The 434,055-nt window shown below is 43.9% G+C and overlaps 1 protein-coding gene across 1 annotated transcript; it reads left to right on the top strand.

Moving 5' to 3' along the window:
* Positions 1–74,917: 74,917 nt before the first annotated feature.
* ARMC9 (armadillo repeat containing 9) lies at positions 74,918–347,381 on the top strand. The gene is made up of 25 exons (XM_082251375.1): positions 74,918–75,008; positions 77,508–77,633; positions 103,411–103,581; positions 121,133–121,288; positions 132,221–132,313; positions 134,084–134,108; positions 137,777–137,928; positions 171,854–171,952; positions 186,478–186,513; positions 211,633–211,667; positions 232,561–232,672; positions 236,428–236,520; positions 259,838–259,928; positions 261,360–261,483; positions 271,895–272,034; positions 272,176–272,252; positions 274,717–274,791; positions 278,022–278,112; positions 282,547–282,605; positions 305,606–305,710; positions 306,093–306,208; positions 310,764–310,900; positions 318,315–318,441; positions 337,823–337,968; positions 347,157–347,381. Exons 1-25 carry the CDS (start codon positions 74,958–74,960, stop codon positions 347,177–347,179), a joined length of 2,460 nt encoding a protein of 819 aa, XP_082107501.1. The 5' UTR covers positions 74,918–74,957; the 3' UTR covers positions 347,180–347,381.
* The last annotated feature ends 86,674 nt before the right edge of the window (positions 347,382–434,055 follow it).

Here is a 434,055-nt window from a genome sequence, read left to right as displayed (position 1 = left end):
ACAGTTTTAAACTTTTGACGAGATGGTACAGATTGCCAACACGCTTGGCGAGGATCTTCCTGGGTGCCTCGGATCGGTGCTGGCAGGCCTGCGGGCAGCGTGGCACCTTCCATATTTGGTGGGAGTGCCCATTGCTACAGCCTTTTTGGCAGGACATACGGGCGCAGATTCGACTCATCCTGTACGAGGATATGCCTGATAACCCTATGCACTTTCTTTTGCATGTGCCGCACACTCCTCTTAGCCACTACCGCAAGAGCGTCCTACCGCATCTTTTGAATGCGGCTCGCCGCTTGGTCCCCATCTATTGGAAAACGGCGCAGATCCCGTCTCGGGGCGCATGGATCAAAATGATAAAGGATATTATGGCAGCGGAGGAGTGGATGGCTCGTTGCAGGGATAGATATGATAAATTCTACGCCAAATGGCCAGTGTGGTTGCATTACGCACTTCAGGTGGTTGCGGATGGCGCACCCTCTACTTCCTCAACTTGATGCATGTACCTGGTTGTTTCCCATACCCTAATCTACCTCTACCACACAAACACCGTCCTCCTCCCCCCCCCCCCCCGTTTCCTGATCTCCTGTCCCGCTCTCCTCATCCCCCTTTCCTGTTCCCACCGCTCCCCTCCCTCTTTTATGCCTCCCCATGCTGCTATCTTTCCCTCTTTCATCCCCCTGTCTGAAGGGTACCGTCGGGTGTTTGAACCTGTTTACAATGAGAAAGATTTTTCTTTGTTTTTTTTGTTTTTTTCATTTCATTACATTATATGCTTACCCTGGACTGGTATTGCCCTTCTGTTCCTTGTTTGCCCTGATTATGCATGTTGGATTCTTGCTCTGTTTTTTGTGTTTATTTTTTGTAGGTGTTTTACTCCTTTGTTTGCTTATCAGAAATAAAGATTACTTAAAAAAAATATATATAATGACCAAAAGAAAGGTAGGGGATGGCATAACCAGCGTACATTACACAAATCCTTTTATGGCTGTAAAACATGGTACACATAGCTGCAAAGCACTTATCCAACGAATATCCTCTTGAAACTTTTCCTCAGCCAGGTCTGATTGGAAGATATATAGTAGGTGCTAAGTGTTAAAGATTTTGAGAAATGGTGACCATTTAGTAGATACAATGTTAGGAAAAGAGATGTCCCCAGGTGGAAATGGCGCAAGGTCAGAAAAGCCTACAGTTAATTTGACATTAAGGGAGAAGTATGGCCAATGCTTTTTTGGTCATAATTCAACTGTGGGTCACAGAAGTGCACTTAGTTTTGCTCTCTGTGACCCAGGTTCAACCAGTCTAACGTCAAAGAGCTGATCCAGGCTGTACAGGGATCCCAACAATGTAGGGATCTGCCCAGATGCCTGACCAGCAGTTGGCTCAGCTTCTCAACGTGTCGTTGAGTCTTCTTTAAAAACCTTGAACTTGAGGAGTGGCATTCGATTGTTCAGACCACTTCGAAATTACTCATAAATACTTCTATTATAGAAGCAAATTATAAGGTTCTCTTGAGATGGTATATGGTGCCGACTAGATTGGCTACCTATGTCCCAGGAGTGTCTCTAAAGTGTTTTTGAGGCTGTGATCGGGATGGAACAGCATACCGTATTTGGTGGCAATGTCCCAAGGTGAGGCGATTTTGGATTTGATCCAAAAATATATAAAAAAATGTAGCGCCAAAGGATAAATACAATAAATATACGCAAAATGTGTCAAATGACAAAACATATATATCTGTGAATAAAAAAAATATATAGAAATGTATCACAATAAAGGTGCAAGTGCTCTTAAATACTGTGATAATACAATAATCCAGGTGATAAGAACTATTTCAGTGGATAAAACAATTTATGTAATAAATGACTATTGTCATAATAAGTGCTCGTGCAAAATAAATATAGATCACACATATGCATACACTAGTGTAAATAAAAATAGGTGCAAACGTCCATGAAAGTGGATAATATCTTCTATGCTGTGTTGGTATCAAGAGACCAAGTGCTGGTGCTTGAATAACTTAAAGTGCCTTGGTGCATAAATAGTAAAGCTGGCCGCTCACCTCCTAGTTTGGCTCACAAATTATAATGAGCCAAACCCGCTTATTGCACACACAGGTGCCAATAGGTATGGATCGGTAGCTTCCTCCTGTCCTCCCTCTGGATAAAGGTGCTTCAGGTAAGATAAAAATGGCCAGATCTGCAGTGTCGCTGACACAGTGAAGGGGATAGGGTGGTCACCTCACACTCCTCTCTCCACCAGCATGATACGATATATACGACATGTATAAAATAAACACAGCGATCTAGTGCTCTCTTTAGGCTACATTCACACCTGAGCGTAGCGTTTTTGCGCGTTTTTTTACCGCGATTTACAGGCGTTTTTTGATTGAATAGATACCAATGGTAAACGCCTGTAATCTGCCCAAAAAGAAGCTCATGTACTTTTTTGAGCGTTGGGCGTTTTGCTTACAGCGTCAAAACGTTCAGATGTGAACAGGGGCCATTGCAATGAATAGGATTTGTCTTGTCGTTTTGGGAGCTGATCCTAGAGCAGAAAAACTCCCCAAAAACGCCCCAAAACCGCCCCAAAACGCCTAGATGTGAACGACTCGTTTATTGGGGTAAAATAAAACAACAAAACACTCACATGAACTAGCACTCAGCCAGTGCGGGCATGGACAGCGATATGGGTGCTACAGCGTGTTCAGAATCCTCCCCCATACGTGTTACGTCGAAACCACGACTTCAAAGTTAATCACTTTTATTAACAATCAGATTTTGGATTTGAGTTTATAATTTCATTTTTTCTCTTACTCAAATCAATCTAACCAAATCACCCAAACATGCCTTGTTGGGTTGCAGGGTTGATGAAGTCTTGAAGAATCAGAGACGACTTCTCACTTTAATATTTATAGCCGCCAGGATCACCATAGCAAGAAACTGGAGGTCAGCAGTCATCCCATTTGATCAGCTTAAACAGAAGTTTTCCTGGCTTATGGTAAATGAAAGGTTCTCTGCAGTTTTAAATGACAAAATTAAGGTGTTTGAAAAGGTCTGGGATCCGTTGATCAGATACTTGAATGGTGACCCCCGGACTATTCCTGACTAATACGTCTTTGGGTGGCATGGGCCCGAGCGCAGGGTCTCCCCATCCACCCCCCATTCTCTCTTCTACCTAGTCTTGCTTTTCTTTTTTTTTTTTTTTTGCATTATGTGCTTGTAGGGTTTTGATTATGCAACTTTAGTAAAGGGTGATAGGGAGTCCCATCTTCATGAGAGGGCGTGCCTTCTCCTCCAAAGAGTAGGGGGCGGGTCCCAGGCGCCATGATCCCACATTGGCTAGTAAACATTTATTCAGCTATACCAGGTGGCAGTACACATGCAATCTCTTTGCAAGAAATCAACATTGGTTTGTTAACGTTTGTGCATAAACATATGGGATCGCAATTAAATGCCTTGGAGATAACTGGGAGTGGCACCTCTGAGGGAAAACTCTATAATTGGAGGAGTGGGGGGGGGGTCAGGATTATACGCCTTCCCCCTTTCTTCTTCTTTGATTACTAATGCAAACCCTTTCTTTGGTAAATATACAAGCACTTCAGACTGTATTAACTTTGTATTATTACATTTTCTACATTGTTATATTTTCTAATTTTTGTAAAAACCTTCAATAAAAAATATTGTAACAGAGTCTTCTTTGCACTAGCAGCAAGGTCTGCATAAAGCCACGTATGTGCGCCGTTTATAAACAGAAGCTGGCAGACAGGGCTTTTAAACACAGTCTGAGTAAACACAAAAAAAGGGGTTTTATATTTGCTTGTACTTCAGCTTTAAGAAAGTATAGAATGATTGATATATTGGGTGCCTATGGCTATTGCAAATTGCTACTTTTTCTTCTCTCAGCTTCAGGATTAATACAAAGTTATTTTTGATGGAAATGTCATAATGTCTGGCACAGTAGCTGAAAACTTTGCTTTCATAGTTGCAGGTGCTTTCATGATAAAACCATGCTTCTCAGTGACTTGACTTTAAATTAAGGAATGGTATCCAGTACACAAACTGCACCGCTCTCTTCATTTAAATAGTTTCCTATGGAAAAACAAACTATGGCTGCATTAAGTAACATTAAATATAATAGTTGAACTGTTTATACGGTAGAATGGTTTGCTGGTTCATTGCGTGCCTCAGAAATAGAAGGACAGAATGTGTGCGGTTTCCTGCATTGTACTGAGTTATCTGAAAGGGTTACTTGAATAAGTCCAATACACAGGAAATTCCTCAGATAAGAGGGTCATAATTGGTTAAAAAAAGATTAACAAGACTAATTAAGATCTAACACTTTGTGAAGCAAAGGGTGGCAGATACAGCTTGTACATAATGCATGGACTGCACAAAATTGTTCTTATATTCTGTGACCATCAAATGGTCTAGGAACTCTAGTTGTCAAGAGAAACCTTGACAAAAGCCAGCAAATATTACTTGTGGGATTTTACATGTTGTTGACATTGGAAAAAAGCCAAAGCCATCGCTGACTTGTGCTAAATAATATTGCCGTTTATGAAAATGGAAAAACAAATTTTCTTACCATGGCTTTGAGGGAAATCCCATACAATAATTATGTATTGAGGCTTGTGTGCAGTAAATTTAACATGCCACCCAGCTGTGCTAAACTTTGTAGTACTTGAATTTGCATCTATATACTGTATGTACTTATCAAAAGACAGTGAGAGATTTAATTATTTTTCCATTCTTTGACTACAAAAAAGTTTCATGTAGAAAGACTTTGGTAAATGGAGAACATAATTATAACTACATTAAATTCACAATAAAAATAAAATACATTTTGAGTATCTTAAAAACAGCTTTTATTTTCTATTGCTTGCAGCTTTATTCAACTTTTCTTTCGTTCATCGATGGACACAGCTCTCCAAAAATCATAACTAGTGGGTAATATTGCCTCCTTCAGGAGTAGGACTAGGCAGAACAAAAAACACCTTGCTATGCCCATGGGCCATTCTTAGCTTGGTATATATACCCCCCTCTCTGCTCTAGGTAAAAAGTTTTAATCTGTCTAGTCAGAAGTAAGGACCTAGGCTCCCGGCTGGGATCTCTGGTCCTAGCAATTTTTTTTTCTTCTTTCTTGCATCTTTTTTTTTTTTTTCCACTCGGGAGATCTAAAATCAACTGCCAGGCTGGGTGACGGGCTGGATAATCTAGATACGGTGGTCCGCCCAGCCAGCGAGCGTGTGCAGACCGCACCTACGTGCTCGCTAGGTCGGCCGCGACATAGCCTCATGGACAGAGGCTGGCCCATGAGTTGAATGGGTCGCATACGACCGGCTTGGGTCTGAGTTGCAGTGGTCCCTTGGCCGACAGCTCCCCTATTTCGAGGATTCTGCCTGGAGCATTACCCGCACCATGGAAGCGTAAGTACAGCCCCCCCCCTCCCCTTTTTGGGATGGATGCGGGTAACCTTTAGGGACAGTCAGACCTGCCTGCATCCTCCCCTGTTCCCTCCCATCCTTAAAAAGGATAGTGGGGTCTCCCCCACTATCCCCACTGTGTAAGGGTCCTAGGATAGTGTGTCCTGCTCTGGTAGTCCAGGTGGGTCCCAGTGTAGGAGACCCCTAAGTGCATGCCTCACTGTTTGCAGTGTGGGTATAGTGCAGGGGGAGTCTTCCCTAGGGTGTGTCCTACCTTCAGGTGGGGGTCCCCTTGCAGAGGGCACAGGGAAGATCCTGGCAGGATGCTGTAGCTGATGGTGGCCTTCCCTTAGTCTGGCAGGTCTCCAATTGGCAGGCATGTTTGTTTAGCCCGATGATATCACGGAGGCCATTTTCCCTTAGTCTGGCTGGTCTCCGGTTGGCGGCCATGTTTGTGTAGCCCGATGTCACGTGGGCCATTTTCCCTTAGTCTGGTTGGTCTCCAGCTGGCGGCCTTGTTTGTGTAGCCCAACGATGTCACGGGAGCCATTTTACCTTAGTCCAGGAGACGCTGGAGACCACCGAAGCCTCGTGGGGATGGCGAAGCTGCTCCTCAGTTTCCTCTTCCGGCGCTTGGGACGTTTGAACAGGGATGGCGTCCATGGTGATGCTGGGTCCAAATTCTCTGCGCTCCTCTGATCAATAGGGTGAGTCCTTGGGGGTCCCTGTAATCTTTCTCACTGCTGATAGGTACCCTGAGCCTTAGGGGGATCCTTTAGTGGTGCCAAAAAATCGTTTTTTGTACTACTTCCTTTCCTTTATGGAGCCTCAGGGTCACATCTCCCCCACTGACCCCTCATGGAGGTGGCAGGTCCCTCGGAACCCCAGCTTTCCATGGTTGCACTGATGGTGGTCCTGCAGTCCCTAGTGTCCGGGGTGGAAGTGGCGTGTGGGCAAAGAGGAAGCGTCCCCCCACCTTTCCCTGCTCAGTCTGTCTCATCTGATTCTGACCAGATGCCGCCGTGGATGCGGCCCGTCCAGGGGGGCTTAATATCACGCCCCCAGATCCATCCGAAAGTGAGGACGATTCCTCCATGGTCGCAGCAGAGAATAAAAAAGCGCTGGTAGACGCGCTAAAAATGGAGGATGCGGCTGATGTAGCCACGCATGCGGCTGCGCCGTTTGGTAAACATAAGTCACCTCACACTCTTATGTGCCCTTTTTTGACAGGTTTTCCTGTAAAGAATGGGTACAACCAAAATTACCCTTTGTGGCCCCCAAATGTTTTGCTGTACGTTACCCTTTTGAGGAGTCTCTTTTAAGAAAGTGGACTAGTCCACCAGTGGTGGACCCTCCTTTCCAGGTTGAACAAAGCTACCATGATCCCAGTAAAAGAATCTGTCCTTTAAGGACTCGGCTGACAGGAAAGCTGAAGCTGTGGCACACAGCATGTTTACTATGGCTGGCTCGACATTGCGGCCAGTCTTTGCCTCCGCTCTGGTATCTCAGACCCTAACTGAATGGGCCAAGCTTTTGTGCCAGGGCCTGGGGGGGGGGTGAGCAGGTCCCCGCTGCTCATGTTAATTTAGTGGACCAGGTGGTCAACGGGCTGTAGTTTGTGATGCAGCTTTGGATACAGCTCCTGTGCTGACCAAACTTTGTTTCAGCGGTGGTGATTAGGCGTGTGCTGTGGCTTAACCGGTTGCCGACCGCCGCACGACTATATACTGCGGCGGTCAGCCCCGGCCAGGCAGAGTGACGTATCGGTACGTCACTTGCCTGTCACTTCCTTGTGAGCCAATAGCGGGCGCGCGCGCGCGCGCCGCGGCTCGTTCACAGGGAAGTTAGTGCGTGTGACCGGCGGACCCGATGTCCGCCGGTCACTCGCCGATCGTCGGTACAGAGGGAGAAAGTCAGGCGGCTGATGTAAACAAGCCGCCTGTCATTCTACCCTGTGTAGAAACAGTGATCAGACGGTTCTACTATGTAGGACCGTTGATCACTGTTCCTACACTAGTAGCCACAGCCAATCACAGTAGAAAGCACGCCCCTAGGGACACACTTAACCCCTCCCTCCCCAATAAAGTTAACCCCTTCCCTGCCAGTGTCATTTTGCAGTAACAGTGCATATGTATAGCACTGATTACTGCAGTAATGTCACTGGTAACCCCAAAAATGTCAGTCAAGGGTCCGATCTGTCCGCCGCAATGTCGCAGTACCGCAAAAAAAATCACAGATCGCCGCCATTACGCGTTAAAAAAAACACCAAAAATGACAGAAATCATTCCCTTAGTTAGTAAACGCAATAGCTTTTGCGCAAACCAATCAAAATACGCTTTTTGCGATTTTTCTTTTTTTTTTTTTTTTTTTTTTTTTTTTTTAAACCAAACATATGTAGCAGAAAACAAATTGGCCAAAAATGTTAAAAAATTTTGATTTTTACATTTTTTTGGGGGGGGAATTTCATATAAAAAAATGTGAAAAATATTATTTTTGCAAAATTTACGCTCTTTTTTTGTTTATAGCGCAAAAAGTAAAAATCGCACAGGTGATCAAATACCACCAAAAGAAAGCTCTGTTTGTGGGGAAAAAAAGGACGTCAAATTCGTTTAGGTACAGCGTCGCACGACCGCGCAATTGTCCGTTAAAGTCACGCAGTAAAAAATCGCAAAAAAGCCCCTGGTCGGAATGGGGGTAAAATCTTCCGGGGTTTAAGTGGAAGAATTGGTCCGCAGACCAAGCCTCTAAGAAAACTCTCATTGATTTGCCCTTTCAAGGTGATTGCCTGTTTGGGGCTACCCTGGATAACATCATTAAGGGTATCGTGGGGAAGAGTACTTTCCTGCCATAGTCTAGGACAGTGGTTCTCAACTCCGGTCCTCGGGACCCACCAACAGGCCAGGTTTGCAAGATAACTAAATTACATCACAGGTGATCTCATTTGCTGCTCAGTGATTGTGGTATTCTAGTCTGCATCCCCCAAGGTAATACTTAAAATCTGGCCTGTTAGTGGGTCCCGAGGACCGGAATTGAGAACCACTGGTCTAGGAAAGGGAAGGAGCCTCGTCACAGATGGGGACTCTCCTTCTGAGCACATAGAAAATTATTTTGTGCTTCTGCGATGGAAAAAAAGGGAAATAGATCTTTCAAATCTTCTCTGGGAGGTTCCAAGCATCCTTGATCTGGTAAGCCTAGAGATAGCTTCTCCAGACCCTCAGACGAGACCCCTTCAGCATGAAGGTCTGCCCTCACCCATTATTGGGGTGGGAGGGGGACATCTTCACTGGCTTCTGGTCTCGTGGACCTCCTTCATGAGCATCAAGGGGATCCACAAAATGATTCTTTGGAGGGTAACCAGAAAGCGGGACAAAGCTTGTCCTTTTCAGGTTTTTTAGGTCCTGAGTTTCCTTGTGAGGATTTAATTCCTGCAAAGGTCCAGGTGATGTCCGCACTATCTAAGGTCCCCCGCTATCCCTGTCCAAGGAATTGATTTACCTAGGTCTAATTCTAATTCTGACTAGGGTGTTCCTTCCTCTGGGCAAACTTCAGGAACCACAGGCTGTGATTCACCTGCTGCTGTCACACAAATAGTTCTCTCTCCCATTTTGCATAGAGGTTCTGAGTCTGGCAGTATCCACCTTCAAGACAGTTCTGTTTGCGCATTCCTACATGTAGCTCCTTTTTAGAAGGTTTGGCTCCACAGGAGCATACAGAGGTTCGGGGCGAGTTCACTGGTTCCTCTGGCAGACGCCGCAGGCATCTAAGGGCCACAGTAAGGCCAGTATCATCCTTGGCTCAGGCATCTTCTGCAATTCCTGCAAGGAATCAAGGGTGAGGATCTTTCAATCAGTCTGGTGGCCATAAACCTCCCTTGGGGGCTTCCTTTTTAGAGAAGACCAGCTGCCCCAAGGGCTGATCTACCATCCTGCTTTACAGTCGCTGGTTTTAATGGCTTAGCTATTGAAAGCCAGGTACTGAGGGATAGAGGTCTGTCTGGATCAGTGATCCCTACTATGCGGAAGATGAGGAAGTCCTCTTCCAGCAAGATATACCATTGTACATGGAAAGCGTACATTTCTTGGTGTGAGTCGATTGGTGCTCATTCTCAATCCTATTCTGTTGCTCTGACGTTAACCTTTCTTCAACAGGGCGTTGATCAGAAGTTGGCCTTGATTACCAATAAGGGCCAGGTGTCTGCCCCAGCAATCTTCTTTCAGCGAACCCCTACCCATGCACTCTTTAGTTCGTACATTCAGGGGGTTCTACATGTGGCTCCATCTGAATGGTCTCTTTTGCCGCCATGGGATTTAAATTTAGTACTTTCGGTTCTCCAGAAATCTCCATTTGAGAATATGCGAGAGATTCCCTTGCCTATGTTATCCCAGAAGGTGACATTCTTGGTGGTTATTACCTCGGCCTGCAGGGTATCAGAATTAACATCATTATTCTGTCGCAGTTCCCATTTAGTGGTCCATAGGGATAAAGTGGTTCTTTGCCCTGTCCATCATTCCTGCCCAAAGTTGTCTCTGACTTCATTTGAATGAGAACATTGTGTTGCCTTTCTTGTGTTCCAAGCTGGCTCATCCCAAGGAATTTATTTGCATACTTTTGGATGTGGTTCGTGCGATTCCGGTGTATCTGGCAGCTACTTCGTCCTTTCGAAGGTCAGACTCGCTTTTTGTGGTTAGGGAAGGTCCAAGAAAAGGGCTGGCCGCTTCCCTAGCTACCATCTCCAGATGGATCAGACAATGACTCAGGCCTATTCCATTAAAGGTCAGGTTCCAACTTTCCTTGTCACAACTCATTCTACTCGGGAGTTGAGTGCTTCTTGAGCCTTCCGTCATCCGGCATCAATATCACAAGTTTGCAAGGCGGCCACTTGGTCATCAGTGCATACCTTTACAAAATTCTATAAGGTAGATACTTTGGCAGCTGCAGATGCTTCTTTTGGCCGAAAAGTTTTGCAGGCTGCTGTTTCCTCTTGTGGAAGGAGGCGTGACTTGCCTCTGAAACGCGTTCCCATTAGTCTGTTCTACTCTGGGTTTGACCGCTGTCCTTAAGCTCCCTGCAGCTCGTGGTTGCAGTTCTCGCCCCCCCCCCCCCCTTCCACACAGCCCATCTGGGCACAGTCTCTCATTATTTCCCTATGAGTTGGAACATGTTTTATATTTACTCATTAAACCGTTTTACACTATTGGTCACCTGGTGCCTCTCTCCCCCTCCCCTCTTCTATTTATTGATAACGCCAATGCTCAACTTGTTTCCTGGCTATGATTCACTTCCTTAGGAGCTAATAAGGGGGTGAAGAAAACTTTGCTAAACACAAAACAAAATGTAAAGATAGACATAGAACATGTATAACAAAATTGCCTTGAAATGCATATATTGGCATGCTAGTACACCTGCACAGCCATGGTTACCTGGGACACTCCAGAGGGAGAGATGTTGTGCCAAAAAAACCATTTTCTCAACACTGTGGCTCCTTACTAATCTATGCCTTGGGGAAATGCTTCTTCTATATACCACTCCAGGGCAAGATTTTACTTATTTGCCCACCATCTCATCTGTATTTAGCAGGTATCAAAATTTCTCCAAGGCCTGCACAATCTGTTGATTATGATAGGTGTACCTTGTAATAAACATAATGGTATCCATTTCTCCCCTACTGCGATGACGCCCATAGAGAAATGTGGTCTACCACATGCCTTTTGGTACACTTTGAGGGATCTCCTGCTATAACCTCGCAAAAGTGGACCGTCCCTCAAAGCTGCTGCCTTTCTCTGAAAATTGGGCTCACTTGATCAGTGTTTTTAATTGAGATATTGTCCATTTGGTATGCTTTGTATTAATGCTAAAAATGATTTAATGTGAATGGTACCAGTCATCAGGTATTACAGCACCAAGATCCGCGCATGTGTGTACACACACACACACACACACACACACCTGGGATTTTAAAGGTGCTCAGACAAAGAGGAGATGTCAATCTGTTGTATCCACAATTAAGACAGAAATATATAAAATTACTAATTTATTTATTGAAATTAAAAACACATCAATACACATTTGACAAAAAATTATTGCACAAATACAGTGAGATTATTTCACTTAGGTTCCTGTCTGCACTTGATGCTGACCGGTTTCGCCAAAGAAGAGGCTTCTTCAGAGACAGCTCAAAAATCGTTTTTACTAGTGAGTGAATCAAAATACAATCAATACGAGAGATACATTATTTTATGTACAACAAAATTAGTAAATACATTTGTTTAGAGAGTTAACCTGTGTCCAAACAAGGTGCAGATATAATAATAAACCAGTTCATACCTGTGGTATGACACCAATTGCTGTAGATCAAGGTTGTATGAGCCTATGCCTGGGAATCAGGGGCACGTGTCTGCTGTGCCAGTCTCGATGCATAAGTTCTCCCGCAGAGGGGGATAAGCAGTGCTAAATTAGCAGGTGCATACCCGTTTAACAATAAAGTCACATTGAAAGTAAATTGAATGAGGGCTACCCTTCCATAATTATGTTCTCAAAAGCCATTCAGGAACCTACTTGAGCCTCTTACACACGCAACAAATTTCCGCCGACCGGTCGTCCGTCTTTTGTCCAGAGTGGTGTCTGTTGGTTGGAATGTGCCTAGACTGCACACTAATTTTCCCGCACGACAGAATTCTACTTCAGAAGTGATGTCATGTGTTGGATTGCTTTCTTTGTGTTCTTTCATCTCTGAGCATGCCTAGTCTTGCTCATAAGATTTTTTCCCCATCGAAATCTGTACTAATGAGATGAAAATCGGACATGTTTTGATGAATTATTCATCGCTCCTATCTTACACCCCCCCAAGCTGGCTAGGTAACGGACTGGCTATAGCCCTTTGTGCCCGATGTGTCAGCAGGAATCTAGTACCTTTTTCCATCTATTATGGCAATGCCCACAAATACAGGGATTCTGGCAGCAGATAGTCACCTTCCTTCACGACAAGATGGGGTCTCCCCTCCAGCTTGCCCCTGAACAGTGTCTCCTCTGAATATTTCCAGATGATGACATGGATAAATTTTTCAAAATCTTTCTGCAGGGGATGCTGTTTATCGCTAGGAAACTTGTTGCTAGGAAATGGATGCAGGAACACCCTCCTGATTTTAACATGTGGTTGAGGGAGGTAAATAATGTTATCCCTTACCATAGGCTGCTGTATAAGCACAGGGGTTGTCCTACCAAATTCGACAAAATTTGGGACAGGTGGTTACAGAACCCAGACACGTACATTTAGTAATGTCAGTGTATCTTGTTATGGGCAGTCACTTCCTGTTAATTACTGTCTTGTGTTGTACCTACATTGTTCGTTATTCATGCAGTATGATGAGACTTGAATCACTATGTCTCTGTTGTACTTGCACAGTTTTCTTTGTTTTATGATGAAACTTCAATAAAACATCACTGTTTGAAAAAAAAAAATAGCCCCTCTGCCGCGAAGAGCAATTATGTGTGCGCGCGTGCGCATTCACGTTCGCAAATACTCATGCGCATGCATACGCCTGTTAGCCATTCTTCTGGAAACACCCTGTGCATGCGCATATCCATGTGCCAGACGTCTCACAGAGATTCCCTGACAGAAGTCCTTGTCATACGGATATTTAAAAGTAAGTCTTCAGCGAAGAGGTACAGATCCTTGACAACCTCAAATTTATCCATAGCCTGGTCTGGAAAACAATTCAAGTCCAGACTGAGAACCTGCATCCTCTCCTCTTGCAAAAGACTAACATGACAACTTGACTATATTCAGTTGCGATGATCAGGGCTGTTCCAAACTAGGTGTTGGTCTAATGTTTCAAATTAGATTATAAATATCAAATACCTGTTTTACAGTTCCCTATAAATCTTGATTTAACGTCAAATGGGTATTTTTTGTAGATTAATTTGGTGTAGGTAGAGTCTGAGATGATTGCCACTAGCTTTCATTTTGTTCAGATGGCATCTGCATCAAATGCTCTTTTTATACTTAACAGGTTTTAGCAATTACATTTGATATCTTTAATACTAACTTCTATTGAAAGCTTTTTTTTGTGCATTTTTTTTTTTGTGTGTGTGAATGTAATCAATTGGCATACTATAACCCACCCAATAGTGTTTAGCAATAGGAGGGAGAGGAGTGTTTGTCCCTCTGTATATGCCCACATGTGTGACTCTATATACATGGGCTGCACAGATAAGAAAAATTAGGTAATTAAGAGCTTTGAAAGGAACTGAAACAGCGTATGCTCCCTAGAGGTCATCAGCTGGCCTATACAATCTAAACCTGCAGTGGGGACACACAAAAGGTTGGAGGGGCAACTGAAGGCAGGATCAACCAGGTATATTTCACTCTACACAAAACAAATGCTTTAGTGGCTTTGTGAGTATGAACACTCTGTTATGTAATTAAAGTTTTTCATGGTCTAGGTTTATTGACACTTTAAAGTCCTATTGAGCTTTCAGTTTAAGCTAAACTGAATGTGTTTGATGCCTTACAGTTTATTTCTTTCTAAAGCAATTACAGTCTGTGTACAAAAATATGACCCCTGTTTGTAGCTGCAAAGTAGGACTCTTGCCTTCCTTGGAATAGCTCTGCAGTCAGCAATGCACATGCTCCTCCCTGATTGGAGTGCACTGGCTTAGCAGGGGTCATGTCAGACCTCTGCAAAGTGATCACTGTTTCCCCAGAGAGCGAGTGTCCCACTCTGCAGTATGCTGGCAGGGGTCAGGCTTTTCTACTCAGTCAGTGGCTACTTTAGAAAGGAAACAAACTGTAAGACATTGAACACCTTTTGGTTTTTGTTTTTTTTTCTCCAGCCAGAATTGAGGGTCACAACTTGATAGTAAGAAGATTAGGGTTTACTGCTGCATAAAGGAGAAATGGAAACTAGGCACATAGAAAACTTAAAACCAGCTCCTTGAAGCTCCAACCCCTCCCTCACTACATCTGTTTAGTTTCATATAGCACCTTTAGAAGAAAATATGTACTTTGCCTTCTAATATATATTTTTTCTTTATTTAGAAGCTTTTTATACAATTAACAGCTACTGGGTAGATTTAGGCTGGATATAAGAATTCCTAGAGATCACTCCAGTTAGCCAATAAACAATGAGCAATAGTCCTTGCAATCGACAATGACAACTTTCTACAGTAGCTGAATATTTTCTTCTGTCTGTATTTTCTTCCCACAGCTGGCCTTTCTTCTCTGTGGGGATTCTGTGAAGCAGTGTTACTCCACATGCAGGAGTGGAATTCCTGGACAGCCTTCTCTGTATTGACAGCTTTTGGGCAGCAGACACATACTGTTCATAAAGTGCCACCTGAAGTGGCAAGTGGTCACAGAAGCCATTGCTGATTTAACCCCTAGTTCCTGGGGGATTTGGATGGCTCCTTTCTTAAAGGTACACACTCTTTGGTTGCAAGTAACATGTCTAGCACCAAACAGAACGGTGGTTACCCTGTGGCAGTGGGCAGTTCTATCATCAAGACCTAATTTGCAAGGTTGAGTTTAGCAGATGAAAAGATTGTACCTTTTGCACTTGCTCATTTCAGAGCTGCTTGCATTGGCGGACAATTCTTCTTTTCATGTATCTATTACAGTTCATATATTATATATTTTTTTGAGCCAATTTATATCAGTATGCCCCTTACACAGGCCTTGTGTGCCTCCCAGATTGTGGCCTCTGATACCCCCGGGGACTCATTTAGCAGAGAAAAAAATTAATTTTTTTTTATTTTATTAATTACCTCTATGTCCTGTATCAAGTCTTCATTTAACCTCCAGGTGCAAATCCTAGACTGAGTGCCTGTAAATTTAGGCTTTGCTATAACTGGTGCATGATCCGATATTGACGTTATTTCTATAGATGTCTTTTTCATCGACTCTAACAGTCTATGTTCCACCATGATGTAATCTATTCTTGAATATGTCCTGTGCACTGGGGAGTAGAACGAATAGTCTCTTGCCCCAGGTTGTTGGGCCCGCCATACATCTACCAGTTGACATTGGTGTCATTTTTTCTTCACTGCCCTTAATTGGGAGTTCACAGTCCCCAGTGCACCTGACGTACTATCCCATTTTGGATCCATGCAGAAGTTTAAATCTCCTGCAAGAATTAATTTACCCTTTTTAAAATCCATTCGTTTCCCCAGGATTTCCTTCAAATACCCTTTCAGATTTTTATTAGGGCCATATATATTTGCTAATGTACAGTCTGTTATTGCAGGTTCCCTTTTAAAAGAATATATTGTCATATTGTCTTGCCCTTTCCTTCCTCCCGTAATCTCCTCTCCCTGCTATCGCCATCCAATGGCGAACTCAAGATTCGAAAACAGCTCAAAGCTCGGTGCATGCGCAGTAGGGAACTGGCGGTGAAGCCACAAGGCTTTACTGCCAGGTTCCCTTAGCCTAGATGGCGGCCGTGGCAGCACCCGAGAGCCAATTGAAAAATCGGCTGGGGTGAAGACACAAGCTGGATTCGTGGACAGGTATGTGTCCTAATGTTAAAAGTAAGCAGCTACAATATTTGTAGCTGCTGACTTTTATTTTTTTCCGAAGGACCCCGGAGCTCTGCTTTGAGGTAGAGAATGCATTAAGATAAAAAAAACTTTCTGCATTCAGAACCACTTTAAAGATTCCAATAGGAGCTGGGGACTATTTGAGGTCCTTTATAAAGGGGACACACATGCTTTTTTTTTTTCCTTAAATCCATTCGGGGTCAAAGCTATCAGGTGAGAGTACATCCAGTGAAGGGAAGCACTGTGGTGTAAAAAATGGATGCATGCACAGGAACTATAGTTCTTTAAAAGAGACTTTTATGATTCAATTTGCTTTATTTTTTGATCGATCGTTCACATATTTGCAAATCAAATAGATGTATACACATTATTGGTGGTTGGAAGAAGTATAAAGCTAGATACACACAATGCAACTTTTGTTGGTAGATTTCCTTTAGATTTACTTTCAACTACTGTACTGTATGTAGTTCAAGGGCCTGCCTGATTGCATACAAATTGAAAGTGTTTAGGTTTGACCTCATATTATATGGCAGGGCTCAAAATTTCAAGTCCTGAGCTACTAGCCAGGCCTTAAGAGTTACTCGCCACTTGTTGCCCCACCCAAACCCTACCCTGCTCCGCCCCTAAACACGCCCTCATAAAATATCTCATAAAATTACACTGTTAAATGTTTTTATTCAGAATTAAGTTACAAAAATAAATATTAACAACAACAACAACAACTTTAACAGTATCAATGTTAGCACACCTCCAAACTCCCCTCTCCAGCACACCTAGGCCTCCAATCCCTCCCCCCTCCCAATACAGCGCATTTATGCTTTCAATATTCCGCCAATCCATCATACATATGCCTCCAATTCCACTACCCAATCCACCATACCTATGCCTCCAATCCCACCCCCTCCCCCGTAATCCATCATACCTATGCCTCCAATTCCACCCACCTCCTCCCCAATCTATCATACCTATGTCTCCAATCCCACCCCCCACGCCAATCAATGATTATACCTATGCCTCCAATTCCACCCCCGTCCCACAAATCTATCATACTTATGCCTCCATTTTCACCCCTCCAGCCAAATCTATCATACACATGGCTCCATTTTCATCCCTCCCACCAAATCCATAATACCTATGCCTCCATTTCCACCCCCTCCTCCCCAGTCTATCATACCTATGCCTCCAATTCCACCCCTCCTCCCTTCCAACTATCATACAGTATGATAGATTGGGGGGTGGAATTGAAAGCATATGTGTGATAGATTGGGGGGGGGGGGCGGAATTGGGGGCATAGGTATGATGGATTTGGCAGGAGGGGGGTGGAATTGGAGGCATATATGTATGATAGTTTGGGGGAGGGGTGGAATTGGAGGCATAGATAAAATTAATTGGGGGGAGGGGTGGAATTGGAGGCAAAGGTATGATTCAGATCTTTGCCTCCAATTAACTCCCCCCCAATCCAGCACATATATGTCCTCAGTCCCCCACTCCCCCTTCTTCCTCACAGCACACTTCTTTATATATTTTACCAATGCCTCCACTTTAAATTAACAGTAAAACTCTTTCTGGGACTGACATGCAATTTAAAGAGGAAAGAAAAAAAAATAGTCCTTTAAAGCCTGATTGAACATCTTATACCTAGTGAGGCTGCATACACAGTAATTTTCTTCAATATACCCTGCACCACCTAAATACACTGCTTTAAGTTTATTTATGTATATATACCTTGACAGCATTACAGTGCAAGAGGAGTCCTTTGGGCTTTAAGATGTTGGAAACTTGGTCCAGTTAGCCATTGTGGTATTTAACTGTTGTGGAAATTACCTACCCTAGAAGATCTATACTTACATCTTTCTCCCTGTAGTAGCCAACATCAGCAATGTCCACATCTTTAGCTTGTTTCACTGAAGAATTTTGCTTTAGATCTATGTAGATAAAGTTGTCATCATGTCCACCGTTCTCCTGCAGCCAAGAAGAGGGGAGGGGGGGGGGGCTAGTTTGTCAGGCATCCGTGCTTATGATGGACTGAGAACATTTGAGCCCGCCCACCAGAGGCATGCACCGCCCATCTCCTTGATTATGCAAGAAGAGGGAGGTGGAGAGGGTGGTCACAGGCATCCCTTGAAGTTGCGAGCCTGTGCGGGGCGGGGACATTCTTTAGGAGGTAAGTGGAAAGCGGGAGTCTTTTGTGGGGGGCGAGCATGTGTATCAGGTGGGGGGGTGGAGTGGGTAGGTCCCAGGGGCCCAGTTAACTAAGTGTAATGCTTGCGCTGCGAGCCAGTGAGGGGCGGGGACATGTATCAGGTGGGAGTGGAGTGGGGAGGTCCCAGGCGCTCAGTTAACTGAGTGCAATGCTCGCGCTGCGAGCCTGTGAGGGGCGGGGACATTCAGCAGGCAGAGAGGGGCGGTCCCAGGTGCAGGAGGGGGAGAGGAGCTGTACACAGAGAATGCAGACTGCGCTGTGAACAGCGTCGGGCACTGGGCTCTCATTACATTCCCCATACAGCACAGCCCTATTTCTTACTCGCCGTGCTCAAAATTCTACTCGCAAAATGCGACCAGGCGAGAGGAATTTTTGAGGGCTGTTATATGGTTTTGGTAAATCTAAAGGAAAAAATCTAAAGAACATTGTATAATGTCGGTGTCAAACTGGCGGCCCTCCAGCTGTTGCGGGAACTATAAGTCCCATGAGGCTTTGCAGTTACAAGTATGACTGCCATAGGCAGACACCTGGAGGGCTGCCAATTTGACACCCCTCTGTTGAAAATATGTTGGATATTTTCTTTGATAAAGTAATTTATGAGTTTATTCAATTTATTTCATTCAATGTTGGTTCGATTGATTGCTCACAAACTTTTGTAATTTCATTTTTATTTATTTTCATATGCATTTATGTATATATGATTGATGTAATATTGGTTTGATTTTACACTAGAGGATAAAAAGTGCAGTGCAGTGTACCTTCCGGAACAGTGCTGGGATGACTGCATCTCTGCGCATATGTGAAAGTGACATCACCCTTCACTGGCCAACCAAGATGGTTGAAGACCAGAACCCAGAAGATGCTAGTGAGGGACTTCACAGAATGGAACTATTGAATCATAGGTAAGCATTTAAAACAGAACTTAACCACTACAAAAAATAAAAATAGGTCCTGGGAGCTTTTAGAATGCATCTCATATTAGGGTATTATGGTAGACTTACCCAGCAAGTGATCTCCTCCAGTGCTGTGGTATCAGTGCCCCAATTTGTCACAGGCTCTTCCATCTCTTCCGGGTTTAGCCTTTTCGACTGTTTGTTTGGAAGGGCTAGGATAACCTCACTCTTGATCATGCTCCTGGGAGTCACATTGTCATGCCACAGAGATGTGCCATAAATGTTCACTGAGCTGCGCATGCGTGGCTCTGTGTATGCAAACACTGACAAGGAGGCAGAAAGATTTAAAACAAAAGAGGTGAATCTGGGCCTTCTGTCATTAAAATCCTACCTGTCAGCAATGTTTAACTTTATAGGTTAAATTCCACATTATTTACATATACAGTACATCATCTGTAATGTTCTAGGCTAGCCAAACATTGCAAAGTTAAAAGACTTTCACAGCTGTGTGTTCCTAGGAGAAGGACCACAGATATTTGGTGACATAAACTATTGCCAATATGAAACGTACTATCACTAAAGCTGACAATATCAAACGTGCCATTCATTTGATGTTATCTGTCACCTTCTACAGAACTATTTAAATCTCTGTGAGATAGCATAGTTTGTAAACTACATCTTTTCTTTTTTTACGTTTTCCAGTTTCGCTTTCAGTAGGAGAGCCTAATAATTTTAAGGGAAAATTTAAAAGCACTGATACTCGGAGTCAGTGCAGAGCTGAAGCAGATGTGTGGGTGATAGCACACAGCGTCTCATTAAAAGAGGATTTCACATCAGCAAATTAAATGGAGGTCTTGCCTGTCATACTTGTATACCACAATAAGGACTGTCATACTTGTATACAACAATAAGGACTTGTCATACTTGTAAACCACAATAAGGACTTTTGATACTTGTACAGTGCCTTGCAAAAGTATTCGGCCCCCTTGAACTTTGTGACCTTTTGCCACATTTCAGGCTTCAAACATAAAGATATAAAACTGTAATTTTTTTGTGAAGAATCAACAACAAGTGAGACACCATCATGAAGTGGAACGAAATTTATTGGATATTTCAAACTTTGTTAACAAATAAAAAACTTAGAAATTGGGTGTGCAAAATTATTCAGCCCCTTTACTTTCAGTGCAGCAAACTCTCTCCAGAAGTTCAGTGAGGATCTCTGAATGATCCAATGTTGACCTAAATGACTAATGATGATAAATAGAATCCACCTGTGTGTAATCAAGTCTCCCTATAAATGCACCTGCACTGTGATAGTCTCAGAGGTCTGTTTAAAGCGCAGAGAGCATCATGAAGAACAAGGAACACACCAGGCAGGTCCGAGATACTGTTGTGGAGAAGTTTAAAGCCGGATTTGGATACAAAAAGATTTCCCAAGCTTTAAACCTCCCAAGGAGCACTGTGCAAGCGATAATATTGAAATGGAAGGAGTATCAGACCACTGCAAATCTACGAAGACCTGGCCGTCCCTCTAAACTTTCAGCTCATACAAGGAGAAGACTGATCAGAGATGCAGCCAAGACGCCCATGATCACTCTGGATGAACTGCAAAGATCTACAGCTGAGGTGGGAGACTCTGTCCATAGGACAACAATCAGTCGTATACTGCACAAATCTGGCCTTTATGGAAGAGTGGCAAGAAGAAAGCCACTTCTTAAAGATATCCATAAAAAGTGTAGTTTAAAGTTTGCCACAAGCCACCTGGGAGACACACCAAACATGTGGAAGAAGGTGCTCTGGTCAGATGAAACCAAAATCAAACTTTTTGGCAACAATGCAAAACCTTATGTTTGGCGTAAAAGCAACACAGCTCATCACCCTGAACACGCCATCCCCACTGTCAAACATGGTGGTGGCAGCATCATGGTTTGGGCCTGCTTTTCTTCAGCCAGGACAGGGAAGATGGTTAAAATTGATGGGAAGATGGATGGAGCTAAATACAGGACCATTCTGGAAGAAAACCTGATGGAGTCTGCAAAAGACCTGAGACTGGGACGGAGATTTGTCTTCCAACAAGACAATGATCCAAAACATAAAGCAAAATCTACAATGGAATGGTTCACCAATAAACATATCCAGGTGTTAGAATGGCCAAGTCAAAGTCCAGACCTGAATCCAATCGAGAATCTGTGGAAAGAGCTTAAAACTGCTGTTCACAAACGCTCTCCATCCAACCTCACTGAGCTCGAGCTGTTTTGCAAGGAGGAATGGGCAAAAATTTCAGTCTCTCGATGTGCAAAACTGATAGAGACATACCCCAAGCGACTTAAAGCTGTAATCGCAGCAAAAGGTGGCGCTACAAAGTATTAACTTAAGGGGGCTGAATAATTTTGCACGCCCAATTTTTCAGTTTTTTATTTGTTAACAAAGTTTGAAATATCCAATAAATTTCGTTCCACTTCATGATTGTGTCCCACTTGTTGATTCTTCACAAAAATTACAGTTTTATATCTTTATGTTTGAAGCCTTAAATGTGGCAAAAGGTTGAAAAGTTCAAGGGGGCCGAATACTTTTGCAAGGCACTGTATACCACAATAAGTACTTGTCATACTTGTATACCACAATAAGTACTTGTCATACTTGTATACCACAATAAGGACTTACAAAGGGCTTCCAGTGTACTTTTTTCTAAATAAGCTAAAATGTATTTTGCAGATGGGAGTATTTTATCTTCAATAAAATATGACAACCAAAACCTGCTAATACACCCTTTTTCTCTTAGTAAGCATTAAATATCTTAGGAAAATATTTTTAATATTTTACATTGCAACTGTGTCAAGAGAATATAATCCTCGGAAAATAGTGACCATATGCCATGATGGTCTGACAGCACAATGCACAGTTCCTGCTAATTTAATCCAAAACACCTTCTAAATGGACATAATAATTTAAATCTTAGATTTGGTAGAATAACATGTGATTAAGAGGTTATTATCTTGGTGCCACCATGTAACACCAAGATTTGTTTCAAATGCTTTTTATACTATAAAAATAAATAGAAAGTGTCCAAGGGAAGGTGAGAAAATATTAATGCGTGTATCCACCAAAATCTCTTCCTCCGAAATGTTTTGCCATCACTGGAAAAGGAACTGAGAATAAAAAACTAGGGGACGCACGGTCTACTCACTCTGCTGTGTATCCAGAACCAGGAATTGAGGGTAAACTCTGCCCACCTGGACACAGATAACAGGAGAAAAAAAAACTTTGACAGGGGTTCCACGCTTGAACCAAAATAGGGGAAAAAAAATATTATATATTATTTATTTATTTGCAATCTTGCTTCCCTAATACATGATGAACTGCAATCAAACATTCAGCAGATTTGTTTGCTTCAAATAGAATAGGTCTACAGACAGCAGAGGGACTAGATGTCTAAAGCCCCGTACACACACGCAGATCGTCGTCATACAAATGTTCGTCTTTTCTCCCCGGGATGTCGGTGTCTGTTGAAAAGTGCAAAGACAGCACAAGGACAGCACAAGAATTTTGTCTGCAGACTTCAGCTGACTGCAGAAGTGATGTCATGTAATGGTTAACTTTCCCTGTGTTTTTTATTTTCTGAGCATGCCCAGTCTTGCAAATCTGCGGTCTGTCGGCTGATTTCTGTACTGACAGGCGAACAATCGTCCGTTCTGGTGTCTGCAGACAAAAATTTTCATGTTTGCAAGAAAGACTCTTGTCCGCGGATTGTGTGCAGACATCTGTCGGAGGCACCATACTAACACGCATACAATCGGCAGATCTTTCGTCCGCCGACGTTTGTATGACGACGATCTGCGTGTGTGTACGGGGCTTAAGGATCTTGCCTTGCAATCCCGGTTCTGAATTCTACCAGAGATTCTATCTGCATGGAGTATATTTTTGTAGGTTTCCTCATAAAAAAAAAAAAATGCTGCTGTGTTAATTTGTGTTTGATTCGATTTTTACTAACATCTGTATGATTGGGCAATAGTGTGCAAGCTATCCTAGGTGTACAGAAGGCTATGCATTAAGGTGTGCAAGTGTTTATTTTGACGTCAAATTTCAATTTAGTTTTAGTCACAGTCTTTTAAATAAAATGCCATTTTAGTTTTAGTCAACTAAAATCTCCAGTTCATTTTAGTTGACTAAAATCGAATGGGTTTAGTTAAATTATAATGCATTATTTAAGCATTCCTCTAGAATTGCCAAACTCATTATATACTCCTGGAGTAAAAATCTAATAACATGTTATTATTCTGGTATAAGACTCGGTTCACACCTGATCGCGGGCGGAATCCATCCCGCGTTTTGCAAAGATTTGCAATCAGGTGTGAACGGAGCCTTAAAGTGGAGTTACCCATTTTCGTAACTTTAGATCTATGTAATCCCCTTTAAAACGACTTTTACCAATGGAAACTTTTTTTTTTTGCTAGTAAATACCTTAATTTCTGCTTTATTCCTCCTCTCCTCACTTCCGGGTCCGATCGGTGATGACGTCATTTGGCGATTCGCAGTGTGTGCTTGGATGTATTCCATTCCAGAAATCTCGCAGTATCACCCAGGAGTTGAGCTGTACTGTGTGTATTCAGGCCGTGACCTGCCCCGCCTCCGCCCTGCCTCCTCTCAGTGAGTTGTACTGTATGCATTGTATTCAGGACGTGCTCTGCCCCGCCTCCGCCCCGCCTCCTCTCAGTGAGCTCAGTGAGGATATAATGCTTTCAGTCCTCGCTCACTTATCTCTTCAATTTACATCTGTATTGCGCTCCAGGGAGACAGCTTCCAGAGCTCCAATGCTCGGTGCTCTGGTCTCAGCTCCTTCCAAGTGCAGAGTCAATTCAGCTGCTGTGTCCACCCCACCCCCTCCCCAATCACAGAAGCCTTTGTTTTACCTGAACTCATTCATAAAATATAAAAACTCCAAATGGGCAGCAGAGGGGAGGGTCAGGCATAGCTGCTGTGTGTGCTTCTCTCCTCTCATAACCCTGAGTGTCTCCTCCAGGAGTGCCATAAACCTGTCAGATATCAATAATAGAGATAAGTACAGGAGGTGCCAGCCACCTCGTTGGGCTTAACTCATAGAATGCATGCACTTTTTACAAAGCTGCCAAATTCCTGGAATTCAGCTTTAATTTTGTTTTAACTGATAAAACCACCAAGCTTTAAATTTACTTACCTGTTATCTGTCACCTTGACTATTGCAACTCTCTCCTCATTGGACTATCTCTACACCAACATTTCCTCTTCTGTCCATCATCCCCAACTCATCCACCATTCCACCCCTCTATGCCATCTATTGGCTTCTATGCACCCAACAAATAAAATTCAAAATGCTAACAACATCATACAAAGCCACCCTTTCCTCCTTCCAAGTCGTCATGCTCTCTAGCTTGCTTGTCACCTCTTCCCATGTTTGCCTCCAGGACTTATCCAGAGCTTTTCTCATCCTCTGGAACTTTCTGCCCCAGTCTGTCCAATTATCTCCTACTCTACCCACCTTTAGGAAATCCCTGAAAACTCATCTCTTCGGTACAATACAGTACTGTTTGTTATTCATCAACTCATGCCTCCACATCACCTTTTGTACCACTTGCCCCTCCCTATTAGACTGAAAGCGCTCATAAGCAGGGCCCGCCTCACCCTCTAATTTTAAATGGTTTTCTAACTGTACTGTATCCCTTTATATCATAAAGCGATGCCCCAACTGCTGATAGCATATAAATCTTGTATTAGGCCAGATTCACACCTGCTAATGAGCCTGATGCCGATTACATTCTGGAGTCCTAGCGGGGGTTCCAGGAGACCAGACAGGTCAGGGATAAAGTTGTGGAGAAGTTTAAAGTAGGGTTAGGTTATTAAAAAAAATATCACAAGCTTTGAACATTTTGCGGAGCCCTGTTCAATCCATCATCCAAAAATGGAAAAAGGATGGCACAGCTGCAAACCTACCAAGACATGGCCATCCACCTAAACTGACAGGCCGGAGAGCATTAATCAGAGAAGCAGCTAAGAGGTCCATGGTAACTATGGAGGAGCTGCAGAGATCCACAGCTCAGATGGGAGAATCTGTCCACAGGACAACTATTAGTTGTGCACTCCACAAAAAATTGGTCTTTATGGAAGAGTGGCAACAAGAAAGCCATTGTTGAAAGAAAGCCATAAAAAGTCCTGTTTGCAGTTTGCAAGAAGCCATGTGGGGGACACAGCAAACATGTGGAAGAAGGTGCTCTGGTCAGATGAGACCAAAATTGAACTTTTTGGCCTAAAAGCAAAACGCTATGTGTGGCTGAAAACTAACACTGCACATCACCCTGAACACACCATCCTCCCCATGAAACATGGTGGTGGCAGCATCATGTTGTGGGAATGCTTTTTTTTTTCAGCAGGGACAGGGAAGCTGGTCCGAGTTGATGGGAAGATGGATGGAGCCAAATCGAGGGCATTCTTAAAAGAAAACCTGTTAGAGTCTTCAAAAGACCTAAGACTGGGATAGAGGTTCACCTTCCAGCGGGACAACGACCCTAAACATACAGCCAGCGGTAAAATGGAATGGTTTAGATCAAAGCATATTCATGTGTTAGAATAGCCCAGTAAAAGTCCAGACCTAAATCCAATTGAGAATCTGTGGCAAGACTTAAAAATTGCTGTTCACATACGCTCTCCATCCAATCTGACAGAGCTTGAGCTATTTTGCAAAGAAGAATGGGCAAAAATGTCATTCTTTAGATGGGCAAAGCTGGTAGAGACATCCCCAAAAAGACTTGCAGCTGTAATTGCAGCGAAAGGGGGTTCTACAAAGTATTGACGTTCTGAATACAAATGCACGCTACACTTTTCACATGTTTATTTGTAAAGTATTTTGTAAACCATATATCATTTTCCTTCCACTTCACAATTATGTGCCACTTTATGTTGTTCTATCACATAAAATACATTTACATTTTTGGTTGTAACGTGACAAAATGTGGAAATTTCAAGGGGTATGAATACTTTTTTAAGGCACTATACGTCTAGGGGTGGTAATTTACAGGTGATCAGTGCATTACTGATCATGTGCAAGCAGCCGTGTTCTGAAGCTAATTGCTGGGAACCCCTACTGGGCTTCTTACATGTAATCTGTGTCAGGTCCATTTGCAGCTGTGTGGAATTGGGCAGGTGGGTTGGGACTAGGGTTGCCACCTCAACCCTTTTCACCCGAACACATATTCATTACACAGGTTCTGAGGCTAATTTAATGCAGATAAGGCACCAAGTGAGTTTAATTATCACTCTAATCAGCCACAGAACCTGTGCGATTTATATGTGCTCGGTTTTAAAGGGATGAGGTGGCAACCCTAGTTGGGACTACGATCCGAACACAACTGAGCCCATCTCTACAGGTTTAATAATACTAGCCGTTGTTCTAATGGGGTGCCAGCCAGGACTGTGGGAGTTTTGTTTTAACACACCAGCTGCCATAAAGGTAAGTATAAGACTTTAACAAGGTGTTGTCAGCTAAGGCTTGTAAGTAAAACAAAGCTTCCATTCAGCCTAGGGCTGCCGCCTCATCCCTTTAAACCAGGATACACATTAATTACACAGGTTCTGTGGCTGATTAAGGTGATAATTAAACTCACTTAGTGCCTTTTGTGCATTATATTAGCCTCAGAACCTGTGGAATTAATATGTGTCCTGGTTTAACCACTTCCGGACCCCCCACCCCCCTCGCAGTTATACGTCACTACTTTGATGTTAAATATGGTATTTTTTTTACTGGGCGGGCAGTCCTTTTTCTCATAAAATTGGTCCCAGTGGCGGATTCGCCACGGAATCACTTTTTTGGGCAGTGGGAGAGGTGCCCCCCCTCTCCCACCGCTCTCCGGTCGCTTTACCTGCTTACTGGAGCCGTCAGTAGTGGGGAAAATTATCTGGTCCTTTCCCCTCCTAGTCAGGAAGTCGAGTGAGGGCAGGCTTGCCCCCACTCGACTCTTTGGCCTTGGAAGACCAGAGCGACGTCATACGTCGCTTCCTCCCAACGGCCTTAAAGGGTCCATTTTTTTTTTTTCATGATGAAAAAAAAATTAATTTTTTTTTTTGCTTTTTAGTGTAGATGTGAGATCTGACGTCTTTTTGAGCCCAGATCTCACATTAAAGAGGACCTGTCCTGCTTATTTCTATTACAAGGGATGTTTATATTACTTGTAATAGGAATAAAAGTGATCAAATTTTTTTTTTCTAAAGGGACAGTGTAAAAATAAAAAATAAAAACATTTTTTTTTAAAGCACCCCGCCCCTCCAAGAAGCGAACACATACGCAAGTCGCGCCCACATATGTAAAGTATTCATGTAAACAACATCCTCAGCAGTAATCAGCACGGGTTTACAAATGGGCGTTCTTGTCAAACCAATCTCTTAGCATTCTACGAGGAGGTGAGCTGTGAGCTAGATAGGGGCAGACCAGTGGATGTGGTGTACTTGGATTTTGCTAAGGCATTTGATACAGTTCCCTATAAGCGCTTAATTTAAAAATTAAGGTCTGCAGGCATCGACCACAAGGTTTGCTCTTGGATACGGAACTAGCTAAAAGGGCGTGTCCAAAGGGTGGTAATAAACAGCGCATACTCAGACTGGTCTGAGGTGGTAAGCGGGGTCCCCCAAGGCTCAGTCCTGGGACCAACCTTGTTCAATTTATTCATAAACAGCATTGAGGACGGGATCAGTAGTTCAATATCAGTTTTTGCAGATGACACAAAACTGGGCAGGGCAATAACTGCACAGCATGAAGCAGATATCCTACAGAATGACCTGGACAAAATAACGGAGTGGGCAACGACTTGGCAAATGAGGTTTAATGTGGAGAAGTGTAAGGTTCTGCACTTGGGGACTAAAAACATAAAAGCACAATACACATTAGGAGGGGAACCCTTGGGGGAATCAAAAATGGAGAAAGATCTGGGAGTCTTGGTAGATGATAGACTAGGCAATAGCATGCAATGTCAAGCGGCAGCTGCCAAAGCCAGCAGAATATTAGCATGCATAAAGAAAGGGATGTATTCCAGAGATAAGACTATAATCCTTCCACTTTATAAAACTCTGGTCCGACCGCATCTGGAGTATTCTGTCCAGTTCTGGGCGCCAGTCCTCAGGAAGGATGTGTTGGAGCTGGAGAGAGTCCAGAGAAGGGCAACTAAACTGATTAGGGGATTAGAGGACCTTAACTATGAAGAGCGTCTGCAATCGCTTGATTTATTCTCCCTGGAGAAGAGACGCCTGAGTGGGGACATGATAGCAATTTATAAATACCTCAATGGTGATCTCAGCATAGAAAAAAAGCTATTCAGGCCAAAGGATTGCATGAGGACTCGAGGGCATATAATGTGATTAGAGGAGAAGCGTTTTAACCTCAGGCAACGCAGGTGGTTCTTTACTGTTAGGGCTACAAGATTGTGGAATTCTCTACCACAACAGGTGGTTGCTGTGGGAAGCATGGTTGCTTTCAAAAGACTCTTAGACGTACATCTCAAGGATCAGAACATTCACGGGTATTAGAAATGATTACAGCCACACTCACCTACACAGGTTGAACTTGATGGACTATTGTCTTTATTCAACCTCAACTACTATGTGAGCCTATGTATTTCTGCGATCGTTAGAGGGAGAGCAATAATTCTAGCCCTAGACTTCCTCTATAACTCTAAACTGGTAACTTGTAGAAATTGTTAAAGCGTCGCCTACGGAGTTGTTTAACCACTTAACGACCAGCCACGTAGATCTACGTCGGCTGACTTTGAGTGGTTCTACCGGGATGATGCCTCTAGCTAGAGGCATCATCCCGGTACCGTTGTTTGAAGCCGACGGTCGGCTTTCCGTCGGTAACGATCGATGCGGCTCGGGAGCCGCTCGATCGTTACCCGGGGGGCGGGAGGGGACGTCCCCCCCCTCCCGCCGCCTTCTGCGGCTTTGCTCGGGGCTCCCGTCCCACCGGGAGCCCCGAGCACCCAGCCGGCGCGTCCGCCGGCTGGATGGAGTCCGGATGAATGCCGGAAACGGCATAGATCGGGTCTCCGATGACTTAACCCGGAGGCGGCGTCCATGACGTCACATCCGGGTTACTGTGCTGCCAAAGGCGGCAGATTTGAAAAACGGCTGTATGCAAAAATGCCGTTTTTGGCGTTTTGCATACAGGGAAGTGTAGTGGAGGGGTCTAGGGTCTTTTAGACCCTCGATCCCTCCATAAAGTGTACCTGTCACACATATTGGTGTCACAAGGGATGTTTACATTGCTTGTGACAGCAATAAAAGTGATCAGATTTTTTTTTTTTTTAAAAACTGTAATAAAGTTAAAAAAAAAAGAAAAAATAAATAGGAAAAAAAAAAAATTTAGCCGCCCCCGTCACCGTTAGCTCGCGCACAAAAAAAAACGTATACGCAAGTCGAGCCGCAAATGAAATCGTTGTTCAAACCACACATGTGAGGTATCGCCGCGATCGCCAGAGCGTGGGCAATAATTTAAAAAAAAGAGCTACACTCTAACTCTAAACTGGTAACCGTTAAATAAATTTAAAGCGTCGCAGATTGAGATCTCTATTGACCGTAGTTTGTCGCCATCCCACGGGGGGGCGCAATTTTAAACCGTAACATGTTTGGTATCTATTTACTCGGCGTGACATCATCTTTCACAATATACAAAAAAAATGGGCTAACTTTACTGTTTAGTATTTTTTAAATGCAGTGAAATGTGATTTTTCAAATTTTTTCCAAAAAAATGGCGTTTTAAAGACCGCTGCGCAAATACCGCGTGACAAAAATTTTTGCAATGACCGACATTTTATTCTCCAGAGTCTTTGCTAAAAAAATATATATAATGTTTGGGGGTTCTAAGTAGTTTTCTAGGAAAAAATACTGGTTTTAACTTGTGAACAAAAAGTGTCCGAAATAGGGCTGGGGGTAAAGTGGTTAAGTACCAATTTTTGCGTGCGTGCATGGGCAATTTTTAAGCATGACATGTCGGGTATCTATTTATTCGGCGTAAAATTATCTTTCACATTATAGAAAAAAATTCAGCTAACTTTTCTGATTATTTTTTTCAAAGCAGTGAAATTTATTTTTCCCAAAATAATTGGGTTTGCAAGCCCGCTGCGCAAATACCGAGTGACAAAAAATATTGTAACAACCGCCATTTTATTCTCCAGAGTCTTTGCTAAAATAATATATATTATATTTGGGGGTTCTAAGTCATTTTCGAGCAAAAACTACTGATTTTAACTTGTAAAGAACAAGTGTCAGAAATAGGCCTGGTCCTTCAGTGGTTAACCACTTGCCGACCGTCGGCCTGCCGTAATATTACTGCGGCAGGACGCTTCGGCTGCGTCCAGTCAGGTAGTACTACGTGACTGGAGTGCATGTGGTTTCGGCGGCGTGCTGTGTTTAGATTGCCGCTGCCCTCCCGCGATCGTCTGAGATACCGAGAGAAGACCCGCCTGCTTATGCAAACAGAGCAGGGGAGTCTTCTGTCACACAGGCAGAGAAAGATCAGCTAAGCTGAAACTGCGATCTGTCTGTGCCTGTCACAGAACCCCCCCCCCCCCCCACACACACACACACACACACTCAGTAAGCATTCAGGCATACATTTAACCCCTCTGATCACCCCCAAAATTAACCCCTTCCCTGCCAGTGTAATTTATACAGTAACAGTGCATATTATATAGCACTGATTAGTGTATTAGTGTCACTGGTCCCCAGAAAGTGTCAAAAATGTCAGTTAGGGGTCCGATCTGTCCGCTGCAATGTCGCAGTCCCGATAAAAATCGCTGATCGCCGCTATTACTAATAATAAAAATAAATAAATAAGTCCAAAAATCTATCTTGTGGTTTGTAAACGCTATAACTTTTGATCAAAGCAATTAAAATACGCTTTTTGGGATTTTTTTTTTACCAAAAATATGTAGCAGAATACAAATTGGCCTAAACTGATAAAAAAATTAAATTTTAAAAAAAATTTTATTCGGAATGTTTTATAGCAGAAAGTAAAAAATATGGCGTTTTTTCCATAATTGTTTTTGTTTATAGTACAAAAATCTAAAAATCGCAGAGTTCATCAAATACCACCAAAAGAAAGCTCTATTTGTGGGGAAAAAAAGGACTTCATATGTATTTGGGTACAGCGTTGAACGACCGCGCAATTTTCCGTTAAAGTAACGCAGTGCCGAATCGGAAAAAAATGGCCTAGTCATTAAGGGAGTAAAACCTTCCGGGGCTGAAGTGGTTAAAGGGATGAGGTGACAACCTTAATGCAGCCCCCATATGAAATATGCCAGCGCTGCACCCTCTAGCCCACATGAGTCTACAATATCCCCAGCCACAAAGCCACGCCCACACTTCCGGCTGCGAGCAAAGATTTAGGTGACGGTCGCCATAACGACCCGCTGTCGCGAGTTTAACAGAACTTTATTGTTCTCTTAGCAGTTAACAACTTTGCCTTCTCAGAGTGAGTTTGTACAGAAAATAAGAAAACGGCATGTTTGGAGGTGTATTCTTTCCTTCCGAGTCTCGGGGCACTTACCGCGCTGAATCTGCTCTATTGTGAAGAGCGCTATAGCTCCGCCCCCCGGCGCCGTGTGATTGGATGAAGCGTCCGGAAGTGGAGTGTTACCCTGGTTACACTGTAACCGTCTGTTGTGGCTGAGCTGGATGCTCGAGGCCTGTCTGGAGCCTGAACGGAGCTCGTGTGGAATTTCTCTGTGCTGCACGACGGGGGAGACGTTAGTTCCTACTGCATAGATCATGGTAAGCTTCTTGTAGTGATTATAACAGGACTAGAGAGTGGACAGTGTCCCTTCACAGGAGTTACTGACCATCCTGGACTGTTTGGATACACGTTAAATGAAAGGTTTACAGTCTCTTCACATTGTACCATTGCAAAGCCCTATAACGTGTGTGCACATAGTCCTAATAATAAATAAAATGTGCTATTTGGCAGCGCAATTCCAGCTACTTGTATAGCACTGTCAGTTTTCAGTTTACACAGCTCTTTCCATATGCACTCATCGGCCACCTTAGAAACACATGTTCAATTGCTTGGTAACACAGATTGATAATCAGCCAATCACATGGCAGCAACTCACTGCATTTAGGCATCTAGGCGTGGTGAAGACGACTTGCTGAAGTTCAAACTGAGCATCACAATGGGGATTTTAGTGACTTTGAACATGGCATGGTTGTTGGTGCCAAACGGGATGGCCTGAGTACTATAAAATATAATGAAGGCGCAAAACCCCTACATTTAAAAAAATCAACATATATTGCTGCCCCTTTTAAATGTGAATGAACACATGCACAAATGAAATATTTAATAGTGAAAGAAGGCGCTGTATAAATTTGTGTATGTGCGGGGATTCACCACCAATACTGTTCAAAAATGATACGATGTATCTATATATGGATATGTGCAGCAATGTGCCAAATAGGCAACCTACACATACCTATATGAGATGGTTTGCTGTGTACGCAATCAACGCTGAGTGTCCTTGGCAATCTGTAAAATGTGAATAGTAAATGTAAGCAATAAATTATAAATAAAATCATCTAGTCCAAATAAAGTGAACACAATTCATGTGCATACTAAGTGCTGGTTCACACTGATCCGACTTGTCAGACGACTTGGTCGCTTGACAAGTAGCGGTCCATGCTGTGCAATGGAACCGTTCTAATCAGAGCGACTCAAGCCGCTCCGACTTAGAAAAAGGTTCCTGCCCTTTTTTTTTTGCAAAGTCGGAGCGACTTGCATTGACTTCCATTATGTGAAGTCGTTTCAAGTCGCGGTGCATGGGCGACTTAATTAGTCGCCCGAATTCGGGGCGGCTTTGAGTCGGATCAGTGTGAACCGACACTAAAACTATTCCCAATAGATACAAAAAAGTGCTATGTGCATACAAGATCAATCCAATTCAGAAAATAGGACATAAAAATGTCTAATAGTCCAATAGTGTGGTGAAGATGAGTGGCTGTCAGAACACTGCACCTTTGTGAATGAGAAATGGAAACCTTTTCACCCCGTGGGTAAATGGATAATATGATATAATGGATATATGCTCACCAAAAATATTCAGGCCATCCAGGACCTGTATCACTTATACAATGGATGGATGCTCCGTCCACACTTGCACCCACTTATCTTCCCACAGTTTGATTGCATATAAATGAGGGACACAGAAATTGTAGGATAGTGTAATTCAGTTTTTTATTCTCTCATGAATCAATAAATAATTGTGCTTACATCAATAAATGCCTATCTGGGCACCGGTGAGAATCGCCACAATAGATAAAGGAACCGTCTCCCCCTCTGTTCCTCAGCTGACTTGTCACCCTGCCACAAAGCGTTGCTGTGGTCGCGGCCAGCATGCGTTCCACAGGAGCCGGATGTGACGTCGCTGGATAGACCCAGAAGTGTCAGCCTACAGACCACAATGCATTTCACATCCAGTTTCTAGATATGAATGGTACTCATTGGAAATCATGGGGTACGATTTCGCAGATTCGCGTCTTCAGGGTGTCTCCTGAAGATGCAAATCCAGCAACATCCCATTCGGCTCCTGTGGAACTCACACGCCGGCCGCAACCACAGCAACGCTTTGAAGCAGGGTGACAAGTCAGCTGAGGAACGGAGGGGGAGACGGTTCCTAAAACTATTATGGCGGTTCTCACCAGTGCTGGGATAGGTACTTATTGATGTAAGCACAATTATTTATTGATTCATGAGAGAATAAAAAACAGAATTACACTATTATACAATTTCTGTGTTCCTCATATATGTGCAATTGAACTGTGGGAAGATAAGACGGTGCAAGTGTGGACGGAGCATCCATCCATTGTATTATAGGTCCTGGATGGCCTGAATATTTTTGGTGAGAATATAGATTATCCATTTACCCATGGGGTGAAAAGGTTTCCATTTCTCATTCACAAAGGTGCAGTGTTCTGACAGCCACTCATCTTCACCACACTATTGGACTATTAGACATTTTTATGTCATATTTTCTGAATCGGATTGATCTTGTATGCACATAGCACATTTTTTGTATCTATTGGGAATAGTTTTAGTATGCGCATGAATTGTGTTCACTTTATTTGGACTTTATTTACCAAGATGATTCTATTTATAATTTATTGCTGGATAAATATATATTCATATATTTACTATTCACGTTTCACAGATTGCTAATGACACTCAGCTTTGATTGAGTACACACAGCAAATCATCTCATATAGGGATGGTCTGAGTATTTCAAAAACTGCTGATCTACTGAGATTTTCACGCACAGCCATCTCTAGGGTTTACAGGGAATGGCCTCAAAAAGAGAAAATATCCAATTGTGTGGAGAAAAATGCCTTGCTGATGTCAGGGGTCGAATAGGCAGACTGGTCTGAGAGGATAGAAAGACAACAGTAACTCAAATAACCACTCCTTACAACCAAGGTATGCAGAATACCGTCTCTGAATGCACAACACATCAAACCTTGAAGCAGATGGGCTACAGCAGCAGAAGACCACACTGGGTGCCACTCCTGTTGCTAAGAACAGGAAAGTGAGGCTCCAATTCGCACAGGCTCCTCAAAATTGGACAATAGAAGATGGGAAATACGATGCCTGATCTGATGAGTCTCCATTTCAGCTGCGACATTCAGATGGTAGGGACAGAATTTGGTGTAAACAACATGAAAGAATGGATTCATCCTGCCTTGTATCAATGGTTCAGGCTGGTGATGTAATGGTGGGGGGGATATTTTCTTGGCACACTTTGGGCCCCTTATTACCAACTAAGCATCATTTAAACGCCACGCCCTACCTGAGTATTGTTGCTGACCATGTCCATCCCTTTATGACTACAGTGTACCCATCTTCTAATGGCTCCTTCCAGCAGGATAATGCACCATGTCACAAAGCTCAAACCAGCTCACCATTGGTTTCTTGAACATGACAATGAGTTCACTGTTCTCCAATGGCCTCCGCAGTCACCACATCTCAAATAGAGCACCTTTGGGATGTGGTGGAATGAGAGATTCACATGCAGCTGACAAATCTGCAGCAACTGCGTGATGCTATCATGTCAATATGTAAAATTAAGGAAGTTCTGAAGGCAAAAAGGTCCAACCCTGTATTGGCAAGGTGTACCTAATAATAAAGTGGCCAGTGAGTGTATATTGTACATTCACATCAGTTCCTTCCCTGAAGGAGCTTACAGTCTAAAGTCCCTAATACATACTAGGATCAATTTTAGACCGGAGCCAATTACCCTCCAAGCATGTCTTTGGAGTGTGGGAGGAAACCCACACAGGCACAGGGAGACCATGTAAACTTCAGCCTGTGGTTGGGATTCGAACCGACGACCCTAGTGCTACTAGACGAAAGTGTTACCAATTAGCTGCCCAGTATATGACCTGTCTGATTTTCTCCCTGTTCTAAAGCATTGTAAGGTTCATGGAATAGTATGAAAATCACAAATAAAATGAAGCTGAACTGCCAACGCTTAGGTGTGAGTTTTCCCTTAAGCCTAGTAAACACATCCTGAATGTCGGGTGACATTCAGCCTGTGTGTACTGCAGTCGGTCAAACAGGTTGAAGGTGCATGACTGAAAAAGTTTGGTGGACCGGCTCTAAGAGCACTGACCAGAGTGTTCTGGTGGGGGCTTCCCCCTGTTAGATCACAATAGAACAGCAGGGGAGATCGGATTGTTAGCACAGCGGCTCCTCCGGAGCTGTCATTTTTTTTCCGTTTAGCCCCACTGGGTTAATTGAATAAAAACTACTAGTGTTTTAGGCTTTAGGTAGGCTGTAGCAAGACAAAGTTGTTGGTAAATTTATAAACATTGTGGAAAATCAGATTTTAAGGCGTGTTGCTAACTGGAGGCGTTATTAAACCCAAAAATATTTCATATATTACATCTTGCCAATTCTGAAATGTGAAGCTGCATTCGTTTTTTCTTTTTTTTTTTATGGGCTTTTTCTTTTTACTCTCACCTGGTTATCAGGCTGATAACACACTTCCTGTTTTATGGGGTCTCATTGTCAGTCTATGAAGAGGGTAGTGTTAGATGCAACAGCAGATTTAGATGGATTTGACTAAAGCAAGGCCATACATGATCCTTCTTTTTTTTTTTTTTAAACCAACAGGTTGAAGGAAACCAATGAGCCAATTCCCCTATCCACACATTCAATGTGGACAGGGGAATCCTTCCCGCTGTGGTATTGTATTCTGACATCGGGGGGGAGCCTTCCCTGCCATCAGGATACAATGATCAGTGTTGACAGCTATCGCCGGCATTGATCGTTCAGGGAAAAACTGACAAGCTGGTTTAAGCATTAAGGTAAAAAAATGTTTAGGTAATGCTATCGCCCCCTTACCTCCCCATATATTTACCTGAAGCCTCACTCAATTCAGCACTGTTCCCGTCTGTAGCAGCTTTCTCCTCATCTCCCTGTTGTCACAGGCTTTGTTGAGGCAGCAGGAGCGCTGCCAGTCAAATCTTATAACAAGGGAGTGGAAGGTGGGGCCAAACTGCACTGTCTGTGTCTATGGGCACAGGCAGCGTGGTTCAGGACCATCTGCTCCTCCTCCTCATGCCCCTATCCCCTCGGTGTCTACCCACCCACACTCCATTCCCCAAGCATGCTGTGCCTCAGAAAAGGGCTGTGTGGGCAGGAAATTTGAATCCCAGCAGCTGGAGGATACATCGTGGATGAAAGGTGTAGATACCTGAGCCTCCATCCTTGGGTGAGTGAGCTCACCATTCACTGTCTGTGACTAAAGTCACTCCCTCCCTTTCTTCTCTCTCCTGCCTTCGAGAAAGTGAATACACAAAGGTAAGGGGCACTCTGCAGACTCTGATGTAAGGGGGGCTTTGGGAGCCCTAATTTAACAGGGAATACTGGAAACTCTGAAATAAGTAGGGGCTTTGATGAGCTGAAATTCCCTTACTTCAGAGTTCCCCTTTACACTAGAGTCCACAGCATTCCCTCTTTAATTGCCACACAACTCCTAAATTCTTTGGGTTTGGCTTAAAGAAAAGGTGGCAACCCTACTCCCTGGCAGCAGAGTTTGTCCTATACATCTCCTGCTTTTCTTTTCTTCCTCCCTAATCTGTTCCCTTGGTACAATCTGTGTCATTCTTGTTGCTTCCTCACCACCTCAGTAGCAGTAAATCTTAAGGCTGTCAGTCCAACGGTCACTGTGTGACTCACTAATGTCTCACTCACTGCTCTGATTATCCACACAGTGCCAACAATACGGGACAACTGCGAGACTGCGCACAGCAGAATGAGACCGTGCCTCACTGGATTTTAAGCAGCATAGACACCTATTTATAATGTTTTACAATACTGTAGCTGCAAAAGGGACCAGCATGAAGTAATCTATATAAGGACTTAATTTGATGACTAAAGCGCCACCTAGAGAAAACTTTTTTTTTTTTAAGCAGTTAGAGCAAGCAGGTTTTTTTTCCCCCTTTATAACGGTTTTACATTTATGAATAAAGCTGATCATTTTAAGTATCCCTGTCAGTGGTAAATGATTTGTCTCAACACTCTTAACTGCTAATTTTACTGGACAGCTTGGTCTGTTAAAGCAGACCTGCAACCCATTTAGTAAAATTTACATCAGCACGTATGTCTGCATGATGACACTGAAATCATCTAAGTTTTTTTTTTTTTTTTTTTTTGGCTTTTTCTTTTATTTACTTACTATTTTTGTATCCACTTACTAGTTTCCCTGAAGGCCCTGATAATGTAGACCCAGCAGCACCAATACTCCCTGTGAAGGCAAAGTAACCAGTGCTTTCAGGGAGTTCTTGCAATTTAATCTTTAATATCTTGCAGCATTAATATACTGTGCGCGCGCTAGATGGAGCAAATGACGTCATGAACCTCATGTCGGGAAAACCCTACACAACTTTACATTCAACTGTTAAAAAAAAAAAAAAAAAAAAAGCCTTCCCCCCTAAGATCTCAAAATTTTTTTTATTTTAAACAGAATATTTACAAGAAATCTATGGTCACAGCATACACTTTCATTTTAAAATTTCAGCATTGTAATAACAACACAGGCTATAGTTATCTTTTACAATACAACATAAACTTATTTGAAAAATCGAATTTCATGTTGTGAATTCTGCCTGTCTGCTGGCATCTCTTTCCTCAATTTTCTGGATTCCCTGCATGCTTTGTAGCTTCTCCTCTGCCGTTTTACTTTCAATATCTAAAGCTTGATAAACAGTAAGTTTCAGCCCCAAAAACTGAGCAGCTTGCGATCCCTGTACTAACTATTTGATGTTAGTACAGCGATCTCCCCACATTATGTAGTGACAGTGGGACCACTCCTCCCGCCAGAACCCACCTGATGCATTCCTGTGGCTCTTTCTCCGAGGTGCCGCCTAAATGCACTGCAGTGTTTGTGCTAGTAGTATGCTCCATAGCGTGCTTCCAGCATTGAGACTGAGCTGTTGTCTCGTACTAATGGTAAGGAGCAGGGAGAGCTATCATAGTGGAGAGCTATCCTAGTTATCACTCAATAAAATCAAAGTTGTACTCTGTTGCTTCTCTGAATAGAGAAATAATACCTTGAGGCTTCATTCACTCCTGTGTGACGTGACACGTTTTTTCTTGCTGCATTTTTTTTTGTTGCATGACAGCATAGGGCAACCAATACACTTGAATAGGCTGCTCTGTTTGCCAATGTAGCTGATGAAGCTTTTGTTGGCCTCGAGCCAAGTGAATTTCTCTATCGCTCATTGACAGACGTAGTCTTCTTGATTCTCAAGAGCTGGGTTATGTTGTCTCCGCAGGAGTAGGACTAGGCAGAAAGACAAAACGTTCTGGCTCCACCTTAGGGGCAGTCCCTGAGGGTATATCCTCCCTCTCTCTGCTACAGGGAATCAGTTTTTTTCTGTCTAGTCAGGAGTAAGGACCTAAGTTCCTTGCTGGGATCTTTTGGTCCTGGCAAGACTTTTTTCTTTAGAAAAAGACATTTTTTAGGTAGTTTTTCTCCAGTGTTTTTCCTGTGAGATCTTCAAGCAAAAATGCCGGACTGGGCGACACTTGTGGTAACCCCAGCCGGCCTACGAGCGCGCGCAGACCATGGCATTGCGCTTGGTCGGCCGCGACACATTCAAGTAAGTATGCGGGGCCGGGCGACGGGCTGGATGTTGAGATCCAGTGGTCACCCCGGTTTCTGCCTACGAGCGCGTGCAGACCAAAGCTCCGCGCTGGGTCGGCCGCGACGGAGTCCCAGTGGAGGGACTGACCTTGCGAGTTAAAAGTCTCGCTTGGACGCCAGGAACCAGAGAGTCGAGGTGTCCGGAGTGGTCCACAACCCCCCACCCCGGTGGAGAGGGTATTGTGAAGAGAGGGTGCCTGTCGGTTCGGTATGGTGAGTAAACGTTCCCTTTTTTTCTTTCCTCGTTATGAGGCAGTATGAATTATGGGCCCCTCCATATATGGTCAGTATATATCTGATACTTACAAGTCCCCCTTGTAATACAGCATGTGTTTGTGGGAAGTGGACTTGGTTTGAGAGCTAACACTCTACCCAGCAGACTGTAACATTACAGCAGACATAGGAGGTATAATCCTACCTTATTTGTAATGTATCTCCTGTAGATCCATATATCGCCTCTTAGCAGAGATGCAGGTGGATGTGCTGGGAAAACGATTTCGGCGGTCCGCCGCCATTTTGCCGTAGACCAAGTGCATGTATGTCCTCAGGTCACGCCGGCCGCCATGTTTTTGGAGTCTTATGTCTCTTCTATGGGGGCGGCCATGTTTCGTGAGCCCAGCTACCTCGTGGAGAGCTGGGAACGCCGGAAGGCGTACACAGGGGGCGGAGCCACGTCCTTCTACCCGGGAAAAAGCAACAGCTCCTTCCAGTCTGTAAAAGACAGACGCTGACTGCAGTTGGTTGGAAACTTCACTGCATCGGTTGGTGAGCCTTGGGGGTCCCTCTCTCTCTCTGTGGGATCGAGAAGCAGGTACTCTGAGGGGCGCTATTGCGCTAGGGGGAGACACACAAAAAAAAAGAAAAAGTTTTTTTGTTTTTGCTGGCAAAGGTGTCCTGAATTAACATGGACCCTGCCACTCATGTATCTCCTCCGGATCCCCTCGAGGGGTCTGCAGGATCCTCCAGCACCCCACTGACAATTGAATCATTGTCAGCTATTATGGAAACTTTTGTGTCCCAGGTGGAAGTGGCTTGTCAGGGACAGGGCGCAAGAAAGCGACCCCCGCCTAACCCCTTATTATCTGAAACCTCGGATTCAGACTCTGAGCCTATTTCTGCAGTTGCAGGTACTTCATCTGGGATTGGTGTCTCGGGTCCTGTCTCTTCAGACAGCGAGGAGGATGTTTCGGCATCAGCCATAGCCCGAGAGGAAGCGTTGGTAAACGCACTCATTGTATCTGTTCAAGAAACCTTAAGATTACAGGGTATTCCATCGGAAATAGCTGAAACTGAAATCCCTTTTGGGACTAAAAAACGCATCAAAGTGGCGAAGGTTTTTCCATTGCCCAAATGTTTTGGCAATCCAATCGTAGAAGAATGGCGTCTGCCAAAACGCACTTTTACTATTTCTAAACGCATTAACAGGCGTTATCCGTTTGAGGAAACCCTCATTAAGAAATGGACAGAACCACCTGTGGTGGATTCACCAATTGCTAGATTGAATAAAGCCACGGTTATTCCTCTAGAAGACGCTCCGTCTTTTAAAGATCCAGTGGATCGCAAGATAGAAGCTATGTCTCGCACCATGTTTTCCTTGATTGGATCAGCTTTCAGACCTATAATAGCTATTGGTCTGGTTTCGCAGGCTGTAACTGAATGGACCAAGTGGTTACGCCGGGACTTAGAAGAGGTCCCTCAGGCGGTATCAGATTTGTTGGAACAAATGATACAGGGGTTACAGTTTGTATGTAAGGCGGCGTTAGACGCCACTCCATTATCGGCGCGAGCATCAGTCTCAGCAGTGGTTCTCAGGCGTACACTGTGGCTAAAAGGTTGGTTAGCCGACCAAGGTTCCAGAAAAGCATTGGCTAATATCCCCTTTTTAGGAGAGCGGCTATTTGGAGCCAACTTAGATGAGATCATTAAGGATCTCCCGGGTGGAAAGAGCACCTTTTTACCGCAAAATTTTAAAGGTAAAGGAACTCGTCAAAGACGAGGGCCTTCTTTTTCTGCTCACAAGAGGTTTTTTCGTCCCGCGGGTGAAAAAATTAAGTCCTCCAAAGCTCCTGCAGGAGGCGTCAGGGGTCGTTGGTCGGGCAAGCAAAAGCCCGCCCCCTCCAGACCTGAAGATAAACCGTCCAAAGCCTGAAGGTGTGCCCCCACCCATAACTGGGGTGGGGGGACGTCTTCGCCGGTTCCCGGATCCATGGCTTTCCAGAATCCCGGACAGATGGGTTTGCGAAGTCATAAGGTCAGGGTACAAGATCGAGTTTCGATCTCTCCCACCGGCGCGATTCTTCCCTTCCAATATCCGACTATCCCCGGATCGTTTAGAAGATCTGCGGAGAGCAGTCACAGATTTACTACAACAAGGAGTGGTAGTCCACGTTCCTTGGACAGAACGGTTTCAAGGGTTTTATTCAAACCTATTTACAATACCCAGGAAAGAGGGCAAAGTGCGTCCAATTCTGGACTTAAGGGCACTCAATTCTTTTGTCAACATAAGAAGATTCAGAATGGAGTCCATTCGCACAGTAGCAGCCTTCCTGCATCCAGGGGATGTCCTAGCGTCCATAGACATCAAGGACGCATATCTTCACATTCCCATTTTCGCAGGACATCAGCGGTTTCTACGCTTTTCCGTAGAAGAGAACCACTATCAGTTTGTGGCGTTACCTTTTGGTCTCGCCACGGCTCCGCGGGTCTTCACGAAGGTGTTGGCCCCAATGTTGGCACTTCTGCGCCAAAGAGGCATATCGATCCTTGGTTACCTAGACGATCTTCTGCTTCATGCAGAGTCTCCTCAGACCTTGCTACAAAACATAGAAATTACTATGATTTCTTTACAGGAAGAACCAGCAAAAGTCATTTCTGGTTCCCACCCAGAGGCTCGAATATCTGGGTCTAATTCTAGACACAGTCAGGACAAGAGTTTTTCTTCCGGTAGGGAAACTCCGAAAGATTCAATCAGCAGTCCAGTTACTGTCCAACAGCTGGTCTTCCCTTCGGACTTGCATGAGGGTTCTGGGGTTGATGGTGGCTTCGTTCGAAGCAGTCCCATTTGCCCAGTCCCATACCCGAATTCTTCACCAAGAGATTCTTCTCAGATGGAATCGGAATCCGGAATCCCTGGACAATCAGATCCGATTGAGCAAACAGACCAGAGAGTCTCTGGTCTGGTGGCTTCGGTCTCCGATGCTCAGCCAGGGAAAGTCATTTCTACCAATATATTGGACGATAGTGACCACGGATGCCAGTCTATCCGGATGGGGAGGAATTCTCGGTCAGTTATCTGTCCAGGGACTTTGGTCCCCGGAAGAATCCAGGTTACCGATAAATGTATTGGAACTGAGAGCGATCAGACTTTGTCTGATTCACTGGACCGAGCAGCTCCAGGGCAGCCCGGTTCGGATCCAGTCGGACAATGCCACGGCCGTGGCTTATGTCAATCACCAGGGGGGCACCAAGAGTGTCCGAGCGGCCAAAGAAGTGGCTTGCATTCTTCGCTGGGCGGAACGATTTGTTCCAGCAATCTCTGCGGTGTTCATTCCGGGGGTGGAGAATTGGCAGGCAGATTATCTCAGCCGTCAGACTCTGGATCAGGGGGAATGGTCCCTCCATCCAGACGTTTTCCACCAGTTGTGCCTACGGTGGGGCACCCCGGATGTGGATCTGTTGGCATCACGATTCAACAGGAAAGTTCAGAGATTCGTGGCTCGCTCCCGCGATCCTCTAGCAGAAACCGCAGACGCACTGATCGCCCCGTGGGGGCAATACCAGCTAATGTATGCCTTCCCTCCTCTCGCGTTACTGCCAAGACTTCTTCGCAGGATAGAGGAGGAAGGAATTCCAGTAATTCTGGTAGCTCCGGACTGGCCTCGTCGAGCTTGGTACGCCGACGTGGTCAGACTGGTGGCGGACGTCCCGTGGAGACTTCCTCTCAGGGAGGACCTACTGTCTCAGGGACCGATCTTCCATCCTGCTTTACGATCGCTGGCTTTAACGGCCTGGCTATTGAGACCCAGGTGCTGAAGGACAAAGGTTTGTCAGCTTCAGTTATTCCTACTCTAGTTGTAGCAAGGAAAGCGACTTCCAGAAAGATTTATCATCGCACATGGAAGTCCTACATTGCATGGTGTGAACCTTTGGGGTTCCGTCCTCGGTCTTATTCGATTAGTCGAATATTAGCTTTTCTGCAACAAGGGGTTGAGCAGAAACTGGCCTTGAGTACTATCAAGGGTCAGGTCTCAGCATTAGCTATCTTCTTTCAGAAGCCTTTGGCTACTCATTCCTTGGTGCGGAATTTCATCCAGGGGGTGCGACATCTGGCTCCGCCAGTGCACGCGCCGTTACCCCCCTGGGATCTTAATTTAGTGTTGTCGGTTCTTCAGACACCTCCCTTTGAAGATATTAGGGAGATTCCTCTACCTACGTTGTCCCAGAAGGTGGCCTTCTTGGTGGCTATTACTTCTGCACGCAGGGTGTCAGAACTGGCCGCATTATCTTGTCGTTCACCATATATGGTGGTTCATAGAGATAAGGTGGTTCTTCGTCCGAATCCATCCTTCCTACCAAAAGTGGTTTCAGAATTTCATCTGAATGAAGAAATTGTGTTACCTTCCCTGTGTCCTAAGCCCAGTCATCCTCGGGAGTTTGCTTTACACTCCTTGGATGTGGTCCGGGCGATCAGGGTATACTTGAAAACGACAGACTCGTTTCGCAAGACGGATTCACTTTTTGTGATCCCGGATGGACCCAAAAAGGGGTTGCCTGCATCTGCCGCGACCATTTCCAGATGGATCAGACAGACGGTAGTACAGGCTTATTCTATTAAGGGTCGGGAGCCCCCGTTCCCTGTTAAGGCGCACTCCACTCGGGCGCTTAGTGCGTCATGGGCCTTTCGCCATCAGGCGTCAGTGGTCCAGGTGTGCAAGGCGGCTACCTGGTCGTCGGTGCATACCTTTACAAAACATTATAAAGTTGATGTAATGGCATCGTCTGATGCCTCGTTTGGCCGCAAGGTTTTGCAGGCCGCAATTTGAGGAGACCAGTGGTCTACCTCGAGGGTTTTTTCCGTTGGAAATTTTTCTTTTAGTCTCATTCTTTGTTTATAATGAGCCTTTAAAACTTCTAGTTTGGCACCGGTTGGGCCTTCTAGATTGGATTTGATTTTGTCAATCCCACCCCTCATTTGTGGCACTGCTTCTGGATGTCCCAGCTCTTGAGAATCAAGAAGACTACGTCTGTCAATGAGCGATAGAGAAAAATGGATTTTTGTAAGATCTTACCGTAAAATCCTTTTCTCTTAAGCTCATTGACAGACGTAGTACCCGCCCCTCTATCATTGAGTTGGGTTGGGTTAAATTCTCTGTTACTGCTTTAGAACAGAACTGATTCCCTGTAGCAGAGAGAGGGAGGATATACCCTCAGGGACTGCCCCTAAGGTGGAGCCAGAACGTTTTGTCTTTCTGCCTAGTCCTACTCCTGCGGAGACAACATAACCCAGCTCTTGAGAATCAAGAAGACTACGTCTGTCAATGAGCTTAAGAGAAAAGGATTTTACGGTAAGATCTTACAAAAATCCATTTTTTGCATGATAAAATAGCAATCAAAAGTGGGACTGCTACCCGTGATTAGGGTGCCATTGAGAAGTAATGGCATCGCAAGTGCGGTGCGCATCTTTTCGCTTTTTGTAGCGTGTTTCTGGAAATGAAGGCCAATATGTGTGTTTCTGTCCCTGTTACCGGAAACCCTTAGGTATGAATGCAGCTTCAGGGGGAATTTATCAAAACTGGAGCAGAGAGAATCTGGGACAGTTGTGCATGGCAATCAATCAGCATCTATCTTTATTTTTCAAAGCTTAAAAGTGAAGTTGAGGGTTTTTTTTTTTTTAATAGAATTGTACTTACCTAGGTGGATGCAGCATCGGTCCGATGCCCAATCTGTGCCACGCCAGCTCTTAAGGCTGAGAACTGAGCGATCAAACACCCCTTTTCACTTGGTTCTCAGTGCTGTTTGAGCAGAGAGCTGGTGACTGTCAGTCAGAGGCTCTCTGCCCATTTGGCACCCCCACCTCACTGGAGGTCTGGGCTGTGGAGGGGCCGGGAACGGCTGGCTCCGACTGTCAGCGGCTCACTGACCTGGGTGTATGGATTCTCGACCATATGATTGCAATCTTTCCCCAGATGGGACTTGCTGCTGAAAACAGGTCACAGGAGTGCAAAACGGACTGAACCCCTGTGATGGATAGGAGAAGAATAGCCAACCGAGCTTTGGCTGTAATTCTCATTTTAACTGAACAAGCTGAAAATAGAAACATGTTGCTACAGTTTACAGTGCAGCTGCTTCAAATTCTCTCTGCTTCAGTTTTAGGCTCCATTCACACCTGTGCGTATCGTTGTCAGGCGTTTTTTCAGGCGGTTTTTGCAGGTCTTTGGAGGCAGGCATTGACATCTAACAAAAAACGCTGCAAAAAAAACTTTAAGCAAGGACTGGACACATTTTGATCCTGGGGGGGCAGGGTAGTTGTACAGAAGTTGATCTACCGATCGATTTCTGTACAACTGCCCTGTTGGAAAATTTCTGCTCGATCAACGTATTCGGAAGGTGGGGGAAGTCTTCCTGCTGTCAGAATATGTTAGCTTAGTAGGGAGGGACCCTTCATCCATCTTGAATGTGTGGATGGGGGAATTGAGTCTTTTTTTTTTTTTTTTTTCAACCTGCTGGTTGTTGAATGAAAGAAAAAGGAATTAGTGATGGGCTGCCTTAGTATCAATGCTTTAGGCTAGGTTCACAATTGTGTGGGAGTTTGTGTAAATTGCACCCATTCCTGCACCTGCATACACTAAAAAGTACTGCTTTAACCTCTTGCCGCCCGTCAACAGTACATTTAATGTAGATTGGCAGCAGCTACAGGCAAGGCGACGTACCTGTACGTCGCCTAGCACATACACACTAATTCGTCCCCTGGGGCACGCAGAGGCGCAATCTTGTGACCGCTGTGTCTGCAGGACACAGTGGTTCATGGCCCTCGGTACCCAACCTCTGTGAGCAAACTGTCCATGAATGTAAAACCTGCTCACCTCACAGGTGAGATCAATCAGTTTTGTACATAAACACTCCTGCAATCCCCTGCTACGGTCTCCTCTCCTGCAAGTTCCTCTTACTGCTCTGCCAACCTCATGCAAGTACAAAGGCAGACTACATAGTGCTCTCCATTTGAACAAAGTTTAATAAAAGCCCCCATATAAAAAAAAAAAAAACCCACAAAATTTTAAATCAAAAGAGCTTGTAATCGCATTCATCTATTCAGCACTCTGCACAGATCTCGGTGGCTGCGTAACATCATGGGCTCGGCTCCTCCCTCCTATGCGCGTGTCGTCCTCTCATTGGGCTTCTTCAGTAGGTGGGTGGGCCACTTTACCCCTGAGCCTTTATACATTCCAAACATTGTCATGGTAACCTCCTGAGCTTCACCACGGCAGCCTAGAGTTACAAAGCCCAGCCCACTTCCTGTAGACTATGGAAGGAGGATTTCTATTGCAGCTGTGATGTATTCCTTACCCACCCAAAGATCACTAGTTTCCCCACTGTGCTAACAACAATTTAACTCATTCCTGGCCAAAAGTGCTCATATACATTCTAAAACTTTACATCTTACAAACTAGAACGTATAAGTACACAATTATATTACTAATCTCAAATACTAAAAAAACACATAAAAACACTCAATTTTTTACACCAAATATATATATATATACATTAACCCTTAATAAGACTCTATATCAAAAGCAGGAGATCTCTCCATCTCTCCACTACATAATTACCACCTACTGCTAGATACCCTATTGCACTTTTATATATCCAACTCTATGGGACCCACTCTATCGCTAAAAAGCGGTTGTTACTATAATACTACTCCTATCTAATAAAAAACATTTCCTAAATCTATACTGTGGAATCACACCACAGTTATGTTCATATTCTATTACTAATCACTAGCACGACCCCCTACAAGATGATTATATTACTAATATTCTCCTACACCCCTTAATCCAACTCACTAACCACAATCGACTCAAAGATCTAATCTCCTGTTACCCATTTCTAATAAAACATTAAGTCCTCTGGGTACCAAAACCTGGGTTTCATAGATCCAAAAGGACTCGCGTTGACTAAGAGAGCGTACAAAATTACCCGCTCGCCAATGATTATTCACTTTCTCCCCTCCCCAGAATTTGAAACCCTCTGGATTTCTATCATAAACCTCTCTGAAATGTTTTGACACACTGTGATCCCCTTTTCACTTTTTAATATTGTTTTTAGGTTTATGCACCCTTACCAAGAGTGGTCTGGAAGTCTGACCTAGATATTGCATCTTGCAAGGGCACTCCAACATATAAACAACCCCCTCTGTTGTGCATATAATAAACTCTTATCTTCTGGACCCTCCCAGTAGTTGTTGCTGTAAATTAATTTCTTCTTTTTTTTTTTTTTTAACTTATTTTTTTACGCCCTTTTGTTGTTCTACATGCCAGACATCTTCCACATGAGTAAAAACCAGTTAGTAGAGTTGTTAACTTTCCCATCCTACTCACAGGTGGGCCCAATACCCCCAGGGCTAGTCTGTGCCTCAAAATAGGGGCCTTTTTATATATGAGTTTTGGATAGGAAGGGAGTACCTCCCCTAACAACCTGTCCCTCAGCAATATACCACAATAGTTTTTGAAAATGTTCTCCATCTTTCTCCTTTTGAACATTGTAACCTAATAGAATCCTAAACTCATCCCCTTCTTTTGTTTGACCTCCTGCCTTTTCTTTTGTTACCAATGTAGCACCCTACAGGGTAGGTGCTAGGTAAAAGTATAGTGGGCCTTGGCTGCCTAACAGCAGGGCCATCATTTCAGTTGGGCTGTCATGTCTCCCAGGTGTGTCTGCTGAGATGGTAGTCTCCCCACTGGCTCCATGAGAGGATTCTCATTGGGCTGTTGAGGAAATCCAATCAGAGACACATTCAGGCCTGTATCTACCCCAGAAGGCAGATTCTGCCGCAGGGGATTCTGGGAGTGGGTATAAGTTTGAGGGGAACGCATGACGCAGCATCTTTGGCGGGAAGCAGAGTCCCAGGAGGGAGAGTATGGCTGTCTCTCCTCCTGTCAGAAGGATCGGGTGTCTTGGGTGGCTGCCTGGGAATCCAGAGAATGCAGAGTTGAGCTGCAGAGGGGATCCGGTGTGCTGAGGACCAGTGGAGGAAGAGGGGTTCAGTTCCAAGAAAGCCTGCCAAGGTCGTGAGTACTGTGAACTGCCCCTAGGGGTCTGCCAAGTGTAGAGGTGACCACTCCAGAGAAAGGTTCCAGGAGTCAGCTAGCTGTAGAGCGGGTGCCTAGTCGGAGGACCCTGAAGTGTTAGAGGGGGTGCCTAGTTAGAGGACCCCGAAGTGTAGAGGGGGGTGCCAGCGGTTGGGCCCTGAAGAGCTAATGTGTACAGTGCGCAGTGTACAGAGTTAAGAGTTGCAGCGGCACAAGCAGTGACAAGGAGCTACCTCGGTCAGTGAAGGACTGAAGGGAGCTGTTCAGTGACTTTTGAGCTAGATTGAGTGTCAGGAGTCAAGTGTTCTACAGTCCTGGATCTTCTGAGTTAACAAACAAGTTAAAGTCGAAGTTCCAGCACAAGTTCAGCATAACAGTATCTTCAAACGCTAGGAAGCGCTGGTCAGCATTCAGCTGGCGTCAAGACAGCGCCAACTGGCATTTCTGTATAAAGTCCCAGTTAACCTAGTTGAGCCAGAGGCGTATCCCACTCATTCCTTCTCCCATCCCCAAATTGCATTAAACAAAACCAACCAAAGATGCCGGAGTGGTCAATGTCTCAATTCTCACACTTGGGTTCACAACTTAACCGGTTGCCGACCGCCGCACGACTATATACTGCGGCGGTCAGCCCCGGCCAGGCAGAGTGACGTATCGGTACGTCACTCGCCTGTCACTGACTTGCGAGCCTATCGCGGGCGGGCGCGCGCCCGCCGAGGCGCGCGCCCGCCGCGGCTCGTTCACAGGCAAGTCAGTGCGTGTGACCGGCGGACTCGATGTCCGCCGGCCACACTACGATCGCTCCTGTGAAGGGAGAAAGACAGAGCAGCTTGTGTAAACAAGCTGCCTGTCAGTTCTCCCTGTGTAAAAGTGAAGATCTGACCGTTCTACTATGTAGAACGGTTGATCTTTGCTTTTACACCAATAGCCATGTCCCTACACAGTAGAAAGCACGCCCCTAGGACACACTTAACCCCTCCCTGTCCAATAAAGTTAACCCCTTCCCTGCCAGTGTCATTTTTGCAGTAACAGTGCATATGTATAGCACTGATTACTGCAGTAATGTCACTGGTAACCCCAAAAGTGTCAAAAATGTCAGTCAAGGGTCCGATCTGTCCGCCGCAATGTCGCAGTACCGAAAAAAAAATCGCAGATCGCCGCCATTATGCGTTAAAAAAAAAAAAAACCAAAAATGACAAAAATCTTTCTCTTTGTTAGTAAACGCGATAACTTTTGCGCAAACCAATCAAAATACGCTTTTTGCGATTTTTTTTTTTTTACCAAACATAGGTAGCATAAAACAAATTGGCCGAAAAATGTTAAAAAATTTTGATTTTTACTTTTTTTTTTTGGGGAATTTCATATAAAAAAATGTGAAAAATATTGTTATTTTTGCAAAATTTACGCTCTTTTTTTGTTTATAGCGCGTGATCAAAAAATCGCACAGGTGATCAAATACCACCAAAAGAAAGCTCTGTTTGTGGGAAAAAAAGGACGTCAAATTCGTTTAGGTACAGCGTCGCACGACCGCGCAATTGTCCGTTAAAGTCACGCAGTAAAAAATCGCAAAAAAACCCCTGGTCCTTTAGCAGCCAAATCCTCCGGGGCTTAAGTGGTTAAATGTGTTGGAAGTGTTACAGGTAACAATGGCAGACCCACATCAGGCTCAAGGACTGGAAATATTGCTACACCAATAACTAATTTATTTCTATATTTCTTACTGATTCTATCTCCTTTTTAATAAAAAAAAAAAACTGTCATATCTTTTTAGTATGAATTTCTTCACAAATGAAGATGCTTGTTCCCTATATTCTCTCTCTGTACTGCAGTTCCTCCTTAATCTTATAAACTGTCCCCTTGGTATATTAGGAGCCGGTTTTTGTGATGGCAGCTGTCCATCGCAATATAGCCATTTCTATCTGTAGGTTTACAATAATTTCTTGTGTAAATCTCTCTTCCCTCAATATATATCTCTACATCAAGAAAGATCAAATGCTGTTGGTCATGTTTCCATGCCAACACTGTTTTTATCATTACGATTTAACCTGTCCATGAAGGAGAGGTGGCTATCCTCTCTCCATTCCCCCCCCCCCTCCATTCCACTTCATGAACAAGTCATCAATGAACCTATTATAACACATCAGTTCCACTGGTCTATTGAGAAATACAAACAAACTTCCAATGGGCCAAAAATAAATTTGCAACACTGGGAGCAAATCTAGCTCCCATGGCTACTCCGGTTGTTTGTAGGAAATATTTATTGTTGTATCAGTCCAAACTCAAGGCATTCCAACAAAATGTTTTTGATGTTTCCTATCCAGAGAGGAACTATCTAATGCCCGTTTTTACATATTTTTTTTTTTTTTTCGCTTCAGTGTTCTATAATGGTAAATAGGGACCTAACGGAATGTGTTTCCAAGCGCTTTTGATTTAATACTTTGCAAGTATTTTTTATTTGGGGACTTTTGATAAACTTTGTTCAAATGGAGAGCACTAGGTAGTCTGCCTTTTGTACTTGCATGAGGTTCGCAGAGCAGTAAGAGGAGCTTGCAGAGCTGGATGCCAGGAGAGGAGACCGTAGCAGGAGATTGCAGGAGTGTTTATATACAAAGCTGATTGATCTCATCTGTGAGGTGAGCATGTTTTCCAGCCGGTGGTGGTGGTTGTTATCATTAGGTGATTGAAGAACACTGCGGTTTATCCGTCCTTTTATATTGCATTTTTGATTTACACATGGACTTTTGTTTTTTTGTGGGTAGTTTTATGTATCGTTGATTTAAATGGACTTTGATTGAAGACACGCAATTTTTTATTATGTTTTTTATTCTATTACTTTTTATGGTGATTTTTGGTTGCGCTGCACTGTAAGAATATATATTTATAGTGTGGTTTAACCACTTCAATACAGGGCACTTTCACCCCCTTCCTGCCCAGGCCAATTTTCAGCTTCTAGCGCTGTTGCATTTTGAATGACAATTGCGCGATCATGCAACACTGTACCTAAACCAAATTTATGTCATTTTTTTCCCCCTACAAATAGAGCTTTCTTTTTGGTGGTATTTGGTCACCGCAAGGTTTTTCTTTTTTGCTAAACAAATAAAAAAAAGTTTGGGAAAAAAAAAAAAGTTTTTTTGTTTGTTATACAATTTTGTAAATACGTTTTTTTCCCTGCACTGATGGGGTGGCACTGATGGGGTGACACTGAAAGGTAGCATTGGTGGGCATTGATGGGCACTGATAGGCGGCACTGAAAGGTAGCATTGGTGGGCATTGATGGGCACTGGTGGGCGGCACTGATAGATGGCACTGGTGGGCAGCACTGATGGGGAGGGCACTGGCGGGCTCCCTGAGTCCTGATTGCCATCCCTGGTGGCCATAGTGAGCATCCCTTGGGTCATGGGTGGGCATCCCTGGTGGTTCTAGTGGCACCCCCCCCCCGAGGGTTTGCACTGGTAATCAATGATCTGATTACCAGTGCAGACCCCCCCACCCGGTCAGGAGAGCCGTAGATCGGCTCTCCTTTACTCGTGCCTGTCAGGCACGTACTAAGGAAAGCCGATCAACGGCTCTTCCTGTGTACTTTGTGACCAGCCGTGATTGGACACAGCTGGTCACATGGTAAAGAGCCTACGTCAGTAGACTCTTTCCCGAGATTGGAGATGCGGTGTGTCAACGATCGCCGCTCTGCGCGCCCCGAGGACCGGTCAGGATAATGCAACCACTTTCCCGCCGTCAATCGCCTATAGGGCGGGCGGGAAGTGGTTAATCACTAGGAGTGTACAGCAGCAATTTTATATAATTTGAGTATATTGAAATATTGACATAGTATTTGGATAGTAAAGTGTAATGCTGATTGTATCTCACATGCTGTCATAAATGGCTTTCATTCTTGAGCAGCTTACTTACTGTTGTGATGCTGTGATTGGCCCACAGCTATGACATGGTACCTGGGCCAATCAAAGCACCCCGTACCATATGATGTAGCTGTAGCCTGTCAACGGTAAGCTGACTTTCATGAATAGGAAGCCGTTCAAGATGGTTAAAGTTGAAGTTCACCCTAATACTAAAGTCTCTAAATCTACTGGCATTCACAATCTAAGGCTAACCTATCTAGCCCTGTAAAGAAGAAATTCGCTACAAGACCAGTCCCATCTCCAGCGGCAGAAGCTCTGCAGAAGAGACAGCCTACAACGACTGGGAAGTGATGTCACCCATAGAGTTACTATAGGATTTCCATTCTCAGCTGCTTCCTCTGCACCCACCTCCACAGAGAAGCTGCCGCTGACAGTTCAGCATAGGCCCGGACCGAATCCACTTTAGAAAAGGTTTGTATAGTGATTTCTTCTTTACAGGGCTAGGTTAGTCTTATGCTGGCCAAACACTATACGAAAAATCGTTCAAACTCATTTTTTGAAAAACGAACACTCTGTGAGAGCAAACAATAGTGCCATCATGCAATGACCAATAAATTGTTCAGTGGGCACAAATGAATCCATTTTTTTTTTTTCACATTTACCTCGTGCAAACAGTTTGGACAAGAAACACTAACCTTTTAATTTATCGTTCGTTCAGCCGAAAACTTCCAAACTTGATTTTCATTTTTTCGAAAAACAAATGAACTGTCCAAATTACCGAATTTTGGCCGATTTTTTTTTTTTTCATTTAGTGTATGGCCACAGCATTGGATTGCGGATGCCAGTAGATTTATAGATTTTAGGTGAACTTCTACTTTAACTATTGCTTATGACGGTGATCAATAACAGTGTAAAAAAAAAAAAAAAAAAAAATTACCCTGGTCACCATGGTGACAAACTACTCTGAAAAAGTATGTAAAAAAAAAAGTTAAAATGTGATTTAGAAAGTTTTAAAAAAAAAATGTATAAAAAGGGCTAATTTGAGGGGGTCATATTTGTACTGTCCTGGCATTTTAGATCTCCAAGAAATGAGATAGGCTGTCATCAGTATATCAGGAATAATCAATTTTCAAATATAAATAGTGGATATAAAAAGTCTACACACCCCCTGTTTAAAATGTCAGAATTCTGTGATTACAAAAAACGAGACAAAGCTAAATAATTTTTAGAACTTTTTCCACCTTTTAATGTGACCTTACAACTGTACAACTCAATTGAAAAACAAACTGAGATCTTTTAGTGGAGAAGTAAAAATAAAATAACCTGGATGCATAGGTGTGCACTGCACATCCCCTTATAACTGGGGATGTAGCTTTGTTCTGAATTGAATGAGTTGTAAAGTCAGAAGGTTTTTTATCTTAATGCCCATACATGCAGCCTCGTCACTGCAGTGCCCATACATGCAGCCTTTGCCAGTGCCCATACATGCAGCCTTTGCCAGTGCCCATACATGCAGCCTTTGCCAGTGCCCATACATGCAGCCTTTGCCAGTGCCCATACATGCAGCCTTTGCCAGTGCCCATACATGCAGCCTTTGCCAGTGCCCATACATGCAGCCTTTGCCAGTGCCCATACATGCAGCCTTTGCCAGTGCCCATACATGCAGCCTTTGCCAGTGCCCATACATGCAGCCTTTTGCCAGTGCCCATACATGCAGCCTCGCCAGCACCAATAATTTCAGCCTCGCCAGCGCCACTATACGCATCGCTTTAAAAATGTCCAGAAAGCAGCACCGAGAGGTAGAAGGGGGCGGGCGGCGCTGAGAGGTAGAAGGGGGTGGGCGGCGCCGAAGAGAAGGAAGGATGCGCTGTCATCGGAAGTCCCGGGGCCTATGATTGATGTCGGCATAGGAGGCGGGACTTCTGATGACAGCGCGTCCTTCCTTCTTTTCGGCGCCGCCCGCCCCCTTCTACCTCTCGGTGCTGCTTTCTGGACATTTTTTTTTTCTCATACCGGCGTATAACATGCACAGCTACTTTTTCCTCCATTTTTAGGAGGAAAAAGTGCGTGTTATATGCCGATCAATACGGTACTTGTAGCACCCTACAGGTAGGTGCTAGGTAAATGTATAGAGGGCCTTGTCTGCCTAACAGCAGGGCTGTGATTTATTTAGTTAGGGTGTCAGGGATTCCAGATGTGCCTGCTGAGGGGAGAAATCCCCCCACTGGCTCCTGTGAGAGGCTTCTCATAGGGCATTGTGGGAAGCCCAATCAGGGGACACATCCTAGCTTGTAACTACCCTAGAAGGCAGATTATGCTGCAAAGGATACTGGGAGTGGATATAAGTTTGGGGGGAAGTGCATGACACAGTGTCTTTGGTGAAACCAGAGTCCCAGGAGGGAGAGAACGGCTGTCTCAACTCCTTTCTGAGGAAGCGGATGTCTCGGGATGTCGCCTCAGAATCCAGAGAGTTGAGCTGAGGGGATCCGGTGTGCCGAGAACCTGCGGAGAGCGAGAGGGGTCCAGTCCCAGGAAAGCCTACACAGGTCATGAGTACTGAGGATTGCCCCTGGGGGCCTGCCTGAAGTGTTAGAGGAGGCCACTCCGGAGGAGGTTCTGGGATCCAGTGCCAGCTAGCGGAAAGGGGGTACCTAGGTTGAGGACCCTGAAGTAATAGAGGGGGTACATAGTCAGTGGACCCTGAAGAGCTAAAAGTGTAAAGGGGGCGCCAGCGGTTTGGGCCCTGAATTGTGCAGAGTACCAGTTGAGAGATGCAGCTATACAGTGATCCACGGCAAGCTACCTCCAGCCAGTGCCAGGCTGGAGAGAGTGGTCAGAGATTTGCATTGCAGCAGTGTCAGTAGTTCTTTGCTCCACAGTCCTGAGTCTTTTGGACCAAGAGTCGAGGATTCAGCACTTCAGTCACGTAATAGTGTGTTCTAAGCGTCAGTAAACGCGCTGGTTTGCGTCGGCTGGTGTCAAGGCAGCGTTAACAGACATTTTCTGGATAAGTCCCAAATTGTATCTAGTTAAGCCAAAAGGAGTATCCCACTCATTCCCTTCTCCCATCCCCTTTTTCTACAATAAAACCACAAAACAAAGTTGCCGGAGTTGTCAATGTGTCAGTTCTCACACCCAGGGTCGCAGCTCACATGGGCTGGAGAGGTAACCGGTAACAATGGCAGACCCACATCAGGCCACAGGCCTGGAAAACCTGCTACATACTTACAAACCAATGTATGCACAAGCTCATCAGAACAAATCCAGCTACAGACTATCAGCATGTCACATCACATCACACAGAGGAACAATGTAAAGCCTCGTACACACGCGTCGAAAATCGCCAGGGAATTTTTGTCCAACGACCCATATGCCGATTTTCGGCTTGTTAGTATGATGCTTCCGACAACCGACTTTTCGGCCGAAAAAAATCTGGTGTGCAGGCTATAAAATTTTTGTCCTCCGTCAAAACACGTCCGATTTTCGTGCAGTCAGTACAGATTTCGACAGGGAAAAATCTAATGAGCAAGACTGGGCATGCTCAGAGAAGAAAGAACACAAAGAAAGCAAACCAACACATGACATCACTTCTGAAGTAGAATTTTGTTGGGCGAGAAAATTCATGTGCAGTCTAGGCACATTCCAACCAACAAAACACCACTCTGGACAAAAGACGGACGATCGGTCGGCCGATAATCGTTGCGTGTGTACTAGGCTTTAGGCACGAAAGGCTAATGCATTTCCAGGGACTCTGAGGAAGAGGTCAAGTCCCTCCAAAACACGTTAGCCTTTCAAACTTACATTGTTCCTCTGTGTGATGTGTCCTGCTGATTGTCTGTAGCTGGATTAGTTCTGATAAGCTTGTACATATGTTGGTTTGTGAGTATATAACCTATTACATGATCTTATCAATAAAGTATATCTGAGGATAATGCACTAGGCTGGTGCGCCTTCTATTTTATGGTTGCAATATATATACCATAGTTTTTGGACTCTAGCTTTCACACAGACTAAATAATTTACACTGCTTTGGGTTTTGTTAACCAAAGAAATGTAGCAGCATACATTTTGGCCTAGGTTTTATGAAGAAAGATTATCTATTTGCAAATTTTTGCAATAAAAACTAAGAAAAGCATGTTTTTTTTTTTTTTCTAAATACATTTTCAGTATTTTTTCGTTCATATAGCAACAGATATAAAACCCAGTGGTGATTTAATACCACCAAAAGAAAGCTCTATTTGTGTGAAACAAATTATCTAAATTTGTGTACAGTGTTGCATGACCGCGCAAGTGCCAGTTACAGTGCTCAGCGTAAATGAGTACACCCCATTTGAAAAGAAGGATTCCTCTTTCGTTCAACGATGGACACAGCCCCTGATCTTCTTAACCTTTTGGGTTATACTGTCCCCTACAGGAGTAGGACACTATGCAGAAACAAAGTCTGGCTACGCCTATTGGCAGTCCCAGGGGGTATGCTCCCTCTCTCTGCTATAGGTACTCAGTTGTTTGTGTCTAGTCAGGAGTAAGGACCTAGTTCCTTGCTGAGATCTCTGGTCCTGGCAATTTATTTTTTTTTCTCCTGGTGAGATCTACAGTTAACTGCCGGACTGGGCGACGAGCTGAATCCTCTAGATCCAGTGGTCACCCCCAGTCTGGCCAGCGCGCGCAGACCTCGGCTCTGCGCTAGGTCAGCTGCGACATAGCCCAACCGGACAGGAGCTGGCCTGTGAGTTAATATCCTTATCCCCTGATGCTGACTCCTGGATCTTTTCACTTCCTGATCGCGCACGTGGAGTGCAGATTATCCTGGTGGCTGCAGGTGCCTCTTTCTGCTGGGTGGGGGAGTCTGGTGGGGTCCTCTCCCTCTTAGGTGCTCTGTTACTGGCGACCGAGTGGTGCTTTTTTTTTTTTTTGTGGGGTCCCCCTATTGACTCATGGAGTCTTTGGAGCACATTTCCCCACCTGATCCCCTCTCAAGAGGCTGCGGGGCCCTCTGGGTCCCAGCCATCCATTAATGCACTGACAGCAGTCCTGGAGTTTTGTGTCCTGGGTAGAGGGGGCTTTTGGACAACGGGTTAGCAAAATGTATCCCCTGTCTTTCCCTGCCTCATCTGTCTCCTCAGATCCTGAATCTGATTCAGCCACCGCGGACATGGGTCACACTGCTGGGTCTGCGACCACACGTCCAGAGTTCTCAGATAGTGAGGATGATTCCTCCACTCCTGTAGCCGCGCACAAAAAGGCGCTGGTGGATGCACTGATTGTATCTGTGCGTGGGACCTTAAAAATGGAGGACGCAGCTGAAGCTGTGACTGAGACGTCCGTTCCCTTTTAGAACTCCCAAGCCATCCTGACAGAATTTTCGCTTAAAGAGTGGGAACGGGCAAAACTTCCCCTTGTGGTCCCTAAGCAATTTTCTGTGCGGTACCCCTATGAGGAGTCTCTTGTTAAAAAGTGGACTGTTCCATTAGTGGTGGACCCTCCGGTCTCCAGATTGAACAGGGCAACCATGATTCCGGTTGAAGAGTCCCTGGCTTTTAAGGACCCTGCTGACAGGAAGGTGGAGGCTGTGGCCCACAATATGTTCACTTTGGCTGGTTCTGCACTGAGGCCGGTATCTACCATTGCACTGGTGTCGCAAACGCTGACCGAGTGGGTTAAGCTTTTTACACCGTGACCTGGGTGGGGAGCAGCTCCCCCCTGCCTTTGCTGAGTTGGCACACCAATTGGCCCAGGGGCTGCAGTTTATCTGTGATGCCTCTTTGGACGTGGCTTCCCTAGTCACTAGGCTCTCTGTTTCAGCAGTGGTCCTTCAGTGTGTTTTTTGCCTCAAATGCTGGTCTGCGGACCAGACTGAAAAAAGGTCTTGTTTGATTTTCTTTTTCAAAGAGATCGCCTGTTTGGAGCTTCCGTGGAAGACCTCATTAAGGGTCTCACAGGGGGGAAGAGTGCCTTTCTTCCGCAGGCTAGTCGGTGCAAGGACCCTCGTCGTAGATGTGGGTCATCCTTCTCGGCTCATAAGTTTTTTCACCCCTCAGGGGTGACTGACAAGGGATCAAATCCTTTCAGGGCCTCCTCTAGTGGATCAAGGCGAACCTGGTCTGGCAAGTCGAGAGCGGGCTTCTCCAGACCCGAGGACAAGGCTCCTTCAGCATGAAGGTGAGCCCTCACCCGTATCGGGGGTGGGGGGGACATCTTTGCTGGTTTCTGGACCCGTGGACTTCCTTGGTACAGGACAAGTGGGTCCACAAAGTCATACAGTCTGGCTACAAGACTGAGTTTCGCTTTTACCCCCCGGCAAGTTTCTTTCCGTCCAACTTGCACCTCTCCCCAGACCACTTGCAGGATCTGTTTGGTGTGGTGCAAGACTGTTCTTTCAAAAGGTGATTATCCCAGTTCTGACATCTGAACGTTTTCAAGGTTTTTACTCAAACCTGTTTATAGTTCCCAGGAAAGAAGGCAAGGTGCGTCCTATTCTGGACCTCAAGGCACTGAACTGCTTGTGTGAATGCAAAAGTTCAGAATGGAGTCTGTTTGCATGGTGGTGGCATCCCTGCATCAGGGGGATTTTCTTCCCTTTGTCAACATCAAGGATGCTTACCTTCACATTCTAATATGTGCCGGTCACTAGCGCTTTCTCCGCTTTGCCGTGTGAGAGGAGCATTATCAGTTTGTGGTGTTACCCTTTGGTCTCGCCTCCTGCTCCTCGGGTCTTAACAAAAGTGTTTGCATCAGTGCTAGCATTGTTACGCCAATGTGGGATGGGCTAGTTGAACAGCCTCCTTCTGCAAGCAGTCTCCTACTGCTCAGGTAGAAAACCTGGAAATCACCATATGAGCTTGAAGGTGTTTGGCTGGATTCTGAATTTTCAGATGTCTGCTCTGGTTCCGTCCACAAAGCTGGACTATCTGGGTCTGACTCTGGACTCGGCCTTAGCTAGAGTGCTCCTTCCTCTGGACAAACTCCAGAAACTGCAGGCTGTAATTCGCCTCCTGCTGTGTCCAGCAGATGGTAATCTCTCTGGACTTGCATGCGGGTGCTGGGCCTGATTATATATACCTTCGAGGCAGTTCCCTTTGCACAGTTTTAAAGGGGTCCCTGCAAGGGAAATTCTGGCCAAACGGGACAAGAATCCGTAGCCTCTGGACAATCTGATCCGGCTAAGCTGGGGGAACAAAAGAGTCCCTGATATGGTGGCTTCATTCTCCGGCGCTTCGGCTGGGCAAATCCTTCCTCCCCTTGTATTGCACAGTGGTCACCATGGATTCTGCTCAGGGGCTCTGGACACTGAAACAGTCCAGATAACCGATCAATGTCTTGGAAATCCAAGCTATCAGACTGTGCCTGAAACATTGCACAGATTGTCTTCAGGGATGTCTAGTGCGCATTCAATCAGACAATGCCACAGCCGTTGCTTCTGTCAATCACCAAGGGGGCACAAGGAGTGTTCTGGCAGCTCTGGAGGTAGCCGGCATTCTAAGGTGGGTAGAGCGGTTCCTTCCAGTCCTCTCCGCCGAATTCACACATTCCCAGGTTTAAAAACTGGCTGGCAGACTACCTCGGTCGGCAGGAGGCGTTGGACCAAGGGGAGTTGTGTGTCTGGTGGGGAATCCCGAGGTGGATCTTTAGGCGTCTCGGCTCAACAGAAAGGTGCAGAGGTTCATGGCTCAGTCACGGGATCCTCTGGCGGACACCACAGGCGGGCTGGTGGCCCTGTGGGGTGAGTATCATCTGATTTACGCCTTCCCTCCTCTCAAGCTTCTGCCAAGACTTCTACGCAGGATCGAGGCGGAAGGGATTCCGGTTTTCTTGGTGGCCCTGGATTGGCCTTCCAGGCTTGGTATGCCAATCTGGTGCAGCTGGTCCCTGACGTTCCCTGGAAGCTTCCTCTCAGGGAGGATCTGCTGTCCCAAGGACCAATCTTCCATCCTGCTTTACCGTTGCTGGCTTTGACGACTTGGCTGTTGAACGCCAGGTGCTGATGGATAGAGATTTGTTTGAGTCTTTGATTCCAGTGCTGTTCAAAGCTAGGAAATTGACTTCCAGAAAGATCTACCATCGTTCGTGGAAAATGTACATTGCGTTGTGTGAGTCTCCTGGGGCTCATCCTCAATCTTTTTGGTTGGCGTGGATCTTGACTTTCCTTCAATGAGGGGTTGGGCAGAAACTGGCCTTGGAACCTCAGTTTGGTGCTCTCAGTCCTCCCAGAAGCCTCCTTTTGAGAATCTTTGGGAGATTCCCCTGCTTATGCTATCCCGGAACGTGTTTTGTTTTTTTATTTTGCTGGCTATCACTTCTGCACGTAGAGTGTCGGATTTAGTTGCGTTATCCTGTTGTTCACCTTACTTGGTGGTTCATAGAGATAAGGTGGTTCTTTGCCCCTGTCCGTCGTTCCTTCCAAAGATTGTCTATGTTTTTCATTTGAATGAAGACATTGTGTTGCCTTCCCTGTGTCCCAGGCCAAAACATCCGAAGGAAATTGCCTTTCATGCCTTGGATGTGGTCCAGGCAATTAGGGTGTACCTTGCTGCTAGGGAGTCAGACTTACAGTGGGTACGGAAAGTATTCAGACCCCTTAAATTTTTCACTCTTTGTTATATTGCAGCCATTTGCTAAAATCATTTAAGTTCATTCTTCTTCCTCATGAATGTACACATAGCACTCCATACTGACAGAAAAACACAGAATTGTTGACATTGTTGCAGATTTATTAAAAAGAAAAACTGAAATATCACATGGTCCTAAGTATTCAGACCCTTTGCTGTGACACTCATATATTTAACTCAGGTGCTTTCCATTTTTTCTGATCATCCTTGAGATGGTTCTACACCTTCATTTGAGTCCAGCTGTGTTTGATTATACTGATTGGACTTGATTAGGAAAGCCACACACCTGTCTATATAAGACCTTCCAGATCACAATGCATGTCAGAGCAAATGAGAATCATGAGGTCAAAGGAACTGCCTGAAGAGCTCAGAGACAGAATTGTGGCAAGGCACAGATCTGGCTAAGGTTACAAAAAGATTTCTGCTGCACTTAAGGTTCCTAAGAGCACAGTGGCCTCCATAATCCTCAAATGGAAGACGTTTGGGACGACCAGAACCCTTCCTAGAGCTGGCCGTCCTTCCAAACTGAGCTATCGGGGGAGAAGAGCCTTGGTGAGAGAGGTAAAGAAGAACCCAAAGATCACTGTGGCTGAGCTCCAGAGATGCAGTCAGGAGATGGGAGAAAGTTGTAGATAGTCAACCATCACTGCAGCCCTCCGCCAGTCGGGGCTTTATGGCAGAGTGGCCCGACAGAAGCCTCTCCTCAGTGTAAGACACATGAAAGCCCGCATGGAGTTTGCTAAAAAAAACACCTGAAGGACTCCAAGATGGTGAGAAATAATATTCTCTGGTCTGATGAGACCAAAATAGAACTTTTTGGCCTTAATTCTAAGTGGTATGTGTGGAGAAAACCAGGCACTGCTCATCACCTGTCCAATACAGTCCCAACAGTGAAGCATGGTGGTGGCAGCATCATGCTGTGGGGGTGTTTTTCAGCTGCAGGGACAGGACGACTGGTTGCAATCGAGGGAAAGATGAATGCGGCCAAGTACAGGGATATCCTGGACAAAAACCTTCTCCAGAGTGCTCTGGACCTCAGACTGGGCCGAAGGTTTACCTTCCAACAAGACAATGACCCTAAGCACACAGCTAAAATAACGAAGGAGTGGCTTCACAACAACTCCGTGACTGTTCTTGAATGGCCCAGCCAGAGCCCTGACTTAAACCCAATTGAGCATCTCTGGAGAGACCTAAAAATGGCTGTCCACCAACGTTTACCATCCAACCTGACAGAACTGGAGAGGATCTGCAAGGAGGAATGGCAGAGGATCCCCAAATCCAGGTGTGAAAGACTTGTTGCATCTTTCCCAAAAAGACTCCTGGCTGTATTAGATCAAAAGGGGGCTTCTACTAAATACTGAGCAAAGGGTCTGAATACTTAGGACCATGTGATATTTCAGTTTTTCTTTTTTAATAAATCTGCAACAATGTCAACAATTCTGTGTTTTTCTGTCAGTATGGGGTGCTATGTGTACATTCATGAGGAAGAAGAATGAACTTAAATGATTTTAGCAAATGCCTGCAATATAACAAAGAGTGAAAAATTAAAAGGGGGTCTGAATACTTTCCGTATCCCACTGTACTATTTGTGCTCACGGATGGGCCTCGGAAAGGGTTGTCCGTTTTCTCTGCGACCATTTCTAGATGGATCAGGCAGACAGTAATTTAGGCCTATTCCCTCAAGGGGCAGGTTCCTCCTTTCCCCGTCAAGGCACACTCTACTCCAGCGCTCAGTGCCTCCTGGGCCTTCCATCATCAGGCGATAGTGACACAGGTTTGCAAGGCGGTCTAAGCAACCTAACACAACCCTAAGCACACAGCCAAAATAACAAAGGGGCGGCTATGGGACAACTCTGTGAATGTCCTTGAGTGACCCAGCCAGAGTCCAGACTTGAACCCCATTGAACATCTCTAGAGAGATCTGAAAATAGATGTGCACCGATGCTCCCCATCCAACCTGATGGAGCTTGAAAGGTCTTGCAAAGAGGAATTTATCACAGATAAGTATACCTGTTCGCCAGCACACCATGGATCTTGCATAGCAGTCCAGAAAAACATTTTATTGCGAAAGGACCACATCAGGATAAGTGCAATGTTTCGGAGCCACGCAGAACCCCTTCGTCAGGCATGTGTAGGGGTGGAGGATGTGGTAGCGGTGGAGCTAATATCCATTTGGGTGTGGAAATTAATATTCCAGTGATAGTGTTCAATCCACGAATTTCATCCTATCAGATTAGCTTCCTTGACGTGTTAATCACTAATACCCAAGGCACTGTTGCCACTTCCCTTTACGTTAAACCTATAGACAGGAACACATTACTTCACTATCATAGTGCCCATCCAACCCATCTCCTTAAAAACGTACCTATATTGCAGTTTGAGGGTGGTACGCATCTGCTCAGATGCTGATGACAGACAGCAACAACTTGAAACAATGTACAAAAAGTTCTTGGAACAGGGATACCCAGCCCAAGTGCTCGACCACGCCCTCACCAAAACCATGTCAGAACGACTCAGGACCGCTGATCCGATCAGTCGCCTGTATTGTTCACACATTTAGCCGCAAATCTAGTAGGATCAAATGGGCTGTGGAAGGCAATCCTAATATCCTATAGGCTGATCATGTCTCACACCAAGCTTGGGAGTGAAACCCATGATTGCCTATAAACGCAGCAGGACATTATGGGAACATTTGGTACAGTCTGATCCCAGACAGAAATACGCCAAGATCCCCCCCAGAGTATCACACAAAAAAGGCTGTTAATGTTTCAACTGTAATGTGTGTAATTCACCCAATAGTGGCGAGTACACCCACACAGGGGTAATTAATACTGGATTTTTGATTATCTTAATTGTAACACCAACTTCTGTGTCTAAATTTTAAAATGTTCTTGTGCATCGACATATGTAGGCAAGACGAGGGGAGAGATCAGAAAATGATTTCGGAAGCACAGAAGTGATATCAGGATCACATTGGCAAAGATAGAGAGAGGCGAACAAATTGACTTGAACAAGTCTGTAGCGATACATTTCGCCACATCCAAATATCAGACCCATGAGTTAGATGGGATGGGGAATGAGCATGTTAGGCAACCTGCCAGGAGAGGGGGATCAGGATAAATTGCTCCTTCGCCGCGAGGCGTGCTGGATCTACACCTTGGGGTACAGTACAACCTGGCGTCCTCAACATTAACTTGTCCCTCGCATGTTTTCTTGGCAAACAATAGTCCCTCTATCCTTTTGATTTGCATAACCGAATTTTGCAGGGTGATTTTATAATCCTCCTTTTTTTTTCCTGAGGTACACTCAATTGGTAATGTCCATTGGCAGAAGACAATGCGTCTTCTGTCTTTTATTCTTATACCCTTTTTTACTTTCCATGTCTTTCTGATGTTTGTGGCCTATTGCTGGGGTGCATAGGCACAGAAGAAACACTACCTTTTTTTTAATATTATCACAACTGTGATTTGTTGAGGGGCATATACCCTGAGGTCTCTCTCTGCCTTGTAGGATTTTTTTTGTCCGTAGGCTAATGTATATCCTAGTAATAGGTTCTCGGTGACCCACCTTTTTTGTTTTCTTCCTTTTTCCACATAGCACCTTTCACACCTACCTTTTGCTTTACCTCTCATGGGCTATCAATTTGTCTCTTCAGTCTCCAGCTTTACATTCAGTGTTCTCTTTTTTCTTTTTACTTTTTCTCCCTATTTTTCTTATTTTTTCCCTTTTCCTCTTTATTTTCCTTCTTCCTTTTCTTTTTATCATTATTCTTTTTTTTTATTTTTTTCTCATTTCAATTTACAGTATTTTTTTTATATTTACTTTTACTTTTACTATACAGTATATTTAATTTTTATTTTAATGTTTATATTTTTTATACATTTTTTTTTTCTCATATTTTTCTTTTTCCTCGATCAACGTTTATTCTCTTCCCTCGTTTATTCTCTTCCCTCTCTTATCCTTTTTTTTTTATTTTTTTTTTTTTTTCAGTCTTCTCCATTTCGGTTCTTCTACATGCTCCTCCACTGATAACCCAGACTGCTTCTTCTGCAATGTCTTTCCTTTGCTTTCCCCTTCCAGGGCCGTGCTCACTCTGCGTGTTTACACGCCTGACGTCATGGTTTCCATGACAACAGCGGCCACGAAGCTCAGGAAGGAGTGTCTGGACGATGCACGAGTGGCCTACGTGGCGTGATGTCCTGCTGTCAGAGCGCTGAACAGTGTACACTTTGGTTATGTACCTGATCGTTGCGCATAGCTACTGGGGGCCCCTTCATGGAATATATGATTATTATTAGTAGACAGTCATGCACATAAGAATAATGTTTAAAACCGCCTTTGGCGGGAGTGTGATGTCATGTGACGTCAGAGGAAGGGGGGAGGGTGTCACTGTTTTCCATGATTGTGATTGGTGGTAGTTTAACATATATTCTGTGTTCACTGTTTACATTTCATCACATGCCTGACGAAGGGGTCCTGTGTGGTGCCGAAACATTGCACTTATCCTAATGTGATGTGATCCTTTTGCAATAAAATGTTTTTTGGACTGCTATGCAAGATCCATGGTGTGCTGGAGAACATGTATACTCTTTGTATGTCTCTTCTACAATAAAGAGCCTGTCTGCTCAGTTTTTTTTTTTTTAACAGATTTATTGAGTTTCAAAGAACAATACACACAATTACATGAGGTACAAAAAAATGTAGACCGTTCAGATGTAAAGCAAACAGACATATATTCATAGGAAGGGTACAGAGATACTTGGTCAAGAGAAGTAGTAAATCTCTCTGAGCTTTAAGCCTAGTACACGCGATCAGAATATCACACAAAAAGTATTTGATTTCAAAGCGATCGTACGATAATCTGATTGTTAGTTTCGTCCGAAATCATCTGACGGGATAAACACACATTTTTTTTTTCTCATGCAATACCACTTTGTACGATATTAGTTAAATAAGTGCCAAAAATACAATAGAAATTCATTATATCACTTCCGAATTTTTATTCTGTCGTACGAGAATTTTTGTACTTAAGTAACCTATTTGTTTTCGTTAAGGAGACTAGCATGCAAAAAAAACCCCAGAAAAACAGACAATCATTTGTCTGATAATCTTGCCATGTGCTCGTCTTTAGTGACAGCTTGGAAACGAGTCACCAATAAAGGCTTAAAGGGTAACTCCACTTTAGTTGGGGAAAAAAAAGTGAATAAAGAAAAAATAATATATTGTATACAATTGTGACATATTGTAATTGAATGTTATTAAAAATGACCTTGCCTTTTCAATCAGCAGTTGCTGTAGTTTTCTGAAAATGCAATGCAATATTGCTGCCTGGAGTTGTTCTGTACACAGGATGTGTACTAAACACACTCCTGAAACATTTCCTGCTTGTGTGATTGGCTCACAGATTTTCCCAGAAGTCTGAATTAAGATACAAGTCAGATTTCAGGCACCTCCTGAAATAAAAATGTCATGTTTTGGTGAGATACTCCCAATAGTAACACGTCTAAAGGGATGCAGACCCAGCAGATTTCCTCATTAGTGCTCTGCAGGTGCCACAGCTGATTTGATAATGATAAAACCACTCCCATTAGATTCAATTTCCCACATGGGCACAGAGAAAAACACACAGGGATTTTTTCAGAATAACAAAAGGTAGGACTCTGCAACAAAGGTTGTTATAATCCTTGCAGTGTACATAGATCACAAAGAGGGGAAGGTTTTTTTTTTTCTCAACAAAAGTGGAGTTATGCTTTTAAAGCAAAACATAGTTTATAGTAGCAAGCACCTTAGTAAATTCCCAAATCTGTATGAAAGGAGGAGAACCAGAGACGAGAAAAAAAAGAGAAACAAAAAGGAAAGGGGTAATGTAGAAAAAAAAAAAAGGGTAGATGAGGTGGCAGATGAGGAGAACGGGGGAGGAAAGAAATGAAATTGAGAAAGAGACCATGCATGTGTAGGCAAGGGCCTTGAACAAACAACCGAGATCAAACCTAATTACTCCCATAGTGTAGGCCAGGCTCAATATACCGAGTAGGGGATGCAGCCGATATTCACAGAGAGAGCCCTTTAGCTTCCAACCCAGGTGCCCCATGTCTTCTGGAATTTTTTGAGGCAGTTATGACTCATATACAGGTCCTTCTCAAAAAATTAGCATATTGTAATAAAGTTCATTATTTTCTGTAATGTACTGATAAACATTAGACTTTCATATATTTTAGATTCATTACACGCAACTGAAGTAGTGCAAGCCTTTTATTGTTTTAATATTGATGATTTTTGGCATACAGCTCATGAAAAACCAAAATTCCTATCTCAAAAAATTAGCATATCATGAAAAGGTTCTCTAAACGAGCTATTAACCTAATCATCTGAATCAACTAATTAACTCTAAACACCTGCAAAAGATTCCTGAGGCTTTTAAAAACTCCCAGCCTGGTTCATTACTCAAAACCGCAATCATGGGTAAGACTGCCGACCTGACTGCTGTCCAGAAGGCCATCATTGACACCCTCAAGCAAGAGGGTAAGACACAGAAATTTCTGAACGAATAGGCTGTTCCCAGAGTGCTGTATCAAGGCACCTCAGTGGGAAGTCTGTGGGAAGGAAAAAGTGTGGCAGAAAACGCTGCACAACGAAAAGAGGTGACCGGACCCTGAGGAAGATTGTGGAGAAGGACCGATTCCAGACCTTGGGGGACCTGCGGAAGCAGTGGACTGAGTCTGGAGTAGAAACATCTAGAGCCACCGTGTACAGGTCTGTGCAGGAAATGGGCTACAGGTGCCGCATTCCCCAGGTCAAGCCACTTTTGAACCAGAAACAGCGGCAGAAGCGCCTGACCTGGGCTACAGAGAAGCAGCACTGGACTGTTGCTCAGTGGTCCAAAGTACTTTTTCGGATGAAAGCAAATTTTGCATGTCATTCGGAAATCAAGGTGCCAGAGTCTGGAGGAAGACTGGGGAGAGGGAAATGCCAAAATGCCTGAAGTCCAGTGTCAAGTACCCACAGTCAGTGATGGTCTGGGGTGCCATGTCAGCTGCTGGTGTTGGTCCACTGTGTTTTATCAAGGGCAGGGTCAATGCCGCTAGCCATCAGATTTTGGAGCACTTCATGCTTCCATCTGCTGAAAAGCTTTATGGAGATGATTTCATTTTTCAGCACCACCTGGCACCTGCTCACAGTGCCAAAACCACTGGTAAATGGTTTACTGACCATGGTATTACTGTGCTCAATTGGCCTGCCAACTCTCCTGACCTGAACCCCATAGAGAATCTGTGGGATGTTGTGAAGAGAAAGTTGAGAGACGCAAGACCCAACACTCTGGATGAGCTCAAGGCCGCTATCGAAGCATCCTGGGCCTCCATAACACCTCAGCAGTGCCACAGGCTGATTGCCTCCATGCCACGCCGCATTGAAGCAGTCATTTCTGCAAAAGGATTCCCGACCAAGTATTGAGTGCATAACTGAACATAATTATTTGAAGGTTGACTTGTTTTGTATTAAAAACACTTTTTTTTTAATTGGTCGGATGAAATATGCTAATTTTTTGAGACAGGAATTTTGGATTTTCATGAGCTGTATGCCAAAAATCATCAATATTAAAACAATAAAAGGCTTGCACTACTTCAGTTGTGTAATGAATCTAAAATATGTGAAAGTCTGTTTATCAGTACATTACAGAAAATAATGAACTTTATCACAATATGTTAATATTTTTAGAAGGACCTGTAGATAAGTTTATACAATAGAAGTACCTGATTCACTGTAGTTCTCCATTTTTGCACCGTGGGCTACTTTTATTTGAGACTTTAGTTCCACTTTAAGCCCTGGTTCACACTTATGGAATGTGGGAAACGCAGTGAATCCTTTGTGTTTCCCGCACCGCATTGCAATCGCATGGCTTCCATGTCGTCTGCTGCGGGTGTCAATGTTATCTTAATGACACCCCAAAACAGATTGCAAAACCCAGTACGATTACCAGAATTCAGGTGCGGTGGGGGGGGGGGGGGTCCTGCACCATTTCGGATTTGATGCGGTTTCAGGCATACAGCATGTATAGCTGAAATCGCACCGCACAGATATCACATGTAATGTGCACCGTAATGTGGTGCTATTCCTGTGCAAATCACATGCAGTGTCTACATTGCACAAGTGTGAACCCAGGTTAAATAAACAAAGTGAAGATAGAAGCTGTTTAGTTGCCATAAACAGCTGCTCCAGATTCTGTCTGCTCTGGTTTTAATTAATCCCCCCTATGTACCTACAACCAGTTATTATGCTGCCCTCTCTTATAATACTGAACGTGTCATAGTTAGATATGGACTAAAGTGGAAGTATGTTCAGGGAAATGGAGTTTGAAAACACGTTGAAGTAGCCTTAATTGGAGTGCCAATCGCATAAATAAAGGATATATATATATTATAATTTAAACTTAATTTGTTGGTCACTATCAAACACCCTGGGAAAAAACTTCCATGTGCTGAGAAGTGAATAAAACCTTAGGTATAGTAACAGCAGGCACCTTCTTAAGCAGCAGTGACTTCATGAAAACATCTCCCTTATCTGCTGACCAATCTAGCACATTGGCTTGGGGGTATCTTGGCACATCCCTCCTTACAGAACTATTTTACCTTGCTGATATTTTGGGCAGCTTTGAATAACTTACTCACTTCAGGTCATGGCACATCATATCAGTTCAGTTAAGGACAAGACCATGAAGGATAAATCCTGTTTTGTCCATTCATAAGCCTATTTCTACTTGTAGTTTCTTTCTTACCTCCGCTTATCTGAAATTCCTCTTCACCTTTCGTAACATGTTACACCCATATTCAGGGTGTACCATGCAACACGTTACAAATGGACCAGCCCCCACACCTCCCCGATTTGACAGCATGCGGGTTCTCCCCCCCCGCTAGCTGTCCCCGTCTGGCCGCGTCACTCATTGATAATACATGTCAAGTCGCACAGCAAGTCAAAAGTCATTCATTTCCATTTGGCCCGTTCTAACTGCCGCGACTTGAGTTGCGGCGACTTGAAAAGTAGTTTGTGCACTACTTTTAGGCCGACTTCAGTGCGACCTCCCTCTATAATGAGGGACAAGTCGCACTGAAGCTGCGAACAAGTAACACTACAGAGTCGCGCTAGAAGTAAGTGGAAACGAAGCCTAAGAGATTTCTAAAATATACATGAAATTCCTGCTAAACACTAAGCAGGTCTTATCAGCAGCTACATAAAACATTTGAAGTTGTTCTTAGTAAAAAAAAATTCCACCAGTTACGTAAAACACCCAAAAATCTCTAAAACCTTCCTAATCATTTTTATGAACTGTCTGTGCCCTTTGTTTTCCTCTTATAAAAATGACTTATTGATCTGCCACTCACTGGTATTTCCTTCTTCCTGGTGGAAACGATTTGCAAGCTCCTAATTATTCACCACAGTGGGCATGCCCCATTTTTTTTTTTTTATTGTAAGTAAGCCGTGTTTCTCCCTGCTTGCTTTACTTTCATTTTTAAAATTTTTTTTTTTATACTTCGAAGTCTTCAGACTGATAACATCATATGCTGGGCTCCCTTTTTTCTTCGGTCTTTCTGGCAGTCCTTAGATGGAGGTGCCACTCTTTACACAGTAAATGCAGGGTCAGCACCATCACACATTCACAGTATGCTCTTATGGCACTTTTCCACTGCAAGTACCGGCTCGGCTCTACTCGGCCCGGTTTGCTTTTCCACCGCTGGTACCGCATGGTACGGTGTTGGAAGTTTGGAACGGTTCGGTACGGTACGGTATGGTTTGCTTTTCCACTAAAGTAGTACTAAAGTTAAGTGGGTGGGATAACAACGGGGTGGGTGGGATTCTCTGACCAATCAGTGGCTAGTAGTGACTGCATGCAAAGGATTGTGGGGTATGGTACCTCTTGGAACCACAATCGAGGTGGTACTGTTTTTGAGAGCCGTACCGTTCGGTTCAATGCAGTGGAAAAGCGCCGCCGTACCGTACCGAACCGTTCCGACACTATACCATGCGGTACCAGCAGTGGAAAAGCACAAAAGCGAGCTGAACCGTTCGGTTCCATGCAGTGGAAAAGCGCCCCCGTACCGTACCGTACTGAACTGTTCCTACACCATACCATGCGGTACCAGCAGTGGAAAAGCACAAAAGCGAGCTGAACCGTTCGGTTCCATGCAGTGGAAAAGCGCAGCCGTACCGAACCGTTCCGACACTATACCATGCGGTACCAGCAGTGGAAAAGCACAAAAGCGAGCTGAACCGTTCGGTTCCATGCAGTGAAAAAGCGCCCCCGTACCGTACCGTACCGAACTGTTCCTACACCATACCATGCGGTACCAGCAGTGGAAAAGCACAAAAGCGAGCTGAACCGTTCGGTTCCATGCAGTGGAAAAGCGCAGCCGTACCGAACCGTTCCGACACTATACCATGCGGTACCAGCAGTGGAAAAGCACAAAAGTGAGCTGAACCGTTCGGTTCCATGCAGTGGAAAAGCGCCCCCGTACCGTACCGTACCGAACCGTTCCTACACCATACCATGCGGTACCAGCAGTGGAAAAGCACAAAAGCGAGCTGAACCGTTCGGTTCCATGCAGTGGAAAAGCGCCATAAGTCTTTCAGACTGTATGTCCTCGTGTCATTCAACTCTGAAGACTAAGGACCATTTAATGTAAAAATACATTTTGCTTTGAATTGGGCTTTAAAAATAAACCTTTAATATATTAATGTAATAAATATGTAGCAGTTGGCTGTTTTTGTTTTTTTACTGTTTGCAGTTAATTTATATATATATATATATATATATATATATATATATATATATATATATATATATATATATATAATGTTATGGTTGTCATGGATTTCTGTGCTGTGTTTTGGTGTTTTTGCTTTTTTATGTTGATGAATAAGTTCCTTTATGTACTGTTTTCTACTTCTGTTTATTCATGTGTTTTGACATTGGGTGCAAAATTGAAATTAAACAGTTTTTTTCATAATGGTTTCTTGAGGTTCGTTTGCTTTTTTTCTGTAAATCTTGTTCCTGACATAAATATATTGGCTGGTATCGCTGGTGCAGGTTTATGATTTGGTTGTTTTAAGTGTCATTGTAGTCCCAATAGCTATATAATTATATGAGAAGTGGCAGACAAAGAATAACAAAGTTACTATGAGATGTAATCAAATTGTATAGTTTTGAGTCTGTATCACTAACCAACTGAACAGAACAAAGAACAGAACAGTGTTCAGAACAAGAAGTTCTAATCTAATAAATACACCTTTTGGGCTGGGGGCAAGAATTCCAGAAGTAATATGATTGTTTAAACACTGCCCCAGTGGTAAACGCCTGCTCAGATGTTTACTTTCCCATTACTTGGTTTATCCATGTCATGGGGTATCTAGAAATGTGTTTTTTCCAAATGTTCGCATACTAGCAATATTACAATTGTAGATCTTAAAGGTAAGCACTACTCTAATGTTTATAATGAGAGTTGGAGAATAAAGTTGTAAAAATATGACTTTGCATTTGAAGACTGTGTGGGCTGACCTGTAGAGCAGAACATTTTCTGACAAGACCCAGACATTGCATGAAGGGAGGGTATAGGCTTTTCCGCATAAGCCATGTGGCATGATTGCTATATCGAAGATAAAAAAGGTGCACAAACTCCTATATTACTATTAGGGATGCACCGATCCGATATTCGTGTCGGATATTGGCCCCGATACTGGCAAAATAGCGGGATCGGGGATTGGTAAAATTTAGCAGACCCACGGGCCGATACGGGGCGTCGCTACTCTCCAGGTTTCTGACCCTCCCTCAATCACTTCAATAGGAGAAAAAAAAGCTTTTACTCATCTAATTCTACAGTTGCAGGCATTCTTCTGTTTATAGGGGGGGGGGGGGGGGGTCGTCTTTCTTTCGGTATCCACATTACTGGCTGTGTGATGTGGACATTTCCTAGGTATCTGCCGATCCCAATACCGATCCGGAAGTATTATTTTGTTATAAGCTCACAAAACAGTACTTCCGGATCGGAATCGGGATCTGCAATTTCACAAAGCAAAAGATCAGGACCAAAAAAGTCGCATCGGTGCATCCCTAATTACTATAACCACAATTACAAAAGATGATATCCCATCACCTATTTATTTATGTGAAGACCTATTATTTGACAAGAAACCATTGTGAAATCTCACCCTGAAAATGAAAAAACTACACAGTGTGACCAAAACTTCATTAACAATATTGCATACAAAAAAAAGTGAAAGTAGAAAAAAAAAAAAAAAAAAAAAAAGACTAAACCTAAAAAATCCAATTACAGTTCAAAAAGGACGATCCACTTAAAATATGACTTCTGTGCGCTATGACCTCCGAATGCAGTTGCTCAGAGATTCTGGTAAGCCAGTGAGGAGGTGGCACTTCTGATTTATTGGTAACCTGGGAGCACTGTATGTGGAGGTAATGGCACACAGCATTCATATTTTAAGTGGAACGTTCTTTCTGGACCGTAATTGGACACTGGGAGTGGACATTTTATGTTTGTTTTATTTTTTTCAACTTTCATTTTTTTTATAATGTAATATTGTTCATGAATTTTTGGTCAATGTACTTTATTCATTTTCAAGGTGGAATTTCACATTGGAAAAAACTGTTTTAACCAACATAAAAAGGCGATGAGATATCCTCTTTTTGTATAGTAATATATAGGAGTTTTTTTTATTTATTTTTTTTATCTTAAATATTATTTGTAACTCCTTGTATCTGGAGGATTGAGTGCAGCATCTTCCTATTTCACCTAGCACATAAAAATGTTAAGAGTTCTGAAAATAGTCTAATTTGACAATTTGTGGTGGTTTTTTTTGTTTGTTTTATTTGGCATTTTTTTTTTTTTTACTTTTGGCTACTGTGATTTAGGGCTTGTCCAGATGTGTGACAGCACCTTTTGCCCCTCTGCAGGGCGATTAGTGCATGACAGGTGGTTGGAATGCAATGCATGTGTTAAACTCTGAAAGGCTACACTACGTTGCCAAAACCACGTGCAATGCACGCCGTTTGTGGCGTGGTCCCATTAATTCTGGTCCTCCAACGGAGGTATTGGCCACCAAACACAATGGGGTATCATTTTTGCTGTGGTCACAAAGCATCATTATTGCGGCATGTGTACAGCTCGGAGTGGCTGCATGTCTTTGTTTATGTGGGGGGCGATAAAATCCTGGCTCAGCCGCCTGATTTCTACCGCAATCCCGGGAACCCCCTCCCTCCCACAGCCACCCATGTGAACAAGCCCTCAGAGGTCAGCAAAATTGACTTCCATGGCCAGTTTATATTTTCGTGGATTTCCCTCTGATATGAAGATAATGATGACGTTGATTTTTATATAGTAGCAGCAGTTTTCTCAGGGCTTTACAATATAAAGGGTGCCGGTACTGTTACAATAAAATTCAGTGCAAGAGGGATAGGGGGGCCCTGCTCTTGAGAGCTTACAATGTAAAAGGTACAAGCAAGTAATAGAAAAGATAAAAAAAGTGAGGGAGCCTAGGTATAAGTACAGTTTTAGGCAGCGGCAGGACAGGCTTCCTAGAAGAAACAAGTTTTTAGTGATCGCCTAAATGTAGACCGAGTAGGAAATTGTGAGGTAGAGATTCCCAAGGATGAGAGAGGCTCTGGAGAAGTCCTGGAGGTGATGAGCATGGCAGGAGAAGACAAAGGAGGAGAGCTAGAGAGCAGAAGAGAAATCCTCTGTAATGTAATTGGCAAGGTTAACTGAACTGTTTTGATATACACCTTTTTTTTTAAACTATTTCTGTCCACTCACAATGCTTGAATAGACTTGTTCTGTAGTATTTAGAATAAAGCACTTATGAAGGTAATTTTTTTTTTCATTTTGCAGACTTTCTAGCTATGTGGAAGGTAAAAGGAGCGTCATAAAATGGGTGATATTTTGGCCTATGAAGCAGATTTGCTTGGATTAGTGAAAGAGGTATGTACTATTAGTTTTACTTTTGTTTTCATAGTTTCCCTCTCATCATATCGCTAAGACCCCTACCACACAGGGCGGGCTCCATTGGAGTCCACCTGCTCAGTGGGGTATCTGTCCACTGATCGGATTCACAGGCGGATGGCTGGTTCATGTCCACTCTGCTTATGCAGAGTGGACACAGACACAGCCCACTCTCCTCCATGGCTGGTTGGATAGAAAGAGACTGCCTGTCCGTTTACACCCAATTGCCATCCGATCCAATTTGCCAGACAGATGGGGGAACTGATCCCCCATCTGTCTGTTTTTTAGTGGACAGGATCGGTTTGGGTTTCAGTGGGTGTCAACGTACACATGACACCTGCCGCTCCATAGAGGAGACTGGAGGGTCTGCCTAAAAAAACTGACAGACGGACCTGATCCGTCCCCCGTGTTAAAGGGCCCTTACTCATAGGTGTTGGTTAGCCCTCATATGTTGGTCACTGAATATAATTGCCAGTTTTGACAGAAAAGAAAAAGCCACATGATCATTTTATGATGGGAAACCATTGTGCTGCATGCTTATTTCCTTTTTTGTAATACTGGGAAAGCAGAGAATCGGAAACAAAGCAAAATGAACAGAGGTGAAATGGCAAAATTGGCTGTGGGCTAATGGGGGTGTGGGGGTAATTGTTTTAATATTCTTACCTAAAATGGAGAAATCTTTTGAGCATCTTTTTACTTGTAAAATGTGGTTTTGTTCAAAAAAACTGCCTGCAAATATGCTTATTTCTGTCAGGTTGCATGTATGTGAAAATGGTTTAGTTCTTGAGGTTGGAAACTAAAGCTGGATACACACAATACAACTTTTGTTGTTGATTTCCTTTAGATTTACCTTCAACTATGTAGTGCAAGAGCCTGCCTGATTGCATACACATTGAAAGTGTTCAGGTTTGACCTCATATTATATGGTTTTGGTAAATCTAAAGGAAAAAATCTAAAGACAATTGTAGTGTGTATCCAGCTTTATAAAGTTAAATTCAAACTTAGTATAGCAGTATCCATTCTTTCAGCAGTGCCAAATTATCACATTAGTGATACTAAGAATTAAAAATGTTTTTCTCTTATGTCCTCCGACAGTCGCCGCCTCCTCTAAGTCATCACTATTGGGTATTGACTTCCGCTCCGCAGGAGTAGCTAGGCATAAGACTTAGTCAAAAGAAAAAAGGCATTTGCATATACACACCCATGGGGGCTGTCCCACTGGTCAATACCCCCCTGCAGTGACCACTCCCAACTCAGTTTCTTTCTGCCTAGCGTCAGGGATGTGGGTACTGTGTTGCCTTTTCTACGGTTGCGTCTCCCACCCCTCATGTCTACACTGCTTTGGGACATCCCAATAGTGATGACTTAGAGGAGGCGGCGACTGTCGGAGGACGTAAGAGAAAACTGAATTTTTGTAAAATCTTACCTGTAAAATTCCTTTCTCTGAGTCCTCCGACAGTCGCCGCCCCGCCCCTCTTTTGGGGTTGTGTTCTTATTACCTACTGCTATGCTACCAAACTGAGTTGGGAGTGGTCACTGCAGGGGGGTATTGACCAGTGGGACAGCCCCCATGGGTGTGTATATGCAAATGCATTTTTTGTTTTGACTAAGTCTTATGCCTAGCTACTCCTGCGGAGCGGAAGTCAATACCCAATAGTGATGAATTAGAGGAGGCGGCGACTGTCGGAGGACTCAGAGAAAGGAATTTTACAGTTAAGATTTTACAAAAATTCAGTTTTCACCTGCACTAAAAAAAAAGGTTTATTTTCTCCTACATGCACATTGTATGTAATAGAAATAAAATCATGAATTAAGATGCTGGTAAAATATGTGTAACACTGATAATATTTTGAGCTTTTTGTCTTGAATTTTACTTATAACCAGTACTAAACTTGGCTATGGTTTTCTCTTATTTATTATTTATACACTTACTATGCTAACTAAATTCAGATCTAAATTCAAACAAATTGGTAGACTCCACTTGGAAATGCCAAAAGGCTGTAATGATTCCTACGTAATGTGACAGGGTTATACAGTATTGTGCACATGTAGTTCCCATTCCCTTTGGTTCCTTTCCAAATGGCCATATATACATATGTGGTGATTGAAGAGGGTGCATATAAGTCTGTACTACATAAATATTATTTGTTCAATGTGCAGAACCAATGTTAGTCTTCCCATGACCTGCATTGGGCCCCTCATCAAACAATCGCATTGCGTTTAAGCTTCCGTTTTACAGAATGTGCCTGAAAGTAGCCTACGTGGCTTTCCTCATATGCATAAATCCTAAAGCAGCACTAATTGATCCCGGTTTCCTTAAGTAAATAATTTAAATACAACCTAACCACAATTAAAAATGACAAAGTTTGGGGAAAAAAAAAAAACTGCCGTGCACAATAATAAACATATATTTTTAAATTATTTAAATGCATTCTTTGTATAACTGTACCGAATTATGTTTTGTGTATTGTTTATCAGTTCCTAAGCTTCGGGGAGTTTAATGATACGTTGAAAAGCTTTACAAAAGAATGTAAAGTTAAAGGGAAACCGCTCCCAAAAAGTGATGGATCTGCTACAAGAGACTCTAAGACCTTACTAATACAGGTTGGTACATTGTTATACTCCCTGTCTTAACTGTTTGTAAATCACAGTAACAAAAAATATTTTGGGAGGTTGTGTGTGGTTTAGACATGCAAAGTCGCTACTGCTTCGTTAGATAGTACCCCAGAATTCTGAAATAAAAAAATTGCAACTGCAGTTTGCCTGGTCACCATAAAGCCCCCATAACTTCCCAACTCCATCTCTTTTCTAATGGTCCTTTTAGTCTACCCACCCTATCCCTGGCTAGTATAAAAAGTGAAGGTGCTAGGAATTGGTGAATGCATCTATGCAAGCAATTTCCCGTAGAGCACCCCAGGATTTCAGACACGGCTGTGGTGGAACTTGAAAGAAGCCGCAGCACAGAAAAAGAGACCATTTAACATACATACTCCACTCACAGGTTTGCTCAAAATGGGTTCTATAATATGGTGACTAGATTTTTTTAAATGAAATCCAGGGACATATATTTTTTTTTATTGGCAAATGGCACAGGACTGAATAATACACAGAGCGCTGGGTACAGGATTGCATAATACACAGAGCGCTGGGCACGGGACTGCATAATACACAGAGCACTGGGCACAGGACTTCATAATACACAGAGCACTGGGCACAGGACTGCATAATACACAGAGCACTGGGCACAGGACTGCATATTACACAGAGCACTGGGTACAGGATTGCATAATACACAGAGCACTGGGTACAGGACTGCATAATACACAGAGCACTGGGTACAGGATTGCATAATACACAGAGCACTGGGCACAGGACTGCATAATACACAGAGCACTGGGTACAGGACTGCATAATACACAGAGCGCTGGGCATGGGACTACATAATACATAAAATGCTGGGTACAGGACTGCATAATGCACAGAGCGCTGGGCATGGGACTGCATAATACACAGAGCGCTGGGCACGGGACTGCATAATACACAGAGCGCTGGGCACGGGACTGCATAATACACAGAGCGCTGGGCACAGGACTGCATAATACACAGAGCCCTGGGCACAGGACTGCATAGTACACAGAGCGCTGGGCACAGGACTGCATAATATACAGGAAGGTGTTAGGCAATAGAGTACAGGGTTAAGAGGTTTGCTATGCACAGAGGACACTTCCGCCCCCCACATTCATAGCTCACCTTTGCTCCCTTCTCTCACAGATTATCTCTGCAGCCACCTCTTAGCCCTTCCCCCCACAACAGCTAAACTCTCCATCTCTCCATGAAGCTACATCAGCTCTGACCCCTGCTCCCCCACTGCCCCCCCCTGTGTACAAACAGACCCCCCCCCCCCAATCTGCTCACTTCCCCTTCTTAGCCCTCCACACAGTACATTTGTGGCTCTTCCTCTCCTCCACTGAACAGCAGCAGGAGCGGCAGTGAGATCGTCCAACAGGGGCGTCTGCATCTGAGCCACCAGGCTGTTTCTCAGCCAGCATGGGATGCCCTGTCTACATTAATCGGGCCCAGAATCCGGGGACAAAACCGGGGAAAGACTTGGCCTGGGGACTGTGTCCTCAATCTGGGGACTGTCCCCGTAAACTGGGGACATCTGGTAACCCTATTCTATAATCATTTCTTTAGTATAACTAAAGACAAAACTTTTTTTTGTTTAGTTTTGGATGAAATGCAGAGGGATTACCTCTGACAGTTTTTATTGCTGTTTGTGCTGCCATTAGGGAGACGCACCCTCTCTATTTGTCCTGTTTACCATTATCATTGAAAGTGAAAGTATAAGAAAATCCCAAATATTGTGTTGTCCCCAGGAAGTAATAGAGAGGAAATTTTCCAATGGGGACACTACTTCTGGAGGGGTCCCTAAGGGATTCCCTTAATTTTGAAGAGATTTTCTCTCACATCCTGTTTAGCTTTGAGACAGAATGTGAAGGGAAATCTCCGCAATGGGACACAGATGGCGAAAAAAAAAAAAAAAAAACCTGACAGGGATTATAACCCTCTGCTCTATCCAAAATGAGAAAAAAAAAAAAAGATTTGCTTATAGTTCTACTTTAACTTTGAATATATGCGAACAGTCTTACTGGGGTATACTTACAGGTATTTATGAAGTGACGACAATTTATTCAGGACTTCACATATATTGTACATTCACATAATTTGCTGCCCTCATCTAAGATCCCTACCTGACATGCATGCATACATTTACAGTGCCTTGCGAAAGTATTCGGCCCCCTTGAACTTTTCGAACTTTTGCTACATTTCAGGCTTTAAACATAAAGATCTAAAACAGTAATTTTTTGTGAAGAATCAACAACAACACGTGGGACACAATCATGAAGTGGAACGAAATTTATTGGATATTTCAAACTTTTTTAACAAATAAAAAACTGAAAAATTGGGCGTGCAAAATTATTCAGCCCCCTTAACCACCTAAGCCCCGGAAGATTTTACCCCCTTCCTGACCAGGGCCTATTTTGCGATTCGGCACTGCGTGATTTTAACGGACAATTGCGCGGTCGTGCGACGCTGTACCTAAACTAATTTTGTGTCCTTTTTTTCCCACAAACAGAGCTTTCTTTTGGTGGTATTTGATCACCTGTGCGATTTTTTTTGATCATGCGCTATAAACAAAAAAAGAGCGACAATTTTGCAAAAATGTGAAAAGCTAATTTATAACCCGCGCTTATGGATGTTCTATTAGAAATATAAAAAACCAAATGAGTAGAAAACTCCAAGTGTACAAATGTGTATAAAAAAGTGTATAAAAAGTGCAGCTGCTGCAACACTAAGAAAACCTTAGAAAGAATATTAAACACAAATTTAAGCAGCGCTAGCACTCTAAAATGGTGACAAAATAATTTAGCACAGTGTTCTCTTCAAAGGAAATAAATATGTGACGTTCTAATATTGATAAGTGGATGTTAAAAAATCCTTAGAATAAATAGTGTTATAAATATAATATCCACTGTAAACCACCAGTAATAAATAACATCTAAGGGCTCTTTCACACAGGCGGTCCGATCAGATCCGCCTGTCAGTTTTTTAGGCGGATCTGATCGGATCCTCCATGCAGCTCTATGGGGCAGCGGGTGTCAGCGGAGACACCTCCGCTGACACCCGCTGCCATCCGCATCCGATCCTGTGCTGAAATCTGGACGGATGGAAACCCTATTTTTCCATCCGTTCAGTAATCGGAGCGGAGCGGATCTGATGAGAGCGGACAGGCGGTCCGCTCTCCTCCGATCCCCCATAGAGGGCAGCGGGTGCTGAGACACCTCCCTCTCCGCTCTGCAAGCGGAGACGGAGCTGTCATCCGCCCGGCTCAGCGGGGATCGCGGATCGATCCCCGCTGAGCAACACGGATCCGCCTGCGGAGGCGGACCGTGTGAAAGAGCCCTAATGGTGATAAGAAATAAAGTGCTGAAAAAATTGTGAAAAAAGTCCACAAATAGAACCAAGTGAAAATATATAGTCCTTAATGTGATCCAAAAGTAAGGTGCTCCAGTGCTGGTAAACAATATAGTGCTCCAAAGTGAAGGGTGCCCCTCTCGGTCCCCTACTCACCAAATCGCCAATAATTGGAAGCCTTAGTAATATTGCACATAAGCCCTTGGCATCAGGATTCTTAAGGCAGGTTCTCCATACGCCTCTTACTATATATATATATATATATATATATATATATATATATATATATATATATATATATATATATATATATATATATATATATATATATATATATATATATATATATGGGTCCGCTTGCGCATCCACTGTCTTGCAGAGCAGCTACATGGGATGTGACCACTTCCTGTCTTCAGTCTTCCTGTCTTCAGACAGGAAGTGGTCACATCCCATGTAGCTGCTCTGCAAGACAGTGGATGCGCAAGCGGACCCATATATATATATATATATATATATATATATATATATATATATATATATATATATATATATATATATATATATATATATATATATATAGTAAGAGGCGTATGGAGAACCTGCCTTAAGAATCCTGATGCCAAGGGCTTATGTGCAATATTACTAAGGCTTCCAATTATTGGCGATTTGGTGAGTAGGGGACCGAGAGGGGCACCCTTCACTTTGGAGCACTATATTGTTTACCAGCACTGGAGCACCTTACTTTTGGATCACATTAAGGACTATATATTTTCACTTGGTTCTATTTATTTGTGGACTTTTTTCACAATTTTTTCAGCACTTTATTTCTTATCACCATTAGATGTTATTTATTACTGGTGGTTTACAGTGGATATTATATTTATAACACTATTTATTCTAAGGATTTTTTAACATCCACTTATCAATATTAGAACGTCACATATTTATTTCCTTTGAAGAGAACACTGTGCTAAATTATTTTGTCACCATTTTAGAGTGCTAGCGCTGCTTAAATTTGTGTTTAATATTCTTTCTAAGGTTTTCTTAGTGTTGCAGCAGCTGCACTTTTTATACACTTTTTTATACACATTTGTACACTTGGAGTTTTCTACTGCTTAAATTTGTGTTTTAAAATTTTGCAAAAATAACAATATTTTTCACGTTTTATATAAAATTCCCCCCCAAAAAATGTAAAAATCAAAATTTTCTTAACATTTTTGGCCAATTTGTTTTCTGCTACATATGCTTGGTAAAAAAATCACAGTAAGCGTATTTGGATTGGTTTGCGCAAAAGTTATTGCGTTTACTAACTAAGGGAAAGATTTTTGTCATTTTTGTTGTGTTTTTTTTTTTTTTTCTTTTATAACGAGTAATGGCGGCGATCTGCGATTTTTTTTTTTTTTTTTTGGCGACATTGCGGTGGACAGATCGGACCCTTGACTGACATTTTTGACACTTTTGGGGATACCAGTGACATTACTACAGTAATCAGTGCTATAAATATGCTAAAAATGACACTGGCAGGGAAGGGGTTAACTTTATTGGGGAAGGAGGGGTTAAGTATGTCCCTAGGGGCGTGTTTCTAACTGTGATTGGACATGGCTACTGGTGTAAGAACAGAGATCAATGGTCCTACATAGTAGAACCGTGTGATCTCCATTTTTACACAGGGGAGAATGACGGGCGGCTTTGTTTACATTAGCCGCCTGACTTTCTCCCTTCACGGCGCACGATCGCGAGTGACCGGCGGACATCCACTGAAAGTAAAGGGGCTGAATAATTTTGCACGCCCAATTTTTCAGTTTTTTATTTGTTAACAAAGTTTGAAATATCCAATAAATTTCGTTCCACTTCATGATTGTGTCCCACTTGTTGATTCTTCACAAAAAATTACAGTTTTATATCTTTATGTTTGAAGCCTGAAATGTGGCAAAAGGTCGCTAAGTTCAAGGGGGCCAAATCCGTTCGCAAGGCACTGTGTATGTATGTATGTATGTATGTATGTATGTGTGTGTGTGTGTGTGTGTGTGTGTGTGTATATATATATATATATATATATATATATATATATATATATATATATATATATATATATATATATATATATATATATATATATATATATATATATATATATATATATATATTTCTCTTACGTCCTCCGACAGTCGCCACCTCTTCATATTCGTCACATATGGGGTATTAGACTTTGCTCCGAAGGAGTAGCTAGGCAACAGAATATGTTAACAATAAAGCTTTAACATATCCCACCCTCAAGGGGTGGTCCCCTCAGTCAATACCCTCCTACTTCCTGCAACCATATCTCAGTTTTAATGTCTAGCTTGTCAGGAGTGGCTGGCTCTCTCTGTGCTGGGACTTTCTGTCCCAGACTCTTTCTTCTTTTTAATATTTTGTTTGAGTTTTCTCTCTATCTTTACTTAGCTGTTATTTTTGTCAGCATTAGTTAGTTCTTCGGACGAAGAGGATCATGCGGACTGGGTCTCGGGCTGATCCCCCTGGTCGCAGGTCGTGGGTCAGTGGCTTCCCAGTCTGCCATCGAGCGTTCAGCCAGGTAACGCTCCTGGCACAGTGAACGACCCATCCCTGTTCGGTGCAGGGATGATTGGTGAGGTGGCTACCTCACCGGACGCTGTGCGGTTTCTTAACCTCCATTGTGTGCGTCTTGAATTGCGACTCTCCCTGCCTCATGTGCAGCGGCTTGTTCGCCTGTGCGGGTTCCCCACGCCATGTGAGGTAAGTGTATTTATGTGGGGACCTGTCTGTCTGGGAGGGTCTCAGTCTGGGACTGTGTAACCTGCCTTTAATCACACTGCTTGTCTCCCTATCTCTCGGCTGCATGCTGTGGGCTGCAAGGGGGGGGGGGGGGAGCTGTATGACACTGTGTGTGTCAGGCTGGGCAGTGTGAGAAGCTGTGTGCTGTGGGGCATGTTTTTTCTTGGCATGTTTGGGCATATACAGCGATCGCTGCGGCGATCTAACATGTATCCTTATATTGGGATGTAATGTGTGTGTTTTTATGCACTGTGGAGCGGCGTTTTCGGCGCCAAACGACGCCATTTTACCGGCGCCCGCTCCGGCCGCATGGTTTACATGCACGGCGGCCATTTTCTTGTAGCCTCCATAGGCTTACATAGAGCGCCCTGGCAGCATCACTTCCTCTTTCCAGGAACACCGATCGAGGCAGCAGCAGCAGCGGGGTCTCCTCAGGTTTTATCCTTCTGTTCTTGCTATCCATTGCCTGTATTCAGTTTGTATATTCCCTGTGGGGGTCTCATTGTGCCTGAGTGTGGTGCGGTGGGCTGCGCTTGCCGCGCTTGCTAAAAGGGGGCAGTTAACCCTTGGTTGTCTGGCATTACAGGGGCAATGGATTCTCAGGAGGGCAAGTTTCCTACAGTATTGGTGGAAAGCCAGGGGACCGCTGTTTCCCCCCCAGGGGGGGATTTAGCCGCTATTGTGGCTGGCCTTGCTGCCCAGGTGCAAATGCTGGTGGCTGCTCAATCTACTAAACGGCCCAGAGTTGCTCTGTCCTCTGATTCTGAGGGTGAAGGTGATGGGGCTGTTCTGGCAGGGACCTCCTTATCGGGGTCCCGCTCCTCTCTTGATCTAGTGGGGTCTGAGGTAGAGGCTGAAGTTGAGGGGGTTGATAATTCTCCCCCTGGCTCGCCTGAAGAGCTTGCAATCATGGATGAGTTGATTGCTTCCATTAAGCAGACGCTGCGTTTGCAGGACGAAGTGTGTCCCCCCGCTGCCTTGGCGGCTTATGGGACGCAGAGGAAACGCAGGACGCCGCAGGTTTTTCCCTGCAATGCTGATTTTCAGCGCGCTGTTAAGGATCAATGGCGCGATCTGCGCAAGCCTTTTGCGGTACCAAGTAAATTCAAGCTGCGTTATCCTTTCTCGCCTGCCACTGATGAACGGTGGTGTGTGCCTCCGCCAGTGGATCATGCAATTGCGGTTTTGAACAAAGCCACTGCGATTCCTGCAGAGGGTTCCCCTGTTTTCCGTGATGCCACGGATAGGAGACTGGAGTCTCTTGCCCGTCATACTTATTCTGTTACGGGTTCTATGCTTAAGGCTCTGTTTGCTTCTCTCATGGCGGCCCAGGCGATCGCAAGTTGGACGCAGATGCTTAGGCGCGTCCTAGTGGCCGATTCGGCCTCGGCGGCGACCCTGGATATGGTGGATCAGATCCACCAGGGTGTCATGTATCTGTGTGATGCGGACCTGGACCTGATTCCGTTGGCTGCACGTGTGCACAGCGTGGCGGTGTTGTCTCGCCGTCTGGTTTGGTTGAAATGTTGGTCGGTGGACCAATCTTCACGTAAGACCTTAGCCAATCTGCCTTATGATGGGTCTCACCTTTTTGGGGAGTCCCTGGATGTGTTGATTAAGGGGATCACCGGGGGTAAGAGCACTCTCTTGCCCCATTTCCCCAAGGCTAAGGGGGCTTCTGGGAAGAAGCATGCTAATTTTCGGCCCCCTCAGGGGTCCTTTCGTGCCTTTCGGCCGCACTACAAGGGCAAACCGTTCAAAGGCCAAGGCTCTCAGAAGAAGCCCTGGTCTGGGAAACAGAAGTCCGGCCAATCCGGACCTGCAGCCCATAACAGTTCGGCCTGAAGGGGCGCCCTCACCCAGTTTTGGGGTGGGGGGACGCTTGCTCGGTTTTCTTCAGCCCTGGTTGGCCCGTGTGCGGGACAGATGGGTTCTGGAAATCGTTCGATCTGGTTACAAGATCGAGTTTCTCTCTCGGCCGGAGAGCAGATTTTTTCCCTCAAATCTTCAACTGTCTCCAGAGCGCCTGCGGGATCTGCACCTGGCGGTGCGGGACCTGAGGGCTCAGGGAGTGGTGGTTCCGGTGCCTCATCGGGACAGATTTCGGGGGTTTTATTCCAATCTGTTCACCGTGCCCAGGAAGGAGGGCAAGGTTCGTCCGATTCTGGACTTGAAGGCTCTGAACCGCTCTGTGCGGGTTCGCAAGTTCCGCATGGAATCCCTGCGCTCGGTGGTGGCTGCCCTCGTTCCGGGGGAATTCATGGCCTCCATCGATTTGAAGGATGCGTACCTTCACATCCCCATATTCGAGGGTCATCAGAGATACCTTCGATTTGCCATTGCGGAGGATCACTACCAGTTCGTGGCGCTGCCCTTTGGTCTCGCCTCGGCTCCGCGGGTCTTCACCAAGGTGCTTGCACCGGTTCTGGCATTATTGAGGGCCCAGGGCATTTCTGTCCTGGGGTATCTGGACGACATTCTGGTTCGGTCTGCGACCAGACAGGGTCTGGAGGAGGACCTGTCTGTCACAATGCAAACTCTGCAGGAGTTTGGTTGGACGATAAATGTTCCAAAGTCGACACTGAGTCCGTCGGTTCCTCTCCCCTATCTGGGAATGATACTGGACTCGGTGCAGGCGAAGGTCTTCCTGCCGGAAGACAAACTCAGGACTCTTCAGGAGGAAGTCAGGTCCCTCAGGGACGTTCCACACTCGTCTCTGCGGACGTGTATGAGATGTCTGGGATTGATGGTCTCGGCCTTCGAGGCGATTCCTTTCGCGCAGTTTCACACGCGGGGTCTCCAAGCGGAGATCCTGTCCAGGTGGGACGGGCGACCTCAATCTCTGGATCTTCAGATCTCGTTGAGTCATCGCACCAGGGAAAACCTTCTGTGGTGGCTCCAGTCCCCGTTGGTGTCCGGGGGCAAGTCGTTTCGTCTGATCTCGTGGACGGTAATCACCACGGATGCCAGCCTGTCGGGCTGGGGTGGTGTTCTGGGCGTTCTGTCCGCCCAGGGGACCTGGTCGGAGGGGGAGTCTTCCCTCCCGATCAACATTCTGGAATTGCGTGCGATAAGGCTCTGTCTTCATCGCTGGACGGACCGGCTGCAGGGCTGCCCGGTTCGGGTGCAGACGGACAATGCCACGGCGGTGGCCTACATCAACCACCAAGGGGGCACCAGGAGTGCCCGAGCGGCTCGAGAAGTGGCCGACATTCTATCTTGGGCCGAGACTCGTGTCCCGGCGATAACGGCGGTTCACATTCCGGGGGTGGAGAACTGGCAGGCGGACTATCTGAGTCGCCAGACCCTGGATCAGGGGGAATGGTCTCTCCACCCGGCTGTCTTCCAGTTGTTGTGCGCGAAGTGGGGTCTTCCAGATGTGGACCTGTTCGCGTCTCGCCTCAACTACAAGGTGAAGAGGTTCGTGGCAAGGACGCGCGACCCTCGGGCAGACGCGTCGGACGCGTTAGTGGCCCCGTGGCATCAGTACAGGCTGATGTACGCGTTTCCACCGATTCAGTTGCTGTCCAGGTTCCTTCGCAGGTTACACTCGGAACGCAGCACGGTGATTCTTGTGGCACCGGACTGGCCTCGCCGGTCCTGGTACGCAGACCTCGTGAATCTGGCGGTCGACGCCCCTTGGCGTCTGCCTCTTCGAGACGATCTACTGTCTCAAGGACCGATTTGCCATCCTGCTTTACAGTCGCTGGCTTTGACGGCCTGGCTGTTGAGACCGAGGTCCTGAAGGAGAAGGGTCTCTCTCCAGAGGTCGTTCATACTTTGATCAACGCGAGGAAGTCTTCCTCGGGGAAGGTTTATTACCGTACTTGGAAGGCATATTTTGCCTGGTGTGAGTCCAGGGGGTTTTCACCCCGCACGTACTCGGTTTCCCGTGTGCTGTCTTTCCTTCAGACGGGTGTCGATCAGCGTTTGGCGCTGGCTACGATAAAGGGTCAGGTGTCTGCGCTGGCCGTTCTGTTTCAACGTCCCGTGGCTTCCAACTCCTTGGTTGGCACCTTTATTCAGGGTGTGCGGCATCTGGTTCCTCCTAGGAGGGATCCTTTGCCCCCTTGGGACTTGAATCTCGTTCTATCTGTGTTACAACGTGCTCCTTTTGAACAGATCAGGGAGATCTCGTTGTCTATGTTGTCCAAAAAGGTCGCCTTTTTGGTGGCGATCACTTCGGCTCGCAGAGTGTCGGAACTGGCGGCTTTGTCCTGCAAGTCTCCGTACCTGGTTGTTCATTTGGATAAGGTGGTCTTGCGACCTAATCCTTCTTTTCTGCCGAAACGAGTTTCGGAATTCCATCTTAACGAGGATATTGTTTTACCTTCGTTGTGCACGAAGCCTAAACATCCAAAGGAGATGAGATTGCACTCTCTGGATGTTGTTCGGGCGATAAGGGTTTACCTTAAATCGACTGAGTCTTTTCGTAAGATGGACTCCTTGTTTGTTCTACCAGAGGGTCCTCGGAAGGGCATGGCGGCTTCGGCCTCTACCATCGCCAAATGGATCAGGCAGACCATTGAACAGGCCTATGCCTTGCAGGGGAAGGTTCCCCCTGTGCCTGTGAAGGCGCACTCTACTAGATCTCTGAGTACGTCTTGGGCCTGCCGTCATGGGGCTTCTGTAGCCCAGGTGTGTAAGGCGGCGACTTGGTCGACCGTGCACACTTTCACAAAATTCTACAAAGTAGATGTTCAGGCATCGGCGGATGCTTCCTTTGGCCGCAAGGTTCTTAGTGCGGCTGTTCCCTAGGGTCCCTTGTGGGGACTCCTGGCTGTTGGGATAGTTTTTGTATCCCCTGGGTTTTTTTGTCTTTTCCTGGGTTGTTGCTCCTGTTGAGCACTTATTTTTGCTGTTGCCCAGCTGGTTTCCTTCCTTTGGTAAGGTTCCTTTCTTTGATGTGGAGACTGCGTTGCCTTTCGGCGCGGATGCGTTTCCCACCCCTCATGTTTGCACTGCTTTGGGACGTCCCCATATGTGACGAATATGAAGAGGCGGCGACTGTCGGAGGACGTAAGAGAAAACGGAATTTTTGTAAAATCTTACCTGTAAAATTCCTTTCTCTGAGTCCTCCGACAGTCGCCGCCCCCGCCCCTCTTTTGGGGTTTGAATGTATACTCTACTGCTATTCCACTAAAACTGAGATATGGTTGCAGGAAGTAGGAGGGTATTGACTGAGGGGACCACCCCTTGAGGGTGGGATATGTTAAAGCTTTATTGTTAACATATTCTGTTGCCTAGCTACTCCTTCGGAGCAAAGTCTAATACCCCATATGTGACGAATATGAAGAGGCGGCGACTGTCGGAGGACTCAGAGAAAGGAATTTTACAGGTAAGATTTTACAAAAATTCCGTTATATTTATTTATTTATTGGTTTGCACAAAAGTTATCGCGTCTACAAACTAGGGGAAAGATTTGTCTTTTTTCTTTAATTTTTTACTAGTAATGGCAGCAATAAGCGACTTTTAGCGAGACTGCGACATTGCGGCGGACAGATAGAATACCTAACTGCCATTTTTGACACTTTTGGGGGGGGGGGGGACTAGTGACATTACTATAGTAATCGGGGATAAAAATATGCACTGTTACTGGACTAATGACACTGGCAGGGAAGGGGTTACCACGCAATCAAAGGGTTAAATGGGTCCCTTGTGGGTGCTTTCTAACTGTGTGGAGGATGGGCTTGCTGAATGAACAAATAGTAACGAACATGGGGATCCTGTGTTCCTCCCGACAGAACAGCGGTCTGCTGTGTTTACAACGGCAGACCGCCATACTGTCTCCACGGGGAGCGATCGCAGGTGCCCGGCGGACATCCCAGCCGCCAGACCCGCTAATTGGCTCCCCCTGTGGCCAATCAAAACATGCGCGCGCTTCCGGCAGCTCACGCGTGCCCCTACTAGTGGTCCCGCAAAGTGACGTACATCATGGGACAGAGCAGAAAAAGTGCAACTAAACACTTGTAAAAAAAAAAAAAGGCTTGAAAAAAGCTCATGTGTTTTTCAGGTGTTTCCATTGAAGTGCATTGGGACAAAAACCCTCAATTCTGCCTGAAAGGTAGCCGTCATGTCGTTTTTTTTTTTTTTTTTTTTTTTTTTTTTGAGCGACAGGCGTTTTGCTACAAGCGACAGGATGCTCAGATATGAACAAGAGAGGAGAAAACCACAAGCGCCTACTATAAGTGTAGCAGTTAAAACTAATTAATGTAGATTAAAATTACTCACAAGAGTGGGTAAAAACAGGCATGTAATGGCAGGAGGTGGTCCTTCACTTTAGCAAACAAGGAGGCGTCCCTGGGGACGATGTCTGGCATCAGGTTTTAGCAGCAGAGTTCACCCTGGTTTGAACCGAGGGCTTCCCGGGTCCGCTGGGGGCTGTGACTCGTCCGTCTAGGGCCCGTGACATCACTTCCTGGTTGTGGCGTGGGGGACTTATGGCATGGGGGACTTCGGCGGCCTGAAGAAGTAGCGCATGCTACACAACTTGTTGCAGTAAGTCCCCCATGCCGCAACCAGGAAGTGATGTCACGGGCCCTCGACGGATGAGTCACAGCCCCCAGCGGACCCGGGAAGCCCTCTGTTTAAATCAGAGTGAACTCTGCTGCTAAAACCTGATGCCGGACTTCATCCCCAGGGACCCCCACTTGTTTGCGGAAGTGAAGGACCACCTCCTGCCATTACATGTCTGTTTTTACACACTCTTGTGAGTAATTTTAATCCACATTTATTAAAGTAGTTTTAACTGCTACACTTAGTAGGTGCTTGTGGTTTTCTCCTCTCTTGCTTCCTCAACAGAGCGCTTCTCTCGTCATCACCAGCAGCCATAAGTGTACAGGTACCAGACCAGGATTGCCCCCCCCCCCCCCTTTCTCAGGAACACCTGTCCACCATCGGACACTTTCTGATGCTCCTGGATCTATGTCTATTTATCCATTATTGTCCAACATTAATTGATTGATTATAGACCGTTCGAGATTATACTGCATATCTGAACTTGCGCCAATTCCTGTTTTTGCTCAGATATGAGCAAAGGGCTATTGAAAACTGTTTTTACTTATTGAGGGTTTTTGAGCTTTGCGCTACAAGCTACAAAATGCTCAAGTGTGAACGGGGTACCTAAGTGAAAATTTATTTATAATTCTACACAGCATTTATCTCATTTAATGAGATGCCTTCATTTAAGGGAAGATTATTTGTCTTTGTATAACTGTTTGTTTTTTAAATAAATGTTTTTGCCACATATTCTGTAGTTTGTAGATCATCAGTAAGACTGTACATTAGGGGAATGTCAAATATGTATATGTTTACTGAGCCTTTAAAACGTTAAGTTTCCCCTGAGAATATCCCTGGATATTTTTTGTAGTTTGAAATGAAAGCTGTTGTGAATAATTATTCTGGAGCAGATATACTTGAAATGCGTGGAATGTTAACACTGGGGGATGCTATTCTGCTAACATGCAACACCCTGTCTGAGCTGATCGTCGCCTTTTGGTGGGAGCTTCCACAGACAGGGCGGTGAATGCTAGGAAATGTCTTGTCTGTCAGAATATATTGCTTAATTCTTCTCCATTTTGGCCAGAGAGGGTAAAATTAGGATAAGGTCATCCTTCCTGTGGTGAAGGTGAGTGGATTGGTACTGGTGCGTGTGTGGGTGCAGTTACAGGATATGATAACAGCACATTGCATCTAATTTTACTGTGACTAATGAAGAATCACTTAACCCTTTTATACGTTTTGGAAGTGTACTTGACCTCATCTCATTTTCCTGTACTTTTACACAATGGGCATGTTGAGTATTAATGACCACATTAAATGTTATGTTTTCCCAATTTTTCATTTTATTATGCATTTTGACATGTCATTCTCATTGCGTTAGTGCCCCTGTTCCTGTATTGTCCTGTAGTCATCAAGACTTTAGAAGTGTGGGATTCAAATATAAGAGAAATATAGGGGGCTACCATTGCTCCTTGTGGAAGTGTTGGTTGACTGGCTGCAGTCCAGGCCCGGTAGGTTTAATACTTTGTTTGTTTAGTGACTTGAAATAAAGTATGTAGATCAAAAATGATGGAGAAAAGTGAATCACTTTTCTGCTCAGGTATGGTTTATTTACTAAAGCTTGAGAGTGCAAAATCAGGCTCACTTCTGCATAGAAACCAATTAGCTTCTAACCTCAGCTTGTTTAATTATGCTTTGGCAATAAAACCTGAGAGCTGATTGGTTTCTTTGAAGTGAGCCTGATTTTACGCTCGCCAACTTTAGTAAATAAACCCTTGGGAGTTTCTTTTTTTTTTGAAAAATTCTTTTTATTGATTTTTAAAGAAAGAACAGAGTAACACAAACAGACACACACAGCAGCCAAAAAAAGGCATACAATAACCCAACAACAACCTCCCCCCCCCCCCCCACCCACCCAAAAACGACCACCAGCACCCTGAGAAGACCAGGAGCGTCGAGGTCAGGGGGTCAGCGCAGGCCACCGTCCAAGGACAGCACGACCTACCACCGGCCTCCGGAGTAAACAACCTTCGGTCCCTTCTCATAAACCACACACCATATCTCCCCCCTACCCGGGATCAAAACATGTCAATTCAACATTAAAGAGACCCAATATCTGGCTGTTCTTGCAGGACTACAAAGCTAGAATACAAGATAGCATAAGTACACTTCTATAGAGCGTTCAATACACCAGCGTCATAACAGTTACACAATATGCAGTTCAGCCCACAGTGTCTGAGGAGTCCACCCACGCCCTCCAAACCTTGTCAAATTTTTTCGGGCAACCTCGTGAGACATAGGTGGCTTTGTATAGGGGCAGCATTGCATTCACTAGGCCTTTCCAGAACAGTAAGGATGGCGGGGAAACCTTCTTCCAATGTAGTAAAATAGCCTTTTTGGCATAGAATAGAAGAACACTCAGCAAAGTCCTGTGGGCCACCGAGGGGACCACCTCCTCCACCAAACCCAGCAAACAGACTCGCTGGGTTCGCGGAATCGGAGTCAGCAGCACCTCGGCGAGACAGGACGTCACCGCAGTCCAAAACTGCTGAATTGGGCCACAGCCCCAAAAAATGTGAGTTGCATCTGCGGGGGAAGCGGAACAACGCCAACACTCCGCAGACGAAGTCGGGAAGATTCTGGCCAGACGGGCCGGAGTATAGTAAATCCTGTGGAGGAATTTAAACTGAATTAGTTTGTCCCTAGCAGCCACTAAATATTTGAACGGCTCCGTCCATACATCATCCCAGTCCTCCCCCTGTAGGTCCGGCACCTCAGCCGTCCATTTTTCCCTACATCTAACTATGCCAGGGGGTGTAAGTCGGAACATATCCTTGTACACAGTGGAGAGAGTTTTGAGTGTGGTATCACAGGTCAACACGCATTCTAAGTCCGAAGGAGACAGCTCTACAGAGGATGAGGCAAATTGGGCCTGAAAGGCATGCCGCAATTGGAGGTATCTGAAGATAAAGCCACTAGGCAGGTCGAATTTCTCCCGCAAACGGTCAAACGGCAAGAGAGCCCCCGCCGCTGTTATATCACCCAAGGTTTTTACGCCCCGCGTCGCCCACAACATCAAATCAGGTAAGTGACGAAAATGAGGAAAGGTAGGGTTCATCCACAACGGCTCGGACGGGGAGGATCCAACATAACTGGGGCATGTCAACTTCAATGACTGGGCCCAAGCCCTAACAGTCGCCCTCATGGAGAGCGTTAAAGGGAGATCTGAGCCCAGACCCCTAAACAGCGCCAACCTAAGGGTTTCGAAGGAGCCCAGGTGGGCCGCCTCTAAGATTGTTGCCGAATCCTCCCCGTCCGCCCGCAGCCAGCGCCGCGCAAACACCATCTGTCCTGCCAAATAATACTTGCGCCAATCGGGCAGTGCCAGGCCTCCATTACCCCACGGTTCCTGGAGGGCCCGAAGGCCAATCCTGGGAACCCCGGGTGACCAGAGGAATGAACAGACGAGGCCGTCCAACTTCCGGAAAAAGGTCAGTGGTACCCATAGCGGGGAATTGCGGAGGAAATATAAGACTACAGGCAGAAATTTCATCTTAAGGACACTAATACGACCTAATAAGGAAAGTTGTAGACGCTTCCAAGCTTGGATATTTTGTTGGAGTTTAGGCAATAGAGGAGCCAAATTCAACGAGAAATAATCCTGGGGACGCCTAGTTATCTTGATCCCCAAGTAGGTGAAGCTATCCACCCAACGAAGGGGCAGGTCCCCGGCCGCAGCAGGTCGAGCACCGTCATCGAGAGGCAAAATGGAGGACTTACTCCAGTTAACGCGAAGCCCTGAGCACCTGCCAAAATCGTTCAGGATGGACAGGGCCGCCCTCAAGGAGGGACCCGGATCCTCCAGGAACAACAGCATGTCATCGGCATATAACGCCAGACATTCCTTAATAGAGCCGACTTTAATCGACCCCACGGCCGGGGAGCTGCGCAGTGCGGCTGCGATGGGTTCAAGGGTAAGGGCAAACAGGAATGGGGAAAGGGGGCACCCCTGCCTCGTCCCCCTCCCCACCCGGAAATATGGAGAAGTGAGATAGCCCAATCGTATGGCTGTTCTAGGGCTTGCGTAAAGGAGTCGGATCCAGGTCTTGAATTTGGGTCCGAACCCCATACGATCCAGCGTCTTGTGCATAAAGGCCCAGTCGACCGAATCAAAGGCCTTCTCAAAGTCGATTGAGACCACCACCCGCTGCCCCGACGCCTCCCCAGGAATTTGAAGATGGGTGAACAATCGCCGAATGTTAGTGTCCACAGATTTACCCGGCATAAAGCCCGTTTGATCTGGGTCTATCAATGAGTGAATAACCCCAGCCAAACGAGTGGCCAGGACCTTCGTCAGGATTTTAAGGTCCATATTTAAAAGGGCGATAGGGCGATACGAGGAGCAGTCCAGGGGGTCCTTACCCGGTTTCTGAAGCAGCACCATATAGGCATCCATCATGGAGGGAGGAAGTTCCTCCACCTCCAAACAGTGCTGCAACAGAGAGCTAAGTCTAGGCGCTAAATGTTCGGAATATTGTTTGTAAAAGTCAGCAGGGAAACCGTCAGGACCCGGGGCCTTATGTGGTGGGAAGGCCGCAATGGCTCTTGCCACCTCTAAAGCTGTTACCGGAGCATCCATGAGGGCGCTATCCTCCGCCGACAAGGATGGCAAGTCAACTCCCTCCAGGAGGGCATCTGCGTGCACAGAGTCACTATCCGGTAGCGGGGCGTACAGGGCCTCAAAATAGTCAGTAAATGTCTCCAAAATGTCACGAGGATCCGACCTGAGCACACCCCCAGCGGCCCTGATAAGCGGGATATTAACTGGCGGCTGCTGGTCAGCCACCAGCAGTGCCAGGAACTTGCCATTCTTATCGCCCTGTGCGAATATAGAAGCCCGTAGATTGTTAGCTTCTGTATGAGCAAGATCCGAGACGTGAAGAGAGAGAAGGCGTCTCGCCTCCAGCAATGCAGCATAGCTGGAATCAGACGGCAAGGCCGCGTTCTCCTCCGCACATCTCCGCTCCTCCTCTTGTAACATCCTCACCTCCTCATTGTGATCTTTCCTAGCGGATTTAATGGCCGATATACACTCTCCCCTCGCCACTGACTTAAATGCCTCCCACACCACTCTCTGATCAGCTGAGTCCACATTTTCTGGCCAATATGACTGGATCGACTTTTCAAGGCGGGAAGCGACCTGATCCTGTTGGAGCCAGCCCGCAGCCAGGCGCCAACCCCGCACTCCAGCCCCCAATTGGAGGTTCACTGTCAAGAGTAGCGGGTTGTGATCAGACACTCCCCCGGCCCTGTATTCCGAGGCAGTCAAAAGGGATTGCATTCTGGCAGTACCAAACGCCAGATCTATGCGAGCAGAGGAACGATGAGCGGTGGACAGGTGAGAGTATTCCCTCAAGAGCGGATGCTTCCATCTCCAAAGTTCAGTCAAGCCCACCGTGGAAGCCCAGGTGAGCAGATCCACCGAGGGCGGTCTATTGGGGTTGGAAGTATCCAAGGTAGCATCCAGGATGGCATTAAAATCACCCATGAACAGTACAGGTAAATGCATATATTCAGCCAACTTATCAGTTAAATCATATAGCAGTTGTATCTGAAAAGGTGGAGGCACATAAACAGCGACCAACAGCATGGTAACAGAGTACATATCCAAAAGCACAGCCACGTATCTGCCCCCTGGATCGGAGATCACCCGCTGGATCGAACATGGGATAGATTTACTAATGAGGATGGAAACCCCTCTAGCATAGGTGGTGTACGTGGCATGAAATGCCCTTTGTATCCACGGCCTACGGAGAGCCAAAATCAAGTTCCCATCAAGGTGGGTCTCCTGCAGGAGGATGACATGTGGCTTAATGAGCTTTAAATACTGAAAGACACTGGCACGTTTGAACTTATTGTTCAGGCCCCTCACATTCCATGAGAGAAGTTTTATATTGTCAGCCATGGGAATCTAGAAAAAAATTACACAGAGCCCAGGTAAGGGCTATGGGCAGGACGAAAAAAAAAAAAGGGACCCATAAATTACCCCCTCAAAATATACATGAGCAAACAAAAACAGGTGCTGGTGCAGAACTCCCCATGCCATTATACCAGAACAACCCCCCCAACAAACAAAGAAAAAGGGAAAGTTGAACAAAAACGAGCTTTCCCAAAACGTGAAAAACGTAGTCTGGTATGCGGCTTCAATCCCAAACTGCCCAAAAAAAACAGTGACGCACGTCAGTTTTCCAATGTGAGCAACAGTCCGGTAAAGAAGATGTTCTAACAGTTCCGATGGAGTCTCTGAGACCGGATCACCCGGTGTGCAAGGAGGGCGCCACGACACACCCCTCCTCCAATAACCAGTCTCCAGATAGCAGGATAGGGAACCCCAAAAGTAGACATTCCTAAACCATCAGCAAGCCGTAGATATCCAGAAGGAATGATACAACAGGAGGAGAAAGTCAGCAGGGGCAGCGTACAACAGGAAAACAAAAAACAAAAAAAAAAAGGGGAAAAAGAAAAAACGGACCACATCCAAAGGGGAGCCAGCCGAGAGCACTGGCAGTCAGGACTCATCACACGCCATCCAGCCAGTCCGAAGCCTCTTGAGGAGTGTCAAAGAATTTCACCGAGCCCTTGTACTGTACTCTGAGCCTGCTAGGATATTGCATGCTATAGATAAGTTCCTTGGCCCTTAGGCGCTTCCTGACATCCGTAAAGGAACGCCTGCGGCGTTGTGTCTCCGCCGAGAAATCGGGAAATAGCATGACACGCGCATTCTCAAAGCGAAGTTCAGGGTGTTTCCGCGCCTCCGAGAGGAGCATGTCTCTGTCCCTATAATTGAGGAACTTCACCAGGAACGGACCGGGGGGGGGCTCCAGGGGGTCTGGCCCCAGTTGGCACTCTATGAGCCCTTTCTACCACATACGTGGGGGGTAAATTCTCCAGAGAGAGCAGTTGTTTGAAGAACTGTTCCGCAAATGTAGCAGGCTTTTTCCCCTCCAGCCCCTCAGGAAGCCCCACCACCCTTACATTATTCCGGCGCTGTCTATCCTCCGCATCGTCAGCTCGGTGTTGCAAGGATTTCACAATGTTCTGGAGTTCAGCCAGCTGAGCGCCATGGGAGTGTGAGCTGTCCTCCACCTCCGAGATGCAATCCTCTGCAGCAGTGAGTCTCCCCCTGAATTTATCCAGGTCATGGCGGATGAGCGTGCACTCCGATGCCAGGTGATCAATGCGCACCATCAATGCCGCTTTGCAAGCATCTATGGCTTCTAGGATGGGGGCCGTGATCGCCCGCTGGTCCGCGACCACCTCCTGAGCCTGTCCCTGAGAAGTGCCGGAGAGCGCGGGGTCCGTAGGCTTCTGAGACTCCATGCCTGCACCCGTACCACCGCTCTTCCGGGAAGACGTGGGCGCCAAGATGGCGGAGGCGGAGCCCGAGCCCTGGCTCTTGACGGAGCGGGTCTGGCGCTGGTCCTGTGGCGGCTGCCGGGCGGGTTTTGGGGTCGAGGATGGCATCGCTGGAGACCTGAGAGCTTCCCCCACAAGATGGTATAGGAGAGCAGCCCCACCGCACACCGAAAACGGAGGTAAGTTGCAGGATTAACAGAGAGCTCCGGTCCGGCACGTCTACCCTCGCTCACATCCGGCCACGCCCCCCCCCTTGGGAGTTTCTAAATCAAAGTTTCTCTATCGCTCATTGACAGACGTAGTCCTCGGTGATTCAGCACCTTCGGGTTATGTCGCCTCCACAGGAGTAGGACTAGACAGGAAATAAAATGCTCTGGCCACACCCTAGGGGCAGTCCCCGAGGGTATATCCTCTCTCTCTCTCTGCTACAGCAAATCAGTTTTTTTCTGTCTAGTCAGGAGTAAGGACCTAGATACCTTGCTGGGATCTTCGGTCCTGGCAGGATTTTTTTTCTTAAAAAGATTTTTAGACCGCTTTTTTTTCTCCAGTGTTCCTGTGAGATCTTCAAGCAAGAAAGCTGAACTGAGCGACGGGCTGGATGTTGAGATCCGGTGGTCACCCCAGTTCAGCCTACGAGCGCGTGCAGGAGCTCCACGCTGGGTCGGCCGCGACATAGTCCCACTGGAGGGACTGACCCTGCGAGTTAAACGTCTCGCTGAAACGCCAAGGACCATGAGTCACACCGTCCGTATTGGTCGACAGCCCTCCCGCCCCGGTGGAGAGGGGTACTGTCAGGAGTTGGCGCCCGCCTGGTTCCGGTATGGTGAGTAGTATGTTCCCCCTTTTCCCCTGACGGGTCTTGTGGTGAACGCGGGCCCCTCTCTGTATGGTAAGGATGAGTTCCCCTCTATCCTATAACATGGCACAGATCCCCCTACTTTGAGTGTGATTTTTATGTGCAAAAAGCCAGGAGGCTTGGTTTGGGAGCTGACAATCTAATTGTAAATATGTTAAAAGATTGTAATCAGTGGCAGTACAGTAATCTTACTGTGATAATATAAGTATCTTACCAGTCAGAAGCCACGGACATGTAAACTGCTTTCCAAGTCAGGTCTCCAGCAATAGCAGGCCTTCCGACGGCCATGCGGTCCGCCAGGGTCCGGTACCGCCGACCAGGCTAATTCCCCATGTAGAGAAGGTGTTGTGATGCTCTGTAGTCACGCCGCTATTCGGTACAATCGCCACCATTGCTTGCTAGATCGCACGAGTCCGCCATTTTGGCGTAGCCTCATGTCTCCAGCATGGGGGCGGCCATGTTTGAGGTGATCCAAACACCTCGTGGAGCTAGGGGAGGCGCCGGAAGGCGTAAGACGCTTCCTTTCTTCCCGGGCAGCCAGCCAAGAGACTTCCTGAGACAAGTGCAGTGGAAAACTCTGAGCATCAAGTGGTGAGCCTGGGGGTCTATCTCTCTCGCTCGATAGGGGTCCCGGAGCAGCTAACACTGAGGGGCTTTGTGGCGCTGGGGGTCTAAAAAAAAAAAAAAAAAAAAAGTTTTATTTTTGGATTGAATTTTCCGGGTAGTAACTGGAATTATCATGGACCCTGCCACACAAGCACCCCCACCTGTTTCCCTCGAGGGGACCACGGGACCCGCCGGTGCACAGAGTATAGACGCATTTACATCAGTTTTGGAGTCTTTGGTGGCTCGGGTGGAGACGGCCTGTCAGGGAGGGGGGTCAAGAAAGCGACCCCCGCCTACCCCTATATCATCTGACATCTCTGACTCAGATTCAGAGATGGTCACTGCAGCTGCAGGTCCCTCTGCAAGGGCTGTTATCTCAGGTAAAGCTCCCTCAGACAGTGAGGAGGACGTTCATTCTTCCGCCATAATTCGGGAAGCAGCATTGGTGGACGCACTAGTTGTGGCGGTGCGGGAAACCTTAAGACTTGAGGTTTTACCGGCAGAGGCAACTGAAACAGAGATTCCCTTTGGTACTAACAAGCCCATCAAAACGGTGAAGGCTTTTCCTGTACCCAAGTGTTTTGGTAATAAAATTAAAGAAGAATGGGAGCATTCTAAGCGTACCTTTACTATTTCCAAGCGTATTGCTAGACGCTATCCGTTTGAGGAATCCCTCATTAAGAAATGGACGGTACCACCAGTGGTGGATCCACCTATTTCCAGGCTGAATAAAGCCACGGTTATCCCAGTGGAGGACACTTCGTCCTTTAAGGATCCGGTGGATCGAAAGGTGGAAGCGGAGTCCCGCACTATCTTCTCCCTGATAGGGTCAGCATTTAGACCAGTAATTGTTATTGGTCTAGTTTCCCAGACACTTACGGAATGGGCGAGATTGGTACGCCAAGACCTGAGGGGAAAAGATATCCCCCAGGGAACATCTGATTTGATGGAACAGATTATACAAGGGCTACAGTTTGTCTGTGACGCAGCCTTGGATGCTACCTCCCTATTAGGGCATGCATCTATGTCAGCGGTAATCCTCAGACGTGTGCTGTGGTTAAAATGCTGGTCAGCTGACCTAGGTTCCAAAAAGACCTTGACGAATCTCCCCTTTCAGGGGAATCGCCTATTTGGGGCCACCCTAGATGAGATCATTAAGGATGCCACTGGGGGCAAGAGCACTTTCTTGCCACAGGCTGCTAAAGCTAAGGGACCTCGCAACAAGCCAGGACCTTTCTTTACCGCCCATAAAGGGTTCGCACGCCCGGCTGGAACAAGCGGGAAAGGCAAGACTCCTCCAGGAGGGTTCAAGAAGGGCTGGTCGGACAAACAGAGGACCGACTCAGCCAAACCCGAAGCAAAGGATTACACAGCCTGAAGGTGCGCCCCCACCCGGTTTGAGGGTGGGGGGATGTTTTCACCGGTATTCAGGACATTAGATCGAGCATCGACTACTGCTACCGGTGCGATTCTTCCCTTCCAACATTTAAGTACTACAGGGAGCGGTAGTCACCGTTCCATGAACAGATCTTTTCCTTTACCTTTTCCTAAGATTAGTCTCTATTCCCCACAGGAATCGGATCCGGTTGACCAGACAGACCAAGAAGCCTCTAGCCAGGTGACTTCGGTCCCTGAGGTTCAACCAGGAAAGATCACCGTTCCTGATAGGAATCAGGTGTCTGATAAATGTGTGGGAACAGAAAACGACCAGACTTTCTCGGATGGTCGGGGCCAGATAGTTCTAGGGACACCTGGTTCAGATCCAGTCAGCACCAGTGGTCCTAGAAATTCTAGGCTGGCCTCGTCAAGCCGGCCTGGCCGACTTGGACTTGCTAGTCGCGGACGTTCCGTGGGAACTTCGTCTCAGGGAGTATCTGCGGTCTCAAGGACCAATCTACCATCGTGCTTTACAGTCGCTGGTTTTAATGGCTTGGCCATTGAGACCCAAGTACTGAAGGACAGAGGGTTGTCAGCTTCAGTCATTCCTACCCTTATTAAAGCAAGGAAAGTGACTTCCAGCAGAGTCTATTATCACACATGGAAGACTTATATCGCGTGGTGCGAATCTTTAGGATTTCCTCCACGTACCTATTCGGTGACTCGAATATTGGCCTTTTTGCAAAAAGGGGTTGAGCAGAAACTAGCCTTGAGCACCATCAAGGGTCAAGTTTCAGCATTAGCAATCTTCTTTCAGAAACCTTTAGCTACCAAGTCCTTGGTGCGGAATTTCATCCAGGGGGTGTGGCACCTGGCTCCACCAGTCCGCGCGCCCTTACCGCCCTGGGATCTTAATTTGGTTTTGTCGGTTCTACAGAAACCTCCTTTTGAAAACATCAGGGAGATTCCCTTGCTTACTTTATCCCAGAAGGTGGCCTTCTTGGTGGCTATCACTTCTGCACGCAGGGTGTCAGAACTGGCTGCTTTATCATGCCAGTCCCCATACTTAGTGATTCATAGGGATAAGGTAGTACTTCATCCTAAGCCATCCTTTCTACCAAAGGTGGTTTCATATTTTCATCTGAATGAAGATATTGTACTACCTTCCTTGTGTCCTCAGCCCAATCATCATCGGGAACATGCGTTGCATTCCTTGGATGTGGTTCGGGCAATCAGGGTATACCTGAAGGCTACGGAATCGTTCCGTAAGACGGATTCACTTTTTGTGATCACGGATGGCCCCAGAAAGGGGTTGCCTGCATCTGCCGCGACTATCGCCAAATGGATTAAACAGACGGTGGTACAGGCTTATTCTATTAAGGGTCGGAGTCCTCCGTTCCCTGTTAGGGCGCACTCCACTCGAGCGCTCAGTACTTCCTGGGCCTTTCGCCATCAGGCGTCAGTGGTCCAGGTATGTAAGGCGGCCACCTGGTCGTCGGTACATACCTTTACAAAATCTTATAAAATTGATGTGATGGCATCGGCGGATGCCTCATTTGGCCGCAAGGTTTTGCAGGCTGCAATTTGAGGAGACCGGAGGTCTACCTCGAGGATTTTTTCTGTTGTAAGATTTTTGTTGAGTCTCATCATTGAGGATGAGCATTGTAAAACTTCTAGTTGGCACCGGTTGGGCCTTCTAGATTGGATTTAATTTCCATTTCTCCCACCCCTCATTTGTGGTACTGCTTTGGGACGTCCCGAAGGTGCTGAATCACCGAGGACTACGTCTGTCAATGAGCGATAGAGAAAAATGGATTTTTGTAAAATCTTACCGTAAAATCCTTTTCTCTTAGCTCATTGACAGACGTAGTACCCGCCCCTCTGTTTTGGAGTTGGGTTGGGTTAAATTCTCTAAACACTGCTTTGTGACATAACTGATTTGCTGTGGCAGAGAGAGAGAGGATATACCCTCGGGGACTGCCCCTAGGGTGTGGCCAGAGCATTTTATTTCCTGTCTAGTCCTACTCCTGTGGAGGCGACATAACCCGAAGGTGCTGAATCACCGAGGACTACGTCTGTCAATGAGGTAAGAGAAAAGGATTAGCATTTTCCAAAGGATGGACCAGATTACAAGACGCTTCACAAACACATATGCTTTGTCGGATGCAGCCCTTGGTGGAAGAACATGGCAGTCTAAGGCCTTGACTCAAAACAACAAATCATTTAGTCTAAAGTAAAAAGGTTAACAGTTCTCAAAAACAGGATTTAGGATACTTTGACAAACCCTCAAATGTTCAATGTGTTGCCTGGCTTTATGGCATAAAATAGTGTATGCCAAGTAGGGGTCCTCTGCTGTCATGGTAAACATTCAAAAGTATTTGTAGTGGGTCAAGGAACATCAACATTGGACTGTTGCGAACTTGAAAACTATTGGCAAGTCTGACATTCCAGTTCCTGTTGCAGTGCAATAATGGTAAGTTCTTAGTGTGGTTTAATGTAATTGAAATGGACATCTATTCCAGAGAGCCTACCCCCATCAGTCGTGAGCAGTTGAAATTGGGGCTGATGTCATTTTGGTTGGCTTAAACATAAGAACACTACAGGACTTGTGTGGAGCCACTGCCTGGATGGGTGGCAGCTATAATTAGAACCAAAGTTGGTCCAATGCATGGGTGTTTCTATTTTTTCTGGTCACGGAGTATACTGTATATCTCAGAAAGAAAGCATCTCTTTGTTTTTTTTTTCAGTCTCCTTAAAACCGTGTATGCTATATGTGTGCATAAATGAGCAAGGTGTTGATCCAATATGTGATGTTTGGGGTGTAATATTACCTTTATTTATTTTCATATCTTGCAGAAAGATCTCCTCAGTGCTTTTGAAGATGGAGACAGGAAAACATTTTTTGAGAAGTGGGAAGAACATGTTCCTACAGAAACTCGCAGCAATGACCCCTTGGCTCAGAAGCTAGAATTCTATTTGCACATCCACTTTGCCATTTTCCCTCTAAAGAACAATAGTGGACGAATTGTATGTATCTTATAATAGCAATAATAATAGTGATGATGATAACATTCAAAGAGGAGCTGGTCTCATGAAGGACTGTTCGCTGTGTTCTGCAGTGAGCCCCTGTGTGGAGGATATTTTGATATCTTTTCATATGACAACACTGAAGAAATTAAACTTTGCTACGTACAATGTAAAGTAGTGAGTGTGCAGCTTGTATAACAGTGTAAATTTGCTGTCCCCCCAAAATAACTCCATACACAGCCATTAATGTCTAAACCGCTGGCAACAAAAGCAAGTACACCCCTAAGTGAAAATGTCCAAGTTGGGCCCAAAGTGTCAATATTTTGTGTGGCCACCATTATTTTCCAGCACTGCCTTAACCCTCTTGGGCATGGAGTTCAACAGAGCTTCAAAGGTTGCCACTGGAGTCCTCTTCCACTCCTCCATGACAAAACCACGGAGCTGGTGGATGTTGGAGACCTCGCACTCCTCCACCTTTCATTTGAGGATCCCCCACAGATGCTCAATAGGGTATAGGTCTGGAGACATGCTTGGCCAGTCCATTACCTTTACCCTCAGCTTCTTTAGCAAGGCAGCGGTCGTCTTGGAGGTGTGTTTGGGGTCGTTTATCATGTTGGAATACTGCCCTGCGGCCCAGTCTCTGAAAGGAGGGGATCATGCTGTGCTTCAATATGTCACAGTACATGTTGACATTCATGGTTCCCTCAATGAACTGTAGCTCCCCAGTGCCGGAAGCACTCTTGCAGCCCCAGATCATGACACTCCCACCAGCGTGCTTGACTGTAGTTAAGACACACTTGTCTTAGTACTGGTGGACACCACACACGCTTGACATCATCTGAACCAAATAAGTTTATCTTGGTCTCATCAGACCACAGAACATGGTTCCAGTAATCCATGTCCTTATTCTGCTTGTCTTCAGCAAACTGCGGGCTTTCTTGTGCATCATCTTTAGATCCTTTAGATCCTCCTTCTGGGATGACAGCCATGCAGACCAATTTGATGCAGTGTGCGGCGTATGGTCTGAGCGTGGACAGGCTGATCCTTCACCCCGTTAACCTCTGCAGCAATGCTGGCAGCACACATTCCTCTATTTCCCAAAGACAACCTCTGAATATAACACTGAGCACCTGCATGCAACCTCTTTGGTCCACCATGGCGAGGCCTGTTCCGAATGAAACATGTCCTGTTAAACCGCTGTATGGTCTTGACCACCGTGCAGCAGCTCAGTTTCCGGGTCTTGGAAATCTTCTTATAGCATAGGCCATCTTTATTTACACTGGTATACAAGCTGTACACTCGCTACTTTACATTGTAGAAAAGTGTAATTTCTTCAGTGTTTTTTCGCATGAAAAGATTTAATAAAATATTTACAAAAATGTAAGATACTGTACAACTATCAAGCCATAGGCACAGGAGTGCATCTGCCCCCTTACATACTAGAAAGGGCACTGCTATTTTTCCAGGTGAATTTCAAGACAAAAAGTACATTTTCAGGGCACAGCAAGGGCAAGGTTAAAGAATAACTAAAATTTTATTTTTCTATTTTTCACAAAATCTCCTTGAATGAGGCACATACGACCAAAATGACAGCGGTTTTATCCTTCCTCTAAAATCTAAATGTTAAAAATGTAAAAAAAATTTGGCTTTGGATATACTTCAAATAAATGTTCCCTAAAATAAACAAATTTTTTTTTTTTTAAGTTCAGTTCTGCTTTAACATGTAGTGTCAGACCGGGAGTAATGCATTGTTTTGACATTTTATAGTAAAAAAAAAAAAAACTTGTACTGGTTACCTAGCTTAAGATAAGTATTGTGCATATCTGTACAGATAATGTAAATCATGGGATTTCATCACCAAAAACTTGCTGGTGGGTCTCAGCATGGTGCTGATGCTTCAAATGCCTGATAAGGGAAGTATGCAGATGCATTAGTTAAATTCGTTATAAGCATTGTGATAGGGTGAGTTCTGGAGTCAAGGATAAGGTTCAAGCTTATTTATCTACACTCAAAAAAAACCTTTAATATATTGCAGCTTACCATTCCTTAGATGGTCCTGGCTGATCCTGCTAGTAACAGTTTCCTAAGGTCCTAGGGTAGCCTTTCTCAACCTTTTCAATACAGAGGAACCCATGAAATAACTTTCTGGTCTCAAGGAACCCCTGCTAAAAATTTGTTTATCTACAACTCATGATACATTAGTGTGATGGTCATACCTCCACCTCTCTTCATTGTCTTAACATAGGGGGAGTTGTTCTCTAGTTCACAGGTATCCAGCGCTGCACACATTGCCTAGCTACGTAGGAGATGGGCAGGATTGTTGAAAAATCGAATACACTGCGTGTTCAACCCTCACCGCCTCTTAGCCAATCAGCATTCGGCACCATACTGTAACCTGCCCCCCTTTCCCATCCCACCTAAGATGCAGCCGTAGTGGGCTGGATCGGGATAGGGAGTTGGGACGGTTTCCTGTGCTTTATTATTTAGCAATAAGTAGCTGAAGCACATATGTGCTTTGCTTTTTCAAAGCTGTGCATTGCTGAAAGGTAGAATTTTAAAAATAGTTACCTAGTTTTTCCTGGGAGTTGTGGCAGAGCTGATTGTATATGCCAAAATGGTTTACAAGGGAAATTTTCACTATAATGGGGATGAAGGTGCCTTCAGATTGCTGACATAGTATATATTCGATCATCTGCTGTAAAATGTCTGCAGTCTCTGACCCTCTCCTGTAGTACGTCGGCAGTCTCTGACCATCTCCTGTGGTATGCTTGAAGTCTCTAAACATCTCCTGTAGTACTCCTGCAGTCTCTGATCCATCTCCTGTAGTATATCTGCAGTATCTGATCATCTCCTGTAGTATATCTGCAGTATCTGATCATCTCCTGTAGTATATCTGCAGTATCTGATCATCTCCTGTAGTACATTGGCAGTATCTGATCATCTCCTGTAGTACATCGGCAGTCTCTGATTATCTTGTGCAGTAGGTCTGCAGTCTCTGATCATCTACTGTAGTACGTTCACAATCTCTCTGATTATCTCCTGTAGTACATCTGCAGTCTCTGATCATTTCCTGTAGTACGTGTAGCACTAAATAATATGCACAACCCTTTGGTGTGTCAGGGGCTGCAGTTGAGGCCCCCAAAATCTCAAAAGTTGACCATACTTGGATGCAGTCTCAAAGCAAGCTATACTGTATGTCAACAAAATAAATTAAAATGTTTTCTCAGGATCCAATCAATATTAAAGACTGCCCTGTGCCCCGTAGAAGGGCGTATTCCTTCCACAGTAGGCAAGCCCAGGGTGGGTTTCTGCATAAGGCAGCCATATCAGGGCGCCAGTATAGCGGAGGCAGTAAAATCCCCAATCCCCAACGCTTCTTCTGTGTCTACTCAGCACTCTCCAACGCTCCCTCTGTGTCCCCTGGCACCCTCCAGCGTTCCCTCGTTGCTCCCTTCTTGTAAGCTCTGGCACTATTGCTTCCTCCATCTCCCCAAGCACTTTCCAACATTTACACCCTCTCCCCCATGGCGCTGCAGTGCTGGCTGAAGAAAAAAAAAAAAAACAGGTGGAGGTGGAGCATCTAGATTTCTGGGCTGACTGCTGCTTACAAGTGCTGGCGGGAAGAGAGAGCATTGCCAAGCCACAGAGATTCTGTTGGAAGCGATGCAAGCTACAGGGGGGAGGTAAGTTGGCGGGCTTGTCACAAGGGATTGTGTGCAGGGACTCAAGAAAGGGTATTAAAGTGGCAGGGAAGTTTGAGGGTGGAGAGAAGGGGGGGGGGGGGGGGGGACTTGTGGCTGGAGCCAGGTCAATCAGCAACCTGCTTCAGTTTTATGCATGCCACTGCCCAGTGGCCTCTGCAGTGACAGTGCAATCTTTCAGACAGGAGGAATTGTTTGCAGTATAGCAGTATTTGTCAGGTATCTGCTTTTTTTCCAATTTCAAGGGGAATTTGTAGTAAAAAAAAAGAAATCACTCTGCAACTGAGAGCCAAGCGTTTGGCTCACAGTTGCTTGCACTCCCATTGAACTTAATGGGCAAGTTTGACAGGTGGTGAAGTCTGTCAAACTCTGCAATCTGGGTTAAAAATGCAGCAGCTACAAAGTGTTGAGGTCACAGCATCTGGTAGCTCTTTCAGGCCGGAAAGTTAGCAATTGAGTGGCTGTAAAACTGCTGCTCAATGGCTTACTTTTGCAGCCTTCCCAGGCCACCCATGTGAAAGAGCCCTATGGGACCGTATCATTGCATCATGGGCCTCTGGATTGGCCCCCTGGGCCAAAAGTTTCCAAACGGCCCCTGCACAAGAGGTTGCAAGGATAATGGGTTTCTAGCAAGATCAACAGGTATTTTTCTGTCCTTGCAGAAAATGTACTTAACCCTAAAACAGAAAGCTAATGCAGCCAACCCAAAAAAGGACCGGTAGGGTAGGCTGTAATAAACACACACACACACACACACACACACACACACACACACACACTCACACGCTCTATATTACCAAAAGCATTGGGACACCTGCCTTTACACACACATGAACTTTAATGGCATCCCGGCCTTAGTCCGTAGGGTTCAATATTGAGGTGGCCCACCATTTGCAGATAGGAGTAGTGTCTATGGGAATGTTTGACCATTCCACAAGTCAGATAGGCTTGCGGTAGATTGAGTGATGGGAAAATGTTTAAGCTATGGTTGCCAGATTTTTAGGAATTTGTCATGTTTAACATAGCCATTAGCTTTTCATTGATGAACATGGCCTGTATACAACTCTTAACTTCAGTAAAGTTAAGGGTGGGCCTTTTCAATGTCTGGGCAATTTGCTTGTTTTGCCACCTAACAGATATACAAAATTAGCATGCCTTTGTGATGCAGAACATCAGCAATAGGTTTGTGCAATAGAGAAATAGGTTCACTGGGAGAATCTTATCATTGTAAAACTGCAGGTTTCACTGTAGGGCAGGTCCACCAGATGTGCTTCGTGTCACTCAGTTCTGAACAGCCACAGTAGCATGAAGAAGGGTATGAGCTGGGGTATATTACTACCTAGATAGCACTTTAAAAGAATTTTCAAGAGCGAATACATTCCGAGAGCTTTTAAATAGCTATCCATCTTTCAAGCAGTTTTGTTGGCCTCCCAGAGCCTCACTCTTTTAGCTCAACTAAGGAAAGCTTTACGGACTTTCATATGGTCCCACAAGTCCTCATGCATTAATAGATCCTTACTTACAGTGGGTACGGAAAGTATTCAGACCCCCTTAAATTTTTCACTCTTTGTTATATTGCAGCCATTTACTAAAATCATTTGAGTTCATTCTTCTTCCTCATGAATGTACACATAGCACCCCATACTGACAGAAAAACACAGAATTGTTGACATTGTTTGACTTTCCGTACCTACTGTATGTCTAAACACACAGGTGGCCTTGCTCTACTTGACTTCACTCCTTTCCTACGTGCTACCTCCATCACCAGAATTGTGGATTGGTTCTATAACCCCAATTCGAACCAATATTACTTCCTTGAAACTCAAATCGCTGCCATGGGTATCCCCACACCATCGCCCTGCAGTAGAGGATTTATCTACGTTTGTTTCCTCCACTTTGAGGGTCTGGGATACCCTCCTCAAGAATCAGATTTTCTCTACATGGATAGGACCTCAGACTCCTTTTGTTTTCAAATCTGGTTTCCTCTGCCCCCCCCCCCCCCCCATTTTTCTCTGGCTTTTTTCGTTGCCCTGGTGGGCCTGATGTACAAAGCCCTGATTTAACCATGATCCTTTTACTTTATGCTGATATTTTGCTTCTTTTTAGAGTTACTAAACCTGGTGCACACATGATCAGGTGCAGCTGTGCATAGTAACCAATTGGCTTCTAAACTTCACCTTATTCAATTAAGCTTTTACAGTAAAACCTAGAAACTGATTACTTTGCTCAGCTTTACCAGATTCTGTGTGCACCAGTTTTAGTAACTCTCCCCCTGTCTCTGTATTACAGCTATTTTTTTTTTTTTTACAACTATTTTTGCTGTTTTCCAATTTCTTCTGTATCGTAATAAAAAAAAAAAAGCTTATGCTAAATAAAGCTATCCAGATTTTGCTCCAGTCTAGGGGAGGAGGGTGGGGGAGGGTTTGAATTAACAAAATGGAGGAGTGTAGTAAAGAAACCAATCCTCGCATCGTTGGGCAAGATTTACGTCTGGACTCAAATGCCAGCAGTGTCAAAGATTTTTAAGCAAACATTCTGTGGCAGACTTGTAAATAGCAGAACAATTTGGCTTTCAGAATATCACGAGAATCCTTGAGTTGTTGGAATGTAAGCACCCTGCATCTAGTAGTGGGTGTATCGTGGTGATGCCTCGTGCACTCTAACGATTCCAACTGTGGGTAGTTGAAAAACTGTAGTTACAGGAGCTGTGGGAAGATCAGGCCAGCTAAGTAGTTAATGAGTCTCATATCGATAGAGTATAAGTTAACATAAGTTTTAGGGGTTTGGGGCGATGTGAAGTAGGCATCCAAATAAGTAAAGAGAGATGAGTGGGGTCCATATCTTGTATGTCTATCAATGTCCATTAAGGCGCATGAGGTCCTGAATTTAAGTAGACCTAGGGGCCATTTGAGTTGCTTTATAATACACAGAGATATTCGAGATACCAAGACTACCCCTGAATGTGTTTGTACAGTAGGTGCCTGTTCAGTCTAGGTCCAGTGAACCCCCAGAGATAGATTTTAAAGTAGAATTACAGTCAAATTCTAGCCTAAACCGACTCCCACCCCCATTCCAAGACTAGTTTATCTATCCTGTAAAATAAAGGATGGCTATATTTGCCTATTCTGAAATTGTTCTGGTTCAGTCATGTGATTGGGTCCCACAGCTCCGGCTTCAGTGTAGAGGAGGGACAGTCGACAACAGATGCTCCATAGTAAGCCTATGGGTAAAGTCATCACAGGCTCTGCAGCCATTGTCGCTGCCTCTCCTTTACTCTGAAGCTGGCGTTGAGACCTGATTTATGTGACTGGACTAGAGCAGCTTCAAAATACGGAAGTATAGACATCCTTTTTTTACAGGATAGATATAATAGTCTTAAGCCTAGTACACACGCAACGAATTTCCGCCGACCGGTCGTCCATCTTTTGTCCAGAGTGGTGTTTTGTTGGTTGGAATGTGCTCTAGACTGCACACGAATTTTGTCGCCTGACAGAATTCTACTTCAGAAGTGATGTCATGTGTTGGTTTGCTTTCTTTGTGTTCTTTCTTCTCTGAGCATGCCCAGTCTTGCTCATAGGATTTTTCCCTGTCGAAATCTGTACTGACTGCACGAAAATCGGCCGTGTTTTGACGGAGGACAAAAATTTTATAGCCTGCAAACCAAAATTTTTTCGGCCGAAAAGTCGGGGTCGGTTGTCGGAAGCATCATTCTAACAAGCCGAAAATCGGCAGATCAGTCGTCGGACGAAAATTCCCGGCCGAATTTCGACTCGTGTGTACGGGGCTTTAGAATAGGGATGTGAGTAGGTTTAGGCTTAGTTAGAATTTGACTGTAATTAAAAGTTTTACTTTGTGGAGAGCACCGGATATGTGGTGGGATTGGACATTTTCACGGCATGTGTGTGGCTGAGCCATCAGGTTCGAGTTTCATCACAGAATTCCAGAAGGTGCTTAAGAGATTTAATAAGTGGGGACAGGTTAGCTTTAAATCATGAATGGTAAGATGCTGCAAGTGTAATAGCCAGGTACAGAATGGTGTGTTCCCATTGAAAAGGGAATTAGGAATTCTCCCTTTTTAAAGGGTTAGCAAATTTTGAAGGGAAGCATGAGTAAAGCAGGATATTGTCAACAAAATGTTGTGAGAAATACCAGCAGGTTCTGTGCCTCTATCATTTATGTTGGCTCTAATATGGGTGACCAGGGATTCAAGCAAGCGTCAGGTTAAAAAGTACAGTGCATCTGGAATATCTGGCCCTATTCTACACTCTCTAACCCACATCTTCAATCTCTCCCTCTCTTCTGGCATCCTCCCCAACTCTCTAAAACATGCACTAGTCAGCCCCATACTTAAAAAGCCCTCACTGGACCCAACCGATCTGAACAACCTACGCCCTATTTCCTTGCTCCCCTTTTCATCCAAACTCCTCGAACGTCTAGTCTACAACCGACTGTGCGACCACCAGTGTTCCCTTTAGCCTGCGCGCATGCGCGGGCGCGCAGTGTGAATGAAGGTCCCGCGCAAGCACCTATTCAAACCGCGCAGCCGCAGACGTGGCGGCCGTGTAGCAGAGCGTGCGCCGCGAGAGCACGCCCATTGTGTGACAATAGCGAATGAAAATTCGCTATTGTCACACGGATCCTCCTCCTGGCCAATCAGGGAGCGGGTCCTCCCGCTTCCTGATTGGCCGAAAGGCCAACTTCATGCCATTGGCCGAGGAAGAGGCGCCGGGACTCGGGGAGTCAGGAGGACTGAGGAGAGGCAGGAAGCCGGGGAATGAACTGAAGAGAAGCTGCCGCCCGTGACCATGAGGTAAGTGCACGGGGGGGGGGGAACACTGGCATCTCTACATTGATTTGGGGACAATGCTGTGGGCACTCTGCATTAATTAAAAACTGAAAAAATGGCAGAACCATTACTAGACTCGGGACTGAAGAGTCTCTACATTGAAAGGGGGCACACTGGCATCTCTACATTGAAAGGGGGCACACTGGCATCTCTACATTGAAAGGTGGCACACTGGCATCTCTACATTGAAAGGGGGCACACTGGCATCTCTACATTGAAAGGGGGCACACTGGCATCTCTACATTGAAAGGGGGCACGCTGGCATCTCTACATTGAAAGGTGGCACGCTGGCATCTCTACATTGAAAGGGGGCACACTGGCATCTCTACATTGAAAGGTGGCACGCTGGCATCTCTACATTGAAAGGGGGCACACTGGCATCTCTACATTGAAAGGGGGCACACTGGCATCTCTACATTGAAAGGTGGCACACTGGCATCTCTACATTGAAAGGTGGCACACTGGCATCTCTACATTGAAAGGGGGCACACTGGCACCTCTACATTGAAAAGGGGCACGCTGGCATCTCTACATTGATTGGGGGCAATGCTGTAGTACTCTGCATTGATTGGGGGCAATGCTGTAGTACTCTGCATTGATTGGGGGCAATGCTATGGCACTCTGCATTGATTGGGGGCAATGCTGTGGGCACTCTGCATTGATTGGGGGCCACAGAAAAATGATCAAACGTTGACCGGTCCGCGGCGATAAAAAGGTTGGGGAGCACTGCGCTCAGAAATTTTTTTATTTGCTCAGCCCAGTAAAAAATTAGAGGGAACATTGGCGACCACCTTGCCGAGAATAGCCTCCTTGATCCTCTTCAGTCTGGATTTCGGCCTCAACACTCCACTGAACCTGCACTCCTAAAGCTGACAAACGATCTGCTAACGGCCAAAACCAATGGACACTATTCTGTACTCCTACTTCTGGACCTTTCTGCTGCCTTTGATACGGTTGACCATCCCCTCCTCCTCAAAAAACTCCATGCCTTTGGTCTCCGTGACTACTCTTCACTGGTTATCTTCTTACTTCTCTAACCACACCTTCAGCGTTACCTACAATTCTACTTCCTCCTCTCCTCTTCCCTTCTCTGTTGGAGTCCCCCAAGGCTCTGTTCTTGGACCCCTCCTATTTTCAATCTACACCTCCTCTCTAGGTCAGTTGATAGCCTCCCACGGCTTCCAATACCACCTCTACGCTGACGATACCCAAATCTACCTATCCACTCCTCAGCTCTCTCCCTCAGTCTCCTCACGCATCACTAATTTACTAGCAGATATATCGGTCTGGATTTCTCACCACTTCCTCAAACTAAATCCATCCAAAACCGAGCTTATAATTTTTCCTCCACCGCGTGCCCCTTCCCCTGATTTCTCCGTCAATATCAACGGCATTACCATCAGCCCATCCCCACATGCCAAGGTCTTAGGTGTTGTCCTGGACTCTGAACTCTCCTTCAAACCCCACATTCAATCGCTGTCCAAATCTTGCCGCCTCAGCCTCCGCAACATCTCCAAAATACGCCCCTTTCTAACCAAAGACACAACAAAACTCCTAGTTCACTCCCTGGTCATCTCGTGCCTCGACTACTGCAATTCCCTTCTCATTGGCTTACCTCTACACAGGCTATCCCCCCTTCAATCCATCATGAATGCTGCCGCCAGACTCATCCACCTCACCAATCGCTCAGTGTCCGCCGCTCCTCTCTGTCAAGCCCTCCACTGGCTTCCGCTCACCCAACAAATTAAATTCAAAATACTTACAACATCTTACAAAGCAATCCACAGCCTAGCCCCCAGCTACATCACCAGCCTCATCTCAAAATACCAACCTAATCGCTCTCTTCGTTCTTCTCAAAACCTCCTGCTCTCTAGCTCACTCATCACCTCCTCCCATGCTCGCCTCCAGGACTTTTCCAGAGCCTCTCCAATCCTATGGAACTCCTTACCCTTATCTGTCCGATTATCCCCCACTCTATTAGCTTTTAGGCGATCTCTGAAAACCCTCCTCTTCAGAGAAGCCTATCCTACCAACCCCTAACAAATGTACCTCCATTTTCTCCATCAACCCATCCCCCACAGTTATTGCCTTTTGTTTCACTTGACCCTCCCTTCTAGATTGTAAGCTCTAACGAGCAGGGCCCTCTAGTTCCTCCTGTTTTGAACTGTATTGTAACTGTATTGTCTTCTTTCACATTGTAAAGCGCTGCGCAAACTGTTGGCGCTATATAAATCCTGTATAGTATAATATAATAATATATTCACAGCACTTAACTTTTTTTCCATTTTTTTTTTTTATGTTACAGCCTTATTCCTAAATTGATTAAATTCATTATACCCCATAATGACAACAGGAAAGAAGTTTGTTTGCAATCTTTGCAAATTTTTTAAAAATAAGAAACAAAATCACATGTACATTCACAACCTTTGCCATGACACTCAAAATTGAGTTTAGGTGCATCCTGTTTCCACTGATCATCCCTGAGATGTTTCTACAGCGTAATTGGAGTCCACCTGTGGTAAATTTAGTTTATTGGACTTGATTTGGAAAGGCACACATCTGTCTATATAAGGTCCCACAGTTAACGGTGCATGTCGGAGCACAAACCAAGCCACGAAGTCTAAGGAATTGTCTGTAGACCTCTAAGACCGGATTGGATCTAGGCACAGATCTGGGGAAGGGTCCAGAAAAATGTCTGAGGCATTAAAGATCCCAATGATCACAGTGGCCTCCATCATCTGTAAATGTAAGACTTTTGGAACCACCAGGACTCTTCTTAGAGTGGGCCGCCTGGTCAAACTGAGCGATAGGCGGAGAAGGACCTTAGTCAGGGAGGTGACCAAGAACCCGATGGTCACTCTGAGAGAGCTTTTTATTTTTAATACATTAGCAAAGATTTGAATCAATAAAATGAAAATAATGAATTTAGTCCATTTTGAAATAAGGCTGTAATATAACAAAATGTGGAAAAAGTGAAGCGCTGTGAATACTTTCCGGATGCACTGTATAAGTAATAAAGGATACTCTTGGTGCATAGCCCGAGATATAGAAAACAGGGTGGACTTGATATCAAAATATTTGATAAATTATTTGTTGATGGAAAGCTATAGAATGCGTCAATCCATTTAAAAAAGGAGATGCCCAGTTTTCTCACGGGCTACAGCGGAACGCAGATAGGACAATGATGGCATGTCAAATGCCTTAAGCATGTCTAAGGAGAGCAGCATCATCTGTTGTGAGATGATTCGTTTTAATTCATTGAAAGTGTTGGTGAAGGCAGTGGCTACATTTTTTATTGCTAATTTAAATTTTGGTTTAAGGTTAACATTTTTTTTATTCCTTTATTTTAAAGTACAGAGTTGAAGTACATATGTTTAATGTTTTCCCTGCCAAAGAATATGTATTTTCAGAGCTTTGACAGTTAAATTACACAAATAGGGTTTTGCTTTCGGAAGGGGTAAAGCATGGTAGTTGAAGCCCTGTGTACATCTAGGTCCTGTGATTCAAGAAGCTTGCATGAAGGAGCAGGTATGAATTTAAACGCTTGATGCACAAAGGACGTATATATACGTCCACTGCAGCAAGTAATTATATCAGGATCATTGGTACAGCTGCAGCCACGATCCTGGTATCTTTTTTTTTTTTGAGCTGGCGATCAGCTTTTCAATAAATGTCATCCGAGAACAGTTTTACAGCACTCTGAAGAAGGGGCCCCCTTCCTCTGCCACCTGCCACAATTCCAGCGGGGAGCTTAGGACCAATGTAAATGGTTAGGTTGGCTGCACACAAAGGGAATGGAAGAACACCCGTCCCCTGATCTCCTTTGTGACTAATGAAGCAGGAAGCGACAAGGGTTTAGTCACTTCCGGTTTCAGAGCTGTGTTTTCTTGGCCAATACAGCCAGGGAAGCATCTGATTTAAACCAGTCTGTGTTTGATCAGATGCTTTGAAGGGAAGGGAGGATATTAGGAGCCTAGTAGACCCCTAGTGTCTTCATAAAGAGTACCTGTTACTGTCCAAAGCTTTCACAAAGGGCTTCTTCAGTCTTTGTGATAGTAGTGAAGTTAAAGTGGTTGTAAAGTCAGGTTTTTTTTATCTTAATGCATTCTGTGCTTTAGGATACAAAGCCTTCTGTGTGTAGCAGCCCCCCTTCAGCCCCGCTAACACCTTAGGTGTAAAAACATTAGGTTTGGCCAAATCAACTGTTTGGAACATCCTTAAAAAGAAAGAACGCACCGGTGAGCTCAGCAACACCAAAAGACCCGGAAGTCCACGGAAAACAACTGTGGTGGATGACTGAAGAATTCTTTCCCTGGTGAAGAAAACACCCGTCGCAACAGTTGGCCAGAACAAGAACACTCTCCAGGAGGCAGGTGTATGTGTGTCAAAGTCAACAATCAAGAGAAGACTTCACCAGAGTGAATACAGAGGGTTCACTACAAGATGTAAACCATTGGTGAGCCTCAAAAACAGGAAGGCCAGATTAGAGTTTGCCAAACAACATCTAAAAAAGCCTTCACAGTTCTAGAACAACATCCTATGGACAGATGAGACCAAGATCAACTTGTACCAGAGTGATGGGAAGAGAAGAGTATGGAGAAGGAACTGCTCATGATCCAAAGCATACCACCTCAGTGAAGCATGGTGGTGGTAGTGTCATTGCGTGGGCATGTATGGCTGCCAATGAAACTGGTTCTCTTGTATTTATTGATGATGTGACTGCTGACAAAAGCAGCAGGATGAATCCTGAAGTGTTTCGGGCAACATTATCTGCTCATATTCAGCCAAATTCTTCAGAACTCATTGGACGGCGCTTCACAGTGCTGATGGGACAGTGACCCGAAGCATACTGCGAAAGCAACCAAAGAGTTTTTTAAGGGAAAGAAGTGGAATGTTATGCAATGGCCAAGTCAATCACCTGACCTGAATCCGATTGAGCATGCATTTCACTTGCTGAAGACAAAACTGAAGGGAAAATGCCCCAAGAGCAAGCAGGAACTGAAGACAGTTGCAGTAGAGGCCTGGCAGAGCATCACCAGGGATGAAACCCAGTGTCTGGTGATGTCTATGCGTTCCAGACTTCACTTCAGGCTGTAATTGACTGCAGAGGATTTGCAACCAAGTATTAAAAAGTGAAAGTTTGATTTACGATTGTTAATCGGTCCCATTACTTTTGGTCCCTTAAAAAGTGGGAGGCACATATACAAACTGTTGTAATTCCTACACCGTTCACCTGATTTGGATGTAAATACCCTCAAATTAAAGCTGAAAGTCTGCAGTTAAAGCACATCTTGTTTCATTTCAAATCCATTGTGGTGTATAGAGCCATAAATATTAGAATCGTGTCGATGTCCAAATATTTATGGACCTGACTGTATTAAAGGAATACTCTAACCACCATGACTACTTCAGTGATTTGAATTGTCTCATGGTGGTAGGAGTCAGAAACACTGCACATGCTGGGATATTTACAGTTATGTGCTGGGGATAGTTGCACCCCTAGCACATATGACTTAGGCAGCCAGAAAATGTCATGTCCTTATTCATACATGTATGAACAAGGACATGACATATTATGACAAAACACAACTAGTTATTAAAAAAATATTGGGACAATTTACACACGCTAATGCACATACTTTTCTACGTATTTTGCAGACTGCTGGCGGGTACTGCTAGTGGGTAATGCTGGTATTTACTGCTGGCGGGTAGTGCTGGCGGATACTGCTGGTGGGAACTGCTGGCAATTACTGCTGGCGGGCCCGGGACATGCTGGCGGTTACTGCTGGCGGGACTGTTGGGTACTGCCCGTGGGTAATGCTGTTGAATACTGCTGGGACTGCTGGAGGGTATGCTGGTAATCATGCTGGCAGGTACTGCTGCACAGGGCTGCAGTAGAGAGCAGAGCCGCTGCTTCCTGTATGGCTTCTGTCACAGGCGGAGTGATATTCAGAGCCAGAACTACAAAGGAAGCAGCGGCTCTGTCACTCTGTCACTGACATCCTGAGAGTGGCTCTGTCACTGAGACAGACATCCGCGGCAGCTGGTAGATTACACGGCACTTGCGGGTGTCTGTGAGCCGCCGGCCAAAGGCGGGAGACTCCTGCAAGTCGCGGGAGACTTGGGATATCTGGGATGCTATCTATTTATTTGACATTACATCTTATTTGATATTTTACAAAAAAAATTGAGAGTAATAATTCTAGCACCAGGGCTCATGTTTAACTCTAAGCTGGTAACCTGTAAAGGCTTTTAAAGAGTGGCATATGGACAATTGCCATAGGCAATGTACAAGTTCCATAGTTTGTTGCCATTTTACAGGTATGCGTAATTTTAAAATTTTACATGTTTGGTATCTATTTGATGTAACATCATTTTTTGTGTATTACTAAAAAATTGGGTATTGTGTTTGTGAGCACTAAAATTCATTTTAAGTGTATTTTTTCCTTAAAATTTTCATTTTATAAACAACTACGCGAATATTGTGTGACATCATAACCATAACCATTTTGTCCTCCAGGGCCTCTGCTATCAGAAAATGTATAATGTTTGGGGGCTCTAAGTAATTGTTTTAGCCAAACAAGTTTAACAAGCATGTGCAAAAAAAAAACATAAATTTTTATTGTTGTTTTAGGCCTGATCAGGTTCACTTTTTATATAGTGTCTGATCATACAATAGAATAATGTCCAAATAATTTGAGCTGCTGGTGTAAATAACATTTTCTTTCTGGCACCATATATCCCTATACACATACAGTAAATGAGTTGGCAAGTCAGATTTAGAGACGGGTGTTGATTAGGAATTATTGGCCTTCCCTAGGGTGTCAGCACAATATATAAAGTTACTGATACATTAATTAACCTAAAATAAGTAAATGTTATCACAGCTCCAGGAGTGGTTTGCTTTTCTTGGCCCACTAGAGATAACTACTCACATCCTTGTCTTAACCACATGTAATGATTTATTAATGGTCTATTGTGTGTGAATATTGATGTCCTAGCCTCCCATTTGATATTATTATTCTCCTTTCCCTGAAGCTTCCTGTCAAGCTTTCAAGCTTAATACATTCTGCTCAAATGATCTACAATATGTGTGATTAAAGTCGCGGTGGAAAATTTGTTTGACATTTCTAATTTTCAGTTCACGTTACCAATAATAGCTCATTCAAACTGGATTCTGGAAACTCCATTTTCTGTATTTTGCAAATGGCCTTTTACCCATATATTCACCAGCCTTATGTTTAAGTTGGGTTAAATTGTTAGGTCACCATGTCATTGGATCAGCATGAAGAGCCACTGTCTGTATTAACTAACAAATGTGTTGAATATTATTTCCTGGAGATTCTGTCCTGGATGTTGTTTCAAAGTGAGGTTTTTCCCCTCTAAACTTCTGATGTTTGTGGCCATTGAACTTTGCTTAGGCGTCCCAGATCTCTGAGTACTAGACCGTTTTATTTAGCAGTGCGGAAAGCCAGCAACATACCAATGATGGAAAAGAAAATCCTTTTTATCACTCTTAATGTCCTGGTTTGATCTAGGGAAATGGCAGAGGTCTAAGAGTACAGCCGCCAGTCATCACTGAAAGCGGAAACCTTATTTGTTATGTATATACCGTTCCTTATTTTTTTTAAGTGTTTTACACTAGAACTGTGTTCCTTCACACTAACCAATCAGCTTCAGACCTGAAAAATAAATGACGTCACACTTGGCCAAATAGGTCAACATTTATGCCTTGCAGTAATTGTATCCTGGATCTGTTTCCTTGGAGTACTCTTATCTGCATCACAATTGTATTGTATGGGTTTTCTTTGGATCTCACCGAATTCTTTATCAGGTTAGACAGGTTTGCTGTGCTGAATCTCCATGTTTCAAAAGCATGCACTTGGCCAACACGCTGGTTGTACCCAAGTCTTCTCACAACTGAAATTGCTTGTTTTTGGCAACTAGGGAAGGACTGCACTGCGTAATCATTGCTTCTTGGAAAATAACACCGGGTTAATTGCTGGTATGGAGGTCCCACATTATTTCTATACACACTGCACTTTTCAAGCCATTTTAACCACAATTGTCCGCTATGATCTCAGATCAAGACAACCTACTACCAATAATTCCTATTAAAACTGTAAATGGTATTAATTATGGTAAATGGTAATGATTGCTTTGATCATTTTATCAAGTTTTTGTGAGGAAAAGCTGGTTGAAATTACAGGAGACTTGTCATGTGTATGGCTAATATCACACAAGGAATCAGAACAAACTTTACATTTGTAAGGGGCCCCATTAAGAAATATATATATATATATATATATATATATATATATATATATATATATATATATATATATATATTTTATATATTTATTTATTTATTTTTTCACAAACTGTATATGAAGAAAGTTTAGGGAAAAAAAAGCAATTTTTAGATAATTTACATAAAAAGAAACACATACTTAGGGATGCCATTGCTGTCCCCATTTCTCACCTGGCTGCACATGGCTTTAGTGACTTTTCAATCACTGACTTATAACAAGCAGACATATGAAAAAGTCTGAGCAAACTCCTAGCTAGTGATTTGCATACTATTTCCAGATTAGTGTGTCGGATAATTTTGAAGCCACTGTATCACCATGACAACCAGGAAACAAACTTTTCTTTTTTTTTTTTATAAGGGGAGTGGCATCACACCTATACTCCTAAGCCTAGGGCAGAAAATTGTCTGGTTCAGCAGGGGGGTGGGGAGGTAGTCCCCTTGTCAGAATACAAGGACATGAGAAGTTACTGCATTAACATTGTTTGTGTTAGTATGGTGATCTCTCTGACCGCTGGGTTTAACGGAAAAAAAAAAAAAAAAAACTTCTAGTGTGTACTAGGCACTTGTTCAAGTTTCCTGTAAGATGATCACATTTCATGTATTTTATAAAAAAAAAAAAAAAAAAAAGTCACTGCATAAGGCAATGAGTTCCCTTTTTAATGTTTACATTTTTTTTCTATTTATTTTTTTAAGGATCGAGCAGACTGCGAAGAGCGAATTTCTCACCTAAAAACATACCTGGAGACCAGCGGTGCTGCTTTAAGTCAGACTACAGAATTCCTTCCATTTTATGCCCTCCCATTTGTTCCTAACCCAACTGTTCACCCATCCTTTAAAGAGCTTTTCCAGGTATTTTTTTTATTTAAGAAATGTATTTGTCTGCATAATGAGATTACAAAAACACTGGTGACAGGACTTGTCAGTGAGATAAGGTTAATTTTGCTAAGATGGATAAGTTAACGAATGATAATTTTTCCTAAAAATGTTCAGTACACAATCAAGAATATTCCTTCGATGTGATCCCTATTTTTTTCTTATGTATGGACATTTAATTCCTAAATGCCTTGTTTCTTTTTTCATCAGTTGAGGGACATAGAACTGTGGTAAGTATTGAATATGTGGGTTATAGTGCTGCTTACTGGAGGGCTGGACACTGGAGAAAGTTAAAGTGGTTGTAACCCTAAAAAAAAAAAATATATTTTTTTAAAGCATGATCAATAGCATAGTGCTTGTGCCGTGTAATTTGTCCCTTTCTATGTTGTAAAATACCTGGTTGATCCTGCCTGTTCCTGTGTCTCCCTATGTGTACTGACCACAATAATCATGTTTGCTGACCCATGATACCGTAGTCAGTTTGTCCCTCCATCATCACGCTGTGTGGTTAGTCTCTCCCACTCCTCCTGCCTGTCAGCTCAGTAGTCTGTGTAATGACAGCCGATCTCCTTCCCGCCCCTCCCCTTCCCTCCTGCTGCATCTCCTCTGTTTTATGAAGATATATAAAGCACAGTATGTCATTTTAAAAAAAAAAAAAAAATTTTAATCCTCAAAACCTTCTTGCATAGTGCCCCTGTGCGGTCAGGTGACTTTCATCTGCTGGCCGGCTGATGTCAGAGGGGAATCATAGCCCCTCCCGCTGCTTTTCTTAGATCAGGCAAGGAGAGCGGAAGGGGATCACATGAAGGTATTTAGGATTATAATTTAAAAAAAAACTGACATACTGTGCTTTATATCTTCTTAAAACAGAGGGGATGCTTGTGTTATTTATATATAATATATATATATATATATCTCTTAACAACCACTTGAAGGCAGGCTGCTTCCAACTGCAATGCCTTCATTTTTTTTAACTAGTGTTCTAGGAGATTAGGTGCCTTTTTTCCTAAGCTCTGCTATGGAAAACTCCTAATTTTATATATTTATTTATTTTTTGCGATTTATTTATTTATATTTTTTTCTTCTATCAACATATTTATTACACCATAGATATTTTTCTTGGGTAACTTAAAGCTAGGCCTCACAAAAGCTGCTCTAGCTAGTCTTTTCACAGCAGTTATCCAGATCGATCAGCAAAACCTTTTGGAGTCTGCACCCAGACCCTGCTGGACTGAAGATTGGATGCTAGACCTAAATCTTGCCTTTGGGTTCTGGTCTTTGATTTGTAGTGCTTTCCAGATCTCTGTGTACCGTGTTGACTTATATATATATATATATATATATATATATATATATATATATATATATATATATAATATGTATGTACCGTATTTTGCGGCGTATAAGACGACCCCCCTAATTTTCATATTTTCATCTACCGGTAATACTTCTACTTAGGTTACCTTGGAGATATTATACTCGGAGTATAAGATGGCCCCCCATTTTTGGGGGATTTTTTTGATGTTCAAAAGTAGTCTTATACGCCAGAAAATACAGTGTGTGTGTATGTATGTATGTATGTATATATAATATAGTGGGTACGGAAAGTATTCAGACCCCCTTAAATTTTTCACTCTTTGTAATATTGCAGCCATTTGCTAAAATCATTTAAGCTCATTCTTCTTCCTCATGAATGTACACCTAGCACCCCATACTGACAGAAAAACACAGAATTGTTGACATTGTTGCAGATTTATTAAAAAAGAAAAACTGAAATATCACATGGTCCTAAGTATTCAGACCCTTTCCTGTGACACTCATATATTTAACTCAGGTGCTTTCCATTTCTTCTGATCATCCTTGAGATGGTTCTACACCTTCATTTGAGTCCAGCTGTGTTTGATTATACTGATTGGACTTGATTAGGAAAGCCACACACCTGTCTATATAAGACCTTCCAGATCACAATGCATGTCAGAGCAAATGAGAATCATGAGGTCAAAGGAACTGCCTGAAGAGCTCAGAGACAGAATTGTGGCAAGGCACAGATCTGGCCAAGGTTACAAAAAGATTTCTGCTGCACTTAAGGTTCCTAAGAGCACAGTGGCCTCCATAATCCTCAAATGGAAGACGTTTGGGACGACCAGAACCCTTCCTAGAGCTGGCCGTCCGGCCAAACTGAGCTATCCGGGGAAAAGAGCCTTGGTGAGAGAGGTAAAGAAGAACCCAAAGATCACTGTGGCTGAGCTCCAGAGATGCAGTCAGGAGATGGGAGAAAGTTGTAGAAAGTCAACCATCACTGCAGCCCTCCACCAGTCGGGACTTAATGGCAGAGTGGCCCGACGGAAGCCTCTCCTCAGTGTAAGACACATGAAAGCCCGCATGGAGTTTGCTAAAAAACACCTGAAGGACTCCAAGATGGTGAGAAATAAGATTCTCTGGTCTGACGAGACCAAAATAGAACTTTCTCTATCGCTCATTGACAGACGTAGTCTTCTTGATTCTCAAGAGCTGGGTTATGTTGTCTCCGCAGGAGTAGGACTAGGCAGAATGACAAAACGTTCTGGCTCCACCCTAGGGGGCAGTCCCTGAGGGTATATCCTCCCTCTCTCTGCTACAGGGAATCAGTTTTTTTCTGTCTAGTCAGGAGTAAGGACCTAAGCTCCTTGCTGGGATCTTTTGGTCCTGGCAAGACTTTTTTTCTTTAAGAAAAAGACATTTTTTAGGTAGTTTTCTCCAGTGTTTTTTTCCTGTGAGATCTTCAAGCAAAAATGCCGGACTGGGCGACACTTGTGGTCACCCCAGCCGGCCTACGAGCGCGTGCAGACCAGGCATTGCGCTTGGTCGGCCGCGACATATTCAAGTAAGTATGCGGGGCCGGGCGACGGGCTGGATGTGAGATCCAGTGGTCACCCCGGTTTCTGCCTAAAAGGCGCGTGCAGACCAGTGCGCTGAGTCGGCCGCGACGGAGTCCCAGTAAAGGGACTGACTTTGCGAGTTAAAGCTCGCTTGGACGCCAGGACCAGAGAGTCGAGGCGTCCACAAACCCCCACCCCGGTGGAGAGGGTATTATGAAGAGAGGGTGCCTGTCGGTTCGGTATGGTGAGTAAAACGTTCCCTTTTTTTCCTCATTTATGAGGCAGTATATATTATGGGCCCCTCCATATATGGTCAGTATATATCTGACACTTACAAGTCCCCCTTGTAATACAGCATGTGTTTGTGGGAAGTGGACTTGGTTCAAGAGCTAACACTCTACCCAGCAGACTGTAACATTACAGCAGACATAGGAGGTATAATCCTACCTTATGTGCAGTGTATCTCTGTAGATCCATATGTCACCTCTCAGCAGAGTGCAGGTGGATGTGCTGGGAAGACGATATCGGCGGTCCGCCGCCATTTTGCCGTAGACCGAATACATATATGTCCTCAGGTCACGCCGGCCGCCATGTTTTTGGAGTCTTATGTCTCTTCTATGGGGGCGGCCATGTTTTGTGAGCCCAGCTTCCTCGTGGAGGGCTGGGAACGCCGGAAGGCGTACACAGGGGTGGAGCCACGCCTTCTGCCCGGGAAAAAGCAAACAGCTCCTTCCAGTCTGTGTAAGACAGACGCTGGCTGCAGTTTGTTGGAAACTGCACTGCATCGGTTGGTGAGCCTTGGGGGTCCCTCTCTCTCTCTCTGGGATCGAGAAGCAGGTACTCTGAGGGGCGCTATTGCGCTAGGGGGAGACACACAAAAAAAAAAAAAAAAAAAAAGTTTTTTTGTTTATTGCTGGCAAAGTGTCCTGTATTAACATGGACCCTGCCACTCATGTATCTCCTCCGGATCCCCTCGAGGGGTCTGCGGGATCCTCCAGCACCCCATTGGCAATTGAATCTTTGTCAGCTATTATGGAAACTTTTGTGTCCCGGGTGGAAGTGGCTTGTCAGGGACAGGGCGCAAGAAAGCGACCCCCGCCTAACCCCTTATTATCTGAAACCTCGGATTCAGACTCTGAGCCTATTTCTGCAGTTGCAGGTACTTCATCTGGTATTGGTGTCTCGGGTCCTGTCTCTTCAGACAGTGAGGAGGATGTTTCGGCATCTGCCATAGCCCGAGAGGAAGCGTTGGTAAACGCACTCATTGTATCTGTTCAAGAGACTTTAAGGTTACAGGGTATTCCATCAGAAATAGCTGAAACTGAGATCCCTTTTGGGACTAAAAAGCGCATCAAAGTGGCAAAGGTTTTTCCATTGCCCAAATGTTTTGGCAATCCTATCGATGAAGAATGGCGTCTGCCAAAACGCACTTTTAATATTTCCAAACGCATTGACAGGCGTTATCCGTTTGAGGAAACCCTTATTAAGAAATGGACAGAACCACCTGTGGTGGACTCACCTATTGCTAGATTGAATAAAGCCACGGTTATTCCTTTAGAAGACGCTCCGTCTTTTAAAGATCCAGTGGATCGCAAGATAGAAGCTATGTCTCGCACCATGTTTTCCTTGATTGGATCAGCTTTCAGGCCAATAATTGCTATTGGTCTGGTTTCGCAGGCTGTAACTGAATGGACCAAGTGGTTACGCCGGGACTTAGAAGAAGTCCCTCAGGCGGTATCAGATTTGTTGGAACAAATGATACAGGGGTTACAGTTTGTATGTGATGCGGCGTTAGACGCCACTCCATTAATGGCGCGAGCATCAGTCTCAGCAGTGGTTCTCAGGCGTACACTGTGGCTAAAAGGTTGGATAGCCGACCAAGGTTCCAAAAAAGCATTGGCTAATATCCCCTTTTCAGGAGAGCGTCTATTTGGAGCCAACTTAGATGAGATCATTAAGGATCTCACCGGTGGAAAAAGCACCTTTTTACCGCAAAATTTTAAAGGTAAAGGAACTCGTCAAAGACGAGGGCCTTCTTTTTCTGCTCACAAGAGGTTTTTTCGTCCAGCGGGTGAAAAAACTAAGTCCTCCAAAGCTCCTGCAGGAGGCGTCAGGGGTCGGTGGTCGGGCAAGCAAAAGCCCGCCCCCTCCAGACCCGAAGATAAACCATCCAAAGCCTGAAGGTGCGCCCCCACCCATAACTGGGGTGGGGGGACGTCTTCGCCGGTTCCCGGATCCATGGCTTTCCAGAATCCCGGACAAATGGGTTTGCGAAGTCATAAAGTCAGGGTACAAGATCGAGTTTCGATCTCTCCCACCGGCGCGATTCTTCCCTTCCAATATCCGACTATCTCCGGATCGTCTAGAAGATCTGCGGAGAGCAGTCACAGATCTACTACAACAAGGAGTGGTAGTCCACGTTCCTTGGACAGAACGGTTTCAAGGGTTTTATTCAAACCTGTTTACAATACCCAGGAAAGAGGGCAAAGTGCGTCCAATTCTGGACTTAAGAGCGCTCAATTCTTTCGTCAACATAAGAAGATTCAGAATGGAGTCCATTCGCACGGTAGCAGCCTTCCTGCATCCAGGGGATGTCCTAGTGTCCATAGACATCAAGGACGCCTATCTTCACATTCCCATTTTCGCAGGACATCAGCGGTTTCTACGCTTTTCCGTAGAGGAGAACCACTATCAGTTTGTGGCGTTACCTTTCGGTCTCGCCACGGCTCCGCGGGTCTTCACAAAGGTGTTGGCCCCTATGTTGGCACTTCTGCGCCAAAGAGGTATATCGATTCTAGGTTACCTAGACGATCTTCTGCTTCATGCAGAATCTCCTCAGACCTTGCTACAAAACATAGAAATTACTATGATTTCTTTACAGGAATTCGGGTGGCTGGTGAACCAGCAAAAGTCATTTCTGGTTCCCACCCAGAGGCTCGAATATCTGGGTCTAATTCTAGACACAGTCAGGACGAGAGTTTTCCTTCCGGTAGGGAAACTTCGAAAGATTCAATCAGCAGTCCAGTTGTTACTGTCCAACAGCTGGTCTTCCCTTCGGACGTGCATGAGGGTTCTGGGGTTGATGGTGGCTTCATTCGAAGCAGTCCCATTTGCCCAGTCCCATACCCGAATTCTTCAGCAAGAGATTCTTCTCAGATGGAATCGGAATCCGGAATCCCTGGACAATCAGATACGATTGAGCAAACAGACCAGAGAGTCTCTGGTTTGGTGGCTTCGGTCTCCAATGCTCAGCCAGGGAAAGTCATTTCTGCCAATATATTGGACGATAGTGACCACGGATGCCAGTCTATCCGGATGGGGAGGAATTCTTGGTCAGTTATCTGTCCAGGGACTTTGGTCCCCGGAAGAATCCAGATTACCGATAAATGTATTGGAACTGAGAGCGATCAGACTTTGTCTGATTCACTGAACCGAGCAGCTCCAGGGCAGCCCGGTTCGGATCCAGTCGGACAATGCCACGGCTGTGGCTTATGTCAATCATCAGGGGGGCACCAAGAGTGTCCGAGCGGCCAAAGAAGTGGCTTGCATTCTTCGCTGGGCGGAACGATTTGTTCCAGCAATCTCTGCGGTGTTCATTCCGGAGGTGGAGAATTGGCAGGCAGATTATCTTAGCCGTCAGACCCTGGATCAGGGGGAATGGTCCCTCCATCCAGACGTTTTCCACCAGTTGTGCCTACGGTGGGGCACACCGGATGTGGATCTGTTGGCATCACGATTCAACAGGAAAGTTCAGAGATTCGTGGCTCGCTCCCGCGATCCTCTAGCAGAAACCGCAGACGCACTGATCGCCCCGTGGGGGCAATACCAGCTAATATATGCCTTCCCTCCTCTCGCGTTACTGCCAAGACTTCTTCGCAGGGTAGAGGAGGAAGGAATCCCAGTAATCCTGGTAGCTCCAGACTGGCCTCGTCGAGCTTGGTACGCCGACATGGTCAGACTGGTGGCGGACGTCCCATGGAGACTTCCTCTCAGGGAGGATCTACTGTCTCAGGGACCGATCTTCCATCCTGCTTTACGATCGCTGGCTTTAACGGCCTGGCTATTGAGACCCAGGTGCTGAAGGACAAAGGTTTGTCAGCTTCAGTTATTCCTACTCTAGTTGAAGCAAGGAAAGCGACTTCCAGAAAGATTTATCATCGCACATGGAAGTCCTACATTGCATGGTGTGAACCTTTGGGGTTCCGTCCTCGGTCTTATTCGATTAGTCGAATATTGGCTTTTCTGCAACAAGGGGTTGAGCAGAAACTGGCCTTGAGTACTATCAAGGGTCAGGTCTCAGCATTAGCCATCTTCTTTCAGAAGCCTTTGGCTACTCATTCCTTGGTGCGGAATTTCATCCAGGGGGTGCGACATCTGGCTCCGCCAGTGCACGCGCCGTTACCCCCCTGGGATCTTAATTTAGTGTTGTCGGTTCTTCAGAAACCTCCCTTTGAAGATATTAGGGAGATTCCTCTACCCACGTTGTCCCAGAAGGTGGCCTTCTTGGTGGCTATTACTTCTGCACGCAGGGTGTCAGAACTGGCCGCATTATCTTGTCGTTCACCATATCTGGTGGTTCATAGAGATAAGGTGGTTCTTCGTCCGAATCCATCCTTCCTACCAAAAGTAGTTTCAGAATTTCATCTGAATGAAGAAATTGTATTACCTTCCCTGTGTCCTAAGCCCAGTCATCCTCGGGAATTTGCTTTGCACTCCTTGGATGTGGTCCGGGCGATCAGGGTATACTTGAAAACGACAGACTCGTTTCGCAAGACGGATTCACTTTTTGTGATCCCAGATGGACCCAAAAAGGGGTTGCCTGCATCTGCCGCGACCATTTCCAAATGGATCAGACAGACGGTAGTACAGGCTTATTCTATTAAGGGTCGGGAGCCCCCGTTCCCTGTTAAGGCGCACTCCACTCGGGCACTTAGTGCGTCATGGGCCTTTCGCCATCAGGCGTCAGTGGTCCAGGTGTGCAAGGCGGCTACCTGGTCGTCGGTGCATACCTTCTCTAAACATTATAAAATTGATGTAATGGCATCGTCTGATGCCTCATTTGGCCGCAAGGTTTTGCAGGCCGCAATTTGAGGAGACCAGTGGTCTACCTCGAGGGTTTTTTTCCGTTGGAAAATTTTTTCTTTTAGTCTCATTCTTTGTTTATAATGAGCCTTTAAAACTTCTAGTTTGGCACCGGTTGGGCCTACTAGATTGGAGTTGATTTTGTCAATCCCACCCCTCATTTGTGGCACTGCTTCTGGATGTCCCAGCTCTTGAGAATCAAGAAGACTACGTCTGTCAATGAGCGATAGAGAAAAATGGATTTTTGTAAGAACTTACCGTAAAATCCTTTTCTCTTAAGCTCATTGACAGACGTAGTACCCGCCCCTCTATCATTGAGTTGGGTTGGGTTAATTTCTCTGTACTGCTTTAAACAGAACTGATTCCCTGTAGCAGAGAGAGGGAGGATATACCCTCAGGGACTGCCCCCTAGGGTGGAGCCAGAACGTTTTGTCATTCTGCCTAGTCCTACTCCTGCGGAGACAACATAACCCAGCTCTTGAGAATCAAGAAGACTACGTCTGTCAATGAGCTTAAGAGAAAAGGATTTTACGGTAAGTTCTTACAAAAATCCATTTTTTTGGCCTTAATTCTAAGCGGTATGTGTGGAGAAAACCAGGCACTGATCATCACCTGTCCAATACAGTCCCAACAGTGAAGCATGGTGGTGGCAGCATCATGCTGTGGGGGTGTTTTTCAGCTGCAGGGACAGGACGACTGGTTGCAATCGAGGGAAAGATGAATGCGGCCAAGTACAGGGATATCCTGGACAAAAACCTTCTCCAGAGTGCTCTGGACCTCAGACTGGGCCGAAGGTTTACCTTCCAACAAGACAATGACCCTAAGCACACAGCTAAAATAACGAAGGAGTGGCTTCACAACAACTCGTGACTGTTCTTGAATGGCCCAGCCAGAGCCCTGACTTAAACCCAATTTAGCATCTCTGGAGAGACCTAAAAATGGCTGTCCACCAACGTTTACCATCCAACCTGACAGGACTGGAGAGGATCTGCAAGGAGGAATGGCAGAGGATCCCCAAATCCAGGTGTGAAAGACTTGTTGCATCTTTCCCAAAAAGACTGCTGGCTGTATTAGATCAAAAGGGGGCTTCTACTAAATACTGAGCAAAGGGTCTGAATACTTAGGACCATGTGATATTTCAGTTTTTCTTTTTTAATAAATCTGCAACAATGTCAACAATTCTGTGTTTTTCTGTCAGTATGGGGTGCTATGTGTACATTCATGAGGAAGAAGAATGAACTTAAAGGATTTTAGCAAATGGCTGCAATATAACAAAGAGTGAAAAATTTAAGGGGGTCTGAATACTTCCCGTACCCACTGTATTTGTGTGTATGTATGTATGTATGTGTGTGTATGTGTGTGTATATATATATATATATATATATATATATATATATATATATATATATATATATATATATATATATATATATATATATATATATATATATATATATTTGAAAATGGGTCAATCCTGATGTACTGATGACCTATCCCTTTTCTTAAGGCCCTTAAAATGCCAGGACAGTACAAATTCCCCCCAGATTACCCCTTTTTGGAAAGTAGACAGCCAGAGACATTTAATAAGAGGCACATTTTTTTAGTTGCAGTTTTTTTGTCACAATTTTTTGGAAAATAAAGAAATGAACTTTTTTTTTTTCACATTTATTTATTTATTTTTTTTTACATACTTTTACCAGTGCAGTACAGATTCATCAAATGACTGGCGTGGCAGTGATCAAGGATACTAACTGGTGACAGTACTTTTAAAAAGAAAACAAATTACATTTTTTTTTTTTTTTTTTAAACAATTTATTTTTTGTGCTGTGATTATTAGTCATTTGTGAATGTCTACAGCTAATTATGTGGTACAGGCTGCTGTGTTTGGCCCAGGTAATATGTGATAGCTGTGGGCCAATTGATTAATTTATAACAGCTTTGTTGAACTTGTGATCATGTAATCACATAGCGTACCGGGATCTGCAATCTGCTGGTCACGGGAGTCATTACTTATACCAATGGCAATGAATTTTGTGTTCTTCCTGATGCCTGCTATTCTTTGCTCCTGTCAGTGGCTTCACACTGTCTTTTTCACTGAAAAAACAGATCCGTGTCCTACACCCTAGCATCTCAATCTGATATATCAGATTCTTTAGGATTGCTCACCTTCCAGGATTTCTGGAATAGTCTGGAAAATCTACTATAATTTCCTCTAATTATTCAGATTCTCCCCCTTATTTGCAGAATCCAATATTTCATTATACACCTGTCTGGTGTTTTTACTTTGACGTCTTGCTAATATTGCTGATTTCAGCTCACAATGAGGACTATACAGTATCTTCATTCACCTTAACAATTTTTATTCCTATTACTCATGAGGGGATTCCTTTCCTTTTTTTCTTCCTTGGTGAATTCTGCCATGCAGGCCAAAATTTACTAATTCCTCAAATTGTAATTGTTTACTCTGTCAGACAACGTCAGATTCCGATTACCATATCAATTATTCTGGTCTTCATTTTTTAGTCCTAGATACAGAAGACTTTCATGCTGATAGTATTTTGATTCTTAATTTTGCAAATCTACCTGGCTTGTAGAAACCGCTTTCCTTCAATACATGGAATTACAAAAAGAAAAATAGATGTTTGCTGGAGGTCAAAGTGTTGTCATAATAAACACAGAGCAATCCCACTAGAAAGTTTAGCATTCCCATTGATTGAGTCATCAAATCCCCTCTTCACTATCTGAGAGCTCACAGATACAGCTCAACTGGGGGAGGACTTTGTGATGGAGTAAATTAAAGTTTGTGCTGAATTCTAAGCATATAATATTATACTGCTGGTCACTGTCTGAGAATGTTCATGTGGTCCTATATTATTCCCATTGCATCAGCATGGTTGACATTACACTGTATGATGTGAGTTTACAAGCTTGATGTGAATAAAATGTATACACTATGTTACATTGTTAGGATTCCTGGGCTCCTGAGCTGAAATCCCGATTGGAGAAGTTCTTGTCGGTGACCCTCAAAGCTGGAACTGCTCCTCGGCTCCTTACATTATATGTATCTTTTAATTGTTTATGTAAGCTGTGTGATAGGGTGATTATGTTTCTGTTTTATTAGGTTGGTAGTACTGAATCTTTATGACCAAACTAAGGCCTGTTTCACACAGGCTTTAGCTTTGACAAAGCATTTGTAGAGCTTTTATGCAAGCTTTGTTGAAGCTTGTAAAGTACCATTCACCTCCAGTTTGTAAATGTTGAACATCGATCCTAATGGAAGTGTTTCTGACTTTCGAAATTTTACACATATACGCACTAAATACAGTTGTGACATGTAACAAGTGAACTTGTCCGTAGAACCATTTATCATGCATGTTGTTTACCTGTAAATGCCTCCTTGTGTAGACATCCAGGCCTGGGATTGTTGCTGGGTGCTACGATCTTGGATGTTATGTCATTACCCCCAGCAGACTCAAGTATAGCCAGCCATAGACGTATCGAAATTCAAACTGGCCAAATTTTGATGCATCTATGGTACTGAAGCTTAATAGAACCAGCCTGTCTTTTTTTTTTTTTTTTTTTCTGTATGATTGCTGCCCCCGTCAGAGTACAAGAGTACAATATGAGGGATTCAGTCAATGTTGATGGGGGACTTGCACGATTTTCTTTCCTTCAGCTCGAGGTTGAAGGAAATCAAATTGACTAATGTATGGCAAGCTTAAGTCTCTCTTGTGTTCTCCTTCACTTCTTCCCAAAGAAAAGGTTATGTAGGAATGTGAGGGGATTGGTGAAGGAACTGAGCCTGCAAAGACAATAATTAGACACTCCAAGAAAAGGCTAGAGCTATGATGTCCAGCTTTGAAAAGGACTGTACTAGGGAAACGACTCTTCATGGAGTAGATAAAACTGATCCCCAGGTTTTCTGTGACTTTAAATAGTTAGTTTTGACCAAGATGCTCCAAACTAACTATTTCCATCACTAAGTGCTGCACTTGCTCTAAGCACTGTGTAAACTGTATGAAGCTTCAGCTACAATACAGTACACAGTGCAGGGTTCCGGCTGTGAGACGGACTTCCACCTCACACTCAGAACAAAACAAGAGTTGGTCTGAACAGTGGTCATCCATTAATAGACAGCTTTGTATTCTGTGAATGAATACAAATCATCTTCTGATTGGCTAATTTGGAAGTGTGATATCACTAGCCTGCCTCTCCGTCTCAGCCATTCAGAGGAAGCTTTGTATTCATTAAGTCTTTTATACTGTTTTATTCCGGGTGTGAGGTGGGAAGTCCGTCTTACAGCCGAAACCCAGCACTGTGTACGTAGCTGAGGCTATATACACTTCATATAGTGCTTAGAGAAAGTACAGTACTTAGTGAAGCTTGGTCCAAACAAACTATTTAAAGTCCCAGAAAGCCTGAAGATCAACTTTAAACTTTGGACGTTGCAAATGAACTAAAGAAAAATAAAAGCAGTGTTTAATATACTTGATTTTTCTATGCTTTCAACTGCAATTAGGTTTTTGGCAGGCAAAAGCACACTTGGATGGCATTTAAGAATATCACATTCTAGGTGTCATTTATTTAAAACTTCTATTCATCATGTAACTGCTGTGATGCTTTCATGTTTTTATCCTAAAATATACCATATGTAGTAATGGAAGGATTACATGCACTTTTTGGCTGTACTTGTGAGATGTTAACAAAGATTAAAAATCATGTTCTGGTCCAATATATACACAAAACTCCCAGAGCATGTTTAATACAAAGAAAAGATGTGGAGATAAGTAACCCGATTTATATAGTTTACCTTAACACATTTGTAATTCAGAAGGAGAGTAACCAGTACAACAGAGGTAATTATGAACGCATTGTCAATTTTTCGCGCCTTATCCTTTTTGATTATGTGAACATATGCATCATATAAAGTATGTTTCTCTTTTGTTCATTGATGGACACAGCTCCTGATCATCTTAACCATTGGGTTATATTGCCCCATACAGGAGTAGGACACTAGGCAGAAAAAAAAAGTCTGGCTACGCCTATGGGCAGTCCCAGGGGGTATACTCCCTCTCTCTTCTATAGGTACTCAGTTTTTTTTCTGCCTAGTCAGGAGTAAGGATCTAGTTCCATGCTGGGATCTCTGGACCTGGCAATTTTTTCTTTTTAGATAGAATTTTTTTTTTTCTCCTGGATTTTTTCCTGTGAGATCTACAATCAACTGCCGGACTGGGCGACGGGATGGATAATCTAGAGCTGGTGGTCACCCCAGTCTGGCCAGCGAGCGCGCGCAGAACTCGGCTCCGTGCTAGGTCGGCCATGACATAGCTCCACCAGACAGGGGCTGGCCTGTGAGTTAAAAAACTCACAAGGTCACATAAGACCGGGTCTTGGCCTGGGTCGCTTCGTTCCTCCTGGCTGACAGCCCCCCCCTTTTCGATGGAGGACTTTGGGTTGGACGTGGGCCCCTCCATGGGGACTGTCAGACCCCTGGGTTCCCCTCCTTCCCATAAGGCACTCCCCTCATCGGTCTGGTGGTCCTGTGGGCCATATCACCACCCATCCGCCCCCCCTCCTTCACTGACATTGGGGCTGTGGGGTGGCCTGGTCCACCTCCTGGGTTTGGGGCAGGGTGCTGTGCTGGCGATGGGGGGGTGCGCCGCCGGTAATCAGCTGTGGGAAGGGCTGTACCTAGTTGGGGCTCCTACCAGGGGCCCCCCTTCCCCCGTCACATTTTCTGAAACCTAGGGTTCCCTCCTGGGTCCCTGGGAGCCTCGGAATGCCGCGCGGGGCCGCCATTTTCTTGTAGCCTGTGTGCTTAATGCAACGGCCATGTTTGTGTTGTCCGGCGGGCATTGTTCGGTGGTTTGCCATTGAAAATGGCGGCTGCCATGACAGTGGAGCCCTCTGTGCGTCGATTTTGGTGGTGTGAGCCCCTCCTCATTCCCTGGTGCTGACTCCTGGATCTTTTTGTTTCCTGATCGCCGTTTGTGCAGTGCAGATTTTTCTGGTGGCTGCAGTGCCTGGTTTCTGTGGTGTGGTGAATCTGGTGGGGTCCTCTCCCTCTCTACTGAGGATCGATTGGTGCTCTGTGGCTGGCAAGCGGGTGGGCTGCTAGAGCAGTGGGCGTTGTCCCTTAGCAGTGTTTTACATTTTTTTTGTGGGATCCCCCTGTTGACTCATGGAGTCTTTGGAGCACATCTCCCCTCCTGATCCCTTCTCTGAGGCTGCGGGGCCCCCTGGGTCCCATCCATCCATCGATGCACTGACGGCGGTCTTGGAGTCCTTGGGGTTCCGGGTGGAGGTGGCTTTTTGGGCGACGGGCTGGCAAAAAGTGCCCCCCGCCTTCCCCTATCACATCAGATCCTGAATCTGATTCGGTCACCCTTCTGGTTCTGCGACCACGTGCCCTGAATCCACAGATAGTGAGGAGGATTCTGCAACTGCATACGAAAAGACACTGGTGGACGCACTGATTGTAGCTGTGCGTGAGACCTTAAAGATGGGGAGTACTCAGCTGAAGCTGCAGAGAAGGCGCAGGTTACCTTTGGCATGCACAAGCCACCCAGAGCGGAAAAGGTGTTCTTTCCCCTCCTATTTTGACAGATTTGTCACTAAATAGTGGGGATTCCCGGGGTGGAAAACCGACCGGCAGATTACCTCAGTCGGCAGGCATTGGACCAAGCGGAGTGGTCCCTTCATCCGGAGGTGTTTCAACGGGGGGTTGAGCAGAAACTGGCCTTGAGTACTATCAAGGGTCGGGTGTCTGCCTTAGCGGTCTTCTTTCAACGTCCCCTGGCTACCTACTTGGTGCGTACTTTTCTTCAGGGAGTTAGACACTTGACCCCTCCAGTGCGGTCTCTGTTGCCGCCTTGGGACCTCAATTTGGTGCTCTCAGTCCTCCAGAAGCCTCCTTTTGAGAATCTTTGGAAGATTTCCCTGCTTACGCTGTCCCAGTAGGTGGCCTTTTTGAGGGCCTTCACCTCTGCGCGCAGGGTGTCTGAATTGGCGGAGTTACCCTGTTGTTCACCTTACTCTTTGGTTCACTGATAAGGTGGTTTTTCACCCCAGTCCATCGTTCCTTCCTCAGGTTGTCTTTAATTTTAATATGAATGAAGACATTGTGTTGCCTTCCCTGTGTCCCAGGCCAAAACATCCGAAGGAAATTGCTTTGCATGCCTTGAATGTGGTTCGGGCAATTAGGGTGTACCTGGCAGCTACGGAGTCTTTTAGGAAATCAGACTCACTAATTGTGCTTACGGATGGGCTTCGTAAAGGGTTGTCTGCTTCCTCTGCGACCATTTTTAGATGGATCAGACAGACTGTGATTCAGGCCTATTCCATCGAGGGTCAGGTTCCTCCTTTCCCATCAAGGCGCACTCTACTCAAGGGCTCAGTGGCTCCTGGGCCTTCCGTCATCAGGCCTCAGTGACAGGTTTGCAATCATCGGTGCACACTTTCATCGGTTTGGTCATCGGTGCACACTTTCACAAAGTTCTATAAAGTGGATGTTGGCATCTGCGGATGCTTCCTTTGGCCGCAAGGTTTTGCAGGCTGCTGTTTAGAGGACCTGGTCCTCTTTTGAGGGTGTATTAATTTTTTCAGGTGGGCTCCAGTTTTGGTTGAGCTCCTGTTTACCTGGTTGGCTATAGTTAGCCTTGGGAATTTATTTTTCACTGTTTTCACCCCTCATGTTTAACATTGCTTTGGGACGTCCCAATGGTTAAGAAGATAAGGCGCTGTGTCCATCAATGAATGTAAGAGAAAATTGGATTTTTGACTTACCGTAAAATCAGTTTCTCTGATGTTCATTGACGGACACGGCACCCACCCCTCTGTGAAGTTTTAATTCTTTTGACACTGCTTGTAACAAAACTGAGTACCTATAGCAGAGAGAGGGAGTATACCCCCTGGGACTGCCCATACGAATAGCCAAACCTTTTTTCTGCCTAGTGTCCTACTCCTGTAGGGAGCAGCATAACCCAATGGTTAAGAAGAATATGGAGCTGCGTCTGTCAATGAACTTCAGAGAAAAGGATTTTACGGTAAGTCAAAAATCCAGTTTTATTTTATGGCTTCGATTCCACAACGTTTAAAAATATTTATTGATATAAAATTTAAGAATTAAGAAACTGTGCTTCTTTTGAACATGAAGTGCATAGTGAGTTAATTTTACATTTTGTTCTTTGAAGGTTTGTTGGAAGTGGGCCACAGTTTAAAACAACATTTTTTGAACATTAAAACAGCCATTGGACAGTGTTGGAAAAGTAGTATAGTACAGCTTAGAGTTGTTTGTGGATATGGCCATTTATAATATTATGCCATTTATAATGCCATAGGCATTTGTGAAACATAAACCCTAATGCAAGAACTTTGTAGTATCTCCTGCCTTATGAGTTGTTTTTTTTTGGGTTGGGGGGGGGGGGGGGGGCTGTTTCTTTTAGCTCCTGTTTGATGTAATACACTTTTTATGATTTTCCTGTTTCAGTAACAAAATGTTGCTTAACTTATCTTTTTGGTACAGATGTGCAATTACAGCAGCATTTAGTGGAAGCTGAGCACAGGGCGATCACCTACATGAAACGTTTTAATAAGATGCAGTCTGACTACCATAATCTTATTGGGGTCACAGCTGAGCTTGTTGATTCACTGGAGGCAACTATCAATGGAAAGCTGGTAAGAAATATTAGAGTTTGTAACATTGTGTGAGTTGCTGCACTGGAGTAGCACATGTGGAGTATGACACTTACCACAAAGGTTGGAGAGCGTAGGATAAGGTAGATTCATGCTGCCTGCAGAGGTAATGCGTTCATAGACATGGGACGGTGGTTCGAAAATCAGACCCTTTTCATAATCATTTTGTGGAAACAATTTGAAATGAGCATGCACAATTGCGCTAGCTTTGTATGCAAGTGTATGTCCTATTAGGCCGCCAGCATCCGCCTAATCTCAAATAAAAGCAACTGACTGGGAAAATTCACCTTCATCGGTTCTGCCCTTCCCTTTGGTCAGCCTTAGGATGTCATGTGGGGGATTGCCATAAATACAGGACTACTATTCAGTCAATTTATTTAAATTGCTTATGAAGAATCTGAACATCAAAGCATTCTTTTTTTCACCTAACATGTAGGTCTATTGCTTGGTGGTGTTATAGGAGGACTATAGATGTGAAAGGTATCTGGGTACTACGAGGACTATAGGTGTAAATATCTGGGTATTTTGTCTGTTACTCTTTTTGTTTTAAGGCTTGGTTCACATCTCCGTGGCTGTGTGCTGCGTGTGGGCAGCTTATTCATTTCAGTAGGCTGCCCTACTTACAGATATGCAGAGAAAGAAGTCCCTGACCCTTTTTTTAAAAATCATACCGAATCGCATGGTTCTGTTGCACCATGCGGTTTGGCGCACACAAAAACACCATGTTTCCCGATTTGTGGGGGTGCCATTCTTAACAGCACCCCTGCATGTCTGCCAGAGTGCAACATGTTTATGTGTTGGGAACGCTTATGATTTCGCGCACATTCCTTACACAGTCAACCTAGACTTAAGATTTTACCCAACAGATCGAAGTTGTTCTAATTATTACATCTGTGAAGACACATTTTCTCTACAGTTAAGCCATAACTAACGCTTAAAGTAGAACTATATGCAAAACTTTTTTTTTTTTTCATTTTGGATAGAGCAAAGGGGGGGGGGGGTTATGGTTCTAGCCCCTGTAAGAATTTTTTGTCATCTTTGCCCCATTGGGAAGATTTATCTGCACTTCCTGTCCCATAGCCAAACAGAAAGTGAGAGGAAATCCCTGCAAATTAAGGGAATCTCTTGGGGACCCCCAGGCCACCAGAATGAGTGTCCCCATTGGAAGACTTCCCCTCTATTACATTTCTGGGAAATGCAGGCATCACCCCGGTGCGGTTTTTTTTTTTTTTTTTTTTTTTTTTTTTTTTAGAGCTGACAGTCGGCTCTTATTTCAAGCAGGGGGAGGGGCCTTCCACCGTTTGCCTGGGCTCTTCCCTCCCACCGGCTGGCCAGAGACCTGAACAAAGCTGGAATCGGCTTTGATCGGGTCTCGGATATGGTAACCTGGAAGCGACATCATGACATCGCTTCCAATTTACTGGAACCTTAAAGGTGCCAGTTTTAAAAAATCAAAAGTATTAAAAATTGTTGATCTTGGCGATTTTTTTATAGACCCCCAGATCCCTCAATAAAGAGTACCTGTCATTTGCCTATTGCTGTCACAAGGTATGTTTACATAAAAGTGATGAAAAGCAACAGTATAAAAATAAAAAAAATTATAAATTAATAATAATAAAAAAGTATTTAAGTGCCCCCGTCCCCCTGTGCTAGCGCACAAAGGGCGATTGCGTGTGTCGGTCCCGAATTCACGCAAACCACGATCATCCCACACATATGAGGTATCACCATGAATGTCAGATCATTGGCAGTAACTCTAGCATTAGACCTCCTCTGCACATCTAAAGTGATAACCTGTAAAGGCTTTTAAAATGTCGTCTATGGATAGTAAAATTTATGCTGTTTGAAGCTATTGTGCGGGCATGTGCAATTTTAAAGCTTGACATGTTTGGTATCTATTTCCTTGGCGTGACACATCTTTTATATTTTACAGGGGGCCGCCATTTTTCCAATGATCATTTCAGCAGCCATTTTTCAGTAGTTCCCATAGGAATGCATTGGGCGGCCATTTTCTCAGAGTCCCTGAACGCTGTACAGCAGGGAGTGGCTCGGCATTTACTCTAGTGCTGACCCAGGTACTTCCTCTTCCTGTGAAGATCGTTTCTCTGCACATTACAGACCGATTCTGTTCTTCTCAATATCGGTTGGTTGTATGTGGTCCCTGTAGGTCTCTCTCTCACCCTGCTATCTGCAGTGCTTAGTGGCTGGGACTTGTAGTACAGCTGGTGCAGCGTTGTGGGACCGTTTTTTTTTTTTTTGCAGTTTTCTTAAAGTGACACTGAGCTGTCCCAGGGTTCAAATGGAGTTTGAGGAGCAAGTTTCACCTACTGATCCCCTTCTTGTGGTTGTGGGCGCCTCCGGGTCGCAACCCCTTTCTACCTTAATGGCGGTTGGGAAAACCTGGTGTCAAAAATTTGGTTTTAAAAAAGACCACTAGTAAAAAAAGCCCTATGCCCTCCCCTGCCTCTCCGGTATCCTCAGGCTCTTAGGTAGATATGGCCGCCGCGGATACAGGTTACCCTGAGGGTTCTGCAACTTCATACTCTGATGACGAGGACGATATATCCTCATCTGCAGCTGCGCTGGAAAACGCACTGGTGGAGGCACTTATAGTGTCAGTGCGAGAAACTCTGAAAATGGGGGATGATTGTGCAGCCTTAGGGACGCAGGTGTCATTTGGCAGATGCAAATCCCCGAAGTCGGGCAAGATTTTCTCTTGTCCAGAACTTTTTGACAAAATTGTCTCTGAACAACGAGATGTTTACCGGGGGGCCTCAAACACACGTTAGTGGTGCCAAGGCGCTATCCATTTGCTGTAACCACAAAATGGATCGTTCCACCGAAGGTGGACCGTCCAGTCTCCAGACTGAACAAATCTACAGTGGATCTGGTGGAGAAGTCTCCGGTCTTTAAGGACCCTGTGGATAGAAGGATTGAGACTCTGTCCCGCCACTTACATGTGATAGTGGGTTCAATACTTAAACCGGTCTTCGCTATGACTTTGGTGTCCCAGACCATAACGGAATGGGCTAAGTTACTAAAAAGTGACTTGGAAGCAGAACAGCTCCCCCCAGGCTTGGCAGAGCTAATGTACCAAATTGTCCAAGCCTTACTATTTATATGTGATGCGTCTTTAGATGCGGCCCCTCCTGTGGCCAGAGTATCCGCGGTAGGGGTAGCCATTAGACGCATGGTGTGGTTAAAAAGCTGGTTTGCGGACCAGGCTTCTAAAAAGGCTCTATCAGAACTCCCCTTTACGGGATGCCGCTTATTTGGGTCTTCTTTAGATGAACTGATCAAAGGACTTTCAGGGGGGAAGAGTACTCTTCTTCCTCAATCCTCTAAGGGCAAGTTACCGCGTAATAGATGGGGGCCTTATTTTACTGCACACAGGCGGCCCTTTCGTGCCTCCAGCAAGCAGGGAAAAGGATCTAAGCCATTTAGGTCTTAAGGGGGTTCCAAGAAGGCATGGTCGGCTAAGCCGAGAGCAGGCCCTTCCAGATCTGCAGACAAATCTCCATCTGCATGATGGGACGCCCTCACCCGTATCTGGATGGGGCGACTTCTTTACTTTCCGGAACCATGGACCTCCTTGATTTAGGACAAATGGGTCCACGAACTGATCTGATCGGGTTACAAGATCAAATTCAGGTCCCGCCCATTGGACACATTCTTCCCGTCCAATCTCCACCTATCTCCAGATCGGTTAAGGGATCTACGAGTTGCAGTACAAGACCTGCTGTCGCAAGGAGTGATTGTGCCAGTTCCCTCCCGGGAACGCTTTCAAGGATTTTATTCAAACCTGTTTACTGCTCTCAGAAAAGAAGGGAAAGTGCGTCCAATTCTGGACCTCAAGGCTCTGAATCACTTTGTGCGGGTTCAGAGGTTTCGAATGGAGTCCATTAGCACGGTAGTGGCGTCCCTACACCAAGGGGACTTCTTCGCCTCTGTCGACATCAAGGACGAATATCTGCACATCCCTATTTACGTGGGACATCAGCGCTTCCTTCGCTGTGCTGTAGGAGATGATTATCAATTTGTGGTGTTACCCTTTTGTCTCGCCTCCGCTTTCAGGGTCTTCACCAAAGTATTGGCTCCGGTATTGGCATTATTGCGACAGCAGGGGATGTACTTGGGTACCTGGACGATCTCCTCTTAAGAGCGGATTCCCACTCAGTTCTGGTGGGCGATTTGTCTGTCACTGTCCGGACTCTGCAAGAGTTCAGTTGGACCATCAATTTCCAAACGTCTGCTCTGGTTCCAAGCTCCAAATTGATTTATCTGGGGCTGACTCTGGACTCAGCCTCTGCAGGGTGTTTCTTTCCCCGGAAAAGCTGCAAAAGTTGCAGAGGGTGATTTGTTTGCTGTTATCCAGCAATCTGTCTTCTCTGCGGACTTGCATGCAAGCTTTAGGCCTGATGGTGTCTACCTTCGAGGCGGTTCTGTTTGCTCTGTTCCACACGAGACCTCTGCAAAGGGAAATTCTTGTCAAGTGGAACAAGAATCCAAAATCTTTGGACAATCTAATTTGGTTGAGTCACAGCACGTCAGAGCAAGTCCTTCCTTCCATTGTATTGGACATTGGTAGCCCTGAATGCCAGCCTGTCCGGCTGGGGTGGAGTGCTTGGGAAGCTGTGTGTCCAGGGGACCTGGACTCTGGAAGAGTTTTAGGAAATCTACCTCTAGGAAGATTTCCCATCGTACGTGGAAATCGTACATCTCGTGGTGTGAATCCCATTAAGGCACATCCACGCTCCTTTTCAGTGGCTTTCCGCCAAAGAGGGGTTGAGCAGCGGTTGGCCTTGGGTACTAATAAGGGCCAGGTGTCGGCCTTGGTGTTTTTTTAACGCCCTTTGGTTACGCATTCATAGATTCGCACTTTTATTCAGGGAGTTCATCATATGGCTCCTCCGATAAGGTCCCCCTTACCTTTTGTAGGATCTTAACTTGGTACTGTCTGTTCTTCTTCAAAAACCTCTTTTTGAAAACATTCGGGAAATTCCTCTGCTTACACTTTACACTTTCACAGAAGGTAGCCTTTTGGGGGGCTATTACCTCTGCTCACAGAGTGTCTGAATTGGTGGCGCTATCCTGCCGGTCACCTTATCTGGTGGTCCACAGAGGTAAAGTGGTACTTCGACCTAATCAGTTGTTTCTTCCTAAGGTGGTTTCTGATTTCCATTTGAATGAAGACATTGTGCTGCCTTCATTATGTCCTAAGCCCAAGCATCCCAAGGAAATTGCCTTGCATTCCTTGGATGTGGTTCGGGCAATTAGGGTTTACCTGGCGGTTACTGAGTCTTTCAGGAAGTCACTTTGTCCTCATGGATGGACCTTGGAAGGATTTGGCTGCATCTGCTGCAACCATATCCAGATGGATCAGGCAGACGGTGGTACAGGCTTATTCAATTAAGGGTCAGGTTCCACCTTTCCCTGTGAAGGTGCATTCTACTAGGGCGCTGAGTGCCTCTTGGGCTTTTTGCCATCAGGCGTCAGTAACACAAGTTTGCAAGGCGGCAACTTGGTCGTCTGTGCACACGTTCACAAAATTCTACAAAGTAGATGTATTAACATCCTCGGATGCTTCTTTTGGCCTCAAGGTTTTGTAGGCTGCTGTTTAAAATAAATGTTTGTTTTTTTTCTTTCTTTGAAGGGGTATGTTGTTTCTTAGGTGTGTTCCAGTTGTTCCGGGTTGAGCTCCATGTTACCTGGTTGGCTAAGTTTTAGCCTTTGGGAATTGTGTTCTTTCTCAGCGTTGTTTTCCCACCCCTCATGCAAATACTGGGACATCCCAATTGTTAGGAATATGGAGCTGCGTCTGTCAATGAACGATAGAGAAAACTGGATTTTTGACTTACTGTAAAATCCTTTTCTCTGAAGTTCATTGACAGACACAGCACCCGCCCCTCTATTTCTGAGTGGGTTGGGGTTATTTTCTTCTGACACTGCTTGCAACAAAACTGAATCCTATAGCAAAGTGAGTGGGTATATGCCTTCAGGGACTCCCCACATAGGCGTGGTAAAGTTTTTTTTTTTTTTTTTTTTTTTTTTTTTTTTCCTCCCTAGTGTCCTACTCCCCTAGGGGGCAGCATAACCCAATGGTTAAGAAGAATATGGAGCTGCGTCTGTCAATGAAAAGGATTTTACGTTAAGTCAAAAATCCATTTTTCCCCCCAAAAACTAAGTTTAAAAAAAACTCTGCGCAAATACCATGTGACTTAAAAAATGGCAAAACCCACCAATTTATTCTCTAGGGCCTCTCCTTTCAAAAATATATGTTTGGGGGGGGGGGGGGGGGGGGGTCTAACTAATTTTCTAGCAAAAAAAAAAGATTTTCACATTTAAACAAAAAGTGCCAGAAAATGCCTGTTCTTCAACTGGTTAAGCTGCAATATATTACATTTTTTGTTTGGGGTTTAACACTGTTTTATGGATTTCGTTGACGAGAGATTGAAAACTCTTTCCAAGTTCTTGTTTATCCCTGGCAGGCCTGGCCATACAACCTGTCATTGCCATTATGTCTTTTTGCAATCCCTTGAGGGAATGAGCCAGGTATATGACTAAAGCACCTGAATCTATGCTTATTTATTCTTCGGTTATGAAACAATTGAAACTCATGCCTGTTGCCTTTCACTGCACAGTATGGCAAAAACTGCTTACTGCGCATGCCTTTGATGGAGAACGCCTCTTTGGTGCCTCCTTGGACAACTTTATCAAAGATGTCACTGGAGGAAAGAGCAACTCTTTGCTCAAGCTAAAGAATCTAAATCTGACCTCCCTCCTCCGAAGCTAAAAAAGAGCTCCTTTAATTACTTAGTCCTCCAAGTTCAAGTCTGGGAGTTCTGTAGAAAGCTTTTTGGACTGCCAAGTCTTCCAAGCCTGCAAGCAAGTCCTCACAATGAGGGTGTGTCCCCACTTTTCAAATTGGGGAGTGGGGAGGTGGATGTCAACCTTTGTGACAAAAAGCATGTTGGATGCACAGGAAAAGGACATGATGCCAAGGGGCTACAAGCTAGAATCCAACCTTTTGATGTCTGTGTACCCACTAATAGACCTCCATGCTGCTCTGGCACAACTTCTCCCACAAAACGTTATTGCCAGTTTTTTTCAGAAAATTAAAGGTTTCAGGGTTTCTACTCAAACCTATTGACAGATTTTAAAGCAAAAGAGGGCACAGGTCCTACTTTGGTTAAATGCACTCAATGTCTTTATTTGCTGGCAAGAATTTTGCATAGAATGAACTAGGTTAGTAATTGTTTCTCTCCTTCCAAGAGATTTTGTGGACATCAAGGATGCTCACTTGCATGACTCCATCTTTCTAGCGTGTCAACACTACCTCCGTTTTGCTGTGGATACACAACATCATGAGTTTGTCCTTCCATTTGGTCTCTCCACTGCACATCAAGTATTCACCAAGGTTCTGCTTTCCCTGTTATGGTCAAATGATGTCCTAATCATGGGATATTTAGATGACCTCCTGCTGAGAGCACTCTGCTCAAACCATGTCAGACAATATCTAAAGGGGACTGTTCAGACTTTTATTTGGCTAGATTGAACCCCCAAATTTCAGAAATCAGCATTAGAACTGATTCACTGCATGGAGTATCTAGGTATACTCCAGGATTTTTCTTCTGCAAGACAAATTCTTGATTTTTTGCTCAATGTTCGGACTATGCAATCCAGTAGCTATCCATCTCTCCACTTTTGCATGCACGTTCTAAGCTTAATGGTGTCCTCCTATGCTCAGGTCCTCTCCTGACCAAAGCAGTTTAACACTGAGGCGGTGTGGGACAAGAAGATACAATCTTTCGATTATTCGATTCAACCAACATCAAGACCATGTTATCTCTTGCCTGGTAGCCCATGAAACCAGTCCTTGACTTGAGAAAAACCTTCTATCCATTAGTCTAGAAAATTCTCATGACTGATGCCAGCCTCCTGTGGAGGTCACCCTATCAGTGCAGGGGCCTTGGTTGTCGGAGGAAGCTTGTCTCCCAATTAACATACTGGAGCTGACCCTTTTTATGACCAGATCTTTTGTTTCTGATTTAGTCTGACAGCGCAACAGCAGTGGAATGCATTAATCATCAGGGAGGAACCAGATGTCTTGTACTTTGAAGCTGAACAAATTCCCTTATGGCAGAACTTCACGTTCAAGCCCCGTTCACTGTGCACATTCCAGGAATAGATAATTGGGAAGAGGACTTCCTCTCTTAACACTGTCTGGACTTGGGAGAATGGTCTCTTCACCTGGACGTGTTTCAGGTCTGCCGATGGAAGTAAACCTCCTGGCTTCCAGACTCAACAACATACTGTTTGTCTCCATGTCCAGGTGTCCTCTCCTCTTTAGTGACCTCTCACCTGATCTGCAACATCGAGATAGAGGGCATCCTGACAATTCTCATTGGTCCAGGCGCTTGTAGTAAACAGACCTCATCAGATTCCTGGAAGACATTCTGTGGGCTCTTTCAGTTTGCCAGGATCTTCTTTCGCAAGAATGGGTTTACCACCCTATTTGACGGTTACTGGCTTTAAAGGCTTGGCTATTAAAGCCTGGCTCCAAAGAGATAGAGGGCTGTCTGATTCAGCTATTCCTATGCTCCTAAAAGCTAGGAAATTCACCTCTATCGAAAAAGGGAAATTTCCTCCCAGGAAAGATTCTGTAGACTCCTCTTGACCTTTCTCCAGTCTAGTCAGGATCAACATTTGGCCTTAAATACTATCAAACAACATATCTTGGCTCTAGCTATTTGTCTTGCAAAAACTGCTTGCTCTCATTCCTTGGTAAAGACCTTTGTGAAGGGCCTTGTCCATATAATTCCACCTGTATGTATGCCTGTGACTCCATGGGATCTACTGATCTTGGATGAGAAAGCCTGGCTCGCAGTCTCGGCTTGTCAAGATCTTACCTTGCCTTCCTGTTGGCAGTCATCTTGAACATGTGCAGACTGCTGCCTCTTATAGACTCTGATTGCATCATCACTTCCTGCTGTCTGGGCGTCGCACTTTGATGTCACACATCTGACTATATCTATCACTTGCTTGGTGGCTATCATTGCCCTTGTGTTTGTGCTCCAAGGTGAATCTCTGCTAGCAGTATTTTGTCCTCTGTGTTCTTTCGTGCATGACCTGGCTTGGCTGACGACTCTCCTGGCTCTCGACCTGGCATTGGCTGATGACCCAGCTTTGGCAGCAACCCGGCTTCGACAGACAACCCACTTCTGGATCCGACCTCGGCTTGGATTACTACCCGCTTCTGGACTTGACCCCGGCTTGTTCCTGCTCTGATTTCCTCAGTGTTGCTGTGTGATTATGTTTTTTGTTTCTCCCTCCAATAAACTGCTTAATTTTACCTGCATTCGCTTGTGGTCTGGTTTCCTAGCACCTTGACACAGCACTAATTCATCCCAAAGGTGTTCTATCGAGTTTAGATCAGGGCTCTGTGCAGGCCAGTCAAGTTTCTCCACCCCAAACTCGCTCATCAATGTCTTTAACCACTTTACTACCAGTCACGTAACCTCTACGTCAGCAGACTTTGCGGGGTTATACCGGGATGATGCCTCTAGCTAGAGGCATCATCCCGGTACCGTTGTTTGAAGCCGACGGTCGGCTTTCCGTCGGTAACGATCGATGCGGCTCGGGAGCCGCTCGATCGTTACCCGGGGGGGCAGGAGGGGACGTCCCCCCCCTCCCGCCGCCTTCCGCGGCTTTGCTCGGGGCTACCGTCCCACCGGGAGCCCCGAGCACCCAGCCGGCACGTCCGCCGGCTGGATGGAGTCCCGATGAATGCCGGAAACGGCATCGATCGGGTCTCCGATGACGTAACCCGGAGGCGGCGTCCATGACGTCACTTCCGGGTTACTGTGCTGCAAAAGGCGGCAGATTTGAAAAACGGCTGTATGCAAAAATGCCGTTTTCGGTGTTTTGCATACAGGGAAGTGTAGTGGAGGGGTCTAGGGTCTTTTAGACCCTCGATCCCTCCATAAAGTGTACCTGTCACGACATATTGCTGTCACCAGGGATGTTTACATTGCTTGTGACAGCAATAAAAGTGATCAGATTTTTTTTTTTTTTTAAAAACCTGTAATAAAGTTTAAAAAAAAAGAAAAAATAAATAGGAAAAAAAAAAAAAAAAAATTTAGCCGTCCCCGTCACCGTTAGCTCGCGCACAAAAAAAAACGTATACGCAAGTCGAGCCGCAAATGAAATCGCTGTTCAAACCACACATGTGAGGTATCGCCGCGATCGCCAGAGCGTGGGCAATAATTAAAAAAAAAAGAGCTACACACTAACTCTAAACTGGTAACCGTTAAATAAATTTAAAGCGTCGCAGATTGAGATCTCTATTGACCGTAGTTTGTCGCCATCCCACGGGGGGGCGCAATTTTAAACCGTAACATGTTTGGTATCTATTTACTCGGCGTGACATCATCTTTCACAATATACAAAAAAAATGGGCTAACTTTACTGTTTAGTATTTTTTAAATGCAGTGAAATGTGATTTTTCAAATTTTTTCCAAAAAAATGGCGTTTTAAAGACCGCTGCGCAAATACCGCGTGACAAAAAATTTTGCAATGACCGACATTTTATTCTCCAGAGTCTTTGCTAAAAAAATATATATAATGTTTGGGGGTTCTAAGTAGTTTTCTAGGAAAAAATACTGGTTTTAACTTGTGAACAAAAAGTGTCCGAAATAGGGCTGGGGCTAAAGTGGTTAAGGATCTTGCTTCGTGCACTGGTGCGCAGTCATGTTGGAACTGGAAGGGACCATCCCCAAATTATTCCCACAAAGTTGCTTGCATGAAATTGTCCAAAATGTCTTGGTATGCTTGCGCCTTAAGAGTTGCCTTCACTGGAACAAAGGGGCCAAGCCCAACCCCTAAAAAACAGCCCCATACCATAATCCCCCCTCCACCAAATGATTTTGACCTTTGGGATGAATTGGAGTGGAGACTGCGAGCAAGGCGTCCAACATCAATGCCTGACCTCACAAATGCGCTTCTGGAAGAATGGTCAAACATTCCCATAGGCACACTCCTAAACCTTTTGGACTGCCTTCCCAGAAGAGTGGAAGCTGTTAAAGCTGCAAAGGGGTGGGCCAACTCAATATTGAACCCTACGGACTAAGACTGGGATGCAATTAAAGTTCATGTCCATGTAAAGCCAGGCGTCCCTATCTATCTATATACACACAAAAAAAAAAAAAAAAAAATATATATATATATATATATATATATATATATATATATATATATATATATATATATATATACACATATATCTATATGTCTCAATACTTTTAACAATATAGTGTATTCACTATGCTCTGTGAGTAGGTGCTGCTGTCACAGAATTCAGAGCCTGCCTTCTGAACTACAGAAGTGCTGAGAGGAGAGGTTTCAGGAGGCGGAGTCAGTACATGAATCGCTGTGTGCAGGCAGCAAGGTATCATAGAATATGTAGTCCTTAGAAATTGAAAGTGAATAATAGAGGAGAAGCTTTAACCCTTTTACTGCCAGGTCCGTACGGCGTTCTTTCCCTTTGCTATAAGCAGACTCTGCTGAACAATTCTAAACCTCTGATCAGCGGATTGCAATCCGCTGATCAGAGTTATTACCTGAAATGTGACTGCCGTTTCCCTGTCCCCAGCCTCTTCACCTCAACCTCCTCCCGCTCGCTCCCTGTCACATAAGACTAACTTCCCCCACTCTCCTTTCCTATCCCCTTCATCAACCCCCCCCAGCACCCGATCACTGCAGCTACCTCTAGAAGCCAGCATCCCTCCTGTGCTGCTCCTGCCGAATTCAGGTGCTGCAGGGGCTTAGAGGGGATCTCAGCATGTCCCCTCTGCCAGGCCGATTCCCCCCCCCCTGCATCACCGATCCATCCATCCCTCTGATGGCAGCCCTCCCGCCGCCTGCAGCTGCTGACCAGCACTCTGACGAGCTGTCAGGCTTAGCGAGGGGGGGGGGGGGGGTTGAAGCTAGGGCTTAGAAAGGCTTGTTAAACAGGTTTACCAGCCCCCACCCTGTAGTACAGTTGACCGAGGCAGCCATCGTTACCGATGGCTCACGTGTCCACTGACAGCTGATCAGCTGAGCATAGTAAACCAAGAGTTTCAGACTGTGAGTTTATGAATGGATAAGGAGTCTCTGTACAGACTCCCTATTCATTCATGTAAAGTGCTGCAGAGAAGTCCCTTTCTCGGTCTCAAAAAAAGAGATATGGGGGGTCTGTTTATACCTCTGATATCTTACCAAAGACCCCTGCTCCCACCCCCCCTAAGAAAAAAAAAAATATATACAGATTTGTAAAAAAACTATATATATATATATATATATATATATATATATATATATATATATATATATATATATATACATATACATATTTGTAAAAAAAACATGGAGCGCACTCTGTCAAGCAGATCTGCCTACTCAGCCGGGGATCTCTCTGCTGATCCCCGCTGAGCAGGTGAATGACAGGTCCGCGTCTGCTCCGCTGATGCAGAATGGACACGGACACAGCTCACTGTTCTCTATGGGGTGGTCGGATGGAAATGGACCACATGTCCATTTCCATCTGATCCAATCTGCTAGATGGATGGGGGAATGGGATCCTCATCCGTCTGTTTTTAGTGGACTGGATCGGATTCAGGCGGGTGTAAACGGACAGATGTCCATTTACATCAGCCTCTCCATAGAAAACAACGGTCTGATTTGACCCGCTTTAAAAACTGACGGGCAGACCTGATCAGTCTGCTTGTGTGAAAGAGGCCTAAGGCCTTGTTCACACCGGGCATACACAGCGTACCTTTACAAGGATGCACAGGCAGTGCCATTGATGTCATTTGGAATGTAGCAACTGCACAAACAGAGCCGTTGCACCCAATTTGTCATCCACGTAGGTCCGTGTGCATGTCCCTGAGCTCACACTGTCTGTGTTTAGGGTCATGCACCCACACCCACACGAATGTCAGATTGTTAAAAGCAGCTATGCCTGTGCAGCCCTTGCATCCCAATTGACATAAATGGGACTGCCTGTGCAGGGATGCACAGAACACCTGTGCATCCCTGTGCAGGTAAACATGGCTCTCCATGGGCGTACACGTTAGTATGCTATATGTAAACGATGCTTTAATAGTAATTTAGCAGGAATTGTTCAAGTTATGTTGTGTTTATGTGCACTCTTAATGATTGTACTATTATCCAAATAGTACTATTGTACTAAATTGTGTATTTTAATTGTGAAAATCTCGATATGATGAACATTTGCGTAATTATTGCTGGGCCCGAAAATCAGTAGAACTTTTTTTTGTTCTACAGGTCATGTGCTTTCAGAAAATGTCTGGTTTGTGGGCGGGTTCACATCTGTGCGATGCCAGACATTGTATGTGATTCGCACCACTTTGCTGTGCAGATCACGTGCGACGTCTGTGCGATGCAAATTCAGCCATACAAACTGTATGGCTGAATGTGCATCGCATTCAAAACCAACTGGGGGTGTCATTAACTTTGTATTGACACCCGCAGCAGTTTGCAGAGGGCAGTGTGAACTGGCAGCGATTCAGGTGCGATGCGGGAATCCGCACTGGATTCGCAGGGTTTCCCGCATCGCACCAGTGTGAACCGAGCCTGAGGGGACTTTTCAAATTCTGAAAAGCTGTAAGTGAAAAATGGTAACCTCCTGGATTTTTAGAGTAAATTGCTTTTATTTATAGTTTTGCGTACGCTCTGTTTTCTTCATTTTGCCAAAAGGTGCAATTTAAAATGTACAAATATTTATTCAAATGTTTGTTATTTATTAACCACTTAAGCCCCGGAAGATTTTACCCCCTTCCTGACCAGGGGGTATTTTACGACTCGGCACTGCGTGACTTTAACTGACAATTGTGTGGTCATGCAATGTGGTACCCAAACGAAATTTTTCGTCCTTTTTTTCCCACAAACAGAGCTTTCTTTTAGTGGTATTTGATCACCTCTGCGCTTTTTATTTTTTGCGATATTAATAAAAAAAGAGCGAAAATTTTGCAAAAAAATGACATTTTCAACTTTGTCTTTTAAAAAATATCCAATATACTCAATTTATGTATTTTTTTTGGCCAAAATATATTTAGCTACATGTCTTTGACAAAAAAAAAATTAAATGAGCGTATTTTTATTGGTTTGCGCAAAAGTTATAGCGTCTACAAACTATGGTGTAAATACTGAAATTTACGCAGCTTTAATTTCTGACTGCCTATCTCCTTTCATGAAGTGCTAAAATGGCAGGGCAGTACAAAACCCCCCCAAACTACCACTTTTTGGAAAGTAGACATCCTAAGGAATGTTCTGACAGGCATGTTGAGCTCATTGAATATTTCATTTTTTTGTCACAGGTGTTTGAAAAATGACTAAAAAAATTTTTTTTTTTTTTTTTTTTTACACAAAGTTGTCATTGAAATGATATATTGCTCACACGTGCCATGGGTATATGTGCAATTACACTCCAAAATATATTCTGCTGCTTCTCCTGAGTACAGGGATACCACATATGTGAGACTTTTTAGGAGCCTAGCTGTGTACGGGACCCCTAAAACAAATCACCACCATCAGAATTTCAAAGGGCGTACATTTTTCATTGCATTTTCTCACTACCTCTAACGGTTTAGGAGGCCCTGAAATGTCAAGATACCACAAAACCCCCCAAATTACCCCATTTTGGAAAGTAGACACCCCAAGCTGTTTGCTGAGAGGCATGGTGAGTCCATGGAATATTTTATATTTTACCACAAGTTTTGGGAAAATTACTATTTTTTTTTTTTTTTTTTTTTACACAACGTTGTCACTAAAAGATAAAATTCTCACACATGACATGGGTATATGTGGAATGACACCCCAAAATACATTCTGCCACTTCTCCTGAGTATGGGGATGCCCCATGTGTGAGACTTTTTGGGAGCCTAGCTGTGTACAGGACCGCGAAAACCAATCAACACTCTCAGGTTTTCTAATGGAGTAAATTGTGCATGTCACCTCTGCACTACCTGTCACAGTTTCGGAGGCCCTAAAATTCCAATATAGCACAAACCCCCCCCCCCCCCAAATGACCCCATTTTGGAAAGTAGACAACCCAAGCTGTTTGCTGAGAGGCATGGTGAGTCCATGGAATATTTTATATTTTGCCACAAGTTCCGGGAAATATATATATATATATATATATTTTTTTTGGGTTTTTTTCACAAAGTTGTCAGTAAATGAAATATTGCTCACACATGCCATGGGTATATGTGAAATGACACCCCAAAATACATTCTGCTGCTTCTCCTGAGTACAGGGATACCCCATGTGTGAGACTTTTTTGCAGTCTAGCCGAGTACAGGTCCCCGAAAACCAGTCCCCGCTTTCAGGCTTTCCAAGGGCGTAAATTGTTGATTTCACTCCTGACTACCTATCACAGTTTCGGAGGCCCTAAAATTCCAAGATAGCACAAAACCCCCCCAAATGACCCCATTTTGGAAAGTAGACACCCCAAGCTATTTGCTGAGAGGCATGGTGAGTCCATGGAATATTTTATATTTTGCCACAAGTTCCGGGAAATATATATATATATGTTTTTTTTTTTACACAAAGTTGTCAGTAAATGATATATTGCTCACACATGCCATGGGTATATGTGAACTGACACCCCAAAATACATTCTGCTGCTTCTCCTGAGTACAGGGATACCCCATGTGTGAGACATTTTTGCAGTCTAGCCGAGTACAGGACCCCGAAAACCAATCATCGCCTTCAGGCTTTCCAAGGGCGTAAATTGTTGATTTCACTCCTGACTACCTATCACAGTTTTGGAGGCCATGAAATGCCAAGACAGCACAACCCCCCCCCCCCCCCAAATGACCCCTTTTCAGAAAGTAGACACCCTGAGCTATTTGCAGAGAGGCATGTTGAGTGTTTTGCAGATCTCACTTTTTGTCACAGTTTTGGAAATTGAAAAAAGAGGAAAATAAATGCATTTTCCTGTTTTTTCTTCATTTTCCAAAAAAAATGAGAGCTGCAAAATTCTCACCATGCCTCTCAGCAAATAGATTGGAGTGTCTACTTTGCAAAATGGGGTCATTTGGGGGGGGGGGTTGTGCCATCTTGGCTTTTTATGGACTTCAAAAGTGTGATGGGTAGTAAGGAGTGAGATCAACAATTTACGCCCTTAGAAAGCCAAAAGGTGCGCATTGGTTTTCCGGGTCCTGTACGCGGCTAGACTGGCAAAAAGTCTCACACATGGGGTATCCCTGTACTCAGGAGAAGCAGCAGAATGTATTTTGGGGTGTCATTTCACATATACCCATGGCCTGTGTGAGCAATATATCATTTACTGACAACTTTGTGTAAAAAAATAAAAATAAAAAAAATGAAAAAAAAATTTTTTCCCCAAACTTGTGGCAAAATATAAACTATTCCATGGACTCACCATGCTTCTCAGCCAGTAGCTTGGAGTGTCTACTTTGCAAAATGGGGTCATTTGGGGGGGGGGTTTTGTGCTATCTTGAAATTTCAGGGCCTCTGAAACTGTGACAGGTAGTCGGGGGTAAAATCAGCAATTTACGCCATTAGAAAACCTGAAGATGTGTACTGGTTGTCGGGGTCACGTACATAGCTAGGCTCCCAAAAAGTCTCACACATGTGGTATCCCTGTACTCAGGAGAAGCAAAAGAATGTATTTTGGGGTGTCATTTCACATATTCCCATGGCATGCATGAGCAATATATCATTTAGTGACAACTTTCTGTAAAAAAACAACAAAAAAAAAAAAAAATAATAATTTTCCCGACACTTGTGGCAAAATATAAAATACTCCATGGACTCACCATGCCTCTCAGAAAAAAGCTTTGGGTGTCTACTTTTCAAAAAAGGGGTCATTTGGGGGGTGTTTGAACTGTCCCGGCATTTTATGCTCAATCTTAGCCACACATCACCCACTCTTCTAACCACTTGAAAACCAAGCCTTTTCTGTGCCTTTTTGTTTACATGAAAAAAATATTTTTTTTTTTACTAGAAAATTACTTTGAACCCCCAAACATTATATATTTCTTTAAAGCAGAGGCCCTATAGAATAAAATGGTGGATGTTGCAAATTTTTTTGTCACACGGTATTTGTGCACAGATTTTCCAAACGCAATTTTTGCGAAAAAAAAAAAATATTTTTTTTTATTTATTGCACAAATACACTATATAATTCCATTTTTTTTGGTAAAATTTAAAAGATGATCTTATGCCGAGTTCATAGACACCTAACATGACATGCTTTAAAAATTGCGCATGCCTGCGCAGCGGCAAAAACATACGTAGATTTTTTAAAAAAAAGTCTCTACAGGTTACCACTTTAGACTTACAGAGGACTGCAAGAATTACTGCACTCGATCTAGCGATCGCGGCGATACCTCACATGCATGCTGCAATTGCGGTTTACATATGACACTAGACCAACGCTTGCGTGCGCCATTGCGCGCAAGCACGGGGGGAAAGGGGGGGGCTCAATTTTTTTTTTCTTTTGCTTTTTTATGTTATTTTGACACCTTTCCTTTAATTTTTTTTTTTAAATCATTTTTATTGTTATCGCAATGAATTTAAATATCCCCTATGATAGCAATCTGTGGTGACAGGTACTCTTTTTTTAAAAAATTGGGGTCTTTTAGACTCTAGATCTCTCCTCTGACCTTAACGCATCTGACCACACCAAAATTGGTGTGATAAAATACTTTCCCAATTTCCCAATGGCCCTGTTTATTTCTGGCGAAACTGAAGTCATAAAATGCTCGTAGCCTCCGGCATCTTAGGCCATAGAGATGATTGGAGCCATTCTCATCTCCAATTAGCTCTATGGTTAGATAATTGAACCACCGGCTGCACTCTCGGGTTAACCGGTGGGACAGGAGAGCCAGAGAAAAACCACTGAAGGCTGCGGAAGGCGGCGGTGGGGAGGCCCCTCCCACTGCATGTAAAAGCAGTCTAGCAGCCAATTACCTGCTAGGATTGCTTTTACATGTAAGCTGACCGCTGGCTGTAAAATACTGCAGGCATCATCCTGGTATAACCACTCAATGTCCAGCAACATACCAGTACATTGCTGGTCCTTGTTTGGCATATAGGTTTTTTTTTTTTTTTTTCATGGAAAAAAAGAGAACCTATCAGAAATCAGCACAGGAATAATGCGTAGTATTACTCATCATTAACCGCCTAAACAACCACCCACTGAATTTAATGATGGGTATACACGACACTATCCACGTATACCAAAATAGGATTTTAACTGCAGTGCTGAAATCAGAAAATCACCACAGCTGCTATCAGCAAAGGTATCCATATATGCTGAGCGCAAACACTGTTTGTGTCAGAATATATAAAATCAATGCGTGGTAGCCGACGAGTACCTGCAAGAGAAACAGGTCACAAAAGAATGAAAAAACAAACAAAGTACATGAAAAAAAAATACAGTAGGAAGAGTAGAAGGACATATACAATTACTGACACAACAACAGTTTTTGGATCCTTTTATTTTTCTTTCTAACGATTTCTTGATTTGGGACTGTGATCTTCCAGCTTGGGTCTCTCAAAATGTCGATGGACATCCAACATCCTTCGAGACCCTGTGTTTTTGTGCCCTACACTGTGTCGTGCTGTACCCTACACTAATACTCCACTAGTGTATGGTAGCGCTCAAAACATTCCCCGATGCAGAGCCCAGGTTGGTCAGGACATTTGGGACAATAATAGCAGGTTTCACGCCTAAATCCGCGCCTGCTACAGACACGACATCCTCTTTGGGGCCATCTTTGGGTAGGGGTACTCGGGAGGACATGTGAAAAATGCCTCTCATGCAGCCGGCTCACTGCATCTGGAAGGGGAAGTTGGGCAGGCATGCCTCCTGGGTACAGGTAGGCAAGGATGATCTCTTCCTGGAATTCCCGGAAATATCCAGTTCGTCCTGACGCCCTGTATAGGACAAAGGCGTTCAGCATCGCCAATTGGAATAAATAAACAGACCAGCGTCTGGCTTTACGGGCAACTAAATACAGCGCCAAAAGCTGGTCATTAAGGTCCACCCCTCCCATATTAAGGTTATATTCATGGACACAGAGGGAGTTCTCCATAACGCCAGTTGCCGTAGGGATTTGGGCTGTCGTGTCTGCGCGAAGGGAAGACAGAACATAAACATCCCGTGTATCCTTCCACTTCACCGCAAGCAATTTGTCCGTTTTCAAGCAGGCTCTCGCCCCCCGACTAAGACGGGAATCTACAAGACGTTGGGGGAAGCCCCGGCGATTAGGTCGCACGGTGCCACATGCGCCAATTTGTAATTCGAGCAGGTGACTAAATAGTGGCACGCTTGTGTAAAAGTTGTCCACGTACAAATGGTACCCCTTTCCGGATAAGGGTGACACCAAGTCCCAAACAATCTTACCGCTGCTCCCTATGTAGTCTGGGCAGTTGGGGGGCTCCACACAGCTATCTTTTCCCTCGTAGACCCGGAAACTAACTGTATAGCCTGTGGCCCTGTCACACAATTTATACAGTTTGACCCCGTACTTGGCACGCTTGCTGGGGAGGTACTGTTTCATAGCAAGGCGGCCAGTAAATTTAATCAGGGACTCGTCAATGCAGACAACTTGTTCAGGGGTAAACAAGGCTGCAAACCGCTGATTGAAGTGGTCTATGAGGGGCCGAATTTTGTGGAGCCGATCATATGCAGGGTCTCCCCGAGGACGACAGATTTCATTGTCGCTGAAATGCATAAATCACAGAATTTGCTCATATCTCGCCCTGGACATGGAGGCAGAGTACATGCGCATATGGTGAAGTGGGCTAGTGGACCAATATAGCCGCACTTCACTCTGTTTAGTTATGCCCATGTTGAGGGAAAGGCCCAGAAAGATTTTAAATTCGGAAACCGTTATAGGATTCCAGCCGAATGGTCTGGCAAGGGGCGAATTTGGGTTGGCGGCGATGAATTGTTGTGCATATAAATTTGATTGATCCACAATAGATCTGAAAAGATCTTCCGTGTAGAACAGCTCAAAAAAGTTCAGGGGCGTAAAACCAGCTGTCTCCACGTGGATTCCAGGTTGGGCAGTGAATGGGGGAAGTACTGGCGCTGTAGAATCAGTGGGTTGCCAATTGGGATATGCCAGCGCATCAGGGAGGGCACTATGGGCTCTACGGGCCTGTCTTCGAATACGCGGTGGCTGCGGGCCACTACTCGTGCTAGCCACCGCACCAGCTTCAACTGCACTTAGGGGACTCGCCACGTCACCAGGTGTTACTGCAGTGCTTGTTGTACTAGGTCCAGGGTGTACTAGGCCGCTGGCGCTTGCCAGGTCGCCAGAAGGATGAGCGGCACTAGTAACCACACTCTGCTCCATACGAGCACCCTGCGATTCCTGCATCTCAACAACTCCAGAATGGGGTCGGGTACGCCTGGGTCTAACAGGGACCCATCTGTCGTCGGAGCTATCTGTCAGGGAGCCGCTGCCGTCATCTGGTTCGTATACTGACCCTGATTCTGCCGGTGAGGCTTCCCCATCGCTCTCACTTGACATAGTCATTATACTATATATAGCTTCATCACTGTACGAACGTTTAGACATTTTGGTAACTAAATTTACCTGTACAGTGATGCGACTCACAGGTAATAAATGCACCTGGTTGTCGAAGACTATTTCAAGCGCTACCAAAAAAACTGCTAATGCTAGCAGGGATCAGGCCTGACTCTAACACAGCGGTTTTGTGTGTTGTGTTATTTTGCAAGTGACAGTAATCTATTGATTACTACACTTGCCTGGGTGAAAGGGTTAAACGCAGGTGCTGGCAGGAATCAGTGCTGATCGTGCAAACACCGCGTTTTGGGAACCCTAAACTATGGGGGCGCTAGTATAGTTCTGATCAGATCAGATATTGATCTGTTCAAACACTATACTAGTAATGGAAGTGTATGTGCGTGCGTGTGTGTGTGCGTGTTTGTGTGGTAATCAAGGGGTTATTTCTAAACTATGCGCCGGGGATCTGGGGGGGGTGGCGGGGTCCCTAAACCTCCTTTGGGAAAGAAACTAGCTCGCTAGCGCAACCTCAAGTCACAATGACACTAATACAAAATACAGTAAAAACAGTATATTATGTGTGTATTAGTGCTAATGTGACAGAGGGTGTAGGGGTTAACTGAATGTGATCAGGGGGGGATCAGGGGGTTAAATCTTTATTGGAAGGGGCTGGCGGGTATCCTACGGATAAAAGAAACGGTGGCAAGCGCTAAACCTGGTCACAAGTCACACTTATACGGGTATATAGAAAATGCTATATACTGTATACAGTGTGTGTTGTGGCAGGGGGTGTTGGGGTGATCAGGGGGGGGGTTCAGGGGGTTAAATCTTTATTGGGCGGGTGGCGGGGACCCTAAACCTCCTTGGGACAGAAACTTAGTCGCCTGCGCTAATTCTGATCACAATCACAGTAATACAAAAATACAAAAACACTGTATATTACGTTTGTATTAGTGCTGATGTGACAGAGGGTGTAGGGGTTAACTAGCGGTGATCAGGGGGGATCAAGTGGTTAAATCTTTATTTGGGAGGGGTGGCGGGTAATTCAAGTGGAAAAGGGGGGGCCGCAAGCGCTAGACCTGACCACAAATCACACTTATATGGGTATATAGCAAAATGCTATATACTGTATACGGTGTGTGTTATGGCAGATGGTGTAGGGGTGATCAGGGGGGGGTCAGGGGGTTAAATCTTTATTGGGCGGGTGGTGGGGACCCTAAACCTTCTTGGGACAGAAACATAGTCGTCTGCGCTAATTCTGATCACAATGACACTAATACAAAAATACAAAAACACTGTATATTACGTTTGTATTAGTGCTGATGTGACAGAGGGTGTAGGGGTTAACGGCGGTGATCAGGGGGGGATCAGTGGGTTAAATCTTTATTAGGGGGGGTGGGGGGGAATTTGAGTGGAAAAGGGGGGGTCGCAAGCGCTACACCTGACCACAAATCACACTTATACAGGTATATAGGTAAATGCTATATGCTGTATATAGTGTGTGTTGTGTCAGGGACTGTAGGGGTTAATCGGGGGGGCGATCGGGGGTGAAATGTGCCTATCTACCTGTGTGTGGGTGTGCTTGGTGCAATACTCAGTTAGATGTGCTCTCCTCTCATGCTGGATCCAAAAAGACCGTTGTGAGGGGAGGGCACATCTCCTCTAAGCCTGTGTTTACATTTCACAGGCTTTGAGTGCCATTTGATTGGGCAGGACCGATCAACAGGTCCAGACCAAAAATGATTGGCCTGGACCGGATGACTGATCGGTTCTGAACCCAATCGAGCTATCGGCTGCGGCGGGGGCGCGCGGGAGCGCCCACAGGGCCGGCAGTAAGTGCTGACGTAGCCCTACGTCAGTTTGCCTGGCCGGGGCTGAGTGCCGACGTAGATCGTCCTGCGCCGGTCGTAAAGTGGTTAAAGCAAAACCATTTTAACTTTAATATTTAGTAGGAATTTTGTACATTTTGCCATGTATGAATCCACCATTAATAATTTTAGTGTATTTTTAGCAAAAATATTGGTTTAATAAACATTTGCGCAAATATTGCGGTGCCTTTAAAAATCAGTAGCACCTTTAATCTTTTCTTCTGGCCATGTGCTTTCAGAAAATATATGGTTTGGGGGGGTCTTTTATAAACTCTAAAAGCTGTAAGTGGAAAAGGAAAACCTCTAGATTTTTAGAGAAATTTTTGCGTATGTCCAATTTTCACTATTTCTCAAAAAGGCACAATTTAAAATGTACAGAGGTTAGGGAATTTGTAAAATTTGCGGTGTTTGTATCTGCTAATAATGATTTTAGTGCATTTTTAGCAAAAATATTGATTGGCAAACATATGTGCAAATATCGAGGGCCCTTAAAAATCAGTAGCACCTTCTATTTATTCTACTGGCCATTTGCTTTCAGAAAATGTATAGTTTGATTTTTTTTTTTTTTTTTTTTTTTTTTTAATTCTGAAAGCTGGAAGTAAAAAATTAAAACCTCCAGATTATTAAAGAAATTTTTTTTTATAGTTTTGTGTATGTGTTCAGTTTTCAAGATTTTGCAAAAGGATGCAATTAAAAATGTACAAATATTTGTTATTATAATTTGCTTTGTTTATATCTGTTTATAAATGATTTTAGTGTATTTTAGCAAAAATATTGATTTGGTAAGCATATGTGCAAATAGCGTGGGGCCTTAAAAATCAGTAGCACCTTCCTTTTATTTTACTGGTCCTATGCTTTCAGAAAATATATGGTTTGGGGGGTCTTTAACAAACTCTGAAAGCTGTAAGGGAACAATGAAAACCTTCAGATTTTTAGAGAAATGTGGTTATTTACATTTTTGCATACGTTCAAGTTTCACCATTTTGCAAAAAGGCATAATTTAAAAATTACAAATATTTGTTGTTTATTACCTCAATACAGGTTAAGCTTTTATATTTAGTGAAATTTGCTGTGTTGATATCTGCTAAAAATTAATTTAGAGAATTTTTAGCGAATATATCGTTTTGATAAAAATTTGTGCAAATATCGCAAGGCGTTAAAATCAGTAGCACCTTCTATTTATTTTACAGGTCATGTGCTTTCAGAAAATATATGGTTTTGGGGGTTTTAAACTCTGAAAGCTGTACGGGAATCAATGAAATGCTCTAAACTTTTTGAGAAATTTGCATATTTCCATGTTGGCGCATGTTTGATTTTCACCATTTCGCAAAAAGGCGCAATCAAAAGTTATTAGTGGTTATTTATTAACTCAATACAGGTTAGCTTTTATATTTAGTAGGAATTTTGTAAAATGTGCTGTATTTTTATCTGCTAATAATGATTTTAGTGTATTTTTAGCGAAAATATGGTTTGATAAACATTTACGCAAATATCATTGTGCCCTAAAAATCAGTAGCGCCATATTTGTATTCTAATGGTCATGTGCTTTCAGAAAATATATATAGTTTGGGGGGGTCTGTAACCACTTGCCGACCGCTCGCCGCAGATATACTGCGGCAGGCTGGCTCGGCTGCGCAAACCGGCGTGCGCTGCTGGGGTCGCGCTCGCACCGCTGGACGCACACGCCCGCCCCCATGAGGAAGCTGGAAAGCCGATCCATGGGGGCTGGCGGCTGGGATTGCTGCCACGCACCCGCGATTGTTCCCTGCTGAGAGAGAATGACGCTCTGCTGTTGTAAACACAGCAAACCGTTGTTCTCTCTGGAATGAACACGGCCTGTGATCCTCCTATTTAGGTAGGATCGCAGGTCTCGGTGTTGATTCCACAAGTCCCTCCCTCATACAGTTAGAAAACACTTACTAGGCTCACACTTAACCCTTTGATCACCCCTGGGTTAACCCCTTCTCTGCTAGTGTCATTACTGTAACCGTACATATTTTTAGCACTGATTACTGTAGTAATGTCACTGGTCCCTCCAAAAGTGTCAAAAATGTCAGTTAGGGGTCTGATCTGTCTGCCGCAATGTTGCAGTCCCACTAAAAACTGCTCATCTCCGCCATTATTAGTAAGAAAATTTAAAAAGAAAATTACATAAATCTTTCCCCTAGTTTGTATACGCGATAACTTTTGCGCAAACCAATCAAAATACGCCTATTGGTATTTTTTTTTTTTTTAAACAGACGTGTAGCAAAATAAAAATTGGCCTAAAAGGATGAAAAAATTATTTTTACATTTTTCTTTTTCTTTATTTGGGGAATGTTCTATAGCAGAAAGTGAAAAATATATATATATATTTTTTTCCAGAATTGTCGCGATTTTTTTTTTTTTTTTTTATAGCGCAAACAATTAAGGTGATCAAATACCACCAAAAGAAAGCTCTACTTGTGGCAAAAAAAGGACGCCAATTTTATTAGGGTACAGCATCGCACGACTGCACAATTGTCAGTTAAATTAACACAGTGCCGAAACGCAAAAAATGGCCTGGTCATTAAGGGGGCAAAACCTTTCGGTCCAGATATGGTTAACAAACTCTGAAATCTGTAACATTGAAAAAGCAATAGAACAAATTGCAAAAATGGCCTGGTTTATACGTTTAAAAGTAGAGCACGGGGCCTGGCGGCGAAAGGGTTAAAGCTTGCAGGGAATCCAGGAAATTGTGGAAAGAGGTGACCAGCAGACGGGCAGCATTCATAACCTGAAAGGAGATTTATTAAGTAGACTTGTATTGTGAAAAATAACTGTTTGTATTGCTTTAACATTGCTGATGTTATAAAATCAAAGTCTATGCTGTGACCAAAGAATTGCACACCTATTGCACATCTATCTAAATGGGGGAGATTCTCCTCTCCTGTGTAGATGTTGGTATTCTTTAACATTTTCCTCTTAGTGTTCAGCAAGCTGAACTATCCTAATGTCCTTGAAAACATGCATAATAAACTGACTCCACTTGGATTGAATTGGTAAAATTGCAGTATCTTCAATTTATTTTCTTGAATTTAGACACTCTAACCATGGTTTGTAGCAATCACACTGTTTTCTTTTAGTTCATCCAGCAGATGGCATACCGAAGCTGCTTTTTGAATGACAATTTAAGGAGTGAAATTACTGGCTATCCAGCAGATGGCGAACGTTTGTAAAGCAGCAGATATTGTCATTAGCTAGGAAATTGTTATGAATTCTAGGGCTATGGTAATCTCTTTCTACTGAGAGATGTAACCACATAGCAGCCCCCCCAAGATGCAGAACATTGAAATAAATTTGCTTCTAATGTGATTTGTCAGAAAGTGGTTAAACTCTCACTACTAGATTAAATTCATTTCTCTAGCCTTAATCAAGGTTGGTTCTCTTTTTTGCTTTGTTAATCTGTTTCAGATTAATTGTATACAATATAAATCAGTTAGATTTTGGCGAGCAGTCCAAAGGGTCTGTAGGTATATTTGGTCATTTGATGAGCAGGGCCATACAAGTTTATTAGACTGTAAGCATATTTGTTAAAGTGGATTTTCAGGCAAAACTTTTTTTTTCCAGCTTTGAGCAAGGTTAGAACCCTTATCAGGTTTTTATTGCTATCTAGAGCAGCCTTTCTCAACCTTTTCAACACCCTTGAAATACATTTCTGGTCTTGGGCAACCCCTGCTAAAAATTAGAAATCTACAACTCATGACACATTAGTGTGACAGTCAGTGGGAAGAATGCTCCTTACTCTTGTCATCATTGAGAAGAATTACCCCCTTACAGAGAGCTAAAAGGAACAATGGTGTCATTGGGAACTTATCTGGGAGGCAGAAATTGCCCATTTTTCAAGGAACCCCTCAGGAAGAACCCTTGTTGAGAAACCCTGATCTAGAGATTTCCTCTTACTTCCTGCTCTGTTGACGAGGGTTTTAGCAGACAGTCATTCAGTAGTAGACAAAAAAAGGCTTCTTGTCTGGTTAAACAATTGTCAGTGGAACTGGAAGGTATGGGAAATCTATCTAATGGAGTCCTGGATAGCAGTAACCACAAAGTTCTAGCCCCTGCTCACTCTGCCCATAACTAAAAAAAAGTTTGGGTTACACATAGGTTTTAAATTTTATTTAACCACTTACCGCCCGCCCGCCGTCATATGACGGCGGGACGGTGCGGCTATTATCCTGGGCGGACGTCATATGACGTGACCCAGTAAATGCACGGCAGGCGCGCGATCGCGGGCGCGCCGCCGTGCACTGCCGGTGTCGGCGTGTCCCCGGGACACAGCCGGTCACCGGCAGGGGGGAAACAGCCAATAGGCATGGCTGTTTCCCACGTGATCGGCTGTGTTCCAATGACACAGCCGATCACAATGGAGGCGCCCGGGAGATGACCGCGCATGCGCGATCGGGAGCGCGCAGCGCGGTCATGTCGGTGGCACTGTGTTCCGTAGGAACACAGCTGTCACCGGCGGTAGTAAACAGTCACCGACAGTGACTGTTTACTATGTGATCGGCTGTGAATCTATTCACAGCCGATCACAGAATGTAAACAAAGAGCAGTGACTCAGTGTTACTAGCTCTTCTCTCCTCATACAGCTTCCAGTGTGAGGGGAGAAGAGCTAGAAACATTGAGTTACTGCTCTGTACCCCTGTAAAAAGTAAAAAGCACACAAATAAAGGTCCCCCACACACAGTCCTCAGCCCCCCCCAATGTCACCTGTCACCCAACAGTCACCTCATCAGTGCCCAGAAATTGACACCCATAAGGCTACGTTCACATGTGAGCGTAGCGATCGCAGGCAGAATCACCGCGATTCTGCCCGCGATCCGGAAATCATTGCAAATTGCGGGACGCCTGTGCGTTGCCCGTGATTTGCAATAGCACCCCAAACGCTGTGCGATGTTGCCGCCATTTCCGCCTGCCGAATCGCGGTAACATCGCGCAAACACCGCATGACGCCCAAAAAAGGTACAAGAGTTTCTTTGGGGCGTCATGCGTTGTTTGCGCGATGTTACCGCGATTCGGCAGGCGGAAATCGCTGCAACATCGCACAGCGTTTGGGGTGCTATTGCAAATCACGGGCAACGCACAGGCGTCCCGCCATTTGCAATGATTTCTGGATCACGGGCAGAATCGCAGTGATTCTGCCCGCGATCGCTGCGCTCACATGTGAACATAGCCTAAAGTTCACCGGTCACCAGAGACTGCCATCAGTACCGCCGTGCACCATCGCCCGTCACCTGTCACCCATCAGTGACCATCGCCCGTCACCTGTCACCCCATCAATCACCGTCACCTGTCACCCCATCAAACATCGTCACCTGTCACCCCATCAGTCACCGTCATCTGTCACCCTATCAATCATCGTCACTTGACACCCCATCAGTGATCGTCACTTGTCACCCCATCAATCATCGTCACATGTCACCCTGTCAGTGATTGTCATCTGTCACCCCATCAATCATCGTCACTTGTCACCTCATCAATCATCGTCGCCTGTCACCTCATCAATCATCATCACCTGTCACCCCATCAGTCATCGTCACCTGTCACCCCATCAGTCATCGTCACCTGTCACCCCATCAGTCATCGTCACCTGTCACCCCATCAGTCATTGTCACCTGTCACCCCATCAGTCATCGTCACCTGTTTGTCATATACATGCAATCACTTACTGACCGCCTAACGACTATATGCGTCGGCCATTAAAAGCTAAATACTGGAGTTATGGCAGCAGATAGCCCCCATAACCCCGGTATTTTTTGAAACGGCGGGCGGTCGGCTTTCAGATAAGGGTGGTCCCAGTGGCGGATTCGACGCGGAATTACCCTTACGGTGCAGGGGAAGAGGTGCCCCCCCCCCCTCCTGCCGCGTCCCAGACGTTTTCCCAGCTTACCGGACCCGCCGGCAGCGGGGAAAACTATCCGGTCCCGGATCCTCAGAGACAGGAAGTCGTGTGAGGGCAAGATGGCCCTCACTCAACTCTATGGTCTTGGAGGACCGGAGCTACGTCAAAAGACGTTGCCTAGCAACCGGTTTAAAGGGCCGCTTTTTTTTTTTGCTTTTTTTTTTTTTCCTCTTTCAACAATTTTTTTTTTTTTTTTCTTTTTTAGTGTAGTTGTGAGGTGTGAGGTCTTTTTGACCCCAGATCTCACAATAAAGAGGACCTGTCATGCCTATTTCTATTACAAGGGATGTTTACATTCCTTGTAATAGGAATAAAAATGATCAAAACATTTTTTTTTTTTAAACTGTGTAAAAATAAAAAAATAATAAATAAAATAAATAGGAAAAAAAAAAAAAAAAAAAATTAAAGCGCCCTGCCTCCGTTAGCTCGCGCGCAGAAGCAAACGCATACGCAAGTCCCGCCCACATATGTAAACGGTGTTCAAACCATACATGTGAGGTATCGTCGCGATCGTTAGAGCGAGAGCAATAATTTGAGCCATAGACCTCCTCTGTAACTCTAAGCTAGTAACCTGCAGAAATTTTTAAAATGTTGCCTATGGGGATTTTTAAGTACCAATGTTTGGCGCCATTCTGTGAGCATGCACAATTTTGAAGCATGACATGTTGGGTATCTAATTACTCGGCGTAACATTATCTTTCATATTATGGAAAAAAATTGTGCTAAATTTACTGTTTTCTTATGTTTTAGTTCAAAAAAGTGAATTTTTTTTCAAAAAAATCGCATTTGGAAGACTGCTGCGCAAATATGGTGTGATAAAAAATATTGCAACGATCTCCATTTTATTCTCTAGGGTCTCTGCTAAAAAAAAAATATATAATGTTTGGGGGTTCTAAGTAGTTTCCTAGCAAAAAAAAATGATTTTAGCTTGTAAACACCAAGTGTCAAAAATAGGCCCAGTCTTAAAGTGGATAAATGGACAACTTTGTGTAAAGCGCTACTTGGATGTTAGGCCTATGTATGTGGCCAGGCTGTGAAAAAGTGTTACACATGTGGTATCGCCATACTCAGGAGGAATAGCAGAATGTATTTTGGGGTGCAATTTTTGCTATGTACATGCTATGTGTTAGAAATATTGCATAAATGGACAGCTTTGTGTAAAAAAAATGTGTTTTCATTTTCTTTCCACATTTTCCAAAAACTTGTGGAAAAAAATGACATATTCAAAAGACTCATTATGCCTCAAAAATTATACGTTGGGCTGTTTGCTTTCCAAAATGGGGTAATTTTATGGGGGTTTCCATTGTCCTGGTGCTCCAGGGCCTTCAAAAGTGCGATAGGTTGTCAGGAAATTATATGTGTAATTTGTGCTCCTATAATGCCGGACGGGGCTACTTGGATGTTAGGCCTCTGTATGTGGCCAGGCTGTGAAAAAGTCTCACACATGTGGTATCTCCATACTCAGGAGGAGTAGTAGAATGTGTTTTGGGGTGTAGTTGCAAGTATACATGTGCTGTGTGAGAGAAATAACCTGTTAATACGGCAATTTGTAAAAAAAAAAAAAAAAATCTTCATTTTGCAAAGCATTGTGGGAAAAAATTACAACTTCAAAAAACTCACCATGCCCCTTATTAAATACCTTGGAATGTCTACTTTCCAAAAAGGGGTCATTTGGGGGGTATTTGTACTTTCCTGACTTTTTAGTGTCTCAAGAAATGAGATAGGCCTTCAGTACATCAGGTGTGATCAAGTGTGATCAATTTTCAATGATTCGCACCATAGCTTGTGGACTCTATAACTTTCACAAAGACCAAATAATATACACTTACTTGGGTTATTTTTACCAAAGATAAGTAGCAGTATAAATTTTGGCCAAAATTTGTGAAGAAAAATTACTAATTTGCAAAATTTTATGACAGAAACAAAGAAAAATGCGTTTTTTCACAATATTTTCAGTCTTTTTTTATTTATAGCACAAAAAATAAAAAACCCAGTATTGATCAAATACCATCAAAAGAAAGCTCTATTTGTGTGAAAAAAAGGACACAATTTTTGTATGGGTACAGTGTTGCATGACTGAGTAATTCTCAGTCAAAGTGTGAGAGCGCTGAAAGCTGGAAATCGGTCTGGGCAGGAAGGGGGTGAAAGTGCACTGTAGGCAAGTGGTTAAAGGTATGCAATATCACATAACAGAATAGTAACACCATCAAGCAGTAACAACAGCATCTGAAAAACAGGTTCAATTCAAAAGTCACAAAATGGCCTTTAGCACAATTACTCTCCTTCCTTTCAGATATTAGTTAAAACCATAGGTAGAATCTGTATTGGAGCTATCAACAAAGACCCAGCTGAGAAAAAAGAGTGGAGGTAACGAACACCGGCATTGCCGTTCTTTGCACTAAGTGTGTTCTTCCATCGTAGCATACCTATCAATATTTTTAAAATAGAATTTTAGTCTCTGAAAGTTTTTAAAGGTGTGAGTAGGAAAGAGTGGAGTTAGAGTGTTGAGAATGAGGTGGAGAGGAGAGGTAAGAGAAAAAGAAAAAAAAAAAAAATATATATATATATATATATATATATATATATATATGGGGGGAAGGGGAAAGGTGCCTCAACACCATTGACAACCTATGACCCCTGTCTCCCCGTCAGGAGAAGAGTTCCATTAAAAGTATGTCAAGTATTCATCGGAAGTAAGAAACCGGTCCCACTGAAGCCAGCGAACCTTGTGCACCTCCATTTTGTCCCCGAGGGCAGACACCAGGCTCTCCATTCGCTGGATATCATTCCCCCTGGCAAACCACTGGGCAACAGTAGGCGGGGACTGTTGCTTCCATGTGCTGGGAGTGCAAGCCCTTGCAGCGTTAAGGTGTTTCAGCAGAGATTTACCATATTTCCAACTAGACATGGGGAATAAGTTAAGGAGTACTGCAGCTGGGTCATTTAGGAGAGAGAAGCCCGTGAGTTTAAAAACGATCCCCAGTACATTTTGCCAAAACGGACGTACTCGTGGGCATTCCCAAAAGTTGTGGAAGAGTATGCCCGGGAGTGTTATGCCAGCGCAATGGGCTGTGGCGGGAAATATTGATGCACACATTGGCTTTAAGGTTAGTGGGCACAGCCATGCAAATCACTCCTTCGTGTCCCAGAGGCCAAACCTGCATCCACAACTTATAGCACAGATACAGCCTAAAGCAGTGGTCCTCAACCCTGGTCCTCAGGGCCCACTAACAGGCCAGGTTTGCAAGCTAACTGAAATGCATCCCAGGTGATATAATTTGCTGCTCAATGATTGCAGTACTCTAGTCTGCATCTCCCCAAGGCAATACTTAAAAACTGACAAGAAATGGAACAAGTGGCGCAAGCTGTTAGCACTACATAAAAACGATAGTCCATATAGTAGCACATCAAGGCTATGATAAAGTCTTAAGGTGAGATGAGGAAATAGTCTGGATGCTCAGGGCCAGCCTGTTGGGGAGTAGAAGCGATCTCCAAACATGCAACAAACAAAAGAGAAAACAGGCGCCTCTGAGTTAAGACTGCGATTTAATACGGCAAACAAGTAATAAAAACTTACATCAAGGTAAGTATAAGCAGACAAGATGGGTCCTTCCGGTGTCCATGTGGAAGCTGGGGCTTGGAGTCATCACTGTGGGTCTGTAATCATCTCCTCTCTTCCTCTTCCTGTCCAGCAGGAAGTGGGGGGTTTCACAGCAGTGAGATGGAGGCTTGGACAGCAGGGTGAAACCGCAGTGAGATGGAGGCTTGGGCCGCACGGTGGCCGTGATGCTTGTCCACAGGATCTTCCGGCGTAATGACTGACGCATTTCCGAGCATGCGCACTGTGGGGGGAAAACAGCGCGCGCTCCTTTTTCAAAGCCTTTTGATAACGCTTTGGCGGAGCGAAACGCGTCAAGCCATCCGAATACGTAGTACGTCATTTCCGGCTGCAACCTCTTCTGGCTTCCGGTTACACGGGTGGAACGCACGGCCATTTGTTTGGCGTCCCGTGGGTATGCTAAAGGCGGATTGACTTTCCACATATTGTAAGTGTATCTTTATGTTGCGTGTTAATAAACTTATGGAACATACTGCACGATGATGGCCCTTTTCTTTTCATGATACTGGGGAGCAATACCTGGATAAATACCTGGATAAAGTGGCATAGGAGATCTGCATCCTTAATCTGTTGGCGATCCATAGAGGGGCTTACCTCATAGAACCAGTTTTAAGGCGATATTTCTCTCCGCTTCTGGTGAGTGGGGAACCGAGAGGGGAGCACCAACTCACTAGGACTGAGCACCGGCACCTTATTTATATCTATTGAGCACGAAGCACTTATATGAGCACAAGAGACTTGCACTATATTCAGTTTGGGATGAAGATATAAATTGCCATGAACTTTTAATATATATATTTTTCACATATGGATTTTTTTATGTATGAAATGTTGCACATATGATATTGATTTGGTACATATTTAATGCTGATATTTATTGATTATTTATTATTGATACTCAGTGTGATGACACAATATTAGTATGGACAGTTGCACAGTTATTTATAAGCACTAATTTACAGTCTAGGAATAACTTTGTTTTTTAGATAAAATTTGAGATAAAAGTGCTAACATGTAAAATCTTCTGTTCTTAAGATGACAATGCTGCATATTTAGAAACTGGCATTGAATTACTACAAAATAAAGTTGAGATGTAATATAATCTTATATAAATAAATCGCCAGTTATAACCGCACGCATATTTCATTTTTGTTAAAGTATATTTTTATAAAATTTTTAGGTCCTGTTTGGAGCACTCAGAATCTGGTTGAGCTGTGCGCAGCTTCTAACTTCAGCTCGTTCAAGTAAGCTTTGACAAACCTGAAAGCTGATTGTCAAAGCTGCACCAGATTTTGTACAGTCCAATTTTAGTAAATCCTCCCCACGGAAAACAATTGTTTTTGTACGTGTTCTATTCACACTCCGACGCACCCTGGAGGTGCAGTGAGCTGAGATAAAATGCAGACAGGCTGCATTTTATTGCAGTGCGTTGAACAGGAATGCATAGCACTGTACAGCAGAACAACGCCCTTCAAGTGGTTGTAAACCCTTACATATACCCACTGAAGTAACTGGCCTCAGGTGATAGACAGAGACGAAACAAATCCACCTACATAAATTGTACCTGTTTAACTACAGCAACCTGTCCTGGAGATAGTTCTAAAAACACACAGATCAAAGACCTTTTTTTTTTTTTTTTTTTTTTAACTCAGCTCTAGTAGCACGAGGTGGGGATCTGACATCACACATAATGCACGGCCCCACTGCATGGGGAAAAAAATGCCCAGAGTTCAGCCTTAAATGATAACAAATAAAAAGAAGGTAGAGAGAGAAAAGAAGGGATTATGAAGGAAGGAAAAAAGAAGAGGGAGCTGGTTGTGCACAACTAAACACATAAGAAAGTGATAAGAAATATTAGATTGCTCTGAATTGTCTTGTGTTACGTTAGCTACCTATTTTACAATTGTTTGATGTACCATCTATATTTTAGATCACACCAGAGTACCTGCAGAGTGTGTGCGTGCGACTTTTTAACAGCCAGATGAGAGAAAGTGCTGCACAGAGTATTGACTTTACCCGACCTGGCACTGTAAGTACTTCTAAGTAAATCACACTGACTTTGTTTCCAAACGCCTCTGTCTCACATTGCAATTAATTACTGTGTATTTTATTTATTATATATATAATATGAGAGATGGGATTACTGCACAAAAATCTTTCATGAAAAACTAACCAGAAGTTGCATCGAACTTTCATATTTTTCAAGGTTGATGGTTTTGGCCTAAACACCCTTCTTTAAAACCGAATACCTAGGTAGTTATTTTGTTTTGAAGATAATGTTTATTACCGATGTGCACCTCACCCTCAGAACTTTTACTTTTATAAATACTTTTTCAGTGAAAAAGCGATCTCTAATGGTAAATGTTCACTATTGTGCAGGAAAAATGACCTTTTAGCCTTTTTTTAAACACCCAGTTCTGCTTACGCAGTTCAGAAATATTTACAGATAATATTTATCTTCTACTTCTAGCTATTCACATTAATAATTTCTATAGGTGGAGTACTTCTGACATGTGATAGCATACAAGAATGTGTTAGATAACCTATTTTCTAGCCCATTTTAAATGTTGCTAGAAACAATGCATGCCAACACAAGAAACAATCCATTCCAAAACAGTTGTCATGGCCAAGATACCTTTATAGTTTAGGGTATATGTAATCAACAGCCAATTCATTTTTCAAACCTGAAACTATTCTGCCTGTCCTAAAACATTTGGCTAGTATATGGCCCTTAAAGCAGAATGACACTCCGCACAGTAGATAAGCACATTGTGGCAGGTTTGCCTGTCAAACGATGCCCTCTAATTCTGTGTTGTCAGCGCTCCTGCTGGTCACAGATGCTTCCATCTTTTCTCAGTCTTCCTTCTGGGTTTGGTCTGTTAGGCCGCTTGAATAGCCAGGCCACATTGACATCACTCCCACTCATGCACATAGGAGTCACATCATCAAAAAAAAAAAAAAGACACAGCCGCACCATAGAGTCCTACAAGGTATAGAACAAATTTCCCATAAACAGGTAGAAGGGAACAACCCATACACCCAAACCCAGGTGGATCCAAGCTCTACCTCCTCCTATATATTCAAAATTGTATGGGTTCCTGTTATACCTGTAAGCACCATCAGCCCAATTCACCGTGAAGTTGAAGGAGGTTAATGTGTGGCTACTTCCATTTGCATACGAAAAGTAATCGTCTTTAATCAAAACAAGTATAAAATCCACATAAATAACATATGAATGACAAGATACATAAAAACAAGTCCTAACTACTCTACTCCCTACTGGCCTGCCTATATATAATATATCTAAATCACATGCTATACTTTTCATATGATTTCAAACATGTGGCAGATAGGTGATCACCCAATGCCCTTTATTATTAGTATAAGAGTTCATCACTCAAACGCCGTGACTCCAAGGATAACTCCCTTTGTGCATGTTCTCCCATGGGTTTTTTGTGTGTTGGCTTATTTTAAAGTGTGTGGGGACTAGAAATGGGGCTCCCTATTTCGGGATATCAATCATCCTTTGGGAAATAAATGTGTTCACTGGTTTAAGTGCCTCTGGAGATCAAAAAATCTAAAAAATGGAATTCATGGCTCCTGTCCCTTAAGTCTGGAATTAGTGAGTTACAGTATCTCGCAAAAGTGAGTACACCTCTCACATTTTTGTAAATATTTTATTATATCTTTTCATGTGAAAATACTAAAGAAATTACACTTTGCTACAATGTAAAGTAGTGAATGTACAGCTTATATAACAGTGTAAATTTGCTGTCCCCTCAAAATGACTCAACACACAGCCATTAATGTCTAAACCGCTGGCAACAAAAGTGAGTACAGCCCTAAGTGAAAATGTCCAAATTGGACCCAAAGTGTCAATATTTTGTGTGGCCACTAATATTTTTTAGCGCTGCCTTAATCCTCTTGGGCATGGAGTTCAGAGCTTCACAGGCTGCCACTGGAGTCCTCTTCCACTACTCCATGACAACATCACGGAGCTGGTGGATGTTAGAGACCTTGGGCTCCTCCACCTTCCATTTGAGGATACCCCACAGATGCTCAATAGGGTTTAGGTCAGGAGACATGCTTGGCCAGTCCATCACCTTTATCCTCAGCTTCTTTAGCAAGGCAGTGGTCGTTTTGGAGGTGTGTTTGGGGTCATTATCATGTTGGAATACCCAGTCTCCGAAGGGAGGGGATAATGCTCTGCTTCAGTATGTCACAGTACATGTTGGCATTCATGGTTCCCTCAAGGAACTGTAGCTCCCCAGTGCCGGCAGCACTCATGCAGCCCCAGACCATGACACTCCCACCACCATTCCTGTTAGTAGGCAAGACACACTTGTCTTTGTACTCCTCACCTTGTTGTCACCACACACGATTGACACCATCTGAAGCAAATAGTTTATCTTGGTCTCATCAGACCACAGGACATGGTTCCAGTAATCCATGTCCTTTGTCTGCTTGTCTTCAGCAAACTGTTTGCGTACATCATCTTTAGAAGAGGCTTCCTTCTGGGATGACAGCCATGCAGACCAATTTGATGCAGTGTGCAGCGTATGGTCTGAGCACTGACAGGCTGACCTCCCACTCCTTCAACCTCTGTAGCAATGCTGGCAGCACTGATACATCTATTTGCCAAAGACAACCTCTGGATATGACGCTGAGCACGTGCACTTAACTTCTTTAGTCGACCATGGTGAGGCCTGTTCTGAGTGGAACCTGTCCCGTTAAACCGCTGTATGGTCTTGGCCACCGTGCTGCAGCTCTGTTTCAGGGTCCTGCCAATCTTCTTATAGCCTAGGCCATCTTTATGTAGAGCAACAGTTCTTTTCTTTTTTTCAGATCCTCAGAGAGTTCTTTGCCATGAGGTGCCATGTTGAACTTCCAGTGACCAGTATGTGAGAGTGATAACACCAAATTTAACACACCTGCTCCCCATTCACACCTGAGACCTTGTAACACTAACGAGTCACATGACACTGGGGAGGAAAAATGGCTAATTGGGCCCAATTTGGACATTTTCACTTAGGGGTGTACTCCCATTTGTTGCCAGCGGTTTAGACATTAATGGCTGGGTGTTGAATTATTTTGAGGGAACAGCAAATTTACACTGTTATACAAGCTGTACACTCACTGCTTTACATTGTAGCAAAGTGTTGTAACATGAAAAGATATAATAAAACATTTACAAAAATGTGACGGGTGTACTCACTTCTGTGAGATACTGTATATAATGAAGGTAGAGTTCACTTACACTTGTGATCTACAGGAGGCATAATAATGATAAAATATATATCCTCAACCGAAACCGGTGATGAAATCTTCACCTCCCTCACACAAGTGTACATAGAATGAACAGTCCCAGTGATGTACAGATTAATGTTCCCCACTCAAGAAGCATGTCTCATTTGTGTAAACTTCCAATGATGTATATCTTATACATATAAGCTATTTGGTAACTTTTATTTTGAGGTGCCAGAGACCCAAATCACATATCAGTCCTCCTTAGAAAGCGCACGATACTCCGTAACACATGTCATGATCAAGTCATTTTGCTATTAGGCAAACATTGGTGTATTTGGCAAATCCCCTTGGGATCAAAAGGTATTTATCCTTTGGAGTCAATACTAGCAACCGTTCCTCCAGATGAGTATTGTCAGTTGGTCTTTACATTCCATGTGCCAAGGGTGCCAAGAGGTCTGGGGGTGCAGGTGAAAGGACACTGCCAAGTGTCATTCAATATTTGACATTCATAAATAGGTTTTTTTATTTACTTATTTTAACGTTTTTTTTTTTTTTTTTTTTTGATACACCATGTGTGCAGCTTCCCTTTGACTGGTATTTCAGTCACTTTTTTTTTTTTTTTTGTATTAATACATATGTTGTAGGGAGTTTATTGACTTAGTGAGTTGGCATATTTCTACGGATTAAAACATTATACCTCTTTATTAGCACTAAAAATGGCAGGGGTTCTAATCCTTCTCCACTGTAACCATCCCATCATGTCATGAGATAAAATACCACACGATTTCATGAGTAAAATGCCTCACGTTTTGATGAATTAACTCATGCTTTATTTTTGTAACTTTTTTTTGTAAATTGCAAAAAAAAAAAAAAAAAGGGGGAAAAATCTGAGTTATTTTATCTCAGATTTTAGAAGTAAAGGTGTCCTTTTATGAAACGGAGATGAGCAGTGATCCTGCTGATCACAGCTCATTTCCGATCATTCTCAGTTTATGAAACAGAAATGATCGCAGGAGAACATGTTCTCCGCTGATCATCTCTTCACATGGGAATCTGTCATTGACAGACACAGAAATGGCCAGGCTATGAAGCTGCGATCCCCGCACTTCACTGGCGATCTGTGCCAGAATTCACACTCCCGGGTTCACCAGCCTGGAGCTTGTGAAGCGGGGAGTGAAGACAGAATCGGGGGAGAACTGAGGGGGAAAAAGGAAGATTATGGACTTCCTTCTTCCTCGTTCAGACCCCCCAACACAGTAATCATGTCCCCCTGCCATATTTATGTATATATATACATGCATATATATACACACATACATGTAGATATATATTTAATGTGTATATATATATATATATATATATATACAATGTATGTGTGTGTGTATTCAGTGTATATATGTATATATTTATGTAAGGGGACTATTATTTATTAACCTCGTGTACTCAGCAGTGATAATTTATCTCTGCTTGTTAAAGCACGCCAGGGATTTGCATACTACTGTAATCTCGCTTTGTCTCACGAGATTACAGACGCTCCATTGACTTCTACACAGATCTCCGAGAAAACTGTTCTCCTCTGATCACCCTGGGTGAACTGAAGTTCTCCAATTCATAAAATGGGTGCCAGATGTGATCATTTTCCCCGGAGAACTGTAGAGAAGCCAACGGAGAAAAAAATTCACCCGTTCATAAAAGGACACCAAAATCACTCTTTAGTCCTAGGACAACTTACAATTGAATTGTTTGAAAGTAATGAAAATGTTGATGGAGCTGTATATGCTATTGCAACATTATAATTACAATTTAATTATTCTTTAAAAAAAAAAATCTATCATAAAGAACAGTGCGGGGCAAGAAATACCAAACTTATTTATTCTCTGTTGTAATTCAGCAAACACTCAAAGTCACTGTAGCCAAAATTCAAGGTGTTTCTCAGGGGTTCAATTGTACCTCTTGAGGAGTGTTCTGTGTTCTTTCCTGATCTTCTTGACCATTGGGTTATACTGCCCTCTACAGGAGTAGGACACTAGGCAGAAAAAGAACTTGACTACACCATTGGGCAATCCCAGGAGGGATACCCCCCCCTTTCTGCTATAGGTACTCAAGTTTTTTTCTGCCTGGTCAGGAGTAAGGACCTAGATCCCTGCTAGGATCTCTGGTCGTGGCAATTTTTTTATTTATTTTTTTTTTTTAGATCAATTTTTTTTTTTTTTTTTTGTCCTGTTTTTTTTTCTGTTCGATCTCCAATCAACTGCACTACTGGGCGGCGGGGTGGATAATCTAGATAATTGGTTACCCCAGTTTGGCCAGCGAATGTGCGTGCGCTGACCTTAGCTCCGCGCTAGCTTGGCCGCGACATAGCCCCACTGGATGGGGGCTGGCCTGCGAGTTAAACACCTCGCGAGGTCGCATAAGACTGGGTCTCCACCTGCGTCGCAGCATTCCTCCTAGCCAACAGCACCCCATTTCAATGGCGAGGAGGTTCTGTCTGCCTGGTTCCTGGTATGGTGAGTAGTTGTCCCCCCCCTCTCCCCTGGAGCGTTTTGGGGTGGATGCGGGCCCCTCCCTGGGACGGTCGGACCACTGGGTTCCCCTCCTTCCCGATAGGCCCCTCCCTTGAGTCTGAGGGTCCTGTGGGTCATTATCCCCCCCTCCACCTATACTTGGGTTGTATAGGGCTGGGACAGGGTGCTGTACTGGGGGAGGGGTGCACCACCAGCGATTGGCTTGCAGGGGGGCTGTACCTGGTGAGGGCTCCTGTCACGACCCCCCCCTTTCAGATATCTGCCTTGCCTGGGCCCCAGGGATCCCTCCTGGGTCCCTGGGAGCCTTGTGGAGCCACACGGGCCGCCTTTTTGTTGTAGCCTATATGCTGTATAGGCTGGTGGCCATGTTTTGTAGCCGTGGCGTTAGTCCGGCATTGAAATTAATGGTGGCCAGTATGGTGGAGCCTTCTTGGCGGCGATTTTAGCTGTGGGAATCCCTCCTTATCCCCTAGTGCTGACTCCTGGGCCTCCTTCCTTCCTGGACACCTCACGTGGAGTACTTTGATTCTGTTGCTGCCGGTGACTGCCTAGTGGGGTGGTGAGTCTGCTGGGGTTCTCTCCCTGTCTCTGCTGCAGGATTGTGGGCTGCTCTGTTGCTGGGGACCAAGTGGTGTTACCAGCGCGGTGGGTGTATCCCTTGGCAGTGTTTTTTTGCACTTTAGTGGGGTACCATTATTCCTCATGGAGTCTTTGGAGCACATTTCCCCACCTGACTCCCTCTCGAAGCCTGCAGGGCCCCCTGGGTCCCAACCATTCATTGATGCACTGATGGTGGTTCTGGAGTCCTTTTTGTCCCTGGTGGATGTGGCTTTTGGGTGGCGGGGTAGTAAAACAGCGCTCCCGCCTTCCGCTGCTGCATTTGTCTCCTCAGATCCTGAATCTGATTTGGCCGTTACGGAAGGGCCCCGCCCAGAGGGGTCTGCCGCCACACGCCCTGAGTTCTCAGATAGTGAGGATGATTCCTCCACTCCTGTAGCCGCACATGAAAACGGACGCACTGTTTGTGTCTGTGCGTGAGACTTTAAAAATGGAGGAAACATCTAAAGCTGCGACTGAGGGACCGTTTGCCTTTGGCACTCACAAGCCGTCGCAAGGGGGGACCATGTAGACAAACCGCCGAGTGGTTGTAGCTCTGGAATGCAATGCATTCCACGAAGGTCCCGGATCAGGAAGTGACGCAACTGCCCTGTACGCGTTTCGTCATAGACGTCTTCAGCAGCTGAAGACGGTATTACACTATGTGTCCCCCCCCCCCCCCTTGTTCATTCACATATATAATTGCTGGAGTACCTATTGGGAAGCATACAGAGTGCTGAAGGATTAATACCTACCCCCCTACCCTCCTTGGTACCAAGACGTACAGACGTAGGAGCAGTACTTAGGACCCACAGGACCAGCCATCTCCACGCTGTAGTATACAGCTTATAAATATACCCTGCCTAACACCCCTGAGTGGGGTTGGGCACTCTGGTGAGTGCAATCTATTTTATAACCACCCTGGGCACCCTCTTTTCTAAGAAGAGTTTTGTGATCGCCACACGAAGATTGAGCACCACCACTTATGGACAATTATTTGTGGTTTAACCACTTTACCACCGGAGGATTTTGCTGTCTTACGTCCAGGCAACTTTTTGCGATTCGGCACTGTGCGACTTTACCTGACAATTGCGCGGTCATGCAACGCCGTACCCAAACGAAATTTACATCCTTTTTTTTCCCACAAATAGAGCTTTCTTTTGGTGGTATTTGATCACCTGTGCGATTTTTTTACTTTTTGCGCTATAAACAAAAAAAGCAACAATTTTGAAAAAATAACAATATTTTTCAAATTTTTTTATATGAAATTCCCCCCCAAAAAATGTAAAAATCTAAATTTTTTATAAATTTTTTTATCATTTTAGGCCAATTTTGTTTTCTGCCACATATTTTTGGTAAAAAAAATCGCAATAAGCGTATTTTGATTGGTTTGCGCAAAAGTTATTGCGTTTACTAACTAAGGGAAAGATTTCTGTCATTTTTGGTGTTTTTTTTTTTTTTTTTTTTGCGGGACTGCGACATTGCGGCGGACAGATCGGACCCTTGACTGACATTTTTGACACTTTTGGGGGTACTAGTGACATTGCTACAGTAATCAGTGCTATACATATGCACTGTTACTGTAAAAATGACACTGGCAGGGAAGGGGTTAATTTTTATTGGTGATCAAGGGGTTAATGTATGCCTTGTGCTTACTAACGTGTGTGGGGGGAGGTGACTGAGTGACACAGGGACAGATCGCAGGTTCAGCTATGCTGAACCCTGCAATCTGACCCTGTCTATCACTTAGGAGATCCGCCCGCTTTGTTTCCACAATCTGGACTCGATTCCCCGACGATCGGGGAAGAGCGGCGGTGATCACCGCCGCTCCTCCCCTGGCCCGACTCCCGCTGTAACTGAATACAGCGGGAGCGAGCCTCCGGCGGCACGCGCGCGCCGCCCACAAGGGGAGGAGTCCAGCGACGTAGGTCTACGACGCTGGATGGGAACGATCCACTTTGCCGCAGTACAGTCAATGTGACTGGTCGGCAAGTGGTTAAACACTGAGCATCGTTTTAATTTTCACTATGCATAAGATTACTTGCACCTTATTAACCCGTTGTGCACTTGTATATTTAATACAGTCCACCTGGCACCTTATATATATTTTTTATATATACTTATTACACTACCGCACTAATCACTTTATATTATTCACCACTGGATTTATATATTCATTTGTGTCTCCACTCTTTGGTTTACACTACATAATTTTTAAGATTTTTTTACATTTAATATTAGTATTTCTTATTTAAAATTACAGCTTTTTACTATACCTCCCTTAAACCACATTAGTCACTTTTATAATTGTTTGCACCTTATGCCACAATAATCACCTTTCTGGGAGCTACTATACTAGGTAATGTCACTAAGCACTTTACAAATGCTACTATTGCGCAAATAATTTATGCTTTACTAGTGATCTTCTGGATGTAAATTTTCAATTTTAATATTTATGGTTGTGGTATAAAACTTTTTTACTTAGCTATATGTACTTGTATGCTCAGAATTATTATCCTTGTGATACACTAGAGGTTATTTGCTTTGTTACTCAACACCCATAGGGCAGTGCCATATTCCCTACCCCTATCCATTCACATTTTTGATATAGTCTTTGGCTATATTTTAGGGAGGCTGCAGCCTTTTCTCCCCTTCCCCTGATTTCCATAGCGCGGGACTTTCTTACACACCTTTTAGGGTTGTCCGGTGCGAATCCAATCGAACAACACCACATTCATAGCTTATGTCAATTACCTGGGCGGGAACAAGAAGTGTATTGGCAGCTCTGGAGGTAGCCAGCATTCTTCGGTGGTTTTGTTCCGTGCCTCTCTGCCGTACACATTCCAGGGATGGAAAATTGGCAGGCGGATTATCACAGTCGGCAGGCATCGGTCCAAGGGGAGTGGTTCCTTCATTTGGAGGGGTTTCATCAGCTGTGTCTCCAGTGGGGCACCTCCAAGGTGGATCTGTTGGTGTCTCGGCTCAACAGGAAGGTGCAAAGATTTGTGGCACGATCACGGGATTGTCTGATTTACGCCTTCCCTCCTCAAGCTCTTGCCGAGGCTCTTGTGCAGGATCAAGGCAGAAGGAATTCCAGTCATTCTAGTGGCTCTGGATTGGCCTCGCCAGTCTTGGTACGCCGACCTGGTGTGGCTGGTTGCCGACACCCTTGGAGACCACTTCTCAGGGAGGATCTGCTGTCCCAAGGGCCAATTTTCGGCCTGGCTGGCTTTGATGGCTTTGACAGCTTAGCTGTTGAAAACCAGGGGCTGAAGGCTAGAGGCTTGTCTGGGTCGGTGACTCCTACACTACTGAAAGCTAGGAAGTCTACTTCTAGGAAGATCTACCATCTTACATAAAAAGCATACATTTTGTGGTGTGAGTCGCTTGGTGTTTACCCTCGCTCTTTTTCGGTGGCTCGGTCTTCGCCTTCCTTCCACAAGGGGTTGAGCAGAAATTGGCCTTGAGTACCTTTTTAGGGCCAGGTGTCAGCCTTGGCGGTCTTCTTTTACCGACCTTGGCCACGCACTCCCTGGTGCGTATTTTTATTCAGGGGGTTCGACATTTGACTTCACCTGTGCGGTCCCCAATACCGCTCTGGGATCTTAACTTAGTGCTTTCAGCTCTACAAGCCTCCCTTTGAAAATATTTGAGAGATTCCCCTGCCTACGCTGTCCCATAAGGTGGCCTTTTTGGTGGCTATCACCTCTGCGCACAGGGTGTCAAAATTGGCGGCGTTGTCTTGTCATCCCCCCTTATTTGGTGGTCCACAAAGACAATGTGGTTCTTCGCCCTTATCCATCGTTCCTTCTAAAGGTTGTCTCTGATTTCCATTTGAATGAGGACATTTTGTTGCCTTCCCTGTGTCCCTGGCCTAAACATCCTGAGGAAATTGCATTGCATTCCCTGGATGTGGTTCGAGCTATTCGGGTGTACCTAGCAGCTATGGAGTCTTTTAGGAAATCAGACTCGCTATTTGTGCTTACGTATGGGGCTTGAAAAGGACTAGTGGCTTAATTCGCGACCATTTCTAGATGGATCAGACCGATGTTGATTTAGGCCTATTCGATTAAGGGTCAGGTTCCTCCTTTCCCTGTGCAGACACACACGTTGGCATCCAGTCCTCCTTGGGTCTTCCGTCATCAGGCGTCAGTGACGCAGGTGTGCAAGGCGGCTACTTGGTCGTCGGTGCACTTTTACAATATTTTATAAAGTGGCTGTGTTGGCATCTGCGGATGCCTCTTTTGGCCGCAAGGTTTTGTAGGCTGCTGTTTAGGGGGCTTGTTCCCTCTTTGGGGGTGTAATGTTTCTTCAGGTGGGCTCCAGTTGTTTTGGTTGAGCTCCTGTTACCTGGTTAGCTACGGTTTAGCCTTGGGAATTTTTTCTTGCTATTCCCACCCCTCATGTTTGACACTGCTTTGGGACGTCCCAGTGGTCAAGAAGATGAGGAGCTGTGTCCGTCAATGAACAAAAAAAGTGATTTTTGACTTACCGGAAAATTAATTTCTCTGATGTTAATTGATGGACACAGCACCCACCCCTCTATGGAGTTGTAATACTTCTGACACTGCTTGTAACAAAACCGAGTACCTTTAGCAGAAAGGGGGAGTATACCTCCTGGGACTTCCCATAGGCATAGTCAAGTTATTTTTCTGCCTAGTGTCCTACTCCTGTAGGGGGCAGTATAAACCAATGGTCAAGAACATCATAAGCTGTCTCCATCAATGAACATCAGAGAAATGGATTTTAGGGTATGAAAAAATCCCATTTTCTCCTTTATCAAGAATGTAGGCACTCTAATACTGGTGTGTTCATAGCCTGATCACCAGGTGAAAACAGAGGGAAAAAAGCCTAAAAAAGAAAACCAATGCAGCCAACACATTAAAGGATTTGTAAGCTTCAGTATATTACAGTTTTGGTTTTTGGTTTCCCTTACTGATTTAAGCCTTGTACCCTATGCTGCCAGGTCACACCACTGTATTGCAGTGCGTTTTTCAGCGCAGTGTAGTGTCGCAATCCATGGCATTGCACCAAGCTGCAGGCAGCAGATCTGAATGAAATTACAATTGTGACATTTTCAATAAAGTTCTAGTTAAAAAAGTAAAAGTGCGATGTGCAGGGACCAGTGCAGCGATACTGTCTCCTTTCAGCGCACCAACAGTAGCCATGTGTTGTTTTAAAAGGCCCTTTAGAGCTGAAGCCTGCTCTAAACCTATCTAAGCTTAAACCTACTCCCACCTGCATTCTAAGCCTTATACTAACTAGCCTGTAAAGGAAAAATGTGTATACCTTATCTAGGGGCGCTGTGGTCCAGTCATGTGATCAGCTCCCAGTACTGGCTACAGGGGAGGGGGGGAGGGGGGACAGCAGACAACGTATGCCTCATAGTAAGTCTATGGGTGATGTCACTGCCCAGGCACTGCAGACATTGTCGCTGCTCTCTCCTCTCTCCTGAAGCTGGCCTGCTGGGGAGATCACGTGACCAGATGGGAGCGCCCGTAGATTACGTGTACACATCTTTTCTTTACAGGCTAGTTTGTATAGTGCTTAGAATGGGGTTGGGAGCAGGTTTAGGTTTAGATATGTTTAGACCTGACTACTGCTTTAAAAGGGAAGTACGGCCAAAGCTTTTTTGGCCATACTTCTCCTATGGATCACAAGAGTGCAGTTTGTCCTGCACTCCTGTGATCTGTTTTCAGCTGACAGCGGGCTCAAGCTCTCTGCCGGCTGACGTTACAGAGCTGGTCCAGGCTCTAAAAAGATTCTGACCATATAATCAGGATGGGCCCAGAAGCCTGGTCTGGTATATGGCTCAGCCCCTCAGCAATCCACTGAGTGCCTCATCCAGCTTCTCCTGCCCCCTCCGCAGCCAAGTGATGGAGGGGAAATCAGAGAGCCACTGACTGATAGTCACAGAGGGGGAGAACTGAGCGATTAGCGGTGTTTGATTGCCCGGCTCTCACTGAAGAGGTGGCAGGGGACAGATGCAGCCTCGGATCGATGCTGCATCCACCTAGGTGTGCGTATAAGATTGTTTGTTTTTTTTTTTTTTTTAAATCCCAAACTTTATCTTTTAAACGTTTCAGCTTTCTTACTTGCTGAACAACTAAAATTTCTAGCAAGGTTTTTCCCCTAAAGTAATTTCATATTTTTTCATTTACAAAATGTAGAAGATTTACAGCCAAGGATACAGGTACAAGGAATTAGTTATTTATTTGAGTAACATAGTAGTAGAGCTTGCCTGGTAGAACAAAGATACTGGTTTGTATCGCAATGCTTTAAATAAGTTAATTAAATTATATTCCATCATACTCGGGGACAGAATGTGCTCACTTAAAGTGTGACTCATAATCAGAACCGTCTAAATTGAGTTAATTGCTACACTACTAATGATATACAGTGTTCATCGCTGCAGTAAATCTATTTGTTTCTCATTTTTTCATTTTATTTTATTTTTTATGACACAGTACCATTTAACGTTCTTCAGTTCTGCACATGTAGCTATTAGGATGTTTTTTTGCACACAAATAACCTAAAAGTATGATTTAAGCCTTTGGCCATCATAGGTCTGTTGAGTAAAGACTGTGCTTCCATTTCTTGTTTCCTATGACAATTAGCTTCCTTTATTCCATTTATTTTAAAACTTGCACTCTTAAAATGACAGTTGGGAGCTGAGTGGTTGCTATGGGCCACAAACAATGCACTTCTTAACACATTTTTCATACATTACGTAATATGTGTTAAGGCATATAGGCAGAATGGGGTACACCTAGAGCTTTAATGAGTGCAAGTGCAGCAAAAAAAAAAAAAACTTTATTTGAGCTGGTTTTGGAAAGAAGACAATTGCAATGAAAGATGTGCACATTTATACAGGGAGCTCTAGAGCACATTCTTCTGATTTTCATCATTGGAAAAAAAATACTTTATACCTGGACTGAATAAGTTAACTTATATGAGTTTGTGTAACCCATTGCAGCTTTCATTTACTGGGATTACATTACCAGATATACTAAATAGTTAATAAAATGTATTTATAGCAGCAAAGTCAATCTACTTCCTTCCCCTGTGGCTGTTATGAAAAGTTAATAATGGCTAGAGAGTTCATTACTATAATTTTCTATATCCTCTGTGCATTTTCATAATGATCATATATTTCATGTTATGAAAACTTGAACTGGAGTGGAATCTTTCAACATAACCTTGTAAGGCCGGGTTTGTACTAACTGCGGCCGCGGCTCGCAACAGGGGGTCCAGTGCGTCTCTGTTTTTCAGGTGCGAATCTGGTCTGAATTTGTGCCTGAATTCTGCCCTAAAACTGAGCCAAAGACGCACAGGACCCTTTTTCAGTGTGGATAATGACCGCCCTGGAGGTGTGTGAACCGACTCGATTGAGAGCTGTTCAGTCTCCTGTCAGGCAAATTGGATGCGGAGAAACTCGCATCCATTTCGCATAAGTGTGAACGCAGCCTTAAACCTTTTTAGCTCGAATTACGTATTTTACAGAAAAATAGAGATTTCATTCCAAAGCATGCGCTCCTCACGTGTTAAAATAATGCATTGTTATCTTCATAGTCACAACTCTCCTGTTCTTTTCATGCAGTTTTTATAGAGTCTCTGTAAATAGCTGGCCTTGATATAGTGCTGTTTGAGAACATTATTGAACAGATAAGTTGAGGTGAATGAATTGGATGAAAATTCTTTTTTTTCTTTAATTTGTTAGCAAAATAAGTGGTGTTGCCTGGCTTGGCTACAATTGGGGTGACGACTAAGCAGATTTCATGTTGGTTTTAGCATAAACCAGGTATGAGATCTTGGAAGGTTAAGTATATGAGGAAACCATCCGGCCATAAAGAGATGATTTGTATGCCTAACCTACAATAAAAAAAAGTCTATTGATTAAAGTTTAACTTGCAGGTATGGAGTTACTTAACAAAAAGACCTGTGCCAATTGTGAAAAAAGAACTCGGGCCATAAAACCCCAGAAATTACAGTAGATCTGTCATCAGCAAATCTTTTCTTAATGACTGATTTCAACTCGCTTATCTGTGAAAATTTCTGACCGATTATGTTTATGGTCTGCTAATAGACAGTAGGGCACTCTGTAAACACCTGTATATTTTATGTTCACTGCTGCTCTATGCTCTGACTCTTTTTTTTTTTCATGTTCTCACTGTGTTCCAAGCAGGAGTATAACTATGCAGTCCTGTGTCATGATGAGGACGTAAGTTGTAGCACTTCCTCTGCTTACTGCATCAACCTTGCCTGCTACCCCCTAACATGCACTGGGTAGTCATAATGGCATGAAGTGTAACTGTGCATACTCCATGCTATCTATGACTCACAATTTGCTGTGACATTTATTTCTATTAGGCTGCTCATATAAAAATCTGCCAGCCAATATAATTTGAGTATAATTAAATGTTTATGCATGCCTGCTGTGGTGCTAATATAATATCAACACATGTAATTATTCCTTATATTCAAGTTTGAAAACCTTTTATGAAGTGTGTTTTCAATACAGGCAACCTTTCCTTGATATGAGCTCACTTGGACGTGGGTAACATCACCAACTTAAGACATGCAAAAATGTGATTTTCATTTAATTCCCTTTGTTTATTTTGCTTAGTTATTTGGAGACCCAGAGTAGTTTGTGTAGAACTAGGAATGAGTCACCTCAGTTCCTGCTCCCAAAGATGCTTACAATCTAATATTTCTATTAGTTTGATAACCTGTGTGTGCTTTACTCCATAAAAAAGCTTTAATACAAAACATGTCAAGTGTGGTATTGAAACATAAGCTTGAAGCTGAACTCCAGGAACAAAAACTTTCATTTACATATTCCTCAGTATATGAAAATTGCATAAAATGGGCATGAATCCTGTACACCAAATGCCTTTGCACAGTACCTTGTAAAAATATCAGTGACATAATCACTGTGTGTAAATGTCCTGTACAGATAGCAGAGCTTCAAGATTCAAGGAAGAATACACATGACTTTTTTTTTTTTTAGACAATATTTTCTTGTCCCGGAGTTTAGCTTTAAAGTACATTACTGTACACATCACCATCTAAATATACAATCCCTGTGCCTTCTTCTTTAGATTACCAAATGTATATAATGTGACCCTAAAATCAGCTTGTATCCAGTCAGGTAGGCCTTAGGCAGGCAATAGATGATACAATTTTATTTCCTTCCACTATCGGTGGAAGGAAAGAAAATTGCTTGATTTCCCCATCAACCTAGTCGGCGTTGATGGGGAAATCCCTCCTGAGGAGATATTTGTGTTCTGCCGGCAGGGAGCCTTTCTGGCCGCCTTAACACAATAATAACATGCAAAAAATCCAGCAGGCTGGTTGTACTGAAGCTGATTGATGGATCGATTTTAGTACAACTAGCCTGCTCATAGATTTATCAGATCTCGGCCAGTCGCTGCTGAACCGGCTGACATTCGATCCATCCACGGCCAGCTTTAGCACCACATAGTTGTTGGTAGAAAATTAAGTTTTAAAAACAGATTTTAACAAATCTTTAAAATCAGTTAACTGATCAGTGTGGTTAGCCTAGTTTTTTTTCTTGAGAAAGAAATGCAATACAAGTGCCTGTAAGAAACATTTACACACAGGTTAAGATCTGTGGACACCACATGGTACCACAGCCCAATGTAACTGTGGTACCACATGGTGTCCCATGTAAAGCTGCTCACACATGTTGCAAAACTGGAGAGTGCAAAATCTGGTGCAGCTGTGTATTATAGCCAATCAGCTTCTGACTTCAGCTTGTTCATTTATACTTTGACAAAAGCTGCACCATATTTTGCACTTTCCAGTTTTAGTAAATCAACCCCAGTGTGTTGTACAAATTCGTTTAGATTTACCAACAAAAACAAGAATTTGAATCTTGGTAAATCTGTAGGAGATTGTACAATCAGATTTTAATGTGTGTGTGTGTGGCCATTTAAGAAAAACAGTTGTGTGCCACCCTCTATAGATTAGGTTATACATGCAATACCTAACCTGACAGATATGGACAGCACTTTAGGTTGTTAATGCAGGGGAAAATAGTAGTGGTTATTTTGTTACCATGTTGAGGGACAGATGGCTGGGTTAGTTTATCTGTACCAACATTGATTGGATGAACGTTGACTGTTTGCATAATGGCTTTGATATGACACAGCTTGCAGACATTTGGAAGCACTCTGGTACAGTACTCCTGGCAGGTGTTAAAAAGCACAATTTGATACGCTTGTGTATTCATTAGAAAAATTGTGAAATGCATTTTTAATGCAACAAACAATTCTGAATTGATATTACCTAATCCTCAACAGTACTCAGCCAAGATTACGGAGCGCAAGCACAAGGATCCATTTAAGCTCTGCTGCACTTGCTAACAAACCGCATGCTGAGAGGACAGAGGACTTAATCAGTCTGCTTCTATCCCTTTGTTTTTCCAGTCACGGGCTGGGGCAAAAAGACATCCTTGGTGTACTGTTTAACAGTTGTAGAGAAATATCAGGTCAGTTATCCTAACTGTGCTATCTGCCTGGGCTGTGTACATCTCAGAACGGGAAGAATCATTTGGCAGGTAAAAACAATTCCCATATTTTAGCTGTTTTTAGCTGCTTGGAGTTTAGCTTTAAGTATAATGTATTCCCTCATTACCACTAATCTTTCTCTGATTTTACTTCTCTGGAGTTGTCATTAATACACTGCTCAAAAAAATTAAAGGAACACTTTGAAAACACATCAGATCTCAAAAATATCATGCTGGATATCTATGCTGATATAGACTGGGTAATGTGTTAGGAAAGAAAGGATGCCACATCGTTTGATGGAAATGAAAATGATCAACCTACAGAGTGCTGAATTCAAAGACACTCCGAAAATCAAAGTGAAAAATCGATACAGCAGGCTAGTCCATTTTGCTGAAATTTCATTGCAGCAACTCAAAATGGTACTCAGTAGTTTGTATTGCCCCCACGTGCTTGTATGCATGCCTGACAACATCCGGGCATGCTCCTAATGAGACGATGGATGGTGTCCTGGGGTATTTCCTCCCAGATCTGTACCAGGGCAGCACTGAGGTCCTGAACAGGTACAACATGGCGGCGTCAGATGGACCAAAACATAATTTCCCAGAGGTGTTCTATTGGATTTAGGTCAGGCGAGTGTGGGGGCCATTCAATGGAATCAATTCCTTTTTATCCTCCAGGAATTGGCTGCATACTCTTGCCACATGAGGCTGGGCATTGTCGTACCCCAGGAGGAATCCAGGAACCACTGCACCAGTGTAGGGTCTGACAATTGCTCTGTCCCTCTGGGTGGGTGTCATATGACTTCCGCCGTTCTCGCCGCTCTCACATGCCCCCAGGGGCGCGCAGTGTGGCAATCGGGGATGCAGTGTGTCCCTTCGGGACACAGCCCATCCCGATCAGTGTAAAGAGCCAATAAAAAAATGTCCCTTACCATGTGACCGGCTGTGTCCAATCACAGCCGGCCACATGCACTGTACCTGTGTACGCCGCTCATGCGCGCCCCCAGGGGCGTGCGGAGCGGCGATCGGGAATGGGGAGTGTCACTTTGACACAGTCCATCCCCAATCTGGGTAAAGAGCCAATTTCAATCACAGCTGGTCACAGAATGTCAACAAACCCATTAACTAGCTGTTACCGGACTCTCCTCCTCACACCGATCCTGTGTGAGGAGGAGATTGCGGTAACAGCTAGGTACCAATCGTACAGTGCACAGTAAACACACGGATTGCCCCCCCCCCACCCCCAATAAAGAGGACCTGTCACTAGCCCATCAAAGTGCCTTTCACCAGCCAACCAAACTACCTGTCACCAGCCCATCAGGTACTCTGATGGGCTGGTGACAGGTACTCGGGTACCTGTCACCAGAGTACCTGTCACAAGCTCATCGGAGTGCCAGAGTAGCTGTCTCCAGCCCAGAGTGCCAGAGTAGCTGTCTCCAGCCCAGAGTGCCAGAGTAGCTGTCTCCAGCCCAGAGTGCCAGAGTAGCTGTCTCCAGCCCAGAGTGCCAGAGTAGCTGTCTCCAGCCCAGAGTGCCAGAGTAGCTGTCTCCAGCCCAGAGTGCCAGAGTAGCTGTCTCCAGCCCAGAGTGCCAGAGTAGCTGTCTCCAGCCCAGAGTGCCAGAGTAGCTGTCTCCAGCCCAGAGTGCCAGAGTAGCTGTCTCCAGCCCAGAGTGCCAGAGTAGCTGTCTCCAGCCCAGAGTGCCAGAGTAGCTGTCTCCAGCCCATCAGTGTACCAGAGTAGCTGTCTCCAGCCCATCAGTGTACCAGAGTAGCTGTCTCCAGCCCATCAGTGTACCAGAGTAGCTGTCTCCAGCCCATCAGTGTACCAGAGTAGCTGTCTCCAGCCCATCAGTGTACCAGAGTAGCTGTCTCCAGCCCATCAGTGTACCAGAGTAGCTGTCTCCAGCCCATCAGTGTACCAGAGTAGCTGTCTCCAGCCCATCAGTGTACCAGAGTAGCTGTCTCCAGCCCATCAGTGTACCAGAGTAGCTGTCTCCAGCCCATCAGTGTACCAGAGTAGCTGTCTCCAGCCCATCAGTGTACCAGAGTAGCTGTCTCCAGCCCATCAGTGTACCAGAGTAGCTGTCTCCAGCCCATCAGTGTACCAGAGTAGCTGTCTCCAGCCCATCAGTGTACCAGAGTAGCTGTCTCCAGCCCATCAGTGTACCAGAGTAGCTGTCTCCAGCCCATCAGTGTACCAGAGTAGCTGTCTCCAGCCCATCAGTGTACCAGAGTAGCTGTCTCCAGCCCATCAGTGTACCAGAGTAGCTGTCTCCCGCCCATCAGTGTACCAGAGTAGCTGTCTCCCGCCCATCAGTGTACCAGAGTACCTGTCTCCCGCCCATCAGTGTACCAGAGTACCTGTCTGCAGCCCATGGCTCCTAGATTATGTGTTGGGTTGTTTGCTTTCCAAAATGGGGCATTTCCATTGTCCTGGTGCTCCCAGGCCTTCAAAAGTATGATAGGTTGTATTGAAATTGGATGTGAAATTTTTGCTCTTAGAATGCCTGAAGGTGCTACTTGGATGTTGGGCCTCTGTATGTGTGGCCAGGCTGTGTAAAAATCTCACAGACGGGGTATCGCCATACTCAGGACAAGTAGCATAATGTATTTTGGGGTATTATTTCTGCTCTGTACATGCTATGTGTTAGAAATATCTTATAAATTGACAACTTTATGTAAAAAAAAATAAGTAAGTTTTCATTTTCTTGCCACATTTTCCAAAAATTTGTGAAAAAAAATGACATGTTCAAAAGATTCACTATGCCTCGTAGAAAATATACGTTGGGAGTGCTTGCTTTCAAAAATGGGGTCGTTTTGTGGGTAATTCGATTGTCCTGCTGCTCCAGGGCCTTCAAAAGTGTGATAGGAAATTATATGTGTAATTTATGCTCCTAGAACACCTTGGCCCTTTCATGTTGGACCTCTGTATGTGGCCAGGCTGTGTAAAAGTCTCACACGTGTAGTATCGCCATACTCAGGAGGAGTAGCAGAATGGGGTGTAATTGCAAGTATGCATACACTGTGTGTGAGAAATAACTTGTTATGACAGTTTTGTGTTAAAAAAAAAAAAAAAAAAAAAAAAGTCTTAATTTTCCCAAGAATTGTGGGGCAAAAATGACAACTTCAAAAAACTCACCATGCCTCTTAATGAATACCTTGGACTGTCTACTTTCCAAAAAGGGGTCATTTGGGGGGTATTTGTACTATCCTGACGTTTCAGGGCCTCAAGAAATGAGACAGTCGGTACATTAGGTGTGATCAATTTTCAATGATTGGCACCATAGCTTGTAGACTCTATAACTTCCACACAGACTAAATCTACACTAATGTGGGTTATTTTTTTTACCAAAGATATGTAGTAGTATAAATTTTGACCCAAATTTATGAAAAAAATTACTTATTTGCAATATTTTATAATAGAAACTAAAACAAAATGTGTTTTCTTATTTTTTTAAATTTTCGCTCTTTTTTTCACTTTTTGTGCAAAAAATATAAAACCCAGTGGTGATTAAATTACACCAAAAGAAAGCTCGATTTGTGTGGAAAAAAATGATAAAAATGTGATTGGGTACAGTGTTGCATGACTGAGTAATTATCATTCACAGTGTGAGCGCTCTGAAAGCTGAAAAATGGTCTGGGCCGTAAGGGGGTGAAAGTGCCCTGTATTGAAGTGGTTAAGGACCTTCCACGGCCCTGTCCAGCTCTCCTAGAGTAACTGCCTGTCTCCTGGAATCTCCTCTATGCTCTTTAGACTGTGCTGGGAGACACAGCAAACCTTCTGATGTGCCATCCTGGAGGAGTTGGACTGCCTGTGCAACCTCTATAGGGTCCAGGTATCGCCTCATGCTACCAGTAGTGACCCTGACCCTAGCCAAATGCAATGTTAGTGAAAAACAGTCAGAAAAGATGAGTAGGGAGAAAAAATGTTTGGCTCTACCTGTAAAACAATTCCTATTTTGGAGGTCCTCTCACTGTTGCCCATCTAGTGCATCTGTTAAGTTCATTAACACCAAAGCAGCTGAAACTGATTAACAACCCCCTCTGCTACTTAATTGATCAGATCAATATCCCAGGAGTTTAATTGACTTGATAATATACTCTGATTAAAAAGTATCCCTTTATTTTTATTTTTTTAAGCAGTGTATATTGAAACAATAGGCATATTGTAATCAGTTATCTCAAATTCTGAAAGCTGTGACGTTTGAGTTTGAGTGTGGTCCAGATGATAACAAGTTGATACATCTGTTCTTCCCTGATGAAGAAAGATCTAAATCCATTTTCAGCTGGAAACTTTGGCTGAATATTCACAGGCTTTCTTTGATCAGTGGCTTGTTTTAGTAAATACAAAATTACTGTAATGGTGCACATTAAGATTACAGCACTCAGATTTTTGGTGATTGTGTGTACATGCAGCAACAACAAGGCAAGCCTGTGAGGTGTGTGACAGTTAATAATATAATTTTTCTGCGCAGTATATGGCAGGAGTAGGAGGTACTACATAAATCTGCCATCACTTATACATATGAGGTTCTTAATTTACTGTGTAAATGGTTTGACCATGCACAGCATATGTTCAGATATTATTCTCAACACTTGCAAACTGTTGTGACAAGCAATACGTTTCAAACTTGTAGGCTTTTTATACATTGCATGACAGGGGGTACCTAGTCTGTGTCTATATAAAAAAAAACTGTTCTCTGTATTTCACAGATTTCCTTTTAATTTAATGATGTCCAACATCTATGGCTTTGGCAATGTACAGTGCCTTGAAAAAGTATTCATACCCCTTGAAATTTTCCACATTTTGTCATGTTACAACCAAAAACGTTAATGTATTTTTTGGGGATTTTATGTGATAGACCAACACAGTGGCACATAATTGTGAAGTGGAAGGAAAATGATAAATGGTTTTTAATTTTTTTTTTTTACAAATATCTGAAAAGTGTGGCGTGCATTTGTATTCAGCCCCCCTGAGTCAATACTTTGTATAACCACCTTTTGCTGCAATTACAGCTGCAAGACTTTTTGGGTATGTCTCTACTAGCTTTGTACATCTAGAGAGTAAACATTTTGCCCATTCTTCTTTGCAAAATAGCTCAAGTTCTTTCAGATTGGATGGAGGGCGTCTGTGAAAAGTAATTTTTAAGTCTTGCCACAGATTCTCATTTAGGTCTGGACTTTGGCTGGGCCATTCTAATACATGAATATGCTTTGATCTAAACTATTCCATTGTAGCTCTGGCTGTATGTCTAGAGTCATTGTCCTGCTGGAAGGTGAACCTCCGCCCCAGTCTTAATGTTTTTGCAGTCTCTAACAGGTTTTCTTCTATGATTGCCCTGTATTTGACTCCATCCATCTTCCCATCAACCCTGACCAGCTTCCCTCTCCCTGCTGAAGAAAAGCATCCTCACAACATGATGCTGCCACCACCATGTTTTACGGTGGGGATGGTGTGTTTAGGATAATGTGCAGTGTTTGTTTTCTGCCACACATAGTGTTTTACTTTTTGTCCAAAAGGTTCAATTTCGAGCTCATCTGACCAGAACACCTTCTTCCACAAATTTGCTGTGTCCCCCATATGGCTTCTTGCAAACTGCAAACAGGACTTCTTATGGCTTTCTTTCAACAATGTCCTTCTTCTTGCCACTCTTCCATAAAGGGCAGATTTATGGAGTGCACAACTAATAGTTGCCCTCTGGACAGATTCTCCCACCTGAGCTGTGGATCTCTGCAGCTCCTCCAGTGCTACCATGGGCCTCTTGGCTGCTTCTCTGATTAATGATCTCCTTGCCTGGCTTGTCAGTTTAGGTAGATGGCCATGTCTTGGTAGGTTTGCAGTTGTGCCATACTCTTTCCATTTTCAGATGATGGATTGAACAGTGCTCCATGAGAGATTTAAAGCTTGGGATATTTTTTTATAACCTAACCCTACATTAAACTTCTCCCAGAATTTTATCCCTGACCTGTCTGGTGTGTTCCTTGACATTCATGATGCTGTTTGTTTACTAAGGTTCACTAACAAATCTCTGAGGGCTTTACAGAACAGCTGTATTTATATGGATATTAAATTACACACAGGTGGACTCTATTTACTAATTAGGTCACTTCTGAAGGAAATTGGTTCCACTAGATTTTAGTGGGGGGTATCCGAGTAAAGGGGGCTGAATAAAAATGCACGCCACACTTTTCAGATATTTATTTGTAAAAAAATTGTTGAAAAAACACTTATAATTTTCCTTCCACTTCACAATTGTTAGTCTGTCACAAAAAATGCCATAAAATACTTTTACTTTTTTTCGTTGTAACATGACAATATGTGGAAAATTTCAAGGGATTTGAATACTTTTTTAATGTACTGTATGTAAGTGTAAATACCAAATTTAGAAGAATGATAGCCTTATTAATATTGATACACTCAAGTACATTAGCTTGGGAACAAAGTAGTTAAGTTTATAACCTAGTTTTTTTATTAAAACAATGTTGAGTCCTCATTTAAACTGTCTGTGTGCCATGTCCCTGCATCCCATATGGGATTCAGTGCTTGTCAGTGGGTCTAATGCCTGCGGGCAGGACATTCCTTGCACATAGAGGATATGAGTGTCAGGCACATGATCCTCTCTTTTAGAATACAGGCGACAATCAATAAGCCCTGTGCTCTGGCTTTATGCTGCTCTTTCTTTTTTGTTGTGAAAACATTTTAAGAGTTTGTGGTATATTTAATGTGCATATAGTATACCTTTCTGTAAAACATATAGGCCTTAAATTTAGCAAAGAAAATGTAAAGAATGCAAAGACCTATAGCAACCAATCAGCTTTCATTTTGCCTTTTTAATACCGTAAAGATTGATGGGATTAATGTGAATAACCTTTTTATTTCTGTAGCCCAGGTTTAAAAATGAAACAAGAATTCTGATAGGTTGCTATGTGTAAGGCGCCCTTTCAGCGGATCCGCCTACTCAGCTGGGAATCTTTCTGCTGATCCCCGCTGAGCAGGTGGATAAAAAATCAGTGTCCGCTCTGCACAGCCTGCTTTTCTCTATGAGCAGTCAGATGGAAATGGAACACTTGGCTATTTCTATCCAACTGTCATCTGATCCAATCTGCCAGACGGATGGGGAATGGATCCCCATCTGTCTGTTTTTAGTGGACAAGATTGGATCGAATGTCGGTGGGTATCAATGGACACGTCTGCTGACATTTGCTGCTCCATAAACAGCAATGGACGGTCCGATCAGGTCCGCCTGTCAGTTTTTTGAGGCTTGTCCATGTGAAAGGAGCTCAACACGACTTGTTCTTCCATAGGACTAAGACATCAGTCACAAAGATTCCTCATGTTTATCTGGCACCCTGGGGTCCACTGCTGATAACTTTGCATATAAACAATAACTATACCTTACATAAAATCAGTTCAAAACCCTAGGGCAGTAATGGTGAATCTTGGCACCCTAGGTGTTTTGGAACTACATTTCCCATGATGCTCATGCTCTCTGCAGTGTAGTTGAGCATCATGGGAAATGTAGTTCCAAAACATCTGGGGTGCCATGGTTCGCCTTCACTGCACTAGGGTATAGTTAAATTCTTATAGACCTGTAAATGGTAGCATTGTTAAAATGTATTAAACCTTGTTATGTTAGAAAAAGGGATTAGTGCAGGTTGTTATGGATGGTCTAATGAGGAAATCTGGAGTTTAGGTGGGGAAGCAAAGGAGAGAAACGGTGTGTTTTTAATGTGGCAGCCTTTCCTTTGCTCTCCAACTGCTCTGTTTAGCTTCCACAAGCCTTATGCAAGTTGTGAGTTGCTCCAGTTGAAGCATACACAGGAGGACTGAGAACTGTCTGCACTCCCTCATGTAAAAGCCTTGGGCCAGTCACCAAGGACCCTTTACTGTCAAATGTTTTTCCATATTCAGAAACACGGTCTAATTGTAGTACTTCCAGAGGCTTACTGGAGCAAGGGGGAGCAGGTCTATTAGTCAGGTACTTGTCAGTTGTGTTTGGAGCTGCTGTGAGAAAACTGTGAACTGTGCTTTGTAGTTGGTCACAGATTATTTTAGCATCCAGGTATATTGCATAGTGAAGTCTAACCAATATAAAAGTCTGGGAAAACATAGTAATTTTTTTAAACCAAACTAAGCTACATCTGAGCACCACAAACTGAAAAACGCTATTTAATTATTTATTATTCAGAGCAAACACCCATTCATCCATGTCTCCATTCTTTATTTTGCTAAGAAATCACTTTGAAAAATACCCCCCTAACATTTCAGGCATTAACCATCTTGAGTAAGGGCAGATGATTCATGTAGCATTTCCTGGAATCCAGGCCTGCATGCAGGAGGGTGTGCGAGGCTGAGAAAACCCACCTCCCATGAAGACTCCTGGAATGTGTGATATCATTTGTCTAGGCCTGGAAACCAAGATTTAACTGAAGAAATTTTGAAAAACGGTTTAAAACAAGAAAATATTAATAATAATAATAATAATAATATTATAGTGGATTTAAATTTAAACTTTACAACTTGAGGATAGACAGTACAAATACAATACACTTTAATACTGTAGGAATCAGAGGGCCCTGCTCGTTAGAACTTAGTCTAAGAGGGAGGGTCAAGAGATACAAGAGGTAATAACTCTGGGGGATGTGTTGATGGAGAAATAAATGTACAGTTGTTGGGGGGGGGGGGGGGGGGGCAGATCGGCTTGTCTGAAGATATCAGTTTACAGGGATTGTCTGAAAGTAGACAAAGTAGGAGATAGTTGAACAGATTGGGGTAGAGCATTCCAGAGGATGGGAGAGACTCAGAAAAAAGCCCTGGAGGCGAGCATTGGATGAGGTGACAAGGGAGCTAGAGAGCAGGTGGTCTTGGGATGAGCGAAGAGGACGATTTGGTTGGTATTTAGAGACCAAGTTAGGGATGTAGCTGGGGGCCAGATTGTGCATGGCTTTGTAAGTTACTGTTAGTATCTTGAATTGAATTAGTTGGTTGAGTGGCAGCCAGTGGAGGGATTGGCAGAGAGGAGTAGCAGACACCGAGCGGTTTGTAAGGTGGATGAGCTTGGCAACAGCGTTCATGATGGACTGAAGGGGGGATAGCCTATTTAGAGGTAAGCCAATGAGGAGGGAGTTGCAGTAGTTAAGTATTATATACTTTCTTATCTATTTACTAATGCTAGCAGCATAAGGATTAAAAATAGTCAATGTTGACTGAGAAAGTTTAGTTTCACTTTAAAGCCAGGTCAGTGAATCTCCTCTTCCTTCACACTTTTACTGAAGCTGAGGGCCTGAAAATGTGGGTTACAAAAGCATTCATTGTCTTCCACTCCCTACATAGAAAGTCAATTCCTTTGCCTTTCTCTCTTTCAGTCCCTCATCCACAGTCTTTATGCCCATACACACGAGTGGAAATTTGGCTGGGCATTTTCGTCCGACGACCGATCTGCCGATTTTCGGCTTGTTAGTATGATGCTTCCAAAAACCGACTCCGACTTTTTGGCCGAAAAAATCCTGGTGTGCAGGCTATATAATTTTTGTCGACCATCAAAACGCGTCAGATTTTCGTCTCATTAGTACAGATTTCGATGGGGAAAAATCTTATGAGCAAGACTAGGCATGCTCAGAGATGAAAAAACTCATACAAAGCAATCCAACACATGACATCACTTCTGAAGTAGAATTCTGTCATGCGGGAAAATTCGTGTGCAGTCTAGAGCACATTCCAACCAACAAACACGACTCTGGACAAAAGACAGACGACCGGTCGGCGGAAATTTGTTGCGTGTGTACGAGGCTTTAGGGTAAAAGTTTTAGGTAATCACCAGCTTGTCATTCCCAGTTGGATAGCATTTCTAGGTGACAGGTTAGCATTGGGCAGATATATTTTAAGGTTTTCTTGGCAGCATTAGGTGATATGTGGGCCTAAAGGCACGTGAGAGAAATTTTACAAAATTGGACACTGCTCCTCTTAGCATGACATAGGGGTTGATTTACTAAAGGCATATCCACTGTGCACTACAAGAGCACTTGGAAGTGCAGTCGCTGTAGATCTGAGGGGAAGATCGGAAATGAGGGGAAGCTCTGCTGATTTCTATCATCCAATCATGTGCAAGCAAAAATTCTGTTTTTTATTTTCCTTGCATGTCCCCCTCTACAGGGACTGCACTTCACTTGTAGTGCACAGTGGATTTGTCTTTAGTAAATAAAGCTCATAGTTGGGAGTTGGGCAGGTTTGAATTAGGAAGAGAATTTGGTTACAGAGGTATTGGGATTAGGATTGGGGGAAAAAAATGCCCTTTTGTAATAAAAGTTGTTCCTAGCAGAAGGGTGGGTGTTAAGTCACCAAATGTTGAGTACTTGAAGGCACCAGTGATGAAAATCTACTCACTTGCAAATTAATGGAGTGATTTGCAATGTTCAGATGGTTTCCTGCCCTGAGGGCAGTTGGATTGCGCCTGCATGTCAGGGCATAGACGGATATCTATGGGCAACCTACAAGCTTGCTACACACCCCAAGTTACTGACATTTCCCATATTTTAATCTTTGCAGGATATTATTTTTATTGCTGTGTTTTTGAATAGTAAACCACATATGGCTTGCAGAATTATTTGATCTGTTTAAATGTCCTTTTGCCAGAGTCCACAGCTCCCTATTTTATTAGATAGATGATTGGTATCATTGCTAAGTGTAGTGCCTGCAGCAGGACAGTGTGTAGTAAAGTGAATCATTAAAGCGGTATTAAACCTAAAACCAAAAATATAATATATTGCAGCTTACCAACCAATTATTACATGTGGTGGCTAAATGCGTTTTCTTTTTTTTTTTTCCTCTCCATTTTTACTTGGTGATCTGGTCTGTAACACACCTCCTGTATTAGAGTGCCCCCCACTCTGGATAAAGGCGCACAGGGTGCATAGTTGGACAGAAGCATTGTCAATCTTGGGGGGGGGGGGGGGGGGTCACATACCTGGTAGAAAAGTCTACAAATTATGGCTAGAACCTCTGCACACTGCTATTTACCCTTTCCAGCAAACTTTGCAATGAAAAACATGGATTTTTAGTTAAGTCCCCTTTCACACGAACAATTCGATCAGATCCGCCTGTCAGTTTTTTATCCGATCCGATCCTGTCCGTGAAATCCGGACAGATGGAAACCCTATTTTCCATTCGTCCATTGGATCGGATGGGATCAGATGAGAATGGACAGGCGGTCCGTTCTCATCCGATTCCCCCATAGAGGACAGCGGTGATCTGACAGCTCCGTCTCCACACACAGAGCGGAGACAGAGCTGTCATCCGCCTGGTCAGTGGGGATCGGCGGATCTATTCCCAGCTGAGCAGAATGTCTCTGTCAACGGAACGGACCTGTGTGAAAGGGGCCTAACTCTTATTGCAATACATGTTTAACCTGGCCAACTGCATCAAAATAATCCCTCTTATGGCCAGTCCTACACTGTTCTGCCACTGCAAATGCTAGAGTGGACACAGTGCCAACATGGGGCATACAGACAGTGTATGCGCAGTGCAGCATGCTGAGGGTTCATCCAGAATTTGTAGTGTTAATATGTGGTCGCACCCCTTTAGCACCTGATAGGTTTAAATACATGTACAAGCTATTGGGATTTGGGCACAGGTATACCCTGTCTCTGGTAGAAGAGCCTGATACGATGAAGAAGGCCTCTCTTATAATTCTGACTCGGGGCTTCTGATAGAGTAGACAGGTAGTGCAGATGTGCACGTGTGCCAGTGATTTTTCTAGTTGCAGGGCTCGAAAAGACCTCCTGGTCAAGCAGCAGATGGTCGTCAGTGAATCACAGCAAGCAGAGATGCCAGGTAGCAGCCAATGAACAGTAAGCAGGAACAGGCTGGCACTGGAGGCAGCAAGCAGGCGAACCGCAGGCAGATGGAGAATAGGCACCAGTGGGTTACAGGCAGATGCATGCAGCTTGGAAATCCAGTCATGCCTGGAACATAGACGGGATCAGACAAGCTAGGTCATACACAGGCATACAGGTCAGGTACAGATGCGGAAGCAGGAGTGAAGTCACGGTACAGGCCAAATCGGTAACAAATCAGCAGAATAGCAGGAATGGGCACAGGCAGAAGCAAGGTCAGGCACAAGCTGGGGTCGATGCAGGCGGAGTTCAGGAGTAGTCAAAGCAAGCTGGGTCAATAACTGGAGACAGATGCAGAGAAACAGGTTGCAGGTTTACACAGGATCGCTGTAGACAAGATCGCACTGATCCTGAGTACTGGTCAAGTTTAAATAGTCCATTCAGTACCAACATCTATCACAAGGTGTGCTTGCGTTAGCTAATGCGGGCTCATGTATATATATGAGCATTCCTATTAGGGATCGACCGATTATCGGCAAGGCTGATATATCGAGGGCCGATATTGACTTTTGCCAATATATCTGTATCGGCCCGGAATTGGCCGATATTGCCGATATTCCAAATATTGCTCATCTAAGGGTAAAATGATGTCACATAGCTTAATTCCATTTACAAATGTTTTTGAATATGTCACTCGCATATGTACAAATTAAAGATCTAAGCAATTCCACATTAGCAGATCTGCTGGCAGATCCGTTTCTCTCACCCACTTGCCGTAATTGATACCTGGGTGATACCGCTCCATTCAGCATCCACTCAATACTGCTCTGTCTCTTACCCACTCCATCTCCCACCCACCCGATACCATCCATCTCTCACCCACTTGCCGTAAGTAACACCCGAGTAATACCGCTCTGTCCGGCATACAATGACGATCTTGGAGGTCACGCCGGCCGTGACCACGCACGTGACCTCCGAGAACGTATGCCGGACGGAGCGGTATCACCCGGATGTCACTTACGGCAAGTTTCTTTTTTTTTTTTTAAGCCCGTAGCGTGTGAAACACACTCAAGACTTCACCCGGTGCATAAAAAAGTGCACACACACAAACGTGAGGAACACAAAAAGTGCACAGGGTGTGCGAACACAAATGGTCTTCCCTCCGAAGAGGTAGGACCCAAACCTCGATCCCCCGGGGCGCAAGACTCCTGACAGGGATTTAAGGTACTCATGGTCTGTCTGGCCGAAACCAGACCGACCCCGTTCTTCAGGGGGACTGCCGAAACAGCCCCCACCGAGTACTAAGTGGGGCTCCCCCGAAGGGAGACCCCATGAGAGAGGGCGAACTAAGCCAAAAGGCCATATCCACCCCCTCCCAAGACTCAAGGCAGGGCCCGAGGACCCACACCCTACAAGTCGTGCAGTGAAAAAAGGTGATAGAAAGTGACAAACTACAAAGAAAAAGCACACACAAACAAAAAGGTGGGGAAGGGGAAATGGAGAGGTGAATTAGTGCCTAAGTGAAAAACAAAGGCAGGCCTTCCGGCCGGAATAAAAATTCCTCTGGTCGAAGCCAAAAGGCCTTGCCCAAGAGGCAGGTGCTTAAAAAAGTATGTAGGTGCAGTGACCATGGTGCCGAAAAACTCAAGGCGAGCTGCCCCTCACCAGTGAGAATTAAGGCACCCCTGGACTGCCACCCCAGGGGCACATACACTACAGGCTTTTTCTACCCCGGCCCTAAGGCCAGACCGAGTGTAGCCCTAACCTACCAGGAGGCATCAGAACTTTAGACAGCTTAGGGTGAGCCTGCCTTCAACTGGGGACAAGCCTTTTGCAAGGCCAGATTCAACCCAGGAGGAAAGGCCCTCCCACCGCCATCCGCCGTTCCTTACCAATCACATCCAGGAGCAGTACTAACTGGCCACAGATCCAGTTTTCTCGCTCCCTTCAAACTGGTAGGGGCGGACCCATTCAAATCAGAGGCAATGGACCCATCCGGCTTTCTCTGATGTGGCTTACTTCCCAGTCCCCCGGTTGTTCCGGAGCGCCCTGGTTCATTTCGGCCCCCACCGATACTAACCATCAGGTTCCATACCAACTGATAAGAACAGATACTACACTTGATCTTAGCCAAAAGGCCGAGAAGCGCTTACGGCAAGTGGGTGAGAGATGGCTCAGTATCGGGTGAGTGGGAGATGGAGCGGGTGAGAGAGCAGTATTGAGTGGCTGCCGATCAGAGCAGTATCACTTACGGCAAGTGGGTGAGAGATACGGATCTGCCAGCAGATCTGCTAATGTGGATTTGCTTATATCTTTAATTTGTACATATGTGAGTGGCATATTCAATAACATTTGTAAATGGAATTAAGCTATGTGACATAATTTTACCCTTACATGCGCATCACCATCTAATAGTTGGAGGAGGAGAAGACTAGTCTCAGACCCTGACATAGGATGTACAAAATATTGGCCCATATCTGCCGATCCCGATATGCGATGGCCAAAATATTGGTATCAGCAACGAAAAACCGATATATAGGTCGATCCCTAATTCCTATGCACATTGGTACGCATACATGAGCGTGAATGCACACGCATGTGCACGTGAAGAGCAGTGAACAGGAATTTTCCTGAGGGAGCCATCTTGTCTGCTGGCATGCCCTTCCTGACAGGGGGAGGGGAGTGTTAGATTTAGATACATTAACATATTGAAGCCATACTCCAGCTCACACTTTATAAGCAGTTACTGCAACGGTTGTTTTCTGTTTGGCATAAAGGTTTTCAAATAAATAAAAGCGGATTATTGTAAGCACCCTGTCAGTGGTAATGGTGTTTCTAATCCCTGTAACTGCTACATGTGCAAGAGAGGATTTTCTTTTGAAAAAAAAACATACTTACTGGCCAATTCACCAGAGAAAAATAAGGGAAAGAAAGCCAAAAAAGAAAACAAATGCAGCCACCACATCTATGAATTGTTAAGATATGATATAATAAATGTTTGTTTTTTGGCTTTAATATCACTTTAAGTGTTAATGCTAATTATCTTTCTAGTATAATAGTTGGTCCCCCTAACCAGTATAATGAGATCCCTAATAAACTAAATATCTGTTCTGTTAATACTACTTTTTACAATACACAGTGTTTATAATTTTAATATAGAAAATTAAAATAAATTAGAACAACCTTGTCATTTTTTTCTTTTTTATTTATAAATCTCCCCTAATTGTAATATGCTGCCAAACCATATATTAGAATTTGTATTTGAGAAGCAGTGAGAATATTTGAGGTACTACAGATAATTCTGGTGTGTTTTATAATGTGAAACATGGGCTGGCAATGCTCCATCCTCTCTGCTGTGGTGCAGAACTGAAATTCCTAACTTGAAGCGTAAACCACATGAAAGCTTCACTAGATTAGAAAAACAACCTTGCCAACTTGGTAAGGAGGTGTAAAAACGTGTGGGAAGCGGAAGCATTAGATTATTTAGGTAAAGAGGGAACAAGCCACAACACATCAAATCCAATGATCCAAAACATAGGTATTACTCGGATCAGATTAGTTAAGAAGGTTGTGTATGTCTACCTGGAACATGGTGTTACAAGGTCAGCCTGGCACAGATCCCTTGGGAGAAGCACATCCACTATGTGTCTCCTCCTCCACAGGGTTCTACATATAGTGCTCCTGCTGGAGACTCCTACACCCGCCAATAGCCAGCAGGTAATGTCATCCGGTCTGGTCATTGGCCTGCGCAGGGGCTGTAAGGGGAATAGCAGCGGGCATGCCCAATAGCAGATATGATACAGCTGCTAGATCAGATGGAAGTCCGCCTTAGAGGGAGGATGGGTCCACACGAAGGGAGAGCAACAAGACACTAAGGAAACCTCCCTTAGATCTTCCACTTCCATTCAAAGACTGCACTCACCTAGGGAGACACAGTGGGGGAGGATAATGGAATAAAGGAGAGAGAAAGAGAACCGTGTCCATACATACAACATAGTTGTAATGTGGAAGAAAAAAAGAGAGCCCCCAGAAACAAGATACAGGTGAGGCCATTAAGCCCTTTCATGGCCTGGAGCCAGTCTATAGCCTGCAGCGCGGATAAGGCGGAAATTTTCCAAGAGAGATCTGTAGATTGTGCAAACACAGTGGCCATATATGGATCAAAATTTAGCCAGTCCGAATTTCGGACTCAAAAGAGTAAAAGCAGAAAAGGAGAGGAGATCCAGGAGGCCTTGAATACAAATTCTAATTACCTCTGCCTTTCAATATCAACCGCTTATGTCCTGCTACCACTGGGTACAAGTGCCATTAAGTTTACCTGTGTCAATGTGGTACACCTTTTCCTGTTTCGTTGTTTAGTTGTGAGATCAAAGTTTTATTGTTGGAACAGCAACATATTATGAAATACTATTTAGCCCAGTTCTCAGTACATTTCTGTCAATATATTCTATAGAATTGTGACCTTTTCAGATATGTTTGATCCACAGTCCTCAAATATACGTAGTTTATTTGTTTTCTAGGTGCGTCATTGCATCTGTGACTGGCTTCTTTGCTCTTTACAAAACTGTTGTAGGAAGGTTTGACTTTATTAAACTTCCTGATCTAAGACTGGCTTTCAAGAAAAAGGCATAAACTATTTCCAAATATGTAATCCCATTTATGTAATATTTTACATTTGGATTTCTAAAATTACATAATTTGACATTAACCCAACACATGTATTCCATATATTTACAGTGCTCTGCAAAAGTTTTTTAGGCAGGTGTGAAAAAATGCTGTAAATAAAGAACGCGTTCAAAAATATACATTTTAATTATTTTTATCTATTTACAAAATGCAAAGTGAGCGAACAGAAGAAAAATCTGAATCCAATTAAGATTTGGTATTGCTACCCTTTAGCTTCAAACCAGCATTGATTCTTACACTTGTACACTTTCTAATGATCATTATTTCATATGTATGTTGAAACAGTCATTAACTGAAACCGGCTTAAAACTGGATGAGGAACAGCCAAACTCTGCTATAAAGATGAGGTTATGGAAGACCATTTCATGTCACAGGTCATACACTGTGGTAAGACTGAGCACAGCAACAAAACACAATGTTGTTAAACTGCATCAGCAAAGTCAGGCAAAGATTTCAAAGCAGACTGGGGTTTCAAGATGTGCTGTTCAAGCGCTTCTGAAGAAGCACAAAGAAACAGGCAGCATTGAGAACCATAGACACAGTGGTCGGCCAAGGAAACATGCAGCAGATGAGACACGTCATGCTTACTTCCCTTCAGAATCGAAGAACTGCATCACAGAACTGGCGGATACCAGTGGGACCCGGGTACACCCATCTACTGTCCAGAGAAGTCTGGCCAGACGTGGTCTTCATGAAACAAGTGAGGCCAATAGCTATATTTCAGATGTGGAAACAAGGCTAAGTGACTCAACTGTGCATAAAACATAGGGACTGGGGTGCAGAAAAATGGCAGCAGGGTGCTCTGGACTGATGAGTCAAAATTTGAACTATTTGGCTATAGCAGGAGAAAGTTTGTTTGCTGAAGGGCTGGAGAGCAGTGAAATTTTTAGTGTCTGCAGGCAATAGGGAAGCATGGTGAAGAATCCTTGCAAGTTTGGGGCTGCATTTATGCAAGTGGAGTCTTAGATCTGGTCAGGACCAGGGGTGTCCTCAGTACTAAGAAATACAGGCAGATACTTATCCATCATGCCATACCATCAGAGAGGTGTGTGATTGTCCCCAAACATACAGCCAATGTCTTGAAGACATATCTTGAGTGTAAAGAAGAGCAGGAGTCATGGAAGTGATGGTTTGCCTTCAATAGAGCCCTGATCTCAGCATCAAGACTGTTTGGGATTGCATGAAGAGACAGAAGGATTTGAGGCATCCAACATCAACAGAAGATCTGTAGGTAGTTTTCAAAGATGTTTGGAACAACCAACCTGCCGAGTTCCTTCAAAAACTGTTTGCAAGTGTACCTAGAAGAATTAATGCTGTTTTGAAGGCAAAGGACGTTCACACCAAATATTGATTTGGTTTGGATTTATTTTCTGTTCATTTACTTTCCATTTTGTAAATTGATAATAAATAATCTGGCAACACTTCTATTTCTGAAAGCATTCTTAATTTACAGCATTTTTTTTACACCTGCCTAAAAGTTTTGCACAGTGGTGTGTATATCACACATTTTGTTTAAAATTTCTGTAAATGTTTACTAAAAAGCATTCCATTTATAGGCCTCCTTTTATTGCCACATACAGTAGAATTATAATAGACCTTGCATTAAAGGATAAGCTCACTTTTAAAAAAAATAAAATAAATGCACATTTTTTTGTGCGATTATTTTTTGTATTTGGAGCCTATAAAACATTGCACCAGCGATCAGCAGATCCATGCAGGTCCCCTGCATACTGTAAGCCGATAGTCCCTGACAGGAAGACTCAATGTACTACCACAGCGCCCTTGGTCGTTAATTGAGAACTACAAGTCGACAGCCGTTAAGGATAACGGGGCTGTGTACATGAATGATGCGGCCATGTAGGCGAAGCCCTGCACGGCCGCGCTGTTTTCAAACTGTGACCGCTAGTACAGGGAACTTCTCCCATACTGCTGCCACAGAGAGGGGGGGAATCGGGCAGGGGCTGCAACACTGGGAACATGTTCCACGTTCAGAAGACAGCCGGCACCTCCAATATTCCTTAATCCATCTTTATTAGTACATGTAGCTATGTAAAAATACAAACGGGCTCACGCATTCTGGCTGATAAGCCTTAACCAGACTAATATTACTGTAGTGGCTTTAGTAACACTTTAACTGTCAGCTGTAAAGTTGGACTTAGCCCATTGTGGACCAGCACATTTTACAATGTAATGTAATTCCCGGAGTTCTCTATTTTTCCATTTTCAGTTCCTCATTCTGCAATTCTTAGACAAAGCTATGACAGTAAGAGCTGTGAACATGTGGAAAAGACTCCCTCTAGAGCTGGTTTTGTCCAACTCAGTAAATTGCTTTAAAAAGGCCTGGGTTCTTTCCTAAATGTACATAATACAACTGTATACTAACATTTATTGGTAAAGTTTTGACCCAGTTGATCCTCTCGGGGGATCAGGAAGAAATGTTTTCCCTCTCTGGAGCAAATTGGATCATGCTTTGCTGGGTTCTTTTTTCCTTCCTCTGTATCAACTTTTGGTATATGATTGCATATGTAGGATTGTATATATATATATATATATATATATATATATATATATATATATATATATATATATATATATATATATATATATCCCACCCCCTTTTATTGGTTGATCTCAATGGACTTGTTGAAGTCAATTCACTAATCTCTTTCAATTTAGGACCTGGGTCACAGATTGTTTCCGGGTGAAGGGAAGTGGGGGGGGGGGGGTCTTTAAAGTCAATTTTATTTATTTTTGTTTAGGAAATGTATATAATTTATCTGATATTCTGTGTATATAAAAGTTTTATATAACCTTTTTAGTTCACTCATGTATATTTTAATATGGGATGCAACCATGGCACTTGTGTTGCATAGCATTATAGATTGCAGTACAACCTCAATTACAAAAAGCTTGGACACTGTGTGGAATCTACGTAAAATACAGAATGTAATGATTTTCAAATCTCCTAAAGCCATTTTTTATTCCCAATATAAAATAGAAAACATATCATGTTTAAACTGAGAAAATGTACAATTTTAAGAAAAAAATATTGTAATTTTAAAACTGATGGCACCAACCCATCTCAAAAAGTTTCAGACAGGGCCATGTTTACCACAGAGTATCATCCTCTTTTTTTTTTTTTTTTTTAACACTCTGTAAACATCTGGGAACTGAGACCAGTTGCTGGAGTTTTGGGGAAGGAATGTTGTCCCATGCTTGCCTGAGTATACTCTGCCCCGAATCCTGGATAAATCTTTCAGCTTTGATGGTAGCTTTCCAGATGTGCAAGTTGCCCATTCCATATGCCCATACCATCAGAGATGCAGGCTTTTGAACTGAGCGCTAATAACAAGTCGGAAGGCCCCTCGCCTCAAAATGTCATATTTAGATTTGTCTGATCACAGAATAATTTTCCACTTTGCAACAGACCATTTTAAATGAGCTTTTGCTCAGCGAAGATGGCAGCGTTTTTTAATCGTGCAGATATGGTATTTTCTTTGCATGATAGAGCTTTAACTTGCATTTTTGGATGGCACTGCAAACTCTGTTCACAGACAGTGAGTTTTGGAAATTATCAGTGATGTCCATCACAGAATCATACCTGTTTTTAATGCAGTGCCATCTGAGGGCCCAATGATCACAGGCATCAAGTATTGTATTTTGGCCTTGTGCAAAGAGATTTCTCCAGTTTTTGGAATCTTTTGATGCGACTATGTACTGTAGACGATGATATATTTAAAGTTTTTGGAATTTTACATTAAGGAACATTATTCTGAAAATTTTAGACAGTTTTTAGATGCAGCTTTTCACAGATTAGTAAACTTCTGCCCATCTTTACTTCTGAGACATTCTGACTCTCGGAGATGCCGTTTTTATACTCAGTCATGTTACTGACCTGTTTATAATTAACATAATTAGTTTCATAATGTTCTTCCATCTTGTCCTTGTTTTTACCATTTACTTTTTTGAGACATGTTGCTGCCATCAATTTTAAAATGACCCTTTATTTTTTTCTTAAAATGGTACATTTTCTCAGTTTAAACATTTGGTATGTTTTCTATTGTGAATAATTAAACAAATCTATTGCGCAAACAGTACAGCAGCAAAGTAGGGGCGCAACAAAGTAAGGGAACAATGTGCCACATCCTAATAGGTATCAAGCGTTTAGAAAGAATTAGATGGACTTTATAGGCACAGATGGAATAGAGTAAAAAACTTTTTTATTGATTGACATAAAACCAGGGGAAAAAAAACCCCCTAACACAAGAATGGTTATTAAACATACATAGGATACACAGAAAACAATGAAATGTACCTTAGCAATAAGGCATATACATACAAAATGGTTTACAAATAATTGCATAACCCATGAAATGTGGTGGTGTAGGGATACTATACATTACATCCTACATGACTCGAAGACGATGCCAGAAATTACGTTAAACGTCCTCTAGAGTGTGGTTGGTGCAGCTCTAAACATGAGGGAAGGTTCATGTAGCCAGATGCCCTACATGTTTCGCTTTAAAAAATCAAGCTTCTTCCGGAGCTACTGGTATACAGATTCCCTGTAGAGGCAAGTGTTTGATCACAATAACCAATATATTGGACGAAGGAGAGGTAAACGGATCATAAAACAACACGGGGGGGGGGGGGGGTGTTCTGCTAGAGTGAGTCTGCTAATGATGAACTGATGTCACTGTAGACAGGGTAGGCAAGGTGCATATCTTAATGAAAAACGGGGGCCAAAGGCGGTAACCAGTTAGGGACAAAAAGCCAGAGAAATATGGCCCAATCCGAAATGTAAAAGGTCCCTCATGCAGGAACCATCAGAGAAGCAGGCTCACAAACCAGCAGATTGATTCCCCCGGATGGGGATAAACCACCATGAATTCTATTGTGAATAAACAAAGTTTTTTTTTTTTTTTTTTTTCTTTTTGCTGACTAAAACCCCGTTAGAGAGTCTTCCTCCTATTTCTTATTCTCCTTAGAGAAATATCCCTGATTACTGACCATCCCAAAAAAAAAACACTGTCTGGAATTCCACTTTAGTAAAATAATGAATGTACTGTATTGGCACAAAATGCACTCATCTTGCTAAAGGCCACTAAAGATCACATATGGAGCAACTATTCAAGTTTTACAGTTTTACTGAACCCAGGACCCTGCATTCACTATATGTGGTTTTCCATAGTACACAGAACATGGAAATGCAATTATCTTGGTAAATCTAAACACCTAAATATCTTTTTAATCAGCAGTATATAGCAGTCTTGTGACTTCTATCAATGTCCGGCCGAGCACTGGTTAAAACTTGTGGGAGGAGTTTTCATTCTCCTCTGACTATGAGGATGCGTGACCCCTGACCGTCTGTCTGGACAGTGCTTATTGGCCCTGTGCCGAACGTATGCATTCTCCCAAAAAAAAAAAAACTCTCTAGCCATACACACCAAACTGAGCATGTGCAGAGGGCTCTGTACTATCATGAGATGGATTGGGGACATTGGAATAAGGGGAGGATCAGAGAAGACAGGATCAAACAGCCTTTTTACACAATGTGCAGGATTAACCTCTTAGGTTCCACTGTGAGTACAACAAGCATGCTTTACTGCATATACAGATTGATTTGACTGTTGTGGGTTTAGTAACACTTTTAAACAATATTTCCAATATTTAAATTATTCCACTGAATATAGTAAAATAAGTCTAAACTGAATGTATGGCATGTTTTCTCGTGTGATGCTCAGGGCCTAAAACCATTAAAAAAATATATATTTGTTTTACAACTCTAATTCCAAAAACGTTGGGGCACTGTGTAGAATCTACATAAAAACAGAAAGCAATCAGTTGCAAATCTCATAAACCCATTTTTTTAACATTTCCACACTCCAGAACTAAAAAGAAAACATTTTTTCATGTAGTTTCACTTTAAGAACCTTCAATGGAACCACCAGTGACAAAATTTGAAATGAATTATGATACAAAATGCAACACGTTTTGGCTTGGCATGTTCTAATTCTACTAATTTGAAATACTTATTAACTATTTAGTAACATGCTATTAACCATTGCATGATGAGACCCACGTATTTGGATGTCATTGTTTTGTTTTGCCTGTTCCTGGTGCAATCTTGCATTGCTTTTATCAAACTCAAGAAAGCTTTTATTGCTTTCTATAAACGGTGCTGTATGTCTCTCCCACTCTCATATATTCATTATGCATTCTTATTCTGCTCATTTCCAGCGTTATATTTGTCTTTCCATGACTCATTCTTTTTTTTTTTTTTTCCTTTAGGCATCTTCTATGCTGAGAGCATCATTAGCACCCATGTACGTTACTGCTTTAAAGAACACGGTATTTACATTTTCTGAATCAGCCTAGTGATATAGCGAGAGCAAAATATCACAGGCTTTAGCCAACAGTTGCATTATCGCACAAAGTATAAATATACATTCTCACACCCATGTACTGCTACTTTGCTTTGTAACGGCAGCACATTCAGAAGTTCAGTTCAATCGGTTCAGAAGATTACTTTTAGCCAAGCAAAGAACGGGTAAAGAATAAATATTATCTTAGTCAACTTTGATAAATTTTTTACTGCCTATTTATGGCTCAGTGTGAATTATATCTGCAAAAATACCTGTATGATGAAGTAAAAGGGGCAATTCTTATTCATTTATCAAAAAATTGTCCTCAAGAATAAAAGCTACAGTAATTTGTAAATGAGCAAAAACCTTTAGTTTCTCTTTCATCCACTGAGGAAACCGCAGCATATAAAGAAACCTGGGTTATACCTCTTTATCTTAGGAGAAATGGACACATGGCAAAAATGAAAGCCAACCTCCTTGAGTCTATAACACCTTCATAGGTGTGCGCAGACTATTGCATTAGGGTGTGCACCCCAAAGCTCAAACGTATGTGTGTGTGTATACAGTATCTCACAAAAGTGAGTACACCCCTCACATTTTTGTCAATATTTTATTATATCTTTTCATGTGACCACACTGAAGAAATTACACTTTGCTACAATGTAAAGTAGTGAGTGTACAGCTTATATAACAGTGTAAATTTGCTGTCCCCTCAAAAAAAAAAACTCCACACACAGCCATTAATGTCTAAGCCGCTGGCAACAAAAGCGAGTACACCCCCAAGTCAAAATGTCCACATTGAGCCCAAAGAAGTGTCAATTTTTTGTGTGGCCATCATTATTTTCCAGCACTGCCTTAACCCTCTTGCGCATGGAGTTCATCAGAGCTTCAAAGGTTGCCACTGGGGTCCTCTTCCACTCCACCATGATGACATCACGGAGCTGGTGGATGTTAGAGACCTTGCGCTCCTCCACTTTCCGTTTGAGTATGCCCCACAGATGCTCAATAAGGTTTAGGTCTGGAGTCAAGCTTGGCCAGTCCATCACCTTTACCCTCAGCTTCTTTAGCAAGGCAGTGGTCGTCTTGGAGGTGTGTTTTGGGGTCGTTATGTTGGAATACTGCCCTGCGGTACTGTCTCTGAAGGGTGGGGATCATGCTGTGCTTCAATATGTCACAGTACATGTTGGCATTCATAGTTCCCTCAATGAACTGTAGCTCCCCAGTGACGGCAGCACTCATGCAGCTGCATACCATGACACTCCCACCACAATGCTTGACTGTAGGCAAGACACACTTGTCTTTGTACTCCTCATCTGGTTGCCGCTATAGGGTCTTGGCAATCATCCTATAGTCTGGCCCATCTTTATGTAGAGCAAAAAATATTTTTTTCAGATCCTCAGAGTTCTTTGCCATGAGGTGCCATTTTGAACTTCAAGTGGCCAGTATGAGCGAGTGAGAGCGATGACACCAAATTTAACACATTTTCACCCCATTCACACCAGAGACCTTGTAACACTAATGAGTCACATGACATCGGGGAGGGAAACTGCCTAATTGGGCCCAATTTGGACATTTTTACTTAGTGTACTCAATTTTGTTGCCAGCCATTTAGACAGTAATGACTGTGTGTTTAGTTATTTTGAGGGGACAGCAAATTTACACTGTTAAACAAGCTGTACACTCACTACTTTACATTGTAGTAAAGTGTCATTTCTTCAGTGTTGTCACAAGAAAAGATGTAATAAAATATGTACAATAATGTGAGGGGTGTACTCACTTTTGTGAGATACTGTATATACAGTGGGGGAAATATTTATTTGATCCCCTGCAGATTTTGTAAGTTTGGCCACTTACAAAGAAATGAAGGGGTCTATAATTTTTATCATGTGCATATTTTAAATGATAGAGACAGAATATCAACCAAAAATCCAGAAAAAAAAACATAATACAAATGTTATAAATTGAGTTGCTGTTCACTGAGTATTCACTGTTCACTGAGTTCACTAAGTATTTGATCCCCCAAGCAAAACAGGACTTAGTTCTTAGTGGAGAAACCTTTGTTGGCAAGCACAGAATTAAGATGTGTCTTGTGGTTTCTTACCAGGTTTGCACACATCTCAGGAGGGATTTTGGTCCACCTTTACAGATCTCTAAATCCTTAAGGTTTTTTGGCTTTCACTTGGAAACTCCAAGTTTCACCTCCCTCCATACATTTTCTTAGGGGATTAGGGTGTGGAGGCTGGCTAGGCCACTCCGTGACCTTAATGTGCTCTCCTTGTGCCACTCTTTTGTTGCCTTGGTGGTATGTTTTGTTTTGTTAATTGTCATGCAGGAAGACCCATCCACGACACATCTTCTGTGTTCTGGCTGAGGGAAGAAGGTTTTCATCCAATATTTTACAATACATGGCCCTGTCCATTGGCCCCCTCAATGCGGCAAAGTCAGCCTGTACCTTTAGCAGAGAAACAAGTCAAGTTAATGGCAAAGAGCTCAATTTTGGTCTCATCTAACAATATCACTTTCTCCCAATCCTTCTCTGAATCATTTAGATGTTCATTGGCAAAGTTTAGATGGGCCTGTGCATAAGCCTTTTTGAGCGCTGCAGGATTTCAATCCATGGTGACGTAATGTGTTACCAATTGTTTGGTGACTGTGGTCCCAACTGCCGTGAGATCATTCACAAGCTCCTCCCCTGTAGTTCTGGGCTTTTTCATGCTCATCCTTACCCCACGAGGCAAAATCTTGCATTGAGCTCCAGATCGAGGGCGCTTGATGATTATTTTGTATTTCTTCCATTTGAAAATAATCGCTCCAACAAATGTCTCCTCACCAAGCATCTTGCTGATGGTCTTGTAGCCCATGCCTGACTTATTTTATTCACTGAACAGCAACTCCATTTAGAACATTTGTATCATGTTTTTTCTGGATTTGTGTTTGAAATTCTGCTTCTATCATTTAAAATACACCTATGATAAAAACTATAGACCCTTAATTTCTTTTAAGTGAGCAAACTTACAAATTCTACAGGGGATCAAATAACAATTTTCCCCACTGTATGTGTGTATGTGTATGTGTGTGTATGTGTATGTATATGTATGTGTATATATATATATATATATATATATATATATATATATAATATATTACCAAAAGTGTTAAGACGCCTGCCTTTACACGCACATGAACTTTAATGGCATCCCAGTCTTAGTCCGTAGGGTTCAACATTGAGTTGAGGAGGGTGTCTATGGGAATATTTGACAAACATACATACACCGTTTAGGCCAAAAGGGGAAAGTATAACCTATCCATTGTAGGTGCTTGCCTCGGCTCACCACTGTAGACCACGAAGATATGAGAGAAAGATACAGCCGCACTCCACTGCTGGGATAAGATTATGACGCTCCTTTATTCATCATCAGACCAGACAGACAGGGGACAGGTAGACAGGTTAACGTTTCACACCACACACCGTGCTTGTTCACTTATCTAGTTCAGGTCAGTCAAGTTCCTCCATCCCAAACTTGCTCATCAATGTCTTTATGGGCCCTGCTTTGTGCACTGGTCCAAATCATTCGGTGGAGGGGGATTATGATGTGGGGTTGTTTTTCAGGGGTGGAGTGAAGAACTCTTAGGGCGTCAGCATACCAAGACATTTTGCACAATTTCATGCTCCCGCCTTTGTGGGAACAATTTGGGGATGGCCCCTTCCTGTTCCAACATGACTGAGCACTAGAGATGGGCTCTGGTGTGTTCAGGATCGTAGTCCCAACCCACTTGCCCGATCCCACCAGGAAGCCAATAATGCACACCGCCAATCACAGGCATTTCCCGAGCTGTGCAGCTGCGGACCAGCAAATGTCTAATTTCCTGGGATTGGCAGTGTGCAGTGTCGCGTTCCTGGCTGTATCGGAAAGGTGGGTTGGGACTAGGGATCGACCGATTATCAGTGGGGCTGATTATCTGAGGCCAATATTGACTTTTTTTGATGTATCGGTATTGGCCACAAACTTACCGATATTGCTTCAAGTGGTTGTACCGGAATGATGCCTGCAGCTGCAGACATCATCCCAGTACCAATTTTTAGAGCGGACGGTCCGTTTTCTTGTAATAAACACCGATGTGGCTAAGCAGCTGCTCGGCTATTATTACAAGCAGCAGGAGGGGACGCCCCCCTCCCGCCGCTCCGCCCAGGTCTCCTGTCCCACCCAGAGGCCCGAGCGACCAGCCGGCACATATGCTGACTGGCCAAAGACCTGAACAAAGCCAGAATCGGCTTTGATCGGGTCTCTGATGTAGTAACATGGAAGCGATGTCCTGACATCGCTTCCAGTTCCTGTAGCCTTAAAGGCGCCAGATTTTAAAAAAATACAGTATTCAGAAAGCCAAACTTGGCATTTTGAATGCTTTTAAGTGCAGAGGAGGGGTTTAGGGTCTTACAGATCCCTTCATAAAGAGTACCTGTCACTGCTCATTACTGTCACAAGGGATGTTTACATTCCTTGTGACAGCAATAAAAGTGATCCAAAAACATAATTAAAAGGACAGTGTAAAAAGGGGTTTATTTACTAAAGGCAAATTACTGTGCACTTGGAAGTGCAGTCGCTGTAGATCTGAGGGGAGGCTCTGAAATGAGGGGAAGCTCTGCTGATTTCTATCATCCAATCATGTGCAAGCAAAAATGCTGTTTTTTTATTTTCCTTGCGTGTCCCCCTCAGATCTACAGCAACTGCACTTTCAAGTGCACTTGTAGTGCACAGTGGATTTGCCTTTAGTAAATAAACCCAATAGTCTTAAAATCTCAGACAACCTTCTTTTCAGGTACCCAGGCTTTGCGTAAAATACATAATACTTGGGAATCTGGCACTCTGCCTGCACTGACAGTCCATACCCTCTTGTTACTACTTAACCACTTGCCGACCACCTCCCGCAGATATACTGTGGCAGGCTGGCTTGGCTGTGCGAATCGCCGTACCTATACGGCGATCTTTGGAAGCGATCTTGGGGGCGCGTACGCCCCTTCATTCGCCAGCTAAGAAACTGATTCATGGGGCCGGTGGCCGCGATTGCTGCCGGGCACCTGCGATCGCTCCCTGTGGAGAGAGAACAACGGTCTCCAACAACCGTTGTTCTCTCTGGAATCAATACAGAGCGCCTGTGTTCCCCCTATTTAGGATCACAGGTCTCTGTGTTGATTCCACAAGCCCATTCCACTCACAGTTAGAAAACACCCCCTAGGCATACATTTAACCCTTTGATCGCCCATGGGTTAACCCCTTACCTGCCAGTGTCATTATTACAGTAACAGTGCATATTTTTAGCACTGATTACTGTAGTAATGTCACTGGTCTCTCTAAAAATGTCAGGAGTCTGATCTTTCTGCCGCAATGTTACAGTCCCGCTAAAAATCGTTGATCGCCGCTAATACTAATAAAAAAAATAAATAGATATGACAAATCTTTTCTTTGCGCAAACCAATCAAAATACGCTTCCTGGGATTTTTTTTACCAAAAATATCTAGCAGTATACAAATTGGCCTAAAATGATGAAAAAAATTAGATTTTTACATTTTTTTTTTTATTGGGAATGTTCTATAGCAGGAAGTGAAAAAAATGTTTTTTTTTTTTTCAGAATTGTCGCTATTTTTTGATTTTTAGTGCAAAAAAATAAAAACCGCACAGGTGATCAAATACCACCAAAACAAAGTTCTATTTGTGGGGAGAAAAAGGATATCAATTTTATTTGGGTACAGCATCGCACGACCGCGCAATTGTCGGTTAAAGTAACGCAGTGCCGAATCACAAAAAATGGCCTGGTCATTAAGGGGATAAATCCTTCCGGTCCAGAAGTGGTTAAGCTAACATCTAGTCCATGAGTATTTCTTGGGGAGCTTCTGCATTTTTCTCTGATTCCAGTCCACCTGTGATAGGGGCCATTTCAGACCTTACAGACTCACTTCCTTTCTTAAAACAGAGGTGTTTCTTCCATTATTTAAAGTTTTCTGTCTCAGTTGTTCCACCTTGTGGTTACCCCTGTTCATAGAGCATGTAAAATGCCATCCAACACCGTTTCTGTGGGAGCATGATGTAGAAATGCCAAATATCTGTTTCTGTTGAGCCCTTTGGAGGATTCATTGAGAGGAAGACTGCCAGCTGAATTGTAGTCAGCAGTTGTGGTAGCGATGAAGTTAGTTTATCCTGTCCTAGGCAGAGTTTCATGTGCCAGTGATATCTGCGGTATCTGTGAATTTCCTCCACTGACTTTTTTTTAACCTGGTGTTTTTTGAAGGATCAAGGCCAAGAGCTTTCCGGTCCTTCTCATAGCTCTGGATTGGCTTCAGAGAGTGTGGTATGCCAACCTCATTAACATTATAGGCAATGCACTGGGTCCTCTACCAGATTGGCCAAACTTGTTTTCTCCAGGATCAATTATCTACTCTAGCCATGAGTTTCTTAATTTTCCTATTGTCATTGTTACACAGACTCCTATTTACCCTACTTGGGACATTTCCTTGATGTTGTTTTTCCTGTTTAGCCATTCTTGTGGCCATCACTTTGGCCAGAAAAGGTTTCTGTGTTCTCAGCATTGTCCTGTAGAGAGCCCCACTTAAGTTTACATTGAAACAAAGTTGTTAAGACCAAGGACTGACTTTTTTCCTGAAGTAGTATCTGCTTTTGACTATAATGAAAACATTGTGTTATCTTCTCTGTGTCCAGCTCTGTTTCACCCCAAAGCTATTGCATTTAATTGTCTGGATTTGGTGAGGACCATTAAGTTTCTTTTTCTGCCAATGCCACATTTAGGTAGACTGATGACATTTTTTGTCATCATAGATGGTATTAAAATTATTCTCTGGCTTCTAGATGGATGGCTTGGATAGGTAATTGTGCAGGGTAAATCCCCAAGTTTTTCTGTTAAAACCCATTCTTCTAGTGCAGTGAACTTTTCTTTTGTTTTTCATCACCATGTCGACCCAGTCTTCTGTACATACTTCCCGAAGTTCTAAAAAGTTGATTATTCTGCCGCGACAGATGCTAGTTTGTCAAAAAGTTCTGCATGCGGCCTTTAAATGCCCTTGGTCTCCATTCTGATCTTTTCTTGTTGGATCAGTTCACCTGTGTTTTTTGGATGTTGCTGGCCCTTGTTTGGATTGGTTTTGGATGTCTAGGTTTCTTGCTCACCAACTGTGCAACCCCCAGTAGATTGGACACAGCCCCCTCTCTTCATATATTGTTGTTCTATATTTGGACTACTTGCTACAACTGAGCAAGTTTGAGGGGTTACAGGCTCAAGGGGACTGGCCTTCAGTTTTCTATGTGCCTATACTGTCCATTTCTTTAGGTTTCCCTAAGTTTCTTTGCTTAGTCAATGTGCAGAGCCCAGCTGGCCATTTTCAACCACTGTCTACATACATGTACGTCAATGTTTAAGGCAGACTTCCTGATGGTTACAATGGCAAACCATTTCTGGATATTGCATGTTGGCGCAGCTGCCTATAGTCTTCACAGGAAGCATATGTGACGGGTTTTTTTTTTATCCACTTCGGCTCTCACGCCTGTTTACCCTTCATGGCCCAGAGCAATTTTCAAATTTCTGCTATAAGCCTATTCAGCGATTTAATTTTATAGTTTACTTAACATAGCATACATACATTGTTTTTTAAGGACAAACAAGTCTTTCTTTTTTGTGAATATTGTCCTGCAACAACAATTTTATTTCGCAATCCTTAGACAATTAAACGTAATAAAACTAAACAAAGGGCATTTTTTCTTTTTTTGAGCAGTGTTAGTTTAAACATAAATAGTGTTACTGCACATAAAAAAGTGTGCATTTTATTCAGTAATTTTTCCTGTTTAAAACAGCACTAAAATTGGTATTTTGGTACAAAGCATTGCAAAGTGATTTACAGATGCATTAAAGTAGGTTTTTTCAATTTTGCGTTTTTTTTTTTTTTCCTGTGTGATACGTGTAAATATATGTAAAAGGTTTAAAAATAATGAACAAAGCAAACATAAACCGAAAAAACTTTTAACTATTAGTTAATAAAATAGGGGGAAAAATCACTAGGAAAAATACAATTGAATGGAGAAGGAGAATATGGAGTTAATTAGTGGTGATTAGAGTAAACTAAGACAAGAGAACGGTCTCCCAGGCGGGACTTTATATGAGGTTGCCACAATAGTCATGAAGAGTCAAAGAGTAAAATTTATTAGTAGAGTAAAAGCATACAATGGATATAAATGTATAGCCATAAGCATAGTTACCAAACATGTACAGCATGTAGGAAACAATTGACAAAATAACAACATAGCAGCAAATTGCGCATGGTGACAGCATTGCAGCATCCGTGTAGCATAGTATTGGGTATATCTGTATTGAAAACTCTACGCGTTTCGTGGGTCTAATATGCCCACTCATCAGGAGTATATAAGTAGATCTGTCTAAAAGTAAATAATAAAATATCAATATTTGCTGTGCGTTTATATTGGCCAACAACTGTGAAGTTTCAACAAATGTATGACCCAAGTGGGGAAACGCTTACATTGGGCCAAATCAGATTGAGAAATGCTGCCATGAGGTGGGGTGCCAACGTCTGATCCGGGAGCTGAAGAGACAAGAGTACCCACAAGAAAATGGGGAGCCTGGCAAGGAAACATGTTTCCTACATGCTGTACATGTTTTGTAACTATGCTTATGGCTATACATTTATATCCATTTTATTAACTAATAGTTAAAAGTTTTTTCGGTTTATGTTCTCTTGTCTTTACAAAATTTCAGGGATGGAGATGTACACAATTACAAGTGCCAGACCAGTTTTCTTTTAAGAGTAAACTAAGGGGTTAATAAAAGGTTCAACAGAGAAACGTGAAATTAGAAAAAAAACTTTTATTTTTTTTTTACTCGTCAAGGTTGCTTTAACTCTCCTTATCTGTATTTCCAAGATCAACCAAATCCTGGAAGCAGAGCTGAAGGACTGGACTAACTAGATAACCCTGTGTACAATGAGGGCATGTTTTCGGGCAGGTCTAGTATGCCCAGAGTCTGCAACTGGTTATGTGTGCCTAAAATGAAAATAATACTTTTTTTTTTTTTTTTTTAAAGCATAACATTTGTATTGGCTTTTAGAAAAAATAATACAAAACTGGATGTACCAGATATTCATTGTAAAATATTTGTCAGTGCAATGCAGTAGCCATACATATTAATGCAGCATATAGTATGGTGGCAAAAATAATGATTTGATCCCCTGCAGATTTTGTAAGTTTGCCCACTTACAAAGAAATGAAGGGTCATTAACCACTTAAGCCCCGGAAGATTTTACCCCCTTCCTGACCAGGGCCTATTTTGCGACGCTGTACCTAAACAAATTTCACGTCCTTTTTTCCCCACAAACAGAGCTTACTTTTGGTGGTATTTGATCACCTGTGCAATTTTTTGATCATGCGCTATAAACAAAAAAAGAGCGTCAATTTTGCAAAAATAAAAATATTTTTCACATTTTTTTATATGAAATCCCCCCCCCCCCCAAAAAAATGTAAAAATCAAACTTTTTTAACATTTTTGGCCAATTTGTTTTATGCTACCTATGTTTGGTAAAAAAAATTGCAAAAAGCGTATTTTGATTGGTTTATGCAAAAGTTATTGCGTTTACTAACTAAGGGAAAGATTTTTGTCATTTTTGTTGTTTTGGCGGCGATCTGCGATTTTTTTGCGGGACTGCGATATTGCGGCGGACAGATCGGACCCTTGACTGACATTTTTGACACTTTTGGGGTTACCAGTGACATTACTACAGTAATCAGTGCTATACATATGCAGTGTTACTGTAAAAATGACACTGGGAGGGAAGGGATTAACTTTATTTGAGAGGGAGGGGTTAAGTGTGTCCCTAGGGGCGTGTTTCTAACTGTGATTGGATGTGGCTACTTGTGTAAGAACAAAGATCAACGGTCCTACATAGTAGAACCGTATGATCTTCATTCTTACACAGGGGCGAATGACAGGCGGCTGTGTTTACATTAGCCGCCTGCCTTTCTCCCGCTCTAACGGACGATCGTGAGTGCCCGGCGGCATTGGGTCCCCCGGGCACACGCCTGGGGGGGGTCCGTGAGCGAGCGGGAGCGCGCCTCCGGCCCGCGAGCGTTTGCTCCCCAGAGCCTCACAGGCTAGTGACGCTTTGCCTGTGAGGGGCTGACTGCCGATGTAGATCTACGTTAGTTAGTCGGCAAGTGGTTAACAGTTATCATAGGTGTATTTTAAATGATAGAGACCGAATATCAACCACAAATCCAGAAAAAACACATGATACAAATGTTACAAATGGAGTTGCAATAATTTTGACTCCCACAGACAGGGTACAGTATGTGCTCATGTGGTACACAGATTAGTCCTGTCAATTTAAAAATGTGCTCCGAACAACAACTCGTTATGTATTTAAAAGTCACCTGTCCAAAGAATCACTTTCCTCTATTCAAACCTCACCATCATAGGCAAGACCAAAGAGCTGTCCTAGGACACCAGGGACAAGATTAGACCTGCACAAGGCTGGAATGGGCTACAAGAAAAGTGAAGGATCAGCACAGAACTACACAGGAGGAGCTTGTGAATAATCTCAAGGCAGTTGGGACCACAGTCACTAAACAAACTATTGGTAACACAATATGCCGCCATGGTTTAAAATCCTGCAGTGCCCGCAAAGTCCCCATCCTCAAGAAGGCACATGTACAGGCACATCTGAAGTTTGCCAATGAACATCTAAATGATCTAGAGAAGGATTGTGAGAAAGTGAAGTGGTCAGATGAGACAAAAATTTAGCTCTTTAGCAAATAACTGGACTCATCTTGCTTGGAGGAAGAAAAATGCGGACTATGACCCTAAGAACACCATCCGTACCATCGAGCACGGAGGTGAAAACAATATGCTTTGGGGCTGTTTCTCTGTTAAAGGTACAGGCTGACTTTGTCCCATTGAGGGCACAATAGACAGGGCTATGTATTGTAAAATATTGGATGAGAACCTTCTTCCCTCAGCCAGAACACTGAAGATGGGTTGTGGATGGGTCCTTCAGCATGACAAAGACCCAAAACATACTGCGAAGGAAACAAAGGAGTGGCTCAAGAAGAAGCACTTTAAGGTCATGGAGTGGCCTAGCTGGTCTCCAGACCTTAATCCTATAGAAAATGTATGGCGGAAGCTGAAACTTCGAGTTGCCAAGTGAATAAGGATTTAGAGAAGATCTGTATAGAAGGATGGACCAAAATCCCTCCTGTGATGTGTGCAAACCTGGTTACCAACCACAAGAAATGTCCTACTACTGTGCTTGCCAACAAGGGTTTCTACACCAAGTACTAAGTCATATTTTGCTTGGGGATCAAATACTTATTTTACTCACTGAACTGCAACTCCATTTATACCATTTTGTATCATGTGTTTTTCTGGATTTTTTCACAAGATGAAAAACATTCAGCATACTTAATAGGAAGATGTACACAATTCCATGCAGCATGGGATGTATAGAAAAATAATACTTTCTCTATCGTTCATTGACAGACACAGTCATAACAGTAGGGTTATACTGCCCCCTACAGGAGTAGGACACTAGGCAGAAAAAAAGTTCTGGCTATGCCTATGGGCAGTCCCAGGAGGTATACTCCCCCTCTCTGCTATAAGATGTCCATTTAATCGGCCTAGTCAGGAATAAGGACCTAGTTCCTTGCTGGGAGCTGTGGTACTGGCAAAAAGTTTTTTTCTAGGGATTTTTTTCCTGTCAGATCTACAAGCAACTAAGCCGGATTTGGGCGATGGGCTGGATATATAGATCCAGTGGTCAACCCAGTCGGCCAGCGAGCGCACACAGACCCCAGCTCCGCGCTAGGTCAGCCGCCACATAGTCCCTCCGAACAGGGACTGGCCTTGCGAGTTAAACGCCTCACCAGGTCGCACGCAACCAGGTCTAGGCCCGAGTTGCAGCGTTCCTATTGGCCGACAGCCCCCCCACTTTGGTGGAGAGGGGTTCTGTCAGGAGATGGCGCCCCCGCCTGTTCCAGGTATGGTGAGTAATTGTTCCCCCCTCTCCCCCTGGAGGGTTTTGGCGTGGACGCGGTCCCCTCCCTAGGAAGGTCGGACCCCCGGGATTCCCCTCTATCCTGTCACGACCCCCCTTACCTGTCCCCCTTCCCCACTCCTCCCCTCACCTACTGGGGATATGGGGCACTTACAGCTAACCCTGGTGGCTGGGACCGGGCGTAATGCCGATAATGGGGGCGGGGGGGGTGCGCCGCCGGCGACCGGACGATTGATTGTGCAGGGGGAACTCACCTGTCACTACCAGGGCCCCCTATCCTGTCAATCCCATCCACTAGGCTTGGGGGTCCCCGCGGGGGCCCCCAGAAGCTCCGCAGGGCCGCCATTTTCTTGTAGCCCATGTGCTGCATAAGATCCGCTGCCATGTTTCTGTAGCCCAGCGGCTATTTTGCGGTGGATCCCCATTGAAAATCAATGGCAGCCATGTTTTTTGAGTCCCTAGAGGCGTTTTTCTTTTGGAGATGGAGCCCCTCCCTATACCCTAGTACTGACACTCAGGTTTTTTGTCTTCTGATCAAGATCGCTGCAGACACGTGCTGTACAGACATCCTGGGCCTCCCTGGTGCATCTTTGGTGCGGTTGGTGAGTCTGGGGGGTCTCTCTCTCCTTTCTCTCTGCTGAGGGTCTCCAGTGCTTTGTGCCTGACATCTTGGTGGCAATTTAGCGTGGCGGGACGTTCCTTAAAAAAAAAAAAAAGTTTATTTTCAAACTTTTTCTGTGGGTTCCCCTGGTGTGACATGGACCCTGTGGAATGCGTTTACCCACCTGACCCCCTCTCGGAGGCCTCCAGATCCCAGCCATCCATAGATGCAATGTTAGCGGTCCTGGAATCTTTTGTGTCCCGGCTGGAGGTGGCCTTTAAGAGGCGAAGTACCAAAAAACGCACCCCCCCCCCCCCCGCCTAGCCCTTCCTCAACTGATGGGTCAGGTTCTGCATCTGATTCAGCCACCGCAGATGTGGGTCTCCCTGTCGGGTCTACTACCTTGGGCCCTGTCTCCTCTGACAGTGAGGATGACACCTCTCCCTCCGCCACCGCGCAAGAAAAGACGCTGGTGGGCGCACTGGTTGTATCTGTGCGTGAGACCCTAAAAATGGAGGATGCAACTGAGGCACAGGTTACGTTTGGCACTCACAAGACATCCAGAGCAGCAAAGGTTTTCCTCTTTCCTGCGTATTTTGACAACATAGTTAAAAAAGAGTAGGACTGCCCAAAGCGTCCCCCTGGGGTGCCTAAGCGGATTGCTAGATGCTACACCTTTGAGGAGTCCCTTATAAAAAAAGTGGACTGTGCCACCTACGGTGCACCCTCCGGTCTCCAGACTGAATAAAGCTACCATGGTTTCAGTGGAGGATTCCCCGTCCTTTAAGGATCCGGCGCATAGAAAGGCGGCGTCTGTGGCCCGCAATATGTACTTCCTGTCGGGGTCTGCAAAAAGACTGGTGTTTACTATTGCCCTTGTGTCACAAACCTTGACTGAATTGGCTAAGTTACAACGCCGTGACCTGGAGGGGGAACATCTCTCCCCTGCCTTTGTGGAGCTGACGGACCAGTTGATTCAGGGGCTGCAATTTCTTTGCGATGCCTCACTGGATGTGGCTCCACTATTGGCGCGGCTGTGGGTGACAGCAGGGGTCATTCGCCCTATACTTTGGCTGAAACGCTGGTCTGCGGATCAGACCTCAAAGAAGGCCTTGTCTGATCTACTTTTTCAAGGTGATCCCCTGTTTGAGGCTCCCCTTGATGACATTATCAATGGTCTTACAGGAGGTAAGAGTACCTTTCTCCCACAGGATAACAAGGGTAAGGACCCTTGTCGTAGCTGGGGTCCCTCCTTTTTATCACACAAGTTTTTTTTTTTTTTTTTTTCTACCCTCAGGGTCAAGTTATAAGTGATCAAAGTCCTTCAAGGCCCCCTCGGGTGGCTCCAAGCGACCCTGGTCTGGCAAACGGAAATCGGTTTTCTCTAGACCTGCGGACAAAACCCCTTTGCCTGAAGGTGTGCCCTCACCCGTATCTGGGGTGGGGGGGTGTCTTTGCCAGTTCCCGGACCTGTGGCTATCCCAGATACAAGACAAGTGGGTACAGGAGGTCATACGGTTGGGTTACAAGATCGAGTTTCGATCCGTCCCTCCGGTAAGGTTCTTCCCTTCCAATAATCGACTGTCCCTGGATCGCTTACAGGCTCTCTTTGGGGCGGTGCAAGACCTGTAACAACAAGGACAAATAGTTCCGGTTCTGATTTCGGAAAGTTTTCATGGCTTTTACTCAAACCTATTTACAGTCCCCAAGAAAGAAGGCAAGGTGCATCCAATTCTGGACCTAAAAGCACTGAATTGCTTTGTGCGAGTTCACAAATTCAAGATAGAATCCGTTCGCACAGTGGTGGCTTTCCTACATCAGGGGATTTCCTGGCCTCCATAGACATCGAAGATGCCTACCTTCACATCCCAATATGTGCAGGACATCAACAGTTTCTGCGTTTTGCCATGGGAGAGGATCACTATCAGTTTGTGGCGTTACCCTTTGGACTCGTTCTCAGCCAGGGTGTTTCTTCCTCCGGACAAACTCCAAAAGCTCCACACTGCGATTCAGCTATTGCAGTCCAGCAACTGGTCGTCCCTTTGGACTTGTATGGGAGTTCTGGGACTGATGGTGTCGTCCTTTTGAGACAGTTTCTTTATGTTCCAATTCCAAATCCTCCAGAAGGAAATCCTTCTATAATAGAACAAAGATCCAAATTTCATGGACAACCAGATCCAGCTGAGCCAGGTGACCAGGGGGGTCCCTGATATGGTGGCTTCGGTCCCTGGCGCTCAAACAAGGAAAATCCGTCCTCCCCCCTATATTGGACAGTTGTCACCACGGATGCCAGTCTGTCCGGGTGGGGAGGTGTTCTCGGCAAGCTTTCTGGTCCCTGGAAGAATCCAGGTTACGATCAATGTTCTTGAGCTGAGGGCCACTGGAAGTAGTACCTTCAGGGCTGTCCAGTGCACATTCAATTGGACAATGCCACGGCCGTGGCTTAAATCAATCACCAAGGGGACACCAGAAGTGTCCTTGCGGCCTTGGAGGTGGCAGGCATCCTTCAATGGGCGGAACGCTTTTTTCCGGCTCTCTCCGCTGTTCACATTCCAGGAGTGGAAAATTGGCAGGCGGATTACATCAGTCGACAGACTTTGGATCAAGGGGAATGGTCTCTCCATCTGGAGGTGTTCCAGCAGTTGTGCCTTCGTTGAGGCACTCCAGAAGTAGATCTGTTGGCGTTTCCGCTCAACAGGAAAGTACAGAGGTTTGTGGCCCACTCTCGGGACCCTCTGGCAGACGCCACAGATGTGCTGGTGGCTCCATAGGATCAGTATCAGCTGATGTATGCCTTTCCTTCTCTAAAGTTGCTGCCAAAACCTCTTCGCAGGATCGAGGCGGAAGGGATTCCGGTCATCCTTTTGGCTCTGGACTGGCCTCGCCGAGCTTGGTACGCCGACCTTGTCAGGCTAGTCGCAGACATCCTTGGAGGCTTCCTCTCAGGGAAGATATACTGTCTCAAGGGCCAATCTTCCATCCTGCTTTACAGTCGCTGGCTTTGATGGCTTGGCTGTTGAAAACCAGGTGCTGGAGGACAGGGGATTGTCTGCTTCAGTGATCCCCACTCTGCTTAAAGTGAGAAAAGCAACTTCTAGAAAGATCTATCATCGTACATGGAAGTCTTATATTGCGTGGTGTGAGTCTCTTGGGGTTCCCCTCACTCTTATGCCCCGTACACACGTGCAGATTATCTGAAGACTTTTGTCTGCAGACTTGCCAAAACCATATAATATGAGGTCAAAGCTAAACACTTTCAATTTGTATGCAATCCGGCAGGCCCTTGCACTACATAGAAAAGGTAAATCTGAAGACAAAAGTCTTCAGATAATCTGCACGTGTGTACGGGGCATTACTCGGTGGCTCGGATCTTGGCCTTCCTTCAACGGAGAGTTGATCAAAAATTGGCCTTGAGTACTATAAAGGTTCAGGTTTTGGCATTGGCAATTTTTTCCCTGGTACGTGACTTTATCCAGGGGGTGCAACACTTGGCACCGCCGGTGCGACCTCTGTTGCCACCTTGGGACCTTAATTTGGTGCTGTCGGTTCTCCAGAAACCTCCTTTTGAAAATATTCAGGAGATATGCTTACCTTATCCCAGAAGGTGGCCTTTTTCTTGGTTATTACTTCTGTGCGCAGGGTGTCGGAACTGGCGGCGTTGTCCTGTCCTCTCTATCTGGGGGTTCACAGGGATAAAGTGGTGCTTCGTCCGGATCCGTCCTTCCTTCCAAAGGTGGTTTCCAGTTTCCACTTAAATGAGGACATTGTGCTACCCTCCTTGTGTCCTAAGCCTAAACATCCTAAGGAATTTGAACTGCATACTTTGGATGTGGTTCGGCCAATCAGGGTGTACTTGGCGACTACGGAGTCTTTTCAAATGTCAGATTTGCTCTTTGTACTCACGGATGGACCAAAGAAAGGGCTGCCTGCATCTTCTGCGACTATTTCCAGATGGATTAGACAGACAGTTGTGCAGGCTTATTCAATTAACCACTTAAGCCCCGGAAGATTTTACCCCCTTCCTGACCAGGGGTTTTTTTGCGATTTTTTTTTTTTTTTTTTTTTTTACTGCGTAAATTTAATGGACAATTGCGCGGTCGTGCGACGCTGTACCTAAACGAATTTCACGTCCTTTTTTTTCCCACAAACAGAGCTTCTTTTTCTTTCTTTTGGTGGTATTTGATCACCTGTGCGATTTTTTGATCATGCGCTATAAACAAAAATAGAGCGTAATTTTTGCAAAAATAACAATATTTTCACTTTTTTTTTATATGAAATTCCCCCAAAAAAATTTAAAAATCAAAATTTTTTAACATTTTCGGCCAAATTGTTTTATGCTACATATGTTTGGTAAAAAAAATCGCAAAAAGCGTATTTTGATTGGTTTGCGCAAAAGTTATCGCGTTTACTAACAAAGGGAAAGATTTTTGTCATTTTTGGTGTTTTTTTTTTTTAACGAGTAATGGCGGCAATCTGCGATTTTTTTTTTTTGCGGTACTGCGACATTGCGGCAGACAGATCGGACCCTTGACTGACATTTTTTACACTTTTGGGGGTACCAGTGACATTACTGCAGTAATCAGTGCTATATATATGCACTGTTACTGCAAAAATGACACTGGCAGGGAAGGGGTTAACTGTATTGGACAGGGAGGGGTTAAGTGTGTCCTAGGGTGTGCTTCTAACTGTAGTGGGACATGGCTATTGGTGTGAAAACAAAGATCAACGGTTCTACATAGTAGAACCGTCTGATCTTCATTTTTACACAGGGGAGAATGACAGGCGGCTTGTTTACATAAGCCGCTCTGCCTTTCTCCCGCTGTACCGACGATCCGCGAGTGACCGGCGGACATCGGGTCCGCCAGTCACACGCCCGCACTCCTCCCTGAACGAGCCGAGGCGGGCGCGCGCCTCAGCGGGCGTGCGCTCGCCCGCTATTGGCTCCAATCCCAGTGACAGGCGAGCGACGTAGACCTACGTTACTCTGCCTGGCCGGGGCTGACTGCCGCAGTAAATATACTGTGTGCAGTCGGCAACCGGTTAAGGGTCCTGTTCCACCTTTCCCTGTTAAGGCTCATTCTACTCGGGCGCTTGGTGCTTCCTGGGCCTTTCGCCATCAGGCATCTGTGGTTCAGGTTTGCAAAGTGGCTACCTGGTCGTCTGTTCATACCTTTACAAAGTTTAACAAGGTGGATGTGCTGGCATCTGCATATGCCTCCTTTGGCCGCAAAGTTTTGCAGGCTTTCCGTTTAAGAGTGTTTTTAGTCTCCCTTGAGGGTGTTTAATGTTGTTTTTTTCTTTTTCATGTGGGTCTCATCTTGTTGTTCTGATGAGTTCTATGTTGCCTGGTTGGCTATGGTTCAGCCTTGGGGAATTCTTTTCTGCTGTTCCCACCCCTCATTTTTATGGCACTGATTTGGGACATCCCTACTGTTATGAAAAACAGTCATCGTCTGTCAATGAACTGTAGAAAAAATTGGATTTTTGTCTTACCGTAAAATCCTTTTCTCTGAAGTTTTCTCTATTTTGAGTTGGGTTGGTATTTTCTCTGACACTGTTTTGTTACAAAACTGACATCCTATAGCCGAGAGGGGGAGTATACCTCTTGGGACTGCCCATAGGCATAGCCAGAACTTTTCTTCTGCCTAGTGTCCTACTCCTGTAGGGGGCAGTATAACCCGACTGTTATGAAGAACAGAGACTGCGTCCGTCAATGAACTTCAGAGAAAAGGATTTTACGGTAAGACAAAAAGCCAATTTTTTTAAGTGTGTACGGGCAAAAAAAAAAAACATATCTGTACATGCACACTTTCAGTTTGATTTTAAACATAAAAAGTACTTTACAGGGCCATACAACTAATATCCAACCTGTGTTGTGCCACCAATAGTTGTTAATGTTATACTGTAACAATGTAAAACTGCAAACCTTCATAAATGTCACTTTCATTCTTAGTACAAGATCTCCAGAAAAAGATACTCAACTTGGTACCTTGACACGTGTATATATTCAGTAAGAACATACTGAAACTAATGGAAACTATTTTTTCTCTTTTGAAATACTGCTGGTACAATGAAACACCTGTTAAACCTGCCAGAAATCCAATGAGCTTCCAGTAGTGAGACAACAACACTGTCCCTGTTCCATAGAAATTCCAAGCATTGTTGTCAGCTCTGCTTGATTGTTCTCCTAATAGACTTATCTCCCCACTACTGTTATGGAGAGGAAGAGTTTTTTTTGTAGTCCATTAGGGGAGAACCCAGGCAGGGCTTAATATACTGCTTGGGACTTCTGTGCAGAAAGAGGCAGTGTTGTTGGCTCACTACAGGAAGTTAGGTGCTCACTGGATTTCTGACAGGATTAACAGCAATTTATCTATACATGCAGTGTTTGTAAAGAGATAAGGCATGGAAAAATGTATTGCAGTGATGTACTGTGTACGTGTTTGTGTTTGTTTTTTTTTTGTTTTTTTACCTACCCAGACATGCATTTTTTAATGATTGGAAGTGATTTTTGAAAGTTATATTAGCATGTTAAAACCTACATGAGATTATTGTAAATGGGTTTAAATCTACTTTAATTCTGTACATTGTGTTAAAAGCATTAGCAACACCAATAGTAGATACCTTACCCGGTTAAGGACCGCACGCCGCAGTTACACTGCGGCAGGCAGCCCCTCCTGTGCGAACTGACGTAGGTATACGTCGGTCCCACGCCTGCAGCTAGGGGGCGATCACGCACTTACGGCAGCACACTCCCGCCCCCACTCGGCAGCGGGGACTCCGATGCATGGGGCAGGCGGCTCTGATTAGTGCCTGGCACGCGCGATTGCTCCCCGCTGAGAGAGAAGGACGGGCAGCTATTGTAAACACAGCTGACCGTTCTTCACTCTGGAATGATCACAGAGTGCCTGTGATCCTGCTATGTAGGATCACAGGTCTCTGTGATCATTTCACAAGCCCCGCCCCCTTAAAGTTAGAATCACTGCCCTAGGCTCACATTTAACCCCTTGATTCACCACTTGTTAATCCCTTCCCTGCCAGTGCCTTTATTACTGTAACAGTGCATATTTTTAGCACTGATTACTGTAGTAATGCCACTGGTCCCCCCAAAAGTGTCAAAAATGTCAGGGGTCCGATCTGTCTGCCGCGATGTCGCAGTCCCGCTAAAAATCGCAGATCGCCGCCAAAAATAGTAACACAATAAATAAAAATGACATAAGTCTTTCCCGTAGTTTGTAGACGCGATAACTTTTGCGCAAACCAATCAAAATACGCTTATTGCAATTTTTTTATTTATTTATTTTTTCACCAAAAATATGTAGCAAAAAACAAATATTGGCCTAAATAGTTAAAAATTTTTGATTTTTAATTTTTTTTTTGGAAAGTCATATAGCAGAATGTGAAATATATATATATATATATATATATATATATATATGTGTGTGTGTGTGTGTGTGTGTGTGTGTGTGTGTGTATGTATATATATATATATATATATATATATATATATATATATATATATAATATATATATATATATATATATATATGTGTGTGTATATATATATATATATATATATATATATATATAATTTTTTTTTTTTTTTCAAAATTTTTTGTTTATAGCGCAAAAAATAAAAAAAAAATATTTGGGTCTGTGTTATGGTGTTGCTTTTTTGTCAAATTTGCAATTTTACTAGTACAAATACATTTGCCACATTAGTGAGTGGAACTTGTCCCTATACCCCCCTAACCGTTTTGTTACTAGATAAAAAAAGGACTGCAGTCATTGAATGGTTTTGGTTCTAGCAGGTTTAGCGATTTGTAGCCTAGTTGCTGAATAAAGAACTATCTGCAACATGAGGTGCTATCTACAGGATCCCCAGCTTCTCTAGCCAATCAGGTTTCCAATGCAGCTGTCAATGATCATAGCACATTAATAATTTGTAGCTACATAGACAAGAATTGTAGTCAGCTAATATGGTGTCTCAGTAGCTATCTACAGATTGCCAGGGGAAAAAAGGGGAGAGGTTGGTAGCTACTACAAGTGTAGTTACTAGTTTGACAAGGCAATAAGGTCTTTACATATGCATGTTCTAAATTAGTATGTTATTATATAGTTATTTTAGGAATTTGGTCTTTGTAGAGAGATGAAAAAATGTTTCTCCTGTAATTGTCAGTTTTTTTTTGCAGGAAGCCTCTGGAGGTGCCCTTGTTACCTTCTTTAGACTATGAGAAGTTGAAGAAAGATTTGGTGTATGGTAATGACCACCTGAAAGCATTGATACTGCAAGCTTTGCGCTGGGTATGTATCACATGTAACCAGCTATCCCTACATGGTGATTGGTTTGTATTCCCTTTAGAGATTCTTGATACAGTGTTGCAGTTTCCTAAAGTGTATGTTAGGGCAAAAAAAAAAAATGCAGCACATCTCTATAGTACATGCACATTTTTATAGGTTTTATCCACATAAAGACCCTGCAAATACTACAAAAAAGCTGGCTGATCTGCCAGAAAGACCCTCCGCTACTAAGTCCTGCTTTGGGCTGACAACACACAGCATTTTGAAGGACTGAGTGTTCTGAACCTGCCTTGTTTTCTCTTGCTAAACTACTTGGACCCACCTATTCTTCCATCTCCACAACATAAAGTCTACATTTCTGTATTCCTAAAATAAGCCATGGGAGATTTAATTGCTTCTCTTAAGATAACTCTAAAAGGGAGCACTAGACACAGAGTGGCCCAGAATTTTTAAAATCATCAATATTTATCAAAGAAATATAACAAACCCTTTCAGGGTCCATGCACACTGGGTTAAAAAAAACGCCAGTTCTCTTGGCTGAAAAAAAAAAAAAAACGCTCATAATGGGGATTTTTTGTATGCACGTTTAGGCGTGTTTGGCCACGTTTTAGCATTTTTTTTCTGACGGAAAACTCCTCTAAAAAACGCAAACCAGAAAGATTTTTTTCTGCCTTTAAACGCTGAGCTTAAAATACGAGAATAAACTTCCTAATGTACATGGACACACATGATAAGAAAAGGGAAAAAATATGGGTGCTTCCGTGGGGTTGAGCCCTGGATTCAGAGGGTGATTTAGATCAGCGTGCACTCGGGCAGCACTTGAGAGGAGAAGCGGCTCTGTAGAAATGTAGAAGAAAACAAGGCGCCTCTAAGTGCAGTATTGACCGTTTATTATGACATCAAAGGGTTAAAAACACTTACAAAAAGTTCCTTTTAATGAAGGTCAAGAGAAAAACCTGGGATCGACCAATAGCATGTGAGAAAGAGGAACCGATACTCAGGTATCCAGTGTCCAGGAAGCTGCTTGTGTCGGCGTGCAATAATCGCACTAATCGCACTTTCCAGCGTGGTAGGGCTTCTGGTAACGACGCTGGAAGGCACGCGGCCAGTGTCAGATGCGGATGGGCAGTAACATGTTTCGGAGCATGCGTGGCTCCTTCATCAGAGTCACTTTCCAGCGCGCGGGAGTCACTTTCCGGCAAGTAGCCGGAAAGGAACTCTAAGCGCCGGTTCACACTATAGCGTGTGTGGCAATCGCATGTAATATCGGAGCGCACTGCTCCTTCATTACATGCGATCGGATGTGCAGTGCGAATTCAGCCATACACTTTGTATGGCTGAATTCGCACTGCACCCGCACAAAAGTCACACATGACCCTTCTTTTCAGCCGCATCAGGATCGGATCGCACAGTGGTTCACACTTGTACGATCCGATCCTGTGCGAACTGTCAGATCGCACTGCGATATGCGATCAAACTGGGGGTGTCGTTAACATTTCATTGACACCCCCTGCGTATCGCATATGGCAGTGTGAACTGCCAGATGTGCGTTTGCGATGCGGGAAAAGGCTGCAAATTCGTAGCCTTCCCGCATCCCACAAGTGTGACCCGGCTGGACCTTCAGAATGCATGCGCCGCTTGCGTCAGCGGTTGCATGCAGGGCAAATATCTCCTAAACCGTGCAGGTTTAGGAGATATTAATTGTACCTACAGGTAAGCCTTATTATTGTAGTAGTAAAAAAAATGAGTATACTACCGCTTTAAATAAAATTAAACATAAATAACAATAAATAAAAAAATAAGTATGGAAAAAAAAAAAATTTCATACAAAATTTACTGACATTTGGAGCCTACTTGTTATCAAAACATGACAAGCTAAAACCTTTTTCTAATAATTTAATAAAATTGCCTCCCTGTAAGGCCCCGTTCACACTATGGTGTTCTGGATTCCAGATCGCCGCAAATCACGGGACGCCCTTACAATCAGCATTATTTGTAATAGCACTGAAATCTCAGCGCGATTTGCTGCGATTGTCGCCTGATGAATCACAAACAATTGCGGTACACCTGTCGTCCCAGTTAAAGCTTGCTCTACATGTAAAGAATCAAGTCTGCACATCCATGCTAATAAGTGTAGTTGAACACATTTCCCATTGCTGACTATTGTGTTCTGATGGACCACCTGGCCATTTGAAATCAGTTGAAATATGTTGAACAGGGTTTAGATTCAGAAGAAGCTGCCAAAATGTTAATTGTTTATGGCCATTTTAATTTAGAAAATACCAACACTGGTGCATATATAGCAATTACTAAAAAAAAAAAACAGTCTTGAAGTTGCCCCATAGCACATAATGTACAGTTGCACATTAGAGACCCAGCCGACATCTTGTGTGTGTGTACTGAACCTGACCCATCTACAGTGCCCAGAAGGATTTATATGAAGTGTAGTCGGACACTTGACATACCAGCTGTAGCAGCTCTTCTATATATTAAGCCCTCGTAAAAATTGTCATTTTTAGGCAAGAAGGTCAACAATTCAGATCAAAATTGCATGTACTGCAGTGGTGTTACTTACTACTAATGACTTGGAAGACTAATGGTTAATTCAGGCTGCAAAAATGTCTACCTCAATTATGTAAAATAAACTGTTTCATCCCTTGAAGTTTCAATGTTTCAGATATCCAGCTGTCCGAAGTACCTGAGTTGTTGTGTGTTTTATTTTCTCTTCTTTTTAAAGGGATGCTGAGCACAAACTGTGTAATTTACATTGTTCCTTCTATTTCTGTTAATGGATGATGGCACTGTAATTATTGTAATTAAAAAAAACAAGTACCTTTTTCCTAATTCATATACAGCTGTCGCGCGATCCAGATCTTCGCCAGCCTGTCTGCAGGAAAACATAAGCAGGAGGAGCTTCTACTCCTCTGCTGCTGGTCACATGTTCAAAATAAAAAAAAACAGCCTTTAGAATGCAGAGTAAAAATAAAGAAAGAATGTCAATAAACTATTTTAAATTGTCATACAAATATTTCCACAAAATAAAAAAAGATTTTATTTCAAATATATAACATGGTGTGGGTAGATTTCTGCCAGTCACAGGCGTGTCACACCCCTCCAACCTGTGTCTTAGAATAAGAGGGAGGTGAAGCCACCATTAATCTTCATGTAATATCCTGTCCCCATTGTGTTTAGCTGGTTAGTGGGCATGGAGAAGGAGAGAGGGAGTGGGCTGACATTTACCACAGTGTATACGCCTACATGTGTGACTATAGTCCCATGGGCTGCTCAGATGTGATAGGGAGGAAATGCTCAGCATAGAAAGTCACTGAAAGCTGAGCATGTGCAGAGTTGCCACCATAGCTGCAAAATTCCCAGCTGATTTAGGGACATGAACAGAAGGGGGGGAGATGGAGAACAGTGGGATCAACCAGGTTTTTTGGAAAACACAGAAAATGGATCTCATAGTGACTGAGTACGAACAGAATGTAATATAGCATTTACTGATAGTTTTTTTCATGATGTGGCTTTAGTGACACTTTAAAGGAAGCCTTTACTGGGCTCCACTTAGTTTGCCAACTGCTAAATTCTTTCTGAAGTGCAAGCTCCCTGGCCTTTTTTCTCAGTGTATGTTTAGGAAACTATTGAAGACTAGTATTTCAGAAGGATGTCAGCAATGGCAACTGCAATATTTTTCTGAAAATTATTTATTCCAACATTTTAACATAAACTGGGTTGTTTTATATCTCTTTTGATTTCAGCGATTTACTCGATCCCAGCCGGGAGAACAGAGGGACACAGTCTTACAAGCATATATCACAAATGATCTATTGGACTGCTACCAAAATGGACAGGTAAGCAACACTCCACTATCTATCTTACAGAATGGCAATTCTCTTTTTTTTTTTTTTTTTTTTTTTTGTTTTTGCATTGTTTTGATGACTTTTAGTTTTTATTATACTTATTTGAGCAGTAGTGTGTGGTGAATGCATTGCAGTATTTTTACTTTTATACATATAGAGCTTTTAACACGTTTTTAGGTAGTTTTTGTATTTTCTCTATTGTCTAGTTTTTAGCCCTGATGAAGAGGATGTGCCGAGCCCCCAAAACACATTGGCTTGTGCAAAATAAAACCTTTTAAATTACTATACAAGCTAGTGTGGCGCTTCTACCTTTTCGAAAATTCTAGTAAACTCCTTTGGGGTCTTGCACGACCCACATTTGCTTGTGAGAAGCCTCTAGGACTGCAAACCACCCGTTACATTATAACCCATCCCCATAAGGTTCCACGCTCCTACATCACAACGAGATTTTTGTTAAAAGGAAAATTGAAGCTGAATTTTAGCAGATATAAAAGGTGCACAATACACCATTGCGTTTCTTTTAAATGCAAGCAGTGTAAGTACCTTAATTTCATCTTATATCAGCCTCTTGTAATCCATGTACAACAGAACAGAACTAATATGCTAAGTACTAATGAGAAGAAAGCAGAATGACCGAGAGCCCATCAGTAAGTTTGTCTCCTCATCTTCCAGTCACAGGCTGGGAGAAGGACATAACTAGTGTTTACCAAAAGCAAAGGAAAATCGGGTCTCCTGCCCTGCAGGACTGTATAGACAAATACTAATCCTGTTGCAGGTAAATGATCCCTCATATGTGTATTTCATCTCAGTGCTTTGCAGTTTGCCATGAATTTAAAGTGATTCTAAAAGTTTTAATAAAAAAATAAATAAATAATAGCAAACATGTTATACATACCTGCTTTCTGCAGACCCATTCCTCGTCTGGGTCCCCCTGCCTATGGTCCTGGCTCCTCTGCCCCCGGCTGAATGCCCCCAATAGCAAGCCTCTTTATATGGGGACACTCAAGCAGGCTCGCTCCCGAGCCATGCTCCTGTAAATGGACACTGTGCATTCACAAACAGAGCGTGGCTCAGCCCTGTCCCGCCCCGCCCCCACTCTCTCCTCATTGGCTCACTGGCTGCAATTGGCTATGTGAGCCAATGAGGAGGGAGAAACGCGGGAGAGATGCTGCTCTCATGCACATCACTGGACCGTGATGAGGCGCAGGTAAGTACAGAGGGGAGGGAGGTTATGGGGAGCTGCAACTGGAAGGTTTTTAACCTTAATACGTAGAATGCATTAGGGTAAAAAAACTTCTGCTTTCACCACTTTATTTAGTTTATTATTATTTAGATAATGCATAATTCTTTATCTTTGAGACATTCTGGAGGTGGAAAAATAACATTTTATGATGTGTTATACACGCTTAAAATATCACCAGAAAATATATTTCCTTGTGTATCCTAGAGTAGCTTTTTGGGTTACGCCAATTTTGTTTATTATGCCATGATATGTTAATGTATGATACAGTGAGGTGTGTTGCAGTACCAATAAAGTGTACATCAAGCAGAAAACTGTTTTCTAGATTTCGATAGAATGGGGAAAAGTTACAACCTCTGTCAATTTTTTTACTGCTATCTGGGGCTCTGTTAAGGTGATTTCCCCTCAACTCTCCAACAGCAACAAAGAGGTAAAACTGACCAGATATAAACCCACCATGAATCAAAGAAAACAAATTGTAAAAAACCTAAAATAAATAAATATATACAGCAGGTAAAATAGGTATTAAAAGCATCACCATTTTTCAAGGTAAATATATTGCTAAAGGTGCTATTGACATGAACATTTCACCACGTCTGTAACAACCCATGCAATTCATACATAAAGAAACCAAAACAAATACATTCAGAATTTCAGTTAATAAACATATATTCCTAGAAAAATGTTGATGTGCTCAATACTTTTTTTACTCACTGTATATACATGTAAGTGAACACAATGTAATTTGAATTTTTAGCGATTAAAGTCCCTGTCGTTTTAACTTCTCAACCTGACTTAAAGTGGTTGTTAAGCCACTGATATGAAATCATCCCATCCCCTCTGTAATATAACAATAAGTGTCGCTGTGCCTGTGGTATATAAAAAATATGCCGATCTGTACCTAAGTCACGGCTTTTGGCGCTCAGCTGACTCCTTGGCTCTCAGCTGACTCCTTGGCTCTCTCCTCTGCCTGGCTGACAGCTCCAATGGGCGGGGCCGAGCACTGCCGTGGACATCAGCAGGAGAATAGAGGAGAGGGAGAGAGAGCCAAGCGGTCACGTGGTTGCTGGGAGCCGCTCTGATATAGGTACAGATCGGCATATTTTTTCTATAACACAGGCACAGGGACACCTATTGTTATGTTACAGTGGGGATGGAATGATTTTATATTAAATATAAGAGCAGGAGGGAAAGGGGGTGGGCACTGACATGAGCAGACAGGCAGGGAGGGAAGTGGGAGAGAGGACAGTGCAGGGATACGGATGACGATGGCACGTAAACTGAACACGGTATCAGGGCTCAGCAGCCATGATATACCATAGTCAGTTTACAGGGGGGAGGGTAGATACTGGCAGGATCAGTCAGGTTTTTTAGGTGATACAGGGGGCCAAATGGCAAAGCACAAGCACTGTGCTGTATAACATGTTTTTTTTTTTTTTTTTTTAGGGTAATAAACGATTTAATGTTACGATAGCAATTTAGGCAAATCTTCTTTTTTTTTTTTTTGCAATGTAGAGTTAAAAAATGACTAAAGCTCTCCCAAAGTAAAATGAATATACACTGAACAAAATTATAAAAGCAACACACTTGTTTTTGCCCCCATTTTTCATGAGCTGAACTCAAAGATCTCTATGTACACAAAAGGTCTATATCTCTCAAATATTGTTCACAAATCTGTCTAAGGCTGGCCATACATTATACAATTTTCTTACAATTTTCTGTACAATTTTCTTGAAATTTACCTTCAACTGTGTAGTACAGAGGCCTGCCTAATTGGATACAAATGAAAGTGTTGTTTAGCTTTGACCTCATATTATGTGGTTTATGGCAAATCTAACAGAAAATTGTACAAGAAAATTGAACATGTATGGCCAGCCTAAATCTGTGTTAGTGAGCACTTCTCCTTTGCCGAGATAATCCATCCACTCTACAGGTGTGGCATATCAAGATGCTGATTAGACAGCATGATTATTGCACAGGTGTGCCTTAGGCTGGCCACAATAAAAGGCCACTCTAAAATGTGCAGTTTTATCACACAGCACAATGCCACAGCTGTTGCAAGTTTTGAGGGAGCGTGCAATTGGCATGCTGACTGCAGGAATGTCCACCAGAGTTGTTGCCAGTGAATTGAATGTTCATTTCTCTAACATAAGCCGTCTCCAAAGGGGTTTCAGACAATTTGGCAGTACATCCAACTGGCCTCACAACCACAGACCACGTGTAACCCCACCAGCCCAGGACCTCCACATCCAGCATCTTCACCTCCAAGATCATCGGAGACCAGAAACCCGGACAGCTGCTGCAACAATCGGTCTGCATAACCAAAGAATTTCTGCACAAACTGTCAGAAACCGTCTCAGGGAAGCTCTTCTGCATGCTTGTCGTCCTCATCGGGGTCTTGACCTGACTGCAGTTCGTCATTGTAACCTACTTGAGTGGGCAAGTGCTCACATTCTATGGCGTCTGGCACTTTGGAGAGGTGTTCTCTTCACAGATAAATCCTGGTTTTCTTAAACCTTTGAGATCAGCTCATGAAAAATTGGGGCAAAAACAAGTGTTGCGTTTATAATTTTGTTCAGTATATTTACTTTGAGCTTTACCATTCCAATATGTTACATAAAAGTCACACTGATGTAAGATTTTAATCAGCAGACTTTGTTATGTTTTGTGGTAAATATATGCGGGTACGTAACATGCATGCATTGAGAAAATTTACTAGCAAATGCTAATTAAAAAAAAAAAAAAATACATTTTTGTTACTTTTATTTCCATGGTTTTATTGGAAAAAAAAACTGTATACATCCAAATTTGTTAGGGTTTAAAACCGATCTGTCCTCAAAAAAATATGTTATACATAAGGCATTGCTAAAACAAAAAAAAAAAACACTGGGTAAAAGCATCAAAGTGTACTGTGCCACGCAGTACAATGTATTTTGTCCAGCCATTCTCAACCAGTGTTCATGGAACCCAAGGGTTCCTCCAGAGGTTGCTAGGTGTTACTTGAGCTGTAGCTGACTTACTTCCCATTTGATGGCGCCTGCATAGTTCCAGGGCAAATGCCACATTTGGAGAGTCAGTAGCATGACACCAGTGATCTTTTTAGCGATCTCTAAAGGGGGGGGGGTGGCATTCTTCTCAATGGCCACTAATGCAAGGGGAAGTTTTCCCACTGACCCCTAAACAATTTGTTTTAGTACAGGTTTCCCAAGATCATAAAATAATTTTAAGGTTTCCTCAGGGGTAAAATGGTTGGGATGGCTGATAAATAATCTGTCCTTCGTCCCATGCCTGGTACATATTGCAGGGCATGCTGCTCTTCTCTTCCTGGGTATTGGACTACGCCCTCCTTGAGTAAACAAATTCCCACTCATGCACTGCTGTTAAAAAATATTGCTACTATTGCTTGACTTGCTCTTTTTACTGTCTGTAAAAGTGATGGAGCAGCTGCACATCAAATCTGTACATCCCTGCCTGATACATTTAGGCCACTGCTCTGTACCATGATAATTGGACTCCCATGTGCATGTACAGGAGTGACATCATCATGGAAGATGGAAGCACTTGTGACAGCAGAGATGGCTGGAGGGGACCACTTGGCAGATAAGCCTGCCATACTCTGCAAATATATGGTGTGTACCAAAACATTATAGTGCAAAGCTCCACAGGGCCATTTTTTAATTTTTTTTATGTGTTTAAACCATTTCAGTGCCAGAGGGTTTTCCCCCCCTTAATGACAAGACCATTTTCTGTGATATGGCACTGCATTGCTTTCACTGAAAATTGCGCAGTCATGCGACGTTGTACCATAATAAAATTGGTTATTTTTTCCCCACAAATGTCTTTCTTTTGATGGTATTTGATCACCTGGGTTTTTAATTTTTTATGCTATAAACAAAAAAAGGCCGACAATTTTGAAAAAAAACAAAAAACAAATATTTATTTTTTACTTTGTGCTATAAAACACATCCAATAAAAAAATATAAATCAATTTTCTTTATCAGTTTAGGCCAATTTGTATTCTGCTACATATTTTTGGTAAAAAAAATCCCAAAAAGCATATATTGATTGGTTTACGCAAAAGTTATAGCTTTTACAAACTATGGGATAGATTTATGGACTTTTTATTTTTTGTTATTGTTTTTATTAGTAATGGCAGCATTCAGTGATTTTTAGCTAGACTGAGACATTGAGGCGGACAAATCTGACACTAAGGGGTTTATTTACTAAAGCTGGAGAGTGCAAAATGAGTTACATTTCTGCATACAAACCAATCAGCTTCTAACCTCAGCTTGTTCAATTAAGCTTTGGCGATAAAACCTGGAAGCTGATTGGTTTATATGCCGAATCGTGACTAATGTTGCCCTCTCTAGCTTTAATAGATAAAGCCCTAAGTGACACTTTTTGGGGACCATGGACACCAATACAGTGATCAGTGCTTAAAGTATGCACTGTTACTGTATAAATGACACTGACAGGAAAGGAGTTAACTTTAGGGGAGATCAAGGGGTTAAGTGTGCACCTAGGGAGTGCTTTCTAACTGTAGGGGGAATGGACTGACTGCAGGAAGAGGGATATCCTTGTTAGTAGGAACATAAGATCTCTCTCTTCCTGTCTGACAGAACAGCAGTCTGCCTTGTTTACACAGGCAGACCGCCACTCTGTCATTCTCCTGAACACTCGCAGATGGCCAGCGGGCCTTCACAGCCGCCAGACCTGCTGATTGGCTTCCGCTGTGTCCAGTCACTCTTTCGGCGACCGCGTGCCCCCTAGAGCCCTTTTACAAAATCACGTACAGTTGACGCATGGTGAAAACTCGCAGTGGAGACATATTTTTACCGCCCCAACCACTCCAGCGTAAATTGCAAAACCAACAGTTAGGGGTGCACACAGACTCATATTATCCAAGAAAACATTGTTTATCATAGTGCTTCTTTACTGCCTGTCAAACAAGCCCGTCAAAGCTTTTCACAGTGGATTGCTTTTCAGTGGCTTTGCACACCTCTTGCTTTCATGCATTGAGAATGTGTTTAGCTCATTATAAATATGGGGGTAGTGGTGCGCTTCAAGGGATAACCCTTATATCTCTATATAATATAGGTGAGCGTATCTAAAAGTGATGAATGAGTATGGAAAAAGATGAAAGTGCAGGTGCGTGGTGTAAATCACCAAGATGTGTGTAGGCTGATCGATAAATAAAATGAAAGTGCAAATGCGTGACGTAAGTCCCAAAGATGGGTGTAACAATCAATAAATATTGAAATACTTCCTATTTGTGCTTATAAAAATATATATGAAATATAAATCCAATAACTTCCTATTTGTGCTTATAAAAATATATATGAAATATAAATCCAATAACTTCCTATTTGTGCTTATAAAAATATATAAAATGAAATCACATCCAATAAAAATCTTCAATCCACAAAAAAACTGTGCTCAGATAAAGTGCTGCATGCTTGCTTGTGATAAAAAGGTAAAAAAACGATCTGTGACCAATTTATGAAATAAATAGTCCATATACAAATTAAAACTTGTGAATAGTATATCTTCTTAGTGTCTGTGCTTCAAGGATGAAGAAAAGTGACTGTGTGCTCCTTCACCTGTGTGTCACCTTTATGTGCTCTAGCCTCTCACCTTATAGGCAAGGGAATCATGCCTTTGATATCTGTTCAACCTTTTCAATACATTCTGCTTGCCTTGCTGTGGGTCCTTGATCCCTTTATGAAACCGGTATATTGGACTTCTTATTGATGTTAGTTCGGTTCACTTTCCTATTCCTATCCTCCTTATCCGGTGTTTATAGTGCCTCAGAAACAAAGACTTATCATGGTGTAGTATATCCAACTGTTTATTTTGAGTATACAGTATTGCACTTACATTTTTGGTGAAGTATATTCCGCATATATAAAAAACAAACGCCGCTGTGGAGATCGTGCCTTGGCGTCACGTCACTTCCGGGTATAGGGCTCCTCCTACGCGTTACGTAACGAGGTCACGTGACTCCCTGAGGAAGTCACGTGACCTCGTACTACCCCCATATTTATATCAATTAACTGTTTTAGTATCAGTCTCAGTGGAGCTGCAGCAAGGGATCCCTGATCACCTCAGACAGCGCAGGGATCACACAAACCCCCTGTGTTTAGCTCATTACCCCCTTCCGCTGCTGAAGTATTTTTTTTTTTTTTTTTTTTTTACATGCATGTTAAAATCTGCATTTTTGGCTGGAAGAGACCCTATAGAATAAAAAGATGGTAGTTGTAGCTTATGTTGCACATAATTTGTGCAACTATTTAACAAATGTTTATAATGACTAGGGTTGAGCGGACACCTAGATGTCCGTGTTCGACGGGTTCGGCCGAACTTTAAAAAAAAGTCCGGGTCCGTGTCCCGGACTTTTACCGAACTTTTCCCGGACACCGAACCCCATTGAAGTCAATGGGGACCCGAACTTTAAGGCACTAAAATGGCTCTAAAACACCAAAGGAAAGGGCTAGAGTGCTGCAAATGGCAGCAAAACGTAATTAAGAGCATGGCAAGTGCTCTGCAAACAAATGTGGATAGGGAAATAACTTAAAACAACAAAAAAAAACAGAAAAATAAAACAATGTTCTTCTTCATCTCTGAAGGACGAGGCCCATATGGAGTAGGAGGGAGATTGAGGTGGTGGTGGATGTGGCGGTGACATAGGCGTGCGCACAGGGTGTGCTGGGTGTGCCTGGGCACACCCTAATCACCTAGGGCACATAGCATTGCCAGTGAGGAGATGGGAAAGATCTCCCTGGGACCTGCTCTGCTCTATTTCTCCTTGCCTACAGGTACATGGCCCCGATACATTACTCTCCCTGCTGGCAAACACATGCATGTGTATTTCAACTTTGGGGTGCACACCTTAATGCAATAGGCTGCGCACACCTATGGGCGGTGTAGGTGGAAGCGGCGGTGGAGGAGGACCAGGGCCGGATTAACAGCATCATGGGCTTGGTGCTGAGGATTTTGAAGGGCCTTAAGGGCCGTGCCTTGCCATGCACCCAGAGGAGGAAGGGTGCAGCCATGCATGCCTAATTCAACATGGGATGCTGTCTCTGAAGCCCATAAACACATCCATGCATCGCCAACTGTCCCTCCTTGTCCGGCCTTCACGCTGTGTGGGGAGGTTCTGAGGGTGCTGCCTGGGGAAGCGAGCATAGAAGCCAGACTTCTGTGTTTACAAGTGACAGAAGAGCGGTAACAGTGAATATGGCCAACCCGGGGCCTATATAAAAGGTAGGGGCCTGGAGCTGCAGCTCCAATAGCCCCTACATTAATCTGGCCCTGAGGAGGAGGACGAGGTAGCCAACACTGCTTCTTTTCAAAAATTTTAAATGAGGGTACACCCCAAAAGAGTGAGAAAGAGCAAAAATGGAACAATGGGTGGGTAAGGTCGGTATCCATTGCTATTCTGCATAAGGTACGGAAAAGTCCCGTGGGATCCATGCCTGGTTCATTTTAATGAACGTGAGCTTGTCCACATTGTCTCTGGACAGGCGGCTGCGCTTGTCTGTTATAACGCCCCCAGCCGTGCTAAATACCCGTTCAGATAATACACTGGCTGCAGGGCACGCCAGCACCTCCAAGGCGTAAAGGGCAAGCTCAGGCCATGTGCCCAATTTGGAGACCCAGAAGTTGAAGGGGGCAGACCCGTCATTCACTACATGTAGGCGTGTGCACACATACTGCTCCACCATGTTGGTAAAATGCTGCCTCCTGCTAAGACGTTCCATCTGAGCTGCTGGTGCTGCTGTTTGTTGTGGCGTGCTGACAAAGCTTTTCCACATTTCGGCCATGCTAACCCTGCCTTCTGAGGTGCTGGCGGTGCCCTGGTTGCGTTGGCGACCTCCTCCTCCTCCTCCTCTGCCTTGTGCTTCCACTGTGGCCCCGCTGTCAGATGGGAATGCCAGCAGCATGGCGTCTACCAGCGTGCGCTTGTACTCGCGCATCTTGCGATCGCGCTCCAGTGAGTGAATTAAGGACGGTACGTTGTCCTTGTAACGGGGATCCAGCAGCGTGGCCACCCAGTAATCAGCACAAGTTAGAATGTGGGCAACTCGGCGGTCGTTGTGGAGACACTGCAGCATGTAATCGCTCATGTGTGCCAGGCTGCCCAGAGGCAACGAAAGGCTGTCCTCTGTGGGAGGTGTATTGTCCGTGTCCTCTGTATCCCCCCAGCCACGCACCAGTGATGGCCATGAGCTGGCCTGGGTGCCACCCTGCTGTGAACATGGTTCCATCTCCTCCTCCAGCTCCTCCTCCTCCTCCTCCTCCTCATCCTCCTCATCCTCCAGAACTGTGCCCCTGCTGGACAATTGCGTCCCTGGCGTTTGCGTGTGCAGGAACCCACCCTCGGAGCCCCTTGCGAATGACTGCCCTGAAAGCCTTGGAAATGTTACCTCTTCATCCTCCTCCTCCTCCTCATCCTGTGCCACATCCTCTTCCATCATCGCCCGAATAGTTTTTTCAAGGAGGCATAGAAGTGGGATAGTTAAGCTGAGAACGGCGTCATTGCCACTGGCCATGTTGGTGGAGTACTCAAAACAGCGCAACAAGGCACACAGGTCTCGCATGGAGGCCCAGTTATTGGTGGTGAAGTGGTGCTGTTCCGCAGAGCGACTCACGCGTGCGTGCTGCAGCTGAAACTCCACTATGGCCTGCTGCTGCTCGCACAGTCTTTCCAGCATGTGCAAGGTGGAGTTCCACCTTGTGGGCACGTCACATATGAGGCGGTGAGCGGGAAGGCCGAAGTTACGCTGCAGCGCTGCCAGGCGAGCAGCAGCAGGGTGAGAACGCCGAAAGTGCGCACAAACGGCCCGCACTTTCTGCAGCAGCTCTGACATATCGGGGTAGTTTTTAAGGAACCTCTGCACCACCAAATTCAGCACATGCGCCAGGCAAGGGATGTGCGTCAAACCGGCTAGGCCCAGAGCTGCTATGAGATTTCGCCCGTTATCGCACACCACCAGGCCGGGCTTGAGGCTCGCTGGCAGCAACCACTCATTTGTCTGCTGTTCCATGCTCCTCCACAACTCCTGCGCGGTGTGTGGTTTGTCCCCCAAACAGGCAAGTTGTAAAACTGCCTGCTGTCGTTTACCCCTGGCCGTGCTGAAGTTGGTGGTGAAGGTGTTACGCTGTCCGGATGAGGAGGCGGTAGAGGATGAGGAAGCGGAGTAGGAGGAGTTAGGAACAGGAGGCAAACTGAAGCGCCCTGCAATCCTCGGTGGTGGAAGGACATGCGCCAAATTGCTATCCGCCTCAGGCCCATCCGCCACTGCATTTACCCAGTGTGCCGTTAGGGAGATATAACGCCCCTGACCGTGCTTACTGGTCCACGTATCCGTAGTTAGGTGGACCTTGGCACAGATGGCGTTGCGCAGTGCACACCTGATATTTTCCCCCACTTGGTTGTGCAGGGAAGGGATGGCTTGCCTGGAAAAGTAGTGGCGGCTGGGCACGACGTACTGTGGGACAGCCACCGACATAAGGTTTTTAAAACTGTGCGTCTCCACCAGACGGAATGACAGCATTTCAAAGGCCAATAATTTTGAAATGCTGGCATTCAGGGCCAGGGATCGCGGGTGGGTAGGGGGGTACTTCCTCTTCCTCTCAAGTGTTTGGGAGATGGAAAGCTGAACGCTTCCACGGGACATTGTGGAGATGGTTGTTGGTGACCCAGGTGGTGGTGTTGCTGACAGATCGTCTGTTTGCGGGGTGGCAGGTGCCGGTATCACTACAGATGTGGCTGGAGCGGCCGAGACTGCAGCAGAAGAGGAAGCAGGATGAGCCAGAGACGTTTCTTGGTTTTGAAGGTGTGTACTCCACTGCAGCTCGTGCTTTGCACTTAGATGCCTGATCATGCAGGTTGTGCTCAGGTTGAGAAGGTTTATGCCTCGCTTCAAGCTCTGATTGCACAGGGTGCAAACCACTCGTGTCCTGTCATCAGCACATTTTCTAAAGAACTTCCACGCTAGAGAACTCCTTTGAGCTGACTTTGGTGCGCTCGTTCCCTTGCTGCGTTGGGCAGTAGCGGGCGTAGTGTCTAGGGCACGGCCGCTCCGCATCTGCACCCTGCTCCCTCTTCTGCTGTGCTGGTGGCTCTGTGCGACCACCGCCTCTTCCTCCAAACTACTCAGGTCACCTGCATGACGTTCATTCCATGTGGGGTCGAGGACCTCATCGTCCTCCACATCATCTTCCACCCAGTCTTCACCCCTGCCCTCCTTGTCGGTCTCCACAATGCTGAACGCCGCAGCAGTTGGCACCTGCGTTTCGTCATCATCGGAGACGTGCTGCGATGATCCTTGCATGTACTCATCTTGAGAAATAAGTGGTTGGGCATCGCTGCACTCAATCTCTTCCACTTCTGGGGCAGGGCTAGGTGGATGGCCCTGGGAAACCCTGCTGACAGAGTCCTCAAAAAGAATAAGAGACTGCTGTATGGCTTGGGGCTCAGACTGCTGGCCTGATTTGCAAGGGGGTGAGGTGAAAGACGGTTGGACATTGGCTGCAGGTGCCAACTCTGACCTTTCTGCAGTAGACTGGGTAGGAGACAATGTGAAGGAACTGGAGGCACTGTCAGCAGCAAACCAATCTACTATCGCCTCAACTTGTTCTGGCCTCATCACTTCTAGGGGCGTTTGATGCCCTACCAAATACTGATGCAGGTTCTGTCGCCTACTCACACTTGAGGAAGGTGTTTCACTTGTGCGTGTAGCTGGCACAGATCGACCACGTCCTCTCCTTGCAACAGGAGCTCTACCAGCAGCACCACGACCCAGGCCACGGCCCTTATTTGACGGTCTCCTCATATTTCTGTAATTTAAGATCTTGCCCTAGAAAGGTTTTTATTGAATAGCGGAATAGGAAATATGATCCAAAAAAGTGTATGTATCTCGCACGTACAAAACCACACTAGGCCCCAATTACTATTGTTTCTACCCCTAAAAGGATGGATGAGGAGTAGGAGGAGTATGGAACAGACAGCACCCTCAAATCTTCAGAAGTATGAGATGAACCCCAAAAACTTGGAAAGGTGGATCTCACACGTACCGACACAGACTATCCCGCAATTCAATTGATCCTCAAAGGTTTTTATTGAATAGCGGAATAGGAAATATGATCAAAAAAAGTGTATGTATCTCGCACGTACACAACCACACTAGGCCCCAATTACTATTGTTTGTACCCCTAAAAGGCTAGATGAGGAGTAGGGGGAGTATGGAACAGGCAGCACCCTCAAACCTTCAGAAGTATGAGATGAACCCCAACAACTTGGAAAGGCTGATCTCTCTCACACGTACCAACACAGACTATCCCCCAATTTAACTGATCCCCAAAGGTTTTTGATTAAATAGCGGAATAGAAAATATGATCCAAAAAAAGTGTATGTATATCACACGTACACAACCACACTAGGCCCCAATTACTATTGTTTGTACCCCTAAAAGGCTAGATGAGGAGTAGGGGGGGTATGGAACAGGCAGCACCCTCAAACCTTCAGAAGTATGAGATGAACCCCAACAACTTGGAAAGGTGGATCTCTCTCACACGTACCAACACAGACTATCCCCCAATTTAACTGATCCCCAAAGGTTTTTGATTAAATAGCGGAATAGAAAATATGATCCAAAAAAAGTGTATGTATATCACACGTACACAACCACACTAGGCCCCAATTACTATTGTTTGTACCCCTAAAAGGCTAGGAGTAGGGGGAGTATGGAACAGGCAGCACAGCACCCTCAAACCTTCAGAAGTATGAGATGAACCCCAACAACTTGGAAAGGTGGATCTCTCTCACACGTACCAACACAGACTATCCCCCAATTTAACTGATCCCCAAAGGTTTTTGATTAAATAGCGGAATAGAAAATATGATCCAAAAAAAGTGTATGTATATCACACGTACACAACCACACTAGGCCCCAATTACTATTGTTTGTACCCCTAAAAGGCTAGATGAGGAGTAGGGGGAGTATGGAACAGGCAGCACCCTCAAACCTTCAGAAGTATGAGATGAACCCCAACAACTTGGAAAGGTGGATCTCTCTCACACGTACCAACACAGACTATCCCCCAATTTAACTGATCCCCAAAGGTTTTTGATTAAATAGCGGAATAGAAAATATGATCCAAAAAAAGTGTATGTATATCACACGTACACAACCACACTGGGCCCCAATTACTATTGTTTGTACCCCTAAAAGGCTAGATGAGGAGTAGGGGGAGTATGGAACAGGCAGCACCCTCAAACCTTCAGAAGTATGAGATGAACCCCAACAACTTGGAAAGGTGGATCTCTCTCACACGTACCAACACAGACTATCCCCCAATTTAACTGATCCCCAAAGGTTTTTGATTAAATAGCGGAATAGAAAATATGATCCAAAAAAAGTGTATGTATATCACACGTACACAACCACACTGGGCCCCAATTACTATTGTTTGTACCCCTAAAAGGCTAGATGAGGAGTAGGGGGAGTATGGAACAGGCAGCACCCTCAAACCTTCAGAAGTATGAGATGAACCCCAACAACTTGGAAAGGTGGATCTCTCTCACACGTACCAACACAGACTATCCCCCAATTTAACTGATCCCCAAAGGTTTTTGATTAAATAGCGGAATAGAAAATATGATCCAAAAAAAGTGTATGTATATCACACGTACACAACCACACTAGGCCCCAATTACTATTGTTTGTACCCCTAAAAGGCTAGATGAGGAGTAGGGGGGGTATGGAACAGGCAGCACCCTCAAACCTTCAGAAGTATGAGATGAACCCCAACAACTTGGAAAGGTGGATCTCTCTCACACGTACCAACACAGACTATCCCCCAATTTAACTGATCCCCAAAGGTTTTTGATTAAATAGCGGAATAGAAAATATGATCCAAAAAAAGTGTATGTATATCACACGTACACAACCACACTAGGCCCCAATTACTATTGTTTGTACCCCTAAAAGGCTAGGAGTAGGGGGAGTATGGAACAGGCAGCACAGCACCCTCAAACCTTCAGAAGTATGAGATGAACCCCAACAACTTGGAAAGGTGGATCTCTCTCACACGTACCAACACAGACTATCCCCCAATTTAACTGATCCCCAAAGGTTTTTGATTAAATAGCGGAATAGAAAATATGATCCAAAAAAAGTGTATGTATATCACACGTACACAACCACACTAGGCCCCAATTACTATTGTTTGTACCCCTAAAAGGCTAGATGAGGAGTAGGGGGAGTATGGAACAGGCAGCACCCTCAAACCTTCAGAAGTATGAGATGAACCCCAACAACTTGGAAAGGTGGATCTCTCTCACACGTACCAACACAGACTATCCCCCAATTTAACTGATCCCCAAAGGTTTTTGATTAAATAGCGGAATAGAAAATATGATCCAAAAAAAGTGTATGTATATCACACGTACACAACCACACTAGGCCCCAATTACTATTGTTTGTACCCCTAAAAGGCTAGATGAGGAGTAGGGGGGGTATGGAACAGGCAGCACCCTCAAACCTTCAGAAGTATGAGATGAACCCCAACAACTTGGAAAGGTGGATCTCTCTCACACGTACCAACACAGACTATCCCCCAATTTAACTGATCCCCAAAGGTTTTTGATTAAATAGCGGAATAGAAAATATGATCCAAAAAAAGTGTATGTATATCACACGTACACAACCACACTAGGCCCCAATTACTATTGTTTGTACCCCTAAAAGGCTAGATGAGGAGTAGGGGGGGTATGGAACAGGCAGCACCCTCAAACCTTCAGAAGTATGAGATGAACCCCAACAACTTGGAAAGGTGGATCTCTCTCACACGTACCAACACAGACTATCCCCCAATTTAACTGATCCCCAAAGGTTTTTGATTAAATAGCGGAATAGAAAATATGATCCAAAAAAAGTGTATGTATATCACACGTACACAACCACACTAGGCCCCAATTACTATTGTTTGTACCCCTAAAAGGCTAGATGAGGAGTAGGGGGGGTATGGAACAGGCAGCACCCTCAAATCTTCAGAAGTATGAGATGAACCCCAAAAACTTGGAAAGGTGGATCTCTCTCACACGTACCAACACAGACTATCCCCCAATTTAACTGATCCCCAAAGGTTTTTGATTAAATAGCGGAATAGAAAATATGATCCAAAAAAAGTGTATGTATATCACACGTACACAACCACACTAGGCCCCAATTACTATTGTTTGTACCCCTAAAAGGCTAGATGAGGAGTAGGGGGGGTATGGAACAGGCAGCACCCTCAAACCTTCAGAAGTATGAGATGAACCCCAACAACTTGGAAAGGTGGATCTCTCTCACACGTACCAACACAGACTATCCCCCAATTTAACTGATCCCCAAAGGTTTTTGATTAAATAGCGGAATAGAAAATATGATCCAAAAAAAGTGTATGTATATCACACGTACACAACCACACTGGGCCCCAATTACTATTGTTTGTACCCCTAAAAGGCTAGATGAGGAGTAGGGGGAGTATGGAACAGGCAGCACCCTCAAACCTTCAGAAGTATGAGATGAACCCCAACAACTTGGAAAGGTGGATCTCTCTCACACGTACCAACACAGACTATCCCCCAATTTAACTGATCCCCAAAGGTTTTTGATTAAATAGCGGAATAGAAAATATGATCCAAAAAAAGTGTATGTATATCACACGTACACAACCACACTGGGCCCCAATTACTATAGTTTGTACCCCTAAAAGGCTAGATGAGGAGTAGGGGGAGTATGGAACAGGCAGCACCCTCAAACCTTCAGAAGTATGAGATGAACCCCAACAACTTGGAAAGGTGGATCTCTCTCACACGTACCAACACAGACTATCCCCCAATTTAACTGATCCCCAAAGGTTTTTGATTAAATAGCGGAATAGAAAATATGATCCAAAAAAAGTGTATGTATATCACACGTACACAACCACACTAGGCCCCAATTACTATTGTTTGTACCCCTAAAAGGCTAGATGAGGAGTAGGGGGGGTATGGAACAGGCAGCACCCTCAAACCTTCAGAAGTATGAGATGAACCCCAACAACTTGGAAAGGTGGATCTCTCTCACACGTACCAACACAGACTATCCCCCAATTTAACTGATCCCCAAAGGTTTTTGATTAAATAGCGGAATAGAAAATATGATCCAAAAAAAGTGTATGTATATCACACGTACACAACCACACTAGGCCCCAATTACTATTGTTTGTACCCCTAAAAGGCTAGGAGTAGGGGGAGTATGGAACAGGCAGCACAGCACCCTCAAACCTTCAGAAGTATGAGATGAACCCCAACAACTTGGAAAGGTGGATCTCTCTCACACGTACCAACACAGACTATCCCCCAATTTAACTGATCCCCAAAGGTTTTTGATTAAATAGCGGAATAGAAAATATGATCCAAAAAAAGTGTATGTATATCACACGTACACAACCACACTAGGCCCCAATTACTATTGTTTGTACCCCTAAAAGGCTAGATGAGGAGTAGGGGGAGTATGGAACAGGCAGCACCCTCAAATCTTCAGAAGTATGAGATTGTGTTCACTGTACCCCACAAAGATTGAGTTCACTGCACCCCACAATGATTGTGTTCACTGCACCCCACAAAGATTGTGTTCACTGCACCTCACAAAGATTGTGTTCACTGTACCCCCCAAAGATTGTGTTCACTGCACCCCACAAAGATTCTGTTCACTGTACCCCACAAAGATTGTGTTCACTGCACCCTAAAAGGATGTTGTTCACTGCACCCCACAAAGATTGTGTTCACTGCACCCTAAAAGGATGTTCACTGCACCCCAAAAAGATTGTGTTCACTGCACCCCACAAAGATTGTGTTCACTGCACCCCAAAAAGATTGTGTTCACTGTACCCCCCAAAGATTGTGTTCACTGCACCCCAAAAAGATTGTGTTCACTGTACCCCCCAAAGATTGTGTTCACTGCACCCCACAAAGATTCTGTTCACTGTACCCCACAAAGATTGTGTTCACTGCACCCCAAAAAGATTGTGTTCACTGTACCCCCCCAAAGATTGTGTTCACTGCACCCCACAAAGATTCTGTTCACTGCACCCCACAAAGGATTTTGTTCACTGCACCCCAAAAAGATTGTGTTCACTGCACCCCAAAAAGGATTTTGATCACTGCACCCCAAAAAGGATGTTGTTCACTGCACCCCAAAAATGATTTTGTTCACTCCACCCCAAAAAGATTGTGTTCACTGTACCCCCCCAAAGATTGTGTTCACTGCACCCCAAAAAGATTGTGTTCACTGCACCCCACAAAGATTGTGTTCACTGCACCCCAAAAAGATTGTGTTCACTGTACCCCCCAAAGATTGTGTTCACTGCACCCCACAAAGATTCTGTTCACTGTACCCCACAAAGATTGTGTTCACTGCACCCCAAAAAGATTGTGTTCACTGCACCCCAAAAAGGATGTTGTTCACTGCACCCCAAAAAGGATGTTGTTCACTCCACCCCAAAAAGATTGTGTTCACTGCACCCCACAAAGATTGTGTTCACTGCACCCCAAAAAGATTGTGTTCACTGCACCCCAAAAATGATTTTGTTCACTGCACCCCAAAAAGATTGTGTTCACTGCACCCCAAAAAGGATTTTGTTCACTGCACCCCAAAAAGGATGTTGTTCACTCCACCCCAAAAAGATTGTGTTCACTGCACCCCAAAAAGATTGTGTTCACTGCACCCCACAAAGGATTTTGTTCACTGCACCCCAAAAAGATTGTGTTCACTGCACCCCAAAAAGGATGTTGTTCACTGCACCCCAAAAAGGATTTTGTTCACTGCACCCCAAAAAGATTGTGTTCACTGCACCCCACAAAGGATTTTGTTCACTGCACCCCACAAAGATTGTGTTCACTGCACACCAAAAAGGATTGTGTTCACTGCACCCCAAAAAGATTTTGTTCACTGCACCCCAAAAAGATTGTGTTCACTGCAGCCCAAAAAGATTGTGTTCACTGCAGCCCAAAAAGATTGTGTTCACTGCAGCCCAAAAAGATTTTGTTCACTCCACCCCAAAAAGATTGTGTTCACTGCACCCCACAAAGATTGTGTTCACTGCACCCCAAAAAGATTGTGTTCACTGTACCCCCCAAAGATTGTGTTCACTGCACCCCACAAAGATTCTGTTCACTGTACCCCACAAAGATTGTGTTCACTGCACCCCAAAAAGATTGTGTTCACTGCACCCCAAAAAGGATGTTGTTCACTGCACCCCAAAAAGGATGTTGTTCACTCCACCCCAAAAAGATTGTGTTCACTGTACCCCCCAAAGATTGTGTTCACTGCACCCCACAAAGATTCTGTTCACTGTACCCCACAAAGATTGTGTTCACTGCACCCCAAAAAGATTGTGTTCACTGCACCCCAAAAAGGATGTTGTTCACTGCACCCCAAAAAGGATGTTGTTCACTCCACCCCAAAAAGATTGTGTTCACTGCACCCCACAAAGGATTTTGTTCACTGCACCCCACAAAGATTGTGTTCACTGCACACCAAAAAGGATTGTGTTCACTGCACCCCAAAAAGATTTTGTTCACTGCACCCCAAAAAGATTGTGTTCACTGCAGCCCAAAAAGATTGTGTTCACTGCAGCCCAAAAAGATTTTGTTCACTCCACCCCAAAAAGATTGTGTTCACTGCACCCCACAAAGATTGTGTTCACTGCACCCCAAAAAGGATGTTGTTCACTGCACCCCAAAAAGGATGTTGTTCACTCCACCCCAAAAAGATTGTGTTCACTGCACCCCACAAAGATTGTGTTCACTGCACCCCAAAAAGATTGTGTTCACTGCACCCCAAAAATGATTTTGTTCACTGCACCCCAAAAAGATTGTGTTCACTGCACCCCAAAAAGGATTTTGTTCACTGCACCCCAAAAAGGATGTTGTTCACTCCACCCCAAAAAGATTGTGTTCACTGCACCCCAAAAAGATTGTGTTCACTGCACCCCACAAAGGATTTTGTTCACTGCACCCCAAAAAGATTGTGTTCACTGCACCCCAAAAAGGATGTTGTTCACTGCACCCCAAAAAGGATTTTGTTCACTGCACCCCAAAAAGATTGTGTTCACTGCACCCCACAAAGGATTTTGTTCACTGCACCCCACAAAGATTGTGTTCACTGCACACCAAAAAGGATTGTGTTCACTGCACCCCAAAAAGATTTTGTTCACTGCACCCCAAAAAGATTGTGTTCACTGCAGCCCAAAAAGATTGTGTTCACTGCAGCCCAAAAAGATTGTGTTCACTGCAGCCCAAAAAGATTTTGTTCACTCCACCCCAAAAAGATTGTGTTCACTGCACCCCACAAAGATTGTGTTCACTGCACCCCAAAAAGATTGTGTTCACTGTACCCCCCAAAGATTGTGTTCACTGCACCCCACAAAGATTCTGTTCACTGTACCCCACAAAGATTGTGTTCACTGCACCCCAAAAAGATTGTGTTCACTGCACCCCAAAAAGGATGTTGTTCACTGCACCCCAAAAAGGATGTTGTTCACTCCACCCCAAAAAGATTGTGTTCACTGCACCCCACAAAGATTGTGTTCACTGCACCCCAAAAAGATTGTGTTCACTGCACCCCAAAAAGGATTTTGTTCACTGCACCCCAAAAAGGATGTTGTTCACTCCACCCCAAAAAGATTGTGTTCACTGCACCCCAAAAAGATTGTGTTCACTGCACCCCACAAAGGATTTTGTTCACTGCACCCCAAAAAGATTGTGTTCACTGCACCCCAAAAAGGATGTTGTTCACTGCACCCCAAAAAGGATTTTGTTCACTGCACCCCAAAAAGATTGTGTTCACTGCACCCCACAAAGGATTTTGTTCACTGCACCCCACAAAGATTGTGTTCACTGCACACCAAAAAGGATTGTGTTCACTGCACCCCAAAAAGATTTTGTTCACTGCACCCCAAAAAGATTGTGTTCACTGCAGCCCAAAAAGATTGTGTTCCCTGCAGCCCAAAAAGATTGTGTTCACTGCAGCCCAAAAAGATTGTGTTCACTGCAGCTCACACACAGAAAAATGGATGTGGATCACTGACACCTGCCTATCTCCAATCCCACACCACACAGCAATATCGATTGTAGTTTGTAGAACACAGTTTCCCTAAAATTCAGCAGACTCTGTCCCTAACAGGATTGAGAAGAGATCGTAGATCAGGATTGAGTGCAGATTCACCCCACCCCCCACACAGCAATATCGATTGTAGTTTGTAGAAGACACTGACCCTATAATTCAGCAGACTCTATCCCTAAAATGCCTACAACTCGCCCTGCCTAAACACTCCGACCTGTCCCTCAATTCTATCCGGACACAAATGGTTTTTTCCTGCCTATCTTTCCCTAATCAGCAGCCAGCACATTGATGTGTGCTCTGTCCCTTAGCTAAGCAGCAGAATGACGCTGCTGCGGCGGCTGCCTCGAACTTATAAAGACTTGGTCACATGCTTCAGACGGCCAATCACAGCTACTAAGACATTTGCAGGCATGGCTGGGATGGCTTAAGGCACACCAGTTAAACGATTGTTGATTGGCTGTTGAAAGCCCGCCATGAAAAGAGCGCCAAAGCATGCAAATCCCGGAAATAAAACGACCGAACACGGATTTTTACCCGAACATACAGTAAAGTGTCCGTGTCCGTGTTCGGGTAAAAAAAATCCAATTATTCGGTACGAACACGAATAATACAGTCCGTGTTCGCTCAACACTAATAATGACATATTTTGTTTTTTATAATAAATTTTAGTCCACAGAAACACAATATAATCCCTATTTTTATACAAAATAATAGATGAGACTGTGTTGAGTATAAAGATGCCAAACATGTTCCATAACAACGCTCAGGAGGCTCTAGAGCTGCCAACGTCACTTTTTCTATTATTTTATTTTTTTATTTCAGGTACTTTATATAGCACTGTCAATTTACGCAGCGCTTTACATATGCATTGCACATTCACATAATTTACACTTTTTTCTAGAGCTTGTTTTAACCCTTTCGAAGATGTGACCATTTTTTTTTTTCTATACTGTATCTGCAATTCTAGTATATGACAAAGGGTTGCTGGAGCATTGTGGATTAGCTAAAGACATAACTTAGCAGTAACAGCCTGCTTAGACTAAGCTAGGTTATAAGGCACAAGTCACTGCTACAACTTAACTTGTCAGTGTATATATCACCTTGAGATAATGGACTCTGTAAACAAGCTTCCTTCAGAAATTCTGATACGTAAACATAAGTAAGCATGTGAAAAGGAGACTAGAGCTCCGCCTGCTGACTGTATATAGAAATGCTAAATATTCAGCACAAATTTTTTTTTTCTTTATTCTGTCTGTAACGAATAAAGTTAACCTTTTAGTACTAGTAAAAACCTTGGAATTTCGTGTTTATCTTATATAGGTGCCATAATTAAAAGATCACAGTGGGGTAACAAGATTAGTGTTGAAAGCTAATGATTAATTTGATTTGTTTATAACCTGTCATTCTAGTTGTGGCACAGAATATAAAACTCTTGAGGAAAAATATGATCTTTTACGTTTTATATGAAGGTTTGCATGATACAATCAGCTTAATGCGTGTTAATGCTTTACAAAGGTTGTTTCTGTATATTCTTTGGATATATGAGGAAATGCCCTTTGAACATATATAGATACAGAGTCTGCGTGTGGGTGTTATTTTCTCTGTGTGGGTGTTATTGTATTTCCCCAGGTGCGAATGACCATTTAACATTTTTCCAGTTAAACATATCTCTCTCTCTATTGGCTAATTTACATTCTGTACATTTAAGTCAGAAATGAAAATATCTTGTAGCAGCCTAAAATATTTCTAACAGTGTTCTAGTGCAGATACCTTGTGGTGTCTGCAAGTACTTGTGTTATCCCTGAAACTGATCCCTGAGTTGCTGTGGAATCTATTTGATTTGATGCAGAGGCTTAACATGGGTTATTGCTTTCTCCCAAGTCAATATTAAACCTGTCACCCCAAGTTGCTAAGACCTTATGCTGGTCATTCCACCGTGAAATGCCATTACTTCTACTAACCACCTAAGTTCTGGCATTTGACAGCCGCATGTTTGGGGCAGGATTGAGCACATGGAGAGGTCGTCCTAATTTTTAACTTGGGCAAATTGTAAGGTCCCATGCACAGTCTGGGCTTAGGATCCAAAGGGAAAGAACAGGAACACAAGGACTGATATCAACATTAAGCACCCGTTCACACCCGTGCAACTTGTCATGCAATTTGACACTTCCATATTGCAAGACAAGTCACACCCTATTGTCTGCAATTGAATCGTTCAAATCAGTGCGACTCTGATTCTGACACCGATTTGAAAAAAGGTTCCTTCACTATTTGTTGCGATTTCAGGTGCAACTTGCATAGACATCTGGGCTTAATGTGACACAAATGTCAACCAAGTAGCACCTGAAATCATGCTGACCTGCTAACAGGGCTTAACACTGGTAATTACAGACATAACAAGGTCCCTGCTACTTTAGCTGTATACTTTAGGTTTATGTTTAAGGACATAAATAAATTGTCACTTTGTGCTTCAAATAAAGTTGACTCAAAAAAAAAAGGGAACAGTGTGATGCAGTGAAACGTGCGTCACACTGCCCCCTACTGCCAGCTCAATGCAACCAGAATGGAGAGCGTCTCGTGCTCTAAACTGGCTGCCTAATGTGCGGGCAGTGCGAACAGGCACTTAGGCTGGCCATACAGCAAAAGTTTTGTTTTTCGGTCTGCTGGCTGAATAAAAATACAGATTCCTCCATCTGCACTAACAGTACCTGGTTGCAGGCAGGAAAGGGGCGACAAAGCAAAACTAAGCAAAAGTTCATCAGGAATCAGCTTCAATGTGCACAGTCTATCCTAGCTTGCTTTACGTAAACATTAAAAAATAATTGGTGTCGATCATGGCATAAGACTGAGTCTGTATATCATGTGTAGATCTGTAAATTATTTCCTGTATTTTTTATTTTCTCCATAGAGGAATGTCCTACAATTGCTTCACTCCAAAAATGAAATAGTCAGACAATACACAGCTCGACTTATCAATGCTTTTGCATCATTATCTGATGGTAAGACACACACCTAAATACTGCTTTATTCTGTACAGCCGTCTATGGCAAATGTTTCACCATTTATTTCACCATTTATTTACACAGAAATTACTTTTATCTAATCATATACTTTTTTACTGAGATACAGTGCCTTGAAAAAGTATGTATACTCCTTGAAATTTTCCACATTTTGTCATGTTACAACCAAAAACATACATGTATGTTTTTGGGGATTTTATGTGATAGACCAACACAAAGTGGCACATAATTGTGAAGTGGAAGGGAAATGATAAATGCCTTTTACATTTTTTTTACAAATATCTGAAAAGTGTGGCATGCATTTGTATTCAGCCCCCTTTACTCTGATACCCCCTAACTAAAATCTATTGGAACCAATTGCCTTCAGAAGTCAGCTAAAAATAAATATAGTCCACCTGTGTATAAATACCGCTATTCTGTGAAGCCCTCAGAGGTTTGTTAGAGAACTCTAATAATCAAACAGCATCATGAAGACCAAGGAGCACACCAGACAGGTCAGGGATAACGTTTTTGGAGAAGATTAAAGCAGAGTTATGTTATAAAAAATATCCTAAGCTTTGAACATCTCAGAGCATTGTTCATCATCTGAAAATGGAAAGCGTATGGCATACCTGTAAACCTATCAAGACTTGGCCGTCCACCTAAACTGACAGGCCAGCTAAGGTGAGCATTAATCAGAGAAGCAGCCAAGAGGCCCATGCTAACTGTGGAGAAGCTGCAGAGATCCACAGCTCAGGTCTGTCCACAGGACAACTATTACCTGTGCACTCCACAAATCTGGCCTTTATGGAAGAGTAGCAAGAAGAAAGCCATTGTTGGTAGAAAACCATAAGAAGTCCCGTTTGCAGTTTGCAAGAAGCCATGTGAGGGACACAGCAAACATGTGGAAGAAGGTGCTCTGGTCAGATGATACCCGAAATTGAACTTAGTGGCCTAAAAGCAAAACGCTATGTGTGGCAGAAAACTAACACTGCACATCACCATTAACACACCATCCCCACCGTGAAACACGGTGGTGGCAGCATCATGTTGTGGGGATGCTTTTCTTCAGCAGGGACAGGTAAGCTGGCCACAATTGATGGGAAGATGGATGGAGCCAAATACAGGGCAAAGTTAGAAAAAACCTGTTAGAGTCTGCAGAAGACTTGAGACTGAGACGGAGGTTCACCTTCCAGCAGGACAAGGACAGTATACATACAGCCAATACTTTTTCAAGGCACTGTAGATGAGATCACATTAAATACGTATGATCATTTGTATTTTTGTGTTCTTGTAAATATGCAGTGCGATGCGCTATAGCTATACACCCATAAACGGATCATATAGGAACATAACATCTTCAATAAAATGTTGGCTTTTGAGAATTACCAAGACTGTATAAGAAAATAATATATATCCTATGTATTCTAGGCCGGGTTTATCTAAGTCAGAATCCTTACTTACTGTGCTCATTGGAGGCAGCGCTCAAGACAGAGGAGAAGGATTACATTACTAAGGAAAATGTTCTGGGCTCTCTGCAAAAACTTAGCCTCAGGTAAGAGCCAAACAACTGGTGCAGCTGCAAAAGAAGAGTGGTTCTACAGCCAGAAGATGTTTTACCTCAATGCATTACCTGCATTAAGATAAAAAAAAAAACTTCCACTAGTTGTTCCCAACCACTGTCTTAGGTCAAAATGGCACCCCTCAATTTGCTTTTGCGTGGGTTTCCTGGGCTTGATGATAGACTCCTTTTGAGGCAGTGTTTCCTTCACATGCCATGGAAGGTGGTGACCATGAATGCCAGCCTTAGGCTTAGGCAGAGAGTTTACAAGTTCCTGACTCCAAGAGAGATGGTCCCCACAGGAGTTAAAACTTCCCATAAACCTAGTAGAACTGAGATTCATCAGATTATCTTTACAGCACTGGACATCAATTCTGCAAGGTCACAAAGTCGGGGTACAATCAAGAATGCCACAGCAGTGGCCCACATAAACCATTGGGGGGGGGGGGCACCAGAAGTCATGCTGCCCTAAAAGAGTCTGATGCACTTTTTGGTGGAACCTCACATTCCAGCTTTCTCAGCCAATCACATCCCTGGAGTTGACAACTAACAAGCGGAATGCATAGACACAGAGGAGTAGTCTCTGCACCCAGAGATCTTTCAGAATCTCTGCCAAAGGCGGAAATAACCGGTGAACATCTTGTCCTCTAGGTTCAACAGGCTGAACAAATTTGTAGCCAAGACAAGGGATCATCAAGCCTTCGCAGTGGATGCTCTGGTGATTCCTTGGGCTCAATTTAACCTGGTTTATGCATTCTCTGATGAAGATCCTCCCTGTGCTGCATAAAATACAGGAGGAAAGGGTTCAGGTTACCATTGGTCCAAATTGGCCCGGGAAGAACATGGTATGCAGACATACTCAGACTTCTGGCAGATGAACCTTGGCTTTCTCTAAACAGAGCAGACCTACTGTTCTAAGGCCTTTAATTTCACTTCCTAACTCCTGCTTTTCAGTAATTTTAGTGGCATTGTTGAAACTAGGGATAGACCGATTATCAGCGAGGCCAATATATTGAGGGCCGATATGCACTTTCCCCGATTATATCGGTATCGGCCCCAGAACGGGATGATCCCGATATTTTTGTGACATCATTCTGCCTTCTTAGGCCGCCTCCCTTGCCTTGGACAGCCTCGTCTGGAGTCGGGACTAGTCTCGTGGGAGTGTATCACAGCCATACACTCACCCACAGCAGCCCGGTGCCAGCCAGCCACCCACATCCACAGGCACTGTACCAGCGAGCCAGCCACCCACGGGCCCTGTACCAGCAAGCCACAGGCACTGTACCAGCCAACCACCCACCTACAGCCCCTGTGCCAGCCACCCACCACAGGGTGCCAGCCAGCCAGCCACCCCCCACAGGGTGCCAGACAGCCAGCCACCCACAGACAGGGTGACAGACAGCCAGCCACCCACAGGCCCTGTACCAGCCAGCCACAGGCACTGTACCAGCCAGCCGCCCACAGGCCCTGTACCAGCCAGCCACCCACAGTCCCTGTGCCAGCCAGCCACCCACCACAGGGTGCCAGCCAGCCACCCACCACAGGGTGCCAGCCAGCCACCCACAGTCCCTGTGCCAGCCAGCCACCCACCACAGGGTGCCAGCCAGCCACCCACAGGGTGCCAGCCAGCCACCCACCACAGGGTGCCAGCCAGCCACCCACCACAGGGTGCCAGCCAGCCACCCACCATAGGGTGCCAGCCAGCCACCCACCACAGGGTGCCAGCAAGCCAGCCATTAAGCATTAAACAAAAATTAACATGTTCAGTACCAGATTTGTGTCAAAAATTGTCTTTATTTTTCAAAATTTTAAATGTACAAAATATTGGCCCATATCGGCTGATACGTTGTGACCAAAATATCGGTATCGGTATTGGCCCTGAAAAAAACATATTGGTCTATCCCTAGTTGAAACCCATGACTGAAAGGATTTTGGTGTTCCAGACTCTGTTATTCCCACCTTACTCGGAGCTTAAAAAAAAAAAAAAATCCAAAACCCGTGAAATTTGCCATCGCACATGGAATACTTACTTTGCCTGCTGCAAGGGCTAAAAGTCCCAAGAAATACTCTGTCACCCATGTTTTGACTTTCCTTTACTTGAGTACCCTTAAGGGACAGTTTTTTTTTTTTTTTTTTTTTTTTCAGAAATCTCTTACTCGCAGTCCTTTTTTAAAGCTTTTGTTCAGGGAGCTACTCATAAAAATCCCCCAATTTGACTTTCTGTTTCACTTTGGGACCCCAACCTCCCTTTGAACCAATTAGGGATATTCTGTTGGAAGACCTCACTTGTAAGGTTGCCCTATTGGTAGCCATTAAATCATTTATAAGAATAGTCTGTTAGGCATGTTTCTGAATTGACAGCGCTTTCCGGTAAGTAGCCCTTTCTTGATTTACAAGGACAAATTTGTTTTTTAGACCAAAGCATTCTTTCCTACCTAAGGTGGTCTAATCTTTCCAACTCAATGAGGACATTGTTCTTCCTTCCCTTTGTCCTGCCCCAAAATATGACAACATCCATGTAACAGGGGGGAGTACCGCGCTTTAAAGGTGCATCTTTACACCTTGCACCTTTAAAGCGCGGTTCTCCCCCCTGTTACATTAATCTGGATTGTGTAGGTTACCAATAATAGTACCTGCAGCATTAAAGGTTTTAGGTGGACATAATTATCAGACAGCGCGAGAATTACACACCCTCTTTTTTCTTATGACAACATCCATGTCTGGATACTTTTTTATTGTTACTAAAAAAACTACATTCTCACAGAGTGGACGAGGTTATATGGTGGGCTCTGGGCGTGGCCCTAGCAAGTTTTTTGCCAGTAGTCAATCAACTTAAGGTAAACATTCCTATATTTGTTTTACATGGATTAAGGAGCGTTTAAAACCATCAGGTTATTTTTTGCGGTCTGTATCCTAGTAGAGAGATTCCTCTTCACTTCCTGTCATGGAGGCGCAACAGGAAGTGAGAAGAAATCTTTCCAAAGTGGAGGGGTAGTCCCCTGTAAGACAATTGTCACTAGAATAAGTGTCCATACTGGATGATTTAACCTCAAAATGTTTTTCTGGTCACAACTCTAAAATGTATTATTTCCCAACTCTTTCTCTCTCTGACAGTGGTCAGATGGAGAAATTGAAGGGTGAATCCCCCTAATGGCAACACAGACAGCAGTAAAGCCTTGAAATGGGGTATAACCCTCATCTACTCCATCCAAATCTAAAAATGAAGGTTTTGCTTTTTTACATAATTTTTTAATATAGAGGAAGGATGCTAAAGATGGTATCAACAATAGTCAGTACAGAGTCTCCATACCAGTTTTTCTCAACCGGAGTTCTACTGCACCCTGGGGTGCTGAGAGGAATTCTCAGGGGTGTCACGGCAACAGCCCGATCTGAGCAATCCTGTTAGCTCCTGTGCTACAGGAGGGAGAGAGCACTGTGTAACTCCTGTGTACAGAGGTGGCAGAGAGCTCAGCTCAAAGCTCAGCTAGCACTTCCCCCCACTCTCTACTCCTCTTTGTACTTTTGCTGGCAAAGCATAAAGATAAGCTGGCCGCCCGACTGTGTCGCACCAGCCGATTACCTCATTGGTTGCGAAGGACTTGCTGGCAAGTGCACAGAGAGGAGCAGAGAATGGGGGAGGTATGGGCTGAGCGTTCTGCTTCTACTGTACACAGGAGAAAGCAGTGCTTTCTCCCTTCTGTGCTAACAGTAAACAGAGGATCGCTCCAATCCAAATGTAAAGACAAGTGAGGGGCTGGGGAAGGAGAGGACCTAGGAAATAGGGGGGGGGGGGTTTGGGTGAGGCGGAATAGATAGCACAACACACACCTCCACCTGGCTCTCCCTCCACCTGCTGCTGTCATTATTGTAGGGACAGAATTTGTGCTAGCAAGTGGGGTTATTTGCGGGGAGGGTGGATTTTGTGCTAGGTGGGGGATTTGAGAGCAGGTTGGGAGTTGTGCTAGGAGGGGGGGAATTTGGAAGGGGGAACAGGAAGGGGGATTTGGGTGGGGGTGGGGTTGTGCTAGGAGGGGGGATTTGGGGGTGTTATTCAAGGAGGGGGTTGTCCTTGGATGGGGGATTTGGAAGGGAGAATTGGAGGGGAGCGGGGTTTACAAACTACAGACCACTGAACTCTGCCTTGGATTACGTTTTAGGGCTTGTTCACACCAAAAGCAGTATGGTAATAGGTGTGAAATTGCGTATTATCCCATACCGCATAAAAATGTGCTGCCATTTGCAGATGTGTATGGGAACCATTAATTCTTAATGACATCCTCTTGCATCTTGCAAATATGCGTACTTTGGCACCTGCTAAGACACGTGGTACTGTAGTACCATGTGTCATAGCGCTGCACAAATTTAAAAAATCATGCTAGCACCTTTTTGCTAGCACCCTTTTTCACATGCATTGGCCCATCTCATTACAATAAAAAAAATGCAACAAGGGAACGTGAAAAAAAGCGTGCGCTCAGATGTACCTCCTGTTGTGAACTAGCCCTCAGACAGGTGTGCCCCAGGATTGTGTGCAATTCTAAATGGTGCCTTGACTGAAAAAGGCTTGAAAAACACTGCTCCATACCATACCGAACAAATTAAACAAATTATGTCATGTCACTCATTCCTACTGTTGTTTACCCCATCATTGCAACTTAGCTTGGCATTATGCCAAGCAATGCGTTTGCTTTTTATGGTCTGGCATCTCAGGCTGAATTCTATTACAATTCAGGTTGAGTGAGGAGGCAGCCAGGACAGGAACTGCAATTGCGGGATATGACACCAACAGGTCATTAACTGCTGCTTTAAGCTCTGTTCACATCTAGGTGTTTTTGGTCGATTTTCTGCTCTAAGCCTCCGCTCTAAAAACGCCCAACAAGACAAATCCTATTCATTTCAATGGCCCCTGTTAACATCTGAGCGTTCTGTCGCCTTAAGCAAAACGCTGTCGCTCAAAAAAGCACATGAGCTTCTTTTTTGGCAGATTACAGGCGTTTTTATTTTTTTCATTGGTCACTTCTCAATTTAAAAAATGCATTCACAAAACGCCTGTAAAACTCCCAAAAAAACACCTGAAAAAACGCCTGTAAAAATAGCAATGCCTAGATTTGAACGTAGCCTTAAGGCTTTCATTGATTTTTAGTTGGGCATACAATGTAACTGGCTGTCACCCAGGAATTAGGATATAATTATGGGTTGATAAAACATTTGTGTTGTAATAATGGCCCCAGGACATATTGTCCCTTTTAGACTATTCATTATACTTTTATCCTGATTTAATTTTTCTTTTCATGTTTACTTCCTTTTGTGTAATCTTTTTTTTATATACTGAAAGTCAAATAATATGCCAACAATGATCTGTTGTAACACACAGCTATGAGCAAGATGGCAGCAGGATCAGGTTTTGTCAGATATTGTTCTTCATATGTTTAGATGGAAAATTTATTCATTGCTGTAACTGGATGACTGTTTGTTCAATGCCACTTTAAACTTTAGTCTAATCTTTGTGTATTCACTATAGTAGGCAGAACACTACACAGTCTTATCAGTAATTTAAAAAAGGAGACTTGTAAATAACAGAAGACTTTAACCATCAGACCACAGATCACTTAAATAAATAAAGATCTGACAAGAAAATATGTCTTTCTTTTATCACGCTTAAAATAACTGGTATATATGTATTTTTTTTTTCTTAAAGAATAACCTTTGTAGAGTTATTTGTATTGAACAGACTTCATCCACACCTAGAGTAGACATTCTGTGTTCTGTTTTTTTTTTTTTTTTTTTTTTTATATAAGTGCGTAATAAACTAATATACTAAGAAACACAGCATTGCAAAATGAAGGTTTATATAGTCAAATCAAATAGGACTACAGGCAGTCCCTGTGTTACAAATAAAATAGGTTCTGTAGGTTTGTTCTTAAGTGGAATTTGTATGTGATTTGGAACAGGTACATTTTTTAGTGCAACTCCAGCCAAAAAAATAATTTTTAAGTTCTTTGGATAGCATAGGGAAGAGTTAACACCCCTGTAAAGTTTGTTTTGCTGTCTGTGCCCCTGTTCAGAAGATTTCACCTCACTTTTTGTCCCTGTGACATTTGGATTTTGAACATTTTGTCATGGAAACAAGGACTTCATAACTGATAAGGCTTCAGTGGAGACATCTTTTTCCCATGATAACTCTTACAGGAATGAATTTCCCTTCCTAGGGGAAGATTTCCTCTCACTTTCCTGTTGTCTCCCTCCATTTGTAAGTATGTGTCGTATGTAAGTCTGATGTATGTAACTCGGGGACCGCCTGTACTGTAAAGGTGATCATACCCTCAGTGAATTTTCACATTGTTATTTTCCTTGTAATATATTTTCGAGGCACAAACCTGCATTCAAGGCTCAATTCGGCAAAATAATATACACTGCTCAAAAAAATTAAAGGAACACTTGGAAAACACATCCGATCTCTATGGGGGAAAATATCATGGTGGATATCTATACTGATATGGGTAATGGGTTTAGATCAAAAGGATTCCACATTGTTTGAAAATTATCAACTTACAGAGGGCTGAATTCAAAGACACCCCGAAAATCAAAGTGAAAAAATGATGCAGCGGGCTAGCCCATTTCGCTGAAATTTCATTGCAGCAACTCAAAATGGTACTCAGTAATTGGTATGGCCCCCGCGTGCTTGTATGCATGCCTGGCAACATTTGGACATGGTCCTAATGAAACAATAGATGGTGTCCTGGGGTATTTCCTCCCAAATCTGGACCAGGGCATCACTGAGCTCCTGAACAGACTGAGGTGCAACCTGGTGGCGTAGGATGGACCGAAACATAATGTCCCAGAGATGTTCAATTGGATTTAGGTCAGACAAGCGTGGGGGCCATTCAATGGTATCAGTTCCTTCATTCTTCAGGAACTGGCTGCATAATCTCACCACATGAGGCCGGGCATTGTCGTGCACCACGAGGAACCCAGGACCCAGCGCACCAGCGTAGGATCTGACAATGGGTCCAGGGATTTCATGCCGATACCTTATGGCAGTCAGGGTGCCACTGTCTAGCCTGTAAAGGCCTGTGTTTCCCTCCATTGATTTGCCTCTCCAGACCATCACTGACCAACAACCAAACTGGTCATGCTGAATGATGTTACAGGCAGCATAATGCTCTCCATGGCTTCTCCAGACACTTTCATGTCCATTACATGTGCTCTGGGTGAACCTGTTCTCATCTGTGAAAAGCACAGGGCGCCAGTGGTGGCCCTGTCAATTCTGGTGTTCCATGACAAATGCCAGTGGAGCTCCACAGTGCTGGGTAGTGAGCACAGGGCCCGCTAGATGATGTAAAGTAAAAATATTATAATATTTAACAGAAAATAAAAAGAAAATATGAAAGAAATTTATGATAAAATGTGAAAGAATTTATGATAATATTTTATCATAAATTATTTCATATTTTCTTTTTATTTTCTGTTAAATATTATAATATATTTTTACTTTGAAAACAGAACATTGTGTCAGATTATACATCAGCGATAATAGAATTATCATTTAGGGGAATATTAAGGTCCTGCGCTGATTGTCATGTCCATTAAAGTGGAACTCTTGCCTGATTGTAAGAGCTTGATGGTGTTACCTCAATGGATGGCAGTAAACCAATCTTAGAATCTCCTCTCCAAGCCAAGATATGCACTTGAGAGACATCTTGGATGTCGCTTACTCCAACTGAATCCATTCCTTATCATGGCCATGTGTAGACATTCTATGACTCCAGCCATGTGAACAGCCTTGTGGCATTTCAGTGGCTAGGGAATCCCAACTCTCCCCTCTCTTAGGTTGCGTCATGAGGGCATGACTTATTCTGTGATATTTCAGTGTCCAAAGAAAATTACTAAACGCGCTATATGCATCTGTTTGGGGAATATCCTCAGTACCAAGATAGTCTTTGAAGGAGATAAAGGAGTATGGGAAGAATGTTCAAATTAAGGATACTGATCATCCTTAACCAGGAGTATGAACCAGATGATCATATCCAGAGGTCTTGTTTAATTTTGGCCAAGAGCAGCAGAAAGTTAGCAGCAAAGAGTTCCTTAATGGAATGTGAAAGGTGAATTCCTACATACAGTAGGTGACATCGTGTTGGACCCAATGTTTTATTGGAATCGTCATGGGACTTTAATGTTTAAAGCTTCCAGTTTTTGGAGGTTTATTTTACAGTTGGAGTTTTCACTGTAATGATTAAGCTTAGCAGGGGGAATGGTAAGAGTGGTAACTGGGAGGAGTGATGAAAAATAGTAAGTCATCGCTGTATCCCGCTGCTTTTTTGTTGAGCAAACAGAAAGGAAATGACAGTAATGTTAGGGTTAGCTCTATTATGACATAGTAATGATTTAAAAGTAGTAATTAAAAAAATGGATATAGAGGGCATTCCAGTCTTGTTCCATTTTGCAGATTAAATTGGTTTGAATAGATGTTATTTCCACTGTTGCAGAAGAATAGGAAAAAAAATTCCTCTAACCAATTCCCTAGTTTCCTGCCAACCTTGATGTATTGCAACACAGCCTTCATTAAACCTCAGTCTACTCCATTAAACATTTTCTGAGCATCAGTCAAAAGGAGAATAGTGAGGGTATCAGCAAGGTGGGCTATATGGATAATGTTGACGTCTCAAGTCATGTTATCTTTTGCTTCATGATTTGGGACAAAACCTAAATGGTAATTTTGTATTGTCCTTTAAACTATTGGAAACAACCTATGTGCCAAAATGTTTGTAAAAAGTGTTGGGTCTACGTTTAGGAGGAGGATAGAGCAGTAACTAGTACCTTGCATCAGGCCTTTTCCTTTCTTTGGGACAGCAATGATCGTAGCCCTAAAAGAATTGGGGAGTAAGTGTTGGCCGTCATAGATTCAGCCGAGTTGCAGTATTTTTTGACACATACTGTAGCTCATTATTGCATTTAACAGACCAATAACTGATCATTGACCGGTGGATAACTAATGTTATACCTATCCACAAGAATCTCAGCAAGGTAGAATCTGGCCATTACAGGCCAGTGAGTTTACCATCAGTTGTAGTCAAGTTAATTGAATCACTTCTGAAAAGAATTACTGATATTTTAAAAATACACAACTTGCTGGACCCAAAGCAGCATAGATTTACTGAGGGGAGATCATTTCAGACTAATCTGATTGAGTTTTTTGACTATATTACCACTGTTGTGGACGAGGGTGGTGCTGTGGACATAGCATATCTTGATTTCAGCAAGGCATTTGATACAGTTCCAAATAATGATCTAATGCAAAAGTTGTACAAGCTGAGACTTAACCCTTGGGTGGTTCAGTGGATATGCATTTTGCTAAAGAATAGATACCAGAGTGTGGTTGTAAATGGGGTTCTCTCGGAACAGAGACAGGTCACTAGTGGTGTACCACAAGACTCTTTGCCAGGTCCTATTCTATTTAATCTCTGTGCAAGTGATATAACTATAGATTTTTTGGGCAAGGTTTTGCTGATGATACAAAGGTGGGTAATAGGGTTGAGATCCCTGGAGGTGTCTGTGACATTGAACGTGATTTGGCATTGCTGCAAGGTTGGTCAAAACACTGGAAACTTCAGTTCAGTGTTTCTAAATGTAAAATAATGCACCTGGGGAAAAAGAATCCCTTGAGAGTACAACATTGGGGGTACTGTGTTTTCCCGCACTACAGAGGAAAAAGATGTGGGGGTACTTATTTCAGATGATTGCAAAATGAGCAAAAAGTGTGACCAGGCAGTTGAAAAAGTGAATAGAATTGTATGATTCATCACTAGAGGGATCACCAGCAGGAAGGAGGTTCTGATTCTCCTATATAGATCTTTAGTGAAAACCTCATTTAGAATACGCTGTCCAGTTCTGGAGACCTCATTTACAAAAAGATGTTGATAAGATAGAACAAGTCCAAAAATGGGTAACAAAAATAGTGAAAGGTCTGGGGGATGAAACCTATCAAGAGCGACTTCAGGAACTGAATACAGTATGTATAGTCTGGAGGAAATAAGGAAAAGGGGAGACGTGATTGAAATCTTTAAATACATCAAGGGGTGAATAAGGTTCAAGAGGGCAGTTTTTTCAATATGAAAACCAAAATCAAGAACACAGGACATGAACTCAAACTAACTGGAGGAAAGTTCAAAACTAATCTTAGAAAGTATTATTTTACTGAAAGGGTAGTTGATACTTAGAATAAACTTCCAGCAGAGGTAGTGAGACAGTCAAAAGTAAATGGCTTCAAACATGCCTGCGATAAACCTAGATCTATACTTAGACAAAAAGGTAAAAAAAAAAAGCGGACAAGCTCGATGGGCTACTCTGTCTTTTTTCTGCCATTGTGTTTTCCTTTTTTTATTTTTACTAATCCTGCTGTTTCTTCTAGGCGACCTATGCAGTCAGCAATGATAAAGGATGGTCTCATTGATTGGCTTGTACAGGAGCTGGAAGACACTGAGCATCTGTCTGACTACACAGTGACATACTCTACGGCCTTGCTTATGAACCTATGCTTACGTAGTGCAGGTGTGTGTTTGTATATCGTATACCTGTACAATAAATGTCACATGGTGATTGTTAATGGACATTAACCTCGTTTCTGTAATTTATTAGTGAGTCTACAAGTTTTTATCTGTGTTTTTTTAAAATAATATTTGTCATAAACAGGAAAGAAAGCGTGTGCCAAAAATGCAAGCCATGTTCTCAGAGTTCTTTCTGAATTGCTTGGTCATGAGAACCATGAGGTATGTGTCTCAGAAAAATGCATGTACGGTATGTATATTTGTGTTATGTGTATAAAGCAGTGGCCAAAACTTTTGAGATGACACTAATATTATTTTCACAAAGTCTGCTGCCTCAGTTTTTATGATGGCATTTGCATATACTCCGGAATGTTATGAAGAGTGATCAGATGAATTGCAATAATTGCAAAGTCCCTCTTTGCCATGAAAATGAACTTAATCTCAAAAGAAAACTTTTCCACTGCATTTGTGAAGAAGGCTTCAGGGCGCCCAAGAAAGTCCAGCAAGTGCCAGGACTGTCTCCTACAGTTGATTCAGCTGCGGGTTCGGGGGACCACCAGTGCAGAGCTTGCTCCGAAATGGCAGCAGGCAGATGTGAATGTGGTGTCAAGAAGGGCAGCAAAAAAGCCGCTTCTCTCCAGGAAAAACATCCGGGACATGCATGCAAAAGGTACAGGGGTTTGACTGCTGAGGAGTGGGGTAAAGTCATTTTCTCTGATGAATTCCCTTTCTGATTGTTTGGGGCATCCAGAAAAAAACCTTGTCTGGAGAAGAAAAGCTGAGCGCTACCATCAGTCCTGTGTCATGCCAACAGTAAAGCATCTTGTGATCATTCAGGTGTGGGGTTGCTTCTCAGCCAAGGGAGTGGGCTCACTCACAATTTTTCACAGCCATGAATAAAGAATGGTACAAAAACAACCTCTTCCAATCATCTAAGAACAGTTTTGTAACAAACAATGCCTTTTCCAGCATGATGGAACACCTTGCCATAAGGCAAAAATGATAACTAATTGGCTTGGAGAACAAAACATTAAAATTTTGGGTTCATGGCCAGGACACTCCCCAGACCCTACTCCCATTAAGAACTTGTGGTCAATCCTCAAGAGGCGGGTGAAAAAAACCCCCCACAAATTCTGACAAACTCCAATCATTATGCAAGAATGGGCTGCCATCAGTCAGGATGTGGCCCAGAAGTTGACTGACAACATGCCAGGGTGAATTGCAGAGGCCTTGAAAAAGAAGGGTCAACACTGCAAATATTGACTCTTTGCATGAACTTAATGTAATTGTCAATAAAAGTCTTGACACTTATGAAATTCTTGTAATTACACTTCAGTATACCATGGTAACATCTGACAAAAAGAGCTAAAAACACTGAAGCAGTAGACTTTATAAAAAATTTAAATTTGTGTTATTCTTAATACTTTTGGCCACGGCTGTATATATAATATATACAGTATATCCGTTCTATTGGTGAACACAAAAATGTAGATTATTCTAGAGAATAATCCATTGGAGTTCCATCTAATGCTCATAACCCACAAGACCTAGGACACAGTGGACGCATGGCTTCACCAGAAGCATATGGGAAAAATCTGCAACAGGGACACACACAAATAAAAATCTGACAGGGGTTCTAGCACTCTTATTCTGCAAAAAAAAGCCTTTTTATTTGTCTGTGTTGCTTCATGGAGACCCTACATCTTCCTGGCTGGTCAAATGTCATCGGGACAGAAAGTGAGGGCAAATCTGTCTGGAGGAGCCCTGGATAGCATTGAAAACACAACAGGGCTTTTAACACTTCCTCAGTATATCCAAAACTAAGAAAAAAAACACACTTGATGCACACTTTAAAGAGTGCCACCACATTATGTATATTAGTATTTAACTGTCATGTAAATAAACTCACAGTAGAACAGCTGTGCCTACCATTATGTTTCATTTTCCATTGTTTTTATTGAAATCTACAATTCAATAAAAGAAAAGAGAACAAGGTGCGTAAAAAGAAAGCGATGTTGGTTGTACACATTTGCAGACAGGTGCTTCCATACAGAAGGCTTAACAGTTACAGCAGTTGTGCATTAAACATTTCTATGCAGAGTCATCTAGCGCAGGGTATATCCCAATGGGGCCTAAAACGCTATAAGACCATTATGTCAGTTAACTGAATTTCCCTACATATTTCGTCCCCCAACCCACCCCATAAGGGGTAAAATACCCACGGCGGTCCTCACAAACTTCTCCTGGTAGGTCAGAGGAACTATGTAAGAGAGAAGGAAATCTAGAGAAGCAAGAAAATATTATGTTTAGAAATGTGGGTTGCTTGTGTGTTGCAAACAATCCCAACATTTCTGCTCTCCTATGACATTTCCTGGAAGCCCTCCTTTCCAACACATGCTTCTATACCCCCTGCCAGAAATATGGGAACCTGGAAGCCTTAGAACCATTTTTTTTTTAAATCAGATCTTATAGCTGCCTTTTCATGTGTATGGCTAGCATTAAACTGAGACTTATCTGTAAAACTGTTTCCTTTGTTATCTAGTTCACCTTGTGGCCAGTACTGTGTAAGGAAGGATTTGATAGGCTTGACTATACAACTGTACCTCTATCTGTCAGTCTCGTATACAAGTCCCAGTATCGATTTTTCAGGTTGTAAACTTGTGCAATTTCTGCTGCCGTTCTACAGATTCGTCCCTATGTAAATGGAGCACTCTATAGCGTCCTCGCTGTAAACTTGATACGAGAGGAAGCCAGAGCAATGGTAATATTTTTTATAGAAAAGGCTACGTTTGTTGTGCCTGTTATTTAGTTTAGCTCATGTGCTAGACGATGTTCCTTAATTTCTTAGCACTGTATGTTGCATTAGTAAATTATATAACCGTATTTTAGTGGGGGTTACACAAAACGACATGATTAAAAATGCTTAGGTGCAGGCAGAATAAAAATACTTAAAGTGAAGTTCCACCCTGGAATTTTTTTTTTTTTTTTTAATACCCCCGGGACAGTCAGGGCTAGTGCATTCCACAATGGCTAGCCTCTGATCTGTCCCGGGTTGCACTTACCTGTTAGGAGAAATACTTACCTTGAAAACGTCTTGTCCAGCGCTGCCATCTCAGATGTGGGCAGCTTGAAGCCAGCGAGATCCTCTTCAGCGTCCTCTTCCGCCTTCTTCGGTCCCACGATGCCCTGCGCCGGCCCCGACGTCACTTCCGGGTCGCGCGCGTCATCCCTCCACAGCTTCTGGGCATGCCCAGAAGCTGTTTAGAAGAGGATGACACGCGCGCCCCGGAACTGACGTCGGGGCCGGTGCAGGCGCAATGATTCCTGGGAGCGATGACGTTCAGCTCCCAGGAATCATTGCAGAGCCAGGAAGTGACGACGGGCCGTGGCCGAGGAAGAAGGAAGTAAGGTAAGTATATTTTCTTCGCTACGAGGTAAGTAAAAAAAAAAAAAAAAATGCGATTATCCATTTCTTTTTCAGGTGACCCGGAGCGAGAAGATGGAGGTAAGTATAAAATTAGGGTGGAACTCCACTTTAAAGCCATAGTTCCTCTTTCCCATGGTTCCCTGCGCATAACCACTGCACAGAGCAAGTAACTATAACATGTTTGTTTGTTACTTTGTTATATATAAAAAAAAAAAAGCCTTTAATATCACTTTTAAATATGAAATAATCTTCATATGGTGTAAAAAAAACTCTTCTGAGTGAAAAGAACAGCACACTCCGTGCTCTCACACCAGTGCCTAAATCAAAGGCTTACCGTAAACTATATGACCCTGACAAAAATAAATCATAGCATTTGAAAGTGGTTAGCTCAGATCCTGGATATTTAATGTCACCACTTTAATCCACACTCAGAAGATGTCATTTTTGACAAAACATGTAGGGCAGAGCCCACACTAGTGACAACAGTGAGAAGTCTGGAAGCATAGTCTCTTGGGGATATTGACAGCACTGTTTATGTTTTTTATACACGTGAGTAGCATTGTTTTAATGGATATTGGTTACCATTGATTTTTTACTATGTGGAGCACTTCCAATTTATTATGCACATTTCCCTGAGTGGCTGTCGATCTACACTCACCCGCAACTTTATTAGGTACACCTGTTTAATTGCTTGGTAACACTAATTGCTAATCAGCCAATCACATGGCAGTAACTCAATACATTTAGGCATGACAACTTGCTGAAGTTCAAACCAAGCATCAGAATTGGGAAGATAGGGGATTTAAGTGGCTTTGAACGTGGCATGGTTGTTAGTGCCAGACGGGCTGGTCTGAGTGTTTCAAAAATTGCTGATCTACTGGGATTTTCATGCACAACCATCTCTAGGGTTTACAGAGAATGGTCAGAAAAAGAGAAAATATCCAGTGAGCAGCAGTGGAGTGGACGAGAATGCCTTGTTGATGTCAGAGGAGAATGGGCAGACTGGTTCAAGATGATAGAAGGGCAACAGTAACTCAAATATACTCTCGTTACAATCAAAGTATGCAGAATACCATCTCTGAACGCACAACACATCGAACCTTGAAGCAGATGGGCTACAGCAGCAGAAGACCACTACAGGTGCCACTCCTGTCCGCTAAAAACAGGAACTGAGGCTACAATTCGAAGAGGCTCACCAAAATGTAAAAATGGAAGATTGAAAAAATGTTACCTGACTTGATCATTGTCGATTTTCAGCTGCGACATTCAGATGGTAGGGTCAGAGTTTGGAATAAACAACATGAAAGCATGGATCCATCCTGCCTTGTATCAACTGTTAAGGCTGGTGGTGGTGGTGGTATTTTCTTGGCACAATTAAAACGACATGTCTATCTGAGTATTGTTGCTGACCATGTTCATCCCTTTATGACTACAGTTTACCCATCTTCTGATGACTACTTAATGCGCCATGTCACAAAGCTCAAATCATCACAAACTGATTTCATACACATGACAATGAATTCATTGTACTCCAATGGCCTCCACAGTCACAAGATCTCAATCCAATAGAGCACCTTTGGGATGTGGTGGAACGGGAAATTAGCATCATGGCTGTGCAGCTGACAAATGTGCAGCAACTGCGTGATCCTATCATGTCAATATGGACCAAAATATCTGAGGAACGTTTCTGACACCTTGTTGAATACGCCAAGAAGAATTAATCACTTCCCGAAAAATCACGTACCTGTACATCATTCTGCTTCAAGTGGTTGTACCATGGTAATGGTTGCATCTGCAGACATCACCTTAGTATCATTTTTTAGAGCCGACTGTTGGGAATATTTTATAGCAGAAAGTAAAAAATGTTTTTTTTTTCTCAAAATTGTCGCTCTTTTTTTGTTTATAGTGCAAAAAATTAAAATCGCCCCAAAAGAAAGCTCTATTTGTGGGAAAAAAGACTTCCGTTTTATTTGGGTACAGCATTGAACGAACGTGCAATTGTCAGTAAAAAGTAACGCAGTGCCGTATTGCAAAAAATGGCCTGGCCATTAAGGGGGTTAAACCTTCCAGTCCTTAAGTGGTTAAGGCAGTTCTGAAGGCAAAAGGGGGTCCAACCCAGTGTACGTAAGGTGTACCTAATAAAGTGGCCGGTGAGTGTATATGGTGGATTGACATGGCATCAAATCTCTAGAATCTGAGCTAACTACAAGTGCTATATGACTTTTCATTGTGAGGGTCTTACCGTCCTGGTAAGCCTTTGATTTGGGCACTCTTGTGGCAGCACCAAGTGCGTTGAGTTAAATTTTTTTTTTTTTCTTACACCAAATGAAGATTATTTCATTTTTAATTCACAGTTGAAATGTTTTTGTTTGCATTGACATTCTATTTTAGACACACACTTTGGACTGTTATGATTTTTTTTTTTTTTTTTTTTTTTTAGCACTGCACTTTAGTACGGGTTTATTTGATATTAGATGTAGGTTTAGGGATTTTTCCCTTTTAGTGCAATTTTTTTTATCAGTAAGTGCCTTAGAGGAATACTTTAGTTGTCTCTTTACTTACAGGGAATGCAGGAAATTCTGAGATGTTTCATCAAGGAAGGGAACACGGATATGAACCGACAAATTGAGTTTATTATTAGACAGCTCAATTCAGGTTAGTGTACACTCATGCAAACTATTTATGACTTGTCATGATGTAACAGGGTACTTCAATTGCAACAGATCCAGCCTGTATCTGCTTACATGCTAAAATCACTGTTTAAAACATTTTTGCTGAGCAGGTATAAAATGTGTTTAACTGATTTAACATGTCCTTTAAGACATTTCATAATTTTTCATTATGGTTGTGTTTACCAAAGGACAGTCTTTTTTTTATTAGGAGAGAATGCTGGTAAAAAAAATTAAAGGTTGACTCTTGGCTACCTGTTTCCCAGACTTTGGCTGTGATAAAACAGATAAAATTGTGATGGAACAAATGCAGAAGTAACAATAAAAATATCTTTAAAGTCATTAGGCTCATGATATATGAAGTGAACTTGTTATTTACTGTATATGCATGTCTAAAGGACAATGTCTTTTTAGTGAAGTCCCTCTTTAACCACTTGCCGACTGCCTAACGCCGATCTACGTCGGCAGTCAGCCCCTCACAGGCAAAGTGACGTAGGGCTACGTCACTAGCTTGTGAGGGTCTAGGGAGCGAGCGCGCGCCCCCGGAGGCGCGCTCCCGCGTGGTCACGGACCCCCCCCCCCCCCCGCGCGTGTGACCGGCGGACCCGATGTCCGCCGGTCACTCGGCGATCGGCGGGGGAGAGGGAGAATGTCAGGCAGCTTGTGTAAACAAGCCCCCTGTCATTCTCCTTGCTGTTAAGACACTGATCACTCGGATCTAGTACGTAGATCCGTTGATCAGTGTCCTTACAGCTGAAGCCACAGCCAATCACAGTAGAAAGCACGCCCCTAGGGATACACACAGCCCCTCCCTCCCAAATAAAGTTAACCCCTTCACTACCAGTGTATTTTTACAGTAACAGTGCATATATATAGCACTGATTACTGTAGAAATGTCACTGGTAACCCCAAAAGTGTCAAAAATGTCAGTCAAGGGTCCGATCTGTCCGCCCCAATGTCGCAGTACCGCAAAAAAATCGCAGATCGCCGCCATTACACGTTAAAAAAAAAAACAACAAAAATGACAAAAATCTTTCCCTTTGTTAGTAAACGCGATAACTTTTGCGCAAACCAATCAAAATACGCTTTTTGCGATTTTTTTTTTTTTTACCAAACATAGGTAACATAAAACAAATTGGCCGAAAAAGTTAAAAAATTTTGATTTTTACATTTTTTTTGGGGGGAATTTCATATAAAAAAATGTGAAAAATATTGCTATTTTTGCAAAATTGACGCTCTTTTTTTGTTTATAGCGCGTGATCAAAAAATCGCACAGGTGATCAAATACCACCAAAAGAAAGCTCTGTTTGTGGGAAAAAAAGGACGCCAAATTCGTTTAGGTACAGCGTCGCACGACCGCGCAATTGTCCGTTAAAGTCACGCAGTGCCGAATCGCAAAATACCCCCTGGTCGGAATGGGGGTAAAATCTTCCGGGGCTTAAGTGGTTAAAGCTCCCTTCTACTCCTTTTAGTACAATCAAACAGAATACAGCCTTCAGCCTCATTCTAGACCTTCACTGTGTGACCCTACTGCACAGCCGTTGATTGAAAGTAGTCCTGACTTGGATCCTGTGCCTTCTATGTATGTATACATGCTAAGGCCTTATTCACCCCCTTGGCTTCATTCACATTTCTTTTGCATGACAAACAGGGCCACACAATAAAGATCCATGTAAGTGACTGATAGAACTAATTGACCCTAGGGTTTAGTCTAAGTTGGGGGGGTTAAAGAGAAACTTCACTTTTAACTTCAGCTAAAAATAAAATTGTCATTTAACATGAATTAATAAGGTACAAGTCCGCATGACCAAACCAAATGTATCATTCAAGGATAAGTTCACCTTTCACCTGTTACAAATGCACCGGAAGAACAGGGGCACAATGATAGCTGATGCTGGCAAGCTGCATATTCATTATTTGTGCAGCATAAAAAAATAATGAAAAGCATTAAGGCTGAACTACCTGGAGTTGTGCTGTACACAGAATTTGAACAGAACACCCCCCAGAAACATAATTTCCTGCTTATGTGATTATGCATCGGCTGCAACAAATATGTCATTTTTGATTAGATATTCCCAATAGGAAACCACTTTTAAAAGGGACAGGCCCAGGAGCTTTTCCTCATTAGAACCCTGCAGGTGATTGATAATTATGAAACCACTCCCTTTAGACTCACTTTTCCACATGGATACAGACAAACACACAGGGATTTCTTCAGAATAAAAAAAGGTAGGAATTTGCATCAAAGTGTGTTAAAATCCTTGTAATGTACAGAGATCACCCAGGGAATTTTTTTTTTCTCAACAAAAGTAGAGTTACACTCTAAGCAGGGTAGAATTACCCTGTGTTTGCCAGTCCTCAAATGTAGGAGGAAGTAGCAAAAGCCATTTTAGCAGAATACATTTACAGGCCAGGAACAATAACCAGGAGATAGCAGTCTGGACTTAAAGCGTATACATTTTCTTCACCTAAGAATCCCAATGTACAGGTCAACGGATCATTGTGCAAGAAAGACTGGAATGCTTGATAGTAGCCATAACACAACACCAGTATGCACCAGTTTGGGGCACTGCCAAAGCATGTGTAGGAGATCTGCAGGGGATCCTCTACATCTGGGAAAGTCCATTCTCTCTCCAGGGTTCCATAAACGTAATGTATATTGCGTTTCTATACGCCCTATGTGTAAGAAAGAGTTGTGACAAACATTGTGTCTGTGAAACTGACACCAGTGGGACCAGTTCCAGAATAGATTGCCAAATCTCTCTATCTAAGATAGCTATATCTGTAGCCCACCCTCTCCTGCTGGGAAGCTGTATTTTACCCAATGAACTAGTCAATAAAGGTCTGTCGTGTGAAGATGAGGCCCTTTTTGCCCGTAGTGGTAGCTAACTGATCCATAAGCGGAGAGTTAACCTATTGAAGAGTAGTCTGCTTAGCTTGGGCCAAAAGGGCACGATGGAGTTGGAGGAACTGGAAGAATCTGCAAGGAGGGATACCGAATTTTCGCTGTGAATCCGGAAACTAATTCAGATGGTCATTGTCAAATAACTGGTAGAAGAACTGGGCACCCCTGGAGTAATAGCCATTAAAGCCTTGCAGTTTACCCATTTCCTCCAAATGCCCTCCCCCCTCCCCCCCAAACAGGTAGATATTTTGATATCCCATCATATCCCATGATTCATGTCATCTCATCCCAAACTTTGGTCATAAGAGTCAAAGTTGGGTATCGGGAGCATTCCCAAAGCCTGCCTGCCTCCAATTGAGCCATAAAATGATATATATTGGATCTATCTATACTGTTTCACATCTCCTTACCCAGAAAAGTGTTACAATTGAGCAGTTAGGAAGAACAATCTTGCAGAGGGAATGGGCCCAGAGTTCTTTAAAAATATTTATATTTTGTGTAAACCAAAAAATGCATTTTTGGCACATTAGTCATAGTTTTTTGTTGCATGCTGAGAATGATAAATTCCTCTTTAAAGCTGAATTTCAATCCGGTATTGTCTAAATTCTGTATAAGAAGGCTTGTGTATTCTTAATTGAATTTTGATGTGCCTTGTAAATCTCTTGTGGATCTGTGAGTAATCCAGTGTGACACTTGTAATAAAGACTGATCACTGCTGCTCTCTGTTCTTGTGCAGGGTGACTAGTCTTGTCTCCTCCCCTCTCCTCTTCTGCAGGCAGCCTGTAGTGGATGAGTATGTTAGGTCCCTCCCACAGCTCTGCTCTCTGTTCTTGTACAGGGTGACTAGTCTTGTCTCCTCCCCTCTCCTCTTCTGCAGGCAGCCTGTAGTGGATGAGTATGTTAGGTCCCTCCCACAGCTCTGCTCTCTGTTCTTGTACAGGGTGACTAGTCTGGTCTCCTCCCCTCTCCTCTTCTGCAGGCAGCCTGTAGTGGATGAGTATGTTGGGTCCCTCCCACAGCTCTGCTTTCTGCACAAGTTATAGGCAGCTCAGTGGTGATGACACTATTTGTATATGGTAATATCTGGGTTTGTAAAAGTAATGGGTGCACACAAATTTTGTGCGATTCTATAGCCTCTGTGACCATTGAGGAATATATTTCAATCTGAGTTTTTGTGCACAGGGTTTAGCTTTGATGCCAAAATTAGCTGTTGGAGGGGCATGGCAATTCAAAAGCTTTTCACCTTGTCTGCCTGGAGCCATTTTCTCCAAAAATACTATGAACAGTGGAATTTAATCTGTTTCCCGCTTGGCAATGACCAAGCTACATTTCTGTTAAAAAAAGAAACATTTTATAGAAAAGTCTCCCTTATTACATTACCCGAAAGAAGAACTGCAACCAGACATTGGTAACTTGGACTAATAGGGATCTAAACTTTTTCCAATGAAAAGCTCATCAGCAGCCTGCATACACTGTAGTTCTATGGAAAAAAAATGTCTTTTCTTTTTGTATTAGAAGAGAAGTTTGATGAAGCTGCAGATTCTGATGATGAGGAAGAGGCAGATGATGAGGAGGTGAGCTTTCCAGAACATTATCACACATACAAACTAGTCATAAATTCAGCTGTGTGGTGTCACCAGGAGCCGTTCCCATATAACTGTGACTAACTGCTGTGGCAAGGGAAACGTTTATAGAGTAATAAATCAACTGAATGGGTTGTAAAAACAAAAGTATATTGCTGTGGGTATTAGGATAGACTTTTCTGTTTTTTTTCGGAGTGGATACCCAGCCAGTCTCATCTGATATAGATTGTCCATGAACTGGTATGATAAATGATGTACTGCAGTACTACGTTCCATCTGTATGATGGAACTTGGTACTGTGGATGCAGGTGAAGTTGCAGTCACATGTTTTTACACATATATTGGTCAGAAATGTTGAACTGCCACATACAGGGGTTGATTTACTAAAACTGCAGAGTGCAAAATCTGGTGCAGCTGTGCATGCTAGCCAATCCACTTCTAAATTTAGCTTGTTCAATCAAGCTTTGACAAAAAGAACCTGGAAGCTGATCGGTTTCTGTGCACAGCTGCGCCAGATTTTGTACCCCTGCTATAAATTATATGGATATTTGATTACAATGAGGAACTGCATAATCTACATACATGAACAAGGTCATAGGGTTCAAAGTAATTGTTAAAAATAGTCTATTTCCTTGAGTTCTTCTTTAAAGTGGAGTTCCACCCCAATTTTATACTTACCTCCATCTTCTCGCTCCGGGTCACCTGAAAAAGAAATGGATAATCGCATTTTTTTTTTTTTTTTTTTTACTTACCTCGTAGCGAAGAAAATATACTTACCTTACTTCCTTCTTCCTCCTTCCTCGGCCGCGGCCCGTCGTCACTTCCTGGCTCTGCAATGATTCCTGGGAGCTGAACGTCATCGCTCCCAGGAATCATTGCGCCTGCACCGGCCCCGACGTCAGTTCCGGGGCGCGCGCGTCATCCCCTTCTAAACAGCTTCTGGACATGCCCAGAAGCTGTGGAGGGATGACGCGCGCGACCCAGAAGTGACGTCGGGGTCGGCGCAGGGCATCGTGGGACCGAAGAAGGCGGAAGAGGACCCCGAAGAGGATCTCGCTGGCTTCAAGCTGCCCACATCTGAGATGGCAGCGCTGGACAAGACGTTTTCAAGGTAAGTATTTGTCCTAACAGGTAAGTGCAACCCGGGACAGATCAGGGACTAGCCATTGTGGAATGCACTAGCCCTGACTGTCCCGGGGGTATTTTAAAAAAAAAATAAATTCCAGGGTGGAATTCCGCTTTAAAGCAAATCTCCTGCCGTGATTTAAGGAGCAAATGCAGCATGCTTTCTATTACATTTACCTTGCCTTTGAGATCAATTAGAGGTGCTCGGGAGTTCATTTACAGATACTTTTGACTTGCATTTGACCTTCTTCTGACCTGGATTTGACCTCCTAAGCTGCTTTTGCATTCCTGTTGATTTGTAAGGACAGAGAAACAGTTCAGATACAAACAAAAACCCATGTACACAAGTCCTTTAAAGTTTTAAACGTAATTAAAGTATAACTAAAATAATTAAAGTATAACTAAAGGCAAAACTTTTTTTTTTTTTTTTTTTTAGTTGTGGAGATGGATAAGAACACTTGTTAGTTTTTATTGCCGTCTGTGCCCCCGTTAGGGAGACTCATCCTCTCTATTTGACCTGTTTACCATTATCATTGAAAGTGAAAGTAAAAGAAAATTCCAAATTTTGGGTTGTCCCCATAAAAGTAATAGAGGGGAAATCTTCCAATGTGGGCACTACTTCTGGTGACCTGGGGGTCCCCAACAGGAAGTTGAGGGAAATCTCTACAATAAGGTGACCAGCTTTTTAAAATGAAATCCAGGGACATTATATATATATATAATTGGCAAATGGCACAGGACTGCATAATACACAGTGCTGGGCACAGGACTGCATAATACACAGAGCGCTGGGCACAGGACTGCATAATACACACAGCACTGGGCACAGGACTGCATAATACACACAGCGCTGGGCACAGGACTGCATAATACACACAGCACTTGGCACAGGACTGCATAATACACACAGCACTTGGCACAGGACTGCATAATACACACAGCACTGGGTACAGGAGTGCATAATACACAGAGCACTGGGCACAGGATTGCAGAATACACAGAGCGCTGCTTACAGGACTGCATAATACACAGAGCGCTGCTTACAGGACTGCATAATACACAGAGCGCTGGGCACAGGACTGCATAATACACACAGCACTGGGCACAGGACTGCATAATACACACAGCGCTGGGCACAGGACTGCATAATACACACAGCACTTGGCACAGGACTGCATAATACACACAGCACTTGGCACAGGACTGCATAATACACACAGCACTTGGCACAGGACTGCATAATACACACAGCACTTGGCACAGGACTGCATAATACACACAGCACTTGGCACAGGACTGCATAATAAACACAGCACTGGGCACAGGATTGCAGAATACACAGCGCTGGGAACGGGACTGCATAATACAAAGAGCGCTGGGCACAGGACTACATAATACACAGAGCGCTGGGTACAGGACTACATAATATACAGGCAGGTGTTAGGCATAGAGTACAGGGTTCAGAGGTTTGCTATGCACAGAGGACACTTCTGCCCCCACATCCATAGCTCACCTCTGCACCCTTCTCTCACAGATTATCTCTGCAGCCAGCTCTCAGCCCTTTCCCCACAACAGCTAAACTCTCCATCTCTCCATGCAGCTACATCAGCTCTGACCCCTGCTCCCCCACTGCCCCCACCTGTGTACAAACAGATCCTCCCCATCTGCTCATCTCCCGTTCTCAGCCCTCCACACAGTAAATTTTTGGCTCTTCCTCTCCTCCATTGAATAGCAGGAGGAGCGGCAGTGAGATCGTCCAACAGGGGGCGTCTGCATCTGAGCCACCAGGCTGTTCCTCAGCCAGCATGGGATGCCCTGTCTACATTATTCCGGGGACAAAACCGAGGTCAGACTTGGACCGGGAACAGTATCCTCAATCCGGGGACGTCTGGTCACCCTACTTTACAATGGTACACAGATGGCGGAGAAAAGTCTAATAGGGATTATAACCCTCCCTTGCGCTATCCAAAATGAAAAAAAGAAGTATGCTTAAAGTTCTAAAGTGTAAAGGATGTGCAAACTCAACAAAATGGCAGAACCTAGAACTCCCTGAACTGTGGGAGGAATAATAAAGTGAAAAGATATAAACTAGTGCGCTCAATAAATTTTGAACATATAAAGCATGAGCAATCCTAAAACGATAAAAAAATGCATATGATAAAAAAATCAAAAATATTTATATAACCTCACAGTAGTGAAAAAGACAGGTGCATAGTGCCTTAAAGCGCACAACAATAAAGTCTCTATGACATAAATATTAGCAGCTGAATAGCCACACAAATATCTATGTTATCAAATAAGTTCACAACACCTATGATATAAAAAGTGCGTGGTGTTTTAAAGTGCACAAAAACAAAGTCTCTGTGTCTTTAATACTTTGTTGTGTGACAACACAGGTTTCTTTAATACTGCATGTGTTCACACCACCTGCGATGTTCAGTGCTGCATGCAACCCCACGGTGTCCACACACAAGGATAAGATGGCAGCTTACCAGAAAATAATGTTAGGAAAGCATATAAATCATGAGCCCCAGGATGGATTAGTCCCAGTAGATGGTAAAATCTCTTTGTGGAACGAGAATCTCCGGCTCAGTGCACTCCATACATTTTCCAAACAATGTGAACCACAGACCACTGCTAAAATTGTGTATTTATACATGGGACACTCTGATGGAATTGGCTCCTGGAGGCATATAGTCCCCTATCTGATGAGCTTCTTGGTTGTACTCCAAACATGTCCAGGTCCACATGTAAATGAATAAAAGGCCGGATAGTGCATTACCTTAAAAAACACTTTATTAAAAATGAGCCTTAGTGCTCCAATCCCAGTTGACGCCTTCTGAGGGGAAACCTGTCTGGTGGAGTTGCCGCATCGTCACCTCGCATGGTCCGCACTGCAGGCGGCCGTGCATATTCGTATATGCTGGATATTTCTCATCGGAATTGTAAGTGCAATCTTCATTCACTTTAATTAAGTGTTTTTTAAGGTAACGAGGTAATGCACTATCCGGCCTTTTATTCATTTACATGTGGACCTGGACATGTTTGGAGTATAAATAAGAATCTCATCAGATAGGGGACTATATGTCCCCAGGGGCAAATTCCATCTGAGTGTCCGTGTTTAAATACACCGTTTTAGCAGTGGTCTGTGGTTCACATTATTTGGAAAATGTATGGAGTGCATGGAGCCGGAGATTCTCGTTCCAAAAAGCGCCTTTACCATCTACTGGGGCTAATCCATCCTGGGGCTCATGATTTATATCAAATATACAAAAAATTGCAGCACTCAAATATAATATTTGATGATTTATATGCTTTCCTAACATTATTTTCTGGTAAGCTGCCATCTTATCCTTGTGTGTGGAGTCGACACCGTGGGGTTGCATGCAGCAGTGAACATCGCAGGTGGTGTGAACACATGCAGTATTAAAGAAACCTGTGTTATCTGACAACTGAAAGTATTATCAAACCGAATCTATCTAAAACCGAGCTCATAATATTTCCTCCTCCACGTGCCCCTTCCCCGTAATTCTCTGTCAAGATCAATGGAACAACTATCAGTCCTTCCACACATGCCAGGGTGCTAGGGGTAACCCTGGACTCTGCACTGTCCTTTCAGGCTCACATCCAATCCCGGTCCAAATCATGCCGCCTTAACCGCAGCATCGCTAGAACCTTTTTAACCAATGACCCCACCAAGCTTTTAATTCACGCCCTGGTTATCTCTCGCCTCAACTATTGCAACTCCCTCCTCCTTGGATTACCCTTACATAGATTATCCCCCCTTCAATCTGTAATGAATGCTGCTGCAAGACTTATCCACCTCACCAACTGTTCAGTGTCCTCCACCCCTCTCTGCCAATCCCTTCACTGGCTTCCACTCACCCAACAAATAAAATTCAAAGTGCTAACAATAGTTTACAAAGCCATACACAACTCTTCCCCAGCTACATCACTAATCTGATCTCAAAATATCAACCGAGCCGCTCTCTTCGGTCCTCCCAGGACCTCCTGCTCTCTAGCTCCCTTGTCACCTCTTCCCATGCTCGCCTCCAGGATTTCTCCAGAGCTTCTCCCATTCTTTGGAACTCTCTACCCCAATCTGTCCGACTGTCCCCTAATCTATCCATCTTTGGACGATCCCTGAAAACCCTTCTCTTTAAAGAAGCCTACCCGGCTACTAACTAATAACACTGTTTCACTTGGTCCATCGGCCCATCCCCCACAGCTATTGCCTTTTGTATCAATTGACCCTCCCTTTTAGATTGTAAGCTCTAACGAGCAGGGCCCTCTGATTCCTTTTGTTCCAAATTGTATTGTAACTGTAATGTCTGCCTTCATTTTGTTAAGCGCTGCGCAAACTGTTGGCGCTATATAAATCCTGTATAATAATAATAATAATCATTAAAGACACAGACTTGGTTTTTGCGCACTATAAAGCACCACACACTTTATATATCATAGGTGGTGTGAATTTATTTGATAACATAGATATTTGTGTTGCTATTATCGTTTTTGATTGTTCATACTTTATATGTATGTTCACAATTTTTTGAGCGCACTAGTTTATATCTTTTCACTTGCCTAATGTTCTACTTAACCACTTGCCGACCGCCGCACGACTATCTACGTCGGCGGTCAGCCCCTCACAGGCAAAGTGACGTAGGGCTACGTCACTAGCTTGTGAGGGTCTAGGGAGCGAGCGCGCGCCCCCGGAGGCGCGCTCCCGCTCCCGAGTGGTCACGGACCCCCCCGCGCGTGTGACCGGCGGACCCGATGTCCGCCGGCCACTCGGCGATCGGCGGGGGAGAGGGAGAAAGTCAGGCAGCTTGTGTAAACAAGCTGCCTGTCATTCTCCTCGCTGTATGAGAGCTGATCACATGGATCTACTATGTAGATCCGTTGATCACTCTGCATACAGCTGAAGCCCCAGCCAATCACAGTTAGAATCACGCCCCTAGGGACACACACAGCCCCTCCCTCTCAAATAAAGTTAACCCCTTCACTACCAGTGTATTTTTACAGTAACAGTGCATATGTATAGCACTGATTACTGTAGAAATGTCACTGGTAACCCCAAAAGTGTCAAAAATGTCAGTCAAGGGTCCGATCTGTCCGCCGCAATGTCGCAGTACCGCAAAAAAAATCGCAGATCGCCACCATTACGCGTTAAAAAAAAAAAAACAACAAAAATGACAAAAATCTTTCCCTTAGTTAGTAAACGCAATAACTTTTGCGCAAACCAATCAAAATACGCTTTTTGCGATTTTTTTTTTTACCAAACATAGGTAGCATAAAACAAATTGGCCGAAAATTTTAAAAAATTTTGATTTTTACATTTTTTTTGGGGGGAATTTCATATAAAAAAAGGGAAAAATATTGCTATTTTTGCAAAATGGACGCTCTTTTTTTGTTTATAGCGTGTGATCAAAAAATCGCACAGGTGATCAAATACCGCCAAAAGAAAGCTCTGTTTGTGGGAAAAAAAGGACGCCAAATTCGTTTAGGTACAGCGTCACACGACCGCGCAATTCTCCGTTAAAGTCACGCAGTGCCGAATCGCAAAATACCCCCTGGTCGGAATGGGGGTAAAATCTTCCGGGGCTTAAGTGGTTAAAAACCACCAAGCAAACAGCTCTTTACTGCAGAAGAGACATGCAGTTTCTATTTTGCAATAACAAAACACTTTCATGCCTGCCTGCATATTGAGTGCACACTGAGCTGCGAATGGGCAGCTTGGCGTGCATTCTCAACACACACTGGCTGTGCCTGAAGGATGGACTCTCATGCGCATGCATTGAATGATGTAATTCTGCTACTGGCCAATCAAGAGGCTGAGAACACGACACCAGGAGATAGCCAGTGGACATTGAGGGATTTAACTACAGCATCACTTGAATAAGAAGGGGAGTATTTCTCTGAGTTTAGTACCCCTTTAAACCACAAGTAAAACTGAAAAGCAAGCATCTAGTCTACAGTGTGCACCAATAAAGATGCCCATTGCTGGTATTGTTCTAGCATGAGAGAAGGTTGGTAAGAGTGCAGCTAGGATGTCAATTCTGTATTTGCATAATAAAATGTTTTGGGACTCACAAGGCACTCTACCAGCTAAATGTTTTGCTTGTAGTATTTTTTTTTTTTTTAACATGTAACTTTATTAATAATTTGTTAACAGAATAACTTTGGAAGTGGGCACTGTTACCTACAATATAACTGCTTGGGAAAAGCTTTAATTTCTGTTTTTTCCATGACCGATACCTTGGGTTAAGCTTGCCACAGAATTTTGCATCCATTTTTTGTTCAGTTCGATTTTATCATTATTTGGGAGTATCTCCTTTTGACTTGTTAAACATATGCTGTATGTTGGCTGTTTTCTTTCAGTCGGATGCAATTCATAATCATGTTATAAATGTTTTCCATTCCATTTTTTTTTTTTTTTTTGTTTTGTTTTCTTGCTTGCGGTTTAAATGTTTCAAACACTTGTAATTGCTAAATTTGACTATAGGAAATTGATGAGCACTGATGATGACACTATGGGGCAGAGAACCCACACGTATGTCATCTTAGGGAACTCAGGACAACAAGGAATTTGTGTGGTTAACGTGGGGGACAGTTGAAGGGATAGTAGACGCAGTTTGATTTTTTACAGGGACCCTGCAGAAGGAGCAGTGGGAACTGTGTAGGACTGTGGTCTAAAAGTCAAAAGAGCACAAGAAGACTTGAATTTTGGAGAGAAGGTGAGAGAGACCAGAAAAAAACAAGTGGGACATTTTGCCTGCATAACAGTAGTGATGGAGAGCATACGGCAGTTGGGATAACATTATAGATGAGCAACAAGGAGTGTAGACAGGATTGCAGCATCCAGGACCATATTGTGAACAGAACCTTACAAATCCCTACTATTAGTTTAAAAGCTTTAACCCGCATAGGGATTGACGTTACAGTAAAACCTGTCATGAAAGCAATGCAGACTTTCTTCTGATAGTGCAAGGTGCCTTACTTTTTTGTTAATCCATCAGCTTTTATTTCTGTGTGAGTCACTGATCTAAAAGAACACTATATTTATGCATTTGTTACAGGTCAGTGATTCATAGCACTAAGGCTCCATTCACATATAGGCGTTTCGGTTTGCGGGCAGATCTGCCCGCGATCCTGAACCACTGTAAGTCACTGGACGCCCATGCGATTCCCGTGACTTGCAATGGCACCCCAAACGTGGTGCGATTGTCACCTGACTGTCGCGGGAAACCTGTCGCCCAAAAGAAGTTCTTGTACTTTTGGGCGACAGGCGTCCCACGATTCTGTTTGCACGATTTTACAGTGATTCGCATTGGGCTTCCCACGACTTGCAATGGTTTGGGATTGCGGGCAGAATTGTGGTAGTTCTGCCCGCGATCCGAAACACCAATATGTGAATGGAGCCTAAAGCAAGAGAGTCAGCATAAAAGCCAGGCAACTACCATTTTCAGGAGACGTCACCAATGGCAGCCTTCTTGTTACTCTCCCAACAAGTTTCCTCCAATATTGTTAAACTAATAAAAGACATATAAAGCTCACAATTGCAGATACCTATAGGGAGTAGTATGATGCACAACTTCAGTTGCTTAAAAGTGTTATTAAACCCAAACCAAAAATGTAATTTTTTGCAGTTTACCAATCATTAGATGTTGTGGCTTCATTAGTTTTTTTTTTTTAGGCTTTATTTCCCTCTGTTTTCACCTGATGATCTGGCCATTAATGCTCTTCCTGTATTAAAGTGCCTACACTCTGAATGGAGGAGCAACAGGGACACACCTATGGAGAGCAGCATTGCCGGTCAGGGGGGAGGGTAATGTTAGATGTACTAACAGATTTGGATTCACTAACAAATTAAAGACAGACCCCAGCTAACACTTTGTATGCAGTTACAGTTTTTTGTTCCTTTTGTAAAAAAAAAAAAATGTTTTACATGAATAAAAGCTAATTATTGTGCGCATCCCAATCAGTGTTAAATGGCTTATTCTAACTCTTTAACTGCTACATGTGCAGGAAAGTTTGGTATGCTGTAAACAACAGAGTTACTAGCTCAATCACCAGGTGAAAAGGAAATAAAGAAAAAAAAGCCTAAAAAAAAAAAAAGAAAATAGTTACAGTCAGCATATCTAAGAATTGATAAACTGCATTATAATAAATAATTTGATTTTGGGTTTAAACCATTTTAGGTGTCTTTTACCATATTAAATCACCAAGGTTATATCTAATCATATACTGTATTTGATTATATAGGTAATTCTGAGCGACTGCATGATGCAGCTGTCTCATCTGAGTGCACAAATACGCCCACAGTTGACGTCAGAAGCCTCAAATGACCCAGGTGCACGAATTCCTATACAGGGATATGCTTTAGACTTAATGAGGGCTTGGGATGATGTACCATAATAGCTCTTGGAAATTTAAAATATTTTCAGGTCAATTTTATCCATTTTTTTTTAAGGTTTGAAATGTTTAAACTGAGAATTTTTATTTGCATGTTTACCAAACTTGTTTTACAAATATACATTTAGATATATAAATATACAGGAAATCTACAGTCACAGCTTAACTTTTTTTTTTTTTTTTTTTTTTTTTTAAACATCAGCATTGTAATTGCCAGTTCCAGATTAAACTCTGTGGAGGCCCCTAGGCAGTCGAAACCTTGGGCCCCTCCTCATATGTTTCTGGAGGTTTCATGTGTACGTAATCTAGTGGGATAACATTGAACTATGTGAGATTGAGAAAAGGATATGGAAAGGACACAAGATTCCCAGTCCTTTCCATACTGTTTCCAGTTTGAGAGGCTCCAGTTTATCGTTTTGTGAGCAGGGAAAGCAGTGTTTTGAGTTTTCTACAAAATTTTGTAATCTCAGATCGGGGCCTGTAGTTTGAAAGTTCTAAAGCATGGGTGTCCAACCTTTTGGCTTCTCTGGGCCACATTGAATGTAGAGAAATTTTCTCGGGCCGCATATAAAATATATACTATAGTTAAGGTACATAAGTAGTAAAATGCCACCACACCCTTCCCACGCGCTGCGCCCCCCGCACTAATTTAGCACAACTAGAGGATGATCAAATGAAATGGAATCCGTATACAGAGGTTTACTTCTTCAAAGGAACACTCTAATCACCATGACCACTTCAATGATTCAAAGTGGTAATGGTGGTAGGAGTCAGAAACACTGCACCGCTAGTTGGAAGCTGCTGTGGCCATGCCCCCGACCCGACTTCCTTCCTCCCCAGCAACAAAAAAAATTGTCAGGGGGCAGTGGGCCGCATTGCCTGTAGTTCTGGGCCGCAGGTTGGACATGCCTGTTCTAAAGTGTCTTGGGTGGGACAGAACTAACCTTCAATTCTGTGTCTGGATTCTTCTAAACACCTGCAGCCTGTGAGAGTATAAAAACAGCTCTGAGTGACTCAGGGCAGTTGGAATTGCTGTCATATGGAAACGGAGCCCTGTCAGTAGAGCTGGGAGTTCCTGGTAGAGACTATATCCTTTGTGAGGAGGATTCCTTGTCAAAGGACTGGGAAAGTTGGGACAGCTATGTTGGTCTGGGAGGCCAAGAAAGCTGAGGCAGCTAGCGGGTCCAGGTAGCTGGAGGGAATCTGTGAGCCCTTCTGTCTCTTGGCTTCTCGCTGGGGCCCTCTGACTCCTCGCTGAGACCCCTGTCTCCTGGCTGGGGCACCTTTGACCACCTGCCGAGTGTCCGCATATATATGCGTACAGCCGGCGCCAAAAGGTTATTTTCTTCTTGTGATTTTGGAACCATTGACACACTACAGTGCCTTGCGAAAGTATTCGGCCCCCTTGAACTTTGCGACCTTTTGCCACATTTCAGGCTTCAAACCTAAAGATATAAAACTGTAATTTTTTGTGAAGAATCAACAACAAGTGGGACACAATCATGAAGTGGAACAAAATTTATTGGATAATTCAAACTTTAACAAATAAAAAACTGAAAAATTGGGCGTGCAAAATTATTCAGCCCCTTTACTTTCAGTGCAGCAAACTCTCTCCAGAAGTTCAGTGAGGATCTCTGAATGATCCAATGTTGACCTAAATGACTAATGATGATAAATAGAAACCACCTGTGTGTGTAATCAATTCTCAATATAAATGCACCTGCACTGTGATAGTCTCAGAGGTCCGTTTAAAGCACAGAGAGCATCATGAAGAACAAGGAACACACCAGGCAGGTCCGGGATACTGTTGAGAAGTTTAAAGCCAGATTTGGATACAAAAAGATTTCCCAAGCTTTAAACATCCCAAGGAGCACTGTGCAAGCGATAATATTGAAATGGAAGGAGTATCAGACCACTGCAAATCTACGAAGACCTGGCCGTCCCTCTAAACTTTCAGCTCATACAAGGAGAAGACTGATCAGAGATGCAGCCAAGAGGCCCATGATCACTCTGGATGAACTGCAGAGATCTACAGCTGAGGTGGGAGACTCTGTCCATAGGACAACAATCAGTCGTATACTGCACAAATCTGGCCTTTATGGAAGAGTGGCAAGAAGAAAGCCATTTCTTAAAGATATCCATAATAGGTGTCGTTTAAAGTTTGCCACAAGCCACCTGGGAGACACACCAAACATGTGGAAGAAGGTGCTCTGGTCAGATGAAACCAAAATCGAACTTTTTAGCAACAACGCAAAACCTTATGTTTGACGTAAAAGCAACACAGCTCATCACCCTGAGCACACCATCCCCACTGTCAAACATAGAGACTGGGACAGAGATTTGTCTTCCAACAAGACAATGATCCAAAACATAAAGCAAAATCTACAATGGAATGGTTCATAAATAAACATATCCAGGTGTTAGAATGGCCAAGTCAAAGTCCAGACCTGAATCCAATCAAAAATCTGTGGAAAGAACTGAAAACTGCTGTTCACAAATGCTCTCCATCCAACCTCACTGAGCTCGAGCTGTTTTGCAAGGAGGAATGGGCAAAAATTTCAGTCTCTCGATGTGCAAAACTGATAGAGACATACCCCAAGCGACTTACAGCTGTAATCGCAGCAAAAGGTGGCGCTACAAAGTGTTAACTTAAGGGGGCTGAATAATTTTGCACGCCCAATTTTTCAGTTTTTATTTGTTAAAGTTTGAAATATCCAATAAATTTCGTTCCAATTCATGATTGTGTCCCACTTGTTGTTTATTCTTCACAAAAAATTACAGTTTTATATCTTTATGTTTTGAAGCCTGAAATGTGGCAAAAGGTCGAAAAGTTCAAGGGGGCCAAATACTTTCACAAAGCACTGTATATAGCAGCCATTCTCAACCAGGGTCCCGTTGAACCCTAGGGTTCCTCTAGAGGTTTCTAGGGGTTCATTGAGCAGAGGCTGATTGACCTCCCACAAAGCCAGCAGCATTACATCAATTATCTTTTTAGGTGTCTGCAAGGGTAGCATTCTGACATCCACCTTAAGATCACCAATATAAGGAACATTTTCCTCATTTACCCCAGATTAACTGGTTTTGGTAGGGGTTTCCTGAGACCTGAAAAAAAAAAAAAGATTTTTACCTGCTGGGTAAAAAGGTTGAGAAAGGCTGCTATAGAGAGTGACACATTCCTTTCTGAAATTCGCCCCTGTGATCATTAAATGGGTGTTGTATACCAGCTAGGCTCTACCTTTGCCCTTTCTCAGCTATAAAGCTTCCTAAAGACCTCCCCATCCATGGGATGTCAATGAAAAGATAGATTTCGGGTAATCATCAGTAGTATTGGAACATGAAATATGTAATACTGCATTTTTATACTATGTAGTCCTGGAGCCAGCTGCCAGGCAGAGCTTTAAGCTTCTTTTCATGTTTTTCTTTGTCCAATAATATGTAAAGGTCTGTTGTTTATAGAACTGAAGCAGGCAGGACTTTGCTGTGTTTTCTATTTGGATAGCACTTTAGGAAAACAGTTTTGCAGTAAAGTATATCATATATTTATTTCCACATTGTGTTTTAATTATTTCTGCCTACTCCAATTATGCCTTCCCCTGTATCAACTGTGGGTATAGGATTATAGTTTTTTTTTTCCCCCCTTGGTTGAACAAGATGGACGCGCCGCCCCCCCTATCCATGCGTCTGGCCCCTAATCTACATGCAGGCCGCCGGACGCATGGATTCCAATGGGGTTTTTTTTTTTTTTAAGCACATGATTAGAGCCAGAGGCTACAATAGGCTTTTAAAAAAGGGTGGGCTTGGGGCGCACCAACCAGTTGTGTGACAATAGCGAATGAATATTCGCTATTGCCACACTGATTCTCTTCCTGGCAGATCAGAAAGCGGGTCCTGAGACCGAAAGGAGAAGCCATGCTATTGGCCAAGGAGCGGGTGAGGAGGAGGGAGGAGACTGAGGGGGAAGCCGCCGCAGCCACTGCCTGCTCAGGGTGAGTGAGCCTGCGACCGGGGCAGTGCGGGCTGGAGCTGGTGGGGGACCGGCGACCGGGGGGGGGGGGGTGGCAGTGCGGGCTGGAGATGGTGTGGTCGGGGGGGGGGGGGATATGGTGTGGTTTGTCTGCCCCCCCATGTAGCCCCAGCCGCCACTGCTAACTATGTAACTATAATAACATGAACCATTTTAAAGTTTGTACACCTAATTGTGAAGATCCCCAAACATTTTCTTCCTTGATTTCTGTGACCCATGCTCACTATGACCTGTTGTGTCTCACATTTCACAGAGCCTGCGTTCTGAACTAAAGAGTTGTTGAGGGGAGGAATTTCAGGAGGCAGAGTCAGTACAGGAATCACTGCTTGCAAGGCAGCAAAGTACCATAGGATATATAGCTCTTATAAATAGTTAACCCGCAGAGTAGAAGCTGCAAAGCATGCATATCCAGGGAGTTGTGGAAAAAGTTAGCCAGCAGGGAGGCAGCACTCACAGCATGAAAGGAGATTTTTTAGGAAAGCTTATATTGTGAAAATAACTATGGTTTGTATTGCAATTACCAGTGCTGGTTTAATATTAGGCGGAGAAGGCACCAGCCTATGGGCCCTACACCATTTAAGGGCCCCGCGACATTGGATCAAAATATTATTGATTTGATCTTGAAAGAAAATCACAATGATGCTTTCTTAAATTGTTTAGCAAAGCTAGAAAAAAAATTAATCAACTCAAACAAACAAAAGCTTTTCATTAAAGACTCTAGAGAAAAAACAGTATTATTGTAATGTACCCAATAACAACTAAGTACATAAACAATATATATCAGGTTCACATTACAGTTTGTCTCCTAAAAGCTCATCTTCTTTCAGCTGTCAGTTTGTAAAAATTTTGGTGCAACCTACATTCATGTAACGATGGTCATCTAGCGGCCGACATGCACACTACATAGTGGCAGGACCTCGTACAATATTTTGCACACACACGTCTTTAAAAATGACTTTATCAAGTAAATGTGCAACCAATTTACACACAAATCAGGCTGCATGTCAGATAGCAAAATCTGTACAGCAGTGTATTTGCGATCCCCATACCTCTAGTTTTGGCAACCAATTGTGAGAAACAGATATTCACATGTCGGCAACAGTTTTACTGGAGATGAGACCTGAAACAGGCACATTTATAAATGCAGCTGCCCAATTCTCATAAATCTGTCTTATAGTGGATCCAAATTGCAATAACTCCACTCCAATGATCCAATGCCTGCGAGGTCCTTCACCAACGCTGACATTTTCTTCCGGGTTCTGGGTCTTTGGCTGCTTTGATTAGCTGGCACAGGATAACCAAGGCGGGTAAGTTCAATTTCTTGCAGAAAAGATATGGCATGTCTCTTCTGCAAAAAAAAAAAAAACCCTGCCTGGTTGCAGTTTTTTTTTTTTTAATACTGTACATTCATTTTTTATACTGTACGTTAAATCTGGCTCACTGCTACTGTTTATCACTGCTTTTCTGTGCAACCACTCTAGTACAATCTCAGTATTTGCGGATGATACTAAACTAAGCATGCCAATATCTTCTATGCAGGATGTGGAAACCTTACAAGCGGACCTGAACAAAATAACGGGGTGGGCAACTACATGGCAGATGAGGTTTAATGTTGAAAAATGTAAAGTAATGCACTTGGGGGCCAGAAACCAGAAAGCAAGCTACTCACTAGGGGGGGAACCTCTGGGTGAGTCTAGGATGGAAAAGGACTTGGGGGTACTGGTAGACAACAGGCTTGCAAATAAATATAGAAAATTTCCGCGCTAGTGTGATGAGTGAAAAAATAAAGGTATCAGCAGCCAACACAAAATCAACTAACAGTGACTCTAAAGAACAATATATCATAAAAGTGCAGCGCTAAAAGTATCAATATTCACAAAAATGATATAAAGAGTGTCCAAATGAATGAAAACCAATATTCACAATATTGTGTATAGAAAAGAAAGTGTCCAAATGAATAAGTCCCACAAAAGCTGGTGTAGGGTAAAAATAAATCCGCATGCAGAATATTCCAAAGGGGGGATTCTTTCCCGTGACACCAAGGGTATGTGAAGGAGGGGAACACCTCTGTGATTGGATATAGTAAGCAGCTTACCAGATTTCCGTGGCTGCTCAAATTAATGAGTCAGCCTCTCCCGGCTAATAATCAAACCACTGTAGGTCAGATATTACGTGATTACTTTTCCAAATAGAAGGAGCCGCCTCTCGATGTGTGGAGGAATCAATATAATAAGAGGATATATGGGATTGTCACTCCGAGCAGCTCCGCTTCAACACGAGGTAATCAAGATGGCGAAAATGGCAGAAGGGCGGAACGTCACGTTGTGATGCACGTAGGGGGCGGAGCCGGACAACAGGCTTGGCAGTGGCATGCAATGCCAAGCCGCTGCAAGCAAAGCCAACAGAATACTGGGATGTATAAAAAAGGGGATTCACTCCAGAAATAAAGAGATTATTCTCCCGCTCTACAAGACTCTGGTCCGGCCACATTTGGAGTATGCTGTCCAGTTCTGGGCACCGGTCCTCAGGAAGGATGTGCTGGAATTGGAGAAAGTCCAGAGAAGGGCAACAAAAATAATTAGGGGAATGGAGGACATCAGCTATGAGGAAAGACTACAAGCACTGAACTTATTCTCTCTGGAGAAGAGACGATTGAGGGGGGATATGATATCAATGTACAAATACTGTACTGGCGACCCTAGCATAAGGAACAAACTATTCAGAGAGAGGAGATACAATAAGACACGTGGCCATTCACTAAAACTAGAGGAAAGGCGGTTTAACCTTAAAATGCGTAAGGGGTTCTTCACTGTAAGAGCGGTAAGGATGTGGAATTCTCTTCCACAAGCAGTCGTATCAGCGGGGAGCATTGATAGTTTCAAAAAACTATTAGATGGGCACCTTGGAGACCACAACATACAGGGGTATACAATGTACGGTTAAAAGCAAACACACACACATCATAGGTTGAACTGGATGGACTGATGTCTTTTTTCAACCTCACTAACTATGTAACTATGTAACCAAATTGATAAGTGTCTCCCCATTGTGCTTTTGCTAATGAATGCTGATGCATTTTTGGTGGAATTTTGCTGCAAATCATAATTTAAAAAAAATTGGTTCTTTAGGTTCCTGAAAATCTCACTCCTACTTTCTGTATCATAGTAACATGAGCTGAACTCTAACATGCCTAAACACCTTTCCACACCTACTCTAAGTGATTTACATTTGACAATATAATTACAGTGGATTAAACAATTTGTTTCACCCTGAAGGATTTATCTGCTACTGTATAATGTAACATTGATTTCTGTATATGACGGATCCACGGTTACAGTCCCTATTGATATGTGCAAGTGGAGGTTCTGCTTCGGGATCTATGTGTACCTTTGCTGAGTCTTGTTTGCAGAGTACCATGTACAAGACTTATTTCTTTGCACTGAAAAATGTTCAATAAAAATTGTTATTAATAAAAAAAATAAATACAGTAGATACATTATTATTACTCTGACAGGTTTCTTTTGCCAGATGGAGAAGGAGAAGAGGAAATGTTGATAAAGTTAGAGGAGTCTAGGTAGTGCATTCATTTTCGGCATGATACTAACAAGATAAAATTTAGCTCTAAGATTTTGGAAAGGTCCGCTTGGGATTTGTGTTCCAAGTGCTGAATACCTTGGTGTACCCATTTAAATTGAAAGTTTGGATGGAGAATTCAGGCTTATTGTCCTATTAAATACATTTAAAAGTTTTAAACCTCTGATTTTTGTAAATTAACATTAAAATTCAAAAGGAAACCTGTAAGTACAAAGTTCTTGTAACAAGGCCAGTAGAGAGATAATGGTTTTAATGATGTAAAAAAGTGAGTAATCAGCATAACGGGTCAGCAGTATGGGTTACATCTGATTTGGAGTGATTCCAATGTAAGGACCGATATTAGAGGAGAAAGGCGGGGCAAACCCTGTCCAATGTATTTTCATATTTCAAAAGGTTGTGATGGGGTACCATTTTTCTATAGACTGTGGAGAGGGATATAGGGCTTTTGCTTGTGCACGTACTGGACAAAGTATACCAGTGTATGACAGAGCCATGTCCAAGAAGTTCAAGCTCACCTGGTTGAATGCCTTCAATGCTTTCATTGACAATGAGTGCAATGGCGTGGCTGGTAAATTCTGGGTCCTGATAGTTTTGTCCCAAATTTTTCCCAGTGGGATGAAGCAAGTTTGGTCTGGGTAAACGATTTGTTGTTATATGAAACAGCCAGTTGGCTAATATTTTCTAAAATAATTTGCTATCATAGTGAAGTGAAATAGCTCTGTAACTGGTTAGAGGGTACTGGTATATGGGTATGTAAGAAGTCAGAAGACGATTCTGGTTATATCTGTCTGGAACTGTTATATTTGTGTCCAGTGTCTAATTGGTGTATTTTTTTCTAGAAGGGACTCTTTACTGTCTGTTTTTTTGGCGCAGTGGCCATGTTAGAAAAGAATGCCACGTATATAACATTTGTGAGCCATTCACAGATATAGTCGTTTGTCATCTGTACTGGCATTCATGGTGAAAATTTCTCCCAGTTTCTTGATGTTAACCACATTGGTATATGGGTTTTGTAATAAGCATTTGTTCAGTTTTCATGTGCATGGCTTTGAGGCCAGTGGGTGGTCAGAAAAAGTGGTAGAACTGATATCTGAAGTGGAACAAGAGAGTTTGCGTTGGTAAAAAAGTAAATTATAGAGTCATTTCTATGGACTAAGAAGTAATAAGTATAGTGTGTCTTGGGGATGAAGAGTTTTCCAAACATCTATGAACTGATGGACATGAAGGGCTTTTTAATTTGATTATGGGCTGGGAAGGGAGTTCTGAGAGTTTCCTTAAACTTCTCTTTGGAAGTCAAAGTCAAAATTGAAATTCACACCCAAGATCAGAGTAGCTTCTTAGAATTTATCAAGTTTGTCTAAAAAACTTAAAAGAAAGCTCTTTAGAGTTAGGTAAGTATACATTAATCAGTGTGAACATCTGTGAGCAGTTATTGCCCTTAACTAGTAAGTACAGTGCATCTGGAAAGTATTCACAGCACTTCACTTTTTCCACATTTTGTTTGTTATGTTACTACCTTATTCCAAAATGGATTAAATGGACAAAATTGATTAAATTCATTATTTTCCTCAAAATTCTACAAGCAATACCCCTCGAAGACAATGTGAAAGAAGTTTGTTTGAAAATGTTTACAAATTTATTAAAAATAAAAAATGAAAAACAAAATCCCATGTACATAATTATTCACAGCCTTTGCTCAATACTTTGTTGAAGCACCTTTGGCACCAATTACAGCCTCAAGTCATTTGAGTATGATGCCACAAGCTTGGCACACTTATTCTTGGTCTTTCTCCCATTCTTCTTTGCAGGACCTCTCAAGCTCCATCTGGTTGGATGGGAAGCGTCGGTGCACAGCCATTTTTTAGATCTCTCTAGAGAGGTTTAATCAAGTTTAAGTCTGGTCTCTGGCTGGGCCACTCAAGGACATTCACAGAGTTGTCCCGTAACCATGCCTTTGTTACCTTGGCTTTGTGCTTAGGGTCGTTGTCCTGTTGGAAGATGAACCTACACACCAGTCTGAGATCCAGAGCACTCTGGAGCAGGTTTTCATCAAGGATGTCTCTGTGCATTGCTGCATTCATTGTTCCCTCGATTCGGACTAGTCTCCCAGTTCCTGCCGCTAAAAAACATCCCCACAGCATGATTCGGCCACCATCATGCTTCCCTGTAGGGCTGGTATTGGCCAAGTGATTAGTGGTGCCTGGTTTCCTCCAGACTTGAAACTTACTATTCAGGCCAAAGAGTTCTGTCTTTGTTTCATCAGATCAGAGAACTTTGTTTCTAATGGTCTGAGAGTCCTTCAAGTGCCTTTTGGCAAACTCCAGGCAGGCTGTCATGTGCCTTTTACTGAGGAGTGGCTTCAGTCTTTCATACAGCCCTGTTGGTGGAGTGCTGCAGAGATTGTTGTTTTTTTGGAAGGTTCTCCTCTCTCCACAGAGAAATGCTGGAGCTCTGTCAGTGACCATCAGGTTCTTAGTCACCTCCCTGACCTGGTTGCTAAATTTAGCTGGGCGGCCTGCTCTAGGAAGAGTTCTGGTGGTTCCAAACTTCTTCCATTTACGGATGATGGAGGCCACTGTGCTTATTGGGATCTTCAATGCTGCAGATATTTTTCTGTACCCTTCCCCAGATCTGTGCCTCGATACAATCCTCTCTTGGAGGTCTGCAGACAATTTGACTTCATGGCTTAGTTTGTGCTCTGACATGCACTGTTAACCGTGGGACCTTATGTAGACAAGTGTGTGCCTTTCTAAATTATGACCAATAAACTAAATTTACCACAGGTGGACTCAAATTAAGTTGTAGAAATATCTCAAGGATGATCAGTAGAAACAGGATGCACCGAAGCTCAATTTTAGATGTCATTGCAAAGGCTGTGAATACTTATGCACATGTTATTTTTTATTTTTTTATTGTTAATAAGTTTGCAAAGATTTCAAACAAATTTCTTTCACATTGTCATTATGGGGTATTGTTTGTTGAATCTTGAGGAAAGTAATGAATTTAATCAATTTTGGAATAAGGCTGGAACATAACAAAATGTGGAAAAAGTGAAGCCCTGAGAATACTTCCCAGATGCACTGTATCTGCCCCCAGGGTCAGATTGAAAAGCCAGAAAATGCCAGGGGATCAATCTGGCTCTTAGTATGTTAGTCCCTCTGGATTTATAATTCAGAGGGAGGCATAATAAACCATAGGAAAACTAAGATTTTGTAGTTGAGGGAAGGCCATCTGAATGTGCATTCTCCGAGTTTATGCAGGAACATCAACCATTTTGAAGAGGGGCACACATACTAGCAAGTGCTTTTAAGAGTTATTGCGAAGAACAGTTAGAGGTAGTCTACCCAAGGGAATGCAGAGGTTTAGGTTAGGAAGGAGAGATGGGAAAAAAAAATGATGGGACAGAGTGGCAGAAAAGGAAAAAAGGCTGGGAAGGAAAGAAAATTGAGTAGAAATGGCAGGTGACTTGGGACCTGAAGTAGATTGAACTGGGTATGATTGTGTGGATGAAAGCAGGGCATGGGACTAAGAGGGTGGAAAGGGTAGTAGAGATATTAGGCAGTCAGCAAGGGAAGAGGGAATGAACTGGGTGGAAAGTTCTTTAAATGTATTCTGTGAAGCTACATGCAAACAATATTTGATAGCAATGGTAATAAACAACTGGAGAAGCAACATTATGATAGTATTCTGCAAGCACAACAACTGCGGTTTTCGACTTCCTTAGTTAATGTCTTTAATTGTCAAAGCTTGTACTGATTTGATCCCTTTCTAACAGTTGCACTTTTCCAGTGCAGCCTTTTTTTTTCTAGTACGGGAAGTATTTTGTTCAGATCATTGTTATCTTGTTTCATATTATCTAGCTGTCTTTGTGTGAAGGGCAGTTTCTACATTGAGTCTGGTTTTGGTAGAAGGTGGTTAAGTGAAACACACAAATTGTGCTCACTTGGTCTGGTGGGTCCCCAGACAGTGTAGGGCTGCCACAGAGATATGGGGTAGAGAGTCGTCCTCTCTGCATTCTGTGGGGGTGCTAGGGACTCTGCCTTTACCTGGACTGAGCATAATTACATAGTTATTCTGATTGAAAAAAAAGTCCATCCAGTTTAACTAACTGAGGAAAAAAAAAAAAAACCCAGCACAATCAAATAGAAAACACCCAGTACCCACAGTTCATCCAGAGGAAGGCAAAAAAAAAAAAAAACAATAAAGCAGTGTGTGTATTCCTGGTCATTTTCATCCAAGCCGATTGATCTCTCAGTAGAGATAGAGTGCATAACAGCACAGTGGTGTAGTGGTTAGCACTTTCACCTAGCAGCAAGAGGGTTGCTGGTTCGAATCCCAACCATGACACTACCTGCCTGAAGTTTGCATGTTCTCACTGTGCCTGCGTGGGTTTCCTCCCACACTCCAAAGACATGCTGGTAGGTTAATTGGATCCTGTATTAAATTGGCCCTACTATGTATGTATGTATGTATGTATGAATGTGAGTTAAGGACCTTAGATTGTAAGCTCCTTGAGGGCAGGGACTGATGTGAATGTGCGATGTATATGTAAAGCGCTGCGTAAATTGACAGCGCTATATAAGAACCTGAAATAAATAAAATAAAAAGAACGTGGTGTATCCAGGATCCGTTGCCTGATGGGAAGGCAGTAGCTCTGCTGCAGGTCTCTAATCTGTACATATTATGGAGACCACAGGCACCACCTTGAATGCCATTAGGTCTGGAATGGAGTTTTGCTGTAGAGTCCGGATAACGGTCTATAGCTGGTTCTGATCATGCTGCAAAAGGACCACTTATCTCCTCCTGCTTCTCATCTGTTTTGCTGTTGTATAATTGCCAATGATCAGGCTGAAAAGGTAGTGTGACCCAATAGCTCAGCAAAAGCACATCTTCACTCTTTTCATGCCTTGGCCAGAGTTCTGAGAATGCAGTTTATTTGATTTATTTGTTTTATTTTGTCGAGTTCTGTAGTTGAATGCAATAGACATGTCTTTTTTTTTCTGTTATTATTCTACCTATGTAAACACAAGAAGTGTAAGAGCCAGTTCACATTGAGGCGACACGACTTCGGGGGGGGCGACCTGTGAAGTCGCGTGCACCGCTGTGCACCGCGACTTCGGCGCGGCTGGTAGGGACTTCACATAATGGAAGTCTAAGTAAGTCGCTCCGAGGTCGCCCCAAAGTAGTACAGGACCCTTTTTCTAAGTCGGAGCGACTTGTGTCGCTCCTATTAGAACGGGTCCTGTACTATTCAATGGACCGCGACTTGTCAGGCTGACAAGTCGCGGCAGTGTGAATGGGCTCTTAGGCGATGGTGTTGCTACACAGGGGGAAACAGTGCGCATAGAAGCAATCTTAAACACTGTGAAAGTCTTAATTGTCTATTAAAAAAACAAAAGAAAACCTACACCAGCAAAACTTAGCCTGTTTTTCTACATTTTAAGAAGTCATTGATGTCAGTATAATGTTAATAAAAAGCACCTCATGAAAATTAATTTTGCAAGGAACCATTGGAATCAGTGCTCTAGAAAAACTCCAGTTTGTTTTGCATTTGTGCAACATATGAAATCATTGTAAGAGAAATGCCACCCACAAGAAAAGGTGTTTATTTTGTGGTCATCTGAACCAGGTTACCTTTGTCACAGGCATTAGTAGAAACAGTTTTGTTTAAACCAGGATCTTTGCCAATATAGGTTTATCATTTCTAACTGACTGTAACTGTGAGTGTTTGAAAACCCAGTGCAACACCAAGTAATACATGTATTTGACACATTGGTCACCTAGGATTTATGACTGTGTGGAATATACTGTAAACTCCTTTCTTTCTATTCAGGAGGAGGAAGATGTCTTGGAAGCAAATTTGGACAAGGATGAAACTATTCAGCCTCAAGTTGGGGAATTGTTTGGGGAAAAACTACTCACCACAGAATATCTGGGAGTAAGTGAACATATTGCCTCCTCACCATCTATCAAACATTTCTGAAAAGGGATCTATCTGAGTGTAGATCGATTTTTTTTTTTTGAGGAGCGGCAGTCTTTGACACATGTAAACAAGACCTTAATGATTGCTATGGGCAGCATATCAACTTTTCTTTTTTTTTCTCATTTTCATACATCAGATTAATTAACATTTCTTTGCTTAAACTAAGAGCTCAGGAAATGAAGCAGAAATTGCAGATACAAATCAAGACATAAAGACCCTACAGCCTGTTAAAACTTTTCATTGATGGCGTTCTATTCGAAAGCATATTTGTCAGAATATTAATGCCTTTCATATTATAAATACATTTATAATTTATTTTTTTTTTTTATTTCTACAGATCATGACCCATACTCTTAAAGTAAAAAAGAGAATGTTTTCTGGTATACTACAGAGTGTTGATGAACCATTACAAAGACCAGTCACCCCCAGCCGTCATCGGGCTGTGTATACAATGTATGTACCTCCTACACATTGTGTATCCATTTTCCTTTCTACCTGTAGGAGCCTCTACTGAGTAAGCTACTTTCATTTAAGAGACTGCCACCTTGTCCTTTCAGAAAAAAAAGACAGTGTCTTTGCAAAGTGACCCCTAACCCACTGATTCTCACCTTACTGCCCCAGCACTAAAACCCCCTATTGTTGGCTGCTAGGTGGATGGTGACATAACTCCTCCCTCTGTCATATGACACTGCTTGTGCGTGGGAACTGTCTGCTAGACCCCAGCACTGTCACATGCCCTGAATGAGTGAGGTGGGCATTTCTCCTTAAAGCCCTAATGCCCAACCTGAAGCCTGAGGGCCACATGTGGTCCTTTGGTATGTGTTCTGCGGCCCTCGGACCTCAGCAGTCTGTGGTTGGCACATTGATTAGGATAATAGCATTGATCTCTACTAGCCTTATGTAATGTGTTCCCAGTTTTGTATTGTCTTCTGCAACATTTCTTTAGCAAAAATGTAGAATCTCCACTTCCTGACCCTCATTTTCCCATTAGGTCTGCGGTATCTGACAGTCCTCTCAAGCATTACATATATTGAATATTATGTGTGGCCATTTGGTGATGTCAGGGGTTGCATTTGAGGCTGCTTTAGCTCAAAAGTTGACAATCACTGCTTTAAAGTGTGTTTAAAGACTGTGTCCATAGATTATTTATTTTTATTTATTTTTTTACTTTTGGATAGATTGTGGAAGCATTAGAACCCCTGTCAGGCTTTTTCCTTTTGTGTCCTTACTAGAGGGATTCATTGTCACAGTCAGCAGGAAAGCGAGTTAGAGAAAAGCTAAAATTATGAGTTGCCACTATGAGGAATAGAGTAGACATCTTTCAATGAATGTATTTGCTCCAGTGTTGAGATGATTCCCCTTTCTTTGATAAATTTCTTTTCACCCTGTTCTCTGAATGTAAAAAACTACACATACCGACAGCCTTTGTGGCTGTTGTCTTGTAGTTCTCAATGACAGTGCAGGACCATGATTGTAGATGCAATGATTTTCAGCACCTGTGTCAAACACAAAGCCCGCGGGCCGAATACGGCCCTCCAGGCCATTACATGTGGCCCTCAAACCTCTCCTACAGCTGTGGCTACCCCCTCATATTAGCTACCATCTTGTCTCAGCTCCTCCTCCAGGTCCTGCGCTTCTCTGTGCAGCTTCAGAGAGCCTCATCTCCCCCCCCCCCTCCCATCTCAGCTGTCAGCAGCAGACTAGATGCAAGGACTCCTCCTACAGATCCTGCGCCTCTCTGTGCAGCTGCAGCACCACCTTCCCTGGTCTCTGCATTTAGCAGGCTCCAGACTTCCCTACTCCACCCTAGGTTGTACCTGCCAGCAGCACAAGGTAAGAGGGGTGCAGGACTCCTAACTTCTGATGGTGGGGGGAGGGCTTGCTCTGGACATCTAGTCTTGCAGATACAACTGGCCCTTTGGGGGCAACCATAATGCTGATAGGGCCCACAAAGAAATTGAGTTTGACACACCTGCTTTACAGGCTCTTAACAAAAAAAATAAATGCATATTTTTTTACCTGCAAAAAAATGTGCATTTATTTTTTTGGGGTTGGAAAGGTGAATTTATCCTTTAAACAATTCCACACTTTTCAATCAAACAAAAAAAGTTTGGACACAGATATAAAGTATAGCATATTTTCACTTTTTCAGCTAAATTAGGATGACATCTATTTGATACATAATCAGCCAAAACTTTATGACCACCCACCTTATATTGAGTAGCTCCCCCTTTTGCCTCCAAAACCACCCTGTTTCGTCAAGGCATGGGTAGACATCTGAAGGTATGCTGTGAGATCTAGCACCAATTGTATCTAGCACAATCAGTAGCAGATCCCTAAACTACTGTAGTTCAGCTATTTGGATGTACTACATATATCCAAAAAGTGAGGGGTTAAGCACAAGCTGATGGCTGCAGTCCAGCAAGGAAAATCCTACATAGTTCTCTTTATTTATTCGGTGGGCTGGCCTTCTCTACCTGTTTGTTAATGAGAGGAAGCTCATCCTTTCCTCAGCCTTTCTATTGGTACAGACTCACACTGAAATTGTTGAGAAATGCTTGTAGTCAACCATGACTCCTCCTAAGAAACTGCTAAAAAAAAAAAAAAAATTAAGAGCTACTTTTTGAGTCTTCTTTGTGAATGGGGTAAAAAAAAAAAAAAAATCATATGGTATTGTTTTCTCAAATGTGGCTTCAAAAGCAGAAATACAGTGGGTACGGAAAGTATTCAGACCCCCCTTAAATTTTTCACTCTATGTTATATTGCAGCCATTTGCTAAAACCATTTAAGTTCATTCTTCTTCCTCATGAATGTACACATAGCACCCCATACTTACAGAAAAACACAGAATTGTTGACATTGTTGCAGATTTATTAAAAAAGAAAAACTGAAATATCACATGGTCCTAAGTATTCAGACCCTTTGCTGTGACACTCATATATTTAACTCAGGTGCTTTCCATTTCTTCTGATCATCCTTGAGATGGTTCTACACCTTCATTTGAGTCCAGCTGTGTTTGATTATACCGATTGGACTTGATTAGGAAAGCCACACACCTGTCTATATAAGACCTTCCAGATCACAATGCATGTCAGAGCAAATGAGAATCATGAGGTCAAAGGAACTGCCTGAAGAGCTCAGAGACAGAATTGTGGCAAGGCACAGATCTGGCCAAGGTTACAAAAAGATTTCTGCTGCACTTAAGGTTCCTAAGAGCACAGTGGCCTTCATAATCCTCAAATGGAAGACGTTTGGGATGACCAGAACCCTTCCTAGAGCTGGCCGTCCGGCCAAACTGAGCTATCGGGGGAGAAGAGCCTTGGTGAGAGAGGTAAAGAAGAACCCAAAGATCACTGTGGCTGAGCTCCAGAGATGCAGTCAGGAGATGGGAGAAAGTTGTAGAAAGTCAACCATCACTGCAGCCCTCCACCAGTCGGGGCTTTATGGCAGAGTGGCCCGACGGAAGCCTCTCCTCAGTGTAAGACACATGAAAGCCCGCATGGAGTTTGCTGAAGGACTCCAAGATGGTGAGAAATAAGATTCTCTGGTCTGATGAGACCAAAATAGAACTTTTTGGCCTTAATTCTAAGCGGTATGTGTGGAGAAAAACAGGCACTGCTCATCTCCTGTCCAATACAGTCCCAACAGTGAAGCATGGTGGTGGCAGCATCATGCTGTGGGGGTGTTTTTCAGCTGCAGGGACAGGACGACTGGTTGCAATCGAGGGAAAGATGAATGCGGCCAAGTACAGGGATATCCTGGACAAAAACCTTCTCCAGAGTGCTCTGGACCTCAGACTGGGCCGAAGGTTTACCTTCCAACAAGACAATGACCCTAAGCACACAGCTAAAATAACGAAGGAGTGGCTTCACAACAACTCCGTGACTGTTCTTGAATGGCCCAGCCAGAGCCCTGACTTAAACCCAATTGAGCATCTCTGGAGAGACCTAAAAATGGCTGTCCACCAACGTTTACCATCCAACCTGACAGAACTGGAGAGGATCTGCAAGGAGGAATGGCAGAGGATCCCCAAATCCAGGTGTGAAAGACTTGTTGCATCTTTCCCAAAAAGACTCCTGGCTGTATTAGATCAAAAGGGGGCTTCTACTAAATACTGAGCAAAGGGTCTGAATACTTAGGACCATGTGATATTTCAGTTTTTCTTTTTTAATAAATCTGCAACAATGTCAACAATTCTGTGTTTTTCTGTCAGTATAGGGTGCTATGTGTACATTCATGAGGAAGAAGAATGAACCTAAATGATTTTAGCAAATGGCTGCAATATAACAGAGTGAAAAATTTAAGGGGGTCTGAATACTTTCCGTACCCACTGTACACGTTCACCCCCAAACACTGGTATCCTTCCAACTACTATAGCTTTCCACACCTTTTTAGATGGTAGGTTTGTTTGAGCAGTGTCATCCTTTTCCCCCAGTATCCTGTTTCTCAGAAATTGGAGTTTTGTACCCATTTATTATTTGAGGTACTTGGCTAATATAGTCCTGCTTTATTAATATGAATTGTATATCCTTATACATTATATGCAGTGTATTTCTATACCACTCACTGCAGACAACCAGCAATGTGTAACAGACATATGTAACTGATGTTAATACAGAAAATAGAAAACATAACCACTCGGGTGCTGAAACTAGAACAAAGGTAGAGAGAATGGCTATAGCAAACAATCATGTTTCATTTCCTGGGAAAATTAAACCTTGTTTGCTACTATGGAAATCTACTGTATTGTATTCATTTAAAGTAACTCGTCACAAAAACAGTACATTGGTTGCAATTGCTAACCTTCTTGTGAAATTGTTAGATGCTTCGCTATCATACTGGTCCAACTTCCTGAGTTATGGCCTAAAAGAAGTACACAGATTTGACATGTGGCCTTCTCTTTGACATCGCTGTGAGCATTATAGTCTTATGTTTGGGATTTTAATCGCTTCATGAAAGCTGTTTACTGCTTTTTTTTTTCATCAATTTTCCCCATACATTTTTTTAGGCCAGAGAACATAGCCTCATTTTTGATTCCATCAAACAACTTTAGAATTCAGAAAGCATCTTTAAATTCAGCAGCAAGACCTCCTACGCGATGTGGTAGCCGTCCTTCTACTGCTGATTACAGTGTGGCATCAGTATGTAAGTAAAATTGATAACAGTGTGTTGAAACTTCAATTTAGCTGGAGGGCTTTTTAGCTTTTACTCACCCCTGGTAGACAAAATGCAAGTCTGTCCTTTAAAAACTGATAAAACCATAAGAATAGCCCATTTATAAAGATAACTACTGGGAATGTAGGCAGCATTGGCTGTAGTTACCAATCATATTACTATTCTGTCCTGTTTAAAAATAAATTGCAATTTAATTTGATTGGTTGCAGTAGCAGCTGCATCCTTTTCTTTAGTATTGATTAGTCTGCATTTCATAAAATCTGCTTTGTACAGGTGCACTTTGAGCGTCACTGAAACACTGACATCTTTAGTTTTTCGTTAGAGCACTGAGGAAGGAACACCACATACAATAATGATATGACACTAGTCTTCAGTCACCATAGCAAAAGGAGCTACTGGTAAAATGTGAATATTTTGGGTCACTGTTTACCATTCCACCAAGGACAAAACCATTCCGGTGTGAAACAGCTGTTTGGAGGCCCTTGTCACTGTTGTGTTTTCATTTGTGACTTGTTCATTATTGCAGACATCGCTGGCAGTGTCCGCTGTGTGACCCTGGAACCAGTAGAGCACATGTGCAGATGTTCAAAGAACTTTACTGTGACCAAAATCTTCTGTAGACCATTCAGGAAATCAGACCATTTTCCTGTGTCTTTCACAGGAAACTAGCTGTGCATAGATACCCTACTTTGCTGTTTTATTATTATTGCAAACAACCAGCATCTTCTGACAGCACAGTGTGCAAGATCATTTCTAATATACTAAAAAGATCTATTAAAAAGGACCTTGTAGAGGTGAAATGATATATTTAGTAGTAAATAAGTATGCTTGAATTTTCCAAATATTGTTATGGCTAATGGGACATTATATAAGTTATAATATATTTAAAATTTGAATTTGATTTAAAAACATTAAATCACAACATGATAAGGGAAAAATTAGTGCAATTTCTGTAGGTTTATCAATGCTCTGTTTTAATATGCAGTATGAGTACTGGACTCCTAATTAAATATAAAGTGCATAAATTGAATAAATGAATAAATTGCTAATATTACTAATATTAAAAAATGTTATATGTGAAAAAATATTGAACTGATCAATGATGATTCAAAAAGTGATAGTGTTTGAAAAAAAGTGGTTTAAAAAAAATATTAAACGTGCAACAATGGTGCTAAGTGTTGCCAAAGTGTAAATGCAATATATCTCTCTATTGATGGCAGCCACTTGATTGCTGTTGATCCCAATATTTATTAAATACCCCTAATGATTACCTGTGATTTTATTTTTTATGTGTATAGGTTGTGACCAAATTGATCCTCCAATTAGGAAAGTGCTTGTGCAATGAATACTTTTATATTAAAAAAGTGCTGGTGCAATTCAATAATGATGTGTGCGCAAATTGTAATAATTAAATAATGGTGTGTGTGCAAGTTGTGCCAATTAATATATCAATAACCACAATAAATACAAGATATGAATGTGACAAAAATAAATAAATTAGATATGTAAATTATAAAAATCCATATTGAGTCATCCAGTGGCAAAGTGCTGATTATCCAAACGCAAAGTGTTCATAGTGTTCACACATGAGGATCCTTCCACCCACAGTGCCTTATTAGTTTGCCTAGATCAAACTCCCCAGAGATTTTGCTGGTAAAATTATAAACCAGCAAGCAAGCATAAACCACAAGAGAGATCAGCCAGGAACCTTTTCTCCTTAATATATGATTGTTCACCCCAGAATGGATCAAAGCTCAGGATGGTCCATATGCGAAAACATAAGAAGGAATGCCAACCATAGCGTAATATTGTATGACACTCATTTATTTGAAACACAAGATTAAAAACACTCGCATAAGATGGTGTCTACCAGACACTAGGAATCTGCATGTGTAAAAAATCCTCAGCTGCTCGGGTCGCCATACCACGCCCTACCGGTTTCGTCATTTGACGTCTTCACGGGGCGGTCAAATGACGAAACCGGTAGGGCGTGGCGAAGGACGCTGAAACAATACCGCATCGCACTGTTACTCTGTATCTACGCTCGTGGTTCACTGTAAGGCGACCCGAACAGTGGAGGATTTTTTACACATGCAGATTCCTAGTGTCTGGTAGACACCATCTTATGTGAGTGTTTTTAATCTCGTGTTTCAAATAAATTAGTGTCATACAATATTACGCTATGGTTGGCATTCCTTCCTATGTTTTCTCATATGGACCATCCTGGGGTGAACAATCATATATTAAGGAGAATACCACCAACTATAACCTCGTTGATGTGAAAATTAAACAAAAAAAGCTGCAGCTTGCAGTGTGATAACACCAAAGGCAAATAAATATAAAACAAGCTGCGCTAAGTGAGTTAAGACATAATGATAGTCAAACAATATGTAAATATAATAAAAAATTGCAAAAATTTAAATTGCAATAATAATGTGTAAACATATAAATCCATGAAGAATGAATAATAAAGATTATAATATGAATTGGGTTATAAAAAAGTCTCTGATATAGTCTAAATGTTCCCAAGATTTTAGTGAGAAATGTGAATCCAAATAAATCACCAGAAGTGCTGTATCCACCACCAGTAAAGTAGTCTGCTTACCAGATACTGATATAAATTTAGCCTGTATAAATGCCATCTCTCAGCTCAGATATCCCATAAAGATCAGCCAGGCAGACTCAGAGACTTTTTTTATAACCCAATTCATATTATAATCTTTATTATTCATTCTTCACGGATTTATATGTTTACACATTATTGTTGCAATTTCACTTTTTGCACTTTATATTTACAGATTGTTTGACTATCATTATGTCTTTACTCACTTAGCGCAGCTTGTTTTATATTTATATATTAAGGAGAAAAGGTTCCTGGCTGATCTCTGTTGTGGTTTATGCTTGCTTGCTGGTAAAAATCTCTGGTGAGTTTGATCTAGGCAAACTAATATGGCACTGTGGGTGAAAGGATCCTCACGTGTGAACACTGTGAACACTTTGCGTTTGGATAATCAGCACTTTGCACTTTGTCACTGGATGACTCAATATGGACTTTGCTTGATGGACTTTTAAAATTCACATATTTAATTTATTTATTTTTGTCAGGTTTATATCTTGTATTTATTGTGGTTATTGATATATTAATTGGCACACCTTGCACACACACACACCATTATTTAATTATTACAATTTGCGCACACATCATTATTGAATTGCACCAGCACTTTAATATAAAAATATTCATTGCACAAGCACTCTCCTAATTGGAGGATCAATTTGGTCTGCATATTAAGACAGAGCATTGATAGACCTACAGAAATTGCACAAATTTTTCCCTTATCATATTGTCTATATAGCATAGTTATAGTTAATTGGCTGCACTTCTAAAAGGTTTTCTTTAAGTATCACGAAAAGCCCTCTCTTTTCCAAAAAACTCCTAGGCGCCCGATCTTTTTATCATTGACATTTAATTCCCAACGCCTACTTACAGTGCTCCCACCTTCTGTTCCACCCTTTTCCCCTGGAACACAGTCTCTCTTTGAGACTGCTGTTAAACAAAAAGAAACCACTTTCTTTAAAGGGTAACTACAATTGCGACACAAGTCATATTCTAATTGAATGTTATTAAAAACTACCTTTCCTTTTCAAAATGCAATGCAATATGGCTACCTGGAGGTGTTCTGTACACAGAATGTGTACAGAACGCCCCCCCAGAAACATCATTTTCTGCTTGCACCGATTTTCCCAGAAGTCTGCACTAAGATGCAGGTCAGATTTCAGGCATCCCCTGCAACAAAAATGTCATTTTTGGTGAGATATTCCCAATAGGAACATGTCTAAAGGGATGCAGGCCCAGCAGCTTTCCTCAATAGTGTCCTGTAGCTGCTGCAGCTGATTGATATTTATAAAATCAATCCCATTAAATTCAATTACCACATAGACACAGACAAACACACAGGGATTGCTTCAGAATAACAAAAGGTAATAATCTGAAACAAAGGTTGTTAAAATCCGTGCAATGTACATTGGTCACCCAGAGGGGAATGTTTTTTTGTCAACAAAAGGGGAGTTACGCTTTAATATATTTAGATCTGCCAAGCTGCCAAAGTACACTGTAAGGCAGCCCATACTCCAAGTTGTAGCATATGTAGCAGTGAATAACTTAAGAGCAGGGCAGGTTTGCCTGGAGGCACCCCAATCCTCCTTAAAGGCACAGGGAAACACTGGACGCCCAGCAAGAGGACAGTGGTTGCTGGAGGCATCCAAGGTGTCCCAACGCCAAATCCAGCAAACAAGCTATACAAAAAGATGACATCCACCCTAGTTTATAACTATCCTTTGTACGTGCTTCCAGCACACTGAGCTGTCTCTGCCAGCTCTTGGTTACATCTTCTGATCACGAGCCAGCAGGATGAGCCTTTGATTATGTGACCACAATCACAGTGGTCATATGTTAGAGAAGCTGTGCCACCTCCTGGCTTTAAAGCCCACTTATAGGAATTCTAAAAACTCCCATTAGTTGGTGTCTAATTAATCTTGCATAGAATATACATGCAGAGAGTAAACATTCCCCTGGTGATATATAAAACATTAGAGGTAACAATCCCGCATTTCCCTGGTTGGCACTAACAATATCCAGGCAAATCTCAGAACCCCGCTCTGGAAGTTGCGTCACTAGACCTGCCCTATGTGCTACATCATAAAAACTTTATCAAGGGCATGGAGTAAGAGATGCAGATATTGGTATTTGAGCAATAAAAGGCTTACAATTACTATTGAATTCTCTTGCATTACTTCCGTTGCAGCCTGTGTGCTTTAGTAATGTGTGTTGGGGTGCCAATAAGTATGAATGGCACAGCAGTGTACCATCAACCACAAAACACCTTTTCAAGTGCATTACTGCAGCACAACAGTGTAAACCAAGCCTAAAAACGCATTCATTCATTACTGTTTACTAATAACCTTGATTTTTTTGCACGTAACACTGTGCACACTGACAACAGGCAACCCCTCGGGTGCTTGATAATGTCAGCAATTTCCAGTAAAGGACCAATTTATCTGAAAAAAATGGTTCCTATATTACAGGAATAAGTGACTCAGACTTTGAAAGTCCAATATGGTGATCCAATCCACTCCACTCTCACAAAAGTGACAAAGAAACCACCTCTCCCCATTGTTAGTCACAATAGCCCCTGGACATTTGGGTCGAAATACTGGTTGGCATCCAAACCCTTTCTAGTTATATCGCTTTTCCTTCCCATAAATCTAAAGAGCCTAAGATACACTAAATGCATAAGTCGGGACCTTCTCATTAAGTAAATAGCTCTATTAAGTTGGTCACTAGACAGGAATAGGAACAAATCAGTAGACTTGTTTTGGAGGCTGCTATTGAGTATATCAGTGAACCTGCTGGCATTAATCCACTCTGCTTTTTGGAGGGAACAGAACTAATTGCAAAATCGTATTACTTGGCAAGTGCAACGCAAGCGATTTTTTGTTTTTTTATAAACACCCTTCTTAGACTGAAGAGCTAAAGACAGGCACACTTCTGGCACACATTGCTTTCTTCCAGCTAGCTACCTGCTGTATTGCGGTCCCATGGAAAATCACCGGCCAAATCCATACCCAATCTAATAGATTCCTTGAAACATTTAAGATCTTTTTCCATGAGCTATACACCTCTTAAGTTCACTATACTAGTACTGAACTACAGCCCTGCCCTTAACTGCAGCTAATAAAACTCTTTTACAACGTAGATGCCACATAGTTTAGGAATTAGACAGTGATGCCCAGTTTTCCTAATTGTAAAGCTTGGGAATAGATGGCCTCCCTATTGAAATTTACAGACAAAATAGTGAGGCTTTGCTCCCAGTCCTTTTACAAACCTTCAGTGAGGCATTCACCTCGGGACTGCTACTTCACCCCATACATGAGGCTGCTATTGTAGTGATATAAAAATTATGAACCTGTTAATTCAACAGGATAACAGGCATTCATAGGTTCCTGACCATTCCAGTAATAGACTGCAGAGTATCTTGGAAAAAAAATTAGTCTTTTATGTAACACTTACTTCCATTCCTGAAGTCAGAGTTAAAGCGTAACTCCACTTTTGTTGAGGAAAAAAACATTCCCCTCCTGGGTGATCTCTGTACATTGCCGGGATTATAACAAACTTTGTTGCAGATTCCTACCATTTGTTCTTCTGTGGAAATTATTGTTTGTTCCTCTGTGCTGAGTGGGTCAAATAAGAGTGGTTTCATAATTATCTATCAGCCTTGGCAGCTGCAGGACTCTAATGAGGAAAGCTGCTGGGCCTGCATCCCTTTAGACGTGTTCCTATTGGGAGTATCTCACCAAAAATGAAATTTTTGTTGCAGGGGATGCCAGAAATCCGACTTGAATCTTAGGCAGACTTCTGGGAAAATTTGTAAGCCAATCACACAAGCAGGAAATAATGTTTCTGGGGTGTGGTCAGTATACATTCTGTGTACAGAACAGCTCCAGGTAGCCATATTGCATTGCATTTTCAGAAAATGACAACAGCTGCAGATTGAAAAGGAAAGGTAATTTTTAATAACCTTCAATTACAATATTATTTGTGTCACAGTTGTATATGCTACATTGTTTTTTATTTATTTACTGATTTTTTTTCCCTACTAAAGTGGAGTTACCCTTTAAGGCTATCTTTCCCTATTATTTTGTGACAATAATATTAGTGTACCAACCAATAATCAATTCCACAGTAGCTACTATGCAGTGGACAATCCCATATCTGCAAGTGATATAATCAAAGGGGAAAATACAAAATATTTAAAAAGTTAAAAATCATACAAATAAGTCCATATAACGTTTAAAATAACAGTGTATAAATCAAAAATCTTCAAAGTTTTTAAATTTAGGAAAGTTTGTTGATTAACAGTCAACTCTCTCTGTAAGTAAAGCCAGGAATAAAATACCTTATATCCACCACCAGTGCGATTTTAAATATAGATGTCTCCCCAGTGGAAATGCACTCAGATTGAATTGCCTTTCACTTTTATGAAAAAGCAAATAAGCTTTTAGGTCAATATCCACCTGGTAGTATCACTCCACAATCAGCAGGTCTCATCTCATCGCATGCGTGTGAGAGAAAACAGCCTCCAATAGCCATGTCCCGAACTGAACCCGCACGTACCGATGCGGAGCTTGGCTCAGATGTTGATCATGGGAGAGTGTGGAAGGTGACTACACTGACAGTTGAAATCAGCTGGGGAATGCTCAGTTATCTTTAGGTTCCTACAGTATATGTACCTATACGCAACTTCATAACCTGAATGTAATGAGAGTTTTTTTTCCAGAATTGTTTAAATAATGGCACACATTTTTCTTCATATGCCTCTTATAGCTGTAGATATAGAGTCCTCGCAGGTCTTTTCACCATCAAGTCGGTCTGATCAAAGAGGACCTGTATCTCCCCCTTCACCTCAGATACTGGATTTGGGTATGGAGAAAAATAATGGACACAGTAATAGGTAAATTCTTCACAACTGATACTTGGTGAATTTCAAGCAGCCATTTCAGTGCTTTTTTGGATGTGTAATAACCCAATGGTTGCTGTAGACTCCTGCACACCATTCCTGTACTCTGTATTATTAAAGTAGAACTAAAGGCAAAAAAGATGTTTCTCTTACGTCCTCCGACAGTCGCCGCCCCACAAAAGTCATCACTATTGGGTATTGACTTCCGCTCCGCAGGAGTAGCTAGGCATAAGACTTAGTTAAAAGAACAAAAGCATTTAGCATAGACACACCCATGGGGGCTGTCCCACTGGTCAATACCCCCCTGCAGTAATCCCTCCCAACTCAGTTTGTCTCTGCCTAGCATCAGGAGTAGTCAGGCTTCCCTGTGCTGGGGCTTCAGTCTCAGCCTTTTCTAATCTTTTCTTTGATTTTTATTTGCAAAATGTCAGTTTTTTCTTTGCTTTACTAGCTGTTTATTTTGTCAGCTATAGTTTAGTCAGATCTTCGGATGAAGATGGATCAAGCGGAGCTGGGAATCGGACTGGCCGTTCTGGCTCTCCAGGGCAGAGGGTCAGATGGATCCCCAGCCCGCCATCGAGCATTCGGCTAATGGTTCTCCCTGGCGCTATGAACGACCCATCCCTGCTCGCAGCAGGGATGCAGCCTGTGAGGTGGCTACCTCACTGGACACATATGCGGTTCTGTGCTGCGGTGTCCTGCGTCTTTTGGCTGACGGCATTCCCTGTCATCTGAGGACAGAGGCTTTCCGTTCATAGAGGCACCCCACGCCACCCGGTACAGGTAAGTACTTTCTGTGTGGGACCTCTGTCTGGGTGGCAGTCCTGTGTTGCTGTGTATCCCCTCATGTCTGTGCGTTTGTGGGGCTCCCTGATGCGATCCCTGCGGGGGTCTTCTTTAATACACTGCTGGCTGTGTGGTGTGGGGACCCTCTCCTGTGTCGCTTTTAGTGTTTGGGAGGTGCAGACTGTGTGTGAGGCGACCGCTGCGGCTAAAAACCACGCGGTCCGCCATTTTGGATGTGGGCAGCATGTCTGGCTTCACTGTGGGCTTTTACTATAGCTTGCTATGTAGTGGTTTTGGCGCCATCCAGCGCCATCTTGTGTGTGGCAGAACGATTGTTCCGAGCACATGTCGGCAGCCATCTTGCCGAAGCCTTCCATTCATTCCTATGGGCAGACACTTTCCCTGGGCCTTGCAGCATATAGTTCAGCTTCTGGTGACCTCACTTCCTTTTCCTCTGGAGCAGCAATCGGTGTGGTAACATCTGTGGGGCTCTGCAGACTGTCTCTTCCATATCTCTCTGTTCTATCCTTCCTGGCTCGGTTTTGTCCCTTTTGGGGGGTCTGTGTACACAGTGCTTATAGCGGTGGGCTGCGCTATCCGCAGCGCTTTTAAAGGGCCAGTACTTTTGATTATTGATTTTTGAAATGGATTCTCAGGACAGCAAATTCCCTCCAGCCTTGGTGGGGGACCCCAGTTCTGCGGAACACCCCATTATATCTAATTTGGCCGCTGTGGTGGCGTCTTTGGTGTCAAAAATGGAGGTGCTGATGGCTGAACGTGCTGCTAGGAAAAGACCCAGATTATCTTTCTCCTCTGATTCAGATGGTGATGTGGCTGCTGTGGCTGGCGTGGCCCTTTCAGGGTCTCGCTCGTCCCTGGACCCTCTGGGGTCTGAGGGGGAGGCGGAGGTGGAGGGGGTTGATGAATCTTTCCCGGGGTCGCCTGAAGAACGCGCACACATGGATGATTTGATTTGTTCTGTGAAAGAAACACTACATTTGGAGGATGAGCCCACTCCTCCGGCCATTGTGTCCTCATTTGGTACACATAGGGCCCGCAAGTCAGCGCAGGTTTTTCCCTGCCCCGCTGAGTTTCATCACACAGTGAATGAACAATGGCGCGGTTTAAAACGCCCCTTTACGGTGCCTAGTCGGTTTACACTGCTGTACCCCTTTGCGCCTTCTACGGATGCGCGCTGGTGCGTGGCCCCCAAGGTGGATCACGCTGTGGCCATGTTGAACAAGGCTACTCTGGTTCCCACTGAGGATACCCCGGTGTTCCGGGATCCTACGGACAGGAGGTTGGAGTCTCTTGCCCGCCATGCCTATACAGTGGCGGGCTCTATGCTCAAACCTATTTTCGCTTCTGTCATGGTGGCTCAGGCGGTGGCGGACTGGACTAAGGTGCTTAGGCGCACTCTCGTGACGGATTCTGCCCCGCCTGCTACGCTGGAAACGGTGGACCAAATTCATCAAGGGGTCATGTTTTTTGTGCGATGCGGCCTTAAATGAGGCCCCTTTGGCTGCACGCCTGTCTAGTGTCGCCGTGCTTAACCATAGACTAATCTGGCTGAAGAGCTGGTCGGCTGACCAGACTTCACAGAAAACGGTGGCTGACTTTCCTTATGCTGGGTCTCGCCTTTTTGGCGAGGCCTTGGATACTTTGGTGAAAGGAATCACTGGGGGCAAGAGCACTCTGCTGCCCCAAAATCCGAAGAACAAGTCCTTTCGCGGCAAGCGGGGTCCCGCCTTTAGACCCACTCAGGGGTCCTTTCGTGCCTTTAAATCACAATTCAAGGGCAAACCTTGCAAGGGCCAAGGTGGCCAGAAGAAGCCCTGGGCGGGTAAGCAAAAGTCCGGCCTTCCCGGCACGGCGGCTCAGCCCGCCTCTGCCTGAAGGGACGCCCTCACCCGTTTCAGGGGTGGGGGGACGTTTGCACGGTTTCCTCCAACCCTGGCTGCTCCGTATTCCGGACAGGTGGATTCAGGAAATCATTTGATCAGGATACAAAATCGAATTCCTTTCACGGCCGGCGGACAGATTCTTTCCCTCAAATCTTCATTTGACCCCAGGACGTTTACAGGACCTGCATCAAGTGGTGCAGGACCTCTTGGTCCAGGGGGTAATTGTCCCGGTGCCTCATCGGGACAGGTTTCGGGGGTTTTGCTCCAATCTGTTCACTGTGCCCAGAAAGGAGGGCAAGGTGCATCCTATCCTGGACTTGAAAGCTCTGAACCGCTTCGTGCGCGTTCGGAAGTTCCGCATGGAATACCTCTGCTCAGTGGTGGCCTCCCTGAGTCCAGGGGAATTCCTGGCCTCTATCGACCTGAAGGATGCGTACCCCCCCTGCACATCCCCATTTTCGAGGGTCATCAGAGGTACCTTCGGTTCGCCATTGCGGAGGACCATTATCAGTTCGTAGCGTTACCTTTTTCGGTCTCGCTTCGGCTCCAAGGGTCTTTACCAAAGTGCTGGCGCCTGTTCTGGGCCTGTTTAGGGCACAGGGGATTGAGGTCTTGGGATATCTGGACCATCTCCTGTTAAGATCGAGTGCCAGTCAGAGCCTGACGTGCGATCTGTCAACTACGGTACAGACGCTACAGGAGTTCGGTTGGACCATCAACGTTCAGAAGTCAACTTTGTCTCCTTCGGTTCGTCTTCCCTATCTGGGAATGGTTCTGGACTCTGCTCAAGCGAAGGTTTTTCTGCCGCAGGACAAGCTCCGGATCCTTCAAAACTAGGTCAGGTCCCTCAGGGACAACCAGTCCTCGTCACTCAGGACCTGTATGCGGTGCCTGGGGTTGATGGTATCAGCCTGCGAGGCGATACCATTTGCTCAGTTTCACACTCGGTCTCTCCATGCCGAGATCCTGGCCAAGTGGGACAGACTACCACAGTCCTTGGATCTGAGGGTCTCGTTAAGTCGCCAGACCAGAATGGATCTTCTGTGGTGGCTTCAGTCCCCGGCTGTGTCAGAAGGAAAATCTTTCCGTCCGTTGCTGTGGACGGTGATTACCACGGATGCCAGCCTATCAGGCTGGGGTGGAGTCCTGGGCAACCTTTCTGCCCAGGGCACTTGGTTGGAGGTGGAATCCTCCCTTCCGATCAATGTATTGGAATTGAGAGCGATCAAACTCTGTCTCTTCCAATGGTCGGAGCGACTTCGGGGCCGTCCTGTTCGGGTACAGATGGACAATGCTACAGCGGTGGCTTACATCAACCACCAAGGGGGCACCAGGAGTGCCAGGTCGGCCCGGGAGGTGACCGACATTCTGTCCTGGGCCGAGACTCATGTCCCGGCGATTTCGGCAGTTCACATTCCGGATGTGGAGAATTGGCAGGCCGACTATCTGAGCCGCCAGACCCTGGACCAGGGGGAATGGTCCCTACACCCGGAGGTCTTCCAAATGCTGTGTGCGAAGTGGGGATCCCCGGACGTGGATCTGTTCGCGTCTTGGCTAAACCACAAGGTGGAAAGGTTCGTGGCAAGAAGCGCGATCCGCGGGCGGACGCCTCTGATGCGTTGGTGGCCCCTTGGCATCAGTATCGTCTGATGTATGCCTTTCCTCCGATTCAGTTATTGTCCAGGTTCCTTCGCAGGCTAGCCTCGGAACCGAACTTGGTGATCCTAGTGGCGCCGGACTGGCCACGCCGGTCCTGGTACGCCGACGTTGTTCACCTGGCGGTCGAGCCTCCTTGGCGGCTGCCACTGCGGGAAGATCTACTGTCTCAGGGACCGATCTTCCATCCTGCTTCACAGTCGCTGACTTTAACGGCCTGGCTGTTGAAAGCCAGGTCCTGAGAGACAGGGGTCTCTCCCCGGAGGTCATTCCTACTTTAATCAAGGCTAGGAAAGCCTTGTCTGGTAAAAATTTATTACCGCACCTGGAAAGCCTATTTTGCCTGGTGTGAGTCCAGGGGGTTTTCTCCTCGCTCATACTTGGCTTTCCTTCAGACTGGTGTGGACCAGCGCCTGGCGCTGGCCACGATAAAGGGCCAGGTTTCTGCACTGGCTGTTCTTTTTCAACGCCCTGTGGCGTCTCATTCCTTAATTCGCACCTTCATTCAAGGTGTGTGACATTTGGCTCCTCCCCGGAGGGAGCCTTTACCTCCATGGGACTTGAACTTGGTTCTGTCCGTGTTACAGCATTCTCCCTTTGAAAACATCCGGGAGATATCGTTACCCCTGCTGTCTAAAAAGGTCGCCTTTCTAGTGGCGATCACTTCGGCTCGCAGTGTGTCGGAGTTGGCGGCGTTGTCTTGCCGCTCTCCTTATTTGGTGGTTCACAAGGATAAGGTGGTCTTGTGACCTCATTCGTCTTTTCTCCCTAAGGTGGTCTCTGATTTTCACCTTAATGAGGACATTGTTTTGCCTTCGCTCTGTGCGAAGCCTAAGCATCCTAAGGAGGTTGCATTGCATTCCTTGGATGTTGTCAGGGCGATCAGGGTATACCTGTCGTCCACTAAATCCTTTCGGAAATCGGATTCCCTCTTTGTCCTTCCTGAGGGACCTCGGAAGGGCATGGCTGTGTCTGCAGCGACCATTGCCAAATGGATCAGACAGACCATTGAACAGGCCTATGTCTTGAAGGAACGGGTTCCACCCTTCCCTGTTAAGGCTCACTCTACCAGATCATGGAGTACGTCCTGGGCCTACCGGCATCAGGCCTCGGTGGCCCAGGTGTGCAAGGCTGCGACTTGGTCGTCGGTGCACACCTTTTCCAAATTCTATAAGGTGGATGTTCTGGCATCAGCTGATGCTTCCTTTGGCCGCAAAGTTCTCAGTGCGGCAGTGCCATAGGGGACCCTTGTTTTTTTGTGGGTCCCTGGCTGTTGGGGTTGTTTATACCCTGGGTTATTTGCTTTCCTGGGCTGTTGCTCCTGTTGAGCCTTTTCCGTTGCCCAGAAGGTTCTCTTACTGTGTGTGTAAGTTTCCTTTCTCTGATGTGGGTACTGCGTTGCCTTTTCTATGGTTGCGTCTCCCACCCCTCATGTCTACACTGCTTTGGGACATCCCAATAGTGATGACTTATGTGGGGCGGCGACTGTCAGAGGATGTAAGAGAAAACTGAATTTTTGTAAAATCTTACCGTAAAATTCCTTTTTCTGAGTCCTCCGACAGTCGCCGCCCCCGCCCCTCTTTTGTTTTTTTTTTTCTTGTAAACCTACTGCTATTCTACCAAACTGAGTTGGGAGGGATTACTGCAGGGGGGTATTGACCAGTGGGTCTATGCTAAATGCTTTTGTTCTTTTAACTAAGTCTTATGCCTAGCTACTCCTGCGGAGCGGAAGTCAATACCCAATAGTGATGACTTATGTGGGGCAGCGACTGTCGGAGGACTCAGAGAAAGGAATTTTACAGTAAGATTTTACAAAAATTCAGTTTTTATTTATTATTTTTTTTTTAAGTTTTTGGATAGAGTGGAGAGGGATTAGAGTCCATCTCAGATTTTTTAATTCAAACAAGTTTTATTGAGTTTTCACATTTTCACATGCAGTATATATATATATATATATATTATGTGAGCAGTGCGATAATCAAAAGGGTAGAAACCCAACATCGCATACAATGGATATAAAAAGTCTACACTCCCCTCTTAAAATGTCAGGTTTTTGTGATGTAAAAAAATGAGACATAAGCCCCGTACACACGTGCAGATTGTCGGCCGAACGATCGGCCGTCTTTTGTCCCCGGGCTGTCGTGTCTGTTGAAAAGTGCAAAAGACTGCACACGAATTTTGTCCGCCAACAACAGCCGACTGCAGAAGTGATGTCATGTGACGGTTAACTTTCCTGGTCTTTTTTCTTTTCTGAGCATGCCCAGTCTTGCAAATCTGCTGTCTGTCGGCTGAATTCTGTACTGACTGGCGAACAATCGGCCGTTCTGGTGTCGGCATACAAAAATTTTAATGCTTGCACGACAGATTCTGTTCGGCCGAAAGTGCGCTGTCGGCTGTCGGAAGCATCATACTAACAAGCCGAAAATCGGCCGATCGGTCATCGGCCGAATCTTTTCGGCCGACAATCTGCACGTGTGTACGGGCCTAAAGATAAATAATTTCAGATTTTTTTTTCACCTCTAATGTGACCTATAAACTGTACAACTCAACTGAAATCTTTTAAGGGGGAAGTAAAAATGAAAAACTAAAATAATGTGGTTGCATAAGTGTGTACACTCACTTATAGCTGGGGTTGTAGCGGTGTTCAGAATTAAGCAATCACATTCAAATATTTAAAGTGCCTCTGATTACATAGCAACACTTTTTAACAGTAAGATGAGCAAAGGAAGCAAAGGGAAATTGGAAACAGGATTTATGTAATATAGGAAAGCCTACATTCATATAACTTGCCCCATATAAGGCGTGAAAGGCTATGATGACTAAATGTGCAGAGAACGACTGCACTTTGTGAAAAACATGTTGACGAGGACTTCAGCAACCTATCCCAAATCTTAGTATATTTACTTGGGCAACCCATGTTGGTGTATATGTCTCTTTTTTTATAGGGTAGCGCATTATTCACCTCATTGAGCCACATTGCAAAAGTTGGAGGTGTTGCTTGTATCTAGCCCCTGGCTACGACTTTCCGGCACTACACAGCGTTTCGTGCACAAATTTGAGAGTATTTTTGTCCATAGTGTCAGGAAATAATCCCAGTAAACATTGTCTGGGGTCCATTGACACCCGAGAACCCATCTGGTCGTGAAGGAATTGCACAACCTGAACCCAGAAGCCTCCCACAAGTGAGCAGTGCCAGATCAGGTGTTTAAAAGTGCCAATGGAATTCAGGCATTTGGGACAATCAGGGCTCCCAGATGGACATAACTTTACCAAACATTCCGGGGTGAGATGAGCTTGATGAAGTATATAGGTTTCGGCGAGTCTATCTGACATTTTAGGAGATACAATTTTACAGACTGCAAGAATTTAACTCCAGTCTTCATCAACCAATTCTCCTGCAGCGGTCTCCCACTTGGGTTTGAGAGCATATGCTAATTTGGTTGCAGAAAGGGTAATCAACATGTCATAGAACATAGACATTAATTTGCGGTGGTCATGAACACATATCACTAGTAATGCATCTAAAGTATCCAGAATTAGGTATGTACCAGCAAATTGTGCACGCAGGGCATGCCACAATTGGAGGTATCGAAAAAGCATATGGCTTGAGAGGTCAAACTCCAGTTCCAGCTGGTCAAACGTTTTAAGGTCATCCTGATACAACACGTGATAATAAGTATATGCCCCTTGATACCCAAATGCTCAGGTCTGGCATTTGCAAAAGTTCAGGTAGGCGTTTATTAAACCATAACGGAGTATTATTATGTGGTTCAGAGCAGTTCATCCTAGCCAGCGGCAGGTCCCAGAGCCATTTATGCTGGTAGAGAAGGCTAAAACGGCTCAGATCGCAAAATCGATGTGGGAAGAGGGACGCAGTATGCGATGCATACTAGCTCATTATGCCTTTGCCTTTACAGTTTTTTTTTTTTTCAAATTTTTTAATGAGGGTTTACTTCCTCTTTAATGAGGCTTATCTGACCCAGGACTCCCAGTGGTAATTTTGCCCAAATTAGAATTTTAGATTTAAGAAGCGGGATAAGAGGTTCCACATTTAGAAACAAAATCCAAAGAGTGTCCTAGACACCTGGATCCCAAAGTATTTGAATGTGTGAACCCTGACGAGTGGCAGAGAGGCTTGCTCTATTGGTGGAGGGAAGACATCAATCGGGAGTATTTGGGACTTGTCCCAATAAATTGTTAGGCCTGAGAATTTACCAAACTGTTCAATGACATGTAGTGCAGTTCCTAGCTAGGGGCTGGAGTCAACAAGCTACAAAATCGTCATCGACATAAAGTCCCACCTTTTCTATCAGTAAAGCAGAGCACAGTCCCCGAACACCAGGGTTGGAGTGCAGTGGAGTGACATAGCCAAGGGTTCAACCGCCAACGCGTAGAGGAGAGGCAAGATAGGACACCCTTGCCCCGTCCCCCTAGATAGTGAGAAGGCCTCAGACGTCCACCATTGGCTATTATTCTGGCCCGTGGGGCATTGTATAGTATGGTGAGTCATTTAATAAAGTGAGGGCCAAAGTTCTGCAGACATTGCCATGAGTACTGCCGGTCTACAGAGTCAAAGGCTTTGGCCGCATCAAGTGTGACTACTACCCTGGAGCCGATTTGGTCGTGTGAGGCTTGGATAGTCATGAAGAGTCATCTAGTATTATAGGCTGTGTTCTGGGTTGGCATGAAATTTGTTTGGTCCGGGTGGATCAGGGACAAGAGGACTTTATTGAGCCGAAGTGGCTCAATGAAGTCATAAAAATAAAGTCAAAGTGATTTTTGCCAAAAGTTTCTTGGTTGGCATGAAATTTGTTTGGTCCGGGTGGATCAGGGGCGAGATTACTTTATTGAGCCACTTCGCTCAATAAAGTCATAACAATAAAATCAAAGTGATTTTTGCCAAAATTTTCACATCTTTTTGTAACAAGGATATGGGCCGATATGATTCAGACTGGAGGGGATTCTTTCCAGGTTTGGGGATTAGAACGATAAGGGCTTCTCGCATGGAATCGAGTAGTACAGCAGCGTCAAAATCTACTAATAATATCTCGGATAGATGAGGGTGTAGAAATTGCCACCATCCAATATATCTCAGTAAAATTGTGAATGTAGAGAACACCTCCTCTAGGTTTGGGATTTTGAAGGCAATAATACATGGAATTATATTAAAAATATATTGTTTATTAATTGAAAGGAAAAAAGACATACACAATATATACATAATTATAAAAGTGAAAGCAATGAAATCACAGACAAATATCAATTGCTAGGTAGTAATGTTGATTTCCACCCAGCCAAGAGAACCCCAAATAAATGGGATTTCTGGATAATTGGACCAAAAGGTCCATAGAAGGAGGGACTGTCCAACGCATTTCAAATTCTTTGTTATATATTACATTTTTCTTCAGGAACACAATCCCAACTTCTGCAATATATTAGAGTAATTTTCAGAATTAATAATTCATAAATTTTACATTTACATGTATATCAAGATGACAAAGAATATTATTGCCAATATTTACTGACCACCATTTCCATATCCTATTTACACTCTGCATAGTTGTCCCTGCGTTTCCCACAGGTAACCAACCTATATTCCTATTTTCTGTAGGGCCGCAGGGAAAATATATTGATATCCCAGAAAAATATACCGGTGCTCTTTAAGCAAGAAAAAGAAAAAAGATATTGTATAATGGGGAGTCCACACAGATAGTTGCATCATCTGTGTCCACCCCAGTAATACTTACTGTGCAAAATACAAGAAGACCGTAAAAAACTAGAGTCACTGTTGGTAGAGTGGATGTAGATACTTCCACTGTGTCTTCCAAAGCGTGGTAAACAGATGTTGTGAAAAAACCTCCTCCTGCCGAATGCAGGGAAGAAATGGCGTTGATAGCGTTCCTCTGCGTCCTCAACATAAGGCACATGCGCGACGTCACACGTCATGGCCCATAGAGACGTAACGCGAATAGGGGGCGGAGCCTGCGTACCTGACGTTGTACTTTCCCTTTGTCCCAGCTGCATGTGTATCTGTCTGCATTGTGTGCACCGCTGAGTGCTGCTAAATGTGAGTACCTTTTACTATATCTAATAAAGACATTGGTATTCAGACGGAGAGCACTATATATGTCCCCTTTGTTTTATATATACACCGATTTCTGAGTTTGATTGGAGTTCATCCATCCCCACCTGAGTGATCTATGTTGGGCTGTCCGAGAGAGCTAGGAGAGGATAATCCCCAGGCTGCTACAGCTGATATATGCAATCTTTGACCCTTTATGGGTCTGTGGCTGAGGTGAGAGACCAATCTAGCCGGTGGTGGGATATATGCACAGCGGTGTTTGTGAAGAAATTTTTATGATTTTCTTACCACCTTGTTTTTTTTACTACCTTGTTAGAAGTTTCTTCTTTTCACATTTATTTGGACACTTATGGACTTTATTTTAGACTCTCTTGATATTTATTACACCATCAATATCACCTGTTTATATGTTAAGTATTTCTGGCGCAGCACTTTTATAGGTATTTGCATATTATTTGTGAGGTGTTACACAATTTGTGTTTGCAGCCGGATTATTGCACTGATATTTGTATACTTATTTGCACCAGTATTAATTTGCTGTTTCAATTGTTTATACCATCTTTGGTTTTTTCACTAGTTGGTTGCGCTGATAATTTATTGATTGCAATTATCCGGAGAACCCATTTATTTGGGGTTCTCCTGGCTGGGTGAAAATCCACATTACTACCTTGCAATTGATATTTGTCTGTGATTTTATTGCTTTCACTTTTATAATTATGTATATATATCGTGTACTTCTTTTTTCCTTTTTTTCTTTCAATGAATTAATAAACAATATATTTTTTATATAATTCCATGTATTATTGCCTTAAAAATCCCAAACCTAGAGGAGGTGTTCTCTACATAAGCAGCATCAAAAACTGCCTGATAAAGGGCCTGCTGTTTGGGCATCAAAACGTCTGAGAAGTGGGTATAGAATTTAACAGGTAGTCTGACCCTGGAGCCTTAGCAGTAGCAAAGCTGGCCAGGGCGGGCTGGATATCTGTAGTAGAGATGGGAGCCTCCAACATAGCCACCTATGACTCTGTCAGGGTAGGAAAGGTAAGATTATCAAGGAATGCACACAGTTCATAGGACAGATAATCATTAAGATATTCGTGTTATAGGGCAGTGGTATATAACAGGGCAAGATCAAGACTGAGTTGCCAGATATGTTAGCCAATAAGAAAACATATCTCCCTTGGGGATCTGTCTCCACCGAGCATCTTGCAAAGGGGACTGTCTTAGCGATGAGTATGGAGACACCCCCGGAATAGGTTTTTTTAATGCGCACAATGAGCCCATGGTGTGTGTCTCTACAAGGACAATTATATCCGCCCGTTGGGTCTTCGGGAAAGGAAAGGATAGCTGTGCGCTTTATTTTATCTGGAAGACCATGGACGTTCCAAGTTAAAAATTTCAGGGGGGCCATAGTAAAAGGGAAAGATGATTACATTACTCAGCGGAAACGGAATCCCCAGGGATAACTAGGAAATACATAGTAGAGTACATAGGGCATATATATGGCATATATGAAAAGCAGCATACAAACGCTATGACATATAAGCATGTTGCATATGATTACGAGTTGCTAAAACCAGGAACATAGCCCTAGTCCACACAGCTCTACACGTACCTCAGTTTGTGTGAGCATAGAACCCAGACTGAGCAAAAAACTTAAGTGCAAGGAGTAATCGCAAGCATGATGCCTGAGGCAAGGCAATATAGCAGGACATCAGCTGGGCGATCACACTTAGGGGAGGGACACGACCCTCTCCTTTATTCTGTAAGGTTAGTGTACATAGGGGGCAAACATTCTTTGAAGGGCAGGGGAGCACTGAGAACACGGTCATCCTGCTACCACTGCTCTGGGACATATCATAGATCCGGGCAGAAAGCACAGCTAGCTCCATCAGCAGTACTAGAGTGTGGTGGAAATCAAATAGAGGTATTGCATACATCCTAGTGCTGACACTTGTGGCACTAGAAGGTGAAGTCAAGGGTCCAGCATGGCAGAGTTACTGTATGTATAGATATGAGGGGGGCAAATGCCAAGCTTTTCGGGAAACAACGATAACCAAAGAGTGAAGGTAAACCAGGCAGCATAGGTAAATGCCCTGTGGGCAGAAGGATGAAGAAGTTGCAGCTCCACAAGGTATTTCTCTAGCGCTCATCGACAGACGTAGTCCTCGGTGATACACCACCTTCGGGTTATGTTACCTCCGCAGGAGCAGGACTAGACAGGAAATTAAAAAGCTCTGGCCACACCCTAGGGGCAGTCCCAGAGGGTATATCCTCTCTCTCTCTGCCTCAGCAAATCAGTTATTTTCTGTCTAGTTAGGAGTAAGGACCTAGATACCTTGCTGGGATCTTAGGTCCTGGCAAGAATTTTTTTCTAAAAGGATTTTTGGACAGCTTTTTTTCTCCAGTGTTCCTGTGAGATCTTCAAGCAAGAAAGCTGAACTGGGCGACGGGCTGGATGTTGAGATCCGGTGGTCACCCCAGTTCAGCCTACGAGCGCGTGCAGGCCATAGCTCCGCGCTGGGTCGGCCGCGACAAAGTCCCATTAAAAGGACTGAACCCGCGAGTTAAACGTCTCGCTGAAACGCCAAAGACCATGAGTCACGGCGTCCGTATCGGTCGACAGCCCTCCCGCCCCGGTGGAGAGGGGTACTGTCAGGAGTTGGTGCCCGCCTGGTTCCGGTATGGTGAGTAGTATGTTCCCCCTTTTTCCCTGACGGGTTTTGTGGTGAACGCGGGTCCCTCTCTGTATGGTAAGAAAGAGTTTCTTTCTATCCTATAACATGTCACAAATCCTCCTACTTTGAGTGTGATTTTATGTGTGCAAAAAGCCAGGAGGCTTGGTTTGGGAGCTAACAATCTATTGTATACATGTTTTTTGTGGCATTCTGGGAATCTTATGGGTTAAGTATAAGCTACCTACCAGTCAGAAGCCATGGACATGTAGACTGCCTTCCAAGTCAGATCTCCAGCTAATAGCAGGCCTCCCGAATGGCCATGCGGTCCGCCAGGGCCGGTACCGCCAACCACGCCATATCCCCATGCAGAGAGAGTGTTGTGTGCCTGCAGCACACCGCTAGTCAGCACAGGCCGCCGCCATTTTTTTTGCTGGATCGCACGAGCCGCCATTTTGGCGTAGCCTCGTGTCTCCAGCATGGGGGCGGCCATGTTTTAGGTGATTCTACACCTCGTGGAGCTTGGGGGAGGCGCCGGAAGGCGTGCAGAGGGGCGGAGCCGCCTCCTTTCTTCCTGGGCAGCCAGCCAAAAGACTTCCTGTTTGTCTAAGACAGCGCTGTAAGCTGTTGCAGTTCAACTCTGAACATCAAGTGGTGAGCCTGGGGGTCTATCTCTCTCTCTCTCGATCGATAGGGATCCCTAGCAGGTAACACTAAGGGGTTTTTTTTTGTGGCGCTGAGGGTCAAAAAAAAAAAAAAAAAAAGTTTTTTCTTTACTTTGAATTATATCATCCAGGAAGTAACTGGAGTTATTATGGACCCTGCCACACATATTCCCCCACCTGTTTCCCTCGAGGGGGCCTCGGGACCCGCCGGTGTACAGAGTATAGAGTCATTTACAGCAATTTTGGAGTCTATGGTGGCTCGGGTGGAGGCGGCCTGTCAGGGACGGGGGTCAAGGAAGCGACCCCCGCCTACCCCTATACTATCTGACACCTCTGACTCTGATTCAGAGATGGTCACTGCAGTTGCAGGTTCCTCTGCAAGGGCTGCTATCCCAGGTAAAGCCCCCTCAGACAGTGAGGAGGACGCTTCTTCTCCTGCTATAATTCAGGAAGAAGCATTGGTGGACGCACTAGTTGTGGCAGTGCAAGAAACCTTAAAACTTGAGGCTTTACCGGCAGAGGCAACTGAAACAGAGAGGCCTTTTGGGACTAATAAGCCCATCAAGACGGCGAAGGCCTTTCCTGTACCTAAATGTTTTGGAAATCAGATTAAAGGAGAATGGGAACATTCTAAACGTACCTTTACTATTTCCAAGCGTATTGCTAGACGCTATCCGTTTGAGGAATCCATCATTAAGAAATGGACGGTACCACCAGTCGTGGATCCGCCTATTTCCAGGCTGAATAAAGCCACGGTTATTCCAGTGGAGGACACTTCGTCCTTTAAGGATCCGGTGGATCGAAAGATAGAAGCGGAGTCCCGCACTATCTTTTCTCTGATAGGGTCAGCATTTAGACCAGTAATTGTTATTGGTCTAGTTTCCCAGACACTTACAGAATGGGCGAAAATGGTACGCCAAGATCTTAGGGGAAAAGATATTCCCCAGGAGACATCTGATTTGATAGAACAGATCATACAAGGGCTACGGTTTATCTGTGACGCAGCCTTGGACACTACTCCCTTGTTAGGGCATGCATCTAAGTTAGCAGTGATCCTCAGACGTGTGCTGTGGTTAAAATGCTGGTCAGCTGACCTAGGTTCCAAAAAGACTTTGACCAATCTCCCTTTCCAGGGGAATCGTCTATTTGGAGCCAACCTAGATGAAATCATTAAGGATGCCACCGGGGGCAAGAGTACTTTTTTGCCACAGGCTGCAAAAGCTAAGGAACCTCGCAACAAGCGAGGACCTTTCTTTACCGCCCATAAAGGGCGCCCGGCTGGTACGTCCGGGAAAGGCAAGACTCCTCCAGGAGGGTTCAAGAAGGGCTGGTCGGACAAGCAGAGGACCAACCCAGCCAAACCCGAAGTAAAGGAGTACACAGCCTGAAGGTGCGCCCCCACCCGATTTCAGGGTGGGGGGACGTTTTCACCGGTATTCAGGACATTAGATCGAGCATCAACCACTACTACCGGTGCGATTCTTCCCTTCCAACATTTAAGTACAGGAAGCGGTAGTTACCGTTCCCTGTATAGATCTTTTCCTTTACCTTTTCCTAAGATTAGTCCCGATACCTCACAGGAATCGGATCTGATTGACCAGATAGGCCAAGTAGCCTCTAGTCGGGTGACTTCGGTCCCTAAAGTTCAACCAGAAAAGATCACCTTTCCTGATAACTATCAGGTATCTGATAAATGTGTGGGAACAGAAAACGACCAGACTTTCTCGGATGGTCGGGGCCAGATAGCTCTAGGGACGCCTGGTTCAGATCCAATCAGCGCCAGTGGTCCTAGAAATTCTAGGCTGGCCTCTTCAAGCCGGCCTGGCCGACTTGGACATGTTAGTCGCAGACGTTCCATGGGAACTTCGTCTCAGGGAGTGTCTGTAGTCTCAAGGACCTATTTACCTTCGTGCTTTACAGTCGCTGGTTTTAATGGCCTGGCCATTGAGACCCAAGTACTGAAGGACAGAGGTTTGTCTACTTCAGTCATTCCTACCCTTATTAAAGCAAGGAAAGCGACTTCCAGCAAAGTCTATTATCACACATGGAAGACTTATATTGCGTGGTGCGAATCTTTAGGATTTCCTCCACGTACCTATTCGGTGTCTCGAATATTGGCCTTTTTGCAACAAGGGGTTGAGCAGAAGCTAGCCTTGAGCACCATCAAGGGTCAAGTTTCAGCATTAGCAATCTTCTTTCAGAAACCTTTAGCTACCAAATCCTTGGTGCGGAATTTCATCCAGGGGGTGCGGCACCTGGCTCCTCCAGTCCGCGCGCCCTTACCGCCCTGGGATCTTAATTTGGTTTTGTCGGTTCTACAGAAACCTCCCTTTGAAAACATCAGGGAGATTCCCTTGCTTACTTTATCCCAGAAGGTGGTCTTCTTGGTGGCTATTACTTCTGCTCGCAGGGTGTCAGAACTGGCTGCATTATCATGCCAGTCCCCATACCTAGTGATTCATAGGGATAAGGTAGTACTTCATCCTAAGCCATCTTTTCTTCCTAAGGTGGTTTCAGATTTTCATCTGAATGAAGATATTGTACTACCTTCCTTGTGTCCTCAGCCCAAGCATCATCGGGAACATGCGTTGCATTCCTTGGATGTGGTTCGGGCAATCAGGGTATACCTGAAAGCTACGGAATCATTCCGTAAGACGGATTCACTTTTTGTGATCACGGATGGCCCCAGAAAGGGTTTGCCTGCATCTGCCGCGACCATTGCCAAATGGATTAGACAAACGGTGGTACAGGCTTATTCTATTAAGGGTCAGAGTCCTCCGTTCCCTGTTAGGGCGCACTCCACTCGAGCGCTCAGTACTTCCTGGGCCTTTCGCCATCAGGCGTCAGTGGTCCAGGTATGTAAGGCGGCCACTTGGTCGTCGGTACATACCTTTACTAAATTCTATAAAATTGATGTGACGGCATCGGCGGATGCCTCATTTGGCCGCAAGGTTTTGCAGGCCGCAATTTGAGGAGACCGGTGGTCTACCTCGAGGGTTTTTTTCTGTTTGAAAATTTTTTTTTTTTTGTTGAGTCTCATCATTAAGGATGAGCATTGTAAACTTCTAGTTGGCACCGGTTGGGCCTTCTAGATTGGGATTTGATTTCCATTTTCCCACCCCTCAGTTGTGATACTGCTCTGGGACGTCCCGAAGGTGGTGTATCACCGAGGACTACGTCTGTCGATGAGCGCTAGAGAAAAATGGATTTTTGTAAAATCTTACCGTAAAATCCTTTTCTCTTAGCTCATCGACAGACGTAGTCCCCGCCCCTCTGTTTTGGAGTTGGGTTGGGTTAAATTCTCTAAGCACTGCTTTTTCACATAACTGATTTGCTGAGGCAGAGAGAGAGAGGATATACCCTCTGGGACTGCCCCTAGGGTGTGGCCAGAGCTTTTTAATTTCCTGTCTAGTCCTGCTCCTGCGGAGGTAACATAACCCGAAGGTGGTGTATCACCGAGGACTACGTCTGTCGATGAGCTAAGAGAAAAGGATTTTACGGTAAGATTTTACAAAAATCCATTTTTACTCCTCAAGCAGGGTCTAACTGATGAGTACTTCCGCTGAGAAATCGGGGAATGCCATGATCTGGGTGTTGTGGTATGGAATGTTGCCCTTTTCACGGGATAGGCAAAGAATTGCATCCCGGTCCCTGTAGTTGAGGAACTTGGCTATGAAGACACGTGCTGGCGCACCTGAGGGTGTTGGTTTGGCTGGCATACGATGGGCGGATTCTACAACAAAGGACTGCGAAAATTACTCTCAGCCATACGTTTTAATTAGTATGTCTTCCAGAAGGCTGGTAGGACTTGCCCCCTCAGCTCCCTCCAGGAGACCTATAAAGCGCAAGTTGTTACGGCACATTTGATTTTCAAAGTCCTCTTGCTTTTGCTGTAACTGGGCAATATGATGGCTTGCCTGATCAGAGGAGGCTGTAGAGGTGGTATAGCATCTTCCACGTGATTCAGACAGTGTTCAGCCTCTGACACACGGTCGTGGAGTTTATGGAGATCCTATCCAATCAGGGAGATGTCCAGCTTGACCTCCTCGATTTTAGAAGTCCGGTTCCCCTGGCATGCTGTGGTGAACTTTAGCAGTATCTGGTGCAGAAGACTCTGTTTCAAAAGAGTAAGATCCGCCATCTTCAGCCTGCAAGTCCTTGTCTTTATGGCGGAAGCGGTCTAGCTTAGCGACAGTTTCCGTGCTTTTACGAGGAGGGGACAAGTCCCTGCCATTGATGGAAGTACTAGGAGTTACCCGTAGGGTAGTTGGGATCACAGGATAAGCAGCAGGATAAACGAAAAGCAAGGTCTGCCGACGAAGTTCTGATGAACAGTGTCCTACTCCATGCAGCTTTAGGCCAGGCCCCCCTCCATCTCAGATTTTTAGTACTGTCGTTGCCCCCGTTAGGGAGATTTAACCTATTTGTCACTGCAACCATTTTTATCAAATGTGAAAATGAACGAAAATCCCATGGTGCCTACTGAAAATGAATATGAATTTCACATTAGCCATGAATTAAAACATTGTTACAACCCTTTACAGAAACTAATTCAAACTGTAATTTCAACCTTACTGACACTCTATGGAAATGAATGATGAACCCTTTCATATGCTAAGTAAGCTTTATTTCCCAGCACAGGTCAGATAGGATAGGATCGATTTGCTGCTAAAAAATGTCCAACTTATCTAAATGCATGTAAATGTGTCTAAATGCACATTAGCGCTAGGTGTGTCAAGTGCTTGAGCATTCAATTCATTTCAATGCCCAGAATATTTTAGTATTCTGGCCACTGAAATTATTAAATGCCCAAGCGCTTGACATGCGTAAAGGTGTTTGCAAAAAATGCAGCTTTAGGCACATTTTTGACACTGCTTTTCTGCTGCCAGGAGAAAGGCGTTTAGAAGAGCTGGGCAAACACCCAGTGTGCATGGAGCCTTAAAATGTAACCCGGAAGCACAAAACAATGCAGCTGGTCAGATTGGCAAATATGATACAAGCCTGCGCATTAACCCCTCAAGCATGACCACTCCTCCCCATACTCCAGCATCTCAAATGTCCTGCTGCATTGTTTTATTTTAGCCAAGCTGGCATAGAATAAATTGGTGTAAATTAAACTTGTGTAAAACAAGATTTCCTCCCTCCTCCCATTCCCATAGTCTAATCACATTGCTTTATGCTATTATGTTTCTCACATAATCTAAAAGGTTGGGGACATTCTATATAAATAAATTCTATTGTATATCATAGGGCTGCATTTGCATTGTTTAGGAGGAAGTGTTAAAATAAATCTTTCTATTCCCATGTAGATTGATGGTTTACCTATAATACTAGCATTGATATAGGTTTGGTTATTTGTTTTTTAGTGTCTAAAGCTGGCCATATACTTATCAAAATGTGTGGCCATTGTTTGATGAACTTCTGTCATGCTGGGAATTATTTCTCGATCTGTGGGTGCAGTTGACAGAATACAATGGCCTGGCCTCTTTTGTGTGGATGGAGGAATCTATTATTCAGACAAAAAAAAACTGTATTGCCACCTTTACTGTCTGACTACTAACACGATTATGCTTTTATGTCCTTTTCCAATGTCTCCTCTTGAATCAGATCCTGGATGCCACGGAGTCCTGAAGTTCCGAGTGTCAGCCCACGAAAAGCCAAGACTCCTACTATTGCTCCTCAGTTTTCCCAGTCTGGACCACAACAAACCAGCCGACCCAGCTCTGCTGGATCCTCCACCCGCAGCAGACAGAGTAAGCTTTGAGCTGATATGAGACTGCTTTATTGTTGTGGCAAAACAGTGAGCAGACAGGTTAACAGTTTACCTGTCCAATGTTTATGACTGTTGTTGGCTCGCATACCCTAAAGCTCTGCAGTGCAGGGGAGCATGTGCTTCCTGCTCTGTGGGGTTATCATGTTAATACACGTGTTTCCGACTCATTGTACTACTTGGCAAATCATAAGTAGGATATTACATAGGCAAAGTTCTGAACAAGTTTTCAATATTAATGTCAGTGATGGACAGGATGTAATGTGCACATGGTGAAGCAATGTCCATAGCCACAGAGCAAACCTGAATTTCCCCTGGGGAATGAGGTATCGCATGAAACGATGTGAAGCAGTGGCGTGGCAGAAAGCAATAACATTTAAATCCTTTTTACATTTAAAAAAAAATAATTTTATTGAAAGTGCTATTGAACAGTTTGCACTAGGTTTCTTTGAATTTATTGTTCTTTGTTCACAAAAAACTGCAGGTGCCAGCAGGTAATTGGTAATGAAAACTTTCCTCATTGTAAAACCCCAAGTTTGAATCTCCTATTTGCCTTTGATCTCAAACAAATCAAGCACATTAACCAGTAATAAATCTTCAACAATTGGTTGCTATCTGTAAACTTTGTGCAAGCTACTAATTTAGCTGATCACTATAAATTCTGCCAAAGACATCAAGGATATTTAGAGCCCAGCACCAGACAAAACCTTTTGAAATGAAGAAGCATTGTAGATACTATGAAGTTGCTTTCCTGCAAAAAAGAACAGGTATAAACCATGAAAGTATGATTAGAATAGGGGCCTATGCAGAAAATCAGGAAGGTATCCACCTGATTGAGGATTGCTTTGCTTCCCTTCATCGGGGGGACCTTCTGATGTCAGTGGATACCAAGGATGTATACCTACATATTCCAGTTTTCTAGTCTCACCAACAGATTATTCGATATGCACTGGAGCATCGCTGCTACCAGGTTGTGGGCCTGTCCATACCTCCCAGAGTGTTTACGATCATGTTGGCTCTGATTCCAGAATTGTTGAGGGCTCCGGTATCCCAACTGTTGGGGTACTTGTTGGACAACCTGCTCCTCAGAGCGTATAACTCAAAAACTGACATTAAATGTTCAACATGGTACTGAACCTTCAGAAGTCAGCCTTGGTTCAGAATCAACGTGTGGGGTACTTAGGCAAAAACCCTGTACACACGGGCTGAATATCAGACAATATCAGCCAGTTCAATAAAAATCGTCCGACATTTGGCCCCTGTGTATGGTAGCTGGTTCAACAGAAACCGGCCGAATTTCCAGTTTCTGTTGAAGCGGCATTACCGAAAATGGTCTGCCGTTCTGCATCCATTCAGCGCTCTCAGCAAACCGATGTGTTCTTGGGGGGGGGGGGGCGTCCCCCGGGGGGCGTCCCCCTGTCAGAACACAATAGCTCAGCAGGGAGATTGCTTCATGAGTTATTTTAGTGTGTACCGGGCTTTAGTCCTTGAAACGGCACAGGTGAGGGTACTGCTTCTGCAACAGAAATGCCTATCTCCTCGATCCCAGGTAGAGTCCCTGTGCACATTGCAAAGTCACTCAATTTGGGTTTGCCTGAAGGTGTTGGTGAAGATGATGGGTGCCTTTAATGCAGTCCCTGTGTTAGGTTCACTCCAGATGGAGTCAAACTGGTATACGTTAACCATCAAGGAGGTCTGCATTCTTGTCAGCAGGAAACAGACCTAAGCTTGTCTTGGGTAGAGCCTTATGTTGCAGTTGCAGTTCCCTCTGCCGTGCACATACCGAGTGTGGAAAATTGTCAGACAGAATGGGCCCCTCACCCAGAGGTGTTCGCAAAGATTTGTCTGTAGTGGGGGACACCAGATGTGGATCTTTTGGGGTCCAGATTCAGTAACCAACTGTTTAGGTTTGTGTCCTAAACAAAGGATCCTCAGGCATTTGTGGTAGATTCCCTGGTGACTCCTTGGGATCAGTTTTCCCTGATCTATGCTTTTTCTGCACTGCAGCTTCTCCAATGCCTATTGTGATCGCATGCACTTGTCCAAGAAGTGTGTGGTATGCAGACATTGTAAAGCTTTTGACAGAAGAGCCATGGATTCTTCCAGACATATTTGTTGTAGCGGGGTCCCATCTTTCTGCTTTACGTTTACTGGCTTTGACAATATGGCTGTTACAGCCCAGGTCTTGAGGGATAAGGATATTTCTGATTCTGTAACAACTACTCTTCTAAAGGCAAGAAAGTCGACCTCCAAAAAGGTGAACCCACAACATTTGCCTGGTGTTGAGACTCATAAATTTCATTCCGCACAGTATATTGTGGAAGGCGTTTTGGTATTTCTCCAGTCTGACGTAAAGTGTCTCTGACATGAATTGCCATCATGGGACAGATCTAAGCCTTGGCCCTTCTGTTTCATATTGCATCTCATTTCTTGGTAAAAGCCTTCATGCAGGGTGTCACACCATTTTTTTTCTTCTTTCGTGGGCTTCCCCCAATTCTTTGTTCTGCTTGATGGTCCTCACAAGGGTCAGACTGCTTCTCCATTCACTAATTCTAGGTGGATTTATCAGCTCATTTCTCAGGCCTGTGGTATCAAGTGCCCACGTTCACTGCTTTTGGACATCCCAAGTAGTCATGGATATGAAGTCCTCTGTTTCCTGTAAAGTACGATTAAGAAAATTGGATTTTGGGTTTGGGTTTACTTGTAAAATCCTTTTCTTGGAGTACATCACAATACACAGAGATATCTCCTCTCTTGGCTGTTCCTTTCTGATAGCTACAAAACTTAGGCTTAGCTGAGCTGGAAGAGGTCCTGGGCAGGCATTCTTGCCTGCCTTGGCCATTCACCTAAAGAGAAAATGTTTACTTGAGAAAAGTAATGTATATTTAGATGATTTTTGTGTCCTATTTATACAAAGGACATTTCTTTTATAATTATTAAAGAGTGGTCTGTGCCACCTACGGTGGACCCACCGGTCTCAAGGCTGAATAAAGCTACCATGATCCTAGTGGAGGATTCCCCATCCTTTAGGGATCCGGCGGATAGAAAGGCGGAGTCTGTGGCCCGCAATATGTACTCCCTGTCGGGGTCTGCACTAAGACCGGTGTTTACGTTTGCCCATGTCTCGCAAACATTGACTGAATGGGCTAAGTTGCTATGCTGTGACCTGGAGGGGAAACAACTCCCCCCTGCCTTTGCGGAGCTGTTGGACCAGTTGGTGCGGGGGCTGCAATTTGTTTGTGATGCTGCCATGGATGCTGCTCCCATTTTGGGCCGACTGTCAGTTTCGGCAGTGGTCCTATGGCGTATATTTTGGCTGGTCTGCGGATCAGACCGCAAAGAAGGTCTTGACTAATCTACCTTTTCAAGGAGATCGCCTGTTTGGGGCTACCCTGGATGACATTATCAAAGGTTTCACAGGGAATAATAGTACCTTTCTCCCACAGGCTAACAAGAGCAAGGACCCACGTCGCAGACGGGGCCCCTACTTTTCAGCACACAAGAAGTTTTTTTGTCCCTCAGGGTCAGTTGATAAGGCAAAGTACTTCAAGGCCCCCTCGGGTGGTTCCAAGCGACCCTGGTCTGGCAAACAAAAATCGAGTTTCTTCAGACCTGAGGACAAGGCCACCAGCCTTGCACCCTCACCCGTATCTGGGGTGGGGGGACGTCTTTGCCGGTTCCTGGACCTTGGTTATCCCGGATACAAGACAAATGGGTTCACAAGGTTATACGGTCCGGGTTCAAGATCGAGTTTCGATCCGTATCTTCAGTAAGGTTCTTCCCTTCCTATGTGTGACTGTACCCGAATCACCTACAGGCTCTCTTTGCGGCGGTACAGGACCTGTTAAAGCAGGGAGTAATAGTTCCAGTTCCATGTGCGGAACGTTTTTTAGGACTTTTACTCAAACCTGTTTACGGTCCCCAGGAAGGAAGGCAAGGTGCGTCCAATCCTGGACCTGAAGGTACTGAATTGCTTCGTGCCAGTTCAAAAATTTAAGATGGAATCCATTCGCACGGTGGTGGCTTCCCTACATGGGGGATTTCCTGGCCTCCATAGACATCAAAGATGCCTACCTTCATATCCCAATATGGGCAGGACATCAACGGTTTCTGCGCTTTGCCGTGGGAGAGGATCATTCTCAGTTTGTGGCTTTACCCTTTGGCCTCGCCTCTTCTACTCTGGTCTTCACAAAGGTGTTGGTTCCGGTCCTGGGGCTGTTATGACAGCTGGGGAGATCGGTCCTGGGTTACCTGGACGATCTGCTTCTCCGTGTGAAGTCTCCCACGGTGCTGGTGACAAATTTGGAGATCACCATGAGAACTCTGGAGGAGTTTGGGTGGATTCTGAACCTTCAGAAGTCGTCCCTGGTCCCTTCCATGAGACTAGACTATCTGGGCCTGAGTTTCGACTCGTCCTCAGCCAGGGTGTTTCTTCTTCCGGAAAAACTCCAAAAACTCCAGACTGCGATTCAGCTGTTGCTGTCCAGCAAATGGTCGTCCCTTTCGGACCTGTATGAGAGTTCTGGGACTGATGGTGTCATCATTTGAGGCGTTCCCCTTCAATTCTACACGAGATTCCTCCAGAAGGAAATCCTTCTCAAATGGAACACAAATCCAAATTCCCTGGGCAATCAGATCCAGATGAGCCAGGTGACTAGGGAGTTCCTGATCTGGTGGCTTCAAACCCTGATGCTCAAACAAGGGAAATCCTTCCTCCCTATATATTGGACAATTGTCACCACGGATGCCAGTCTGTCCGGGTGGGGAGGGGTTGTCGGCAGGTTTTCTGCTCAAGGTGTCTGGTCCCTGGAAGAATCCAGGTTGCCAATCAATGTACTGGAGCTGAGAGCAATCGGACTTTGCCTAGTCCACTGGACCGAGTTCCTTCGGGGTTGTTCAGTGTGCATTCAATTGGACAATGCCATGGCCGTGGCTTAAGTCAATCACCAAGGGGGCACCAAAAGTGTCCTTGCATCCTTGGAAGTGGCTGGCATCCTCCGATTGGGGGGAACGCTTTGTTGCAGCTCTCTCCGCTGTTCATATTCCAGGAGTGGAAAATTGGCAGGCGGATTTCCTCAGTCGACAGACCTTGGATCAAGGGAAATGGTCTCTCCATCCAGAGGTGTTCCAGTAGTTGTGCCTTCGTTAGGGCACTCCAGATGTAGATCTGTTGGCGTCTCGGATCAACAGAAAAGTGCAAAGGTTTGTGGCCCACTCCTGGGACCCTCTGGCAGATGCCACAGACGCACTGGTGGCCAGTGGGGTCAGTATCAGCTGATGTATGCCTTTCCTCCTCTCAAGTTGCTGCCAAGACTTCTTTGCAGGATTGAGGCGGAAGGGATTCCGGTCAATCTTGTTGCTCCGGACTGGCCTCGCCGAGCTTGGTACGCTGACCTGGTCAGGCTAGTCGCAGACACTCCTTGGAGACTTCCTCTCAGGGAGGATCTACTGTGTCGGGGGCTAATCTTCCATCCTATAAATTTAAATGGGACTGCAAGCAATCTATGGTGGTGTCAATTTTAGGATGCCGCTAGCACTGATCACTCCCTTGTTGTGAGTGTGTTGTGAATTAAATACCGTAATATAAATATGTGCTACGCAAACTTGTGTAGCTTATATTAATAATAAATTAATTTTAAAAAATTATGAATTTGTAGTGAAAAAATTTCAGTTGGAGTGTGAGTACTGCTGAGAGCATTTTCACAGCTCATTGTGCGGATAATCCAGAACAGTTTGAGACCCCCGCCTGAGCTTCTGGGCCACTATTTGCAAAATAGTCACTATAGTGTGGTGCGCTTCAAGCACCAATTAAAATGTAAGTGCAATACATTTATTTTTAATAAAGTCTGTTTACAAGACGTTATTTGCACCATGTATATCTTTCTTCCTATCCATGTGAGCCATCCGTGAGGGATAGGAGCACCCTGACAGCATTTAAGAAAAAGCAACCCTGCATCCATATCTATTGGATTGAGCACAAGGTCATTACTGACCAAGCTTAAGTGGGAGGTCACAGGCATAGAGGTGAGGCACCCAACTGAAGGGTGGGGGGGGGGGGGAGCACAGAGATTGGAGGTGAAATCAAGTTTGCTCACGACCATATTTGAGCACTGGGGATTGGGATTTAATCTCCATACAGAGGAGCATACTTTTTTTGGACACTTATAATTTGGATACCAGGCATAAAGAATTGGACACTAATTCACTACGTCACTTTGCATGATTTATATGTTTTTGAATATTCATTGTATAGTTATATTGCATATAGAGAATTATTAATTGTGTTTAAATTGGATTTAATCAGTGCACAACTGTTGATGTATACACATATATATATATTTTTTCTGAAAAAAGTGAAAAAAAAAATTTTTCACTACAAATTCATTATTTGTTTAAATTAATTTATTATTAATATAAGCTACACAAGTTTGTGCAGCATATATTTATATTATTTCTAATCTTCCATCCTGCTTTACAGTCGCTGACTTTGACGGCTTGGCTGTTGAAAGCCAGGTGCTGAAGGACAGGGGATTGTCTGCTTCAGTGATTCCTACTCTGCTTAAAGCGAGGAAAGTGACTTTTAGGAAGATTTATCCTCGTACGTGGAAGTCGTATATTGCGTGGTGTGAGTCTCTTGGGGTTCCCCTTCGCTCTTACTCGGTGGCTCGAAACTTGGCTTTCCTTCAACGGGGAGTTGATCAAAAGTTAGCCTTGAGTACTATCAAGGGTCAGGTTTCGGCCTTGGCAATTTTCTTTCAAAGGCCATTAGCCGCACATTCCCTGGTGCGTAGCTTTATCCAGGGGGTGCGACACTTGGCACCTCCAGTGCAACCTCCGTTGCCACCTTGGAACCTTCATTTGGTGCTGTCGGTTCTCCAGAAACCTCCTTTTGAAAATATTCAGGAGATTCCTCTGCTTACCTTATCCCACAAGGTGGCCTTCTTGGTGGCTATTACTTCTGCGCGCAGGGTGTCAGAACTGGCGGCGTTGTCCTGTTGTTCTCCCTATCTGGTGGTTCACAGGGATAAAGTGGTATTTCTTCCGGATCTGTCCTTCCGAAGGTGGTTTCCAGTTTTCACTTAAATAAGGACATCATATTACCCTCTTTGTGTCATAAGCCAAAACATCCTAAGGAAATTGCACTGCATTCTTTGGATGTGGTTTGGGCACTCAGGGTGTATTTGGCGACTACTGAGTCTTTTCAAAAGTCAGATTCGCTATTTGTACTCACGGATGGCCAAAAAACAGGGCTGCCTGCATCTGCTGCGCTGGGCTTTTCCCCATCGGGCATCTGTGCTTCAGGTTTGCAAGGCGGCTACCTGGTCATCTGTTCACACCTTTACAAAGTTTTATAAGGTGGATGTGCTGGCATCTGCAGATGCCTCTTTTGGCCTCAAAGTTTTGCAGGCTGCCGTTTAAGGGTGTTTGTCCCCCTTGAGGGTTTTTTAATGTTTTTTCATGTGGGTCTCATCTCGTTGTTCTGATGAGTCCTATGTTACCTGGTTCACTATGGTTTAGCCTTGGGGACTTATTTTTCTGCTGTTCCCACCCCTCATTTTTTTGTCACTGCTTTGGGACGTCCCTACTGATATGGATCAGAGACTGCGTCCGTCAATGAACGATAGAGAAAATTGGATTTTTGTCTTGCCATAAAATCCTTTTCTCTGAAGTTCATTGACTGGCGCAGTACCCGCTCCTCTATTTGAGTTGGGTCTGTATTATTTTCTCTGACACTGCTTTGATACAAAACTGACATCCTATAGCAAGGAGAGAGGGTATACCTCCTGGGACTGCCCATAGGCGTAGCCAGAACTTTTTTCTACCTAGTGTCCTACTCCTGTAGGGGGCAGCATCACCCTACTGATATGAAGATCAGAGACTGCGTCCGTCAAGAACTTCAGAGAAAAGGATTTTAGGGTAAGACGAAAATCCAGTTTTCACCTAAAAAAAAAAACAGCCTGCTAACCACCTTTCACCACCCTCTGAAAGGCGATCCACTTCTGATCACTTTTCAGGGGGACAGTAAAGAATACCATTAATGTGAATAGAGTTTAAAAGCATTTTTAGGCTCTGTTCACACCTATACAGGGGAAACTGTCTGCACACGTTTTGCGCGTCATGTTTAGGGCAGCCCATTCAATTAGGCTGCCCTACACACGACACATACACATTACACAAAATAAATCTATGAGCCTTTTTTTTTTTTTTTTTAATTGTGCCACACCAAAACAGATGGTACTTTGTTTTCATGCATTCTGGTGCACACCAAAATGCGTGCGTGGCAGTGCCATTAGGAATTAGGGGCACCACTGCTTACCTGCAAAAAGGGTGTTTTTGTACATTGCGTATATTCCCACAACGCACAAATGTGAACCTGAAACAAGCCCTCATTTGCAGCAGCATCTGCAGCCGGAAAACCCACTAATGTAGACACACAAGTTTTCCTAGCTCCTACTGAAACCGACTTTAGAGCCTTTGTTGTGATCTTTGTGGATATTTGAGAATAAATTACTTAACTAGAGAGGTCAGGAATGGCTTATTTTAAATCTTTTTTTACTATTTGTTAGGCCTCATTTACACTTTCTTTTGGAGGGGGCAGTGCTCAGTTAAACTATGTTTTTTTGGCCCCTCAACCACTCTCTCCTAAACTGCAAAAGGCAAGAATCCCCCTCCCATTTGTGTTTGCAAGGCACAACTACCATGCCAAACATTACCCTTTCTGCAGAGGCATAGTGGTGCGGGATTAAAACAGACAGTAAGGATGCCATTTAAAAAGCAATCTACCACAAATAACAATTTAAAGGACAATGCAAGTGTAAATAAGCCATCAAGAGTATGTACTGGTTTTATTATCCTTGGTCTGTGCACAGGTATAGCCTAAATAACTTTAAATCTGTGTTATTTATATGGAAAATGTTAGAACTTTATTGAGAAAAAAAAATACAAAGACAATACTGATTACATACCTGTGCTGAAATTTAGGTATGTGAACATTTTGATTTGAAATGTAGCAAATGAATGCACACAGTTAAAATAACCCAGACATCTTACTGAAATGACACATATATGATTTTATTATAATATGTGAAGTTCTTTTTTATTTTCATATATTTTATTTTTTTATATATATTTTATTATATAACGTCAATATTTGTTATCTTTCTTTTTCAGGCAGCCAGTCCTACAGAAAGTGAGAATAAGTGGCAAAATTGTCTTTCTCAACAAGGATTCCTAATGTAATAAAGGCAGCAGAACAACATTTATCCATACTTTTTGCCTTCTTTGGCAAGAACCTCTTCGGGTCTGCTACCTGTGTGCCAGTGACAACCCATTTAAACACAATATTTGGGTGCTTATTGCGAAAGAAACCTTTTTGTAGCCCAGAGATGTACAATGACATATACTGAACACAGAAGACTGACCATTACCATTTATCACTTAAAAGGCTTGCAGGTTTTGGTATGACTAAAAACGATTTGTGGCAACCAATAACAGACTTTAATTAGTGCCGCATTTGTTATTTTGGTCAGATCATGCTATGTTTGCCCTTCGCTGCAGAATTTCTATTGGTTTAATTATTTATTTTGTGTATATGAACTGTTGTTTGAGTCGTAATGACTTGATTCTAATCCAGCTTTGTATTTTGTACTAAAATGTACTTTGATGTGTTTCACCTTGATTAAAAATAGGAGAGGATGTTGATTACCTTTTTATGCAGGTTCAGTTACTTTTTTTTGCCAAGCTGTGTGTTTAAGTGCTATACAGAGGCTTCCTAAATTTGGTGTGTATTATATGCTGTTATCCCAAATATAGAAAGAAAGATGGTCCTTCTTTATACCACCTAAGTTGTTCTTTATAAGAAAAGTATGCTTGTTTACATTTGTATATGAAGTGTTTAAAGTAACAGCTGTTCAAACCCGAAATGTTTCCAGAGAGCTTGAAAGGAGCCACACTAGAGGTAACAGAGAGAATATGTGGCTCCTTAGAAAATGGTCAATGACAAATGTATTAGACTTTTCTCTGCTTTTTCATAAACTATATAGGCTGTTCCTATCAGATGTTTACCTCGTCTTTATTCTCTTTGGATTGAGTAATAGCCACAGTCTTTAAATATGGTTAAATGTAGAAAAAGACATTTTTGTAAGCAATTGTTCAGTTAACTGCCCCTCTTTTGGTTCTATATCTGATAAGTGTATAAAAAAATACCTGTTTAACCTGCCAGAAATACAGTGCGCTTCCAAAGTTATGAGCTCTTTGCTGTGTTATCCTAAGAGATATTAGCAGACCCTGCCCAGGTTGCTTCTGTAAACTACAGAGCACCTACCTCCAGTTATGATTTGAAGAGATGTAGGTGTTCTGGGATTCCTAAAACATAGGAAAAACCTAGGAAATTGCCCAGTGTATGTACATTCTTTATGCGTAAATGGGGCAAAAAAAAATATTCGGGTATTTCCTGTGCTGGATGAATATCTTTCATTGATTGACAATGAAAATGTTGCATTTAGCTACTAGATGTCGCTATGTATCATAGGTTTATGATCGTCCGTGCCATCTAGCAGCCAAATGCAATATTAACAATTTTAAATCAATGTAAAAGCACATCCAGCACTGGAAACAGCTTAATAACATTTTTTTGTTGCCCCATTCACACACAAATGTACGTGCAATGGGTACATTGCTATGCATTTTTGTTATTAAATGTAGATAAACTTTGGTCTATTGAGGAGGAAGGGAAGAGAGCAGCTAAACACCTCTGGAGGTGGCATTTTCTTGGGGGAGACGATGGTTGTCAGTCTAATCAGGGGAATTCAGTAAAGAATTTGTACCGCATTTCTGGCAATATGCCCTTTAAAAGATCCTATGGATTCAAAAAACCCTGCTGCCAGTTCTGGTAGCTTTACCAAAATGTGCAACAGTTTCAGATAGATCTTAATTGCACTATACCATTTCATACCAAAGAAAAAGTGCCTTTATTGTTATCAAGAGGCAAGCACAGATTACCAATGTTAAGTCATACCATCCTGTTAACCCCACACACGCAGGGAGAACAAAACTCAATTGAACACATCTCTCCGATCAGTGGAGTGCTGCAAATTCTGCATACTGTTGCTAGGCAACTACCCATTAGCTATAGAGAATACATGCTTTGCGGGACGTGCATAAGTGGCCTAGCCACTCTATGGTAATTAGTGATCATGGATTGCCGAATGTGAGATCCAGAGTAAAAGGAAAAGATTCTAAGCATCTTGTAGGGGAGGACGTAGGGTGAAGAGGGATGTGTAAAGGGAGTGTCATCAAAGTGTGTGAAAGAAAACCTGTAGAGTCAGAGGAGAGGAGAGGGGAAAACAAGACAAAAGAGAGGGAAACAATGGGTGATGAAACAGGAACAAGGAAAGAAAACACAATCTCTATAATCAATGCCTGTCGCTGTTAGATGAATCACATACACTGTACAAAAAATCACAGATCCCTATCAAGATATCACTGGCATAATATGAGTTTCTCAACAACGTAATCCCTACCAGGGTGGCCCTATCACAAATAATGTTGGTAACCTGAAAAAAGCATGAACTGGCAGCATAAAAAAGAAAGGGTGGGGAAATGTTATAGGAAAAGAAGAAGCAGAAGAAAATTAAATCATAGCAAATGGCAGATAAATCATCTCTCATCCAGAAAACATGTAAATGGCAGACTGGTAATCAGACCTTCTGGGCATACAATGCTTAGCGTGTAAATCCAGAATGCCCCCATGGTGCAATAGGAGACAATTATAGTCTTCACCTCTCAAAGGATGATAAAGGTGTTTAATCACGATGCCCCTAAGTTTGTGAATCTGATATCTACATGTGATAAAGTGACAAATGGCCACTGTGATAAAGTGAACTTGTTCATATCAATTTTTTTGCCCTTTTCCAATTGGGGATCAGCCCATACCAGGGAATCATTTAATGTTCAATTGTGTCCATAAACCTCAAGCAACAAAGAGGGTTCTTTAATGTTAGGGCTACAAGATTGTGGAATTGTCTACCACAAGAGGTGGTTTCTGCAGGAAGTATGGTGACTTTCACAAGGCTCTTAGACTTACATCTCAGGGATCAGGAGATTAAGGGCTATGTTAGATGATTACAGTCACACACACCTACACAGGTTGAACTGGATGGACTATTGTCTTTATTTAACCTCACCTACTATGTAACTATGAGTGGTATTTTCAAATTGGTTGGTAACAAAGGTTCTGCTTGTAATGTGTTGAGATTGCCTATTGCAGCATTCTCAAGTAAACTTATGTACTAACAAGAGTCTATCAAACATCTTATATGTGCTCTTAGGGAAGTGGCCCTAGCAAGAGTTTGGTCAATAACCATTTCAGCATATCTAAAAATGTATTTCTGTTTAGTTTATTGACGGACACCCCTCCCATATGTTCTTTGATCCTTGGGTTATGCCGCTCTCCATAGGAGTAGGACTAGGTGAAAACAAATTTGACTACACCCCTAGAGCAGTCCTAGGGGGTATACTTCCCACTTCCTGCAATAGGACTTCCATTTTTTCTGCCTAGTTCGGAGTTAGGACATAGTTCTTTGCTGGGATCTCTGGTCCTGGCGTTTTTTGCTTTTTTAATGGATTTTTTTCTTTTTATTATATTTTGTTCCTGTGAGAACTACAATCATCTGCTGGACTGGGCGACACACTGGATTTCCTAGATCCTTATGGTCGTCCCAGTCTGGCCAGTGAGCACGACCCAACTTTAGCCCCGCGATAGGTTGGCCACGACATAGCCCCACTGGACGGGGGCTGGCTGGCAAGTGAAATACCTCACGAGCACCCATAGCCCTGGTCACGACCTGAGCCGCAGCCCCCCCATTCCAAGAATGTGCAGTGGACTGCTTGGAGTGGTGCCCGCTTGATTCCCTGTTATGGTGAGTAGTGTCCCCCCCCTCTTTCTCCTCTGGGAAAATGTTGGGGTGAACACGGCCCCTTTCCTCAGGTTGGTAGGCCCCCCATGTGTCCTTCTCCCCCTATCTGGTGTTCCTCCTACTCACTAGCGGGGTTCCCCTGCACGTGTACCCTCACTTACCCCCCCCTAGTCCCCCCTTCCCAGGGTGGCCTAGCTAATTTCAGGGGTCATGTGGTGTTGGGCTGGGGGAGAGGGAGCGCGCTGCTGGCGGCTACAAAACACCTTTATATGGTCAGGGTGGGGGTTCCTGTTAGGACCCCCCCTGGTGGACTACAAGTACTTGGAGTCCTGGATGCCGTGTTGCATCGCCATTTTTCTGTGGATGGCTGTTCTGTAGCTTCGGTGGCCATGTTTGTGTAGTTCAGCGGCCATGTTTTTGGAGTTTCCAATTTAAATCATTGTGGCGGCCATTTTCTTGTAGCCTGTGGAGCGGTGCTGCGGCGGTGGGCCTCTAGTGATAGTGACGGCACTTTAAAATTGAAGGACACAGCTAATGATGCGTCAGTGCACTTTGGTACCCACAGACCATCCAAGGTGTCTAGGGTGTTCCCCTTTCCTGCCTGTTTCGACAAGATTGTCGCTAGTCAGTGGGGATCCCCGATACACATGGTTGGGATTCCTAAGCGTTTTGCTAGGAGGTATCCTTTTGAAGAGCCCCTTTTGAAGAAACTGACAGGTACACCAATGGTGGATTCTCAGGTTTACAGATTAAATAAAGCCACGCTTCTTCCGGTGGAGGATTTCCCCATCTCTTAAAGACCCGGTGGACAAGAGATCTTATGCTCTGGTCCGATACCTTTACACCGTGGCAGGTTCAATGCTGAGGCCGGTGTTTGCCATCACCTTGGTCTCCCAGACCGTAACAGAATGGGCTAAGCTTCTGCACCAGGATTTAAAAGGGGGTCAACATCCTCCTGAGCTAGCGGATCAGTTGATACAGGGGTTACAGTATATCTGTGATGCCTCTCTGGATGCGGACCTTTAGCCTGTAAAGTGTCTGTGACAGCTGTGACACTTTGTCGCATGATTTGGCTGAAATACTGGTCCAGCGGACCAGGCTTCCAAAAAGGTGTTGACTATTCTCCCTTTTGTAGGAGACCGCCTGTTCGGAGCTTCTATGGAGGAGATCATTAAAGGTCTTACAGGAGGTAAGAGTAATCTGCTTCCACAGGTTGCCAAGAGCAAAGAGCCCCGTCGTAAACGTGGTCTATTCTTCTCGGCTCACAAACAACCCTTCGTGAAAGGTTCCAAGAGGCTCTGGGCTGGTAAGTCAAAAGCCAATTCCACTGCTTCCGCAGACAAGCCCTCCTCTGCCTGAAGGGATGTCCTCCCCCGTATCTGGGGTGGGGGAACGTCTTCGCTTCTTTCCACACCCGTGGACCTCTCTCATTCTAGACAAATGGGTCCACGAGTTGATTCAGTCCGGTTACAAGATCGGGTTTCGGTCTCCGGCAAGGTTCTTTCATTCCAAATTGCGCCTGTCCCCTGATTGGCTGCAGGGCCTTTATGGGGCGGTGCAGGATTTGCTATCACAGGGCATAATTGTCCTGGTTGTAACATTTTTTATTTATTAAGATCTGTTTACAGGAAGGAAGGCAAGGTCCATCCAATCTTGGATCTCAAGGCCCTGAATCGCTTTGTGCAGGTTCAGAAATTTCGGATGGAGTCCATTCGCAAGGTGGTGGCTTCAATTCATCCAGGGGATTTTCTGGCCTCTCTCGATATCAAGGACGCTTACCTTCATATCCCAATAAATGTAGGGCACCAGCGTTTTCTTCGCTTTGTCGTGGGAGAGGAGCATTATCAATTTGCGGCGTTACCCTTTGGTCTCGCCTCAGCTCCTCGGGTGTTCACAAAAGTGTTGGCCCCGGTGTTAGCCATGCTCAGGCAGAGGGGGATCGCGGTACTGGGGTACCTGGATGATCTTCTTCTGCGAGCAAAGTCTCTGTCTGTCTTAAAAGATGATCTGGACATTACCGTGCAAACTCGGCAAGAATTCGGCTGGACGCTGAATTTTCAGAAATCAGCTCTGACTCTGTCCACCCACCTGGACTACCTGGGCCTGACTTTGGATTCTGCCTCAGCCAGGGTGTTTCTTCCGGTGGAGAAACTGCTGAAGTTGCAGCATGTGATTTGGCTCCTGTTGTCCAACCGTCGGTCGTCTCTCGGGAATTGCATGCATGTGCTGTGCTTGACGGCCTCCATCTTCGAGGCAGTTCCGTTTGCTCAGTTCCATATCAGGCCTCTGCAAAAGGAGATTCTTGCCAAATGGGACAAGAATCCTCTATCTCTGGACAATCTGATTCTGTTGAACCGGGGTGCGAGGGGATCCTTGAGTTGGTGGCTCCGTTCCCAGTTGCTTCGACAAGGGAAGTCGTTGCTCCCCCTGTACTGGACAGTAGTTACCACAGAGGCCAGCCTGTCCGGATGAGGAGGCGTCTTGAGCACGGATTTGGATCAAGGGATTTGAACTGGGGAAGAGTCCAGTCTGCCGATCAATATCCTGGAGATTCGGGCGATCAGGCTTTGCCTGTCTCTGTGAAAGGATCGTCTGCAGGAGTGCCTGGTTAGAATTCAGTCAGACAAAGCCATGGCAGTGGCATATATCTCAATCATCAAGGGGGCACCAAAAGTGCCCTAGCGGTCAGAGACATGTCCAGCATTCTGAGCCAGGCGAATGGTCTCTTTGCCCGGGAATGTTTCAACAACTGTGTCTCCGGTGGGGGACTCCCGATTTGGACCTGTTGGCCTCTCATCTCAACCAGAAGGTTCAGAGGTTTAAGGCAAGATCTCGGGATCCTTTAGCCGACTGGTGGCCCCTTGGGGTCATTATTGTCTGATTTACGCTTTTTCTCCACTACAGCTTCTGCTGAGGCTTCTGCGAAGAATTGAGGCAGAAGGGATTCCAGTCATTCTGGTGGCTCTAAACTGACCTCGCCAGTCTTGGTACGCAGGCCTGGTAAGGCTGGTAGCCAATGCTCCTTGGAGATTTCCTCTCAGAGAAGGTCTTTTGTCTCAAGGGCCGATTTTCCATCCTGCTTTAACGGAATGGCTATTGAAGTATTGAGAGTTGTCGGATTCGATGATTCCTACACTGTTAAAAGCTAGAAAATCTACTCCTAGGAAGATTTATCATAGAGTTTGGAGGGCATACATTTCTTGGTGTGAGTCTCGGGGGGGGGGGGGGGGGGGGGTTTCTCCCCGCTCCTTTTCGGTGTTCCATCTGCTGGAGTTTCTACAATGACGTGTAGATCAAGGTTTGGCTCTGGGCACCAACAAGGGCCAGATTTCCACCTTGGCATTTTTTTTTTTTATCCAAAGGCCATTGGCTGCAAATTCTTTGGTGGTGAGCTCCAGTTGTTCCAGGTTTACCTGGTTGGCTATATTTAGCCCTTTTTGGGAATTCTGTGAATTGCTCTGTTTTCCCAACCCTCATGTTGATACTGTTTTGTGACTTCCCAAGGGTCAAAGAAGATATGGAGCTGTGTCTGTCAATGAACGAAAGAGAAAATTAGATTTTTGTCTTACCGTAAAATCCTTTTCTCTGTTGGTCATTCACGGACATAGCACTCATCCCTCTGTTGAGTTGGGTTATGTTAACTTCTGACACTGCTTGTTAAAAACTGAAGTCCTAAAGCAGGAAGTGGGAAGTATACCCCCTAGGACTGCCCTACGGGTATAGTTAAATTTGTTTCTGCCTAGTCCTACTCCTATGGAGAGCAGCATAACCCAAGGGTCAAGGAAGATATGGAGCTGTGTCTGTCAATGAACATTAGAGAAAAGGGTTTTACTATAAGACAAAAATCCAGTTTTTACATGCAGTCTAGTTGTTTACATCTATTATTCATGTGAACAACTGTGGCAAACTGTAAGAGAGGAGAGATAGACTGTTTGTGCACTACAATCAGGTAGCAATGTGTTCTTTTCTGTCGGTTTAATGTAAATTGAATTTTGTTAAGGTATCCTGCATGTTGGGGATCTTCACATCAAGAAAAGTAATACTGCTAAAGGAAACTTTTGGAGTAAACACTATTTTGGGAAAAATGTTAGGAAAATCAACAAAAGCAAAGAATTCAGGTTCACTGCCCTCTCAGATCAAGAATATATTGGCCAATGCCATATATCCGGCATCTAACGTGTTAAACAAAAATACAGGAAGGATGCATGTCTTTTTTTTTTTATAGCCTACAAGCAAGTTTGCAAATGAGAGGTCACCTGAGCTGCCCAAAGCAGTACCATATATCTGTGCGCATGTTCCGCCATCAAATGCAATATTAATATTCTCGAGTAGGACATTCTAGTAAATGTTAATGAAAAAAGTCCCTTGAACTGGATTCAGGACCAAAATGACATACCACCTGTTGGCCTGCTGCTTTAGGTACTGTATGCAAAAGTACAAGGATAAGGTTACCATTTTTAATACAGGCATTCAGGAAATAAGGACAAAAATTCCCTGGGCACCATGAGCAAGGGAATGTTGTAGTGAACTCAGTGTGCTGCAGCAAATTGTAGATGTGGCCAATTTACAATAACATTGGAAAGGGGTGAAAGAGGTATGGTTAAATAAAACCTTAGCATCTGCTGCAATGGGTCAAGAATGCATAACGCATATAGTCTAGGGGTCAGGTATAAGTAACGCACAGAGTGCAGGGGTCAGAAATAAGTAAAGTGCAAAGATAAGGAGTAAGTAAGGCACAGAGTGCAAGGTTTGAGAGTAAGTACTGGGCAGTGGCCAGGTCAGGAGCAAGTAACGCACAGGTTGCAGTAGTAAGACGTAAGTAACACTCAGAGGTCAGGAGCAAGTAATGCAGAAAGCGTAGAGGTCAGGATTAAGTAATGCAGAAAGTGCAGTTAAAGTCTGGCATCCTCCCATCCCCCTTCTCTTTCCTGCCCAAAAAAAAAAGGTAAACATCACAATATATTTTGACCATCCCCAGCCATTGTCTCTGGGTACCAATCTGTGTAGAGTAAATCTTGCAGTGTATAGGTACTAACTGAATAGTTGCACTGTGTAACAGCTTTACATTCAATTGATACTTGTACAGTACAACTGTTGAGTTGTCGCCTGTACACTGCATAGTACGGTGCTGCACACCCAGTGATGATGCTGGGGGTCCCCGTTTCCTGGGGTCAGACATCTCACAACAGGGACTGTCCCCAGGTAAAGGGGAAAAATGGGGACCTTTTTACAAGATTGAAATGTCCATCTTAACCAACTTCTAGTTCTCATTAAATGTGGTATCTTTGACCACTAAAAAGAAAGACCTGCATTGTGAACTCAATGAACCTCAAAAAAGTCACTAAACCGGGTACAAGCTCCTGACCAGGTGGTATTTCACCCCGGCCAGGTTACACAGGATGTTCCCCTCTTGCTCTGACCTTTGCTGGCGCTGTGGGGAAGAGGTGGGGTCCCTTCTTCACATCTTCTGGTCGTGCAGCCGCCTTTGCCTCTTCTGGGGGGAGGTGCTGCGCGTCTCGCAAAAGTTCACGGACCATCCCCTCACTCTGGATCCCGCACTCTTCCTCCTCCACCACAATAGCTTTCCACGCTCATCTTACCGGAAGTCGATCCTGCCGCTCCTACTCACGGCCGCCAAGAGTTGCATTCCTCTTCTCTGGAAACAGTCACAGCCCCCCACGGTGGCACTGTGGTTGAGAAAAGTAGCGCATATTAATGAAATGGAAGATCTGGTGGCGACTGCACGGGGGTCACGTGAAGGGTTCCTCAAGCGATGGTACTACTGGCATGAGTTTAGCTTCTCCGATGAATACAAAGACCTGATCGCTTGACGGGTCTGCGGCGCTGGGGTTGGTCATCCCTCTCCCATCCTGTCTTTCCCCCTTACCCCCCCCCCCTCTTGTACCAATTTTCACCCCTCTCCCCTGCTGACTTCTCCTCCCCTCTCTTCTCTCCTCTTTCTGCTCTTCCCCCATATGGAAAACTACCCCCCCCCTGGGCATTTCTACTCTTCCTATGTTGTGATGGCTGCAGGGTGCCTGGAAGGTCAGCTTGGTTCCTCCTCTTCCTACCAGACCGGCCATTTGAGAGATGCCGGTGGAGGGGAGGCGCTGCCTGGTTGAACTACGCACCATAGCCCACTTTCCTTTTTGAACCTCCATTTACTACTATAGCGGTCTGGGAGCACAAGGCTACACGTGTGTCATTGTTTTATGCTTGTTCCCTGACCCACTACATTTCCACTTACAGTTATTGACATTTATCAATATGCTCTGTTGTGCTGTATTATATTGTATGCCCTTTTTCCTTTCTCAATAAACATTGAATTTACAAAAAAAAAAAAAAAAGTCACTAAATACTGTATCTGTAAATAAGATGATACTAAAGTGTGCAAATCTGAAGCCACATAATGGTTTATATTGCAAAAAAAGAACAAACTTTAAATACCATATTAACATGCATAAAACAACAATCATTGCTCCAGCACTCTATAAGAAATGAGTACTTACAGTGCCTTGTGAAAGTATTTGGCCCCCTTGAACTTTGCGACCTTTTGCCACATTTCAGGCTTCAAACATAAAGATATAAAACTGTAATTTTTTTGTGAAGAATCAACAACAAGTGGGACACAATCATGAAGTGGAACAAAATTGATTGGATATTTCAAACTTTGTTAACAAATAAAAAACTGAAAAATTGGGCGTGCAAAATTATTCAGCCCCTTTACTTTCAGTGCAGCAAACTCTCTCCAGAAGTTCAGTGAGGATCTCTGAATGATCCAATGTTGACCTAAATGACTAATGATGATAAATAGAATCCACCTGTGTGTAATCAAGCCTCCGTATCAATGCACCTGCACTGTGATAGTCTCAGAGGTCCATTTTAAAGCACAGAGAGCATCATGAACAAGGAACACACCAGGCAGGTCCGGGATACTGTTGTGGAGAAGTTTAAAGCCGGATTTGGATACAAAAATATTTCCCAAGCTTTAAACATCCCAAGGAGCACTGTGCAAGCGATAATATTGAAATGGAAGGAGCATTAGACCACTGCAAATCTACGAAGACCTGGCCATCCCTCTAAACTTTCAGCTCATACAAGGAGAAGACTGATCAGAGATGCAGCCAAGAGGCCCATGATCACTCTGGATGAACTGCAGAGATCTACAGCTGAGGTGGGAGACTCTGTCCACAATCAGTCATATACTGCACAAATCTGGCCTTTATGGAAGAGTGGCAAGAAGAAAGCCATTTCTTAAAGATATCCATAAAAAGTGTCATTTAAAGTTTGCCACAAGCCACCTGGGAGACACACCAAACATGTGGAAGAAGGTGCTCTGGTCATATGAAACCAAAATCAAACTTTTTGGCAACAATGCAAAACGTTATGTTTGGCGTAAAAGCAACACGGCTCATCACCCTGAACACACCATCCCCACTGTCAAACATGGTGGTGGCAGCATCATGGTTTGGGCCTGCTTCTCTTCAGCAGGGACAGGGAAGATGGTTAAAATTGATGGGAAGATGGATGGAGCCAAATACAGGACCATTCTGGAAGAAAACCTGATGGAGTCTGCAAAAGACCTGAGACTGGGACGGAGATTTGTCTTCCAACAAGACAATGATCCAAAACATAAAGCAAAATCTACAATGGAATGGTTCACAAATAAACATATCCAGGTGTTAGAATGGCCAAGTCAAAGTCCAGACCTGAATCCAATCGAGAATCTCTGGAAAGAACTGAAAACTGCTGTTCACAAACGCTCTTCATCCAACCTCACTGAGCTCGAGCTGTTTTGCAAGGAGGAATGGGCAAATATTTCTCTTGATGTGCAAAACTGATAGAGACATACCCCAAGCGACTTACAGCTGTAATCGCAGCAAAAGGTGGCGCTACAAAGTATTAACTTAAGGGGGCTGAATAATTTTGCTTGCCCAATTTTTCAGTTTTTTATTTGTTAAAGTTTGAAATATCCAATAAATTTCATTCCACTTCATGATTGTGTCCCACTTGTTGTTGATTCTTCACAAAAAATTACAGTTTTATATCTTTATGAAACGGATAAACCCCAAGCTATTTGGGATTGTATAGCGCTTGCTAATAGGGGCTGGGAACACACGCCGCCTACTCGGAAGTCAGCTGGAACGCAATACGGGGGATACTGCTCTCCATGCTACAGACTTCACTATTAGCGGGTGCGGCTTCATTTTAAACTGCAATTTACATGTTATTTTGATCTCTAATTTGGAAATAAACCTTTTTAAACGGTACTTCACCATCTGGAGGCATTTATTTATTTTTTCCCTAACCGGATCTTGAGGACATTGCTTGCCTAGGAAGGGATCACAGTCTATGAGGGATAAGCCCAGCAGGTACCGCATCTGAGGCCAGGAGGGCCACCAAGCCTTATTGGTCTTTGTGCCGTAAGGCAACTTAGACCCACTATTTCTGGTAAGCGTACATCTTATTTACCCTAAATCACTCGATCGGCTATTGGACCATAGGAGGATCCAGCACTGAGCACCTACACTTTTCTTTGCACTGCAGGGATGTCAACCTTCACTAAGTCACATATGAACTTTTTATTGGACTTTAATTTTGCACTTCTATGCACTTTTGACACTCTATTGCTTTTATGATATCTATTGGATATACCATTTCTTAGTGATGTTTTTTATTATTATTTATGATTTTTACTGATCTTAATGATTTTATTTTAGTGGTGACATTTTAGCTTTATGAATAATTATGGTCTTTTATTGTAAAATTCCTGTTCCCAGCCCCTATTAGCAAGCGCTACACAATCCCAAATAGCTTGGGGTTTATCCGTTTCAATCCTTTCTATACGCAATATAGCAGCTGCTTTCCCTAGCTTTATTAATTTCACCCCACCCATTAGCCTTCCTAGGCGCGAAGAATACACTCTATTGAGTATATTCACTACCTTTTTATATCTTTATGTTTGAAGCCTTAAATGTGGCAAAAGGTCGAAAAGTTCAAGGGGGCCGAATACTTTCGCAAAGCACTGTAACAAGCTCTACAGTATATGTATGTTGCACCCAAAATTCAGATAACATCAGAAAACTTACACAGGTTCCACAAGAATAATGTCCTAAGAAACATTCTCAAAAAATGTTACAATTTCCATATGTGAGTGAATAATATGATCAATTGATATATTCCCATATAGTGGCAATGAGAGGAAAATTCTTGAATCAGATAATCCATAAACAGTGCAGTAGTCAACTGAAGAAACTACATCTGTTCCAGTGTCTCTCCTGTATTTCTGCTCAATAATACGAGGCCCAACTAACTCCAGTAGGAATTTCAAGGACATATGCAAATCCTAAACTTCAAATCGCATGTTTCCATATGCAAGTCATATGGGGCCCATACCTGCCAAAATTTGTCACCTTTGATGCCTTGAAGGCTAATTACCTATCTTGTGTTCATATTTGGTAACATATCAATTGAACATAATATCTTTTCACATATATATAGACATTGCAATTGTTTTTGAGAATGTTTCTTAGGATATTATCTTTGTGGAATCTGTGAATGTTTTCTGACGTTATTTTAGTTTTGAAACGTATAATTCAAATGCTTTACAGTGCAGCTTTAGCAGAGTACTCCTCTCTATTAGAGTTTTGGAGCAATGTTGTTTGTATGCATGTAACTATGGTTATTAATGTGTGTTCTTTTTGTTTTAAACCATTAACCTCCCTATCAGTATGATTGTTTCAGATTTTAGGTGCTGAAAGCGGGACCATTATTTTGCATGTAATTCTTAAGGATGAGCAGCCCAAACCAACTATTTACATATGATTTTTCTTTTACTGTGCGTTCTTCTTTATAACATTTTGGGTATGATAAAGTTTGAAACACAAAATCATAAATTATAATATAATAAATAACTATAAATAATAACAAATAATAATAATAATACTTTTTATTCAATAAATTATAGTAAATAACATAATCAAAAACACTGACATTTTTTTTGGCCAATCAAGGATGCAATATTAGTGGTCATATTGCTTCAGTAAATGTCCCGGGTATAGAAAATTTTAATACAGGGTACAGCATAAAGTCCAACGTCACAATCGGGACAATAGTACTGTGTTTCTTTGCGGATTTTCCTTGCAGTGTCTTTTTTTTCGAACAGCAAACCACACACATCCTTGTGGCTGCAGGCTTCTTTTCTGTTGGTGGAATGTAGTCCATAAAGTGACGACCAGTCAGGCGTTCGGGCTTCACAACACCAGTAGCACGGCATCCGGATCTATTTACAGCCGTTGGTGTTTGGTGCCTGAGAAATATCAGTTCAGCAACTTTATACAAAGTCCACATGAACCACAGGCCTGTCACTCTTTTTTTTTTTTTTTTAGTAGAATAAATGCGTTCCACAAACATTGTTCAAGAAGATGCCTGAAGATTTTTTTGTAATATTTTTTTTGTTGTTTCCGCATTGCCAGATAAAAAGTCATGGCCTGGTCAGCTCTGTCCACACCTCCCATGGTGTTATTGTAATCCATCACCAGTTGTGGTTTCATTACGTCTTTTCCACCTTTTGTATGTACCGTGAGAGTAGAGGTGTTGTGAATGGTACTCATTAGGCAAACATCTTTTTTGTTGTGCCATCTCAGTGCCATCATTTTGCCTTTCTGCCAGGCAACTATTTCTCCTGCCATGAGCTTTTTATTGGCAAAGGTTGGCAGCATGTCACGCCGGTTAGCTCTAACGGTCCCATATGCATCCGTCTTGTTTTGAAGAAGGAACTCAGAGTTCTGGAGACGTGTAAAAATTGTCTGTGGTTACACAGTACCCCTGATTCAGCAATGGCTCAATCAACGTAAGAACCAAAGCGGTTGCCATTCCATAACTACTGAATCTTTCTTCAAATTTGGTTCCTTTCACGGTGTATAGGACCGAATTCCATATGTAACCAGTGCTGGATTCACATAGCATGAATGACTTTATGCCAAAGTGTGCTCTCTTTGACGCTATATACTGTATCAAGCTGAGTCTTCCTTTGTAGGCCATTAGACTTTCGTCTATACAAATGTCTCTATCTGGTACATAGGACTGCTGGAACTTTTTCAAAATCATTTGATAAACGTCCCAAATCTTTGAGTTTCGGAGCTAGATGAGAAGTCTCATCAAATTCATCATTCTTTGCAAAATGCAAATATTTCATAATGAGCGAAAATTTGTATTCCGACATGACCGTGCCAAAAAAAAGGAGTGGCCAGTAATTTGTTGGTGGTCCAATACCACTTCTGCAGGGGTTTCCCCACCACTCCCTGCAGAATAATTAGGCCCAGAAACTTCCAGATGTCTGCTTTGGTCACTGGTTCCCACATTCTGCTCCTTGAAAACCTCCGATGTGCTGCAGCTTGTTGCTCCTGGTACCGATTCGTTTCCATAACAATCTTTTCAATAACCTCATCAGTCAAAAAGAGTTGGAGGTATGCCTAGGGGTTGTCATCCTCAACATCCACTTTAATACCAGGTGCTCCAGTAAACCTGAACCTTGGGGGCGCTACGTGCTCCGTACCGCAGTCAATTGAGCACCAAGTCTGCACATCGCTGGGCACAGTCACAGGATCATCGCTAAAAACACTTTCTGCGTCCGATGACGAACTTCCCCACGAATCACTATCAGTCCATTCTGCAAGCGATTCTGTATTGCTGTCGCTGTTTTCCAGCAGGTCATATACTGCTTTTGAGCTGGCGGCGTGCTTTATTGATGCCATGGTCGCTCTGCAGTTTCCAGACACAAAGTACAGGAAAAATGCAGGAAGGGTAATGGAGAAAGCACTTGGGGACAAGCTAAGGTCATTTTTTTTTATTTTAGTAATGTAATCCAATAGGATTACAATATATCAGTGTGTTTGTGTTTTTAACTTTTTGAATTTGCTGCTGGTTCCACCCCCCTGCAAGCGTCACGTCGCAGGAGACGGAAGCCGGGGCACAGAGCATCAGGCAGAAGATCCGGCCGCCGTACACAGCCGGGATACATCGCTGGATCCCAGGACAAGGTGAGTACCCTCTCTTTCAGGATCCAGCGATGCTCCCTGGCGGTACCCCGAGTGTGGCTCGGGGTTACTGCTAATGGCACTGAAATTTCACCACGAGCCACACTCGGGAATACCGCCAGGGAGGTTAAAAGAGAAAAAAAAAAAGCAGCTTCAGATTTGCTTACTTTAGTGTTATACTTATCGGAAGTATAAACAAAAGAAGTTATCAGAAGTATGACTAAAAAAAGCTTTGGCCATACTTCTTCTCTTTTACGTTTCTCCAAGAAATAATTTGTATCTTTGAAGTATGTGGGTAATTTCATGACTGGTGGGTTTTAACTAAAAGTCAAGTATGAATTTAAGCAGTGAGGCGCCTATGCTGCATATATTTTGAGTCTTGGGATAGTAGGACTTAGCAAGAGCCACATTTTGACAGTAAAGGCACTTTTGCTTTGGTACTTTGGTATGTTATAAGAGCATTCATGTGATCCTTTATAATTCTTTGTTTTTGAAACATAGTTTACATAACTTTTGGTGGGTTTAGGATGTCACTGTGACATCAGGGGAACATTTTATGCTATTTTATGATTAATTGCTTGATTGATGGATGGATGATTTACTTAACCACTTTAAGACCGCTCACAGTAATATTACTGCGGCAAAGTGGCTCGTTATCGTCTGACGACGTAGTACTACGTCGTCAGACACTCCCCCTTCTGGGCGGCGCTTGCACGCCGCCGGAGGCTCGCTCCCGCTGTTTTCATTCACAGCGGGAGTCGGGCCAGGGGAGGAGCAGCGGCGATCGCCGCTGCTCTTACCCGATCGTCGAGGATCGAGTCTGGAGATCCGCCCGCTGTGTGTAAACACAGCGGGCGGATCTCCATAGTGACAGGGAGTGACAGATCGGACTGTTCAGCATAGCTGGACATCCGATCTGTCCATGACTCACTCAGTCACCTCCCCCCCTACACGTCAGTAAGCACCAGGCATACATTAACCCCTCCCTCTCCAATAAAATTAACCCCTTCCCTGCCAGTGTCATTTTTACAGTAACAGTGCATATATATAGCACTGATTACTGTAGTAATGTCACTGGTACCCCCAAAAGTGTCAAAAATGTCAGTCAAGGGTCCGATCTGTCCGCCGCAATGTCGCAGTCCCGCAAAAAAAATCGCAGATCGCCGCCATTACGCGTTAAAAAAAAAACACCAAAAATGACAGAAATCTTTCCCTTTGTTAGTAAACGCAATAACTTTTGCGCAAACCAATCAAAATACGCTTATTGCGATTTTTTTACCAAACATAGGTAGCAGAAAACAAATTGGCCAAAAATTTTTAAAAAAATTGTTTTTTACATCTTTTTTGGGGGGAATTTCATATAAAAAAATGTTAAAAATATTGTTATTTTTTCAAAATAAACGCTCTTTTTTTGTTTATAGCGCAAAAAGTAAAAATCGCACAGGTGATCAAATACCACCAAAAGAAAGCTCTGTTTGTGGAAAAAAAGGACGTAAATTTCGTTTGGGTACGGTGTCGCACGACCGCGCAATTGTCAGTTGAAGTCGCACAGCGCCGAATCGCAAAAAGTGGCCTGGACGGTGGTAAAGTGGTTAAAGTAGTTGTAAAGGAAAAATGTAAAAAATTACATTACACGCCTGCTCTTTGTATAGCTTTAGAATGCATTGAGGTAAAAACCTTGAGGCTTTAGAATCGGTTTAAATGCTTGCTCATTGCACTTATCGTATGCGTGGGATAGCCTCAGAATGATGTACTAGCATGTATTGTGATGTAAGTGCCTTAACCACTTAAGCCCCAGAAGATTTTACCCCCTTACTGACCAGGGCCTATTTTGCAATTCGGGCACTGCGTGATTTTAACGGACAGATGCGCGGTCGTGCGACGCTGTACCTAAAGTAATTTGACGTCCTTTTTTTCCCACAAACAGGGCTTTCTTTTGCTGTTATTTGATCACCTGTGCGATTTTTTTGATCATGCGCTATAAACAAAAAAAGAGCAACAATTTTGCAAAAATAACAATATTTTTCACATTTTTTTTATACGAAATTCCCAAAAAAAATGTAAAAATCAAAATTTTTTAACATTTTAGGCCAATTTGTTTTCTGCTACATATGTTTGGTAAAAAAAAAATTGCAAAAATCGTATTTTGATTGGTTTGCGCAAAAGTTATACCATTTACTAACTAAGGAAAAGATTTTTGTCATTTTTGTTGTTGTTTTTTTTTTTTTTCTTTCTAACGAGTAATGGCAGCGATCTGTGATTTTTTTTTTTTTTTTTGCGGGACTGCGACATTGCGGCAGACAGATTGGAGCCTTGACTGACATTTTTGACACTTTTGGGGTTACCAGTGACATTACTACAGTAATCAGTGCTATACCTATGCACTGTTACTGTAAAAAATTACACTGACAGGGAAGGGGTTAACTTTATTGGTGATGCAGGGGTTAAGTGTGTCCCTAGGGGCATGCTTCTAACTGTGAAGGGATGTGGCTAGTAGTGTAACAACAGAGACATACGATCCTACATAGCAGGACCGTCTGATCTCCATTTTTACACAGGGGAGAATGACAGGCGGCTTGTTTACATTAGCCGCCTGCCTTTCTCCCTCTCTACCGATGATCGCCGTGTGATTTGATATTGAAAGTTGGTAAACTTTCTACCCTTTAACTTATTCAACTTACATATTGCCCATCTACAGCAAGGAAAAAATCATTTGAAGCCTGAAAGAACATGGGTTTACTAGGACAGTCAATAACATAAGGGGCAATGTAAAGTGTGTCAATGGAGAATCCCCTCTATAAATTATTGAAGGCAGATTTGGCAAAAGAGGGCCCAAAATGTTATTCTCTAAAACACAACAATGCTTATGAACAATCTTCTTGATGGCATAAAGTTGTTGAAAAAGTAAAAAAAATAACAACCATAAGTATCAGAACTGACAATGTTCTCAGATTTACTCATTACCATCTTATTCCTATCATATGAACCTACATCAGCAAAAATTTGATCTAACCTATTGGCATCATATTCCCTATCCAAAATCCCTGACCTAAGGTGATACGCTTGCTCCAGGTAGTCTTCCTGAAGGGTACACTTTTGTTTTAATCCAATACTTAATCCAATACATTGGCTCTTAAGTACTGACTTTAGCCACACTGGATGATGGCAACTGCCCAATCCAATACATCCATTATTTATTTATTTTATTATTTATTTTGGTCTGTTTCCTTAAAATAAGTAGCAGTAAGGATACAACCTTCTTTGATCTGAAGGTTGTAATTCTGAAATCAAGGAAATAGACCTCCTGCTGACTGGTCTCATGCTGCCAATACAATGCCACAATCCTTAGCATTCAAATCATGAATGAAAGAATTTATGGAGTCTATATCCTCCTGTAGAAAAACAAACTAGTCCAGCACTCAAAGGACAGTAACCAGAACAAGATGCTGTCTGGAGTCTATACCTCCCTTGGATAAATGCATCAACAATGCTGCCCTCCTTAGAGAGGGAAACCCAAAACTAAACTGCAAAAAAGCACACAGGTGGGCACAAATGCCTAGTGCATTTCCCCAGATCTATTGATCAAAGAAACCAAAAAGCCAAATGAATAATCACAAAGGACAAATGTAACAGGCATGATAATAAATCTGCTGGTCAACAAGTGTGGCATGAATGAGGGACCAAACTGTGGCAATGTTGGCAAGCTAACGTGTTTTGGGGAGGCATCCCCTTCCTCTGAGCTCTTTGTAGGTCCTATAATACACTAATAACTTGAGTAGTATCTTTCAAGTAAGAAGGAGTTTGTATCACAAGTGGCCGAAGGAACCTATCAATATACCTTCCAATTCTGGAAGTAACTGAATTGATACTGTTAATTATAGGATGACCCGGTTGTATGATGTGATCCTTGTGCATCTTTGGCAAATATTAAATTATTGGAAGTCTTGGGGCAACTGGCAGCAAATAGGCTCTCTTTTTAGTATGAATATTATCCCCATAGCCCTAATTCCAAATCTCTTGAAAATGTTTCCTAAATGTACTTGTCAAATTAAAGCTTTGAGGTAAGTATGTCTCCCTGTCTGATAAAATCCTTTTCATTCTCCAATATAGGAAGTTTTACCTAAAAATACTATGTCACTTCCCCCCCCCCCCCCTTATCGGCAGGTGCACAATAATTTGTGTTCCTTAAGGATTTTTAAACCCTCAAACATCCCATTACTGTCGATTTTCTGACTTTTCAAGCCTCTAGATCAGTGTTGGCAAACCTTGGCACCCCAGATGTTTTGGAACTACATTTCCCATGATGCTCATGCTCTCTGTAGTGTGGTTGAGCATGATGGGAAATGTAGTTCCAAAGCAGCTGGGGTGACAAGGTTAACCATCACTGCTATAGATCCTTTAGCACCAAAACTTTAAAACCAAAATTGAGGGAACTACACTTCCAGGAGGATTAAACAAGGAGACATTAGCTAAATTTTACCATTATCCATTATACTTGCCTTCTTTTTAGATCTAATCCTCTTTCCTTCTCAGGTGCCTGTTTTAGTTTGATTCCTCTATTTAAGCCCTGTCTCCCCTGGGGAAAAAAACTAGGCTTTTATCCTCCCCTGTAGTCCCGGGGAGAATAATCCCACAAAGAATCACATGGGTCCCCTCTTTGAAATCGAGAAGGCGTATTCAAAGGATGTTAAGTAATGTATTGGTCATCTCTTTCAAAATCATCCACATCATATGCAAGAGGCTCATACCTATTATATAATGATAACCCACCCCTATGTGGGGTACAGTAATGTCTTTGTTTGACATCCCTTCTAGATATCAGAGCCACCTCCACACACTGGGGGTTATATGATCCTTTGTGTTGTCTATATCTCACATTCTTTTCAGATGATTTATATTGTACCTTATTTTTAGGGACACCCCTTTGATAATCATGAGAGGGGGGGGGGGCATGGGGAGAGGGCTAATGAGTTTTATCACCACCTGTGAGGGTTGGCCAAGATGATATTCCCTTGATCGTCTTTATTTGACTCCTCCTTTACTATTTAAAATCACATTCTTTCTATATCCTTCTACATCTTGCTTATATCTTCTCTTTTTCGTTAATCTTTGTTCTAAATCCTCCTTTTCCAAATGTTTTCTAAAACTCTCTGACTTCTGTCGGTACTCTTCTTCCACTTTAAAAGGTGTTTCTTTTTAAGAATAGTAATTTCCTCACCCAATTCAATTATTTTAGTTTTTTTACATGCTATTATAAATTCAACCCTGCTTCACTAAAATATTGAAACTATTCTGTTAATTCTGTTTCTTCTTTTTGAGGGTTGACCTCCCACCCTAAACTACGAGGCACCATGTTTTCTGCAACATTCTTCTCTAGAAATGCCACATCTCAATTGATGTGTATTTCATAGGTTATACAAAAAAAAAACTATCAGCGCAAACCCAATATATGTGATAAAATAACTCAACCTCAATTCACTGTGCATAAATCAGGTGTGTGAAAGTATATAAGTGGTATCCAGCAGCATACACCAATCGTGTTTCACAAATCACAATAAACTATAAATCCTACCAAAATGTGATGCGCCAGAAATATAATAAAAAAGTGATGACTTTATATACAATAAATCATATCCAGTTCATAAGGCACATAGCAATGTGTGTGCTTCCAATAAAGTGATATGAAGAGTGTCCCCGTATCCAATTGAAGAAAATCCAGTGATGAAAACAAGTTGTAAACACCAATTAGTGAATCCCTCCACCAGGTGAATTAGCCTCTCACCTTCCTAAAGGACCCAAACGGGCCAGCAATCACATGTATCATGGATCAGACTTCCAGGAAAGAGCCACACTGTATTGCACCTCGAGGGATCCCGGGACATATAAAAAACAGATGAAGAAATCTAGTGCTCTCTGCTTACTAATAAGGGTGTGCTTTATTAGAGAAAGGCAGATCAACTCACATTTGTTGGGCACTCAGCCGTGCCTGCTGTATAAGCGATGTCAGCGATCTGTTACCAGAGAGAGACTCTGCGTCGGCCACGCACGCTCCGTCCCCCTATAAGCGATGTCAGCGATCTGTTACCAGAGAGAGACTCTGCGTCGGCCACGCACGCTCCGTCCCCCTATATATATATATATATAGGGGGACGGAGCGTGCGTGGCCGACGCAGAGTCTCTCTCTGGTAACAGATCGCTGACATCGCTTATACAGCAGGCACGGCTGAGTGCCCAACAAATGTGAGTTGATCTGCCTTTCTCTAATAAAGCACACCCTTATTAGTAAGCAGAGAGCACTAGATTTCTTCATCTGTTTTTTATATGTCCCGGGATCCCTCGAGGTGCAATACAGTGTGGCTCTTTCCTGGAAGTCTGATCCATGATACATGTGATTGCTGGCCCGTTTGGGTCCTTTAGGAAGGTGAGAGGCTAATTCACCTGGTGGAGGGATTCACTAATTGGTGTTTACAACTTGTTTTCATCACTGGATTTTCTTCAATTGGATACGGGGACACTCTTCATATCACTTTATTGGAAGCACACACATTGCTATGTGCCTTATGAACTGGATATGATTTATTGTATTTAAAGTCATCACTTTTTTATTCTATTTCATAGGTTAATACATTCCGGTGAACCAACCACCTAAATCCATTCTATGTTCACTAGAACCATGAAAAGATACTTTCAGTTTTAATATTATGTGTGGCTCTATATTCAACTATATCCATTGTTTTAAAAAAGAAAAACAAAATCCAGCTGCAAGTGATGTGTCAAAGAACCAACATTTTACCACCAACACCGGTGCTTAGATTCACAAAACACAATAAAAGCAGCTGATACAATTCATTGACATAAAATCTTAGGAACTCTGTATAGAAGTGAATAAGTGGCCTTCAAATATACATAAACAATGAATGAGACCTGTATTCGTTGTAGAAGCCTCTAGTAAGTTGTAAAACATGAGTTTGAAGCTGATGTACATTCAATTCTTTGAGCCCATAGTATATACTCTTCCAGCTTGATAGGCTGTTGTCACTGTCAGTCACTATGTAGAGGCAGACACTGGTTACACTTCCATGCAGTGCCGGGACAAGGTCATCTAAAGCCCAGGGCGAACATGCCAAATTTCGTCCCCCACCCCAAAATGTATGAGCATTATGTTCCAGCGCAAACCCCACAAAATTCCCCCTCCTAGCGCAGATCTTCTTCCCCATCCCGCCTCCCAACACAAATCCCCTCAAATCACCACTCCCAGCACACCTTCCCAAATCCCCCCCCCCCCCCCAGAACCATTCGTCTTCTCTGCCACCCCCTAAACTGCCCCTTACTAACACAAATCCCCTCCCCCTTACTCCTGCCCCCCACCTCCCATGATACTATAGTGCCCAGGGCAGCTTCCCCTCCTGCCCATCCCTGGTCCCGGCCCTGCTTTCATGTAATGGGAATTATTGACTGCACAGGCACCAGTGCTGGCAGAACACCGATCGGTATTTGCTGCAGAGACTTTGTTCATTCTTACTGGGGTATAGTACCATCTGGTCAATATTTTATAGTTCAATTCTTGTATTTTGGTACAAATTGACGTTGAAAATATTGATTTGATGATTCGGTTTTCCCATTCCGAAGAAAGGGTAATACCCATTTCTCTAGCGCTCATTGACAGACGTAGTCCTCGGTGATACACCACCTTCGGGTTATGTTGCCTCCACAGGAGCAGGACTAGACAGGAAATTAAAAAGCTCTGGCCACACCCTAGGGGCAGTCCCAGAGGGTATATCCTCTCTCTCTCTCTGCCTCAGCAAATCAGTTATTTTCTGTCTAGTTAGGAGTAAGGACCTAGATACCTTGCTGGGATCTTAGGTCCTGGCAAGATTTTTTTCTTAAAGGATTTTTTAGACAGCTTTTTTTCTCCAGTGTTCCTGTGAGATCTTCAAGCAAGAAAGCTGAACTGGGCGACGGGCTGGATGTTGAGATCCGGTGGTCACCCCAGTTCAGCCTACGAGCGCGTGCAGGCCATAGCTCCGCGCTGGGTCGGCCGCGACAAAGTCCCATTAAAGGACTGACCCCGCGAGTTAAACGTCTCGCTGAAACGCCAAAGACCATGAGTCACGGCGTCCATATCGGTCGACAGCCCTCCCGCCCCGGTGGAGAGGGGTACTGTCAGGAGTTGGTGCCCGCCTGGTTCCGGTATGGTGAGTAGTATGTTCCCCCTTTTCCCCTGACGGGTCTTGTGGTGAACGCGGGCCCCTCTCTGTATGGTAAGATAGAGTCCCTCTCTATCCTATAAATGACACAGATCGTCCTACTTTGAGTGTGATTTTATGTGCAAAAAGCCAGGAGGCTTGGTTTGGGAGCTAACAATCTAATTGTATACATGTTAAAAAGATTATAATCTGTGGCATTCTGGGAATCTTACGGTGATAAGAATAAGCTACCTACCAGTCAGAAGCCACGGACATGTAGACTGCCTTCCTAATCAGATCTCCAGCTATTAGCAGGCCTCCCGAATGGCCATGCGGTCCGCCAGGGCCGGTACCGCCAACCACCGCCAACTCATGCAGAGAGAGTGTTGTGTGCCCTGCAGCACACCGCTATTCAGTACAGGCCGCCGCCATTTTTTTTGCTGGATCGCACGAGCCGCCATTTTGGCGTAGCCTCGTGTCTCCAGCATGGGGGCGGCCATGTTTGAGGTGATCCAAACACCTCGTGGAGCTAGGGGAGGCGCCGGAAGGCGTGCAGAGGGGCGGAGCCGCCTCCTTTCTTCCTGGGCAGCCAGCCAAAAGACTTCCTGTTTGTCAAGACAGCGCTGTAACCTGTTGCAGTTAAACTCTGAGCATCAAGTGGTGAGCCTGGGGGTCTATCTCTCTCTCTCTCTCGATCGAGAGGGATCCCTAGCAGGTAACACTAAGGGGCTTTTTGTGGCGCTGGGGGTCTGAAAAAAAAAAAAAAAAAAGTTTTTTATTTTTGAATTATATTATCCAGGAAGTGACTGGAATTATCATGGACCCTGCCACACATATTCCCCCACCTGTTTCCCTCGAGGGGGCCACGGGACCCGCCGGTGCACAGAGTGTAGAGTCATTTACAGCAATTTTGGAGTCTATGGTGGCTCGGGTGGAGGCGGCCTGTCAGGGACGGGGGTCAAGGAAGCGACCCCCGCCTACCCCTATACTATCTGACACCTCTGACTCTGATTCAGAGATGGTCATTGCAGTTGCAGGTTCCTCTGCAAAGGCTGTTATCCCAGGTAAAGCCCCCTCAGACAGTGAGGAGGACGCTTCTTCTCCTGCTATTATTCAGGAAGAAGCATTGGTGGACGCACTAGTTGTGGCAGTGCAGGAAACCTTAAAACTTGAGGCTTTACCGGCAGAGGCAACTGAAACAGAGATTCCTTTTGGTACTAATAAGCCCATCAAAACGGTGAAGGTTTTTCCTGTACCCAAATGTTTCGGTATTCAGATTAAAGGAGAATGGGAGCATTCTAAACGTACCTTTACTATTTCCAAGCGTATTGCTAGACGCTATCCGTTTGAGGAATCCATCATTAAGAAATGGACGGTACCACCAGTGGTGGATCCACCTATTTCCAGGCTGAATAAAGCCACGGTTATCCCAGTGGAGGACACTTCGTCCTTTAAGGATCCGGTGGATCGAAAGATGGAAGCAGAGTCCCGCACCATCTTCTCTCTGATAGGGTCAGCATTTAGACCAGTAATTGTTATTGGTATAGTTTCCCAGACACTTATGGAATGGGCGAAGATGGTACGCCAAGACCTTAGGGGAAAAGATATTCCCCAGGAGACATCTGATTTGATGGAACAGATTATACAAGGGCTACAGTTTATCTGTGACGCAGCCTTGGACACTACTCCCTTATTAGGGCATGCATCTATGTCAGCGGTGATCCTCAGACGTGTGCTGTGGTTAAAATGCTGGTCAGCTGACCTAGGTTCCAAAAAGACCTTGACAAATCTCCCTTTTCAGGGGAATAGTCTATTTGGGGCCAACCTAGATGAAATCATCAAGGATGCCACTGGGGGCAAGAGCACTTTTTTGCCACAGGCTGCTAAAGCTAAGGGACCTCGCAACAAGCGAGGACCTTTCTTTACCGCCCATAAAGGGCGCCCGGCTGGTACTAGCGGGAAAGGCAAGACTCCTCCAGGAGGGTTCAAGAAGGGCTGGTCGGACAAGCAGAGGACCAACCCAGCCAAACCCGAAGCAAAGGAGTACACAGCCTGAAGGTGCGCCCCCACCCGGTTTCAGGGTGGGGGGACGTTTTCACCGGTATTCAGGACATTAGATCGAGCTTCAACCACTACTACCGGTGCGATTCTTCCCTTCCAACATTTAAGTACTACAGGAAGCGGTAGTTACCGTTCCCTGAATAGATCTTTTCCTTTACCTTTTCCTAAGATTAGTCCCTATACCTCACAGGAATCGGATCTGGTTGACCAGATAGGCCAAGTAGCCTCTAGTCGGGTGACTTCGGTCCCTGAGGTTCAACCAGAAAAGATCACCCTTCCTGATAACAATCAGGTATCTGATAAATGTGTGGGAACAGAAAACGACCAGACTTTCTCGGATGGTCGGGGCCAGATACCTCTAGGGACGCCTGGTTCAGATTCTATCAGCGCCAGTGGTCCTAGAAATTCTAGGCTGGCCTCCTCAAGCCGGCCTGGCCGACTTGGACATGCTAGTCGCAGACGTTCCGTGGGAACTTCGTCTCAGGGAGTGTCTGTGGTCTCAAGGACCAATTTACCATCATGCTTTACAGTCGCTGGGTTTAATGGCCTGGCCATTGAGACCCAAGTACTGAAGGACAGAGGTTTGTCTACTTCAGTCATTCCTACCCTTATTAAAGCAAGGAAAGCGACTTCCAGCAAGGTCTATTATCACACATGGAAGACTTATATTGCGTGGTGCGAATCTTTAGGATTTCCTCCACGTACCTATTCGGTGACTCGAATATTGGCCTTTTTGCAACAAGGGGTTGAGCAGAAGCTAGCCTTGAGCACCATCAAGGGTCAAGTTTCAGCATTAGCAATCTTCTTTCAGAAACCTTTAGCTACCAAGTCCTTTCATCCAGGGGGTGCGGCACCTGGCTCCTCCAGTCCGCGCGCCCTTACCGCCCTGGGATCTTAATTTGGTTTTGTCGGTTCTACAGAAACCTCCCTTTGAAAACATCAGGGAGATTCCCTTGCTTACTTTATCCCAGAAGGTGGCCTTCTTGGTGGCTATTACTTCTGCTCGCAGGGTGTCAGAACTGGCTGCATTATCATGCCAGTCCCCATACCTAGTGATTCATAGGGATAAGGTAGTACTTCATCCTAAGCCATCTTTTCTTCCTAAGGTGGTTTCAGATTTTCATCTGAATGAAGATATTGTACTACCTTCCTTGTGTCCTCAGCCCAAGCATCGTCGGGAACATGCGTTGCATTCCTTAGATGTGGTTCGGGCAATCAGGGTATACCTGAAAGCTACGGAATCATTCCGTAAGACGGATTCACTTTTTGTGATCACGGATGGCCCCAGAAAGGGTTTGCCTGCATCTGCCGCGACCATTGCCAAATGGATTAGACAAACGGTGGTACAGGCTTATTCTATTAAGGGTCAGAGTCCTCCGTTCCCTGTTAGGGCGCACTCCACTCGAGCGCTCAGTACTTCCTGGGCCTTTCGCCATCAGGCGTCAGTGGTCCAGGTATGTAAGGCGGCCACCTGGTCGTCGGTACATACCTTTACAAAATTCTATAAAATTGATGTGACGGCATCGGCGGATGCCTCATTTGGCCGCAAGGTTTTGCAGGCCGCAATTTGAGGAGACCGGTGGTCTACCTCGAGGGTTTTTTTCTGTTTGAAAAAAAAAAAAAAATTTTTTTTTCTCTTTTTTTGTTGAGTCTCATCATTAAGGATGAGCATTGTAAACTTCTAGTTGGCACCGGTTGGGCCTTCTAGATTGGGATTTGATTTCCATTTTCCCACCCCTCATTTGTGATACTGCTCTGGGACGTCCCGAAGGTGGTGTATCACCGAGGACTACGTCTGTCAATGAGCGCTAGAGAAAAATGGATTTTTGTAAAATCTTACCGTAAAATCCTTTTCTCTTAGCTCATTGACAGACGTAGTCCCCGCCCCTCTGTTTTTGAGTTGGGTTGGGTTAAAATCTCTAAAGACTGCTTTTTCACATAACTGATTTGCTGAGGCAGAGAGAGAGAGGATATACCCTCTGGGACTGCCCCTAGGGTGTGGCCAGAGCTTTTTAATTTCCTGTCTAGTCCTGCTCCTGTGGAGGCAACATAACCCGAAGGTGGTGTATCACCGAGGACTACGTCTGTCAATGAGCTAAGAGAAAAGGATTTTACGGTAAGATTTTACAAAAATACATTTTTCTTTTTCCCATTCCCTCAGGAAAGGGAGTTGGCCACATTCTCCTGTTGTTTTTAGCAAGAAGTATAATTTGGATATTACATGGTCCACTGGTCGGTTTTGTGTACATAATTTTTCATAAGGTGTTAGCTCTTGATCCTCTTGTATGGAAAGTTGTAATGTTCCTAAAAAATCACGCAATTGGAATGCTCTCCATAGGTCTAAGCAGAAAGGGCCTGAAGTATCTATTTGTTCCTCTATGGTTACCCATCTTGCCTCTGATATAAAATCCGATACCTGAAATATTCCCATCTTTAGTAAATTTTTTAACTTTTTATCTTGGTACCCCGTAACAAAATGGGGATTTCCCAGCACCGGGCGTAGTAAAGAGTTTTTTTTTTCTTAGTCCAGTCTGTTCAAGTACTTTCGCGCATATTTTAATTGTATTTCCTATGATTGGATGTTTTTTAATAGATGTTGGTATTGCCTCATAGAGGGATCTCCTATTGTGCCTGTTCAAGGTTTGGCCAAAGCTTATTTTTCTCATGGCAACACCAATCAATCAATCTTCCCAATTGTACCGCCTGATAATATTTACGCATGTCTGGGACGGCTAGACCTCTGTTTATTTTAAGCTTAGTAAGATATGTAACAGGAAGTCAGCTAAATCTGGGAATGTAGTCACAGGAAGGAGATACATTTCTACCTGATTTAGAAAGTCCATTAATTAATTTAGGGTGTTGGCTACAGAGCTAGCCAGCAGGAAGTTGAAAGGCCTTCACCTGTTCAGAATGAGGGAGTTAAGGCTCTATAATTTGTTCAGAGAAATTCCTATTGTTTGCTGCCTCCAGAAGCTGCATCCTGAAGCCATGTGGGCTGGGAGCAGGAGGACAGTCAGCGTGTGCCTCCCGACAGGATGTGTGGGCCTGGGAGAAGACCCCCCGGAGTGATGTGTGCCCGGGACGGTAACCAAGGGTGAATACGTCTCAAAGGTGAGAAGACGAACTGTTGATGTGAAAGAAATAAAGGACTGTGTTGCCCTGTGAAGCTATTATAAAAGGACTATTGAGTGTCCGCATATGGACAAGGAAGTCTGCCCGACGGTAGGTTGGAGACAGACACTTAGGCAGGTTCCAGTTGTGAGAAGGTAGCCGCCCACAGAGGCAAGGATTTATTTTCTGTTTTATTTTATTTTGGATGTTTTGCTGCATACAGCCTGGTGAAGAAAACACCATTTAATAAACCACACTGTTTGTTTGCAAGCACTTGTCGGCTACCTCTCTGGGAAAACGCACCCCCCAAGGGGTCATCCACACCCGCCACCGAGCTAATCCCTCACATATGGTGGAGGTATGCAGTGGGCATAAGCAGAGATCCCTGCAAGGAAGTGCATATGTTTGATGAACTTTATCTGGTGCATGAGATTGCACAATCTATGTGTGCAGGAGAGAAGATCCTGACAGAAAAAAAAAGTGTTTTAAAGAGACAGCGGTCTCAAAATTATTTGATGAACTTTGTTGTGTCTGGTGCAAGTGACTGCACAAACTGTGTGTGCAGGAAAAGAGATCTTGCAAGAGAGAGAAAAACTACATGTGTTAAAGAGACAGTGGTCTGAAAATTTTTTGCTGGACTGTGAAAAATTTGTTTGTGGAGTTATTGAAGATGGGGCGTTCAAAACGCCTGAAGAATGCAAAGATAGATGAAATGAGAGACCGGATTCTATGGATGGAGGGGATGTTACCGTCTGAACCAGCCCCATCCATGCCTAAAGAGAGTATACTAAAGAGGAAGGTTGTTGTCCCTAGCAACACTGATGAAACTGCTATGGAGACGCAGTGTGCTCAGATGAAAAGTAAACTCAAAATGGAGGAGATGTTGAAACATCTGATTATATCAAATGCAGCTCAACAGCAAGCAAATGCAGCTCAACAGCAGGCAAATGCGGATTTTCAGCAGAGCTTTGCAGCTCAACAAAAGGCTCATCAAGAGAGCATGGCAGGCTGGAAACAGAGACGCCAGCAGCCAATGGAGGCCATCGGTTTGGAGGAAACCGAGTATGTGTGCAGGGCTGAGTTGGATGCCTTGCAACGGAAAATGGAAGAAAAGGAACAAGCCTTGGAATTGCTTAAAATGGAGCATAGAAACTTGCAGGAAATGAATGAACTACTCAAGTCTCATGTGTTACAGTGGGAAGAATCCACTGCTCTTCTTTTGGTCGAGTTGAAAAAAAGCAGAGAGACTATAATGGAGAAAGATACCATCCTCATGGAAAAGGAAAGTGAAATTCAGACTTTGCAGAAGCAAAGTATGGCTGATATGTTGGAGTTGCGTAATCAGCTGGAAAAAAGTCTTCAGTCTTTGGGAGCTACAAAAATAGACCTGCAGGAGTCGCAGGAACAGAATGTTGCTCTGGAAGCGACATTGTCTCTCAGCGACAAAGAGAAAAGTGAAAGAGAGGCTAAATTACTGAGTACTGTGTATGAGCTCACTACTTTAAGCAATGTGGTAGATGAATGGCGTGCGGACTGTGAAAGTTGGAAAGGGGAAGCCCAACGTGTCCAGCAGCAGTTAAAGGAGAAAGAAGCCTGTGTGGCAGAATTACAGTCTCATTCCCAGAAACTAGCCAATGAGGTGAAGGCTCTTATGCAGGGAAAAGGAGATTGTGAACATAAGAGGGAAAAAGTAGAGGCACAGCTTCTGGAATCGCAAGTCAAGGTGTCAGAAGGTGACCGATTGTGTGCTAAGCTGTCAGAGAAGGCAAACCGACTGCAGGTTGAGTTGGACAATGTTACAAATCAGCTTTCTCAAGCAGACAGCAAATCTAGAGAAATTGCGGAAGATTTTTCTATCTTGGAATCGCAGCTGCAAGACACGCAGGAACTCTTACAGGAAGAGAGGTGTCAAAGGCTGAGTTTTAGCACAAAGCTCAAACAAATGGAAGATGAGAAAAATAGCTTCCTGGAACAATTAAAAGAGGAGGCGGAAGCAAAGAAAAACCTATCAGAGCAAGTCGCAACATTGCAAGCTCAGATAGCGGATATGAAAAAACGCATGGAAGAAAGCGTTGGTTCATTACAGTGTGTTGAAGATGTGAAAAAGAAGTTTGATCAGATGCTTGGTGAAGAGAAGACTGTGTCTGCAAAATATGCAGAAGAACGCGCACGTGCAGAAACGGAGGTGCGTGATAACGAGAGCAAAGCCCTGTTCTTGGCTCGCTCTTTGGAGGAAGCTCTAGAGTGTAAGGCTGAACTAGAAAGTGTTAAACAGCTGCGTACAGAAATGGAAGAATTGGTCAGCTCCAAGGATGATGTTGTGAAAAGCGTTCAGGAGCTAGAAAAGTCTAAGCGAGCCTTAGAACAGCAAGTAGAAGAGATGAAGATTCCGTTGCAGGAACTGGAAGAGGAATTCCAGGCAACAGAGGATCTGTCCCAAAGAGGGGATAGTGGGCCTGATGCAGTTTTTAAAAGGATCAGTGTTTTGGGGTCTGTCCTGAGTGAGCCTCAGAAATGTGACGACATGTGGCTTGAATCACCCCTTTGGAATAAACCGTTCCTTCAAAAACTTCAAGCATTGGAAAATGTATCATTAGAACTTCAGCAAACAAAGGAGCTGAGTAAGAAATGTGGTGATTTCTCAGTTCAGGCTGAAAACCTAGTGGAGAAAACTAAGGCTGTTGGTGAAAACGTGAAGCAAATGAATAAGTGCCTTTCAGGGAGTGTTTCCAAAATGGAACTGGTGAAAGACGGGTGGCAGAAGTTTGATCGTGATCTTGAGATGCATTCCATGTGGAATTCAGATAGAGAAAAAGAACTAGGTGACCTTGAGCGGTCAAATAGTTCAGCAGAAAGTGCATTGAAGAAACCTGTAAAAGAATGTGTTGCAGTTCCATGCTTCTTCACTGATGCAGAGAGGAGGTCTATAATGGATACCACCCAGATCGCTGGGTTCAACTGTGTTGTTGCCTTTGACCCCTATGTTGGTGGAAGGAAAGTTGATGATGTTCTGGTTGGCTTCTTCTGTGAAGAGTTTGGCAAGAAATATAAACTGAATATCAAATCAAATAGTAGGCCTTTACTGCGACTCGCTCAGGAGGGCGAAAAGTTTAAGAAGTTGATGAGTGCAAATGCTTCAGATCTGCCTATGAATATGAAATGTTTGGTGAATGATATTGATATCTCTGGGAAAAGGAACAGGGGTCACTTTGAAGAAATGTGTGACAGCCTGTTGTCTCAATTGGAAAATCCTCTGCACAGCATCTTAGAGCAAGCAAAGCTCAAGAAGGAAGATCATTCCCTTTTACAACAAAAAGTCAATGATTGTGTACAGCTGTATGGAGAGGCAACTCAAGTCACAGAGGGATGTCAAGAGTCCCTACTTGGAACAAAGCTTAGTGAAGCAAAGGTTCTCAAAGTTTTGTGGAAAACATTTATGGATTGCAGAGAGAGGCGTCTTAAGAATGTTGAAGACATTAAGACTAGCCCAATTGAGTTGCCTATGGATCACGGTCCTCCATGGTGGATTGGACAGACGGTTATGAGGGACAAGCTGTCTGACATTTATGAGAAAGCTGTCAATGAAGATGACAGAAACGAGAAGGAGCGAAATGATGCCAAAAATGCAGTTGAAGAATGTGTATACGAGATGAGAGACAAACTGTGTGGCATTTATGAGAAATCCGTCAATGAAGATGACAAAACAGTTTCATCCGGAAGCTTGAGGATAATAGGAGGCTTATCAGTGAGTCAGCAGTGCTTGACACATGCGTGCCTGGAAATCTGTGTCCCAACCCTAGGGTTGAAACAAGAGGGGGGGGTATGTAACAGGAAGTCAGCTAAATCTGGGAATGTAGTCACAGGAAGGAGATACATTTCTACCTGATTTAGAAAGTCCATTAATTAATTTAGGGTGTTGGCTACAGAGCTAGCCAGCAGGAAGTTGAAAGGCCTTCACCTGTTCAGAATGAGGGAGTTAAGGCTCTATAATTTGTTCAGAGAAATTCCTATTGTTTGCTGCCTCCAGAAGCTGCATCCTGAAGCCATGTGGGCTGGGAGCAGGAGGACAGTCAGCGTGTGCCTCCCGACAGGATGTGTGGGCCTGGGAGAAGACCCCCCGGAGTGATGTGTGCCCGGGACGGTAACCAAGGGTGAATACGTCTCAAAGGTGAGAAGACGAACTGTTGATGTGAAAGAAATAAAGGACTGTGTTGCCCTGTGAAGCTATTATAAAAGGACTATTGAGTGTCCGCATATGGACAAGGAAGTCTGCCCGACGGTAGGTTGGAGACAGACACTTAGGCAGGTTCCAGTTGTGAGAAGGTAGCCGCCCACAGAGGCAAGGATTTATTTTCTGTTTTATTTTATTTTGGATGTTTTGCTGCATACAGCCTGGTGAAGAAAACACCATTTAATAAACCACACTGTTTGTTTGCAAGCACTTGTCGGCTACCTCTCTGGGAAAACGCACCCCCCAAGGGGTCATCCACACCCGCCACCGAGCTAATCCCTCACAGATATTTTTTCCCCAGCCTCGGAAATTCATTATCAAAGTATCGATCTGCTTGAAGTACTGGAATAGATATAGGAAGTGCTTGAAAAATATATAAAAATTTTGGTAATATACTCATTTTAACTATATTACATCTTCCGATCCATGAATGTGTTCCTCCTTTCCATTTCTGAAACAATAGGTGTATTGATTTAATTAGGGGATTAAAATTAAATGCAAATAATTGAGATAGTTTAGGTGTAATCAACGTTCCCTGATATTTCAAGGCTGATTTTGTCCAGTTCAATTTAAAATTTGCTCTTAAATATTGTAGAGATAGTGTTGGCATCTCTACTCCCATTGTTTCAGATTTGAGTCCCATACACTTCTAATTCATGTAACAAGTTAGGTAACGATACTATTGGGTTCGTAATTGAAAATAATACATCATAGGCATACGCGGATAGTTTGTACTGATTCCCCCCCACTTTGATACCCGAGATATCTGGATTAATTCGTACTCTGCACAAGAAAGTTTCAAGTGATAATACAAACAAAAGGGGTGATAGGGGACAGCCCTGTCTCGTTCCATTTGTAATTAGAAAATCCTCTGATAGTATTCCATTCACCCTTACCTTTGCTGTGGGGGTTGAATAACTTTGTGCTATCCAGTTTAACATTTTCTCTCCTATTCCTATGTGGTGGAGTACTGCAAATATATATATTCCCATCTGACTCGATCAAATGCCTTTTCGGCGTCAGTATTAAGAAATATACATGGAGTTTGATTTTGGTGTACTATATGTAATAGGTTCAATAATATATGCAATAGGTTCTGGATGGACTGATGTCTTTTTTCAACCTCACTAACTATGTAACTATGTAATAACTTGGTCGTGTTATCCTGCGCTTCACGGGTTGGTACAAATCCCATCTGGTCCAAATTAATCAATTTCGTCAAATATCTCTGAAGTCTTATTGCTAATATCTTTGTAAAGATTTTGAAATCAATATTTAATAATGAAATCGGTCTATAACTTTTACACGAGGTGGGATCCTTCATAGGAATAACTGATATATGTGCTTGTATCGTTTCTTTAGGAATTCTATTCCCCATACCCCACGCATTGAACATTTCTACCATAACGTTTTTAAGCTATGGTGTTAATTTTCTATAATATTGAATGGTAAATCCACCCGGTCCCGGAGCTTTCCCTACTTAAGTGTTTTTTATATCTTCCATTACTTCTATAGATGTAATTACCGACTCTAGAATATTCTTCTCTTCTTCTGTTAATTGAGGCATTTGAGAGGTATGTAAATAATCTTCCATTTGAGATTGTGATACTTTAGGGGTTTGCAAGTTATATAGAGATTCGTAATATTTTTTGAATTCCTGTACTATTTGTTTTGGATAGGTAACTTTCTGGCCCATGTTTGTTATTATGTGTGGAATATATGTATTCAATACTTGATCCCTTAAAGATTTGGCTAATACCTAAAACATACTTTCTCTTGAGGTTAATGTGACAGTGTTTATACTTTGCATTGCAGACTTTGCGTAGTTTGTAGAATTAGTGAAAAAAGATTCCGTGTTCCCTGACAGGTTTAATTACATAACAACTGTTTCAAAAACAGATGCCATGTAATTATGTGTTTTCTTTACATTTTATCTGATCACCCTAATCTGCAAAAATTCTGGCTAAACTGGTTTGTCAAAAAATAACCTTTATTCTTAACAGAATACAATGGTGTTAGTTGTCTTTAGTATTTATGGAATGTGGAGTTTCCCAGGTTGTCATCTGAGGTACGCTCATACTTGGCAGTCATGATGAAATATTAGTTTACATGACGTTGTATGTTCTAATGGATACAGCCACAATCTGCCATGATGTAGGCGTTTCAAAAAAGGTTACGGGGTTTAGCAACTGGTATGAGCAGATTTTATTTATTCTAATGTAAAAAACGATTCTAGGACAATATCCCCCCGGACAATATCCCCCCTGGACAACATCCCCTGGACAATATCCTCCCTGGACAATATCCCCCCTCTAACCCTAACCCTAACCCTATGTCCCGGGGGGGATATTATCCGTGGGGATGTTGTCCCGGGGGGATGTTGTCCAAGGGGATGTTTTCCGGGGGGATATTGTCCGGGGGGATATTGTCCTGATACCGTAAAAAACACTGCCGTTTAAATAAAAATAAGCTTTTCTCTAGCGCTCATTGACAGACGTAGTCCTCGGTGATACACCACCTTCGGGTTATGTTGCCTCCACAGGAGCAGGACTAGACAGGAAATTAAAAAGCTCTGGCCACACCCCAGGGGCAGTCCCAGAGGGTATATCCTCTCTCTCTCTGCCTCAGCAAATCAGTTATTTTCTGTCTAGTTAGGAGTAAGGACCTAGACACCTTGCTGGGATCTTAGGTCCTGGCAAGAATTTTTTCTTAAAGGATTTTTTTTTAGACAGCTTTTTTCTCCAGTGTTCCTGTGAGATCTTCAAGCAAGAAAGCTGAACTGGGCGACGGGCTGGATGTTGAGATCCGGTGGTCACCCCAGTTCAGCCTACGAGCGCGTGCAGGCCATAGCTCCGCGCTGGGTCGGCCGCGACAAAGTCCCATTAAAGGACTGTCCACGCGAGTTAAACGTCTCGCTGAAACGCCAAAGACCATGAGTCACGGCGTCCGTATCGGTCGACAGCCCTCCCGCCCCGGTGGAGAGGGGTACTGTCAGGAGTTGGTGCCCGCCTGGTTCCGGTATGGTGAGTAGTATGTTCCCCCTTTCCCCCTGACGGGTTTTGTGGTGAACGCGGGCCCCTCTCTGTATGGTAAGATAGAGTCCCTTTCTATCCTACAACATGACACAGATCCTCCTACTTTGAGTGTGATTTTATGTGTGCAAAAAGCCAGGAGGCTTGGTTTGGGAGCTAACAATCTAATTGTATACATGTTTTAAAGATGTAATCTGTGGCATTCTGGGAATCTTATGGGTTAAGAATAAGCTACCTACCAGCCAGAAGCCACGAACATGTAGACTGCCTTCCTAATCAGATCTCCAGCTATTAGCAGGCCTCCCGAACGGCCATGCGGTCCGCCAGGGCCGGTACCGCCAACCACGCCATATCCCCATGCAGTGAGAGTGTTGTGTGCCTTGCAGCACACCGCTATTCAGTACGGGCCGCCGCCATTTTTTTTTTTTGCTGGATCGCACGAGCCGCCATTTTGGCGTAGCCTCGTGTCTCCAGCATGGGGGCGGCCATGTTTGAGGTGATCCAAACACCTCGTGGAGCTTGGGGGAGGCGCCGGAAGGCGTACAGAGGGGCGGAGCCGCCTCCTTTCTTCCTGGGCAGCCAGCCAAAAGACTTCCTGTTTGTTAAGACAGCGCTGTAACCTGTTGCAGTTAAACTCTGAGCATCAAGTGGTGAGCCTGGGGGTCTATCTCTCTCTCTCGATCGATAGGGATCCCTAGCAGGTAACATTAAGGGGCTTTTGTGGCGCTGGGGGTCGAAAAAAAAAAAAAAAAAAGAAAAGTTTTATTTTTGAATTATATTATCCAGGAAGTAACTGGAGTTATCATGGACCCTGCCACACATATTCCCCCACCTGTTTCCCTCGAGGGGGCCACGGGACCCGCCGGTGCACAGAGTATAGAGTCATTTACAGCAATTTTGGAGTCTATGGTGGCTCGGGTGGAGGCGGCCTGTCAGGGACGGGGGTCAAGGAAGCGACCCCCGCCTACCCCTATACCATCTGACACCTCTGACTCAGATTCAGAGGTGGTCACGGCAGTTGCAGGTTCCTCTGCAAGGGCTGTTATCCCAGGTAAAGCCCCCTCAGACAGTGAGGAGGACGCTTCTTCTCCTGCTATTATTCAGGAAGAAGCATTGGTGGACGCACTAGTTGTGGCAGTGCAGGAAACCTTAAAACTTGAGGCTTTACCGGCAGAGGCAACTGAAACAGAGATTCCTTTTGGTACTAATAAGCCCATCAAGACGATGAAGGCTTTTCCTGTACCTAAATGTTTCGGTAATCAGATTAAAGGAGAATGGGAGCATTCTAAACGTACCTTTACTATTTCCAAGCGTATTGCTAGACGCTATCCGTTTGAGGAATCCATCATTAAGAAATGGACGGTACCACCAGTCGTGGATCCGCCTATTTCCAGGCTAAATAAAAGCCACGGTTATTCCAGTGGAGGACACTTCGTCCTTTAACCACTTAAGCCCCGGAGGATTTGGCTGCTAAACGACCAGAGGGCATTTTGCGATTCGGCACTGCGTGACTTTAACGGACAATTGCGCGGTCGTGCGACGCTGTACCAAAACGAATTTGGCGTCCTTTTTTTCCCACAAACAGAGCTTTCTTTTGGTGGTATTTGATCACCTGTGCGATTTTTTGATCACGCGCTATAAACAAAAAAAGAGCGTAAATTTTGCAAAAATAGCAATATTTTTCCCTTTTTTTTATATGAAATTCCCCCAAAAAAAAATGTAAAAATCAAAATTTTTTAATATTTTCGGCCAATTTGTTTTATGCTACCTATGTTTGGTAAAAAAAATCGCAAAAAGCGTATTTTGATTGGTTTGCGCAAAAGTTATTGCGTTTACTAACAAAGGGAAAGATTTTTGTCATTTTTGTTGTTTTTTTTTTTAACGCGTAATGGCGGCGATCTGCGATTTTTTTTTGCGGTACTGCGACATTGCGGCGGACAGATCGGACCCTTGACTGACATTTTTGACACTTTTGGGGTTACCAGTGACATTTCTACAGTAATCAGTGCTATACATATGCACTGTTACTGTAAAAATGCACTGGTAGTGAAGGGGTTAACTTTATTTGAGAGGGAGGGGCTGTGTGTGTCCCTAGGGGCGTGATTCTAACTGTGATTGGCTGTGGCTTCAACTGTATGCAGAGTGATCAATAGATCTACATAGTAGATCCATGTGATCAGCTCTCATACAGAGAGGAGAATGACAGACAGCTTGTTTACACAAGCTGCCTGACTATCTCCCTCTCCCCCGCCGATCGCAGAGTGGCCGGCGGCGATCGGGTCCGCCGGTCACGCGCGCGGGGGGGTCCGTGACCACGCGGGAGCGGGAGCGCGCCTCCGGCGGCGCGCGCTCGCTCCCTAAACCCTCACAGGCGAGCGACGTAGACCTACGTCACTTTGCCTGTGAGGGGCTGACCGCCGCCGTAGATAGTCGTGCGGCGGTCGGCAAGTGGTTAAGGATCCGGTGGATCGAAAGATGGAAGCAGAGTCCCGCACCATCTTCTCTCTGATAGGGTCAGCTTTTAGACCAGTAATTGTTATTGGTCTAGTTTCCCAGACACTTACGGAATGGGCGAAAATGGTACGCCAAGATCTTAGGGGAAAAGATATTCCCCAGGAGACATCTGATTTGATGGAACAGATTATACAAGGGCTACAGTTTATCTGTGACGCAGCCTTGGACACTACTCCCTTATTAGGGCATGCATCTAAGACAGCGGTGATCCTCAGACGTGTGCTATGGTTAAAATGCTGGTCAGCTGACCTAGGTTCCAAGAAGACCTTGACAAATCTCCCCTTTCAGGGGAATCGTCTATTTGGGGCCAACCTAGATGAAATCATTAAGGATGCCACTGGGGGCAAGAGCACTTTTTTGCCACAGGCTGCTAAAGCTAAGGGACCTCGCAACAAGCGAGGACCTTTCTTTACCGCCCATAAAGGGCGCCCGGCTGGTACTAGCGGGAAAGGCAAGACTCCTCCAGAGTCCCGATACCTCACAGGAATCGGATCTGGTTGACCAGATAGGCCAAGTAGCCTCTAGTCGGGTGACTTCGGTCCCTGAGGTTCAACCAGAAAAGATCACCTTTCCTGATAACTATCAGGTATCTGATAAATGTGTGGGAACAGAAAACGACCAGACTTTCTCGGATGGTCGGGGCCAGATACCTCTAGGGACGCCTGGTTCAGATCCAATCAGCGCCAGTGGTCCTAGAAATTCTAGGCTGGCCTCCTCAAGCCGGCCTGGCCGACTTGGACATGTTAGTCGTAGACGTTCCGTGGGAACTTCGTCTCAGGGAGTGTCTGTGGTCTCAAGGACCAATTTACCATCATGCTTTATAGTCGCTGGGTTTAATGGCCTGGCCATTGAGACCCAAGTACTGAAGGACAGAGGTTTGTCAGCTTAAGTCATTCCTACCCTTATTAAAGCAAGGAAAGCGACTTCCAGCAAAGTCTATTATCACACATGGAAAACGTATATTGCGTGGTGCGAATCTTTAGGATTTCCTCCACGTACCTATTCGGTGTCTCGAATATTGGCCTTTTTGCAACAGGGGGTTGAGCAGAAGCTAGCCTTGAGCACCATCAAGGGTCAAGTTTCAGCATTAGCAATCTTCTTTCAGAAGCCTTTAGCTACCAAATCCTTGGTGCGGAATTTCATCCAGGGGGTGCGGCACCTGGCTCCTCCAGTCCGCGCGCCCTTACCGCCTTGGGATCTTAATTTGGTTTTGTCGGTTCTACAGAAACCTCCCTTTGAAAACATCAGGGAGATTCCCTTGCTTACTTTATCCCAGAAGGTGGCCTTCTTGGTGGCTATTACTTCTGCTCGCAGGGTGTCAGAACTGGCTGCATTATCATGCCAGTCCCCATACCTAGTGATTCATAGGGATAAGGTAGTACTTCATCCTAAGCCATCTTTTCTTCCCAAGGTGGTTTCAGATTTTCATCTGAATGAAGATATTGTACTACCTTCCTTGTGTCCTCAGCCCAAGCATCATCGGGAACATGCGTTGCATTCCTTAGATGTGGTTCGGGCAATCAGGGTATACCTGAAAGCTACGGAATCATTCCGTAAGACGGATTCATTTTTTGTGATCACGGATGGCCCCAGAAAGGGTTTGCCTGCATCTGCCGCGACCATTGCCAAATGGATTAGACAAACGGTGGTACAGGCTTATTCTATTAAGGGTCAGAGTCCTCCGTTCCCTGTTAGGGCGCACTCCACTCAAGCGCTCAGTACTTCCTGGGCCTTTCGCCATCAGGCGTCAGTGGTCCAGGTATGTAAGGCGGCCACCTGGTCGTCAGTACATACCTTTACAAAATTCTATAAAATTGATGTGACGGCATCGGCGGATGCCTCATTTGGCCGCAAGGTTTTGCAGGCCGCAATTTGAGGAGACCGGTGGTCTACCTCGAGGGTTTTTTTCTGTTTGAAAAAAAAAAAAAAAATTGTTTTCTCTTTTTTTGTTGAGTCTCATCATTAAGGATGAGCATTGTAAACTTCTAGTTGGCACCGGTTGGGCCTTCTAGATTGGGATTTGATTTCCATTTTCCCACCCCTCAGTTGTGATACTGCTCTGGGACGTCCCGAAGGTGGTGTATCACCGAGGACTACGTCTGTCAATGAGCGCTAGAGAAAAATGGATTTTTGTAAAATCTTACCGTAAAATCCTTTTCTCTTAGCTCATTGACAGACGTAGTCCCCGCCCCTCTGTTTTTTTGAGTTGGGTTAAAATCTCTAAAGACTGCTTTTTCACATAACTGATTTGCTGAGGCAGAGAGAGAGAGGATATACCCTCTGGGACTGCCCCTGGGGTGTGGCCAGAGCTTTTTAATTTCCTGTCTAGTCCTGCTCCTGTGGAGGCAACATAACCCGAAGGTGGTGTATCACCGAGGACTACGTCTGTCAATGAGCTAAGAGAAAAGGATTTTACGGTAAGATTTTACAAAAATCCATTTTTACATAAAAAAAAAAAAAAATACCAATAATATGATGAAAGAAGTAGCTCCCTTACAAAGTATAATGTACAAATATTATCAAAGAATGAGGAAGGGGGCGTGACCAGACGACGCATCACGTGACAACGGCGGAGGACTTACCCGGAAGTAACCGGTCTGGCGTGGAGTTAGCCCGGCGGACTGGACGAGTGAGGTATCCCACCGGGCCGTTTACCTTGTACCCAGAGCTGATTTTGATCTATATCATGTGAGTGCAATTTATTTGTTTAATAAAGTGTCTTGAGTTTTACAGAACTTCACTATTGGAGCCATTTTTTCTTTATATGACACCATTTGAACCGAGGGGATCATAAGGAGTTGCCTGTAGATGTATATGCAGCAGTAGTGATTTATCCAGTTTTTCCATATGCATCCTTGTCTATCTATGAATCCTGCTTTTGTTGCTCTTGTGTGAGAACACCTGAGCCATTTGTTCTGGTGAGTTGCCACTTCTATTAACCCTTAGACGTGACACTTGGTGGTGGATGGTGATCCAATAGCTATCTCACGTATTCCTGAAGGCTCTATGGACATTTGAAGGACATTGCACCCTGTGTATTGAGTGTTTTTGCATCTATATGCTCTTTACACTTTGAGTCATTTCAATAGTGACTTTTTGCGCTACTGATCTTCTTTATAAAGAATGAGGAAGTGCTACAAATCCACTGTATTCACAAAATCCTCATAAAAACCATGGGTCTTAAAGCCCAGAACTCCATTTTCCATTCTATCAAATCAATACCACACGGATTAGTGAAAATCCCCCTTCCAGTGTGCCACCACCTCATAATATATTGCTCATTATATAATATTAACCTGCAAATTATAGACAGGTATGTATGCGCCTGAATATATCCATCCACTTCAGTAAGGGATTATTACTCTTTTTTATTTCCTTAGACGCCACCATCTGATTTTTTAGTATATTTAGTATAGTACTCCAAAGAGACAGAAAATGGCTCCTAATAGTGAAATATTGTTTTAACCACTTTACGACCGGCGCACGACGATCTACGTCGGCACTCAGCCCCGGCCAGGCAAACTGACGTAGGCCTACGTCAGCACAATTTGCCGGCCCTGTGCGCGCTCCCGCGCGTCCCCGCCGCCGATGATGACTCGATTGGGTTCAGAACCGATCAGTCATCAGGTCCAGGCCAATCATTTTTGGTCTGGACCTGTTGATCGGTCCTGCCCAATCAGATCATCCTCTAAGCCTGTGAAATGTAAACACAGGCTTAGAGGAGATGTGCCCTCCCCCCACAACGGTCTTTTTGGATCCAGCGTGAGAGGAGAGCACATCTTACTGTGAGTACTGCACCAAGCACACCCACACACAGTTAGATAGGCACATTTCACCCCCGATCGCCCCCCCAATTAACCCCTACAGCACCTGACACAACACACACTATATACAGCATATAGCATATACCTATATACCTGTATAAGTGTGATTTGTGAACAGGTGTAGCCCTTGCGACCCCCCCTTTTCCACTCAAATTACCCCCCACCCCCCCCTAATAAAGATTTAACCCACTGATCCCCCCTGAACCCCCCCTGATCACCGCCGTTAACCCCTACACCCTCTGTCACATCAGCACTAATACAAACGCAATATACGGTGTTATTGTATTTTTGTATTAGTGTCATTGTGATCAGAATTAGCGCAGGCGACTAAGTTTCTGTCCCAAGAAGGTTTAGGGTCCCCGCCACCCGCCCAATAAAGATTTAAGCCCCTGACCCCCCCCTGATCACCCCTACACCCAGGGCCGGCGCTACCAGTAAGGCGACTAAGGCAGCTGCCTAGGGCGCAGCTTAACAGGGGGCGCCGCCATTCTGCACCCCGAATCAGTAGTGGACCGGCCGGTGTGGCACTCCTCATGCTGTGCCGCCTGAGCGCTACAGCAAGCGAGCCCCAGGCAGCACACACCACTTGTCTAGAGCGCACATTAGAATAGTCGGGGCGCCAGAAGTGCCCTCCATAGAATCCTGGGGATCCAGCTCGGCGCTCACTGCCCTCCGGTCTCCGCCCCTCCAGCTGATTTCTGCTTGAAGAAGATCAGGAGCCGATCTCCAATCACACTCAGGGAGCTGGGCTTGTGCCTCTCCAGACGCCCCCCCCCCTCTGCTCCGTGTTCAACTTCTGGCAGAAGCAGATTGCTGGACACCGGACAGTCTCCCATCCCCCATCACATGCCGAGGACAGCATGCAAGGTGAGATGATGTGTGTCCCGTCCTCTCCCACCCCTCACACAGACAACACAGTACACTCCCCCACCCGGACACTGGCCTCACTCTTCATACATGGGGGGCTGCATTGTATGATATTGGGGGGGGGGGCTGTATTGTATGATATGGAGGGGGCTGCCTGCATTGTATCATGGGGGGGGGGGCTGTATTGTATGATATAGAGGGGGCTGCCTGCATTGTATCATGGAGGGGGGGGGCTGTATTGTATGATATGGAGGGGGCTGCCTGCATTGTATCATGGGGGGGGCTGTATTGTATGATATGGAGGGGGCTGCCTGCATTGTATCATGGAGGGGGGGGGGCTGTATTGTATGATATGGAGGGGGCTGCCTGCATTGTATCATGGGGGGGGGCTGTATTGTATGATATAGAGGGGGCTGCCTGCATTGTATCATGGAGGGGGGGGGCTGTATTGTATGATATGGAGGGGGCTGCCTGCATTGTATCATGGGGGGGGGCTGTATTGTATGATATAGAGGGGGCTGCCTGCATTGTATCATGGAGGGGGGGGGCTGTATTGTATGATATGGAGGGGGCTGCCTGCATTGTATCATGGGGGGGGGGCTGTATTGTATGATATAGAGGGGGCTGCCTGCATTGTATCATGGAGGGGGGGGGCTGTATTGTATGATATGGAGGGGGCTGCCTGCATTGTATCATGGGGGGGGGGGCTGTATTGTATGATATAGAGGGGGCTGCCTGCATTGTATCATGGAGGGGGGGGCTGTATTGTATGATATGGAGGGGGCTGCCTGCATTGTATCATGGGGGGGGGGGGCTGTATTGTATGATATGGAGGGGGCTGCCTGCATTGTATCATGGGGGGGGGCTGTATTGTATGATATAAAGGGGGCTGCCTGCATTGTATCATGGAGGGGGGGGGCTGTATTGTATGATATGGAGGGGGCTGCCTGCATTGTATCATGGGGGGGGGGGCTGTATTGTATGATATAGAGGGGGCTGCCTGCATTGTATCATGGGGGGGCTGTATTGTATGATATGGAGGGGCTGCCTGCATTGTATCATGGGGGGGGGGGCTGTATTGTATGATATAGAGGGGGCTGCCTGCATTGTATCATGGGGGGGCTGTATTGTATGATATGGAGGGGGCTGCCTGCATTGTATCATGGGGGGGGGGCTGTATTGTATGATATAGAGGGGGCTGCCTGCATTGTATCATGGGGGGGGGGCTGTATTGTATGATATGGAGGGGGCTGCCTGCATTGTATCATGGGGGGGGGCTGTATTGTATGATATGGAGGGGGCTGCCTGCATTGTATCATGGGGGGGGGGGCTGTATTGTATGATATGGAGGGGGCTGCCTGCATTGTGTCATGGGGGGGGGCTGTATTGTATGATATGGAGGGGGCTGCCTGCATTGTATCATGGGGGGGGCTGTATTGTATGATATGGAGGGGGCTGCCTGCATTGTATCATGGGGGGGCTGCATTGTATCATATGGAGGGGGCTGCATTGTATCATATGGAGGGGGCTGCATTGTATCATATGGAGGGGGCTGCATTGTATCATATGGAGGGGGCTGCATTGTATCATAGCAGCCCCCTCTATATCATACAATACAGCCCCCCCCCATGATACAATGCAGCCCCCTCCATATGATACAATGCAGCCCCTTCCATATCATACAATACAGCCCCCTCCATATGATACAATGCAGCCCCTTCCATATCATACAATGCAGCCCCCTCCATATCATACAATGCAGCCCCCTCCATATCATACAATGCAGCCCCTTCCATATATCATATGGAGGGGGCTGCATTGTATCATATTGAAGGGGCTGCATTGTATCATGGGGGGGCTGTATTGTATGATATGGAGGGGCTGTATTGTATGATATGGGGAGGTTGTTTTGTGTAGGCTGTATTGTGTGATATGGGAGGTGTGCTGTATTATATGGGGGGGGGGGCTGTATTGTGTGATATGGGGGGGCTGTGTATAATGGACAGTGTCCCCGTCTACCCAAATGCTGACCTCGTCTGACTGATGGTGATCTGTGATTGGCTGTCTCCATGACCTTATTCACATGGATGGCGGTGAAGCTGCATTATTACCAACCACCAACCGGGAGGAGAAGCTGAGGTTGGTGGGGACTGTACACAGGTCACAGCAGAAATTACCCCCCATCAGTGTTCCTTTAAACTGCTTCCCACCTCACTACATCAACCACTGCGCTCACACTTGCGTAATGCAGAGATCTTCTGGCTCTTGGCTGATGTAGTGAAGGTAGGTCATATGGGGGGGGGGGGGGGGCGGCAATTTTTATTTTGCCTAGGGCGGCAAAAATCCTTGCACCGGCCCTGCCTACACCCCCTGCCATAACACACACCGTATACAGTATATAGCATTTTGCTATATACCCGTATAAGTGTGATTTGTGGTCAGGTCTAGCGCTTGCGACCCCCCTTTTTCCACTTGAATTACCCGCCACCCCCCCCTAATAAAGATTTAAGCCCCTGATCCCACCTGATCCCCCCCTGATCACCGCTAGTTAACCCCTACACCCTCTGTCACATCAGCACTAATACAAACGTAATATACTGTGTTTTTGTATTTTTGTATTAGTGTCATTGTGATCAGAATTAGCGCAGGCGACTAAGTTTGTGTCCCAAGCAGGTTTAGGGTCCCCCCCACCCGCCCAATAAAGATTTAATCCCCTGATCCCCTCCTGATCACCCCTACACCCCCTGCCACAACGCACACTGTATACAGTATATAGCATTTTCTATATACCCGTATAAGTGTGACTTGTGACCAGGTTTAGCGCTTGCCACCGTTCCTTTTATCCTTAGGATACCCGCCAGTCCCTTCCAATAAAGATTTAAACCCCTGATCCCCCCCTGATCACATCCCGTTAACCCCTACACCCTCTGTCACATTAGCACTAATACACACATAATATACTGTTTTTACTGTATTTTGTATTGGTGTCATTGTGACTTGAGGTTGCGCTAGCTAGCTAGTTTCTTTCCCAAAGGAGGTTTAGGGTCCCCGCCACCCCCCCCAGATCCCCAGTGCATAGTTTAGAAGTAACCCCTTGATTGCCACACACGCACGCACGCACCTACACTTCCATTTCTAGTATAGTGTTTGAACAGATCAATATCTGATCAGAACTATACTAGCGCCCCCATAGTTTAGGGTTCCCAAAACGCGGTGTTTGCACGATCAGTACTGATTCCGGCCAGCACCTGCGTTTAACCCTTTCACCCAGGCAAGTGTAGTAATCAATAGATTACTGTCACTTGCAAAAAAACACAAGACACAAAACCGCTGTGTTAGCAGAGTCAGGCCTGATCCCTGCTAGCATTAGCAGTTTTTTTTTGTAGCGCTTGAAATAATCTTCGACAACCAGGTGCTTTTATTACCTGTGAGTCGCATCACTGTACGAGTAAATTTAGTTGCCAAAATGACCAAACGTTCGTACAGGGATGAAGATCTTCTCAGTTATATGCTGACCGAGTCATCTGATAGCGAAGGGGAAGCTACAATGACCGAATTAGTGTCAGTATATGAACCTGATGACGGCAGCGGCTCCCTGACAGATAGCTCCGACGACAGATGGGTCCCTGTTAGACCCAGGCGTACCCGACCCCATTCTGAAGTTGTTGTGATGCAGGAATCGCAGGGTGCTCGTATGGAGCAGAGTGTGGGTACTAGTGCCGCTCATCCTTCTGGCGACCTGGCAAGCGCCAGCGGCCTAGTACAACCTGGACCTAGTACAACCAGCACTGCAGTAAGACCTGGTGACGTGGCGAGTCCCCTAAGTGCAGTTGAAGCTGGTGCGGTGGCTAGCACAAGTAGTGGCCCGCAGCCACCGCGTATTCGAAGACAGGCCCGTAGAGCCCATAGTGCCCTCCCTGATGCGCTGGCATTTCCTAATTGGCAACCCACTGATACTACAGCGCCAGTACTTCCCCCATTCACCGCCCAACCTGAAATCCACGTGGAGACAGCTGGTTTTACGCCCCTGAACTTTTTTGAGCTGTTCTTCACGGAAGATCTTTACAGATCTATTGTGGATCAATCAAATTTATATGCACAACAGTTCATCGCCGCCAACCCAAATTCACACCTTGCCAGACAATTCGGCTGGAAACCTATAACGGTTTCCGAATTTAAGATCTTTCTGGGCCTTTCCCTCCACATGGGCATAACTAAACAGAGTGAATTGTGGCTATATTGGTCCACTAGCCCAGTTCACCATATGCGCATGTACTCTGCCTCTATGTCCAGGACGAGATACGAGCAAATTCTGCGATTTATGCATTTCAGCGACAATGAACTCTGTCGTCCTCGGGGAGACCCTGCATACGATCGGCTCCACAAAATTCGGCCCCTCATAGACCACTTCAATCAGCGGTTTGCAGCCTTGTTTACCCCCGAACAAGTTGTCTGCGTTGACGAGTCCCTGATTAAATTTACTGGCCGCCTTGCTATGAAACAGTACCTCCCCAGCAAGCGTGCCAAGTACGGGGTCAAACTGTATAAATTGTGTGACAGGGCCACAGGCTATACAGTTAGTTTCCGGGTCTATGAGGGAAAAGATAGCTGTGTGGAGCCCCCCAACTGCCCAGACTACATAGGGAGCAGCGGTAAGATCGTTTGGGACTTGGTGTCACCCTTATCCGGAAAGGGGTACCATTTGTACGTGGACAACTTTTATACAAGCGTGCCACTATTTAGTCACCTTCTTGATTTACAAATTGGCGCATGTGGCACCGTGCGACCTAATCGCCGGGGCTTCCCCCAACGGCTTGTAGATTCCCGTCTTAGTCGGGGGGCGAGAGCCTGCTTGAAAACGGACAAATTACTTGCGGTGAAGTGGAAGGATACACGGGATGTTTATGTTCTGTCCTCCCTTCACCCAGACACGACGATCCAAATTCCTACGGCAACTGGCGTTGTGGAGAAACCCCTCTGTGTCCACGAATATAACCTTAACATGGGAGGGGTGGACCTTAACGACCAGCTTTTGGCGCCGTATTTAGTTGCCCGTAAAGCCAGACGCTGGTACAAAAAAGTGTCTGTTTACCTATACCAATTGGCTATGCTGAACGCCTTTGTCCTATACAGGGCGTCAGGACGAACTGGATCTTTCCGGGAATTCCAGGAAGAGATCATCCTTGCCTACCTGTACCCAGGAGGCATGCCTGCCCAACTTCCCCTTCCAGATGCAGTGAGCCGGCTGCATGAGAGGCATTTTTCACATGTCCTCCCGAGTACCCCTACCCAAAGATGGCCCCAAAGAAGATGTCGTGTCTGTAGCAAGCGCGGATTTAGGCGTGACACCCGTTATTATTGTCCCAAATGTCCTGACCAACCTGGTCTCTGCATCGGGGAATGTTTCGAGCGCTACCATACACTAGTGGATTATTAGCGTAGGGTACAGCACGACACAGTGTAGGGCACATAAACACAGGGTCTCGAAGGATGTTGGATGTCCATCGACATTTTGAGAGACCCAAGCTGGAAGAGAAGATCGCAGATGATCGCAGTCCCTCCCAAATCAAGAAGTAAAGGAACAGTTAGAAAGAAAAATAAAAGGATCCAAAAACTGTTGTGGTGTCAGTAATTTTATATGTCCTTCTACTCCTTCCTACTATACTTTTTTTCAATGTCCTTTGTTTGTTTTTTCATTCTTTTGTGACCTGTTTCTCTTGCAGGTCCCTCGTCGGCTACCACGCATTGATTTTATATATTCTGACACAAACAGCGTTTGCGCTCAGCATATATGGATACCTTTGCTGATAGCAGCTGTGGTGATTTTCTGATTTCAGCACTGCAGTTAAAATCCTATTTTGGTATACGTGGATAGCGCCGTGTATACCCATCATTAAATTCAGTGGGTGGTTGTTTGGGCGGTTAATGATGAAGATCCAAAAACTGTTGTTGTCAGTCATTTTATATGTCCTTCTACTCCTTCCTACTATACTTTTTTTCAATGTCCTTTGTTTGTTTTTTCATTCTTTTGTGACCTGTTTCTCTTGCAGGTCCCTCGTCGGCTACCACGCATTGATTTTATATATTCTGACACAAACAGCGTTTGCGCTCAGCATATATGGATACCTTTGCTGATAGCAGCTGTGGTGATTTTCTGATTTCAGCACTGCAGTTAAAATCCTATTTTGGTATACGTGGATAGTGTCGTGTATACCCATCATTAAATTCAGTGGGTGGTTGTTTGGGCGGTTAATGATGAGTAATACTACGCATTATTCCTGTGCTGATTTCTGATAGGTTCTCTTTTTTTCCGTTCAGCCCACAGGCTGCATGAAAAAAAAAAAAACCTATATGCCAAACAAGGACCAGCAATGTACTGGTACGTTGCTGGACTTTGAGTGGTTATACCAGGATGATGCCTGCAGATTTAGGCATCATCTTGGTATCGTTTTTTACAGCCAGCGGTCGGCTTACATGTAAAAGCAATTCTAGCAGGTAATTGGCCGCTAGACTGCTTTTACATGCAGTGGGAGGGGCCTCCCCCCCCCCCACCGCCGCCTTCCGCAGCCTTCCATGGTTTTTCTCTGGCTCTCCTGTCCCACCGGTTAACCCGAGAGTGCAGCCGGTGGTTCAATTATCTAACCATAGAGCTAATTGGAGATGAGAATGGCTCCAATCATCTCTATGGCCTAAGATGCCGGAGGCTACGAGCATTTTATGACTTCTGTTTCGCCAGAAATAAACAGGGCCATTGGGAAATTGGGAAAGTATTTTATCACACCAATTTTGGTGTGGTCAGATGCGTTAAGGTCAGAGGAGAGATCTAGAGTCTAAAAGACCCCAATTTTTTTTAAAAAGAGTACCTGTCACTACAGATTGCTATCATAGGGGATATTTAAATTCACTATGATAACAATAAAAATGATTTAAAAAAAAAAAAATTAAAGGAAAGGTGTCAAAATAACATAAAAAAGCAAAAGAAAAAAGAAAATAAAAAAAAAAAAAATTGAGCCCCCCCCCTTACCCCCGGTGCTTGCGCGCAATGGCGCACGCAAGCGGTGGTCTAGTGTCATATGTAAACCACAATTGCAGCATGCATGTGAGGTATCGCCGCGATCGCCAGATTGAGTGCAGTAATTCTTGCAGTAGACCTCCTCTGTAAGTCTAAAGTGGTAACCTGTAGAGACTTTTAAAGGTTTTCAAAAATGTACATACGTTTTTGTCGCTGCGCAGGCATGCGCAATTTTTAAAGCATGTCATGTTAGGTGTCTATGAACTCGGCATAAGATCATCTTTTAAATTTTACCAAAAAAATTGGAATTATATAGTGTATTTGTGCAATAAATTAAAAAAAAATGTATTTTTTTCGCAAAAATTGCGTTTGGAAAATCTGTGCGCAAATACCGTGTGACAAAAAAATTTGCAACATCCACCATTTTATTCTATAGGGCCTCTGCTTTAAAAAAATATATAATGTTTGGGGGTTCAAAGTAATTTTCTAGTAAAAAAAAAATATTTTTTCATGTAAACAAAAAGGCACAGAAAAGGCTTGGTTTTCAAGTGGTTAGAAGAGTGGGTGATGTGTGGATAAGATTGAGTATAAAATGCCGGAACTGTTCAAACACCCCCCTAATGACCCCTTTTTGAAAAGTAGACACCCAAAGCTTTTTTCTGAGAGGCATGGTGAGTCCATGGAGTATTTTATATTTTGCCACAAGTTTCGGGAAAATTATTATTTTTTTTTTTTTTGTTGTTTTTTTACAGAAAGTTGTCACTAAATGATATATTGCTCATGCATGCCATGGGAATATGTGAAATGACACCCCAAAATACATTCTTTTGCTTCTCCTGAGTACAGGGATACCACATGTGTGAGACTTTTTGGGAGCCTAGCTGTGTACGCGCCCCCGAAAACCAATCCACATCTTCAGGTTTTCTAATGGCGTAAATTGCTGATTTTACCCCTGACTACCTGTCACAGTTTCAGAGGCCCTGAAATTTCAAGATGGCACAAAACCCCCCCAAATGACCCCATTTTGCAAAGTAGACACTCCAAGCTACTGGCTGAGAAGTATGGTGAGTCCATGGAATAGTTTATATTTTGCCACAAGTTTCGAGGAAAAAAAATTTTTTTATTTTTTTTTATTTTTTTACACAAAGTTGTCAGTAAATGATATATTGCTCACACAGGCCATGGGTATATGTGAAATGACACCCCAAAATACATTCTGCTGCTTCTCCTGAGTACAATGATACCCCATGTGTGAGACTTTTTGCCAGTCTAGCCGCGTACAGGACCCGGAAAACCAATGCGCACCTTTAGGCTTTCTAAGGGCGTAAATTGTTGATCTCACTCCTTACTACCTATCACAGTTTTGAAGTCCATAAAAAGCCAAGATTGCACAAACCCCCCCCAAATGACCCCATTTTGCAAAGTAGACACTCCAATCTATTTGCTGAGAGGCATGGTGAGTATTTTGCAGCTCTAATTTTTTTTGGAAAATGAAGAAAAAACAGGAAAATGCATTTTTTTTCCTCTTTTTTCAATTTCCAAAACTTTGTGACAAAAAGTGAGATCTGCAAAACACTCAACATGCCTCTCTGCAAATAGCTCAGGGTGTCTACTTTCCGAAAAGGGGTCATTTGGGGGGGGGTTGTGCTGTCTTGGCATTTCATGGCCTCCAAAACTGTGATAGGTAGTCAGGAGTGAAATCAACAATTTACGCCCTTGGAAAGCCTGAAGGCGATGATTGGTTTTCGGGGTCCTGTACTCGGCTAGACTGCAAAAAAGTCTCACACATGGGGTATCCCTATACTCAGGAGAAGCAGCAGAATGTATTTTGGGGTGTCAGTTCACATATACCCATGGCATGTGTGAGCAATATATCATTTACTGACAACTTTGTGTAAAAAAAAAAAAAAATATATATATATATATATATTTCCCGGAACTTGTGGCAAAATATAAAATATTCCATGGACTCACCATGCCTCTCAGCAAATAGCTTGGGGTGTCTACTTTCCAAAATGGGGTCATTTGGGGGGGTTTTGTGCTATCTTGGAATTTTAGGGCCTCCGAAACTGTGATAGGTAGTCAGGAGTGAAATCAACAATTTACGCCCTTGGAAAGCCTGAAAGTGGGGACTGGTTTTCGGGGACCTGTACTCGGCTAGACTGCAAAAAAGTCTCACACATGGGGTATCCCTGTACTCAGGAGAAGCAGCAGAATGTATTTTGGGGTGTCATTTCACATATACCCATGGCATGTGTGAGCAATATTTCATTTACTGACAACTTTGTGAAAAAAAAAAAAATATATATATATATATATATATTTCCCGGAACTTGTGGCAAAATATAAAATATTCCATGGACTCACCATGCCTCTCAGCAAATAGCTTGGGGTGTCTACTTTCCAAAATGGGGTCATTTGGGGGGGTTTTGTGCTATCTTGGAATTTTAGGGCCTCCGAAACTGTGATAGGTAGTCAGGAGTGAAATCAACAATTTACGCCCTTGGAAAGCCTGAAAGCGGGGACTGGTTTTCGGGGACCTGTACTCGGCTAGACTGCAAAAAAGTCTCACACATGGGGTATCCCTGTACTCAGGAGAAGCAGCAGAATGTATTTTGGGGTGTCATTTCACATATACCCATGGCATGTGTGAGCAATATTTCATTTACTGACAACTTTGTGAAAAAAAAAAAATATATATATATATATATGTATTTCCTGGAACTTGTGGCAGAATATAAAATATTCCATGGACTCACCATGCCTCTCAGCAAATAGCTTGGGGTGTCTACTTTCCAAAATGGGGTCATTTGGGGGGGGTTTGTGCTATCTTGGAATTTTAGGGCCTCCGAAACTGTGACAGGTAGTGCAGAGGTGACATGCACAATTTACGCCATTAGAAAACCTGGGAGTGTTGATTGGTTTTCGCGGTCCTGTACACAGCTAGGCTCCCAAAAAGTCTCACACATGGGGCATCCCCATACTCAGGAGAAGTGGCAGAATGTATTTTGGGGTGTAATTCCACATATACCCATGTCATGTGTGAGAATTTTATCTTTTAGTGACAACGTTGTGTAAAAAAAAAAAATAAAAAAAAAAAATAGTAATATTCCCAAAACTTGTGGTAAAATATAAAATATTCCATGGACTCACCATGCCTCTTAGCAAACAGCTTGGGGTGTCTACTTTCCAAAATGGGGTCATTTGGGGGGGTTTTGTGGTATCTTGACATTTCAGGGCCTCCTAAACCGTTAGAGGTAGTGAGAAAATGCAATGAAAAATGTACGCCCTTTGAAATTCTGATGGTGGGGATTTGTTTTTGTGGTCCCGTACACAGCTAGGCTCCCAAAAAGTCCCACATATGTGGTATCCCTGTACTCAGGAGAAGCAGCAGAATATATTTTGGGGTGTAATTACACATATACCCATGGCATGTGTGAGCAATATATCATTTCAATGACAACTTTGTGTAAAAAAAAAAAAAAAAAAAAAAAATTTTTAGTCATTTTTCAAACACCTGTGACAAAAAAATGAAATATTCAATGAGCTCAACATGCCTCTCAGAACATTCCTTAGGATGTCTACTTTCCAAAAAGTGGTAGTTTGGGGGGGTTTTGTACTGCCCTGCCATTTTAGCACTTCATGAAATGAGATAGGCAGTCAAAAATTAAAGCTGCGTAAATTTCTGTATTTACACCATAGTTTGTAGACGCTATAACTTTTGCGCAAACCAATAAAAATACGCTCATTGAATTTTTTTTTGTCAAAGACATGTAGCTAAATATTTTTTGGCCAAAAAAAAATACATAAATTGAGTATATTGGATATTTTTTAAAAGACAAAGTTGAAAATGTCATTTTTTTGCAAAATTTTCGCTCTTTTTTTATTAATATCGCAAAAAATAAAAAGCGCAGAGGTGATCAAATACCACCAAAAGAAAGCTCTGTTTGTGGGAAAAAAAGGACGTAAATTTCGTTTGGGTACCACATTGCATGACCGCACAATTGTCAGTTAAAGTCACGCAGTGCCGAGTCGTAAAATACCCCCTGGTCGGAATGGGGGTAAAATCTTCCGGGGCTTAAGTGGTTAAAGGTTAATTTTGTATATAAAAACAAAGTTTCACACGAATATAGTGCTGTGTTGCACTAAGAATAACAGTGCTTTAAATTGGGACCTCAATCGAGGGTTTAAGATGCAGGCTTGATCACAAAAAGAATGCAGACTGCAATATTATGAACATGATGATGTCTCCAATGTCCCTTCAAACGCGTTTCTTCATTGGACTTTGAAAATAGTATTTAACTATTGTGAGCTTTTTCTGCCTCTTTGAAATACAGTACTAAGTAAAGTAGTTGTGGAAACATAACTAAGGGAAAAAAAAAGAATACTTTCTTTGTGATGTGGGCGGATGTATTCAGGCGCATACAAATTTTATTTATGCTTACGACTAGATGACCACTTACTAAGATGGCCCAAAAGAAAAGTGATAATTTCATGTGACTTTACCAATTCAAGAACTGCATGTAGTTATTGGGCTATTCATGACCACTTAGATAGGGATAATGAGGGCACATGACAGTTAACGGCATTCATAATAGCACACTAAAAATTTTCCAACCTAGGTCATTAGCATTGAGAGTATATTGCTTCTGCTAATCCTGGATCCCCCAAGTACAGCCAACATTAAAGCTACCCTTCCCCTCCTCCACCCTTTCCTGGTCCTACTTAACATACATTTGGTATAGCATTAACTAAATTTTCCGGATAGCCTTTATACACAACATAAAAACTCGGAAAACAATGTACTTTCAGACATTTGTTAATTTTCTTTTGTATACTGTAAGATCTTTGTACCTCACTATATACACCTACACGTTTTATGATCAGAATGTACCTAAACCTTTGAAAAAGCAAAAAAATTCAAGTGAAAAGAAAATACATTTTCTAACCTAACAAGTTCCTTGCCACCGCACCTAACCCATTCCTTTACTGTGAAACACCAGAATAGATTAAAGTATCTGTGCGGCTGTCTGCATTGAACAAGGATATTTGCGGGCTCTGGCACACATATGACTCATGTGATCCTAGGCAGCAATCGTTCCCCATCTGATTTTAATACAGTATGTTTGGATGGTAATAAGGCTGCCAATGTGCTATTTAAATTGGTGGTGTTTAAAAATGAAAAGTATGGGGTTTGGGGTTATTGCACATACTGTATATACTTACCTTGGTGTATGCAGCATCGGTCCAATGCTGCATCTGTCCCCCTGTCTCCCGGCACCTCTGCACAGAGAACCAAGCGGTCGAACACCACCGATCGCTCGGTTCTGACAGCCCCGAGAAGAAAGCTGCTGACTTATCAGTCAGCAGCTCTCTGCTCTGCCCGTTCCTCGCTCATTGGAGCGCTGTGCTGTGGAGGGGAGCGGCCGGCTCAGGTTCTCAGTGGCTCACTGTCGGTCCAGGCACATGGCGGATCCTGACTCTGTGGTCATGATGATGAGGTGCGTGGACCGACTTTTGTGACCTCAGCAGAGAGCGGACTTCATATTGCTCTCTGCTGAAAATGGGTCACAGGAGTGCAGAACAGTGTTGGGTAATGGGGAAACAACTATATACTACAGTATATCTATACAAGAAATAATTAAACCTGGAATGACATTTAATCTTGATATTCATTTCTATTTCCTGTGCATGGTCAAAATGAATGGCTACAGGTTTTATCATGATGCAGCACATCAGCATGCATATATAGTATGCTAATTATTCTTGTTTCCATTGTTTTCATGTTGAAGTGTACCTAAAGAACAAAACTGTACTATTAAAGTTTACAAATGCATAGATTTCTTTTTTTTCAGGCTTTTTTCACTTTATTCATCTGGTGATCTGGCCAGTAACACACTTCTGGTTCTAGAGTGACAATGCTCACTCGCTGTACTGTATCTATTTTAAAGGAGCAGCATTGTCACCCTAGGCTTCTTGCTTCTATGCCGGCATAGCGGCAACGGTGGTGGGATGGGATGAGTGGCAATAAGGATGGGATGAGTGGCAGCGGTAGTGAGGGGGATGGGATTGAATGAGTGGCAGCAGGGATGGGATGGGGTGAGGGGGGGTGGGATGGAATGAGTGGCAGCGGTGGTGAGGGGGGTGGGATAGAATGGGTGGCAGCAGGGTTGGGATGGGATGAGTGGCAGCAGGGATTCAAAGGGAAGAGTGGCAGCAGGGATGGGATGGAATGAGTGTCAGCGGTGGTGTGGGGGATGGGATGGAATGAGTGGCAGCAGGGATGGGATGGGATGAGTGGCAGCAGGGATGGGATGGGATGAGTGGCAGCAGGGATGGGATTAGTGGCAGCAGGGATTAGATGGGATGGGATGAGTGGCAGCAGGAATGGGGGGGGGGTAGGATCAGTGGTAAAGGCAGGGGTGGGGGGGACAGGGATGAGACCTTTGGTGAGGGGGACTGGCAATTACTCACTTTGTCAGTTGATGGGTTCCTCATCAGTCTCTTCACGTGCCTCCAGCGATGGCTCTGATGACATGGGGACTCCTCACAAAGCTTCTCCCCCTTACCTCTACTGGTCGTCAACTAGTCAGCTGACTTTGTCCTTCAGTTTCCTTCTCCCTACATGGCTTCTCTCTGGAGAGGATAAGCAGGTACAGTGCTCAGCCTCCCTAGCAGCGAGCGAGCTGGCGTCGGCCGCCCCCCATCCTTCTGTGGCGGAATGGACAGCGGGCGGCCCCCCCACAGTGGCAGAATGGGCGGGCGACTGCCTGCCCCCCTAGTTTTGGCCCTGGCGGCACCCCTGCTTGGTGTGCGCTCTAGGCCAGCGCCAACCTTGCCTATAGGTGGCGCCGGCCCTGATTGACACACAATTTAAACACACCTTGAAATCCATGGGGGATTACATCAAGAGGCGTAAACTGAAGGTTTTGCCATGGCCTTCACAATCTCCTGACCTCAACATAATTGAAAATCTATGGAAATCTCAAAGAACTGGAAGACTTTTGTAAGGAAGAATGGGCAAAGATACCTCAAACAAGAATTGAAAGACTCTTGGCTGGCTACAAAAAGCGTTTACAAGCTGTGATACTTGCCAAAGGGGGCAGTACAAGATATTAACTCTGCAGGGTGCCCAAAGTTTTGCAGACACCATTTTTTTGTTTTCTGTTATTATGAAAGTGTCAATGATGGAAATAAAATCTAACTTTTGTTGACATATTATAAGAATGTCTAATCTGTAATTTGATGCCTTTTGGAGATTTTTCCATCTTTCCTTGGCTTCTTTATGCACATTAAAACACATTTTTACCTGGGGTGCCCAAACTTCCGATCACCACTGTAAAAAACCTTCTGTCTTTAGAACCATTTTAACAGGTAGAAAGGGAGCAAATAAGTCAAGTCAAATTTCTGTTTGGCTTTACACACACTTTACCCTCTTGCTGAATGTACCCAATCTGGCTACAAGTGGTTATAAGAAGCTTAAGTTCATGAGCTTTGTGTCATTTTTTACAGCTGGTGACTGGCTGTTTAGTATAAGTGATCTGGGCAGCTTTACAGCCACTTGATCACTTTTATTGTAGTGAAAAGGGCTGCACCCCCCCCCCCCTGCCATGGTAAATGGCCAGGATAGATTGATACAGACATCAAACATCTGTTTTCCAATCTCTTCTGTGCTAAAAAAAAAGCTGGGGACAATGATGATTTCATTACTTCTGGTTTCAGAGATGAGCCAGGGAAACAGCTAATCAAGTATGATCTGTGTTTGATTAGCTGCATTGGAGGGCAAGGGAGACATTGGTCAGTCTAATAGACCCCTGATGCCTCCATTAGGAGTACTTGTTACCTTCCCAAAGCTTTCACATAGGGGTGCTTTTTAGCAATAAAAATAAATGGAAAAAATATTTTTAAAAAATCAATTTAAATAAACTAAATAAAAGTAAAATCATTTTTTTTAAAGAACCCCTAGACTCCCCCATGCATACACAAATGCAAACATGTGCATAGGTCCCTAATGTGTATGTAAACAGGTATCAACATGAACGTCAGACTGAGAGCAATCGTTCTAGGGCCATCATTCACGACTAACTCTATACCGATGACCTATAAAGGCTTTTAAAGCTTCACTTATGAAACATTTTAAGTACTGTAGTCTGTTGCCATTTCACAGGCATGTGCAATTAAGGGTCTTAACAGATTTGGTATTTACTTGACTCAACATCATCCTTCATATTTTATATTGTGTTTGTGTGCACTAAAATTTGTTTTGGTGTGTTTTCATGAAAATTTGCATTTGATAAACAGCTGTGCTAATATTGTAGAACATGAAAAAAATTGCAACAGCCAAAATTTTATTCTGCAGGGCCTCTGCTTTCAGAAAACATACAACATTTTGGGTCTTAAAACAAAAGAAAATAAAAAACAGAGGTTAATAGCCTCTGAGAAGGAAAAGAGGCAAGTATGAATGCCATAATATAGATAAGCGCTGCTGTCCTCACATACCTTTTATGACATATGTAATTGTGATTAAACCAACAGCTGCTCAGCACTGAAAAGCCAGCACAGTATGTATACCATATAAAAATATGAAGAGAGAAATACTATTTTGCTTGTGCATAGCCCCCTGCCCACCAGCTGGTGAGAATGTGACCAAAGAAAGGTACTCTCATTGATGACCATGGAGACACCGTGACCAGTGGTACACTTGGGTTGACACTGAGATGTGTTCACTAGAAAGACTTTTGTGGGGATTTAGGTTGGAATGCCTTCCAAACATGGAGCCTTGGGGTTCAGACCATTTTAGTGCAAGATATCAAAAACAATTGTAGTAAACATCCAAAATGTCCCGAAAGCTAAACATCAAGACAGACCGGCTGTGTAGTGGTAAAGGGCAGTTTTAGCCTGGACTCCCACCAGGCCAGGCCTCCAACGCTTTTCGCTCTGCCACAGGAGCTTAATTCTGGGGATCAAAAACTAGCTTTCTGTTGGATTGGTGGAGTCACCCTTGTATAGTGGACAAACAAGCATAGTCAGCCAACAGCATGCAGGCCAGGGACGATGCTTTTCTGAATGTTTTAATGAAAAGGAACTAAATGGCAAATATTTTCCCAGCAACAACACAAAACGTCTTATTGCTTACACTGATTGCAAGCTTCTCTGCACAGTAGCTTTTCTCGGCATAGTAGAAATCGCATACAGTATAGCATTCCTTCACAAAAGGCATGAATCTTTTGGGCAGACAAATAGTTTTTCTTTTTAAATCCAGGAGCCGTGACACCTTCCTTGGCCCAGCTTGTTGTTGGTGCTCCTCACTCTCTCTCTTCTGCAGCAGCCACTCACTGACTGAGTCAGAGTTGCGGGATTACATGACTGGACAAAATTACAAATAGTGCACACATTGTTTTTTTTTTTTTAAAGGTTAGACAGGATAGGTGGAGGGGGGAGGGAATTATTTAAAAATAGTTATATTTGGGGTTTCCACTTTAAAGTTGAACTTCAAGTCAACCACTATGTACACAAATGAAATACATACAAAGGAGGTCGTTTACCTGCCAAAGGATTTGTATTTCTATTCTTCAAGTCACGGTATTTACACAGGTCTGCTACATGGCACAGTCTTGTCTAGCAGGGCAGCAGTCCTGATTTTTCTTTACTGCGGTTATAGAGTGCTTAACCCCTTTGCGCCTAAGGGTAAAACAAATCGAAATGCCTAAGCACAATTTTGCAACTTTGACATGTGTTAGTAAAACCCTACATATCATCACAACTGCTTTGTGCATCCAGATGGACTATAACTTTGTTTTTTCAGAACAAATTGGCCTTTCATTTGGTGGTAAATGGTAATGGATATCTCCTGATTTTTTTTTATTCTTAACCACTTGCCGACCGCCCACAATATATTTACTGCGGCAGTCAGTCCCTCCTGGGCAAAGCGACGTAGTACTACGTCGCTTGCCCAGGAGCCTGCAGGGGGCGAGCGTGTGGCACCGGAGGCGCGCTCCCGCCCCCTGCTCGTTCCCTGCTGTCCCTGCGCGTGTGACCGGGGGCTCCGATGTCCGCCGGTCACTCGAGATCTCCCGCTGGAGAGGGAGAAGAAAAAATCCTGGCTAAAAAATACTGACCCTGACCTTTGACTCTGACCTTCATGCAAACACTAACCCTGACACTGACTTAGATCAAACTTTGATCTAGGTTTTTTTAAATTATTAATATAATTTCTTTTTTCTACACACCCTTTTTTTTTTTCTATCTCTGCAAGGACAGAGAGTGATACAATGTATCTGTCTCGTTCATTCACAGAGATAGAAAACACAGGGGCAGGCTTCACAGTGACTGGTCACTGTGATAGCCAGAGGGTTCTAATCATTTGAACGGGGCACGGGGCTCTTAGTGAGACCCTGGTTTCTGTGCAGGGAGCGTGCCGTGCGGCGTGCTCTCAGCACACAGTGAGATATGCAAATATGCGGCCTAACGGAAACAAGTCTGCAGATGATGGGCGTGAAGGGGTTAAGTTCAACAATTAAAACCATATGTTTCTTTCTACATTGTACTTCAAATATTTCTAGCCTACTCCTATTAACCACGTCAGCTCTGGAAGGTTTACCCCCCTTCATGACTAGGCCATTTTTTGTGATACGGCACTGCATTACTTTAACTGACAATTGTGCAGTCCTGCAACTCTGTACCCAAATAAAATTGATGTCCTTTTTTTTCCCCTCAAATAGAGCTTTCACATTTCGGTGGTACTTGAACACCTCTGTGGTTTTTATTTTTTGCACTGTAAACAAAAAAAGACTTACAATTTTGGGAAAAAAAAAACAATGTTTTTTACATTCTGCTATGAAACACATCCAATAAAAAATCCCAATAACCGTATATTGATGGGTTTGCACAAAAGTTATCGCGTCTACAAACTGCGGGATATATATTTTTTTCTCATTTTTTTTTTACTATTGGCGGTGATCAGTGACGTATAGCGGGACTGTGACATTGCAGCCAACAAATCAGACACTTTTTGGGGACCAGTGACACTGATACATCAATTAGTGCTAAAAAATATGAACTGTCACTGTACTAATGACACTGGGGACACTCAAAGGGTTAACTGTGTTCCTTGGGAGTGCTTTCTAACTGTGTGGGAGGTGCTTGTACTGTGGGAAGCCAGAGAACCGTGATCCTGTTTAGCAGAAACACAAAATCACTGCCTTCCCTTGTCACACAATGGCGGTCTGCCTTGTTTACACTCTGCCTGTTTCCCGAACGATCGGTGGGTCCCGGTGGACACTGCGTTTGCCAGACCCGCTGATTGGCTCCCCCTGTGTCCAGTCACAGTATATCTCCGTGGGGTGGTTGGGAAGAGGGTAACCTGTACAGTCTTTAAGTTTATAAACTTACGTTGTGACGATCCTCACACATTTACTTCCCATATTCATTATACGTTGTAAGCAGGCAGTGTTGTGTCACAGAGTTCAGAGCCTGCCTTCTGAACTACAGAGGTGATGAGAGGAGGAGTTTCAGGAGGCGGAGTCAGTACATGAACCACTGCTTGCAGGCAGCAAGATACCATGGGATTTGTAGTCCTTAGACATGGAAAGTAATCTGCATAAAAGATGCTACAAAGCATGCTAGGAATTAAAGAAGTACAGCCAAAGCTCGTTTGGCTGTACTTCTCTTGTGGATCACAGGAGTGGAGTTCATTTTGCACACCTGTGACCCGTTTTCAGCAGACAGCAGGCTAAAGCCCACATGCCTGGACTGGCACCTGGCTAAGCCTCTCAGAGATCTGCTGAGAGCCTGAGCCAGCTGCTCCTGTCCCCTCCACATTCCAGTGAGTGCAGAACAGATGCAGGAGCTGGCAGAGCAGAGAGCCGGTGACTGACAGTCAGCAGCTCTCTGCTCACAGGGCTGTGAGAACCGAGCAATCAGTGGTATTTGATCGCTCTGTTCTAAGTTTTAGAGCTGGCGGGGGACAGATGCAGCATCAGACCGGTGCTACATCCACCTAGGTTAGTATGATTCTTAAAAAAAAAAAATTCTCTTTTAAGAAAGTTGCGAAAGAAGAAGGCCAGCAGACAGGCACTCACAACATGGAAAGAGATTTTTTAGGTAAAGTTATATTGGATTGTCAAAAATAACTATTGTTTGTATTGTTATTACAATGCTGAAATGAAAGAGAATGCTGTGACCACAGCTCTCCTTTAGGCTGGGTTCACACATGCTGCAGTCACAGTTCACTGCAGAGTGGCCGGTGTGTCCCTTTCTCTGTTTCAGCTTCGAATCGGGTCAGAATTTTTGCCTGAATTCAGACCTCAAATGGACCTGCACACGCACAGGACCCTTTTCCAGTGGGACTGCAGCCCCCTGGGAGGTGTGTGAACCGGCTCCATTGACAGCTGGTCATAGTCTCCTGTCATGTGAATTTTGATGCGGGAAACCCAGCCTAAAAGAACACCTATAGGTTTAGACTCTTCCTACTGTGTGTGACTGGACAGTGAAAGAGTAGCAGAGGACTGATGAGCTCATCACTCTGCTACTCTGCACCTTCCTCCTTCTTTATCAGCATGTTCCTTGTTAGCACAACAAACACTACAGCATAAATGACCGCTGTCTTGTGCTGTTTCTCCCTTTTCTAGTCTGAACTCTGCTGTACAGGGATTGCATGTTGATACAGGGTTTAATTCACTATTACATGGCTTTCATTTACAAAAAGTAAATTTATTGATGTGTCAATGAACAAAGAAATACAGTAATGTGTGTCTTTTATATCTGTCAAGGGCTTTACCACGGGAATGCTTCTGGTTATGTTTGAACTTTAACCACTTTCTGACCAGCCGCCACACATATATGCGGCAGGTCGTCTCTATTACGTGAAAGGACATACCTGTGCGTTGTTTTGTGTAATAGCCAGTGGGGGTGCGCACGTTGATTGGCCAGAAGGGGAGCCAATCAGCGAGTCCAGCGGATGTGATGTCAGCCAGCCAGCCACCCGCAATCGCTTCCCGTGGAGACAGAACCGTGACCTGCCTATGTAAACAAGGCACACCGCCGTTCTGTCAGAGATAAACACAGGGATCCTGTGTTCCTGTTATTCATTAACACAGGTCTATGTGTTCATCTAGTAAGCCCATCCCCCACACAGTTAGAAAGCATCTCCTAGGGACACATTTAACCCTTTGATCGCATCTCCTAGGGACACATTTAACCCTTTGATCTCCCTTGGTGTTAACTCCTTCCCTGCCATTGTCATTAGTACAGTAACAGTGCATATTTTTAGCACCGATTACTGTAATATTGTCACTGGTCCCCTCAAAAGTGTTAGGTGTCTAATCTGTCCACCAAAATGTCGCAGTCCCGCTAAAAATCGCTGATCGCCGCCATTACTAGTAAAAAAAAAATAAATGCCTTAAATCTATTCCCTAGTTTGTAGACACGATAATTTTTGCACAAACCAATCACTCTACACCTATTTTTTTTTTAACAAAAATATAAAAATATACTTAAATTTATGAATTTAAAATTTTGAATTTTTTGAATTATTTTTTTATTGGCTGTGTTTTGTAGCAGAAAGTAAAATATATATATATATATATATATATATATATATATATATATATATATATATATATATATATATATATATATATATACATATATATATATATATATATATATATATTTTTTTTTTTTTTTTTTTTTTTTCAGAATAGTTTCTTTATTTTTGTTTATAGTGCAAAAAATAAAAACCACAGAGGGGAACAAATACCACCAAAAGAATGCTCCATTTGTGGGAAAAAGGGGACATCAATTTTATTTGAGGACAGCGTTGCATGTCCGCGCAATTGTAAAGTAACGCAGTGCCGTATCGCAAAAAAAATGGCCTGGTCTTTAAGGGGGTAAAAACTTCTGGTCCAGAAGTGGTTAAATGCTTCAAAATGTTCCTATGGGGTTCTGCAGAACAAGACAAGGCTTTGTTTTTTTTGCTGATTTTAATTTTTTTTTTCTGCTTTCACAAAAAAGCCTTTAAATGATAAGCAGCACAGTCAAAAAAAAAAAAAAAGAAAAAACATTAAAAAAAATTTGCTTATTCCAGTGAAGATGGACTTCCCGGTTGGCAGGGGATTGATACATAGAGAAAATAATAGTATACAAGGTAAGAATGGCAGAAAACAGATCAACACACTGCTCATCACTGGAGAGATGGCGGCAACAGAGAAGGAACAAGGTCATTGCTGAGAGAGGGCTCTTCCTGACCTGTTGTACAGAGTAGACAAGGTGTGGATAGAAAGCTGGCAGTTGAGAATGAGCTCTGCTTCCTCCTACAGAGATAAGACCCTGCTCCTGTAAGGGAAGCTTAGTTTAACAATCCATCTATCCACAGCGGAAGAGGAAACCTTGAGCCCGTGCCAGAGAGCTGGAGGATGGTTGTTTCCTATGACTGGCTGGAGAAATGTTCTGTACTGCTGCCCTACCTTTATACGGTATCTGCAAGGATTCTCTGGTGACACTGTGAAGAATACAATGACAATGTCACACGCCTTTATAAATATTGAGGTTTTATTGCTATATAAAAAAGGGGTTTTATGGCTATTTGAGGCAGTACAGCATCCCTTGCAATTTGTGTAAAAAGATAAAAAAAAAAAACTATCCAAATGGGACTTTACTGGTACCAGAAAGGAACGATTGCACAATGTAAATGTATAAAAAGTTATATTTTATTACAAACGTTTATAAAAGAACAATTGATAAAAACAGACTTTACAGTATCCTATGCCAGCCAAAAAAGGGAAATGGTGAACACCTTCAGTATACTTTGCAGGCGTTATATAAAACGTTAGCGCATTTCGCTCATAGCTTTATCAGGACCTTGTCATCTTGACTGCAAAGATAACAAATAAAAGGCCTGGCCAAGAAAAAGACACAGTAAGCAACCTGTAATATGTACATAGCATAGTATGGAATTTATAGCATTTTAATCACAGTCCATGTGAATTTACGCACCCACTTTAAGCAATGTAGTCCGAGACTATTGCGTCAAAGTAAAATAGGCTATTGGGAGGGCAACTTATACGGTTCAATTGGTATGTTGCTGGTGCCTAAATATAGAATAGTATAGGCTGTTTATCATGTTAAATGTATGCAGATAGCATATATAGAGCTTGCCTTCATGGGCCAAAAAAAGTTAACTAACTCACTTCCATAAATGAGGAACACCTGAGGAGACCATCCTGCTCAATCCACAAACAAATATCCAAAAAAAGAGAGTATCCTGACTGGAGATCTACTAATCTCCAAAATGTGGTGTACCTGGATTTTGCTAAGGCGTTTGATACAGTTCCCCACAAGCGCTTAATTTATAAAATAAGGTCTGCAGGTATTGACCGCAGGGTTTGCTCTTGGATACGGAACTGGCTAAAAGGGCGTGTCCAAAGGGTGGTAATAAATAACGCATACTCAAGACTGGTCTGAGGTGGTAAGTGGGGTCCCCCAAGGCTCAGTCCTGGGACCAACCTTGTTCAATTTATTCATAAACAGCATTGAGGACGGGATCAGTAGTTCTATATCAGTTTTTGCAGACGACACAAAATTGGCCAGGGCAATAACTGCACAGCATGAAGCAGATATCCTACAGAATGACCTGAACAAAATAACAGAGTGGGCAATGACATGGCAAATGAGGTTTAACGTGGAGAAGTGTAAGGTTTTTCACTTGGGGACTAAAAACATAAAAGCACAATACACTTTAGGGAGGGAACCTTTGGGGGAATCAAAAATGGAGAAAGATCTGGGAGTCTTGGTAGAGGATAGACTAAGCAATTGCATGCAATGACAAGCGGCAGCTGCCAAAGCCGGCAGAATATTAGCATGCATAAAGAAAGGGATGTATTCCAGAGATAAAACTATAATCCTACCACTTTATAAAACTCTGGTCTGACCACATCTGGAGTATTCTATCCAGTTCTGGTCGCCAGTCCTCTGGAGGGATGTGTTGGAGCTGGAGAGAGTCCAGAGAAGGGCAACTAAACTAATTAGGGGATTGGAGGACCTTATTTATAAAGAGCGTCTGCAATCGCTTGATTTATTCTTCCTGGAGAAGAGACGCCTGAGAGGGGACATGATAGCAATTTATAAATACCTCAATGGTGATCTCAGCATAGAAAAAAAGCTATTCAGTCGAAAGGATTGCATGAGGACTCGAGGGAATACAATGTGATTAGAGGAGAAGCGTTTTAAACTCAGGCAACGTAGGTGGTTCCTTACTGTTAGGGCTACAGGATTGTGGAATTCTTCACCACAAGAGGTGGTTTCTGCGGGAAGTATGGTTGCTTTCAAAAGACTCTTGGACGTACATCTCAAGGATCAGAACATTCAGGGGTATGAGAGATGATTACGGCCACGCACACCTACAAAGGTTGAACTGGATGGACTATTGTCTTTATTCAACCTCAACTACTATGTAACTATATAATCAAAATGGGGACAATTTATGGTAAAAACCTATGAGAATGTAACTTTAATTATCCAATCATGAAATCTATTAAGTTAATGTGTGCACTACAAATAAGCCACATAATTGTAAGCTTATTAGGTTTTATTGCTGTCTCTACCATATGAAGAGATATCTCAACTTAGAAGGACCATGGCCAGGCCACTGCTGTGAGAAAAATGTCTTTGTTATTTCATGCAAAAAGGGCTTCCGACTCTGAACAAGCTGACATAAGGCTCTGCCCATATCTAGTGCTAAGCCTTGCCTCAGGTAATTCAACTATAAAACTATCAAATTAAAGTAGTATTAAGCCCAGATTCATACTAAGGCCATTTTAAAATCATGCGAGTTCAGCTGAACTTGCACGATTTTTAAACCGCCATTTTCAGTCCGACTTCGGGGGCGATTTCACAGACATTTTTTGCAGGTTCATGCACAGATGTCTATTGAAATCACCCCCTGAAGTTGCCAAAAGTAGTACAAAAATTATTTTTGGGAATCGGTGTGGCACCGAAAAGTTGGCGTCACACCGACTCGGACAGTGCCATTGCCGGCAATTGGCTCCGATTTGACATGTCAAATTGCATGTCAAAATGGACTAATGTGAACGGGGGCTAAAACCCAAAAGCAAACATTTGTTCTGTTGCAGCGGCAGCGTACCATTTCTTTGATATGATGGCTGCATTTGTTTCCTTTTTAGGCTTCCTTTCTTGTATTTTTATGTTTATTTTTTTTTTCAAATTCTTTATTTATAAGAGCAGCATTGAAAGATACAACATTCAAATGTATGCGTATAAACAAAATGTCGGATACAGCATTTCAAGAGTAATTGTACAAACCAAAAGTCATAGAAACAATTGTGAATAGACATTGTTGTCACAGCAGTTGGTATCAACAAGGATAAACATAGCAGAATGGACTGATAAATGGTGTGTGGAAGTTATTTCAAGATTTCACAAGTCCAGAATGAGAGCTTTGTTGATCTAACAAGTAGTTTATAATGGGGTGGTGTAGGGAAGGAAGGAAAGAAGGGAAAAAGAGAGAGGAGAGGAAAAAAAAAAGAAGGGGAGGGGGAAGTAGGTTATTATTCCTGTTGGCTGGGTACTAAGTAGGTTATTAGTCCCGTTGGCTGGATACTAAGTAGAATTCCATCCATTATGGATGGTTGGTAGAGTGGTAGGGGAGGCTGGGGCCCTCTTCACTAGTAAGCTACCCACCTAAAAGGGCTTTTCCCTCATTGGAAAATACAAATAGATTCCAGAGAGACCAAATTTTAGTATACTGCTCTCTCCTGTCCTGAGCCGTCAAAACCAGGTCTTCCAGGGTCTCCACTGATCTGACTTTATTAAGCCACATAGCCACAGAGGGAGGATTGGTGCTCTTCCAACATAAACGAATACAGGCCCTGGCAACATTAAGGAGGTGGCGCAAGATTGATTTTTTGTATTTTGTGACTGACATTTGCAAACAATGTAGCAGAAAGAAATCAGGGTCATCTGGGATTGGGAAGTCCGTAAATTTCTGTGTGATTTGCCTCACTGCCATGCAAAATTGTGTAAGCTTTGGGCAGCTCCAAAAAATATGAAGCATGGTCCCCAGCTCCTCTCAGCATCTCCAACAGCGATCTGAAGTGTCAGGGAAAAATCTGCGGAGAGCTTTGGGGGTATAGAACCAATGTTGTAATAATTTGTAGTTCATCTCCTGAGTGCGGGTGCAAGATGTATGATATTTTGACGTTGTGCTAGCATAAAAATGTTATTTAATACTTTCTCCCATTTGGATAATCCCGGGACTAAAAAGCCCTCGGGAGGTGCAATAAGTAAGGGTGCCGGGGAGGGGGTCTCGCACCAAACAGTACTCCTCAAATACCGTCTGCGGGCGGCAGAAGGCAGACAGGTTGCCTAAGGTTTGAAGGTAATGTCTCAGCTGTAGGGCCTGCCAGTAGTTCAATCGGTATTTCCCATGCGGGTTTGTCAATGTAGGGATCGAGGGCCACAAGTGGGAATCCGTGAAATGTGAGGCTTGGAAGACTCCCTGTGTCAGAAGCACACGGAACACGCCCTCTTCCGTGCCCGGCAAGAAATCTGGGTTTCCCAAGATGGGAAAGAGTGGGGAGTGAGGGGAGGAGAAGTTAGGACTTTGGCAGATGGTGGAGCAAATTTGAAGAATGGGGCCAATGGTAGGATGAGATCTGAGTGTAGGCTGGAGGGACGTATAGCACCATGGTGCCCTGCATAGTGGCAGAAGGCTACAACTCTGCTCGATGGATGTCCACAATTTAATAGTGCTGTGTCTGCTCCAGTCTACCAGTCTCCCCATATGTGTCCCTTGGTAGTATTTGTGGGTATCTGGCATAGCTATCCCACCTTGGTTTTTCAAGAGGGTCAGAAGGCGCCTGTTTAGTCTAGGGTGTTTGCCAGCCCATATGTACTTGGTGAAGAGTGAATGGGTTTGCTTGAAGAAGATCAACAGGATGGACACAGGTAGAGCCTGGAACTGGTAGAGAAATTTTGGTACAATACTCATCTTAAGGACGTTACATCGACGGAACAAGGAGTGTAAGTGAGTCTGCCATCAGTCTAGAAGGGCACGAACACTGCTAAGGAGAGGGGGCAAATTTAATTTGAAGATATCTGCTGGGTTTGGGGGGAGAAGTGTTCCCAAGTACTTCAATGCCATTGATGCCCATTTAAAGTTAGGGACGAACCTATAGGAGGGAGGGATATTCCCATGGCCTCAGATTTTGAGAAATTAATTTTAAGATTGGAGACTGCTCCATACCTATCAAATTCAGCAATAAGGTTCCGAAGGGAAATATGGGGGGATGTTAAGGAAAATAGGAGGTCATCCGCATTGGCTGAGATCTTATGAGTGGATTCCCCCACTTGAATACCAGAATAGTCTGGGTTGGATCGTATGGTATTTAGGAAGGGCTCCAAGGACAACGCGAAAAGTAGAGGTGAGAGTGGGCAACCCTGGCGTGTGCCATTGGATATAGCGAATGATACCGAGAAGACTCCATTGGCTTTCTCGGTGGCACATGGAGAAGAGTAAACGCTCAGGACCTAGTGTAGCATTTGTTCCCCGAAGCCCATGGAGCGTAATACTGGAAACATAAAATCCCAGCTGACCCTATCAAAAACCTTTTCGGCATATGTGCTGAGGAATATGCAAGGAGTTTGTATTGATTCGCTATATGAACTAGATTAATGGCCTTGGTTGTATTGTCTCTCGCCTCTCTCACTTGTTCTAAGTGGACTAGTTGAGGGAGTAATGACTGGAGTCTGGAAGCCAATAATTTAGTAATAAGTTTCAGGTCTACATTAAGCAATTAGATCGGCCTGTAACTACTACAGGCAGAGGGATCTTTGCCTTCTTTTGGAATAACCGAGATGTGAGCCGCGAGAGTGTCAGAAACAAATGAGGCCATCGTACTCAGGCTGTTAAACAAATTGAGCATGTGAGGGGGTCGGTCAGTAGGGGGAGTGAAATTTGTAATATTGGATAGTAAGGCCATCCCGTCCCAGAGCTTTCCCCGCTTTAGTGGAGGTAATTGCTTCCTGCAATTCTTCTGTAGTAAATGGGGTTTCTAGTAGTGATCGACCGATATTGTTTTTTTAGTGCCGATACCGATATTTTGGTCATCGGATATCGATATTGGCTGATATTTTTGGACATTTAAAATGTTTTTTATTTTTTTATATTTTTTTTTCACAGGTACTCTGTTGGAGGGATCTGGGGGTCTAAAAGACCCCAAACCCCTCCTCTGCACTTAAAAGCATTCAAAACACCAAGTTTGGCTGTTTTGAATGCTCGCATTTTTTTGAATTTGCCGCCGAGTACCCGGAAGTGATGTCATGACATCGCTTCCGGGTTTTTTACATGGAGACCTGATCAGAACGGAATGCGGCTTTGATCGTGTCTTCTCTTCGGCAGCCACGCAGGTAGGATGCCTGGGTCTCCCGGTGGGACGGGAGACCCGGGTGAGATGTGGAAGGTGGCAGGAGGAGGGAGACGTCCCCTCCCGATCCTTGTAATGACAGCCGAGTTGCCTCTCAGCTGCATCAGATGTCATTACAAGACAGCCGACCGTCGGCTATGGACGCCGGTACAGGGGTGATGCCTCTAGCTGCAGGCATCACTCCAGTACAAGCACTTTCCCAAAATATCGGCAATATCGGTAACCTCAGGGGCCGATTCCGATATATCGGGGACAGTGCATATCGGCCCCCCGATATATCAGCATTGCCAATAATCGGTCGATCCCTAGTTTCTAGGGCTTGTTGGTCCCAAGATTTGAGGCGTGGGAGTTGTGTTGAAGATAGGTAGGAGTCAATAGACGAGGTGGAATGAGGCGTAGGAGAAAGGTTGTAAAGGGATGAGTAGTAGTGTTAGAAGGAAGTATCGGGCTATGTCCTTCGGTAGGAAAGATTTACGGCCTGCAGATTCTAATATGTAGGGGATGTACATTGTGGAGTGGAGATCTCTAAGGGATTTGGAAAGTTTCCCACATTTGTCGCCTGATTCGTATGACAGTTTTTTACAGGATTGTAAGGCAGCTTTCGCCTTAAAACAGGATGTATGCGATTTGGTTTCGAAGATGGTTCAGCTCAAGTCCCACAGTAGAGTCCAATGTCCCCTTGTGTTGTTGTTCAAGGATCTGTAGATTCGCATGCAGATTGGCTAATTTTAGTTCCCTCTGTTTCTTTATACGAGAGCCGTGTCCAAAACTCTCCGTATAACTGCCTTATGCACCTCCCAGGTAATCCCAGGGTTGCTGTCAGGGGTATCATTGGTGCGAAAGTATTCCTGTAGTTCTCTGGTAACATCTGCAAGCACTTTAGCGGTCTGTAGTAGACTCTCATTTCGGAGCAATTTCCATTCAGAGGTTTGTTATGAGTGTCCCAGGGCTATTTGAAGCATAATCGGGGCATGGTCTGACCAGGTGATTTGCCCAATGGAGGCATCCACTAAAGAGGAGAGAAGGCTACGAGGGACCAGGAAGAGGTCAATGTGGGAGTACAACTGATGGGGAGACGAGAAGAAAGTGTAATCCCGCTCCCCAGCATGCAGGATACGCCATACATCTACCAGTTGCAACTCATGCAGGATAAGCAGAATACGCTTTCTGGAGCCGAGAGGAACCGAGGAGGTCAAGGGATGGCTCGAGTGACACATTACAGTCTCCACCCAATATCAGAATGCCCTCAGCAAACTCAGCTAGTTTAAGGAGAGTTTTACAGATAAAAGAGTCTTGATGTGTGTTAGGTGCGTATATGGAGGCTAGTGTCACCCCAATGCTGCCAATGCGGCCCTTAAGAAACGGGTAAAGTCCTCCTGTATCAGTGCATTTGTCTGAGAGGGATCATGGGATTCCGTTGGAAAGCAAGATGGAGACCCCCCTTTAGGCTTAGCACCCTGGTTGGGTGCATGGTACGTGCACGGGAAGAATCTAGTCTGCAGGAGGGGGAAGTCCTCCTATCCGGAACTTAGTTTCTTGGATAAATGCTATGTCAGTGTGAGAGCGTCTAAGATCATTGAGGAGCATCCTACGTTTCTCGGGTATGTTAAGAACTTTGGCATTGAGAGAAGTAACACGTACATTATCCATTGCCACATCAGGAGGGGGGAAATAAATAAATAATAATTAAAAAATATATATATATATATATATATATATATATGAGGGGGGGAAGGAGAAGAAGGGGGGTAGGGCGGTCAAAAGATAAAGAAAGTAGTGTTGGGAGGGGGTAGGATAGGGGGAACTAGAGAGCCTAAGAGGAGGCACTCACTTTCGAGCCTTTCTGGCTCTCGTGAGTACAGGCCTAAAGGGGGAAGTGGTTGGAGATAGCGCAGAGGCCCAGCCCCCCGCCAGAGCTCCCTGAGATATATACAGAAATCAGAGTAAAACATGCAGCAGAAAATAAACCTAGGATGATATTACTAAAGTACATACTGAAATGGTTCATAGAGCAAAGTAGCATTTACACATTAGTTAAGCCATTTTCATAGGGGACTTCTACCCAACTGGGGAGCACCCCAAATGAGGTGAATCCTTACGTCTCGGGAGTGTAAATTGTGGCTCGCCGAGGTCTCGCTAAGAGCTTCTGGGCAGAAGCCATTTCCAGACTCAAGGCACCCGGTGTCTGTCAAACCCAAAGCCATCAGATACACATCACATCTTATCATAGAGATAGAGAAAAAACACGTAGCATACTTGGCTGAGTTCGGACCCCAACCTCCAAAAAAGCATCGAGACGGTCCCCCCACTGCGGGCCCCCAGGGGACACAAACTAGACCAGCAGGGGGCGTGGCAGGAGGACAGCAGCCCATGTAAACAACACCATGTGTAATAAGCAGAAGTCTTTTTTAAACTGTAAAGAAAGTAATAAACAGGTTTTTTTTAGTAAGTCAGCTTATCAGCTTAAAAATTAAGGGGCAAAGCCCTTCAATGTGGTTAAGCAGGTGGTCACCTGATCTGGTAACATTGCAGAGCAAGATCGCACAACAGCTGTGCTCTGTGCAATACGAAATGATAAAATACCCCAGTTTGAAAAGACACTGGGTCACCTAACTTACAGGGAACTGTCTGGGTCACTCACACATGGGGCTCCTCCAGAGTCCAGCTTCTCCGTTCCAACTTCCACCCGCTCAGCTCCTGGTGCGCTGTGGCGGGAATGCGCTGCCCATGACTTCATCACTCGCCTCCTGATGAGTAAGCGCCACTCAGCCTCTGCCAGACCTGCCCCCGGCCGAATGCAGCATCGAAGCAGATGATCATCTCGGGCATCTCCGGAACTGCACATGCGCAGTTCTGAACGGTGACGGTCACAACCATTTTTACGGGCACTTTTCTCCTGCTACGGGCATTTACGAGCAGGAGAAAAGTGCCCTGTTTTTACTGGCTGCCCGTAAATTTATGGGCGGTTGGCAACACTGGTTTGGAACGTGGAACGGCTCGATGCCAAGAAAAGTGAACAGAGCTGGTAGTTCATCTGGGTGGGATATAGTGAAGGATGAGGAACCATTGCGTACAGTTAGTGCAATGGGAAACCCCCACCGGTATGTGTACCCTAGTTGTCGGATCTTTTTCAAAAGGGGGCGCATCAGTGCCCTGCGCTGGAGTGTTGCCCTTGAAAGGTCAAGAAGAATCTTGACAGCGGCCCCATCAAAATCTATATCTCCAGTCTCCCATGCCTTTTGGAGAAGAAGTTCTTTGTGGGATTAACTGTGAAGGCGACAGATATTGTCCCGGGGCCTTGCAGGGTCAGTCGGACCTGGCCCCAAGGCCCTATGCACCCGGTCAGATTCTAAATCCTGCGGCTGGATGGAGGTGGTCAGGCGCTGGCATATAGCCAGCACAGTCAACTGTAGAGATTCCTGGCCCGTGGCCTCACATAGATCCCGCAGTCGTAAGTTATTGTGTGCTGTCACGTGCGCCGACTGTGCGGCCTGCGTCTGCTCCAGCCGGGATACCCTATTCTCCAATGCCAAGAGGGAGGCCTCGCCAGATGAAATTTTGGCGGACATATGCTGCAACTCACCTCGGAGCACCTGCAGGTCCCTGCGGTGCGTTTCTTCCATGCGCGAGACCAGGGCCTCCACGTCCTTCTTGGTGGGTAGGGCCTGGAGCAGTGTGCGGAGGTTCGCATCCACCTTCGCTGGAAGTCGGGCACCTGACCCCCCGGGTGACACAGGTGGGTGCGATAGTGGATCGTCCGGGAAGCCCGATAATGACCCGGGGGCTGCTGAGGAGGAAAGGGAGGCGGGAGGAGGCCGCGTGTGGTAGGCCGCGTGTCTCTGTCGATCAGGCTCATGATGAGGAGGAGCAAATATCGGGGAAATACTGCTGAATCTCTGACCTGGAAGAGTCTCTGTGGGTGTTCTTCCTCTTCCTGTGTTTGGCTGAGTTCATCCCAGTGTAATCTGCCGTTGACATGCTGGAAATCTCGAGGAGATGGCCAGAGCTCAGGCAATGTGTGTCTTCACGCCGCCATCTCCAGACCACGCCCCTCCTTTCTTGTATTTTAATCTGGTGATCTGGCCAGTAAGTTGGTTGTTTTTAACTAGCTCTCCAGCAGAATGTATCAGTTTATGTGGATGAGACAAACTACTTAAAGTGATTGTACACAGGGCTGCTGTAAGACATCACAGGGACCCCATACAGCCTATCTGACAGGCCCCCCCCCAACGCAGATACTAAAACCAATCCCCTGTAGCACGGCCAGAGGGAGGGAGAGGAGGAGAACCCGGAAGCGCTGCAGGAGAAGCCGCAGGAGCAGTGGCGGCTGGTGCTCAAAATTTTTTTTTGGGGGGGGGGGGGGCGCAAAAAGAAAAATGTAATAGGTATTGCTTCACGGCAAAAACGCGGTAAAAAAATTGTGTGACTTTGAGGTCATGGTACAGGCATGGCACAGGTGATGGTATAGGCATGGTACAGGCATGGCACAGGTGATGGTATAGGCATGGCACAGGCATGGCACAGGTGATGGTATAGGCATGGCACAGGTGATGGTATAGGAATGGCACAGGTGATGGTACAGGCATGGCACAGGTGATGGTATAGGCATGGCACAGGTGATGGTATAGGTATGGCACAGGCATGGCACAGGTGATGGTATAGGCATGGCACAGGCATGGCACAGGTGATGGTATAGGCATGGCACAGGTGATGGTACAGGCATGGCACAGGTGATGGTATAGGCATGGCACAGGCATGGCACAGGTGATGGTATAGGCATGGCACAGGTGATGGTACAGGCATGGCACAGGCATGGCACAGGTGATGGTATAGGCATGGCACAGGTGATGGTATAGGCATGGCACAGGTGATGGTATAGGCATGGTACAGGTGATGGTATAGGCATGGCACAGGTGAGGGCACAGGTCGGCTTCAATCACTTACCTGCTCTCCTCCTGGGCTGCCTGCGAGATGTCCACGGCGCTGCTCCTCTCCTCGAGTCCTCTTCTTCTGACGGCGGCGGGATTCCGGGAACCGTCCACGGCGCTGCTCGTCTCGTCCTCTTCAGTCTTCTAGTCTTCCGATCGGTCTGGGCGGCGGGAAGGAGATCGGGCCTCATCATTGCAGGAGAGCACACTGAGTTCCCAACACAGCTAGAGAACTGACCACAGAAAAGCAGAAGAACTGGATTTCACACAAAGGAAGCAATACAAAGAGGACAGGATACTTTCTCATACAAGTACATGGTGCAGCAGGCATATATCAGGAATATGAAATGTTGAGGTAACAAACGCTTAACACTGGCAGAGTGGCAGGGGTGTTTAAAATTATCACCTTTTATTTATTTATGCAAAACCCCAAAAGGAAAAAAAAAGGTTTGCTGTAACTGATTATAATGCGTGAGCTGGAGTTTGGCTTCAATATGTTAGTGGCCCTAAATCTGCTAATACATTTAACACTCCCTCCCTCCCCCAGACTGGCAATGGTGCTATCTGCTGTGCCTCCTGTGTACATTCATCCAGAGTTGTGTATGTATAATACAGGAGTTTATTTCATTTTGATTGCCTTATCTTCTTTGTGTAGGGATTCAATGCCCCCTTTACTATTCCTGCATGTAGAGAGGCGGGAGGTTTTTGTAAACTGGCTAATTGACAGCCACTAGTACAGGAGATCTGACCATTCGGCCTTATACACACTGGACATTTTTACAGCTGCTGTTTTTGGCACCAGATGTTTTTTTCTGCAGCCAAAAAACTCGCCAGCATGTTTTCCTATGTGTCCATGCACACAAAGGCTGTTATCAGCAGTTTTTATAGCACTGATTACTGTAGTAATGTCACTGGTCCCCCCAAAAGTGTCAAAAATGTCAGTTAGGTGTCCGATCTGTCAGCCGCAATGTCACAGTCCTGCTAAAAATCGCTGATCGCCACCATTACTAAAAAAATAAATAAATACATAAAAATGACATAAGACTTTCCCCTAGTTTTTAGACGCGATAGCTTTTGCGCAAACCAATCAACATACACTTATTGTGATTTTTGTAGTAGAATACAAATTGGCCTAAAATGATGAAACATTTTGATTTTTACATTTTTTTATTGGGAATGTTATATAGCAGAATGTAAAAAATATTGTTTTTCTTTTTCAGAATTGTCTCTATATTTGTTTATAGTGCAAAAAATAAAAATCGCACAGGTGATCAAATACAACCAAAAGAAAGCTCTATTTGTGGGAAAAAAAGGACATCAATTTTATTTGGGTACAGCATCGCACAACCGCGCAATTGTCCATTAAAGTAACGCAGTACTGAATCGCAAAAAATGGCCTGGTCATTAAGGGAGTAAAACATTTCCGGAGCTGAAGTGGTTAAAGATGATTTGAAGGTTTTCAGAGACTGATGACATAATGACTGAAATTAATGCAAGGCACCACCACTACACAGCTAATTGCATTTCTCTGGTTGATCGGATGTGTTATACGAGCATCATGTGGCATTGGTGTACAGCAAATTCAGAATCTATTTAAGTCCAGACAAAAAGTACAGTACTGTGCTAAAGTTTTAGGCAGAGTGAAAAAATGCTTTAAATTAAGAATGTTTTCAGAATTAAAAGGCAGAAATATAGGCAGTTACTTATCTATCATTCCATATTATCAGGGAGGCATGTGATTGGTCCCGAGTTTATTCTGCAGCAAAACAACGACCTTAAACATACAGCCAATGTCATTAAGAATTATCTTCAGTGTAAAGAAGAACAAGGAGTCCTGGAAGTGATGGTTTGGCTCAGGGGCGGATCCAGAGTCTCGGGAGGGGCACTGCCAGAAAATAAGGTGTTGCCTACAGAACTGAATTTAATGCCCTCCTGACACCCCATGGTATGCCCTCCCAACCCCCCCCCCAGTGTGTGCCCTCCTGAAACCCTACGGTATGAACTCCCACCCCCCCCCCAGTGTGTGCCCTCCTGGCTTCCCCAGTGTTCCCTCCCAACCACTGATGTGTGCCCTCCCGACACCCAGTGTGTGGCCTCCTGACTCTCCCCTGGTGTGTGCCCTCCTTACCCTCCCCCACAGTGTGTGACCTCCCGCCCCCCTGGTGTATGCCCTTTCAACCCCCTGGTGTGTGCCCTTCCAACCCCCCCAATGTGTGCCCTCCTGACTTCGTACTTCGTAATTTAACTGAATTTAACATATCATACAGAGTACAATGTACAGAGGTCAGTAGTATATAAGGCAGCGTACAGAGGTCAGTAGGATGTAGGGCAGTGTACAGAGGTCAGTAGGATGTAGGGCAGCGTACAGAGGTCAGTAGGGTGTAGGGCAGCGTACAGAGGTCAGTAGGATGTAGGACAGTGTACAGAGTTCAGTAGGATGTAGGGCAGGGTACAGAGATCAGTAGAATGTAGGGCAGCGTACAGAGATCATTAGGATGTAGGGCAGCGTACAGAGATCAGTAGGATGTAGGGCAGCGTACAGAGATCAGTAGGATGTAGGGCAGCGTATAGAGGTCAGTAGGATGTAGGCCAGCGTACAGAGGTCAGTAGGCTGTAGGGCAGTGTACAGAGGTCAGAAGGCTGTACGGAAGCGTACAGAGGTCAGTAGGATATAGGGCAGCGCAGAGAGGTCAGCAGGCTGTAGGGCGGCGTACAGAGGTCAGTAGGATGTAGGGCAGCGTACAGAGGTCAGTAGGATGTAGGGCAGCGTACAGAGGTCAGTAGGCTGTAGGGCAGCGTACAGAGGTCAGTAGGCTGTAGGGCAGCGTACAGAGGTCAGTAGGATGTAGGGCAGTGTACAGAGGTCAGTAGGCTGTAGGGCAGCGTACAGAGGTCAGTAGGCTGTAGGGCAGCGTACAGAGGTCAGTAGGATGTAGGGCAGCGTACAGAGGTCAGTAGGATGTAGGGCAGCGTACAGAGGTCAGTAGGATGTAGGGCAGCGTACAGAGGTCAGTAGGGTGTAGGGCAGCGTACAGAGGTCAGTAGGATGTAGGACAGTGTACAGAGTTCAGTAGGATGTAGGGGAGCGTACAGAGATCAGTAGGATGTAGGGCAGTGTACAGAGATACGTAGGATGTAGGGCAGCGTACAGAGGTCAGTAGGATGTAGGCCAGCGTACAGAGGTCAGTAGGCTGTAGGGCAGTGTACAGAGGTCAGTAGGCTGTACGGAAGCGTACAGAGGTCAGTAGGATATAGGGCAGCGCACAGAGGTCAGTAGGATGTAGGGCAGCGTACAGAGGTCAGTAAGCTGTAGGGCAGCGTACAGAGGTCAGCAGGCTGTAGGGCGGCGTACAGAGGTCAGTAGGATATAGGGCAGCGTACAGAGGTCAGTAGGAGGTAGGGCAGTGTACAGAGGTCATTAGGCTGTAGGGCAGCGTACAGAGGTCAGTAGGCTGTAGGGCAGCGTACAGAGGACAGTAGTATGTAAGGCAGCATACAGAGGTCAGTAGGATGTAGGGCAGTGTACAGAGGTCAGTAGGATGTAGGGCAGCGTACAGAGGTCAGTAGGATGTAGGGCAGCGTACAGAGGTCAGTAGGATGTAGGGCAGCGTACAGAGTTCAGTAGGATGTAGGGCAGCGTACAGAGATCAGTAGGATGTAGGGCAGCGTACAGAGGTCAGTAGGATGTAGGGCAGCGTACAGAGGTCAGTAGGCTGTAGGGCAGCGTACAGAGGTCAGTAGGCTGTAGGGCAGCTTACAGAGGTCAGTAGGCTGTAGGGCAGCATACAGAGGTCATTAGTATGTAAGGCAGCATACAGAGGTCAGTAGGATGTAGGGTAGCCTACAGAGGTCAGTAGGCTGTAGGGAAGCATACAGAGGTCAGTAGGCTGTAGGGCAGCGTACAGTGGTCAGTAGTATGTAAGGCAACGTACAGAGGTCAGTAGTATGTAGGGCAGTGTACAGAGGTCAGTAGTATGTAGGGCATTGTACAGAGGTCAGTAGTATGTAGGGCAGCGTACACAGGTCAGAAGGCTGTAGGGCAGCGTACACAGGTCAGTAGTATGTAGGGCAGCGTACAGAGGTCAGTAATATGTAGAGCAGTGTGCAGCGGTGAGTAGTTTGTAGGGCAGTGTGCAGTGGTCAGTAGTTTGTAGGGTAGTGTACAGTGGTCAGTAGTTTGTAGGGCGGAGTAGAGAGGTCAGTAGAATGTAGGGCAGTGTACAGAGGTCCGTAGCATGTAGGGCAGTGTATATGGGTCAGTAGTTTTTAGGGCGGTGTAGAGAGGTCAGTAAGATGTAGGGCAGTGTACAGAGGTCAGTAGCATATAGGGCACTGTATAGGGGTCAGTTGATTATAGGGCAGGGTAGAGTGGTCAATAGGCTGTAGGGCGGTGTACAGAGAATAGGGCAGATAACAGGGGGTTAACAGGGCAGAGGACAGGAGTTGACAGGACAGTGTACAGGGATCAGTAAAGCCACACACAAGGGGGCTGGGAGGGCACACACTGGGGAGGTCAGGAGGGCACAGTACGAAGTCAGGAGGGCACACATTGGGGGGGTTGGAAGGGCACACACCAGGGGGTTGAAAGGGCACACACCAGGGGGGCGGGAGGTCACACACTGTGGGGGAGGGTAAGGAGGGCACACACCAGGGGAGAGTCAGGAGGCCACACACTGGGTGTCGGGAGGGCACACATCAGTGGTTGGGAGGGAACACTGGGGAAGCCAGGAGGGTACACACTGGGGGGGGGGTGGGAGTTCATACCGTAGGGTGTCAGGAGGGCACACACTGGGGGGGGGGGGTTGGGAGGGCATACCATGGGGTGTCAGGAGGGCATACCATGGGGGGTCAGGGGGGTATCCCGCCCACTTAAGCAGCAGCCTGCAGGAGATAGGCTGGAAAACTGCTGGGGGAGGTACAGAGGGCAGAGCATCAAGTGTCTATGTGTAATGGCTGTGAGTTGTCCCGACCGCAGCTCTGATTTACCGGGGCACGCTCGGCCTCAGAATCAGTAATATTTTCTCGTGGGGAGCAATTGCCCCATTGCCCCCCCTCCCTGGATCCGCCCCTGGTTTGGCTGCCGCAGAGCCCTGATCCCAACATCATTGAGTCTGTCTGGTATAACAAGAAGGATTTGAGTTCCTAGTGTACCTAGAAGAACTGACACCGTTTTGAAGGCAAAGGGTGGTCACACCAAATATTGACTTGATTTGGATTTATCTTCTGTTCATTTACTTTCCATTTTGTTAACTGATAAAAAATAAACTATTAACACTTCTATTTCTGAAAGCATTCTTAATTTACAGCATTTTTTCACACCTGAGTAAAACTTTTGTACCCTACTGTATACAGGGCCACTGATAAGGCAGTACAGTTGACCCTCCTGTACTAGGCCCAGACCCCAACAGTTCAAAAAGGGGGCCTGGGCACCTGCTGAGCAGGAGAGCAGGCTGTACTGTCTTATTGCTGACACTAATCCTTTTGTGGCTCTCCCTACAGCACTACCAGCTTCTCCTCTCCTTGCCTCCAGCTACACTGCAGGGGGATCAGTTTCAAGTATCTGGGCCTCCACCCCCCTTTCCACTGCTCTGATCACCCCCACCCCTTTCTGTTTGGGCCCACTGTAAACCCCCCTTTCACCTGCTGTCTGGGCCCCCCTGTATACCCTTTCCCTAGCAACGCTGCTGCCTTCCCTCCTTTCCTTGCTGAGGGCACACGGTATAATTTCAGGATGGAGAACAGGAACCAGTAAATATGTTATATTTATCAGATTCTTTCTCCCTGAAAGAACACAACGAGCGATTGGCACTGATCCCTTCTGTGTTCATTCATCACTGAAGCACAGTTAACTGTGTTTGTGAATGAACAGGAAGCCTCTAAACGCTTTGTGTTCATTCTGTGCATCTGAGGCTGTAGAATAGGGGATGGATGAATCTATGTTCTCATTCCCTTTCTCTGTTCCAAAAGTAATACATCACCAAAGTAAAAAAAAAGAAGGGCTCTTTCACATGTGCTTTGCTCTGTGAAGAACTGTCAGCATTTGAATCTCTCACCAGAGAACATTTGATAGGGGGGGGGGCATTCAGGTAGGTTGTATGGGGGGGGCATTCAGGTAAGTTGTACGGGGCCCCGTGATTTCTAACAGCAGCCCTGTGGGCACACCTCATCTGCTTCAATGGTATCACTTTATACTGGGTGAACCAGCAAACATAGACTCAGGTTCACAGTTTCAGGACCCAGTTGGGTTTTTTTTTAAACTCTGCAGTGTACACCAAGCCATGGCTGAATGGCTCTCCTTTACTACTATGATGGGGTATGTTCTCCATCTGCTGACTTCTGATTGTAAGCCAGCATTAACTCCTTTCACAAGACCTGTGCTGCTTAACCCTCCTCTTGTGTTAGGGTCAAAACTGACCCGTTTTCAGGTTTTGAATGTCTATAAGTATCACATAAATTTGTTTATTGCATCAAGATTTTTTTACTTTGTCAGGAACCTCTATTTAAACGATGTAATAGAAAAAGAATCCTTTTCACTAAATTATAAAATACTGTGGTGAAAATTAAGACATTCATGGTGTTAGGGTCAATTCTGACCCAGTTATAATATAGGATTATAGGACACTAATAAGTGCCAAAACTGAAATCATAAACACTCTCTCTGCTTAGTAACAGTGACAGCCAATCCCCTCTCAACCCTGTGAGCTGTAGTTAGGGAGGGGCCTATCTCTTTTCCTGCTTGTCTGCTTCTCTAAATAAAGTGAAGAAACATAGGACAAATTCATTTCAGAGTTGCTGACTTTATTTTACCATTTTTTAAATTTGACAATGAGAGGTATGCTATCAAAAGAAAGGTCTAGGGGTCACACCAAAAATATTAAAACCAATCTTTTCAAGGATAAAGAAGCCTAACAAGGTAACCAAGAGGTAAGAAACAAATTTGATGATAAATAATTATTCAGAGGGTATTTTATGGCTGATTTAAAACACGGGTCAAAACTGACCCTAACATCATGGATAGTAACGGAATTCTAACATAAGAGGAGGGTTAAAAGCTGATTCTCTCTTGTCTCTAGCAATCTCGCTTCTTTGGTGAGATTGCATGGTTACAAAAGGTTTTAAACACAAGCACAGCAGTGTCCACTCATATAAAGATGTAGCACCCTCCTAGGTAGGTGCTAGAAGAGAGTATAGTTTTTGGGTCCTTCTGCTTACCAGAGAGATTGCCAGGTAAATTTAGATTTCTCTCTGCCTACCAGAGAGCAGGATCCATTGGTAGGGTCTGCTCATGGTACTCAGGTGCAGCTCAGCTTGTCTGAATGTTTAACACTGGTCCAATAGGGAGGCATATTGGACAGTGGATAGAAACCTGAAAAATGAGGGCATAGGTATTGTTACAACTCTGGTGGATTGGCAGAGGGAAGTGCCTCAGTGCATGCTAGGTGACTGTATAAATGGCAAGGGCACATGTGCTTGGGATCTTCGGTTGGAGAGCGGGGTCCTGGAGGGAGGGGCAGCTGCCCCTTCTTTGTAGAAGCTGCCATGTGGCCTCGGGTGGTTGACCTGAGGGTCTGAAGGCCAGAGAGGAGCTGAACCCAGATGTCCTGCAGAGCTGACTGGAAGGGAGACACTGGAAAGGATCTGAATCTGCCTACAGTGAGTACAGATCTGTGTCATGGGGGCCTGTCCTGTGAGGGCCATCCCTTCAGCTAGAAGAATTAGTGAACGGGTGTGAGATAAGGGAATGCTAGAGAATATCCTGAAGATAAAGTAGTGTCATCAAGTCTGCTGGGGGCATGGGCGTCCGCAGGTAGGGGCAAGGGGGGGGGGGAATGCCTCCCCCCGAAATCTCAACTTCCCCTTTAAAGTAGTTGTTAAGCCACTTTATAGCATCCTTTCTGGTCTGTTTAATAATCCGGTGTGCCCCTGTGTCTGTGTTTTAAAGAAATAAGGTGTTCTTTACCAGTTTTCAGAGCGCCGAGCATCGCTCACGTGACCCGTCGGCTCTCTCATCTCCCCGTCGGCTCTCTCATCTCCCCGTCTGACAGCTGCTTGCAGCAGGTGGGACCGAGGATTCCTCACTGTCGTCAGTCCGGAGGGGAGGAAGAGGGGAGGGGGAGTGGGAGAGAAGGGGTAGGGGAGGGGGAGGGGAGGGGTAGTGGAGTGGAGGGGAAGGGGAGGGGAGAGATGGCGGGTCATGTGAGCGGCGATTGGCACTCTGAAAACTTGTAAAGAATGGCTTATTTTATAAAACACAGACACAGGGGTACATAGGATTATTAAACAGACTGATGACAGGATATGAAACTTTAAATGAAACTACAGCAGCAGGAGGGGCACTGACATAGGAGCAGACAGGCAGGGAGGGAGGGGGGAGAGAGGACAGAGGACGACAGGTGAGCTGCGGATGATGAAGGCACATAAACTGACCATGAAGTCAGGGCTCTGCAGCCATGGTATACCGTGGTCAGTTTACAGAAGGGAGGACATAGCCAGTCAGGATCAGCCAGGTATTTTAGGTGATACGGGGGGCCACACAAGCACAGTGCTGTATAACATGCTTTAAGGGAACAGGATATTTTATTTAATTTTTTTTTTTAGGTTAACAAATGCTTTTAAAAATAAATGCTGCCTTTGCCTTTTAAAAAAAATACTCAAAATAAGTATAATGACTAAGCCCCTCCCCTTCATGACATTGTTAAAAAGGGGCTGGACATGGGTGACCCTAAAATGATGCCTCCCCCCCCAAAAGTTCTGTGGACGCCCATGGCTGGGGGAAGAAGACTTAATCCTTCCATACAAGTGGCAGTATGGTCAAAGCAGTGTGTCTGCTTCCACAAGCAGTGTTTTTTTTTCTCAGAAAAAAGGTGAAGGAACTCAACCACGACCCCCTTCCCCATATACACCTTCCAAATGGCATCAAATAGTGGGTGTGGTAAAATTTCACTAACAGTGGGAGGATCCTATATGGGCACTAAATACCAGGAGTGCATTAGGTACCAAGTGCAGAGTTCAGGTTGGGGTGGCGGGGGTTAACACAGAGTGCAGAGTTCAGGGGTGTGCTATGTACATAGTGCAGAGTTCAGGGTGCGCTGCATACAGAGGGCAGAGTTCAGCCCTCTTCCACAGCTGCTTACCCCTACATCCCCCATCCCTGTCGCACTTTCACCACTCTTTAGCTCTGACCTCTGCATGCAATTCCCCCTCCACTGCCCCTATCATATCCACCCCCCCAAAAAAAAACTCCACCATCTTCCATGTCTTACTTTTGTTGCTTTATTAAGCACCCAGTCAGCTCTAGTACATCCCCGTAAACTGTAGGTAACTTTGCCTCTCTTACTTGCAGGGAGATCATCCTGTAAGAGTGTAGGCATCCTCACTGCAACCTAGGAATCTGCATCTCTCTTGTCCCTCAGGAGATCAAATTTGAGGGTGTCGTTGTGAGATGTATAACGGTATATCCTCGCGCTTATGGTAATGTGCGTATATATATATATATATATATATATATATATATAAATAAATTAAATGTAAAATGTCTGTGCAATCAATAGCTGCTCGCTGCAAATTAAAGTGCTAGTGCCTTTAAAATGATATAAACCCAGTGTTGCAGCGCTGCTTTAGTAGGTGTTATAAATTAATAATAATAGTAGTAATTCAACCAAATGAATAATTAGTGCAAATGTGCAAAAAAATGTGCAAAGTATATCAGTGTGCAAATCTCGCAAGATAAAGCAATAAAAATATACTATGAATTCATAAATATTAAATCATAAAGTCCATATAATCAATCAAGTGTCCATCAGGTGCTGGTGAAGTGCTTCTGTGCTTCACTGTGTGCAAAAACTGGGGTGATCCCCTTGTGGTTGTCTACTTACCACAATGCGTTTGGTATAAGGCATTCAATGAAAATCCTGCAGTGTAGTCACAGCCTCTTCCTGTCAGCCTGGAATCCACAATGTTGTAGGAGAGATTCTGAATGGTGGTCCTTTTTTTACATTCCAAGTCCCCTTAAAGAAGAACTTCATTAAAATAGTCAGAGACTGCATAGCAACCAGCAACTGTTAGAGCAAATTACCAAAACATCACCAGCTACAATCATCGTAAGTGCGCTAAGTACAAAAATCCCAATATGGTCCACTAGGACTAGTGAGATGAGCTGTCGCTTGTAAACACAGAAGCCGAACCTCTTTGTTTACAAGTGATAGTGGTGAGCAGAAGGCCTGAGCCAGAGGTGGTTAAACTGAGTTCCACCAAGTTCCAGCTGAAAAAAAAAAAACCTTGTCCACGAGTAATCGAGTGAGGTCAAGGGAAAGTTGTCCTTATCTACTGTGAATAGTACAGTTGGGGTATCCCACTATTCCCTTCTCCCATCCAAGTTCAACAATAAATATAAAAACTAAATACCCTGGACTGTTTATTGAGTAACAAGCAAACAGGTGTAAACAGGGATATGTGAAAAATCCTCCGGAAACTGTCTGCAGGTAACCAGAGGGAGGCCAAAGAAGTCAACACACAGAAAGCTCTATGGGGACAGTGCTACAGAGAATACTGCAGGCACCAATTAGGCCTCTAAATCAGTCCTAAAAAATAGACATCAATCCACATCAGTGTCAAGGGCCCAGACAATGGCTGTCAAAACTGGACTTTCCAGTTTAAAACCTAAAAGATGGCAATCCTACACTCCCCATTCCTTCACCCAAATCACAGGGCTGGGTTTCTGGTATTGAAGGAGAGACTTGACTAATTGCTACAGCTATTCTACTCCAGTCATTACAGCTCTCTTATGGCTAAAGATGCAAACCATGATTATTTTGTGTTCCTAGTTACACCTCATGCTAAGCTGTAGTGCTAACCATTAGTCATGAGTAGCGATGGGCTCAGGCATGTTTGGATTGAGCCACCCCCCCC

This window comes from Pelophylax lessonae (genome assembly GCF_965119305.1).
Source record: "Pelophylax lessonae genome assembly, chromosome: 3".
Classification (NCBI taxonomy): Eukaryota; Metazoa; Chordata; class Amphibia; order Anura; family Ranidae; genus Pelophylax; species Pelophylax lessonae.
This window is presented reverse-complemented; position numbering and strand designations above follow the sequence as displayed.

Coding starts and splice junctions, on each gene's coding strand:
- ARMC9 (XM_082251375.1), top strand. CDS start 74,958: ATGGGTGATATTTTGGCCTATGAAGCAGATTTGCTTGGATTAGTGAAA. Junction 236,521..259,837: donor ACTGCTACCAAAATGGACAG/GTAAGCAACACT, acceptor TTTTCTCCATAG/AGGAATGTCCTACAATTGCT. Junction 259,929..261,359: donor TTTTGCATCATTATCTGATG/GTAAGACACACA, acceptor TATGTATTCTAG/GCCGGGTTTATCTAAGTCAG.